We start from the raw sequence: 576,716 nt of genomic DNA on the forward strand, positions 1-576,716 counted from the left end.
TGGGCAGATTTCAGCCCTGGGAAGTCATTTATTGAATAAGAATTGCCTACAAAGTAGATTTATGTAAAGGCACTGTCATTTATGAATCATACAATCCCTAAATCCCCAGAAATTGAATTAGGCTACTGAATTAACAGTCCAAACGTTCTCACAGCTACATATATAGGCTACACATGGGGAGGACAAGCAGCAAAGGTTTCTTATGATCTTTATTTATTGATGTAGGCTATTTATATTTGTAATTATATAGCCTACAGTATATCAACCACACAAAATATGTTTGTTAACAGATTGAACCTTCATTGCACATGAGATTCATATAATCTAGCATTAAATATAACCATTACACAGAAAATAAGGATTGTCGACAAAACGTAGTGTTTGTAGTCCTAACTAAGAGCCAATCAGCTCTTTGATCAGGCGACAGCCAGGCGTTTCCCATCATGCCCTGAGGTCTTGCAGTCGGTGGAGAGCAACTGCGGCGCCTGGCTCTAAAGACTGCGGCCGCCTTGATCTCGCGAGGTTATCGTTGCAGGCGCGTCAATGACGTCAGAGCAAGTCAGGATCAAGTCGGACACAAATTTAACCGGCATGCATTGTACGGTGGTCGTCGGTGATCGATTCTGCGCAGGCCTGGCTCATCTCGAACGAGCCTAGTGAGAACGAGCAAATCGCGTTCTGGACGCGTCTTTTTTTTTTTTTTTTTTTTCAAAGCTTTATTTCAATTCACAATTTGTCATACATTTCAATTTGAAATGAAATTCACATCAATTTCCAAAGAACTTATTTGAGGAATAAAGAACATTTGCTTGCATTTAAAACAGTACAAGCTTACAACATATCAAACAGGTAAAATAAAATAAAATAAAAATAATAATTACAGGGGTTGACATTTCAACATAGTGCTTCAAGCGTGTCCCTCTGGACTCTATCCTGGCCATTTGTGTCCACCTCACTTCCTTTTTGTTGACCATTTTAGCTGTGTTAATGCTTATGGAATGATATTTCCCAAGGGTCTGGATTTTTTTCAGATTTTTCCATTTTCAAAACCTGCTCTTTAAAAATGTCAATATTATACTGTATATCTCCAATTGTACCTTATGGCTTTATCGTGGACACTTTTGGCCAATTGAAACCCATTGAAACTACATTTTTACTTACATACTTGTGATTTACAGTATTAAATCATATAATTTAGGTAAAATGGTTTTCATTCTAAACACAACACTTGAAAATTTTAGTTTTTAATGTTTTCTACCAAATTATTTCATTTGTCCATTTTTGGCCAAGGGAGCAATTTTAGGTAATATTCTTAGGTTCTACTAGGGGCGTATGATGGCTTACTGCACTCCAATGGAGCGAATGAATGACGCAATTTTGACATAGGTGTGATCTTAAGGATGTCAGGTAATGATGTGTGTTTGTGCATGAGAAAAATTTTGCCTCTAAATATGTATTTGTAAGGGTGACAAATTACAGTGTGTCATACCTCCAAGTTTCAGTGAATTTCTCTTGGGACAGGCTATTGGGCTTTGAGTTTCCAAGGCAAACTTGGCTTTGACACACAGGTTGAAAAGACCTGTAGCTTTGATATTTTCATAAAAGAATGCCACACACAACTACACAATAGCCCTTACATAGTCAAATAGCTCCATTTCGTTCCGTTTTCTTGTCCGCTTATTCCTATTTGGGTCGCGGGGTGTTGCCGCTTTTTTATCCCCCCTTCTTCGGAGGGGTTCCGGGGCTACTGGGGCCAAATCCAGTTTGCAATGGGCGAAGGCCAGCGTACACCCCTGGATGAGACGCCAGCTCATTCCAGGGCCCTCTGATGGCTGCCTCGCAAAGTGCCAACTGAACATCAGGAGCAATTTCAGGGTTCAGCAACTTGCTCAAGGATGCTTCGGCATGTAGCTCAGTCCCGCCCAGGGGAGCCGGGGTTTGAACCAGCGACCTTCTGGTCGCCTGCTCTACCCACTGAGCTACAGCTGCCCAAATAGTCACTCAAATATTCAAATAGCTGCTCTCCAAAAAAAAAAAAAGGATCACAGGTCATCTTGACCTCTGCCCTCGGGCGAAACAAAAACAAAGTCTGACACTGTTTATAAATCTGTCCTGGAGTTGATGCAGGTGCAGTCAGTACTAATGCTATAAGTGAGCCTAACAGCTCCCAGATCATTCTTTCTCTGGCAAGATGGTGAGAAGGTCATATTCACTGACTGAAGCACTTCAGTATATGATGGGCTCGGTGAGTGAAGATGGGGAGAAATGCTCTGCGCTTGAGGAGGAGACATCTGCCCAAGATGAGGACACGTCCTCTCCTGAAGATGAGGGGACACCTTCCTCAGAAGATGACAGCAACACCACGGATGGCCATTGGCTCTCTTCTACAACCTCCTGGACATCTCGGCATACAATGCCTTCATCCTGTGGAAATCGGTCCATCCTGAGTGGGAGTCTTCCAAAACCTCAGCGAAGGGTGTTCTTGGAGGAGCTGGGGCACGTGCTAGTGACTCCAGCAGTTGCAAGACGGCCATGTCCCCCACACTCAGTAGCTGCTGCTGCCATTGTTACCGGGATATAAGAGGGTGAATCAGAGTGTGACCCAGAGCCCACCAACAAAAGTAGGAGAAGGTGTGAACTGTGCACCCAAAGAAGAAGAACGGCAACCACTTGCTCCAACTGTGGAAAGTGTGTCTGCAAGGACCACTCTGCTGTGGTTTGCACATCCTGCTGCCCTTGAACACACACACACACACACACACACAGTTTAACGTTCTCTCTCTCTGACACACAAACATGCACATGCTGTTGTTCTCTAAAAAAAAAAACGATAAATGCATTGTGTTATTTTTGGCCACTCACATGCAACATTAGAGTTTTGTCTTTTTTGTCACTGCTAAAAAGTAATAATGCAAAAAAAATAATAATCTTTGTCACTGTTACTGACCTGCAATGATAGAAAAATATTGGGTTGCATCAATCATATGGTGAAAATGACAACTTTACCCCTGGAAAGTTAGTGGTAATATATAAATATATAGTCTAACAGGTATTTAAAGGGTTAAAATTCTGGAATTGATTAAAATTTTGGATTTCATGATCAGGACTGATGCCAAATTAAAAAAAATAACCAGTGAAAGAAGCAAATATTTTCAGTATATAGTGTTTTGTAGAAGCAAACAGGAGGTGGCCATTTTTGGCCACGAACAAGCTGAGAGGGAGTTTTTTTGTTTTTCTGTCACTGCACAAAAAACTAATGAAGCATAAAAATCATTGATACTGCTTATTGTTGACACACATTAAGCTGCAATGATGGTTAAAGAATAAATCAGGTAGCACGTATTATTTGGTAAAAACAGTGTGATTTTATGCTTTTCTCCTTTTATAAATCATTAGCATTATGTGATCTAACAGGCATTTAAAGGGTTAAAATTCAGAATTTGAATGAGATTTTGGTTTTCATGATTAGGACTGATGCAAATTTAAAAAATCAAGTCATTAAAAGTGGAATTTTCTTTATATATATATTAATTTTATAGCATTTTGGAAATGTAAACAAGAGGTGGACATTTTTGGCCACGAACAAGCTAAGAGGGAGTTTTATCTACTTTGCCTTCCCTGCACAAAAATAACAATGCATAATAATCAGTGTTGTTGTTAATCAGTTACATATCTCAGACTGTGTTATTGATAATACAAGAAAAACTGGTAGCACTGAGAAGATAGGCAGTGGTCATTTTTGTGGTAGTTTTCCAACAAGTGCATTGTGCACTTGTTGGCATTTGAGGGGTTAAGAAATTAAAAAGTAATGGATATTTTGTACTGGTGACAAGAACTGATATTGATTAAAAACTTTATGCAGTAAAAGCAGCAAAAAACATACAAAATCTAAAAAATTACAGACTCAACCTGTTGGTGGCCATTTTTGGCCACGAACAAGCTGAGAGGGTAGGTTTTTTGAACATGGCCAGAGGGTTAAGAACACAGGACTGTAAACTCAAAGAGCAAGAGACTCTGACATTGTTTCATACAACTCATTTATGGACTGGTTTTCCTCCGATAATACCTTTAGGGATGTTATATAGTTTTTAATTTCATTCTTAAAACAGTTTATGTTGGGCTTGCTGTTATTCCATTTATTCTTGTGTATATGATACTTTCCCATAATGAAAATAATGTTCACCATTTTGGATACCTTTTTTGACAGACCATCCATATAGATCATCACTTGAAATTTGTTAAACAAAGAATCATTAATCTCAATATTTAACCATCGAAAAACATCTTTCCAAAACATCATTGTGACTGAACAAGAGAAAAAAAGGTGTTCAATTGTTTCATGTTTTGTCATACAAAAAACACACGGATTAACTTCAAAATTGAACCTTTTCCTTAGAGTTTCAGCAGCAGGATAAATATTATTTATTAATTTAAACTGAATTTCTTTTACCTTGGGTGAAATTGGCCATTTAAGATTACTACAATAATTCTTTGTTAATGTAACTACATTATCTGTTATCTTTATTTTTGTTGACTTTTTGATATCATGGAATAGCTTTTCTTTAAACACACTTCCAAGTACTTTGTTGTTACATTTTCTTTCACCAAATTTCAATTCACCGATTTTTAAATCAGGTAATTTAGCAGACACGTTTGAATTTGTGAGGATATTTTTAATCATGTATTTTAAGGGAAGTGGAATAGCTCTACTGATTTGATTAAATTCTCTATAAGAGCATTTTAAATTAAACTTTTGTACAAATGAATTAAATTGCAACAAATTGCCATTTTCATCCATCAAGTCAGTAACATATAGAACCTTTTTATCATACCATTCTTGTTTAAATAAAGTCTTCCTGTTAATTAGTTTTTTTCAATTGCTTAAGCACGATTTCGAATAGAGGGCCCGGTTTTTCAAAACACTACACACAATTAGCAGAACACCTCACATCCTTTGCAAAATGTAAAAACTATACACTACTTTATAAAAATGATATTTTGTTACCATATGAAAACACACACGTCTCATATGACTTAATTCTGTCTGAACCAGTTACACACTGCTGCGCTTAACCTAAAACACTTTTAGCAATTCTACTCCTCAGTTATTTGAGTAATGTAAGTGAAGTACACAGAGAAAGTGCAAATATACAATACTAAAAATTCACCAAATACAACACAATTCCAATGCTGAAGAGTGACTGAAAAAGAAAAGAAAATCCAGCAGGGAAAATATTAGGGATTATCTCTTCGCCGAGCTGGATCAGGCCAGAGAATTTCGTCGTCATCACAGGCGATATCTTCATTCGCAAGACAACGAGGGAAGAACCGCCGTGCATGTCGAATCCATCCTTGAATGGCTATGGCGACAATTTGGTCACAGGCCTCCTTCATGGCCTCAGTGGGGGGCACTTGAGCCTGGGGCTGCAGATCATACACCTTCCACCGCCACGTTGAGAAGAACTCCTCGATTGGATTGAGAAATGGAGAGTATGGTGGAAGGTATAGCACAGAAAATTGAGGATTGTGCTGAAACCAGTTGTGGACCTGTGCAGAGCGGTGGAATGATATATTGTCCCAGATGACAATGTATTGCATCTGTTGTATTTGGTTCACTGTGAGGATGTTGTGCAGTTGGTCCAGAAATGTCAGAATGTGAGCTGTGTTATAAGGGCCCATATTGGCATGACGGAGGAGGACCCCATTCTGTGTAATGGCAGCGCAGAGGGTGATTGTACCCCCACGCTGTCCTGGGACGTTGATTATAGCCCTGGGGCCAATGATGTTTCTGCCTCTCCTTCTAGATTTTGTGAGGTTAAACCCTGCCTCATCGATGTAGATAAACTCGTGTGGGATTTCTTCAGCATCCATCTGTAAAACTCTCTGTAATACAGTGAAAGACAAGATTGTGTAGTTTAGCATGGATCTAATACACAGTAAATTTAGCTTGCAGTGTGTAACATCACAGTGCTAAAGTGAACAATACATACCTCCACATATGCATGCCGCAGTTGTTTGACCCTCTCCGAATTCCGCTCAAAAGGCACTCGATACAGTTGTTTCATTTGAAGTTGATTTTTTTTCAGGATGCGTGCCAGTGTTGAGAGAGAGACCTGATGAACATTATTGAAAATGCCATCGTCGCCAATGATGTTGACTTGAATTTCTCTGAGAGTTATTGCATTATTGGCCAGAACCATGTTTATGATTGCTCTTTCTTGTTCTTGTGTGAAAATAGGCCCCCTCCCTCCTTGTTGCTCTCGCCCCTGTCAGTCCGTGGTTCACCACATGGTCAACTAATGTTGCCCGAATTTCATTTGATAAATTTGGTCCTCTCCTTCTTAGGGCATGTATTCCTGCTTCCGGTCTTCCTCTGCCTCTGCCTCGTCCTCGTCCTCTTCCTCTACCTCCACCTCCACCTCGGCCTTGACCTCTGGCATGGCCTCTGACTTCACCTCCTTCTCCTTCTCTTTGAATTCCTCCTCTCATTCTTACTCTTCCTCGTCTTACTCGTTCCATTGTGGTAGAAGACAGGTGAACTCACCTGCTGCCTTTTTGTAGTGCTTGAACCTGATTGGTGTGTCTACAATTAAGCAATCATGTGTTGGTGCACCTGAGTGTTATGTTTAACCAATTAGATAATGAGTGTGGTCATTTGAAAGTCAGTGCTTTGGAATTTGCAAGGAAGTGACATCATGATATGCATCTGTGTCTAATGTATACAAGTGTGTTTAGTGTTTTGCAATTTACTGTGTGCAGTCATTTGCAAAAAGTGTGAAGCTGACATTGTGCTTATAGTTGTGCTAATCTGGTCCGGAGTTTTGCTCCTTGAGTGTAAGGTTTTTATAATTGTGTACGACTTTTGATTTTAGTGTTTATGCAATCCAAAAAAACTGTAATATGGTTCTATTATTATTATAGTAAAGTTGTGAGTGAATGATCATTTTCCAGTAGAGCAGTATTTGTTTATGGAAGTCAGACAGTTTGATTGGTAGTTTAGTTATTTCAAAGTCACACCTTAACAAAAATTCTAATCCTCCAACATTTTGGAAAAGATATTTTGGTATGTGGAACCATATGGAATTCGGTTGTGTCAAATAAGCTTTTATCCAGTTTAACTTTAATACACCTATCATGGATTCAAAATCAGCAGCTTTGAACCCACCATGTTTATAGTCTTTAACCATCACAGATTTTTTAAGGTAGTGTGTCTTATTTTTCCATATGAAATTAAAAATGATTGAATTTACCTTTTTAATCATTTGGGGGGGAACATAAAGAGATTGACAAGGATATACTAATTTTGATAAATCTTCTGCTTTTGTTAATAAGATTCTGCCAAGAATAGAGAGATCTCTCATGAGCCAATTAGTCCAGTAATTTTAGGCCAGAATTAGGCTAAACCTAGGACAAATTGCAATAGTAGCAAACGCAACTGATTTTGTATCCTTAATATGTCTTCAGTGAGAGAAAAAAAGTCCCAAGGAATCCCATCACGGGAAATGTGTTTTTTTCAATGTTTTGTTACCCCTTTGACACCTACTTGATTGCTGGCAGGATCACTGACGACACTGTCTTTCAGAGATTGTGGCACGTTCAAATGTTGAGGTAGCTCAAAAGTAAAGATACCATTTGATTCTAGACAACCTCAGGTTTCCAATGAGACAAAAAAATCTACTGTGTAAATATGTTCAGAATTCCGTTTTACTGAATTTTACCTGGTGATATACAAATTAGATTAGTAAATTTACTCCAATCAAACTCCCGTTCCTTTATTTTGAGGATGAGATGACAATATAAATTTTTTTTTTCTGTGTAAATATGTTCAAAAATCAGTTTTACTGAAAGTTACTTTCAGTCACCTGGTGTTTGTAGCTCTGACCTAATATTGGCATTCAAGTTAACAGGTATTACATACATTATTAATTTTGTACATTTATTTTATCCATTTCCAGGAAATGGAGGCAAATGAACAATGTGTCATTTGTAGGCAAGGTGTTGATGGAGCAGGGTCATTAGTATCAACACTTGGAGAGAAGGGAAGTGTGTCTATAAACGAGGCCAGTGTAACGAGGGGAGACAGCATAACCTCAGTACCTGGTGATAAAGTTCACAAAGAATGTCGCCGTACTTACACTAGACGACCAGAGAGAACTACAGATACCAGCCCAAAAGACACAGAACCAAGTACAGGCAGAGAGAGACGTACACGAAGCTCAAGTACAGGGAGGTTCTCATACAAAACAGATTGCTTCTTTTGTGGCACACCAGCTGATGTTGGAAAAAAGAGAAAGTGGCCAGGTGCACGTGATGCTACCGCTTATCCATTCAGGACTGTTGACACAGCAAGCCTTTTGGCAACATGCGCTCAACGAAATGATGACTGGTCAGAGACTGTGAAAGCATGGATTCTACATGTGCATGATCTACATGCAGCAGATGCAGTCTATCACAAGATGAAGCAGTATATCAGAGAGACACCACACAAGACTCCAAGAGGATAAAGGTTGGCCGCCCTGAAGATGACAACAGGACAGTCACATTCTTGGAGGTAGCAAAATACATACAAGATAACGATGATGAGCAGATCACAATCAGTGATCTAGTTGACATCATGCAGCAGAAGTTTGCAAACTGTGAATCTGAAGCATACAGTTACAAGTATATGAAGAAGAAGCTGCAAGAACACTTTGGGGAGAAGATCTTATTCACTGAGATGAATGGAAAACAAAATGTGGTTACCATGAGGACAACAGCAAAGGTGATACTGCGAGACTACTATGCCACACAGCAGAAAGAGACAAACACACATGAAGAGAAGATCAATCTTGTGAAGGCAGCAGCTCAGATTATCAAACAAGACATCAAAGACCTGGGACAATCTAAAGAATCTTACCCAAGTGTTGATGACATAGAGTCGCCTGAGGCTTCCATCAGATTTCTTCCAGATACCCTTCGTCTTCTCCTGGAAGAACTGTTTGTCGGGACAAAAACTCAAGTAAAAGTAGCAGCAATTGGACAAGCAATGATGCAGGCAGCCAGACCAACAGCCATGTTGGCACCTCTTCAGTTTAGCCTGGGTGTACAACTATACCTACCACTTTGCCTCACGGTTTCTCATTGACACGCTTCATGAACTTGGGTTTTGCTGCTCCTATCAGGAGGTCCATCAATTTGAACGAAATGCATCTGTGTCACATGGAACCAATATCCCTGACCTGTCCACAGAGTTTGTCCAGTATGTAGCCGACAATGTAGACCATAATATACGCAGACTTGATGGGCTCGGGACACTCCATGGCATGGGAATGATTGCCATCGTAACCCCTGGAATTTCCTCAAAGAGGACAATCCCCAGAATGAAGGCTTCTTCCTTGGATGTAGCAGCTGTTGGGAGGGTTGATGTAAGGTACTTCAGAGATGAAAGGCACAACTTGACAACATTGAGCTACCAGAGGCTAGAAAACCTTCAGGTCCAGAACAGAAATGACAATCTTGATGTCCTGTGGAAGTCATCTATCCTCTTTGGGGCTCCCAGACCAGCATGGTCAGGAATGATGCAATTCGTCTATAATGGTGATCATCCCGGCAAGTCGAGCATTATGTTCCTGCCCATGATTGATCTGAATCCTGGTGATAGCACATGCATCTTCTCGACTCTGACCTATATTTGTGACCATGCGAGACATCACAACGTCACTCCGATAATCACCTTTGATCAGCCCCTCTGGTGGAAGGCCCTTGGGATTGTCAACTCCCAGCCCAAGGACAGTGAACTGAGACAAATAGTCTTAAGTTTGGGGGGCTTCCATGCAGAGATGAGCTTCCTCGGTTGCATCAGACACCTGATGGCCTCATCTGGCCTCCAAGAAGTGCTGGAGTTGATCTACGCTCCAAACGCTGTGATCCACATGTCTGGCAAGGCTGTTGCACGAGCGGTTCGTGGAAACTCAATCGTTGATGCAGCCTTAAATGGACTGATGCTGGCCGATATGTTCAATGTCCATCTACCAACGAAAACTGGAGCTCCAGGCAACAGAGTGGAGGGAGACTCTGAGTCACCTGAAGCAGCCACAGCGATGGATACAAATCCTCAGGTGACTGATGTGAGCAGAGTTGCTGACCTAGACAAAGCTATGGAGCTCTATGAGCAAGTAATGGATGGGACTATATCTTCCGAAGAGGCCTCTCAGTCTGATGTTCTAGTCAGGATCAGAGACTGCCTTAAGAAGCACATCACGTCCACAAAGATGACCTCCAGAACTTCAGCCCTCTGGTGTCAATACAAGACATCCTGCGAAAATACATCTGTGCAGAACGCACCGGAAACTGGTCTTTACATTTGCAGGCTATCCAGGACATGCTCCCTTATCTGGCAGCATCAGGACATAACTTGTACACCAAATATGCCAGAATTTATCTTCAGCAGATGCTCAACCTCAGGACTGAACATCCAGATGTTCAACAACACTTTGAAGAAGGGTTCCATGTTATCCGGCGGAGTGATCGCCTGTGGGCAGGTCTCTCACCTGACCTTGTCATCGAGCAGGTTCTGATGAGAAGCATGAAGACCAGTGGTGGGCTTACCCGGGGGCGAGGGATGACTGAGCAACAACGTCTGCTGTGGCTGCTCTCCATGCCTGCCTGTGTAGAAGTCAACCAGGCAATGGAAGCATTCACTGGGGTCAACTTTAATACTGGAGAGCAGAACAGAGACATGACCGAAGCAAGGCAAGCCTGTGACTGGAAGGATACACTGACCGTTCTCACATATCTACAGTAGCAAAATCCCTTTGACAAGGACCCAAGTCTGCGCAATATAGCCACCGGGGAGCATGCCCTTTCCAATGTCAATGTAGATACTGCACAGGCTGTCGGCACATCAATCCTGAGCTCTATGGATGGTCACACACCTTCAGAGTACACTTTCAAGAGAAAAGATCAAGCTGTCACTCTCGCCATGAAGTCATCTGTAAGGATAGATGGAGATCAAATCCAAGTTGATCCGCAGCTCCTCTTCCAGGGACTGGTGATAGTGGCACAGAAGTGTGATGAACTGGAGTCAGCCCTGAAGTATGAGCTCTGTAGCTATCCGCCAGCTCTTTTTGATTCCTCTCTGCTCCTTCGAGAAGCAAAAAAGCCTGCCCTTGCTGATGCCATAAGGAAACCAACGGGCCAGATGTTCCAGCAGACAATGTGGTTGATGGCAGCCAGTACGTCCTGGATTGGGGAGCACTCCTTCAACGTATCCAATGGTCCATTGGATCCACTTACACATACATATTCCACCAATACACACAGTATGTAGTAAAGAAGTATGGAAAGGCTGTAGTGGTGTTTGATGGATATAAATCTAACAACACAAAAGATATGACACACCAGAGACGTTCTAAAGGAAGGATCAGAGCCACAGTGACGTTTACAGCTGATATGACACTTACCATGAAGAAGGACGAGCTCTTGACCAACAGAGAGAACAAGCAGAATTTCATTTTCATGCTAAGTGCAGAGCTACAGAAGGCAAACTGTGAAACCTACCATGCCTCAGGAGATGCTGACATGCTGATTGTTCAGAAAGCTGCACTCTTAAAAAGAATGTGTTGTTTTCTTACACAATTAATGTGTAGAAAGCCAAATAACACATGTTGCGTCAATTTCTGCAAATAATGTGTTGTATGCTGTAACCTCAACAACACAAAGACATGTGTTAACATCATTGGCCAATCACAACACGGCTACGTCATCGGCCCAGTTACCCCCCCCCGCTCTTCCACCACCATCAACGACATTTCACGTGCGGCAGGCAGCAACGGGCCAACGGCAGGACTGACAGGCGCAGCCGAAGGACAGGTAAATTGAATGATTTTCTGTGTTTTCTATGTTTCAATTATAGGTGTATGAGGCTAGAATTTGCACAATAAAGACTTTCCCCGACTTTTAACGTTAGTTTGCGGTTTGCACCGAGGTTTGCACCGCTTTGTCACGGGTGACGTTAAGCTACCTCAGCCGTTAATTTCTCCAACCGAATGCTTGGATGGCGATAACACGTCTAGTTCACATTCACGGTCGCTTCGAACCGTTGACCAACCATCATAATGACGACGTGACTTAACTGCTGTAACGTTAGTTAGGTAAAATGGTTGGCTGACGAGATGTTTTCATTCAAATTCGAGCTAAGCAGGGAGTGTAACGTTAGGGTTCAAGCGGTCTAATTAACGTCGAAGTCACGTCAGGCGCCAGAAAGCCACAAAGCTAAAGTGGCTAAATGCTAATGTATTAGCGTTAGCTGTGTGAGCACGCCTAATAATTGACTTTAATATAGACTCTATAGACGGGCATGTGGGAGTGAGGCTCTCTTTTTTGGCTAACGTTAATGTACACGTTAACTTAATTAATGTTGGCACCAGCCAGTTTAAGGCCTTTACATAGCTAGCGAAGCTATCAAGCTAATTTTAGCCAAGTCATGGCCAGACATAATGCTACTCAACGTTAATGCACTGGTTATGTTTGCTGCTCCCTGAAGAGCTAGCTAATGTTTAAAATGCTAGTAAAACCAGTAAAGTCTATTACAAAGTCACTGTAATGAATTAAAGCATTTTATTGTCGATTTGTCTTTGGTTTAAGCTAAATAGGACGGCAACGTCTTTTTTTCCCTCATTTTTCTTTTTACGCTGTGCTGGGCCGGTTTGAGCCGGTTTTGAAAAATTAACTTTTTTTTTCCGCCAGAAGTTTCCCCCCCCTAATGTTACAAGAATGATTTTCCACATTACTCGATATGATAACTTCTGTGTTAAATTTAGTAAGTGAGTCACAGAAATTATTCATGTTGTAAAATTTTAATTTGAAAAAAGGCCAGGCGCTTTTGACAATTATTTTATTAGTACAAAGAGGAACATTTTTACTAATTTTTTGGCCAAAACTTTCACTGTATGAGCTCAAATTGCATGATTTTTGGCCAGGAAGTTTAATTTTATGTAAACTTTAATTTGGTTTTGAAATTTCTCAAGTCAACAATACACTATGGGCCAAAAAGGCACCCATTTAGGCACAGTTTTTTTTAATTTTTTTTTTATCAAAACTACCAAATGTTGTATTTTTTCTGTAGTGTTTAATACTTTTATTTGCAATGTAATTAAGCTTGTGCTGGATTTCTTAATGTTACTATTAAGTTTGTCCTTACATTTGCACTAACCCCCCTCTGTCTTTCTCTTTCTTTCTTCTCTCCAGTCAAAATGGAGCTGCTAGAAAAAGAACCTAGCCAGCCGCCGGACCCTGGACCAACAGTCAAGAAAGTGCTCGTTTCAGTATACAAAGATGGCACTGAAAAATACAAAAAAGTTTTTTCTGTTTACAGTGCGTCACAGCTTTTACAGGCCTGTCACTCAGAGTTTTCTCACCCGGTGGAATTACAAAGATTTCTACACTACAACAGTGACTTCAAAGACTACATTGACTGTGACAGTAGCATAGATATTAAGGATTATGACAGATTCCAAGTATGGGTATCCACAGTGATCCATTTGGAGTTGGTGGAGTGTGCAGCACCACATGCTGACAGTGAAAATGTGAGTATTTTGAGGGATCTCATATGATGGCAAATTTTAGAACATTCCTGTTGACACAACATTCCAGATGAATAGATAGACTTTTTTTTGATGGATATATTTATATAACATGGGGTTAACACAGGTTCAACCAGTGAATATAGTGATGCCAGTAAGCTATCATGCACAATAGCAGCAGTGTTTGGCATGAATGGAACAGAATCTTAATCAGCATCATTAACACTGGTGTTTTATTGTCCAAACAGTATATTGTATAGTATATTGTTGCCCATGTTTGTCACCAATTAGGCCTGTCACAATTAAGTAATTGCCTGATTGTGATTATTTTGCTTGATTGTCAAAATTGTTTACATTCATCTTTTTAAAAGCAGTTGAGTGAAACTAACAGAAATGTCATGTTTTCATCACTTTTTACACATTGTTTCCTACAGTTTGAGGTTTGACTGGTGGCCTTTTAATGACAGCATAACTCCCCATCCCCCCCCAACCACACCCCACCAACTTGCTAAGGGGCATATTTCTTCTTGTGTTTTATAGAAGGACCTGGCTGAACAGCTCAAATCTCTTATCGAAAAGAAGGCTCAAGACATCCTCAAAGAATATGAGCAGACAGGGATGCTGTCCACCAGCACCAGAAGAAAGCTCGTAAACATAAGTGTCAGTGACCTTGTCGAGAAGCATGGATTGTAAGTTATAGATATTCATTCTTTTGATGTAGATTAGTTTCCTGTTTTGTTCTTCTGATTCAGGTGGACGTAAAAACTCCATTGGATCATCTGTACATGAAATATGTAAGTAAATGTCCAGTGGTGATGGGCTTGTCGTTTAATCATTTGTTTTGCTCTACAGTTATCCCTCTGGACCAGAGAAACTGCTTTTGGCAAAATTGTTGACGACACTCTTCCCTTCGCTGAAAGTGATGGTCTTTGGAGAAGGTGAAGGATTTGTAAGTATTGATTTAAAAGTGACAAAGTATAATCTCTCATTTGTTTCCTTTATGGTGGCTTAGGTCAGTCAGTATTAATTTTCTGCTTTGTAACTTCACTACATGACAAACACTTTGGATTTCTTGTTTGTATGAGGGAATAATGAAATCTCACCATAGATGGCCCTGAGTACTCATTCATATTGAAACATACACTTTTTTATAGGAACATTTCTATGACCCTTTGTCACATACGGGATTCATAGAAATGAGGCTACGAAATATCAGACGGAGCCTAGAAGAGGGCCAGCGACGCTACCACAGGAGAAAATGGGCTTGTAGTGCAGCGTTGGCGCAGCCATCCACAGCGCAGCCATTAGACGATAAAGACCTAAGTGAATGGTTGTTCGTCATCAAAAGGATGAAGCCATCACCAGAGAACATGGGGCCAATAAAGACTGCGATGGAAAAAACTTTCAGCCATCGCAGAAATTGGATCAGCACCCAGTCTCCAACTGTTGCAGACATTATCCAAGAGTACCCTCGTTTCATAGACATCCCGAGTCTGGTGAGACATTTTTATTTTTTTTTCCCCTTATCCCGGGTATTCACTGATATGTGCTTGTTTTTTTGTTTTTTCTAAAGTTCTTTCCTTTTCTTGTAAATCAAGCTTGAAAGCAGAATTTTAAGGTGTAACTAACACAGTTCTTGCGATTGGTGCATCAATATTATTCCATGTTGTAAACTGTGTTGTGTGTAAACAACATCTATGTCAAATCTGCCTTTTCTGGGTGAGGGATCTCTCCTCTGTTGCCCACTCTGAGGTTTTTCCTGGTTTTTCCCTGTTAATGGTTTCCTTGGGAGATTTTCCACAGTTGATGTGAGTGTAAGGACAGAGGATGTAATGATACTGTCGAAGACCTCTGAGACAAACTGTTTGAAAAATGCACTATACAATTAAACATGCCTTCTCTTGTTTCCTCTATCAGCTGGATGCAGAGTTTGTTAAAATGTTTGAGGGGAAGGCAGAGCTGTTCATAAGGAGGTGGGAGTCATCATTCATCCCCAAACTGAGGAAGATTGCTGCTCTGGAGAAGGGAGTCGTGTCCTCCTTACTTGATCAGGCTGGAGACCAGAATGATGGTAAACAATTTACATTTTATGAATGCTTTGCTCCTAGTTTTTGTGTAAGCATAATTTGACAAAACCATTTGCTTATGTCCTTCAAATAGATCAAGTATGCTACAGTACATTACAGATTCTGACCCACCTGCTTCCACCAACTGCGTCAGGAAGGGGATCAGCCTCAACCCGTTGCAGTGTGAAGTCGGCCATTTCCTTCCTCATCAACTTCGTGCCGGTATGTTGTATATGTGTGCAACATGAAAGCACATAACAAATAGGCTCCAGCTCAGGATGATGTCTATAATAAATTTGTACATTTTCCTTTTTTACAGCATGGGACCAGCATCTCCTCCCTTTGCAGTTTTGATGAGGGATCTTCAAGGACACAGCCAGAGCTTGTCTGCATCAGCCATCTGACGAACACAGCACGACAGTATGTCATCGTTGCCAGAAACGACAGAGTCACAGTTCCACTGCATGATGACAGCTTAACCTGTGCGTTGGACAAGCTCTTCAAGTTTTACTGGGTATGCAACGTTGCCTATCCTGCTCAGCTTGCATCAGTTTTTCTCTTTTTCGAACACATTTATGACTTACAAGTGTCAAAGACTGTGAGACGGCCCAAAGTGTTGGAGCTCCTGGGAAAACTCCAGACTTTGGCTTAAAAACGTCAGTGTGTATCTTTGCCCTGTATGCAAAAAGCCAGTTCATGGTGAGACCAGGAAACTTCGCTGGCATCTCCGTGTAGTGCATTCTTTTTCTGACGGTCAGAACTGTACCCTTGTCTGCAGTCAAAATGGCTGCCAGCGTACTTATCATAATCTTAATTCATTCTCAAAGCATCTTTCAAGAGAGCATTCATCTGGGGACACGAGCAGTTTGTCTGACCACACTTCAGATCACAATACAGCCACCAACACTGAAGAAACTGTTCTAATACCAGACACTGCAGTATCTGATGGGGCTACTGATGAAGAGTCAGACATGTCTTCATCTGAGTACAACGGTCCTCCACTAAGTAGCTATGCAGCTACCTTTGTGGCGCAAATGTACTCTGCTTCAAATGCAACTTTAAGTGATGTTCACAGGAGTGTTACTTGCACTAAAGAACTATTGGACAGAACAATAGATAGCCTTCAACAATCTACAACTTCATTGCTGAGAACTTTGTCAGTACCACAAGACAATGAGCATGTTGTCTCATTAATGAAAGACTTTGAAAGTGCTCGAAATGTTTTTGATGATTTGGATAACCCCTATAAAATGACTAAATATTTTGAAAGTGAATTATCACTTGTGAAGCCAACAGAGCTCTTCCTAGGCCATAGAGCTGACACCACTAGAAGAGGTGGGTTAGTCAAACAATCACTAACGGCTAATACTTTTCAGTATATTTCCATATTTGAGACACTGAAATTTATCTTCTGTAATGAGAAAATGCAGACCTTATATTTGGACTCTCATAAGAGTACAGATGGAAAGATGCGTGACTACTGTGATGGTGCTCATTTTGCCGGACATGACTTCTACAAAAAGCATCCAAGTGCCCTTCAGATTCAGCTATATTTTGACGATCTGGAAACCACAAATCCTCTGGGTTCAAAAACCAAAATTCATAAAATGGGTGCCGTTTATTTCTCTTTAAGAAACTTACCACCCAAATTCAATTCAGGCCTGGCTAATATCCATCTCTGCCTTCTTTTCAATTCCATTGACAGAGAAACATATGGTTTTGGGAAGATATTTGAACCACTGTTGGATGATATAAGATTGTTGGAATGTCATGGGATCGAGATTGAGATGAAAGGAGAATTGCATTTGTTGTATGGAACGGTGTGCCTGTTTACAGGTGACAACCTAGCATGTCATTCATTGTGTGGCTATTTGGAAAGCTTTTCTGCTAACAAGTTCTGCCATCTTTGCCTTGTTGATAAAAATATGTCACAAATGGTTTTTGATGAAGGTGAGTTTGAAAGGCGAAACAGAGAGAATTACCAGCAGCATGTTACTTTAAACGATGGATCTATGACAGGAATAAAAGGGGATTCATGTTTGAATACTTTGAAGTATTTTCATGTCACAGAAAATGTGGGTGTTGACATAATGCACGATGTTCTTGAGGGAGTTGCACCTTTAGAGGTAAAACTTTTACTCAGACACTACATTTATGATGAAAAACTGTTGTGCCTGGAACAGTTAAATGAAAGAATAACGAACTTTGACTATGGGTATTTAAACGAAAAAAACAAACCCAGCATCATCCTAAATTTGAGGACATCTGAGACTGCTGTCAGACAGACTGCAGCACAAATGTGGTGTCTGATACAGAACTTGCCTTTTCTTCTTGGAGACTTGGTTAATCCAGAGAGTCTACACTGGCAACTGTTTATATTGTTACGTGAAATATGCAGCATAATTTTTGCTCCTGTTGTAAGCACTGGCCTTGCTGTATATTTAAAACAGCTCATCACAGACCACCATAGGCTGTTCAAAGAACTCTATCCAGGAAAAAAACTCATCCCTAAACACCATTTTATGGTCCACTACCCTAGTATGATGGTCCAATTTGGGCCATTGTCCAGACTTTGGTGCATGAGGTTCGAGGCGAAGCACAACCCACTCAAGAGACAGGCACATGTTGTGTGCAATTTTAAAAATGTGTCGAAGACTCTGGCGTACAAAAACCAGGTTCAACAAATGCATTGGTGGAGGTTTGGCCAACCACTTGGCAACAAAATGTGTGTTCCAAATGCATTTCCAGTTTTTCTGAGATCTTTACCCAAAGGTGAACAACTGATTGATAACCTGAGGTCAGTTCTTGATTGTGACTTTTCAGAGAGTATGTGTGTTTCTCATAGCGTTAGTGTGTGGGGACAGACATACAGGACAGGGACTGTTGTTATAACAGAAAAATATGATGACCCAGTCTTTGGAGAAATTGTTCATCTGTTCCCTCAGGCAGACAAAGGCACACTTCTAGCGTTTGTGAATGTTGTGCATGTTGATTTTTTTGATGACCATTTCTATGCATTTTCTGTGGAAAAAAGTGAGGAGTTCAAAGTGGTGCGAATTCCAGATGATTTGTTGGACTTTCGACCACTTGACTTTCAGAAACCTTTCAAAGGAAACAAAGTCTATGTTAGTCCTCGATACAAAGTTATTTAAGGTTCTCCTGTTAATGAGTGACTAACCATATTTAAAAAAACAAAGTTTGATATTAAGCCTTGATTAAGGTATTTTTTTTACTTTTTTCCAATGCTTTTCCTGTAAATGAGTAACTGACCATATTTTTAACCCACCTGTTGTCCTCCTTTGGGTCGGGGAGGAGGGAGGGAGAGAGAAGGGGGGGAGAGAGGGAGGTGGGAGGGATTGAGGGAAGGATGGAGGAAAGGAGTGAGGAGGGAGAAAGGAAGGATGAACTCAAGAGGTTTAAAAATGTTAATGTTTAAGTTCTGATTAAGGCAACATAAAATGTCAGCATGTTGATACATGTGATGTTGAAAAAATAAAACATGTAAAAGTAAACATCAACTTTGTATTTTCATCTTTTCATATTTAATAACACATGCTTGTGTTGGATAACTGTGTAATTTTGAGCAACACACTAATGTGTAAATACATTTTTTATAATAACACATAACTGTGTTAAAAGTGACACATTAATACACATCCTTGTGTCAATATATTGACACAATTGATGTGTCAATATATTGACACATCAATTGTGTCAAAATTAACACATCTTGTGTTGTCCCAAATAGAACTCATTGATGTGTTAAAATTCAACACAGGTTGTGTTGGTTTTAACACATTCATGTTTAGAGTGTGTGCAGTGTGCTACCACCAACAAGACCGTGCTTATAGGAGATGACACAGACCTGTTGGTGCTTCTATGCCACCATGCCAGTCTGAAGTCTTGTGATCTATTCTTCTGTTCTGAAACAAGACAGAACACAAAAAAGACCCACATGTGGAACATCAAGGCCACAAAACAACTGCTCGGCCCAGATATCTGTAAGCACATCTTGTTCTTACATGCAGTTCTCGGATATGACACAACATCTCGTCTTCATGGGTCGGGAAGGGAGCCTCCTTAAAAAAATTCAAAGAGAGTGCCATATTTCGAGGAGCAAGCCAACGTCTTCTTTGACAGTTCATCTTCCAAAGATGATGTAGCAAGGGCAGGAGAGAAAGCCTTGGTGATACTGTACAATGGCAAGCCAGCAGACACCCTGGACTCCCTCAGATACCATCGTTTCTGTGAGAAAGTGGCATCAAGCTCCACTCATATTGAGCCACAGGCCTTACCACCTACGTAAGGGGCAGCAAAATAACACAGCCTGAGAGTTTACCTACAAGTACAGGAGTGGAAGGCATCAACCTCCGGTACATTTGCATTTTTACTGTTCTTGCACTGATTATGTTTATTCATCCATTTAAGTGTGTCAATATAATAATAATCGTGTGTCTCATTCCTGCTGGGACAGTACCAAATACTCATGATGAATGGTAAAGTGCATCTTTTCTTACAGACGAACGTAGTCGGACGGACTGGGGTTGGCTCAAGTCTGGCGAGGGATTTGTGCCAGTCAAGACCACCTTACCCCCTGCACCTGAGAAGCTCTTGAGGGTCATAAGATGCAACTGCCAGTCTGACTGCAGCACGCTAAGATGCAGTTGCAAAAAAAACACCATGGAGTGCAGTCCGGCCTGTGGACACTACAGAGAATCCAGCTGTAAGAACTCAAAACAGATGGCCTGTGATGAGGATGAAGATTAGATTGTGTAGTGTTGTATTGTGTAAGTGATTTAATTATTTGACCAGTCTAGCCATTTTTGTACTTTACCTTCTTTTTTTCCTCTGTCCTCTTCATGCATTATCCTTACTACCCGTCTCCTGTTCATCCCTCAGCCTTATCTCCTGCCCTGCCCAGACACCAGAGCCCCCATCTCCATGGACCTATCCCCACGGACATAAACCCCTGAGCCCCATCCTCGTGGACTGAGCTCCACAGAGCCTATCTACTAATATTTCAAGAAAAAAATGACTTTATCAAATGTTTTGATTAGTTCTAGCGTGTATGCTAATTGGTGCATATCAAATAAGATAATGTGTGTTTTGCATGAGTAAACAGAATAATTCAATGAAGTTGTGATTGACTTTTTTTCTTGTCTTTGTGTGTGTAATCAGCTTGTGCGTTTTTATAGTGATATCTTAAAGTAAAATTTTGAACCCCATTCACCACCATGTTAAAACAGGCATTTTTTGATATGAATATATATAGGTCGTTTTCAAAACTTTCCCATGATGGGATTCCTTGGGACTTTTTTTCCCTCTCTAAGGACATAATGAGGATACAAAATCAGTTGAGTTTGCTACTATTGCAATTTGTCCTAGGTTTTTTCATATAATGACTGGACTAAATGGTTGAGAGATTTTTTCATACTATCTATTTTCCCTTCAATGTTTAGTTGTTCTCTCTTATTTCTATCTTTAGACATTATTAAACCTAAGTATTTTAATTCAGTTTTGACAGGAATGGAGCCTATATTTGTCTCAGCACATGGATGAAGAGATAGTATTTCACATTTTTTCAAGTTTAGACATAATCCTGAAGCTTTGGAAAAGACTGGTATTATATCTAAGGCTTTTTCAATTAAAGATTTATCTTTTAGAAAGATTACTGTGTCATCTGCAAATCGACTTATTCGATATTCATAATCGAAAATGGTGGTTCCTTTAATTTGAGGGTGATTTACAATTAGATATGCTAGCATTTGTGTACATAAAATAAATAATTTTGGCGAAATAGGACAACCTTGTCTAATACCACGTGAAATCCTAATTCTTGGTGTCATTCCAAGGTTGAGGGAGATGTAACTGTAAATATCATTATAAAACATTTTTATGATCTTGCAGAACCCTTCTCCAAATCCAAGTTTTTTGAGCACCGTAAACATAAAATCATGTTCCACAGTATCGAATGCTTTGAAAAAATCTATGAATAACACAAGACTGTCTGATTGAATGAATGATTGGTAGTCAATCAAATCTAGAATCAGTCGAATATGGTTGTGAATATATCTTCCCTTTATAAAAGCTGATTGATACTCTTCTATAAGTTTTCCAATTACATGCTTTAAGGGATTTGCATAAACTAAAGCAAGAAGTTTATAATCATTGCATAGTAAGGTTACTGGTCTCCAGTTGTCTAACATCAACAAATCTTTTTGAGGTTTTGGTAATAAGGTTATCAAACCTGTTTTCATAGTAGGGGGCAAACTTCCTTTCTTAATACATTCCAAAAAAGCGTTATATAGTATCTTTTTGATATCCGCCCAAAAATGTTTTAGGAATTCAGATGTTAAACCATCTATCCCTGGCAATTTACCGTTTTTCATTTGTTTTAATGCATTTTCAATTTCTATTACAGTTAATTCTTCTTCAAGTATATGTTTGTCTTCTACATCCAGTTTTTTTTATGTCTTCATCGATTTTTTCAAATAAAAAATCACAATCTGGTTTATTAAATTTTGATTTATATAAGTTACAATAAAAGAGACAAATTTCATCTTGGACTAATTTCTGATCTTCAATTATAATATCATTTGTCATAAGTCTACTTATTTTTTTCTTAATTTGTCTTTGTTTTTCAAGTCCAAAGAAGTAAGTTGAAGTTTTTTCACCCTTTTCGATCCATCTAGCTCTTGATCGAATATAAGCTCCATTTGCCTTTGTTGTGTACATGTTATCTAATTGGGATTGCAATGATTTTAATTCAGTAATGTTGTCTAAGGATACTTGTGTATTACTTGTTAATGAATTGATTTTGTCAATTAGATCCTTTTGCTTTTGTTTCCTTATACGTGACAGTTTTTTACCTGTGTCAACTGCTATTTGTTTGGTCTTAAACTAAAACCATTCCCATTTACTTATATCACTCATGTCTAACTTTTCAACCTCCAAGATAAGAAACTTCACCTGATCACAAAATTCAACATTTTGTAAGAAATCATTGTTAAACTTCCAAATATTTGGAGAATTCAGTTGTTGCTTGGATGTTAGTAAGTTTAGACTAATCATGCAGTGGTCTGTGAGCGGAGAGGCTGATATTTTACAATCTGAAATATCATTACATAACTCACATGAAATCAGCCAGTAATCTAGTCTTGAACATTGACCGTTTCCTGCAGAGTTATACCACGTATACTGAACTGATGTTGGATTTGATGTTCTCCAATAATCAATTATATGTGTTGTTGTACATAAAGACAGTATAATGTCGCTGTATACAGGTTGAGAATTCCTATGGGGTAGTCGGTCTAGCCATGAATCGGGGGTAATATTATGGTCTCCTCCCAATATCACTTTATCTGAATTATATGTTGTTTTCCACTCATTTATAAGTTGGCCTAATTTTGCATAAAAGTTCACATTGATTGCTTGGTTGTTAAAGCCATAAACGCATATTAAAATATAACGTTTGTCATTTGTTTCTACAACCACCATTAACCAGTGACCTTCAGTATCTTTTTTATGATCAATTATGTTACCTGGAAATCTATTGAATAATATCATGACTCCTGCTGAGTGTGATGTTCCATGTGCAAAGAAGGTGTAATCCCCCCATTGAATTTTCCAGAATTTTTCATCAGTCATAACAGAATGAGTCTCCTGTAAAAAAACACATTGCGATTTTTGATCCTTACAAAACAAAAAAATGGCTTTACGCTTTGTAATGTTTTTCAAACCCCTAACATTCAGTGACATAAGAGAAATTATGGTTGTTCTAAATGCGCTTTAACTTCGTTTTTTTTCTATGCAGGAATGAACATGTTGTCCTCAATAACATATCGAAAATATAGAAAAAACAACAACTTTGAAATTGAAGTCCTTAAACCCCTTTTAGCAGTTAAATCAGTTAAACTATCACCTGGTAAAATTCATACTTTCAGTATGTTTAAACAAAATACCTGAGAGTTTGCTTCTGTAAACATAAATACATCTTACCATGTTACTGAACTTTTGCTCTGTATAAGCAGAAGGTGCCTGACTGTTTGCTTACTAAGCAGCAATTAGGGGTCAGCTCTGTGTCCATCGATGAGTGCATATCCTTCTCTTAGGGAGGCCTTTTTTCCGTTTCTTCTGGCTTCTTGCACCTTGGGCCACAGCTTAGCACGAGCCTCACGATCTTCCTTTGAGAAGTCCTCCTTGAACTGAATGTTCAGCTCTCTGCACACTCTTGCCTCTCTTGATCTCCTCCATACTTCATCGTGAACAGTTTGCAGGGCAAACTGGATGATTACAGGTCTGGGCATCTTGTTGGTAGCTGCATCGTTCTTCTTTCCCAAGCGGTGCACTGTGTCTACTGACAGCGGGATTACTCTTGTCAGGATGCCGATCACAATCTCTCGTCTCCTCTTTGTCTATTTCAGGAAGGCCCATCAGTCTAAGATCCCACCTTCTCTTAAACCTGGCTTGCTCCAAACAAATCTGCTTCAGTGATGCATTTTCTTTTTTCAGCAACAGCATTTCTTCCTTCACTTTGCTTATTTCTTCCTTGTTTTCTCTCACTGCTTGTGTGTTAGCTTCCATTCGACTTTCAAAAGTTTTCAGTCTGTCATCTTGTTCATCAAATCTCTTTATCAAAGTTTGAATTGCATTCAAGATGGTTTCATTTGTAATCTCACCCGGCTGGTTTCTCTCGTCTTGATTCCTTGGTTTCATTTTTTTGGGATTTGGGCTGGGCAGTGGTTTGTGGTCATGAAGTATTTTCCGGTTTTCTTTCTCCATCGCCTCTAATTCTTCAAGTTCTTGTTCATCACATGCCTCTCGCAGGGCCGTCAGGTTGTAGTTGTGGTCTGTTTGAGCTTTAGCCGCTTTGCTATTGTAGCCATTTCGTCCTCGTTGAAAAAAAAAACAGAGCAAAAGTGGTCAGACTCGAAAAAAACAAAAAACTCCGTGGGGCTCAGGAGTTGTTCGTGCAGTTCTTCTATGTAGTTGTTGTTGTTTTTTGTCAAAGGGTGAAGGTCTAGGACGGTTTCAAAACTTTAATAACGGAGCCTGCAAAAAACGCTACCGCTCACTCCGCCATCTTGACTCCTCCAATCACGCTTCTTTTATTACGGTTTGAACCGTCTCAGTCTGATGGCCTGGAATTATGCAATCTGCAGCAGAGCATACTGATGATGATGCAAGTATAAACTACAACGCAATAAATAATAAAGATGAATAATAAAATAGAAAAATATAAGATAAAATTAATTAAGAAATGCAAAGTAAGTAAAAAACAACGGTCAGCATGCAGTTATGCATGGGGGTTAGGAGTTAGCAGTGTGTTAAAGGTTGAATATGAAGAGTGAACAGAAAAAACACCACATGTTGACCAGAGATAGGAGTTACAACAACAGATAAAATAATTCCTGCAGTCGGTTGCCAGACCCATTGCTAAGGACGCCACTCTGATCAGAGTAGCACAGAGAAGAACTATGCAGGGTATTTACCTTGTGTTTAATTTTTACCTTCATTAAACAGCTTCAGACTAATTGTGATGGTAGATAAATGACGTAACTTGTTACAGGGAGAGTGGAGGCTCCTTCCATATCGTGGCTAAAAACCAAACCTGCGATCAGGGCCTTGGAACCGGGCGGTGTCACAGACAGTCGCTCTGGCCACAGGCTCAGCTCTCTCGTCTCGGTGAAAAAAAATTAAAATAAAGCTCCCATCTCTGTGGCACCGTGAGTCCGCGATACAAACGCGCCCCGTAACATGTAATCTGTTGTTTATGACAGATCAGACTACACAAATACACACAACATAACATATATGATAATCCATCGATCCACCGATTGACGTCGCTGAAAACAAATGCATACGACCGGGAGGAGGGTTAGGAAAACAGCGGAGAACAACGTTTTATCCTTACTTAGAAAAAATAAAACAACACAAATTAACCACGTATAGTCTATAACCATGACTTTGAGAACATCATTTGATTGTGTAGATCTGTTATTACCGGTCAAACTCATCCACAAGCACTCATGAGCGCGCAGCACTTGTCCAGAACGCGATTTGCTCGTTCTCATTGCCCCAGGGCATCATGGGGGGTTGACTCAACTGCGCATGCTCTATGGGCCCCATAACGCGGAAGTAAACCCGGAAGTCAGAAACTTTTTCGGCGTATGCGTTAGGCGCATGGATGTATTATTAGTGGATACAGGACCGGAAATTGCGTTCTGGACAAGCGCTGCGCGTTCATGAGTGCTTGTGGATGAGTTTGAGCGGTAACGACAGATCTACACAATCAAATGATGGATTTATAGGCACATCAGCCGATGATGTTCTCAAAGTCATGGTTATAGACTATACGTGGTTAATTTGTGTTGTTTTATTATTTCTAAGTAAGGATAAAACGTTGTTCTCCGCTGTTTTCCTAACCCTGCTCCGGTCGTATGCATTTGTATTCAGCGAAGTAAATCAGTGGATCGATGGATTATCATATACATGTTATGTTGTGTGTATTTGTGTAGTCTGATCTGTCATATACAACAGATTACATGTTACGGGGCGCGTTAGTGTCGCGGACTCACGGTGCCACCAAGACGAGAGAGCTGAGCCTGTGGTCAGAGCGACTGTCTGTTTAGTGTTTCATACTGTACACAGTGACTCAACTAAATCACACACTTATGGCACTATATTCTACAAATGTGAGCCACAGTAATTATGGCACATGTTCCACCAAATACTAACAAAGTGATACACCATGTCCAGTCTCCCTCTAGTCAGGATCCTGACTATCTCCCTTTCAGGTGGAGCTGGTGTGATGTGTAAACAATGTTGTGTGCGAATCCAATAAAATGCAGATATCTCTACCGAAGTGCAAGTGCCATTATTCATGTGCATTAAGTTGATTGTGCATATATGTATAAAAAATAATTGTAAAATATTTTCAAGGCTTAAACAAATCTGTCCCAAGTAAAAATTGTTTAATTTGTGATTACAGTCTGCAAAACTGAGAAAAATAGTTTGTAAGAGCCAAGTGAGAGTATAACATGTGACTGCATGTTGACTGTTGTTTCTCACTTTATTTAAATAGAGAATGCTTTGACATTACGTAAGTAAAATGTGCATTTCTTAATTAATTTCATCAGACCCTTGTGACACACATCACCGACACTATCACATGCATGGTAAATAACTTTTCGACTTTTACACAGCAGTGGCACTGGCAGTAAGTGAAAATGCGGTCATTAAGCGGGTGATTTAACGCCAAAATACCTTTAGAACTGCATTTAAAATACGTGCCATTCAAATATGAAACTTGTATCACAACTCTGTCTCGAAAAAGACTCACCCTGGAGTCATGTAATTCACTTTTCCGACCACGTTTAGCCCCGTTCAGAGCTGTCATTAAGCCAACAGGCATCCTCGCTCCCGAGACACAGCACGACCGCGCTTGGGAGTGCACGCACACAGCTGTGACGTCACCATGAAAAATTAGACTTTGGGGGGGCTTTTCTGGCCTTTAGAAAACTTTTTGACGGTTTAAAAGTCCATGACTTAAAAATATGGAATACAAAGATTAGCAATTAACAGTGGTGACAGCTGGAGGTGTCCTGAGAACAGTTTTACAGGCTTCTCTTTTACTATTACGGCTAAAATGCTTTCTGGGCCCCATGGGATTTTTTGTTGCAATACCGCGAGTGGCCACTGGAAAAAAACGGCGTGCCTGCTGAGAGGCTTCGTCATATCCAGGTTATATTATAGATCCATGGTTAGGTGAGCAACTCCGTTGAAATCAACGGCCGCCATTTTCCGGTCCGGTATCCAGTTATATGATACTAGGCTCGTTCGAGATGAGCCAGGCCTGCGCAGAATCGATCACCGACGACCACCGCGCAATGCATGCCGGTTAGATTTGTGTACGACTTGATCCCGACTTGCTCTGACGTCATTGATGCGCCTGCAACGATAACCTCGTGAGATCAAGGCGGCCGCAGTCATAGATATATATATAAAGGCTAGATGTCTGAAGCTTGATTTATGCTTCTGCGTCGCGGCGATGGCGTAGCTACGTCGTCGACGCAGACCCCTACGCAGACCCTGCGCCGTAGCCTGACGTACGCCTCCAAAAAATCCTGACTACGCGTCACGTCGACGCGTCGAGACGCGAACGGCAAGGACTGGGATTGGTCCGCTCAGACCGTCATTCTGGCAGTTGCTTTTCCGGTCAACAGTATAACAACACCGCCAGTTACTTCTGCTGCTTGCATGCTTGTCTCCTATTGCTTGTGAACTCCATGCTTTGTGAGATCCCAGCAGGGCAGGAGGAGTATTGGTGTTGTGCAGCATGTAGCTTGTAGCCCCACATTGTGACCAGAATGCTACACAGCATATCCGCTCTGACCGCAACTGCAGTGCAAGAGAGCAAGAACCCCCCGAAACCAATCCCCCCAGCCCCCCTCGCGGCTTGGCGGTGAATTGAACGCGTTCCCTCGACGCAGAACTTCGAATGCTCAATGACGGCGTAGGGTCGCCGACGTAGCTCCGCCGTCGCCGCGACGCAGAAGCATAAACTAGGCTTTACGGCGGAGTCTAGAACGTCCTCACAGGTCGGCCATCTTGGTACAGGTTAGCTTTCCGGCTGTATCTGTGTAACCTGAGGTAAAGTCAGTGATCTGCACAAACGCTAATACTCTTATCTCGCTGAAACCTTGACGGATTTACAAACAGTTTGGTTTCTTACAAACGTCATTAACGTGGTTATAATTCTGGATGCTTGAACATGTTGAAATCGCATCTTTTCTCTTCGAAGAAATTATCACAGTTTTAGTTTGAAGGATTTTTAGCTCGTCTTCTGGGTTTATAATGGACTTTCAGATGATGGTCTTATTTCAGATGTAGGACTTAAACTTTTGGCTGTAGAAGCCCTCGAGCGACAAGCACTCCAGCAACTCCCCCATAATCCGCAGTGTTAACTTTGAGCCTAAATTTCTGGCGGAGAGCAGACGGTACCGGTTTTGTCTCTCGCTCTGGCTCCCTCATTTTTCACTCAACAGAAATAAAAAAACACACCACAGGTTCAGCAATGTCTCCTGTTACTCACTGTATACATATTTTGGCCATAACCATAACACTTTTGTCTAGACCTGCAGGTGTTTCGGAGGTGTTTTCTCATTCATCCTTATGGGGAATTTTTCCAATTTCATTTTACTACTGCTTCAGCATACGTTCAGCAATAGAAACCGTTCCAACTATCAACATGTTCAGCTTTTTAAGCTCTTTCAGCCTTGAACTGTTTTTGAACTGCTTTTTAGCTTTTCAAGTTTTTCAAATATTAAGCTTTTTCAAAAATAATAGTAATATGGAAGCAAATGTGAAAATCCTCAAATCCTCTTCAAAACTCATCCACTTTCAACCTCTTCTTGTGTTAAAATATTTTCATTCAAAATTGGAAATATGGACTTGTATGGTTATTCGTCTCAAGGCCTCAATTATTCATAAGTATGCAGTGTCATAAATACATCTCTGTACAGGGTGGGGATTTCAACATGCAGCATTTCTTGATGTATAGCCTATTTGTAAAGGGAAATATTGTAGTCTACCTATTTTAGAACATTATTCTATTTTTTTTAGAACATAACATAATTATTCATAAGTATGCAGTGTCATAACTACATCTTTGACGTTTACAACAAACCAAACCGTTTGAAAATCGGTTGAAAATTGAGCAAGTTATGGTTATTTAAAAAGTACATGTTTCATTACCAACACAATGTTATGGGTGAGCGAGCTACCTGTACCAAGATGGCCGACCTGTGCGGACGTTCGACTCTGTTGGCCAGCAACGCGGACGAGACATCTAGCCTTTATATATCTATGGCCACAGTCTTTAGAGCCAGGCGCCGCAGTTGCTCTCCACCGAATGCAAGACCTCAGGGCATGATGGGAAACGCCTGGCCGCGCCGGATCAAAGAGCTGATTGGCTCTTAGTTAGGAATACAAACTCTTAGTTAGGACTACGTTCAGTCGACAATTCTTATTTTCTGTGTAATGGTTATATTTAATGCTAGATTATATGAATCTCATGTGCAAGGTGTGTGAAGGTTTAATCTGTTAACAGACATATTTTGTGTGGTTGATATACTGTATATAATTACAAATATAAATACATCAATGAATAAAGATTATAAGAAACCTTTGCTGCTTGCCCATGTGTAACCTATATATGTACAGTAGCTGTGAAAACGTTTGGGCTGTTAATTCAGTAGTTCAATTTCTTCAATGTAGGGATTGTATGATTTATAAATGACAGTGTCTTTATATAAATCTACTTTGTAGGCAATTGTTGTTCAATAAATGACTTCCCAGGGCTGAAATCTGCCCAGTCGTTCTGATTCTCACCTCAATCAAACAGTGGCATCGTTAAACAAATAAAAAGTTATGATTGACAAATTTAGACCACAGTGAAAAGTAGTTATCATTTTAGAAAAATCCACTTTGTAAGACCTCAAAGTTTGTATTTCTATTTGTTACATTTGTGAGATTAAATAGTAAAAATCACACCACATCCCATCTGCCCATTAAGAGGATTAACACAGTGTAATTTATGTGCAGAGTGGAAAAGTACGGGGATCTCTTCTGCTTCAGTTTCATAGGCGACCAAGAACGCATGCGCAGTTTCTTCAGCCATAGCTGTCCGAACGTGTTGTGCAAACTACAGATAGCCTACAGATGGCTCTAACAGGATGTAAATATTTCTGTGACTTCCTGTATATTCTTTGACGGCGGCTGGAAACTGTCCGACTTGACTGCAGCTTTTTGCCACCGCCCCCTGCTGCTGCCGCCTGGTCTCGTCCGCCTTCCAGGCGAGGCGCAGTTCATCTCGAACGAGCCTAATAACTGGGTTTCCATCCAAATGTATCGAATTTAAGAGCGGATTTTGTGAAAATGCGCAAAAAGCAAATGCGAATTTATGCCCGTTTCCACTAGTTATTGTTTTGCGATTATTGGGAGAGGAGGAATGCGCCGTGAGATTACGTCATAGGAGAGCGTGAATGTATCCATGACAACAGTTGACACTCAGCTGACACTCAACATCATGGACAATTTAGTGGTGAACCTGTCGGCTCTTGGGAGAACATTAGCTACAGCGTCAGCTTTCACAGCCTACAAAACCCTCCTGAAGAGGAGAAGGAAAAGAAGATTTTTAATGTTACGAGTGCTGTCGGAGTTTGCTGGAGGGAGACCGCGTCGCAGCACTTCACCCACAAACTCTGGCTCAAACATTTTCGGGTGTCAGGGGCCACATTTGAAGATCTGTGTGCTATAATCGGGCCATTTGTGGGACCACTTCTCCCGAGCAGTGTGCGAAATTAACCCATGAGACCCCCTGAAAGCCTCAAAAGCAAAATTTGAAGTTGGTCTCAAATTTTGTCAAAAAAAAATAAAAGATAAAATATTTTATTGTCACTAAGGGTCACTAAAATGTGATAAAGCTCACCATGTCCGGTATTCAGAATTCAAAACATGTATTCACAGATATGCTGTAGGCTATTTGTTGACAAGCGGAGCAGCCGGTCCTGCGCACATATGCAAATTAGCCATGTGAGCCAAACAGAAGAAAGACGTAAGGTTGAGAAGTCATAGGCTACTAAACATGGCTAGCAAGCGAAAGCTAAACCAGAGTGTATCACTCACACACTCTGGGCTCACATCCAAAAAGGTGCCAGTCTCCGACAGGCTATACCTGGCGTTTATTCAGCTGATTGCGCTTGTAAGTGCGCCAGATTGGTGCTAATTATTGTGTCTGCATTATAATGCACAACTTGGCCTCTCCTTGTTATAAAACAACGTGCATCCAAACAACTTTAGCCAATGCAGCCTCCTATGTCAGTGTTGCTTTACGAATACTATAGCATATCGGATTGTCAAAAATTGTTAAGTGTGTGCGTGTGTGTGTTGTCATGTAGGCTATAGACTGATTGTCTTGGCTTGCATCCATGAAATATTGTAATGTTATAGGCCTACTGCATATTGAGAAAATTTAGATCGGTATTGCGCAACAATCGGGAGATGGGGACCCCCCCCCCCCCCGAATATTGACGGGTATTTCACACACTGCTCCCGAGCCACCGACCACCTGTGCCGACAGAAAAAAGGATTGCCATAGCTCTGTATAAGCCTGCTTCATGCGCGCAGTAGCCTACCGGGTCGTCGCGAAACTTTCGGCGTGAGTAAGTCCACGGTCCACCGTTGCGTGTACGCGACATGTGATGCAATAGGGTTAGTCATGATTTATTCGCAAAACCTGTTTCCATAACAAAAAGTCGCATTTTCCTTTAATCGATACGCTGACAAATCCACCCCCTCCAAGCGTAAAAACTTTTATGCGAATTTACTGCCTTTATTCGAATTTCTGGCGTTTCCATCCAAGTAGCCTAGCCTATTTATTCGCAATTTTTGAAAATGCGAATAAGAAAGGGTGGATGGAAACGCAACTAATGACACGCCTCGAAATCTCCGGAGTTTAACTTTTTTTTCTCCTTTGTTTGCTGGTTACCATGGTTACCATGGATCTGTTGTTTAACTCGCCGCTGCGTTTAAGCTACCGGCATCGGAGTACAGTACATCAACACTTTGCACACACATTGCTAATATAACACGAATTTTGCGTATCAATCACTTTAAGAGGAGGTAAAATTAATCAAATTAACGGTCTATAAAGTTCGTTATTAAGCTTGATGAAAGGAGGAAAATGTATAATGTCCTGTCATACCTTCTTTTGAAAACTTCAGTCTTCTGTAACATTAATGATGTCCTCAAAATGTCATTGTGAATTTTGCACATAATATTACCAATTTCCAACATCTGAGGTCCAGTGAGTTTTCTTTCCACCTGTCAATCTTGACAAAAATGATGAGCATAACGTCACAAAAATTAGCCACACACACTACACCTCTCTAACTACGTTTGCTAGCAAACAAAACAATGGAGGTGTTTTTGAAAAAGATGTTCCTGTAACCCCGTTTACACAGGATGGAAGAAATGTATTACTGCTGTGAGAGCTGTGGCAGAAGAGGCAGTGCTGAGATTTAACCTTACAACCCAGGTTTGTTGTCATACTATATAGTGGTTGTGTTATGTGTATGGCTTTAGCTTGCAAAGAGACTGAAAATGGAAATTAGCTTTGAGATATATATATATATCTCAAAGCTAATTTCCATTTTGTTTACAGGTGGAAAGAAAACAACTCACTGGACCTCAGATGTTGGAAATTGGTAATATTATGTGCAAAATTCACAATGACATTTTGAGGACATCATTAATGTAACAGAAGACTGAAGTTTTCAAAAGAATGGATGTGTGTGCGTGCCTTCATTAATTGTCCTTTTAAATGAGTTAACTGTGAACCTCAAACTTCAGGAACCTGCTGCTATGCCAGCTAACTGTGGCTACCACAGAGACTGCTACAGCCACTTCACCAATGTCACAAACATAAAACGAGCCCAGAGAAGATTTGAAAAGGCACCTTTATTTCAGAAAGAGGCTGAAAAAGAGGGTAGGTGTTAAATAAGAAAAGAATGCTCTTGTCAATGTGAATCTTGAACTTCAGCTGTGAATCTGTGAAGAAAAAGAATAGAAATTAGCATTAAAACACAATGACATTATGCACATTACATTTGAGAACCAAACTTTGTCTTTAACTCGTATGACATAAGTTTATTACACTGCTTCTTAGAATTATGGGGGGGGGAAATCAGATATAACAACTTTCTCGCTGGATGTTCCTGGTGTTTCCCCCTGAGCCCCCTGCAGCACAGAAATGCACTAGCCCCATGACAATATGATTGAGATTCCTTCAGTTTAAGTTACAATGCCTGGTGCCACACACACACACACACACACACACACACACACACACACACACAGACAGAAGTCAATGGGACAAAAATGTCCACTAACCATAATTATTAACATACATAATTAACATTATTAGCCTAACTACTAAAATATACAATTATGCTCAACAACATTTCAGGGTAGTTTACTTCACTGTTTGAAATTTGCTGACTGGGGTATACCACAGAGAACCATGCTTTTAGATCATTTAAATTCCTTCTGTTATCCCTCTCTCTGGGTATAACAGTAACACCAATAAAATAACCAGTAACGTTAATTATACTCACACACCGTGAGTGCGTGGCTTAACAAGCTCTTCATGACTGATGCTGGCCGGCTGCCAAATTGCCACACGCTTAACTTCCAACGATTTGGGTTATTCACATCGTGTGAGGTGACTAATGTAATATTAATTCGATAAGAATAGTCAGCGATATTGAAATATATTCAAGTCTCAGCTCAAGCTTAATTGACTGATTGATTAAGTGAGCACGAGTTGTTAACAAGAGCTAGGATTAGGCTAACGGTTAGCGCTACCTTTACACGTAATAAACGTCGCCTCGCCAAAGGTTATACATCAAATACATAGCAAAGCTAGCATTTTCCAACAACATTAATACTTACCTACACACATGGAAGCTTCTTATTTAGCTCATAATATTTCGTGTGGTTTTCCATGGATGTATCGCTGTCTTCACCTCTCCACCCTGTGTCCACCAGGTAAATATTGAGAGCAGCAGCTGTTCTTCGCATATCTACGTCTGATTGGCTGAATAACGTCACGTGATTTGTAGCGTTGCGTGCCATTGGTGTAACTGACATAGTAGGCTGCGACGTTTGCCTGCAAATTTAACGAATTTTAAACTATGATTATGAAAGAATGTGCAAGAATTACGAGTGCCAACAAAGAAAATCTGATTGAGAAAAAAATAAACTTTAAAACGTAAAAGATCCAGGTTCTCCCTCCATGGGGATCATTATTTTCAAAAACTAAAGCTGATACGGGGCCTCGGCCCACCGTCTAACACTACGCTAGCATTACAGCATAAATGTGACCGGATGTAGTAGGACATCCTGGTTGGTAGGGAATGGGGAGCAAGTTGCTCATCATTAAAAAGTATGTATGTGGCATTGATAAGATCTGTGTTGGACTACGGAAGTGTTGCATATGGATCAGCAGCCAGGTCTCATGTAAAGATACTGGAAGTGATACAGGCACAGGCACTGAGAATATGCAGTGGGGCTTTTAAAACATCACCAGTGCCTGCACTGCAAGTAGAAATGGGAGAAATGCCATTGGAAGTGAGAAGGATGCAACTGATGGCAAATTACTGGGCTAATTTGCAAGGACACAAAGATTCTCACCCCACAAAAGGAGTGTTGCAGGAGTGCTGGGAGAATGGGAGAAATCAGAGGGATAGTTTTGGTCGAGTAGGGAATGATATTGCCAAAGAATTTGGAGTAGTCGATATGAGGATAAGCCCTTTAGTAGTTTATCCGGTGGTGGCTCCATGGATGCTTGTGTGGCCGGATATAGACTGGTACTTGTTAGAGGTGAAAAGGAAAGGTAAAGGAAAAATTGATCTGGTAAGTGCATTCAAACACCATGTTCTGAAAGAATATAGTGATTTTACACAGGTGTATACTGACGGTGCTAAGAAACCTGAGACAGGAGTGACAGGGTATGGGGTGGCAATACCAGTAAAAGGAATAGTCAATAGAATAGAACATCCAATAAATTAGGCGTTTACACAGTGGAGATGTTGGCAGTATTGGTTGCACTACGGTGGGTGGAAAAAACAAGACAAGATAAGGTGCTGATATGCTCAGATTCAACCTCAACCCTAGCAAGTATAAGGTCATTCCATTCAAAAAGCCGTCAAGACATACTATACGAAGTCCTTCAGTCAGTCACAAGAATAGCAAATCAGGGAGGTCAGGTAAAATTTCTGTGGGTTCCAGCGCATGTAGGAGTGAGGGGGAATGAGAGGGTGGATGAGTTGGCAAAGAGGGCCCTAAAGAAAGGAAATATAGAAATGCAAATGAATATCAGTAAAGCAGAGGTTAAATGTGTAATCTGGGAAAAAACCAACCAAATGTGGCAAGAAAGGTGGGATAGAGAGGAGAAAGGGAGACATCTGTATCAGATTCAGAAGAGTGTCAAAGTAAATAGGGTAGGTAGTGGAAACAGGAGAGAGGAAACTGTGTTAACAAGGTTGAGGTTGGGGCATTGTGCACTAAACAAAACACTGAAAATGATAGCGAAACATCAAACCGGTTTGTGTGAGGGTTGTCAGGAAGAGGAGTCAGTGGAGCATGTGCTTCTACAGTGTAGGAAATACAGGGCACAGAGAGAGATGATGAGGAATAATCTGAGGGAAATAGGGGTGCAAGAATTCACATTAAAAGGATTACTGAGTATGGGTGAGAGAGCACAGGTCCGGATACTGTTAGCTTTCTTAAGGAATACAGGGATTTTTCATAGGATATGATGGATAAGTAGGAGTAGGGTGTTAGGGTGACTGACTTGATTGTAGTTCAGGGTGTGTGTGTGTGTGTGTGTGTGCGTGTGTTCTATTATTTATTTATTTATAGTCATTTGGTTTGGGGTTTGTTTTGTTCTTGTTTTGTTTTGTTTTTGAAGGGAAACAGATTGTGAACCTAAGTCTATTGTCTGATCCACACTCCGGAGCAGAAGGTGGCGGTAATGCACCATTAAGCTGGATGCCAACCGCCGTAAAACCACAAGAAGAAGAAGAAGAAGGACATCCTGGTACTTCTGGCATACTAAATAGTATGGTAATGTTGGTATTGGACCGTAGGAACGTTTGGCGGCGTGTTTTTACTCAGGACTATAGCTGTAAAAACGTCATTTGTAAATTTCAGGATGGGTATAGAAGCCTGGTACATGGACACATCTGATGAAGATCAGAGAAAGTCTCACAGACTGAACCCAAATGAGCCCGTTTCACTGGACGAATTAAAAACGCTTGGGGTGTTTCACTGGAAGGTAAAATTAACGTGAAAGCCGTTAGCTGCTTTCCACGTAACAGCTAACCTAGCTGTCAGATTAACCACCATAAACGGTAATTTGTAGCCTACTCTTGAGTAGCCAAAGTCAAGGCATGTGTTTTATTTCTGTGTATTAAGTTAATTTACAAAACTTCTGTTAACACTCAGATAACCATTGTGACCCTCTACAACTTAGCATTCAGCATATCAAGTCGATATTTTTTATTGTAACTAGCCCTTAAATTGTTACTGTTAGAATTTAAATAATTGCTGATAGTAACCAGCGGTGCAGCATTAAGACCCGTGGAAATAAACACATGGAAATTTAGTTATACATTTCTGTCAGTTGAATTCAACTGCTGGCTCACCCCAGTTTTTCTAACGTTATTATTATGTATTATTACATGAAACAAGATTTGCTGTTATGATAACTAATGAATGGCTAAATGATCAAATTGGTTTTAGTAACGGTAACCTACTTTATTTTTAAGTTTTTTTATTTACTGACCTGTTATCCTATATGTTGCAGCTGAACACTGATATCTATGAATCAGACCCAGAGCTGGAGCAGATCCGTAAAGAGCAAGGCTACTCCTATGTGGACATAATCACTATTCACAGGGACAACCTACCCAACTATGAAGAAAAGGTAACCCTTGCATATTGCGCTGTAATTTCTGCACATTTTAAATCATCTTTTATATTCTGAGAAACTCTCACTTTGTTAGAGAAGACTCTTAAACATTTGAAATTGAACTAGAGTGAAAAATGGTGAGGTCAGTGGTGAGGACAATGACACCATTAGGGAAGCTACAACCCAAACTGTGTGTGGGTTTTTAATTCAGTGAAGAAACCAGCATTTTTCAGGTCTCTCAATTTTTGCATTGGTCAGCTGAAGATGTTCTTTGAGGAACACCTGCATCTGGATGACGAGATACGATACATCCTGGATGGCCAGGCCTACTTCGACATAAGGGACAAGGAGGACAGATGGATCCGCATCGCCATGAAAAAGGGGGACCTGATCAGTCTGCCGGCTGGCATCTACCACCGCTTCACCTTGGACGAGACTGTACGTAACATACATGAACATAATTGCAACTGATATAAAGCCATATTCCTGAAAATAAGATAGAAGTAGTTAGCTGCTTTATGGCTATCTTGAGTGTAGATGTTCAAAACTGACAGTGTCAGCAAAGCAGATCAGTAGTATGGATTAAACTGTATGAACATTAAATGAAGTCTGAGGAAAAATTGGGTTGTTGGTGCAGAAAAGAACAATATTAAGACACATAAGATGAGCAAATATTGAGAACATAATCTGACTGGTGATTCTGTACAGAAGAATACAAAAAAAATGTGCAGACATGCATTGTCAAATAGTATGCATACTACAGGACATTGTAAATTTCACCTGCATGTTAAAAGAATGCACAGAATACATATCTTGTGCATTACAGTTACAATATTACAGTACTACTTACCCCAAAGTGCTTTTCACACTGCGCTTTGCCCCAGGCTAAGAAAGTGTTCACACTGGCACAGTTCAAAGTGGACTTTAGCCTAGGGCTTGCTGGCCCTGCTTCAGAGCAGGGTTGGCTCTGACTTTGTGGGGTTATCGCAAGAAAATCAATGAAGCCTGGGGCTCTGAGGTGCCAGTGTGAAACAGACTAGAGATTAAAGGAGTAGTAAGTCAACATTGTAGAATATTCAGCTTAGCTTCAAAGCATTTGTGTGCTTAACCCAGGGCTAGTGGAAGTGGAGTGTGAATCGTATTGCCCTGGTCTTAGGTTAACACTGGGTTAACAATCTGTGTGTATTGTATATTGTGGCTAAGGATAGTCCTGGGCTAGGATATCCAGTGTAAAACGTCCTATTGTCTTGCAGGTGTGCAGTGTGGTACTACTGTTCAGCGTTTGCACTGTTGGCCTGGCATCTGAAGCTATGTTTGTTTTTGCATGTACAATCAGTTTAACATTTTGACCTTTTGTTTTTCCTCAGGCAGTTGGTCCAAAAGTGCCATTAACAACTCAATGTGTTACTCCACCTATTTTACACTTTAAAGTGTTTACAGGTCTTGGGGAGGACTACTGCATATGTGAAAAAAGTAGTATAAAGCCTTTTGTGGCTCCAGAGGAAGCTGCATGTAATCTGATAAATTGCCTTCAATGGTGTCACTTGGTCGTTATATTGCATTGTGGGTTATTATAGACAGTTAAGAAACAAATGATCAAATCGAGCAGAACCAGAGATATCATTTTTTATTCCATGCATTCTTCTCAATTTCTACACCTGGCGCCTTCTTTCCCACAATGCAACTTTGCTTACTACTTTTTTCACATCTGCAGTTGTAATGCCAAAGGCCTGTAAACACACTTTAATGTGTGAAAGTGGTTGAATTACCCTTTTAAAGTAGTTAATTCGTTAGCTTCCAGTTGCCATATGAATTGGTTTCTGTGAGGAAAGCTAACAAGCTGTTTTTATTGCTGTGTAAGATCATGAATTCTTGCATGGGGAGGCAACGTTGACTTAAATTTACTTAACCAAGCTCAGATTGATCTGAACACTATTTCTACAGAACTACACCAAAGCCATGAGGCTGTTTGTGGGGGAGCCAGTGTGGAAAGCTTACAATCGCCCCGCTGATGACTTTGAAATCCGGCAGAAGTACGTGGCTTCTCTGCAGGGATCCTGAGATGAGAGGGAGCTCCAGTGCACAACACTAACAACAAAGAGGATATGACCACTATTTGTACTAGACTGAGGGCTAATAATATGATTAGAATCATAATATGCACCAAGATGATTTTAGTGGTTAATTAAATGATCGAGTCTACTTGTCTTGTGTTATCTCAGGTGGAATCACAGTAAGTAAATTTACATGAAGTTACAACTTTATTGTCATAATCTGATTATTCCCAGGGGTTAGGGTTAAACGTGTTCAATGTTACTCACAGGTTAATGCATCAGGAATAGTAGTGCAATAATATATGATTAATATATAATTACTTAAAGGGGCCATTTACCATAAGTTGTTTTACTTTTGATTCCTGAGCATAATCCATATGTACTTTCACTTCAGTAAACGTTTGAATGCAGGACTCGTAATGGATCCTCAATTACTTCCTTTACCACAGGACATTATTATTATTCTCTTTAATCAGTTGTATTTGGTGCCGTACATGCCCTCAACAGCATGTTCTAAGAATGAATATTATGCAACTAATAACAATTTTTTTTTTTTTAAATGTCACGTTCAAATCTCTCTGAATCAGAAGGATGTGACTTCACCACCTTGTGCTAATGAGCTGGAACCTCTCTGACAGATTTATTTACATTTTTTGTTCTATGAAAAATAAAGATGATTTTTCCATTAAACCAGACAAGCTGATTTAAAAGAACAGCTTCATTTAGGATAAAACAAAATTTATTTTTTAATAGACATAAATATGATCGAACACAACATGTTACTATTGATAATTCAAGATCAATTAGGACAAATCATAAGATTTAACAGAGATTTTAGATATAATCATTTTAAATAGAAAAAAAAACTCCATCATATTCTCCGATATGTACTATTTTGAATTCCTAATAATGACATTTTAATTTAGTGGACAGGATAATCTGAACAGTTTGTTTTCTTTCACTGCATGAGAATAGATTTTTTGGCAGCTGAAATAGAATGGTATTTGACTGTTAATTACATTGTCTGCTGAGGAAGAAATTTTCAGCCTCTGGTAGTTTACTAGTGTTAAAGCACACTGAAGCTCAGGATAATGCCCATGTTAGGTCTCACATGATGAGCCTGAACCTCCCTTGAAACCACTACCACTCTGGAAGAGAGATCTCAGAATACAATCTCCCAATGCTTGAGTTAATCAATACTGTGTGACTAGAATTTCTTTCATAAAAAAATAAACAATTTAGAGCAACAGTTTGACATTTTGGAAAATATTTTCATTAGCTTTCTTACAGAGATTTAGATCAGAAAATCAACACTACTCATATCTCTGTGCTAATTATGAAGCAAATGCCAGCAGCTTCTTAACTTCTTAACTTATCACAAAGACTGTAACCAGGGGGAAGATAGCTAGCTTGATAAAATGGCAACATGTGGTTTGTTCTTGACTATTCTTTGGTAGGACACTCTTGAAGGACCATGACCTGAAAGGTGAGAGTCATATGACAGATAATGGTAGCCAAAAGGTTACGATGATTTATGCTAGCCTCACTAGCTTGTCTGCGTGTATGGCCCTCCCTGTGTAAACCTCCCCACAGCAAAGGTAAAACAACCTGGTGAAGCCTGAGAACAACCTCCTGAACATTTATTTTTGACAAAGCAGTTCCTTATGTGTGTGATTTCAAAGGTAAGGAGTGCAGAATTTTCACGTGAAAAAGTGATTATGAGAAGAAAACTAAAGGCCACCCTCTCTACAAAATACTGTATATATCTTTCATTAATATTCATGCAAATATAGCTTCCAGTTGATCTGATTTTGAAAACTTTTCTGTATTACAATGTCAGTTACAAAATGTACACCTACACTTTCATATGTATGTCTCATTTAGTGAAAACTTCCATCACTTCTGTTCACAATGTCTGGCTGAAGAAATATCACATTATGAATGAATGCTTGATGTAGTAGAGAGACAAGAGTCCCAAAAAGTTTTCAAATATCTTCCTTTTTTCTTTCTGAAATGTATGCATTTTAACTTAAAAAGAGATATAAGGATGATATGATAAACCCACAGTCAATGTGGTCTATAACGTGTTGTAGGGATGATGTATTTTTGTACTACACAATTCCTAAATTATACTGTAATATACTATAATATGTAATATAATATATAATTAAAGTCTGCCTGTAAAGACGAACTAGTGAGTAGATGAGTCTCTGTTCGGCATAATTACATTTAATTTCCATGACAACTTTGGCCACTGTGGTGACCACAGTCCTTTTTTCAGGCATTTAACTGAAAACCCATTTAAAAAAACCCATACACTTTGAGACAAGGGAACCGTGCAAAAATTCTTACTGATTCTCAGGTCTTAGGACTCATTACTACACCACTCTAGAAGACAAACGTGTTAGAAATCACCCACTCATTCACTATTCCCTATTCACTACATCTGGGGTTCTATATAGAGAACTATATAGTAAGTTCATCAGTCAAAAAAACCAAACACTTATGTACACTGCTCTGGTCATTTTTTTCTCCCTCCAGCATAATGCATGATAGTATTTAATGCTTGGTTAGTGGCCATCGGTACACTACTTTTTACGAAGCATTGTAGGATACTTTGAGTCAACTATTTAGGGTTCAATAAATCTCAGTGTACATTTGGACAGTACTTCAAAATGGCAAACTCGCTACTGTATATGGTCCACTATGTAGTGGGTAGTGAGCGATTTCGGACACAGCAAACATCTTAATAACAGCTAATACAGCTGGCAGTGAACATGCTAGCAGATAAGCTCGCCATTGGTAGCACTGTTGGTCATGTGAGCCTCACCATGAGGTTGTAGTGGTCTCCTCGAGAGTAGGTGATTTTTCTTTTAACTAAGCTTAAAGCTATGCTAAGGTAAATGCCAAAGTTAAATGCCTGTTTCACCTTGTCCAAACTGCATGTTCCACGCCGTTTTGAGCCTGACGTCCTGTTTCTGTTGTCATTCCTGTTGCTTGCGTTGGAAGCGCGACATTGACTGGATGGTTAAGGTAGTGTTGAGAAACATCAAAATATCACAGTGTAAAATGTGTGTTTCCTGTATAAAAAGTCAAAATGTAGGAAGATAAGCTATCCTAGCAAACGCACCCATCTTTTAGTCTCCATCTGATCACCAGAGAGTTAGATCTTCTGATCTAAGTCACAACGGGAAAGCAAATTAGTGAATTTCCAAAATGTTAAATTGCTCCTTTTCCAGTGTCAATCATTATTGGGTCACCCTTCAGAAAACCACAAAGAGAAATGTATACCTAGGTTTGATTTCGCACATCCATTTTGTAAGAATAAAACCAGTTCTGAAAGATGATGTATCAACTTGATTATGGGAAACCGAACAAAGCACCAAACATTCACCGTTCTGTCACCACACTCATTGGAACAAGAGCTTTCTACAGTACTTTTCTACACACTCCACTCTTGGGGTTTTATTTCCTGTCACACAGGAGGAGAATGAAGTAGTGTGAGTCCTCTGCCAGTTCATCCTCATGTCTCTTAGACCAATTTGAGGCACTGTGTGTTGAAGCTGTCCCCCTCCCGGCAGGCCACAGCCTCCAGCAGAGCCTGCTTCTTCTGGGTGCTGCGAGACGACTCCAGCTCGTACATAGTGGTCAGGTTGAAGAGGACACTCTCATGGAGGTAGAGTGCAGGATCCTGCTGCACCAGGCCCTCCAGCTGGCCCAGGGACTCCTTCAGTCGGCCTAGATATAGCAGGCACACTGCTGCATTGTTGTTGGCCTGGGAACATGAGGCGGAAGGGAATTGGTGAGGACACAAGAGTTTGAATGTGAAATTATCACATTTAAAAGGGCCTTAAAGAGACAGGCTAAGCACTGAGTGGTCAGACAGAGGGTGAATAGAGGTGCTGCAGCAGTGGACAGTATGAGAAAGATAATGTTAAAGCATTAAAGCATATAAACATTTGCAAGTAGATACCCGAAATCAATGTATGAACCTGAAAATAACCATAATATGGGACCTTAAATGTGGTTAATTGTCATGCTATTGTTACTAAAGTACCATCTTATATAACATTTTACTTAAGGGAAGTGTGATTATTTTTTAGCTCTTGTGCTGCATTATAAAGCTGATACAAAGTAAAATACATTTACAGCAGTGAATGTGCTAGTACTTACAACAGGGTTTTTCGGGTCAATTTTCAAGACTTCAATGAAGGATGTGTGTGCTTCAGCGTAGTTGTTCTGACTGAGGTAGACAAAGGCCCTGGGAAACAAACAATTATTGCACTAACAAACAGTACTGATAAGATTACAACATGTAAGGAAAATTATGGTTTTGTTAAATCATGCTCATTCTGTTCTATATTCAGGTCATACTAAAGCTCTGGAAGGCATACAATACATGGCCAAAAGTATGTGGATAAGTGACCATACACCACACATAGGCAAAATACAGCTCAATCTGGCCCGCCACATCCTCAAAAAAGTAAAACAATCTCCAAAATATCAATTAGGGTCAACATGTTAATGAATCTCAAAGCAAACAACTACAGTGGGTGTGCATTGCTATTTTGCTTGATTCCAACAGATGGCGATGTCTACATTTCAATTGGACAATAGGCTTCAAGTTTTGGCCTTCTAGGTTGGCAAATATCCTGTTGTAGAGCAGTCTTTGCAAGTCAGTCCAATGTATACCAAATTCATGTATTTTATCATAATTCAGCAATATGTGTTTAACGTCTTGATTCAATTTCCCAATTTGTGGCCCTTGGCTTACATTTTGTAAGTCAGTGTGGCCCAAATGTTGCCCACTCCTGATGTATACTCTGCATACCCACCCAATTGCAAGATTTTTTAATTTGCACTTCTAGCAATTGTTTACAATTCCAACACTTGACTTGCTGTGTGTTGTCACTGTTGCTTGGTTCTATATATTTGTATATTCATCAATTTCTTCACCTACTTATGTGTATAGTAGTTATATGCTTATGTGTTTACCTGTCTTTTTTTTCAGCTTTGTTGCCTTTAATGTAAGCTACGTCTGTAAGGTCATTATGCGTAAGTACATTGAGAGCAACTTCAAACCAGAGTCAGATTTGTTGTATTTGTACACATACTTGGCCAATACACTTGATTTTAATTAACAGATAATAATGCAAAAAATCCTAGGATATAATACAAGCAGCCATGGTAGTCTTAGCTGAGTATTGATGCAGTCTACACAGTCTACAGTTAGAATCAATCAATTTATCATCACTCAAAAGTTATTTTGCAATGGGTAGATTGTATTTATAGAATATATGATAAGGCCAAACATGAAAATAATCAGAATTACCCTGTCATCCAAACTACAGCAGGACAAGCTGTAAACACCACAATAACCTATTATCACCTCAAGTTGAAATGGTGATACTTGTCAGTGAACAGTTGCTTATTTACACAACCAGCAGACATATTTTATGGACTGGTGTTTCTGGCCACCCAACAAAGTTCAATACTCAACTACCGGCTGTGTTTATAGAAGACAAGGATTAAAGCATTGAGAGGAAACAAAACAGTAAGTGATGAGCTGTACAACTTAAAAAATAGGCTACGATGGTAGCTGAGCTGTGTAGAGCTTAGTGGCACTGTAGTTGAGTGATGACTCTGTGGGTTTGTCACTACATGCGACACCTTTTACATGCAAGTAGTTTGATCTATTGTTAATATAAAAAAATCATTATAGCAGCTTTAAAGAGGAACTTGCCACTTAGCTTGAATATGCCCTCTTCATTATTCAAAAAAAATGTATTGTTGATGCATGATTACTGACACTTTCACTGTCTTTTTTGTCTAGATAGGGGTGTTGAGTCCAGATCTGAGTAAATGAAATGTTGCTGTGCAGTTCAGGGGTGTGAATTTCAAGAGGATTTTAAAGGACAGGATAGAACTGCTATCCTCAATAATGAACTGCCATTTTGTTCTTTATTCACAGCTCTGAGCCTTTGTGAAGTGAGCAGTGTGAGTGGGACAGGTTGTCACCTGAGCTTTGCCTCATAACTCTACATCACCTCAGGCCAGAGCTACACAGGTGTGACCTTGTGTGCTCAGTCACATGCCAGGAGGAAGCACAAACCTGCAAAACAGCCCTGAAGGAAACTCTGCTACCACCAAAATTATCCTGAGCTGCATAAAATACACACCTGCTGTATGAACGTGTCAAATGCATGACAACCACGTACCTGTTCATTAGCACGCATGTGCTGTGACTGGGCTGGCTCCCTATCATCTGGCAGGCTTTCTGCACATCCTGGAAGTACCTCTCTGCCGTTTTAATGTCTCCAATCTGGCCAAGGGGAAAGCAGCAGCAACACATTAACCACAGATCTGTGTGTGTATATTGTAAAATGGGGCAAGCACAAATAAATTACACTAGATTTCATGATCCTCCAGGGAAAACTGACTCATTGCATAAACAAAGAATATTAACAGGAACATTTAAAGAGACAATAATGATGACAAAACAAACAGTTGGTATGGTATTGACAACACAATGATGTTGTCACGCACGTTTCACTATGCATGTGTGTGAATCACTGTTGGACTAGTGAACAGGCCTTTGGGGAAAAGGCCAGGTATTATCAACATTCCTACCAACATGTCTAGTTGGAAAAAGTAAAGTCAAAAGTAATGATGTCTCAATCCTGATTCCAATCAGAGTTGTTTAAAGGAAAAGTTCAAGTGTTTGGGTTAATAAGTCAGGAGTCAGGTCGTGCTTAAATTTAGGGGGAAACAACTAGCCTTGAGGGGGAGTTTTGCACTCTATTTCTTGGCAAACAGCAGCTAGAAGTGTCAGTGACTTCCCTGAGTCTTAGCACGTGAGGTTGCTAGGCAACCTGTGCTGCAGAAAGGGATGCTGCAAAGAAGAGCTGGGTGGACAAACAAACTGTTGTTTTGGTCACATATAACTTATATTTCTGTATTTTGAACTGTTAATTAGTGAGTGTTAGAGGATCTGGTAGGTGTATTTTTGAATGAGCCATTTCCCACTGCTTCCAATGTTTATGCTCAGCTGGGCTAATGAACTCTTAGGTTCAGCTCTGTATTAAACAAAGAAACATGGGAGCAGCACTGATGTGTCTACTACTATGTCAGGTATTTAATTTTCTTAATTTTCTTTCTTAATCAGCCAAAACCAGAAACGGTCTAGTTACTGTGGGTTGGGAGATACTTGTGCCTGTGTCCAGGGAATCACTGTCCTAAAATAATGTGCATGTGTTAATGTGCAGACCTGCAAAAAGATGCGTCCTATGCCACTGAGCAGCTGCACCCTCTGCTGGGGTTCATACTGGATGATGGAGTGATAGGTCTCCACAGCCAGAATATAGTCCTGAGAGAGAGTGAGAGATTCATGAAAAAAGGAAAAGCAATAAAGGAAAGTGAAAAATGAAGTAATGGTTATGAAAGTAAAGGCAGAAGTTTGAAGCAATAAGGTAAAACAAGGTGAACATTAGGAGGTAGAGACAGGTGGAGTGTGAGCAAGGTAAAGAAGAACACAGTTGCGGCAAAGAGAGAGAGAAAAAGACGGCATTAATCAAACATAAGGAGTATTAGTGAGGCGATGTGACCCTCCTTCCACCTTCACACTGCACTGCTACACATCGCTCACATGGTGACTGGTTGCTGAGTGGGGCAACTGAGAGGTCAGTTTGGTACATGTGTGTTGTGACATGCTGGCTCAACGCATGAAACATGAAATGGGGAGACCACGCAGAATTGCACACATATAATAAAGAATGTATTATTTAATAAAGAAGAATTTAACTAGGACTAAAGAATTAAAGAATATTAATGATAAAGAAGTGTGGTGTAAGTCAGTAAAGGGTAGTTTAACCAAATAGTGTCGTGCAAAGCAGTGGCGGCTGCTGGAGGGGAAGCTCTTTTTTTTTTTTTCATTTTCCGGTCGACAACATTCACATTATCTGCCATGATGTGCAGCTTGCTAACGCTAGCAGCTGGAGCTGCTGCGCCAGGCTACTGTGAAGTGTGACCGCCTGTGACTGTGAGTGATCGTGACGGGGGGAGAAGCTCCGCAGCTGCCGCTGCTCGTTGGGGAAAGAAACCGCAGAGTGACAGAAGAGAGTCGCCAAACACAACGCTAGTCGTTTTTAACAAAGACACAACCGCTGGGGATCGGTAAAGTCTCCGGATCAGTTCAGAACAACAGACTAGGCTCGTTCGAGATGAACCAGGCCTGCGCAGAATTGATCACCGACGACCACCGTACAATGCATGCCGGTTAGATTTGTGTCCGACTCGATCCCGACTTGCTCTGACGTCATTGACGCGCCTGCAACGATAACCTCGCGAGATCAAGGCGGCTGCAGTTTTTAGAGCCAGGCGCCGCAGTTGCTCTCCACCGACTGCAAGACCTCAGGGCATGATGGGAAACGCCTGGCTGTCGCCTGATCAAAGAGCTGATTGGCTCTTAGTTAGGAATACAAACTCTTAGTTAGGACTACGTTCAGTCGACAATTCTTATTTTCTCTGTAATGGTTATATTTAATGCTAGATTATATGAATCTCATGTGCAATGAAGGTTTAATCTGTTAACAGACATATTTTGTGTGGTTGATATACTGTATATAATTACAAATATAAATACATCAATGAATAAAGATTATAAGAAACCTTTGCTGCTTGTCCATGTGTAACCTATATATGTACAGTAGCTGTGAGAACGTTTGGACTGTTAATTCAGTAGTTCAATTTCTTAAATTTAGGGATTGTATGATTTATAAATGACAGTGCCTTTACATAAATCTACTTTGTAGGCAATTCTTGTTCAATAAATGACTTCCCAGGGCTGAAATCTGCCCAGTCGTTCTGACTCTCACCTCAGTCATAACAGTGGCATCGTTAAACAAATAAAAAGTTATGATTGACAAATTTAGACCACAGTGAAAAGTAGTTATCATTTTAGAAAAATCCACTTTGTAAGACCTCAAAGTTTGTATTTCTTATTTGTTACATTTGTGAGATTAAATAGTAAAAATCACACCACATCCCATCTGCCCATTAAGAGGATTAACACAGTGTAATTTATGTGCAGAGTGGAAAAGTAGGGGGATCTCTTCTGCTTCAGTTTCATAGGCGACCAAGAACGCATGCGCAGTTTCTTCAGCCATAGCTGTCCGAACGTGTTGTGCAAACTACAGATAGCCTACAGATGGCTCTAACAGGATGTAAATATTTCTGTGACTTCCTGTATATTCTTTGACGGCGGCTGGAAACTGTCCGACTTGACTGCAGCTTTTTGCCACCGCCCCCTGCTGCTGCCGCCTGGTCTCGTCCGCCTTCCAGGCGAGGCGCAGTTCATCTAGAACGAGCCTAATGAAAAACTTGGAAAATGCTCCGGTGGATGTTTATTCTTCAAGATCGCTGATTCGCTCATTAAGCTGTCAATCAAAAAAGGATTCCGCCTCAGACAGCTCATCCAATCATCATGCAGAAGCCGAGCGTCCGGGCCAGCCCACTGCCCCATAGATCCCCAGAGACGCTGAGCGTCCGATGGGCGGGACAAAGCCCAGCATTTATCCAATGAGCGTCTAGTTTCGCTGCAGTGGAACAACCCGCTCTACGCTTCTCCATTGAAGTCAGTAGAAGCTGAGCGTCCGACTGTGTAAAGCGCTGTGGCTCTGCGGGGATGAATGAGAAGGAAGTTGCGCCGGTTACCTGTGATAAGTAGCTGATTCTGAACAAAAGTTGAAGGCTTTCTAGCGCGTATTTAGTCAATGAAATGTACACACAGCAGTACATATTTCACCACTTTTTTCTTTTGGGGGGGGGGGGGGGTGACATTTTAGTCTTAGAGCAATCGCCTCTGGTGCAAAGTCAGTCTAGGGGTTCAAACAAAAGACAAAGGAAAGCCAAAACGCCGGGAGGAGAGAGCAGACACGATTGTCTGAGCGCAGAGGTTTTTCATGCTGCTGTTCATTAGGCCATCCATCCGGCACACCTGACGCCAACCACCTACTCAAAAGCACAGACAGGGAGAGAGCACAGGCCGCACCAGCAGGGGCGGAGTTAAAGACAAGGCCTGGGCCGTCACAGTGTGTAGAGTACACAGTGTGTACTGGGCTGGGACAAGATACAACAATCCTGTCCCTCTGTGCCATAGAGCTCAACTATTGTCTAGAAACTGTTCAAAACACATCAGACCCACACCGTTGCACTTGGTGAGATGTTATTTCATTACCATGAACACACACTGCAATTTACTTTGACTCAATCCCACATGCACTTTCCTGCTGCCCCAAATACTCACTAGAGCACAAAGTATGGATTAATCTGCCAGGGCTGGTGATATATTAATATTATATTGTCATTGTGATATTAGACTGTATGTCATAGATTTTGGATATAGTAACTTTGTGATATGGCAGTTAGTGTTGTCTTTTCCTGTTTTAAAGGCTGCATTACAGTAAGATGATGTCATATTCTGAACTTAACAAACTGTTGTTCTAATACTTGCTTTTACCCACTATTATATATCATTATATCCACATAACTGATGACTATTTATCAAAACTCTCATTGTGCTCATATTTTGTGAATGTAGATTAGAGCCTGAACGATAAAGGATTTTTAAGGCCGATACCGATACAAATATTTGGTGATTTAAAAATTCGATATTCCGATATATCAGCCGATATATATATATTAAAAAAAATAAAAAACCCAGAAACGCGTAACAAAACATACAACAGATTTCCGTAACATTAGTTATTTGTAGTTATTTATGAGTCCTCACTGAAATCAGGGTTTCTGCAGGTTTGAATAAGTCAAATTTAAGACTTTTTAAGACCATTTTAAGACGTTTTTGAACTAAATTGAAGACCTACACGAAGTATGAAACAGTAAGGAAAAATGAAGTCCCAGAATTACTTTCAAAAATAACCCAATTTATTGCCATTCACAGAACAACTCAAACAATGAAGAATGGAGTGAGTGTGTGTCAAGGTTATTATAGTTTTTAAATTTCATTATTTTTTATTTTAATTTGGTTTTTCAGTTTGCTTTTTATTTCAGTTGAGTTTTAATTAATTTAAGAAGTGATTAATATTTTTAGTTTAGTTTTTATCTAGGAATTTAACCTAATTTAGTTAACTCTAATAACCCACACTTTTTTAAAAAACTGCGCACGCACACACACTGCCAAATACCACTTACGTTCCTGGATACTTCAGCAAGAAGTACAACGCACGGAGCTTACTGTGAATCTCGCCAACACGTTTCCCAAAAACGAAAAACAAAAAACAAAAAAGGTGATGACGTAAGCGGTAAATGAACAATCTTATTCAAGACCTAACTAAATGTATTTAAGACTTTTTAAGGCCTTAATTTTATATACATGAATTTAAGACTTTTTAAGGGTGTCTACCCTGTGAAATAATATCATAATGCAGTTTAAAAATAAACTTGTTTTATTGTCACAACAGAACAGAGGAACATCAAAATTACTAGCTAATTCCGTTTCACTCTTGGCTTAAGGTGCGTTCACACCGGACTTTATTTTTTTCGCTGTTGCTCATGCCGCTCCAAAAAAGTCGCTATGGCTGACATTGTACCTGTTGCCGCCGTTTACCTGTTGTGGAAGTCCTACAAGCGCCGTACAACCAAGCAGCGTCGGTTTTGGGTCCACAACATACTCAAGATGCGCAGTGATCTCGGTCACAGTCGTGGATAACTGGTTTGCTCTGCCCTACTCTGGCTGGATCAGCTGGTTGTAGGGTTTGTGGCGTTCTAAACATGAGTGTTGCCAACAGGGACGTTGTAGAGTGTCCTCTGGTGGAAAAATTATGCAACACCAACACTCATAACATGGGTGTTTTGTCAGTTTTTACTAAATTTTTTAAATATTCATTTAGCGGCCATTATAGATGCCGATACCGATAGTTTGGAAAATGCCTTATATCGCCCAGCCGATAAATCGGTCGGGCTCTAATGTATATATAGTCATCCCTACAGTACAGTTGTCACAATATTGATATTGAGGTATTTGGTCAAAAATATTGTGATATTTGATTAGTCCTTTTATGAAGCATGTTTGAGAATTGTAAGTATTAAGAGGGGCTAACATATTGGTGTTTTCTTTCTTTTAATGAGGTATGTTGACATTCGCAGACATTCAGAGCAGCACCAGTCATACCCTGCAAATGTTCACAAAATATTTTTGTGATAGACCATACAACTCAAGCAAGTTTTAACAATCAGCCATCTAATTTTCATACCATGCAGTAATGAATAGAAACAATATTGTCTACCTTGTAGGTATCAAAAAAATATGTAGAAAAAATTTGAAGCACTCAAGTATGGTTTGCGAAACAGTCAACAGTAATATTAAGTGTTTATGATTTGTAGTAGATGTGCTACAACATATAAAATCACTGGTGCTTTAAAGCTGAGCGTTTGGCATATTCAAACTGAAACTGAGAGATGTAAAAATGCTGTAATGTCAATTCTCACCAGTAGATGGCACTGTGGTTCTCTCTAGCGCCTGATCCAAATCTATACCTCAACCTCTCTCTCTCTCTCTCTCTCCCTCACTGACCAAGAATCCAATTAGTGGTCAGTCTAGGGGGATTTCTCTGTGAATCCTCCACCAGTCTGGCATTAGAGATCTCTGAGTCACATGCACATGCACGCGCGCGCGCGCGCGCGCGCACAGACACACACACACACACACACACACACACACACACACACACACACACACACATCCAGGCAGACTCAGACATGCCTACAGGGACACATTCACTCCAACACACCATGACACACAAACTTGAGCTGACAAACACACATACCTTCATCAGCAGCAGACAGTTGGCCATGGAGTACATGACCCGGCTGAGGCGAGACCGCCAAAGCTTAGCGGACACTGGAAACAGGGAGAGAAAAAGAAGAAAGACAGAGGGGTTTATTCTTAAAGGGTTACTTCCTATTTCCTACTTCTGTCCTATTCATTGTACCTGACTTTTTGGGGCATTCCTGTAACATTACCCTTTTCCCCCATTCTTCCTCAACCCCAAACATATACACAAAAAAGGGTTTTAATTTAAGGTGATGAGATGGTGAGGAAGACACTGCGGCACACTCTGCTTTCCTCTTTTCCCTCAGACAGTGCCCTGTGGAAGAGCTTGTGTGCTATTAGTATTCATTGCTGCACACGTGTGTCTATGTGTGTGTATTGGGGAGAGGAGCTAATCACTCAGTAGGGGTCTGATGTGTGAAAGCAAGGCCCTGCGTTATTGACTTGACTGTCGACTGTCTGCGTGGGCAGAGAGAGGAGAGACAGAGGGCACAGCTATTACACTGCTTTTATAAGGGGGAGAAACTGGCAGAACCAGTGCACCCTCACACTTATATCTGTACATGTGTCACCCTGCCAATTTGCCCAATTATAAGCAAGTCTCTTGGTACATTTAGCTCAAATTCACCAAGTGGCTTGTGGTTGTTCATTGCCCTGAATTAGCCGATTTAATAGCTTCTAGTCACTTCAAAAAAAGACGCCTGAAACACAGTCTTTGGAAAAGTTGCAAAATTATTGGTATTTGCAGAACTTGCAAACATAGGACTAAAAGAACATTGCAATAAGATGTATTGCTGTGTTGATAAAGTCCAAGAGAAGAGAAGAGAAGAGATGAGATGAGATGAGATGAGATGAGATGAGATGAGATGAGATGAGAAGAGAAGACTACTACATGAGGTTGTGCTTTGGTGTGTCTACCTAAAACTAGTGAATTTTAGACGAAAGAGGCTGCCTATTTCCCCAGAACACTTGTGCAGATGTGAGTGGATTGGATCAGATTGATCTGTATTGATCTGCTTCGCATGAAGGGCTAGAGAGACCATTTAATATTCAGCACGGGTACTGAAGCAGTGAGGTGCTAAACACTTTTAGAGCACCGCATTGGTGTGTTTGTGTGGTTCATAGTGTGTGTATGTGTGGCTGAGGTATGCTGCAGTCCTGCACCAGGTGTACCTCTGCTTCAGTGGCCATGTGTGTCTGTATTACCCAAAGGGGCCCATGACCTCACTCTCCTCCCACAGTGTGATGCAGTCTGGGAATGGGGCCAGGTCTGTAGCCAAATGTCTGTGTGCATGACCATGTCTGTGTGTGTGTGTGTGTGTGTGTGTGTGTGTGTGTGTGTGTGTGTGTGTGTGTGTGTGTTTGTGTGTGTGTGTGTGTGTGTGTGTGTGTGTGTGAGAGAGAGTGCTTACCTCGCCTATTCTCCTGTGTTAAGGTGATCATGCTGCCATCCTCAGCCAAGCCTCTCTCCAAGTTCTCCAAAATCTGTTAACAGGGGGAGGGGATTAACATTTCAGAGGGAGGAGCCTCACTGCTTGCTCTGAAGGCTTTTTATGTGTATATATTTGAATCTGCATATTCACTTTAAAATCCATCCATATTTGGCTGGATTTGTATGGTTAATGTGATTTCCTGTGGGTGTGTAGTTTTGTTGTGTGAATACTACAGAGTATGCATATCTTTATGTCCATCCAGAAACCGTGTTCGTTTGTGTGTGTGTGTGTGTGTGTGTGTATACTAACAGCAAGGCAGACAGTTCTGAGATTGTGCAAGCGGTCCAGAGCCTCCTGCGGCTTGGCCAGGTACTGGGGAAGCTCGGCATGCAGCAGTCGCATGGAGAACGGCACCATGGAGCCTAGAGAGGAGGGAGGCAGGGATGGACGGAAGGGGAGAGGAGGAAGGACAAGAAGGAGACAGTAGAGAGAGGGAGAAATAAGGGGAAGGGGACAAAAAGAAACAGGGTGCAATGAGGACATAGCATGAGAGGGAGAAGGAGGGAGAGAGAGAGAAAGACAGAGAGAGAGAAAGACAGAGAGAGAGAAGGCAGAGAGAGACAGAAAGACACAGAGTGTGAGATGAGAATATAAACCCATCCACCCACACACAGACTGCACACAGCCCTGAAGGCAGGAACCTACAGATGGCATTGAGCTACGTATGGCTGCTTATTAAACCCTCTCATCTCTCTCTCTCTGTGCTGCACAGCTCCATCACTCATCTTTCTGCCTAATCCTTCTGTCTCTCTTTGCCTCTGCATCATTCACACGTCTCTCTCTCTCTCTCTCTCTCTCTCACACACACACACACACACACACACACACACACACACACACACACACACACACACACACACACACACACACACACACACACACACACACACCACTGAGGAAGAGCCCATATTCAGGTGAGTCTCCGAGGCTTTGATCAGGGTCTCTTTGATATTGTCATTAGATCTGAAGCTTAGTTAGCTGGTCCATCTTTGGCTGCTACTTCTGCCAGTCTATGTATCTCTATTTCCATCTCTCCTGTTTGTCTGCCTGTGCTTTCTGTCTTGCCCATCTACACCACAGAATACAAACTCATTTCCCCGTGTTTCTATTACTTCCCTGTTACATTGTTTTTTCTTCATGCTGACTGGACAGAGCTCTCTCTTGGCTTGATTTGTTATTCCGTCTCTATCTGGTGTGAAGCCTTCTAATGCTTTTACAGTGTCTTTAAGGTTTAGTGTTCTTAACTGAGAAGGTAAACAAAACACTGGACCAAAACCTTGTGCAGATTTGAAAATTTAAATTTAAAGGGTACTCTAAGGGGTTTTGAGTAGTGGTGGAGCTATAAAGCAATGATTTTATGAGTGGGGGCCCATTTTGTTTACATCTCTAATGCATATTTCTACTAGCACATACAAGAGGACGCACATGTACACACAGTAGCATATCTGTCAAGACACACATTCCTTCAAACAGTTTCAGGGTTCCATCAAGACCAGCATTTAGTGACAACAACATTGTGGAGAAAATCAATTAAAGAACCACTGTGTAGGATGTAGTGGCATCTAGTGATGAGGTTGAAAGTTGCAACAAACGAAGTATCCCTTGTCTAACCTCTCCTACGTTGGCTGCCATAAATGTGAAAAACTTAAAAGGCCCTCTCTAGAGTCAGTGTTTGGTTTGTTTTGTTTTTTTCTGAATCACTATTTGGTCTGACCAAGCACTAATTTCTGAGTGTCAGCTGGTGGCAGATGCCACAAAAACATAGAAAGGCACCAACAAAAGGCAGGGAAGAAGAGGAGTGCTAGCTTGCAAAAGTAAAGGTTCAGTCAATTGTCTATGCAAATGATTTTATAACTTTGGGGAAAAACACTGAACTGTGTCTGCTTCAAGAAAACCTCACAGAGGATCTATACAATTTTGTGTAATGCTCTCTATTAAAATATCAGACGTTAAACACTCTCAGGACAAATCAGTCTAGTCAGCATGTCGATCTTTCTTTTGGGCTGACAATAAACCAGGTGACTGTGATTCTTTTAGAGTACAATTACAGAGGCCCATACTCTTTCATCCAGCTGAGGGAAAAAAAGCAAGGATCCCATTTCAAAGAAGCAAGAAAGGTTAGCATTTGACCGAGAATTAATTTTATTCAACCTGTGAGAAGACTGATGCATGACTGATTAAATCATGAAAAGAATCAAGACTGAAAGTAAAGCACAGAGGTACAGCTTTAAAAAGGACATGAATGAATGCAATTTGACAGGCATGTGGCATTCAGATCTTAATATTTCTGACTCCATATTGGACTAAACTTTTCATTTGGCAAACAAATTAATAACTGCCAAAAATTGATTCCTTCTCGAGTGCTTAGTCGATCCTAATTCTTCAGAGACTGATACATGGGCAGCCGTCTCTTAAGGCATTCAAAGAGTGCGATCGTGGGCAATAGATAGTTGATGCAAGCATTGGACGGAGAAATGTTTGACTTGTGATGTCAGGCTAAACAACTCGTGCCAGTTTGTCTGCGAGCACCTAGCAGGGCACAAAGCGTTTAAATTGAGCAATGGAAAGTCAATCGGTGCTCTCTTTAGAAGGCGTGCGGTGTAACTTCAAGTAAGCTTTTTTTTCCTTCTTTGTATGAGTTTGTGTGGGTTGTGTGTGCTTGTGTGCGTGCAGCTGTGTCTCAGCTACAGCCTTCACTGTGGTAGCCCGAGGGGCGAAGCAGATCCAAAGTAATGGGAATACATTAGAGAGCAATTCATGCAGTGTGAAAAGAGGAAAAACAAAACCAAAGAACTGCTGGAGACAAGTAGAGTTGTTGGAGCTTCTCAACGATACAGTCTAATATCAAGCTCCTGGCAGAAACTTTCCTTTGAATATTTAATAGGACAGTGGTGGTATGCTTGTGTATCCTAAAAATGTGGGTAAAATGCAAAATCCTTTTGAGGAGCAGGCTAATAACACATTCAAAACTCACATGTAAGAGTTTCAGAGCAGCTTTTCAGCACTATCATGAATACTACTATTCAACTTTCAGAGATAATTCATAGAGTAGCTTTTGGACATATAAAATATGTAAAGATATGAAATAATGCATGATTTTACAACACAACTCTTTCTATATAAAGTTTCTGTGCTCAATGCCAAAAGTACTCCTCCTACACAAAAGGTCAACAATAATGACCCCGAGGGACAGAGGATTGTGTGGTTTTATGCAAGCCGAGTGTGTGTGTGTGTGTGTGTGTGTGTGTATACCTCTTCTCCCAGGGTAAACAGTGGGGTAGTACTCATAGTAGAGGTCTGGTCGGTCCAGGTGGCCAAAGGGCTCAAACTCTAGCTCAGCATTTTGGAAGAGGTTCAGTTTGGTCTGGAGGGCCAGGCGCACAAACCAGAGCTGGAACACACACAGACATGCCTCCCTCTCTTTGTTAAATGTATAAAGTGCTCATCAAATATTCAATGTGCAAAAGAAGCATCAAAATGATACCTCATACAAATTCTCTTATCTCCACTGGTCACTGTTGTACTGCTCTCTGTCACTCATCAATGTTTTCATGTGCCTATGTCTTTTGACTCAAACACTCTCAATTACCAAGTACGAAAACTGCATTTATTTTGCAATTAATTTGGTAAAAACAGAGCTCAACAAAAATCTTAACAATGTAAGAAAATGTCTTTACATTCATTGTACAGTAATTATTTTTTATCTATGATGTAAGACATTGTTACATTTTGGGGATATACAGTAGTGCATTATTTATTAATTAATCTTATTATATTATTCAAGAATTACATTATGGTATTGCAATTCTGATGCAATGTGTTGTTCTTGAGCCCAACAAATTAATTTGTGATTGGATTTTTGAGGCCAATACTAATATTGATATTAATAGCACAGTCTGTAATTTCTGCCACTAGGTGCCTCTCAGTCGAAAGCAAAAGTTGTAGTTTGATGAAGCTGTGAAGTAGTGTGGGATCATGGGAGTTGCTGTCTTCATTTTTGAACAACCAACAATGCCGATGTTCGCCTGTGTTCCAAGACTGATGCCAGCTGTCTGAGAACTTGGTTATGCCGCCAACTACTTCGCCCTTTGGCGAGACTCATAGCACATTCTGTTAAAATGTGCCTCAGTGATGCAGGTTTTGACAAAGGGGACAAGTGGGGTCTTCTCTGAACCACCGCTTCAGGTTTTGGGTTGTGGTATTTCTCTTTTCCAGACTTTTCCAGTTGGTCCATTGGCCATGCTTGGCCATTGAGATGACGCTGGCGTGTCACTCTGCCTCCTGTCTTCTCACCTCCTCCACTACGAGCCACCTCTTCTGCTGGACCTGATGACCAAGAACGGCTCTTCCATGTTGGGGTTGCCCAACCACATTCCTGAAGTGAAGAGCAGACTTAGCAGACTGAATGGCTTTTGATGGAGTCCACTTCCTCCATGTTGCCAAACGGGGGTGCTGCTGTTTGAACAGTATCTTGCGATTCCTGCTCCTTCTGTTGGACTTTGGCCATTTCATTTCACCAACAGCTTACATCCTTGCATGTTCTCCACTCAACAATGTGCCTGGTTCTGTCTTGGACTGTTACTTGTGCCTGAAACCTCTTTCACATTGTGTGGGGTGCTGATGCTCTGCGGACTGTGGGTTTCTTCCTGCCGCTGACTTTCATCCGACTTACTTGACCTTATCCTTGATTTAAAGCCTGGACTTCAAAATTGTGCCAGGATGTTTAGGAAAGTAAAACAAACAGTAATATGAAGCACAAGGCAACAGCACAGCCGATTAATTTTAAGTCTCAGGCACAGAGCCCACCACATGGGTGGCCTTCTTAATGAGCTAATGCAGCCATCCATCTTCTGGATAGAGCCCCACAAACACAGGCATAAGAATGTGCTAGCATCAACACACAAGTATTGCAAAAGAAAAAGAAAAAATGACGAAAAAAATCTCAGACTGTCCTTTCCTTCAGATGTCCGTGTTTTGGTCATGGTCATGTCTAACATATTGTGCAGAGGTGTTTAAGGAAAAGAAAAATTCCACATCTGCCCCCTCCTGTAGTGAAACTAAAAATAGTATCACTCAAAATAGTTTGGAAACAAAAAAATGAACAAAAATGTATTGAAGTATGACTTTTCAAGTGGTATATGGGAATTATTACATGAATCTGGAGAGAAAGCCACAGCCTGGCTTCACTCTCCGACACAGAGAGATGGACAGACAGATGAATGGATGGATGAAGACAGAGTCACTGGCGTCTTACCTGCAGGGAGTCGGTGGTGTGGGATGTTGGTTGGCCAGCCTTTCCATATCCCTGACCATGAGCTGTCAGCAGCCGGCCCGTCAGATCTACCGCAGCCCGCCAGTTCTTACTGCTCTGCAGGAGGGAAAAATACACAACACACTGAATCTGAAACACACACCATGACTGACTGATGAAAGAAGGCATATCACAAACAATGTATCACCACATTTTTGTGGACAGTTCATTCTTGACCTGGGAAACTTATGATCGTATGACACAAGAGCTCAGCACCAGATTGTCAGGCAGCTATGAGATAATACAGCTGTCAGTGATGATGATTTAAAGGTATCTGAAATCTCAATTTACTGATGACTATAGAGTAAACTACTGAATGTCTGTTACTGTGTTAAACAAAAAGTGAATGAGGGAGTGATTTCAGTCACAGACTCATCAACTGCTGTCATTTTCACACGACTACATTACATTCAAAATCAATGATAGGATGGGTCCGGGTGGTGCGAATGAGACGGTGCGATTTCTCACTTGAAATTCGTGTCAAACGAGCATTCGTGTGAGTTGAAAATATTGAACTCAATCGAAATCTTCACCGTGTTGCGAAAGCCTATTGGCATTGACGCTCACACTGACATCATGATGTTCACGTTGCTGATGTCTGGATGTACATGAACAACAATGGAGGAGAGGATAATACTCTCTATTCAGGGCCATTTGCGGACACCAAGAGCTACTACTCGTAGCAAGACCGGACAAATAAGGAGCTGCCGTGAACGGAAGTGAGATAGAAAGTAAGACTACCTGGTAAGTTTTGGAAATACGTCTGAGCACAGCACAGCATAGCTCTTATCGATCCGAACTCCATTCAGGGAACAAGCATTTTAAAAATTGTTTGCTTGTCGTCTGGCCGACAGGCCTGATGAAGCATGAATTCAAGCGTTTTACAAGGTGGCATTATGATGTTGTTATTTTGGCGTCCTTCTGATTTTGTGCAGTCAGATCACAGAGAAATCTCTTCGTTTTGGGTTCAAACTGATGCGGTTCGCATTTATTTTTATTTGTGTTACTAGTGCGAGTAGAAGCAATTAAAAAGTTAGAACCCTGCAATCACTCTTGCGCGGGTAACGCTACAAAAATATTTTCTTCATGTTTGGTCTGAACGCGGCATTAAGGCTTAGTGCTCAGAATAATGAAAAGTTCCATGGCAAAGAATGATGATGAACACCATAAAATATGGTTGAAAGCTTTGGAACAATCAAGTACCATTTTACTGTTGGTCGTTGTTATCTCCAAATAACTTTTGCTAACCTTAGGGTTTGTTTACAACCTGTCTGATTATCTGGTTGTGTATTATCATTGCAAAGTATGACTAGTTTTAAAGAGATGTTTTAAGATGTATCAAACACTTATACTAGCAATTTGTTTCTAAAATGTTTTTTCCTAAAATCCTTTAAATTACATCTACTCCTTCCTCTTTAAAAAAACCCTGAATCTATGATTAGGCAGATATTTGTCTTTTTTAAAGTTTTCTTGCTGGACATAGGATGTATGGTTGGTTAGGATCTCAATCACAACACATTATAGCAGCATCCATATGATTATAAACAGTCAGCTGGTGCATGTTTAGATTAACAGGTGGTCACCGGGAAAAAATATGGAAAAAAACACAAAGATGTCAATGTCATCATGACCGGTCATGCCTCTTTTGGAACCGCAGCATTTGCTTCCTGTATGAATTGACACACTACTGCGGCTTTATGCTGGAGCTGCTTGGTTCTGTGTGAACAAACAAATGCGGAGAATTGGCAAGCCTTCGCTGCAGAGATAATGCAGAGTCTCTGTGTGAAAAGATCCTTCACTGGATATTGCTTAAAATAAAAGAGAAATGTCCCCGACAAAGCAACATTACAAGACCAAACAACAGTAATGTGGTAGCAGGTAGTGTCTTTGGCAACATATATGAGGAAAAAAAAGACGTCACCCTGTCTATTCTACCAACTCTTTGTCACAACAGTGTCTTTCCCAGGCAGCGAGAGCCAGGCAGCGACTGCTGTTTATTGGCAGTGATTTTGAGCAAAAAACTTAAACTCACGTCTTTGTTGCCTTTAGTCTTTGGCAACTTATAAAAAACTTGTGGAAAAGTCACCTGATTGTCCCTATTGAGTCTTCAGTGAACTCCGACTTGGAAAACAGCATACCTCTCTGAGAGCCCGACAGGGTCCGCTATATTTACCGATGGTGATTTATGTGATGTAATTTTGAGCATGCTGGCATGCTGTATAAAATGACATACTGAAGCGACGTAATGCAGGCAATGCTCAGTGTGAACAAACAAAAGCGGTGCAAAGTCAAGCCTTTGTTGTGGTGCTATTGCGGAATGCCTGTCTGAAAAGGTATACTTCACTGCCTTCTCAGTGTATGTGCAATGAAGGCTTCAGGTTTCACACTTATGTGTATGCTGAATATTGGAACAGGATTGGCTAACAAGCTATCTATTTGTGATGTCACAAATCATGCTCATAGGCCCACCGTTTAAATCTGACTTTCACTGAGCATAAAGAAAATTGAGACTTCAAGCCATGAATGTGAAAACAGCCTTCTAGTGTCAATTCTACACAGTGAGGCTCAAACATTCAACTGTAGGTACAAGAAGACACACACATTTTTGAGGCAGACTTCAAGTGATTAAATAATTAGTTAATTTAGTTCCGTTTAGTTAATTTAGTTAGTTAATAGTTTTGTCCAACCAACAGTTCAAAACCGAAAGATATTTAATTTGGAATGGTATGACACACAGAACAGCAGAAAAGTTGTTTCAACTCCATGCAAATATAACTTTCCCCTTAAGATATTATTTTTTGCAAGGTTGCAGAGTTCCCAAATCTCAGCAAGTAGTTGGTGAGTACAGCATTGATAGCCAAATCTATAAAAACAAAAGACCCAAATTGTAAGAAACCCCAATTGAAATATATTTTTATATAATACCTTTTCAGATCTTTTTAATGTCAAGTTCCAGTTAGCAAATTCCTAAAGGGAATAACAACACAGAACATATTTAAACAGTGAGAATTCTCAGTGGACAAGCAGTGCAAGAAGGCAGGACTTCTGACAACCAGGGGAAAAAGGCCTCTTTGGCCTTGAATTACAGGAGATAGTATTTAGGACAGCTTTGCAATCATCTTGTTAAACATCTTATATGACAGTGTCAACTCCAAACTCATAATGTGACATTTAATGCTGCAAACAAAGGTCACTCCATATGAAATAAGGCAGGTGTGTGTGGAAGTGCACACCTGAGAGTGTTTACACCGATGTGTAGAGACTGCCAGCAGACGAAGTGCCCACTCATAAAAACACTGTGGACAAGTGATTGTGCGCACACACACATATATATATATACACACACACACACACACACACACACACACACACACACACACACACACACCTAGATATTAGAAGCATCTGCTTCCACAGGAGGTGGTACAATAGGTAAGAGGGGGACAAAGATAGGAGGGGGTGTAGAGTCACCCCACCCCATCAACACACATGACAAGGTCGGCTCGCTGACTGGGTCCTAAGTGTTGTGCCATTCATCACAGCCTGGGAGCTAATTAGAAGAGATGAGGAGAGAAAGAGAGACGGCTACTTTCTTTCTAGTCATCTTTATTCCAAAAGTCATCGTGCTTTTTCGCTCTCTTTTGTAGCTGTCCTCTCTTCCCCTTCAGCCTCCATCCTTCCCTTCTCCTTCCCCTCTCCCTCGTTTCTTCTCTTGCCTGCCTCACTGCCTCCCTGTCTTCCTCAGGATCTCCTGAACTTTCTTCTCCTTCCATCTTGATGCTTCCTTTTCTCTTACCTCTCTCATCTCCTCCATGTCCTCCCTCTGACTCTCATTTCTGCCTCCCTTCTCCTCCTGCTGTAATTACTTCCTCATCCCTCCCATCCTCCTTGCCTCTGCTCTCCTGCCCTGTGCCAGTAGCTTTGCTGCCTCTAAATCTTCATTAGGGGGGAAATGAAGCTGAAAATGAGGAGGCAGCCTGGACAGCCAAAAGCAGCTGCAGTCACTCAAACACACATATATCCTACTGTACGCTACAGTACACTGCTGCTCTGCCACGGGGCATAAGAACACAGGTGTGCGAGCTTGTGTTTGTAGGTGTCTGTGTGAGATTGGAATACGGCGTGAGTAGGGAAAATAAGTCCAGCCAGCAGTGATGCTGCATGCACACACATACAGAGTTCAGACAGGACACAGAGGGATAAGGAGCTTCAACAGAGGATAAGCAGGATCTGGATGGAAGAAATCTGGACCACATGTAGTGAAAGAGCGCAGAAGTAAAAGTTGGCCATAGTGGATGAAAGAGAGAAAAAAACAGCAACTCTGGGCCAAAAGAGTTGGTAAAAGAAAAAAAGGAGCAGTGTAGTGTAGCAGAGTGGAGAGCAGGAGATGAGGAGAAGAGAGGTGAGGGCCAAGGGAGCTGCAGAGAGGCACTGTGAGGTGCCAAAGTGAAAAAAAACAACAACTCACAGAGCTGGAAAAGTGAACTTCAGCTCAGGCCTTATGTAACGATGCAGCACTGCTGCTACGCATAGCTTTATGGTATGTTATTATCTAATGCCAGCCTATAATTTCAGATCCTGAACCATACCAGTCCAAACCAAAGGAACACAAATACAGGCGCACAGTAATACAGGAGCTGTGACTTGAATAGACAGCAGGCAGCCTTTGTGTTTTAAGAGGCGATCTTCTGTGACCAGAAGGTCACAGGGTCAGACTTCATTAAAGACAGGATGCGATTATGAGCGTCCTTGAGTGAGATAATGACATCTTTGCTCCACACCACTGATGAAAAATGTCAGAGAACAATCAGAGACCCGACTGTGTTCAACATGCTAATCTAACAATTAGAATGAGTCTTTTCTGAAGCTGTCAGTTCTCATTATAGTGACTGAAATTCATATTGAATCTCAACAGTTTTAATGGGTCAACTTTTATCTTCAAGTATTTTTCCAAAGACCTGGTGTAGCCGCTTTAGCCACAATGTGCCGTGATAATCTGTGATCACATACATTTCTGCAACAGGGGATAACCACACTAAGCCAAGCTACAATTGTCCCGCTTAGTAGCAGAGATGACCAGGCCAACCTGTGACAATCTCTTTCCTCAAACTAAGCAGTATCTTGCACTGCACAGCTCAACACATATGAGGTTAGGGTGGTAATGGTTATGTCTCTTGATAAATGATGACATTTGAGCCTTGAATGTCAGTTGTTTACAGTGAAGTTTCACTCCAATGGTTGCAGTTTCATCTTAAAGATATTAGCTTCACTGCTTACCGATTGTTTCCTCACAGCCATATTGGAGCTGCATTTGAGCTGTAATAAAGTTGTTGCTAATACAAATCAAACATTTCTTAATTTCTTCTTCAGCTTCATACTGAAAGCTTTCCGGAGCACCTAGGTAGCCAAATGGTTACTGCACATGTCACATAACTGCAAAGTTAATTCCAGCCAGGGGACCACTGTTGTATGTCATACATTTCTACATATCCATTTCCTATGTACCTTCTAGCTGTCAAAAAAAAAAAAAAAAAAGTTAGTACGTAAAGTTAGTAAGTAAAACAAAAGTTATGAAAAAAAACACAACTTTCCACCTAAACTTGGATGAAGGATGGGTCTTTTTCCTGTTTTGAATAAATGTTATTTTCAATGTAAATGTGACTTTGTTGCTCTTAAGTGTGTGTTGCTATGTTGAGTATAAATGCTGTTTGTAGTGTAACTTTGTTTCTCCTTCCAACCTATTATTCCAACCTTTTATTGTTGTAGTGGTTAGCGGTTACAGAACAAGTGGGCTTAAATCATAGATTAGCAGTATGGTTTGAAAATTTAGAGCGATACAGGGCTATAAAGTTTGATATTGGATAAGGCTTATTGACTTAAAGGGGACTGTTGGGCCTTGGCAGAGGTGTGCACTCTTCTGAGTTTTTTTTTTCCTCATCCTAATTATCAGAAATCCTTAAATACATTCCTTGTAAAAAGTGTGTACTGAGGCAGTTGAAAGCATGGCACACATGCACATATGTGCAAATGTTCAGGATGGTGGCACCACTGCCTCAATTTGAACCAGGACAAACCTTGTTTCAGATTATTTTTGGGAATGTTTGGCTTTACTGATAGTATATGGTCTATAGACAAGAAATTTTGGGAGAGCAAAATGGGGGTTGGCGTTATAAAAAAGGGTCCCTGACTCTGGTCAGGCAACATAGCTCCTTTGCCATCATGTCACTGCCCATTGTGAAGCAGCTATAGGAAATGCATTGTTTTGCCCACTAAGATTAGCATTGTTTTGTTGGCAGTGCAACATTTCAATATGAACTGGTCTACATAATAATATATAATAATATATGGACATATTAATCACTATTTGGACAGCAGGTCTAATCTAAATATCACAGGGAAGAATGGTTACAAACAATAACATCCATAGTGACCTGGCTGGATGAAGAGCTGACGATGACTAACTGTGGTTTATGTGAACCAGGGCACCTCCAATAAGACATCAAGATAACGCCTTAAAATCATGCCACACTGTCCCATCAAAAACATTCATGGGACCAGTAAAACTCGAATGTTGCAACTGTGCACAGCTTGCCGTGACTATCCCCACCCCCATAAAATATGACATCAATTCATGATTGGTTTGTTTCTTTCTCTTTAATTAGTGTTCAGGTGAATTTATTTCTCCTTTAAGAACATACAAAGTGCTTTATGAAAGCTTGCAATTAATGCTATCATGCACACAAACTGTGATGTCACTCCCCGAGTCTAAGCGATTTCAATTAACGCAGAAAGGGCGTTGGGAGGACAAAAAAAACCCCCAAAAAAACAATAGGCTGCTGGTGATTAATTAGCTCAGCTCAAATGACTCCACAATACAGCATAATCAGATCCCCCCCCCAAATCAAATGAGGGGGCAATACCATGGTGATTTATTGCTAGTGATATTAAATGAGGAATTGACTACAGAGGCTTGGTGAAAGAAGTGTGTGTTGAGATTGTGTTGGCATGTCTCTAGCACGATAGTGGGCAAAGGTCATTTTCTCAGGAGGTTTGCTGTTGCCTGTTTTGGAGGATGCTAGGTAGGGCTGTCACTTTTTATTCGAAATTCGAATATTCGTTCGAATGTGGGGGGAAAAGTTCGTATTCGAATGTAATGACCTGTTCGAATTCAAGATTTACAGTCTATAAGCGCAACAGACCGTTTGAAGTAGTTCGCCTTGTGATCCAGCAGAGGGCGCTCAAAAAATTCACTATCAGCTTGACCTATTAACCCTCGACCAAAGCCGTCTGTCGAAAGCAGCTGTCTTTCACTACAACGACAACAAATCTGCTACCTGCTAGCTTGCGGCAGCGGAGACCGAGGCACCACAGGCACAGACGAGCGGAGCTGCCGGAGCGACGTCAAGTGTACAACCTCGTCTGACTGAATAAAATAATAAAAATTAATGTTGTGTGTTGTCCCGGGGGGGGGGGGGGGGGGTTCGAATACATTCGAATAAATTGCGTGTCATTTCAAATTCGTTCGAACTTGATTTTTTGAAAAAGTGACAGCCCTAATGCTAGGATAGTACACCTGCTATACCTTCTTGTTCCTGAAAGAACAAAGACACCAGACAAAAGAAGAAATAAAGGAAACAGAGAAAAGGGAAGAAGTCAGATATACGGTAATCTCAGAGAGGGACTGTATTGTTAAAGATGGTTCGCAAGGTAAGAGCTCAAAACCAAGAGCCACTGAGGCAGCTTAAAAGTTTTGGTGAAAGAGGCGAAGTATTGGACTTCACTTTGACAAATGACTGAGATGTGAACAGAAGACATGTAACCCAGTTTCACTCATCATGGATATTCACCTGTAAATCTTAAACTCTCTGAAAGACAGCACATGCTCCTAGTGTGATATTTAATGCTGTAAAACAAACCTCACTCTATATGGAATAAGGCAAGTGTGTGTGAAAGTGCACAACTGAGTGTTTACAGTTTTCTGTATGCTCAGCATTACATAAACAACTTCATTGATTGTAATTTACAAGTCTGGCTTCAGTAGTATTATAAGGCTTCATGCACACTCCTACATCACACTACTACTCACACCCACCCTGATGATGTGTGCAATTATGTCCTCTCTCTCTCTCTCACGCACACATTAGTCGTATCCACGATTAGACATGTGTTGAAGATCGTAGGTTCAGAGCACCTTTGCTTTGGCGAATTAAAAAAAAAAACCTGCATTACAAAGCCTGATGAACAAAGGAACGCCCGCATGTTCTCTCACAAGATCCGAAGCCTCCAGGCAAATCAGACTTAATAAAGGCTGGCTCACACCACATTTGGTTGGGAGGTCCTGTGCTACTTCAATTTAGTCCCAGCATTTTGGATTACAAAGAGGGGTGTGAAAAAACACAGTCATAATATGCTAAAAGTTCATGCAAGTTCATTGCAACAGTGGCTAGCTTTACTTGGATGACTCTGTAGTTGGTCTACACCTGAACCAGGGGACAACATATTGCCCTGCCCAAGATGGCTGCTTGACTACTATACTGATATGAACTTCACACAGCAGCCATTTTGTCCCCACATGCAAACGCTGGACTCATCATACACTTTTACTAGAGACATTGAGACTCACGCTGTACTAAATTCAATTCAATTCAATTCAATGGGGGCTTTATTGGCATGAAAGTTTAACAACAATTTTGCCAAAGCATCTGTCCAAACACTACTAGCTCTAGGCTTATAAGAAAACTCCATATAACACTCCCTTAGATGGTTCAACACAGCTTCCGAGATGTAAGTGATGCTCCTCTGTGTAATATCAACCATTGATTGACTTGTGGGCTACTGGATAGCTTTTGATGGCTTGGTTGTCAACACTAACAGCATGTCCTGCTTTCCTTTTCCTCTAAGCGTGCTGCTGAAGACTGCATTCAAGAAAAGTTCTGTCTCTAAGACTCCAAGAGTACAGCACTCACAGTTAAGTGCTCCCAGTTCTCTAACATCTAAAGTTGAGCGATTTGCTAAACCATTTGATTAGCCAAGATTTCTATCATTTTTGATATTATTGTACTTACAAAAAGTAATTGCTGAGATCTGGGAACACAGTGGCATTACTACAACAAAGTCTGCTGAGAAAGAAACATGTACTTACAGACTATTAAAGGTGCATTTTGTAAGATCTGGACATATGTATTGTATTGCAGAGATATCCACTGCGCGATGCAGCCAGGACGGGCCTCTCCTTCTAATACCACCACCTGGCCTGAGAGGCGATAGTGAGTCACTGTAGCCTCTAGTCCACTGCAGAAGAGTTGTTATTACTGTTGTTATCTTGGCATTACTGTTATGAGACGAGGCAAGATTTGAGGTTGGGATACGCAATACATTGCTGAGGACACTACAAATTTATTACACATTTCTAACTGTAGCAATGACACCGTTCGATATTGTGTACAGTTGGTAAATCATGAAATACTTGCAACAGGTATGAAAAAGGAGCAGGTCTGGCTTCTATCCCCATGAAGAAACGACCAGGCCTGCAGAGCTGGAAGGTCTAAAGTGGCTGAAGATCTCAGTTAACTGTACTTTGTAAACCGCGTGTCCTGTAAAAACCACGTGGCTGTCTGATGAACATGTTATTTCTCTGCAGTCCTCGTTTTTCCGCTATGTGACAATGTAAAATTGTTATTTTTCTACACAACTGTTCCTTACCTTCTTCCTAAAAGACCTCCTTTACATAATAATGCTGCTAGGGTTGGGCGGTAATACGGTAATAAGGTATACCGCGGGGTCTTAAAAATAGCAACGGTATCAGTTTCAATACCGTCATTAAAAAAAAAATACGATGTACTTATATAGGAGATAAGGATTAAATATTAAATATAATGTATTTAGTGGCAGTATTTCGGGTTCCGAGCTAAGGAGAAGGGAGAGGCGGTAAATACTGACAAGGCAATTTGTAAATTGTGCAATAAGGACGCATCTCCGAAACAACAATGCACCCCCTTTTCACACAGCGTCGCCGCATTATCGCTGCAGCGGCGGTTCTCCAATTCTCCGCCATTGGTTGTTCACACAGAGCCGAGCAACTCCGGAGTAAAAGACGAACCAGAGTATAATTCACACAGCAAGCCGGCGCTGCGGCTCCACAAGAGGTGTGACGGTAGATGTCATGATGATGACGTGTGTTTTTTTCAATGTGTTTCCCCGGTGTCCACCTGTTAATCTAAACATGTACCTGCTGACTGTTTATCATCATATGGATGATGTTTTAATGTGTTGTGATGAGATCCTGACCCACCAAACATCCTGGAAAGTGACAAAGTTACGTTCTTCTCTAAATTACATAATTACATAATCGCCATCAGTCAACAGGACGCTGTCTGACTCACTCGGGGAGAGAGGCTGTTTTCTGGGGGAAAGTTCACTGAAAAATCACCGCGACAAACAGTTGGTGAGTTTTTTGCCGGGGACAGACGCTGTTTTTGGGGCAGAAATGTGACGAAGAGTCGGTCGGACCGACAGGCTGACAGACACTCCACGAATAACTGCGGTATTTTTTTCCTCATATAAGTTGCCAAAGACACGACCAGTTACTACGTTACTGTTGTTTGGTCCTGTAACATTGCTTTGTGGGACATTTCTCTTTATTTTGTTGAGTGAAGGACCTGTACAGTTATCAGACAGTGAACACCATCAGATCAACACACCCCCGCTCCGCGCCACCAGCTTATCCGTTCACACTGGTTCGGTTCGCCAATACTGCGCACCATCAGAGCGGGTTTTCAGCACCGCAGGTAAAGTTGTCAGTCCACAACGTGCCCTATTAAAGCCGGAAAAAGTGCTGCTCTTTGTTGTTATTAAAAGTTGTTTAGGCTGTGATTTAATTTAAATGATTTGTGTGCGCGAAAACTGTTCTGGATGTTTATGTTAATTTAATTCTGTTTGACTGTTGTATTTGCACTTTTTTATAAGCTGCTATTTGTTGCTAATAAAAGTTGTTAATATTGTGCATGTTATGTTGTTATTGTTTCAGTATTAGTGTTTGGTATTCAGTTTCTGAACGGTGTCGGCACAAGCCAAAAGTTTGGTGAAGCCGTCTGAGCCTTACATCATAATTTTTAATTAGTCACGGTAATACTGTATACCCTGGTAAAATAGGGAGGAGGTTTGACGGTATCAAAATTTGGATACCGCCCAACTCTAAATGCTGCACTTGAGGGAATCTATAAAAGTCTTATTCTGTACGCATGGACTCGAAAGCAATTAGTTCCCCATCCATTAATAATGAAGGGTATGAAGTGATACCACATCTTATCCACATCCACTTATTCATATCTACAACTTAAATCATAAGATGCTGGTTCAAAATCTGGGTCGTATGCTTGCCACCTAAGTACTTCTTTACAAAGTCTGACCATATACTCAAAGAAAAACACAGCCACAGATATCAAACAAGTCTTTTTTTTTTTAAGTATTCTTATTGGAAACCAGTATTGCACAAATGTCAAATCAAAAAAGTACAAATGTATGTACCAGCATTTATTTTTCAAATGTCAAATACAAAGCACAAATATATGTTCCCGCATTTTGGTTTTTGTAATACACCCACTCCCACCACTCTTTGAGTAGTGTGTAACAGAACAGAGAAACAGAACACCACCTCATCGTAAAACCCCACCCATTAATCTCGAACCCCAAGCGAAAAAATTAAAATTAAAAAAATATATATATATACAGTATCTCACAAAAGTGAGTACTCCCCTCACGTTTTTGTAAATATTTTATTCTATCTTTTCATGGGACAACACTGAAGAAATGACACTTAGATACAATGTAAAGTAGTCAGTGTACAGCTTGTATAACAGTGTAAATTTACTGTCCTCTCAAAATAACTCAACACACAGCCATTAATGTCTGAACCACTGGCAACAAAAGTGAGTACACCCCTAAGTGAAAATGTCCAAACTGGGCCCAATTAGCCATTTTCCCTCCCCGGTGTCATGTGACTCATTAGTGTTACAGGGTCTCAGGTGTGAATGGGGAGCAGGTGTGTTAAATTTGGTGTTATCGCTGTCACACTCTCTCATACTGATCACTGGAAGTTCAACATGGCACCTCATGACAAAGAACTCTCTGAGGATCTGAAAAAAAGAATTGTTGCTCTACATAAAGATGGCCTAGGCTATAAGAAGATTGCCAACACCCTGAAACTGAGCCGCAGCACAGTGGCCAAGACCATACAGCGGTTTAACAGGACAGGTTCCACTCAGAACAGGCCTCGCCATGCTCGACCAAAGAAGTTGAGTGCACGTGCTCAGCATCATATCCAGAGGTTGTCTGGAGGTTGTCTATCCCATGAAAAGATATAATAAAATATTTACAAAAATGTGAGGGGTGTACTCACTTTTGTGAGATACTGTATATGTATATATATGTATATATGTATATATATATATATATATATATATATATGTAACATGTATCATGTAACTATATGTAACAGTCCCGTCTTTCAGGAATACACAAATCCTTGTTAGTGGAGTTTGGAAGCATAATTCCGTTTTCTTTCAACACTCTCTTAATCAGGATGTACTCCTTTTGTTTCAGCATCACTTCTGTTGCGTAGTCATGATCAAAAGTCACTAGCTTACACTCGAGAGTGGATGGGCTTTTTCCAGGCAGCCCCCAAAGCCCTGTATGGCCGCTGGATTCCCAAGTCCACCTCGGGTCCAATTTCCTCACTAAACTCAGTCCTGATTAGGTTCTCCACAAAGGTAATAATGGGGGTGCCTTCTGCTGCTTCTCTCACACCATATAGTCCGATATTATTCCTGCGTGAGAGTTCTTCTAGATCTGTTACTTTAGCTTATAGAGTGTGTTGCATGTTTAGCAGGGAGGTCACTGCATCTTTTGCACCCGTCCACCATGTCTCCATATCCCTGATGCATTGTTCAGCTTCGTCCAGCCTTTCAGTTGTGAGATCGATTTTCCCCGCTGTCTCCTTGATCCTCTGGTTAATGTCACCACTCAACTCGTTCAGTTGCTTCTTAATGTCCACCTGGAAGTTGTTTTGAAGGTCGGGTAGCTGTTTTGTGATATCGCTCCTAAGCTCTTGCATTTCCAAGGTCATGTCTTTCAGCACTTCTAGTATTGAAGTCAGTTCTGCTGTCTCTCCAGCTACAGGGTATATACATACATTTTTAGGTTGAATTGACCTTTTAATACCTTCACAATATTTTTTAATACCAACACGACTTCGAGCTGCAACTGTAGTGGCAACCTTTCGAACTTCAGTGTTGTGGGTAACTAATTATAAAGTAACGGATTACTGTCATTTTGTTACTTAACTTTCTGAGTGAATAAGTGTAGTAATGCTTACAATTCAAATCAAGTACATATTATTACTGGATACTTTGTTACTTTTTTGCCTCAATAAAAACACTGACCTATACACAATTATTTGTTATTTAATCCTAACCCAAAAATTATTTCATTGTTATGTGTAGGAAGAGCACACACCACTTCTCCAGCGCTACACTCTTTCTTTCATTGTATCTCAATGAAGACAAATTGACAAATGAAAATCAGAAAAGGTTTAAAAAGTTTAAAAACAGAAATGTTTAATTAAAGGACTTCTGTAAAAAGTAAAGTGATGAGTATATAAAATAATAATTCCTTTCCAAAAGGAGTAAGGTAGCAGAGAGAGTAGTAGTAGAGTTTGCTGTCTGATGGCTGTCGTAGGTCTACTCATGGTGCTGGTAGGCCTACCGCTGTGGCTTGTGTGAGAGCGGTGGAGGTTTGCGGGAGAGCGGTGGTTTGGGGGAGAGTGGTGAAGGTTTGCGGAGATGTAGCCGTCGCACTAGCGCAGAACATTGAAATTGGTAGTTGCTCACTACGTCCGCGCATTCTTGTTTGGTGGTTATTAGACTCTAGGAGGGCCACTGGCAAATTTCCCTTATTGTCTACCCCTGCAGAAGTTACAAAAATAAACTGTACACAAATAACACAAATTGGTGTTTTGTGTGATTTTTCAAAATAGAAACAAAAAAAAAAAAAAATTAATTAAAAAAATGAATAAAAAAAAAATAGATTTTTGAAGTTTATGAATCGATTCAGAATCGTGGATGATTAGATTTGCGATTCTTATGTGAATCGATTTTTTCCCCCACCCCTACTGAAAACCCAGACATAGAGTGGCAAGGGATGACCAAATGGGGATTATGATGCACACTTTCAGAAAATCTGTCTTCTGTGAACATGAAAAGTAGTGTGAAGAATGAAAAAGAAAGCTTAAGAGTGAAGTTAAAATCATGCATACCTTTTCACCTCTGCTCACCAATCACTGTGTGAACTGGGTACACTTGCTGGCTTTTAAAAGGAACACGACTGTTTTGATGCATGATGTTATTTCATCAAATCTTATCTCAAAATGTTGTTAAAAATGGTGTTTAGCAGGTATAATGTTTGCCATCTTAGTTTAGTGTGTTAGCATTCTAGCATTTTCTAATAGTACAACTGAAGGCGATGGGAATGTTACTAGTTTAGCAGGGACTCAGTCATAAAGAAGTACTGGGAAAACTGAAAAATTGACATGATGATGGCACTAGATGTAAAGTTGTCACCAAAGTTATTGCAATTTATCCTAAGGGGGACATGAATTTCTGCAACAGATGTCATGGCAATCCATCGAATAGTTGAGTCATTTCACTCAAAATCAGAAATGTCAATCTCATGATTGAGGAGTCGTTAGGGTTCATCATCTGGGGAAAATGAACGTCTGTACAAAAAGTTGCTGCCAATCCATCGATACTGAGATATTTCACTTACAAATTTAAACCTTGCCCTGCTAAAACTAGATGAAAGTTGTAAGGATTCATCCTCTGGGCAGCATGGTATATCTGTATCAAATGACATGACATGGATGTCAAGACATTTCACAAAAAAAAAAAAAAACGAAAGAAAAAAAAAAAGTCAACCTCATGGTGGTCTGTCTCACCAGATGTAGACTGCAGGGATATTATATGTCTTCCATTCTTCCATCCTATTTCAGGCGGCATTCTGGTTACTGGTTTCAAAATCTCTGTTGCAACGGGACACAACAAGAACCTATGAAAATGGCAAGCTACCCTAACCCTAACTTGGTTTCCCGCAGTACGAACCTTAACAAGCTACCAGCTGTTTCCTTTTCTTTTACTGGAAATTTTAAATGAGAGTTCGGGTGGCAGTCACACCTCCACTACATTAGTGTTCAACACCGGAGCCCCCTGAAGACTGGGTGCTCAGCCCCCATCTGTTCACACTTTACACCCATGACTGCAGTCTCAGACATCAAGAGAACTCTACTGAACATCACTGATACCCATCTACAGAGCATCAGCGAAATCGGAGAAGTGAGATGTCTGGACAGAGCCCGAAGGATACTTAAAGACGACACCAGGGGTTGAAATTAAGCTGTTTTACTCGCCAAATGCGAGTAATTTTTGTATTTGTCGTGTAATTTATGAAGACCACTTGCCACTCTGGCGAGTAATCTAAAAAAATAAAAGCCCATCATATCTTTCTTGTGTAGAAGCTTTCAATGTGAAACAGCAAAAACAGGAAGTCGTGTGTTTTGATCAGCAACTTAACACGTCTCCCGTGAGTTCTGGGATGGACGCCTCTCATTGGCGGTTAGGTTTAGGCATGAGGAATGAGGAATCAGGGTAAGCCAATCAGAGGCAGAGTAAGGAGGGTCATCCCAGATGATCCCGCGAAAATCAACACCACTTCCCACAGCTAGTTGTTCGTACTTTGTAGACCTTTTTCCCGCAGCCTATAAACTATTTTTTCCCTCCACATTCCCGATTTAGCTACTCCATTATGTGGAGATTTCTTGTGGGGGGGGCAGCCCCCAAGAAAAAAAACGAGGACTGAGGATGAATCGACCGACAGCGTCTCAGCCCCCACCTCGTCCCCCACACCTAGTCAAAACCGGCGAAATATGTTCGGAAATTTAATGAGAAGTGGCGCTACACGGTGTCGGGTTAGGCAAGAACATGGCTTGAGTATAGGGCCAAAGAGGGCATGATCTGTACAGTGTGTCGTTCACACTCTAAAGACAAACGCAACTCATTCATTGTAGCATGTCCAACAATGAAACTAGAAAGCATTACCTTTCACGAAAGCTCCAAGTCACACCGTGATAGTATGACCATCTCACAAGCCAAGTCCCAGCCTATCCAAGCAAAACCAACTGTGCATGGGCTCACCAAACTACCGCGTGCTACAAAGAGAAAGCTGGAAATCCTCTTCTGCAACGCTCACGCCATGGACAAGCAAGCGCGACCGTTCACTGACTTCACTTGGATGTGCGAGTAAGTTGTTCTACATGACTGATGTATGAAATGTGAATAATGTGCAGAGAGACAGTAAATTACTTTAACACACACTTTTGTTTTTTGATGGGTCCTGTAGCCTTATTTTTTGCGGCTTTTTTTCTGCTAGCTTTAGTTTAATCTATTTTAGGTTAAAGGGAAAAGCCCACTCACTCACTCACCCACTCAATCCTTTATTTTTTGTCTCGGTTTCATTTAATTATATATATGTGTGTGTATATATATATATATATATATATATATATATATATATATATATATATATATATATATATATATAATTGTATTTTTGTTGTATGCTTTGGCAACAATAAGCATTTTATTCATGCCAATAAAGCTGATAATCGATAATTGTTATTTCAGAAATGTCATTAAAGCTAAACATGATGCTAGCTAGTTTGCAAGTTAGCTACATTTTAGCTAGAGTTAACACTGTATGTCGTCAGCTAGCTAACGTTAATGTTATTGTTATCAATCTATGCCATCATAGCTAACAAAAGCTAATTGCCCATTTTGTCTCTGCAGTTTAGATGAGAAGAAAGGGCTGCCGGTGGGGAACACATACAGAAACAACAAGCAATGCAAAGTGTTTGTGAAGTACATCGCTGAAGAGCAAAGAAATGAGCTCCAAAGAGAATTGGAGCAGGCCAAATTCTGCTCTGTTCTTTCTGATGGATCGACCGACACTGCAGTGAAAGAAGAAGAGTTGGTGTACACTCGTTTTTGTACTAGAGGGGAGGTTAAGGTTCGGTTTGTGGGGATCCAAGATGTGGAAAAGGCAGACTCTGCGCACATAGCTCAAGTTATCAAAAGCCAGATGGACAGTGTTTGTGAGGGCTGGGAAGAGAAACTGGTTGCCTGTGCCACAGACGGGGCTGCAGTCATGACAGGGTTAAAGACTGGAGTGGTAACCAGGCTTCAAGGGGACAAAGATTATGTTCTGAGGGTTCATTGCATGGCTCACCGTCAGGAGCTGGCCTTCTCTGATGCTATAAAGAAGAATCCCATGTTTCAGAGAGTGGAAGAACTGCTTAGTGGACTATTTACTTTTTACCACACCAGTCCGCTTAATCGAGCAAACCTAGTCAACACCTTCCAGACCCTCAAAGCAACACCTCTCATGCCCACAAGAATTGGGGGAACACGATGGGTTGGCCACCTTCATAGAGCTCTGGACCAGTTACTCAGAGGATACCCAGCTATTGTGCTCCATCTCAAACAGGTTATACTGATCACCATATAAAGTAATATTTGGCTTTGGCCTGTAGATGTCTATACTATGTAGGATTGTGATGATAATGTAACACTAGATTAGACATTATTGACAAACGAATTACATTAAAAGTACAGCTTTTTGTTAATTTGTTTCTTGTTTTGTCTGTGCATTTTATGTGTATTTCAGATTCAGTCGCCTGATGCCCAAGGTGTCCGGGGTGTCCCACAAGCCAAAGCCAGGAGTTTGTACAGCTCTGCCAGGGACAGCGCTGTCGTGAAATTCTGTGGCTTCCTGCATGACGTTCTTGGCCATCTGAGCAAGCTCTCCGCCACTCTCCAGATGTCAGCTATCACACTGGCCGAGGCTCACTCCTCCCTGTTAGCCACCCAGGCTATGCTTGAGAAATACAAAACAAGGTTTGTCACTGTCATTATTTTGCTCTTTGATCAAGGCTATACTGTGAGTGACCATTCAGGCAATTAATTGATTTTAATATATTTGAGATTAAAACAAAATCATAATTCTGTATTAGAAAAGGGCCAATGATGAAGGCCACCAGTGGCCAGTCATATAAGGGAGTGGAGTTGAGAGTAGTGACCACAGCCAGGAGTGACAGGGCAGGGAAGTCACCACCAGTAGCGACCCTCCTATAAACACTCCAAGAGAGCCTGACTGTCAGATTTGGAGACATTAGTTCAGGAGTCCTGGCTGCCACCAAGTTGGCTAGCTTCAGGAACTGGCCAGATCCACAAAATGCAGCAGCACTGGCAGGTTTGTTTAGTGATTAAGGATAGGGTGCAGACACATTGTGCATTACACAGAATGAATTATTATACATATTGCACGTTTGTAACAAATGGCAGGCTAGCTAATTGTGTCTAAAATAGGTAGTTTATGTAGACATGGAGGTGTGAGGTGTCTTTTGTGAGATAACAGGTTGACTCACAAAATGTATTTCCTGACATCCAGATTTTGGGGAGACCGAAGTCGACGCACTCTGTGCTAATTTTTAAACCAGTCCTGAACTCCAGTGATGTCTGCGTTGAACTCATCCCAGACCAGTGGCTTATACTGAAGACAAAAATCTACGCAGAACAAGAGAACCTGCAAAATCTGAGCTGGTCTGAGGTCAACAGGAAGCATGGAGAGCTTTGCCCTGATGTCCTTGACCTGATGGACCTTGTTATGTCTATCCCAGTTTCCACTGCAGATTGTGAACGTGGGTTCAACACAATGAAACAGGTAAAGTCTTTAAGACACACACACACACACACACTACCACTTTAAACTTGTGTGAGCACCATAAAATTGTCACTTTTCTTTGTATTTTGATTTGAATACTGTGCAGGTCAAGACTGATTGGAGGTCAAAGCTGACATCAGCCTCCTTGACTGATCTTCTAATGGTGCAGCTCAGCTCGCCAGACATTACAAATTATGACCCGTCCACAGCCATAGACCTGTGGTGGAACACTGAGACCATCCGCCAAAGAAGAGCGAATTTGATGACGAAGGAGGGAAATAGCTTTGAGGGGGAACTCTCTGACTCTGACAGAGACTGAACTTGAAAAAAGATGAAGTGTGTTACGAATGAAGTGAAAAATGTTTCTGTATAGATGCTGCTAATAAATATTGTGAAGAGAAGAGACACAATGCGATTACTATGATTGAAAATCAATTTAGACAGACATACGAAAAAGTAATTCTAACAAATGGCAATTTAATATTTTTGTCTGGTAAAAAATCTGTTTGTCTAGTAAAAATTTTCATCTACTTGCCAGTTGTCTGGTAAGCCAAAAAGTTAGTTTCAACCCCTGGACGACACCCACCCCAGTCACAGTCTGTTCACCCTGCTGCCATCCAGTAGTATCCATTGTCATACCACCAGACCACGGAGCAGGACTCAAGGACAGTTTTTTAAACCCTTGTCTAGAAAATGACAATACATTTACCTTGTACCTTTACATTGTACCTTCTTCTGTGAGCAATTAGCCATTTTAATGCCAGGGCTTGCCTGACCAGTTTGACACAGTACTTGCTGGTCCAAAGTGCCACCTGTTGAACATAAGTGGCATGGTGTTTTTATCTGGCACACAGCAGCATCATATACACAGTCAGCAGTGGCATGTCTCAGTAAGAATTGCCAGATGTGAGTGGAACACACTGACGTACTGTTGTAAATGCAATAAATCACAAGAATGCAGTGGCACCCCAGTATTCAACAGTGGCATAGAATCTGACAAGACAAGAATCAGCTTATACCACAAAAGCAATGGTGGCATACCATCAGCCACTTTTAGATTTCAGTGTTAATCCGGATCTCTGCAATAACTTGGTAAGTGCAAGGCCCAAGTTTAAGAAACTGGAAGGATCCTTTATGCTGGCAGAGAAATGGGCTAAATTCCATCTGTACTTTTACAACAGGTCTTAGCACATGGCTGCATCCAAGATAAACAGAGCAAGGTGAAAACAACTACCACTACAGTTTAAACATGCCCTTTAGTACTACAAAAGCTGCATTAGGTGCATTACCCATACCCTGGCATGCAAGTGTAACTGGTGGTGGAAATGACAGCTATGTAAAAAGGTTACCTTAACGACAAGTAAAGGTTACAGCAATGATATCAAAGTGCTAGTGCTAGCAGCTGGGTTGTTGCTGTGATCATGGGCGTGTGTCTGTCTGACCCAGCCAAGGTGGGTCTCTCTCTTTCTATCTCACAATCGCGCGCGCACGCGCGCACACACACACACACACACACACACACACACACACACACACACACACACACACACACACACACACACACACACACACACACACACACACACACACCTCAGCCCAGACGGCATCACACTGTGGGAGGAAAGAGAGGTTACAGTCTCTGGTGGATAGTACAGAGGGAGGGGAGAAAGAGACAGAGATGAAGGAGAAGGAGGAAAGGAGGGGGAAGAGGAGGAGAGGAGGGGGGTGATTGCTAATGAGAGAGACAGACGAAGCCAGTCCATGTGGTGCTGAGCCAGAGACTAGACCACTGCTGACCACACCACAGAGGACACGGGAAGACAAAGGGAGAAGGAGAGGGGAAGCCAGGACAGCCGACCAAACTAATTTCATGTAACGTCCAATCAAAGTGACAACATTTAAAAAAAAATCGTGTAGTTCCCAAACACTGCAATGCAAAAATGTACTTGCAAGAGTTATGGAATCTGGAACAAGGTGACAAGCTATATCCAGGTCTGAAGGCTAAGAAACACAAGCAGTCTAGCTTTTGTCAGACTTTGTTATATCAATGCAGCCATGTTTCCATATGTTTTACGATGGCGAATACAAGTAGGAATTATGCCGAAACTACAAAATATTTTCTAGAAATCTAAATGAGTCCATCTTTCTGAAATCTAAAGACTCTGGTCTAATAGCTGAACACTTGGCTCAGTTTGAACTAGTCCACCCAGACAAAGTAAACTGGGCTAGGAGTAAAATATAGGTTGTTCCATGCCAACTCACCTAGAACTTTTTCCAGTTCATGTCATGGATTTCCTTGAAAAAAAAAATCATGCTGAAACTTCTATTAAATTCATGGGATCTTGCAAAAATCCTATAGTTGTTCTCCAAATCCTTTTCAAGTTATGAATTTTTTAAGTTTGTCCAGGTAAATTTGATGAAATATTTTAATTTAAACAGTTGTTGCTGAATGGTTACAGTAATCAAATGATTAACATTAAGTCATTTGTTTTTTTACCACAATGAATTAATTAATACATTTTCACAAATTCAGATCTCCACTATTTTTCCCTTTCTACCAACCAAATTTTGGTTCTTTGCAGTATCAAGGTACTTCTATCATGTTAAGAAGTTATTAGTACCTGCATAAAAAATTGAGTGCCACAGATCTTGCTAAATATAGCTTTGCAGCTGAAAAACACACTTTCTGGGTTATTTTGACTGTACATTTCTGACGGTAGGATGATTTTAATTTTAACTTTAGAATGTGAAAGTGTTGATATTCATTGCATGTATATAACAAATTCAAAGATGTTATATTCATTACACTCCTTCATTGTTTATGAATTATTATTATTATTATTTTTTTATTTGCCCATTTCCGTACTTTTCACTGGCTGTAATACCAGTATATACACACAGGTGCATCTCAAAACATTTTTATATTATGGAAAAGTTCATTTTTTTCCATACTTTAATTAAAAAAGTGAAACTTTCATATATTCTAGATTCATTACACAAAGTGAAATATTTCAAGCCTTTTTTTGTTAAAATTCTGATGATTACACCTCATGAAATTCAAAATTCCAGTATCTCAAAATATTTGAATATTACACAAGACCAATCAAAATTAGGCTTATGCACTCAATACTTGGTCTGTGCTCCTTTTGCACAAATTACTGCATCAATGTGGCTTGGCATGGAGGCTATCACCCTGTGGCACTGCTGAGGTGTTATGGAAGCCCAGGTTGCTCTGATAGCGGCCTTCACCTCATCTGTATTGTTGGATCTGGTGTCTCTCATCTTCCTTTTGACAATACCCCATAGGTCAGGTGAGCTGGCTGGTCAATCAAGCACAGCAATACCATGTTCAGCAAACCAGTTTCTAGTCCTGCTGGAAGGTTCAGAAGGTCGACATTCGACAGATGTCAGACTGTTTTTACTTGTGCAACTTCTTTTTTCCTGAAAAAACATGTGGTCTTAAACTTCATGTATAAGACCACATTAACATATTTTCTAACTAACCTATGAGAATTAATTAAAAAATGTAAGATATTTATGAAAGGCAACATCCAACGCCTACCCATGTAATGGAGACAGATGAGACGGTCACCTCTTGTTATGCCCCTAGAAAATGTGTGCCTTTCTAGAAAAACATAGTTCTGTGTCATTTGTTTATTTTCGTAACCATAGCAACATAGTAGCAGTTACAGTTCTGTGAGCAGTTTCAGTTATAGTAGCAGTTACAGTTGGGTGAGCAGTTTCAGTTATGTGAGCAGTTACAGTTGTGTTAGCAGCTACAGTTGTGTGAGCACAGTCATCAGTTCTTCATTTGGCCGGCTATACTTCCTCCCTCTTTGCTAAAGCAACGTCTGTGAGTATTATTCATCCAGCAACATAAAGTTATGAAGCAATTTGAGTTTGTGAATATTAAGACTGCTAAGATGCCAAATGTGTTCCAAAGCTAAGCTAGCTCTATATTTTGCTGCCACTAGGATAGCTAAGCCATACTATGTATCAAATACTGCTGCGATGTTTGGTTGTTTAATAAGACATACATTTTGTTGTATTGTGTTTTTAGTTTCACAAGATTCCCAGTAAATTTCATGGAAAGTAATCATCTGTATCCTGGGGTTTTTGGGAGTGTTTAAACTGAAATGGAAACTTAGCCCATGACACCTCTCTTATCAAGACCATTAAAGTCAAGCGTCATGTCTGATGTTGAAATGCGCAGCTCAGAGGACAGGTGTTTATCATTCAGTCGTGATCTGTAACGTGACTTGTTGAAGTACATCGCAGAAACAGTTTTTTTGCACACATTCGTGGATCCAAAGAAAACAGGCATCCTCCTGTGCGTACCTGCACAGGTTTGGAAGCTGTGTTTCCTTCAGTGAGCAGTAGAAGTTGCCCAGCGTGGATGTAGTGAACTGGGGTTGCACTGTACTGGCGATGGTTAAGCCTGTCAGCCCGGATAAAGTTCACAAGTTTCACCACCGTCTTGGTGACATGATCAAATTGCAACACAGATTAACATGGGGATTCCTGGTTAATGATGCAGAGTAGGAATATCAAATCTGAGTTAGGACTGTCCTCATCTACCGGTCCTGTATCCTACACAGGAGCCTGATGTTCTTCCCCGTAACATTTAGAGATCCATCAGTGGTCATGTTCAGTAATTTAGTCCATGGCAGGTTCAGTCTCTCCAAGCATCCTTACATTGGTTTGTACATGGACTCCATGGCAAGAAATCCCTCCACCATTTCAAACCTGTCATTGAGCCCTCGAAAGAAACAGGCAAATAGCTGGGTGGTATGTTTAATATCTGTGCTCTCATCCAGGCTGATTGAAAAATATGTAAAGTCAGCTGCCTTTTCTGATAATCCAGCAGACAATTTTTCATCGATTACTTCCACACACCAAGTGACTGTGCGACCAGACAGACTGATGTGTTTGAACTGACCTTTCTGGGCACAGTATGCTTGCTGCCTAGCCACGCAGTCTTCCAAAAATTCACCATCAGTGAAAGGCTTGCTTTGTTTCACTAGCTTGTACAACAGCAAGTGGCTAACTTTCATTGCTAATTCTTCGAATCATTAGTTGCAACCTTACAACTGTCTTACACATATTGCTCATATAATTGTTTTTAACGATGTGAAAGCAGAGCTCACGGTGCTGTGGTCCAAGTATTTTCCCAATGAAGTATTGAGGTATCGATATTTCTACAGATCCTTCTTAGCAGTATATTGCATTGCCATGGTATGCTTGACTTGTGTGTGTAATAGCAGAGTGATTTCCACTCTCACCAGATTAGGGGAGAGAGACAAACAAAGAAACAAAGGGACAGAGCAAGTCTCCCTCTCCAGTCGTGTGTGTTGTGAGTGTATTCAGGTTGCATTGATGTACTTGGTGCACATGTGTGTGTATGTATGAACAGAGAGAGTGTGCGGCGACAGTGGGTGCAGTCACAATTTGGCTCTGCAGCATGACTCATACTGCCAGCTCATAGCAGAGCTCTACAACCCATACACACAAACTGATGCCATATAGCAGAAAAAAGCTCTGCACACATGTACCAATTCAAGGAGTAGCTGTCCCAGACTCTATGCGATTGATCGGATACGCTGTGCTGGTGCACATCCTCATTTTCTCAACTTCAACCGCCCCTCCCATCTTAGAGAGCTACATCACCTATGACAGCTTTGATCTACAAGATTGTTTGATTATAGAAGGATGACGATTTCATAATTCATTGCTAAGTAAATCATTTGAATGCAAGTAGATGGTAGGAGATGGAGAAGGCAAATGGTGTCTGATCCACAGGGCCGGTTTTTGCTATGGGCAATGTGGGCGACCGCCCAGGGCGCAATCTATCAAAAAACAAACAAAAAAAAACTTGCCAGTTTTCTAGACTACCGCTCATTTCCATGTCAGGTCAGTGGAGTGGCGCTGGGCGGCCTCATTGTCACGTCAGCTCGCTGCTGAGAGTCACACAGGTTGTGTGTGTGTCAAAATAGGCAAGGGGGAGGGGGCCGGGGGATAGACTGATGATCCCAGGCCACACAACACAAACTGCCTCCAACGGGCATCTACGTGAATTTGTTTACATCACGTGACATCGGTAATGATGTCGAGTCTTCGTCTTCATCATGGATCAAAGTAAAAGACCAAAGAAGCAATCAGGTGCCCAGTTCAGAAAGAGAAGAAAAGAAGAAGAGGAGAAACGGGCAAAAGATAAAGGTATGCAGATTTCTATGAGTAACGTGAGTGACAGTAGCCTATAGGCTATTTATTAGCCTCTTGCTAATATGTTGCTACTTAGCCACAGAAGACGACTGTATTTGGTTTGTAGTTTTGCTGAACTAGCAACTATTAGAATTGAGGCATCATGTCATGCAACTAATTTCACCCATAGGCAACCTAGGCTACTTTGTGTTTGCAACACAACAAGTGCAAATTCACACAGAGTCCTGACTGTGGAATTTTTAATGCTATACGCTATATGCTAACTTAAATAACTTCTAATATACATTGACATGGCATTTTGTAAGCTACATGTGATATAGCTTTTTGAATAATTTGTAGTGAGTTATGCTTAGTTAATAGGATGTTAACAAATGTTAATCAAATGTGCATTATGGTCATTTTAATTGGGTAACTGATACATGTGTGATGTAAGTGTGACCTAACTTACATATTGTATCTTAATTGTAAATTCAGAGGCACTTCTGAAATCAGATAGTATATCTGAGTCAGATACTTCCACAGCAGCCACAGACATGGTCCTGGAGTCTGATGAGGAGCCATCTACCTCTGCAGCCACATGTTCCTTGCAGGACTCCTCAGGTGTGTGTGTGTGTGTCTGTATGTGCAAAACTGGTGTGTTATCATAACTGGAACCGTTCAGATGGTATTAATAGGATGATGCAAAACAAAACTTGTATGTAAAATACGAAAAAATGTTTACTGCAGGAATCTTTTTTTTATGCTCCATAGAGTAGCCTTTTTTTTTTTTTTTAGCTTTCTTCAGGGATTTTTCAAGCATGGTTATTAGATCCTGTGATGAAGGATTTGTGCAATTTACATTTGTGTTTATATACTGTATTTCATTTATTGATCTTGAAAAAAAACAAGATCAATAAATGAAATACAGTATATAAACATCATACAAACAGCAACTTTTGCAGCCTTGTCAGTCTGATGGCGAGTTATCACCTTTCTGTCATCACTAACATACTGTTAATAATCAAAGAAGCTCTGAGGCTTTGTTCTATATGTTATAATACAAGATTTCAGCATTGAGCTACAATCAGGCTACATTCATGATTCTGTACAGTCAAACTAACCAAAAACTTCTTATTGATCATCATTATAAAGTTTCAGGGCGTTCCTGTAACCATGGTAACTCACGGTGCCAGAGGGGAGGGAGAGATGCTGAATGAAGCCGTTTACACAGATACACTGTATCTGTGATACACAGATACAAAGTCCAGACTATAGTTGTTATTTCACACATGTAGCACACAACAGGAGACTCTCCGTGTCAGTTCTCACATGCTGACTAAACTCAGTTGATAACGTAGCAGCGCGACGAGTCCTTGCTAGCTAAGCAGCTAAACTTTAGCGCCGCTCCGTGTTGAGATCCCGCCCTGTGTGGGTCACTACACTGTCATTGGTCATGGCGCGCACACGCTGTTAACGATACCATTGGCTATTGAGTGTGACAATATGTCAATAAACATCAGCCAACAGTTCTCCGATCTACATTGATCTCACAAGTCGCCCCTTTTAAGTTTGAATGATGGAAATCCGTCGTAGCGACGGAGAACTTTAATCCATGCTGGCCCCACCGGGCCAGTGCTTGGAGCGTTCTGGTGGCCCTGACGGTTTTAAAAGTATGTCCGGGCCATTTATATTGTCGGCCCCTGATGAGGTGTTCAAATGCATTTCAGTTTGGAAATGCTAGGGGGTGGGATTGGATGTTCTTTAGTTTCTTTTGCTATTATTCTAGGTTGCTATTATGCTTGAGGTGTTGCTATCCTTGTACAGAAGCCAGTTCCATTCTAAATCACAAAAACTATCCAGGACCCTAATGGCATATATATTATTGTACAGGGGAACATTCTGTTGTGTTAAGGTAATTAAATTAATATTTATGGTCCCAACGAGGACATACCATCTTTCTTTAAAAAACTACTGTTGACTGTGTCCACCTTAGAAGGTTTCTATATTCTAGGGGTGGATTTTAATTGTACTTCAGATCCAGCCATGGATCGGCTTAGTGGAGTTGATACCGCACATATACAGACTAGGAAAATACTGACTGAGACCATAAGAGACCTAAGATTAGTCAATGTGTGGAGGAAACAAAACCCCAAAAAAACATAAAATTCTCTTGTCATTATTCTACTTATAAAACTTAGTCACGCATTGATTATTTTTACATTTCTGGTGGTATGACAGCATAGTGATTAGTGATCATGCAGCTGTGTCAAGTAATATGTTTAGGTAAATTTGCCCAACATTCTCCAATATGGAGAAGGTTAGAGAGAGAGGGTGAGCTGGGTCGCCGTATTTTTTGTTGACCTCCATTTTTCTTTGATCACGGTGATTACTTTGATTATAAGTTTTTGCATTTTATCACGTGGATCATCTTTTTTTCTTTAATAAAAGGTTAAACTTATTTTCGAAATCTCAGTGACTTCTTTTGTTAAGCGCGTCAGACAATCAGGCTCAACCTCAGTCTCTCAGCGACTCCTTTGTTCTTTGAAGTTGCTACAGACATCGTAAGGCAAATTAACAGGAGACCAAATTTAAATTAATGCTGCCTTTAGAGATTTTTATTAATTATTATAGAAGTCAGAATATGCAGGAGTTAAACAACAACAAGAAGCATTTCTTGACCAACTGCAATTTCAGACTCTATCCGCAGATGAAAAGGAAGTGCTGGATAGTGCATTAACAGTAGAGGATCTTTGTGAGGCTATAAGCAGCATGAGTAGAGGGAAAGCACCTGGTCCTGACGGGATACCTATAGAGTTTTATAAGAGGTTCAAACAGAAACTCGCACAACCATTATTAGATATGTTTAATGAATCATATAAAATAGGAACTCTTCCACCATTGTTAAGACTAGCTGCTATATATATATATATATATATATATATATATATATATCACCAGAGTGCAACGCTTTAGGAGATTTCCACCTTTACTCTCCTCCATGTTACGTCGCACTCGGGGATCAACGCTTCTCGACTGGCAGGACAGCGGCGAGCGGAGCAAGCTATGTTAGCATGAGTTGTTCAAAAACCTTCTTTTTAGTAAACTGTGTACACAAACAATGTTCTCAATGCTCGTGTTCATGTGTAGAGACCCTGGTGATACTACGAGCAAAGTTTCATGTTGTGTCGAGTCTTCTTAGTGTTTTAAAAATAGCGATTTTGATGTTACCGTAATGTTGCCCCTAGCAAGCCATTGAAAATGATTTTGACCCGGAAACGAAAATACGGTAAATCTTAAAAGTGGCTTTTTTGTCGTAATTATGCTTTTACACGAAGGTTTGACTTTGACCTTGGTTGCATTTTGGCGAGAGTTTCACTTTAAATGGATTAAATTACTGGACCTAACAGCAGAAATATTGACAAATAGTATAATTTCTAAATATATTAGTCTACAACCTTCAACCAGGCAAGGATGGACCTTAGCAACAGAACCTCTTGCAATTGCAGTGAGGACACATAGGAATATATCTGGCATTAGAATTTGGGACACAGAACATCGTATACCATTGTACACTGATTATATAATTTTTTTTCTTTATGAACTTGAAGAATAGTATCCCACATCTGATTATTTTAATTGAAAATCTTGGTGAATTCTCTGGATATATAATCAACAAATCTATGTCAGTGTTATTATTTCTAAATCAAGATGAAAGGCTAAACCCCAAAATAAATACACCATTTATGGCCACACAGGATGGATTTACGTACCTGGGTGTTAAGATAAGCCCAAAATTTGATGTGATATTGATATTGGTTTCCATAAACTATGACCCTCTGCTGGACACAGTGACAGAGATGTTCACTCTAAAAATTGCTGGGTTAATTTATCAACCCAACCGCTGAGTTATGAAATCGGTAACCCATTATGGGTCACAATAATGCGGTTCGGGGTTATTTTGTGCAACTCGTGCTGGGTTAAAATCAATCAAACCCAACATAGATTTGTAAACTCAGTACATGGGTTGTTGTGGCCACTGTTGGGTTGCCATCAGGTCCGTGCGTCACTTCCGTGCGTCGCTTCCGTCTTCTCTTTCTGCGACACAGAAGAACAGAAGTGGTGCTCTGGTTGTCTGACGCAATACAGGTTTGTGCTCATTTGCGTTACATATGTAATTCACATGACGGTGCGGCCTCAACTGAAGATAATGTTATCCATAGAAAAAATTGCTCGCGCGAGCGCACTCCATTTGGTTAACGTTAACCAAATAGCTAGCTAACGCGCGTAGCTCGTTAGCTACACTTTGTATTACGTGGCTCGCTAGTTAAAAAAAACAACTTTCGGCGCGCATAAAACACACTCGCGCCCGTACAAGGACCACTGTGCAGCCAGCGACACAGAATATTTTGCTTGCTCGAGCGTGTTTTACGCCGGCGAACCACATCAGCTATCTAGTTGCTACTTCGTTAACAACGTAGCTCGGTAGCGTAACACACTGCCCGCATAAAACATGCTCGCACCCGTTCGGCGAAACAGAATAATTTGCTCATGCTGAATCCAGCCCGCGCAGCCCTCAATCCGGCCTGCGAGTGGATCCGATGCCGAAGTAAATCGTACCAACCAGATCCAAAAGCAACCTAGTTTACGGTGCTTTATTTGAAAATGTATTGAAAAGAAGCAGGAACGCTGGTGGATAGACTGTATAAATAAAACTCTTATGTTTTTTCCTTTCAGATATATGGACAGCTTTGTAGAAGGTATCCTGACACAGTGGCAGCTGCCTGAACTTATTGATAGTTTTAAAGGTAAGAACATTTAAGGATTTTTCAGATTCACAGCAAGCAAATACTGTACAGCTAGATAAAGGAATTATTTTAAATTTCATGGGATTGACGGCTTTGTTTAGTGCATTCAGATTTGTATTTTGTGATTCTTGTCTTTCAGAAGAGGGAATTGATCAGGAGAGCTTTCTGCTTTTAGATGAGGGGACCATCGAAGATCTAATCCCCAGAGCCGGCCCCAGACTCAAGTTTTTAAGACATTTTAGAGGTCTTGTAAGTAGTTAAATCACTGCAGTGCAGACGTGAGAGGCTACACCCCCCCCTCAACACACACACACAATATTATTCTTTATAAGGATGTGGTAAAATTAGTGGGAAGATGGCATTTATTTGCTTTAAATGCAAAAGGCAAATTCCAGGCGATGCCAAGAGTCTTTTAACACACTTACGTTTAGTACACCATGTAAACCATTCATCAACATATTTCCAATGTTGTGAAACTGGCTGTGGAAGAACCTTTTCTTTCATAAGGTCTTTCAGAAGACACCTTGTAAAGGAGCATGTAAGCCAAAGCAAACCTACTCTTGATGATCCCCTTGAAGGTCCAGCCCAGCCTGTTGACATACCGTTTGCTGAGCCAGTACAGAGAGATGAAGAAGTTGTGGATGAATGGGAGGAACTAGGGCAAGTGGACATGACCAACCGGGTAGCCCTTTTTTTAGCTCATCTGAGGTCTAAATCTACTTTGACATACTCCAACTTAAACTTTATGGTTCAACACACCACTAGTTTAATTGGCGACATTGTGAGCAAACTAGAATCAAGTACTATGTCTGTATTTCGCCATTTTGGTCTTGATCAATGCCAAGAGGTACAGGAGCTTGGCACTGAGTTCTCTTTATTAGCCGAGCCTTTCAAAGGACTGGATACTGATTATAAACAAAAGCAGTATTTTGCTCAATCAGGAAACTTAATAGAGCCAGTTGAGCAGGCTTTCCCTAGGGCCTTAGGGACGTCAATTGTGCAGCAAAGGGCTTCTGCCACCGGCAAGTCCCAGTTCCTGACTCGTATCACCGTATTCCGCTAAAGCAGCTCCTGCCCAAAATACTTGAAATTCCAGGACTTTTACAGGCCATGCTAGAATGGCAGCAAAGGAAGAGTGATGCTCTTCAAGACTTGTTTGATGGGGATTTTTGTAAAACACATCCACTGTTGTTAAAAGAGGTTTCAATTCCGATTGTGATTTACCAGGATGATTGTGAGACTGTCAACCCCTTGGGCAGTAAGACTGCGGTTCACAGATTGGGATGTATATATTTCACCCTAAAGAGCTTGCCACCACACCTCCTCTCAAGTTTGCAGTCACACTTCCTTTTAGCAGTGTACAAATCCCTTGACACAAAGACCTATGGCCTTGATACAGTGCTGCGCCCAATAGTGGAAGAGATCCGGTGTCTTGAGATGGACGGCATCACTGTTGATACCCCCAGCTTCCAAGGTGTCGTGAAGTTTACAGTGGTTCAGGTAGTGGGGGATACTTTGGGATTGAATGCCATGCTTGGTTACACTGAAAGCTTCTCTGGAAATTATGTTTGTTGGTTTTGCAGAGCAGATAAGGAGATCCTGAGGTCTCAGACAGTGGCAGATCCTGCACTATTGCGTGATGTCAATAGTCATAAGGCAGATTTGCACACAAACAACCCCAAACTGACAGGCCTCAAAAGAGACAGTGTCTTGAATGACTTGTCTTTCTATCATGTCACCGACAACATGGCACCTGATATCATGCATGATATACTGGAAGGCGTCGGGCCACTAGAAGTCAAACTTGTCTTGAATTCTCTGATTGAGCAGAAACACCTAACACTTGACAAGCTCAACTACATAATCACAAGCTTTGACTACGGCTTTTGTGATAAGGGTAACATACCTTCTGCAATCAGCCAGAGTGATCTAAAAAACATTCAAGGTGCTATGCGGCAGTCAGCATCTCAGATGTGGTGCCTACTTAGGTTGCTGCCCACAATGATAGGTGACCTGATCCCTGAGCAATGTAAGGAATGGAAACTCCTCCTACTTTTACTGTCATGTATGGAGTTCATCTTCTCGCCTTCTCTGACTATTGAAGCAACACTGTACTTGGCCACGATCATTGAAGAGCATCACTCTCTCTTCCTGGAGCTGTACCCTCACCATCATTTGCGACCAAAACATCACTTCATGCTCCATTACCCGAGAGCCATTCAAAAGCTTGGACCCTTGATTCAGTTCTGGGCTATGAGATTCGAAGCGAAACACAATTTCTTTAAACGGGTAAGCAATGTAACGTGCAACTTCCGAAACATATGCAAAACCATGGCCTTTCGCCATCAGATAGCGCAATGCTACAATTTGATGTGTGGAACTGTGATGAGCCACAATACTGAAGTTGGTCCTGGGCACTCGACCGTTCTTGCCAACATTGAGGGAGTTAAAGACATCCAAACTGGCCTGACTGGCATTCCACTTTTCAGCGAATTGTATGAACCAGCCTATGTTACCTTTAAGGGAACTGATTATCGAGCAGGCATGACTGTATTCCTGTCTCATGATTCGGATGGAGAACCCCAGTTTGGTGTCATAAAGTCCATTTTGGTTCTAGACCAAACATCACGCACACCAATAATAAAACTTGTTGTGGAAAAGTGGGAAACGCAATGGTTTGATAGGCATCTCTTTGCATACTGTGATTCCCACTCAAGTTTTGGCAGCTGTTGATGTGAGTGATCTGATTGATCACCATCCCCTCCATGCAGTCAAGTCATTCAGGGAGCATGACGAAAGTTTTTACATTTCACTGCGCTACAGACTTTTTTAGAAAATCAGCTTACTGACACCAGTTGTGTACAGTAGCTATGCCACTTTGTAAATATCATTATGACTTGGGTTTATTTTTCAACAAGCCCCCCCCCCCAATCCCACAATAGTTGTTTAGTGGTTACCCATAAATGCTGCGTCAAAGGTGCCTTTTCCATGAGGATGATCAATATTGCGAAAAATGGCCACTGGTATGGGATGAGCTTCTGCACCACAGGGATGCTGTTACGGGAATACTGGGATGTTCCTATAAATAACAACTGGTATGTGATAAATTATACAGTAAGTATTTTTTGTGTAATATCAATTACATATTGCTGTTGGACGGGACAGATTGTCTATGTCTAATGAAAAAAGAATATCCTATGTCATATGTTATATAAAAGTAGCAAAAAGTTGCAGATCTACAAGCTCCCAACCTGTAACGATGTGACTTGTTGTGAGCTTGTTGATTCGCTGTTTTAACAATTTTTAAGACATTATAAAAATATAAGAATATAAGAATAATTGTGGACATACGCCCAACAGCAACAATACAGTAATTGTCAATGTCAGGTATTGATTTAAAAAGTCACATTTTTTGTTATGATGTTCAACACAGTTTTGCAAGAATACAAACCATTTACCTTTTTCATTCACTCAGGTTAAGTGTGTCTGAGTGGTTATGTGTCTAATTGGGGTCAAATATATAAACCTTGTGCGCACTAAAAGTGTACTGCATTACAATCCACAGGTTTCTGAGTTGATTTAAACTTGGGCATAGAGGATGTATGCAGTCTTTGTAGTCCACTTGTGTAGTGTTGTGTTGCACATTAATTTACATAAAATATGCCAATCCTGTAATTCAAGGTGGCTGTCACAGTTACATTAACCTGGGTTTCCTTTTAGATTGGACCAGTTGTGCCACCTACGGATGTCCAACAAACTGCCACACCTCCAGCCCCCATGGAGCACCAAACACCGGTTGCCACAACCTCCATGGAGGGCCAAACGCTATTTGCCACAACCTCCATGGAAGACCATGCAGCAGTTGTGGTACCAGCAGTGATGCCACAAACTTTCTACATAATTCCACAATTTGTAAGCTCACTTTTTAAGATTGGGTTTTCATTTTTTCTTTTAATCAACACTTAAGTATAATAACAATATCCGACATGCTATCTCTTGCCATTTCCTCAGGATATCCCCCAGATTCTCAGTGGCTCTCTTGAAGGCAAGAAGATCCTGAAGAGCGCTAATGAGGAGAATGTACTCATCATTAAGGACAGACGTTGCCTTGTCCGTATTTTGGATCTCACCTCATGGAAAGGTTTGGAGACAGGTACTTCAAAACAGTGTTTTTGTTGATGTTATCTTTTCTTACCTGAATATTATGTGCAGTTAAATCTTCTCTCAGTGGTAAGGTTAGACAGGACACAACACATGTACAGTCGTGTGTTGGAGCAGTGCTAACCGCCCCTAAATCTGACTTTGTGTCACTATTTTCGTAGTACAAGGTCGTAGAACGTACATAGAGACCGACATCCCAAGAGCTGATGTCTCAGACAGAACGGCCCACAGAAGATGCATGTGTGTTATGTTTGATACCATGTGAAGGGAAACATGTTTTAGCAGTACTTAAAATCTATTTTGACTCTGCTGGTAATTTCATGTTTGTATTTACAGTCCTACTGTTGAAACCAAAAAAGCCCTGGCGAAGGCTTTGATCGAGGCATTTCCATTCTTAAAAGATGACTCAAGTAGCGGCCATGTGAGTAATAACATTTTACAGAGGAATTGATGCTACATAGTCAGTCGGACAGTGGACAAGGTATAACTCATCTCCCAGCACTAGATTGCTGTGCTGTTTGATGCCCGGTGTTGTCAGACAGATGCATGAACATCACCTGTTCAGCCACATCAGGTGGCCATGCTGTCAAAATCAAAATGTGACTAATCTCTTTTTAACAAAGATTTTTTCGTTTCTTGACAGGCAACTTGGTACACCCCTGGACGGAGCAAATACCCAGCCACTGGATTTCTTGAAGAGAGACTTCGGAACATCAGAAAAAGGCTGAGATCAAAGAGCAGAGGGCCACGGAGCACGGAGCCGAGAGCAGCACAAAGTGATGAAGGTGGTGTTCGAAGTACACGCATACCAGGTAATCGTTTCTACTGAACAATTTGTTGAAGCAATAGAGCCATATAATTTACCGATTGGTAATATACTTATGTGTACTTTTTATAGACTGCACCATAACAGAAGAAAGAGCCATACAGCTGAAAGAATGGCTAAGAAACAATGCGCAGCCTCTCAGCCAGGTGGAGCAACACATGCTCGACACAGCAGTGTACAGGTCAGTAGTAGAGCCCGACCGATATATCGGCTGGCCGATATTATCGGCCGATATTAGGCATTTTCCAAACTATCGGTATCGGCATTTATAATGGCCGATAAATGAATATTTAAAAAATAAAATAAGAACGGACGAAACACCCTTCAACCATGTTATAAGTGTTGGCGTTGCATATTTATTCCACCAGAGGACACTCTACAACGTCCCTGTTGGTGGCACTCGTGTTTAGAACGCCACAAACCCGACAACCAGCTGATCCAGCCAGAGTCGGGCAGAGCGAACCAGTTACCCACGACTGAGATCATCGGTGGAGTGTGTTCATGGCAACTGTCACGAGAAATACATTGCTTGAATGACAATTAAAAGAACATCCTCATCACTTCTCTTAACTCAAATAAGCATGACAAAATTTGTGACTACCATGTCCAGTTTTGCTGCTGTTACGGAAATCTGTTGTATGTTTTGTTACACGTTTCTGGATTTTTTTATATATATATCAGCTGATATATCGGAATATCGGATTTTTAAATCACCAAATATTTGTATCGGTATCGGCCTTAAAAATCCTTTACCGGTCGGGCTCTAGTCAGTAGGAATACACTGAGGACACTAGCTGCATCAATCATCCAATGTAATTTGCCTATGCATGTGTCTCATTACTTTTATCAGCAAAGTCAGTAAAATCTGAACTACAGACTTCTCAAAACAACTGACTTAACCCTTGTTCATTATGCTATTGTTATTGCACCCCATTTTTTCCAACTGTTGCATAGTGTGTGTGCGTGTGTAATGATTTATGTAAAGTACCTTGGATAAAGGGGATATATATAAATGCCCCTTTATATTTTTTTAATCAAACAGAGCCAAGTTGATAAGAGAGAACAGGTGGGACATTGAGGAGATCTGTGCTGAGTTCCCCCATCTCACCACTCCAGGCATGGTATGTTGGGAAGGAGTATACATTAACAAATGAGAATGCATCGTTAATAACAACAATCTTTATTAGTATGTCAGCTGCTGCCACATTGAATTTGTTTTTCCTCAATTTTTTTAGATTGCACAAGACTTCATGGTCTTACATGGGGAGGCTGCACCAAAGCTTTTCGAGACCTGGCTGCCCATTTTCGCAGAGACGGGAGGGGAAACTGATCTCTCCGGTGGATGGCTTATCACCCGGTAATACATTACAGTTGTTGTACAGCAGACTCTGTAAATGGTGTTTTATTTTGCTACTAACTGACCAAGTCACATGGGACTCTCTTTTTTGCAGGTGTTTTGCTCAGGTGGCCAGGGTTATATAACTAAACCTAACTCTTACCCTAACCTTGGTAAAACTATGCCTATTTCTAGCTCTAACAGAAATTTCCAACTTCTGAGCTGAATGACTCAGTGAAGGTCGCCAGAGCTGCCTACTTTGCTAATCTTCTCTCTCACAGTAAGAACAATCCCAAGATGTTGTTCAAGATCATCAACACTATTGTCTCCCCTCCTTCTCCTCCTGTTTCTGTGTTTTCTAAAGAAGACTGTGGCGGCTTTCTAACGTTGTCTGTTGAAAAAGTTGTTGAGTATGAGATCTAACATCATTGCTTCCTCCTTCCTTCATGTCCGGTTCCTCCTCCACAGCTGAGCAGTTTCTCTCCTGTCACTCTTAAGGACCCGAGAGACAGGGTCAGCTCCATGAAAACGTCCTCAAGTCCTTTTGACTTTCTTGCTACTTCAGCATGAATTTATGTTTGGTTTCACCCAGTCCTAAAGCCCTTCCCACTGCAGCAGGTTCTGGGATGGGCATTGCCAAGGAGGCAGTCTTCAGCAAGTGGTTCATCCCCTAACCAATCACAATAGTAGCATTCCACATATTAATATCCAATTGTCTTCCTACAGATTCTTTGGGGGAACTGGCCCTGAGCCAGCTACCATCACTGCTTCCGCCAACAGTGTATAAAGTTGGGCGAAAAGTCTGCCGCCACACGATCGAGGAGTCCAGCCAGGCCTTCATTGACCACAAGCCTGTAAGTCTGCCTTCATATCTAAAGTGAAATATTGATTGTAACCACATGAACCCAGCATCCATAATCATGGGGTGGTGTAGGAAATTATTTTTCCTTTGCATGTTCAAATTACGCCAGGAGTCGTTCTACAAAGTTTGGAGTCTCATTTTCACCATTTATTGAGCAGAAACACATGACACTGGGAACATCAGATCTTTGTTACTCTTTGCTTGATTAATTTATCTCGTCTTTTTTCCCGTTTCTCAGGTTGGAACAAACTTGGTGGAGTACCTCCAGGAAGTGAGGGCATCAAGGCCATTCCCCCATGTCCTGGCGCTGGCAAATGACCCCTGGAACTCATCTCAATCGTTCGTCATTCTGTGTGGGCAGGCGTTGGAACAGAACACTCTGCTTCAGGCAGTCGATGTCTGTTTGAAGACTTTCTATATCTTCAACATCGAATACCCAAAGCAGTGTGCTTCAGTGTGGCAGTTCTTACAGAATGCAGTGTACATGATGGGCGGAGATGAGTCGAAGCCTGTCAAGTTTCTGCGTGCAGCAATACTTGCATGCAAGAAAGTTGGCACTTGTAGACTTTATTACTTAAATTCTTGTGCTGCTCTTTCATTTTTTTCCCTTTTATATATACATATATGTAACATTTACATTTTTATAGTTATGTATAGTTGTTTATGTATAGTTGTTATGCTGCTATAATTCTTTAGATTGTTGGACCAGTTTTTGATAACATTTTCACTGTAAATTATTGTTGAAGGTTTTTGCACAATTTTAGAAATTCAAAATAAATACTTTAAACATTGTTTACAAGTGTATTATTGCATATTATATTATTTGCATGACCAAGTATAGGTTGAATTTTAGAAGGGTTTATAATTTTGCTGTTTACAAGATATGCCTATTGTATTAATTTAATTAATTTTTTGATTGATTTTTTTTTTTGAAGATTAAACAAATGTGTGTAGTTGAATTAACACAGAATTTTGGCACATTTAACCAGTTCATATTGTAGAATTGACCCAGGTCTGAAATTAATCTGACCCAACATTGGATTAAATAGGGGTACAACATTTAACCCATTCATTAGTTGAATTGACCCAGGGCTGAAATTAATTTGACCCAACATTTGGGTTAAATATGAGCACAATATTCAACCCAATCATATTGTAGAATTGACCCAGGGCTGAAATTAATCTGACCCAACATTGGATTAAATAGGGGTACAACATTTAACCCATTCATTAGTTGAATTGACCCAGGGCTGAAATTAATTTGACCCAACATTTGGGTTAAATATGATCACAATATTCAACCCAATCATATTGTAGAATTGACCCAGGGCTGAAATTAATCTGACCCAACATTGGATTAAATAGGGGTACAACATTTAACCCATTCATTAGTTGAATTGACCCAGGGCTGAAATTAATTTGACCCAACATTTGGGTTAAATATGAGCACAATATTCAACCCAATCATATGGTAGAATCGACCCAGGGCTGAAATTGATTGGACCCAGCAATTGGATTAAATTTGTAAACCCATCCATTGGGTTAAAAGTGACCAACCCATTTTGTTGGGTAAAAATAACTACTGTTGGGCTGGTCCAATATTGATTAAGGTGTTGGGTTAAAAAATAAACCAAATTGGGTTATTTTTAACCCATCATTTTTTAGGGTGTTGGATTGATGTTCTAATTTGCCGATATCAAAGATTGGATGCATAAATCGGATTAAAATGACTATTCTAACCAAATGCATATATCTTTTTCAAGCACTCCCTCTTTCTTACATTTGAATAACTTTGTCAGAGGTATCAATATTTGATAAACTTATGCAATGTCACAACATTTATTTCCGTCCAGTGTTGCTTTGCATCTCCTCTCCCCCATAACAACGCAAGAGCGCAAGGAATTATCAGGGCAATTGGTTATTTTATTGGAAAAGTTTTGAGGCCATTTTCAGTCGTTGAAAATGAGGGTTTTCGGCTGTTGATGCGCCTCAAGATCATTTTATTTGGTCATAATTTGTCTATAGCTCATTTTGATTAAAAAAAAAAAATTGTGAGAAAATCGTATCGCGAACAAAAGATCGTGAACCGTGTCGAATCCTGAGTTGAGTGTATCGTTACATCCCTATTGATGATGCGAGAGTCAGGTCGCTGCATTAAGTCTTCTCCAGCACATCCCAAAGATTCTCAATCGGGTTAAGGTCTGGACTCTGTGATAGTCAACCCATGTGTGAAAATGAAGTTGCATGCTCCCTGAACCACTCTTTAACAATTATATATTAGTTAGTTTAGTTAGTATAATCGGGTAGTCAGCTGACCTCATCATAATACTGCCAACACAGGCTTGTATGGTAGGCACTAGGCATGATGGGTGAATCACTTCATCCACCTCTCTTCTTACCCTGATGCGCCCATCACTCTGGAACAGGGTAAATCTGGACTCATCAGACCACCTGACCTTTTTGAGTTCTCTTGGCATTGTGCGTGTGGAAATGCTCTTACTTTAACTATTAAACAAAGCTTTGAGTTCTACTGTTGATTTTTTAAAGATTTACAAATGAAAAATAGCAGCTTGCTGTTGTTGCCACCCAGAAGAACCCATAAGCAAATGTCACAAGACTTTGCCCTAGGTAGAAGAGATAAGGCGATACACATTTCAAGTTCACTGAAAGCTTGATGGCCAAAGATCTGCACTCAACACAATGAGGACTCTAAACATATTGAATCATTCTGGATGTCCACTAACAAAGAACTCTTAGTTTTATATTATTTATTTATCTCTGCCAAGGTTATGTTTTCACCCGTGTCCATTGTTGGTTGGTTGGTTGATTGGTTTGTCAGAGGATTACACCAAAACTACGGAATGGATTTCAGTGAAACTTGAAAGTATGGGTCTTGGCCCAGAATAGACCCCGTTAGCATTTATGTTGTGATTGAGATCATGCATCGTGGAAATGGCATTACATAATTACATAATCGCCATCAGTAAACAGCGGACCCTGTTGGGTCTCTCACTTGCAGGGAGGGATGCTGTTTTCTGTGGGAAAGTTCACTGAAGTTTCGGTTGGGAGGGCTCACAGTCGCTCTGATTTTTTTCAATACAAGTTGCCAGAGACAGTAACTACAACAACACAACAGTGGAAGGCGACAAAGACATGGTGAGTTAAGTTCTTTTGCTCTGAATCGTGTCACATAATCACCGCCATTCAACTGCGAGAGCCACCTGGCTCTGCTGCTGGGGACAGACACTGTTTTTCAAGCAGATATGAGACGAAGAATTGGTGGGACAGACACTTTTTCATGTATAACTTCAGTATTTTTTTCCTCATATAAGTTGCCAAAGAAACCACATTACTGTTGTTTGGTCCTGTAACGTTGCTTTGTGGGTTGAAGTGTGGGTCATTTCTCTTTTATTTAGTGAGTGAAGGATCTGCTTAGCTGTCAGACTGTGAACACCATCAGACCGACACACCCCTGATCCACGCCTCAGGCTTTTCGATTCACTAGGATGCCGGCTCGCCTCTGCTGCAGCTCTGGTACTACCTCCCCCTTCTCCGCATCTGTAACTTTCACACAGACGGCCATGCGGAGAATTGGCGCGTGATTCTCACACTGAAAGGGCAGTGTGAATGGGGCTTATGACTGAGTACAATTTAAGGTGGATCATAGATCTAGAGACCTTAAATTATGGTTAAGCAGTTATGGGTGGTTTAAAATTTAGAGTGATACAGGGCTATCGAGTTTGATACTGGATTAGGCTTGATTGGATTAAATGGGGATTGTTGGGTCTTGGCGCAGGTATGCTCTTTACTGAATGCCATTGTAGTTGTTTCTTTTTTAATGATCCCTTACTGAATGTCTGAACAAACACTGATAACTACAATAACAATTTTCAAGAAACAATTTTTGCTGAATTGTAAAAAAACGTTATAAACTAACCTCACTGAATACATTTGACTAAATTGATACATTTTCATATTTGTGAACAGGGGCTGCTTTTATATTTTTAAGCTTTTTATCTTTAACCTTTTTGCACATTCCAAGGTAAAACATGAGTATGTGTGTGTCTACAGGTGGGCTTTACAGGTGAAGCCCTCTACTGCCTTCATGTGTCTCATACACAACTTTGTTTTCTCTTTCTTTTATTTGCTTGTCATTCCTTGACATCTCTCCTGTAAGCCTAAATTACCTCTCCAGCTCACTGTCTCTCTCATTTCTTTTGCCTCTTGCTCTAGGGAGCCACCCACACCATTTGGCAGACAGTGTATGATCCTTTTACACACACTCACTCACCTACACCATATAGTGCAGTAGACTGTAAGCTGAAAGTACCATCTAGTATGTGTGTGTGAGTGTATTTATATACACCAAGTCCAGAGGGCCCTTGAAATATGCACAGCAGACCCATGCATAATACATGAGCAGAGCAGGAGAAAAGAACTTGTGAGCTGAGAGGATCTCCACCTCTCCATCTCTCCACTCCACTCCACCCCTACCTTTCTCCTCCCCCCTTTCTCCTGTCTCCATCACACTGTCTGCTGCTGCTGTGCATATGTTTTAAATAACAACTGTCTCAGGGTCATCTGTGGGTCAGAAATTATGATGGAGGAAACGCATGCGGGCTGGAGAGGTAGATAGATGGCAGCAGGAAAGGAAGTTGAGTTTGCATGGTCACCAAGAAAGACATGCATTTTATGCCTGGCAGAAGAATAGCAGAGGAATGTAATATGAAGGGAAAGAAGACGAATGATTCACTGTTTTCAGTCAGTGGAGACCTGACCACCCAGCAATTACAATAGAATCACTGCCTGTACAGGCTGACTGTCAAAAGGTCAGATGAGCTGAAATAACGACGGGATGTTAAGCTGTGGTAACCTACTAGTGCTTCCGTCATTTACCTCTAAAATGTGAGGTAATGTTTCCAGAAAGCACCTGCTGCACTGCACATGCATAACACCAAAGGTCATTGAATCAGAAGCTGGAGAGGCTGCTTTAATCTGTTACACTTAGTGTTGTTGGGTAGCCTGCCAGTAGACTCCGCTACATATGAAACACCTTCTTCAATTTGTGGTTCTTCCTCCCTCCAACAACACTGTATCATTATTAGATATGTCCTGATCAAGATTTGGCCCTGGTCCTGATCCAAGTCCTTTAAATGCACCTTCTGCCGCTCGGAGTCTCTCAACCAAAAACAAAACTGAAGATGTAAGTAGTGTGGGATCATGGGACTTGTTGTCTTCATTGTTAAACAACTACCATTGCGGTTGAAAATCATTCTGACGTGACTCAGGCAGAAATGTTCACAGACAAGATAATGTACTTCAAGTTTTACTCACTTTATGTTTAGTTTTGTTCGCCTTTCTCACTCTATGACTCTCGGCTGGAAGTTATGACAACAGGCGAGGCAACCAAATGAAATGTACTATTAGCTTGATAAAAATTACAGATTTCTCTGGGTTTTAACATTATTGGAAAGATTTAGGATAATGTAAGTAAACAACTTGTTGTAGCCAATTTTGATGTTTGAATATGTTATGTTGAGTATGTCTTTGGTGAGTCGTGTAAATAGCAGTGTTGCTTGTCCACCAGGGGGCAAAGACAGGGAATCACGGTGGTAACATAGGGGAGTCACAGATGAACAGGTGGAGGGGAATTAGGGTCACGGAAGCCATACAGTTTTTCAACCGTTCGTTTGTGTGTGTTCGTCCGAGATGTTTTCTGTTATATCATAACGTTAGTCTTTTCGGTTTGTTTTTTTTCATATTTACACGTTGGTTTCAGTTCAGTCATTCAACACAGCCGGTTTTCTGTAATTATTTTTTCTCCACATAAAATAAATGGTAAAACGCATACGTCATGGCAGACCTCATCTTTTGCACAATGACGCGTTGGAAATTACTTCAAATTCCCTCAAGTGGCAGTATTGTGGTTAGATTGCCACTACAATAAGTTGAAAAACTACGCTTCAATGGACGGATCAGCTGATTAGCAGCACCAGTGGCACAGCGCATCAGCTGATTTCATTCAATGGACACGGACTGACAAGGCACGAAATCACGGTAGGATCGTTTAAGAATTGTTACAAGCTGTGTGGAAGAAATTGGACTTCTCACAACGGGATACAGGTAAACCCTTCTTCAATTCTAAAATAAAGATTTCGGCAGCTCCGCCAAATCAATATTAAAATGAGTAACGTGGACAAGAATGCACCTGTCAACCAAAGTGAAATTGGAAAGGAACTTGGAAAAAGACTAGTTCAACTCACCGTTAAAGCAAGGGAAGAAAAAATATTATCACAACAAAAGGAAAGAGACTCCAGGGTAAAGAAACTCTACAAACTAAAAAAGGAAGTTGAGCAACTGATGCTTTCTAACAAAAATATGTCAGAGGTTCAATGCAAATATGATACGTTTGTAAAACTGAGTGTGGAAACAACAGAACTACATGAATCGCTGAAAGCACTGCTACCAGAGGAGGAAGTGTCAGGGCAAAATAAATTGTTTGAAACCCTAATGAATAGCACAAACGAAATAACACAAAAAACTAAAGGTTGGTTGCTTGACACCAGGGAACAATGCTGTGCTACACATGACTGTGAATGCTGATGAGATTGATCCAAACGACAGTATTTCTAATGTTGCTGGTAGAGCATGCAAATCAAATTGCTTCTCCAGTAATAAATCCGTAAAGTCCTCAACCTCCTCTGCATATCTCAAAGCAGAGGCTGAAAGGGCTGCTCTCCTTGCTATGGCAGCTGCCCTTAGAGAAAAACATGAGCTGGAGCTACAGGAGGAACAAATAACACAAAAAAGGAGGTGCTTGAATTGCAAAGTCAAATTGCTGCTCACACAGCAAAGGTCACTATACTCAAGTAAAGAGGTTCGGATATACAGAGCTCCAGAGCTCATTCAGATGCAATGAATTCATATCTGGGAAGATCAAAAGCCAGATCTTCTCACAGATCCTCTGCTATGGAATGGAATAGCTATGGAAAAAGTTCGAAGCAAAGGTTCCATCATCCACCAACAGGAGGCAGCAAAGCTGCAGTGCCAATGGAAGCACGGCCCATGGAAACCATTTTACAACATGGTGGACCAAACGCCCATGCTCTGAACCCCAAACCAAGCATGCCTCCAGGATTTCAGCAAACGTATCACACCACACATCACCCACAGGAACCTGCCATGCTTTCCACACAGGAGTTCATTCAGGGTGCTGATTTAGTGCAAACCAATATGGACCACAAAAATCTTCTCACCATCATGCAAAGACAAAATAACATAACTACTCTACTGGTACAGCAGCAGTCCTCACTATCATTACCACCAAGGCATATACCAACCTTTGATGGAGACCCTATTGAGTACAGCACATTCATTCGAGCATTTGAACATGGAGTGGAAGGAAAGGCTGCTAGCAGTATAGACCCCTTGTATTTTTTGGAGCAGTAAACCAAAGGACAACCCAGGGAGCTAGTCAAGAGCTGTCAACACATGCCACCTGAAAGAGGTTATCAAAGAGCAAGAACACTTTTACAAGAACACTTTGGAAATTAACATAAAATAGCCACTGCATACATGGAGAAAGCTCTTGGATGGTCACCAGTGAAAGCGGAGGATGTCAAGGCCTTACAAACCTTAGCCTTGTTTCTACGCATCTGTTGTAATGCCATGGAGGACATTAGTTACATGTCTGAGATGAATATGCCATCTAACATGCGTGCTATAATCATGACGTTGCCCTACAAACTAAGAGAAAAGTGGAGAAACACTGCTTATGGGTTGCAGGAGAGGCACCAGCGTCAAGCAGGTTTTAGTGATATTGTCAATTTCATTGAGAGACAAGTGTCAATTGCTTGTAATCCATTTTTTGGAAACATTCAGGTCCCATCCATCTCCAAAATATAATGTTGGACATAAAATCTTAAAGGTTCGCACAGGAAGGGGAAGCAGTTTTGCTACCTCTGTAGCAGTCGCTAACTCTGGAACCACAACTCAAGTGCAAAGGGAGAAAAACTTTCCTGATAAGTCGGGGTGTGCGATATGACGATATTAGATCGTGAAGGATTAGAATGTGTAGACGATCTGCCAAAGTGCAGAGATCGTAGGGATCGTCTAGGGCACATTCTATAAATTGTAGTTCTATGCTGATGCACTGACGCACCAAACGTATTACGTCGTCAACCTGACCGACCAATCATAGCGAATTACGGGCAGTGACACGCTTTCTTACGTTACTTCTTCTTTGTTTATGTGTGTAGCGGTAGCCGCATGGAGAGTCATGGCTGAAAGCCAGACGGAGGAGTTGGTCGCTTTTTAAAAAACAAAACAAAACAGCGTTTCACCATCTCTCATCTCTGCCAGTTAGCCCCTCCACCTGCCGCCTCTCTCGGGGGGGCAACACACACACACACCCCCACCCCCCCGTCGGATAGTCCAACCACTGACGGACTTATTTGACCCTTTTCAATAAGCTATTTAGTGTTTTGATATACTTAAATCCTGTTAAAATGACTGTGTTGAATAAAACAAACAGTAATGTCTTCATTGATATTTTACTTTCATGTTTATTGAAAGCTACCTTTTATGTTGCAAGAGTGCACTTTATCAGTGTTGTTTACCTTTTAGTATGTTTACGTTGTTTGCACATGTTGGCAAAACTGCCACTATTTAAATTAAAATCTGTTCAGAAAGGTTCTTTGGCCTAAATTGTCTGTTTTTCTTTTTTCGATTTAAGATCGTGATAAAATCGAAATCGTGATTTTATTTTTTAAAAATCGTGATATGATATTTTTGCCATATCGCCCACCCCTACTGATAAGTCAACAAAGGTTTTGTGTCTGCTGTGTGAAGAGGGTCACAGATTGGAGTTGTGCCCCAAAATGAAGAAGAAGCTCCACAGAGAGAAAATTGATTTTCTAAAAGAGAAAGGTGCTTGTTTTGGATGCTTGTCTGTTGGACACATGAGCAAAGACTGTTGTAGACGTCTGTCCTACAAGCTGTGTAACCTAAAACATCCTACCTGCCTCTACATCAATTCAAAAGAAAAGGAAATCAAATCAGAGGACACACAACAGGAAAAAGGTCATCTAGTTTCTCCTAAGACTTGTGGCCATATAGGGGCCGGAGCACAAGATGGTGTCTTGCCGATTGTGCCTGTACAGATCGAGGCTATGAAAGGCTGCAAATTACTAAAAACATATGCATTTTTAGATCCCGGCAGCACAGCTACTTTCTGCTCTGAGCGACTCATGAGAGAGATGAAGGTGAGAGGAAGAGATGTCAAGATCCTGTTGAGGATGATGAATCAAGAAAAGTTTTTCAACAGTCACATCATCTCAGGATTGATATAGTAACACCTTCTTTGAATTGCCTGATGTGTACACACAGCGTAACATGTCTGTGACTCTTGATAACATTCCACGACAGGAGGAGTTAAGTTCATGCCCGCACTTACACTCTGTGGAAATTCCTGTCATCAATGCTGATCTGGAGTTGTTAATTGGAACTAACGTTTCGAAAGTAATGGAACCATGGGAAGTGGTAAACAGCAAGGGAGGAGGACCTTATGCTGTCAGAACCTTACTGGGATGGATTATCAATGGACCACTGAGAGGAGGCAATGTGACTGGGAGCAGCTGTCCCACCATTACAGCCAACCGAATATCCATTGCTAACATAGAAGAACTGCTGGTGAAGCAATACAACCATGACTTTAATGACAAATCAACAGAGGAAAAGCCAGAAATGTCCAGAGAAGATCTCAAGTTTCTGAAAATCATGAACAGTTCAGTGGAACTCAACAATGGACATTACTGCATGAGATTACTTTTCAGAGAGGATCATTTCACCATGCCCAGCAACCGTCATGTTGCTGAGCAAAGGGCACTCTGTCTGAAGAGAGAAAAAGAAAAGAGAAGAAGGAAGAGAAAGAAAGAAAGAAAGAGAAAGAAAGAAAGAAAGTTGGAGGCAAGTTCAATTCTTATCGGATCTCTTCTGGAACGGATGGATTCGGGAGTACCTCCCTCTGCTACAGGAACGACAACGGTGGTCCAAGGACAAGAAAAACTTCATGACAGGAGACATCGTCATTGTGGCGGACTCTACTGCTCCTTGCGGATCCTGGTTGTTGGGGAAGGTACTACAGACCTTTCCTGACTCACAAGGACTTGTGAGGTCTGTGAAAGTCCAGACCAAATGCAACATACTGGAGAGACCAGTCACAAAGATTTGTCTTCTGCAGGAAGCTGAATAAAGACTCATGGAATGGACATATACATAAACATTATGAATTGAAAGCACACACGTGCATGATGGACTGTTCATTGGCTCCATTATTTATATAGTGTTTAATTGTTATGTTATTATACAGTAACAATTAGGGGCCGGTGTGTTGTAGCCAATTTTGATGTGTGAATATGTTATGTTGTGTATATCTTTGGTGAGTCGTGTAAATAGCAATGTTGCTCGTCCACCTGCGCACCAGGGGGCATAGACAGGGAATCACGGTGGTAACAGTCTATATAGGGGAGTCACAGGTGAAAAGGTGGAGGGGAATTAGAATCATGGAAGCCATACAGTTTTTCAACCGTTCGTTTGTGTCTGTGTTCGTCCGAGATGTTTTCTGTTATATCATAACGTTAGTCTTTTCGGTTTTCTTTCATATTTACATATTGGTTTCAGTTCAGTCATTCAACACAGACGGTTTTCTGTAAATGGTAAAACGCATACGTCATGGCAGACCTCATCTTTTTCAAACCAACGCTTTGGAAATTACTTCAAATTCCCTCAAGTGGCAGTATTGTGGTTCGATTGCCAACAACTCAATAAAATATCTGAACAATGGTCTCGTCGTTTCTTAGACATTTTAATGCAGAAATGTTATACATGTATACTATATCTTTAAAATTGGGTATCTGCTGATACCCATACTTACCTAAACATTGATTTAATATCTATCAGATAAAGTAGACTTCAGCTGTTATTTCAATGTGTTGGATACACCTTATTTTTCATAAGCTACTTGATCAAAAATATAAGTCCAGTATAAATTCAAAAACCTAACATACAAAATAGGACCAATAACTTGATCAGATTAAATTATTGATAGTCATTAGGGACGTTTAAATGGAAGACTGCAACTTCTGAATTTGACATGATGCGATCCCTTATAGAGAGGACATGTCACTCTGTTGGAGTTGTTAGAAAACACTACAATAACACTCTGTGGCTTCAGTTGGACGACAGACATGACCTGCTGCCAGAGAAAGTAACTAAGTACAATTACTCATGTTTTGTGCTAAGGTACAATTCTGAGGTACTTGTACTTAACTTCAGTTTTTTCAATTTAATTCAAGACACACTTATATCAATATGCTATATTTTTCAGAGGGAAATCTTGTACTTTTTACTCCACTACATTTATTTGACAATAACTAGTTAATATACAGATTGAATATTTACATTAAATTAAATATGTTTAAATAATGCATCGTTAAAGTTAAAACAAATGCTTTCCAACCTTTTTTTTTATTACAAGCAGCTGGGACTGTTTGTCGTTTCAAATTAGTTCTTCATTTACACCAAAACAAAATATTCTTCTCTGCCAACTGCTTAGACGCTTTCTTTGAAATGAATATTCAACAGAGCAAAGTATTCTATATCTCACAAAACACAGCAAAAATTGGACAAAAGTCCAAAAAATACAATATAGAATTGAGTATCGGAACTTTGTTTTTTCCTCTTTCCTTTCCTCTGCCAATATTAAAACATTAATGTGTCAGTGTTAACTATCTAATAATGTCAGATAATATATCAGTCACAGGAAACATTTAACTGCACAACAACTTTTACTTTTGACAGTTTATGTTTGATGATATTCTTATACTTTAAGTAATGTAAGACTTTTAACCTGTAATTGAGTATTTTTACATATTGTTTTAGTGTTGTTTTAGTACTTTTTTTTAAAGAAGTACTTCTTCCACAGACATTTGTCATCTGCTGATGAAGACTGTGTGATAAAGTTCAAAGCTCTCACACAAGTGCATAAGTGGACCTTGAGAGGAGATTGTTTTGTTTTCAGGGTCAAGAATGAACTGTCAGGCTAAAAGGTTGTACCAACTAGTACATGCAAATAATACATTTAATTTAATACACATATTTAATATAATGGTGACTATACTAAAACAGTAAAGGTGCTGAAAATGTCTGTTTTTATATACAGCATGTCAGACTACCATTGCACAGTGAATTATGTTCTGACCCAAAGAAGTGAAAATTAATGAATAAGTCACACACAAACAGTATGGTGAGCGACTTACGATGAGCTGTTTGAGGCCTGTGAAGGACTGTTCTACAGAGTTGGCGGTAAGGACCTGACGCTTCATTGCTGCCTGTTCTCCCAGGAAACGAAGCATTAGGTCTTTTACAGCATCACCCTGCAGCGAAACACACACACACACACACACACACACACACACACACACACACACACACACACACACACACACACACACACACACACACACACACACACACACACACCAATTTAATATCATGCAAAAGAAAATAACAAAATTGACAAGCAAGAGATTTGAGAGTTGTCATGATGGTATTTACACTCAAAACCTGAGCACTAACTGCAGCCTTTCAAACCATCAGATCCGGACTTGCTATTTGTAGTTACTCAAAACTAAATGAAATAGACTGGGGGCAAAACAACTTGATCTGGCCATCCCTAGATATGGACAGAATTATAATCAATAAAACAATATCCAGCCCAAATAGGAACAGAGCAAAAAACATTGCTATTGTTAATCCAGCTTTAGAGTGGATCTAATTTGTTTGCTGAACACAGGCTTTTAGTGGCTAAAAACACCAAGATGACAGAAACAAATCCTTGATTTTTATTCATTTATTCAAGCAGGCATTCAAACGCATTCTGAGGGGATAATGAACACAATCTGAGCTGGGAGGTGGACGCACACCATAAGATTCAACTCAATAAATAAGTAAATTGATGTTTCATCAGGGCTGTTATTGCGGATAAATGTTGCCGTTGAGGGAGCTCAGAGGATGTTTATGAGGAAAAAACATGCTATGGAAACCCATGAGCAAGGAAGGGCATGTTTATGTGTGCTTACAGACAAATAACAACTGTCTCTACATTATGTATTGTGACTGACTGAAACTACTGTCATTGTGTGACAAACAAAAGAGCTCTGTAGAAAAATGTAAATGTGTTAAACAAATCAGAATGATTAAGGTGAATTCTTTGGCTAATAGTAGATCTGCAACAATTGATCGATTACCAGATTTGTCGATTAGTCAATTGAAATTGCATTAATAACCTACAAATTTGATGATCGATTAATCATTTCAGTCATGTTTCCAGCAAATAGGTCAAACATTTGCTGGTTCCAGCTTCTCAAATATGCAAAAATTAAGCTTTTCTTTCTCATTTTTGATTGTAAAAGAAGAGTATGAATAAGCAATTTGAAGACATCAATTTGGGCTCTTGGAAATTGTAATGAGCATGTTTATAGACTAAACAATTCATCATTTAATCATAAAAATAACAATGAAAATAATCAGCAGATTAATTGATTAAAAAAATCGTTAGTTGCAGCCATAGCTTATAGAGACTTTGCTTCCAACACGTAAAGACAAATGTTTTTAAGTACTTCTTCATTATTTTTAGAGCAATACACAGAAATAGCACAAAAATTGGTATGTAAGCCTTCCATCTTTAACATGAAGGTTGTAACTTTTGGTTCTAGCAGTTTTTCATGTGGGTTCAAGCCATATGATTACAGCCAAGTGCTGTTACCAAACCTAGTATCACTAGAGCTAAAACAATTAAATGATATATTGTATCATATATATAGATATATAATGATAATGATATAATATCAATACACTGCCCAGCCTGAGACGATAATTGTTAGAAAAGTAATCGGCTACAATTTTGATGATTGATATGGCTGTTATTTGAGCTTCTCGAATGTATTGTTTTGCTGATTTTCTGTGTTTTCTCTAAACCTAAATGAAACTGTTTTGGGTTTTGGACTATGGTCGGAGCAAACAAGAATCTGAAAGTGTTGCCATGGCCTCTACAATCTTGTGATGGGCATTTTGATGTTCTATGTCAATAAATCAATCCCTCCCTACTGAAAATAATCATTAGTTGCAGCACTTATATCATGGTAATGATAACACTTCATGTTTCAGAACTTAACTTGCAGGAGAAAAAATTGTTTTGCTAAATTTAAGCAACACATTGTATGTATAACAATGACAAAAAATCATAGTTCATCATACATCATTCATAACCAACAATAATTGTTTTAATAGTATGTGTTCTTGTCATGTTAAAGGACTACTCCAGTGATTTAGTATTGTTATTCCACAAAGTTGGGGCCTTGAAAAATAATGATTTTTAAGGAATGGTCAAAATGACATTATGACATCATCATTCAGGCTATTTTGTCAGAAGGTTACTTTTTAAAGATACCTCTCCAGAGAAAAAGACAAATTTATTATTTTATGACTTATTCTATACTTCCACAAGTTGAGTAGTTCAACCCATGGTGAGTGAAGTGAACTGCAGTAGACATCTTTTATTGTTTTGAATGACATACTGTAAACTGCTCCCAGAGTTTTTCAAGACACATGCTGTATAATAAGCATTTGACTGTCTGGGTGCTTGTCCTACCTGCAGGTTGTCAAACTTGAGCCCAGGCATGGTGAGTCTGATGCTCTCTACATAGGCTGGGTTGTATTGCTGGGTAGCCACAGAGATCAACACCTTCCTGGCCTCCTCAGACGGCAGCCAGGCATCATGGCGCCTGTCCACCTCACTCAGGCTCAGTGCTGTAGCAAATAGGTCATCGCTGCCCAAGAACACAGCCTGGAGCTGGTTAAAGGGCTGTGGCTGAGTGGCTGGGGCAGTGGCTTGAGTTGGAGCTGGAACTGCTTGGGGTGGAGCAGGTTGGGTCTTGGTGGTGGATTCAGTAGGGGCAGGGCCACACACTGAGCTAGGGGTGGGGGCACCAGAGTCCAGACGTCCTCCAGGGGTGGAGATGGAGGAGGAGGTGGAAGAGAGCTGGCATTCAGGTGTGGGGGCTATGGATGCTGGACTGGGGCCATGAGGGATCTCAGCATTTGGGTTTGAAACAGAGATGAAGGGGGAGGGTGCTGTAAAGGAATCAAAGAAGTCAGAGGCTGGATTGGCCTGTCCATTATCAGTGAAGAATTTACTGAGGCTGGGGCTGGGCTGGCACACGAGGGGGGGTGTCAACTTGCTAGGAGTCACTGCCTCAGCGCTTCCCCCACCACTTCCCATGCTAAAGCTGGGGGATTTGATGAGGGTTGGCTGGAAACCATCAGGCACCAGAGACTTCGGCTGGGTACCCTGGCTGAATATAGTGCACACTGGCACAGGCTCATCTTTTGGGCTCGTCCCTTTAGCTTCTTGTGGTTCTGGAACCTCACTTTTAAAATATGATGGACTCTGTTTTTCACCTTGAGGTGAAACACAGGATGTCACTTGCTCTTGTGCGTCTGTCTGCTCCTTTAAGTCCTCTTCTACATTCTCCTCAGGACCACCACTCGCCTGTTCCTCCACTGAAACTTTAATCTCAGTTGTGTTCTGTCCAATTTCACTTTGTTCCTCTTTGTCGCCTGAAGGCTCTAGTGCATTCTCCTCCTCCTTCTCCTCCTCCTCTTCTCCATCCAGAAAGGACTCAATTGGGGCTACATCGTCCTCTTCACTGTTATTAGGTGAGTCAGAAATCATTACGCTCTCCATCATCTGGTCGTTGAGCTTGTCCATAAGGCTCTCTGAAGGTGTAGCGCTGCTGTCCTCCTGGGGAGTGGCAAACTCGCCACCAAGGTCGATGCTGTCTTCCTGGGGTACGAGGTTGTCTCTGGAAGGGGGCTGACTGGTGGTTGGCTGCGGAGGTCCTGGGGCTTCCTTGGTTAAATCTTCCACTGTGATGTCCAATGTGACTGGCCGCTGAGCAGGAGCCTCCCCACTATCCATCTTACTGCTCTTGAACATTAAACACATCAATAAATAATATTAACCTTTAAATGTAATATCAACAGTGACACATTCTCAGTATCGTACAACACTGTATAGCAACTGGCACATCCTGTTATTGTAAGCAAACGCAATTTTTGAACTCTTATCATCATCATTGAACTACAGCAATAGAGAACGTGCCTCCTTTTATTCTTTTAAATCGAAGAATTGTTGCCTATTTTATTAAGTTACTGACTGTCTTGCTAATGCTACATTAGCAAGTCAGCTATCGTAAGCTAACTTATCTGAACAGCTGGTTGTAAATGTCAAATAAATGCTTCATTAATAGCTGCCAACGCTTTAAAAACAGGACCGTGCTATACATATCACTAGGCAATGACAGACAACAGATAAAAAATGAAACACAAGTACGATGTTTTCTTACCTTACTGACAGATAGAACTCTAGTGCGCATGCGCATTTCCATAAGAAAGCTAAATGTACGGCATGCCAGAGGTGACAAATTTCATGCTGCCCTGGTATTTGGTATTCTGAAAGCTCTTCAGCGCACTTTTAAAAGATTGTACAACGTTGCACGGCTGTCGTTACGCACTTTATTCGCACACTTCATTTTTTCCGTTTTTAAATCGCGGAAGTGCTGCTACTACTGTGTTGTGTTATGTGCAGTTCGTAGCACAGTTATATATCCAATATTTTAAAGTGTTTTCGTCGTGAGACGGCGTTTTAAAAAAAGATAAAAAGCTTTAACACCGAAAAATGGAGGACGACGCTCCGGTTATTTATGGTCTCGAATTTCAGGTATTGCTGTTGCGGTGTCACATCATTCATACTATTTACCTGTGTTTGAGTGAAAGCTAGCTCAATTCCATTCTCTATGTCTTATTAACAATTCTTACCGATTCTAGTCTGTATCTGTATAAAGGAATGCATCAGTACCGTATATCAATTGTTTGTTTCTATATTCAATCTCATTCTATTCCCGAAAAAGGGTTTATGTTGATAAATAGTCATGTTGTTTGGATCTACTTTGCAGGCACGAGCACTTACTGCCCAGACAGCTGAAACTGATGCCATTCGTTTCCTTGTGGGCACACAGTCACTGAAATTTGACAACCAGGTAAGAATCAGTTCATGACAGAAATCTCATACCGTATAAAGCTGGATGGAAAGAATCCCATTCTTATACTCAATCAATATATAGTGGTAGTTCATGTCCCCCTACGTCCCCATAAGTTTCAGTCTTATAAGACCATGCCATACCATTGTAATAAAAAAAAAGTATGCCATACAATACAGTAGAGGTCAAATGCAGGTAGACAGCAGCAAATTAAATGAATTAAAAATTTTGAATTTATTAAAATGTATTTGAATTTGAGTTAGAAGACAGTAGGAGTGTTTACATAACACATTAAGATTCCAGAACTATAGCTTGACTGAAAAAAAAAAAAAACGGTTAAATAAAAGAATGCATGGAAGCGTGCATCTACTCAGTGATGAGAAGCTTGTGCTTGTGACAACGTGGAATGCAAACATTAATGGCTCCCTCCTCCGCTTAGTTAGCTAGCTTGTCCATAAGTAGATGCACGCTTCATTCTGTGAGGTGATACGGAAAGAAAATATTTCCTACATGAAACTGCTCACAACAAGGTCTTTAGATTATCTTTGGTAACCGTGAAAAAGACATTGCCGTTGAGTATTTCAAGTGTATATTTTTGGTGCTTTGAACACCACATGCGGAGTGCAATCTACTTTCATTATGTTTTAGAGAAGGCAGGCATGTCAATGAAGCAATATTTCCCAAACTCTTCAACTGACCAAAACAACCTAGATGGATAAATGGCACTACAGGCAAAAGGAAAAATAAACATTTTCATTTGGAGTGAACTGTCTCTTTAAGATGCAAAGGAACATGGAACAGAAACTTAGTAATAGAAGTAATTAATAGATCAACTTAAATTTAACAGCAAATCATTAGCTTTCTTACATTAACCTGACAACGTCATACAAAGGAGCTAGGTCTTGACAAAATAGCTTGCAATACACAAACACGCTGAGTGTAAGCAGCACAAACGTCTAAGAGACCTTACAGACCAACTCCTTGACAGTCATATAGCCCAAATAGACTGTGATTGACTGCAGGTCCCCGATTCATCAGCCAATGACTCAAGGGACGAGGAGTAACTAAAGCTGAGGCTACGGTGATCCTGAAGTATGAAAACACAACAGCAAATACAAAAACACAAAACCAAATCTAAAAAGACCGCTGTCGTGTTTTTGTATATGCTGTCATGTTTTTAATTTTGCTGCCGGGTTTTTGTATTTGCTATCGTGTTTTCTGATTTGCTGTGGTGTTTTTGTATTTACTACTGTGATTTGCCCATCGTGGCCACCACATGAGGTCCATTTTTAAAAAAAATGCTCCTGATTTAATATGGAGATCTAATCTAACCTTCAACTTTTTTCTAGGCAGTCAGTATTAGAGTGCAGAACGGGTGAGCTATATTTGTAAGGGTGTTATTGTAATCTTATGGTCAAGTGTTTGCAACTGCTTAAAAAGACCCACAGAGGTTAAAAGATAAAGATTATGTAAAGACACTTTTGTTTTCCCACAGTGTTTTAGTAAGGATGCTTTCTTTCTCAAGGACTCCCTCACTGTAGATCATGTTCATGATCCAGCATTTGTACGAAAAGCACCCAAATAATTGCGTAGGAGTAGGACCTGTATTTGTTACCTTAATATGAAAAAGATTTAAAGACAAACAGCATGAGATATCTCAGTGGATTTGTATTGGCCAGTAAATGTCAGATATTAAAGAATGAAACAATTGACAAAACGTTAGAAAGAACAACATATTGCAAAAATGAAGAATGTGACTGAAAATTATTCACAAATGGATTTAAGATAGCCTGAGGGTTTCCTGTCTTTGTTATAGTGGAGTCTGTGCCTGTGCCTGTGTGTCTGTGTGCTTTTTGGATTTAGGCATCCATAATTGAGCTCCAACTAAAAAACATTTTGATTATTGATTCATCTGTAAATATTAATTATCATTAATTAGTTGACTGCTGAAACAATTAGATTGAAAACAATTATTAGAAAAACAATTTTGATCAAATAATTGTTAAGTAACATATTTGCTGCTCCCAGCGTCTTAAATTCGAGGATTTCCTGCTTTTCTCTGACATTTCTGACAGCACAAAGTTTGAAAAAACAATCAACTGAATAATTAATGATGAAATAATTGTTAATTGTGGCCTAAATAAATTAATTGTTCATTACAAATATCAGAATATTCCCATCACAACTTCTCATAGGTCAAACATCCTAAATTGGTTTAATTTGTCCAAACAGCATAAAATCCAAAGATATTTGATGAATACTAATATAAACCAAACAAAAGAAGCAAATATGAAACTTTAAGAAACTGGAACCAGCAAATGTTTGAAAACCTTCCTTGATAAATGACATTTATCATAAAATAGTTGCAACTAGGGCTTATCAATCGAAATCGCATTTATATCTATAAATACCCCTATATCTCAAATATAGGGGTGGGACAAAATATCGATTTGGCAATCTATCGTCTTCCTTCCTTGTGCGATAAGACTATTGATACGCTGGCGCCAAATGTTGATATTTTGATTAAAAGAGTTTAAGAGATTCCCTGCCAATTTGACTCCCCAGCGTCGCTACTTAATGGCTCCTCGCGGTCATGCTTATCACCTGAATGAGGGAAACTTGAACGGAAGTTAATTGGCCAAATAAGAGGAAGTTTACGTTGTAAAAGAGAAATTCAGTGAAACTGACACCAGATTGCAATGAATAAATAGAGAAATCCTGCACTTTACCTTTAAATGGGAATTTTGTGTTCTTCAGTTAGACAGATATCGTGATATATTGTTTATATGATTGTCTTGCAATATGTCGATTATCGCAGAAATGCTGTATCATGATGTTATCGGTATTGTTGGACATATATTGCGAATCGTATCGTGAGGTACCCTGTGATTCCCACCCCTAGTCAAATACAATATCCAAATTGCATTTTTTGATACAGGTGGAGTTTCAGTTTTCAGTTTTTTTCAAAATGTATTTTGAGAGAGAGACTCTGCCAGTACAGAACATTCACATGGTTGTCTTTAAACCATTTCTGTGTAGCTTTTGCTGTATGCTTTGGGTCATTGTCTTGCTTGAAAATACATCTTCTCCTAAGTCGTAGTTCTCTTGCAGACTGAACCAGGTTTTCCTCCAGGATTTCCCTATATTTTGCTGCATTCATTTTATCCTGTACCGTCACATGCCTTTCAGGGCCTGCTGCCGAGAAGCGTCCCCACAGCATGATGCTGTCACCACCATGCTGGTGGGAATGGTGTATTTGTGGTGATGTGCAGTGTTTCGTGTCCGCCAAACATGGCGTCTAGTCTGAGGGCCAAAAAGCTCCATTTTGGTCTCATCAGACCAAAGAACCTTCTTCCAGCTGACCTTGGAGTCTCCCACATGCCTTTGGGTAAACTCTAGTCAAGACTTAATATGAGCTTTCTTCAACAGTGGCTTTCTCTTTGCCACTCTCCCATAAAGCTTTGACTGGTGAAGAACCTGGGCAACAGTTGTTGTATGCAGAGTCTCTCCCATCTCAGCTGCTGAAGCTTTTTTATTTTTTATTTTTGGGACAGCAGTTCACATAAAAAATCAAATATGTATACAAAGTCAGTTTAAACTCTTCTGCAGTCCTCATATTTTCTATATACAAAAACTATTTACAGGTTGGGAGAGGATAACTGTGCAGAAAAGAAAAGTAGACAAGGAGAGACTTATGAGGAGCTAAAACAAATACCGTTTGTTAGATACAAGCAGCATAAAAGGGTCTTTCATACCTCCACAAAATCTGGCTGTAAAGGTTTTACATATTTAATCCACTTAGTCCAGAATTTAATGAACACTTCTTTCCGAAGGCGAAGGGAGAAAGTAATCCTTTTTCATGACATAAATGATATTCACTTTATCAATCCATTCTTGTATTGTGGGTGGTTCAAAAAGTAACCAGCGCCTGGTTATAGCTTTTTTGCAGGCTGATACCAAAATACCATACGTATATATCAGTGCACCTTGTCAAAAGGTCAACATTTTCTAGGAATAATACAGTAAATTCCAAGGGTAGGTGAGGGTTAAGTATGCTTTTGAGTGCTCTGTGAAACTCTACCCAAAAAGGGGTTTTATCACTGAACAGTCCCAAAATATATGCCAGTGATTGGCCTCTTGAGAACCACATTGTCTCCAACATTTGGAATTTGGAATTCCCTCTAGAAAATTGTGCCTTCTGCCTTGGTGATATGCAAAAACGAATAAAGTATTTCCATCTGAATTCCCGCCAGGTATTAGAATTAATACATTTCCACTGGAGTCTACACATATCAAGCCAACTTTCACTTGAGATTGAAAGATTACCCTCTCTCCCATTTTTCTTTAATGTATTCTGTGGTGTTGGATTTCTTTTTCATTAGGCCTTTATAAAGTTTAGAGATAACACCCTTATTAAACTTGCTTTTGTAGGTGTCAGGAAATGTTTTCAGTATTGTGTCATTAAAGTCTGTTTAATTCTTAATATTATGTTCATAGTGATTGCGTATCTGTTAGATATCCATTGAAATCATTTTTTTCAAGATAATATTTTTCCCTCAGGTATTCAAAGTCTTTCAATTGTTCTTTTTCTGTTAGGGAGTAAAACGTTGTTATTCCTCTTGCAATCCAGGATTTAAATCTATAGTCCATTTTGTTTGGCTTGAACATAGGATCATAAGCACACCATTGGATTATTTGTAGTTTATCTTCTAGTTTATACTAATCCCTAATAATATTCCAGATTTTTAGTTGAGCTTTGAGGAGTGGATTCTTTGTATCATTTATGAATCCTGCCAAGTTTTTGTGGGGTAGTAATGCATGAATTGTGGAGGATGGAGGGTCGTTCATAATGGAGGGTCGTTCATAATGGAAAGTTCAATGTCTTTCCACCTTGCCTGGAATGTTGGGGTAAGCATGTTAATTAAGGGTTTAATTTGGGCTGCAAAATAATACGCTTTTTAATTGGGTAGAGCCATTCCTCCTTCCTCTTTTGGAAGTTGTAGGGTTTTGCATTTAATCCTAGGTTTTTTCCCTTGCCAAATAAATCTAGAGATTATTTAATTCATTCAGAAAAATTTTTTGAGGGGACTTCTACAGGAAGGGCTTGAAATAGAAAGAGATATTGTGGAAGTATCTTCATTTTCACACATTAAATTCTATGACTGAGGCCACGGAATATTCCATCTATGTATGTCAATCTTTGATTTTTGTTAGGAGGGGGTTATAATTTATCTCAGCCAGTGTTGAGATAAATTGAAGGTCAGTGTTGAAGGTTTATACCTAGATATTTCAATGAGTTTTGATTCCACATTAATTTAAATTTCTCTCTAAGGTGTTTTGAAGGTACATAATTAAATGACATGATTTTAGTTTTTTGTATATTTAATTTATACCCTGCATATTTACCAAATGTGTCAGGAAGTTTCATAAGGTTAGAGAGGGATTCAGAAGGGTTACTAAAATAAACCAAAATATTATCCATGTACAGTGCCACCTTGTGGTCTTCTTCATTACCGCGGATTCCTTTAATGCTTTCTGTCTGCCTTACGTACTGTGCAAGAGGCTCTATGTACAGTGCGAACAGGTGAAAGTGGGCATCCTTGTCTCGATCCACGCTCTACGGTGATTCTCTCTGAAAGGTGCCCATTTATTTTAACCTGAGGTGATAGTTTACTATATAAGGTACAGATGGCCTTTGTGAAGTTTTTATGAAAGCCAAATCTTTCAAGGGCTTCATAAAGTACAGGCAAGCTCACTGAGTCAAAAGCCTTCTGAGCATCTACACTCACTAGGACAGCTTCAAGTTTGTTTTGTTTAATATGGTTTAGTATGTACAGAGACCGCCTGATGTTATCGTGGGTTTGTCTTTGTGAGATGAATCCAGTCTGGTCATTGTGTATAAGCTGTGGCAGAATATTTTCTAGTCTTTTGGCAAGGATAGCTGTGTATAATTTGTAGTCTACATTCAACGCCAAAATAGGTCTGTATGATCCACATTCTAGTTTATTTTTTCCTTCTTTGTGAATAACTGAAATTACAGCATCATTCCACAAAGGAGGCATTTTTGTGTCTGTTAAAGTTGTCCTACAAGCTTGAAGAAGACTAGGCATTAACTCTGGTCGGAAAGTCCTATACCACTCTGAGGGGAGGCCGTCCGGGCCAGGTGATTTATTAGTTTAAAGTCTGGTGATGGCACTGTTTTGCTCTGCTTCAGTAATTGCGGCTATTAGAATTTGATTTTGTGCCTACAATCCAGGTAATTCAAGGGAATTAAGGAATTTAGTAATCTGTTGTTTGTCCTAGAGACTTGTAATATTTTCTAAACATTTTTTGTATTTCTTGTTAATCGTCTTAGAATCCGGATCCCTTATTTTATCAAGTGTGGCCACATGTTAGCCAGTGTCCAAACCAAAATCCAAACTAAATAAACCATGGATAACTCGCTAATTAGTGAGCCCTAACTTCTTTAACTGTGAAGAAAATATAGAGTAGGAATGAAACATACCTATATGTAAAAACGAGCTGACAGTCTTTTGGATGAGTAGCAGGATTAAATATATTATTCAAACTAAGCAAAACTTATCTGCTTTAGCCGACAATTTTGAAATCTCAGTCCTCTGCCCTGGGCAATCGCCTTTTGAATTCTTGAAGTTTTTTCTTTATATAGAGAACTGTGGTCTTTCTTAGATTTCGTGTAGTCTCCTGCCACGCCGGGCAAGCAGAAAGGAGTCGGGTCTCTTGGTCCAAAGCGCTGGAGGACCCAACCACCTAAACTGGAAACCCTCGTTCAACCATTTCCCTGGTTGCCTCTGAAGCATCCTGGCATACCCAAGTGCCATCTTCGTAAAAGACACACATCCTGAAACTTGATTTGTTTTTCTCTCAGCACTTTTTTGGCTTTGGTGTATTCGCTGCGTTTCTTTAGTACCTCGAGAGGAAAATCATGGTCAACATAGAAGTGAGTGTCAATGTAGAAGTTTTTTTTTTTTTTTTTTACAAGTTTTTACATATAAGAAAAACATACAAATAACAATGACCACAGCAATAGCAATAATGTATAAATGTACTATACAACAAAACAATCAAAAGATCAAAATAATAAAAAAATAAAAATAAATAAATAATAATAACTGAAAAAGCACCATCAGTGGTAACTTGAAGACCTCAAGTTATTCCAACATTCTCATCCTCCAAAAATTCCAAAAAAGGGTTCCATACTTTAACAAACTGTTTTCTTTTCCCTCTAACAATATATGTACAGTGCCTTGCAAAAGTATTCACCCCCTTGGCTTTTTACCTATTTTGTTACATTACAGCCTTTAGTTCAGTGTTTTTTTAATCTGAATTGTATGTGATGGATCAAAACACAATAGTCTAAGTTGGTGAAGTGAAATGAGAAAAATATATACATTAAACTATTTTTTAGAAATAAAAAACTGAATATTGGCATTTGCATATGTATTCACCCCCTTCGTTATGAAGCCCATAAAAAGCTCCGGTGCAACCAATTACCTTCAAAAGTCACATAATTAGTGAAATGATGTCCACCTGTGTGCAATCTAAGTGTCACATGATCTGTCAGTACATAAACGCACCTTTTTTGAAAGGCCCCAGAGGCTGCAACACACTTGTTTGGAAAGCCATTACTTTCAGCAAAATATAAAATGGCACGTTTTGAGTTTGCGAAAAGGCATTTGGGAGACTCCCAAAACGTATGGAGGAAGGTGCTCTGGTCTGATGAGACTAAAATGTAACTTTTCGGCCATCAAAGAAAACGCTATGATTGGCGCCAACCCAACACATCACATCACCCAAAGAACACCATCCCCACAGTGAAACATGGTGGTGGCAGCATCATGCTGTGGGGATGTTTTTCAGCAGCCGGGACTGCGAAACTGGTCAGAGTTGAGGGAAAGATGGATGGCGCTAAATACAGCACCTTCACCTTCCAGCAGGACAATGACCCCAAACACACTGCTAAAGCAACACTTGAGTGGTTTAAGGGGAAACATGTAAATGTGTTGGAATGGCCTAGTCAAAGCCCAGACCTCAATCCAATAGAAAATATGTGGTCAGACTTTAAGATTGCTGTTCACAAGCGCAAACCATCTAACTTGAAGGAGCTCGAGCAGTTTTGCAAGGAGGAATGGGCAAAAATCCCAGTGGTAAGATGTGGCAAGCTCTTAGAGACTTATCCAAAGCGACTTGGAGCTGTGATTGCCGCAAAAGGTGGCTCTACAAAGTATTGACTTTAGGGGGGTGAATAGTTATGCACATTGACTTTTTCTGGTATTTGGTCCTTTTTGTTGTTTGCTTTGCATGTTCTGTAAATTAAATGATGCAAATCCTCAAACAATCCATGTTAATTCCAGGGTGTGAGGCAACAAAACACGAAAAATGCCAAGGGGGTTGAATACAAGGCACTGTAAGTCTTTCCAACGCAAGATACAGTATGTTGCAATCTCCTTCAACCATAACTTAACAGAGGGCAATTGTATATTTTTCCAGAAAAGAGCGAACAGTCTTCTAGCTTGAAGAAGCCCAAAATCAATCAATACTGATTGTTTAGAATTGACAACCAAATTTTCAGGGTATATACCCAGAATACAGAGTTTGGCTTGCAGGGGAACATTCTTACCCACCATCTGGGAAATGGCCCCTATCACACACTGCCAAAATGATTGTACTTTTGAGCATTCCCAAACACAATGGAACAGTGTTCCTTTTTCCTCTAAACACTTACAACAAATATCTGGAATTTTAGGACAGATTTTATTCAATTTTACTGGGGTGATATAAGTTCACATTAGCCATTTATATTGGAGCAATTTCAATCTTGTATTAATTGTATTTTGCTGTGCCTTTAAGCATGCCACTTCCCAGTCTTCTTCAAGTACATCCTCCCCAATATCGACTTTCCATGCTTCTAATCTGTCTTTGGATGATTCTTTTTCATGAGATATCAAAGTCCCATAAAACAAAGATACTAGACACCTTTTAACCAGATTTGTAATGATTAGGTTTTCAAGATTTGTCAAAGGTGGCTCAGATATAAGGTCTATATTTTTTGATGTTATAACATTTTGGCACTATATTCATTTTTATTATATTAACACGGCCGATCATTGAAATTGGCATCACTGGTCAAGCGGTATAATGTATTTGTTATGTTTTCTGTTAACGAGTCATAATTTGAGAATACAATAGTTTTGATTTCAGGTGTAATTTTAACACCTTAATAAGTAAAACCATTTTTTGCATTTGTAAACGTTGTCTTTATAGTTGGTGTCAGGCGTTCATTTTTATTAAGAAATAATAGTGATGACTTAGAGAAATGTATTTTATATCCAGAGAAATTTTTGAATTAATGTAATTAGATTTGGAATACTATCCTTAAGCATGGTCAGAAAAAGGATGATGTCATCGCGGCATACAAAGATATCCTATGTCCTTGTTCCCCTATCTGGATGCCAGCGAGGCCATCATGGGCCCGGACAGCCATAGCGAGAAGTTCGATAGCTAAAGTGAATAGCATCGATGATAGTGGACAGCCTTGTCGGGTTGAAAGCCTTAAGTTGAATGGTTTTGAGACAACACTAGTGGTCAGAATCTCTGCTACTGGGTTTGTATAGAGAACATGAATCCATCTAAGGAATCTCTCTCCAAATCCGAATCGTGGTAGCAATTTAAAAAGATAGCACCATTCTATTCTGTCAAATGCCTGTTGGGCGTCTAATGACAGTACCGCTGTATCTTTATCACTAGCTTTTTACATGTAATATAATAAGGACTCTTCTGATGTTATGGAAACCTTGACGATTTGGTACAAACCCATTCTGATCGTTATGTATAAGTTTAGGAAGGTGTGGATCTAATCTTCTTGCTAGCATTTTACAAAGTATTTTAGTGTCACTACACATCAGACTGATTGGCCTAAATGACAAGCACTATGTGGATGGTTTGCCTGGTTTTTGGATGAGGGTTATCATAGCTAGTCTCATAGTGGGTCGAAGAGTTCCTTCCTGGAAGCATTCTTTTAACATATTTAGAAGTGGCTCCACTAATTAGTTTTAAATGTTTTATAAAATTCTATAGGCAACCTATCAGGACCAGGTGCCTTACCACTATTCATATTTTGGATTGCTTCTGACAACTCCTCGGCTGTTATATTCCTATCCACTGCATTTTTTATGTCGTCAGATAATGACTGAAACTGAAGCTGATCAAGAAATGTTTCCTGCGCATCCGAGTCTTTGGATTGCATTCTGATCTATATAGGGATTCATAAAAATCTTTGAAACATTTATTTATCTTAAGCGGGTATACTGTTAGAGTCCCTTGCGGTGTCCTAATACTATTTATTGCTCGGTCAGTTTGTTGTTTTTTTATTCTCCAGGCTAAAAGTTTTCCAGCCTTCTCTCCTTGATCATGGTAGCCTTGTTTCAACCACATTAAACTTTTGGCGCTTTCATCTGTGGACATTTTATTATATTTAGCTCTCAATGTAATCAATTCATTTTGTTTTAAAGGATCATCTTTTGCATATAGGTCATTTTCCAATATTTTGATTTGATTTTCCAAATTTTCCATTTCCATTTTATAGTGTTTTGTTTTATAGCTGGTGTAACTAATAATCTCTCCCCTGATGAATGCTTTAAATGCTTCCCATCTGATACAAGCACTAGTTTCATCAGTATTTAGTGCAAAGAAGCTGTTAATTTTAGAGCCAATAGTGTCAACAAAAGCTTGGTCTTGCAGCCATCTCGCCTGGAATCTCCAATTAGGTGGGCTATGGACAATTTGGATTTTGAGTGATACAGCAGCATGGTCACTTATCACGATACCATTATACCAACATTCGCTAACCTTGGGTAAGAGTTCTCTGGAAATAATGAAATAATCGATTTGGGAGTGTGATTTATATGTACTTGAATAACAGGAATAATGATTTTTATCAGGATTCCGTTCTCTCCAAACATCCACTAGATTAAGGTCCTCTATAAACTGTTTCAGTAATTCTCTAGTTTGAGTTTTACCCGTGTCATGACCCATTGAACGATCTATTGTTGGATTTAAAGCACAATTGAAGTCCCCTCCGTTCATGGTAGACAAGTCAAGAAAGATATTCCTAAAGAAACTGGGGTTGTCCTCCTTGGGACCATAAATACTCACTAGGTTCCATGTCATTGATAGGATATTGCATTGGACGATAACGTATCTTCCACCTGGGTCTTGAATAGTTTTAACAATCTGCAATGGTATTGTCCGGTGAATAAGGATAAGCACTCCCCTTGCATAATTATTATAACATGCATATATTACTTGGCCAGGCCATCTGCTCTGTACGTGCTTTAAGTCTGCAATTGTCAGGTGAGTTTCCTGCAAAAATATGATTTTAGATTTAAGATGTCTAATCCTGCTCATATAACTTGTTTTAATTTTGTTATTTTCCGAAGCCCCCTGACATTCCAGCTCATTATTTTTTATGTTAGAGGAGTTACAGTCATGATACATGCGTATTTATACAAAAGAAAAGAGAAAAAAGAGGCTGCTGCAAAAAGAAAAAACAAAACAAAAACATAAATATACACATACCTGGGGAGACATTAACAACATCCTCCCACAACAATGTGAACCCCTGAACTCTTCTAATCCCTCCCCCCTCTCCTTTATCTCCCTCCAAAACCTGTAACATTTGTAGGACTTAATGCTGATCCACATAACTGCAGCAACTGGAGCAGCTTCAATGGTAAACCTATCCCAGCAGACCATGAATGATGTCCACAAACCATGCAGTCAGAAAAACCAAAAAAGCAATACTGCTAACTGATTGGCTATTGCAACTAAACATGTCAAACAAAAAGAGCAGAGTAGCTTAAAAATATAATAACAAAAAACAAAAATGGTTCTTTCTTAGTTCTGTAGTTCAAAGAAATTAACTAAAACTTTTCCCTTTTCCTTAAAAAAGAATAATAATAAAATAATGGATTTAAAAGACAGAGAATTAATTCAAAACATGCTTTCCTTTCAAGCACTGTACCCAAAATATTATAATAAGTTATGTATTTGTTGAACGATAAGCCTCAAGCAAGTAACAGTAAACATAAAACTTCTGGGCCCTTTATATAATATTTAAGGTAACATTGGACAGAAAATACAGTCCAAACTTCTCTAGTCCTTTTCTCCAATATTTATGGTAATGACCTATCAAAAGACATCAGCTGATTAACCCGACATGTAAACAAACCCACGTTATCCGTCTATGTTAGCGTCGATAGTTAAAAATTAAACCTTGGAAATAACTGGGTTAAATTAAATTACAGTACCCTCGTGCACCATATCTATCACCTGTTCATGGATAGGAGAGTACCAACCTCTCCAACATTATTTAGTGCAGTGCATCGTCAACAGGCATCAGCTAATTCTCTGTTTGTAAACAAACCCATGCCGTCACTTCAGAGTCCACGATGAAATTTCTCCGCATCCTCCGGCGACAAGAAGAGGTGAATCTTGCCGTTATGGAGTAGGCTACTCTTATTCTGCATGGATTTTGTTGGAACCCTCGGAAGGAGCCAGCCTCAATAAACAGCCTCTTGACTGCGCTGAATTCACATCTCTGCCTCATTGTCTCAGCGGAGAAGTCCTGGGCGAAGTAGAGTTTGTTTCTATTGTGTTTGATGTCACGCACTTTGGAGCAGCGGAAAACAAATTCCCTGTCCTGGAACTTCAGAAAACGTATGAGGACTGCTCTGTCTTGGTTCGGTTTTGCCAGGCCCATTGTACGGTGAGCCCTTTCCAGCGTGATGGATTTATCAGTACCCAGCCAGCCCGGCAACATCTCTTGCACGTAATCCAACAGTTGTCGGCTTCTCTCTTCTCCCTCTCTGAGTCCAAACATACGTAGATTCTTCCTCCGACTGCGATTTTCCATATCTTCAACTTTGGATTCAAGGTATGTGATCCGTCCTGAAGCTTTACTCCGCCATGCTGGTCTCTCAACTTCTCTTCTGTTGACATAATGCCTGTTTCTTGCTTCCTCCATCCGTGCAATATTGGATGCTACATCCCGCTTCACCTCATTCATGTTATTTTGTAGAGCCTCTACGGAGTTGACCATCTTGCAGAGCCGTCCATCTATTCCATCCAGTTTGGAGCCAAATCCACTGAACTCCGCACAAAGTGCCTGTAGCTCTGTTAGTACGGCGGCTATGCTAGCTTGGTCCATGCTAGCCCGATTGTTGGCTCATTTTTCTGCTTTTGCGAACTTCTTGCACGCTTGAAAATATCACTCCTTGTTCGACGTGGTTTTTGACATGGTTGCTGTTGAACTAGTAAATATAACTCTGGGATTTATATTAGATTCTGCGAGGTTGTGTGGAGCAGTCAAATCACGCTGCCATCTTGGTCTAAGCCCACTGGAAGTCCCATTGTAGAAGTTTAGTTTTTTCTGCCATGCACTTCAGAGAATCTTTTCTTTTATCCGGTAGCTTCCAAACTTGACTGTAATAAACCAGGGTTTTGCTTGTGGGTCATTGTGCTTCTGCATGATGAGCACAGTCAATTCCAAGCTTTCTGTCAGCAGGAAGGTCGAGTGCGTTTTTCAGCAGTTTATCCACAAAACTAAACATGTCATTTTACCTTCGGGTATTCCATAGATCCTTAAGTTATACCTATGCAGACGACCCTCTTGGTTTATCAGCTTAGCTTCAAGGTTAGCTTGGTGCTGTATTAGCTGATTTATTAGCATTGATGCTGCTTGAAGCACATTCTCCATTTCATCAATTCTCCCCTCTGCCTCATCCAATCTGTCATTTGCTCTCTTCAGTTCATGTTTAATGTCAGAGAGTTGCTCCCTGCTGTCTCTTCTGAACCCCCGAAGTTTGTTTAAAATACTTTGCAACAGGCTCCGGCACCTGGCACCCAGACTCCGGAACAATCTCCCCACTCCCGTCCATCGTTGCCATGTGCGTACGGATCCGGAGAGCAGCTTCAGCTGTCTTGTCTAATTTAGGGAGTATTTTCTCTCGTGTTTATCGTTGTCCTGCTTATGGAGGTAACCCCTTTCTCCCTTTGACAAAACTGTTGGAAAGCAGGAAATGCATGTTCTAGTATAAATATATTGCCCAGCTCTAACTGAAACAAGAAATGTTTCAGTTAGAAAACAATCCAACTCCCTCCCCCAATACTAGTTTTTGTATTTAAAGTAGATACTAGATCCATTTAATAAAGTCATGGGACCCTATTTGCGCGCTGGCGCTAAAACCAACACAAGCAGAGCTCCCAGATCATTTTTCTGACCTTGAAAACTTGTATGGTGTAGCATTATGCACAGTTTGGAGGAAAGGCACAAACAGGTTCAGAGGATTATCCAATGAGGCAATGTAAAGCAAATCAATGTCTCAGAACCACATCTGTTCAATCAGTTGCCACTTTGGTATTTCACATCCTGCTGTTCTGCATCATCCAGAAAACATGATTTCATGGAGAAGCCGATTCTTCATTTGAGTTATTGTTGTCATAACATTTGTGTGGCCTCACATATATGCGACAAATCGACAAACAATAAAATTTTCATTTTTTTGTAACTTTCCAAAACAAGGTGAAAAGTACACATTGTTTGAACATGTCTCGCAAACTCTTTTTTAAAAACTTTACATAACTTCCTCCATAACGTTTTATTTGTACAGCTTATTGCTGTACAATGACTACCTTTGAGGAGAGAATGTCCCAAATTTAGGGCCATTGTCCTCATTTGTATGATAAATCCAACCAAGACTACAAAGAGGTGAGCTTGAGCAAGACCCTTAACCCAGACTGCTCCAGTTGAGCTGCCAGCAGATCAGACTGCCGGCTGTACAGTACCTGACAAAAGTCTTGTCGCTTATCCAAGTTGTAGGAACAACAAATAATAACTTGGCTTATATGAAAGGCAAAGGCCTCTAGATTATAGTCTACTTGCCAGGAATGTGAACCCAGAAATGTTGAGTACACCAAAGTTTTATGTTATAAATGTACAGTATGGGTCCCCAGTATTTAGAAACTGCTGGATGCTAACTCGCATATGTTGGGCAATTTGCATAATTTGCATTAATTTGCATTAAGTAGCATACTCACCTATATGGGCAATATTTCAGCAACTGCTTGGCCGATTTGGAAAATATTGGAGTGGTTTTGGGGGTTATTCAGGATGCTGAATCCATTTCTGACATTTTCAAAATTCAAAATGGCAGTTTAAACCAAAAGTGGCCATATTTCAACTCCCGGTGGGCCGATTTTGATGAATTTTGAGCCAATTTAGAAGTTTTAGAGGGCGCTGAATCTATAAATATAAATTGTAGGATATTTATGAACACAATTATCCAAATGATGCAGAATATGTACATTTTAATTCACATCACATTACACTCTGAGGTGACATTGGAGGTAACAATGGCAAGTACCATATCAAACTAGAATACTATGACTATGGCTAAATAATATAGAGAAAGGAGTATAATACAAGTTAAAGGTAGAACACAAGAGTCCTGGAACAGGTTTTAAAACACAAGTATACCCAAAATTATGAGAGCAGATAACAACGTGTTACAACTAGAAAACTTTCATCGAGCAAGAACACCTTGCACTCCGGCTACTCTGCACTATATAACCATATCTTCATCATCAGCGTCATCGTCTGTTCTGTCTTCATCTTCTTCTTCAGACTTTACATTCTTGTCGTCTTGCTCTTCTTGCTGTGAGTGTGAGCGGATTGCAACATGTACTGTCATAGCCTTTGCAGAAGCAGTAGCTGGTACAGGCAAGCCCTGCAGCTGCGCAGCTGCACTTTGTTGTTGTACATGGCTTTAACCCATCTTTACAGCTACAGCTGATAATGTCCAACAGGGCAGGAGGAACAACGGGGCTTGCATCCAGGACAGGCATGATGACTTCCTCTCCTTCCTTCTCGCCTTCCTTCTTGTCCCATCCAAACTTGGTGATGTCCACAGCTGGTGGATCAGGGTGGCTACTGCTTTCCAAAGCAGCACCTGTAGATGGGCACGCCTTCCATGGAGGTGCGCATTGCGCTCTGTAGGAGGCAATGTCTTCAGTGCTGGGGGGGTTTTGCGCTTTCGGTATATGTCATATCTGGCGATGTTCAGAGATGCAGACTTCCCGTGGTTGTGCAGAACCAGGAAGAAACCCCTCACTGCCTCTGTGATTTGCAAATCAGTAGCCCCCTCCTCTCTGATGTAGTGAAACAGGTCACCAGGTACTACTCTCATGGCCTTGAGCGCGGACACCTTCCCTTTACCAACGGAATAGGAGGTGGTGTCACACCCGGAGAGAGCGTGCATAGCCAGGATGGAGCAACAATGCTCACCCAGATACTCTACTGTCAAATTGATGTTGAGAACAGTGCCATCCCATCTCTCCATCTGCAGGTGACAGGTGATAACCACTTTCCAGCACCAATAGACCATGAGCACAAACATATCAGTGTCGTCGCTGAGAATGTTTGAGACAGTTTTAGCACCACGCCTGGCTGCATCCAACATGTATGAGATGAGGGAGACGTCAGCCTCGTCATGCGTGACAATACTGTCTGCTCTGCTGACCATCTTGATGTGATCTATTATGTTGTGTGTGCACAGGAGCTCACCTAGCCTCCACTTGTTTGTCTTGTTCTTCATCACTTTATCGCGGCTAGGTAGGGGGATTGTCAGTGAGAGTTGGTACTCTGTTGAGCTCTCCCCGGCTCTTCTCTGCCTCTTGTGGTCTTTGGCAGAGACTTGCTCATACCGGTCAAAGATAACATATGCTTGGGTGACGTAGCGATAAAGCCAGTGCCCCGTGCTGGCTGTGAGGTCAGTCGCAGTGCCTGATGATGGCCACACCACGTGGTAGATGAGCTGCTATGCATCAACGAGTACAACGTCTGGTGGGTGGGGATTGGGAAGAAGGATTCCAAGACGCTGAACAATCACAGACTTGTTACCCTTTCTGAGGCATCCATACTCATCGATGATGGATGCAGGGACTGGGCCAAGCTCGTAGTTAAAGAGGGTAGAGAGCTCCATTCTTCTCTTGCTCCCCACCACCAGCAGCCGAGCAAACAACGCCTCAAGATCACATATGATCTTCCCATTGACCTTCACTCCTTTTGTCTTGAATTTCATTGTCACCACCTTATTTGAGATGGGTGCATGAAATCCCCCAGGAAGCGATGAAGAGAACAGTGTGCTCATGTCCTGCCCGATCTTCAATGCATCTTGCACATTCACCTTTCCATCCGCCACCTGGCCATTTATGATATGGTAGAGGGTAGTAGTCTCTGTGGTGAGTGGGTGAGAGTTTTCCCATAGCACTCTCAGGATTTTAGCCCGGTCCTTAACCCAACTTACTTGCATTGAGATGATATGATCCAAATATAAAAAGCTCTGTTTTGTCCGTCTTTCCATCCAGCCAGTATTCCGCCCGACGCAGTAACCACAGCGGCAATGACACAAAGTTGCGCAGCCAAAAAACACGAGCAGAACTGAAGAAATCTGAAGAAATATTACGTCTCAACATTCACACCAATGACATTGTGCTCTCTTGATTCTGAAATGCAGGTCCAATGTATCAAACTTATAAATAACTTCAAAATAGACGCAAGTTAGCATCCGGCAGTTTCTTAATTCTGGGGACCCATACTGTACATTTCTAACATAAAACTTAATAAATAGAAAATAGATTATGCTTATTATACCAAAATAAAGTAGTGTATCATTCATTGAGTTTTATCATTTAATTAAGACAGAAAGGTCAGATTTTGCTTGGACAAAAGTCTTGTTGTGTCTTTAACGATTCAACCAATCACAGATTAGAGCTCCACCTGTGACAAATACTGTAATTAACACATTCCCAGGTGTGTATAAAAAGAACCCCAGCACACCAGACCTTCATGTGAAGTGCAACCAGACCTCTGACAACATGCCAAAGATTCAACTACAGAGCAAAGTGCTGATCATCAAGAGCGTGAAGACGAAGGCTGCTGCTGAGGTGGCAGACATCTTCAATGTATCCAAACGTCAAGTGGAGTGGATAAAAAAAAAGATTTGAAGAAACTGGTGATGTTCATGACAAGCCCAGGTCAGGCAGACCCCGTAAGACAACTGCTCGAGAGGACCGTTTGTTGCTTCGGCAGTCCAGGGCCAGCCCTTTTTCAACTGCAGCAGAGCTACATGAGAACTGGTCACCAGAAACCCCTGTATCTACAGGAACAGTTTGTCGAATTCTCTCACGCAGTGGTCTCCATGGCCGAACAAGACTTTTGTCAGGGACTGTATACTGGGCCACATCCAGGTGTGAATGTGTAACTGTGTGAATGTGATTAGGGCATTTCTCTCTGTGAAGCAACAGAAAAAACAACTGAGACTGAAATAACTATCAGATGTCATGGTTCAGTGTCTGTTTGTTTCTGTTTCCTGTTTTACTTTGAAGTTTTTCCCTTGTGTGTCGCGTCCTGCTTGACAGTTCCTCCTGTGTGTTTTTCCGTTGATTCCCTCACCTGTCCGTGTCCCTCCTCACTCCACCTGTTTCTCATCCCCTCATTAGTGTTGTCGGTATTTAGTCTTTGTCCTTCCTCTTGTCTTCGTGAGTCCGTTTCATTTCTCCCTCCGTGATGTTTTGTGATTTCCCGTTCCCGACTTTTCTCCGTGTTAGCGTCTGTTAGCCTGTGTCCGTCTCTGTCTGTCTTGGTTTGTCTTCCTCTGTGTTCGTCCGTGTTTCCCCTTGTTGTCACCCTTTGTCCTCCACCAGCTTCTTCCCCAGTGTTTCATCCAGTGATTCCTCGTGTCTCCCGTATTGGTATGTTTGTAGTTTTGGTGTCTGGTTTCTCTTTTGGTTTGTACTTTGCTTTTGTTTACACTTTGTTTTAGCTTTTAGTTGCTACTTTGTTGTGGTCCTCGTGACGCATTTTTAGTTGCTTTGTATTCCTCGTTTTGTTTGTATTCAGCTTGTTATTAAAAGCTCGCCTTTTGTTTCCCCCTTATCCTGCCTCCTGTGTGTCTGCATTGGGCTCCTCCATTTCTGTTTAACATTTATTGTTTTACATACTGCTCTTCTTTGACATAATTTTTCCACATGCCCTTGCATGACAAACCAACTGGCATAACTTAAAAGAGCATGGTAAATACCGTGGTAACAGAACAAAACACAAGTCACAAATAATGCTCGGCACATCAAATAAAACGTTGAGTAGGCTAGACTACTGCTGGTGGTTGACTGTGGTATAGGTGATAGGAGCCTGACTGGTAAAGGCTAAAAATGCCTTCAGTTTTGTAATAAAATTTAAATATCCAAACAATAAACATGAAACAATAATGTTCTAGGCCAAAATGTGATTTTTATATCATTTAATTTGAATGTCCGGCCCCCAAGGTGTCTGTCCAGAAAAATTCTGGCTCTCCGACAAATATAGTTGATGACCCCTGCTAATAGGGATCATTATTAATCTTAGGTCATAGTTTTTTAGATGATTTGATACGCAGGTTCAGTCAGTGCCGTCCGTCTTATTCATGAAGTCTTTTCCACTCTGCATAAGTTTGCTGGCCAACATTGGTTAGCTCAGTTTGTCCAAGTTTGAACTCGCAATGTGAAAAATGTTTTTTCAATTGGCATTTCAGCCTTGATAGCTTCTGCTGTATCCATAAGCCTCTCAACCTCCCATTAAGCATAATGCAGGGTGGAAATGTCTCTCTTAACTCGCAGAGCACCTCTCAAATCCCTCAGAGACCAATAGCTGGAATGACAAATCGGAGGGCGCGTTGGCACGGCATTTAAGGCTGCTAACGAGATAAAGCGCCTGAGCTTTGCACCTCTCACCCATTCCCCACTCCTCCGCCCTGCTTACTGTCATCTGTGCAGCTAAAGAGCTTTAGCGTAGAGGCCCCTGAAGTGGGGGCCATGAGCCAGCTTGCCTTTATCCCTCCCTTACCCCCTCTTCCCAATCTCCCTCCTCTCCTCCTCTCTGCCTCAATTCCTCCCACCATCGGCACATAATTAAATGTGCTGGGCTTGGTGCCCAAGTGGCTGAAGGCTATGAGTCACTCCCCAGGACTGGAAGAATGAGGGATAAATCACCTGGGAGAGGAGGGCTGGAACTTCTCTCTCCCCTCCCACCTGGGTTCATTCGGGGGGACCCTATTACTAGGCCCTCCAATTACCCTGTCCCGCCGGCCTGAATTTATTTGTACTGCTCCCCCACCACCATAAAATTATAACTTTGCGTAATAATTTGCAGTCCAACCCAAGGTTAATAGCCGCCTAGCTGACTTTGAGGAGGCTGAAGGATGCTGCTGCACCGTCGCTCTTCTCATCCTCGTTCTCACACAGTCTCCTTTCATCCTCTTGTTTAGCCTGTAAAAATAGTACAGGCAAGAGGAGTGGAAGTGCCTTGCAGGAGTTATTGTCCAGTGCAACCCCATTAACTGTCCCCCAAGGTGTTGTAAGTGTCTCTCTTATGGGAGAAACCACCATTAATTGTCTGATCAAACCTTGAGACCCTCACTGTTTTACTGCATTGTAAGCCCTGCACTGCATTCAATCGAGGGCCCTCATAGAATAGATTTCCATCTAATGAAAAGCGTTTCTATTAACTTGCTATGGATAAAAGTTTTGCTTGCTTGCTGAGCTTGTGTGTGTAAAGTTAGACAGCTGTTGATTGTGTTGAGTGCAACTGAGGTCTCATCATTACACCAGATAAAGGAAATCTGTATTTCTGGTACCTTATGGCATTCAGTTGATTGGATGTTAAGAAGTTCATACGCATCTTTTATATCTTTAAAGATCACGAATGAAGATTCCATGAAATCTAAAAGAAAGAGTAGGGTGGATTTAAGGCAAACAGGCTGTGAAATGGCAGAAAGCAGTACTGACTAAGCTGAGGTGTAATCTAGTAATATGATGCTATTGCTGAGTAAGAATTTACACTGGAAACACTTGAAACATTTTAATTCAGCTAAACTTGCCACATTGTTCAGAATTTCAGCCACATCTTGTGAGTCCCAAGCAAAGAAAGTAAATGGAACTTAAGTTGTTTTGTTTTTTTTTGTCAAGAAACTGGTGCTGATTTGATGCCTTAGTTTAAGTACTGATTCCAAAACAATACTTTTTTTCAATACTTTAATGAAAAGAAAACATATATGGTCTGGTCAGCACAAAAGTTTTCAATGTCTGAAGGGCTTCAATGATAAGTCAATTAATCGATTAGTCGATCGACAGAAAATTAATTGCAAACTATTTTGATAATTGGTCAATTATTTTTCAAGCAAAAAATGTCAAAAAAAACTTCAGCTTCTCAGATGTTTTAAAATATTTAAATGTTTGCTTTACTTTGTTTATTATAGATATTATGTTTATGTTTATTTGTGATAGTAAAAGTAGAGTCTTCGGGTTTGGGACTGTTGGTTGGACAAAAGAAGCAATTTGATGATGAACTGTCTGATGAACATTTGACTAAATGATTAATTGATTAACCATGAAAATAATCAGATGATTAAAAGATGATGAAAGTATTCATTAGTTGCAGCCCTAAATATTGCCACACCTGCTAAACTCATGATGATGGCAAAACTCCAAGAAGTCACTACACTACCGACTTTTGTTTGCCAAGAATGTTATCGCATGTAATTTCCCCTTAAACTAAGAAATAAAATTTTTAGGGCCGGGACTCGATTAAAGGCTTTGTAATTAATTAATCGAAATTAATCGCATTTTTAATCGCATATAAATATTTGACCTGAGAACACTGAGAAGCAATTTTTTTCATATAGGTTTTAGTATACCATTGAATAATGACTGAATAAAAAAAAAAGAAAGAAAAAAAAAAGTTCCTTTGTAATATTTACATTTTTGGGGATACTGAATTTTAGGTCTTCATTGAATGTTAGCCATAATTATTACTATTAAAATAAACTGAATAAATAAAGACATGGGATGTTTCATTCGGTGTGTAATGGACATATATATATATTGTAGCGACCCTGCAGGGGTAATGGGATGGGATGATAGGGAGTTCATGGGGGGAAGGAGTTGCCCTAGTTCAGCTGGATAGGCCAGTTTGGGATTATGGGAGGGGCGAAATGAGGAGAGGAAAAGGAGAGGGAAAAGGCAGGCAGTTCGGGACAAAAGCCTGTGAAGATAAGCTGTTACACCCTATGGTCAGATAGCTAGCCAGTTTTCGGCTATCGGTTTTTGTTGTTTTGGGCACTCCTCCAACCCCGTTGTTAGCCTGTATAATAAGGGCAATAAAAGCCGGTCCTCCGGTTAAACTCCAGCCACGGTGTCCTCGTCATTGTGTTAGCTAGCCCGCACTGTTGGGCCGCAACCGCTACACTGGTGTCAGAAGTGGGATCGCCAAGCCTCCATTTCCCACACATACGCGGGCTACGACCGCTAGCTAACACCGCGGGACGAGATGGCTGAACGAACCGGGAAGTCCGACCTCTTCAACCCATACACTCCGCCTGAAACACCGAGGATAAAGCCAACGGAGGGGAGCCGAGATGTAAGGAGAAAAGAAAAGTCTCACTCACCACTGGCCACATTGCTGACCGACGTCCCCGACGCTGTTGAGAAAAGCCCCTTCCAAGTTGCAATAACTCCCCGGCCATGCTCCGGTAAAACAGAGGTAAACAATGTACACACAACCAAAGCTCACCTCGACCAATCAGACGACGATGACGTCACCGCCCTGACAAATCCTCATAGTAAAGTTGTTGGCCAACCAAGCTCTTTCCCAGAGTTGCAAAAAGACATTACAGCTAAAATAGAAGATGAATTTATGCAGAGAATGAGCATTGCAATGGAGCGTGCTTTTGGAAATTTTCTGAAGAGCTCTAGAGGCAGCATAATGTCCACGATGGGAGAAGAACCACAAGGCTGTGTTAATAAACCACAAGAAACAGAGAGCCATGCTGATGCTAATGCTAGGCTTGACAGGTGTAGGTCCCCCATCGTAGCCCCTCATAGCTCCATGGCTGCTGTTGCTAGCCAACAAGAGGACTTGGTGCCTGCTCTGACTACTGCACTGAGTGCTGCCTTGGTTGCCCTTCAAAAACCAACCCCAGACCTTGTCCCCAGGGGGAGCCACATAAAAGTGGGGCGTTATGATGGCCTCACCTCTTGGGAAACCTATTACGCCCAGTTTGAGCTCCTAGCAACCGCCAATGGCTGGCCCCCAGCCGAAAGGGCTGTTCAATTAGTCTCAGCGTTGGAGGGGGAGGCAAGAAGGGTACTGTTGGATGTGACCACAGCCGACCTAGAAAATCCACAAGCTATATTCAGGGCCCTAGAGAGGCGATTTGGAAGCACCACCCCTGCAGTCGTGATGCGGCAGAGATTCAACGAGAGGGTGCGGAAACCCGGGGAGAAGTTAGGGGTGTTTGCGGCGGAGCTGCGTTACCTCGCACAAAGGGGATTTCCTGATTTTGACGATACAACACGCTTGGTATTAACTAAGGAAGCCTTCATTCGTGGCCTACTGCCCCCCCCCTTACGCCAGCAAGTCCGGCTAGCTGACCCACTGAACTTGGAGGCAGCACTAGAGAAAGCATTAGCAGTAGAAGACATCCTCACAGAAGGCTTGGACTACCAACCCAGACAGGCCTCTGTACGGCCCAGGAACCAGGGCCTTCAGCCTCCTGGACCTACATTGTCCTCCACGGGCTCAGAACACAGAGCAATGTCACTGGAGGAAAGACAGAACCCAGTCTGCTGGAGATGTCACCAGAGAGGCCATACATGGCGCCTTTGTACAGCACCTGATTCCGCCCTGCAGGCGCCAGAGCCGGGAAACGCTCAAGGCTCGGTGTAGAGGGGAGCGACCCGAGCCACCTTTCCCTCCCCTCAGACAATGACCCACAGCCTGTTGTAAAAGCGCTCCACCTCCCTGTCACCCATGCTCTCCTCACCCCTGACGCACTCACCACTGACTGCTGTAGAGTACCTGTGTTGGTTAATGGCCAATGGACCCAAGCCCTGCTGGATACAGGTTCGACTGCGTCACTCCTTCACCCAGACCTCCTGCCCACTGGAACCCAAGTCCAAGCTCCGATGCTGGGGAGGTGGGAGGTTCAGATTGAAATAGGGACTTACTCAGCCTGCCAATCCGTCTGGATTGTTGAAGTAAAAGAGAGCTGTTTACTTGGAATGGACTTTCTGTGTGCAGCGGGGGTGACACTAGACTTTGAGGCATGCACTGTAACGTTCAGGGACGGAACATCCATCCCCTTTCTTCATGATCCTCACACTTCAGAAATGACCGACAGGGGAGGTGGGAACAATGAGACAGAGAGGGACCTACCATGTTCTCCTGATCCTCCACAATGGGAAGCCCCTTTCTCAGACAGCCCTCTTCCACTGTCCGACAATGACCCCATAACCCCAGGACCGGACCCACACACCCAATCACAACCCCCTGCAGTCATACAGACTGCATGTGTGGCCCCCATCTCTGCAGAAGAGTCAGCAGCCACTACAACTGTCCGAGGTATTTGGGAGAAGACTCGCGAAGGCCTTAACTCTGAACAGCAGGATAGGCTATGGAACCTCCTCTATAAGTATCGACACAGTTTTGCCACTGGCCCCAACGACGTGGGACAAACACATTTGGTTCAGCACTCCATCAATACAGGGAATACGCGGCCAATCCGCCAGCGGCCGAGACGATTGCCCAAAGCTCGCCAAGCTGCTGCTGATCAGATGATACAGGAGATGAGGGACAGTGGCGTTATTGAGCCGTCAGAAAGTCCATGGGTGTCACCAGTCGTAATGGCTCCAAAGAAAGACGGGAGCTCGAGATTCTGCGTCGACTACCGGCCATTGAATGACAAAACTGTGAAGGACTCCTACCCACTGCCGCGGATAGACGAGTCTCTGGATTACGTGGCTGGTTCAGCATGGTTCTCCTCACTAGACCTCCAGAGTGGGTACTGGCAGGTGGCCATGGCCCCAGAAGACAAAGCCAAGATTGCCTTCACCACCGGACGTGGCTTGTGGCAGTTTACCACCATGCCATTTGGGCTATGCAATGCCCCGGCTACATTCGAAAGGTTGATGGAAAAGGTCCTTGTGGGTATGTCCCCAGAGCGCTGCCTCATCTACCTGGATGATGTCCTTGTCCATGGGCCATGTTTTGACTCAGCTTTTGAGAGCCTGGCGGAGGTGCTGGAGCGGATTAAGTGCGCAGGCCTGAAGCTTCACCCAGGGAAGTGCAGCTTCCTGCAGCAGGAGGTCTCCTTCTTGGGGCACAGGATCAGTGGAGCTGGCATCATGACAGAAGCGGACAAGGTAGCAGCTGTTAGGGACTGGCCTACTCCCACCAACATCCACCAGCTGAGATCTTTCTTAGGACTGGCATCCTATTACAGGCGCTTTGTGGCTGGCTTCTCCACTGTAGCTGCCCCCATGTTCAACTTGCTGCACAAAGACACAGCCTACAAGTGGGGGCCACAACAAAACACAGCCTTCCACGAGCTGAAACGGGCCTTATGTAGGGACCCAGTGCTAGTAGCACCAAACACAGAGCTGCCGTTTATCCTGGACACTGATGCTAGCAACTCAGGCCTTGGCGCAGTGCTCTCACAGCTGACCCCTGATGGAGAACGGGTTGTTGCTTACCACAGTCGTACCCTGGATAAGTCTGAGAAGAACTATTGTGTCACACGCAGGGAACTGTTGGCAGTGATCGACGCAGTGAACCATTTCAAGCACATTCTCTGTGGCCTCCCATTCACAATCCGCACTGATCATGCTGCTTTGAAATGGTTAATGTCCTTCAAAGAGCCGGAAGGACAAGTTGCTAGATGGATTGAACAGCTCCAAGCCTTTCAGTTCACTATACAGCACAGAGCCGGTGAGAGTCACACAAATGCAGACAGCCTCTCCCGTCGACCATGTGCCCCAGGCTGTCAACACTGCAACCGGGCTGAAGAACGGGAGGCAGCTAACCTACAAACAGGAGAGGTGATCTGTCGAGCCATATTACCCAATGATGTCAGGGGGTGGGGTGAGCTGCAAACTGAAGACTCTGACCTGAAAATGGTCATGGGGTGGCTGGAAGCAGACGGCCGGCCTCCCTGGGAAGATGTGGTGGCGCAGTCGGCCACAGTCAGAGGTCTGTGGTCTCAATGGCCTGGGTTGGAGCTGCAGGAAGAAGTCCTAAAAAGGTGCTGGCGTGAGCCGGCCACTGGAGAACCACGCTAGCAGGTGGTTGTGCCGAAGGACCTCCGGGGCAAGGTGCTGGAGGCGCATCATGGGTCCCCTGGAGTAGGTCACTTTGGGGTCACAAAGACCTTAAAGAGGCTGAGGCAGGCATTCTATTGGGGCCAGAGCAGGAGAGATGTCGAGGACTACTGCCGCCGCTGCGATTCCTGTACCGCCCGTAAAGGGCCCCAAGGTCAGTCCCACTCACCTTTACAGCAGCACCGTGTTGGGGCACCAATGGACCGAGTGGCAGTTGATGTGTTGGGTCCACTTCCCCGTACCAGCAGAGGGAGCCGGTATGTACTGGTTGCCATTGACTACTTCACAAAGTGGCCAGAGGCATACCCCCTTCCTGACCAAGAAGCAGCAACCGTGGCGGAAGCTTTGGTGCAAGGGATGTTCAGTCGCTTTGGAACACCCTCAGAGCTCCACTCAGACCAAGGGCGGAACTTTGAATCACAAGTATTTGCTGCTATGTGTAGCCAGCTTGGTATCCGGAAGACAAGAACCACTCCACTCCACCCGCAAAGTGACGGGCTCGTGGAGCGATTCATGCGGACATTGAGCGCCCAATTAGCCCTCACCACTGCCCCAGATCAGAGTGACTGGGACCTGCAGTTGCCTCTTATCCTCATGGCGTGCCGCAGTGCGGTCCAGGAGTCCACTGGCTGCACTCCTGCGTTGTTGATGTTGGGCAGGGAGCTTAGAACGCCGCCGGAGTTGGTCTATGGACGACCGCCCGATGCACCAGATGCCATGGCTGGCCCAGAGTATGCCAGACAGTTACAGGACCGCTTGGAAATGGCCCACAGGTTCGCCACACACCAGGCACAGCAGGCGGGGGTCCGTCAGAAGCGATGTTATGACGCGCATGTAAAAGGGCAGGACTTCCAGGCTGGGGATCTCGCCTGGGTGTATGGACCTAAGAGGGTAAAAGGCCGCTGTCCCAAGCTGGACAGCACCTGGGTTGGGCCCTGTTATGTGGTTGAGAGAGTTGGTGAAGTCGTGTACAGGGTCAAACTGGCTCCCAGAGGTCGCACAGTTGTACTGCACCGGGATAGGATGGCGCCGTACCGGGGAAATCAGCACCCAGCCTTCCCTGTGACACCTCCCAGGGCACAGACCAGGTCGCCTCGCCGCAGGGGAACCCCGCTGAGACAGCGACCGGGTGTGCCTCAAGGAGAGGTGGTGACACCTCTTGGAGCTGTGGTACCAAGGAACACAGCTACATCGAGTGGAACGCTGCTGTTGGATCTTAACTTAAGGAGGTCACAGAGGGAACGGCGCCTTCCGGGTCGCTTTCAAGACTTTGCTCTTCCTCGGGGACGAGGAATTGGAGGGGGGGGCTGTGTAGCGACCCTGCAGGGGTAATGGGATGGGATGATAGGGAGTTCATGGGGGGAAGGAGTTGCCCTAGTTCAGCTGGATAGGCCAGTTTGGGATTATGGGAGGGGCGAAATGAGGAGAGGAAAAGGAGAGGGAAAAGGCAGGCAGTTCGGAACAAAAGCCTGTGAAGATAAGCTGTTACACCCTATGGTCAGATAGCTAGCCAGTTTTCGGCTATCGGTTTTTGTTGTTTTGGGCACTCCTCCAACCCCGTTGTTAGCCTGTATAATAAGGGCAATAAAAGCCGGTCCTCCGGTTAAACTCCAGCCACGGTGTCCTCGTCATTGTGTTAGCTAGCCCGCACTGTTGGGCCGCAACCGCTACAATATATATATATATATATATATATATATATATATATATATATATATATATATATATATATAATGTATTAGTTTCACTTTTTGAATTGAATTAGTGACATAGGCCTTAATAAACTTTCTAATGCACCTGTACATCAGAAACAATAGGAGTGATAGGTACAGTAGGATATGCAATAATGAACTACTGCATACATCTTGACAGCTCTACTTTACACTGTTGATTTGTATAATCCCAACAGACATGTCCAGTGATTTTCAGCTTTCTGTGTTTACATGTGTCTGTTTTGATGATACAAGTCAGCAGTCCTGAAATGTGTGTTTCTCTTCTATAAAACACATTCTACATTGCGGAGGCAACGTCTTTCCACTTAGGGCTTCCTTCACCTTTGAAACGGGGCAGAGCTCCGTGGGAAACACCTGCCTGACACAGCAACGTAGGGAACCGTGCACGTCCGCGGCGCACAGCTCCACGGACATGCACGGGGGGAAAAAACGGCGTCGCCGTCGCACCGAATGCACGCGGCTACGCGCCGCTATGGGTTGTGAGCGCGCATGTCGCGCGTCTACATTGGAAGCTAATAGGTAGGCTATTATCAATAGGCCTATAATCAGAGGCAACCATGAATGAGTTCGCCTCAGTTTCACGTGATTGTCACTGTCAGCCTGTTAATTTTACTGACCCGAGCTGAGACGCACCCCAAGTGTCGGCGGCTTTTTAACTCGTTACATAATTGTGCTCCAGTATAATCGGTACGCCTGAAACTCATCCAGTGAGAAACGTTCCGCGGTGCAAATATAAGTGCGATTAAAATGCGTTAATTTTTTTAACGTGTTAATTTTTGTGTAATTAATTAATCTTAATTAACGCGTTAAAGTCCCGGCCCTAAAATGTTTACATTTCTGTATCTAAACACTCGAAACAGTGATTACTGTTGGAATAAATAGCTATTTAACACTAATTTTAATAAGAAATTAACACGGCAGCTTTAACTGTTCCTTTAAAACATGCATCGTTGTAGACTTTTCTACCTTCAGCATATTAACACCACAGTCAAGACAGCATTTGGGGTTTTCAGTAGCTATAGCTAAATAATCATCTGCTGCCAAAGGTACTTTTTTAAAAAAGACAGTTTTTGTTTACAAAAAATGTCATTTAAAAAAAGTCTGCAATTAAAGCCCCTTCACAGAAATGCTCTCTTGGATAATGCACTTAATGCCCAGCCCCTTTTGGCAGGGCCATTAACCTAAAAAAAAAAAAGCTTTTATGGTTTCTTTTTTGTTGTACCTCTTCCTCTGACTCCTCCAACATGTTATATCCACAACTCCCATGAATCCAGTGTGAGTTCTAAAAGTGTCTTAATCGTTGTTTTAAAGGCCAAATCAAGATGAAAAGTCTTCAGCTGTATGAAGTTGACAGGGAAAAAAAGAACCAAAGAGATGCCTTCCTTGAAATTACATTTACTGTCATATTAAAAAGAGGAACCTTTTTCTATTTCAGATGAACAACACCTCAACACATCCTCAACACATCTCTCCTCTCTCTCTCTGCTTTATTTCCAGATCCACATCATTGACTTTGATGATGAAAATAACATCATTAATAAGACTGTCCTCCTGCACCAAGCTGGGGAGATATGGCATATTGGCGCCAGTCCTGCAGATAAGGCTGTGCTTACCACCTGCTATAACAAAAGTGAGTCCTACTGTTCCTTCTGTCTCTGGCTCCATTCACCGCTTCTGTAGGTGCCTTGTTTCTCTTTATTCTTTCTGTTTTTTGCTGTCTCATTTTTTTCACTCACTCACTTTATCTTCCTATTGTTTTCTGTTTTGGTGTGTCTCTTCCATCTTACAACCTAGTGAAGTTTAGTTGAGAAGCATAACATGTAATCAGCCTTTAACAGGTGATCAATAACAGCCTGTCTGTCTTTCACTATATTAAAAGTCATATTCAGACTTTGATAGAATCAAGGTGTGGATATGATGACCCACATAAGGGATAATAGCAGGGGCTGCAGAGTCTTTGTCATGCAAGAGAAAATCGGTCTTTTTCTAATTTTTCTAAAAAGTTTTTGGTTTACTGCACTAGATTTACACAGAATCAATATAGTACAGATGAAGGCTATAAAACCTATAACACTTTAGTGATTTGGGATAGTTTAGTTGAGACATGCCATCCGTGCATTTGCATTTTAATACATGACATTTCATACTTCAGCAGTGACCCAGTGGTTACAACAAAAAAAACCAGCTTCAAACACCAATAGCCATATTAACAATCATGTTTTGTCAACCCCATAACTCTTTCAGATGACGCAGCCAAAAGCTGCCATAGCACTGACAACAAATTCTACTTCTACTTTAAAGAGCAAAAGGGTGATATGGATATAGCCTTCCATAATTACACCTGACAAGATGCAATTGCACATCTTGGTTGTAAGATTAAAACAAGAGCCTAACCAGTACTTTTGAACTTTTGAGGTTCATACTGGTGTCACTTTGTAACAGTTTAAACAGTCTGATAACTATTTATATTGCGCCGTTTATTCAGATTAACACTAACATTAACAAACATTTTTATTATGCATAAATTAACCCAAAAATTTAAATCTACTCATTATCTACTCATGCCAATGGAAAGTCAGATGAAGGTTCGTAGTCCACAAAACATTTCTGGAGCTTCACATGGGAAAAAAAGGTTGCAGCAATCTCCCAAACAACTGAAGTACAGTAGATGGGGATTTTTTGTAAAAAAAACAAAAAAAAAACAAAACAAAACAAAAAACAACCGAAAGAAAACATAAAATGGCTCTATACAGCTTGTCTGGTGTAATCTAAATCTCTGCAATCCCCTAGATCCCAAACTGATCTGAAAAGAAGATAATTACACCCTCTAAGCACTGTTTAGCACTTCAGATAGGGTGCGCACTAACGCTTTTAGCTTAGCAGCTTCAGTAAAGATTTCAGCTTTAAAAGGTGTAAATAATGTATTTTCGAATCAGTTTTTGGATTTCAGGGCTTCCAGAGACTTTACAGCCTGTGAGCTGTATGATGCCATTAATGTTTAGTTTTTTTCCAGCTGTTTTTAAAGTTGTAAAACAAATCCTCATCTACTTAACTTGTATATGAGAGTGCTGCAATGCTGTTTTCCAATGAAACTACAGAAATGTTATGTGGACTACAAAACTTCTCTCTTATTTTTGGATGAACTTGTCCTTTAAAGCCCTTGAAGACATAGTTTCAAATAGGGGTGTAATGAAAAATGATTTTTTCCCATCTCTTAAACTTCAGTTTTGTTGGACTGTAAATAGCTCCCTGCTCCTGTTGACTAATACTGTGTTGCAGTCCATTCACATCCCACTTTTAAAAGACTTTTGCTGCACTTAGTTAATATGTAGACTAATCTTAAAAGTGCATTGTGTAAAATCCAGACATAATTTTAACATTCAAAAAATTAATGAGCCCTATCAACAGGGTGTGAAGAATGAACAGTTCTGGCATTATGGCACACCACCTCCACGATAGTGAGTCACTGTAGCCTCTACTGTGGAGGAGAGGATGAAGAAGTCTAGCCAGCTGGAGGGAATGGCAACGCATCGAAGTTTACAGCCTGATTTATTTAGCTGAAGCACCTGCCCCTTTGCTCCTTGATGCCCAAAGTGCACTTTTGTCGGTGCTACTTTTTTATTTTATTATTTTATTTTTTTTGCGTGTGTGTTTGTGTGAAGGCCTGTCAGTAGCCCTTAAAGAATAATATTTAACAAATAATAATAATAATAATAATAATTTATGTAGCCTAAATGAAATGACCTGGCTCCCCTTGGTAACATCATCCACCAAGACGTGCCCTGATGTGCCCCCGCCGCAGCGAGAGACGGGCACGTTACAGCAACAATATTGCATTTACGCTATGAAACGGGAGTAGTGACGGTCTGGCCATAGGGGGATGAGGGCAAATGACACAACGACGAAGATGCAGTCCTGCTGATGCGATCAAGATAAAAGTCGGTTGGGGCCAGCTGTTTTACCGCCAACAACTTTTTAAGACGGTAGACACATAGGTGCAACATGGCTGATGTATAGCTCAGCTGGTAGAGCAGCTCCCTTAGTAAGCAGAATCATCCTGTAGCATGGGTTCAAATCTCAGCATAGGTAGTACTTTTAGTTAATGTGTTTTTTTTTCTCATCATCATTATGATTATGATATATATGTATATATATATATATATCATCCACCAATATATATATATATATATATATATATATATATATATATATCGTTTTTATGCCTTTTTTTTTTTTTCTTGAGCACCTGCCCCTCCAAAGGTCTCTGCACGGGCCTGCTCTTGTGTTGCTAAATCTGAGCTAAATAAACTATAATGTTAACGTATACACAACCGTCACACGTGAAGATCATAAGATAGTGGCTTGAAGGTTCAGCAGTTTGTTTGAGTTTTGCATATTCTTGTTCTGCTGTCAGTTATTAGTTGCCTTTATTTATAACAGATGACTGTAAATGCAATTGTATGGTCACCCTCAGACAGACTGAAAAAATCTTGTTCAATTCATCATATTGTAACCACTTGGCATTACTGTTATGAGACGTGGCAAGATTTGATGACAAGAGAAATGAGAAATGACAAGTCAGTCTAAAGTGGCTGAAGATCTCACTAATTTGTTCTTTGTAAACCGTGTGTACTGTGAAGACCATGTGGATGTCTGATGAACACGTTTTTTTTCTCTGCAGTCCAAGTTTCCACTTTGTGACATTAGAAAATTGTTAGTTTTGTACACAACTGTTCCTTACTTCTTTCCTTTAGGAGGGCTATTCACACTGTATATACAGTAGCTTAGCCTGATCATATCACTGTTGACACTGTATAATAAACACAGTCCTAACATGTTAATAAAAATATGTAACTTCAATACTCCAATATGTGAGCAAGAAAAGGCTTTTGTTCAAGATGATTGCTTGCCCACTTACTCCAAGTACAAGGATGTCTAAAACCACTCAAGAGCCTGTGCACTCGCACCACCTTGCTTTTTAATTTGACAAATAGGCCTAACACCAGTGTTTCATAGCCTAACGTGTGCCCACGCACTGTCAATATCTACACCAAAAAGAAATTAGGCTCTCTCTGTTTTCTGTCTCTCTCCCTTTCTCGCTCTGTGATTGGTTATGCCCTCCAGCCTTAAACTTTTAGTCCAATTACTGTATCAATTCTACATTTACTCCACTGGTTCCAATTAGCAGCTCTGGCTCTGGTGTAGATGTGCCAAAATAACTCATTTGTGATGTGGATTTTTTGTGAAGTGTATTCACATCACCGCATTAGCGCCTGTCCACACACACATACTCTAACAAACTGTGAATGACTGTGTGTGTGTGTGTGTGTGTGTGTGTGTGTGTGCTCCCCACAGCTAGTGACAGCAGGGTGGTGTCCTGTGCAGCAGTATGGCGGATGCCCTCTGATTGGGAGACGGGAAGCCATGAGTCACCTGATGACTCTGCCCACAACCCCCAAACCCTGGAGTTGCTCTGTCACCTAGACGACAGCACCCACAGCAACGCCGCTTGGTAGGTGCTGCTGCGAAACAGTTACACAGTTGCACTCACAGTGCAAGTGCAATTATTTTTTTAGGTCCACAGTGTGTGCAATTCTGTGTTTGTCTCCCATGCATATTTGTTGGACGGGAATTTAATATTTTTATAATACACGTTGCCTGATCTGAACTCAAAAAAACTCACTGACTCATATCTGAGACAATGAGACTGGTCTTGTCACAGTGATTAAATAAAATATTTCTTAATAGTGCTGGGAAGTAAATCTATATAATATCAATGTTGGGATATAAGATTGGAACATTGAATTAGATCTGAAATCAGTTTTTTTCAATCTTGTTCCTGGAGGCCCCCTACCATGCTTGTTTTTCAATTCAATTCAATTCAAAAAACTTTTTGACTATTTGTCCCCGGGGGGGAATTCAAGGCAAGGCACGTGGAGCAGTTGTACACAACACAACACAACACAACACAACACAACACAACACAACACAACACAACACTTAACAGAAATACAACACAACACAGAACAGTCAGCTAGTTAATATAAAAATTAAAAATTAAAAAATATAAAAAGGTATAAATATAAAATGGTATAAATAGAATAATATATATATGCATATAGATATATTATAGATGTTTCCCTACTCCAACACACCTGATTCAAATGAATGGGTCATTATCAGGCATCAGCAGAGCTTGATGACGAGCTGATCATTTGAATCAGGTGTGTTGGAGCAGGGAAACGTGCAGGGCAGCGGTGCCCTAGGAACAGGATTGAAAAACATGGTCTTAAATGTTGTCTTTTTCAGGTTTGGCCAGAATCTGTTGTAGTTCAGTGATTACATTTTCTGATTTTAGTGGCTACAGCTCAATAAAATTAACAATTAATCCTTCTGCTAATCATCATTCTCACAGGGTTTGACAAAATAATGTTAAATTAAGGTACACTTATCAATTTTTTGGAACTGGAGATACTTTGGAGATATTTTGCTTCTCATATTTGGTCTGTTGATAGATTCACAGTTGAACTTTCACTAAATCAGCACCCACTACCGGCCAAGTGAGTGTGATTTTGTGTAGTAGAGGATGAATTTACAAAACCTGCCAGCCACCATGGCAGGTAAATAAAAGTACGTACACAGCAATTTGTGATATTCCACAATGCAGATTGGATTGTGACTCTGCTTGTTTCACTTGGGCACTTTCATGAGAACACACAGAAATACAATGTGGCATGAAGAGAACTGCAGAGAAAACCTCCCAGGAGGAGACACAGACCAAATAGATAAAGGTCAAACAATGTTTTGTTTTGATTTTTTTTTTTTTTTTTTGAGAACTGGACAAAAACCAACAGTGCAAAATCCTGTAATTGGTTAGGCCAGACAATGTTCCGTTTGGTATGTCGTCAACACGCTTCAGATGCCAATAAGAGCCTAAAAATGGAAACGATGAAAGACCACTTAACGTCCAAATGCCACATGCAGGTAAGAAAGATAGTACAGAAAAAAATCAGCCACAGAGGATACAGCTACCATGAAGCAGACTGCCCAGTTGGAGGAGATGAGCATACTATTCAACAGTTCACAGGTTGTGTGTGTGCGAGTCTGTGTGTGTGTGTGTGTGTGTGTGTGTGTGTGTGTGTGTTCATGCGTGTGTGCGTGCGTGCGTACCCACATGTCTGTGTATGTGTGTATGAGAGAGAGAATGTCAGTATTTTCCTTTCTAAATTTAAATATTTACCTTATAAAAATATTTTGATATTGTAAAATCATAATAATAACAATGTGTAAAAAAAAGCCCCAGATGTAAGTCCAATGTCAGAGAGGAGGTACAATAGCAATGTCTCTTCCAACGTTATTTTATGTTCATTAGCAGTAGTATAGTATTAAAAATAGGTTTAATGAAATGGCTACATTTAACAAAACAACCCAAAAAAAGTTTTGAGCAAAAAAAACATTTTTACACGATTTATGCGTGTAAAAAAAGAGTTAAAGCACTTAGGGAGAGATGGAAACACCTTTTCAGAATAAGTTCTGACAAAGGAAAATGGAAAGAAGAGTTTACCCAGAGTAGCTGTATGTGTAAACCGTCTGGGGGAGCTACATGTGTGAATAGAGTAGACAATTGTCCAGAGTGAATTAACTCCGAGCGAGTAGGCGTGTTGACTGTGTTTTGGTGTAGGTTCAATTAACTGTAACACATATGAAAACATGCACCGGGACATGCGAAAATGGGGTTTGTACTGCTCATTATCATCAAAGCTCTGCAAAGCATCTGGCCAGAACATTCCCAACCTATATTTCGGTCTCTTGCACTTCCGTATGGCCCGTTCACGCATCTGCTGGACACAGATCCAAAATGCTGCAGCTTTCTTTCTATGGTAAATTGGGTGTGTTGCTGCTTCGTACTCTTCTCTGTTTGACTGTATATTACTTTCCACTTTTTTGTTGATATTATTGATATGTCCAAATGCATGTAGTATTGATATCAACACAAAAACAGCAATAACAGAGCTGTCTGCTTCCTACCCAGGTGCCACCCCTCGCACATACCATACAGAGTATTTTTAATATGTTTGAACACATGTGACAGTCTCCTGTCATGTGCTGCATGTGTGAACCAGCAAATGTGGACAATTTCCTGATCTGATTCTGATCTGGATATTGTCCAGAGTTCATATGTGAAAGGGACTTAAAAGTTGGCAAAGTAGAGCACCGAACTTGCACAGGTGGCATGCAGACAAGCCAACACACTGCAGCTCTTCACAAAACCTTCAGCCAATTCTGGTTTGGAAGAAGGGAATAACTCAGTCCATTGTCTGTTTCATTTAATTTCATGGTCACACTGACTCTTTGGTAGACATTTGCTTTCATCAAGACCATTTCGCAGGTTAAGTAATATATTGCATTGAAGTGGAGTAAGGACTCAAGTATGTGGATTGATGGTATTTACACAGTGCTGAGGATTAAGAGAATAAAATAGTGCCCCTTTTTCATTAATTCAATTGAGAATCAGTTTTGAATTAGTATCCCCCTCCCCTGGAGTACCCCTGGTAAAGTAAGTTACTGTCCCTCTTTTTGTTTCCCTAGTCAGATTTTCCTTGCTGAGCTAAATTGGAAGAACATTGACACAAAGAGGGAATTTAGTTCTAACAAGACTAACTTTACTAGAAAATTGCTTAATTTGTTAATTAGGCTCGCAATTGTCTCCCTTATCACTTGTCACAACCTAGCTCAAAGCAGTGACAAAAGGAACCACGGAGTACCAAAATGCCAATAAATGAAATAATTTATTAACACAAAAGTTTTAACATTGCAACAGACAAAATGGATGAGGTGTGTTAGTCTGTATTGTCAGTGGTGTAAATGTGGGTGAGTGTGTGTGTGGGTGTCACGTTGGATGTAAAACCAAGGGGCAAGAAACCAAATGTGTATCTGCAGGGAGGGAGGAGAGAGAGAGAGCAAGAGCCATGCTGGGGACTGGGTTTTAAAGCCTCTGGAAGCACCGGCCCAGGTGCGCCTGATCAGCCTTGTCATCCGAACCAGGGCAGCAGCACCTCTGCAGGAGAAGACAGGTTAAAGGCCAGCAGGGCCGTGACACATTGGAAATCCATTCGGAAAGGATTTCTTCATGACCAGTATGAATAGGCGGAATGATTACAGGGACCCAAACTGCTTTCAGTCAGGAACACTCTCATCATAGGTTTAGCCATTTATTGCAACAAATTGAATACAGCTATGCTTGGTGCTGACGGCTCCGCTCTTAAGATGCTCCCTGAATTGACCAAGCAGCATACCAAGCCAAAACAGGAAGAGCAAAGCAGAAATCCCCCCAAGGTATACAAGAGTGAGCCCTAAGGAAGACCATGAATACAGTTTAACATTCAGCCTTGACAGGACTCAGAAATAAAAAGGTGTAGGCTGGGTCACTCATCCTATCTGACCGAACATGATGGACGGCAGCGAGTGAGACGTGCGTGCGTGTCCCTAAAAAAAGTGATCATATAACCTTAATCAACTTTTTGACAATGAAATAACACTGCTCCATTAACTCAAAAAGTGGATTTTATAACGCCGTTTGCCATTTGGGATAGAGTTTAGTCAAAACTTTTGCGAGTTGACTAAAACAACAAACAAACAATTCCAGCATCTGTGTATGCCGCCTAAAACACGCTCCAAACCAACAATGGAGAAAATCCAAGCGACGCTAGATATGCTGGTAGCATCAAATGCCAATTTAACCAGCAAACTAGACAAATTGGATTCTTTGTCAAAAAAGATGGACAAATTAAACACTTCGGTTAACTCGATTGGTGCGTGGCTGGATCTAACTGAAGCCAAATTGCTTGAACAATCCAACAAGCTGGAAGCGCAAGAGTTGGTCATCAAAGCCTTGGATAACAAATTAGAGGAAGCCATGATCACTATAGACAATCTGGAGAACCGATCTAGGAGAAGGAATCTCCGTTTGCTTCACCTGCCGGAGAAGAGTGAGGCAGGCTACAGTATGGAGGCTTACCTGGCAAAGATCCTCTCGTCTCTCCTATCCATTCCTCTGAAGAAAAACGACATCGAAATCGCCCACAGAATCGGCCCAATGGTCAAGAACGCCGCCAGGCCCAGCACGGTGATCTTTAAGCTCCATCATCTACAAAAGAAGCTCTCCATTGTGGAGACAGCCAGATCTATCATGCTGGAGCCCACTGACCTGCCCGGCGTGAGGCTACAGATTTCAGAGGACATATCGGTGCGTCGGAGGAAACTGCGGGACCAGCGCTACTAACGCTGGTTCGGGCGCTTTGGGGTAAGTTGCGAGTGGCACTTCAGCTCCCCCATTATTTTTTGTTCCTCTGTCTAGCCTATTTCTATTTTTATTTTTATTCTTTCTTTCACATCGCTACCTGGACATTTGGGACTTCAAATAGGTTATGCCTACTATTTTGTTTATTGCAAGACTCCTAATAAATCTTGTTTATTGAACCAAGTGTCGATTGTACATATACGGAAATGTGTTGTTTGCTAGACCTGCGGTTGGGTGGCTTTTTTTGCTGGTTTCTGTTTGTTTTTGTCCTGTCCTTAGTTTGTTTCGGTTGTGGCTATAGGCCTATGTAAGGTCATATTATTTTCCTTTAATTGATTAACAGGCCATTGGCTATTGACTGCCCCAAAGTGGCGTAATTTATTTATTTATTTATTTTTTTGATCAATTGCTCTCCCCCTCGAGTTTCCTTGGGACTCGCCTTCGTTCAGCATAGGTGGGAGGGTTAGGATAGGCTTACATGGTTATATTGGCAATATCCATGTATTGCTTGGTACTGTTTTGTTTCGTCTTGTGGGTGTGTGTGTGTGTGTGTGTGTGTGGGGGGGGGGGGGTTCAGAGGGGTATGTGCGCTTGGCTGTGTGTGGGGTATGTGTATGTGTGTTTGGGGGGGGTCAGGTCTTGCTCTGTCTGCTTATTTGTTTCTGTTATCTTCAGCTCATACTTTATCGTATGTATTACGATCTGAAAGACTAGATTGAGTGTGTTTTCTTTTAATGCGCGGGGCCTCAAAAGTTTTCTAGATGTATTGAGAAGAGAAGGAGTGGATATGGCCATGGTGAGCGAATCCCACATGCTTCAGAAGGATGTCCATAAATTGCAGAATAAATATTACTGTGTAAAGGCAAATGCTTCAGCCCTTAATAAAACGAAAGGGGTATTAATTGTGGTCCGCCGTAATTTTCAGTTCACCAACTTGGGTGTTGGGGGCGATTCAGATGGTAGGATCACTTTTATGAAAACCATCATAGCAAACAAAAAAATTGCATTTCTGTCTATTTATGCACCTAACAATTTTGACTCAGATTTCAATGTGCGACTATCCAATATCATGCATGACCTGGCAGAATACCGGTTAATTATTGGAGCAGACTTTAATGCAGTTTGGGACCACTCTGTGGACAGGACAGCTATAGCGGAGGGCAGTGACCAGAGAGCAGCGTCTGGTGCATTAAGAAAATGGGCTCATGAATTTTCATTAATGGATGTATGGCGCGTCACCAATCACAACAAACGAGACTTCTCGTTTTTTTCAGCAAGACATTGGTCATTTTCGAGAATAGACTTCATTTTTACATCCAAGGATTTCCTTGAAAAGGTAAGCACAGACATGCTCCCCTTGGCCTTCTCAGATCATAAGGCGGTCATTTGCAGGGCTAACCTTTCAGAATCGCGCGACTGTGCGCCACGCTGGTGTTTTAATATCTCTTTGCTGCGGAATGAGAGCTTTTTAAATCAACTTGAATCTGGCTTGGCTGAATTCATATCATTTAACGAATGTTCAGTAGAAGACCCCTGCATACTATGGGATTCTGTGAAAGGTTATATTAGAAGTAACTGTGTATCGTTTGCCTCCAATTTAAACAAGTCTAGGCAACGAAGGGTTCTTGAACTGGAGCGTGATCTCGGTCAACTTGAAGGTGCTATGCACAATAATGTTACTTCAGACTCAATCATCCAACGAAATAAAATAAGAGAAGAGCTGAACTCCCTATTCCGACAGCGTGCCGAATTTCTTATCCATCGTACTCGTCAAAATCATTACTTTGAGGGAGCCCGCCCCAGCCGTTCACTTGCCATAAGTCTGCGTGCCAGTGAAACTTTTGCGCATATTCCTTCTATCAAAACACCAGAAGGAGCTCTGGTAACGGATTCCAAGTTGATTAATAATACATTCCGTTCTTTTTATTCCAATTTGTACAGTTCAGAGGTTCCTTATGACTCTTCTAAATTTTATTTATTTTTTAAGACCTTAAAACTCACTAAACTGCTGCCCCAGGAGGCTATGTCTCCAGATAAACCATTTACCTTAGTCGAATTGGAGATGGCCTTATGCAGTCTTAACAAAGGCAAAGCGCCTGGGTTTGATGGAATTCCTCCGGAACGCTATCTACAATTTTGGTCTCAGCTTGGCCCTTTGTTGCTGAACATGATCAATCATGCCATCTCAAGTGGCTCCTTTTCAAGGGATGTTAACATTGCCACAATTACTTTACTCAATGAAAAAGGAAAAGACCCAAAAGTATGTGCAAATTATCGTCCTTTATCACTTTTGAATGCTGACATTAAACTGTTTGCGAAAATTCTTGCGCTAAGGCTTGAGCCTCAGATAATGTTTGTAGACGTTTGCATATAATAGAAGCTTCCGCTGAGGTCCAAACTCCCTGTGCGGTATTATCGCTGGACGCAGAGAAAGCCTTCGATCGCCTTGAATGGCACTACTTATGGGCTGTTCTCCAACATATGGGATTTGGTATCCACTTCATCAATATGGTAAAAACACTATATGCCTCGCCTTCAGCCATGGTAATGACTGGCAACATCTGTTCCACTTTATTTCCAGTGGGCCGCAGCTCTAGACAAGGCTGCGTTCTTTCGCCACTATTGTTGATTTTATCTTTGGAACCTTTGGCCCAGATGGTTCGTCAGTCACCCCACACGCCTGTTACGGTTCATGGAACGGACCATTTCATCTGTCTTTATTGCGATGATGTATTACTTTATCTTGGAGATGCAATTAATTCTACACCACATATTCTGTCTATTTTTAATAAATTCGGGAGTATATCTGGGTATAAAATAAACTGGTCCAAGTCGGCCCTTCTTCCTCTTAAAGATTCTATGCGACAAGCGTCTTTACCAAACGATATTTCAGTGGTTGACCAGTTTAAATACTTAGGTTTATCCATTTTTGCTTCAATACTAACTACAGTCTTCTTTAACTACAACTCGACCCTCAGGCAGGTGGAAGCTGATTTGAAGCGCTGGTCATCCATCCCCAATTCATTTCGAGCGAGAGCTTCTATTATCAAAATGAACATCCTACCACGGGTTAACTTCTGTAGTACAATGCTGCCCTTAGCACCCCCTGTTGGGCACTGGGAGAAACTACATCAGTTCGCCTCTAGATATGTCTGGAAAGGGAAACGCCCACGGGTCAAAATGTCCATCTTGCAGAGGCATAAACTTTCTGGTGGTCTTGGGCTTCCAAATTTCCAATTTTATTTTTGGTCCTCAACCCTCCGACCTCTACATACCTGGTTAAATCCGGCGGCACAGGTAGCCTGGTGTTCTTTAGAGGAAAATCTAGTTAAACCACATAGGCTTAAGGACTTAATTTACTCTAACATCCCTATCAAAATCTGCAAATCCAAATTTGGCTTTTTAATATCACATCTGGTCGCCACATGGAGAACAGTGGAATCACACTCCAGCATTCACTTGAAGTTCCATCCTCACCTTCCCTTATTTAATAATTTTTCCCTTTGCTTGGGTGGTCACCCGATTTTCTTCCCTCAGTGGAGTAATAAGGGGATCAATACCCTTTCTGACATCACATCAGATAATACTCTCAGATCTTTTCAAGATCTGAAATCTCATTTCAACCTACCTGGCACTTCTTTTTTCTTCTACCTACAACTCTGCAGTGCCTTACGGGCATACGGAGTCCCCTGGGGAGAAAACTTGGAACCTCATCCAATCCATAAAATATGTGGAAATCTTTCTACCAAAGGCTTGGTGTCCGCCCTTTACACGTTCATTTCTAAATGCGCAGAAAAAACTCTGCAATTGGATAGTCGCTGGAGCCATGATCTCTCAATGGCACCTTCCACAATTAATTGGTCCATAGTCTGGTCAAAGATTGACCTATCATCTCGTAATCCCAACCATCAGATGACTCATTATAACTTTGCACACAGACTCTACTGCACTCCGCGCAAATTATTTTTGATGAAATTAAATCCATCTCCCAACTGTCAGCTATGCTCTTTAGGAACCACAGGAACCTTTGTTCACATGGTCTGGGATTGCCCTGGTGTGAGAGACTTTTGGAGTATGGTGTCCAACAGAATGTCTATAGTGCTTGAGCGTACCATCCCCTGCTCCCCAACTATCCTATTGCTGAACGATTTCAGTGTTTTGGATCTTTCTTTGATGCACCAACGCTGGTTTCTGGTAGGCCTTACTGCTGCCAAAAAGCTTATAGCACAGAGATGGAAAGCACCTCATGATCTATCTTATCAACACTGGGTGAACACAGTTATAGATCTGGCTAAGCTAGAGAAATCTGTGGCCAACATGCATGGCGCGCAAGCTAAAAACATCAACTTGTGGTCATCCTTCATCGATAGTATGTTGGGGGGGTAGCCATGGTTTACTGTCCTTCTTCTACTTCTTTTACATCTGTTATCCTAAATTTTTCACACAGACTTAACAACTCTACTGAGCTGTTCAGATGACTGGATTTCTCTAGGTGGGGGGGGGGGGCGGGCAAGACCTGTGTGTGTGTGGGTGGGGGACGTGTGTGTGAGTGCGTGTTGATGAATGTTGTATGTGGTCTCATTTGTGTATATCTAACTGTTTATTGTTAAATGTTGTATGTTGTCTTACTTGTGTATGTCTAACTGTTTTCTATATGTCTATCTGTTTGTTGTATAAATCATAAAATAAAATAAAAAATTGATCACAACAAAAGGTGTAGGCTGGGAAGGTGGCAGTAAGCTTTTCAGCAGCATCAGCAGGGAGGAAGGAGCCATATTTAAATGGTCTGCCTTGTGGTGGGAATAGCTGTAACTGGTGCGAGACTGATTGGTAACAATGATTCAATTGGCAGTCTGTCAGCTGATTACAGCTGAGGTGCATGACTTCTGTGTCCTGCATGAACTAATGGCATGCTTCATTTAGTGTATACTGTATATGAGCATGTAAGTATGACAGACTTAAAATAACATGCCAACCAATCCTTTTAACCCATTACGTGGTTTGAAGTCAATAGTCCTCTGAAAAGCTCTGTCAAACAAAGCTCAAACAAACAAACAAGCAACTTGCATGCAGTGTCAGGCAGGATTTGTCTATTATCAGATCTGCAATTAAAACTAAATGGGAGCCATTTAGAAAATACAGTGAGCATTGAAAACACACCAGGGGACAGATGAACATGTCATCCTACTGAAACTGAAATAGCCCACACTCACGTCATGAGATTCCTACCAGCTGGAATAAAGCTTCTCCTGTCTCCCATCTTTTCTCCTGTCTCCCCCTCTCTCCCTGTATCTCTCCTCCATATGAGTGTTTTTATTTTTTTTGGCTCAGACTATTGACTGGCCCACATCTCAGATTGTAGTCTCGGCACAATCCTTTTGTCTTAAAGTCAAAGCTCCTGTTCACAATGCCTTACCATAACTCAGCACCTAGGAGAATAAAATCAATGGTCATTCCCATTTTTAGTCTGCTGTTCATCAGCTGGCACATGATTGCTATCATTTTTAGAGGGGCCATCAGTGTGATGCATACTGTAGCGAGGAAGAAAGATAGAAGGTAGAAGGTAGAAAGATGGAGAGAAGCTCACAAAGAAGAATGCACAAGAGGAGAGAGATTGCATTTGTGCAACTTGGTGTGTGTTTTGTGCTGTGTGTGATAAGAGGCAGGTTTTGTATGTGTGTGTGTGTGTTTGTGTCAGAGGGCAGGTCAAGCAAGGCTACCATTGATGGCTCTGAGCTCCATCATCTTAACACCCTTAGAGCTATAACCCTCACAAGGGCACGTGTGTGTGTGTGTGTGTGTGTGTGTGTGTGTGTGTGTGTGTGTGTGTGTGTGTGTGTGTGTGTGTGTGTGTGTGTGTGTGTGCGTGTGTGTGTGTGTGTGTGTGGGTGTGTGCGCACGTGCATGTGCGTTTGGTGTGTGTGTATTTGGTGCTGTGAAGCCTGTAGCCTATGCTGTGCACTATTGGCTCCCCTAGATGGATGACTTTGGCCTGCTGCCCACCTCCTTTGTCTCTCTGACACACACCCACGCACACACACACACACGCACTTATCCCCACTCTGGTGATACTGGCAGCTTGCACCAGTGTGTGTCTGTGTGAATGTTTGTGTGTGTAAGCAGACAAAGAGTAAAGGGATTGGAGATGGTATTTTTATTTTAATGTGTGTGTGTGTGTGTGTGTGTGTGTGTGTGTGTGTGTGGTGTCCACTGTAGCGTGTCTGTGTGTAGCCTGTGTCCTTTATGTGTGTGTTATCTGGTAGCTGGTGTCCCTCCACTCCCACTAACAAAAACAATGTCTCCTTCCCCCAAATTCCCTCATTGTTTGGGTGGGCAAACATTTGAGCCTCTGCCCTGTGCTTGAAATGGAATGGAAATATCAGCAAAATTAACCCCCGAACCCCCCCTAAAAAATACCTGGTGTTTTTTTGTACTTGTGTGTTTTTTCCCTTCTTCCAATTTTTATTCTCCCACTTGATTTCGATTGGGTTGAGCGAAGCAATTCCCGTGGAGCCATCTGAGCCAATCAGGACCCTAGGCAGGAATGGTAAAGCTCAGAAAGCAACAAGGTTGATTTTCTAAAGTGGGGTGTGACAGGAGGGGGTACGAGGTGTTTGGCAGTGATTGTGTGTTTGTGCCGCACATGCATTTGTGTTTTTTTGTGTAATCATTCTGAGTAAAAGACTTTGAGTCGTTCAAGTGAAATGAGTCAGGCTGTAAATATGTCAAGCCTCTTTTATCCTGTAGTGCTATTAGCATCTGTGCTTTTTGTCTGTGTATGTACCTGGACATGCAAAAGCGTGTACTGTATGTGACTGTGAAGGCTGATTTCTTGTTGATCGATTAGCTGGATTTTCTCTGCGAGGGTCCCCTAGTCCCATTCAGTTGGTCCCCAATATGAGGCTCTAATGCAAACTATCAGCCTTGTGGATGCATGTGAGTGTGTGTGCGATTGTGGCTATTAGTAGTTTATAGAGCCTTTGCAATCCAGCCTTTTAAATAATATCTTTAAACACCACAATGCAGATGTTGCAGTTGCAGGTGCATTAAAGGGTCCTTTCAATTTATTACAACTTGGGAATTACTTTTATAGGTTTGCCCATCATTTCTACCTGTAATAATATTATTGAAGTCAAAGTTTGATGGCATTTTATCCAATCCCGACTCACTATTGAATCTCCTGTCAAATCCCACAATTAATCTAATTATGTTCGGCTTTCATCATGTGCAAGTATCTTACATTATAATTAACTAAAACACAATGATCTTTAATCACCTATAGCTGTTTTATGAAAACCATACATGCCCCAGTTTTAAAAATGTTTCACCTGCACTGATGGATTAATTTTCCCTGTGTGGGGTGAGAATAATGATACTTGCTAATGTTAAAGCAGTTAACAGGAACTTTCACTTTTTGTGATTCTGGCAACCCCTGTGGATAAAAGTAGTATGAGCATAAAGATCTTGTTCTGGCTATTGCATGTACTTGTTTTGAAAGCAAGTAAAAGAAACCGACGTATTTTTCATACTGTTTTTCTTTTTTAAACACAGCTGTATGCAAGATGCATGGTGATGATGTAATGCATCTATTTGTGATTATGTAACATTAATAACTGTAATATGATGTTGATGACACAGAGCAAAGAAAAATGTTTAGATACCTGGGTTAGCCTAGATATAGCCTACATCTCTACATCTTACATCAGTGTTAAATTGAAAATGTTTCATAACCACTTAAAAAACAATTAAAAGTTGATGCTTTGAAGAGGGCAGAAACAATTTTGAGTGGCAGTCTGAGTAACGTTAACAATCCGTCACTAAAACCTGACAAAATTAGATGAGTAGTCCAAGATATTAAATGTTGATAAAATATGTCCCTGACACAGAAATAACAACTGTAGCATTTCTACTTTGCACACATAACTTCTTCGTCACCTACCTGCTCCAAATACTGAAGGTCCCCATTCAGTGTTAGTTAATAAGCTTAAAATATTGATATTCAGAATTCAAGATCAGCATTAGTGGATGATATAATTTGCCATCAGGGATGTTTGTCATTTTAACTGGGAAAAGTGAAGGTCTGCAAAAAACTGTTGTCTTTGTTTTTGTTTTTTTTACATTGCTCCTTGCCAAAAATAAAGAACAAGAAGAGAATAAAAGGTTCAATAAGAGATTTGTCAGTGTCAAAGCTTAAGGAGGGTATTTTGTCCAGTGTTGGACAAGTTTCCTCCAAATGTAATGTTTACATGTTCCTGGTTACTTTCATTCGAAAATAATAAGTTACTTAACATGATTACTCTCTGTGTAGAGAAATGTGTTACTGATTACTTTTGCGCTACTTCCAAAATAACTGCAAACGTACAACTGGGCATCATAGAATGGAAGAGGGTCATTTTGTCAGTAATCAAAGCACAGAAGCTCCAATTTATTGCAGTTCTTTACAAATCCAGTGGTGGGCAATATTTTATAACCTGGTGAAGGCTCTCCCCCGGAGAACAGATCTGGCCCATTAATGCATTTACATGTAGTGGTTACCACTATGTGCTAAATTGCCCGCTTAAATTACGTGTTATATTAAGTATTATAGCCTGGACCTGGAGCCTTTTTAAATAAACAAATAGTCTTGGACACAGGGATGGGCAGGCAAACATGGCTTTATTTTGCTTCTCAATAAATATATTGCTCTTGACTATTACGTTTTTTTTCTTTTTTTTCTGATAAGCTCAACATAATGGGAATATACCCATTTCGAGTCTGACTGTGCAGCCATTTTGGCATTTTGCCAGCAAGATTCTTCTTCGGGGGATTTTCTTTCTGGTGGCACACTGGTGGAAGTGAAATGTTACCCTCTCCTGCAATTGGTTTTTCCTATATCATTGCTCTCTGTGTTAAGAGTTAGGATGAGTGTGGGTAACTCCACCAATTTTACACATTAAAGTGTGTCAGCTCTTGGGAAGTACTACTACATATGTGGAAAGCATAGTATAAAGAGGAAGCTGCATGTCATCTAATAAATTGCCTCCACTGATGTCGCACAGTGGCTAAGTTGCATTGTGGGTAATTTAAGTGGCAGGTTTTGAAAAGGAAGAAGAATGTGTGGAATACAAAAGAAGAGAGAAAGAGAGAGAGACGGACGGACGGATGGACCGACAGACAGTCACATCATGGGGCTTGCCACCCATTTGGGAACATAAACCTAAACCATTAAATTTAGTTATCGTTAAAGGTGCAGGTCGGCCCCCATCCGAAAGCGTCATTTTTTGACAAGCTGGGGTTTCACTGTGTCTTAGCTACCAAAATCTAGCAGCTGTTGGAACACAGTAGCTGTGTTTTCAGGGACCCTTATACTCCACTTATAATCAAAATAAATCCCCAATCAGAATAAAATAATTAAACCCAGGACCACCATTTACCCTAAACTATGAAAGAAGACACATTTTATTGACAAATAAGATGTAAAGTATTTACAAATACAGTCAACAGTAACCAAATATAGGGTACTTCTTTGTTCTCACATTGTGTCTGTGAGTTATATCCTGTGCATTTTTTGCGAGTAATATAGTTTAGCAATAACAGTTATTTTGAGGTATGGAAAGACAGAACTTGAAATGCGTCTTCTTCCTTTCAAAAAAGGACTTTGGTTCTTTTCCAGTAAATGACCAACAGCTGGCAGACGGTCTATCGTTTTAATCTTTCAGAAGCTCTGAAATGCCTGCAAAAGCTTTGAATCTGGACCTCCATAATTACTTCTGCTACAGTAGTTTGTCCTGTCAGTTCATCAAGCTAATAGGTGAATACGTTTTTGTTTTATTTTATTTCACTTCATTATAGCTATGCATAATTAATCAAAATATAACCAAAATCGCAATATGGCTAAATGCAATATCCAAGTAGCTGCCATTTTTTGATATTTTTTTGTGACAAAACAGCAGTACTGTCGTGCTGCAGAGATGTCCTGGCCTAAATATCTCCAGATGTTAGAAGACATTTTTGTTTGGTACAGATCCCCACAAATGTCATCATGATTTTAATAGTTTTTTCAATGAAAAGGAAAATCGTGGTGCCATTTGATCTTTCCTACCTAGGGATGTCAATGATAAATGTGTTAATCGACAATCAGAGATGGGCACAAATACATCTACAAGTATCTTTAATTAAAATACAAGTATCTTTAATTAAAATACAAGTAATTTGTCATTTAAAAATACAGACATTCTATACAATCTGATATTATTGCATTATTAGCCATTTAGTAGCATCGATGTAGGTTGGATTTTGTTGAGCCAGTTGTCATTATTTTGTGATGTATCAGTCAAGTAACTTGGTGTTTAATTTATCTGTTCTTTTAACTCTTACTGTAGCCTGGTCTGATTAAACATAAAAAATAGATCATGTCAGTGGTTGAAAGAGTTTTCAAATGATTCATATTAGTTTCAGCTTAACTTACAGTAGGAATGCATTTTTGTACAGAATGAGACCTGGATTTTGTCTCCCATCTTGTACACTGTTGTCATGTTTGGAAGAGACTGCTTCATGGCCAGTATGGAGAGGATGAATGTTTACAGCAACCACTGATTACAGCAACTTTCAATGGACATATGGCATTTATTGTATAAAGGCATTGTATTAATGTGTTTGTGAGTATGTGTGTTATGTATGAGCATCCCAAGCCCATGACTTTCTGCTCGTTAGGAGGGCAGTAAAAGCTTTCCCTCAGCAACAGCCATGAATTGACAGCCATTATAAACATTACCCCCACCCACCGCCGCCTCCCCCCTCTCTGCTTCCCCTTGTCTTATAGGACTATTCACATTTGAAACTTGGATTTAATCTGAAAACAAACTTTAACTTTGTCTTACCTCCCTTCCTCTGTCATTCCTTTATCTCCTGCGAACACTCTCAGCTTCTGTAGCATACACCCTCTCTCCTACACTGGTTGTTCAAGTTGACAAATGAGTCCAAGAAAATTGAGTTGTCTAATTGATGAACTCCTTAAATAAACATAATTTCGTAAACCTCTAATGACAGCAGCTTTAAAGGTTTGACAGGCTCAAACATCCACACCTCCAGCCAGACCACATCTGTACCTCAGTGACATTTTACATTCTTTAACCCAGATTAGACACATTAGTCACACAAGTCACACTAAATCAAAAATAGTAGCTGTAGAGGCCAAGGTCATGTTTAGCTTACTGCCAGGTCTCTGATTTCACTGACATATTGCTTTTATAGTTGATAGGAGTCAGAGTTAAAAGCGCTGCTTTCTCACTTGGGTTGTGTCTCCTTTCTTATCCCATGTAACTGTGTCTCTGCCAAACTAAGAAGAATGAACAACAAAAGCATAAGAGTGATCTAATCTACTCCGAGGGAATTATAAAGCAACAGTGACACGGTGTGACAAGTCTGGTTTGGCCCCTCACAGAATACATATTTTAAGTAGAGCACAGTGGAGATTTGCAACTCCAAGAAGCATGCCGTGAGGAATCAGTACTCTGTGGAAAGTAGTATGAAAGGAGAAATCAAAGTTAAGAATGCAGTGAAAGCTACCACTTCATTCACCCCATTGAGGCAACACTGTATCCCACTGCTGTGTTTGAACACTAGATTGATAGAATTGGGCTGCTGGATTTGCCAGTACTTTATAGAGCTCAGTTGTATGCTATTGTCACTTTCTTAGACAAATAATTGGCTGCTGCATCCTAATTTGTAAAGGTTACACCTGCTCTCGGCAATGTCACAGTGTTTTGAAGGATTTTTTTATGCAGATCAAGAACATGACAAATTGCACACATAAAACTAAACTTTTCTGGCTGGTGACAGCAGCCATGTTTCCATAAAATGTCAAGCAAATTTTAAGTGAACCTTTGAAGGTTTACTTAAAATTAAAATTAATTAAAATCTTTAAAAAATTAAGATATAATTCTGGTGCGTTTCCATAAACTGTTTTGAGCCAATAAACTAAGCTACGTAAACTGTAATTTCGTCAGAGGATGACACGGTGTAGGCTACGTGGCTACGTCACGTGTCTATGCGGAAGTAAACAGAGGCTAGAGATAAACAAACCAGGAGACAAAATGGAGAGAGGTCGTCAGGAATTACTTTCGATAGGGCAAGTTGTAATTGTTCTTGGATGTCAGCTAGTATATGCCATGTTGCATGCTGTCCGGAGACAACGAAGAAATGCAATGATTATAATGCACACAGCAAATGCTATATTCTTCAAAATGCACATAAAAATGCTTTATGGAAACACGGCTAGTGACACCTGGGTCTGGGATACATGTGCTTCTCAAATATGGAATAATTTGATAGTAACCAAGGATTTGTCTGTAATTTTTCGATTTTTAGAAGAATTGAATGTAGAACTGCAGAAAAATGTTGTTTTTCACTAAAGGTCCAGTGTAGGATTTAGCGGATCTGTGTTTTCATTACCTTAAAATGAGCCTTTCATTTCTACAGAGAGAGCAGGTCCTCTTCCATGTAGTCCACCATGTTGCACCACCATGTTTCTACGTAGCCCAGAACAGATAAACCATTCCCTACTGTTTCCCCCTGTTTGAGTAACACTCGCTAAAACCTACAGTGCACAGCTGTTTCAGGAAATTACTGAGCTTTTTTAAATATTTGACCCTATATGTGTGATCTGTATCACAGGAAGAATTGAGAGACAGACCACCAGATCTTTTTTAATGGTATTTGATGAAAAACTTAAAATTACTGCAGAACGCAACCTTTAACATCTATAACGTGTGACATTTTATAATACTTTCCTTGTTGACACTGTACTTATAGGACACATGCATCCATACATCCGCATGAAATCCCAGACATGATTGGAAAATCCACACAGATGTTTAAAATTAGTTTGGCTATGGTATTAACCATGGTGCTGTATTTGGCAGTCATGTGAAATCCAAGCAAAAAGCTCCAGTCCCTTATGTCTGCAGCATGTGGGGATGAGCCTGTATGCATGTTTGACCAACATCTGTATTCTAATTGACAGTGACTTTGTGGTTTTGTGTATTTACAGTGTGCTGTGGGAGCCCATGGGGGATGGCAAGCGTGTGATATCATTGGCTGATAACCATGCGCTACTCTGGGACCTGCAGGAGAGCTCCACACAGGCCATGGTAAAACACACACACTCCCACTCACACTGTAAATCACAGAACATGCACAAACACACACACCATATCAAACAATAGCTAACTCATTATTTGATAACAACCATATCGTCTTGTTGTTATCAGATGCACACATCCTCTCTCTGTGACAATAGCAGAGTGTCCACTGTTCATTATATCTCACACACTCCACACACACAAACACACACAGACACACGCAGAATCTGGGTAGATTTCTAAGCTATGACCACTTTAATATTGCTCTGATCAAGTCTTTCTCATAGTGATGGTTATAGCCTTGTTTCATAAGTAGTGCTGCCTATGCCATACATTGAATTTCGCATAAAAGGTATGGAAACTGCACTACATGGCCAAATGTATGTGGACATTGAAAGATTATATCCATATACTGTATGATCATGGAACATCTTTCGCATTACGAAGCCACGGGCATTAATATGCTGCTTTTAATGCGTTTCCACAACAGGATTAAATTATTCGACTGTGTGATTGTTTTTGGTGCCAAAACATGTCCTTGCTCCAGGGTAGTACTTTCCAAAGGTTCAAAAATTATCTCAGCAGAGGGCTGAATATCACTAGTTGGTCGTACACAGTCAATGTGGCTGCTACAGTGTCATTTCAAAAGGAAATATTGGCCACCACAAGTATCAAAGTTACACTGTCAGCTTCCCCACTACTAAAAAAGGGTAGATTAAAAGAAGATGAGAGAAAGAGTGTGTGTGCACCAGCTAAAAGTGAGAAAGTGATTTTATTTGATGACAGTTGATCTTGGTTTTGTTCTAAACCGTAACTGAAAAAACAGTAAGAAAATTAAAACTGCAAGCAGTGATGAACGGGCCATTACAGTCCACACGCGTCAGGGTGTGCTGCTGTCAGGGTGTGGCGCTTATCCGGCCCCATTGGCCGATTATTGTTTATGCGTGTCTTACCTGTCCGTGTTTAGGACAGTGCAGTAAAGGGGTTAAATGTCATTCAAGTGAAGGCAGTGAAGCTGTTATTTAGTCATTTAGCAATAAAGGCGCCACCTATTGGCCGATTTGCACCGAATTTTGCACAAACTGTCATTGGGCCATGGAACACAATTAGCAAACGTTTTGTGTTAATCGGACTGTATTTCGTCAAGATACACAAGACTGTCTGTTTGGAAGTAAATGTGCAGGAAATTGTAGTTCTATATTTTGGGCGTTTTTTTGGACTTTGGATCGAAATTCTTTTAATACGTTTTTGTCAGAAGTGTCCACAGATGCGGTGTGCAAATTTTCGTGCAAATCGGTGAAATTGCCTGGGACGAGTTCGAAAAAAGGAGGTTGGGACATTTCGCGAATTTGTGAATGGAAATGTAGCGAGAAAGTAGGCGTGGCCTACAGCACACAATTCAGCTGAATTCAGGGAACATGTAGATATAAGGTTTAAAACTGCCAAATATAAAATTAGACTGCCACCACAGCGCCACCTAGTGTCGGATCGGTAACATCTTCATCAGCTATCCTCAGGAGGGCATTGTATGGAGTTAAAATCATGCCAAAACCTCACAAACACCCAAAACATGTTTTACTCACGCCCAATGATTCACAGACAAAAGACAGATTCACAAACTAATGCATTTTGTTTTGCAAATAAGAAACTTACCTATCAAAAAAATACATCATGCTTCAGAAACAAATACAGCATGTTTTACACATACAAAGAAACATATTTATTCAATTACAAAAAAAATATCCTTCAAGTACAAAAACAGAACAACCTTCAAGTACAAAAAAATCCTTCAAGTACAAAAAACAATTATACAAGTATGAAAAACTGTCACGTGACTTTTGGCACTAATTTTCCGCCTTGCAGATTCACACACAAATGCCTTCAGATTCACACACAAATGCCAGGAAACGTTCTAACAAATGTCCTGTAATTTGCACTCCACAGCAGCAGGTGGCGCTGTTGAGTCATTTGAAGGCCGCCAGGACGATTTTTTTCCCCCAAAATCTTTATTCAAGGCCGCCAACAGGAGCTATCATGTGTAGATTCGACTTGCAGCCTCTGACTCTGAATCGCACAGACGGATACCTGCTCGGAATGAGAAACGCTAGTTTTAGGGATTAGATTTAACACAATGAGCGGCCAACAGGCGAGTTTGTGGTCGTTGCTGGTGAAAAATCAAATGTTAACTAAACTCCAGAAATGTCTTTTGTGGGTAAGATGATAAATATGTAGCTTGGTACCGCAGGAGCTAACCTAGCTTACACCGATTAGGCTAACTTAACTTTTCATTCTGTTTAACTCCATAGCATTGGCAATGACTCTACCAAGTTTTGTGTTAATCCGACCACCCAATGTTGAGATATAAAATAGTTCAATTGAAGGAGTGCCACCTAGTGGTCAACTGTCAAAATTTTGCACAGTGGCTTAGAGGCTTATGGGGAAGTAGTAACCTGAGTTTCATGTCATTCGGACACACCAATGTGGAGATATGCAACACTTCCTGTTTGGAACAAAAGCTACAGGAAGTTGTTATTTAATAACTTGAGTATTCTTTGGAATATCAAAATTATTTTAATAACTTTTTGTCAGGAGGGTGCACAGATGCTGTGGGCAAAGTTTGGTGCAAATCCGTGAAATTGCCTGGGAGAAGTTCGAAAAAGTAGGTTTGCAACATTTTGCGGAAATGGGCGTAGCCTATATCAGCAGATTCAGCACAATTCACTGAATGCATGGTTATAAGGTTTTTGAATGTGTGACAAAGTATGTGGGAGTTATAACCCAAAACGCACTTTCCTTGATTATAGCACCACCTAGTGGTTCACAATGACAACAGATTATAACATTTTTCACCAGGTGTGATGTATATTCCAAGTTTGGTGAGTTTTGGGGTATGTTCAGGCAGTGAAAAATGTGATCATTTTGTCAGAAGAAAAATAAAAAATAACAAAAAATAATCAATACAAAAACAATAGGGACCTTGCAGGTTCCCTGCTCGGGCCCTAACAAGGATAACTATCCTGTTTGTCATTTGTAAAAACAGTTGTATTTTAATCTGTAGCTGCACTCATTTGCCTAATTTGTAGTTCTTCAGATGTGATAGACCACAGAGAGGAACGTGATAATGGGACTTTTTAGTTCCTAACAAAGATGTGGACTTGAATCATTGTTACTTGAACTCAAGTTGACTCATTACTTGTGACTTGTAAATTGACTTGACAGAAAATAAATGACCTGAGACTTGACTTGAATTGACTCAAATGATTTGTGTTCATTTTATGTTTTTAGTTTAGTCTTTCCAGTGTGGCTGTCAGTATTTAACTATTTAAAAGTTAGGGAGGAAATGTGTTTGATTGAGAAGAAATGAATGATCATTCATCAAGTTCTTTTTTTTTTTTGTATGATTACATTCATTTCACTAAATATCAATGTGCTGCAGTCTTTCCTATCTGACTCATTGGGATCGAATGTCTTGAGTCACATGATAGGTTCTTAGTTTAGTCCCTGAGTTTGCTCTAAAAGGACTCCAAACTCCACTCTCTCAGATTCTGGAACTCGTCACATTTCTACTCGGTTTTGTCTCATTCTATCATGCAGAAATACACAGTGATGACAAAAAAAAATTAATCACCATGTAACAGATGTTTGCAAGTACGTTTGGTCAGTTCGCTTGTAGTTTTGTCCTCCCTAATGCAAGGTGAAGAGGCTCTTCACTGTAAATTTCCTGTCTCCAACCTGCCAGCTTTGCAATTAAAATGCCCATTATATATTTAAAGACTCAAGATAATGGTGTGTGTCAGGCATGCATGTGTGTTAGGAGGAGGTAATAGAGTACCGTGTATGTCGTGTGTGAGTGTGCATGCGTGTATACGTGTTAATGTGTGTGTGTCCATTTGAAACCATGAGTGAAGAAGAATATAGATGGGTCATTGATAAGTCATGCTCATGCTCGTTGAGGGATTCATCAGCCAGGTCACACACTGAATAGATACAAGTGTGTGTTTGAGTGCAAGTGCATGCATGTGTGTTCATTTGATCTCAGTAGTTGCAGTTTGGATAAATGCATGCACATACTCACCTCGCTCTCTTGAGATATTTATTATATTACCACCAGGCAGCTGGAAAAATATGGGGTGTAAATATTGAATTGTGGAGAGGTTTGTCATGTTCTAGAATAATTGAAAAGTCTGCCATTTTCATTTCTATTCCTTCAGAACATGGCCTTAGACCAACATTTGTTCCTACAATTCTTGGTGTACATGGATATTAGCTTCAAGCTAGCGTTGTTCTATCTGTAGCATGCATGCAGGTCTCATACATTAACAATGAGAGTCATGCAATTGAGCATCTTCACAAGGTCCTAATCCTCCTATTTTACATGGTGAGGATCATAAATTGCCCCTTGTTATTTTTTTCCCCTCCTAATATATTTCCTCACTTGCTACTTGCCGTAATTGGGGCCCTATTCTGCCTCTGATTGGCTTATCCAGATGTTAACCCTAATCAATCATGAGTCCTCATGCCTAAATCTAACCAACCCAACGAAAGGCAACAAGTACCAACCAGTCAGAGGCAGAGTAGGGCGGGTCATGCCATCACCATCTCAGGAGGAGAAAACAAACTTTAGCAAGACAGGCTTGAAAATGATTTCAGAAAATATTGTGAGCTGAATAATTCTGTGACAGTCTTTCAACTGAAGCAGAAGGTCAAACAGTAGGTAACACCTCATGTTGGTATGAATTGTATTATTTTTCTAGATTAATAAAATGCATTCTGAAATAGTCACTCAGAGGAGTCCGAGGATGAAATTTTACATCCATTTGTATTTATTTTAAGTTTATAAATAAAACAATGTATTTTGTTTGTCTGAATTTTTCTTGTTCTATCAGATTTAACAATTATGTTAATCTCTACTTATGCTGGTCCATTATGAACAATATGTAAAATTGCAGGAAACTGTTTTTTAAGTTGCAAAAATAATTGGGTGGGGGAGAGGGGTGCCTGAATAATGATAGGATAAGACTGAATAATGACATCAGAAGAATCTAATCTCAATGACTGTGTGTATGATCATTCTTTACTAATTTACTGATAATATTTCTTGCATATTCACTGGTTTATTCAGAGTAAAAACAGCAAGGTAGAGAGCACGAGGAGGCCAACAGGGCAGGGAAAGTAGTGCAGTTCTGCTGGCAAACTGACGTTATAAAAAGTCTTGTAACTGCTTAAAATGTGTTACTTTAAATGTATTACTACATGCCCATTAGGGTTGTCACGATACTAAAATTTTCAACTCGATACCGATACTCAGGAAAATATTCGATACTCGATACTATTTTCGATACCACAAGGATAAAAAAAAGACCACAAAATTTAAAAGAAATATTATATAATATTAATATTTTAATATTATATTAACAAGAAAAATGCAAAAATAACCTCTGTTACAACATGTAACAATTAACAGAACCACACGTTAAATATTCTGGGGACTTGGCATCACATTTTCGTTGTTGGTCAAACAGATGGTAGAGTTGGCTGTGTGTGCTGCTGTTTGGTTGCAGGTCGACTTTTCTCTGCTTCATTCTGGGACTTTAACAGAGAAAATAACACTTTTCAGTCACCAACATCTATGTAAACTTAGTATACTGACACTGTGTCTATTAACGTAATATGGGCATGCCTGATTTATTTATTTATTTTTTTACGTTGTTTCTAATCATTAACGTGACGTCAGCCTTTAATCGCTAGCTGCGGCTAATGGCTAATAATAACACGGCCAACATTAATGCGGGCCACCGGCCACGATAACATCAGTAATAAGTTTGAAACGAAAGACACTAACCTCAAAATTCACTGTAAAGGCCAGGAAGTATTACTTGACTTGGTCGCCACCGCCTTGTAGCAGTGTTTGCACACAGGCTTATCTACGTCCTTCGGCTTTCCGTGTTCGTTAGACTCGAAGGCAAAATACCTCCAAACACTTTTCCCTCTTTCATTTTCAACCAAAACTGGTTGATTTGGCCCTCCTGCAGCAGCACTGGCCATGCTCTGTTGTTATTGTGCACGTCACGGTGAGGGGGAGGGTGCCGCTGCTGTGTGTGAAGGCAGAGAGGGAGAAGGACGCAGCGTCGGTGTCTCGGCGTCTGGGAGGGGAGGGGTGACGGGGGTGACGGGGGGGTAAAAGTATCGATACTTTTGAAAATGAGTATCGTATCCGGATACAACATTTTAGTATCGATACTTTTTTGAATTTCGATACTTTTGACAACCCTAATGCCCATAGACCTTTCCCTTTGGGCTACATATTAAGCTCTAGCGAAAGTTCAGACAGAAGGACTGCTCTTTTGCATACTCAGTCCTTAGTTTATTTCTCATACCATCGTTTCATTCACTCCTCTCACTTATGATCACTCATTATTGCCTGTCATTATCTGGAACTATCACTGGATATCAAATCAAATCAAATCAAATCAAATTTTATTTGTATAGCCCAAATTCACAAATCACAGTTTGCCTCAGAGGGCTTTACAATCTGTACAGAGACGACACCCTCTGTCCTTCGACCCTCGATTCGAGTGAGGAAAAACTTGCCCCAAAAAAGGCCCTTTTAACAGGGAAAAAATGCGGAAGAAACCTCAGGGAGAGCCACAGAGGAGGGATCCCTCTCCCAGGACGGACAGACGTGCAATAGATGTCGCATGTACAGAGCAGATCAACGAGATCACAATGTATTCAATTATAAGCGATGGTTGACAGGAGTGAAAGTACACAAAGATGTATTACAGCAATAATGATGAAATGCACATGGAAATGTGATTACTAGTGATAACAGTAGTAATGATCAATGGCAAGGATGGTATGTAGCAATGCAGTACGATAATAGTAGTGGAACGTATGTAACAGAGATGTGACTAATATTAGCGACAGTAGTGGTGGGTGTCAGGCAGGGTCATGGCAGTAGGTGCATCCACGATCAGGCAGGGCCATAGCAGTAGGCGCATCCACGATCAGGCAGGGCCATAGCAGTGGGCGCATCCACGATCAGGCAGGGCCATAGCAGTGGGCACATCCACGATCCACGACCCGGGCGCGGCCAGGATCCATGGGAGCCTGTAGGACTAGAAAGCACAAGGACTCCGGGGAAGAAGCAAGTCAGTGACATGCAGAGATGGGGCATGTATACAGGCATAATGTATACAGATGGAGAGGAGAGGAGAGGGGAGGAGAGAGAAGCTCAGTGTGTCATTGTCCCCCGGACTAGGCCTATAGCAGCATAACTAAGAGCTGGTCCAGGACAGGCCTGGGCCTGTCCTGGACCAGCCCTAACTATAAGCTCTATCGAAGAGGAAGGTCTTAAGTCTACTCTTAAAGGTAGAGAGGGTGTCCGCCTCCCGGACCAAAACAGGAAGATGGTTCCACAGAAGAGGAGCTTGATAACTGAAGGCTCTGGCTCCCATTCTACTTTTGGAGACTTTAGGAACTACAAGTAATCCTGCGTTCTGGGAGCGTAATGCTCTAGTTGGGTGATAGGGTAATATGAGCTCCTGGAGATATGATGGTGCCTGACCATTAACAGCTTTGTAAGTGAGGAGAAGGATTTTAAACTCTATTCTTGATTTTACAGGGAGCCAGTGCAGAGAGGCCAGTACATGAGTAATATGATCTCTTTTCTTAGTTCCTGTCAGTACACGTGCTGCAGCATTCTGGACCAGCTGGAGACTCTTTAGAGACTTGTTAGGGCAGCCTGATAATAGAGAATTACAATAGTCCAGTCTGGAAGTAACAAATGCATGGACTAGCTTCAGCTGCTTACATCAGCCTGGAACATCTATCCAATAGCAAAGTGACACACCTTCACTGTTAGCCTATCATCTTGCTGCTGTCTTTTTAAATACGATTGTCTTCTTGCTTCTGGTTCATTCATGCAGCTGTTTTGCACGCGCCCTCCACCTCCCCATCATTGTCCAGTCTTCACAGATTCACCAGCTTCATCAGCTTTATCAGCTTCATTGTTTCATCAGCCTCAGGTCGGTCTCAGAAGAGTCATCAACCGCCACCACCACCACCAGTGTGTGGACTCCATGAGGGGATTATTCTTGCTGATGCACAGGGCAGACGCCCTTAGATCACAAAATCAAAAGACTCTCTGACAAGACTCACATATCATCTGCTGTAATAAACATTCTGTTTACTGCATTCACTAGTCTCTCCTAATTTAAATACTCTATATACAGGGTACAAGATTAATTTATTGTAATTTTTTAAACAAGGGTTTAAAAAAACAAATAATGATTGAGTCATTGAGTCCTGCCACATCTATTTTAGATATATATATGATAGATCCAGACAGTGGAGCATTGAGGATGAGTTCAGGAGTCTCAAGGTCTGGGAAAAGAAACTGCTCCATTGTCTGGTGGTATGGCAGCGGATACTTCTGCATCTTTTGCCAGATGGCAGCAGGGTGAACAGACTGTGGCTGGGGTAGGTGGTGTCTTTTAGTATCCTTTGGGCTCTATGCAGACATCACACTTCACAGATGTCGCTGATGCTCTGTAGATGGGTACCAGTGATGTTCTAGGCAGTTTTAATCACCTGCTGTAGAGCCTTCCTGTCCTGGGCCGTGCAGGAACCATGCCAGTTTGTGATGTTTCCAGTCAGGATGCTTTCTATTGTTCCTCTGTAAAAGGTGACCAGAATCTGGCTCCAGAATTTAGCCTTACTAAGTTTCTGTAGGAAGTAGAGCCTTTTTTGTTTTTCTTTTTAACCAAGGTGGTGATGTGTGATGACCAAGAAAGATTCTCAGTCATGGTTATTCCAAGGAATCTATAACTGTTGACCTGCTCCACCTCAGCTCCACTAATGTAGACAGGGGTGTTTTTTTCTAAAATCAACAATCAGCTCAATATGTTGTGCATCTCTGAGATTAGAGGTTGACCGATTGGCTTTTTAAGGGCTGATTTTGATATCGATACCGATACCGATATCGATATCAATTATTAGTACAATTTTAAAAAGAAGGTTTTTAACAACTCACGTTAGCAGTTGCTTGCTCCACTCGCCACCGTCCTGCCAGTCGAGATGCGTCCATCCCCGAGTGCGGCGTAACATGGAGGAGAAAGCTCCATGTTACGCCGCACTCGGGGATCGACTCTTCTCGACTGGCAGGACGGCTACTGCTACTGCTGACGTGAGTTGTTCAAAAACCTTATTTTTAGTAAACTCTGTGTACACAAACAATGTTCTCAATGCTCGTGTTCATGTGTAGAGACCCTGGTGATACTACGAGCAAAGTTTCATGTTGTGCCGAGTCTTCTTAGTGTTAAATTAGCGGTTTTGATACTACCATACAATTGCCCCTAGCACGCAATTGAAAATGATTTTGACCCGAAAACGAAACTACGGTAAATCTTTAAAGTGGCTTTTTCGTCGTAATTATGCTTTTACACAAAGGTTTGACTCAGGTACATTCACAAAAAAGCCTAGGTTGCATTTTGGCGAGAGTTGCACTTTAAGGCGAGGACTTAAAAAATCATTCCTTTTCCTGAAACAGAAACATTTTGAGTTTGGGGAAAAACCACACAAACTGCTTGCCAAACAACTCTGCAAGCTGGAAAATGATCGTATGATCCACTAAATTAAATCCAATCATGGGGTGTATTTGTCTTCAATAAAACATTAATAAATGTTTTCAAGAATTTTATGAAAGTCTCTACTCCTCCAATGCGAAAGCAGGACCTCACATTATGGAGGTTTTTTTGAAAGTATTAACTTTCCCTCTCACACAGAGAAGAGGAGTAAACCTTTTTTAAATAAAGATATCACCATTGAGGAGTTAAAGAAAACAATAAAATCTTTAAAAGAAGGCAAAACCCCTGGCCCTGACGGGCTCCCCAGCAGGTTATACAAAATATTTGCTGACACCCTCGCACCTCATATGCTTAACATGTTCTTACATGCCCTCAGAAATAGGTAAAAGTCCTGGCAAATAGACTTAACAAGTATATGGGCAATCTGGTTCATTCGGACCGGTGTGGTGCCAAAAAGTGATTGTCTGCCAGAAACTGATTTCCGTGTTTTTGGCAGGTGAAATACTGCCTTTTATGAGTTGTATTGGCCCTTTAAAGGTATTTCAACAGGTAAAAAGGACTGGATTGGTTATAATCTAGGGCACAGAGCAGGTAAAATAATGGAGAGTCATAAGGATAATTGCAATAGAGATCAATTCTATATTTTATACCCATCCATAAATCATGTTAATAACAGTATCGTTTCCAAATATAGGCCTAATCAAGGATATTAGACATACAACCACATATTAACACTGGAAACAATACTGCCTATGATCACGTAAATGTCATGCCCTGATTACGATTTAAACTGCAAACACTTTGGTCACAATTGTGATTATTCGGTTACAAGAAACATTAAAGTTTCACAAAGACATACCTTTGCAATTACCACGGACATAAAGTCGTGTGTATGTGTAGTTATGACTGTTTGATCCAGATAAAAGCAGCTGTAGACATATATAAACTTTTTGGCACCACACCTGACAGGATTTGCCTTGGTAGAAACTCCTCCTCTAATCTCAGACGTGTCTTTAATATAGTCCACAGTCAAACATGAGTGATCTTGTAGTAGTTGCCCTTGTCGCCGAAAAGGCGTTCGGCCAGGTAAATTGGTCATATTTGTTGGCTGTTTTAGATAGATTAGATACATTTACTTTACAATAATCCCAGGGCCCAAATACTGACAAAGACTGATACTGCGATCCCCTCACTTTAGTTTGTTTAGGGGCACAAGGCAATTCTGTTCCCTTTCCCCTCGATTCCACCAAATACGTGTCCGGTCCGGCTCCGCTACGTCACAGCTTCGCCACGACAGCGGAGCTCATACGTTTCACTCTAGTCTATGTGTTAACTTCCACCGGGTCTGCTGCGCTGCGTATCTGCTCCGTCCCAGCTCTGTCCCAGCTCCGGCAGCCCGCAGCCCTCTGGAGCAGATACGCAGGACTTCTATTTCTGGCGGATGCCGGAGCACGACGCAGCAATTCAGCCGAATCGGGCACAGAGCAGACAGGAAGTGCAGACACAAAACAACAACATAACATCCGGTTAATTTTCAAAATAAAACAGTGTGTTGATGCCAGTACAAAAACCTAAAAAAAAAAAGAAACAAATACAAGCTCTTCTTCTAATCCTACTGTTGGGAACACTTCGTGTTGTTGTGTTTATAAAACATACCTATAACTGCGGTCACGCATCTATTATGATCACGGGGTCTCCAGCTGTTCGGCGGTGCTGCGCCGTGGTGGACTCAAAATGCAACCAGTGGGGGTTGCCGGACGACGGATGACGGAGCAAAACCGTACCGGAGTCGGAATGCAGCGGAAATGCATCCAGTGGAATCTTTGGGTTTCCCCCCTCCTGTTCATGCTGGCTATCGAACCTCTAGCAGAGTCTATTCACATTGCTTTAACGTCCCAGGCACACCCAATAACATATCTGTTTGCGGACGACATTTTACATTTCATTTCCAGACCCTGTTCCAGTCTTTCAGTTCTCCTAGACAAAATAAACGTGTTTGGAACATTTTCGGGATATAGGATTAATTGGACTAAAAGTGAGTTGATGCATTTACATTTACATTTAGGGCATTTAGCAGACGCTTTTGTCCAAAGCGACTTACAATAAGTACATTTGTCACAAGAAAGAAACCACAACATATAACCGTCGATAAAATAGAAAAGGAAAAAATTGAAACAATTTTCAAGCCGTCATCTAAGCATGGTAGCTGTTATTTATCAAGGATACTTGAAGTACATAAGTGCTATGGTTTAAGTGCATAATGGTAAGAACATACAAGTGCATATACGATGCCTATTGGCTTAAAGGATTTATCGCTGATTCAACATCTACTATTTAAAATTTCCTCTCAAACAATCACCTATCATGGGATTGAGATCACCCATGAATTTGTATCCCTTTTCAAAGCTAGCCCTCTTGTGGCCAAACTACAGACCAACATCCAATTTTGGAGTTTGCTCCCTATTTTATTGATTGGCAGGATTAATACAACCAAAATGATGTTTCTTCTCCAGCTGCTCTACCTCTTCCATTGCCTCCCCGTGTTCTTGCCCAAATCATTTTTTAAACATTTAGACTCGGTTAACCTCCCAATTGTGTTGGGATAATTTTTCCTCCCCCCCTCGTTGGTTATAACTGGAGCGGGAACAGTGCTGCACATATGATCTGGGCAGTGTGATCCTGTCTCTAGTACCCCTGGATAAATCGATCTATGGTGGAAACGTTACTATACAGTAGTAGCCACTCAAAATGTCCCCTGTTTCCATGATGGGACCTTGGCTGGCCCTTGGCTGGTCCTTGGCTGGTCCTTGACTGGTCCTTGGCTGGTAGCCTACAGGTCCATGGGGGTAATGTAATCCCCCGCGATGACGTCATCAGTGAGGCTCCGCCCCTAAGCAGCCTGAGTGAAAACCAGCTGCAATGCCTCTTTTGTCCACGGGGAGGAGCAGTGATTTTAATGCTCTGCTCTCAGTAGTCTAAACCAGGGGTCGATAATCAGATGGACAATAAGTATTTAACTTTGATGTGACCAAGAATAAACTATTTTCATTTCTTTGTTGTCCTTGTACCGAGAGAATATCAGAATTTTATCTCAAAAACTGAATTTTTGAGAACATTTTGAATTCTGCTCTCATGGGAACAACTGGAGTCAATGCAATAATGACATAGCTAAACACCAGTTATTCACTTATGGAGCAAATCCATCATTTTTAAAATTACCAACATCTCAATGCTGCAATATGCGTATTTTCAGATTTTTGTCTTGATAACTGAATTTTTCACAGTGGTTTCAAATCTGCCTGCACAACAGTGAATGGCTTAATCAATTTGTGAAGCCACTGTTGTATTGCCACTTGCCAATTAGCTCAGAGCGATAGATGACAGTCTTTGGTTCCAGAAGTTGTGGGTTCAAGCCTCAAGTGGTCCAAACTGAACATTCATGTCAACTGTCTTGTCTTCCTATTCTCCTGTTTGTTGCTCTAAATGGCCTAAATTTGCAAAAAATAGCCTGGAACCGACCCATCGCTGCGCAGCAGCTATAATTTCTTTTTGATTTTTGTGTGTATTATGGAGCCGTTTTGGTCCATGTTTGTAAGTCTTTATTTCCCCTGGAGTTTCCACTAATCTCGCTCTCAGAAATTGTTTGTGTATCTTTTTTACATAACATTGGTCATTGCTAATGACATACACAGTAATTAATCTAGCATACTTTCATTAAATACATCAATTCAAGCTTAAATTTAAGAGTCTATAATTAGGCCATTCTGAGCCTGATCTAGTTATACCATAGATTTTCTAATGAAGTTAATACCTTTTAAAAAAATGTCACCTGGGGTAAAACTCCCCCTGCAACCTTTTGCATTTGTATAGCTAACAGCATTTTAAAATTGGGAAATTGTTTGACTTATTAATTTTGCAACGGGGGTCTTACAGGGTTATAATCACTTTTCCAGAGTAATTTGCCCAACACTGTGGCTGCTGATGAAATGGTAACAGGAGATAGCCTAGCTCAGTAGAAGTTCAGGCCCACAGCCTTCCAATAACCTCCCCCGCCAGCTGCACTTCGGCTCTCTGATTTGTGTGACAATGGGAGACTAAATGCCCACTCAGTGCAAACAAAAGGTTGAGCAATTATAATGCTAACTCAGCTTGCTTACTAGTTACAGTACTTTCAACTTGTAGTACAGCACACCACACATCACACATCCTAACACACATAAAATCCTGTTTAGTAGATAAACACATGAGCATCAGCAACATCCCTAACTGATAATGCTAATTCCCTGGCCTAAGTCATAAGGCATGCACTGAATACCTGCACAGCTGCAAACATCTTCCAAAATTCTTTTCATCACCTGAAATTTTTCCTCTTTAAATGGAGATTTAAAATGATTACATTGTGATCAAATAGGCTATTTGACAGGAGGTATTACTAGCATTCATTTCCGAATAAAACATTGGCCATCACATAGGCCTGTTATAATTTCATGGCTCAAATCAAATGATGATTATGTATGTAATTGCGGTTTAATGAATTTTGACTGACCACCAGAGGTGCTTTAAGTGCCGCCTCTGGCGGTCAGTGGAAATTCAGATAACATCAGAATGACTGTGGGCAATGAGAATTTTGTGAGAGAAGCGCCATCTCCTGGTCAAACCCTGTATTTCAATGAATGGGAGGGGTTACAGTAAAACATTGACACTCCCATGAGAAAGAGGGGGGCAACTCCAGCGGCTGGGATTTGAAGGGGATTTGCAGGGGATTTGGAGGGAAGTTGGCTGGAAAACGTAGGCCATTCGGCTGGCTTTCAGCTGGAAGGGGACATTTTGAACGGCTACTACTGTACATGCCATGGTCAGAATCAGGAAACAGATTAAGACGCATTTTAGGATAAATTTGCTTTCTTTCCTGCTCCCTATAGCTGGTAATCCCTCGTTCCTGCCATCCCAGCTCGATAATGGATTCTCACAGTGGAGGGGCCTGGGTATATAGACATATAGACAATGGGTGACCTTTATCTGAATGGAGCTTTTGCCTCGTTCGCTCAGTTATAAGAAAGGTATGAACTCCCTGGGAGTAATTTTTCAGGTCTGGATAAGTGCCTTCTCCATGGTGGCCCTGATAGAAAAGTATCATAGTTTTACGACTCATTACAGTCTATCAATCCCCCTTCTATGTTTGCAATCAAGACTGCATGGGAAAATGAGTTAGGGATCCAAATCCCTGATGAGACCTGGGAAGAGGGTCTTGAAGAGGTTAATGCTTGCTCTATTAGATCTAGGCATTGTCTCATTCAGTTCTGGGTCATCCATAGGCTCCACTATTCAAAATCAAAACTTCATAAGATCATCCCAGACATATCTCCCACTAGAGCTGCACGATATATCGTTTGAGCATCGTCATTGCGATGTACGTGTGCGCAATAGTCACATCGCAAGGACTGCAAATGAACTCATCTAATTTCAAGGGTACCTGACACACACTGTGCATGCAGACTCTGCATGCACAGCGATCCACCAATCACATTAGTTCTTATTCAGTGTGCCGAAGCAGACCACGCCCCTGCACATGGAGTGTGTCGCCGGTAACAACTTTGAGAAATGAGCAACAAACAAGAGAACATCACCGAAAACGAAGACTTGGTGCCAAAAAGAAAAGCTATGTCAGTTATCTGGAATTATTTCGGCTACAAGAAGGATGATATTGACCAAACACGTGTTCTGTGTCGACAGTGCCTTGCATCTGTTGCCACAACGAGAGGTAACAGAACTAATTTGTTTGACCATTTACGTCGGTACCACACAGCTCAGTACAACGAATGCAAAGCCAGATCTGACTGTCATTTTTTAAAATCAATTTTTGATAAAAAGAAAGATGTTTAGTTTGGCTGTAAAATATTTCAGTTGTTGAGTAAAAGGTTGAATAACCTGTTTATCACTCATTGTTAGTTACTTAATGTAATTATGAAGCTAGCAGATAGCAGCAGTGCAGCAAGATAGCAGCAGTGCAGCATAACATAAAGTGCTATTCAGGTCATCTGATGAAAATTCCTGTATGTTTTTATATCGCAGGGTTAAAAAAAATCGCAATGTCAGTTTTTTCCAATATCGTGCAGCCCTATCTCCCACACATAATAAATGTAATATGGCTGAGGCTAATCTCCCTCTCTCTCTGTCTTAGAATAGAGAGATTGTGGATGAAAATGTTCAAAACACTCTCTGATGTTCTCAGTATTCACATTGAACCTGACCCTGTCTTAATCATACTGGGAATTACAGACTTCACATGCACATAACAAAAATCACAGCAGCAGCTTCTTTCCTATGGTTTGATTACAGCAAAAAAAATCATTTTGACATTCTGGAAAAAGAAGGAAGTTTCCACCTACAAAATGTGGCATTGTGAAATGACCAGCAGCCTTCACCTTGAGAAAATATGGTTCTGTCTAAAGAACAAAGAGTCACAAGTTAACAAAATCTGGCAGCCCCTCATCTGTTGCCTAAGAAATAACTCTTAATGCATACTCCTCTCATAGTTGACAGTCCATTACAATTTTCCATCCTTTGATTTTCATTATTTTCCACTGCTTTACTTCGCGATCTTTTTATTTGGCTCTGAGCAGAAGGGAGGGAGGGAGAGTGGGTGGGTGTCTTTCAAGTTTTTATCTTTCTGTGTGTGTCATATACGTTGGATACTATTTTACTTTTGTGTTGTGTATTTGATTTTTCTCACAAGAAAATGCAGAATGCATTTGTATGTCATCCATCCTGCCGCCGTTTCTTAATAAAACACACTTGACTAAACAAAAAGAACTGATTGACATGCAGTGCAACCCTGCTCTCAATGAAAAGTTCACTACATCCACACTGGACAACTTGTACTGCTCACTGAAGGAAACAGTTTCCAAACCTGTGCAGGCATGCACAGGGGATGCTTGTTTTGTTTGGCTCCAAGTATGTGTGCGAACAAACTTTGTCTATGATGAACTTCAACAAGTCACGTTACAGGTCACGACTGACTGATAACACCTATCCTCCATGCTGTGCATTTCAACATCTGACATGACACTCGACTTTGATGTTCTTGCAAAGAGAGGTGATCATCTCAACTGTTCCCATTAAGCTAAATTACATGGGTAGGCACTGCTTTTCATGTTGCCATTCATAAATATCTTACAGTTATTAATTCGCATAGGTTAGTTACAGTTCCATCTGTAAAACAGAAAATAAGTTAATCTGGTGTTTGTTCAGGAATAGTTCATTTTAGCCTGGTCTTTTCTTCATTCAGTGCTGCAAGTCTGTTCTGCATTTGGTGCTAAAGTTCGATTCAGTTGCACAAGTTAAAACAGCCTGACACCGACAAGTAATAACAGAACAGAAAATGATGAAGTAAAATGAATGAGTAGTTCATGAATATGACCATGCATTTGTTCATAGTGTCAGTAAACATTAAAGACTCGGTAGGCAGCAATCCTAGAAAAAAGGTGATTGTTGAGTCTACATGGGTCTCGTCTCCTCAGCTCTGACCCGAGCTCCTCCCACCAGACAAGCACGGGCATCTGATGCATGCGCTTCATACACGTACACAAACACACACACACAAATCATTTGTAGCTATACTTCTTGGATAAAATGCGTTACCCCCATGTCGACAAGAGGCAATACTGAACAGTGCTGAATTAGTTCATAAGACAGTCGCGATGTGTTAGTGACTATAACGTAGCAACATAAACTTGATCTTGTATTAGCAGCAGCCGTATGCCTTTGGCTACGGTTAGCAGAAGGCTAACGTATTAGCAACTTCCAACAATGCGTTATCGGTAGCCGCTGTCACCTGGCTGTTTACATGGTAAATCAGCCCACACAACCAATCCTCTTCTTAGATTGTTTTGCACTGAAAGCGGGTGTTTCCAACCGTGGAATCGCAATCTTTCTTGTCCGGTTATCCACCATTGCTGCAGACTGGGTTTCCACCGAAGAGACGTGAATGCGCATCTGCTTTAGTAGAACAGCCAATCACAGGGCTCACTCTCTCAGCTGCTCTGTGATTGGTCAAAGTCTTCCGTCACGGGCCAGATTCTTTGCAGGCTGAAAACAGAGCCTAGAGGAGGCGCAGAGGTCTGTTCTTTTCTCACATCACTTCATTTACATTATCCCCAAGGTTATTATGGAAGTTTTTGCCCAATATTGCCAAAAATAAGCTGCCTACCAAGCCTTTAATTTACTCTGCATTTATTGGTGTAAGTATGTCCTCTGATGGTGAACATTAAATTTTGACCATTGTGACAATTTTGTCCCAATGCAATTAGTTTTATAAATGACCTGTGCAGTAATACATATCAGACAATAAGCAAGGTATAAGCTAATTGAAAAGTTAATACTGCACTGTTGTAAACCAAAGTTGTAACCTCAGAGTACCCCAGTTTTACACATACAGTTACAGCTACCTCAATTTTCCCCTCCCATCCGACTTCCTTTCAGCTGGCAGCCGGCTTGCAGGGTGTCACCATGACATTTACATTTAGGACATTTAGCAGATGCTTTTGTCCAAAGCAACTTACAATAAGTACATTTGTCACAAGAAAGGAACCACAACATATCACCATTGATAAAGTAAGAATGAAACAAATAGAATACAATTTTCAAGCCCTCGTTTGAGCATAGTAGCTGCTATTTATCAAGGATACCTTAAGTACATAAGTGCTATGATTTAAGCGCTATGGGTAACAACCTACAAGTGAATATATGTGTGTTTTTTTGGGGGGAGGTGGGGGTGTGGGAAGGAGTCATGCTATGCAGTGTCCAGGTGAAGTCTAAACAAGTGAGCCTTGAGTCTTGATGGCGAGTGACTCTGCTGTCCTGACATTGGTTGGGTTCGCTCCACCACTGAGGCGCCAGAACAAAGAAGAGTCGTGACTTCGCTGAGCGACCTTTGTTTGCTCTCAGCGATGGTGGTACCAGCTGGCCAGCTGATGTAGTGGAGCAAGTGCTCGCACTGGGGTGTGGGGTCTGACCAGTGTTTTGAGGTAGATGGGTGCAGTTCCGTTGGCGGCCTTGAAGGCCAGTACCATCATCTTGAATCGGATGCGGGCTGCAACAGGAAGTCAGTGGAGGTCACAGAGGAGGCGGGTCACATGGGAGGATTTCAGTAGATTGAAAACAAGGCATGCTGCAGCGTTCTGGATATGCTGCAATTCCTCAGGGTTATTTCCCACCTACAATGCATTACTGATCTCCCTCCCAAGACAGCTTAACAACCATTCGCACCTGGGCTCACCTAGCCCTATCAACCCACATGAAGGCCGGTTGGGTCAACGACCCACAAGTGGCCCTAACGACTCTGTAACTCAGATCTCACATGTGCTCTACCGACTCTGTAAGGACACTCCCACACAGAGGTTAAAAGCCTGCAAACTCCCCTCCAGTTAGTTAGAACTGAAGAAGCCTCTTGGATGAGAGGTGAAACGTCTTCAAGAAACTGAAACAAGTCCTGTTGCCTACGATACAGCACTTAGAATTGTAAAGTGATATTTCGCAGTTTCTCTCCACAGCTCTTATGATATGAATGGATTTATTTAATTCCAAACATCAGTCAAAGAGTCCGACCATCTTCCTTCTGGGGATACTACACTGTGGAAAAGGAGTACTGAAAACTGTTTCAAATAATCAGAATCGATATGTTTCAATATTTTTGACACTTTCTATAATCGAAAAAAATTGCATGCAGTCTTACTTTTGCACTGAATGACAATCAAAAAATGTCTAGCTTATCCTGTCCGACAAGCTAAATGTGAAAATGCCGGTACATACAAAGCAAACCTCATGAGGAAAAATAGGGCCACCTGGTGGACAATATAACCCTTTTAGGGAACAATGTTAGATGAGATATGTTGAATGACCGAATATAAATTTGGTCATTTTCAATTTAATGCTTATCATCATGCCAACATGAATGTAAATGACAGATAATCAAACATTAATGCATTTATACATCACTAATCCTTTGTGCCTTGTGCCTGTAACTTTATTACATGTATTTGTTCTGCTTAAAATCAATTCAGTGTCTGTTTCCCCTGTGACATGTCCCTGGTGTGAGTTCAAGTAGGACCAGGGAGGCGGGGGTTCGTTTATTCTATTCTCTGACACTGACACTGGACAGCACAACTATTAAATCCTGCATCAAGGGAGAAGTAGAGAGGTGGAAAGTAATGGTGGAAAAGTAGTATAATAAGAAAGGGAGGACAGAGAAAGAGGGAGCAATGGAGGGCCTGGCTGATTGGAAAGATGGAGATTAGGAGAGAGAAAGATAAGGAAAGAGAGTGGGCTTGATGAGGAGAAAGGGAATGAAAAAGAGGAGAAAGAGCTTGGCAGCCAAGACAAATTCCTCCAGTGCTGATGAGAATGTTAATCTCCTTCCCACCCTCCCTCGTCCCTCCTTTCAACCCACTCTCCTCCCTCCTGTTCCCTGTATCTGTCAGAGGGTGATGTGTATATCTCAAGCTGTGTCCAGCTGCAGTGTGGATGTGTCTCTCTCTAAAGGGCCAGGCCTAGATTATGTGTGTGTTCAGTGTGGGTGTTTGCGTGAGTGTGTGCATGCATATATAAGAGCGGATCATGCGCATAAGCATGCCAGTGTACATTGTTTAAAGGAAGATTTGTGTGTTTATGTGCGTGCATCTGCATGTGCATGGCTCATCAATTAAAATCGCTGGTAGAATGAGTGAGAACATCTCTGCCTTCTCACAGAGCACCAACACTTTATACTGCACATCTGCTTACAAACACACACACACACACACACACTCTCACTCTCCCTCTCTCTCTCTAGCTCTTTGAAGTCTGAGATTACCAAATTAAACGTTCCTCGTTTCGTGAAAGTGCATCTCTGTCTCAACCTCACCTGTCGAGCAGTGACCACATGTTCTGTTTTCTTTTGATTCCATGATTTTTTGGATTGTCGGTTTGTGGTCACTGAGCCTGTATCTCTCTCTCTCTTCAGGAAAGATCAGCACATTTTGCAAATGAGTCACAAGGAAAATACATGAGAATATTGCACAGAGGTTGTTTTATCTTGATTCAACGTTTTTTGCAATAAATGGTGTTGGAATTGCTTGCAGAACTCAGATTTGCTGAGTTTTTGTCCAGTTACTGTATCAAATATTCTGACATCTCTTGGCATATGTCAAATATAACATATCAGCAAATAATTTTTGAGTGTTTATGTTTTCCTTTCCTGTTAAAATGACTCATCTTGCACTTAGGGTTGTATACGTTATTGTATCCAATCAGATATGATCAGAGAAACAGCCAACGCTTCCCATCATATAAAACGCTTGACCTTGTCAGCCAGTGGCTTGCAGTAGCCTACAGTTGGGATATCATGGTAGGAGGTGTGTGTTTTTCAGTACGTTGCATTACGAGTACATCGCTTGAGATCTTATCCTCCTTCCTCTGGTCTAGATGACACTGCCAGTGAGGGACATGTGGATGGAGATGAACAGTCCTCTTCAGCTTTGTATCACTGTGGTCCTACAGAGACTCCATGCTGAATAAGTCATCCATAGTCAGCCTAGAATAGTTTTTATCCACTCAAAATTTACCCCACTTACATATTTCATTTCAAGCAGAAATATGTGACTTGGTTGATACCCGGTCAAGTTCCATTCATTGAGAAAGGCCATGGGAAAAGTACCAGTCATCCTTGAATTTCTGTTGTTGGAAAGGTGTGGGGGTTGGGGGTTTGGACTCTGTTTGACATTGAAAAAGCATATCACTTGGTTCATACTAACACCTTTAGCTGCAATTTTTGAGGGCACACACAACCAACTTTTTGAAGTAATGCAAGATGTCCTGGGATAGTCATCATACACACATAAATACATACTTATAAACAAGTATAAAGGTGCTCTTGCTGCCATTTCATTCTTTTGTTGATTATGTGGCATCATTTCTGTTTTGCTCATGATTGGTATGCTCGGTAACCCTAACTCGACATAAAACATGAAAAAAAAGTCCCAAGAATTACTGCTCTAATAAACCAAGACACAGTAATATTTTCAGTTTATGGAAGCATTCATCCTATCGTGAAAATTAATGGAAAAGTCGTGCAATTCACATACTGGCCACAGAGGAAACCCTGCTTCTCTCCTTTATCTGTCCCACTTCCTCTACCACCTTACTTCAGCTTTCCTTTCTTTTTCCTTTCTTGTCTTTTTCTACCCTCTTTGTTCTCCTTCCTTTTAGACTTCCTCCCTCCCTCCCTCCCTCCTTGCTCCTCTTTCGGCCTTTCTCTTTCTCTTTCTTTTTCTCTTTCCCTTTCTCTTTCGGTCACTCTCCCTCTGTCCTCTCCAGCTGAAATAATGAGAATGTACCAGGGAACTGTGCCGTGACGGGGCGGTCCCTGCTCCAACAGGCAAAGACGGGAGAGAGGGGAGAGGGAGGGAGAGAGGATTAGGAGAGGGAGAACGATGAGGATAAAAATCTGCAGATAGTCAGAAAGCAGAGAAAAATACCGCAGTGCAATGCTGCTTTTTAGAATTCTTAGATGCCTCATAGTTTAAGGAAAAAATAACCATTTCTAAAGCCAACCTGCTGAATTAATTGTTGTAGCCTGATCAAGTGATATACTTTATCATTCAGAACTCTTGAAGTGTTTTGACTTGATTAATTTCACCTTCATTATTGCCCTGTGAAACCTAGGTAGCAGGTTTGATAAATATCCAATGACAAGCGTGTAGTCTTGATTGAAAAGTCTTAAATGTTACAATTTCACCTGACCGCCTTTCAGCTAAACCAGTGGTTCTCAAACTTTTTACACCCTGTACCACCTCAGAAAATATCCGGTTCTCCAAGTACCACCATTACGACCCATCTAAAATTACAGCAGTAGAATTAGGCAACCCTATTCAGCTAAATGTAGTTCAAACAGGAGTCAAAGTTATTCCCAATAGGAATATTATTTATTGTTGACTTGTCAGCCACAATCACACTGTGCAAAGGAGTAGCACTAGAACTGGCACTATGGCATGATATTTTTGCAGAGAGTGTACAGAAAAATATATCTTGCAAGCACAAACATTATATTTTGAAGAGAAATTATGCACGAGCAAAACATAATTTCATTTGAGCAAAGAAAAGTATATTTTGTGCTCAATAAATGTATTTGCATGTAGCCAGCAGGAGTTTGAGAGTGCAGAGGTAATTGCGGCACTGTGTACTGTGTTTGGAGCCTGTTTACTTTATACAAAGTCAGCGGCCTGCTCCTCTCCCCTAACCTTGAACTTGTAACTAGACTTATGGGTCATGTGACTCTCTGGAGGCTAGGAGGTGAAATGCACTGTTTTTTTTTGTTACATTATACCTTGTTTTTTTCTGTTTCTTTGCCCATTACACCATTAAGTCGCCACACACGAGACTGCCTGTTAATTTGGGAGGATGGAAAGTATGTTTGTACACCGCCTAGATATGAGCTTGAATTTTATGCTAGTATGTCTACCTTTGACCTTCTATGAGGGTTTTCTTCTTTCTTTTTTTTTTCCTTTGGTTGAATTTATACCGTGAGTCTCCCCTAAGTGTTAAGTGTTAGGGCTAGAGCTTAGCGAGACAGGAAGTTGATTAAGGACCAGCCAGTCATGGATATTGCTTATAGTTTAGATTTTCTGAGGTTTTTTTTAGGACAGGGTGGGGTGGGGGGTGGTTTAGAGTGCTACTTACTACACAGTAATCACTTAAGGGAGGGGAAATGGTGTCAGGTACCAATAGTTCCTTTTTTTCTTTTACCTTGATGCAGGATAAGCTCAGGGGTGTGAGCTTTTGCTCGTGGAACGTTAATGATGTCAATAATCAGATAAAAAGAGGAAAGGTGCTTTCCCATCTAAAATCTCTACAGGCAGACATAATGTTTCTGCAGGAGACACATTTGCCAAACGACGCCCATGGTAGATTAAGATGTAAATGGGTAAGCCAAATATATCATTTGAAATTCTCGAAGAAAGCCAGAGGAACAGCAATTTTGATCCGCAAGGGAGTCACCTTCAAGCACTTCTCTACTATAGCAGATAAAAATGGACGATATGTGATGGTTCTGGGGGAACTACAATCTGTGCATTTAACACTATTGAACATATATGGTCCTAATTGCGATGACTCTGAATTCTTTAGAAAAGTTTTAGGATAAATCCCAGATATATCAAATACAAACCTAATTATAGGGGCTGATCTCAACTTCGTACTTGATCCACAGTTGGACAAATCTAATATTCATAGAATAACCCCCTCCAACTCATGCAACCTTGTGAAAACATACATGGAGAATATGAACCTGGTTGACATTTGGAGAACACTCAATCCGTTAGCCAGAGAATATTCATTTCACTCCAAAGTCCACAATGTTTACTGCTGAATTGATTACTTCCTGGTAGACGGGAAAATGCTGCCATATAAGTCTTGGTCCAAAATATCATAATATTATAATCTCTGACCATAGTCCTGTCACCTTTTCGTTAAAATTAGATACATTCACAAGACCGCAGAGAACTTCGAGGTTTAACCCTCAACTACTTGAGAACAGAAAATTCTGTGAATATTTGGAATCACACATTACTCTATTCTTTGACACCAACGATAAGGACGATGTTTCACAGGTGTTACTATGGGAGACTTTTAAGGTGTATCATTTCAGTACCAGTCTAGCACCAAAAAACGTAGCAGGATTGAACAATTAGAACTGGAAGGAAAATTGAAACAACTGGATTTAGACAATGCTCAAAGCCCTACAACTGAAAAGCATAATAAGATCTCTGCACTCAAATATAAACGTAATAATTTGACATCTGACCGAATAAGTAGAGCCTTTCAATACACAAAACAAAGGTTTTTTGAATTTGGTGACAAACCACATAAATTGTTAGCGAGCCAACTACGTAAAATGGAAAGTGACAGAAATATTCATAAAATAAAATCAGAATCCGGGACCCTTTATACACTACACGAGGACATCAGTGCAGAATTTAAAATGTTCTACGAAAGGCTGTATTCACACCAGAGCAGTGCACTGCCCGGGGTAATGCAATCATTTCTGGGTTCCTGCAAACTGCCAGAGTTAGACCAGGATGACCGTAAATACTAGGGATGCACCGATGCATCGGCTGAACATCGGTATCGGCCGATGTTTGCCTCGTTAACTGCCATCGGCCATCGGCAAATAAAAATGACATTCGCCGATGGCCGTGGCCGATGTTTATATCTTGATTTAAAGCTCTGGTCTACGATCTGAGAAAGGTTTGAATAAAGCATCCCCCCCACACACACCCCTCCCCTCCGAGCTCGTATCGCTCTCCCCTCGGAGCCTCCCGCAACAAACAACAAGAGCAACAAGCCGGCCGGCGGAAACCAAATACAACCCAGCTTTGAATGCGGAGTAACGATGTCGGATTCACAGGTAAAGTTATTACAATGCACGTTGACACTCACGTAAATCTTGTAAGTCATTACAATGTCCATAGCTAAGCTCCACAGCCAAGCTAGCGTAACGTCATTAGCATGTTACAGCTACGTTACCTTACAGCTACCTAATAAGTTACAACAGCTAAGTTAGCCACTTCTAAAAGTTATTGAGGGCCAAGAGACTAACAGATGCTGCCGTCAGCTTTCATCACAACGATCGTTTCCACATTGTGGCTGAAAAATAAACCTTCATGATCCTAGGACCAGCTGTGTCCCAGCTGCTGTCTGAGTAGCACCAGACCGCGACACCAACGTGCCCGTGAACCGTAATCTTTTGTTTATGACAGATAAGACACACAAATACACACATCGTAACTCCGCTCGTAACAACGCTTCGCGTTGGGGTTTCATTCATCTTACTTGCTGCTTCATTTAGCTGCCACGAGCAAATAAATAGGCTGATTTGGTGTAAACATGTTAGCAATGTCAGCTTGTTGTTAGCTTACAATGCTAGCATAGAGGCTAACATCTCCGTCAAACAAGTAAACAAGTGTTGACAATACTGCAAAGACAGACACCGTCTAATAACACAGAAACAAACTAACGGCAGCTTTCACAGTCATAAGCCAGCATCGGCATGAAAGTTATCTGTGTCACAACATCCACAATAAAGACGAAGATTACCTGCTCAACAGAAACGCCGCTGTATCAGCATCGCTGGACAGTGGTCTGGCTAGTTCTGGCTGCATGGCAAACACACTTCATATAGCAATCCATGACGGTGTTTTTTTTTGTTTCATAAATTGGTCTGATTGGATTTGTACTCATTCAAGGATAGTGTGATGAAGAGCTGAAAGACTTGTATGCTTCCGTGGCACAAAAAAAGGAATAAATAAAAAGAAAAAACATCGGCATCGGCCATCGGCCAAGTTGTTATGTTAAACATCGGTATCGGCCCAGAATTTCACATTCGCTGCATCCCTAGTAAATACCTAGACGCAGAGATCACCTGTAAAGAGATCATAGAATCTATCAAATCGCTTAAGAATGGCAAAAGCCCAGGGCCAGATGGTTTAACTAATGAGCTATATAAACAATTTAGTGAAGTTCTGGCTCCCTACCTCCTCAGACTATATAATAGGACCATTGAGGATGGCACCCTCCCTCCTACCATGAACGAGGCCATTATCATTCTAATTCCCAAGAAAGGCAGGGATCTAGAAAAGGTGGGCTCATATAGGCCTGTCTCCCTTTTAAATACAGACCAAAAGATCTTAACCAAAACTCTAGCAAGACGCCTCAGTGCATGTATGGGTGGGGTGGTGCACCCCGATCAGACGGGCTTTATGCCTAAACGGAATTCATTCTACACTCTTAGGCGCCTTTTTCACACTCCCCCAAAGATCCTAAGGAAGAACTTGTAGTTCTTAGTCTTGACACAGAAAAAGCGTTTGACCAGGTGGAATGGTCATACTTGTTCTCAGTAATGGAAAAATTTAAAATCGGAGACAAGTTTATCGCATGGATTAAATTACTGTACAGCAACCCCAGTGCTAGGTTACTGACCAATCAGACGTGTCCTCACAATTGGCACTTAGTAGAGGCTGCAGGCAAGGCTGTGTATTGAGCCCCCTATTATTTGCTTTAGCCCTGGAGCCTCTTGCACAAACAATCAGAACACACACTGACATACATGGGTATAACACAGCTTATCCTTCAAATAAGATCTCTCTGTATGTGAATGACATACTACTGTATGTAACCCAGCCCAAGACCACAATTCCACAAATTCTGGAGGTAATTAATCTCTTTGGAACTTTCTCGGGGTATAGAATCAATTGGGATAAAAGTGAACTCATGCCAATACAAATTACAGATAACGAATGGCTCCCTTTCAGAATAACTGCTGAGAAATTCACTTATTTAGGAATAGTAATCACGAAAAAAATTGAAGCCCTGTTTGATGCAAATTTCACTCCTTTAACTGCTAAACTCAAAAAACGTATAGAATTTTGGAAAACACCACCAATCTCCCTATTAGGCCGAGTGAACGCTGTCAAGATGGTCTTCCTTCCCCAACTTCTTTATCTCCTGCAGAACATACCAATATTTATCACTAAAACTTTTTTCAAAAGATTAGACTCAATAATTGTATCATTCATCTGGAACTACAAATCACGCAGAATTAAAAAAGAACATCTATGTAAGTCTAAAACGAATGGTGGACTCGCATTGCGACTACAATTTACTAATAACATCTGGGACTCCATCTTAGATCATGTCCATACTTGCTCTTTAAAAGCTAGACATCGCTTAATTCAATTCAAAGTCCTACATAGAATCCATTATTCAAAAGTGAAGTTACACAACATTTTTCCGGATATTTCACGACTGTGTGATAAATGTGAGTCTACTGAAGCTGATCTGCTGCAGTTTTGCCATGTGTGCCAAACTGAAAGGCTTCTGGGTTGACATTTTCAGTTTATTCTCCAAAATATTTAAAGTACAGATAAAACCTAAACCAATCCTAATAATCTTGGGTATTTAAGATGTGTCGAGTTCTTTAAGATTGACACAACAACTTCTATTGTCATATGGTCTGATTACAGCTAAGAAGCTGATTCTGAGTTGTTGGAAAGGGAAAGAGGTGCCCAGGCATAGGCAGTATAGGCAAATGCTAAGGGCGCCGTCATCCATAGGGGGATATTATTTCGAAATATTATATAAGCCCACAGCAACATAACCTTATCGCAAAGCCTATTAAATAATGGAGTGGCCTTTTGTCTGGGTTCCTGGCTGGCTCGTTGCGCTGTACCTGCCCTCTGTGAGGGTGGGGGGCGGGGTCGAGGGGCGAGCTGCCTGAATCTGACCGGACCGTGACCCAATTTATTAGTACTGTAGAGGAACTATGTCCAAAAGACTGAAACCATCCGGCACCCAGGGAAGGAAAAGAAGGGAAGCAGAGGAAGCAAAACGTGAAAAAGAAAGAGGTACAGTAACGTCAATGTGATGAAGTGAATGAAATTAATAGTTTAATGGATCGTAGTTACCGTTGTTGGAGCAGAGTGTTAACTTGCTAGCTTACTTCAGACGATAGTAGCATTGTTTAAATAATCAGTAAACTAGCTGAGTCGACGTAAGTTAATGTTACTCCACCTTAAATTCATCAGAGACATTTGAAAAGTTAACGTCAGGCCTGTTCAGGTGTTATTTTAACCTGTTGGCTGTGTTTTCCTGCTTGTATGTCAGTTAAAATGCGATTAGTTTTCCATACCCTTTATCAGTAATAGGGCAGTTGTAAGCCTTTGGTTTATTGTGTCACAGTTTGTTTGTTAAAGTGTATTACTGTTAATACTACTTTCCCATGTCATTCATAGGCTAAATATATATATATATATATATAAATTTCACTGCACTTTACTGCTTTTTGCACTCTGGTTAGACTGAATTGAATTGCAATGGCGATAAAGTTGAATGAGTCTCATCGTATTTTCATTATTAGTCTATGTTAGTCTTGTGTATAGCACACACCAAGCATCTGTTTTTTATTCAAATGTAACATCCAGTGGTCACATATACTTCTCTTCTCTCTTCAGATGCACTTTTAAAATATTTCACAACCACCCCAGTGACACAGAATCAGGTGCTCCTGTCCTCTACCTCAGCACACCAGAGTGACACAGCATCAGGACTAAAGGCTGCACCAATAGACCCTGCTGACTGGCCATCTCTTCTAACTGACAAAGTAAGAAAGGAGTTAGTTCACAGAGGACCATTTCAAATAAAAAACAGTTACACATTTCCCAAAAACAAAGATGGGAGAAAGTGTCCACATGACCTTTTTACCAGAGTCATAGTCAGTGGGGAAAAAATCAGAAGAAGCTGGCTGATGTACTCAAAAAAGAATGATAGCTTGCACTGCTTCTGCTGCAAAAGGTTTCCTCCCAAAGAATACAGACTGTTTTTATTTTGAATGTAAATAGAATATTCTGTAATATGTGCAATATCTTATTTATATTGTATTTTTAATTTATCACTTGTTTCTTTCTTAAGTTTTTATTTGGTGTGATATTTTTGACTTAAAAGAAATAAAATCTTGAATACATACATGTAGTTTCTGTGTGAGTGTATGAAAATTAATTGTAAAACTGACTGTGATGCAAGGGGGCGCCAGCCAAAATCTTGCCTAGGGCACCAAATTGGTCAGGGCCCCACTGGAGGTGCCCACACTGAAAAGATGGCTGACGGAGCTGACAGACACCCTTCATCTTGAAAGGATTAGTTCTCCATAAAGAACAGAACTGAACAATTTGAAAGGATCTGGCGACCACTGCTGTCCGTCCTGGAAAAGGATCGGGCCCCATGACCTTCTGAATCGGTTTTAGCGCTCGGGGTTGGGACTGGCTGAGGGGGGTGGTGAGGGGCTCGGGGTATTATTTTGCTGGGTTTTGTATGTTTTTTATTTTCCTTTTCTCTTCCTTTTTTTTTTTTGGAGGAGGTCGTGTCTTGGATATTGAACTGTGCACTTCTGTTACCTTTTTGGAAAAATTACTAAAAATATTTGAAATGAGAGTGCAGAGGTTATTATTGTGTGTTAACATAGATAAAAGCAAACATGCAAATACATTTATTGAGCACAAAATATGTTTTTGTTTGCTCAAATGAAATTATGTTTTGCTTGCGCATATTTTCTCTTCAAAATATAATTTATGTGCTTGCGAAATATATACATATATACATATACACAATCCCTCACAGTGCCGGCCCAAGCCTTTTGGGGGCCCTAAGCAGAATTTGATTTGGGGCCCCCCTGGAGAGGGACAATACCTAAATTTGTTCAGATTCATAGCCTTTTGCTTTTTGACTCATTGCGGAAGTTACTTCACGCAACAACTTGGGCTTCAGGGCCCCTTGACCTCTTGGGCCTGGTAGGCTCATTCAGTAATCCATCCTTGCTCACATACCACAAATGTTTTGGGGCTCCTGGCCCCTCTAGACCTCTGGCCCCCTGGGCTTGGTAGACCTCTGTATTAATATAGTTGTTATTTACACCAAATCAGTCACCTTTTAACCTTAGAGGCTACTAAAATCACAAATGTATTTTAAACTTTCATATTCAAAGTGAAGCACTAAGTGTGGTTTACTGAACTTGAATTGAAAAATAACAAAATACAACAGCAGAGATTGCATTTGTTGTAAACAAGTGTGGCCAGGTCATAAATGAGGAGACAGGACACAGTAGAATAATTATTGTGGGTCTTTTATTCCCCGACTGCAATTTATAAAAGAAGCAGCATTAACACTGCAATTTTGAGGATTTGAGGTAATCAGTATCAAACAAACAAAATATTTTTCCTCACTGTACGTCACACTGACGGTAAACCTCAGTTAGCTTAACTTCAAACACTTATCTCTGTGTCCTAGACATTTGCTCTAGTTAAAAGTGACTCTAGACTTGACTAGACACTTTCTGAATAAATAAAATAAAAAACAGAAAAACAAATAAATACATTTTCCCAGCCACATAACTCATAGTCACATTACAGCATATTCTTTAGTTCACAGAAAAAATAATGACACTAATGAACAAAATACACTTTCAAGTAAACATTCTTGCATGAGCTTAAAACACATTTTGTGAATAGTCTTAAACTCACTCTCACTCCTTTGTGCAGCTCGTGCGCCAAGTCACACACCTTGACCTCAGTGCGCTCTGTCTCCCCTCTAAATTCATCAAACACATAGAAATGGACACAGTTTATGCAAACACTTATTCTTGTGCTTTATCTATGGGGATATTTTTCACACGTGACATAAAAATACACACCTCAGCAGTCCGTCTTTCACTCACGCTACTGCTACTTCCGTGTAACTAAAGCTTGACTTATGCTTCTGCGTCGCGGCGACGGCGTAGCTACGTCGTCGACGCAGACCCCTGTGCCGTAGCCTGACGTGCGCCGCCAAAAAATCCTGACTACGCGTCGCGTCGATACGCGAACGGCAAGGACTGTGATTGGTCCGCTCAGAACGTCATTTCCGGCAGTTGCTTTTCCGGTCAACAGTATAACAACACCGGTTGGTGGCGAATTGCAGAACAACGCGTTCCCTCGACGCAGAACTTCGAATGCTCAATGACGGTGTAGGGTTGACGACGTAACTACGCCGTCGTCGCGACGCAGAAGCATAAACTAGGCTTAACTCTGCACGGGAACGCCGTGATTTCCCATGATCTCCCGCAATCTTGCGCAACCTACCGCTGTACCGCTCTTAAAGTGACAGTGTCACCTAAACAAAAAGAAACTGCTAACACAGTAATAATTCCCTACAGAATAATAAAACACTGTCTTAACAGTCTGAAAACAGTCTTGGTCTCTTGTTCACCTGGCTACACAAGTGAAAAATACATTTAAAAAAAAAAAAAAAAATCAAATTTTTTTCCTCGATTGGGGGCACCCTGGTGGCCACGGGGCCCCAAGCAGCCGCTTAGTTCGCTTATGCCTCAGGCTGGCTCTGACCCCTCACACACATACAGTACGCAGACAGAGCAAGTGAGAACATTAACAATAACAACTATAAGTCACATTTCATTCAAACACACACACATTAATTTTTATAAAAGCAGGCTATTTCGGAGATTCCTCCGCGTACCACTGGAGGGAGCCCATGTACCGCCAGTAGTACGCGTACCAAAGTTTGAGAAAGGCAGAGCTACATTGTTAGAATTTTTCAGATCCAGTGACATTCTGTCAGTTAAATGTTTTTCTGTTGAAATACCTGAGACATTCCAATATATTTGAATGATTTTCAACAAGTCTAATCAGGTTAGTTTGATTCTGCGTTCAACACTCATCAGTTTTAAATTCTCCAAGGGCTCATCATCGACTCAACTGCTGATCCATACGTAATTCTGAGCAATCTAGTGCAACTAGACCCATTTTTGATTTTGTTGTTGTTTACATTATCCCAAATGTTTCCAACAACATGTTCAAACCCAGAAAAATCCACAAGTTTACTCAAGGTAACAGTGCGTTTCATTTGGATGCCTGATGCTATAACTTCCGGGAAGGAAGTCGGCAAATGATTTTTAATGTAACATGAATAAGACTTTAGAACATTACCTACAAGGTAATGTTCTAAAGTCTTATTCATGTTACATTAAAACATCTTAGAACATCTGTGCTTAAGTCACATCAGATAGATTTTCACCTCCCATGGTTGTTGTTTTTTTAATGCATTTGTGTTTGTTTAATTGTGTTACTAGCAGGAGTATTTATTTGCCCCAGCAGCCAGATTACTTTACTGTACATATTGTGACCTAGCAAGCAACGGAACGCACCATGAGTGTATGTGTCTGTGTTTGAATTCAGGTAAATCGCTCACTGAACATTACGTTCATGAAGAAAAATACATTTTCTCTCCAGTCCACAGTCAACGTTACAGTACATAAGCACTTGACAATTGAGATCTCTTCAGCAGATCGCTGCTGCAATCATGTTTAATAAGTGGGAGTGAAGATGAATCCACTTTTCTTAATCACAAAAGTTTAAAAGTTATCTCTTGGCTCTCCACTCACTGGCAAATAGCTCAAGATCAAAGCAGAATCTGATGTGATTCCAGGTGTTTATTTCGCCAAAAGGTCTGTGCACCTGACTCTCTCCTCCAGAGCTGGCTGGTTCTGTGCAGCTGAGCAGGGGCTATGCTGCCTGCTCTACCTGGCCCTCCCCACACAACACCCAGCAGATGTCTCTTGTTTTATTTAGACAGAGAAACCCTTAGTGGCAGAAATTACATTTTGTGCATTCAAGAGGCAATTTCAAGCGGCATTAATTGATATTTTTGCCACTTGTGGGAAACAGAGCAAGCTTAAAACCCAACATCATTTGTGTTAGTTGAGAATATCTGCAGGATAGAGACACCACCTGCTACTCTGTGGTTGGGGCAAAAAAACCTAAAAAAAACAAAGCGGCTAAAATGCCAGGATAAATGAATTCAATTTGATTACCGGGCTAATGTTCACCACCGACATTTGATTTACTGTTAATATAAAAGATATTGATGAGTGCAGCCTTAAATTAACATTGACTCTATTAAGACTGAATCGATTACAAACAAAAATAACATCTTGCATGAGAGATTAATCCATAACATTTAGAAGTGTGAGTAAGAGTGTACATGTTTCGGTGCGGCATAAACATGCAGGCATATTACTACAGAGTCACGCTGAATGATTGTAGGCGTGAGTGTGGCCTGCAGAGAAAATTAATTCTAATAATTCGTCATTGTGCCGACTGAATGCACTGTGCTGGCTGAGCCTGTCACAGATAGTTGGATGAAATTCATGTTGCTGCTTACAAATGATAATGAAGGTGTTTCCGTCCTCTGCAGGTCTCCAGCACTGCCACCCTGGAGGGCAAAGGTCAGCTCAAGTTCACCTCCGGCAAGTGGAGCCCCCACCACAATTGCAGCCAACTCGCCACAGCAAATGACACGGCCATACGAGGCTGGGACCTTCGCACAATGAGGTGAGCTCCATTTAATAGAGCTGGTCTGAAAATACAATAATAATTCTTGTTTATTTTTATTATATTTTAACCCTTTTCTGATGGATACTTTAAATGGCCATTATGTAAGGGAAAGACAGATTTTTTAAAATTGTGTAATTTATTTTATAAAGACCTCTTCTCCTATTTCACTGTATTGATTTTTTTTTTTCATTTGATGAATTTGAAAAAATAATTTAAATGCATTGCTTTGGTTTGATTTTACATTGAAAATGTAAAAAGAGCAAGATGAGGCGTGTTTTCCATAAGCTTTGGCACTCAGTATTAAGGCAATGTATCTTTTGCCAGATGGCTACAGAGCGAGTTTCCAGTCAGGATGATTTATATTGCTCTTCTGTAAAAGTTGACAAGAAAAGCTATGTTTACATTATTTCAGTGACATTGTCTTAGCTGCAATGCACAGTCTGTGGAAAGGTTTAAAACAGTTTTACTGTATGTGTCAAAGAAGGAATGAAAGTAAATTTAGGATATATCAGCCACAGAGAAAAAGCTAATTAGACTACTCAACATGAACACTCCCATTTTTCTAATGTTAATTCAGGACAATAATATCAGTAAACTGTATTAATATATTTATCAAACTTTCCTGAAATATTACTGTTTGTGTTATAATATTAAATATACCTCATATCACGATAATCTTTAATTTGATCAAAACTTTTCAAGCTGTACAGTGAACTGAACACTGCAACTTTGCTGGACTCAATTTCAATTCCTTTTGAGCAGGAAATCGCTGCATTTTAGGTATTTATTGGAAAATTCTTTTCTGAATGTAGCAAAATTGAATTCAGGGAAAACAAACCAAACCTACACATTGCTGTGATTTTGGTCCAAATTCTATGTTTTGTTTTTGTCCAGAAAAACATGTGAAATGGACATTCAGGAATGTCAAGTTAAAATGTCTTGCATAATGTGGAAATGCCAGGAAGGTAGTGGAAACAGTGAACTGAATGGCAGATTAAATCTCTCTGAATTTCCTCTTGCTGTTTATGACATGTTTTATCTGCGGTTCATGAATCTAATCAATTGTAAGCTTCTCCTCAGCGAAGCGAGGTGGTGACACAAATGTCCAAATGCAAATGTATGTGGACTGTGTGTGTGCGTCTTGTTTGTGTTACCTGTATAGGTATGTGATGAGTGAGGTCAGCTTGTGTATACTGCTAGGGGATTGATAATCACCTCACTATCTGTAGCCATGATAACGGCAACATGCTGAAGAGATTGAGAGGGGTGTCTGTTAAAGGAGAGAGAGAATATATTTACAAGATGTGTATCACAGGCCCAGATAAGATAGTTGAATCATTTATATCACTCCCTTTCAGCCCCATAACAAATTACAGACTTCCTGCACGCTCTGTTTTGGCCGTTCTCCTCCCGCTGAGCTATTTTGAAAGATGCAACAGTGCTGATTTGGCTGTCGGCACAAAGGGAAGGAGGGGGCGGTAATACAAGGCTTGTAAGCAGAGACCACAGTCTCATCTCTAATATCACAGCGTACTGAAAGATATCATGTACATTATTTTATATTCATTTCCATAAAAATGTGGCTGGTATTTCTGGAAACTTTGAGAGGTACACTAAAATACACAGGATCCTGTTGACTTCAGTTCAGCATTCAACACAATCTCACGCATGAAGCTAGAAAACTAAACACTCTGCAACTGGATATTGGACTTCCTCACAAGCAGACCCCAGAGAACTCAGATTGGCAGTCACACCTCCTCTATGTTAGTGTTCAACACCGGAGCACCCCAGGGCTGTGTGCTCAGCCCCCTTCTGTTCACACTGTACACCCATAACTGCACTACCAGACATCAGGAGAACTCTTTGTGAAGTATGCAGACTACACCACCATCCTCGGCCGTATTATAAACAATGATGAGAGTTCATATCAGGACAATCTTGCAGAGTGGTGCACAGAGAACAATCTACTGCTCAACGTCAGCAAAACTAAGGAGCTGATTGTTGATTTTAGAAAGAAGGAGGCCAAGACACACACCCCTGTCTACATCAGTGGAGCTGAGGTTGAGCAGGTGAACAGTTACATGGAATTACAATCACTGAGAACCTATCTTGCTCACCACACATCACCACCCTTGTTAAAAAAGCACAGAATACAGGTGTAAGGGATACAGAAGTATCCACTGCCATACCACCAAACTACTGAGAAGCTTCTTTCCCCAGGCTGTGAGACTCCTCAACTCATCTTCAACAACAACACTCCATGAAATAGCAGGACTCAAGGACTCCTACATTATTTTGTTTTTTAAAACCTTGTTGAAAAGTTCTTTGGGTTGGAATTTTTTTTCTGTATAGCATGAATTTGTAATAACCGCTTAATCAAAGGGTCACCACTGGTTAAAAAATAGAACATAAAAATAATTATATTTATATTTATATAATAATTATAATTAATTTTTAATTATAGAAAAAATAATGTGTTAAAAAAATAACGCAGATTAATCGTGCTGAATGACACCTCTTCGCCTTGCATCATTGAATCATCATCATCACGTTCCACAGTTGCTTTGTAAACATGCTGGTGACGCTGCTGAGCATAGACCTCCTGAATGTAAAAACCCACTCCAGCCAGTATTTCTTCCTGTCTAACCATTAACATTCTTTCTCAAACCGAGAATGTGGTGTGATTTGCTAGCAGACTCCTGTTTCAGCATGATTAACATTAGCAAGGATGGCAATTGCTCAAATTTTCACAGTGATAGCAATAGCTGTCACTCAAACATGAGATCTTCTTCTGTATTAAGGCGCTTCAGAGTTAATTTATGAGCAAACTGTAACCTGTGCTGTACATTTACTGCCACTATACAACTTCACTGCTAAATTTTCCTTCTGCTCCGGTACTTCAACAGCTGTCTGCTCGGAGCTCAGCCACCAACTGTTGCTCTCCACTCACTTACTACAAACTGCCCTATTCTAAAAGTCCCAGATTCTACTGTAGTCCATTAATTTTTAGCGTAAACTTCAGCATCAGTTTTGATCATCGAATAATATTTTTTCAAGCCAAAGTGACCTTTAAATATGATGGTTAGTGGCTTTTCTTTTTCCGACATAATTTTTAAATTAATCTCTTTGGGGGTCACGATTGTCAGTCAGATAAAATGAGAATATGTCATCTTGTGTCAGGGAAAATTGATATTGAACTATTCATTAATTTAGAAAATGATCAGAGGATGAATCGTCGACTTCTAGTAATTGTAGATAATAATGATAATAATAATAATAACAATAATAATAATAATAATAATAATTATAGGACTGTGTTTTCTGTAGTTTTTTTGCTAGTTATCCATTGGAGCAATGGACTGAGTGAGTCACTGCAGCCTTCTTTACTCCTTCAAACCAAGGTTTTAGACAGACACAGGCAAGAACCAAGGGCATTTTTTTGTGGTGTGTGTTCATGCGTGCACATCCATGCGCAAGTGTGAAGTGGTTGCGATTGGAAGGCTTGCAAGTGTGAATGAGCAGTGAGCCACATTCATGTGTGTGTGTCTGTTTGAGTAAGTGACGTGCATGTGACAAGTGACTGTGTTTGCGCTTTGCTATGTGTACCTTTCTGCTTTTGTGTGTATGTGTTGTTGCGTGCTCATGCCTCTACATAAATGGGACCTGCTTGCGTGTTTTCATGTGTGTCCAGTTGGTGTGGCAGCTGTGTGATGGCAGCCTCTCAGCACGCTCCACTGCTTCCTCAGACGACCTCTGAGGTGTCCCCCCACACCCGCGCGTGCACACACACACACACACACACACACACACACACACACACACACACACACACACACACACACACACACACACACACACACACACACACACACACACACACACACACACACACACACACACACAAAAGAACACACAGACCTTCTCTTCTCTCCTCTTCCACTCTGCCAGCCAAATCACTACTGCACTGAAATAAGGACAGGGAGAACAGCAGTGGAAGCTGCCTCTAGTTAGTTATCTAACACCCTGGAGAGGAATGCGGGATCTCCAGCACCCTGTCTCACAGACACACAGTGCTTTAAAAAAAAATACAAAGATAACATTGCTTATAAAACATGTATGGATCCTGTTCTAGTTTGTACTGATGTAATATGCAGCATTATTTAAATTATGGAATGCTCCACTCCGATACTGGGGACAGAAAGCGGTTACACATTTTCACTCTTTCTCAGCCGATCTTTTTGATATTCAGAGTATAATCCTTCTTGTACAGTACTGTAGTTGGGACTTTTAGGCATGGACTCTTTCATTAACACATGCAGAATTTTAAAGGTCATATTTCGCTTACGGCATACGTCGTCAGAAACTGCTTGGCAGTACTTTGAAGAGTTTCCTTGATGAATAATATTTACAAAAGGTTGAAGCTTGTATAGGAATATGGTCAATGAAACATATATACATTTATCAAAAAATATTTAACTGGCAATAGACAATTTTTTTTTTGCATTAAGTTATCATTCTGAAGTAATTACCAGTTGCACCATGTAATGACAAATGACACTATCTGTGTTTAGATTGGTTCCTTATAAACCTCGCTTTATGCTATTCGGTAGAAATCAAATGAGCTTGAGGAAACTGCTCGTATTGTTAGTTCGTAGGAGGGCCACTTCAGCGTACTTCAAGAAAGCGCAATATTTTAAAAAAAAAATTGCATTGAACTAACAAATGCAATCCCTGAATACATTTGTACTTTATTACATTCTCAACACTTCAACACTTTGGACAGCTCTGGGAAGGATAGAGGGAGTTCTCTCAGAAATTGTACAGTCATGTCTGCTTTTGTGCCTCTCTGAATTTAGTTTTTAGCTCATAAGCAACTCTTCTGTCACCTCGAATTTGTCATTCATACCTCTGATGAAAATGGCTAGCTGTGCATTGTCGGTCCAGTCTGTGCTTTCATCAAGCACCACAGAGAATGCAGTGAAACTTTGGGCTTTGTCTCGTAACTGTTCATAAATGTCAGTTGATAACTTGTTAATCTGCTCTGCCACTGTGTTTGTCTATAGAGAGATATTGTTGAACAAGCTCTTCTTTTCTGGACATAGAATATCAGTGACTTGCGACATGCAATCCTTCAGAAACGGCCCTTCGGTGAATGGCTTTCCCGCTTTGGCGATTAATTCCCTCAACACATAACTTGCTTCAACTGCAGCATCAGTGTCCTTCCCTTTATGGAGAAGACCTTGTTGACACGAAAGTCCTCTATGTAGCTGTGTGGCTCGTTTTTTCCTCTCGTCTCCCTGGTACTTCTCATATTGTTCTCCATGTTTAGTCAAGTAATGATGCTTGAGATTATATTCCTTTAGAGCGGCGAGTTTTCCTCGCATATCAGGCGGATAGTATTTCCCGTCTGTGGTCATCATCCACTTTTCTTTTTGGTTTGGAAAGAGACATCTTTGGTTTTCACAGCCAAACAAGAACAACTCCGAGCCGGCTCTCTCGTCACCCATAAACTCTGCCATAACGTATTTTGTGTCTCATGAAATACGTTTTTTATTTCAATTGCATATGAAGGAGAAGTTTAAATTGGTGTGACACAACTAAAAAATAAATCAATTAAAAAAGCAATTTCATGGGACGATTGCATTATATTTTTGACATCAGGTTGCGGGCCAGATTGAGGTGGAGGGCGGGCCCTCCACTAAACACTTAATTATATTTGTACATTTAAGCTCTACCCAGAGCCTACACCATAGCCTAAGCAAGTGGCCTATACTGTTGTGAGCATTTATACTTGTTTTCTGGTGTTTCCGCATTGTTCTGCAATTACACCACCAAAATGCTAGCTGGTGGTGGGGTTTTCTATGCCACTGTGTTGAGTTTCTTCCTGTACGCATACTTCAAACAATGGCAGCTGAAACTGAGCATGTCATTGTTGGAGCTAATAAATTTAAAGTTATTTTAATTACATCTGCCAAAGAGATTATATTTTCACCCATGTCCATTTGTTTGGTCAGTTGGTTTGTCAGCAGGATTACACGAAAGCTACTGAATAGATTACTACAAAAGTAGTGAGTGTTAGCCCAATAACCTTTGGTGCAGTATTGGCGAGTATGTGAGTCTACGCACCGATCCGATACCTCATCATTTAGAAACGGGACCCTGCTACTTCCCAGCTAGCTCCGTTAGCTCTGCTTAACATTACAAACAGGAGATCAATTCTATTTTGCTGCTCTAACAGCCAACACACTGGCAACTACTGTTTTTAGAGTGGCGTAAATAAGTTTTAAGGGAATTATTTATTTAAGTTGCTGTTGCACTACTGTTTTAAACGGTTCTATTTAAAAAATGGCTGCACTTTGACAGTTTTTAAAGGAATTGTTATTTATTTCTAGATTTCTTTATTTGTTCTTTATCAGTTATGACTGACTGTCAAAATAGATTAGGGCTTGTACGTTGATTTACATAACGGTGCTCTTCACCGCACCGATCCTGTGGTGCGGTGAAGAGCTGCATGTTGGTGTATGGCAGTAGAATCGTTTCATACTGCATGCACACGTATCAACTGAACGTGTCACACGTGCGTTCTTTGTGCCTGTGCAGCAAGCAGCGCCTGACGTGTAATGTAGTTTCCTCATTGACTTATAATGGTCCCCCGTTCACGCGCACGCGTGATGACTGCTGCACGCCGGTAATCACACGACGCGTAGTGACTATGCGTAACATTCATGCGTTTTTTTGCATTCGCATGAAGATAACTGAACGTTTTTGTCACGCGCTCACACATACGCGGAAATGACGTGCGCAAACTATGTCACGCATAACAAGAAGCTGCGTGCGTATGAAGCAGGTCTGCAGGTCTGTGCACGTCTGTCTGTCACTGTCACTGTTTGACAAATGTTGTTACGCGTTCACACACACGTGCGGTTGCAGATTCTGATGCGCGACCGGAAGTTGATCTGCACCGTGCGCACCACTCCGCGTACATGATCGCCTCGCGTAGTTGTTCTGTGTTCCATTTTCATCCAGTAGATGGTGCAATCGATCCAATAAGAGATACAGACATATAGGCTTTTGCATGACATGATTCATTTGTTCAATGAAGACAGAGAAAGAGTTCTGTTGCTGTTTATTTTACTTTGCTTTCTCACAAAAGACACAAAATCAATGATAAACATTTGTAAGTTAACCACACCCCCTGCAGGTAATCAGTTCATTGAGAACTGCTGGGACCGCTGGAGAGGTGCGTTAGGTTTGTGCACCTGAATAGCTGCAATACACTCCCAGCCGATGAGAGTCTAATTGTATATATATTATTAGATGTAGCCTAATTGGGAAAACACGGGCAGAAACTTAGTAACCTTGATACTGTTTTTTTTTTTTTTTTTTGTTAGTTGTGCACGTTCCCGTGATGGGCATGCAGTTCTTAGCAGGCAGGCACTTCTCGTCATAACAAGTCTGAAGCCTAATTTTGTATTTACTTCAATATCAGCCATTTTTAAAGAAAATATTTGACTGAATAAATTATGGTAAAGCTCACTAGGCAAGACAAGTTTATTTGTATAGTACATTTCAACAACAAGGCAATTCAAAGTGCATTACATAAAATATACAGCAAGTAAAAGCAATAGGCATCATAAAAAAGACATTAATCACATTAATGTAACTACAATTAAGTATATGGGATAGGAGACATATAAAAACTAAACAAGGCAGATAAAACAGAATAAAAGTTACAGTGCAGTGTGAGAAGAAGGCTCAGATTTGATTTATAATCAAAACAGACCTAAAATTCAGTATCCCCAAAAATGTAAATATTACAAAGGGACTTTTTTTTTTCTTTCTTTTTTTTTATTCAGTCATTATTCAATGGTTTACTAAAACCTATATGAAAAAAATTGCTTCTCACTGTTGTCAGGTCAAATATTTATATGCGATTAAAAATGCGATTAATTTCGATTAATTAATTACAAAGCCTCTAATTAATTAGATAAATTTTTTTAATCGAGTCCCGGCCCTGTTTGTCCTCATTGACGGATTAAAAATAAAAGGAAACAACCAGGATGAGGTAGCTCATTGCTGTGTCGAACTGAAGTGTAAGTGAAACTTAACACTACACAGAGAAATGTCTGTTGTGTTCCCTCTGTATTATTTATCCATGCTAAATAATAAGGGTGTCACGATCACGATTGTGAGTTGGATATCAATCGTAATGACATCACGATCGGGATCTTTGAAATCAAAAGTGGAATCGAGGATTTAGCCATGTCACCAGTATCAGGTCCAGCAGGTGTGCCAAGACACACACATCATGTTGTACCGCAGCAAGTTAGCTTTACCTCCTCTGACCTGAAGCTGCAGCCCATGAAAAGACACCATGGCAATTGCTGATATAGGAGACACTCAAACACCCTCCTGCTTCTCTGAAATCACTGAAATATTTTGAGTTCCCAATGAGTTATGTCAACAATGCTCGCATTGTCAACAAGAAAACCACAGTTTGTAAGTTATGCTATGCGTGTGTAGCAACACGACAAATATGGCAGGACATCTCCGCAGGCATCATAAAGAAGTAGACTTAACTGAGAAAACAACAATGCCTCACATGCTACATGACCTTCACAACACACTATATAAAGTGTGAACTCCTCACATCTGCTGTGAAGAGTGCACACTGCAGTTACAAAAAAGAATCACTAGATGTCAGGTACCCTCTTTGACTTCTCTTCATTTGTTAGCTTGATTGACTGGTGAAACAAGTTATTGTTACATTTATATTGTTAATAAAGTATTTAAATTTGATAATAAGGCCTTAGTGTGATACATTGCAAACAAATAATGGAGCTTAAATCACTCATGATACCATGTAGACCATCTTTTGAAATAAGAATTAATCCTAGACTAGACTAGTCTTTAAATGGCACAGAGAAAAAAACAAAAGATCAATAATCGAATCGAGGATTTGGAGTATCGCGACACTCTTACTAAATAACATGCCCTCTTGATAGCCAGCTTATGTGATTGGCCACCGCAACATGACATTGGGCTGTGTTTCTCCAAAAGTTGAGTCTTTAAGTCCTGTGTAGTTTTTGTTCCCACCCAAACACAATATATATGGAACAATATATATTGTGTTTATATATATAGGAATTCACAGATTACCAGTTAAGACTGGACTGTTTTTTGTTGGGGAATAATGCCCTGCAGTGCATACTTTCTCATATTAGTTTGTTGTTATATTAATCGAGTAATAAAAAAAATAATAGTTAGATTAACCCAAAAAATAATCGACGGATTGATTAATCGAAAAAATAATCAATAGATTAATCGGCGAAAAAACGCTAAAATAGATAATAAAGAATGTTGTATGGCAATCATTCTCTGCGGGGTTTTAGGCCAAACAACAATGATAGAAATTATATCCGTCCATACAAGGTTAGCAGTAAATACAGCTGTTAGAAGGAAAAAAATAAAACTTATTTTTTCTACTTTTTTTTTAAACACGCACTGGTATTGGATCAGTACTTGGTATTGGCCAACAGTTGTGTGAAATTGCATTAGATTGTACAGGTGTGCCTTATAAAGTGTATGTTTTTATAAATACAGTAGATGTCAAGTCCTCTCCTTTTGTTCAACTTCCAAAGGACACAGGGACAACTCAAATTTCTGACTCAATCACTTTTATTTTTCTTTTGGCTTTGTCAGTTGATTGGTCCGTTCAGAAAATTAGGTTAGGTTGTAAACCCAATTTACACAGCAGTTAAACATAAACATATTAGCAGCATTTCAAACACCATGCAAGTAAATAAAACATTTCACCGACCATTGGCGTCTTTGGACTGAACCTTTGAGGGACTTGGAGCTTCTTCTCTCTGAAGTTTATTCATCTGACTGACTGAGATCCTCCACGTCTTCACAGGTGCCCCAAATCAGTGATAATGACTGATCAGATAACCAGCAGCCAGTTTGCTGCTGCTGGTGCACCCTGGGAAGTGTAGTTGAGACACATTTCTGAGATTCAGCTCAACACCTCCCACTTGAGCTCCTGGTTTTTTCAAACCCAGAGAGGTCACACAAGCCCTTTACACCTCTGCTTGTTCTTCAGTGGGAAGTAGAATGACAAGGCGTCTGATATCTCTATGAAGAATTGTGGCTGGGATTTTGGTTTGGAGCCTCTTGGTTCTTTCACTGTTTGCTCGTGTGGGCCCTTCTTTGCCATTTGCCTTTGTGATGTGAACAGGATAGCTGGGAAAAGTCTTCACAAGCACATCTCTTACAATGCCTTTGCTGTCAGCATTGACACTGACCACTCTAGCCAGCTTGTACTGTCCTCTCAGGGCATTTTGGTCAGCCAACCAGACCACATCTCCAACAGCAACATTTCGCTCTTTGGTGTGCCATTTGTTCCTTATGAACAGATTAGGTCCAGCCAATTGGCTCCACTTCTTCCAGAAATTGTTTAACTCTGCTTGAATATGTTTAAGTCTTTTATAAGGGTAGCCATCAAACTGGAAATCTCCAGGGTCTCCCTTTGGATTGGCACGTCCTAAAATCAAATCAAATCAAATTTTATTTGTATAGCCCAAATTCACAAATCACAGTTTGCCTCAGAGGGCTTTACAATCTGTACAGAGACGACACCCTCTGTCCTTCGACCCTCGATTCGAGTGAGGAAAAACTTGCCCCCAAAAAAACCCTTTTAAAAGCAGAGAATTCGGGGTGATGTACTCTACACAGTCTTCTCTGCTTTGAGTTCTTGCATTGATGGGTCTCTCATTTGCAAGGTTGGCTGCCATGAAGAGAAAAGTTTTGAATTCTCTCCATGTGAAAACACCATCTCCATCACCTGGGGCCTCATGTACTAAGACTTGCGTGGATTTCCTACTGAAACACGGCGTACGCTAGAATCCAGAAACTGTCGTACGCACAAAAGAAATCAGATGTATCAAAGTGTGCGTACGCATCGATCCAAGCACTTTTCCTTTGTACATCCCAATCAACGTGGAATTGAGCGCACATGTAGAAGTGCTAAACTCCTCCCTGTCCACGCCCCCATTTAAATATCCAAATTAATTTAAATAGGGCCTGCACCAGGGATTCCCCTCTCTGCACCATCAGATTTACACCATGAGTAAAGGGAAGAAGCGCCACTTCACCGAGTCTGAGCTCGAAACGCTATTAAATAAAGTCGAGACGCGAAGATCTGTATTATTTGGTAGCCTCTAAAGAAATGTGTGTGTGAGGCAGTGAACGCTGTGGGGTCGGAGCAGCGCACACTCACTGAAATTAAAAATAAAAAATGGTCCGACGTGAAGGTGGAGGTGAAGCGGAGGATTTCGGTCCAATACAACGTGAAATAGATTTAGTTTCCTTTGTTCATGCACCACTTGATTGAATCACTATTACTTTTTTCAAAAGAAATAATATATATATATATAGTGCTACCGTTAGTGGGAAACAAACAGAAGGACAAAACAACTTCATTACAAGGATTGACAAGACTGATCACACTTTATTAATGACTGCAAAAGTGCGCCGTGGCTACTGCAGTGTGACATTTCCAACTTTACGCACGCGTTTAATGACACAAATACTGAACACAAGGAGACAATAAAGGGCTTCTTAGATAGCTCTGCCGCTCTATTTTCACCAGGGAAAAACAAATGCACATATTTGAATGCACGTGCCCAAGTGGGCATTGTGCTGGTTTACATTCGGGGAGCAATTAAACGGATACATTATTTACTCACCGAGAAGCCACCCATTGCGCACCGTGCCAGCCTCCAGCCTGTTACCAACCATGCTATTGGTAAGAATGAACGAGTCATGCGTTGAACCAGGCCACCTTGCCACGATGTTGGTGAGCTGCATTTGCGCATCACATATTATTTGAACATTAATTGAATGAAAATGTTTCCTGTTGACGAAAACAAATTCATCCTGTGATGGCGCTTTTATAGCAACATGTGTGCAGTCAATAGCTCCGATTACATTAGGGAAATCGGCTCTTGCTGCAAATTGCGCTTTAATGTTGGCCTGTTCAACAGCATTGTATGGGAATTTGATGTACCTGGATGACATTCTTATGATCCCGTCCCACACAGCTGGCATGGCTCGGCTCAGGGTGGACTGGCACACTCCTGACCGGTCGGCCAGTTCCCTCTGGAAGGCTCCTGTTGCCAGAAACCCCAGAGTGGTCAGCACCTGTGTGGGCACGGACAACCCCTGGCTCCTGGCTGTGTGTCGTTCTAGAGCCGGCCGCAGCTCTGCGCACAGCTCCAGTAACACTGGCCTCGGTGACCTTAAACTACTCATGAGCCAGTTGTCGTCATTTGCCAACAGATCTTCCCGTTCTCTAAACACCCTCTCACGTCTGATGTTACCATTTGCGATGTCTTCTAACAAGGCCAAGGCTGCCATTGTTAATGCCATTTTTTCATCACTTTGCGCATGCTTTTATGATTTATGAGTTATGATCCATATGATTGCAAACACGTGTGTGTTAATTGTCCGTGTCTCTGATGTGCACATTACTCTGAGGACAAATTGTTTTCACATAATTAACAGTTTCCCAGCATCACCTCAAAGTGTCGCCAAAGGAACAATAGCTGTAGAAACGTGCGTACGCCAGCCATGAAGCTGGCGTGGGGCACCGCACATTTCCACGGCCATTTCACTTTTGATACATCTGAACGTTGGCGTGGAAAATGACGTACGCCACGTTTTTGTGCGTACGCAACATTGATACATGAGGCCCCTGCTGTCTTAGCTTTGTTGAACGTCTGTATTCTGCCTCCACAAACTAGCAGTCCAGAGTTCACATCTTTGTATACTGCCAGTCTGCTTAGAGTTGTGTCTGGAAAAGCTGTACCTTCTTGAGCTGCGAGGAAGAGGTCTTTGAGTGCATCTTCATGTTCTTTGACAGTCAGCACAGCTTGCTTGGGTGATGTTACCTCCCACTTTGACTGTTTAGGGGCCCGGCACTTCCTCTTCAGCCACTGCTTGGCAGCTAGACAAACCCAGGCAATGACTCTCACCAGTTTGGACAGGCTACTGAATCTTCTTACCTCCACAAGATCTTTAACCCAACCAGTGGGCTTCCTTCTTAGAAGAAGAATTGGATTTACCACGGGTTTTTCCCCTTGAGTTTCACTCTTTGGACTTTCCTGAGTTGCTTGTAGGTCTTCTTTCTGCTGACTCCTTCTTGCTCGAGCTCTTGTTAAAGCAGCTGAGAATGCCTTCCTCTGGAGCTTGTTTACACTCTCCCTGGCATGAGCTGCAACCTCTCCAGCTGATTTTATGGGCCACTCCTCCACTGGCCACTTCAGGAACTCTGGTCCATTTTGCCATGTGGAATTCTCCTTTAAATCTTCAGGAGTGCCCCCTCTTGTTCTGATGTCAGCTATGTTCAGATCTCCACGGATCCACCACCAGTCTTGCACTAGTCCAGTCTTCTGGATTTCACTCACTTGATTTGCAAAAAACTGATTTCCACGAACTGGTGATGTCACTGAATGAGGGTTTGGCGCCACCAGGTGGTTTACGTACCACACTGGTCCGTTCCACTTGTCCATGATGTTGTTTGTGAGTTTTATGGCTGCGCCTCGTTTGACCATTTCATGGATCTGGGTAGCATATGCGACTTTCCAGTCTGGCTCTCTGCTTAGTTGCTTTTCCATCCTTAAGAAACAAGCCTGGACTGCACCTTTGTTGTTTTGGAGAGAGGCTGGATCTACTGTCCAAGGATACTTTGCATCCCAATGTGGAGCTGGTGTGTGAGCATCCCCCTTCTTGTAGGTGAGGCCTCCTTTAATGATCTCCAGCTCCCTCTCCTCTGCCAGGGTCATTTCTTTTCCTCCTGGTGGACAGTTTCCACATCGGCATCCTCCACATCTTGGCTCACATGCAGCTCCGATGCTATCCCAGTGCCACCACTCAAGGAACTTACGGTTACTGGCAGCTGTAAATTTGGTCTGAGCCATATCCTCCTGCTGTAGCTGGGCTGTGTCAGTTCTTGGACTTGTGATTTCTTGATATTTGACAGCTGCTGTCCTCATGAAGCGAGCAAAGTGTGTTTTGGACTCATATGCTGCAACCTCCACGCCTTCAGATAAGTTGGGATGTGCTCCACCCACTGTCTTCCCCAATGGACCCTCCCACAAGACGAGGTCTCCGATGATTTTTATCCTCTGGGGAGCGAGTCTTCCCTCTCGGTGGCTAATGAGAAGTTCAACCTCTTCTGGCCTTTCCAATTCTTTAAGTTTGACTTCTGGGAAGAATTTTTTCAACTTCTCAGGTTCAATTACTTGATGCACTCTGGCGATTTCATCCAAGCCGTAGCAGACCATTTCATGAGCTCTCTCTGTTCCTTTAGGAGTCTTGACTCTGACCTTGAGGAGATACCTTCGTGTGTTCACCTTCATGGTCATTCCACCAACCCCATGCACAACTAAAGTTATCTTCTCACTTCTTAACCTCAGTCTTTCAGCAGCCTTATGGGTGATGTAGTTTGTATCTGAAGCAAGGTCAATTAAAGTCCCAATCTTCTGCCCTGCGTTCGCAGTGACTTGCATCAACATCATGATGACAGGAAGTTCACAGAGCCCATTTCTCTGCAGTAGCTCAGACTGGCCTGAAGCATCAAGTGACGCTGCGGTTTTATTGGTGTTGGTAAAAGCCTTTCTGCATCGATCTGCCATTTCTGGGGAAAGTTCAGACACAATCTCCTCTTGTTCCACCGTTAGTTTGCTTTCACCTTTGCCGTCTTTTCCACTCTTTCTCTCTTCCCCTCTTTTGACTTCTCCTTTCGGGCAGAGGAAAGAATTATGGTCTGGGGCGCCGCCTCCCCTTTTACAGTCATTATTTCTGCATAGGAAAGTGTCTCTGCAGTATCCATCTTCATCATGGCATCCGAGACATTTTCTGCATGCTCCCAGCTTTCTCAATACAGCTTACTTTTCAGGTAGCTTAAGTCTTTTGACTGATCAGATAACCAGCAGCCAGTTTGCTGCTGCTGGTGCACTCTGGGAAGTGTAGTTGAGACCCATTTCTGAGATTCAGCTCAACAGTAGATATTTCAAGTTCAAGATCCATTAAGGTGCATAGGTGCTGGACAGGTGCTTATGTTCGCATATAGGCAGTAAGTAGTATTAGTAATAAGGTAAGTAGTTTCATTCAGAATACACAAAGATAATAATAATAATAATAATAATTTTAGTTATATAGCGCCTTTCATACATGAAATGCATCTCAAGGTGCTTTAAACAAATCATCAAACAATTAAAAACAGTATTAATCAACAGTCAGGCAGTAAAAATACACAGTGACAACAAAACAATAGCAGTGATAAAACAAAAAACAATCATACGAATAAAATTAGGCCAAGTTAAAAACAAATCAATTTGAGGAAAAAATAAAAAGATAAAAGATACCATACTCAGATCCCTAATTATATGCTCTATTAAAAAGGAATGTTTTAAGTCGATTTTTGAAAATAGAGAGAGTATCTGCCCCACGAATTTGAATTGGGAGTTGATTCCAGAGAAGTGGGGCCCGATAGCAAAAAGGCCTGCCTCCCATACTACTTTTCAATACTCTAGGCACAGCCAGCAACCCTGCATTTTGGGATCGCAGAGTCTTATTTGGGTGGTAGGGAACTATAAGGTCCTCAAGATATGAGGGTGCCTGACCATGTAGTGCTTTATATGTTAGGAGGAGAACTTTAAAATCTATTCTAGCAGTTACTGGGAGCCAGTGTAGAGAAGCCAAGACAGGAGAGATATGGTCTCTTTTTCTCGTCCCAGTCAGGACACGGGCAGCAGTGTTTTGAACTAATTGGAGTGTCCTTAGTGACTTACTCGGACAACCCGACAGTAAAGAGTTACAGTGGTCAAGTCGTGAAGTCACAAATGCATGAATTAATTTTTCAGCGTCCTTTAGAGATAGAAGGGATCTGATTTTGGAAATGTTACGCAGATGATAAAAGGCAGTTCTTGAGATTTCTTTAATGTGAGAGTCAAATGATAAATTCTGATCAAAAATAACACCAAGATTTCTGACCGTGAGGGCTGAAGTTAAAGAGACGTCATTTAAATTAACAGTATCATTGACTAGATGTTTTCTAAGATGTTTAGGACCCAGTACAATAACTTCAGTCTTATCTGAGTTGAGCAGCAGAAAGTTACGAGTCATCCATATTGTAATATCCTGCAGACAAGCTTGAAGTTTAGAAATTTTGTTGGTTTCGTCAGGTTTAAAGGATAAGTATAACTGAACATCGTCCGCATAACAATGAAAATTAATGTCATATTTTTTAATAACGCTACCAAGAGGAAGCAGATATAAAATGAATAGAATTGGACCAAGTACTGATCCTTGTGGAACGCCATAGCTCACTTTGGTGTACAAAGAGGATTCATCGTTAACATGTACAAACTGAGTTCTGTTAGATAGGTAGGATCTAAACCAGCTTAATGCAGTACCTTTGATACCAATTAGTGTGTCTAGTCTCTCTATTAGAATTTGATAATCAACGGTATCGAAAGCCGCGCTAAGATCAAGCAGAACAACTACAGATAGACATCCCTCATCTGATGCAATTAAAAGGTCATTCGTGACCTTAACCAGAGCAGACTCTGTACTGTGGTGCCTACGAAAACCTGATTGAAACATTTCAAATAGACTATTATTCTGTAAAAAATCATTTAATTGATCTGCTACCACCTTCTCCAAGATTTTAGAAAGAAAGGGAAGGTTAGAAATTGGCCTATAGTTAGCCAGAACCTCCGGATCAAGCGTGGGCTTTTTAAGGAGAGGTTTGATTGCAGCTACTTTGAAGGATTGTGGTACATAGCCTGTTAATAGTGAGGGGTTAATCATATCTAATAGAAAAGTGCTAACCTGGGGTAACATGTCTTTGAGTAATTTAGTGGGAATAGGGTCAAGGAAACAAGTAGCTGATCTGGAGGAGGTGATTACTGATATTAATTGCTGAGGCCCTAGTGGTTTGACGCAATGAAGGTGGTTAGCTGGTCCTGTAGCTGAAACAAAGTTCGCAGTGTCAGTGTTACAAGAAGGCAGTAATGTCTTGACTTTCTCTCTTATAGATAAAGTTTTGTTTTTAAAAAAATTCATAAAATCATTACTTGATAAGCTTATAGGAATAGCTGATTCAACAGAGCACTGGCTCTGTGTCAGCCTGGCAACAGCACTGAAAAGAAACCTGGGATTATTTTTGTTGTTCTCGATTAAAGCTGAGCAATATGCTGCCCTTGCAGCATGAAGTTCCTTCTTGTATAATTTGAGGGTATCCTGCCACAGTACTTGTGATTCCTCCAGTTTAGAAGAGCGCCATTTCCTCTCTAATCTGCATGTCTCTTGTTTTAATTTTCGAGTCTGAGAATTGTACCATGGGGCAGTGTTACTGTGCTTAAGCATATTTCTTTTCAAAGGAGCAATAGAGTCTAGTGTTGTACGTAGTGAATTTGAAACTCTATCCACAAAGTCATCAATTTGACTGAAGAGACCTCAAATGTGTTGAGACAAGGTATTGAACCCAGGGCTAGTGGAATCAGTTCTGCAAATTTACTTGAAGTATCATCAGAAAGAGATCTTGAATAATAGTATTTGTCTGTTGTTGTGTAGCCAATTATTGAAAGTTCAAAAGTGATCAAGTAATGGTCAGATAGAAACGGAACATGTGGAAAAACTGTTAGGTGATCAACTTCAATACCATATGTCAGTACGAGGTCCAAGGTATGATTAAAGCAATGAGTTGGTTCATGCACACACTGACAGAAGCCTACTGAGTCTAATAGTGCAATGAATGCAGAACCAAGACTGTCATTAACATTGTCCACATGAATGTTGAAATCACCAACAACAATTGCTCTGTCTGTTTTAAGAACTAGACTTGAAAGAAACACTGAAAATTCAGTTAGAAATTCAGAGTAAGGGCCAGGAGGGCGGTACACTGTGACAAACAGCATAGGCTGTACTCCTCTGCGTGCAGGATATGGCAGACTGAGAATCAGGCTTTCGAATGAGCTATAGTTTAATTTAGGTTTAGGATGAAATGATAAAGCTGAGTCATAGATGGCAGCAACTCCGCCCCCTTTGCCCGTATCCCTGGGGATATGTGTACTAGTATGACTGGGAGGGGTGGCTGCATTTAAACTAACATTCTCATTTTGACACAGCCAGGTCTCAGTTAGACAGAACAGATCAATATGATGGTCAGATATTAGCTCATTAACAAGTAGTGCCTTAGATGATAATGATCTGGAATTAAGAAGTGCACACTTAAGGAGAAAGGAGTTATTAGAAATAAAATGAGTAGGGAACTCAGGAGGAGGGGCTTTAGGAGTCAAAAGGGGCAGCTTGCGCAGGTTATATGGGTTTGCTCCCAGCCTAGTCCTACCTGGGTTGCGCTTTTTCCTTTTGTGATTGAGAATAGTGGGAATAGGACATGAAGAAATTTGAGCTAAGGCAATAGTTTTGATTAGTGATGACTGGTTTGAGAGTGAAGCAGAGGGTACTGATGGCCGACAGTAGGGGGCGCTAGTATTGCAAGTCATAGGTGAAGAGAACAGTGAGGAGGACAGCAGGGATGTGGGCATCTTAGCAGAAATAGGGGAGTCACTGTTAAATGTGGGGACCACATCACCGGTAGGAACAACAGCACCACCAATACCGATGACACCAGCAACAAGACCCGCACTGTCCACACTGACAGGGACAGGGCTGTGATATGGGCAAATGAAGGTCTGAGCAGGGTCTTGTTGGAGGGAGCATCATTGCAGGCTAAAAGCAATAAAATGTATAAAATTGTGGATCAGTTTTTCAGTACCCTTCCTGTTCAGATGTAACCCATCTGTTTTGAACAGTTCATGCTCGGTCCAAAACCAGTCAAAATTGCTTACAAAGCCAAGTCCAGTAGCAGTTGCAAAATTTTGCATCCACATATGCAAGCTATAGAGACGGCTAAAGCGTTCTGAACTTTTTGACAGGGTGGGAACTGGGCCAGACAGAACACACATTTTCCCAAGGCTTTCAATTGTGTTGACCAGTGACTCTAGATCATGGTGAAGTTTAAGGGATTGTCTGGACCTGACATCGTTGGTACCTGTGTGTAATATCACAGTGTGAGCAGAGGGATGGAGATCAGTGAGGGCAGGTGCTAGCTCCATGAGATCTGCAGTTTTACCACCAGAAAGACAGAAAGTGATGGAGCCTGGTAGAACTACATTCCTAATGATGGAGTCGCCTATTATGAGAATTTCAGGGGCGTGGTTTACACAACCACTGTCATAGACAGATAGTAGGCTCGTTCGAGATGAGCCAGGCCTGCGCAGAATCGATCACCGCCGACCACCGCACAATGCATGCCGGTTAGATTTGTGTCCGACTTGATCCCGACTTGCTCTGACGTCATGGACGCGCCTGCAACGATAACTTCGCGAGATCAAGGCGGCTGCAGTTTTTAGAGCCAGGCGCCGCAGTTGCTCTCCACCGACTGCAAGACCTCAGGGCATGATGGGAAACGCCTGGCTGTCGCCTGATCAAAGAGCTGATTGGCTCTTAGTTAGGACTACAAACACTACATTTTGTCGACAATCCTTATTTTCTGTGTAATGGTTATATTTAATGCTAGATTATATGAATCTCATGTGCAATGAAGGTTCAATCTGTTAACAAACATATTTTGTGTGGTTGATATACTGTAGGCTATATAATTACAAATATAAATAGCCTACATCAATAAATAAAGATCATAAGAAACCTTTGCTGCTTGTCCTCCCCATGTGTAGCCTATATATGTAGCTGTGAGAACGTTTGGACTGTTAATTCAGTAGCCTAATTCAATTTCTGGGGATTCAGGGATTGTATGATTCATAAATGACAGTGCCTTTACATAAATCTACTTTGTAGGCAATTCTTATTCAATAAATGACTTCCCAGGGCTGACATCTGCCCAGTCGTTCTGATTCTCACCTCAATCATAACAGTGGCATCGTTAAACAAATAAAAAGTTATGATTGACAAATTTAGACCACAGTGAAAAGTAGTTATCATTTTAGAAAAATCCACTTTGTATGACCTCAAAGTTTGTATTTCTATTTGTTACATTTGTGAGATTAAATATTAAAAATCACACCACATCCCATCTGCCCATTAAGAGGATTAACACAGTGTAATTTATGTGCAGAGTGGAAAAGTAGGGGGATCTCTTCTGCTTCAATTTCATCAGCGATCAAGAACGCATGTGCAGTTTCTTCAGCCATAGCTGTCCGAACGTGTTGTGCAAACTACAGATAGCCTACAGATGGCTCTAACAGGATGTAAATATTTCTGTGACTTCCTGTATATTCTTTGACGGCGGCTGGAAACTGTCCGACTTGACTGCAGCTGTTTGCCACCGCCCCCTGCTGCTGCCGCCTGGTCTCGTCCGCCTTCCAGGCGAGGCGCAGTTCATCTAGAACGAGCCTAGTTTAGGCGATAGAGACTGCTGATCCGTGATTGGAGCATTGGAGACAGTTAAAGAGGGATTGGGGTCACCTGCGCAGATGACGTCATCACTCATCGCCGAGGAGACAGGACCTTCGTTCGGTCGGGGGGAAGAGGGCAGCGGGGCAGAGTAAATAGGCCGTGATTCTGCAACGGATAACGGTGGAGGGGACGAGCGTCTGACTCGTTTACCCTGAGACATCGATGGACTGGTCGGAGGGGTCCGACGCTTCTTGTTTTTGGAGCGGACCGGTGCTGCTTGATCCGGGGGACGTCCAGCCAACTCCTGCAGCGGAGCGAAGAAATTGTAGAGCGGGATGAAATCGCCGTCATTTTCCGGGGCACAGAGGGGAAGGGAGAACCGTTCCCTTTCTTGGCTACAGACGTAGCCAAGTCACCTGCTACAGCTGTGGTCTCTGTGAGTCTTCCCTATGTCCAGTGCAAGGGCGTAAGAACCGGGACGTCTCCCCTCCAATATTGGAGACAGGCGCATTTGTCCGAGTAGAACAGGAGAATAACATTTTATTTTGAAATCTTTAACTCACTTGCTTTTATTTTGAAAGCGCAACACAGCGTCTTGTCACAAGCCCGCCCCCGCCCCCTCAGACTGTTTGGGAAGCGGGAGTCGGCTCGACAGGTCAGAGACTATAATGTCTCGCTGCAGCCTGTAGGACACGGCCAGAGGGCCAAACGGCCAGGTGCTGTCACGTGACAACGTAGCTGCCGCGTGATGACGTAGTGCTGTCACGTGACGACGTAAAGATGGCGGACACGGTAGATTTAGGTGATTTAGATGATAGAGAGAGTAAATAAGTAATGAATGAATTACTTTTAAATATATTTATTGAATTAACAATTATTGGAACTTCGGTAAACGTTCCGGTACATTTTGACGACGCATTGCGATGTAATGGAGAGAACGTGGTGCCGGAAGTATCCAATGATTTTTTTTTTTTCAAAATAAAAGTCATCCTCGGTCATTGCATCTGGTTGCACTTTCATTTACATGTTTATTGTATTTTTGACACCAGTATAATTGTTAACTTACTGGACTTGTGGGACATCTGCAAAGCCTCATATGTTATTTGGAACTGTGACATGAATGGGCTAAACATTTCATAATAAAACATATTTCATTATGACTCATGACTGCATTATTTGGGGTAGACATTTAATAGTAATTCATTCATTACTTATTTACTCTCTCTATCATCTAAATCACCTAAATCTACCGTGTCCGCCATCTTTACGTCGTCACGTGACAGCACTACGTCATCACGCGGCAGCTACGTTGTCACGTGACAGCACCTGGCCGTTTGGCCCTCTGGCTGTGTCCTACAGGCTGCAGCGAGACCTTACTCGTCAGAGAGAGGTGAAGATGAAAAGACAGTTGCAGCTCAGTTTAAGAGATTTCTTTATGGGGAAGAAAAGAAAGAAAGGAAATGTGAGTTGGTAATAATTTTGTCCAGGAGGATAATTATATTTTCTGTCTAACGTTAGACTTGTTGATGTTAAGCTGGTGTTGATTCAACATCTAACTACTAGTACACTCTTGCTAGGTAACGTTGTTACTATTAACGTTACTAGCCAACGTCGGCTGGCGAAAATATGGCGGATTTTCCAGTAACGTTACGGACAAAAGCGATTTGACACTAAAAAGTGTATTTAAGGTGGTTGTAAAAGAACATGATTTTTCTATTAACTTAACCCATGTGACTTGAAAACGAGTAACGTTACACATCTCCCACATCTAGAAAGGAGTTACTCTGTCTGTGTTTTTCTTGACTTTCCCATCAGTATTTTTCTATACCTTATTCATCTCCACATATTAGAGATCAGATGAAGTTCAGCTGGGAACTGACAGTGGTGAGGGTGATGCAGGGAGAGCCAGCACTGCAGAGTTGCAGGTAGGTGCTATATGAAGGGTGAGGTGATTTTAGTTTGTTGATCATGAGAGGAAGATTTGAACATGATAAGAAGTGAACACGGTTGAATTTAAACAATAATATAACAAACATGATTTTAATATTATAAACCATTAACGGATCTGTCAGGTTTCCGATATGTGTCCCCCCCAATGTTAAACTCATTCCTATACCGCTGGTATCGAAATGGCTCTTTCCAAAGTAAAGGGCTTTCACTTTCAGATCTGATCCTATTGTTGTGAAAAACTTTATTGAGATGACTGGGGAAATTGTCTTAACGTCACATCGCATTTTTGCTGCAACAATTTCTGGAAAAAAATAGCCTTTTCTACCTACAGTCATATTTGTGTCCATTGTTTGCATACAAAACCTTTCAGCCCTCAAAAAATGAATTGCTCAAAAAAGTTTGAATCAGGAAATTACTTAGGAACTATGCAGGCCAAACACAATGATCACACTGGAGATGTTCTTACACTGACCCACAGTCCACAGTGAGAGGCTACACACACACTGAGCTGTGTAATAGCTGTCAGGCCTGCAGCCATACCATGCACAACAGGATGCATACTGAAAAGCAGTGTAGTGCTGCAATGAAGCATGGACTCTACACCTCCCCTGTGGTGTGTATTTGTGCATGTGAGTGTGAGTGAGAGGGGGGACTGACAGAGAGCAAGCATAGAAGGAGAGAGGGAACACAACGAGCACATATGGAAAGAGAGATGGCATAAAAGAAGATGAAATGATTGATAGTGATGCTATTTGCTCCTTCATAGTCCAGGTTAAAAGCCAGCTATCTGTTAGTACAAAATACTAGACACCGTCAGAACTCCTCACCTGTTCACACTGCATGCCTCCTGACCAAAAACAGCTTTTTCATGACACATATTCAACAGATCTGGCAGTGCTTTACAAATGCAATTATAATAGGGTACCCAGGTAAACCATTATTCAAAAGCCTTTTCCATCATATTCTATTCTCATATTGAAATATAGCACCATTATGCAAACAGTGTTGCCTATTAGCAGTATCGTATTTCACATTCTAATACAAGACATTATGCAGAAGATGTCAGGTGTTTTTGAAGTAGTGATATTCCATATGCCGCTGTTGATATGAGGGTGACCTTTTGAACCCTGCTACTGTGAAATTGATCATCTGTAACCTTTTCATATGCTCCAAGTCATTTTCCCCAGTAGACATGAACCAGAAATCATACTGTGTCTCTCATAATGGTGTATTCATGACCTTATGCAAAAAATAAAAATGAACCAGGATACCTCTTAGATTTCTCACACCAGCCCACCACTCCTCTCAGTTAGTGTTGCTACGCCTGCCAAGCTTTCCGTTTTCGCACTGCTCATATGCATATGTTTACAGTGATAATGATGGCAGATTTATCACTCCAAATTTGTAGTGATTATTGAAAAAGTAAGTCCTCTTGACAGAGGTAGACAAAAGCAGGATCCTCATTTCATCAGTTTCTTTTGCAGGCTTAAATGAGATCTGTGGCTAGCTTTGGCTATTAGCTTATTAAGCTAATATTAGCTCCGTAAATTGGCCCTAATGTTACGGTTATGAAACTGTTTTAAATGCTATTTCTAACTAGGGGAATTGATATGTTTCCAGCTGACTCTAAAATAAGAACCCTATAAAATGGGTCTGTTTCACTGCACTTGGTGGCTACATACACAATATTGTGCTAAAACATTGAGGCTAAAACAAATAACTCAACAGTTCTTGATCAAGTAAAGACCAGTGACTGTACAAATTAGTGGACAGAGCCATCATGACATCATCAAAAGCTTTCTGAGGAGCCATAATGAAGCCCAAAGTCGGTAGTACCAGCCCTCACCATCTTGTCAGTGCCTGACTACACCTAACTTACGGCTAATCAAAAATCGGCAAAGAGGTGGAGCATCGGTGGAGCTTTAGCCATCCTAATAGGTTGAGAGGGTTTATTTGCCCCAAACAGCCAGGATACTTCGGACCAGCTGCAAGATAGCAAGCAACAACTGGCACCGAGGGTATGTGTTTATGTTTGATCTGAGCAAAGTTAACACTCACCAGATACTCTTTTCTATCTGTTATCCTGCAGTTCTTTTTCAATCTCCTGTCTGTACATTCATGAAGTAAAGTAACTTTATGTTTCTCTTCCATTCAGCAGTCAAATAAGAGAGATATAGTATGTTACAGTGGACTTGCATGGCTCACTATGTAAGGCGATCAATCCAGTTTTTAATCCCAAAAGTTTAAAAAAAGACTGTGCTCTCCTCAACTCCCGGTGTTTTCCTGCAGAAGCTCCAGGCTCTGGCTATCTCCTGCAGAGCTTGTTGGCTCAAGCAGCTATCTGCCAGTAAACGCTAAGAGAGTCGCTTGTTAATCCAAAACACTGGCCTCTGTCCCTCTACACCAGTCTTTTAGTCCAGAAAGATATACTATGTGTCTGATATCTTAATTAAAATTCTGCAAAAGACATCAGCACCACAAATATGTTCGAGAGATCAGGTTCGGTGATTGCAATTAGCTAAGGTGAAGCCAAGCAGACAGCTAGGGACTACCTGTCACACAAAAAAGCCATGCTCCTAGCTATGCATAACTTTAAGCCTTAAAATAATTTAAATGAGTGACTTATATAAAAATTCACTCCCCATACAGTTGTCATGAAGGGATAAATTAGGTATAGGCACCAACATTTTTTTTGTACCAGGTGGTAAACATGTTTTCCATTTCTGCTGCAAAGTTGGTCATTTTAACATGGGCTCTCAAAGGGATTGCCTTGTTTTTGGAGCAAGCCTCAAGATCCTCAAATGACAATTTGAGGATCTACAGTTTTTGGTACTTCCTTATTGGCTTCAATTAGAAGAGCCGGAGTTTGGCACTTCTTGAAAACTTAAAAGCAGCACTATTCTTAAATTTCTGTGTTGAGCTCATAAGTCCTAGCATTTCAAGTATGTTACATGAAATTGTAAGATCAGACTGTTATTTCCTTGTAACATAATGCTGTTTGGCTGCTTAGCTTACAGTTGTCCATATTTTCAGAAAGTATATTTTCACCTTCTTACCTTACAATTAAAATGACTTTTAGGATGAGGACTAATAGACATGTGTGACAAATTTAACACTATCTTTCTTAAAGCTAAACAATGCCATATCAACTGCCCTTCACTTAAAGAACAGCTACATCAGATTGCTGTTTGTTGACTTCAGCTCAGCACTTAACGCAATCTCACCCATGAAGCTGATTGGAAAACACACAAATCACAAACGTGATAATTTAAGTATATTTACAAACAATATGTTTTAATTCACTTACTTAAAACATAAAATGGCACGTGTGCTCATATTTGCAGCAATAGTATTCAGTATGCTTTGTAAAAGAACTTATAACTGCTGACTTCACATTATTAACTTAATTTGCTACTATTTAGCTTCAACAATGACCAGCTACAGCAAGCTCAGAGGGTCAAATTTAAAACTCAAAATTCCCAATCGGTTTAAAAATACAGCCACCACTAATGGAGACATTGTGTGCTAGGAGAGGGTAGCACACAAACAGTATATATCTTGATGTTTTCTATTATTTTTATTCTTGGAGAACTAGCTTGATGAGCCAGAACACCTACATGTTAGCAGTTTACTTCATAAAGTATATATTTTATTCAGTCTAGTTTACAATTTATTTTCCACTTTTATGAGGTCAGGCCAAGGGGGTTAAAAGGACAGTTTTCAAGTTCAGTTATTTATTTTAAGGATGTTAGTTTAAAGGCTAAGATTTGTTCTGTGTGCAGTTTTCAGGGGCTGTATTTATTTAGGCTTTACGTCTTATTTTATTTGTTTTTTATCAAAGCAGCTTTTTTTTTTACAGTTTCGTCAAGTACTGAATCCAGACATGTGAGATGTAAAATGAAGTGTAGAGGGTGAAACATTTTTGAGGGGTTTACACTTAGTTGTGATATTAGTTTTTCTCTTAACGACTTTTGTGAGCACTTCATGCTAACCATCAAGATCTCCCCAATCATTTCGGCTGCTTGATGTAATGATCCCTTACTTTTATGCATAGGCAGACCCTCCCCCCTCTCCTCATCCCTCCCTCCATCTACCTGACTGCCTCTCTTTCTCCCATCTTTCTGTCTCTGCCAGCTCCATCTCAAAGCCAGACTTTAATTTTGATCAGCGATGAAATGATTGCTCTCCTCTCTCGATTTTTCTTTTCTCCCCCTCCCTCCCCACAGCAGTTGTCATAGAAACAGAGACTTGTATGTGTATGTGTTTCTGTGCATGTGAGTTTGTGTGTGACTGTGAGCGTCTGTGTTCCAGTTGATCCCCTCAGCAGAGCAATTTATCACCCAAACTAAGCCAGGAGGGTGTGTGTGGATGATTCTGTATGAGTGTGTGAGATGGCCAAATGTGTGCTTGTCTGTCTACCCTTGTAGCTTCCCTCTTATACACCTATATTTCTTCTGTATTTACACACATAACAGTGTTTGGGGGAATGTGTTTTCCCAGTTTTATGTTTTTATCTGTAAGCGCTTAACAGTGTGTGTAAAAGGTCCCCTGTTCCCTCATCAACCCCCATCACACACTCATACCCTCTCAGCCTAGCTGGCTGGATGACTTGAGATTGAGTTTGTTTGGTGGCTTAGACTGGCCCCAACTCTAATCCTCTGCTCTCATACAAACACAAACACAAACACACACACTAAAAGTCCCAGGTCTCTCCACTATCAGCCTGGGCTGAGGGAGTGTATGCATGAGTGTGTTTGTCTGTGTGTGTGTGTCTATCTGCACAGAGGGGATTGCTCAGAGACACGAGAGAGTGAAAGAGTGAAACTAACCCAATTTCTTGCTCCATTTCCTTTTCACGCGGCGGGTGCATCCCATTCCACAGCAGGTCGGGTTGAACGCCAGCCACCCTACAGCCCAGGGTCACGTCTTTTACCTCAGAGTCTCACATATAAGATGGAGGGAGCGCTGTAAATAAATCATGCTCCAGCTCAAAATTACACATGAAATTGCTATTTTGAGCGAAATTGAAGTTCAACTGAAGTTCCAAGTCGACTCAGATTAGAACTGATGGTTGATAGTCGATGCATGTTTGTTCTGTATGTATTCATTCTTATAGGATATTTGTCTTTAAAATGATGTTTCATACATGCAATTAATAATAAATAAACCCATAAAGCATGTTTTAATGCACAGGAAGATGCATCTTAATATATATATGTATATATTTATATATATATATATATGTATATATACATATATATACACACATATATATGTGTGTGTGTGTGTGTGTGTATGTACAGTATATATGCTGTCTATATGATTTTTACCTGAATATAAGTAGGGAAATATAGATAAAAAATGGCCTATTGCAACCATAAATATCAAATTTTTATTGAATCTGAATCCAGTGTGAAATCCGTTCATGACATTAGAAATCCTTTTGAATCCTGTATCTAATCCATTTGAGTTCAGCTTTCATCGTTTGTTACTAAAGTTAAAGATACTAAATAAATTAAATAATAAATAAATTGATATGATATGGATGAGCGTTTAAGTGAGAGATTCTGACTCCTTGAGCTAAAGTGATGCAGCAAGTGTTTCAGTTGAGACAAATTATGACTATGTTGGTCTTGTTGAACTGCAAAAGCAAACAGGTTTAAGAGTGGTCCTGATAAATGACACAACGCATAAATGATCCTTGACTAAACAAAGACAATCACTTGAAATAATGAAGACATTAACATTAATTATCTATAGCTGATGTGATAGGCTCAGGGTTCAAGACTAACTTTACACTGGTTGTGCTCGTGCCCCTAACTTTTCATTTATGTGCAACCAATAAAACATTTTAATTTATTCCTATTCATTAATTCTTAACACATTACGTAAATTATTTTAAAAAGCAATATTGGTGCAAATATATGTTTTTCTTAATTTAAATCGCAGCACAGGCAAAAATGAAATGAGGATAACCTCAACTTTTTAAAATTAAGTGCTAAATTTCACTCACACTGCACAGGTCTTTGGGTCCATGTGCGACCAAAATAGTCCCACCCTTAGCCCTGGGTGATCACTTATAACCCTGGATAAGTGATGATCAGTGCCATCTAAAAATGAGAAAAAAAGGAACAACATATTATCAGCCAACATGTTATTTTGAAACTGAACCCTAATTGCTAGCGTGGTATATATATCAGTAAATATCTGACAGTAGCCCAATTGAGAGTCAGAATCAACTTTATTGGTCAAGTATGTATATACATACACGAAATTTAACTCTTGCTCTCCTTTGCTCTCAATGTATTTACACAGAAATAGCCACAGAGCTAGAAACAAGAATGACATTTGCAAACATTTAAACAACGGTGCAGCGGTGTAGAGTGCAATTGGTCCTTGAATAAATATAGAATGATTAATGTATCAGGTTCCTTTATAGACTGCCTGGCCAAAAAACAGTCACCACCTGGATTTAACTAAGCAAATAGGTAAGAACCTTCCTTTGGATAATTACTGCAGTGATTAATATGTTTCAGCTGGCAACAAGTTATTTAACTCCAGCTGATTCAGTGAGTAGCTTCTCATTTCTTAAATAACCATGTCTAAAGAGATATCCTGTGGTCGTGGAAAAGATGTTACTCTGTTTCAAAAAGGTAAAATTATTGGCCTTCATAAAGCAAGGAAAACAACAAAGGACACTGCTGAAACTGCTAAAATTGGATTAAGAACTGTCCCACGCACTATTAAAACCTGAAAGGATGGTGAACAATCATCTTCAAGGAAGAAAAACTTCAATGAATGTTTGGTGAAATCAAATCGTAAAAAATCAAAACTTACAGCTATGTTTAATAGTGAAAGTAAGAGTATTTCCACACACACAATGCAAAGATAACTTGAGGGATTGGGACTAAACAGCTGTGTAGTTTAAGAAAACCACTTATCAGTGAGTGTAAGTGGAAAAATTGCTAAGGCGCATAAAGATTGGGCTCTGGAGCAATAGAAAAAGGAAATGTGGTCTAATGAGTCCAGATTTACCCTGTTCCAGAGTGATGGGCACATCAGTGTAAGAAGAGAGGCTGATGAAGTGATGAAACTTTAAAATATATATTTTATCAATTGTAGGTACAGTGAATGCTTAGTGTTACAGAATTATTGCACAGCGATTGTTTCTGACACTACATGACTGATGTCAACTGTTCATCTGAATGATGGCCTGTGGGTAGAAACTATTCTTTTGTCTGGTTGTTTTGGTGTTAAGTGCTCTGTAGCGCCTATGAGAGGGGACAGGTTGAAACAGGTTTTGTCCAGGGTGTGATGGATCTGCAGTGATGTTTTAGCCACGTTTCCTTACTCCAGACTTGTATAAGTTCTGAATGGAGGGTGGGTTGGCAGCAGTGACTTTACAGTCAGTGAAAATCAATGAAAACACTGCAATCTGTACAGCAACCTTGGTTTATATAGAGGCAGATTCCGACTCCCCTCATGTTCCCCAATAGCTCTTGTATGCAGGCCACTCGCAGTAGATGTAGTTTAGTATCTGGTTAGGCAAAGGGCATGAGATCTGGAAAACTCTGTGTTTGCGCTGTTGAGCAGCAGCAGTTCATCCATCTTGTTGGAGCGTAGTTAAAAATCTCCGCTATTGCAATTTAACATGCACTTCATCTAATTGTCCCCATCGGTGTCTCCTGCATATCCCTCAGAAAGCTGCTGCTCCTACATCTAAAAGCTCTTCAGAAGCTCTTCACTATTGCCATATTAAAATCATGGCAATGGTACATTGTATATGGTATGCAAATAGGACATAGCTGATGCTTGGAAATATCTATCTGAACATCTGAACAAAAGCCTCATAACCAGGGTGGGAGAGATTTTGATGAGTTCTGGGATGTCCGCAACATTTTTAGATTTTTGAGTGGGCTCCAAGATTGTGCATACTGTATGCTAATAAGTGCCAAGCAGATATCAATTTATGTACTCTCATTTATACAGAATATGAATAAATAAAAATATACTATATGAATATGTCACATAGTCATGAATCTCAATGCTCCACTTGTTGTTAGACATTTTCTGTCAAGCTCCATATTCTGACACCAACACCACAGCCCACTGGCAGTGACAGCAAGTACAAGTATACACACACACACACACACACACAGTCCCTGGGTTGTCTTGACCTAATTGAAGCCCAGCGGTCTGCCCCAGGTCATTCTCTTATACCTCCCTTATTTTAATGAGATTTTTAATTAGCATGTTAATTGCCTAATGTGATCAGCAGGGTGACTAGCTAGCTGGCTAGCTGTGGTTGGTACCCAGCTGGGCCATAACACTGAGGCTTTTCACTCTGCTGAACAAAATCGTGCCAAGCTGAGCTTTGCTGGGCTAGCCTGGAGAGAAAATGGTGTTGCAGAAAACAAGAAGTGATTGTGAGGCAGAGCTCTAGATCTAATTAATTACTATTTTATTTAAATGTCTTTCTGCTTTCTTCTTTTATATAGCAAACGGTATCAGGAGGCTTCAAAGACAGCTTGCTAAAATCAGCAACAGAACCATTAATATATCCCTGTACAAGTAGTAATGTTATAAGACATAAACAAACATACATAAATAGCTCCAACAAAAATCGAGATAAATCAAATCAAATCAAATTTTATTTGTATAGCCCAAATTCACAAATCACAGTTTGCCTCAGAGGGCTTTACAATCTGTACAGAGACGACACCCTCTGTCCTTCGACCCTCGATTCGAGTGAGGAAAAACTTGCCCCAAAAAAAAAGCAAGCAATAATAATGAAATGCACATGGAAATGTGATTACTAGTGATAACAGTAGTAGTGATTAATGGTAAGGATGGTATGTAGTAATGTAGATAGAAGTAATATATACAGTTGTGGTCAAAAGTTGATATACACCGGTATAAAACATGTACAGTATTACAGTATATACAGTTAACTGCAACCTTACTGGTTGTCGGAGCCCTAAAACCATGAGCCAGTTCTGGTTTTCTCAAAGCATGTCATAACCATTTGCACAAATGTTTTGAGAATGAATAACAAAGAGGGTGATATTTGTCTACCACAATAATGGAAGCAGTGCTAGAGCACACAGCTGTAATATTGGTGTATACAGACATTTGAAAAAATTGCTCAATTATTCATCCAGTATTGGATTCACTCTGGTTGTAGCTCTGTTGTGGATTCATCATTTAATATATAACTATTACTTTAACTACTTTTGCTTTTTTCATGTTGAATACAAAAATATTTGTCTAACTTGCTAGATGTTCAACGGTACCAATTAGTCATTTTGTCTTTTATTTGGTGCTGTAGTGTACTGTGGGTTTATCTGAGCCTTTTTGCTGTGACAACTGCCTGCTGTGTCTGGAAGCAAGGGCTAATAAGATCAGTTTGTGGGCCATGAACAAAACAAAGAGCTAAAAGAGGTTAAAATGCTCCATAGAGCTGAGGGAAGTTGGATGATAATTCTCTTTGATGATAACTCTCTTTGTTCACATTACACATGGTCATTCAATCCATTGTCAGGGTAAAAAATATTATGTAGGTGCAGATTTGTTTTTACACTGTAGTCAAAGCAAGGTAAAAGACAAAGAAACTTTGCTTCTTAAGGTAAAGTTCCCAGCAAGAGTGAATTTAATTTGTTGAAAATGACTATTACCTAGGGCCCAGTATCACTGAAAAGATTTCAATACTGCCACCGATACGATACCTTGACTTGGACACACAATATCTATTTAGGAAAATATCGGTTATCAGCAGATAATGAAATTTTAGCCGATAAATAGAACCGACAATACAAAGCCAAATTGCTTTAGTTGAGTGCAGCATTCACAAACAGTATGTGGCGGTATGCACCTTTAAAGTTGGTTTGCCAGCCGCCAATAAACACAGAGAAGAAGAACAACAACAACAAAGCTGTTGTCGCATTCATGTTGTAGAGCTGCTGCACCTGTGTAGAGCCATGCAATGTAGACAAGAGCCATACATGTCACCGCTGGAGTGGGCGTTGTTTGTCGAGTTCAGAAGAAGACAACACAATTGTAACTTGCAATATGTGTTCCTCAAGTCTTCAGAGAGGAGGGAAAAACTCAATAAAAAGAGAAGAGAAGATAAGCTAGGCAGATGAAAAAATATAGGGGATGAAAGAAGTTGGAGGTGGCCGGAAAGATGGAAAGAGACACAGTGCAAAGGGTGTCTCTCTTCCTCTGTCATGCCATTCTGTTAACTACACTCTAGCAGGAACTGAAGGCTGTGTGGTTATGAGGCTTGCCTTCATAATTTATCGCCACTGCTGTCGGCCTCTTTATTGAGCCTGGCCTTCGCTGACAACCACAGAAGAGGCTTTGATTTACCCTGGGAATGTTCTAGCTTGTGTGGACCCTGTGAATCAGTCTCTCTCTCATATCTCCTTTTGTTGTTCTGTCACACACACACACACACACACACAAACACACACACACACACACACACACACACACACACACACACACACACACACACACACACACACAAACACACACCATACCTGTCTCTTATCATTTCTCTCCCTTTCATTTTGATCCCTCCATCCTAATTCTTCCCTATCTGCTTCTCCTCTCATCTGCCTTCCACTCCATGCCTCTTATAACCTCCCCTCTTTCTAATCACCTCTCGCTTCTCCTCACTCTTTCTCCTCTCCAGTCAGATCTACTGTATAGAAAACGCCCATGGACAGCTGGTACGTGACCTTGACTTAAACCCCAACCGCCAGTACTACCTGGCCAGCTGCGGAGATGACTGCAAGGTCAAGTTCTGGGATGTCCGCAACGTCCAGGAGCCTGTCAAGACCCTGGAGGACCACTCGCACTGGTGGGTGGATTGGTGGGGAAGTCCAAAGAGGTTTGGGGAAGGGTCGTTAGTGGAGTCGGTCCTTGAACAACAAGACCTGAGATAAAGTTCCCATGTTAGCAAATATCCCCTCTGCTATAATGTGCCACATTATATCAGAACTTGCTGTCATTCTCCCATGTTTGGTGGGAAAAAGACAAGTTTAGTACATAAATAAGTCAAGTATGACATTGTTAAACTTTGGATGTTTTTCAAGGTCAATGTTAGTGAGCACATTTAATAGGTGAAATTATGTCATATGTCATTATACTTCAGGAATGATTTAAAAGTTTAAAGGTCCCATCAAATGGTAATCTTTACTTTTTTAATGTGATGTAGTAGGGCTGGGCAACATATAGATATTATATAATTTTTGTAATATGAGACTGTATAACTTATTTTTCTAATACTCGCTATAACCCCCATAGCAATTATATCCACATTACTGATAATTATATACTGTAAAGGTATTTGGTCAAAAATATTGTGATATATGAATTTGTCGCCCAGTCCTAGCATTTATGAAGTGCTTTGAAATTTGAGATTTCAAAATGTAGAGATATATATTGTGTTTATCATAATACAGCCTAAAAATATGGCTTTATATTGTTTTAAGGCCATATCCCCAAGCCCTATGATGTATTTAATGCTTAAATACAATGTTGATACAGAATGCAGCAGACCTGCCAACACTACTATTTTTCCTGTCTTTCTCCGGTATTTCAAGGCCATTGTCTAGCACCCTTTCATTTGGTCCTGGGAGTCTCCCTTACATGTAATTTGCATGGCTCTCAAACTTTTTCATAAATCATCATCATACATGATTTGTTAGACATCACCCAAGTTGCCAGATTGTCTATGAAACAAAGTCTCCACAGACAGTTGACACACTACATATAATTGAAACCTGTCTGTCACTGGAAATTGTCATCCCACAACCTGATATCTTTTTTTAAATGTACCCAAACATTTTCACAGCTATAACTTATATCTAATGTTACAATTTGCAGAACATTTTGGTATTTGCTATGAAACATACCTTTCAATAATTTCCCCTACGATAGAGTATAACTAAATTATATGCCAAAATTCTTATAATCAGAGACAACTGGGAATTGATAATATTTTATTGATACTGACATAATCGATTTTGCTTATCGGTTGTATTCTTTATCAATTCCCTTATTGATTCCTGATCTGTTTTCTGTGTGGGGATAAAAGTTGAGCTGGCTGTAGCCTGACAGCTATAGTCAGTCAATCGTCATCTGACATGGATAAAATGAGAGAATATTTGTACATCATTTTTTTCCTTTTCAGTTGTTTTAGTCAAAGGAAAATTCTGCTAAGCCTACCTGTGTGGCGCTAATGTTATTATAACATAGGATATTTACCCTGAGAGCACAAGTTTTATGTCATTGTTTTTAAATGCGGGCCTATTGGAAAAAGCATTGTGGCTACATTCCACAAGGGGTACTTGACTGGAACTGACAAGAAATATCATCAGAATAGGTGAAAAGGTTATTTATCATTTCATAAAATTTTACAACTTGTAAATGTGTAAATGTGAGTAAGTATTTTGTGTGTCTAATATAATTATACTATATTTGCGTAATGGGAAAAATTATTTTACACAGCATTAGAGTGTAATTCAGGCACTTTCAGGTAAACTCCCTAACAATAATGATAAACATGATGATAACTCCTTTGCTGCACTGTTGATTGTTTTCCGGTTTTATTAATGGCTTTATCTCCTTACTAATGAAATGCCCTAACTACTGATGGTGCAATGAAAGGCAGTAATACACTAATTACTAATTAAATAGGCAGCTACTCGTTTTGTCATTAGGGATGAATCACTGCAGGTCCAACACAGGCCAGTCCTGCTCTAGGTTGTCTTCTGTGAAGCTTCAGGCAGCGCTAAGAGCTGAACATTGTGTACTGCAGGTGTGTGTGTGTGTGTGTGTGTGTGTGTGTGTGTGTGTGTGTGTGTGTGTGTGTGTGTGTGTGTGTGTGTGTGTGTGTGTGTGCGTGCGTTCATGGGAGACACTCTCTCCTGTGTGAGCTAAATACATGATCAGTGTGTCTGCAAGCCAAACTGGGCTACTGCTACAGCACACCAATCCTCACCTGATAGGCAGACACACACACACACATAGGCACATACACAAGCTCATGCATATGCGTATGCCTTTGTGCACGTGCACATAAACACTAAAACAACTGTTATCTCCAAAAGAAAGATAGAAACATATCCATAACTCTAGATAGCTGCAGATGGGATCTCTTCAGATATGAGATAAGTGTGCATGTGTGCGCTAATCTGTGTTTTTGCAAGGGCTCTCTCTTTATCTCTATGTGTGGCTACAAAAATGTGTGTGCTCAAGCATTTCTATAATGCATATGTCTGTGTGTCACTTATCTTTAGTGTGATGCATATATGTGCGGGTGTTTCCCTAAGTGTTGTGTTGTGTTGTGTGTTTGTTGTGCACGCTCCTTTTTCACAGCACAGCCAGGATATGGCCTCAGGGCTGCTGGGGGTATTAGGGACTATTTTTTAGAAGGGAAGCGGATTAGGGGAGCGTGGGGAACAGCGTGGCCGAGGCTGATTTCCTGTCAACAGCCTCGGTTATCCCTCAATCCCTCCCTGGGAGGGAACTGGGACCGCACTCTGAGCTGTGCCCCGGGCTCACAGAGAGAGAGAGAGAGAGAGAGACATAGACAAATACAAAGAGAGAGAGTGAGAGAGAGAGCGAGGATGAAAAAGAGCAAGAGAAGGAAACAGTGTTGACAATCAGAGAAACTGAAAGAGAGGGAGAAAAATAGGGAGAGTAGGGAAGAAAAAATGGAGAATTGAATTGACAAAGAGGCAAAACTAAGTAGCAAATACTGTAAAACCAGGATCATGGAGCTTATGATAATGATCATCAACTTGTGAAGTAAGCCCAAATATAGACTGCAAGGCACCAAATTCCTTTTGTTGGCACCTGAATACACAACCAGATAGGAATATTTAGCTGTGAATCTTCTGCATTATTTGTGTGAGCATGTGTGTGTGATAGAGAGATAGAGACAGACTGATACCCTGCACAACTGTGTGTGTATGTGTGTCTGTTCGTTTGTGTGTTTCAGTTTGTGTGGTCTGCCTGTACAACATTTATGTATGACTGCTTTCACATACTATAGTTATATCACTGCATTCAGTGCTGGGTTACTGCTGGTTTGTTCACCCACATGGAGCTTTGTTTGGAACAATGGAAGATACAGCCACAGACTGTTATATGCATCCATGCATCACTGTAAATTATCCTGCACTTCCCCACATTGCTGCAATACTAAATGCTGAATTAATGTTTGTTTTTTTTTTTCCCAGGGTGTGGAGTGTCCGCTACAACCACAGCCATGACCAACTGGTGTTGACAGCTAGCAGTGACAGCCGCCTCATCCTCTCCAATATGGTGTCAATCTCCTCGGAGCCATTTGGACACTTGGTGGATGATGAGGAGCTCAGTGAGGGAGAAGACAACCACCAAGAGGACAAGTAAGAGCAACTCAGGCTAGTTAGAAAAGGAAGTGCTTCCAGTAATGTAAGTCAGTAGGAATTGCTGTTTTCAAGGATAGTCTGGCATAGAAAAGGCAGTGGCTTTTAACAAAAAATATGGTTTATTAGAGCTTAGATGCTATTTTTGCTACAAAAATGAAACCAGAATTTTTTATTAATCCAGCTTCAACCAGAAAACGCCTGTATAAGTTGCACTTTAACAACGTCACGTGCATAACGTTTCATGTCGTACTTTTCGAATCGATCATTGGCAGTCAACTTAATCAGTCCTTGAGGTATGAGGGTGTCTTAAATTAAACTTAGCTTTCCTTTAAGTAAAGTAAAGAACCTGTGAATTTATCCCATTAGAGGATTGTCATTGCATCATAGGTTCACTATTGTCACTTGAGAAACGTCACCCACATTACAGTGTTAACAGTTAAAATATACTCCCTAACGTTTTCAAGTAAAACAATCAAAATAGTACCCAAAACATTTCTTCAAAAATTCAAATTTAGATTATTTAGATTAGATTAGGCCAAGTATCCTGTTCATCTGTTCATTCCAAATAACTGAAAAGTAAAATAGCTCAGTTCTGATTCAAACTGATGGGTCTTACTCACTAGGGTGCGTGGCCTAGTCCAATCTAACCAATTAACTAATCTATTCATATAAGTGTATGAAATGTCCAAATATAGTGAACAATTCCCATGGTGATATCATCAAATTGCTTGTTTTGTTTTACAACCAAAAATACTTAATTAACAATTAAAGTACAGAAACGTAGCAGATTTCGGATTTGAAAAGTTGAAACCAGAAAATGTCTATGTGTGAAAATGTGAAGATTCTCATAGTCATCCAAGTCACAGTATATCCAAAATTGCAAGCAAGTTCAAGTGCCCTTCACATCTAGAGGAATAAGTAGATGCTTGACATTTTGCTTGATATAGGGTTTAACTAAATCACTAAGTATGAAAATTGATGTTGTTGGATTTTGTTTACTTTCATCGAAATTTATTCCTAAATTACTGAAAAGTATAGTATAATACATGAATAGTGAGATAGTAAAAGTAACAATCATAAAAACAGTTACACATTAAAAGGACCTATTTCTAATTTCCAGCCACCTTGTTCAAACGAATAGGGGGCAGTATTTCCCCCCTGCTCAATGTTTAGTTCAAACTCTTTTTTTTTAATTTATTTTATATATTTCATTTGTTTCTTTGCAAATTCATTGTTGCAAGTTGTTAAAATTGTAAGGACCAAAAAAATTACTACTGTGGATTGTTTCATTGTTGTTTTGTGTTCTTACACAATAAGTTCTAAATAAAACTTTTGGAGGAATACATTGATAGTAAATTCTGAGAACAGCTCATTCTATTGTTTCTAACAAACGCAGTGCTGTGACCTACATTTGTGTAAAGCTGGTACAAAATCCTTTCCAGCAGGTTGAAATGTTTCATTTCAGTTATTGTCAACACAAAAGCCTTTCATGTTTTACCATTTATACAAAGTTTACAAAATGTACAAAAATATCAGAACAATAGTGGACACTAAAATGCCACTCCTTTTTAAGAGGAAGGAATTTGCCTTGGTGTTTGGTGCATAAAAAATGAAGGCTAATTACTGCAACAGTCAAGACCATAAATATAGAATACAAATATTACGATGAAAATATAAGGAAATACTAAAACAAATACTATAGCAAATATGTACAGTACAGACCAAAAGTTTGGACACACCTTCTCATTCAATGAGTTTCCTTTCTTTTCATGACTATTGACATTGTAGATTCACACTGAAGGCATCAAAACTATGAATTAACACATGTGGAAATATGTACTTAACAAAAAAGTGTAAAACAACTGAAAATACGCCTTATATTCTAGTTTCTTCAAAGTAGCCACCTTTTGCTCTGATTACTGCTTTGCACACACTCTGCATTCTCTTGATGAGCTTCAAGAGGTAGTCACCTGAAATGGTTTTCACTTCACAGGTGTGCCCTGTCAGGTTTAATAAGTGGGATTTCTTGCCTTATAAATGGGGTTGGGACCATCAGTTGTGTTGTGCAGAAGTCAGGTGGATACACAGCTGATAGTCCTACTGAATAGACTGTTAGAATTTGTATTATGGCAAGAAAAAAGCAGCTAAGTAAAGAAAAACGAGTGGCCATCATTACTTTAAGAAATGAAGGTCAGTCAGTCCGAAAAATTGGGAAAACTTTGAAAGTGTCCCCAAGTGCAGTCGCAAAAACCATCAAGCGCTACAAAGAAACTGGCTCACATGAGGACCGCCCCAGGAAAGGAAGACCAAGAGTCACCTCTGCTGCGGAGGATAAGTTCATCCGAGTCACCAGCCTCAGAAATCGCAGGTTAACAGCAGCTCAGATTAGAGACCAGGTCAATGCCACACAGAGTTCTAGCAGCAGACACATCTCTAGAACAACTGTTAAGAGGAGACTGTGTGAATCAGGCCTTCATGGTAGAATAGCTGCTAGGAAACCACTGCTAAGGACAGGCAACAAGCAGAAGAGACTTGTTTGGGCTAAAGAACACAAGGAATGGACATTAGACCAATGGAAATCTGTGCTTTGGTCTGATGAGTCCAAATTTGAGATCTTTGGTTCCAACCACCGTGTCTTTGTGCGACGCAGAAAAGGTGAACGGATGGACTCTACATGCCTGGTTCCCACCGTGAAGCATGGAGGAGGAGGTGTGATGGTGTGGGGGTGCTTTGCTGGTGACACTGTTGGGGATTTATTCAAAATTGAAGGCATACTGAACCAGCATGGCTACCACAGCATCTTGCAGCGGCATGCTATTCCATCCGGTTTGCGTTTAGTTGGACCATCATTTATTTTTCAACAGGACAATGACCCCAAACACATCTCCAGGCTGTGTAAGGGCTATTTGACCAAGAAGGAGAGTGATGGGGTGCTGCGCCAGATGACCTGGCCTCCACAGTCACCGGACCTGAACCCAATCGAGATGGTTTGGGGTGAGCTGGACCGCAGAGTGAAGGCAAAAGGGCCAACAAGTGCTAAGCATCTCTGGGAACTCCTTCAAGACTGTTGGAAGACCATTTCAGGTGACTACCTCTTGAAGCTCATCAAGAGAATGCCAAGAGTGTGCGAAGCAGTAATCAAAGCAAAAGGTGGCTACTTTGAAGAACCTAGAATATAAGACATATTTTCAGTTGTTTCACACTTTTTTGTTAAGTATATAATTCCACATGTGTTAATTCATAGTTTTGATGCCTTCAGTGTGAATCTACAATTTTCATAGTCATGAAAATAAAGAAAACTCTTTGAATGAGAAGGTGTGTCCAAACTTTTGGTCTGTACTGTACGTTTTTGGCTCACAAAGCTATACAGTTTTGTGCAAACCTCTTGATCATAGGATGTCCAAAAGTTCACAGTGTAAAGAATATGTGTCATGGGATGATGGTCAAAGATGTCAGCTGTATGTAATGTATTGTGTTTTGAATGCTTTCTATAAAGCCTTCTGTGCATGTAGGATATGATTAGTAAGATCTTTACTTTTAATACATAGGACAGGATTTATTATATTGTCACATAGCGGAAACATGGACTGCAGAGAAAAAACATGTTTATCAGACAGCCACATGGTTTTCACAGGGCACACGGTTTACAAAGTACAAACAAATGAGATCTTCAGTCACTGGCTTTGCAGCCTGTTTGACATTTTTTAACTTATTTGGTATGTAACGTAATAGGTCAACTGGATAAAGGTCCAGTAGCAACTAGCTGAAACGGTGCATATCACCACTTACCGTGGTTGAGTCAGACATACTTCCGTCAATAAATTGATTCTCCCCTGGTGCTTGTACTGTATACTGGGACAATGGCAGTAGTTCAGTTAAATGGCCTAATTGAGCTATGACCGTAGCTCAACTCAAGTGTGCATGGAAACGTACTGACTGTCACTCAGTCCAATGCTTGATACAGCAGGATCTTCCAGCACTGCAGGCCCTGGTTGTTTCTTCATGGGGGTTCTTCCTCCTCCTTCTTCTTCTTGTTCTTCGCTGGAGCAAGAATTCCATGATTTACAAACTGTACATAATATCTAACAGTGTCATTGCTATAGCTAGACACACATAATAAACCTTGTAATGTCCTCAAAAATGTATATCGAAGTCTCATAACCGTAATGCCAATAATGAATAATGAATAATTAATAATGAATTGAATGATGATAGTCTGTCTACTAATGGGTCCATACAAACACAATTTACAATCATCTGTTGTAAATAAAGGCAACTAATAAGTGACACAGCAGAGCAAGAATACAGCCGGTCAAAATAAGCTATCTTATGATCTTCACATGCATTTACATTATAGCTTACTTGGCTCAGCTTTAGCAATGCCGCAGTAACAAGGAAACAGTCACATCATGCTAACTGTTACAGTTTGTGCATTCATTAGTTACACTAAAGATATGTTTCGGTAAACGGTCAACATTAGATGTCATTTACCGGTCTAAAGAAACTTTGTGAGTTCAGCTCTTTATTCTCACAGCTGTCTCTGGCATTGGAAAGCTCCGGCAAAATGTACTCTTGCCTAGCTTCTTTTTATGTTGCTTTTTTTCTCTGCCGTAGACATGGTGTCTTTTCAGGAGCTGTTGTTCAATTATTATATTAAGACGTTTAATTATATATGGACTAGGGCCAGACCGATCTGGATTTTTTGGGGCCAATCCCAATACCGATATTAGGGAATAAAAAATTCTGATAACTGATATATCGGCTGGATACATTTTTACATTTTTCTAAAAAATATAACAAAACAAACAACTAGAAAATACAAGAAGAAAGTAATTCGAAACAGAGTGATACATATACGGCTCCAATGCCAATTCTTGATTTTTATAAACCACCCTTCACTATGTCACCTGTTCAACATTAAGGGGAATGTGATTTGATTCTTCTGGATGCACAACTCGCACCCAATTTTAAGATGACTCTTTTTCTTGCTCAGAACATCACCTTTTATCACATTACCTATGAGTGACTTTAATTTTCTTAAAAATATTTGGACAGTGATACCCTTTCTTCAGTTTTGATTCTGTATTATAATGCAGATGTAGAATCATAGCTCTGTGTTAAGGCACAGACAATCTTTTTCCTCTTGTATGTTTCTGGCATTTCAAGCAGAACTACTGTTCGATAATCACAGGCAACTAATCGATTATTTTTCGACTAATCCCCCCGCCGCCGCTGCACCGCAGCATAGACAGAAAGGGACATCGGGCCTCCACTTTCTATTGGGTGCTTCGCTCTCATATGACTGTGCATGGCTGTCGTAGACTTGTGATATGCAAGCTTTGCCTCGCAGGGATTACACCTCACCTCTGTTTCATTTGTTTTTTTTAAATGGTTCCACACAGAACTTTTTGACGGCTGCAGCACTCTCTCCATGGCTTCTGCTTGTTTCTTCTTCTACGGTGGCATCTAACATCAGCCCATCACACAGCGTATCAAATGCTATACTGCCCCTGTGCGGAGGGCACCAGTAAAACAAAGGGATATTTTTTACAGACATGATTTACTAATCTATTATTTATGATTTAACGACTATTCGACTAATCGAAAATCATTGCCCATCCCTAACAGGGAGCCTAATGAAACAAACTGAGACACAAAACATTAAAAATATGTTACTGTCAAAACACTTCAGCAGTTTTTCTCTACAGCATTTACACTCAATTTTAGAATTGCAGGCCTCTGTAATGGTTAGCATTCAGTGCTTTTTAAATCTGCCGCTGTCCTCCATCCATTATGGTCCCATTCCCCCTCTCATCCATAACTACCAGCTCTTAAACTCAATGACCGACTCTCATGTACAATTATCAACTCTTCTTCCTAATCACTAGCACTCAGCTTTAGTTTTAACCCTTCCACTATACTTATTGACCCCACTTGTATGTCCACAGTACCTGGACACTACCTACATAACTCTTCCAGTGTTTGGACTATTTTCTGACTTTATGTGGTGGTAAAAATGAATTTTGCAGATGATTGTTTTTGAGATTATCAGACAGTGGAGGCTTGGATTGATGTTCTTACAACAAGTAAATATTTTTCAGTTTGACTTGTTTTTCAATTTAACAATAGTAGTAATCAGCTTAAACAGCTTCAGTGAAATAGATTTTCCAGGGTTATGCGGAACTAGAAATATGAGCACCATCATCTCAAAAGATATTCCCTCATTTGATCTTCTGGGCCCAGTTTTTCAAAAGTAATCCAGTGGGATTTCGGATCACGGATTGGATCAAATCTTGCAAATGGGTTTTTCAAAGGCAAAAGAGGGATTCCGGATAAGATCAGATCATGTAATCCGATTTTAAATTTGATCTGGATCAAACCTGCCCTTTGGGTTTTTCAAAACTTTGAACTCTGTTTGGGATCTATTTGATCCAAAAAAACAGGATTATCCTGATCCCATCAGAAGGGTGGATTCAGTTGTGATCTTTCGAACCAAATAAAATCAGAGAGGTTTTTTTTTATAAGTGAATGATCACAAAATCAATGTCTACTGACGATATATACATTTCTTAATATGAATACAAATCATTCATCAAGACAGTGACCATGGATATAAAGAAAATCTATGAAGCATGTCACATCTAATGAGATGTTAAACAAAAAAAAATGAAAAAAATCTCAAAGCTATCAGCTGTCGAATAAATGTCACTGTTGCTCACAGCTCTATGATTCCACAGTATATTAATGCCAATGACAACAAAAAAATATACTCAGTCATTCAGTAGACTAATTAAAAGTAATTTCTCACAGTTGCATCTCTAATTGCATGTCCACTGTGTCCTTCATTTGGTAAGAACCCTGGCGGCTGTTGTCGTTCTACATCAGGCTCAGGTCCATCAAAATTGTCATCAAGAGGGACATTACGCCTGGTGGCGATGTTATGTAAAACAATACAGGCAAGGATTATGTTGCACGCCACCTTGGGTTGTACGCGCAAGTAGTTTAGACACGCAAACCGTCTCTTCAGGACTCCGTTTAGGCGTTCAATGGCACATCTTGTTCTGCAATGTGAGGAGTTGAAGCGTGCCTGCTCAGGTGTGTTTGCAACTGGAAAAGGGGTCATTAGCCATGGTAGGAGTGGATACACGCTGTCTCCCAATAGTATGCCATTTGGTCGGTGGGATTGAAACTGTCTGTGTAGTGCACTCTCTCTTAGAATGCATGCATCATGAACAGACCCTGGCCATTTCACAACACAGTTGGTGATTATGAGGTCGGCGTTTCCCACAAGTTGGTTGTTGATGCTGTGCCTCCCCTTTCGATTGACATACTCCCACTCCCTTTCACAAGGTGCTTGGATATGCACATGAGTGCAATCAATAGCACCAATAGTGCTAGGCATGTTCCCCATTTGAAAAAACTTAGATTTAGACTTAGTCTGAGCTGTCTGGTCATCCTTGGGAAAGGAAACAAATTGATTGATCAGACTGCCCAGTGCTACTGACACAGCCCTCACCACATTACTCACAGTTGATTTTCTCACTCCCATATTGTCACCAATTACTTGGTGAAAAGTCCCACATGCGTAAAAGCGCAGAGCGATTAAGCACTGTTCCTCCACGGATAAAGCATGACTCATTTGGGTTTGGCGTTGGAGTGTTGGCCTGACAAGATCTGCAATGTACTTAATGGCATCTCTCCCAAAGCGAAAACGTGCATACAGTTCTTCTGATGTGTATTGCTGAGGTGGTTTGGTACGCTCAGCATACACCCTTTCACGGTACCTTCTCCTACGGTAACGATGAACAATACCCGCCATGTGGATGCCTCTGTATGCTAGTAGAAATGGGTGCAAAGACATGATGTGTTTAACTGGTCTCACCCATTAACGAGCAATGAGCTGAGTGGTGTAAGCCTAATTGAGCACAAGCCTAAGCAATCATGCTCAAGGCTTATAAGGTCAGTGTTGGCTACACCAAAGAGTTGGAACCATGGACTCAAAAGGGCCTAATTTCAGTGTGGCAGAAACCTGTGCACTGCTGGAGGGTGTTCGGGGCAATTTTGCATCGATAGTAGGAGGTTTCAGCTCTGCAAAGGGTGGAGAAGTAACCAAGAAAGGAAAAGACAACATTTGGGAGGACATTACCAATCATGCCAGAAGAGGACAATAAAACAAGTGATGTTGCGATGGAAGAACCTTAGGGCCAAGGCAACGAAATACCTTATTTTTGTAAAACTGGGTGGCCTATGCAACAGGTGCTACAAAACAAATAAAAGGGGCTCTGGTATTTTGCTAAAGAGGTAAAAAACCTACCAGAAAGCAATACTACACAGCACTGGACCAGTAAATGCTTATGTTGGTGGGTGGCCTACTGCTAGTTTTGGCAGCGCTTGGTTGTGGCTCATCCTTTTTGAAACAGAAAACAATATGGCAGTTGGCATGTAAAGCAGTAACATAATCAACCACCACAAAATTACTCATTTCACAATCAGAATTTGTTTTTGTCTAATAGCATTTGGAAAAGTCTAGCTGAACCACATGATTAAATCATTTTATCCCCATTTAATTTAGCTGAGGGCAGCAGTAGTCTCTAGTGCACATGCTCCATGGGCCCCACAATGTGGAAGATATAGATCATCTTTAGCCGCAAAGTTGTTGGTTTTGTGTGCCACTGAGCAGCTTTCATAGGAATGAACGGGGCTCCGCCCCTGACACTTTATTCAGCTCTCATAATATGTCTATTTATTCTACTCAGAAAATAAAAGCTAGCAAGTTAGGTTTACCTTTCTTCTACTTGGACAGCGTAAGTGCTTCTTACCCAAGTCAACTCCACTGTTTCCTCTGCTACAATGCCAAGAACAGCCACTGTCAGTCCGCTGATAGGACGCTACAGTGGCAATGCCATTCATCACACAGATTTGTGGACCACCAAGTCAAATTTGCTGCTGTTTTACACCGAAAAACATTTTGATTGCTGTTTGCCTTTGTGGTCATCCCAAGCTGATTTGAGTTTTTCCACTTTGTAGATTTTAGTGTTAGCGAGTGCACAATAAGCTGCATTTCTCTCTGGAGCAAGGACCAGAGGCAGGTGATTGAGCCTGAGTTTGTTCACCGGCCACTGAGGGATAGAAAATATTGAGATTATTGAGTCCCTCCATGGGATAATAATTGGCTGGACAAAATATCGATAATACCTTTCAGGATAATGCAGTACAACACTTTACCTTGCCCTTTAGGGTCTACTGAGGCAAGGTCCTATAGTCTTTCCCAATGAGTCTATATGACTAGAGCACTTTGAGTGTTTTAATTTCACGCTGCAGTCCAGAGGGAGCAACTACTGTCTCTGTGAAATGGTTAATATATTATATATATATATATATTAAAATAAATCCAAATATGTATGTCAGAACTATTTACAGCAGTGGATTTGGGAGAAATTTGGGATGGAAATAATGCTAATGTTATTTATAGTCACATTGTTGTAGCACTGACGATGCAGAGATACAGTGAATAAACAAAGTAAATATTCTCCCGTCATCAGCAAATACAGGTGTTTGTGGGCTGTCCACAACATGGAGATAAACCGATACATACAGAAGTTGTGTGTGTGTGTGTGTGTGAGAGAGAGAGAGAGAGAGAGAGAAAGGGAGAGACAGCAGTTGTGGTGCAACTTGGAATTTTATATTGTGGCTCCACTTCTGCATGTTCTTGCATATAACTTATACTTATTGTATTTGATGAATAGTAGGCAGTCAGATGATGTTATACATGTCTGTGCGCCTCCATTGCCTCACTTTTGTGACAAGCCAGCATTCTATCTTTTCTCTCTCGTTATCTTTGTCAGTTACATTCCCGTCTAGTAATACTTCCACATTCTGCTTCTCAGATGCTTTGGTGTTGTGATTATCTGCTCAGGACAGCTTTGCTCACCAGTCTCCACTATTTTTGCAACAAAAAACAACATTATTAGCTATGTGTACTAATAGGTAAACAGCGCATGCAGTAGGGGAAGCTGATGAAGGCAGAGGTCATGAGAGATGGAAGAGGATCTTTTTCTCTACGTTTGACTCCAAGTTTGAACATACTTGTTCATACTTTGAATAAAAAGTGACTATCTCCAAACAAACTGTTAGAAGTACCATGTGGAGTTGTTGATCACTAATAGTGCTATGGAGCTTGTTTTACAGGAGGGTCCCTGTTTTGTTTGTAATGTGCATGCACATGAGGATGCACAAAGGAATGCAGCAATGCACCCTCAAAGGCAGTGAAGACTGCAAACTAGTAAACAAGCATGTAAACAATTATGTTTTCAAATTATTTTAAAAAAACGTAAAATATGAGGTAAAACATATAGAAAAAATGCATTTAACAGGTGTGTTAGACATCAAAAAGATGCACAGTGAAAGTAAACATGTTCATTCACAAGAAAATTGTACAGGGTGTATAGGGTACCTTTAAGTATTGTAAATATGTTCATTTTATAAAAAAAATCTAACGTATCTGATAGAAAAATGTTTGCCCCAGTAAAAATTTACCTCAAGAATTTTTGACACATTTTTACATATTTTTTTAAATAAGAAAACAATGAACTCTTAACATGTCAGCATGCTTCAACCAAAGTGCTTTTTTAGATGGTTAAACAGCATCTGAAACCCCACACGGTTCCAATAATTTAATTGAGGAGCCTGTGACCACCAGTAGGCAAGCAATAGGCAGGATTTGTTCTTCTTTTAACTCCTGCCTTCAAAAGCATGCTCCAAAAACACCTGTTTGGCACATCCCACAGGTAAACAGGTTAATTGGTAACAGGTGGTAGTGTCATGATTGGGTATGAAAGGGGCATCCTCTGAAGGCTCAGTCGTTCACAAGCAAAGATGGGGAAAGGTTCACCACTTTATCAAACACATGATTGTATAAGTAAGGGATAATGTCTGACGAGATGTCCATTACAGATGTCTCTCCTTTAAGATGACGCCATTACCGCAGTGTTAAAGGTGCAAGGCAGTAAAGGGAGGGGGGACTGCTTTATCCAGCTGATTTTGCATTAGCTGCAATGCGCACCAACAACCACCAGGTGGCACATGTGAGCGGTCCAGACTTCAGTGAACACATCAGGGCACTGAGTTTCTCTCTCCTCCCTCTCGAACCAGACACACTGTTTTATTTCCTCATTGACTTAGTCCATATCTACAGAGCCCCTCTAGGGTCACATGGTAGGAAAAAAATTGGATGTGGAAATCCGTGTGAACGGATTTGTAAATCGTGCTCTCAGATTCACAGTCCATGTACACAGATTTTGCCCTCTTCTCATTGATCAGCACAGCGATAGTGATATTGAGATATTGAGATATTGATAGTGATCAATAACAATAAAGATGATGACAACAACTCCGTTTGACTGTATATGAGCAAAATGCTCTATTTAACTGGAGAGGAGGAGCACTGCGGTGTGTCTTTGTGTGCGTAATGTGGTGCGCAGATGTCAATACTCTGATTGGACAGGACAAGTCATAAGAACTACCATTCTGATTAATAGGAGTGTGGGTGGGTGAAATAATTCATCTTTGATAAGGGACATATTAATAACATAACCTGCAGCGATCCTCCAGCATCAGGGCCTATCTTGTTGCTGGTTGAATTGGCGCGCAGCGCAAGTGTTGTTGCTAGTTTTACGGTCTACGGTCTTAAAATGAGGTGTGATCAGGTGCTTTGCTGCCGCATCTTGGAGCAGCAGAAAGTGTTTGCAGTATGAAACGTCAATGGGCCATTGATCTAAAGGCAATGTTGCAGTGTTTGACCTGCTATATAGAGGAAAAGAGGGAGAATGATTAGAAAGGCTGCGTTCAGTCATTTAACTCAGGCACTCAGGCCTCTCTCAAAAGCCCCTGCCCCCAAACCATGAACGCGCACTGTCCGACACCTGCCGAATACTGCCGACGGAGTCCAAGTCCTCACAAGCGGTGAGGAGGAGATTCACACTACCCTCAGTGATTCACAGACAAATGTGAATATTGTATTAGACTTGTGATAATACTATGTTTTGCATGTTAGAGCTTCCACAATGAGAGCATAGTTGACTTTGATGATGACTACACGCCAAGAGTAGATCTTCAAGCTTAAAGGATTGCACATGAGCAGGTCAGCATCTACAGTAGAACATTACTGGTGCTTTGTTTCTGATAAACACCCTAATCAGAATCACATTTTTGCCAAGTAGTTTTCCACAATTTGAATTTGTGTTTTTGTGCATAATAATAAACACAGTAGGCAGAAAAATGTAAAGAAAGATAAAGCGCTGGTACTTCATAAAAATGTTATATAAACTGGGACATCTGTACAGTTTTGTCCAGGAATGTCTAAAGTATTCACCATTGAAAGTGTATATGTTCACAGTATGCTGAGGACAGTGTCTATATTTAATAATAAAATATCTAATAATGTTGCTCATCTGTTGCTTTACAGGCCAAAATTCGAGGACTACGTTTGGAGCAATCACGTCATTTACATTACATTTAGGTCATTTAGCAGACACTTTTGTCCAAAGTAACTTACAATAAGTACATTTGTCAGAAGAAAGAAACCACAACATATCACCGTCGATAAAATAGAAAAGAAAAGAGAAACAATTTTCAAGCCCTCATCTGAGCAAAGTAGCTGCTATTTATCAAGGATACCATAAGTACAAAAGTGCTATGATGTAAGTGATAAAGGGTAAGAACATACAAGTGCATATAAATTATTATATTATTATTTTTCTTTTTGGTGGTGGTGGTGGTGGTGGTGGTGGTGGGGGGGGGGTTGGGAGGGAGTCATGCTATGCAGGGTCGAGGTGAAGGCTGAACAAGTGAGTCTCGAGTCTTTCAAGACAAGAGCTGGAACTCTGCCTGATACCTATTTATTTGTCGTTATGTATTTACTCCTTGTTTCGCATTATCTTTACACTTCCAGCATAAACAACCATCCCATTACAGTTCTTACACTTTACTTGATGCACTAATAATAACAAGTTAATTAGGTAAGACTCTTGTTTATTTAATTTATTTGGAACACATGTAAATAAATAACACTACAAAAATAGTATCCCTCTTATTGTTTAGACAATATACAGTACAATTAGCATAAACAAATATATACAGGAAGGACACCCAGAGGTTTCTTGACTGATTATAAACACAGATCAGTGTTGGCCAACAGGTTAGGCTGCTGATGTCGGTGCTGTCTCAATCCTCTACTGTTTTGGCAGTGATTGTCCTGTAGAAAGAATAGCACAATTACTTCTCTGACAGTAAATACAGCTTTTTACGAACCTTAAAATTACTTTCAATGTATTATAACACCACAACTATTGATGCATTTTATGCAGTGACAAATATTCCTGAAAACAACCAGAAATAGCCTCTGTTACATCAGAATTGTGCCATTTACAGTCATTTCATATTTACCAATTCTACTTTTTGGGGGGGTTAGCAAAATGTCACTTTCAGAATAATTGACATAGTTTCACATTCTCATTATTTTTACTATGCATTTTGACAGTAGTGTGTACAAGCTCTACTTATTGGACTTTTTGTTGTAGTACCTGACCTAAGAGAAAGGAGTTCCATCACCTGGATGGAGAACTAAATGTGTTTACTGGACATAAAGTTACATATAAATGTGTTTATGGGGCATAAAAATATTATTGATTCTGTCAAAGACAACACAGGACTGTTGCTATGTAAAAAAAAACAAGTAAAAATAGAAGTCTGGGGTTAGGTGGATGATGGGAAACTTATGTGATGGTGGCAAGCGATCTTTTATAGGGATTGTTAGGTGCATCCTGTGTTTCCCACATTCTACTGTGGTCAGCCAACAGTCAGATCATGAATTGAAATGCAAAGTCATTTTTAAATTTTTTTTAAAAATGTCTTGCTAATATGCAATAGTCTCAAGCATCAGGCTAACATGTGACTGTTAGGACCAGAGCTAATGAAATGATGCCATTCCATTTTGTATTGTATCCCTGCTATGAAGCACATTCATGTACATAAAGCAAACCAACTTGAAATGTACAAATGTACACATGTATACATGAAATGTATCCATCAAAGGTATATCTTACACGAATAACAGTGGTCTGATCCATGTTGCTACCAGTATCAAGTTACACTCGCTTGTCAGAGAGAGACTCTACAAAATAGTGGAAACAGCAGGGCATGGTTCTGTCGTGAACTGAACTTTCCAAATGCTGGAAGTTGATGTGTTCCTCTCATAACTGTATGACACATAAATAGGCAACATCAATACATTTGTAAAACATCAAGTTCTAAGTCTATATGAATGAATGTCACATAAATACCATCTAACGACATCTGCTTACAAATACAATGCAAATTAAAGCTGCAAGCAGCGATGAACGGGCCCTCGCAGTCCAGGCGCGTCGGGGCATGCTGCTGTCGCGACACAATGCTGTAGAGGCATGCTGCTGTCGAGGCATGCTGCTGTCGGGGCATGCTGCTGTTGGGGCATGCTGCTGTTGGGGCTTGTTCATGCAACAACTTCCGTTGAGGAATCAAAACTGAAGGCAGTCAAGCTGTTCTTTCATCATTTAGCAATAAAAGCGCCCCCTATTGGCCAATTTGCACCAATTTTTCACAAACCGTCATGGGGCCATGGAACACAATAAAAAAAACTTTAGAGTGAATGGGACTGTATTTCATGAAGATATGGCAGATTGTCTGTGTAACCACAATGTGCAGGAAGTTGTTGTTTCATATTTTGGGCGTTATTTGGACTATCATAAATCTTTTAATAACTTTTTGTCAGAAGGGTCCACAGATGCTGTGTGCAAAGTTTGGTGCAAATTGGAGAAATTGCCTGGGAGGAGTTCGAAAAAGTAGGTTTGTGACATTCTGGAATGTGCAAATGGAAATGTACCTCGAAAGTGGGCGTGGCCTACATCACACAATTCAGGTGAATGCAGGTAACACGTATATATAAGGTTTAACAATGTGCGCCATGCTATGTTGGAGTTATTAGGCAAAAACGTTTTTTTGTTGATAATAGCGTCACCTGCTGGTCATTTTTGCTGTGTGAGTTACAGGGGCCAGGCTATACCACCCCACTCAGTTTCATATCCATAAGTGTTATGGTGTGGGCACAGTGCCAAATATAAAATTAAACTGCCACCAGAGCGCCACCTAGTGGCAGATCTGTAACCCCTTTTTCAGCTATCCTCAGGAGGGCATTGGCAATGAGTGTAGCAAGTTTCATGTTAATCCGACAAACGGGTGTGGAGATATAAATTACTCCAATTTAAAGAGCGCCACCTAGTGGTCATTGGCCAAATCTTTGCACAGAGCCTTAGGGGCTCATGTCGAAGTGGGATCCTGAGTTTGAAGTCATTCGGACACACCAATGTGGAGATATGCAAAACTTCCTGTTTTGAGCGAAATCTGCAGGAATTTGTAATTTAATAACTTGAGTATTTTTTGGTATATCAAAATTCTTTTAATAACTTTTTGTCAGGAGGGTCCACAGATGCTGTCTGCAAAGTTTTGTGCAAATTGGTGAAATTGCCTGGGAGGAGTTCGAAAAAGTAGGTTTGCGACATTTTGCGAGCTAGCGAAAAAAAACGGTAGGCGGATATGGGCGTGGCCTATACCCAGAGATTCAGGAGGATTCACTGAACGCGTGGATATAAGGTTTTTGAATGTGCGACAAAGTATGTGGGAGTTATTAGGCAAAACGCACTTTCCTTGATAATAGCGCCACCTAGTGGTGAAAATTCACAACGACAACAGATTATAAAATTTTTCGCCAGGTGTGACGTATATTCCAAGTTTGGTGAGTTTTGGGGTATGTTCAGGCAGTGAAAAATGCAATCATTTTGGCAGAAGAAAAAATAAAATAATTAAAACTGCGAGCAGTGATGTACGGGCCCTCGCAGTCCACGCGTGTCGGGGCATGCTGCCGTCGGGGCTTGTTCATGCAACAACTTCCGTTGAGTAATGAAAAGTGAAGGCAGTCAAGGGAAAAACGGTTTTGTGTTGATAACAGCGCCACCTAGTGGTAATTTTTGGTGTGTGAGTTACAGGGGCCAGTGTGTACCACCCCAATGAATTTCATATCCATAAGTATTATGGTGTGGGCACAGTGCCAAAAACAAAATGAAACTGCCGCCAGAGCGCCACCTAGTGTCGGAGCGGTAAGACCTTCGTCAGCCATCCTCAGGAGGGCATTTGCAATAGGTGTACCAAGTTTCATGTCAATCAGACAAACGGATGTGGAGATATAAATTACTCCAATTTAAAGAGCGCCACCTAGTGGTGGTCGGCCAAAATTTGGCACAGAGCCTTAGGGGCTCATGGGGAAGTATTATCCTGAGTTTCATGTCATTCGGACACACCAATGTGGAGATATGCAACACTTCCTGTTTTGAGCGAAATCTGCAGGAATTTGTAATTTAATAACTTGAGTATTGTTTGGAATATCAAAATTCTTTTAATAACTTTTTGTCAGGAGGGTCCACAGATGCTGTGTGCAAAGTTTCGTGCAAATCGATCGAACTGCCTGGGAGGAGTTCGAAAAAGTAGGTTTGCGACATTTTGCGAGCTAGCGAAAAAAAACGGTAGGCGGATATGGGCGTGGCCTATACCCAGAGATTCAGGAGGATTCACTGAACGCGTGGATATAAGGATTTAGAATGTGCGACAAAGTATGTGGGAGTTATTAGGCAAAACGCACTTTCCTTGATAACAGCGCCACCTAATGGTGAAAATTCACAACGACGACAGATTACAAAATTTTTCGCCAGGTGTGACGTATATTCCAAGTTTGGCGAGTTTTGGGGTATGTTCAGGCAGTGAAAAATGCGATCATTTTGGCAGAAGAAAAAATAAAATAAAAATAACAATAATAATTAAAGCTGCAAGCAGCGATGAACGGGCCCTCGCAGTCCACGTACGTTGGGCTGTGGCGGCGTCGGAGGCCTGTGCGCCCAGTTGTGTGCTTGCCCTTTGGCTGTGGAAATGTGGTACCTAATGTAAATGGGATCCGTGGCACACAAAACACAACAGTGACATCTTCAGTGACTTCCTGTGTCCAGAGGGTGGCGCTATAGATATGACACAGTATTGATGTAGAGACGTGTTCAGGGCGAGCCCCTCTACATGTGTGAGCAATTTGATGCCGATGGGAAATTGTATGTTGAAGTTATCAGGACTTCCTACTTGATGGCAAAAGATTGAATTTGAAGGAAAATGGCGGACTTCCTGTTGGACTGAGGGTATGTGTCCAAGAGGGTTTTTTGTGCGTCTGGTGATGATACATAAGCCTACTGATTTTGGTTCATGTACATGCATTTAGGAGGCAGGGCTTCAATTTTGAAATATTCCAGGGGGCGCTATGGAGCCATTTAGCGCCACCTGCTTGTCATTTTTGGTGTGAGAGTTACAGGGGCCAGTCTCTAACACCCCTATGAGTTTCATATCCATAAGTGTTATGGTGTGGGCACAGTGGCAAATAAAAAATGAAACTGCCACCAGGGCGCCACCTAGTGTCGGATCAGTATGACCTTCGTCAGCTATCCTCAGGAGGGCATTGGCAATGAGTGTAGCAAGTTTCATGTTAATCCGACTAACGGATGTGGAGATCTAAATTACTTAAATTTAAAGAGTGCCACCTAGTGGTCATTGGCCAAAACTTTGCACAGAGCCTTAGGGGCTCATGTCGAAGTAGTATCCTGAGTTGCATGTCATTCGGACACACCAATGTGGAGATATGCAACACTTCCTGTTTGGAACGAAATCTGCAGGAAGTTGTCATTTAATAAGTTGAGTATTTTTTGGTATATCAAAATTCTTTTAATAACTTTTTGTCAGGAGGGTCCACAGATGCTGTGTGCAAAGTTTCGTGCAAATCGGTGAAATTGCCTGGGAGGAGTTCGAAAAAGTAGGTTTGCGACATTTTGCGAGCTAGCGAAAAAAAACGGTAGGCGGATATGGGCGTGGCCTATACCCAGAGATTCAGGAGGATTCACTGAACGCGTGGATATAAGGATTTAGAATGTGCGACAAAGTATGTGGGAGTTATTAGGCAAAACGCACTTTCCTTGATAACAGCGCCACCTAGTGGTGAAAATTCACAACGACGACAGATTATAAAATTTTTCGCCAGGTGTGACGTATATTCCAAGTTTGGCGAGTTTTGGGGTATGTTAAGGCAGTGAAAAATGCGATCATTTGGGATAAATAAAAATAATAATAAACATTACAATTACAATAGGGACCTCGCAGGTTTCCTGCTCGGGCCCTAATTAAAACTGCGAGCAGTGATGTACGGGCCCTCGCAGTCCACGCGTGTCGGGGCATGCTGCCGTCGGGGCTTGTTCATGCAACAACTTCCGTTGAGTAATGAAAAGTGAAGGCAGTCAAGGGAAAAACGGTTTTGTCTTGATAACAGCGCCACCTAGTGGCAATTTTTGGTGTGTGAGTTACAGGGGCCAGTGTGTACCACCCCAATGAATTTCATATCCATAAGTATTATGGTGTGGGCACAGTGCCAAAAACAAAATGAACCTGCCACCAGAGCGCCACCTAGTGTCGGATCGGTATGACCTTCATCAGCTATCCTCAGGAGGGCATTGGCAATGAGTGTAGCAAGTTTCATGTTAATCCGACAAACGGATGTGGAGATATAAATTACTTCAATTTAAAGAGCGCCACCTAGTGGTCATTGGCCAAAACTTTGCACAGAGCCTTAGGGGCTCATGTCGAAGTAGTATCCTGAGTTTCATGTAATTCGGACACAGCATTGTGGAGATATGCAACAGTTCATGTTTGGAGCGAAATGTGCAGGAAGTTGTCATTTAATAAGTTGAGCATTCTTTGGAATATCAAAATTCTTTTAATAACTTTTAGTCAGGAGGGTCCACAGATGCTGTGTGCAAAGTTTCGTGTAAATTGGTGAAATTCCCTGGGAGGAGTTCGAAAAAGTAGGTTTGCGACGTTTCGCGAGCTAGCGAAAAAAAACGGTAGGCGGATATGGGCGTGGCCTATACCCAGAGATTCAGGAGGATTCACTGAACGCGTGGATATAAGGTTTTTGAATGTGCGACAAAGTATGTGGGAGTTATTAGGCAAAACGCACTTTCCTTGATAATAGCGCCACCTAGTGGCGAAAATTCACAACGACAACAGATTATAAAATTTTTCGCCAGGTGTGACGTATATTCCAAGTTTGGCGAGTTTTGGGGTATGTTCAGGCAGTGAAAAATGCGATCATTTCGGAAGAAAAAAAACTAAAATAATAATAATCATTACAATTACAATAGGGACCTCGCAGGTTCCCTGCTCGGGCCCTAATAATTAAAACTGCAAGCAGTGATGAACGGGCCCTCGCAGTCCACGCGTGTCGGGGTGTGCTGCGGTCGGGGCCTGCCAGTTACCCGGCCGCATTGCCCGATTATTGTGTATGTATGTCTTAACTGTCCGTGTGTTAATGGGACTGCATTTGGTGAAGATATGGAAGACTGTCTGTTTGAACAGAATTTGCAGGAAATTGTTGTTTCATATTATGGCCGTTGTTTGGACTATCACAATTCTTTTAATAACTTTTTGTCAGGAGGGTCCACAGATGATGTGTGCAAAGTTTGGTGGAAATGGGATTAATTGCATAGGTGGAGTTCGGAGAAGAAGGTTTGTGACATTCCGGAATTTTCAAATGGAAGTGTGACGCGAAAGTGGGCGTGGCCTACATCACACAATTCAGCTGAATGCAGGGAACACATAGATATAAGGTTTAAGAATTCACACCATGTTATGTGGGAGTTATTAGGCAAAAACGGTTTTGTGTTGATAATAGCGCCACCTGCTGGTCATTTTTGGTGTGTGAGTTACAGGGGCCAGTTTATAGCACCCCTATGAGTTTCATATCCATAAGTGTTATGGTGTGGGCACAGTGGCAAATAAAAAATGAAACTGCCACCAGAGCGCCACCTAGTGTTGGATCGGTAAGACCTTCGTCAGCTATCCTCAGGAGGGCATTGGCAATGAGTGTACCAAGTTTCATGTTAATCCGACAAACCAATGTGGAGATATAAATTACTCCAATTTAAAGAGCGCCACCTAGTGGTCATCGGGCAAAATTTTGAACAGAGCCTTAGGGCCTCATAGGGAAGTAGGATCCTGAGTTTGAAGTCATTCGGACACACCAATGTGGAGATATGCAAAACTTCCTGTTATGAGCGAAATCTGCAGGAATTTGTAATTTAATAAGTTGAGTATTTTTTGGTATATCAAAATTCTTTTAATAACTTTTTGTCAGGAGGGTCCACAGATGCTGTGTGCAAAGTTTCGTGCAAATCGGTGAAATTGCCTGGGAGGAGTTCGAAAAAGTAGGTTTGCGACATTTTGCGAGCTAGCGAAAAAAAACGGTAGGCGGATATGGGCGTGGCCTATACCCAGAGATTCAGGAGGATTCACTGAACGCGTGGATATAAGGATTTAGAATGTGCGACAAAGTATGTGGGAGTTATTAGGCAAAACGCACTTTCCTTGATAACAGCGCCACCTAGTGGTGAAAATTCACAACGACGACAGATTATAAAATTTTTCGCCAGGTGTGACGTATATTCCAAGTTTGGCGAGTTTTGGGGTATGTTAAGGCAGTGAAAAATGCGATCATTTGGGATAAATAAAAATAATAATAATAAACATTACAATTACAATAGGGACCTCGCAGGTTTCCTGCTCGGGCCCTAATAATCATTACAATTACAATAGGGTCCTTGCAGGTTCCCTGCTCGGGCCCTAATTAAAACTGCGAGCAGTGATGTACGGGCCCTCGCAGTCCACGCGTGTCGGGGCATGCTGCCGTCGGGGCTTGTTCATGCAACAACTTCCGTTGAGTAATGAAAAGTGAAGGCAGTCAAGGGAAAAACGGTTTTGTCTTGATAACAGCGCCACCTAGTGGTAATTTTTGGTGTGTGAGTTACAGGGGCCAGTGTGTACCACCCCAATGAATTTCATATCCATAAGTGTTATGGTGTGGGCACAGTGCCAAAAACAAAATGAAACTGCCGCCAGAGCGCCACCTAGTGTCGGAGCGGTAAGACCTTCGTCAGCCATCCTCAGGAGGGCATTTGCAATAAGTTTACCAAGTTTCATGTCAATCAGACAAACGGATGTGGAGATATAAATTACTTCAATTTAAAGAGCGCCACCTAGTGGTGGTCGTCCAAAATTTGGCACAGAGCCTTAGGGGCTCATGGGGAAGTATTATCCTGAGTTTCATGTCATTCGGACACACCAATGTGGAGATATGCAACACTTCCTGTTTTGACCGAAATCTGCAGGAAATTGTTATTTAATAACTTGAGTATTCTTTGGAATATCAAAATTCTTTTAATAACTTTTTGTCAGGAGGGTCCACAGATGCTTAGTGCAAAGTTTCGTGCTAATCGGTCGAACTGCCTGGGAGGAGTTCGAAAAAGTAGGTTTGCGACATTTTGCGAGCTAGCGAAAAAAAACGGTAGGCGGATATGGGCGTGGCCTATACCCAGAGATTCAGGAGGATTCACTGAACGCGTGGATATAAGGATTTAGAATGTGCGACAAAGTATGTGGGAGTTATTAGCCAAAACGCACTTTCCTTGATAACAGCGCCACCTAGTGGTGAAAATTCACAACGACGACAGATTATAAAATTTTTCGCCAGGTGTGACGTATATTCCAAGTTTGGCGAGTTTTGGGGTATGTTCAGGCAGTGAAAAATGCGATCATTTGGGAAGAAAAAAAACTAAAATAAGAATAATAATAATCATTACAATTACAATAGGGTCCTTGCAGGTTCCCTGCTCGGGCCCTAATAATTAAAACTGCAAGCAGTGATGAACGGGCCCTCGCAGTCCACGCGTGTCGGGGTGTGCTGCGGTCGGGGCCTGCCAGTTACCCGGCCGCATTGCCCGATTATTGTGTATGTATGTCTTAACTGTCCGTGTGTTAATGGGACAGCATTTGGTCAAGATATGGAAGACTGTCTGTTTGAACAGAATTTGCAGGAAATTGTAATTCTATATTTTGGGTGTTTATTGGAGTATCAAAATTGTTTTAATAACTTTTTGTCGTGAGCATGTACAGATGCTGTGTGCAAAGTTTGGTGCAAATCGGTGAAATTGCCTGGGCGGAGTTCGAAAAAGTAGGTTTTTCAGTTTGCGCGATTTTGCGAATGGAAATTTGGGGTGAACGTGGGCGTGGCCTACATCAATCACTTCATCTGGATTCAGGGAACACGTAGATATAAGGCTTTGAACTGTGCGACATATTATGTGGGAGTTATTCACCGAAAACGCTTTTGTCTTGATAACAGCGCCACCTGCTGGTCATTTTTGGTGTGTGAGTTACAGGGGCCAGTCTATACCACCCCAATGAGTTTCATATCCATAAGTGTTATGGTGTGGGCACAGTGCCAAATGTAAAATGAAACTGCCACCAGAGCGCCACCTAGTGTCGGATCGGTAAGACCTTCATCAGCTTTCCTCAGGAGGGCATTGGCAATGAGTGTACCAAGTTTCATGTTAATCCGACAAACGGATGTGGAGATATAAATTACTTCAATTTAAAGAGCGCCACCTAGTGGTCATCATCCCAAATTTTGCACAGAGCCTTAGGGGCTCATGGGGAAGTAGTATCCTGAGTTTGATGTCATTCGGACACACCAATGTGGAGATATGCAACACTTCCTGTTTGGAACTAAATCTGCAGGAAGTTGTTATTTAATAACTTGAGTATTCTTTGGAATATCAAAATTCTTTTAATAAGTTTTTGTCAGAAGGGTCCACAGATGCTGTGTGCAAAGTTTTGTGCAAATCGGTCGAACTGCCTGGGAGGAGTTCGAAAAAGTAGGTTTGCGACATTTTGCGAGCTAGCGAAAAAAAACGGTAGGCGGATATGGGCCTGGCCTATACCCAGAGATTCAGGAGGATTCACTGAACGCGTGGATATAAGGATTTAGAATGTGCGACAAAGTATGTGGGAGTTATTAGGCAAAACGCACTTTCCTTGATAACAGCGCCACCTAGTGGTGAAAATTCACAACGACGACAGATTCTAAAATTTTTCGCCAGGTGTGACGTATATTCCAAGTTTGGCGAGTTTTGGGGTATGTTCAGGCAGTGAAAAATGCGATCATTTTGGCAGAAGAAAAAATAAAATAAAAATTAAAACTGCAAGCAGTGATGAACGGGCCCTCGCAGTCCACGCGTGTCGGGGTGTGCTGCAGTCGGGGCCTGCCAGTTACCCGGCCGCATTGCCCGATTATTGTGTATGTATGTCTTAACTGTCCGTGTGTTAATGGGACTGCATTTGGTCAAGATATGGAAGACTGTCTGTTTGAACAGAATTTGCAGGAAATTGTAATTCTATATTTTGGGTGTTTATTGGAGTATCAAAATTGTTTTAATAACTTTTTGTCGTGAGCATGTACAGATGCTGTGTGCAAAGTTTGGTGCAAATCGGTGAAATTGCCTGGGAGGAGTTCGAAAAAGTAGGTTTTTCGGTTTGCGCGATTTTGCGAATGGAAATTTGGGGTGAACGTGGGCGTGGCCTACATCAATCACTTCATCTGGATTCAGGGAACACGTAGATATAAGGCTTTGAACTGTGCGACATATTATGTGGGAGTTATTCACCGAAAACGCTTTTCTCTTGATAACAGCGCCACCTGCTGGTCATTTTTGGTGTGTGAGTTACAGGGGCCAGTCTATACCACCCCAATGAGTTTCATATCCATAAGTGTTATGGTGTGGGCACAGTGCCAAATGTAAAATGAAACTGCCACCAGAGCGCCACCTAGCGTCGGATCGGTAAGACCTTCATCAGCTATCCTCAGGAGGGCACTGGCAATGAGTGTACCAAGTTTGGCATTAATCGGACCAACCGATGTGGAGATATAAAATAGTTTAATTTAAAGAGCGCCACCTAGTGGTGGTCGGCCAAAATTTGGCACAGAGCCTTAGGGGCTCATGGGGAAGTAGGATCCTGAGTTTGAAGTCATTCGGACACACCAGTGTGGAGATATGCAAAACTTCCTGTTTTGAGGGAAATCTGCAGGAATTTGTAATTTAATAACTTGAGTATTTTTTGGTGTATCAAAATTCTTTTAATAACTTTTTGTCAGGACGGTCCACAGATGCTGTGTGCAAAGTTTTGTGCAAATTGGTGAAATTGCCTGGGAGGAGTTCGAAAAAGTAGGTTTGCGACATTTTGCGAGCTAGCGAAAAAAAACGGTAGGCGGATATGGGCGTGGCCTATACCCAGAGATTCAGGAGGATTCACTGAACGCGTGGATATAAGGATTTAGAATGTGCGACAAAGTATGTGGGAGTTATTAGGCAAAACGCACTTTCCTTGATAATAGCGCCACCTAGTGGCGAAAATTCACAACGACAACAGATTATAAAATTTTTCGCCAGGTGTGACGTATATTCCAAGTTTGGTGAGTTTTGGGGTATGTTCAGGCAGTGAAAAATGCGATCATTTCGGAAGAAAAAAAACTAAAATAATAATAATCATTACAATTACAATAGGGACCTCGGGCCCTAATTAAAACTGCGAGCAGTGATGTACGGGCCCTCGCAGTCCACGTACGTTGGGCTGTGGCGCCGTCGGAGGCCTGTGCGCCCAGTTGTGTGCTTGCCCGTTGCCTGTGGAAATGTCCTACCTAAATGGGATTCGTGTCACACAAAACACAACAGTGACATCTTCAGTGACTTCCTGTGTCCAGTGGGTGGCGCTATAGATATGACATAGTATTGATGCAGAGACGTGTTCAGGGCGAGCCCCTCTACATGTGTGAGCAATTTGATGCGGATGGGAAATTGTATGTTGAAGTTATCAGGACTTCCTGATTGATGGCAAAAGATTGAATTTGAAGGAAAATGGCGGACTTCCTGTTGGACTGAGGGTATGTGTCCAAGAGGGTTTTTTGTGCGTCTGGTGATATATACATAATCCTACCGACTTTGGTTCATGTACGTGCATGTAGGAGGCAGGGCTTCAATTTTGAAATATTCCAGGGGGCGCTATGGAGCCATTTAGCGCCACCTGCTCGTCATTTTTGGTGTGTGAGTTACAGGGGCCAGTCTCTAACACCCCTATGAGTTTCATATCCATAAGTGTTATGGTGTGGGCACAGTGGCAAATAAAAAATGAAACTGCCACCAGAGCACCACCTAGAGTCGGATCTGGAACACATTTGTCAGCTATCCTCAGGAGGGCATTGGGAATAAGTATACCAAGTTTTGTGATAATCTGACCAACCGATGTTGAGATATAAAATAGTTCAATTTAAACAGCGCCACCTGGTGGTCATCATCCCAAATTTTGAAGAGAGCCTTAGGGCCTCATAGGGAAGTAGGATCCTGAGTTTGAAGTCATTCGGACACACCAATGTGGAGATATGCAAAACTTCCTCTTTTGAGCGAAATCTGCAGGAATTTGTAATTTAATAACTTGAGTATTTTTTGGTATATCAAAATTCTTTTAATAACTTTTTGTCAGGAGGGTCCACAGATGCTGTGTGCAAAGTTTTGTGCAAATTGGTGAAATTGCCTGGGAGGAGTTCGAAAAAGTAGGTTTGCGACATTTTGCGAGCTAGCGAAAAAAAACGGTAGGCGGATATGGGCGTGGCCTATACCCAGAGATTCAGGAGGATTCACTGAGCGCGTGGATATAAGGTTTTTGAATGTGCGACAAAGTATGTGGGAGTTATTAGGCAAAACGCACTTTCCTTGATAAGAGCGCCAACTAGTGGCGAAAATGAACACTGACAACAGATTATAAAATTTTTCGCCAGGTGTGACATATATTCCAAGTTTGGCGAGTTTTGGGGTATGTTCAGGCAGTGAAAAATGCGATCATTTGGGCAAAATAAAAATAAAAATAATAATTAAAACTGCAAGCAGTGATGAACGGGCCCTCGCCCCCCCACGTACGTTGGGCTGTGGCGCCGTCAGAAGCCGCACGCCCAGATGTGTGCTTGCCCCTTGCCTGTGGAAATGTCCTACCTAAATGGGATTCGTGTCACACAAAACACAACAGTGACACCTTCAGTGACTTCCTGTGTCCAGTGGGTGGCACTATAGATACGACATAGTATTGATGCAGAGACGTATTTTGGGTGAAGAATTTGCAGAAAAAGCAGATTTTTTCAAAAGCTGAAAAGGAAGAAAGGCTGAAAAGTAATAGGTTGAAAGAGCTTAAAAAGCTGAACATTTTGATAGTTGAACGGTTTCTCTAGCTGAACATGAAGCTGAATGTTTTGATAGTTGAATGGTTTCTATAGCTGAACATAAAGCAGAATTTTTGAAAAAGCTGAAAAGGTTGAAAAGCTGAAAGTAATAGGCTGAAAGAGCTTAAAAAGCTGAACAGTTTGACAGCCAAACAGTTTCTGTAGCTGCACAGATGCTGGAGCAGTAGCAGAACCAAAGGTGAAAATGTCCCCATTAGAATGAATGGGAAAACACCTCCCAAACACCTGCAGGTTTAGAAAAAAGTGTAATGGTTATGGCCAAAATATGCATACAGTGAGTAACAGGAGACATTGCTGAACCATGTGATGTATTTTTTATTTCTGTAGAGTGAAAAATGAGGGCACAAGAGCGAGAGACAAAACCGGTACCGTCTGCTCCGCTCCAGAGATTTAGGCTCAAAGTTAACACTGCGGCTTATGGCGGAGTTGCTGGAGTTCTTGTCACTCTAGGGCTTCCACAGCCAAAACTTTAAGTCGCACATCTGAAATAAGATGATCATATGAAAGGCAACAAGATTTCCTACATTTCTATGTATATATTGTCTATGTGAAGTAAAAGCTGTGCGACCCAAATCAAGCAGAAGAGAGTTTTTTTCTAAAGTTTCTGCAGCTGCTCTGCACTCTAGCGATGATGTCACCCACTCTAGCTCACGCGATACACAACCCATTATAAACCCAGAAGAGGAGCTAAAAATCCTTCAAACTAGCTGTTCTTTCATCATTTAGCAATAAAAGCGCCACCTATTGGTTGATTTGCACCAAATTTTGGACAAACCCTCATCAGAACATCCAACACAATTACAAAAAGTTTAGTGTTAATTGGACTGTATTTCATCAAGATAGGCAAGACTGTGTGTTTGGCCACAATGTGCAGGAAATTGTTGTTTTATATTTTGGACGTTCTTTGGACTATCACAAATCTTTTAATAACTTTTTGTCAGGAGGGTCCATAGATGCTGTGTGCAAAGTTTTGTGGAAATGGGATAAATTGCCTAGGAGGAGTTCGAAAAAATGGGTTAGCGGTATTTAGCGAATTTGCGAATGGAATTCTGGCGCGAAAGTGGGCGTGGCCTACATCACACAATTCAACTGAATGCAGGGAACACATGGACATACGATTTAACAATATGCACCATGTTATGTGGGAGTTATTAGCCAAAAACGGTTTTGTCTTGATAACAGCGCCACCTGCTGGTCATTTTTGGTGTGTGAGTTACAGGGGCCAGTCTATACCACCCCAATGAGTTTCATATCCATAAGTGTTATGGTGTTGGCACAGTGCCAAATCTAAGATGAAACTGCCACCAGAGCGCCACCTAGTGTCGGATCGGTAACACATTCGTCAGGTATCCTCTGGAGGGCACTGGCAATGAGTGTACCAAGTCTTGTGTTAATCTGACCAACCGATGTGGAGATATAAAATAGTTGAATTTAAACAGCACCACCTGGTGGTCATCATCCCAAATTTTGAACAGAGCCTTAGGGCCTCATCTGGAAGTAGGATCCTGAGGTTGAAGTCATTCGGACACACCGACGTGGAGATATGCAACACTTCCTGTCCGGAGCGAAATCTGCAGGAAGTTATAATTTAATAACTCGGGTTTCTTTGGCATATGAAAATTCTTTTAATAACTTTTAGTCAGGAGGGTCCACAGATGCTGCGTGTAAAATTTGGTGCACATCGGTGAAAATGCCTGGGAGGAGTTCGAAAAAGTAGGTTTGCGACATTTGGCGAGCTAGCGAAAAAAAACGTTAGGCGGAAGTGGGCGTGGCCTATATCAGGAGATTCAGCACAATTCACTGAAGGCGGGGATATAAGGTTTTTGAATGTGTGATAAATTATGCGGGAGTTATTAGCCAAAACGCACTTTCCTTGAGTATAGCGCCACCTAGTGGTGAAAATTCATAACAACAATAGATTATAAAATTTTTCGCCAGGTCTGATCTATATTCAAACTTTGGTGAGTTTTGGGGTATGTTCAGGCAGTGAAAAATGCGATTTTGGGGATGGAACAATAATAATAATAATAATAATAATAATTAAAACTGCGAGCAGTGATGTACGGGCCCTCGCAGTCCACGCGTGTCGGGGCATGCTGCCGTCGGGGCTTGTTCATGCAACAACTTCCGTTGAGTAATGAAAAGTGAAGGCAGTCAAGGGAAAAACGGTTTTGTCTTGATAACAGCGCCACCTAGTGGTAATTTTTGGTGTTTGAGTTACAGGGGCCAGTGTGTACCACCCCAATGAATTTCATATCCATAAGTATTATGGTGTGGGCACAGTGCCAAAAACAAAATGAAACTGCCGCCAGAGCGCCACCTAGTGTCGGAGCGGTAAGACCTTCGTCAGCCATCCTCAGGAGGGCATTTGCAATAAGTGTACCAAGTTTCATGTCAATCAGACAAACGGATGTGGAGATATAAATTACTTCAATTTAAAGAGCGCCACCTAGTGGTGATGTCCCGAAATTTTGCACAGAGCCTTAGGGGCTCATGGGGAAGTAATATCCTGAGTTTGATGTCATTCGGACACACCAATGTGGAGATATGCAACACTTCCTGTTTGGAACGAAATCTGCAGGAAGTTGTAATTTAATAACTTGAGTATTCTTTGGAATATCAAAATTCTTTTAATAACCTTTCGTCAGAAGGGTCCACAGATGCTGTGTGCAAAGTTTGGTGCAAATCGGTGAAATTGTCTGGGAGGAGTTCGAAAAAGTAGGTTTGCGACATTCTGGAATTAGCAAATGGAATTGTGCGGCAAAAGTGGGCGTGGCCTATATCACAGAATTCAGCTGAATGCAGGGAACACATACATATAGGGTTTAACAATGTGCACCATATTATGTGGGAGTTATTAGCCAAAAACGGTTTTGTCTTGTTAACAGCGCCACCTGCTGGTCATTTTTGGTGTGTGAGTTACAGGGGCCAGTCTATACCACCCCAATGAGTTTCATATCCATAAGTGTTATGGTGTTGGCACAGTGCCAAATCTAAGATGAAACTGCCACCAGAGTGCCACCTAGTGTCAGATCGGTAACACATTTGTCAGGTATCCTCAGGAGGGCATTGGCAATGAGTGTACCAAGTTTTGTGTTAATCCGACCAACCGATTTTGAGATATAAAATAGTTGAATTTAAACAGCGCCACCTGGTGGTCATCATCCCAAATTTTTAACAGAGCCTTAGGGCCTCATGGGGAAGTAGGATCCTGAGTTTGAAGTCATTCGGACACACTGACGTGGAGATATGCAACACTTCCTGTCTGGAGCGAAATCTGCAGGAAGTTATAATTTAATAACTCGAGTATTCTTTGGTATATCAAAATTCTTTTAATAACTTTTTGTCAGGAGGGTCCACAGATGCTGTGTGCAAAGTTTTGTGCAAATTGGTGAAATTCCCTGGGAGAAGTTCGAAAAAGTAGGTTTGCGACATTTTGCGAGCTAGCGAAAAAAAACGGTAGGCGGATTTGGGCGTGGCCTATACCCAGAGATTCAGGAGGATTCACTGAACGCGTGGATATAAGGTTTTTGATTGTGCGACAAAGTATGTGGGAGTTATTAGGCAAAACGCACTTTCCTTGATAATAGCGCCACCTAGTGGCGAAAATTCACAATGACAACAGATTATAAAATTTTTCGCCAGGTGTGACGTATATTCCAAGTTTGGCGAGTTTTGGGGTATGTTCAGGCAGTGAAAAATGCGATCATTTTGGAAGAAGGAATAAAATAATAATAATAATAATTAAAGCTGCAAGCAGCGATGAACGGGCCCTCGCAGTCCACGTACGTTGGGCTGTGGCGCCGTCGGAGGCCTGTGCGCCCAGTTGTGTGCTTGCCCGTTGCCTGTGGAAATGTGGTACCTAATGTAAATGGGGTCCGTGTCAAACAAATCACAACAGTGACATCTTCAGTGACTTCCTGTGTCCAGAGGGTGGCGCTATAGATATGACACAGTATTGATGCAGAGACATGTTCAGGGCGAGCCCCTCTACATGTGTGAGCAATTTGATGCCAATGGGAAATTGTATGTTGAAGTTATCAGGACTTCCTGCTTGATGGCAAAAGATTGAATTTGAAGGAAAATGGCAGACTTCCTGTTGGACTGAGGGTATGTGTCCAAGAGGGTTTTTTGTGCGTCTGGTGATGATACATAAGCCTACCGAATTTGGTTCATGTACGTGCATGTAGGAGGCAGGGCTTCAATTTTGAAATATTCCGGGGGGCGCTATGGAGCCATTTAGCGCCACCTGCTCGTCATTTTTGGTGTGTGAGTTACAGGGGCCAGTCTATACCACCCCAATGAGTTTCATATCCATAAGTGTTATGGTGTTGGCACAGTGCCAAATCTAAGATGAAACTGCCACCAGAGCGCCACCTAGTGTCGGATCGGTATGACCTTTGTCAGGTATCCTCAGGAGGGCATTGGCAATGAGTGTACCAAGTTTTGTGTTAATCCGACCAACCGATGTTGAGATATAAAATAGTTTAATTTAAACAGCGCCACCTGGTGGTCATCATCCCAAATTTTGAACAGAGCCTTAGGGCCTCATGTGGAAGTAGGATCCTGAGTTTGAAGTCATTCGGACACACTGATGTGGAGATATGCAACACTTCCTGTCTGGAGCGAAATCTGCAGAAAGTTATAATTGAATAACTTGAGTATTCTTTGGAATATCAAAATTCTTTTAATAACTTTTTGTCAGAAGGGTCCACAGATGCTGTGTGCAAAGTTTGGTGCAAATCGGTGAAATTGCCTGGGAGGAGTTCGAAAAAGTAGGTTTGCGACATTTTGCGAGCTAGCGAAAAAAAACGGTAGGCGGATATGGGCGTGGCCTATACCCAGAGATTCAGGAGGATTCACTGAACGTGTGGATATAAGGTTTTTGAATGTGCGACAAAGTATGTGGGAGTTATTAGGTAAAACGCACTTTCCTTGATAATAGCGCCACCTAGTGGTGAAAATTCACAACGACAACAGATTATAAAATTTTTCGCCAGGTGTGACGTATATTCCAAGTTTGGTGAGTTTTGGGGTATGTTCAGGCAGTGAAAAATGCGATCATTTTGGCCTAAAAATAATAAAAAAAAAAATAATAATAATCACTACAAAAACAATAGGGTCCTTGCAGGTTCCCTGCTCGGGCCCTAATTAAAACTGCAAGCAGTGATGAACGGGCCCTCGCCCCCCCACGTACGTTGGGCTGTGGCGCCGTCAGAAGCCGCACGCCCAGATGTGTGCTTGCCCCTTGCCTGTGGAAATGTCCTACCTAAATGGGATTCGTGTCACACAAAACACAACAGTGACACCTTCAGTGACTTCCTGTGTCCAGTCGGTGGCACTATAGATACGACGTAGTATTGATGCAGAGACGTATTTTGGGTGAAGAATTTGCAGAAAAAGCAGATTTTTTCAAAAGCTGAAAAGGAAGAAAGGCTGAAAAGTAATAGGTTGAAAGAGCTAAAAAAGCTGAACATTTTGATAGTGGAACGGTTTCTCTAGCTGAACATGAAGCTAAATGTTTTGATAGTTGAATGGTTTCTATAGCTGAACATAAAGCAGAATTTTTGAAAAAGCTGAAAAGGTTGAAAAGCTGAAAGTAATAGGCTGAAAGAGCTTAAAAAGCTGAACAGTTTGACAGCCAGACAGTTTCTGTAGCTGCACAGATGCTGGAGCAGTAGCAGAACCAAAAGTGAAAATGTCCCCATAAGAATGAATGGGAAAACACCTCCCAAACACCTGCAGGTTTAGAAAAAAGTGTAATGGTTATGCCCAAAATATGTATACAGTGAGTAACAGGAGACATTGCTGAACCATGTGATGTATTTTTTATTTCTGTAGAGTGAAAAATGAGGGCACAACAGCGAGAGACAAAACCGGTACCGTCTGCTCCACTCCAGAGATTTAGGCTCAAAGTTAACACTGCGGCTTATGGCGGAGTTGCTGGAGTTCTTGTCACTCTAGGGCTTCCACAGCCAAAAGTTTAAGTCGCACATCTGAAATAAGACGATCATGTGAAAGCCAACAAGATTTCCTACATTTCTATGTATATATTGTCTATGTGAAGTAAAAGCTGTGGGACCCAAATCAAGCGGAAGAGAGTTTTTTCTAAAGTTTTTGCAGCTGCTCTGCACTCTAGCGATGATGTCACCCACTCTAGCTCACGCAATACACACCCATTATAAACCTAGAAGAGGAGCTAAAAATCCTTCAAACTAGCTGTTCTTTCATCATTTAGCAATAAAAGCGCCACCTATTGGTTGATTTGCACCAAATTTTGTACAAACCCTCATCAGGCCATCCAACACAATTACAAAAAGTTTAGTGTTAATTGGACTGTATTTCATCAAGATAGGCAAGACTGTGTGTTTGGCCACAATGTGCAGGAAATTGTTGTTTTATATTTTGGGCGTTCTTTGGACTATCACAATTCTTTTAATAACTTTTTGTCAGGAGGGTCCATAGATGCTGTGTGCAAAGTTTTGTGGAAATGGGATAAATTGCCTAGGAGGAGTTCGAAAAAATGGGTTAGCGGTATTTAGCGAATTTGCGAATGGAATTCTGGCGCGAAAGTGGGCGTGGCCTACATCACACAATTAAGCTGAATGCAGGGAACACATGGACATAAGATTTAACAATATGCACCATGTTATGTGGGAGTTATTAGGCAAAAACGGTTTTGTCTTGATAACAGCGCCACCTGCTGGTCATTTTTGGTGTGTGAGTTGCAGGGGCCAGTCTATACCACCCCAATGAGTTTCATATCCATAAGTGTTATGGTGTTGGCACAGTGCCAAATCTAAGATGAAACTGCCACCAGAGCGCCACCTAGTGTCAGATCGGTAACACATTCGTCAGGTATCCTCAAGAGGGCATTGGCAACGACTGTACCAAGTTTTGTGTTAATCCGACCAACCGATGTTGAGATATAAAATAGTTGAATTTAAACAGCGCCACCTGGTGGTCATCATCCCAAATTTTGACCAGAGCCTTAGGGCCTCATGTGGAAGTAGGATCCTGAGTTTGAAGTCATTCGGACACACCGACGTGGAGATATGCAACACTTCCTGTCTGGAGCGAAATCTGCAGGAAGTTATAATTTAATAACTCGAGTATTCTTTGGTATATCAAAATTCTTTTAATAACTTTTTGTCAGGAGGGTCCACAGATGCTGTGTGCAAAATTTGGTGCACATCGGTGAAAATGCCTGGGAGGAGTTCGAAAAAGTAGGTTTGCGACATTTGGCGAGCTAGCGAAAAAAAACGTTAGGCGGAAGTGGGCGTGGCCTATATCAGGTGATTCAGCACAATTCATTGAAGGCGGGGATATAAGGTTTTTGAATGTGCGACAAATTATGCAGGAGTTATTAGCCAAAACGCACTTTCCTTGATAATAGCGCCACCTAGTGGTGAAAATTCACAACGACAATAGATTATAAAATTTTTCGCCAGGTCTGACATATATTCCAAGTTTGGTGAGTTTTGGGGTATGTTCAGGCAGTGAAAAATGCGATCATTTTGGCAGAAGAAAAAATAAAATAATAATAATAATCATTACAATTACAATAGGGTCCTTGCAGGTTCCCTGCTCGGGCCCTAATAATAATAATTCGAGCGAATCCAATAGGTCCTCGCACGAGATTCGTGCTCGGGCCCTAATAATAATCATTACAATTACAATAGGGTCCTTGCAGGTTCCCTGCTCGGGCCCTAATAACAATAATAATCATTACAATTACAATAGGGTCCTTGCAGGTTCCCTGCTTGGGCCCTAATAATAATCATTACAATTACAATAGGGTCCTTGCAGGTTCCCTGCTCGGGCCCTAATTAAAGCTGCAAGCAGCGATGAACGGGCCCTTGCAGTCCACGCGCGTCGGGGCGTGCTGCTGTTGCTACATGCTGCTGTCGGGGCCTGCTCATGCAAGAACTTCCGTTGAGGAATCAAAAGTGAAGGCAGTTAAGCTGTTGTTCCATGATTTAGCAAGAATAGCGCCCCCTATTGGCGGATTTGCACCAAATTTTTCACAAAACGTCATCGGGCCATGGAACACAATGAAAACAGCTTTAGTGTTAATGGGACTGTATTTCATCAAGATATGGAAGACTGTCTGTCTGACCACAATGTGCAGGAAATTGTTGTTTCATATTTTGGCCGTTCTTTGGACAATCACAATTGTTGTAGTAAGTTTTTGTCAGTAGGGTCCACAGATGCTGTGTGCAAAGTTTAGTGCAAATCGGAGAAATTGCCTGGGAGGAGTTCAAAAAAGTAGGTTTGCGTCATTTAGCGCAATTGCAAATGGAATTCTGCCGCCAAAGTGGGCTTGGCCTACATCACACAATTCAGCTGAATGCAGGGAACACATACTGTAGATATAAGGTTTAACAATGTGCGCCATATTATGTGGGAGTTATTAGGCAAAAACGGTTGAGTTGATAATTGCGCCACCTGCTGGTCATTTTTGGTGTGTCAGTTACAGAGGCCAGTCTATACCACCCCAATCAGTTTCATATCCATAAGTGTTATGGTGTGGGCACAGTGCCAAATATAAAATGAAACTGCCACCAGAGCGCCACCTAGTGTCGGATTGGTAAGACCTTCGTCAGCTATCCTTAGGAGGGCATTGGCAATGAGTGTACCAAGTTTTGTGTTAATGCGACCAACAGATGTGGAGATATAAAGTAGTTCAATTTAAAGAGCGCCACCTAATGGTCGTCGGCCAAGATTTTGCACAGAGCCTTAAGGGCTCGTGGGGAAGTAGTATCCTGAGTTTCATATCATTTGGAAACACCAATGTGGAGATATGCAACACTTCCTGTTTGGAACGAAATCTGTAGGAAGTTGTTATTTAATAACTTGAGTATTCTTTGGAGTATCAAAATTCTTTTAATAACTTTTTGTCAGGAGGGTCCACAGATGCTGTGTGCAAAGTTTTGTGCAAATCGGTGAAATTGCCTGGGAGGAGTTCGAAAAAGTAGGTTTGCGACATTTCGCGAGCTAGCGAAAAAAAATGGTAGGCGGATATGGGCGTGGCCTATATCAGAAGTATGGTATGTTCAGGCAGTGAAAAATGCGATCATTTGGGACAAAGAAAAAAAATAACAAAAAAAAAAGAATAATCACTACAAAAACAATAGGGTCATTGCAGGTTCCCTGCTTGGGCCCTAATAAAAAATGCTCACTACAAAAACAATAGGGTCCTTGCAGGTTCCCTGCTCGGGCCCTAATAATAATAATAATAATTCACAGATATATGTAATCTTCCCAGGACCTCCGAACAGTGGATATGGCCTTTCACACATGTAGTACACAAGAATGCATGTGTGAACATTGCTATATGGATTAGATCCACAGTATGTGTAAACGTTGGCCTGCGTGTAAACAGAAACGTTACATGTAAATATGTTTCATATGGCAGAAGTCTATCATAGCTAGCTAGCTAACGTTAGCTACAAGCTGACGGTGCTAACGATGTTAGTGTTGGGCTGATACATACGACAGCAACATAAGGAGTTAGCTACGTTGACTACATAATGCAGAGTAATAATGCATTTCCCCAACCAAAACAAACTAGCTCATTACCTGTCCAAAAGAGAAACAGCTACCATGGCGTCCATTTTCAGGCCTTAGACTCCATCCATTGTCGCCATTGTTGAACAGCCACTCCAATGTTGACTCTCATTTTACTTCTTGAGCTATCCAACGTCTTTTTGTTTGTAGCCTTCTTGAGTTGAGTTGTATTCAAGCTACTGTAGGTACAGCTGGTAATGAAAAGTGGCTGTACTTTCTCTGCCATTTTGTCCGTAAACAACTCCAACACTGCTGTGAATAGACCCCAGTCATGTGCAATGAGTGATGGGCGGAGTCAGCGCAGGGTGGGCATATAAGGACAGATTGATAAACAGGTAGGCTATCCATACAATACCTTCAGCCGCTAAAATTAACTGGATGAAGTTTTTACAGCCCTGTTGCTGCCACAGTCCATGGATTTTTTTTCCTTTCTTCTCCAAATCATTTTATATTTTGATTGCTGTGTGGATGTTAAGAGATTGTATACAAATACAATAAAAATTTTTTCTGAAATGGATTACCAACCCCAGCTTAAAAGGTTTCCTTTCCATGCACATGGTAACGTCACTGTGCAAACATCCCGGCTCATTTAAGCAGCAAAACTAAACCTGTAGTTATTAACAGGACTGTAAAGAGGATACTCTCCGGAGGAAACAGCAGTGATGGAGTCGGGAGATTTCAATAATCAATGAGGTTAAACTCGTGTGTAATCGCACGCATCGTCTCTCTTAAGGGGGAGACACCCCTAATGTTTCTGCAACTGGAGTCCATTGCAGGTTATGGTATTAATATGTTCCTTAAATATTTCAACCACCCACACCCCATCGCCTATTAATCAGAATGATATTTCTTATGACCTGTCCGAGATCCTGAGATTCACGCACCACATTATACACACAGAGACGCACTGCAGCACTCCTCCTGCTTCAGTTAAATACAGCATTTCTTACAATGTAAACTGTTTCAAGATTTCATTGTTCTTTATTGCTCAACAACATTTAAAAATAGAATAAGAATCAAAGACATAATATACAAGTAAGACTAAAACTCCGTTTCCCGGGTCAGGGACATGGTCAAATAAAATTACAAGTTTTCTTTCTTCACATTCTGTGTGTGTGTAGCAGACAGCAGCACCAGGGCCGTGCCAGGAGGGCTACTCTAGCCCCATTCACACAGCCCTTTCAGTGCGGGAATCATACGCAGATTCATCCTCTGTGTGAAAGTTTCGGATGCGGAGAGGGGGGACAGTTTCGCTGCGGCTCTGATGCGCCTCTGGAGGTAGTATCAGAGCCACAGCGGAGGAGAGCCGGCTTCTGTGTGAATGGATAAGACAGAGGCACGAAGCAGGGACGTGTCGAGCTGATGGTGTTCACAGTCTGACAGCTAAACAGATCCTTCACTAATCAAATAAAAGAGAAATGACCCACAAAACAAAGTTACAGGACCAAACAACAGTACTGAGGTAAAAGCTAGTGTCTTTGGCAACCTATATGAGGAAAGAAATACCACAGTTATACATGGATATGTGTCATCCTGTCTGTCCTACCGACTCTTGGTCACATTTCTGCCCGAATTTCATTCTGGTTTAATGAACGTTTTACACAGCGTCCCAAATGAAACTTAAAATTGTTGTTGTAAACAATAAGAAACTGATAAACTGTGTCATTAAAGTTGTGCATTTGGCATTAGCTAATGTTTGCCAATTTAGTGTCTTCTAAACATTGATAGTCAACATAAGGTTTGTCAGATATGATGCATCCTCCTCTTCCAAACTCCTCTTCCAGTAGCTTAATTCTGTGTGTGTGTGTGTGTGTGTGTGCGTGCGCGCGCGCGTGTGTGTGTGTGTGTGTGTATTTGTTAGGAGTAAGGAGCCCCTAAAGGACAGCGTGGTGTCCACCTATGAGGAACATGAAGACAGTGTGTATGCAGCAGAATGGTCGTCAGCTGACCCCTGGCTCTTCGCCTCACTCAGCTACGATGGACGCCTCGTCATCAACAGGGTTCCTCGCGCACTCAAATACCGCATCCTACTCTGAGAGGCGGGGGGGGGGGACAGCTGATCCGTATGTGTGTGTAGAATTCAAGAGAGGAGATAGAAACACATCTGTACACATCATTTGCTAAAAAAAACAGTACAACATGGCGCAGTTAAGTGCGCAGTTAAGTGTGCTGTGCAAGACACAGCAAACAGCATGTGAAGGCAACAATAGTGAAAACTGTGTGTGTGATGTAAATATACTGTAGGTCATGTGTTCCATTGACCACTGTAAACAATAAAACTGTTCTGGCTATCCCAATTAAAGTAAAAAAGAGACTGGATAAATATTTGACATGGCGTGCTTCTTAAATGTTGACAGCAATCTCATAAGAGAGGAGCAAATACACAAGAAACATCCTTTTCTTCAGTCTGTGTCATGTCATTAGGTTCATTCATGTTATTTCCTCATGATTTTGTTTATCTGAATCTTTTTTCCACATTTATGTTGTGTTTTTGGCATTATACGTGTGAAAATACAGGTGTTTACTGATCCTCAACTACCAGTACTGACATTCCTTCTTTTTTGTTGCAAAACACTGAAGACACAATATCTGAGTAAAGTGAGAAAGACAAAAAATGTAAGTTAAAAGAAATTACATTTCAAATCTGAACCCCAGTGGCATGACCTTACAGTTCTCAAAGTACTTGAGGATACATCTGGTAATATACAACCCATACTTATTTTGCAAGTTTTTGCTACCAGGACGATTATGTATAGGGTTGCTACTAACTATTTTCATCAAACTTGAATCTGATGATGACTGTTTTATCAAATGATGAAGTATTAAAACTGGATTTTGTTTGGGGGGGCCATTGACAGCATAAAGCTGTAAAGTTGGGACCAAACAGTTGTTTATTTGCATATTCAGCAGACACAGGGCAACATTAGCAATAATTTAGAAGATGATGCCTCACAAAAGCCTTGCCAGCAAAACAATTGTTTTCCTATGATTCGTCGCGACACATGTGCTCCTCTCTTGTGCCTTGAAGCAGCCACGACTGTAGCGATGAGTCACGGTGTGATTGAGGCCTACCTGTTACTTGATGTTCCACTATGTTCACCAGTTAGTTGCTAAGTTTGTTTGAAACTGAACCAAGTGAAACAGTACAATACGCACGCTGTGAAACCAAAACAAGAGCTGAAAGATGGTAAAAACTCTGAAAAGAGCTGAGGGGTAGTGATAATTCTCAGTGGGTTTAATTTTCTGACAATCAAATATCACTTATTGTCAGTGATTTTAGTCTTAAAAGCCAAAGCGTGGTCCAATTGTTGAACCAAGAAAAAAGTTTAACATACCAATATATGTTTACACTGCAATTCTGGCTAGTGCCACACCTGAGCAGTTGGAAGAAGATACCTGATGTGACATTTTTTTTTTTTTGTCTCTTTCTAGTTTAGTTTGTAATGTAGCCTTTCTTTTTACTGTAGATGTAGATTCTGCTACTGCATCCCTTACCTCACCCCTTGTCCCTGTGCTCACTTCTCCCTTCTGCTCACTTCTCCCTTCTGCTCTTCCTCCATACAGTGTGCTGTGGCTGGTCGATAGTGACAGTCCGAGCCTCTATTATGGCAGACACCACTGACAGGCCTTTTAATTGCAGCTTGACTCTACGCATCACACAATTGTGCACTCTCACACACATACACACACTAGTGCCAAGGGAGGGACACGGGCACTTCATTAGCTATGCCAGTTTGGGCAAGCAGTGCCGCGGCTGAATACAGAGTATATTCATCTATCTAATCAGAGAAGCTGCTCACAGACACACACAAAGAGCCACACGCACATTAAAACCATTGTTACTCTGCAGTCAATTATTGAGATGGGAAAGCAGGGTGGAGATACAGAGGGATGGTGAGTGCTCAAAAGATAATCACTGAATCTCGCCCATCTGGAAACTTGCAATGCTTGTCATAGACACACACACGTAGCGCTCATTGTCTCTTGTACTGTCTTCAGGGCACCAGTGTAGAAAGAGATATGAGGTTGACAAGCATGCATGACAGGATCGTAGTGTAGAGTGTACAATGTGTAGGAACACATGTCTATCGCCTCTGTATGATGTTGAGGCCCTGTTTATTCTTGTTAACTCTTTCCATCTGCAAGAAGACTATTCACAGGAAGAAGGCCCCTTTCAGTCTGTCACCTTATCACCTGGCAGAGAGGACAGTGTTTTCTCTGACCATAAAGCCTTCAGATGAAGACCTTTTTAAATTAATTTACAACCTACAATCCCATTTGGACTTTCTTCCCCCTCCAAACAGACAAATTCTTCTCTCACAGGCCAATCTGAGTCCAGCATGGAGTCATCTACTCTCTCCACCTCAAGAGGAACCAAAACTGTTCTGTAACAAGGATGTGTTAATGTCAAATGTCTTTGCAATTGCAAATTAGGTAACAACGTCTGATGTCTCTCTCTCTCTCCCCCTCTCTCTCTCTCTCTCTCTCTCTCCCTGACTTCTAATCCACAAACACACTCTCCAGAGTGAAAGGACTTTGGAAACATCTTCCTTGTTGTTCCAATCCTCCTGTGCCCGTAATTTATGAAGCATCTGGTTTTCACTATCTGTGTGACATTCCAATCTATAATGGTTTCTGCACTCATCCAGATTCCAAACCAGTTCTAATTAACCATTATACCAGGATCTCACCTTCTTAATTTTGACAAATTGGGAAACAGTAAAAGAAGTTCATAAAGTTTGGCTGAGATCAAGTTTTAATGTTTAATGTGTCCTGTGTTCGGTGGAACCACAGTACCTCCTGATGGTGAGTCCTGGTACGATTGGGACAGACTTTCGGGAGATCTTTTGTTTAATACGTTTTTCTTTATTACCAGTAAATGTCTCTGATATGTTTTTTTAAATGAGTATTAAGCTAGAACTAGAATAAATATGTATGAGTGACCAATTCTACTGTATATTCAAGTGTGTTTTATGTTTTGATCCAGTTTTAATTCCTTTTTGAATGTTAAAGTGGTTTTAATAATGACATGATTTTTGTGTTAGACAAAGTCCACATATTAGACCATGGTTACATTCTGGGAAAAGTGAAGCACGTTTAAAACTATAGTTTAGTTTTAGTGAGTTCCTGTGAATTTTCACACTTTCTACTATCTACTTGGAGACAAAAAGCCGGCAGCCCTGGCCCCAGGCACGCCCGCCTCGGAGTTAACAAAACTAAGAGACATCGCTCGCACCACTGACTCCATAACTCTGCTAAGAAAGTAGGCTCTCCATCACTCATAACAGCTGGATTCACAAATGAAACAAGAGTTGGTATCTATGGCTCTCATTCATATCTTTTTAGCTTAAGAGAAATTCGGTTAGGGTCTCGATAGTATTAAAATTACTCTCGTAATATTTGAATGTTTCACCCGACCCACGATTTTACCATCGCACATGTTCATATATTCCCATTACCATCTCATTACAGTCTCCAATTTTTCGGTTATCTTTGGTTGTTTGTTTAAATTACCATTTCATTTATTTACTCTGAATTATTTAATCAATAAACATATTTAACCGTATGTCGTTGTCTGTGCAGGTTTGTTTTTAATGTGGAGAACCGATGGAAACTGTGTAGAAGTCACTACTTCCTTTATGAGATTGAATACATTAATTTAAAATTGATTAGAATTGTTACAAGTTAACCTTGTCCAGTCGGATTTGATTAATTCCCTCCAGATTATTCAAATAGACAAAACAACGGAGGTGGTGCCCCATTTAATCGCCAGTGATTCATAAATTACATTTATTATGAGTGTATCTCCTACAAATGTGTCAGTGAGTGTATCTATATGTTGTAAAGAAAGGCCATAATAAAATACAAACAGTTGATTGCTAATAGCAGCTGAGTATTTAAATCTGAATCAATGAAAGCACCTCTTTAGTATACTGAAAACTCGCCCTGGACAAACACGAAGTATGATGCATCGATAGTCAATTTGGAGATTTTGAGATATGTTATTGCTGACACTGTAAATACTCATCATACTTTGCTGAATCTAGGCATGTATAAGTTACAGCATTTTCTTGGCCAACAATAACACCTGATTGTAGCCAGAGATCGAATTTAAGAAACAAAATCAGGCCTTTCTGTCATCCACAAATATTGAGATAAATGATTTCATTTGATATTTTTATCATTTACATTACCAACTATTATCTTACAGCTCAACTGCTAATAAAAATAGCCTCATGCAAATTTAAACACAAATACACATTCTCCCAACACTGGGATTTAAATAACTACATACACACAATCTCAGTGCAAACCTGTGTAAACAAATGTAGCCAAAACATAAACAATAATACAGCCTATATATATATACTTACAACAATAAATAATTCATTAGTAAAACATTCAGTTCATAAATGACTAATTTATCTTTAATTCACTTAAAGTAACAAGCACATTTTTTTTCACAGTTTTGTATATCTGCATAAATGGATTTTGGCCACTGAGGAAATAATATTGACATATTATCAATTTAGAAAGATGTTCTTAGCAAAGGCGTAGCAAACGGTAGCAATTTACCTGTCCTCATCAGTAAAACATTCATATAGGTCAACTGTGAAAGCGGCCTATTACAACCAATATTTACTTTTCTTGTTAAGCATTACCCTCTAGTGGCCATAGTAATTATTACGGCAGCAAAAATAGGAAGTCAGATGGAGTAGTATAAAGAGCAACAAAGTAAGGAGGTTGCGGTGGATGGTTGGGTTGAACAGGTAGAGGACTTTCACCCAGGAGACTGCTGTTCTTGTCCATTGTGAAACCAAAAGTCAAGGTTAAGTTATTTTAACTTACTAATCTAGTTAAACGGGCTCTATGAAACAATTTGTAGCAATCTACATGTAGAGTCATGGTCAAAAGTTTACATTAACTTGTAAAGAACATGTTTATCATGGCAGTATTGAGTTCCAATGGTTTCTACAACTTTCATTTTTCTGTGATGGAATGAGAACACATACTATGTCACAAAAAAAATAACAATGTCACAATAAGGAATTTATTATATATATTTATATATCACATTTTCTTTGTAGTATGGCCTCTTAACTTCTTCTGAGTGTAAGGGGGGGGGGGGGGGGGTAATGTAAGGGGGAAAGGTGGGTTCTATTGTAAGCATGTACCAATTCTGATAAATACTCTGGCCAATGGTTCTGCTTAGCTGTCTCTAGGGAGTGGAGCATGTTTAACAGAGTCTGGTTAAAATGTTCTGCACTACTATTGCCTGCAAGATGGTACGGTGTTGTGTGACTTTTAGCTATGCCATAGACACAGAGCTGTTTCATTAGTGCTGACTCAAAATTGGGGCCACGGTCAGAATGAAACCAGGCTGGACAGCCGAACAGCTGTATTACAAGGGTCCACAGGGCTTTTACTGTTGTCTGAGCTGTTTAGTCACATGTGGGGATGGCCCAGGCAAACTTGGTAAACAAATCAGTGGCAACGAGGATGTTCTGATATGTGTCTGTGGGGCGGCCTAGAGACAAGAAATCTAAGGCAACTACCTCTAGGGGATAGGAGACAGCAATGGGGATTTGCTGGGCCCTGGGCTCTTTTCTCTCTCTGATGGAACTGTCATACCTCTCCTTCCATGTCCAGCCAGTAGAACCGCTGACGAATCCGGGATAGGGTCCTGTCCACACCTGCATGGGAGGTGGCCTCATGGAACTTTTTCCAGACCTCCTAGCTTTTTCCACTGTTGTAAAACTCTCTGTGCTCTGCATGACAAGGCCTGACGCTCTGGCCCTTTTGGTGCTGCCTGTCTCTCCACATACCTCTGAACCGCTTGAATGTCCGAATCACTGGCTTGTGCTTCCTCTCATTTGCTGCTAGCCCACTCATCCTCTCCTTCAGGGCTCAACTTGACGGCTGCTGAGGTTACAGCCACACCTGTATCCCACTCTTCATCTGGAATCTCGGCAGACATGGAGAAAGTTGGAAACCTGGACAGTGCATCCGCATTGACATTGCTTTTACCTGAGCGGTACTTTATCTCATAGTGGAAAGAGGCCAGCTGAGCAACCCAGCGCTGTTCCACTGCGCCCAGGCATGCAGTCTGTAGGTGAGCAACAGGATTGTTATGTGTATATGGTGAATTGTGCCCCAGTCAAATAGTCTTTAAATTTTTCGGTCACTGCCCACTTAAGGGCCAAAAGTTCCAACTTGAATGAGCTGTAGTTGGAATCATTCCACTCAGATGGATGTAGGCTTCAGCTCGCATAAGCTATCACAAGTTCACGTCCCTCCTGCACTTGCACTTAAACTGCTCCTAAACCCTGGTTACTGGCATCGGTGTAAACGATGAAGGGTGGTGAATAGTCCACATCTGTCAAGACAGGGGCTTATGTCAAAGCTGATTTTAGGCACTCGGGGGACCACTGTATCTTCCTACCCTCTGACTTTTTGTCGACTGGAATGCCTGTCAACAGCATGTTAATGGGGCATGCGATTTTAGCAAAGCCTGATGCAAAATGCCTGTAGTAGCCTGCTAGCTCTTAAAAAAGCTCTGACTTGTCTTATCGTGGAAGGAATTGGCCAGTCTAGCACAGCTGAGGGGTCAGGTCTTACCCCATTCTGGTCTACCACATGGCCCAAAAAGTTCACCTCAGGCTGGAGGAGCTTACACTTGTCTAGTCGCAGTTTCAGCCCGTACTGCCAGAGCCTCTGGAACACCTCATCTAGATGCTGCATGTGAGAGGAAAAGTCAGGTGAGTAGATTATGATATCATCCAAATATACTAGCAATGACTCTGCCACTTGACCACTTAAACACTGTTGCATCAGCCGTTGGAACGTTGCTCCAAAAGGCATGCATTCAAACTCAAACAGTCCAAGTGGGGTGGTGAAGGCCTGGGTCAGGCTGGTGACAGTCTCTTCAATCGTGGGCAGAGGACAGGCATCTTTATAAGTTACAGCATTTAATTTTCTGTAAACTACGCAAAATCTCCAGCTGCCATCCTTCTTCCTCACTAAGACTATGGGCGCAGCCCATGGGCTACAGCTTTCCTTAATCGCTCCCTTCTCTAGCATACCTGCGAGTAGGATCTTCATCTCTTTGTACATCAGAGGGAGAAGGGGTCGATACCTCTCTCTGACAGATGCTGCATTACCAGTGTGTATTTGGTGCTGCACCAGGTCCGTCCGGCCAAAATTCTTGTCATGTTTTTGCAAACACTTTTTCCCACTTGAGCAGCAGGGCACACAGCTCTTCTTGTTACTGTTTGGACAGATCAGTTTGGTTAGTCAGGTCGCTCACCTCTTTTGGCAGCTCCTGTCTCCCATGGGCAGCCGTCCCATCCACCAAAGCCACTTCAACACAGTCATCTCCCAGGGAGAGGCTCAGGTCACAACGTCCATGTACATCAGCTTTGTCTGCATGGTACAGCTTTCACAGCTTCTGGTACCGACCTATAGACACACTGTAGGGATGTGGGTTGCAGACCCGCACAGGAACTTTGCCATTCTTTACCACAGCAAGTGTCCTAGCCACTCCCATGTCGTTAGCGTCAGGCATAGATTCCACCAGGGCACAATAGTCTACTCCTCCTGGGCCCATCTGAGCATGACCCCACACCAGCACCTCACTTCTTGGGGGAACTCTTCTGCTGCGCCGGCCAGCTGGCTGCATATATCCGAGCAGCCTGTCCTCTGCCATGGTGTCCTCCAAGTGACGGCAGGTCACAAAGGCATCCTTCCAAACTCTCTGGTCTTTCCACTGTTGTGGGGAAAAAGAATCAGACTTTCCGGGCCATTTGAAGAGAGCATCCCAGCAGGCAGTCACAACATTCATGCCAATAATGAGCGGGTGTGTACAGGGTTCATCCTTCACTATCACAATCCCTCGCCCAGGTATTTTGATACCTTCTACTTCAAAATCTAACACTTAGTAGCTAGTGTAAGGAATCTCAAGGCCATTGCCTGCCCTCAACTGATAAACCACAGGGGTCATCCTAAGCTTAGGCTGACTGAAATGCTTCTCAAAGACTGTTGCATTAATGTGACATGTGACCCTGTATCTAACAGTCCTTGCAGCTGAACTCCCTCAATGGCAACCCCTATTGTTGGACATTGCCCGATAAATGCTCCTGTGGCCCTTAACTCATAAGTGGACTGGTAACCCCTGCCCCATGGACCTCAGAAGCAGGGACGGCTAGTTTAAAGCCGGTCGTGAGGCAACTGGCCTCCTACAAAACCTGGCAATATGTCCTGTCTGTCTACATTGGCGACAAATAGGCCTGCCTTGCTGATCCCAATCAACAGAACCTGAAGCTGGTTGCCGTTGGGCCCTCCTGGGCTGTGGAGACTGTGGGTCAGCTGAGGCTGCCTGAAGGAGTGGTTTTATTTCCCTTACCAATTCCTGTGTGAGTCCTTTCATCTGTGTTTTCACGTCCTCCATGATCTCTTGCTCTAAGGTCTCTTTCCAGTCGGTTTTCTGCAATGGTTTAGAGGAAACACGTGAGTTGTTCACAGAAGAGCACATTACCTCAGGTTGTGGGTCTCCATACTCTACATCAAGCAGCAGTGCGTCCTGTCGTATGGCAGCAAAGTGTTAAAGGGGAACTCCGGTTATTTGACACCTGGACCTTATTTATAGGTGTGAGTGCGCTTGTATACTCACACAGACAATTGTAGTGCAGCTCGGAGTCCTTCGGACGTTATTTAGATTCAGCCGATCATGACCGCAGCGCACGGGGGCCACGGCAATGGAGCTTCTACATAGGAATTATCTGCCGCGAAACTCGCTCATTTCACCTACATTTTGTCATGAATGGTCAGTGTTATCATCATGTCAGCTCAGCTACATTGTTGTCGTCTTCACCCAAACAAACTTTTGATGACGTCATAGACATGCGCCGCAAAAACTCAGCCGTTTCACTTTGTTTTGGTCGGCTATTTCTGTGCAACATGGCAGAATATCTGATGTAGAGGTGTCGGACGACGACTTTGAGTATGATGGGTGTCCGTACCGTTTTGAGCCAGAATACACTGACGAGGAGCTCCATGAAAGGAGGACGCGGAGGCAGCGAGCCGAACAGCTGGCCCAAGAACTGGTGGTGCTCTTGTGGACACTGCTCACCGATGACAACAGAAGAGGAATGTATTTGCTGCTCAGAGTGGGACTTGAGACCAGGGGATACACGTATTGATGTCTCCATGAATAATTGTCTGACTACTCTGGAGGATTTCTCGGCGATGATAAACCGGGCTGTGGTAGAGACTTTTTTCCGTGTCCCGAAAGTAAATTGGAAGACCCAGCCAAAGCCAGCAGGACCGAGCGGCCAACTTTCGATTGAGTAAGTAGTCTATACATGCATAAAGGGTCTATTTTCCATGAATTTGTTTGCTTTATAAGTAAATAACTTGGCGAATTTGGATATCTGTACTTTATAGTAATGGCTTGTGTAGAATACAGACCACAGACTGAAGCTATTACGCAGGAGAAATAAAGGAGAAACAGAGTTGACGACAACAAGGTAGCTAGCTGACATGATGATAACACTGACCATTCATGACAAAATGTAGGTGAAATGAGCGAGTTTCGCTGCAGATAATTCGTATGTAAAAGCTCCATTGCCGTGGCCCCAGTGCGATGCGGTCATGATCGGCTGAATCTAAATAACGTCCGAAGGACTCCGAGCTACACTACAATTGTCTGTGTGAGTATACGAGCATACTCACACCTATAAATAAGGTCCAGGTGTCAAATAACCGGAGTTCCCCTTTAATCGGGATTACGTCGTGCATAAACCTTCCAGGCCTGAGCCAATGGACCTTCACACAGCCCGGCAGCAGCTGGTCTCGCAGGGAAGCATCAGCAGGGGCATCGTTAGGGTCGTGCTGCCGCAACCTGCAATATAGCTCTCGCAACCTCAGAATGAATGATGGTACTGTCTCACCTGGGACCTCAAGACTGGGATTGGGGTTCGAGCTCCATAAAGAGAATCTCAATATAAGAACATTTTGGTCCCTTTCATCATCCTCAAGAACACTAACCTGGCGTTTAGCTTCCCCTGCTAGCCCTCCCAACACAATACTCACTTTCCTAGCCTCTGATAATTCCTGTAATACCAGCAATCCTTGTATCTGTTCTTTCCAATCCTGATATTATAAATCATCTGGCCTGGCCTTTTGAATTTTGGCAGCCAACGTGCACCAGGATACACAGGCATCATCATAGCTAACTATGCTCTTTGGTCACCACAGGTGCTCTCAAACCCAATCCTGCTGACAATGCCAAATTTTCTGTAAGGTGAGTTCTTTGTTTAATCAGATGGAGAGCAACACTGAGGAGACCAAAAGAGCCAAGCTTCAAGGTACAAAAGTTTAAAATGTATTTAACAATTTTTTTAATGCATGAGGTTTAAAAGAGTCCCAAATATATTAAAATCCCAGCGTCTCATAAAACCTGCAGTCCAGTGTGCAGCAGAGAAAAGGTGGGGGCTTGTCAGTCTCTCTCTCTCTCTCTCTCTCTCTCTCTCTCTCTCTCTCTCTCTCCACAACTGGTACACCACCGTCCTTGCTCCGCACATCTCTGTCCTCTCTGCACACCTCTGCCTTCTTTCCATTCTTTTTTCTTCTGTGCCAATCTCATCATCCTGATAAAGGTTCACAGTCATCAGGGTCATGGTAAATCTAAGTGCTGTATCATAGGCAACTGGACTTGTTTCAGTTTCTTGAAGACGTTTCACCTCTCATCCAAGAGGCTTCCTCAGTTCTAACTAACTAGAGGGGAGTTGGCAGGCTTTTAAACTCTGTGTGGGTGTGTCTTTACAGAGTCGTTAAGGACACACTCATCATCTCATCATCCTTAACATTTGGCCCAGGTGGTGGGTCCCACCCGTCAAACCATGCTATTGGTCCCTTGCGCCATTTTAGAGATTCGATTGGTCACCAGTGTTTGTTACAAATACAAGAGATCTACCAGGTGCAGGTTATCAGGGAATCAAATTAGTCAAGGGGAGTGCAGACATCAAGCAGTGACAGACAGTGCAGACACAAACCAATTTGCAACAATAAAAGTATGCAATACAACAAAACAAACTCATGCAAATAAAACACAGCAAGCAACAATATAAAATACTTAAAAACAGTCACTTCTGCCCTTTGACATGAGTGATTATGATTGATAACAGCTGATGACTTTTCTAGGCCCATTTTAATAGGGCTTGTTTGATACACCCATTAGAATCAGCCACAAACATTACAATGGGAAAGTCTAAGGAACACAGCATTTATATGAAAGATTGCATTATTGATTTGAATAAGTCAGGAGAGTCATTGAAGCCATTTTGAAGCAGCTACAGGTCCAAAAATCTACTGTGCAAAGAATTGTTTGTAAGTGTAAAGTGCATTGCACAGTTGTGTCACTGCCAAGATCAGGAAGAAAATGCAAACTATCACCTGCTGCTGGGAGAAAATTAGTCAGGATGGTCAAGAGTCAACCAAAAACCACCAAAAAGCAAGTCCACAATAAATTAGAAGATGCTTGAAGACAGATGTCCATAGTCAAGTGTGTTTTGCATTGCCCTGGGCTGAGAGGCTGCCATGCAAGAAAGAAGCCCTGCTCCAGCTTGAGGGAAGTTTTCTGCTGATCATATGGACAAAGAAAAAACCTTCTGGAGGAAAACCTTCTGGTCAGATAAAGAAAATTTTAGTTGTTTGGTCACAATGACCAGCAATATGTTTGGAGGTGAGAAGGTGAGGCCTTTAACCCCAAGAACACCATGGTGGTCCTAGTATTATGCTGTGGGGCTGTTTTGCTGCCAGTGGATCTGGTGCTCGAAAAAAACTTAATGGAATAATGGAGGATTATCTCTAAATTCTTCAGGAAAACCTAAAATCATCAGCCAAAAGATTGGGTCTTAGGTACAGTTAGGTGTTCTAACAGGTCAATGATCCCAAACATATCAAAAGTGGTGAGGGAATGGCTAAATCAGGCTGGAATGGAGATTTGGAATGGCTTTCCATAGTCCTGACTTGAACTCCATTGAGAACATGTGGACTGTGCTGTTGATTCCTGGAAGCTAAGGGGTGGTAAAAAATTAGCCAGAGGACTACCAGAAGCTTGTGGATGGCTATCAAAAACACCTTCTTGAGGTGAAAATGGCCAAGGGACAAATAACCAAATATTATGTATATTTTTGAGATTTGGCCACATTTTCAAAAGACCTATAATAAATTCATAATTGAACCAAACGTCATGAATGTTTTTGTGACAAAGCAGTATGTGTTCCACTCATTCCATCACAGAAAAATGAGAGTTGTATAAAATCATTGGAACTCAAGACTGCCATGATATACAGTATATATTGTGACGTTCACCAGAATATTAGGTGTTCAGTGAAACTACGCCACCTGGTGGAGGTACAGAATATAGAGTCCTGGATTAATAAAGCATGTTGCTGTTCAGTAAGTCATTCATCTGGTGCACAGATACACAGAAACATTACATTTGCGACAAGGGTTTAAATGGAAAAGCACACGACAAGTCAACACAGACACCACTGTTTTCCCAGAGAGAAAAGAGGGTAGAAAGACGGACATGTGGATGAGTGAGGCTAAGCTAAGCTAATTAAGCTAACAAAGACAACCGTGGATGGCAGTCGGCACACCGCAGTAAGCATGGCAGGAAACACTGCTGCTCTCCAACCTTTTGACACTGAAACTGACCCTGGCTCTGTCAGACCTCAAAGGAATAAATGGGTGCAAAGGTATGAAAACTACACCACTGCAATGAACATTACTGGTGATGCAAGGCTCAAAGCACTGCTGTTGCATGTAGTCAGAGAATGAGTGCATGATATTTACGACACATTCGCAGCAGAAGATGACAAATATGCAGACACGAAGCTGAAGTTATCTGGTTACTTCTGCTTCGTGAGTCAAGTAGTATAGTGTATATTTTCAGAAAGTTGATGCTGACAAGATCTCACAGCTGCCACAGACCAACATCAAGCTAAATGGCAGTAGTATGCTAGTTTTAATTGATTCAGGAGCCTCAGCAAACTGTGTCAGTGAAATAAATTTTGAGAAACTAATGCCAAGTTCGCAACTCAGTCCCACCAACACCAAACCAAAGTTCCATTGCCTGTCAGTGGTGCTTTCAAGTGCAGTAATGAGAAAGAACAGAAAAAGACAATGTGCACCTTCTTTGTGATTTAAAGGTGACAGATTCAATGTTCTCAGCTACAAAACGCACTGGGACTTATTAAAGTTGTCACAGCAGTATCAGCCACACCACAGTGTTGCACAGTTGCAGGTGAGCTGGTGGAAAGTCATCCTAAACTGTTCAGAGACAAAGACTTTCAGGCAAAGCTTCACATAAATCCTGACATCAAACCTACATGCCAACCACATTGACGTGTCGCATTCCACATCTGCCAGAAAGTCGAGGATGAGCCTTGGTAACTGGAGGCAGATGACATCATTGAGGAGGTCACTGGCCCAATACCATGGGTCTCACCTATTGTTGCACCTCCCAAGCCTAAAGACCCTGATATAATCTGAGTTTGCGTTGATATGCGACAAGCTAACACAGCGATAGAGAGGGAACGCCACATCACTCCCACCATGGACAACGTGATACATGAGTTAAATGGAGCAACTGTGTTTTCCAAACTGGATCTGAGAGCTGGATACCACCAGCTGGCGCTTCATCCAGACGGCAGATAAATCACTACATTCACCATTCACCTTGGATTGCGGCGCTATAAAAGACAGAGTTTTGGCATATGTTCCGCTGCTGAGGTCTGGGTTAGCATCCTCTACGGTGCCTCCCAGACTAAACATGAAAACAACCTCAGAGCACTATTCCAGAAACTCAGAGAAAGCGGTCTCACACTTAATCCTGAAAAATGTGAGTTCAACAAGTCCAGGCTCAAGTTCTTTGGTTTGATCTTCTCAGCACAAGGTGTTTCAGCTGGTTCTGAAAAAGTCAGCAGCATGCTGCAGACCTCCAGAATCCGGGTGAAATAAAAAGTCTGCTAGGTATGGCCAATTATTGCTCCAGGTTTATCGACGACTTCTCCTCCATCTCAAAGGAGGGATCCCTCACCCAGGACAGATGGACATGTAATAGATGTCGCATGTACAGAACAGAGCAACAAAATCACAATGTAAAAATTGCAGAATGCAGACAGAATATCTGATACAACTTACAGAATATATATAAAGTGTGTGGATCCAGAAGGACGACTGAGCAGGCTGAGGCATCGCCAAGCGGTGCTCAAGCCACACAACCTCCTCTCCACCATGGTGACCTTGGAGAGGGCAGGACACACAAGATAATTAGCAGTAAAAAAAAAAAGAAAACATCAGAGTGAAGAGGCATCAAATTTTACAGAAATACAGATATAAGGAGATAATAAAACAGAGGAGAACAATGATCCCAGGGTATGACGACCCAGATCCGTCAATATGTGAGGCAGCAGGAGCCAGGAGAGGTAGATGTTCCCAGGTGCTCGTGGTCCATCAGAAGGGAGCCTGAATGAAATGGGAGGAAGAGGGGGGTAGGAAGAGAAAGCTATAGAGAGTGAGCGAGCGACACAGCTTGCATCTTGTGGGAACAGAAGACAAAAACAAAAGTTAGAGAAATGCAATGTTATTAGAATAAACACATTGTTTCTCATTGGCAGGACAATGAGAATTCTAATACTATAAGTAACTAATTGAGACCCACTGAAGAAGCTAGCAATTGAAGTCAAGGACTAATTAAAGGTTAAGTCAAAGAAGTAAGTTTTGAGTTTAGATTTAGAGGAGTCAATAGAGCCAGATTGTCTGATGTCAGCTGGGAGGTTAATCCAGTGGAAGGGGGCACAATAGGAAAAAGCCCTGCAGCCAGCTGACTTCTTCTTAACCCTGGGAACCGTCAGTAGCCCTGAATTCTGAGAACGTAATGCGCAAGGTGGAATATATGGTATAATGAGATCTGACATGTACAATGGGGCAAGGCCATGTACAGTTTTGTATGTCATCAGCAGCACCTTAAAGTCTGATCTTATATGAATTGGGAGCCAATGCAGTGAGCCTAGGCATGAATCAGGATCTCTGTGTCAGCTGTGGACAGGAAAGAGCTCATTTTAGCTATGTTGCGTAGGTGATAAAAAGCGATCTTGGTAGTTTCTTTGATGTGCTGATCGAAAGAGAGGGTAAAATCAAATGTAACACCAACATTCTTGACAGTTGAACAGAAAGTAACACAGTTGTCAAGAGTAACCGTTACATAATGAAAGGGGTGTCTCTGTCGAACGGGGCCAATGACCAACATCTCATTTTTATCCGAATTCAGGAGCAGGAAGTTGCCTGACATCCATTTCTTCACTGCATACAAGCAGGTCTCTAATTTCGTGATTTGAGATTCATCATCAGCTTTTATGGGCAGATACAGCTGAGTATCGTCCGCATAGCAGTGGAAATGTATTCCACAACTCCGAATAATTTGGACAAGAGGTAAAATATATATATATATATATATATAATCCCCTTCTCACCCTGGTGGGGTGGTATCTGTGTCATCCTCAAGCTCGGGTCCTCTACCAGAGGCCTGGGAGTTTGAGGGTTCTGCGCAGTATCTTGGCTGTTCCTAGGACTGCGCTCTTCTGGACTGAGGCTTCAGATGTTGTTCCTGGGATCTGTTGGAGCCACTCTCCCAGTTTGGGGGTTACTGCCCCGAGTGCCCCCACTACCACGGGGACCACGCTAGCCTTGACCTTCCACATCTGTTCCAGCTGCTCTTTCAACCCATGGTACTTCTCAAGTTTCTCGTGTTCCTTCTTCCTGATGTTGGCGTCAGCTGGGATCGCCACATCTATCACCACCACCCTCTTCTGCTCTTCGTCCACCACCACTATGTCCGGTTGGTTAGCCAGGAGCTGTTTGTCAGTCTGGAAGCTGAAGTCCCACAGAACCTTGGCCCTGTTGTTCTCAGCCACCTTCTGTGGTATGGCCCATTGGGATTTGGGTACTTCTATTCCATACTGGTTGCAGATGTTCCTGTGTACTATCCCAGCCACTTGGTTGTGCCTCTCCATGTACGCTGATCCAGCTAGCATCTTACACCCTGCTACTATGTGCTGGACTGTCTCAGGGGCTTCTTTGCACAGTCTGCATCTTGGGTCTGATCTACTCTGGTAGATCCTGGCCTCTATGGCTCTTGTGCTTATGGCCTGTTCTTGTGCTGCCATGATTAGTGCCTCTGTGCTGTTTGTCAGTCCAGCATTTTCCAGCCACTGGTAGGATTTCTTGATATCAGCCACTTCCTCTATCTGACGGTGGTACATGCCATGTAGGGGCTTGTCCCTCCAGGTTGTCTGCTCCTCCTCCTCTGTACTCTCATCAGTCATCATTTTTTCGATGTATTCTCGGATTTTCGATGTTTCATCCTGGACCGTGGCCTTGACGCTCACTAGCCCTCGGCCTCCCTCTTTCCGCTTAGTGTATAGCCTCAGGGCGCTGGACTTGGGGTGGAACCCTCCTTGCATGGTGAGGAGCTTTCTAGTCTTGATATCTGTGGCTTCTATCTCCTCCTTTGGCCAGCTTATGATACCAGCGGGGTATCTGATGACTGGTAGTGCGTACATGTTGATGGCTCGGACCTTGTTCTTACCATTCAGCGGACTTTTCAGGACCTGCCTTACTCTCTGGAGGTATTTGGCTGTGGTTGACTTCCTTGTGGCCTCTTCATGGTTTCCATTAGCCTGTGGGATGCCAAGGTACTTGTAGCTGTCTTGGATATCACCTATGTTGCCCTCTGGTACACTGTAACAAATTGACTGTAGAATTTACAGTAAATACCTGGCAAAAAAGTTGCCAATAAAGTCTTGTAAAATTGCTGTTTATAACTGTAAAAATAATTACAGTATATAACAGGATATCTTTTAAAGGTTTTTGTTGTACATAAATTACAGCAATTTATTGTTGTTTTACAGGAAAACAACACTTAACTGTAATCTAGTTTACAACATTATCTTGTATTAGTTGCCAGGTAATAGCTGTTAATACTTCACAATACAACATGTTGTTGTAGAATGTTTTTACAGTTAATTTTTGTTTTTTGCAAATTATGCATATTGTGAAGTGTTTTGAATGAGACCAGGATTGCTTTTAATCCAAAATTCATCAACATTGCATTAGATTCTCATAACCTGTTAAATAAAGCTACAGTCCGAGCTGCAAAATTATAATCATTTTATTATTAAAACTCAGTTCAGTTTTACAAAGGTACAAATGCAGCAGGCGTAGTAACAAAACATTACACCATCATTTGTATTCTAGGTTAAACAGAAACTGTCCAACTGGTGACACAAATCCATTAGAACATTGTCCATTCAACAAGTGGGGAAGTCGTTTGTATATGACTTACACTCAAAGCCATTCAAAATCCATCAACCTCCTGAGGAGAGAGGAGACGTGAAGATAAATGGAGTTTGTCTTCTTCTCCTGCACCTTCCCACTTTTTTGGCTCACCAGCTTTGCTGTCTTGGTGCCACTGGTAGGGCTGAGTCCAATGAAACATCTGAAATCACAAAATTACATGAAAAGAAACTTCATGAAAAACTGCTCTTACAGCTGGTCTACAAGAGAGTGCAGAATTGTCATTTCAGTTGTGCTGTCCAGGCAAGCTGAACCAGGAAGTGGCCCTGCAATGCAATGACTAATACAGTGAAAATGTAGGGTCATAACGGTTAAAGGGATAGTTTGGATTTCTTGTCACAATATTGTATGAGTTACTGACCAGTAGTGATATAGTTGCATCAACATAACCTCAGGTAGCAGATCCTCTGGTTGGAAATTTCCCGACCATCCCCGGCTTGGAAGGACAACAATACCCTCAAACAAACCACACCAACATCACATTTTAAGTGTCCATAACAGAATACACCAAATTAAGTTTATTTAGCTGCTTCACATGCTTTTAAACTGCTCCTTACATTGGAACTATTTTGTTTGTGAAAAACATTCAGGATATGCACTGGAGCCTCACCGTGCAGGCCACCGAGAGGCTCCAGTGCATAGTAATACTGTCAGTCTGTCATATACAAAATTGTTCCAAAGTAAGGAGTGGTCTGAGGGCACCATAAAGCAGGTAAAATAAAAATAACTAAATATTAATTTAATATGTATTCTGTTGTGGAACACTAGACATGTTTTGGCATGTTTGTTGTGGTTTAAAATGTTCTTTGGTAATTGTCCCAGTTTGCTGCTGCTGCTGTTGTTGGGCTGGTCAGGAGATCTCCAATTAAAGGACTCTCTGCCCAAGGCTATGACCATGCAACTATCACTACTGGTTGGCAACTCGTACAGCCTTGTGACCATAAACCCGAACTAACTATTCCTATGACTCTGTTTTCCACAACAAAGCGACTTATTTAAAACTTGTCTGAGTCTCATTAATACGCCAATGAACACCCCCCCCCCCCCCCCCATAAATAATTGAATGATGGTCAAAGGTCATGCAAACCTCAATAATTTGGAAGTCTATTTTTTAGTTAAAAAGAAAAGAACAAAGCAAGTTTGCAGTTAATTCACCTAAATGCTCATTTTATCCTAATGCAAACTACTTTCAAAATGTCCACCATTGTTACATAAAGAAGTGGTTCTGCAATGGGATAAAAAGCAATTAGGTGAATAATTGCTAACTTACCCTTTTTTTAAACTCAAAAAATCATGTTAAAGGGATTTGAGTACACTCATAAGTCCTGATTGTCTTTTTTGTGCTTGCGAATGTCAAAATAAAATCTCCGTTACTCATGATGGCAAACTTTACAAAATAATATCCCACAAGTAATCTAATTCAAGCACATAGTTACCTTTGAATGAATTCCAGTGTGCAAGATGCTTGCTCCTGGTACACAAGATTGAAGTTGTAGTAGCTTGAAAACAAAGCTGCCATTCCAGCCACGAAGTTGGGATGTGGAGGCACAACAACCTGACCCTCAATGCTCAGCATCCAAACGGTTGCTGTGAGCACTTCACCTAAACATAAATAAACAAATGGTTTACATGTAAATGTTTTTTTTTTTGTTGCCTTCCACATAAACATATCCACATGTTAAATTAATGTGTGTCCTTCATACAGTCTTGGTCTTTGCAATGCTTTACAACAGATTAAAAAAATATATACACTACCTAAGACAATAAGTCTTGGAGAGTCAGGAAGCGGTAGTGTTTGTTCAACGTCAGCTGCTATTGCCAACGCCTAAAAAACAAAGAAAAAATATGTTAAAAATTGACAGTCATTTTCCTCAGCTCAACTGTTGACTGTTGGTAACATGATCATACAAATATAATTTTCCGAAAGCTTCAAACTATAATAATTCCACACTTACTGCCTGCCTGTTATAAACAGTGTTTTGGTTAGGCGCCTATTCGAATGTTGAAAGTTTAGAGTGTATAAGGGCTTAAAACATTATGATGGAAGTATATGATGACAATTCTCCTGCTCTATTATGTCTAATAAGTTGTTGCAGCTATTGTTGGGTTGATACCATTTGTTACACAGATTTGGTGTTAAATTTAACAATTTTTGACCACTCAAAAATTGATAAAAATGGTCAATAATTCCACCAGAATACACATTAAGACCAAGACCTTGAGGAACACCACAGAAAATGCGTTCTGTCATTTGTTATCAAAAACATTTGGTATTTTCAGATGCAAGAACTGCATTTTTCTGCGATACATCATCATCACACATGAATTGGGCTCATTGAATCCAGTCTCAGCTTTCCAGCCAGACAAAATGTATGCAATTCCAAGACTGTTTAGGGACACCAGTGTGCAGAAACATTCAAATACACCATTTTTAGAACAGGTGAAAATAACACACGTGCACTGTATGAGAAAAACTGCATGGGATTATCATAAACTGGGCATGTCTGTAAAGGGGAGACTCCTGGTTTTAATTCAGATATCTTGAGTTGAGAGGTCAAGGGACCCCTCGTTTTCACAAACATTAACGATAACAATAAAATAGAGACATCAAGGAGCCGGCTTAATGTCGGTCTCTAGTTCACAGAACAGCTGTTACAGTTAAATATCAGCCGAAATTAAAAGGTTTTTTTCAGGGGTCGTACAAAGTCATACATTATTATGATTTAAACATTGTCTGTTAAATCGAACAATATGTTAATGGAGTCTGGAAAGTAGTAACGCCGGCGCTGAAGAGTGTGTATTTTCGGAGCAGTGAACTCGGGATAACACACCGTCTGACTTGCGTTATGGGCTTTCGGTTCAATAACAACATTTTTCGAACTATTGTGACTTCGGAATAACATTAATGGGCCGTCTGCAGTCCCCCTGTTCTGCAGGCGATACGGCTAATACATGTCACGTTAAGTCAGCTAGCTTTAGCTTCACCTAAGTTGACTTTAGTTCGCTAGTGTTAGCTAAAACGGTGCAGACGGACGATTATTACAGTCAGTCACACTCAGATTAAACAACATTGTTCTCACCGAAGACCTGACTCCGTAGTGTGGCCTCCTCACGCTGGCGTTCACTGAGGTTGTCTCACCGTCGGCTTCGTGTCTGCTTCATGCCTGAGTGAAGTCCAGCGTTATGCTCAGTTTACACTTAAATAAATATGAAATAGGTTAACGTTAGCAAACGATGTCTGGTCGCATTGTAACATTATATCCGCTGTACTTTGACTTTGATTTACCATTAAACTGCTTCGCCTCACATTGCTTGTTCAAAATGTTTTCTGAAAATTCTCCAGCTAGCTAACATTAACTTGTGGCGTGCACCAGACTGTCATTCAAGTTAGGTCAACTAACGTTAACAAGTTTAATCACATTTTAATTTTGTAGGCTATTTATAATAGTATACTTACGTATTAATGATGAGTGGAGGACAGTGCCGTTGCTCCTCTGCAATCCGCCATTATCTTCTTCTTCAAACCCTTGTGCAACATTCAATTTCAACAGTAAATACCTGTACTACTGCATTATTTACAGTCAATCGCAATTTACCTGTAATTTACCAATATATTACTGTGGAAAAATGCAGTCAGCTACTGTAATTGTTTTGGACCCATAATGCATTGCAATATACAAGTAAACTTTGTAAAATGACAGAACAAGAAGTTACTGTAAAATTTTACTGTAGAAATTACAGCAATTTGTTACAGTGTAGGTCAATCCCCTCAGTCCTGATCATCCTGCCTCTCTTTGAGACCATCCGGCCACACTTGTCCAATCTGAATGACATCCCTATGTCATCGCTGTAGATCCTGGTGGTGTGGATCAGTGAGTCTATTTCTCGCTCGCTCCTGGCATACAGCTTGATGTCATCAAAGTCGAACAGGTGGCTGATTGTTGCCCCACTACGGAATCGGTACCCGTAGCCACTCTTTGTGATGATCTGACTGAGGGGGTTCAGGCCTATGCAGAACAGCAGTGGTGATAGCGCATCTCCCTGGAATATGCCGCACTTGATGTTGACTTGGGCAATCAACTTTGAATTGGCCTCTAGGGTTGTCTTCCACATTTCCATCGAGTTCTGGATGAAGGCCCTTAGGTTCCTGTTGATCTTATACAGTTCCAGACATTCCAGTATCCATGTGTGCGGCATTGAGTCGTAGGCTTTCTTGTAGTCAATCCAGGCAGTGCACAGGTTGGTCTGTCTCTTCTTACAGTCTTGGGCGACTGTTCTATCAACCAGTAGCTGGTGCTTGGCTCCTCTGGTGTTACTGCCAATTCCTTTCTGTGCCTCGCTCATGTATTGAGCCACATGCTTACTCATTTTTGCTGCAATGATGCCTGACAGGGCCTTCCATGTTGTGCAGAGACAGGTAATTGGCCGGTAGTTGGATGGGATGGGTCCCTTCTGGGGGTCCTTCAGGATTAGGACTGTCCTGCCCTGAGTTAGCCACTCTGGGTTGGTCCCATCCCTCAGCAGCTGGTTCATCTGTGCTGCTAGGCGTTCATGGAGTGCAGTTAGCTTCTTCAGCCAGTACGTATGGATCATATCGGGGCCTGGTGCTGTTCAGCTCTTCATCTTTGACACTCTTTCTTGGATGTCTGCCATTGAGATGGTTACTGGTTCTTGTTCTGGGAGGTTGCTGTGGTCAGCTCTTAGGTCCACTAGCCATTGGGCATCGGTGTTGTGTGATGCCTCTCTTTCCCATATGTCTTTCCAGTATTTTTCCACCTCAGCTCTTGGTGGGTCTGACCGGTTGCTGTTTCCCTGCCACTGAGAGTACACTTTGGCTGGTTCAGTGGAGAACAGCTTGTTTATTCTCCTGGCCTCTCCCTCCTTGGTGTATCTCTTCAACAGGGTGGCCAGAGCTGTTAGTCATTGTTTGGCAGTTTCGAGTGCCTCTGGTATGGAGAGTGAGTTGTACTTCCTGGGTGCCCCTTTATTCACCATGTTCCCTTTCTGCAGTTCTGCTAGCTGCAGAAAGGGAACATGGTGAATAACATGGAGCCCCTTATATATGTATATATATATATATATATATATATATATATATACATATATATATCAAGAGGGCAACAGAGCCCTGGGGAACTCCATACTTCGTATCAGTAAATATCGATCCAGTATCACTTGCAACACTTGGTAGTAGTTTGTAGGACCCAAAAGCGGACATGAGGCAGGATGAGAAGAGCAAGGTTATTTATTGAAAGAACCGGGTAACTGCAGGTGGAAGTGTAGAGCTGCACAGGTGTGAGTCTCAGTCCAAGGGATGGATGGAGGAGAAGAGGTAGCTCACGGTGGCGCTGGTTGCTGTGTGGTGTGTGGTTATTCAGGTGAGTGCAGGACAGGGCTGTCTGCTGTGGAGGTGCGGAGAGCTGGGTTGCTGGGTTGCTGGAAAACGGAGTCACTGGCAGAGCTTGGTCGCAGGTGGGCACTGGAGGCAGAACAAAGCAGTATTAAATCTTGAAAACACACAAAAACACTAGTAGATCACTAGAAGGCTATTCGGGCTGAGCCATATACCGCGTCTGGTTGACAAAATCATCTGGCAGCAGGTAGCGTGGAGAGTGGGGGGATTATGGTGCTGATTGCCAACCTGCTGCAGGTGCGTGTGTGTCAGCCACTCCAGTAAGGGAAAAACTCCGCCCAGCCTCTCAGTGCACCTCTGTAGGCAAAAACAGAAAAAACACCAAACATGAAAAAAGACGTTAATATCTAACGCATGTCTAAGGCTATGTAACTAAAAAGCTTAACGTTAAGGGCTCATGTTATCTTTGTGTCTCTCCCTTGTGACTGCTTTTCGGCGCTTACACTACCAATACTGTTGATTTGACATTAACATTGTATGTTGAAAGAAAGGTTTCATAATATGTGCCTTGCCGGCATAAACCTTACACGCTAGCAGAATTACCAAACAGTGAAGCAGCATATGGCTTAATTTATTTTAACTAGTGCATCATCATTCAATAGGTGTGATTTAATTAACTCTGGATGATGAACAAAATTTTCTCTGCAGACTGACCAGTGTCGAAACTGGGACTGCTTTTGAGACGTGCTGTCACGTCACTTCATCTTTAAGCCACCTGCATGTTCCCACATTTAACATTTAAGGGTTATTGTCAGATGTAGGGGCTTTGTTTGAAAAAGTAAGGGTTGTTTTTATGTTTGATTATAACTATTCCTTCACATCAGGTTGGGAATTGTGTTTATGTTTGTGGTTGGACTAAATGCCAATCTGGAAGGCAGAGTGAAAAGGCAGCTGATAATCAAAGACGTGATATGGTTTAATTACAGGGATAAACGGGCATATTCAATATTTTCTCTCTCTCTCTCTCTCTCTCTCTCTCTCTCTCTCTCTCACTCTCGCTCTCTCCTGGAATACATTAATAGTGTTGCACTCTGTCATTTACATGTTAAGTAATTTTCATTGGTATTTACCTGAGCTCTGTATTAATAACAATATATGTAGATACATTGTGGCACCTAAATTCTCACAATAGGTGGAACCTGAGTCAGCTGTATCTTGGCCCAAGGAAAAATGATTTGTGTGGAAGATATCTTTTTCAATGAACTTAAGCATCATGTCCAACATTGCAGGTATGCACAGGACCTTAACTGTGTTTCCCCCCCTACATGTGCAGTTTAAAAAGATGTACAATTATCACTCAGTAAATGTTAAGTAAATGCAGCCAATATCCAATCACATTCACACAGGTTCACTGATTATGCTCTTGCTTACGCAGTTTGCTGCTGCAGCTCCCTCCACCACCCCGACCTCATCCTTTAGTGTCATTTCATGTTGCTGATTTTAACTGAGATTAATTCATTTATGTTGCTTTGGGGGATTAGCACTCTTGTCACTACTCAGATTCAACAAACTTTAACTTTAACTTTAATATCAATTTGATGTTCATATGTACTGTGGTAGCAGTTACTGTTTATTTTAAGTATACTGTAACTAGTGGAGCTGTTTTGGTCACTTGAGTGATTCACATTTGGATAGCAGTCATAGATTATTCTTACAAAATCTTAACATATGGTAGAAAATTAATTATTTTCAAGTCCTGTGTCTATCATTTTTTTGTTTATTATGTAGCAACTGTACTTTGTCTTTTACTTATCATCTAACATTTAACATCATAATTCAGATGGCAGCGTTTCAATCCAGAGGCCAGATTGGATGTGTTTTTTGTTGACAGTGTACAAACATCTGAAGGTGCAGTAGATGGTGGTGGACCCACTCAAGAGTATTTAAGGTTGCTGATGAAGGCCATTCATCAGTCCTGATTATTTGAAGGACCTGACACAGACAAAAGATTGACCCTCGACACTCATGGTATTTTCTACGTATATTCCCTTTATGTGGTGAAATGTGATAATTCTGAAGTTTTTGAACACTTTAAGTTCAGTTTCAGGTGGGAAAACCCAGCATTTAATCCTGTGTGGACATCTCACTCATCCTTGTGAATGAGGGTGTTTCGGGACATATACCGGCACTCGGATGGTGGTTTTGTTCTGGCAAATTGTGACGAAATGTCCTGAACACATCCTCATACATAGGAGTAGCATCTCTATGGGGATTAATACAGGAGTTTCTCACCTGACAACTTAACTTAAAATGCCTATCATATGAATGGTGAAACAGTAATTCAATATATTCTGTTTACAGCCGTGGAAGGAAGACTGTATACACAGATAGCGTGGTTATGTAATTCATGGAGGCGTGGCACCAAATTTCTTCTCAGAGAGGTTGTTTAGTCAGCTTTGTAATGAACCTACTCACTCTGCAACATTGGAGGAAGTGAGTGATATGATGTTCAAGGAGGGTCCTACTTTTAATTGTACACTGAGGTACTGAGAGGCAGGTTTAATTTGCTGATAAATTCCTTTGTGTGATTCAGGGGGGCTGTCAGAGGCCAGTTCACGCGCGTGCGCTCTAGTTGCGTTACGTTGCGTCCAAAGATGAAGCGGTCTAAACCCTCCGGCGCACAGGGTCGAAAACGGAGAAAGGAAGAAGATGAAAAGAAAGCCAAGTGTAGAGGTAAGTCTTCTCTTCTCAGCCATTAAAGTGTCAAACGAAATAAATGTAGTATTGTGCATCACCTAATATTGGACGTTTCATTGCTGTCACTAAGCTATAGCTAGCTAGCAACTGCTACTTTGCTAGCTTGCTACGTATTACTAGCATAGCAAACATAACTTCACTGTTAACCTACATAAGATATAAATGTCATAAGACCAGTATCTGGTGTAACCATTTTGGTGATAGTTGTGTTTGTTCACACTTCTGTAAAGTTCCCCTCCAGGAATATACTAATATATATGCATATATATTAATGTATAATATATGTTTTTTTTTTTGTTTTTTTTTTTATTGGCCAGATGCACTCAGGCAATATTTGGAGAGCCAGCACCTGCTGGAGAAAGGACACCTGATCCTTCATGTAAGTACAATATCACGGTTTCACGGTATTAAGATTACAGCTCTAAAATGTGTATTTTGAATGTCTGTATTTAAAAACAAAAAACATTACACATGTGCTTCTCTTCTTCACCTCATGTTAGAGAAACTAGCTGGTGTTATCCATCTTAGCAATAAAGATTGATGAAAGAAATAAAGTTATGGATAACTTTTTTTTTTTTACTGAGGCAGATATGGTAACTAGCATGCTATGATGGATCTATCTTAGCACGCTAGTTATCATATCTGCCTCAGTTACTATCATAGAGATATAGAAAAGATAAGATATGGTAACTACCATCTGCCTCAGTAACGAGCTCATTTCACTAATGTCAGACGCTAATACGCTCGTTCATTTCAAGACAACATTAACTTCATTCCAATATGTTTATTGGGAAACCAATCAATTAACAGAAAAATCAATATTCAACAATTATGTTTCCTTTTTTGTTTTTTACAGAAAGTGAAAAAAAAGTAATCCCTAAAAACAATGACTAATGACAAAAACGAATAACAAATAAACAAACAGAAACCTGCAACAGAAAAAAACAAACAAACAAACAAACGAAACAACAAAGGAAAAGAAAAAAACAAAACAAAAACAGCGTCTCCACCCCCCCCACCCACCCAACCCCCAACCTCCAACTATAGTCTCAATCGGATTCTTTTTCGAGATGAGAGATCAAAGGTTGCCAGATTTTGTCAAACTCCTTCAATTTGTCTTTCAAAATAAATCTAATTCTCTCCAAATGTATGGTGTCTGTCAAGTCAGTCAACCAGTGCTTGTAGGAGGGCACCTCTTTCTTCTTCCAGTTAAGTAGTATCAGTTTTTTTGCCGTTATCAGGCCATATGCCAGAAGACGTTGTTGTACAACATTTAGCTTCCTTAACCCCTCAGAAGTTCCTAGAATTATCAAAATAGGATCTGGGTCTAGTTGCACCCCCAAAATCAATGAAAAAAAATTAAAAATTGAATGCCAATAGATTTGAAGTTTAGGACAGAGAGCGTAACTATGTGATAGGGTAGCCTCCCTAGACTCACATTTCTCACATAAAGGAGAGACTTCAGGAAATATTTTATGCAACTTTGTTTTGGAGTAATGTAGTCTGTGCAGTATTTTAAATTGAATTAAACAGTGTCGGGCATTTATGGAACATTCATGGACGTGCTCCTTACTCTCCTCCCAAACATTGGAAGGTATCAGGGCTCCAATCTCTCTTTCCCACTCTTCTTTTATTCTTTCCATTTTGGGAAGGCACATGTTTTGTAGTGTCTCATATAGAGATTGAGATTATGTGACGTGGGTTGGGGAACAAATTAAATAAACTCTCTTGCTTGTCTGGAGAAGCCTTCTCAAAATTAGGAAGATATGTTCTGACATAGTCCCTAATCTGGAGATATCTGAACAATTGATTCTTTTGTTCAACAACACAAAACAAGACAACATTAACTTTACCTTGAATTTAGCATACAGCGACGGGTGGTGCTCCCGTAGATGCGCTATCATATTCGATGTATTGCCTCCTCGGGCTGCCACTGTCCGCAAGCACGTTTTGCACGGGCGACCTTCTTCCTCCGAGCCGTGGCCTTCTGGCTTTTTACGGTAGCCGAAGTATTCCCATACAGCCGACTTGGTCCTTTTAGACGGGGGAAAAGTTTGGGGGGCTCGTATGGAGCCAGAACGGTGACTTTAAAATTTGGCATCCAAAAAAAAAAATTGGCATTGAAAACAAAACCAGTACTGAAAAAGGAAACATTGGCATTGAAACATTTGTATTGAAAACAGTTGTATTGGCATTGAAACAAGTATTGGCACTGAAAAAGGAAACTATCTGAAAATCTTATTATTTTATTTTATTGGGATTTTTTGTATTTTTCAATGACAATCTTCATGTCACTTTTTTTTCAGTGACAGATTCTTTTACAATGTCAGTTTTTTTTCAGTGTCACTGATTTTCAGTTTCAACTTTCTGTCACTGTTTTGGCGTCGAGTGGGAGGGGTCTGAGGGGAGGGGCAAGTAGAGTGTGGTTTGCATGTAATTTGCATATCGGCATCCTGAAGAAGTACAGTAGGTACTACTTCGTTGTGGCCGATTCACGCGAGAATCACGCGCCTTTTTAGTGGAGGATCAATTGTGTTTTCACGAGAAGCGGCAATGTGCCCAAACAACCACCAGGTGGCATCTGTGAGCAGGAGGACGACAACATGCAGCAGCAGGGAGCAGTGACCATGAACGGGAATGGACAGAGTTGCCTGATTTATGTTTCTGTTCGTTGTTGCTTAAATACAAGAATGTAGCTAATAATACCTCACCCACTCCACACCTCATTCCAACTCCTTCCTTCAGCCTGTCGCTACAGGGTCCCTCTAGCAAGGACAAACTTAGTGAAAAAAATCATTAATCCGCCATCATCATCATCAACAACTCACTATGAAGCCTTTTAAATGTATTTTAAGGTCTTATTCTTTGTATTTTGTATTTATCTGTGATATTCCCATTTTATGTTTAACTGTGGTCTTTTTTTGTGCACACGTCAAAGACCCTAAAGACATCTGAGGTTGTGATTTTACTCGCTCGCTCGCTCGCTGCAGCCACGGCTAATAAGCGGAGGCAGAAACAATTACGCACAGCCTATAGAAGTTTCAACGTCCATATAAGCATTTAAGAAATGATTCTTATCAGTTCCATAATTCAGAGAGGATTTTTACTCAACGAAAAAATTTATAAAGATCAGCTTTTAGGTTGAAGACACGACAGCAGCACGTATGTCCAGACGCTGGTGTGTGTTATGACTGATGTATAGCTCCCCTGGTAGAGCAGCTCCCTCAGAAAGCAGAATTTTCTGCTAGTATGAGTTCAAATCTCCGTATAGGCTGTAACTTTAGTTTATGTGTTTTCTTTTCTCATCATCATTATGATCACATATAGCTCCAAGTTTGAGCAAATAAATGAGCAAATGAGCATTAATTCTCCGCCGGGCCGCGGCACCAGCTTTCCTGCTTGTGTACATAAAATACATTAAATTCTGACACCACAACTGTAGCGTACGGAATATCAATAGATGATAACCAGAAAAAAAACGTTCTATTGATCTGATTCACCGGCTTCATGGACGTCGGAAATATTTTCTGAGAGGGGGGGCGGGGGAAGCACGCACTTTTATCAATGATTAAGGATTTGATCTGAAGTTATTTTATAATGGCGTGCAGTTATAAGAGAACTAGATGGATGAACACGGCATCTTTATTGTTAAGAAAATGAAACTTTGATCACTAAATCAAGCCATTTAAGGAACATAACAGCATTGGCGGCGTTTCCCAGATTCGATCGTTCTTAAAGTCCGTGTAAAGCAAATTCAGCCACTACGTGCCCGCCACGATCTTCTCCGTCCCCGGCTTGCAGCCTCCCGTCCTGCCGACAGCGGCTGCCGGGGACGGAGAAGATCGTGGCGGGCACGTAGTGCCGGTGGCCGTGATGGTAGCAGCCGCTGTCGGCGGGATGGGAGGATGCAAGCCGGGGACGGAGAAGATTATGTGCCCGCCACCGATCCTCTCTGTCCCGCCGACAGCAGGTGCTCTCATCTCCGCCACCGGCATTACGTGCCCGCCACTGTAAGTGTGTGCTTATGTTATAAATATTGTATTTTGCATTTTGCTGAAGGTGCAAATCCTGAAAGTGATTTTACATTGTGCATCCATGTCATGCCCATGTAATGTTAGCAAATGTTATTGCATTTAATCATGACATGATTTGGTCTGATTCCCTGAGCGAGTCCATCTGACAGCACAATGATAATCCACAGGTAATATTTTATGTGCACCAATATAGCTATGACAAGGAATTATATGTAGACTGGGGTTTAAATTACTGGGAAATAAATTACCATTCTGATGGAGACTGTGAGGAACGAGGCTGAGCACTAGTCAGTTTCTGGCTCTGATGGCTCAAACAGGTAGTGCTGGGTCCTTCAGATGATGCTGCTAGCACTAGCTTCCATTGTTGCTAGGCTGCGTCCTTGTGCAGTACACAGAGGGCTCCCCTCCCGCTCGTGGGCGTGGTTCCAGCGCCTCTAACTGACACGCCCCCAGCGTTTCACAGCAGAGAGAAGTGCTTGTTTTTCCATGATTTTGAGACCTAATTTTTATATACTTAGCAATTTTTTTAATCTTTCAAATTTGGCTCAGTGGTCAATGATACATGTTACTGTGGTGTGACAAACTCATAACACAATTTTTTTGCTGCTTTACATGCACTTTAAGGACTTAAGAAGGCTCTTAAGAAGGGTTCGGCTAAGAAGGAGCGCTAAGATACGGGTGTTTCCCAGACGCGTTCTTAACTGCCTTCTTAGGAGAACCTTAAGATCAAGCCAAAGAAGCTTCTTAAGAAGCTCTTAGTGGGAGCTGTCCACCGCGGTGCTGCTGAAACTGAATCAAGCGATGCCAGGCAAATCGATCACCCACCTCTTTATCAGCGCATAAGTCACACACAGCGCCCCGTGGTCCCCCCCCCACAGGTGCAATTAAGCTACGCATGTATCGTGTGTGGGGGCGGGGTGTGGATGCGGGTGTGTGTGTGGGTGTGTTGACGGCCACGTAGTGCTTTCTACCGATCCAGCACGGATCCACCAGGGAGGGATTGTGGATTGGAATGAGGGTGCCATCCATGGCATGGCGCAGGAGAATCGGTGTCACAGCTGCCACACTCCATGACACCGATGCCTTGCTGAGGCCAGTGCCATCCCCCACCACCTCCAGGAAGCTCCCCACTGCGTAAAAACGCAGCGCAGCCGGGAGCTGCACCTCCGGGCTGAGGGCAAAATTGCAGCGGGTTGCTCTCGGGATGAGTGATCAGCCGTTGGATCTCCGCACGGGGCAGCCGGTACTTTGCCTGGACAGCCCGGTCTGACAGCACGTCCAGTGGGGAGAAGTGCTGACGCACGTATGCATTTATGTAAACCGTCTGGCTTCGCGCACGGCGACGCTGTTGGTTCGCAGCGAGAATGTGCTGTATTGCAGCCATGGTTTATCACACGCGCGGACTTTGGCAACGCATTTATATAGAGTAGCAGGTGAAGCCTCTCTGGATGAGGTTCAGCTGAGTTTAATTACATCTGTTCCCTTGATATCTGTGAAATGCCACAGGGTTGTTGTTTTTTTATGTGTAGTACTATAAACTCATATGCAGATGACTTAAGAAAACTTAAACGTGTAATTCAATAGAAGTTTTTTTTTTCCCTTCTATTATGTTTCTTGCGCCAGTGGTCCGCAGCTATGAGCGCATTTCAACATTGAGCATTGTTTTATTATTTCGAAAAGTGGAGGATGTAAATTTCCCTGACACGGCTTGATCACTGAGCATTTGGTCGCTAAGAAGGCTGTTAAGAGTGGGTCAGCTCGATCTTACATTTCCTTCTTAGTGAAAGATCTTCTTAAGCTAAGAGCGACTCTGGGAAACACATCCTTCTTTCACAGCGTTCTTAAGAGCGCTCCTAAGAAGATCTTAGCACTTAAGAGCTTCTTAACGAATCTGGGAAACGCGGCCATTGGCAGGGCCAGACACAGCTTAATGAGCTTCTCCACCTCCGAATGCAGGATGGACACATCCTGGATGGTGCTTACTTCTCGTCCCCTACACACATTCCTCAGTATGGGGGAATGCAAATGTTAAGGCATCTGGAACAAGTTCGCTTAACTGGAAAGACCACATCCACCCCCCACACTTTTGAAAAGCTTGCTACGCCAGCGCCCCCACCCCCACCCCCGCGCGCTGAGGACAGCAAAGAGGTCTGCAACAAATACATTGATCACTTGGCCAAGGGATCTCCTCCTGCAGGGTGACTGCTTCAGGGACTCACTCCGCTTTAAATAACCTTCTGTATATCCGACTACTGTGAAGCTGCTGATTATGTATTTTAATAAAGCTAGAGAAAACTGTCTGACATGACGTGGCGTCGTTCTTCTTTCTATAAGCCTGTTGTAGAAAATATAAGGAATAGAAAGCACAAATATTTGTGTTCAATTCTGACACCACAACTGAAAGAAAGAAAGCAGCCGGTGAATCAGATCAATAGAACGTTTTTTTTCTGGTTATCATCTATTGATATTTCCGTACGCTACAGTTGTGGTGTCAGAATTTAATGTATTTTATGTACACAAGCAGGAAAGCTGGTGCAGCGGCCGGCGGAGAATTAATGCTCATTTGCTCATTTATTTGCTCAAACTTGGAGCTATATGTGATCATAATGATGATGAGAAAAGAAAACACATTAACTAAAGTTACAGCCTATACGGAGATTCGAACTCATACTAGCAGAAGGTTCTGCTAATTGAGGGAGCTGCTCTACCAGGGGAGCTATACATCAGTATTCACATCAGCGTCTGGACATACGTGCTGCTGTCGTGTCTTCAACCTAAAAGCTGATCTTTATAAATTTTTTCGTTGAGTAAAAATCCTCTCTGAATTATGGAACTGATAAGAATCATTTCTTAATGCTTGTATGGACGTTGAAACTTCTGTAGGCTGTGCGTAATTGTTTCTGCCTCCGCTTATTAGCCGTGGCTGCAGCGAGCGAGCAAGCGAAATTACAACCTCAGATGTCTTTAGGGTATCAGATATTATTATAGGCTATTCTTATATTTAAGCAACATCCAGTCAGGCCGTGATATAGGCTCACGGGGGCGGACTGGGACAATAATTCAGGTCGGCAATTTTACCAGTAAACAAATGTTCCTTAAAAAAACAACTAATGTCCATATTTTAGCTCTACTGTAAAACAAAGAAAGCACAAGTGATTATCCAAGGTCACCCAGATAATTGAGGTGTCCCACCGCTGTGAAACAATCAGTCTGAATCAATCTGATACGGTTTAGCAGTCCCCCTCTCCATTCACTCTACCTGTAGCCTAAAACAGCGCCACTCTCCATTGCAGCTACATTATGGTCAAATGTGGAATTGTCCCAAAATCGTTTGAGCTGCAATTCAGTACTATGCTTCCACCTAGTGGCTACAGTTGTCACTGACATTTCACGCGTTGCGTGAATCTCGCTCCCCGCGAGTGAAATGGCCACTTTGAAGTAGTACCTACTGTAGCAACCTGCCATCCGCTCGGAAGCCTCTGGCATGGTGGCATTACCAAAATGTCCTGTTCACCGGGAACTTTCAAACCGCAATTAGGTCTGTTTTTTTTCTCTGCTATTTACATGTTTATTCACATGCAACCTGGCCTGTTTGGTTAGCTTTTAACGGCCGTTATGCTGTTTTTGTAGAGGTCCGCTGGAACATGTAAGTTTCTAACATTAGCCATGTTGGCTAACTTAACCTGTGGTTAATGCAGGATCAAAAATAAACACCCGCCAAGCGCCGAACACGGCTAAAAGTCGGTTTTGGCAGAAGAATAAATTAACGTCATTAACTTTTACTTGCCGAGTTAAAGTTAACTTTGAACGGCTAACTATCATTAACCACAGATTAGCTAGCCAACACCTATTAACTTAGCATTTGTTTCAGTGGACCGCTGCCAAACCAGCACAACAGCCGTTCAAAGTTAACTTTAACTCGGCCAGGGTCTTTGTGAAAAACACAACGGCAAAACATCACAGGGCTGGAGACTTAACATTAGCTTCCATTTACCCAGGGTCCACATTTAACTTTCTGGCTCATCTGCCAGTGGCAGGTAAACTGAGAAAAGCAGAGCTGGTAGTCACAGCTCAGTAAGTTAGCTGCTCAGACTCTCCATGACCGCGCTGGAAACAGAGTCCGCTGGAACATTTTTATCGTCACCAGAAGCAAATTCGCGGCCCTTGTAAGAGTTATTGTGTGGTACCTGCGTTGAAGCTGAGCTAGCGGCTCAAAGATGAGAGGCTGTATGGTGTGTGTGTGCGTGTGCTGGGGATGTCAGTAGCTTAACGTACACAGCCGAAGCCCTTCTGTTTATCATGTCAATGTTAATGTCCCAGGCTATGTTACTGTTAGCCGCTGTTGTGATGTATTATTACTTGACAGCAACAAGTATTTACCGCCAGGCCAGTGACACATGCGTACTTACTTTACATGCATACTTTACGCTGCAGCTGCACGCGGCGTGAGGGACCTCTACTTTCTCTCTGACGAGACGTCACATTTAAAAAAAAAAAAAAAAAAACGCTCATACTGCAGGAACGGTATAATGGAAAATTTTAGTGGTTTTGAAACCTTGACTTTTTCATACCGTGGTATACCTTGAAACCGGTAACCGGCCCATGCCTAAATGCAACTATGTGATAGGATGATAGAAATGACCAAATGCAATTGTGTAACAAACAGCATGGATGAACTCTGTGTTTAAATACAGCTGCAGGAGAAGGGACATCCAGTAGTAGTAATCCAGGGACCAGTTACACACAGGCCAGGAACACAGCCCACATCAGGTGAGTCTATTTAACAGAATTTATTCAAGCCACATCCATACTTTAAAGTACAATAGAAAAAGGTTAGCAAGTATTAAAATACAATAGCTTGTTTTCTTAAAGACGTTCAACCACATTCATGATCATTTCACTTATTATATTAAACACCACTTGTATGGCTATAAAATATGCTTGAATACAGGTGAAGGTGAATTTTTTTGAATCAATTTTGTAGTGGTTCGTACAGTATCCATAAAAGCACTTTTCTTCGTAGAGGGTATAGTTTAATCCAGTTGATGGGTCTTGGTCATTATTTGCTTAAGCGTTCCTTACAGTGGGTTTAAGAGTGTTTTGAGTGTGTAATAAACTATTCAAAATAATAAAAAAGTAAATGTTCTGAAACTATTCTGGTGTTTGTTGTCCATGCATCACATATTGTTTTATTGCAATGTGGAATGGTAGAATTCTAAGTGGGTTAAAAAAACTGCTATGCAAAGTAAAGCGGTACATTCATGTGAATGTACAGTAATGGTCTGTGTGTCCCGGCATCGTTAACTAAGGAGATTTTCTAAACTTGAATAATCCCATAAATGTAGTTTAAAGCTATGTTCTACGATCTGAGAAAGATTTGAAAAAAACATCCCCCCCACACACACACCCCTCCCCTCTGTGCTCCTTAATCCCTCCCCTCCGAGCTCATATCGCTCTCCCCTCGAAGCCTCACGCGACACACCCCCTCCCGCAACAAGAGCAACAAGCCGGCCGGCAGAAACCAAATACAGCACCAGCTTTGAATTCGGAGTAACAATGTCGGATTCACAGGTAAAGTTATTACAATGCACATTGAAACTAACGTAAATCTTGTAAGTCATTACAATGTCCACAGCTAAGCTCCACAGCCAAGCTAGCGTAACGTCATTAGCATGTTACAGTTACGTTACAGCTAGGTAATAAGTTACTATTTATCAACAGCTAAGTTAGCCACTTCTAAAAGTGATTGAGGGCCAAGAGACTAACAGATGCTGCCGTCAGCTTTAATCACAACGATCGCTTCCACATTGTGGCTGAAAAACAAACCTTCATGAGTCTCGGACCAGCTGTGTCCCAGCTGTTGTCTGAGTAGCACCAGACCGCGACACAAACGTGCCCCGTAAACCATAATCTCTTGTTTATGACAGATAAAACACACAAATACACACATTGTAACGCTTATATGATAATCCATCATATTGATTTAGCAAAGGCTTAGTTGAAAACAAATGGACAAGACCGGGGGGAGGGTTAGCAAAACAGTTGAGTAGTGACCAGGCAAGAGGTTGTTATGGAGAAATAAATCCGGACAAATAAAATAAAAATCTGGAAATAAATCCGAAACCCCTGCGCTTCGCGTTGGGGTTTCATTCATTCATCTTACATGCATTACTTGCTGCTTCATTTAGCTGCCACGAGCAAATAAATAGGCTGATTTGGTGTAAACATGATAGCAACGTTAGCTTGTTGTTAGCTTACAATGCTAGCATAGAGGCTAACGTCTCCGTCGAACAAGTAAACAAGTGATGACAATACTGCAGAGACAGAAATTGTCTCGACACTGTCTAATAACACAGAAACAAACTAATGGCAGCTTTCACAGTCATAAGCCAGCATCAGCATGAAAGTTATCTGTGTCACAACATCCACAATAAAGACGAAAGATCACCTGCTCAACAGAAACTCCACTGTATCAGCATCGGGTCCATATCTTCATGGACCTTTCGCCACCGTTCAAATGATGACACGATGTTTATTCGGGTTTGAGCCCTCTTTGTTTCACATCTCCGCTTTGTGTCTTTTCAGTGACAGACTTTCTTTCTTTGACTCTTTGTCGGTGGGGCAAGCAGAGGCAGCTGAACTGCTCAGGGCAAAACAAACCTCTTGTCCGCTTGTAGTTTCAAATGCGGAAGTGGGTCGGGACCAGATGTGAGCTGGAGCAGGAGAGTGAGCGAGGGGATTGGATCGGAAAATTGATCCAATAGGAGCCATCCGGACCGGACAAATCTTTCAAATCGTAGACCATAGCTTTAAAGTACACTTGCAAGTTGCTATAGGACAATTGTTTGGAATGAAAAAAAACTTTTTTTTTAAATGCTCAACAATAAACTACATTTTAATTCTAAAAGGAGAATGTGCCCCCTTGACCTTGGAGAATGTGCTGGAGTTAGCCTCTGGGTCCTCTACTATACCTCCCAATGGCTTTCTCCTTAAGCCTACAATTGAAATCCTTCCAGAAGAATCAGGCAAGATTTTTCCAGAAACCAACACTGTAATAAACTTATGAGTTTATTCTAAAAAAGATGAGAGTTCTTTTAGTTTCAACTTCAACTTCATTGACAGAGTGCCCTCTTAACACATGTCTCAGTCACAACGCAGACTGCCACCAAACATCCCCCCGCCTACCTCGTACGACTCCAACTGTCGCAACACATCTATCATAAAATGCATGTCGCCAAACACATTCTCTGACAAACGCATATAACATTGTTTTAAGATTGCCAGTCCACAAAGACTTTGAATCATTCAAAGCACAAATGTGCAATACTCTTCTTTGGGCACCAACTTTTGGTGTAGCCTTGACCTCCTGCAGTTTCACTGTGCACTTTTATTAAGTTTTAAAGGTCCCATATGATACTGTTTTTCATCAATTTCACACAGCTGTCAGGGGTCCAACAACACTGTATTCGAATTGTATTGCCCCAAACCCATCCGTGGTCCTGAATTTCAGCTGTCTAAAAGTTGCTCATGTGAGCTCTACTGAGCTCTACTGAGAACAGGCTGTTTCTGTGCCTGCACCTTTAAATGCTAATGAGCTCCGTCTGTCAATGCCTGCCTTGCCTGCTACACGCCCCTGTCAGGGAGAGGATGCCGCTGACGCTAGCTGTAACATGCGCTAATGTTTACGGTGGATGTATCACTATGGCTCGCTGAGATGCTGTCGTTCAACCATACCAGTTTGACCCAGAATCGGACCCAGAAGGAGACATACTTACATCAGAGACTCCCCACTCCCCAACACAACCACCCGGCTCCCATTCCCCACTGACCTGCAACAGGTAACATCTAAAAACAGCTAGCGAAAGCTGTGTTTATCTCCAACACAGTTTCCAAACTCTTGGACTCGCTTCAAATGCCATTGCATAGCGGATCGAAGCGCAGCTAACTAGTTAGCCAATTTCAAGCTGACTTCACCATACTCATAGGCAACTGTACATACTATCAAAACGTGGCGACACTTACCTGTGGCTCGGGTGCAGTTGCTGCATCCAGTATGGTTGGGACTGATCCTTTTATGAGGGTAGAGGCAGAGCCAGCTTTGAACTGACCCTCATTACTGAAGCAGTCCAATGTGAAGTGGTTAGCACACACAAACAAACTTACGTAGCTGGCACGTTGTTGTTAAAAATGAAACGCAACCACTGTCTCTTCTATTCTTCTGTAGCTGGGACAGAATATAGGCACTTATGTTGATTTTTACAACCAACAACAGAGCAATTTGCGTGTCTAGCTCTGAGCGACGACATTGCGAAACACTGCTATCTTACCGCTGGACACATCGAACTTCACCTCGGGGATGAACGCCCCCCTCTCGGATATCTCCGGGGAGAGGGGGGGGGGGGGTGTTTTCGTGCAGAGGAGCCCGGCCTATACAAATCACTCCTGTCGTTATGTAACGACAGGAGCTGAATCTGAACAGCCTGTAGGAGTCCCGTTTTACCAGTGGGTGGGCTGCAGAGACGATGCAGGACTCGTTTGCTTTCCTCATTCTGGGAGTTGGTAGGCTCAGGGAGGACCAGTTTATATATGTAGAGACCAGAGAAAATGTGTTTTTTATAATATGGGACCTTTAAAGAAAAGTTTAGTTTTATAATTTTCACCTGTTTCATAGTGCACTTTTTTAAATGTGTTGCATCTACAGTTGCAAACAAAATTAGTCAACCCCCATTGCATTTTAGGTTTATTGGCAAAATAAAAAAAAATTTCAGGTGTTTGCAATAAACAAATTACACCAGAACAGTAACCAGGAACTTTTCAGGCCTATGGATCAGCGGTATGTCTGGAGGAGGAAGAATGAAGCATACGCTGAAAAGAACACCCTGCCTACAGTGAAGCATGGCGGTGGCTCAGTGATGCTCTGGGGCTGCTTCGCTTCCTCTGGCACTGGAAACCTGAAGCGTGTGGAGGGCAAGATGGATAAAATCAAGTATCAGGAAATCCTGGGAGAAAATGTCATACCGTCTGTGAGGAAGCTGAAGCTTGGCCTTCCAACAGGATAATGATCCCAAGCATACCTCAAGGTCCACGAAGGCTTGGTTTCAGAAGAAGTCCTGGAAGACTAGAGTGGCCATCACAGTCACCTGACATAACCCCATTGAAAATCTCTGGTGGGATTTGAAAAAGGCGGTTGCAGCACGCAAACCCAAGAATATTAGTGACCTGGAGGCCTTTGCCCATGAGGAATGGGCTAAGATTCCTCAGGAATGCTGCCAGAAGCTGGTGTCTAGCTATGCATCACGTTTCACACAGCAGGTGCGCTACTAAGTACTAAAGATGCTTGTCATGAAGGGGTTGAATAATTTTGAGACTGCAGTAGTCATTAAAAGTGGCATTTTGTGTTGAATTTGGAGAAACCACTTGTAACAGTTGTGTTGAGCTATTTAAATAGTCCTTGTTTGATTTGTTTATTGCAAACAGCTGCTAGTTTGTACATTTTGCCAATAAACCTAATTTGCATTTGGGGTTGAATAATTTTGATTGCAACTGTAAGATTTTAAGCAATAGTTAGGGTTAGGGTTATAATATATAGGTTATGGACGTGCCCATCATCACAAGCCGACAGAGGAACAAGTGGAGGCGGTGTGACCGAGTGCTATGCCGACAAGACCCAGTTGCTATGGACTCTCCTAGCATCACAAGCCAACAGAGGAGCAAGCGGAGGCAGTGTGAGCAAGTGCTACGCCGACAAGACCCAGTTGCTTTGGATGCTCCTTGCATCACAAGCCGACAGAGGAGCAAGCGGAGGCGGTGTGACCGAGTGCTACGCCGACAAGACCCAGTTGCCATGGACGCTCCAAGCATCACAAGCTGGCAGAGGAGCGAGCGGAGACGGTGTGACCGAAGGCGGAAGCGCGGCTGTCGGGGAGGACTAACAGCTCAGCTAAAAGCTAACCCCTATAAAACACCACTTCCATCTATCTTCCTCTCAAACATTTGTTCCCTGGAAAACAAAATAGATCATCTACAGCTGGAATTAACAAGTTAACGAGAGATGAGGAACTGTTGCGCATAATTCTGACAGAGATATGGCTAAACTCATCAATCCCGGACAATGCTGTCAGCTTTGAGGGACTGGCTACTTTTCGTGCTGACAGGAGCTGCGCACTCAGTGGTAAATCCCAAGGGGGTGGTCTTTGTATTTACATCAACAACAACTGGTGTATAAATGTTAAGTTTGTCTCAAGCCATTGCTCACCGGACACTGAGCTTCTGAATGTAAACTGCAGACCATTCTATTTGCCCAGGGAGTTTTCCTTAGTTTCCATCACTGCTGTGTACGTGCCCCGCAGTGCTGATACTAAAGAGGCCATGAAAGTTCGCTACCGGACTATCAGTGAGTTGCAATCTACTCACACTCAGATCATCTATCTGTTATGCTAATTCCTGCATATAAGCCCCTGCTGGTCAGAGGAAAACCTACAGTTACCAACACCCTGGATGACTGATGAAGTACGCAAAATGCTAAAGGCATGGAACTCAGCCTTCAAGTCTGGCGACGAGATGGCACTGAGAACAGCAAGAGCCAACTTGAACCGTGCCATCAGACTAGCATAGCGTGCTCACAGTCGAAAAATCCAAGATTTTTTCCATGATCTCGCTAACACCAGGGATATGTGGCAAGGCATACGGACTATCACCAACTACAGGATTGCCCCTCCTGCGTGTGACGATGACATGGACTTCCTTAATGAACAAGCCTTGACATAGCTGAGGTGCGAAGGTCTCTGAGGAGTGTCAACTCACGGAAGGCTCTAGGCCCTGACAACATACCTGGGCGGGTGCTCAGGGAATGTGCAGAGCAGCTGGCTTGTGTCCTAACAGACATTTTTAACACCTCACTGGATCAAGCCAAAGTCCCATTATGTTTCAAAACTGCCTCCATCATCCCAGTGCCAAAAAAACCTCTAATCACATCACTCAATGTCTACCATCGCACTCACTCCTATTATGATGAAGTGCTTTGAAAGACTAGTAAAGGAGCACATCACCTCCAGACTCCCTGCCACATTTGACCCCTTCCAGTTTGCTTACCGGCCAAACCGCTTCACTGAGGATGCCATCTCCACCGCTCTTCACTTGAGCCTTGCACACCTGGAGGAGAAAAACACTCATGTTCGGATGCTGTTCCTGGACATCAGTTCAGCGTTTAAAGGATAACTACCGTTTTTTACAACCTGGACCTTATTTCTATCAAAATATATGATAATTTACTCACCCAGATAACTTTGGTGTCATTTGGCGTCGTTCGGACGAAATTAGATCCAGTGTAGCGCCGATATATCCATATAATGCGAGTAACGGGGCATCGACACACAGCCTCTATATAACACATTATCTGCCACGAAACTAGTTCATTTCACCAATATTTTGCTACGATATGCTAGCGCTATTCCCCTCTGAGTCTGGGCTCGTCTGTTGTGGTCCTATATAGCTCATATACCCAGTGGCAGGTTCTGTTTGTCATACCTATTGTATAGCTCATATCTCACTTTTGCAACTGTCATTCATGATACCTAGCTCATATTTGCTAGCATTAATGCTAATCTAGAAGAGTTTTAGCATATTGTTTGTCTGTGTTAGTATGCCAATAGCGTTTCAAGCCTTTTGTTACTACATTAGCATATCAATGACGTTTACCTTTCATATTTGCATATGACATTAGCGGCTGTTGTCATCTTAATGGCTAACGTTAGCACTCATCGCTACCTGTGTTTTAGTCACTCAGTAACAGGTTTTATGCTAATAAGAGATATTTTCTCTCTCTTTTTGTTTCTATAACAGTTTTACTCAAAGTCTTTTTTGTCATAAATGGAAACTGTAAATAAAGGAGCAAGGGGCTCGCTTCCTGGCTCGTGAAAACCGAGTTTTGCTGGCTGTTTATCTACGTTAACATACTGGATGTATATAACACGTAGTGGGAACAGTACAATTATTATTATTATTATTATTATTATTATACAGTCTTCTTATTATTTTTGTCTTCTCTGTAGATGCTACACTGAGGAAGTGGCCGGCAGCCACGCGAGGGCAGATCGGCACATCCATTAATGCCAAGCTCACCGAGCTTAGAAGAGCACAGAGAGAAAAATATTTTTTTGTTCTTTCTATTCATTTTTTGATTTATTATTAGGGCCCGAGCAGGGAACCTGCGAGGTCCCTATTGTTTTTGTAATGATTATTATTTGTTTTTATTTTCCTTCGTCCCAAATGATCACATTTTTCAGTGCCTGAACATACCCCAAAACTCACCAAACTTGGAATATATGTCACACCTGGCGAAAAATTTTATAATCTGTTGTCATTGTGAATTTTCGCCACTAGGTGGCGCTATTATCAAGGAAAGTGCGTTTTGCCTAATAACTCCCATATACTTTGTCGCACATTCAAAAACCTTATATCCACGCGTTCACTGAATCCTCCTGAATCTCTGGGTATAGGCCACGCCCATATCCGCCTGAGATTTTTTTTTCGCTAGCTCGCGAAATGTCGCAAACCTACTTTTTCCAACTCCTCCCAGGTAATTTCACCGATTTGCACCAAACTTTGCACAAAGCATCTGTGGACCCTTCTGACAAAAAGTTATTAAAAGAATTTTGATATTCCAAAGAATACTCAAGTTATTAAAAAACAACTTCCTGCAGATTTCGTTCCAAACAGGAAGTGTTGCATATCTCCACATTGGTGTGTCCAAAGGACATGAAACTCAGGATACTACTTCCCCATGAGCCCCTAACGCTCTGTACTAAATTTTTTCTCATGACCACTAGGTGGCGCTCTTTAAATTGAAGTAATTTATATCTCCACATCCGTTTGTCGGATTAACATGAAACTTGCTACACTCATTGCCAATGCCCTCCTGAGGATAACTGACAAATGTGTTCCAGATCCGACACTAGGTGGCGCCCTGGTGGCCGTCTCATTTTATATTTCGCACTGTGCCCACACGATAACACTTATGGATATGAAATTCATAGGGGTGCTAAACACTGGCCCCTGTAACTCACACACCAAAAATGACCAGCAGGTGGCGCTATTTTCAACACAAAACCGTTTTTGGCTAATAACTCCCACATAATATGGAGCACATTGTTAAACCTTATATCTATGTGTTCCCTGCATTCAGCTGAATTGTGTGATGTCGGCCACGCCCACTTTCGACGTACATTTCCATTCGCGAAATCGCGAAAACTGATAAACTTACTTTTTCGAACTCCTCCCAGGGAATTTCACCAATTTGCACCAAACTTTGCACACAGCATCTGTGGATGCTCACGACAAAAACTTATTAAAAGAATTGTGATAGTCCAAACAATGGCCAAAATATGAAACAACAAATTCCTGCACATTGTGGTCAGGCAGACAATCTTCCATATCTTGATGAAATACAATCCCATTAACACTAAAGTTTTTTTAATTGTGTTCCATGGCACGATGACGGTTTGTCAAAAATTTGGTGCAAATCGCCCAATAGGGGGCGCTTTTATTGCTAAATGACGAAACAACAGCTTGCCTGCCTTCACTTTTGATTCCTCAGCGGAAGTTCTTGCATGAACAAGCCGCAACAGCAGCATGCCCCGACAGCAGCATGTAGCGACATCAGCATGTCCCGACACGCGTGGACTGCGAGGGCCCGTTCATCGCTGCTTGCAGCTTTAATTATTTATTATTTTTGTTCCTGTTCTTGTTCTATTTGATTGTTTTAATGTGAATAAATTATGTAAAGTTCTACATTTTGGGTTTTTATTTGTTTTTGTAGGCTATGTAGCTATGGATTTTAATAATTTTAAAATCTTTAATGTATAATTTTTAATAATGTACATGCAATTACATGTAAAGACACTTGTACATCACATATAGGTACATATATAGGTGAACATATAGGTGCATATATAGGTACATATAAAGGTGAACATATAGGTGCACATATAGGTGAACATATAGGTGCATATATGGATCTTATATAGGTGAACATATGGGTGCATATATGGGTGAACATATAGGTGCATATATAGGTACTTATATAGGTGAACATATAGGTGCATATATAGGTACATATATAGGTGAACATATAGGTGCATATATAGATACTTATATAGGTGAACATATATGTACATATATGTACATATAATATATAGACGGTGGGCCGAGGCCCCGTATCAGCTTTAGTTTTTGAAAATAATGATCCCCATGCAGGGAGAACCTGGATCTTTTACGTTTTAAAGTTTATTTTTTTCTCAATCAGATTTTCTTTGTTGGCACTCGTAATTCTTGCACATTCTTTCATAATCATAGTTTAAAATTTGTTAAATTTGCAGGCAAACGTCGCAGCCTACTATGTCAGTTACACCAATGGCACGCAACACTACAAATCACGTGATGTTATTCAGCCAATCAGACGTAGATATGCGAAGAACAGCTGCTGCTCTCAATATTTACCTGGTGGACACAGGGTGGAGAGGTGAAGACAGCGATACATCCATGGAAAACCACACGAAATATTATGAGCTAAATAAGAAGCTTCCACGTGTGTAGGTAAGTATTAATGTTGTTGGAAAATGCTAGCTTTGCTATGTATTTGATGTATAACCTTTGGCGAGGCGACGTTTATTACGTGTAAAGGTAGCGCTAACCGTTAGCCTAATCCTAGCTCTTGTTAACAACTCGTGCTCACTTAATCAATCAGTCAATTAAGCTTGAGCTGAGACTTGAATATATTTCAATATCGCTGACTATTCTTATCGAATTAATATTACATTAGTCACCTCACACGATGTGAATAACCCAAATCGTTGGAAGTTAAGCGTGTGGCAATTTGGCAGCCGGCCAGCATCAGTCATGAAGAGCTTGTTAAGCCACGCACTCACGGTGTGTGAGTATAATTAACGTTACTGGTTATTTTATTGGTGTTACTGTTATACCCAGAAAGAGGGATAACAGAAGGAATTTAAATGATCTAAAAGCATGGTTCTCTGTGGTATACCCCAGTCAGCAAATTTCAAACAGTGAAGTAAACTACCCTGAAATGTTGAGCATAATTGTATATTTTAGTAGTTAGGCTAATAATGTTAATTATGTATGTTAATAATTATGGTTAGTGGACATTTTTGTCCCATTGACTTCTGTCTGTGTGTGTGTGTGTGTGTGTGTGTGTGTGTGTGTGTGTGGCACCAGGCATAGTAACTTAAACTGAAGGAATCTCAATCATATTGTCATGGGGCTAGTGCATTTCTGTGCTGCAGGGGGCTCAGGGGGAAACACCAGGAACATCCAGCGAGAAAGTTGTTATATCTGATTTCCCCCCCCCACATAATTCTAAGAAGCAGTGTAATAAACTTATGTCATACGAGTTAAAGACAAAGTTTGGTTCTCAAATGTAATGTGCATAATGTCATTGTGTTTTAATGCTAATTTCTATTCTTTTTCTTCACAGATTCACAGCTGAAGTTCAAGATTCACATTGACAAGAGCATTCTTTTCTTATTTAACACCTACCCTCTTTTTCAGCCTCTTTCTGAAATAAAGGTGCCTTTTCAAATCTTCTCTGGGCTCGTTTTATGTTTGTGACATTGGTGAAGTGGCTGTAGCAGTCTCTGTGGTAGCCACAGTTAGCTGGCATAGCAGCAGGTTCCTGAAGTTTGAGGTTCACAGTTAACTCATTTAAAAGGACAATTAATGAAGGCACGCACACACATCCATTCTTTTGAAAACTTCAGTCTTCTGTTACATTAATGATGTCCTCAAAATGTCATTGTGAATTTTGCACATAATATTACCAATTTCCAACATCTGAGGTCCAGTGAGTTGTTTTCTTTCCACCTGTAAAAAAAATGGAAATTAGCTTTGATATATATATATATATATATAATGTCAAAGCTAATTTCCATTTTCAGTCTCTTTGCAAGCTAAAGCCATACACATAACACAACCACTATATAGTATGACAACAAACCTGGGTTGTAAGGTTAAATCTCAGCACTGCCTCTTCTGCCACAGCTCTCACAGCAGTAATACATTTCTTCCATCCTGTGTAAACGGGGTTACAGGAACATCTTTTTCAAAAACACCTCCATTGTTTTGTTTGCTAGCAAACGTAGTTAGAGAGGTGTAGTGTGTGTGGCTAATTTTTGTGACGTTATGCTCATCATTTTTGTCAAGATTGACAGGTGGAAAGAAAACTCACTGGACCTCAGATGTTGGAAATTGGTAATATTATGTGCAAAATTCACAATGACATTTTGAGGACATCATTAATGTTACAGAAGACTGAAGTTTTCAAAAGAAGGTATGACAGGACATTATACATTTTCCTCCTTTCATCAAGCTTAATAACGAACTTTATAGACCGTTAATTTGATTAATTTTACCTCCTCTTAAAGTGATTGATACGCAAAATTCGTGTTATATTAGCAATGTGTGTGCAAAGTGTTGATGTACTGTACTCCGATGCCGGTAGCTTAAACGCAGCGGCGAGTTAAACAACAGATCCATGGTAACCATGGTAACCAGCAAACAAAGGAGAAAAAAAAGTTAAACTCCGGAAATTTCGAGGCGTGTCATTGGCATGGATGTATCCATGGCATGGATGGTTATATTATAGATCCATGATCCATGGTCATTGGACAATACCTACAATGACTTCATACATGTCGGTCCCCGGTTTGCCGGAACCGGTAACTCAGACAAAGTTACCGATAAACAAAAAATGTGCAAGAGGTAAGAGTGCCAACAATTTTTGTTTAATTTGTTGAAAAATTAAGATGTTGTCCACAAAAAATTAGGTCCTCCCTCGGTGGGGATCGTCTAAATACACGTAATCTCCCCTTGGCCCACCGCCTAATATGAAAACGGCCAATTTTATGTAAGTTGCATATATTCGAAACCTATATTAAAACATATATGTTTATATAGGTTCTTTCTGTGTGGGAATACAAGGAATGACATGTTGATAACTGATAACCCCGAGGGCTGACAACTAGACTTTTAAATATGCTGTCTCAAATGTATTAACTATCAGAAGTATCATAAAGTAATGTTGTAACATCTGGACTCATAAGAATATATGTTTGTAGACATTTTGATTATAAATTATTCCAAGTGTCATTTTAAAACAGAATGTACTTTTAATTTTGTTGATTTTTATAACTTATGTGATGTAAGTAAATATCTGCAAAGAAAATTAATCACTATAATGCAAATATCTAGAAACTCAACTAAATGTGTTGATTGTGGACACTTCTTCCAGCAATGTGAGAGTTCCTATTAAGTCCACGACTGGTCACCACTAAGCATGCCACCAGAATGTTTTCCTCTCCCTTATCTGAGCAGACTCTAGACAGTTTACCATACTGCTCTACTGCAGACAGGAAACTCTCCACGACAGTTTGGGCTCTGTTGTTGGTCGATGCAGTCAGGTGAAGGATGAGCCGTGAAAACCCATCAATACCACTATGCACATGAATTCTGAATTCTGTATGAATTCTGTGAAACAAATAAACATGCCATGCCTAAATGTTGATTATGGGGACATTGTTGGGCCAGTGGTGTTTGAGACAATGCAGATTACACACAATACACAAGTAATCAAATAGGATAAAGGATTGCACTAACTGGCAGGGAACCTAAATAGTAAAGCTGTAGTGCCTACTGGTGAACTCGTTGCTCTTCAGTAGTTAGACACAAGTGAGATTCCTGAGTTGTTAGAAAGTTCACACTACACATGCACTCACATCCACATCCTTCTACCAAAAAACAATATGATCTATACTCATCTCACTGCCATAAACAGAAGCTGTGAAAGCATTGCAACTGTTCTACTGTATTGCCTATGGTTGCCATTGATATACCAAACACTATTGGGAGCTTGAACAGAGTAACATCTCCGCTGTAAGGTTCATAGTGACAGCCTGCGCATCAGTACCCCTTGAGGATTCACTTAATGATGCCAGCACACATGGCCTATAAAAGGAGGATTTTTTTCCAAAATAATCTTTTCAAAAATAAATAATTACTGCTCATTCTACAACTAAATGTGTTTTTAATGATCAAGAACGAGCTACATATATGCATCCACGGTCATTTCCCCTCTCTCCTGGGGCTCTAGAAAAGTCGCCCTAGCACTGCAGCAGCTCAGCCAATGGTAGACTGTTGCTGAGACAAAAAACACATAGCAACGGGTAAGGTAGCCAATTAGCGTCGTCAAATTTGATAAGCTTGGGGCGCTAAAAATATCGCCCCATGCTTATCGTTTAAGTATCCTAGCAACGAGAAACAAGTGTCTGAAATCGAGATGGCCGCGTCAAGTAGACAAGAACAAGAACACACAGGGCTTCAGCTACCCATAAATTCTGTCAAATCTCTCTTGCTAAACCCCTTGGAAAGGAGAACTTTAGGGGAAAAACTTTGTGTTAAAGACCTTGGACCTGAGAAGCCCGGTCTGAATTTAACACAGCAGACGTATGACAGGAAGGCTTGGCTAACTGGATGTAGTTATGCAAATGCAGTATTCTGCTTCCCGTGTTTACTTTTTGAAATGCCGGGGACAGATACTACATGGACTGTAACAGGAGTTAGAGACCTAAAATTTTTGTCAGAGCGGATTAAAAAACATGAATGCTCAAAGGTACACATGAACAACGCTGTCAAGCTAGCCATGCTAGGCAGGACTAGCATAGCTGCGTAGCTGGATGAATGACACAGGATTGCAGTGAGAAAACACAATGAAGAGGTGGACATGAACAGACATATTTTATCGAAGATCATTGATTGTGTGAAATTCTGTGGAGCTTTTGAGCTGGCATTGCGAGGCCATGATGAGACAGCATCCTCCGACAACCCCGGCATTTTTCGGGGATTAGTCGATCTTGCGGTGTCGCTGGACAGTGTGTTAGAGGAGCACCTGAAGACCGCCACTGTTTTTAAAAGGTACCTCAAAGACAGTGCAAAATGAACTTTTGGACTACATGCTGTCGGTTCTTCGAGACTGCATTCCGGAGGATGTAAAAAGGGCAGATTATCTAGCTATCCAGGCAGATGAAACAACAGACACTGCCACTCATTGTCAGCTGGGGCTTGTGCTACGTTACACTGACAGCCTGAATAACGAGTTCATCCAGCTTCCAAACGCGACAGCTCACACAGTCGCCACTGCGGTGTTGGAAAGGCTGAAGACTATTCTTCCTGAGGGACAAAGGAGAAAACTAATCACCCAGGTCTATGACGGAGCTGCCGTGATGAGAGGAGCTACAGGTGGCGTGCAGCGCAAGGTACAAGACGTTTACGGGACATGCCCACTACATACACTGTTATGCTCATCAGCTGAACCTGATAATGCAGCAGGCAACATCCCACATCACAAAGGTCGGCACACTCACTTACTCACTCACATGCGCACACACAAACACTCACTCACAAACTCACTCACTCACATACTCACTCACCAACACACACACACACAGACACACACACACACACACACACACACACACACACCAACACACTTACTCACAAACTCACTCACTCACTCTATCACACAAAAAACACACATATACAAGTCAGTATGCCCGGACGGGACCTTCATGGCCGGCTACACAATGGATGGATGGGGAAAATGGAGAGTCGTGTGCCTTGCCGCAATGGATATAGAGGACGTTGAGGACGTGTACATATTCACGTTCATGACAATCGGAATGCTTTCCCTGGGATACGGAATGTTCATGCAACTTCGGAAGCTGAGCAAGATCGCTGCCGAGCAGACCAATGTGAGGGCTGACAACGCCAAAACTCGGAGTGCTGTGGTGGAGATGCGATCTGGCATCTCCACAATTTGAGAGTACATGGGAAAGATGCGAGCAGACGTGGCTTCTAATCGAGAGGTCTTGGTGAAGCTAAGCGCGGCGAAAGCTCCAGAAGAGATGGATGAATAAAGACGGCAATACTGGCTTTCACACCATCCCAGTTAACAACCAAATAACTGAAACTAACCTATATCGATTGCACCACCTTATGACCGTGTTACACTCCAGGCAACAAGTAGAGACTGTTGTTCACTCATGATGGACCAATATAGACACTGTGCAGACACACACGTAGTCTGTTGACTGTCTAGAGCTGGACTGCAGCTCTGTTCACTGCATGCTGCTGTAACATGTACGTCAAAATACAAAAGAAATATAATTTGTGGAAATAATGTATTCTGTGGGTAATGGGGGCGGGACTAGATAAGCATCTGCTTCTCCCGCTTTCCCTTTCGGCCATGTGTACTACCTTATTTTAACTAAGATGATGTGTGATGATGACTGTCTAATAACATGCCGAAATAAATAAAATAAAAAATAAATAAATAAATAAGTATTTGCACACTACTATTGGTACATTTTATGTTCCTATACCAGTTTTTCTGTGTAAAGTGAACTTTAATCATCATCCATCTGTAAATATTACAATAATATGCAATAATATTCTAATTTTGTATTAAGAGTATTCACTAATATATTTAATCCAATTGCTACATTTTATGTTCCTATGACAGTTTTTCTTTGTATATAGTTATTTTTAATCATCATCCACCTGTAAATGTCTCTCAAGAACTTTAATTTTGTATTAAGAGTATTCACTAATATACATCTCATATCATTGTCATTATCTGTCAAACTGTTGATTTCCAAAGGGCAATTAAATAATTATTGGTTATCCCTAAAACAATGGTATCTTTTGGTTTGGGTTCTTTTATTGGGATAGTTACCGAAAGCTTCTGGCACATACAGCCCCACCTAGAATATTTTTCACCAGCCGCCACTGCTTCTAACCCTGTTCTCTCTGCCAAGTCCAGAGAAAAAAATATGTCTCTTTAACTGCTTATCTCTCCACTTCCACTAGCTGGTGGTTAACTTTGTATTGCAATTTTGTGCTGGGCAGGTAGCATACAACAAGCTAAAAGAGTGTAAAAATCTACAGAGTTGGGTGACAATTCTCTGAGGGCTTATTACTACAAGTGATGTCGTTCAAATTACACGTACATGTGACCGGAGTGCTTTATGTGCGAGCTGCCTGGGCCTCCTCAGGTCATGAATCTTTTTGCCTGGAATAAGAGATGACAGTGTTGTTGTAGCTGCTGGCAGCCTCACATGAGTTAGTGCTCTCCTCTGGCAAGGCACTAGCACGATAAAATTACTCAAATATTTATGTGGATAAGAAATAGGATGTTGTTTTCCTAAGCAAAGAGTAGCACATTTTACTAGAACATGCTTTTCACTGTGCGGATGTGCTCTGTGATAAAACTATGGACAGGTTTGCTTCTCATGTTCTAGGAAAAATGAAATTCCCAATGAAAACGCCACAGAATTGTATAAAATATGTTAATAACACTCTAGGTGGATCTTACACAGAAAATGAAGCACACTTCTAAAGCACAAGTGTTTGTGTAACGTCTTGAATGGTGGTAATTGTACCAGAGTGCAGTGGCAGCTGGTGGATTTTTCTCCAGGGGGGGCTATAACTCCAAAATAGACATACCTTATACCAAAAAGCAAGCAAACATGTACTAAGGTATCACACAAGTGTATTTACATAAATGAAAACATAATGTCATGTAGTGTTCTACGTTTTGTACATACATTTTGCCCTTCTGTCCTTGAGAGAAGCAAATTTCTCAATGACTCTGTGGTTAAAGTCAGGGATGGTTTTGACAAGATTCTTCTCAACGCATTGAGACGATCCTGTGACATCGTGTTCCTGAGGAAGGTCTTGATTCTCTTCAGTGTTGAAAAGCACCTCTCTGATTCAGCCGTAGTCAGTGGAGTTGTGATGAGGATCTTCAGCAGAGCCACAGTCTCTGAGAAGGTGTCCTGAAGATTGTTCCCCATGAAGAGCTGGTACAGAGCCACAGCACCACTGCAGCTCTTGAATTCATCATTGCTGTAGATGAGAGCCAGTTCAGTTTTCAGCTTGCTCTTGTTCAGACGTGGATAAGCCTCCATGGTGGTGTTCAGTGCTGCTTCAGGGAACTGGCTGTGGTACTGCTGGAATCTGTCTGCCTACAGCAGTGTAGCACTGATCAGATGCTTTGTGAAGGCAAAGCTGTGTTTTGCATGGCCCAAGATAGTGTCACAAACCTAAAAAATGAAGGCACCAGTTTAATACAATATGGAGATGGCTATTGGTCAGCTTTCTATTTATTTAATATATAAAAACAATTCATTTTATGAATATATGTGTTGATTTAATAGCAACAATGCAAATTAACATTACACTTCTATAAAAGTATATTATATTATATTATATTATATAGGGCCTACACCGTAAAAAATAAAGGGCTATGAAAACTCAAAAATTCTAGGTAACTGGCTGCAATAGATTTTTGCGTTTTGAGTCCAACTAAAACTCTCAAGTTTTGAAGAAAACTACATAAATTTAAGACAACAAATTATCTTTTGTTGAGATAACTTATAAATTAACTTTGAGATAACTTCAAATTTAGATTTTTTTAAATATTAAAATTTAGCAGTCTCAACTAATTATTTTTGTTTCAGATAAGTTACCTTTCAAATGCATCAAAACTCAACATTTTGAGTTGTACTTATAAATACTCTCAAACATGAGAAGTTATGGCAACTAAAACTTTTCTATTATGCTTATATATGATACAAATACAAATAATACTAATTCAGTAAAACATGTTTATTTAAACATTAATTACAACATTGCAGCAAATATGCAGGAGGATGAAATCTCTATCTACCAATAGTACAAGTATTGTAGACTGCACACAAACTAAAGATGCAGACTGGTATGGACATGTTAAAAGAGTCCAAACCACAACACAGTTCAAAAGCACTGTAAGAACAATCCTGAGCTTAGTAACACCATTATAAATAGTGCAAATATGCAGGAGAATGAAATCTCTATTTACCAATACAGGTGCAAGTACGCTGCACACAAAAAAAAGATGCAGACTGATCCTAAAAACATCCTGGTTTGAAGAAACATGTTAAAACAGTCTGAACTACAACACAGTTCAAAAGCAGTGCAATAACAATCCTGAGCTTAGCAACACTAGATGTTAGACATTACTTATACATGGCAGTTTTAGCTTCAGATGATTGCATAATTTTGAATAAAAAGATGGGCTTGTGACTAAGAGTGAGGCCTTGTTGTTGTCAGGCTTCTTACAGCAAGAGCTTTGTTTTCAGGCTCCGCACACGCTGTGAACAAGAGGGTGTGAGCTCCATAAAGATGTGCTGCACTGTTTCAAACGTATATCTGAGATGTCTTGGGAACTCTATGTTCAATGCATAAAGTAGGCCGAACAGGTAAGCAAAGGCAGTGGGAAGGTCTGGAATGTCTTCGAGCACAATAGTCTCCTCCAACACCACAGCAATGCTGTTAACAGTTTGAAGCGAGGCCGGTGCACCATCATCCACGAACACGGTGATCACTCCCATTTAGACCCCTTTTGTTTGTCTGTCTTCTGGATCGGTGTCCTGTTAAAAGCAGAAATTTGGCCAAATTTAATATAAACACTGTTAAAATAACACTTTAATTAAACACCCATGTCAGGGTGTAATTTAAAATGTGTGTATGTGCAAAAGGAAACTAGAAAAATTGTATTTCCTGCGAAAATACAGTGTGAATGCTGACGGCTGAAGTGATTTCGGAAATCTGCTGAATGTGCTGGAAAACACTTGCCTAATGCACAAAAAATGCATAAAACTATGAGAATGAATGGTCAAGACTTTGCAGAAAAAAACGATTTTTTAGATAGTTGAACAATTTCTCTTGCTGAACATGAAGCTGAATATTTGAAAAGGCTGAAAGGGCAGAAAAGCTGAAAAAGTAATAAACTGAAAGAGCTTAAAAAAACGGTACTGTCTGCTCCACTCCAGAAATTTAGGCTCAAAGTTAACACTGCGGCTTATGGGGGAGTTGCTGGAGTGCTTGTCGCTCGAGGGCTTCTACAGTCAAAAGTTTAAGTTCTACATCTGAAATAAGACCATCACCTGAAAGCCAACAAGATTTCCTACATTTCTATGTATATATTGTCTATGTGAAGTAAAAGATGTGGGACCCAAGTCAAGCTGAAGAGAGTTTTTTGCAGTTTTTGCAGCTGCTCTCCACTCTAGCTCACGCAATACACACCCATTATAAACCCAGAAGACGAGCTAAAAATCCTTCAAACTAAAACTGTGATAATTTCAAAACCGTAAAAGATTTTAAAATTTGAAATACAAGTTCAATAGTTCAAGGTCTTGTGAATAGTTTAAAGTTGGAATGGTGTCTCTAGCTCAAAGTATGAGGGAGAAGAAGAGGTTGAAAGTGGATGAGTTTTGAAGAGGATTTGAAGATTTTCCCATTTGCTTCCATATAAATTTTTTTTTGAAAAAGCTGAATATTTGAAAAAGTTGAAAAGCCAAAAACCTGAAAGTACAAGGCTGAAAGAGCATGAAAAGCTGAACATTTTGATAGCTGAACGGTTTCTATAGCTGAACGTATGCTGAAGTAGTAGCAGAATGAAATTTGAAGATAAGGATGAATAGGAAAATATTTGCAGATAGAAAAAAGAAAAATACACGCTGTAGTGGCAAAACGTAGATTTTGATTCCAAAGCCACTAGATTTATTAGCAGTAGGCAGGTACAGCTGGCTCGACTCGTATGTTACTGTCTTGCGTTACTTAACTACTCACAAACCACCGGAGAGTCAGGTCGTAGTTTCGTTGTTTTATTTCTCGTTGCAGAATCCAGGTATTTCCATTAATACACACCATTCCAAGCTTCTCTTGGTTTTTACAACGGTCCACAAAATCTTAACGTAACAGTAACATCTGAAAGTGACGGTCAGTAAACCTTTTTTCCCTGTACCTATTAGCACTCTGCTAATCCACGTCTTGTACTTTGCACCAGTCCTTCATAAACAAAAAATGCGCATGTGCCGCGCTTACTTCAGGTGCTGTGGTAAACTTGACATCTATGCAAAAAAAGGCAATAATGTCATAACACAACCAAAACCAACATAAAACACGCTGTAACCTACAGTAAAACTCTCAACTTTCTTTAACATAATATTGGCTCCTACACACGCCATCATGTCCTTAACGAGCTGAACATTTTGATAGTTGAATGGTTTCTGTAGCTCAAAATTTGTAGGAGGAGAAGCGAGCCAAAAAACGTACGGAATCATGAATAATAAATTCCAGAAGAACAATAGTGTGAATGCTGTGTCAGCATTCACACTAAATTATTCTGTATGTATGCATACAAGTCTGTCCCTGCTGGAAGTGATGTTAATCAGCCCCTGGAGCAACTTTAGCCATAGCCTACAGTAGAAGACAGTCTTGTGTCTCAGCCTCAGAGTAAACCTGTAGTTTACATTTACTGTACTATACAGTTTTTTGCCTGTGATCCTGATTGCTATTCCTTTGTATATGTGCTGTAGTTGTGAGACTACAAGTGTTAAAGAGGAACTATGATTTTTGCCTAAACTTTGTTTCATTTTTACCTTAAAGGTTGAATATGGAGAATGTTTATTAAAAGCTATATTTTTTCAAAAATAATACACCCACGGTGCGTTTAGAGGGGTGCAGAATAATTGTGGCTCATTTCCCCGCTGTTTTCCTAAGCCTCCTCCCGGTCATTTACTTTTGTTTTCAATGAAGCGTTTTTATAATCAATCGGTGGATCGATGGATTATCAAATGCATGTTATGATGCCTGTATTTGTGTAGTCTTATCAGTCATAAACAAGAGATTACGGTTTACGGGGCATGTTTGTGTTGCGGAATCCACCGCCACTGAGACGAGACCTTTTTTTTTTTTCACTGAGATGAGAGCTGTGACACCGGGTCTGAGGCTCTGATCACAGGTTTGGTTTTCAGCAGTGGCGTGTAAGGCAGAGAGCCTCCACTCTCTTTGTAACAAGCTACAAGTCATTTATCTAAAACCACAATTTGTCCAAAGCTGTTTATTGATGGTAAAAATAAAACAGAAGGTAAATATCCTGCATAGTTCTTCTCTGTGCTACTCTGATCAGAGCAGCGTCCCTAGCAACGGTCTGCTACACTTAGCAACGGTCTGGCAACTGACTGCAGGAATTATTTTTCTGTTGTTGTTGTTGCCTACCTTGAGCAATAGATTGTGGTATTCTGGTAAAACTCCATATTCAACCTTTAATTAAACGGCTTTGGAGTGATAGTGCTGGTTAAATCAATGACTTGTAACTTGTTCCAGGGAGAATGGAGGCTCTCTGCCTTCCACCTAGTGTCTCTTGGCTGAAAACCAAACTTGTAAGATCAGAGCCTCATCTTGCTCTCATCTCAGCGGCACCACGACACAAACGAGTAACCCGTAATATCTTGTGATGGATAGGACTACACCAATATACACATCGTAACACATCAATGATGTATAACGTTACCCACTGCTCCATGGATTGCTTTCTTGCCGGCTTTGTTGAAAACAAATGCATATGGAGGAGAGGAGTGTTAGCAATACAGAGGAGAAGCGACTGGGCTAGCCCTTTATTCATCAACAAACTGTGACCTTCATGCACTTAGAGTACTACTTTATTTCCGCATTTATAGATTTATAAGGGACGTTGCTACCATAACACTGTTAATCGAGTACAGTTTGATTTCTGCTACTGTTCAGATGATGGTCAGCAGCACCACCGCCATTCAGGTGAGAATTGCTCAGAGCAGGAAGAGTGCTTGTTAAATGCTCTGTTAAGACAGCAGATGGTGCTACTGGGCCATGTAACTCAGCTTATTGGCTAAAATATATGGAACGTTGTTGATGAATACAGTTTTTTGGGAGCTACAATCCAGGGTGTGGATATTTCATCTTTTCGATTTTCTAAAGCAATATGGCATAGAGAATTATACATAATATGTGCATGATAATTAATGTGCACTGACCAAAAACAAAAACAGACATTCTGTACTCACCAGGCATTTCAGGAAAAGCTTCTCTGAAGTGTCACAGAGAAAAAGAGGTAGACCTTCTAGACATGCTCTGCTTCGATGCATTGTGATGTCAGATGTCTGGAAATTGGACAAAGGAAAGACATAGGACATTTTTGTTAAAAACAGTGCAGCTAAGATTAATTTGTCACTAGTTTAAACATGTCTTATAATAAAAAAAACCCCAAATATGAAAATCAAAGCTGACACTTAAATAAAGTTTTGTTACAACTACATAGAACAATGACATGTTAATAAAATGATTCAACGTCACTCTGTTAAGCTTTCATTAAATTAGCTAAAGAAACCTCAACCACCAAAGTGTAATCAATAATTGGGTTCAAGCCTAACTCTAACCCCCTCCCCTCTCTTTTGGAACCAGCTCTCACCCTGGCCCGAAGACACTCTCCACTTTTCATAACCGGCTCAAAACCTTCCTCTATGAGCTTTTCATAAGGGCTGGCTCAGGTAACCCTGAACCATAATCAAAAATAAATGATGTTTATCGCATGGATTCACCTGTTCATCAAGAACATCCAAGAGGCTCTCCATGTCTTGTCCTAAGGCCCCTTTCCTGGCACGATACACTTTGAGTAGTCGAGGACAATAGGTGTCTAGGGCTGCTCTAAATGTCCCCAGCAGGTCCTTGGTAGTTACACGGTAGAACTCGCTGCAAATCTGTGGAGCATGAAAGAAACAAAAAAATGCCGATGGCGTTACCCACCGAATTATTCATTGTATAAGCAATAGTTTTGTGATATCAAATAGTTAGCAACTTTTTCACACACACATTTACTTACCTGTTCCTTAAGAAACAGGGCAGGCCATCTCTCCTGGATTTCCGTGACCATGGGCTGCACCTCTATAATCTCCTTTCTCCTGAGGGAAAATGTGAGTTCCATCTTCTGACTGATAAGTTCCATGTCTCTCCACTTCTTTTTGGTTTCATCCACCAAAACACATCTTTCATCTTCTAGAGTGTCATCATCAAAGTTTTCTGGATGATCAGGCAAATGATTGACTTCGCCGCGCTTTGGTTTTTTCAAGGAAAAGCCACCTTCATCAGGATCTTCAGCCCGCCCTCTTCTCCTGTTCACACTGACCTCATGACAACCAGCCTGTCGGAGCTTTGCTCGGTAATTCCCAAGCTTGTACTTGATGCTTGTTGTCCAGCCATCATATCCTGTTCCACTACCAGGCTCCTTGAGGCATGGATGTTTGTTTGCAGAAGTTCAGAAGCAACTGATTCAATTTGACTTTTATCAGGGTAAGCTTTCAGAGCAAACATTTCTTGTGCCAGCTTGTCTAGAATTTCCATTTTTACGTCTCTTGTTAGACTCAGACCTTTTCCAGTTTTTTGAAATGTCTCATTTCCCTTACGCAGCTTTAACTCTACATCATATGCAAATAAAGGAACTGGAAAAGGAGAAGGCCACTCTGAAGCACTTCGCAAAATGGTCTGAATAATGGAGGACGTGCTGTGGGAAGAGTTAGCCGAACTGATACTGGCTGTATCGAGAGAAGAGATGGACGCTTGATTTGGTGTTTGTGATTCATCACCACTATTCCAAACAATGTGCAAGACAGCCTTTTCTGCAGGCAACTCTACCATGTCCATTAAGTTGCAGAGTGCATTCTCAAAGTCTGGATCCTCATATTGTACAGAGAAATCACCTTCTAGTTCAAGTTTTTTCTGTAGCTCATCAAGTAGCTGCTCCACAGTTTCAGGGCGTTTAGTCAGTTGAACTTTCCTAATGAGTTTGGGGTTGATGTTTACACGTAGCAACAAAGCCTGTGAAGACAAAGAAAAACATTTAATACACAAGCATGGTTCAAAAAATAATTTTTGGATCATACACATCTATAGTACATACCATTACATTCAATGCAGTAGACACGCCCTTGGGGTTACCATCAACTTTCCAGCGACTTGGTATGCAGTTAGGGGCTTCTAGTCATTCAAGTCCTCAGGATCCAGGATTTCGACATCCACATAGCTAGTGTCAATAACTTCGTAAGACCTGTAGTGTTCCATAAACCAGGAGGAGAGCTTTGCGGTTACAAAAAACACTTTCTCAAAGTTGACGACAATGTTCAGAAGTTTGTAAAACTCAGGCAGTCCACTGCATTGCCCAGCAGAAATGATCATGCCTTTTGCATAGTGAGTTCCATGTAGATGAACATCTTTGGTAAGGGATACAGTATCTTGCTGTGGAAACTTGTTTTGAATTGCCATCCTGAGTTTTTCCTCCAATGATTCTGTGTTAACCCTGTCAACACTGGCTGTGTACAGTTTTGGTTTAAACAGACTTTTGCCATCAAGGTAATATGCCATCATTTGTTGATGTTTAGTAGAGAGCGTAAGAAGGATGTTCTTGAAATTGAGAACATCATGCACCACTTTTTTAAAGAACTTGTGCTTGGACTCAAAGCGCATAGTCCACAAGTCCACTAGAGGTCCAAAGCAACGTATAAGGTGTACATAGTGTTCAATATAGTGATGTTTTGGCAAACACTTGAAGTCAGGAAAAGTGTCAAGAAGCAGCTTGCGATGGTCATATATTTTAGTCTCCAGATAACACAGTATTTCCTCTAATATATTAGTAGAGACAATAATCTCCACAATCTCTTTGAGGTCCATTAATATTTCCCATGAGGGCTCCTTTTCTGGAATGCTGCTCCCAATCAAAAGAGGAAGTAAACGTAACAGTGTCCAGTTTTCAAGTCCGTTGCCACTGATTCTTCTCTTTCCAAAGCTGGCTTTTGTAATTTGCTTTGGCTTGTTAACCTTATCAGAATGTTTATATGGAAACAGTTTTATGCGGCTATTCAGCCCATCAAATGTAATGAAACCTTTTCTTACCAAATCTTTAAGACACAGACATAATTCTACTGGGATAACACCTTCAAAGAAGTTGTGTAAAATGTCTGGGGGAAACCCAGTAACAGGATGGAAATGGGACAAATGCTTATGAAGTACACAGGCCTGTTTCACACCATTCACAGTTTGTTTATCACCAGATTCAAGTTCCTCCACAAAGGTGTTGTGCTGTTCCACAGTTCTTAGTTGACAATCTCTTGCCTCAACAGTATTAATTTGGTCCCGACTAATACAACAAAATCGGCAAAATTTTTCAACACTGAATGATTCATGGAAACCTGAATCATTCAGTGATTCAGGTTTCTATGGGGCACATAGGTTTCTATGTGCCCCAAGATTATCTGCACACACACAAAATACTGTCCCCTTCACAAATGTATCTAGTGCCTCCACAAACACCCCATTCGTTTCCAAAAATTGTATATCCTTAATTAGTGGATGAAGAAATGCACCATACCCAAACTGTTTCACATCAACACTCTTTCCAAGAAGAGCCAGTTGTATTAAGGGCAGAGTAGAGCGAAACTTTGCTGGTAAATTCAGCAAAATCCAGTAAACAGCAGTAATTTTATGTATTGTTCTAGATGTCCCCAAAGGGTTACATACTTCAAAATCGTCTATGTACAGTCCAATAGAAAAACTTGTCTCTTGCACACCCAAAAGTGTATTTTCTTTGTAGTACTGGCCGTCTTGAAATGACCCGTATTGACCTGGTTTGCTTTCTTGATCAAAAACTAACTTCTCTGTAAAATATGACTCTCTCAATAAACTCTCTAGAACTTGAATAATAGGAACATCAACAAAACTATTTTTATGGGTATATTTATATGTGAATTCAGTTGGTGCAATCACTGGGAAGTGCTCGTTAAAATAGATATTCCTCCTGTAATTAGTGGAAAGAGCACCATTTGCTTCAGTGCTTACAATAAGAGGATTTTTTTTTACAATTGCATCATTAATTTCTTTAACAACACAATCATCTACTTGAATGTCATGTTTAGTTAGCACCTCTTTGATTATTTGTAGAGAATGAAATTTAGTGAAATGGAGGATGTCGTTCAATTCCTCAACAATTGTCTGTATAGCACTTTTTGAAACATGCAATACAGTTTGCATGCGCAGAAAAAGAGATGCAATTTTATGTTCTATAGTGTCAGTGTCTATATACTCTTCCTCAGCCCTGTCATTTGAATCCTCATCAGTTTGTGACGTCTCACTTTCAACACAGGTATCTGACGGCTGGTTCACATTTTCAGGTTCAATGGCACATGCTACATTTTCTCTAACACAAGTTCTAATGTCCTGTTTGTTTTCTGCTTCTGTGAGAAGTGAATGTTTTTAAATTGTTAGTTTTAAACTCACACCGCAAAAAAGGGCAATGCACAGTCTGTCTATTTCTTAAATGATGTGCAAGATGGATGAAAAATGTGCGTTGAGTGCAATTTTCTCTGAATTCACAAAAAAAAGTGCACGTCTCCTCCCTTCTCCTTGTCCCGCAATGTGATCTTGTAAGATGTGTTTTCAGTGCCCCGTGGGTCCTGAAAGTGCACACACAGTCGCTGTAAATACAGGGCCAGTTAGCTCCTCCTCCGTGCCTCAGACGATAGTGCTTGAAGAGACCCTCTTGGTTTGTGCAGGCAAAATCACAAAATTTGCACCTCATAGGACAACTGCAATAAGAAATAAAAGTCCAGTTACTTGATAAAATAAATAAATAACAAAATATACACTCAAAAAATGTGCAGCATATAAGACCCTCCCTACACAAACTTGTCAGTCCACCAATTTATCATTTAATTTAATATTTAGATTGTTTCTCTGTTGGTGCCGTCTCATAGTATGTATAGTATGTGTTGTCATATATACTGGTGGTATAAACTGATTAGATACATGGTTTAATTTTTCATCTCCTACACATTTGTTTTCACTCTGGTCCAAACCGCATCACTGACAGAGCGTTATGTTTCCATGACGACCGACCGGAACAAGACGAGCAGTATGTCATGTTTACATGACTCCCGATTGTAAAAATGAGTCTCTAAAGTAACACTAAACTTTAACATCAAAGACATACGTGCGCAGTATACTGGTTATTTGTGGCACTGCTCATTTTGTTTAATAAGTAAGCTCCAGTTCGACTGTAGCCGCACTAACGGGGCCAACGGGGGGCGACCCCCATTCCGAAGGACCGCCATTCCGATGGTCCACCATTCCAACCGGGTTATGGTTAAGGTTAGAGTTTCAGGTTCGGAATGGCGATCTTTTTTCATAAAAGGGCCGGCATTCCGAAACATGAAAGTGAACGTTCGGAATGGCGACCCTTCGGAATGGCGACCTGTCACCGAAACCAACAGAGCTAACGGAGATAACGAAGCTAACTGGTAAACAGATGGACATTTTCGGCAGTATGGGAGGCATACCTGATACTGGTATTGAAATCGGAACGACTCTAGCCCGGTCCAGTGTTATATCTTGATGACTCTGGCTGTTTAATTTTAACTTGGTAACACGTTTTGAGTTGCTAACAGGCTACCTTGCTAACACGACATACACAACGTGTACACAGCCCTCATACAACAACCACAGGTAGCAGGTGAGCTCAGTGTGTCTGTGTGCTCCCAAGTACCCGCTCATACTAGGCTGTGCACCCATATATAATAAAATAAAGTATAATAAAGTATAATCTACAGGCGTAAACCCTGACTTTTAGTACCATAATTAGCAAAATACTCACCTTGAGAGTAAAAAATCTCGAAGAGATGTCGGCAGCACATGCACACAGTGTGGTTGTGATGGAACCCCTGCAGATATGCATTGGAGAGACCCCCAGTTCTTGTTCTCTAGTTTTCTAGAACTTGTCCTGACCTCAAATGCACAGTTTTGAGGTTTGCTAACTCAAGTTATTAAGTGAGACCAACTTTAGCCAAGAAACTTGAAAAAGATAGTTGGAATACATATGTTGATTAGTTTACAACACAACTCAACCTTTTTTGTTTAGTTAGCTGAAAAAATATGGTTAGGCCAACAACTTTAAGTTTTCATTTTTAGAGTGTATTCTAAGGTGTGTTCCCCACTTTCTCACAATATAGCACTACTATGATTAAAAACATTGTAAAAGACCTATACAGTATCACACATTAAGCTTCTATCTTACCTCTGTGGCTACCCTCTGAAGTTCAACTGGGCCCAGTGTGCGGCGTTTCTTTGCCGGCTGAGATACACTGCCACTGTGTTCTCCACAGTGTCAGGCCTGGACTTGGAAGGAGGACTCAGGAGCAGTATTGGAGCAATTAGAGCAGGCTTTTATTGTGAAACTTGTATTCTTCACTTACACTCTTAAACAACGTGACAAACAAATAGGCTATGAAACATCTAACTACTCTGGCTAAGAAACAATTCTACAAAACCTGAGGCAAAACGACCTCAAAGAAAAAGGAAAAACGAAACAGAAAATCACTCCTAAGGAGGCAAACAAAAGACCAATAACTTAACTACTCTGGCACACTCGGCTATGAAAACTAGTAACAAAAAATCACTCCAATGGAGGCAAACAAAAGGACTAATAAATTTTATTAGTTTATTGAATCTTACTGAAAATAATTACAAACAAAAAGTCACTCATTCAAGAGGAAAAGTACAAGATATACAAACTTGGAAACGTGGCTTAGAACAAGGCTGTGGACGAGGGCTGGGGTGCGTGACAAACACAAACACTCTGGCACAGAACAAAGGGAGACGCAGACTATAAGGCACATCAGGTGAGGGAACACAGGTGGAAACAATTAGGAATCAGGGGAGACGTCAGACAGGTGGCACATGAGGAAGGGCAAGTGACCTGAAACGAGAGGAGAGTTACTTTTCAAAATAAAACAGGAAGTTCATGAGACAAAAAACCCAGGACAAGACACCCCTCACCGCGGTGTGACACACAGAGAGTAGGGAGGGAATCTCTGAACAGAACCAGAAGAGAATAGTTCATCTTTATTCACCAGGTAAAATAACAAGAAATGGTAAGTGGTTCAAGTATAATAACACAATATCAGTAATATTAAACAGCACAGTAATTTACCTGATCTTTTGTATGCTGTCTGTGAACTGCTGCATGATTCCCTGAACAAAGACTGAGTCGATGGTCCGCTTCTGGAGCTGGCTGTAGAGAATGTCCACATGAGGCATGATGAGATGGAATAGTTTCAGGAAGAAGCTGAAACTATCATCCTCCAGCAGTCTCACAAACCCTCCAGCTTCTCTCACAGTGACAGGATCAAACTCTCCTGAGTCCCTGATGGTTTCAAAACACTGGAGCAGGTCTTCTTTGTGCTCAAAAATAGTGTTCACAGCTCGGCTGTGGAAGTTCCACCTCACTGTGCTTGCTCTTGGGAGTCTGTGGGCCACCACTCTATCAAGCACGCTGGTTCTCTTTGGAGATCTTGAAAAAAAGCCAGAGAATCCAGCCAGGTCTGAGAAGAAATTACTCACTTTTAGGATATGGGAAGTCACCTGCTGCATGATGAGATTAAGTTGGTGAGCATAACAGTGGACATAGTGTGTGTTTACATAGACATCCTGGACTTTCTTCTGCACACCACCTGTGGCTCCTTTCATGACACTTGCATCGTCATATGCTTGGGAGATGAGCTTGCTCTTCTGGTCATCAGGGAGAATGGAGCTCAACCTATCCAGAAGTGCTGTGGTGATGGAATCAGCTGTGGCACTTTGGAGAGGTATGAACTCAAAAAACCTCTCTTGGACATGATGGGCTTTGTCAATGTAGCGGATCACAAGCACCAGCTGACACTGAGTGGAAATGTCCATTGTTTCATCAGCCTGGATGGAGACAAAGTCTGCACTCCTGATTTCTCCAATGATGCACTCTCTCAAAACTGACCGCATGCAGTCAAGGAGTTCATTCTGTACAGTCTTAGATGTGCCCTTAAACACAGTGGCAGTCTGCAGGTGCTCATGTAGAACTGCATCCAGTGATGCTACAAAATCCACCAATCCTCTAAAAACACCAGGATTTTCTGAGCTTTCACTTTCATCATGGCCACACAGGGCAAGTTCAAATGCACCACAGAACTTGACACAGTCTATTATTTTTGATAGGATGTGCCTGTTTTTGTCAACCTCCTCATTGTGTTTACGGATCCCTGCTCTGTAGCCTTCATCAAGCTGAGATGAAATGTTTATTTTCCCAAACATGGCTAGTTGCAGTGCATTTTGCGATCGTCTCCTACTCCCGCGGCTCTACCTGTCAATTACTCACTTTATGACAGACGGGTCACGTCCGTGACGTCGGCCACGAACGTCAGACGTGTGACACGCACGTTGTCCCCATGGCGGGAGCAGCTGCATTCAGCTCTGGGACAGCTCAGGGCGCAGGAGAAGTGCGCCCCAATATGCTCCTATCTCTTGTATTGAAGAGGAGCTACTGCGCATGTACAACTTTTAACGAGTCTATGGGCAAAGATTTTTGCACCCCGGGGCGGAAATACGTCACCAATCAGACAACATCCATGAACGAAAACAACTTTACTCATCATTAATAACTATAAAATATTTATCTTGCACATCTAAAAAATATATACATATATTTCGAAATATTTTTCTTTTCTTTTTTTTTTTAAAATGTGGTGAGTGGTGAGTGGTGGGGCGGCGCCCTAGCGCCCTCTATTGGCCGGCCAAGTGTCACCTGGGTGAGTTACATTTTGTCCAGGAAAAGAAGCTTTGAAACTGCTGCTGGTGAGTCTGAAAGTAATTGTAGATCCAGTGTTTAGGCATTCTGTGAGTAAGGTTAGTTGAAATATTTAATCTTGTCTAGATATCTTTTGTGTAAAACCTTGTGAAACTGTTGATGCTGAGATTAGCCAGTTTCGGCCAACTCAGCTGTGGTCAATAGGCTTGATTGCAGGGCGGAGCTAACCCTGCATAAAAGGAGCAACCAGTACTCTGCTGTTCAGTTACATTTTGTGCAGGGAAAGAAGCTGTGAAACTGTTGCTGGTGAGTCTGAAAGTAATTGTAGATCCAGTGTTTAGGCATTCTGTGAGTAAGGTTATTTGAAATATTTAATCTTGTCTAGATATCTTTTGTGTAAATCCTTGTGAAACGCAGCTAATATGCTCAGACAAGGGCTTGAAAATTGTATCCATTTTTTCATTCTTACTTTATCAACGGTGATATGTTGTGGTTTCTTTCTTGTGACAAATGTACTTATTGTAAGTCGCTTGGACAAAAGCGTCTGCTAAATGCCCTAAATGTAAACGTGTCGCCCTCAAAGGGAGGAGGTGGAATTGGATTCAGCTGCTGAGGAAATTAAATTTAAAAAAGTGAATTAAATACAAATTGATTTAAATTATTTATTTATGTTGGCGATGCAATATGGGGCCACCTGAGGTGTTTGTGTGTGTGAGTGGGGGTTTCAGGTGATTATTACCTTAGAGAATTTGACTCATTTGCATGGAGGAGAATTTATATGACCCCTTGAAATGAAAATTATACGCAAACACACTGCATTCATTCCGCATTCAAAGCTGGCGTCGTCTTTGGTTTCTGCTGGCCGGCTTGTTGCTCTTGTTGCTTGTTGCGGGAGGGGGTGTGTCACGGGAGGCTCCCAGGGGAGAGCGATACGAGCTCGGTGGGGAGGGATTAAGGAGCACAGAGGGGAGGGGTCCGTGTGTGTGTGTGTGTGGGGGGGGGGTGCTTTTTTCAAATCTTTCTCAGATCGTAGACCATAGCTTTAAAGGTACGTTTTAGGTCAGCAGGCGCTCTTCCATCATTGTTTTATTTAAGTCTCGCAAGGTAACCTACATTGATCAGTGCTAGCATGACGTCATAGATTTATTTAGAACTACAGTAGATACTAGATGCAAACATGACAAACCAGTGAGGATTGCTTCCCCAACGCATACACCAAAAAAGTTTTCTGGCTTCCGCGTTTACTTCCTGGTTATGCGGCCCACTGAATATGGGCAGTAGAGTTTGCCCTGCTGGCCCGGCCCACGAGGTCCCACTTGGCCCATGGGCTCTACATTGTGATGACGTCACAGATTTTTTAATCACTTTTCTTAGCTTGAGGGAAGTTTTACAATATAAAACCTCCATGGATTCCGACATTTAGCTTTCCAGCTAATAACCTCTGAAAGAATGGGATCTTCTTGTTTACTTTTCTGAGATCTTCTTCAGAGAGCTGAAGCACAAAGGTGGAGGAGACAGATTTTGTGGCATACTGCGAGTATGGACCAGGAGGCTTTGAGTTGGTTTGGATCCAGGAAACTGACATTGGATCAGTATCACAGGGGCTGTGGTTATGTATAGAACTAACAGAGCATGATGGACTCACAGGACTTGAGGGTCTGTTGTCAGGTTGCAGACTGACAGGAGCAGTATAGGAGGCACTCTGCTCAGTTGCTGTGGTGTTGATGGGGTAATGTGACATTGCATCTGCATTTAGGTGGAAGCCATACCCAGAGTGCTGGTAGGATGGGTGCGATGAAGAGTAGTACCTGGCACGTCTGTCATTGTCATCCCACTCATTGTGTCTCTGATGAACAGGGGGAGGAGAATATTGTTCATAGTGGGGGCTTGAATCATGACCATAATACTGCTCAGGTGAGTAATCAAATCAAATCAAAATCAAATCAACTTTATTTATATGGCACTTTTCATACTGTACTGTAACACAAAGTGCCTCACAGAGGTTAAAAACAAAGCAGAACAAAACAATACAAAACACCATGAAGACCACAAACCTCCCACCCCCACAAACATACACACAGATACACATTTACATACACACTCACACACATACACAGACATACGGACAGACATACACACCCACACACAAACATACACACACCCACACACATACACTAGCTGTTGCTAAGGAGACATGGCTGGGCACCGAAATCACAGGTGAGGAAGAAGCTACCTTTGGGGGCCATGCACACCGAGAGGAATCATGGTCCATGACTGCAGGGGCGCCACCACATAGACCCCCCGGGCCCAGGCAGACAGGAGGCTCCACACCAAGGTGTAGAGCTCTCTAGCCACCCGGGCCAGGGCCATCCACGGGACAGCACCCCATCGGTGGACCAGAAGCAACTCCCGGTGTGGTAGGCCCCCAGGAGGAAACACTGGAAGATCGAGGGGCTAAAACAGTAAAATAAGATAAAAGGTATAGAAGCTAAAACTGAGGGAATAAAACAATAGAATGTATAAAATAGACCATAAATAACGACTAAAACAAATAAATAAATAAATAAATACATAAATAAGGATAGTAATAAATAATAATAAAAAATGTAAGAACTTAGAAAGAGTTAAATGAGTTCAGTTAAAAGCCTGATTAAAAAGATGGGTCTTGAGCCTCTTTTTAAAAACATCAACATTCTCTGCGGCCCTGAGGTTCTCTGGGAGGCTGTTCCACAATCGGGGGCCATAATAACTGAATGCCGCCTCCCCGTGTGTTCTAGTTCTAGCTTGTGGTATCGTTAAAAGGCCAGCACCGGAGGACCTCAGGGTCCGCAAGGGTTGATAGGGTAAAAGTAATGCAGATAGATAAGAAGGCCCAAGACCGTTAAGACACTTAAAAACTAGTAGAAGAACCTTAAAATCAATCCTGAAGCGCACAGGGAGCCAATGCAGCGATTTTAAAACAGGTGTAATATGCTCCCGCCCTCTGGTCCTCGTCAGCACTCGTGCAGCTGAGTTTTGTAATAATTGTAAGTTATGCATGCTCTTTTTGGGAAGACCAGAGAGCAGGGCATTACAATAATCTAAACGACAAGAGATAAAAGCATGCATCAGCACCTCCGTGCTGGCCTGAGAGAGAAACGGGCGGACTCTGGCTATATTCTTAAGATGGTAAAAACCTATCTTTGTTATGTTTTTGATGTGTGGAATAAAAGTGAGCTCAGAGTCAAAAATCACGCCGAGATTTTTAACTGATTTTGAGGGTTTAAAATCCTGTAACTTTGGTAAAAGTTTCTCTCTCTGGCCTTCAGGACCAATGACTAAAACCTCTGTTTTTTCCTGGTTGAGCTGTAGGAAGTTTGCTGCCATCCATGACTTAATGTCTAAGATACAGTTTAAAAGGGCATCAATTGGCCCTGTGTCATCAGGCGACACGGCGATGTACAGTTGTGTATCATCAGCATAACTATGGAAGCTGATGCCGTGCTTCCTGATGACGTCCCCAAGGGGCAGCATGTAAAGATTAAAAAGAGTTGGACCTAAAATTGACCCTTGGGGAACCCCACACTTTATCTTATGGGTTCCTGAGGAACATGTATCCATACTTACAAAGAAACTTCGATCAGTGAGGTAGGATGTGAACCAGTTAAAAACAGTACCAGAGAGGCCGACCAGGTTCCTTAGTCTATTTAATAAAATGTGATGGTCTACTGTATCGAAGGCGGCGGTTAGATCCAGTAGTACCAAGACTGTGAGTTTGTTATTATCCAAATTATACCTGATGTCATTTAAAATCTTTAAAAGTGCTGTCTCTGTACTGTGGTTCATCCTAAAACCAGACTGGTGAGTCTCTAAAATATGTTTTGAGTTTAAAAATTTGTTTACTTGAATAAAAACACGTTTTTCTAAAATTTTACTTAAAAATGGTAAGTTGGATACAGGCCGGTAGTTATTTAAAACATTGGGGTCTAAATCACTCTTCTTCAGAAGGGGCTTCACCACCGCTGTTTTAAAGGAGGTGGGGAAGACACCCGTCTGAAGAGAGCAATTCACCAAATACAGCAGCTGTTCCTCAAAGTAGTAATAGTCTCTGGAGAGTTGTCTGTTATGGTAGGGTGAAGGAGAGACACTGAGTGAACTGTATCGCACATCACAGGAAGAGGATAGTTAGGCCTGGAGTCCAAATGCTGAGCAAGGTAACTGTTATTCTCTCGTAACTGGTGTACGTCATGTTCCAAGCTGGTTTCAGGAGGAGTAAGCTGCTCAACTACCTGTAGGAGTTTGTCATCAGGAGTTTTCAACAAATCATCTCTACCTGTTCCGAAGGTTTTTCTTTTTTTTCTTTCTTTTATTTGGGAGGGACAATGCATGCTAATGAACATTTATTCACTAGGAATATAATGTAAGCAAGCCGGAATGTAGCCAAAGGCTAGTTTCCATCCGTTGTCCCCAAGTACATTTAAAAACAAACAAAAGAGACAGCATCGCCACACAGTAATCAAACAAACAGCAATGAGAAGCAAACAAACAAGCAAACAACAACAACAGCAACAACAAACAGCTGGACAGCTCAGTACAAGATGTGGGACTGTGGGTGATGTGGAGGTGGACTGGAGGGTTGCAGCAATGCAGAGACCGGGTCATGACTCTTATTGGGGTATATGAGAGTGAGTATATGGATAAGTAAGATGGGGAAGGGTGCTGCAGTTCTTATTACAGTGCTAGCTAGTGCTATGTAATATAATAAGGTACCGTAGGGCTTGTTTAGGTGCTAGCAGATAGTCATATACGTTCAATAATTAATTCATAACTCACATTACTGATGGTCACAAGTCTGGTTTTTCCTTAACCATGATTTCAACGAGGATTTGAAGGTTACCAGGCTTGGGCATTCCCTCATTGAGAGTGGGATACTATTCCATATCGCACAGCCTTTAACAGACAAGACATTTTGGGCAAAAGATGTCCGTCTGAATGAGAGTTCACAGTCGCCCCTATCAGTGGCTCTGGTCATATGAGAGGCAGAGCCACGGATAGACTTTCGTGTGATAAAGGTGTTTAGTGGAGGGGGTGCCACTGCATGAAAAGTGGGATTTTCGTCAGTATGCGACACTGTAAATTGACGTGGAAGTTCAGGTTTACGGCTGCACACGGCAATTTACAGGCAACACCGAAAATTGCCGTGAATTGTCAGAAATTGATGCGGGCCTTGCTTGGCAGTTGTCCCCCCATGACCCCCCTCCCCCTAATTCTAGGGGAGGCTTTAACATGTAAATGAAAATGCTGTGAGCTATACACATGCAAATCAGGGTAGCAGGGGGAGTTTTACTCCTGGTGACATTTTTTTAAAAGGTATTAACTTCATTAGAAAATCTCTGGTATAAATAGATCAGGCTCAGTATAGCCTAATTATAGACTCTTAAATTTTAGCTTGAATTGATTTATTTAATTAAAGTATTGTAGATGAATTACTGTGTATGTCATTAGCCAATGTTATGCAAAAAAGATACACAAACAATTTGTTTCAACAATTAGTTTTAATCAGGCTTTGCCACAAAGGTTTACTGAATGCAGCATTTAAAATGTTAATTATTGGTTGTGTAATAATTAAAAATTAATCTAATTAATTAGAGGCTTTGTAATTAATTAATCGAAATTAATCGCATTTTTAATCGCATATAAATATTTGACCTGAGAACAGTGAGAAGCAATTTTTTTCATATGGGTTTTAGTATACCATTTGAATAATGACTGAATACATAAGCTTAAGCAACAAAACATTGTTTATTTTTTTTCAAGGTGGTACTTAACCAAGACCAACAGACTAGGGATGCAAATTATCGATTAATTAATTAATCGTTAGTTGATGGACCTTATCGATCGATTAACGATTACCTGATAAGATGCAATTTTCCCAAGAACCTAAATTTAAGCTGAACACTCCTTATACAGGACTCTACACTAGTTTGTTAGTTTATTTTTAGAGCACAGCACAATGAAAAATGTTTAAGTAACACGTTATTTGGTAAATGGTCTTTCCTGCCACTACACTGTGATGATTACTGTATTTAACTAGGCTACTTAAATCGCAGTAGCATAAATTGATTTGTTGAACTCAGCCTGATGTAAGTAAGGGATAATGTAATGTAACTATACATTATCCCGCTTATTACACGGCCTTACGAGTGAAATAAATAATAAATAATCACCCACAATGATTCAGCAGCGACAAGGATTTTTCGGTAAAGTTTTAACTTTCACTTTCACTTTCAAGGCCGGCCTGAGAGAGGAGCTGGACAGCGTGCTGTGGTTGGTGTAACGTGTTGAAAGTCCAGCTGTCTTGCTTATGTTGCTATATGTTGCCAGGGCGGATCAGAGCGCCGTCCCTAGCTGCTCTGATGTGTCCAGTCACAGACATGATCTGACGACTTTCAAGGCCGGCCTGAGAGAGGAGCTGGACAGTGGTGCTGTCTTGCTTATGTTGCTATTGCCAGGGCGCCAGTGTCGGCGGCTTTTTAACTCGTTAAATAATTGTGCTCCAGTATAATCGGTACGCCTGAAACTCATCCAGTGAGAAACGTTCCGCGGTGCAAAAATAAGTGCGATTAAAATGCGTTAATTTTTTTAACGCGTTAATTTTTGTGTAATTAATTAATCTTAATTAACGCGTTAAAGTCCCGGCCCTAGTAATAATATTTGTTAAATGCCTGTAAGAATAGGAAGAGAGTTGCACAAATGTTTTGTGGTTTTGTTATCCTTGGACCTTTTGTGACTTTGTTACTTTCGGGACCTTTCTAATTCCTGGATCACCTTTGAGGTCAAAGGACGAGGTGAGATGCAGGTTGTCTACTGTAAAGTGAAAACATAAACTTTTTAGTTAATATCTACGCCAGTTTGAGTGAAAGTGTTCAACCAGGACTCTTATAAAAACGTTATTGGTGATAGAGTTCTGTCCGTTTGAGTGGACTACTCGGCAAGAAGACAGAGAGGAGTTTAAGTTAGTTTCTGGGTAAGATTTAAAGAATATGCTTTCATTCTGCTGTATAAGGAAACAGATATGTTAATAGATACCAATCTTAACCGTTCATTTTGTTTTCACAGACTACCCCCGTCTCATAACGAGGCCGTGACCTCCTATTTGCTCGGAGCTATGCCCGCAAGTCCAGATTTACATGACACTGATAGTGACGCCATTTGATGTAAGTAACTTTTACTGTTTTGTTCCTGTTCCTTCCTTGTTTAATTTTACTGTGACTTACGTTTTTTTGTTAATACCACTCTCCTTTAATTGTTTTCCAGCTGCCTGTAAGACAGTAAGACCGAGCTCTGTGCCTCGCTGCAGTCGAGATTAGAGGCAATTCCCAAGTACAGGGCAACGTGAACGCAACACAGACGTCTGCAAAATGGACCAGATTCGGACAGAATGCTGCCAGTTACCTACAGCTCCGAGGCGGCAGACTGCACTGTTTCACTTCCATTCCACTCCATTTGCACTGTTTACTGTTTGCTGAAGCTACTGTTAATTTGTAATGTATGTCTTGTATTTTGTATGCTACTGGACACTTGTAAAGTACCTATCTATCTAGACACTTCACTTCCACTCCACTCCATTTGCACTGTTTACTGTTTGCTGAAGCTACAGTTAATTTGTAATGTATGTCTTGTATTTTGTATGCTACTGGACACTTGTAAAGTACCTATCTATCTAGACACTTCACGGTGCTGTAGGGTAGGCCTTCTCCTGAGCTTCCCGTTTGTTGTGTGGGCAGAATTGTACATAGTTGTGTGTTTGTGTTTCTGCTAATAAAGCTCTGTCTTTGAAATTTTCCTTTCCTCAGTAAATTCATTCATGTCCTTGATGGTAATAATAGTGTAGTCTATAGCATATCATATGATTGAATGAATGAATGAATGAATGAATAAATAAATATATATATAGGGGTGGGGTTTACATCTATAATGACCCAGGATGACCAATAGTGACAGATCTGCCAACCAATCACAAGTGATCTTTCGTGTTTAAAAGTAGTGGTTTCATCCAATCCTGAGTGAGGAAATTCAAGCCAGGCCACACATCCTCTGGCCAGGCGTGGTTTCCCTGCTATTCATATGCTAATTAGAGCCGTTCGCACCTTCCCGAGCTCCACATACGTCATGGTTCGTTTCCGACAATTTTCGCCACAGACGAACGCCACGTTCACAGCCTGTAAATTGTCGTTAACTGCCGAAAATTAGGGAGATTTCCGGGCGTTTACGGGGCAGAAAATCCCACTTTTCATGCAGTGTGCCAGGCCATGCAGGACTTTGTAGATGAGACAGGCAGATTTGAAGGTCCTGTGATTAATAAAGCTTAGAAAATTATATTTGTCTAGGATATTGCAATGATGATAGGAGAGGGGTTTTTTGTCCAGGACCTTCAGGGCTTTTTTTATAACAAGATTCAATAAGTCTGATGGTGGATGCACTAGTATAGGACCTGTCAAGGAGGATCTGATTTGTTTAAAGTTATATAGATTAAAGTTAACGGTTTTCACAGTATTTTTAACATGGCTTTGAAATGATAGTGAAGAGTCCAGGGTGACACCAAAGTGTTTAAATTCCTTCACCATCAAAAGCTCCTCACCTTTCAAGCAGATTTTAGTAGGTGACAGGTGGGTTGTGGGCTTGGCAAACATCATGCAGACAGTTTTTTTAGTGTTCAGAGATAGGCACGAGATAGTTAACCATTCCTGTATATTGTTCAAGGCAGTTGATAGCTTTTGGGCAGCTTCTTGAGAGGTTTTAGCATAGGTTAGGATTACTGTATCATCAGCGTACATCAGGGTGTCGATGTTATTGCAGACATTGGGTAGATTGTTAACATAGAGAGAAAAAAGTAACGGACCTAGGATTGACCCTTCACCTGCCACTTGGACACACCGTGTCCTGCTTGACAGGTAGGATTTAACCCAAGCAGTAGCTTGACCAGAAAAGTTAAAGGCAGACAGTCTGGATATCAAAATATTATGGTCAACCGTGTCGAAAGTCCTTTTAAAATCAATGAAAATAGCACCAACACATGCATACTTGTCGAGATAGAGTTTGACCTTTTCAGTGAAGACACAGACAGCTGTTTCAGTGGAATGGTGAGGGCGGAAACCAAACTGCATGGGATGTAAAGAAGGGCCAACCTTGATTAGGTGTTTGGTGATAGATTTAGCAACCCATTTTTCAATTATCTTGGAGGTTATAGGGAGGATGCTTATTGGCCTATAGTTAGCAGGGTCAGTTTTGTCCCCAGATTTAAACACAGGGGTTACCGTTGCCACCTTCCAAGCTGAGGGGACAGCTGCCTGGTTAATGGATAGATTAATTAGATAAGTGATAGGCTGAGCTAAGGAGATTTTATTGAGTTTCAGAAAGCTAGTGTCAAGATCAAAGTCATCTCTGGTTTTGGATGATTTCAGAAGTGAGATGATATTTAAAACGTCATACATTGATATTTCCTTTATCTCAAATAATGAGTGAGCAGGCAGAGGGGACAATTCACCTGCCGTGCCAGGGGCCATGGGCACGACCCTGGTGGGGCTACTGCTCAGATGCTTAATGACAGCAACTGCTGATCCAGTGGTCACAGGCGCAACAGTGTTGAAACTGTCACTAGTAAGCTGAGCGGCGTTAGAATTTAGAAAATGCTTTCGAAATTTCGAATATAGAGTTTAGGAAATATTCATTTAGTTTAATGGTAAGGACTACCACCCTTACCATTAAACTAAATTCAGACACCATTATATCACCAAATTTAAGTTCTGTTTCTGCAGACCCAGTAATTTGTTGCTGTTTTCCTAGAGCAGTTTACTATTACCTTTTGCATTTTCTATAGCGGTCATAAAGAATTTGGCCTTGGCTATGCGTAGGGTCCGAATGACCTTATTTCTCATGGAGGTAAAGTTCTGTCGATCTGTGGTTAGTCCGGACTTCAAGGATTTTTTAAAAAGCTGGTCTCTGTGTGCCATGAGATGCTTACAGTTGTCATTTATCCATGGAAGGTAGTGCCTTCTTTTCTTATGGCCTCCCTTCCTCAGGAGTGGAGACATGGTGGCTTTAACAGAAGAATGGAACAGATCACAGCTTGTGTTGAGGTCCTGACAGGATAAGATATTGGCCCAGTCCTGATTGTTTAAAGCTATAGTTAGATTGTGCTCTTGATTTTTGGGGATGTAACTGTGACCAGCAAGTACTATGACATCAGAATGTGCACGACTGGACCTATTTTTAATGAGTTTTCTGGAGAGAAAGATCGCGTTATGGTCAGATAGACCAGTCAGCAGATTATGGGTTTTTGATATTCTTTCAGGTCTATTGAAGAATACCAGATCTATTTTAGTTTTAGATCGTTGCGCTATCCTAGTTGGGTCATTTATCAGTTGAGTGAGATTCTAGTAATTGATGATTTGTTGAAGGTTTTTTCTGTCCTTTTTGTTGTCTTAGTTTACATTAAAATCGCCTAGGATGAGTATCTCTTTGTTAAAGTTGCATTGGTTAAGGAGGGCTTTAAGTTGGTCGTAAAAATCTACTTTGGCTGAAGGTTGAAGGTACAGGCAGATTACAATAAAAGACATTTCGGCAGAGAGTGTGATGGTTGAGTGTGTGGGGTTCCTGCAGTGGTCAGTTGCAGCACTGTACGTGCTCTCTCACAGCGGCTTGCAATGCGCACAGAATCCTAAAGATTCTCTGCACCCCTCTCATGAATTTTAACTCTAAGGTTGGGTCCAAACCAGCAACAAATTGGTGAAATTTCTCACCTTCTAGTGCATTGTTGTCATAGTTGGGAAAAGCTTCAAGCACAAGACGAGCAATGTCTGCACTGTACACATCAAGACTTTCACCTGGTTAACGAGAGCAAGCATTTACATTCATCTGGAAGAATGGCAGGGAGAATCAACTTCTCTGAGTTATTCTTTCAATAAATCATAGTCTCTCTGGGTTAAAGGAGGCAAACTGTCCCGATACAGAAATGCAGTATCAGCTCGGCGAGGAGGGAGAATGGAAGCCATCACTGCAGACAAATCAACATCAGGTAAAGTCATAGCCTGCACTGCCACTTCAAAGCACCAACTTGTGAAAGATTCAGTCCCATCCTCTTTAAAAGCAGTTGGAAGGTCAATTATCAGGGTACTGGTGACAGTATGTGGAGCCAAAGGGACCGTGCTGGTATTTATAACATCCACTGACCTCTGCTGTTGCATCGGAGAAGGCTGCAGCTCATCCCTTTCAGACATGTTGGAAAGTTGTCTGGAAAAACTGGAGAAAATCACTACAAAAACCTTAATATCTCCAAACTAGTAGCTTTAAGTGCATCTACTGCTCACAAACAGTAAAAAAAAAGAAAAAAAGTCCAGGAAGCACAAAAAGTGACAATGTCCACATGTGAAGGGAGTAAAACTCACTAATTTGCAAAACTACCAAAATAACACCATGCTGCCACCAAATGTAACACGACGGTTTGTTGATGGTGACTGGACTACTCTTGGGCAGTGCTTTATTGTTCTCCACAAGCAACTTCACAATAAGACTTCCTGCCTCTCACACACACGACACAGAACCCAGAACTTGACTGACTGAGAGTTAAAGATGCTTTGCTAAAGTGTAGCTGGAACAGTCTGCAGGCCCTGGCTACACTGCGTTGTGTTCTGTGCACAATAACACAGGACGCAGGGGTGGTTTCACACTTAAGTTTTATTCCTCTATGATGGTGACATAAAACAATATGGATGTGAGTGAGATAGTCATCCTCTCCACAAAATGCCTAATACACAAAAAAAAATAAATACATTTAGCATGCAGGCTATTACACGGAGAACGCATTAGCACATGCACACCACACACACACACCCACACTCACTCGCGCACACACACACAGGAAGAAATCGCGGCAAAATAACTTTCTATCTCTTGCTCAAAACGGCTCCCACGATCACGCTACACGACAGGAAACACCATAAACACATCTCAGAACAGTATTACATTAACATACGTTCACTAAATTAGCATTAAAACTCAAAAACTATATAACTTTTCGATCCCGGAGCCTCAGCTACATACCTGTCTCAGTCAGGAACAGCGCAGACTGACCAGGAAGGGAGCTACATGCATCATATCCGCAGACTTTCAAAGTAAAAGCTCGGGTTTGCAAAAAAGAAGGAAATAAATAAAAAATAAAACCACAACAATTTGAATAATCCATATTTCAAGTAAAAAGAAACTAAAACACATCATGTGATGGATTTTGGTGAAATTAATAATAATAAAATAAAACAAAATACCAAAATGTTTCGTTTCCTTTTTCTATCTGTTACATTCACCCCTCCTTAATTTCTCCAAAATCCTGAACATATGGAGAGTATTGTATTCAACGAATTAAAATGATGAAAGGGATACAATGTTCAAATTCACTCAAACCAGGATGTCCCCTGGAATCTGATTCCTTAAACCAGCATATAAAGCTACTTATAAAATAAGTTAAGAGAGAACAGAAGTTGATCAGGCTACTGTCTCTCCTAGTTAATATGATGCCTTGTACACCACATAAAATCCTGGTACACAATCCCACCAATGAGAACATTTTCCATATCAAATGAAAAGAATACATTTACTGAAAAACACTTCAAATCACACAGGCTATACCTCTATTGTTTCACTTTAAAACAAACTCAACAAAGACTGGGGCTTCCTACTAAACCCATGCACAATACCCCTTGGTAGTGGTTTCTGCACCATATTCTCTATCAGTCGATCAGCTGCTTTAACAACCCTGCCTGCACGTGTTCTGACAACATGTCTCTCAGGCCCTGAATCTTGTGTTGGTGTCTGACTATCGTTGACTGTTGTGGGCGTGATGTCACAAGGTCCTGTCTCACTTATGTTAGGAACACTGGCTTAGGAGTCATTCTGATCATCAGTTGTAGGGGACTTGAGAACCACACTGGGACCAGGTGAGTCTCTTAGGGGTAAGACCTCCTCTCTTTGTCCTATGCTTCCACTGCCTGCAGGGTCAGCTTTGGAACTTGTCATCCGATCAGAGTATCTGATTGGGCAACATGTTGTCTCATCCTCTTCCAATGACTCACAGTCAACATCAGATGACATGCACACCCATGAGCAGGTCCGGTCCTCCAAATTTTCCTCTGCCAAACCACTCAAGGTATCAAGTGGCTGAGGCTGAAACCCACTGATATCATCTGAGATGCCCAAATCTGGTCCTGCACTGGTTTGCTCAGGGATCGGTTAAAAGCTCACATCTAGAATCAAGTTCCGGTGCACCACCTTGGTCTTCCCACTCTCATCCTCGATTTTGTAGATGTGAGTTTGGGGATTACGATCTATGACTGTATAGATTGTGGGTTCCCACTTGTCTGCCAACTTCTTTTTTTTTTTGATACTTTCTTTTTATTGTTTTTTCTTTAGCAGTGTATAAACAATATACAAGGGGCAGGGGTTGGGGGAACAAAAAAAAAAAAAAAAAAAAAAAAAAAAAGAAACAAATATGAAAATTAACATTTTGGATCACCATGCTTTACAGTTTGATCCTTTTTTAATGTCAATGTGATGGTCTTTGTTCTGTCGTTTTTATGTATTCAGTCCATTTCTCCCACTTCCGGCAGCATTGATCTTCTTGAGTCCTTATTTTATAAGTCAATTGTTCCATAGTGTCTATTTCGTCCATAACTTTCATCCAGTCTTCCTGTGATGGTGGGTCTGTCTTGTACCATTTTCTTGTAAAAGCCTTTTTACAAGCTACTAACATAATTTTCAATATGTATCTATCATCTTTCAACACAACATTTCCCTTGATAACGCCAAGATATAATAATGTACAAGACTTGGATACACCATAACCCAAAACTCTACCCATAAGTAAGTGAATCAAATCAAATCAAATCAAATTTTATTTGCATAGCCCAAATTCACAAATCATAGTTTGCCTCAGAGGGCTTTACAATCTGTACAGAGACGACACCCTCTGTCCTTCGACCCTAGATTCGAGTGAGGAAAAACTTGCCCCAAAAAATACCCTTTTAACAGGGAAAAAAAATGCGGAAGAAACCTCAGGAAGAGCCACAGAGGAGGGATCCCTCTCCCAGGACGGACAGACGTGCAATAGATGTCGCATGTACAGAGCAGATCAACAAGATCACAATGTATACAATTATAATAGATGGTTGACAGGAATGAAAGTACATAAAGAGGTATTACAGCAATAATAATGAAATGCACATGGAAATGTGACTACTAGTAATAACAGTAGTAGTGGTTAACGGTAAGGATAGTATGTAGTAATGCATTACAATAATAGTAGTGAAACGTATGTAACAGAGATGTGACTAATATTAGCAACAGTAGTGGTGGGTGTCAGGCAGGGCCATGGCAGTAGGCGCATCCACGATCCACGACCCGGGTGTGGCCAGGATCCATGAGAGCCTGTAGGACTAGAAAGCACAAGGACTCCGGGGAAGAAGTGAAGTCAGTGACATGCAGAGATGGGGCATGTATACAGGCATAATGTATACAGATGGAGAGGAGAGGAGGAGAGAGAAGCTCAGTGTGTCATTTGTCCCCCGGACTGGGCCTATAGCAGCATAACTAAGAGCTGCTCCAAGACAGGCCTGGGCCAGCCCTAACTATAAGCTATATCAAAAAGGAAGGTCTTAAGTCTACTCTTAAAGGTAGAGAGGGTGTCTGCCTCCTGGACCAAAACAGGAAGATGGTTCCACAGAAGAGGAGCTTGATAACTGAAGGCTCTGGCTCCCATTCTGCTTTTGCAGACTTTAGGAACGACAAGTAATCCTGTGTTCTGGGAGCGTAATGCTCTGGTTGGGTAATAGGGTAGTACGAGCTCCTGGAGATATGATGGTGCCTGACCATTAACAGCTTTGTAGGTGAGGAGAAGGATTTTAAACTCTATTCTTGATTTTACAGGGAGCCAGTGCAGAGAGGCCAATACAGGAGTAATATGATCTCTTTTCTTAGTTCCTGTCAGTACACATGCTGCAGCATTCTGGACCAGCTGGAGACTCTTTAGAGACTTGTTAGGGCAGCCTGATAATAGAGAATTACAATAGTCCAGCCTGGAAGTAACAAATGCATGGACTAGCTTTTCTGCGTCTTTTTGGGACAGGATGGGCCTGATTTTTGCAATGTTACGTAGATGAAAAAATGCAGACCTTGAAATTTGTTTTATGTGGGAGTTGAAGGACATATCTTGATCAAAGATAACTCCCAGATTCCTGACGGTGGTGCTGGAGGCCAAGTTAATGCCATCCAAACTAGCTATATCATTAGATAATGCATCTCTAAGGTGTTTAGGACCAAGTACTATAACTTCGGTTTTATCTGAATTTAACAGCAGAAAATTGCAGGTCATCCAGGTCTTAATGTCCTTGAGACATGCATGGAGTTTAGTTAGCTGATTAGTTTCATCTGACTTTATTGATAAGTATAACTGGGTATCATCTGCGTAACAATGAAAATTTATGGAGTGTTTCCGAATTATATTTCCTAGAGGGAGCATATATAAGGTGAATAGTATGGGTCCAAGCACGGAGCCTTGAGGAACACCATGAGTAACCTTGGTATACAGGGATGACTCATCATTAACATGTACAAACTGAAATCGATCCGATAAATAGGACTTAAACCAGTTTAATGCGGGTCCTTTAATGCCAATTAAGTTTTCCAGTCTCTGTAGTAGAATGTGATGATCAATGGTATCAAATGCAGCACTAAGATCTAGCAAGACCAGGACAGAGACAAGTCCTTTGTCAGAAGCGATTAGGAGGTCATTTGTAACTTTCACCAGTGCCGTCTCTGTGCTATGATGTGCTCTAAAACCTGATTGAAAATCCTCATATAAACTATTGTTATGAAGAAAGTCACATAGCTGGTTGGCGACTGCTTTCTCAAGGATCTTGGAGAGGAAAGGGAGGTTGGATATAGGTCTATAGTTGGCTAAAGCTTCTGGATCAAGATTAGGCTTTTTAAGAAGCGGTCTAATTACAGCTAGTTTAAAGGACTGTGGTACGTATCCTGTTAATAGAGACAGGTTGATCATTTCTAGTAGAGATGAGCTAATTAAAGGTAAGTGAACATCTTCCCAAAATTTTGCGATCTTAGGACAGAGCCAGAACACATGTGAATGGTTCACATTTACATCTCCACAGCTTCTCCAACATGGCTGTGGTAATGAAGTATGTTTATTTCTAATTTTAGGTGTTATAAAAAATCTAATTAAATTTTTCCAGCAATGTGATCTCCAAACACGTGACGATATCGTTGACTGCTGTGTTTTCCAAATATGTGTCCATTCATCATCAGATGTTCATACCCAGCTCTCTCTGCCACTTCAGTTTTACATATGTCGTTGTATTCCCTCTTGCCTCCATTATATGCCCATAAACTATAGAGATTATTCTGAATTTCTTTGTGTTGTAGGCTTGAGTTATGGTTCTGATTATTGAATTTTTTTCCAAATGTACACTGTGTTTTATTTCTTTATTGAAAACGTTCCTTATCTGTAGATATCTGAAATGGTCTTGGTTACTTAAATCATATTTTTGTTTCATCTCCTGGAAGCTCATGAAATTCCCATTTTTAATTGCTGTACATATCGCTGTTAATCCATTAGGAATCCATTGTTTAAATCTTTGGTCAAGAGAACCAGGGATAAAACCCTTGTCATAAGCTATCCACCGAAGCAGTCCGAGCTCTTTCTCTAGTTTATATTTTCATACCAGATTAAACCATAGTTTTAGCGTAAACTGAGTGACTGTATTCAACTGTTTAATTACACTCATTGCTTCTTCTCTGTCATCAAAATGACTTTGTATTTCTCTTCCTTGTACCGATTTTTCTAAATTCTTCCATTTGGCTACATAATCTTTGTCGCACCAACAAATTACATGTCTAATTTGTGCAGCATGAAAATATCCCTTAAGGTTTGGTAGTGCCAAACCCCCCTTATCCTTTCCAATCTGTAATGTTTCAAATTTGATTCTCGGTCTGTGACCATTCCATATAAACCTTGAAATGGTTTTGTCCCACAGTCTGAATTGTTTTTCGGGTATCTCAATGGGTAATGACTGAAACAGGTAAAGAAGTCGGGGTAGAACACTCATTTTTATGGTCTCTATTCGCGAACCAATGTCTAATGGTAGGATAGCCCACCTGTCCAAATTGCTCTTAATTTCCTTATCCAGTTTGATGTAATTAGCTTCATATAAATCATCAATGTTTTGTGTTAAAGTGACCCCAAGATATTTCATTTTTGTTGCTTTCCAGTTCAGATTATGTTTTTGTTGTATGATTTTGGATGGGGAGTAGTTGAATGTTAGAATCTGTGTTTTGGTCAAATGAAGCTTGTATCCAGAACAAAAGCCAAACATCTCTAGTTGGTTGATTAGTATGGGGATGCATGTGTCTGGGTCCTCTAAAAAACAGACCACATCATCAGCAAAAAGTCCAATAGTATGTTCCTCTCCCCCAACATCTACTCCTTTAAGATCTCTATTTTGCCTGATTGCTTGTGCTAGGGGCTCTATGAAAATTGCAAACAAGGTTGGAGAGAGACAGCAGCCCTGTCTAGTAGATCGTCCTAAAGTTATGCTCTCAGTCAGACTGCCGTTTATTCTAATCCTTGCGGTCGGGTTTTGATAGAGTGTTTTAATACATCTGACAGCTTTGTCATTAAATCTGAATTTTTCAAGTTCCTGATATAAAAAAGTCCAACTTACGCTATCAAAAGCCTTTTCTGCATCAAGGCTTATTAAGGCTGCACATTTTTTCTTTTTTAGAATATGGTTAATAATATGTAGAGTTCTCCTTATGTTGTCTTGGGCTTGATGCCTGTCTGGTCTTCATCGATAATGTCACTGATAAAGTGTTCATACCTTTTAGAAATAATTGAAGTATACAATTTATAATCAACATTGAGTAGTGATATGGGTCTATAATCTCAACAGGTCTCACTGATATTACCGCTTCTTTCCAGGAAGGGGGCATTTCACCGTATTCAAGTGTATAGTTGAATGATTTTTCAAGTAGAGGTATAAGCTGGACATTAAATATTTTATACCACTCGGATGGTAGACCGTCACTACTGGGAGATTTGTTTGTTTTTAGTTTATTTATTGCTTTCTCTATCTCTGCTTTTGTGATGGGTGAAGTCAGATGATCATTCTGATTCTTTCCAATTGATGGTAAGTCCAGTTTTCCAAGGAAAGCTTTCATTTGGTCAATGTCAGCAGAGGGAGGCTGGCTGTACAAGTCTCTATAGTAGTTCATAAACTGAGTTCCAATCTCTTTGGGGTCATGAATTATTTGTCTGCCAACTTCTTGTTTCCTCTCTCTGCTTTGTTGGCAAGCAGAACTCTGTCCCCAGCATTCAGACAGGTGCCCCGAACCTTTTTGTTGTAGCCATCGGCTTGATATTGCTGCTCTTTTCTTGCATGCTGTTGGGCAATACCAGCAGCTTCATGAAGGCTTGCCACCAGTTTGCTGCCGTAGGTGTTGTAGTCAACCACATTGGCATCCTTCAAGACCTACTTGAAAACCATGTCCACTGGGAGTCTAGGGACTCGACCGAACATCAAGTAGACTGGGGCGTATCCAGTCTTTTCATGCATGGTGGCATTGTAGGCAAAAGTCAGAGTTTGTATCTGTTGTGCCCAATGTTGTTTAGCTGCCAAAGGTAAGGAGCATAACATGCCGCCAAGCGTCCTATTGAATCTCTCTGTCTGCCCGTTTCCCATAGGATGGTATGTGGTTGTGTGTGACTTCGCTACCCCTGTGAGACTGAGAAGTTCTGATATGAGTTTGCTTTCAAAATTGGCTCCCTGATCCGAATGTATCTGCTCTGGAAAACCATATATGCAAAATACATTATCCCACAGCTTCTTTGCAACTTGTTTTGCTGTCTGGTTACACAGGGCAAAGCATGAGCCAGCTTTGTAAAGTGGTCTGTTATGACCAAGACATCCACTGACCTCTGTTTGTTATCCTTAGCACTCCAAAAATCAATACACACCAACTCCATGGGTGCAGTGGTGCAGATGCTCTCCAGGAGAGCCCGGGCAGCCGGTTCAGGACTTTTTGCTAGGATACATCGTTGGCAGCATTTCACATAGTCCTTAATGTCTCTTTCCATTTGCGGCCAGAAGAAGCGGTGTCTGGCAAGGTACAGGGTCCTTGCTTGTCCTTGATGCCCTGCAAGGTCATGCACACCAGAGAGGGCCTTGACTTTCAAGATGGCCGGTAGGACGAACTGGTACCTTGTATGTCGAGTAGAGGACTCTCTAAACATCCTATAGAGGACTCCATCTTGAAATTTCAGACGATGCCACTGCTTGCAGCAGGGGTGTGATTCTTGCAGCAGGGGTGCGCGCGCAAGGCACAGGTCGTGACTGCTCACCGCTGTCAACATTTTTTGTGCATCTGATTCAAGTCTTCATGTCACTCTGCAAGTAGTCCATTCAGTTGTCACGATGGAACTTCATTCAAAGCAGAGCTCCGCTAAAGAGCCTGCAATCGTTGTGGAAGGTTATCTGATGTGTTCTAAGAATTTTGGACCTGTGGGGCGAACTATTTCTTTCTTAGCTGAAGCCGACAACGGGACAAAATAAATGTAAAGAGAGACATAGCGGAGTTCCTATTTTCATTTTGACGATTAAATAAATTCTGTAGTCTACCCCTTACATGACCTGGCAAGTGACATTTTTCTAAAACGCATAAGAATAATTCCCCTGACATGGTTAGAAAATACTGCCTCTAGAGCCAGCTGCACAACGAGAAAATTTCATAGCACGATTAGAATAGCCTGACCTGACAAGACTAAGGTTGGCTAATGGTTTGGATGAGATTATTAGATATTTTCATGCAGTAATGTGATGTACATGACACCAAGACGCGAGGTAAGCAAGACAGAAAGAAAAAGTAAACCCTGCGCAACGATCTACTCAAGTCACAGCCTCAGTTGACAAGACGGTGAACGCGATGATTCAGGTAGGCAAAGCCAATATTGTCTTTCCTTTAAATATGCAAGTCTACTTAAACTTCAAGTGATCCATTGATCATTTTTGTCATGGTGCCATTAACATTAATGTAAAACGATTCTGGGCTAGCAAAGTAACGTTAAATCCTGCAAGCCAGGTTGGTTATTGCTTAGCTAGAAGCTAGCTATGCTAAATGGTAACCAGCACTACGTTGAAGTTCAAGGAAGCCAACTTAGAAATATTGCTTTATGGATGGTCTCTATTACTGTGAAATGGTTTTACATATATCATGCATGTATAGGTAGAACTGGAGAAGTGGTGTATTGTTTGTTAAGTCTAGCTTTACTGCTAATGGCACAACATATAGTGGCAGTGGCTAGCTGGGTTATAACCAACCAACACGCTTGAAATATGGCGTGAGCTGGAGTCTCCATTCAAGTCCTGGAGTGTAATAAATCCATTTTTAGATTAATTTATTGTAAACTTCATAGAAAGTAAATTATGTTAAGTCATTTGAAATTATGTTAGCTTAAGCCATTACCTAGCTGGCTAAACACCTCGGCACTCTCCAGTTTCCCAACCATCTTTAGCTAGTGGGTTCTTACCATGATTTCTATGTGTATGAGAAAATAACATGGGATGTTGAAAAATGAAGTTTGTCATACTAACTATGAAACAAATACAAATGCTTGCCTAAGTATAATTTATTTTATTCTTACATTCCCAGCATTCTTTGAATCTTTGAGTCATGGCCAAACTTGCTCTGAAAAGCCCAGATGTAAAATACATCGATGAGGGGGTGAAGAATCGGTTTAAATGGAGCTGGTTGCAGGAGACTGTCCAAGTCCAAGGAGAGACCATGCCAATGAATTGTTTCAGCGAAATTAGGGAAGCAGGCAGGGCAATTTGCGACACTTGCAATCAACATATAAATTACGGAACAAGTGGGAAGAATGCCCTAAAGAAGCATGTGGAGCATCCAAAGCATATAAAGGCTTGGAAGACACAACAGCAGAACATGCGCATCCATATAACACCATCGGATAATGTAATTGTTGCAGCTTCACCCAACAACCCAGTGCAACCCAGCATTCCTCCTTTATGCAACCGAGTTGCACAGGATCAAGTAAGTGCTGACTAATTTTGTGGTTTTGGTTTTATGTGGCATAAGTAGAAATAGCAGTGAACAACTTGCTTGTAATTGCAGAAGAGCGTAGAGCATTAAATGTATTGTGATTTTAAAGGTTCCATCAGGCAGGAATAGACAGAGTATTGTTTGTTTTTGTTTGTGTGTATGTACTGTATAATTACTAAGCAGAGACGTATGAGGGGTTGGGATGTACAGTTGCACCTGAAAACACAACTTTTTTTATTTCATTACCTTACAGGCACTACGTTCTTGGATTTGTTGCTGAGAATTCACTTCCTCTATCAATCACACCAGGGCTTATTGATTTAGCAAAGGTGCTGACAAAAGACCCAAAAGCTCTTGCAGAACTATCTATGGACAGGACCTCTGCCTCATACAAGCTCAATGATGGTGTGAAGAAGACAATTCAAGATGAAGTGCTGGAGGAAATAAGAAGTGTCCCCTTCTCCCTCAACATTGATGAGGCGACAAGCAAAACATGCAAGAGGATATTGGGTGTGCTTGTTAGCTACTGGTCTGAGAAACTTCAGAGGATGGTTGTGCAACACATAGCAGCCCTGAAGGTAGTGTCTGTAACTGCGTAATCCCTTTTCAAGAAACTGGACGAGCTCTTTGAAAAGGTGGGTCTGCCGTGGGATAATTTGGTCTCCATTCTTATGGACTCGTGCTGTAATGAGAGGCTCCAAAAATGGGCTGGAGAAACTTATCAGAGATCGGCGTGCCCCTCAAATGCTTGACATAGATGGTGACTCATGCCACCACATGCACAATGCCAGCAAGAAATTCTGCACTCCATTCGAGCATTGGGTCGAAGGTTTGCTCTCAGATCTTCACACAGACCACAGATGGTCAGCAGACATGAGAGATAGCCTCAGAGAAATTCCCATCATCCTCGGAATCCATGCCTCACAGCCTGAGCGATACATCCCACACCGGTGGCTGTCAGTGCTGGATGTGAGCCTGGACACATTGCGCATGTGGAATCCATTCGTCATCTTCTACTATGCCTTCCTGGGCAATGAAGAGGGGGCAACATACAAAGACATAGTCAATGGCATTCTTGAAAAGCGTGGGGTACAAGAAGCAGGCTGGACCCGCATAAAGAAGTTGTGGAAGGAGTTGCAAATCAGGTCCAAAAACTTCACAAATGAAGGAAAGATGAGAAAAGCTAGAATTAACCAAAAGGTGAGAAACAGCACACAATCCTCAAGTATTAAATTATGCAAAAGAGGCAAAACTCAAAAAGTAGACATTGTTACTAAATAAATATACTTATTGTCAGTATTTTTGTTAGTTGGTGTTCAAGAATTAATTAATTGTAACCATTATAGTGATTGTTTTAAACTTATAATGCTCTTCTGTGCTTTGGCAGGTGTTTTTCGAGGAGAACACTGCTTGAGCTACACTTTTATGCGTCTCTCCTTCCAATGCTGAAACAATACACCCTCCTCTTTCAATGCAAGGAGCCGAAGATCCACATACTGCACGATGAGCAAGAAATACTCCTTACAGAGTTCTTGTCCTGTTTCATCAAACCGGAGAAACTCCTAAGAAAGGGGAAGAACTTATCGGGACCAAACATGAAGCTTCTCGATTTAAGGTCACCTGAGGCCAATCTGCCAGAGCCTTTTATCGGATATGAGGTGACATCCATTCTCGTAAAGCTTGGAAAAACTCATCCCGTGGCAGTCTTTCAATATGAAGGTATGGTAAACAGTGTAGCTTGTTTACACAGATTTTGTTTGAAATAACTTTACACATTTCAAAAAACTTTTTTTCTTTTTTAATATCAAAAGAAATACAGAAAAAATAAACTATGGTCTTGAACTAACCTCCATTTACTGTATGTCTCATTTGTCTTCATTATAACAGGTTATCCAAGCCTACACCAGATGTGCCATTGATCTGCAAGCAAAACTGCCTTTGGACAATCCAGTTCTGAGGACCCTGTCATGCTTGGACCAGAATGCCCGGGGAAGCCAACATATCATTCCTCACCTGAAGAAATTGCTGGACATGTTTCCAGCTGTGAAGCTTACGGAAGAGGAGAAAGCTGGTTTTCATCATGAAATATACAGGTGTGTGTAATTGTCAGAAGATGCCATTCATGCATATCATGCTATTTTATGACATGAGAAAATAATTTCCATTTGAGATGTACTCTACCATACAATAGTATGTGGTCACACACACACACACACACACACACACACACACACACACACACACACATAGACAAGTTATATCCAGTCCACCCAATCATAGACACCATACCAGATGACTGTTTCTTCCCTATGTGGTTTTTCCATAGTTCTTGCTGAGCTTCATTTTCATTTAATGATTTTCTTGGTGTGCCAATGCTAGTGCTTTTGTTTAAAGTTACTCTTAATAATAACAATGAACATTACATTGTCATTAAAAGCTCAAATTCATGTATCCTACAGAAGTGATGATGAAGATAATTAAGGCAATGGTTAAAAACTAAAAGAGATTTTGTTAAAATGCACATTGCTTTATTAGTTTTTGTTGTAAGTGTTGTCCACTCAGTTTACCCGTATAAATATCAGCTCAACGTTAACTCATATTATTAATACATAGGATATCACAGTAAGACTAAAGTGAAAAGATATTTTACTGAACGTGGAGTGCTAGAAAATGTTTACTTTCTGTGTGCAAAATGAAAATTTACCATGTTGTTTCTCATCTTTAGATATGCCATTGACATGATGTTGCCACCAATGACGGATGACACAGAGTTGACCTATGGTGGAATGCAGTAAGACAAACATCGAGGTACCCAATACTTGTCAAGATAGCACTCTTTGCTTTATGCCCTTTTCATGGCCCTCAAGTAGAGTCTTTGTTTAGTATGATGGCCAACATCATGCAGGCCAAAACAACAAGCCTGAATGTGGAGAGCTATGAGGCCTATGAAGTTGTAAAGTACCAGCTGAAGGCCATGCAGGTCTCAGCAATAGACCTTTTTCACGGCAGCCATTTTGACTTGCGATAGTAGGACAAATACTAATGATACTAATTAAGGTTCTGTTCCATTTAGTGTAGCAGAGCTTTTCTAATGAGCCAACATGCGCAATAGCAGCACCCTGACTCTGTTTGGCCTGAATGGAATGGAAACTTAATTAGTATCATTGGTAACACCTGTATTTGTCCTACTATCTCATGTAAAAATGGCTGCTGTGAAAAAGGTCTATTCACCACTCCTCCAGACCGTCAAAAGACAGCCCAATCAACCCATCGCTTGTGCGGAATGTCAAACTCTCAAGCCAGAGGCAAGGGCGAAACTTTAGTTTCAGAAGTGGGGGGGACACAAGTAGGAACGGCAAATTTGTGCACGCATAGTGCGCTCGATTTCTGCCTGCGTAGAGCTTAAATCATGCCATTTCTATTTAACCCTAGCCTACTATTTTGTCATTAGCCATACTGCCAGTGGCGGAGCGTGGGTCTCAGCACAGAGAGGGAGGAGCATTCTCGATGGGCCCTTGTGATAGTTATTTAAACTTTGCATTTATTCCATTATTTAAACATGCCAGTCACACTAAATATTTCTGCAGAAGACAATGCCACAGATCTCCCCCTCTGACACACACACACACACACACACACACACACACACATACACATACAGGTCGCTGTCTGAGTCAGTGGCTACCATGTCTAAGCCATGTAGCTACCATGTTAATTGTAGGCGGTCTGTGTCCATTTAATGTTTATGTTGTAACAAAGACATGGTAGCTACTGACTCAGACAGACATCAACCTGCTTGAGCTTTCGGCACCATAGACAGTGTTGGTCACAGACTGACAGTCAGTCAGACACAAATCAACTCAACTCAGTAACCAATCACACAAGCAGCTCCATGGCTCCATGTTGTCCCTGTGTGATGTTCAGGACAAGTGAGGACAGTCAGGACAGAGAGCTCTGAGGTTGAAGTTTATAATTATGAAATGCACCGTGAGACTGTGACAGGTCTGTACGTCTTGACCACATGTCAGCTGTTCAGCTGTAGTAGCGTAAACTCCGCTGTTCTCAGCTCCACCGCGAGGACTGCTTTTTAAAAAAATTTTTTTTTTTTAAATTTAGCTCCGGTAGCGACTCGGCTGAAATGTGTGAGGATGCGTGGATCCAGTGTATTTATCAAAGCTTGGTCACCGTGCTGAGGCACCGGGTTAGTTTGAGCTGCGTTCATAAAGTTAGAGTCTACTTTCAAACTCGTTACTCACTGGTCGTCAGCGTTTTAGCGATCGTACAGCCTGAGGCCAGTATACAACAGGTAACGGTGTTGTTGTCTCTTTTCACCTCCTCTCTCCCTTGTGTGATCAGTGCGCTGCACACACTTCTGTGCGGTCAGTACGCGCAGGGTTTCTTGTTGTTTTGCAATTACAGCCTGTGCCTACTGTTAGTTTTCAAACTGTAAAAAGTGGGGGGGACAAAAACATGATTTTGAAAAGTGGGGGGGACATGTCCCCCCTGTCCCCAGTGGAAATTGCGCCCTTGGCCAGAGGTACAGGGCAGAGAATAAACAGAGGGCAGAACTTCATGCTCCCAGTCCAGCCAGAAAGAAGGCAGCCAAAGACTCAATCGTGGCAGCAGCTTTCAATGCCAGAAAGACTTTTCAAAAACAGCGACTGCAGGCATTGAAAGAGCTTGCTGCCAAGAAAAAGAAACAGTAGTTTTCAATGTGCACTGTTTTGCACTGTGCACTGTATTTCATTAAATGTTTATAAATGATGTCACTGTGTGTTTGTGTGTGTGGTGGTGGTGGTGGTGGTGGCTGTGGGGCCGGGGGGTGTAGGTCGCTGTATATTTTCCTGCTTTTTTGTCCTTTGCCAATCACACCTACAGTGGGTACTAGTTTCAAATGGAAGTGTGATTCACGCGTTGCGTGACATTGTAGGTCACTTTGTAGCCACTAGGTGGAAGCATCGTACTGAAATGCAGCTCAAAAGATTTTGGGATAATTCCACGTTTGACCACAACGTAGCTGCAAATGAGAGTAGCGCTGTTCATAGGCCATAGGCTACTTCATTTGCAGCTGTGGTCGAGAGAGCTAGAGAGTGAATGGAGAGAGGGAGCGCTACGCCGGTGAATCAGATCAATGTTGTTGTTTTTTATTGTTTCACAGTGGTTGCGTTCAACAGGATCAGTGGTTCTCATGGGGGTCCTGGCCCCCTCCATATTTTTGATCTCTCCTGTAGCCTGGCCGGGTCTGGCTCCAAGTTTGAGCAAATTGTCTCATATCTATTTTCTGCAAGTTCTCGTGAATGTAACAATCCACTTATAGCCCACGATCGCTCGTTTAAACAGTTTCTAAGCTGCTTCGTTCGTGCCAGCAGCCTGGACCCGATGCGGCTGGTCTCACGAGCGGAGCATTAATGCACATCTGTCTGCAGCTGCTCCAAACACACAATTTGAAGGGACAGATTAGATGTTGATTTTGTTAACAGTGACTTTGTTGATACTACTTTAATCGTAGAATGGAGCCACAACGGGCTGATTTCAGCCAAGAGCAGCAGGTTGTTTTAATGGAAAGTAGGCTACGAGCGATACAAAAAAGCTGATCACTGCCTGAAGCAACAGTGTTGCTGCAGATATAACAAGAGGAGGCTGCTTTTAATTTCTGACAGCTGAACATTGCGCTTTTAAATATGAAGCTTATCCAAACAAAAAACTAGAGCAACAACAACTGTCATTTTTTAAATTGTGTTTTCATATATTTCACTGATTGTAATAGAATGCGAGTGTGTTTTATTGAAAGTGAGACTGGGTGTGTGTACGACAGTGGCGGCTGCTGGTCTTTCAAGGAGGGGAAGCTCATTTTTAGGCTACTGTGAAGTGTGACCGCCTGTGAGTGTGAGTGATCGTGACGGGGGGAGAAGCTCCGCAGCTGCCGCTGCTCGTTGGGGAAAGAAACCGCAGAGTGACAGAACAGAGTGGCCAAACACAACGCTAGTCGTTTTTAACAAAGACACAATCGCTGGGGATCGGTAAAGTCTCCGGATCAGTTCAGAACAACAGAATGAAAAACTTGGAAAATGCTCCGGTGGATGTTTATTCTTCAAGATCGCTGATTTGCTCATTTAGCTGTCAATCAAAAAAGGATTCCGCCTCAGACAGCTCATCAAATCATCATACAGAAGCCGAGCGTCCGGGCCAGCCCACTGCCCCATAGACCCCCAGAGACGCTGAGCGTCCGATGGGCGGGACAAAGCCCAGCATTTATCCAATGAGCGTCTAGTTTCGCTGCAGTGGAACAACCCGCTCTACGCTTCCCCATTGAAGTCAGTAGAAGCTGAGCGTCCAACTGTGTAAAGCGCTGTGGCGCTGCGGGGATGAATGAGAAGGAAGTTGCGCCGGTTACCTGTGATAAGTAGCTGATTCTGAACAAAAGATGAAGGCTTTCTAGCGCGTATTTAGTCAATGAAATGTACACACAGCAGTACATATTTCACCACTTTTTTTTGTTTTTTTTTGTGACATTTTAGGGGAAGCTGAGCTTCCCTTGCAGTCTTAGAGCAATCGCCTCTGCAATAAAGTTATATGGCCAAACACTGGAGCAAGTTAAACTTAATCGGTTTTTAGGAGTGCTGTTTGATGAAAAACTTACTTGGAGGCAGCACATTGAGAAGGTAAGAGATAAATGTAAAAATGTTAATAACCTCCTGAGGTGTCTGGCAGGTCGGGATTGGGGTGCAACCAGGAAGTCTCTGCTAAACATATACCAAGCCATGATGAGGGCCAGGTTAGACTATGGTAGTGTTGCTTATATGTCAGCAGCAGAGAGTCACCTTAAGAAGTTGGATGTGGAACAGGCTAAGGGACTGAGGATATGTAGTGGGGCCTTTAAGACATCTCCAGTAGCAGCTCTGCAAGTTGAGATGGGGGAAGAACCTCTAAGAGTAAGGAGGGTGAAGCTCATGTTAGCATACTGGGTGTATCTGCAGGGCCACAAAAGGTCTCACCCAGCAAAGGCCATACTAGAGGAGTGCTCAGAGCATAGCAAGACAAACTTCAGGAGTCTGGGCTGGGTTGGAAATGTAAAGGCTGAAAGTATTGGTTCATGTGATGTGCAGTATATGTTGAGTGTCCCTCTACCAGAAATTCCTCCTTGGGTGTTTCAGGAGCCGTCGGTGGATTTTAATATTCAGCACAGACTCAAGAAGAAGTCAGGACAGAGTGATACTGGCGTAATAGTGCAAAATTATATTGAATAGAACTATGCAAATAAGCTATTAATATATACAGATCGATCAAAAGATCCAGAAACTGGGCGTACAGGGGCAGCCGTTTACATCCCAGAGTATAAACTGGCAGTGAAGGAGAGAGCAACAGACCATGCCTCAGTGTCGAACTCTTGGCTATTAAACTTGCTCTAAGGTGGTTAAAGAGAGACAGAAGTGTTAATGCACTGATTGCATCAGACAGTTGGGCAGCCCTAAATAGTATTAAAACAATGAAATCATGCAGACAGGACCTAACTATGGAGATACATCAGCTGTTGTATGAAATTCAAAGCAGCGTGGGTTCCGGCTCATGCAGGGGTTGAGGGCAATGAGGATGTGGACATTCTCGCAAAGCAGGCAGTCAGGTCACAAACAATAAACAACAATATCCCGCTAGGGAGAGCTGAAGGAAAGTCAATCATAAAAATAGAAATGCAAAAGATATGGCAAGAGTACTGGGACATAAACGAAACAGGAAGGCACTTTTATAGCATACAAAAGCAAGTGGGGGGAGGACGGGTGGTGGACAGGAGCAGGAAGGAGGAGGTGGTCATCACCCGCCTCAGGCTAGGGCCCACAGGGCTCAACAGTACTTTACACATAATTGGGAAACATCCTACTGGCAAATGTAGAACTTGTGACCAGCCTGAATCAGTAAAGCATGTTCTGATGGAGTGTAAGGCATATGAGAGAGAGAGGAGAGAACTGGAAACAGCCCTGCAAAGGGAAAAAGTAAGGTTCACAATAGGAAACCTGCTGCAATGGTCAGAAAATGTCAGTAAATATGTAAGAAAATACCTGAGAGAAACAGGGTTAATGGACAGGAATTAGTTATTATTAATGATATTAGTGTTGGTATTATTATTAGTTATTTATTTAGTTGTTTTGTTTTATTTGTTTTTTTTTGGTTTTGTTTTTTTCCTGCTAATTGAATGTTCCACACTCCAGTCCGGTAGGTGGCGGCAATGCACCATTAAGCTGGATGCCAGCCGCCATTCAAATCCAACAGAAGAAGAAGAGAGTGAGAAGAGTGACCCATGGAGGTGGAGAACGGATATATCAAACTTTTGGAAGTAGTCTTTTTAAATGTTAAAAGGACTTTTCAGCATATGTCGGTGAGGCTAAGGACAGTCACGCACATTCATGGTGTAACCACGGTGGTTTAGACCAAGTGTTAGTGACAGTGGGACCTGAGCTAACTGAGCTAGCTGGCTAGCTGTTGGAGCAGCGGACGCGAGTGTTTTGAACCTCCACTGTTTGGTGTCAACGAGGACCTTAAGAGGACTTCACCTGCTGGGTTCATCTCGTCTTCTTGTGAATTGTGTCTCTGCAATGGACATTACACGGTGAGGTAAACTGTTTTTTTTTACCGTGTGGAAGAAGAAAGAGTTTATCGGTGGCAGAGCACCCGAGCGACCCACAGGCCTGCCACGTTTTTTGATTTGCGCGCGTGTGTGTGTATGTGTGCGTGGGCCCACTGTGTTTAAAGTCTAGATAATTCATGTTTCAGAAGTGTCTGAGAAGTTGATATTGTGGCGATTAATGTCTTCAGGATAAAGAAAAGAAAGAAATAAGGAGTTTTTTCTGAAGGAGTATAAGCCAATAAGTTAAGCTATATTTTGATATCAGCTAGTTCATTTTTCATACTGTTGGTTATTATTTGCTACTTTTGGGTAAACCATATTTGTGTTTCCAACTGTTTACAAGTTAATGTCATTTTAAAGGTATATATTTGTTGTATTTGTGGTTGTATTCTGTGAAGAAGGGGTGAATATTCTTTGCACATTTATTTGTTACATCTAATCTAAACAAAGCAGCAGTAAAATATTTTCTTTTCTTTAATGAAAGTTGTCGGGTCAGTCATTTTAAATGTGTATTTGAAGTAAAGAGAGGTGAATGCTAATTTGGTTTCTGCTTATATTAATAGGGTATTGTATCACCCAACATAGGTAAACCTTCAGGTAGCTACTACCCGAACCCAAAACACCCCATTATCCAAGTCTAAACTGATCCCAGTTACTTAGGCGTTTTTGTACAGGGTGGCGGGTTGCTAAATATGCATCAAAAGATAAGCTTTACAGTGCAAAAAGTCTTCGGAGGACTAAAAATAAACAAAACATTTCAAATTTGCAGGGATTTACTGTACAAGGGAAGACCCCTAGCAAAACTCCTTTTAAATGTTAACCTAATTGCAGCTGTAGTATGCTCTTTGTTAGTGAATTTCTCAAGCTCTTGGCTCCATAGCGGTAGAAGCCCTGATGAAACACAGCCCCATCACTTTTGATGTTAGCTTAGAGCACGCAAGGATAGCTACTTAACACTGACAACCACCCTGTAGTCAGAGAAAAGCTTTTGTGTGTTGTAAGCTACTTACTTACCTCCTATTGCTTCTGCAGAAGATAAACTGCTTTGGGAAGATATGAACAAATCAAATCAAATCAAATTTTATTTGTATAGCCCAAATTCACAAATCACAGTTTGCCTCAGAGGGCTTTACAATCTGTACAGAGACGACACCCTCTGTCCTTCGACCCTCGATTCGAGTGAGGAAAAACTTGCCCCAAAAAAAAAGCCCTTTTAACAGGGAAAAAAAATGCGGAAGAAACCTCAGGGAGAGCCACAGAGGAGGGATCCCTCTCCCAGGACGGACAGACGTGCAATAGATGTCGCATGTACAGAGCAGATCAACGAGATCACAATGTATTCAATTATAAGCGATGGTTGACAGGAGTGAAAGTACACAAAGATGTATTACAGCAATAATGATGAAATGCACATGGAAATGTGATTACTAGTGATAACAGTAGTAGTGATCAATGGCAAGGATGGTATGTAGCAATGCAGTACGATAATAGTAGTGGAACGTATGTAACAGAGATGTGACTAATATTAGCGACAGTAGTGGTGGGTGTCAGGCAGGGTCATGGCAGTAGGTGCATCCACGATCAGGCAGGGCCATAGCAGTAGGCGCATCCACGATCAGGCAGGGCCATAGCAGTGGGCGCATCCACGATCAGGCAGGGCCATAGCAGTGGGCGCATCCATGATCCACGACCCGGGCGCGGCCAGGATCCAAGGGAGCCTGTAGGACTAGAAAGCACAAGGACTCCGGGGAAGAAGTAAGTCAGTGACATGCAGAGATGGGGCATGTATACAGGCATAATGTATACAGATGGAGAGGAGAGGAGAGGGGAGGAGAGAGAAGCTCAGTGTGTCATTGTCCCCCGGACTAGGCCTATAGCAGCATAACTAAGAGCTGGTCCAGGACAGGCCTGGGCCTGTCCTGGACCAGCCCTAACTATAAGCTCTATCGAAGAGGAAGGTCTTAAGTCTACTCTTAAAGGTAGAGAGGGTGTCCGCCTCCCGGACCAAAACAGGAAGATGGTTCCACAGAAGAGGAGCTTGATAACTGAAGGCTCTGGCTCCCATTCTACTTTTGGAGACTTTAGGAACTACAAGTAATCCTGCGTTCTGGGAGCGTAATGCTCTAGTTGGGTGATAGGGTAATATGAGCTCCTGGAGATATGATGGTGCCTGACCATTGACAGCTTTGTAAGTGAGGAGAAGGATTTTAAACTCTATTCTTGATTTTACAGGGAGCCAGTGCAGAGAGGCCAGTACAGGAGTAATATGATCTCTTTTCTTAGTTCCTGTCAGTACACGTGCTGCAGCATTCTGGACCAGCTGGAGACTCTTTAGAGACTTGTTAGGGCAGCCTGATAATAGAGAATTACAATAGTCCAGTCTGGAAGTGACAAATGCATGGACTAGCTTTTCTGCGTCTTTTTGAGACAGGATGGGCCTGATTTTTGCAATGTTACGTAGATGAAAAAATGCAGACCTTGAAATTTGTTTTATGTGGGAGTTGAAGGACATATCTTGATCAAAGATAACTCCCAGATTCCTGACGGTGGTGCTGGAGGCCAAGTTAATGCCATCCAAACTCGCTATATCATTAGATAATGCATCTCTAAGGTGTTTAGGACCAAGTACTATAACTTCGGTTTTATCTGAGTTTAACAGCAGAAAATTGCAGGTCATCCAGGTCTTAATGTCCTTGAGACATGCATGGAGTTTAGTAAGCTGATTAGTTTCATTTGGCTTTATTGATAGGTATAACTGTGTATCATCTGCATAACAATGAAAGTTTATGGAGTGTTTCCGAATTATATTTCCTAGAGGGAGCATATATAAGGTGAATAGTATGGGTCCAAGCACGGAGCCTTGAGGAACACCATGAGTAACCTTGGTATACAGGGATGACTCATCATTAACATGTACAAACTGAAATCGATCCGATAAATAGGACTTAAACCAGTTTAATGCGGGTCCTTTAATGCCAATTAAGTGTTCCAGTCTCTGTAGTAGAATGTGATGATCAATGGTATCAAATGCAGCACTAAGATCTAGTAAGACCAGGACAGAGACAAGTCCTTTGTCAGAAGCGATTAGGAGGTCATTTGTAACTTTCACCAGTGCCGTCTCTGTGCTATGATGTGCTCTAAAACCTGATTGAAAATCCTCATATAAACTATTTTTATGAAGAAAGTCACATAGCTGGTTGGCGACTGCTTTCTCAAGGATCTTGGAGAGGAAAGGGAACAGAGACTAATAAACCACTGGCGAAATTACAGGTGAGGTCTGTATTTAGGGTGTTTTTAACGAAACCATCCCGGTTAGTTTTGTATTTTTTAAACCTCTGTATGTTCTCTTCATGCTATGGGTATCCCAACTCTTTAAATCTCTCAGGACCAAAGTAGTATATGTGTTAGTGCTTACAGATTTCTACACCTTATCTAATGTCTTTACAAATGCCACACTAAAAGGCTGATGAGCTCTTTTTCCCCTTATTTCTCCCCCCTTTTTTTACTCTCCACCATGCTATTAGAGATACTTATTGACAGAGTTGTCACCTTGGTGCTTGATATCATTCAGCTTTGTCTGGCTGACCGACTTTCCTTTCTTCTGGGTTGTAAGGAACCACAATGGATAAGGCGCTATCATGATGCAGCATGTGCCCAGCTCCCCTCTCCCACCTCATTGTTCTTCAATCACCCAACAAGCATACAGGTTGTATCCAGCCTTATTTATGGACCCTTAACACCACAACGCACATATAATTACCTCTCAAAAGCTGTAATTGTGCTCATTTCTCACGTCTTGTATGGACATCCAATCCCATGCCCTCATGCCTTATCCATGGAGATTGAGAGCCAATTGCTGTTGAAAGACTTAACGTTTCGTAGGTCACATTTTGGATTGCTGTAGTCTGTACATTGAGCAGCAAAATTTGGATGGCGCTGCTTTTGCATGCCTGTTAATAAAGGTAGGTCATACAGTATAGTTATTTTTTTAAAAATTTGCACTCATTTGAGCAGATATTGTAAAAGGTGGACGATGTGATTAAAGACTGATGTTATTTATATTTGTGTTGATATGAAAATTTAATGTAACTAGTGCAATGCCTGTTCAAAACATGCTTTTCTGCACGGATTATCTGGTAATGTGAGGGGTTTACATATCCAAGCCTAAGCCTCCTGAGCTGCTAACAGACTCATCAGGGCTGCCCTGATAATATGAAACATGTTTGATATTTATGATTTAAAATCTGGATGATTTCATCCATCCTTTTCGAGCCCGACCACAACAACCATTGTGAGAGGCATCCCAGAACAGCTGATGGTGCTACCAAGCAACTGTCATTGTAGCCCTTGAGGCTTTAGCTAGCATACTACTGTTGGCAGAAATGTAAAAATTAACCTCCAGTTCTCGCTGAAGAGTAGAAAACCTGTGTAAAGCGTGTCTCCTCACCCCTCCTGACTCATTTAACCCTCTGCTTTTGTTTTTCTCTCAATGCAACAAGTTACAACAGGAAGTTGTTGCATCAGGCTAATCTCCATTATGTTTATGTCTGCTTCTCCATTAGGTCACATGAGAGGGATTCCCTGTGAGCCTGCCGTCTGTCTGCAGAACCGTGCTGAAGCCACAGCCCTGCTGCTGCACAGAAAGGTGTTTGCTCTTAAAACAAGATTTAATATCAAGCATGTCACATTGCAACACATGATACTGCTCTTCCTCAGCAACAATCCTGCCAAGTGTGAAGTAGATCAGGTGAACGTTTTTTTAGATAACAAACAGAGATTACTTGATATATAGATGTCTTTTCTGTCATCAATATATGACAGCAGCAATTTATTATTCCAGAAACATTGATAGAAGTGCAATACGATGACGTTGACCCAAGTGAAAATGTATGCAATCATCATCCTCCTGCAGAGTTTGTGACTCCAGATTTGTGATGTGAGGCTGACTGATGATTGAAATGACTGATGGGTCCATCACCAGCATCCTGGCAATACAGAGTGACAGTTTGTATGTGTTTGATCAGTGGTGCATTGCTCAGGGACAGAGCAAGAGCAGGGGGCTCTGGAAACTCTCAAACCTCTTTGTCAATCAAACGGCCCACGAACGGCACTCCATGAAATCCATTTAAACCAATTTAGCCACAGCTGTACAGCTCAGAGCTCCATGAACACGCAACCCATGGTGAATGAATGATGGATTTTCAAAACTTTGGTGGTTCGAGTTGATTGCTGAGTATTATTTCTAGGACCTAGTGTGTCATTCATTATTATGTGGTGAAAAGGCTCTCGGTGAGGGATCATTCAGCGTATACGCTATCCAGCCTGATCATGTAAAAAAATCTGTATTTTTCAGTTTTTTTTTCTTTTTCAATTCCCTCTACTATCACAAAATTATCCAGTTTTTTCTGAAAGTCTGTTCGGGGTCGGACTGATCAATGTTTAAAGAAGTGATTTTCCAGAGATTTCTTCTTCTTCACTTCAGACTTCTTCTGCCTCAGAAAGAATTGATATGTCACCACTTTTGAACTGTACTGATACCTTGATTAATGAAATTGATTTAATTAATTAATTTTGTTACCTATCAAACAAAAAGCAAGCAACTTATACATCACTCAAAAGTCTATCCATTCCTATTCAGAGTAAAGACTCATTTATGCTTCCTTTACATACAAAAATCAATATATCCGTTTCAAACGATTTCATCACTGCACACATACGTCCATGCGTCTTTCACGTTGGCATGGATGTTAGGCAAGACAACCACTAGCCAACTGCAACTCTTTTATTAACTGTTTTTGTTGTTTATTACTGTAGCCCTGTGAGAAAAGAAACCACGTTTGCATTCAGAAGTTGCACTCTGAGCCCGCTCCAAGCCCTGAGCTGGAGATGCACGAGTCACTCACCTGGTCTCCCTGCCCTGAACTGAAGGTCTGACAGGTTGCACAAGTCACTAACTCATCCAGTCACTACTTGCTCTCCCATTGCTGTGGTCTGCTGCTCTGTTCTGCTCTCAATGTAACGGCATAGAAAGTATTCCTAATATATTTTAAGTGCTGTGGCGTAGTCAACTGGACTTGTTTCAGTTTCTTGAAGACGTTTCACCTCTCATCCAAGAGGCTTTTTCAGTTCTAACTAACTGGAGGGGAGTTGCAGGCTTTTAAACTCTGTGTGGGAGTGTCCTTACAGAGTCGTTAAGGACACGTGAGCTCTGAGTTTCAGAGTCATTAGAGCCACTTGTGGGTTGTTGACTTAGTCAAGTGACTCGTGCATCCCCAGTCAGACAGCTCAGGGCTGGGAGCGGGCTCAGAGAGCAACTACTGAGCGCCAAAGTGGTTTCTTTTCTCACAGGGCTACAGTAATTAACAACAAAAACAGACCTGGATGACTGAGGACCTTCATCGGCTATTCCAAATATGCTGCACATTTGCCTCATAAAGATAATTATGTAGTCATTAAAGGCTTACCAAGGCCTGTTTTAAAGATAAACTACAAACAACTTTAGCACATGCACACTGTTTATTGTCCGGGTGCTACACTCCCACGCTGTTGAGTTCCACCTTTTTTCTCCCGTCAACATCACGCTATTGATTAAAGGATAAGTACCGTTTTTTTACAACCTGGACCTTATTTCTGGCAAAAGATATGGTCATTTACTCACCCAGATAACTTTGGTGTCATTCGGCGTCGTTCGGACGAAATTAGATCCAGTGTAGCGGCGATATATCCATATAATGGGAGAGACGGGGCAGCGACACACAGCCTCTATATAACGCATTATCTGCCACGGAACTAGTTAATTTCATCAATATTTTGTTATGAAATGCTAGCGCTATTAGCCTCTGAGTCCGGGCTCGTCCGTTATCAACATCCGGGGTCAAACTAGCAGCAGCAGCTACAGGTAAACAAGGCGCGCTGTCGCGGGTGCGCGCGCAGCTCAGAGACGACATCTTCCAGGTCAGAGGTAGTAGATCAGCCTACAGACCCCGGATGTTGACAATAGACGAGCCCGGACTCAGAGGCTAATAGCGCTAGCATTTCATAACAAAATATTGATGAAATGAACTAGTTTCGTGGCAGATAATGTGTTATATAGAGGCTGTGTGTCGATGCCCCGTTACTCCCATTATATGGATATATCGCCGCTACACTGGATCTAATTTCGTCCGAACGACGCCGAATGACACCAAAGTTATCTGGGTGAGTAAATGACCATATCTTTTGCCAGAAATAAGGTCCAGGTTGTAAAAAACGGTACTTATCCTTTAACATTTAGAAAATTAACTTTTGAAAATCTTTTTGTAAATCAATTCAGAAGCATAGGAGAAATGTAATGTGTGTCACTGTGTGTGTGTGAGAGAGTGAGAGAGAGAAACATGGTCTCATCATGTGAGTGGAGACTCAGAGTGGGTGGAACTCTTGATTCAGCGGGTGCGAGTGAGGGGCTGGATGCCCTGATACTCAACTTTGAAAAGTATGGAAGAGCCTCACTTTTAAATTATTTAAGTCTATTCAAGTTAGTGGAGGGCTAAAGTGAAAGTGAGCCGGCTCAGCCAGTGAAAGTCTCTGGTGCGGCTGGTTATATGGGTGCTGGGGCTGGAGGGCTCTGGGTGACTGACTTAGTGACTTGAGTGACTTGAAAACCCACCTCTCTTTGGTGAATGACTCATACAAACTGGAGTCAGGAAAAAGCCATCTCTAGTTTGAACAGCAGAAGGTGCCATCATACTGGTCAAGAAGATAGACTCCCGATATTATGGGTCCCACCTGAATTATCATAAGACCTGCCCTACTTCACCTGTGATTGGCTGGCTTCATTGGTTGCATTCCCAATGTTTGTCTCAAACTGTTATCTCACACTGTAGCAGTGGTAATGTATGTTTTCTGCTGTTTTCAGCCTAACTTTTATTTATTATTTCCTTTTCTTCTATAGCAAGTGTTAGCTGGTCATAATAGTCAATTTTGAAACCTACATAGAGCAAGATATCATTAGCTACTGCACCGCTTATTAAAGCATGAGCCGCATATCATTAGCTATTAGTCACCGCTGACTAATAAAAAATAGTAATTGAGTTTTCCATTTTTGGTTGGACCACAACAGTGGGGCCAGCCCGACAAAGGCATTTTTCCGTGATTGAGTGAGTGAGCGATGAAGTTACAGGTTTAGTAAAGGCAGTCCAGTCCTGTTTGCTCATTGGCCGTTGGCCTTACAAAACATATCTGCGAAAATGGTTATTACATCACCAGGGAGGTGGTTTGTTTCCTTCCGGGTTTTGGACACTCAGCTGTTAGTAAATTTGCGTAGATTACAGCGCTGATGCCCTCCTCTCCCCACACACAAAAGTTCACTGACCATGAAGACATGAAGAGTGACCAAACTGTAGGAAGAAATTAGGAGGTGGAAGATGATGGTTTTTATTAATTTTAAACCTTAATTTAGTGGCATACTATGCAGGATTTGGTCACACTTTATTTTAGAGTAGACTAATAAAATGTTATAAGCTGTACTTTTTGTCAAATTAGACAAAAAATAGAAATAATATTGTCTATATTAAATGTAAACAAAGACAGTTAAAAGCTTAATACACTAATAAAAGTTAATAATCCATAATTTGTATTAAATTAGGCAAAAACTAGAAATAATATGGTTTTATGTTATATGCTTAATAATCTCATAAAGACATAATAAACCACAATTTGTATCAAATTATGCAAAAACTAGAAATAATTTGGTCTTTATTAGACAGTAAACATACACTGTTATGCGCTAAGTAAACTAATAAAGACGTAATAAGCCATAATTTGTACCAACTTAGGCAAAAACTATAAATACTATGGTCTTTATTAGATAAGCTCAGTACATTAATAACATAAAAATCCATAATTTGTATTAAATTGGGGCGGCTGTAGCTCAGGAGGTAGAGCGGGTCGTCTAGTAATCGGAAGGTCATTGGTTCGAATCCCGGCTCCCCCTAGTTACATGTCGAAGTATCCCTGAGCAAGATACTGAACCCCAAATTGCTCCTGATGAGCAGCTGGCGCCTTGCATGGCAGCCTCCGGCATCAGTGTATGAATGTGTGTGTGAATGGGTGAATGTGGCATGTGTTGTAAAGCGCTTTGAGCTGTCCGAGAGGACTGGAAAAGCGCTATATAAATGCAGACCATTTACCATTTAAATTAGGCAAAACCTAGAAATGTGTTCTTTATTAGAAAATAAAAAAGTGTTATATCATAACTTACTCGCAACAAGCTGAATTTTATATAAAGCTAGACAAAAACTTGAATAATATATATATTTTTTATCCTCATTATAAACCATATGCTTAAATACCTAAATCACACTGTCATGTATTTTTTTACAGGCTGTAATTTGACAAATGCAGTGCCATGTTACTAATGGTCAGTCAAAGAACAGAGCTCAGAGCACAATGCATTTATTTGGGCTATATTTAATATGGTTTCACTTTATGACAGGGTAATTTGTAGATAATTACAACCTTGTTCGACCCTTATTAGACATTCTTAGGGGTTAATTAATGACACATTACAAGAAAATTGTACTCTAAAATAAAGCAGAGAACAGCTTATTTCCTAACTGTTAGACCCTTCTTAGACATTCTTAGGGGTTAATTAATGACACATTACAAGAAAATCGTACTCTAAAATAAAGCAGAGAACAGCTTATTTCCTAACTGTTAGAGCATTATTACTGTCTAGAGGTGGATCAACTGTCCCCTTCTCAATGTGTGACTGCATTTCTCCAGCCTGGTGGGCCATCATTTCAGCTGCTTGTAGTGTGCTCCTGCTAACTTTGGTTAGCAGTGTGCAGTGACTGTGGGCACAGGCTAATATCTGGGTTGCGGTCAGTCTCCATCATCAGGGTGATGCAATGATGCAATGACATGAATTGTTTTTGTAGCTAAATCCACAAGGAAAGCAATTATGTCCACTGTGCCAGTCACTCTCTTATACTCACGCAGGCCTATGTCATCCTCTGTTGTTATCCTGAGGATTAATTGTCTGACAAAGTCCGTTTTATTCCACCATGACACCTAACAGGTCATTAGCTTAGCGTTAGCTCGTAGCAGGAGCAGCCCACGGCAAAGAGAGAATTGAAACAGGCACGGTTTTCACACTTGCAGTTAGCTCGTTAAGCCCCGGCAAAGCTCATGCGTAACTCTGTAAAAGCTAGCAGTCCACTAACCCTCTGCCACCAGTGCAACACAGATGTCTCTCCTCTCAGATGACGCCATTACCACAGCGTTAAAGGTGCCACAACACAGCAGAAAAGGAGGGGGGACTTTTATTTTATCTAGCTGATTTTGCATTAGCTGCAGTGCACACCAACAACCACCAGGTGGCACATGTGAGCAGTCCAGACTACAGTGACCACATCAGGACCCTGAGTTTTTCTCTCCTCCTTCTCGTACAAGACAAGCTGGTTTATTTCCTCATTGATTTAGTCCATATCTATGGAGCCCCTCTAGGGTCACATGGTAGAAAGCGAGCAGATTTGTAAACAGTGCTCTCGGATTCACAGTCGTCTGTGGGAAGTGTCTTAAGCCATCTTCCACAACATTCCAGATGTCCCCCCCCCCATGACCTAAAAGTGTTTCACTCTCTAGCTAGTGGATTGTACCAGGTTCAAAGAGAATTTAAACAGATGCGGATTTCACACATGCAGTTAGCTCATTAAGCCCTGGTAAAGCTCATGCAGAACTCTGTAAAAACTAGCAGTCCACTAACCCTCTGCCACCAGTGCAACACAGATGTCTCTCCTTTCAGATGACACCATTACTGCAGCGTTAAAGGTGCCACAACACGGCAGAAAAGGAGGGGGGACTTTTTTAAGTGATCAATAAACAATAAAGACAGTGACAACAACTCCGTTTGAGCAAAATGCTCTATTTAACTAGAGCAGGAGGAGCTCTGCGGTGCGTCTCTGTGTGCGTAATGTGGTGTGTGTTAATAACATAACCTGCAATGGACTCCAGTAGCAGAAACTTTTCGTGCATCTCCCCCTTAAGAGAGACAATGCACACATTGCAGTGCTCCTCCTGCCCTAGTTAAATAGAGCATTTCTTACAATGTAACAAGTCCTCTATTGCTCAGCAACATGTAAAAAATGAATAAGAATCAAAGACATAATACACAAGTAAGACTAAAACCAAGAATTGTTTGAGCTTGTGAAATGTAGTAAGTAGGGGAGAGCGGTTTTCCCCTCGATCCGTTTTCCTGGACAGGGACACGGTCAAATAAAATTACATGTTTTATTTGTTCACATTCTGTGTGTGATTGTGTGTGTGTGTGTGTGTGTGTGTGTGTAGCAGACAGCAGCAGCAGGGCCGGGCCAGTAGGGCTACTATGACATACCTACATGCCTAATTAGCATTACAGTGGACCTTTTTGTTCACTTAATGGGCCATCGTCCAACAGGTCTTCCTGCCCCCACAAGCTGCATTGTAACACAGAGCAAGAGCCTTGCATACTGTGCTGCATGTAACGGTTCTTATCTGTACATATGACTCTACAGTATTCACAATACGTGATGTTTACCGTTACTTTGGCAACAATTGGCAACTGCTATAAGCACATATAAACTAGCTCGGCCCCATTATCTGAAGAACAACAACCCATAAAATTACAAGTCCTTACAACCTTAACTAATGTGTGATCACAGGTTAGATTGTCAAAATTAGAAAAATAACAGCTTTCCCTCAATCAATGTAACAAAGATGGACCTGTCATCAGGATTTTACTGTCATCATCAGGATTTAAGCACTCTTCTGCCACCTAGTGTCTAAAGTTATCAAGTGCACTCCCCCCTTTTACCTGTCACTGTGGTAACGCAGCGGCAAGCACTTCACATGAAAGGAGACTACGATTTTCTTGTAATGTGTCACCAATTAACATCTAAGAATGTCTAATAAAGGTCTATGAGTTAGGAAACAAGCTGTTCTCTGCTTTATTTTAGAGTATGGTTTTCTTGTAATGTGTCACCAATTAACATCTAAGAATGTCTAATAAGGGTCTAACAAGGTTGTAATTATCTACAAATTACCCTGTAATAAAGTGAAACTATTGTTTCAGGCAAGAATGAGCTTGTTGATTTTCTCATTTTTGTTATTGTTATTAAAAATGTTAAATGTTATTTAAATATAGATTTTGTACAGTAACTTTGGATAACTTTGAAGTTTAAATATTGATGAGTAAGTTTAATTGATGTTGGCTATTTGTTGATCTTTTCTGTCTATAAAAGGCTATTTCATTTAAGTTTAACACTCTCGGTACTGTAGCTTTAAGAGGCAGCAGCCTTGCACTCTGGCTCAAGAGAGGTCGTTGACCTGAGGTAGTGTGGACCCAGGCTAGCAGTGGAGACACACGGTTTTCTTGCCGTGTCCTATCCTGTATTGTTTTCATTATGAGAAGGCCAAGTTTATGGATAAATGAGTGACACTCGTGGAATAAAGGTTTCTTTATTTTCAACAATACCTGGACGTGGAGTGAATTATTAAAGACAACAGTGCCTGGACACGTGTAAGCCATGAACACCAGCTAGTCAACATTTGCCAATACATTAGTAAGAAAACCACTCTCCTTGTGGTCTTTTGCCTGTGGACTGAGAGTACGTTGGAGTTCGTGGATTCTGGAAAGGAAAGGAAAAGCTCTCTGCAATGGCTCAAGTAAGTGCATAACTGACTGCAGCTAGCAAGTGGAAAGGGCTAATCTTGTATTAGGAATCATGGAGGAGGATATAGATTCAGCCACAATGGAAAAACGGGAAGTGAAACCTACAGTCAAAGCTATGGAAGATGCATTACAGAGGAAAATAGGGTCAAGGAAAGCTCCACTGACTCAGCTTACAGCAAAGAGGAATGAGATGCTTCATTTAATGATGATGATGGCAATTGGGAGGTGGTTAAGACCATCTTCAAGGGAGATCCTTTGGAATATAGACTCTTTATCAGAGCCTTTGAGCATGGTGTCAAAGGTAAAACAGAGAGCAGCAAGGATCGTTTGTACTTCATGGAGCAATACACCAGTGGACAGCCCAGAGAATTGATACGGAGTTGTCTACATATGGATCCAGAGGAGAAATTACACTGTGAGGTCTGCTCATTGCTTCATCCAACTGTGTTGCACATAAGGAGCAAAGACAAGGTTACACCTAAGGAAGAGTCACCGGAGGATGGTGAGAAGCAGTCTGTGATCAGTGGGTTTGTGAACAAAGCAAACAACACATTTATTTATTTATTTATTTCGGCATGTTATTAGACAGTCATCATCACACATCATCTTAGTTAGAATAAGGTAGTACACATGGCCGAAAGGGAAAGCGGGAGAAGCAGATGCTTATCTAGTCCCGCCCCCATAACTATGGGAGAACAAAAGACTGTTCATAGCCATGTTGTCACAGGCTTGGAAGTGTGTAGCATGGAAAGTTGCAACTTCATAGAACTACAGGAAGTTTTCTCTCAAAAGACCATCCCAGCTAATAAAAGGAACATTCCACTTCAAGATGACGTGGACAGGTGGCCTCATCTGGAGCAAGTGAGAATCCCCCACATCAATGCAGAAATAGGACTGCTGATTGGGACCAATGTGCCAAAGGCTCTGGAACCAGAGGAGGTCATCAGGAGTGTTAACGATGGACCTTATGCCGTGAGAACTATCCTTGGATGGACAGTGAATGGGCCATTGAGAGACAATAACTGTGAACCAACTGGAGATGGAAAATACACAACATCCAACAGAATATCAGTGGCTAAACTGGATGAGCTGTGGAATCAACAGTTCAAATATGACTTCCCTGAAAGTAACCAAGAACAGCTGGAGATGTCCCAAGAAGACCTCCAATTCATGGACAGTGTTTCACAGTCTGCTAAACTGGTAGAGGGGCATTACTGTATTGGTCTACCGCTAAAGAACAAGGAACTTCAAATGCCTAACAATCATGTTGTAGCAGAACAGCGGGCCTTAAACTTGAAGAAGAAGCTTCTCAAGAATCATTCATTTTGTGAGGACTACATTACCTTTATGAGTGATATGATCACCAAAGGCTTTGCAAAGAAGGTTCCTGATGAAGAGCTTAACCGCAACGATGGAAAGGTTTGGTACATTCCACACCATGGAGTGTACCATCCTAAAAAACACAAGCTGCGTGTTGTATATGATTGTGGTGCTTCTTATCAGGGAGTCACATTGAATGAGCAAACTCTTCAGGGACCAGACCTCCCAGTTCCTTAATTGGAGTCATCACCAGATTCCGCCAAGAGCCTATGGCTACTATGGCTGATGTGGAAGCCATGTTCCATCAGGTAAAGGTTCCACAAGAAGACGCTGACCTTCTTCGGTTTCTATGGTGGCCTGGTGGAGACGTGAACAAACCACTGGAGGAATACAGGATGGTTGTGCACCTATTCGGTGCCACTTCCTCACCAAGCTGTGCGAGCTACGCCCTCAGATGATGTGCTGAAGACAACAAGGACCTGTTTGACGCTTCAGTAATCAGTACAGTATTGCACAATTTCTACATTGACGACTGCCTTAAGTCAGTCAGCTCCGAAGAAGAGGCGGTGTTGCATTGCCGCAATCTGAAAGCCATCTGTCAAAAGGGGGGCTTCAGTTTAACGAAGTGGATTAGCAACAGCCGGGTGGTGCTGGCAGCTATACCTCAGAAGGAAATGGCAAAAGAAGTAAAAGATCTGGATTTGGATTCAGATTCACTCCCCATCGAAAGAGCATTAGGAGTACAATGGTGCGTGGAGTCCGACCAATTCAAGTTCAGGATTGTCATCTAAGATAAACCTCCCACCAGAAGAAACATTTTCTCCGTGGTGAGTTCTGTCTACGATCCTTTGGGAATCGTGGCTCCAGTGGTTCTGCCTGCAAAAAAGATCTTGCAAGAGCTCTGTACGCTAAAGCTCAGCTGGGATGACATAATTCCAGATCATCTTGCACAACAGTGGTTTGATTGGATTAAGGATCTGCAGTTGCTCACTGATTTCGGAGTAGATCGATGTTTCAAGCCAGCCCACTTTAGAGAGGCTACATATGCTCAGCTGCATCATTTTTGTGATGCTAGTGAAGAGGGCTATGGCACTGTTACCTACTTAGTCCAGCAGAACAGGAAAGGCCAAGTCCATAGCGCATTTGTCATGGGAAAGGCAAGGGTTGCCCCACTCAAGCCCACCACCATCCCACGCCTGGAATTAACAGCGGCAACTATGGCAGTACGCATGGACAGATTGGTAAGGAAGGAACTGGAGCTACAGCTTATGGATTCAGTTTTTTGGACAGACAGCACGGCTGTGCTCAAGTATATTAACAATGAAATGACAAGATTCCGTACATTCGTGGCCAATAGAGTGGCAGAAATTCGGAAGGTGTCAACAGGATCTCAATGGAGGCATGTCAGCACACACTTGAATCCTGCTGATTACGCTTCAAGAGGACAGAAAGTGAATTTCTTTGTGCAAAACCAAGCCTGGATCTCTGGACCTGACTTTCTCACCCAGTCGTCTGACAACTGGCCAGAGAACCCTGACCATCTGACAGATCTCAACACTGCTGATCCAGAGATCAAGAAAAATGCCACCATAAACGCACTTGCAGTAGGAGAAAAGGTTGACGTGATGCAGAAACTAATCCAGTACTACTCCTCATGGATGCACCTTAAGAAAGCAGTGGCATGGATCCTTAAGGTGAGGAACGCACTGCTTTGCATGGTTAAGAAGAGAAGGCAGCAAAGAGTAGCTATTGCATTGTCTGACTCTGACAAGGATCAACAAAACCAGCAGTTGCACAAGTTTATGGCGAACTACAAGACAAGCCTCAACAAAGCAACCCTCACAGTGGATGATCTGAAAGAGGCTGAACTGGAGATCATACGCCACTGTCAGAGGAAGAGATTCCAAGAGGAAATCAACTCTTTAAAAAAGGGTGAGCCTGTCAAAAGGAGTAGCCACACATACAAGCTAAACCTGGTTCTTCAAGATGGCATTCTTAGAGTTGGAGGAAGGCATAACTGAGCAGCCATGCCAGAAGAATCTAAACATCCCGCTATCTTGGCTAAGAACCTTCGGGTGTCAGAGCTCATCCTTCAGGAGGTCCACAAGGAAGTAGGTCACAGTGGACGCAACCATGTCCTATCCAAGCTGCGTCTAAAATACTGGATCCCTAATGTCAGTGCAACAATAAGAAGAGTCCTATCCAAGTGCCTTGTGTGTCGATGGCTACGTGGTGTTACTGGGCAGCAGCAAATGGCAGACCTGCCATGAAACCGGGTCTTACCTGATGAACCACCGTTCACTAGAACTGGAGTGGACTATTTTGGTCCTTTTGAAGTAAAGCAGGGAAGAACTACTGTGAAGAGATACAGTGTTATCTCCACCTGTTTAGCCATTCGGGCTGTCCACTTAGAAGTGTCGGCATCTCTTGACACAGACTCCTTCATTAACGCTCTTCGACGATTTATCGTTGGTCCCGTTGTCGTTCTGACAACGGGACCAATTTTGTTGGGGCAGAGCAAGAGCTCAAGAAGGCTATTCAAGAATGGAACACATCAAAAATAGAGGAAACATTGCTTCAACGAGGAATTAAATGGATGTTTAATCCCCCAGCTGCCTCTCACCATGAAGAGTCTGGGACTGTTCAATCCGGTCCATCAGGAAAATCCTCAATGCCACCCTGTGGACTCAGAATCTGGATGAGGAAGCCTCCAAACATTTCTATGTGAAGCTGAGGCCATCATTAATGGGCGACCCATTACCACCCCTTCCAGTGACCCCAACGACCTAGAGGCACTCAGCCCAAATCACCTCCTACTACTAAGGACCAAGCCATCTCTACCCCCAGGACTTTTCCAGAAGGAGGACCTCTATGTACGTCGAAGGTGGAGACAAGTCCAATACATGGCGGACCTTTTTTGGAAACGTTGGGTTAGAGAGTATCTGCCTGAGCTCCAGATGCGCCACAAGTGGTCACAGGTGTCACGTAACTTTGTGCCAGGGGACATTGTTTTGCTGGTGGATGAGACTGCACCGAGAAACTTGTGGGTCATTGGCCTTGAGGCAGTGCCAGATGAACATGGACTTGTTCGCCGGGTTCGTCTAAAGACTAAAACCAGTGAACTAGTTGGACCCATCACCAAGGTCTGTCTGCTCCTAGAAGCAGTATGAGACGGAAGTAGAGACTGGCCTCCTTCTGTATGTCATGTAGCAGAGACTTCTAATAACAGAAGAAAGAAGACAAAACTCTGGATTGTTCTTAAGACTTTAATTGCCCCGTGGTTATTTTGATGTATGTTGTTTGTAATTGTTTCCAAGTTTAGAAAACAATTTGGGGCCGGATATGTTTCAGGCGAGAATGAGCTTGTTGATTTTCTCATTTTTGTTATTGTTATTAAAAATCTTAAATGTTATTTAAATATAGATTTTGTACAGTAACTTTGGATAACTTTGAAGTTTAAATATTGATGAGTAAGTTTAATTGATGTTGGCTATTTGTTAATCTTTTCTGTCTATAAAAGGCTATTTAATACTCTCGGTACTGTAGCTTTAAGAGGCAGCAGCCTTGCACTCTGGCTCAAGAGGGGTCGTTGACCTGAGGTAGTGTGGACCCAGGCTAGCAGTGGAGACACACGGTTTTCTTACCGTGTCCTGTCCTGTATTGTTTTCATTATGAGAAGGCCAAGTTTATGGATAAATGAGTGACACTCGTGGAATAAAGGTTTCTTTATTTTCAACATTACCTGGACGTGGAGTGAATTATTAAAGACAACAGTGCCTGGACACGTGTAAGCCATGAACACCAGCTAGTCGACATTTGCCGATACAACTATATTGACTAAAGCCTAAATAAATGCATCGTCCTCTGAGCTCTTATCTTTGACTGACCATAATTAATATGGGACTGCATTTGTCAAATGACAAATGACATTACAGTGTGGTTTAGGTATTTAGGTGTATAATATTTACAATGAGAATATAAAGATCTATTTTATTTCTAGTTTTTGTTTAATTTAATATAGAATTCTGCTTGTTGCGACTTAGTTAGGATATAACTAGGATATAATTTTCATTTTACAATAAAGAACACATTTCTAGGTTTTGCCTAATTTAATACAAATTATGGACTTGTATGTGTTATTAGTGTTCTTAGCCAGGGCCGGCCCGTGCATATCTGCCGCTCTAGGCAAAAAACAATTATGCCGCCCCTAAGCCTACATTTGCAACGCACTGGTCCATACCAGCAACAACACACAAACTGCAATGTGTCATACACAAAGCAAAAACCAACAACAACACACAAACGCCAATACGTTATACACATAACGCAAAAAGTCTAGTGCAACGCTAGTGTGTTTAAAGTGTCAACAATAAAATATGTATGACGCAATATGCGGGCATTTTGCGGATCCATATACAAATAATGCACCAAACCACAGGTCTGCCTAATAACTCCAATAATCTGGTTCCAAATTATTTACAGCAATCACGACAGCACATACATATTTTCCAAATAATACAATTTCAGCTCCTCAAACTAAATAATAACAGTGCAAATCTCTCCAACACACCACGTTCTCATATGCATCAAACACAGACACATAAGATTTGCGCAACCACATATAATCAGCAACTTAAAAGGCTAAAGAATAAATAAAGCTTACCTTTCAGAAGTTTACGCGGCGGGCCTTCATCGCAGCAAAGTTCTTAATTGCATCCTCTATTTCTATTCTCTGTGCCAGTTCATGTTCAATAGAGATTGTTGCAAGTCCATTCAGTCGGTCTTGTTTCATTGTGCTGCGGAGGTAGTTTTTAATTAGTTTCAGTTTTGAGAAACTGCGTTCTCCTGAGGCAACTGAAACTGGAAGGGTCAGAAGTACTCGCAATGCTACAAAAGCATTAGGGAAAACTGATTCCATCCCATTTGCACAGATGAACTTGAGGGCGTCGAGTGGTTTAGTTCCAGCTGCCAGACGTCTACTCAAAGCCGTTAACTCTGCAAAAAGTTCTTGTCCATCCACATCTCTGGAGTCGCAGTGTGTCAGGGCTTTTTCCAGTCCTGTGCACTCTTGGAGAACGTCTGTGATGTTCCTCTCCTTGATGGCTGAAATGTCATACAACACTCCAAATATGTCCCCGTGCTCCTGCAGTTGAGAAAAGCGCTCCTCCACAGCACTGACAGCGCAGTCCAGTATCCTGTTAAAGAAAGACACTTTGTAATCCTGTTGCGGATCCATCACAGCCTCATCTTCTCCTTCGTAGTTAAATTTTTTTTTCCTCTTTCGTGGTCGCACTGCACTTTGCGGAGGAAAGCAGGGCTCTGTTTCCAAATCCTCGCCAATGATCTTGCATTAGATAGCACTTTCTCAAAGTTGCTGTCTGTGCGATAGTCGAGCAGGAATTGTTTTGTCACGTTCAGCTGTGCCACTGCACGAGGTACATCCAGAGTCGTTGTCTGTAATGTTTTGCTGGTAATGTTTGCCTCACTTAAAATGTCATACCACGTTATGACAGAGCACATGAATGGGTAGGTTTTGATCTTGGCTGAGTGGGCACTGCACGGCACAAAAAATGCCCTTGGGTTTATGTCTCGCACTGTTTTTTGGACACCACTGTGTTTTCCTTTCATATTTGATCCATTGTCATAGCCTTGGCCTCTCATATCCATAATGTCAATCTCCAGCTCCCTAAGTTTCTTAGTAAGAGCCCCAGTCATGCCGGCACCTGTGCAATCAGTCATCTCTGTGAACTCTAAGAAATGCTCCCTGATCTCCACATTTCCTCCTTGTGTTGTAACAAAACACACAATCATGGTCATCTGCTCTGTTCTACTCACGTCGGGTGTGCAGTCTAAAATTATGGAGTAGTACTTAGCTGATCTCAGCATAGTTAAAATTTGCTGCTCAATCTGGGATGCCAGCATTGCAATGATTTCATTTTGAAAGTTTTTGCCCAGATAGTTCTGTACAGATTGTAAAGCCCTCTGAGGCAAACTGTGATTTGTGAATTTGGGCTATACAACTAAAATTTGATTTGATTTGATTTGAGATAGTGAAAGTGCGTTTCTTTTGAAGTTACTCTCCTAATGTGTTCAGCCATAACTGTGTCAAAAAGGCCGATCATCTCCACTAATTTGAGGAAATTTCCATTGCTATGCTCAAACAACCTATCTGTGCTGCCACGGAAAGCCAGGTTTTGCGTTGCCATTACTCTAATAAGACTAATCAACCGCTGCAAAACTTTCCATGTGTTAAGGGGATTTTTCATGGCTGCTAAGGATGCTTTACATATTTTTCCAATCTTTAACACCGTCTCTTGCTAGAGCCGATTTTCTCTCACTTCCACAAAAAAGTTTACAGCAGAAGCAAAACATAACATCCTTGCTTACTGAATAAACAAGCCAGGGCCTTTCTAGGTTTTCTCCATTTGCTAACATCCAACTATAGTGTGACACAGAAAATTTTCTGTGTGCACTGTCCCGGGGAAAATCAATTCCTTTTACTTGATGTGGTCCTCTCTTGAGTCACTGTTGGCCATTGGCCAGGATCATTCGAAATATCCTGACCTTCTCGGTGGCTTGGCAGTAGATTTGAAGGCAGGCTGCCGTCTGCTGTTGTGGCGATGATGCTAATATTTGCACCGGTGGGAGTTGTGCTAACGTTAGCGGTCGGTGATGCACTTGGAAGCTTGTTGTCATCCTTACTAGAACTCCTGGGATCAATGTATTTTAAAAAAGAATCCCTCTGTTTTTGGAGAGCTTGCTCCTTCAATATCCTCTTTTTGTATTCCGAACCAGATAATTTTGGTCGTTTCGACATCATTACCGTCCCTCCTCACACTGCAGTTTTTTCAGAAATACCGGTAGAATCAAAATTGTTGGCGGCAGCTACGATTGGCTCGTAAGAGCTGGGGGCTGGATTTGTGTGAGTGAGGCAGCCACAGGTCTAGCATGATTGACACGTCTCAGCAAATCATACAGAACGCGTAGTCTAGTGAGCTTGCAGTTAGTTGATTTTGCTCATGACTTGGCCCCGGTAGGCCCACCTTTCGCCGCCCTCGCCAAAGTGCCGCTCTAAGCAATCGCCTAGTTCGCCTATATGCACGAGCCAGCCCTGTACTTAGCTTATAACTGTCTTTGTTTACAATCTAAAAGTATTTTTTAGTTTTTACCTAATTTGGTACAAATGATGGCTTATTACGTCTTTATTAGTTTACTTAGCATATGACGGTGTGTGTTTACTGTCTAATATAGACCATGTTTTTTCTGTTTTTTGTATAATTTGACAAAAAGTACAGCTATTACATCTTATTAGTGTACTCTATAAGAAAGTGTGACCCATGATTTTATTAAAACACTATTATAGTTGGCTAGACTCCCCACCTCAGACAGAGCAACAGTGGTCGAGCGAGATACAGAGTGAATGAAGAAAGCGAGTGATGGTATCGCTAGAAAGCAGTTAAATATAGCAATAAAACATGAACATACAAACATATTTTCTGATTGTGTCACAGCGGTCACTTTCTAAAGCTAAAAAAAAAGAAATACAAAAAATTGGGAAGCTGCCTCAGTGCTTTTTGGCAGCTCTCTCAGCCTGCACACACTCTATCACAGACCCTGCTCTCATGACAGTTCGCTCCAAAATCTGTTTAAACGATGCAGACAATGTGTTGCCACAAATGCAAAAAGTATGTAAGGGCAGAAACACGAGAAATCTTTCCCAAAATCTAGCAAAGGTGCATCAAATGCAGACTGCCGAGACCTACCAGAGTTCAAGTCTTGTTTCCTCATCCACCTTGGTGTGTTACGGAATTAACTATACAAACATGGGTTAATGATTTAAAGTAACCATTAGCCCACTGATTGTTTAGCTATAAATAAAGTGGGTTCATACATTCAGCCAGAAATGGTTGTTCAGAAATTCACAGTTCCAGTTCCAGAGCGCTCATAGCATCCTCTGTATAGAAGATATTTTTGGTCATAATTAAAATTCAACGTCAAAATAGAAATTATACGTTAAATAAATACGATTAAAACGATAAGTACACAGCTAGAAATATTCGGGTCATAAACAAACTTAAAAAAAACAAGCAAATTAAAAAAACATACTTAAAATGTAAAATGACAATCTGAATTAAAATTTTAAATGCAAAAGCTAAAATTGAAATGCTCAAACTGAATTTATTTGTAAAGATAAAATTGTAAATGGTAATGGAAATAAGACAAGGGGGGAAATGATTGTGTAACTAAGAATGGGGAATAGCTTAAATGTAAATTTGTCTTTTAAATCAAGGGGAAATAATATATCTCTTGGAGCAATGCATTTTTTTTTGTTTTTGACTACTGCTGCCTTAATAAGAAGTAACATAAAAATAAAGAAATCTATGAATGTAACTTGTGAATGTTATAACCATCCAACTCATTCCTAAGTTACTGTGTTTTCCGGGTTTTTTGCACATGCGCATTTTATATACAGGAATTCATATCGTAAACTCTACCACTGACTACCCCATTAACGGATTGGATACATTTTTCCCCTCGACTAGACACGGTCCAGCCATATACTGGGTTTTGACCTTGTCTTGTTCCACAAACAAAAGTCATCGCAAGCAACGCTTGTATGAAGATGTGTGAAAGACTCACTGTACCACTTTGTGATGTGACTGCGCACTAATGACTTTTACTTTAAGCCCTGGTTTTCTAAGTGCAGAAATAAAAAAATGTATACATGCTATACACACTATACACTGTTTGCACATACAGTACATTCAGTGTGTTGCTGTTTGTTTGAACATCTCCACTACATACAAAGCCACTTGTCACAGCACTGATGCATGTGGATTAGCTACAAGGCTACAGAAATGTGTGTGTGTGTGTGTGTGTGTGTGTGTGTGTGTGTGTGTGTGTCTGCGTGTGTATGTGTGCGTGTGTGTGTGTGATCATGCGATGGCTCTGTCCTCCCCTGACCCCTGACTGCCTGGCTGCATGCTCACTCTCTCTTTTTCTACCTCTCCTCCTTGCTCACTCGTTCACATCAGACATGTCATCCGTCGCAAATCGCCCGGACACACTCATGGGAGCTGCCTGACCCAGATCTGTCTTCTCCTCTGCCCAGTTGACCGCACGTGCGCGCGCATGCACACACACACACACACACACACACACACACACACACAGGTGCGCACACACACAAACACACACACGCACAGATGTACTTGACATTTGGGTCACTGACGAGACATCAGGTGAGGATGGAGGAACCCAGGTGACAAGGAGAACCAGTGAACCTTTGCTGTGATATTGCCCCTGTGAGCCCAAGAGCGCACACACACACACTTGTCTCCACGCTGTTTTTGCCTGTCAAACGAGCAGGAATAGCGGTGCTCGTTTCTCTGGTCTAAAGCCAGTGAGGGCCTCTTTATTCAGACGGTGGCCTTCCAGAGCTCTCATCACAATGCTCGACTTAGGTGTATTAAGGTGTATTATTTTCCTGCTCGATATCAGCGACACTCAATACAACCACAGAAAATCACATGAAACTGGATCCACCGATAGGAAATCATGACTGAAAAGAGGAGTTTCCGCACTGCTTGTGGTTGTAAAGTAAAAAGTGAATGATTTAGAAATAAGTCTTTCATCAAAGGCATAGATTCAGTACATTCATTACAATAAGTTTCCAAATAATTGCTGAGATCTTGGAACATGGCATCACCGCTACAAAATTCAGATGAGACCGGCAGCAATTAGATAATCAGAGTAAATTTAAATGAAATGCTGGTAATAATTCCTAATTGCCAGTGGTGTCCTGATAGGTGGGCATACTGCCCTTTTTACTCACAAAGAAAAAAAAAACTAACTGAAGACCAACTGGCTTGCTTAAGTGAGCTTGAAATCTTAGCACCTAGAAAATCAAAACCTAATATTACTCAAGGGGCATCATCCAGTTCAGGAAAGGCTTATCCCTCAAGATTGTGACTGTCATAGGCTTGATCTTTTCTTCACATTTCACTTGTTAATAAAGTTAAATAATGTATTTTGTACTGTGTTTGCTTGAAAACAAGTGTCCAATACTGACACAATCATCAAAAAGGCCTAGCAGAAGATGTATTCCAGCAACAGCTCAGAAGTTCAACCTGCCTCAGGAGCTGCCAATCAAGTTCTACACTGCGATCATTCAGTCTGTTTCTGTACATCCATGACTGTCTGGTTTGGAATGGCCACCAAACAGGAAAGGGACAGACTACATGCGACAGTCAGGTCTGTAGAATAAATCATTGGTGCCATCGTCCCTCCATTCAGGAATTATAAATGTCCAGAGTAAGGAAACAACACTTCTTCCCTCTGGTAACAGTTTTTTTTTCCACAGATCACCACTGTGATAAACAGTTAAATCAGTCATATACACTGATCAGCTACAACATTAAAACCACTGAAAGGTGAAATAAATAACATTTACCATCCCACTGCAATCAAATGTTCTGTTGCAATCATGTGGATGCCACTTGACATGCAAGAACTGAAACACCACTGAGACGAAGTAAAACCCTTCATGGCACTGGCAATCCCAGATGGCAGGGAACCCAAAACAGGACAATGGGCCTAAACAAAACTATTCAGTTATTGCCAGAGGAAGGTGACAAAGAGCACACATGGACAATTAATTCTAATAGGGATTCTGCACTCTTGACCAACTGAAATAATTTGTGGCAATACCGCTGCATTCCCAAATCTAAGTAATAAACCTCTGGAGTTCACTGTTATTATAACTGATAATGGTAAAAATTACAATTTATAAAAAACACCTTTCTATTGCTGCCATGTGATTGTGCATATTAAACCTTGATTGTATGTAATTAATATTTGATGGAATATATGATCAAACTAAATGTAACTGTGTAGCCATTTCCATGCATACTGTATGCCATATGTTCAGCACACAGGGGACTTGTGATGAAATGGTGGGCATCTGATCAATTCACTCTGATCTGATACTGGCCTTTATGCCCACACAAACTCACACACACACACACACACACACACACACACACACACACACACACACACACACACACACACACTGACTCCCTCACTGGGTATCTAAACAATGAATTAGTATTACCTTCTAGCAAAAGCCACTTCATTCATAGATGTGGCAATGTACTCTCTGAGATGTACCCTCCTTTATCTGCTGGGACCTCTGTGTTTCTGTGTGTGTCTGAATGCCTGCTATAATAAGCCTCGTTCTCTGTCTCCCTCCCTCCCACCTTCCAGTCCCACTTTCTGAGTGATGCGGGTGGAGGAGGAAGTGACCTATATAGGCTGCACTCTCTCTCTAGTCTGCTTCAGCTTCCAACATTTCAACGGTGTGTTTGTGTGTGTGTGAGAGAGAGAGTGTGTGCAGTGTATGAATAATTCAGTGGATGCCTCAACTCGACCGCCTTCAATAAAACCATCCCCCTTAATGAGTCTTAATGACAGCCATGGCACGGAGACAATCAAAGAGTGTGTGTGTGTGTGTGTGTGTGTGTGTGCACTCAGAGCGTGGGTTAGTAGGAAGAGGGAGCATCGGTGCAAAGCTGGTGATGTACGTTTGAGTAGTAGCTTGCATGCGTTGCATAGTGCGCACCTGCAGCACTCTCTCCTGTGTGTGTTTGCGCAGGTACAGAGCTAAGTGCTGCCTTTGCCCTGGGCTCTGTCAAGGTTGCCCAGGGTAATACTACCTGAGACTTTGAGAAGAACATGAAAGCTGACTTCTCAGCAGGGGAGGTGAGAGAAGAAGCTGGGGTGGAGCAGCTGAGGAGAGGAGCAGCAGCATCCTTCCCTCCCATCAGCTCTCTGGGCTTGTTTGTGGGTTTGAACTGCAAAATGACTTCATCCTTCTTCCTCCTCCTCGTAGTGTTTACAGCATTTCTTTATTTTTTGGACCACTTTATCCTACTGACTCGAGAATCCTTTTAGTTTTCAGAACAGCTCGCATCTGCCAAGGCTTCTTCAAGTTATGTTCATGAGAATGTTTGAGATGTGATGAATGAAAAGAGACGAATGGAAATGGGAAATTTCAATAAATATTATTTCAAAAAAATAAATATTGAAAGACATGTAATGTTTCCTCTTTTGTAAATGTAGTTTGACATTCAAGAAGTCTGGGCAATTCAGTCACAGTCATAGAAAGAAATAAAACACCTATTTCACAGTGCCCTCTTTCAAAGATCACTTCAGTTTGACTTGACAGTAGGATTAAACAATTTTCATTGTCTGTGGTATTTTACAGTGTAGCACAATGCCTTTCCATTTACAGTGTGCATGTCAAGTCAAATATATGTTGGCATTAACCTCTTGCTCCCATTAGGCTTCATGTTATGTAACTTCAAAGTCAGTCAAACATATATTACCACAGTATAAGAAAATTACAATACATAATAGTGCATTCAGTATCTGTTGAGGTTCTTTGTTGAAGAAACAGTAGTTCATGATTATATTTAATGACTTTTAGATTTCTAATTAAATATGAAGATTGTATTAGTGAAATAGACATTTTCAAGGCTACATCACAGAGAAAACTGAATAATTGTACAGACATTTAAAGATATAATGTGTAAGTATTCTGTGTTAAAATGTTCAAAACAACTACAGCTTGAGCTTGTTGAGTTGCGTGCTCACATTATCCCAAATGTTTTCCAACAATGATCAAACCCATATTTGCTTGCTTGTAAAACACATTTCTTTTATTTGTATTTGACTTATCTGTAAAACTCAAAAACAAAAAACAAACAAAAACAACACAAAGTTCTTGGAATTAATTGTTGGACCATTTCTTTTTAATAGTGTCCCATCTCATTCACTGCAGCAGTGACACACTGCACACTTTGGCTTTTGATTGCAAACCAATGCCCATAGATTTATATGTATTGCCTGGCTTCAGTCTCCTCCACTGTTGCCATAATCTCGTCTCACAACACATTTGACTTTCTCTTTTGGTCCAAGGCTGTTCCTGACTAAATTTACCATTATTATAAAATGACTTTATACTTATATCACAGGTGCGTAAGTTACAAATAGGACTCTGAGAACCTGTTAAGCAAGATTTTTTATGCTCAGCGTCTGTTATGAATAGAAAAAAAAGCACATTGTCAGACGTGATCTTAAGACTAAGAAATAGAATAGATAGAACATTTTTATACATGAGGACCCTAATGTCAAAACTCAACAAATTAAAATGTAGCTTATGCAGCAGTTTCAGTAGTACAGTGGGTACTAGTTTCATTTGGATGATTTCATGCGAGATTCCCGCGTGAGTCACGGGAGAGTCACACGGATTTTTTGTGGAGGAGTAATTGTGTTTTCACCAGAAGCTGCAATGTGCCCAAACAACCGCCAGGTGGCATCTGTGAGCAGCAGGACGCCTCCATAAGACAGCAGCACGGAGCAGTGAACACAAATGGGGAATGCAATATAATAATAATACAGCATGGGCGCGCGGTCATAATAAGCTATAAATGCAGTGCATGCCCAAGCCCTTCAATAAAAATAATTGAAAATATTAATCTGGCAGTGTGTTCAATTATACAATACCTTAGTTCTACTGTTTTGGTCTTAAATCCGTGCCTAATCTGTCCCATTTTGCTTGCGAAAAGCTGGAAAGCTGACTGCTTGTTTCGCGCATGCGCACTGTGACACCGAGTAGTACAGTTACTGCTAGAGGCTGTGTTTACTGTATATGAGCATTTTGAATGGCAAAAAAGCTGTCAGTGAAGCAGCTTATCTGCCAACACGCATGCGCAAAACTGACTTGTTTGAATTGTTCAGCGGGAAACCTTTCAGTGGTTCATTTCATCGTGTAGCCTGGTCAAAATGACTGAAACTCATACGGCCCGACCCCCCCTCCCGTCAAACAATCCGGTCTGACAGTGACATATTGCCTGTTCATTCATGAAAACCATCTCGAAACACTCTGTCAAACAAGGTGGGGAATGAGAAATCTGCAGTGGTACTAGCCTAGTTCGCTCATTTTAAAAACACACCGGCAGCAGCGCCTACTGATCTGAGACGTGTCACGTGAGTTACTGTAAATGCTGTGTGGAAAACCAGCTGTGGTCTGTGATTGAGGAGCAGACGGGTGAATTTGGAGCTGACGAGAGGATCGCGCTGATGACCGTTTCATTACATTTTTCTCATTGAAAAACTATACAACTGGCATTTAGATGATGTTCTGCATAAAAAAACAAGTGAAATAATAACAATTTGGTTTTAGTAATCAACCGCTTATAGTGATCAAATGTACTCTGGACCAACGTGATCACTATAAGCGGTTTCAGCTGTAGTAGTTAAAAAACATATTATATTTTTTATTAATAAATAAATACCCCCCTTACGGGCGCGCATGGTATTGACGCTTCAGCATGACCACAGTAAAAGGTCACCGCTCGCCACTGTAATACAGTAGGCTATAGTTTTTCAATGAGACAAATGTAACGACGGCAGCTACAGTATACGTCTCACTCTCTTTTTTCGGTCCTCAGTCTCGTCAGCTCCAAACACACCCGTCTGTGTTTTTGAAATGAGCGAACTACTGTACAGTAGTGCCGCAGATTTCTCATTCCCCACCTTGTTTGATTGAGAGTGTTGCTGGATGATTTCTCATGAATGAGCGGGCAATAGCCTGTGTCACTTTCGGGCTGGGCGATAAAACATAGGATATCCTGAAATAACTTTTCCTAGATAGAAATAGGCAACAAGACGCGGCCGATAGTTGATAGGTTTCATTCATCCATGTTTTGACAGACAACACAAACAGCCAGTGATAATGAGACCGGACACCGTCAGCCAGCCGGCCTGTACTGCGAAGGAGTCCAGCTCAAAACCTCAAGCCCCGGTCCGAGTTAACACGGTACTACGAAGCTGGTTATCAACTCAGCCTCATGCTCTGTGCGAGTTCACATCAAAGGAGGCGTGTGTGTGTTTTATTGAAAGCGAGGCTGGGTGTGTGTATGAAAATCGCCATGGACCGCGGAACGCATCTGGACGAGGGGGGGCATAATTTCAAGTCAAGCGGGGAGGGGGGGATCCTTGTACCTGGGTTACTGTAATCAAGGATACGGAAATAAAAGTAGCGAAGCTCCGGACGGAGTTGCGGTGATTGTATCCACTTTATGATAGGCTACATTATGAAAACACATGAGTCTATCACAACAAGGGATTTTCCAGATCAAATCCGTTGGATTATCACGCTGATTATCCATACGAGAGGTAGACTGCCGGTTCTCTGGGGACACACTCTGCTTAAAATTACCTACTGTATATCATACTGCACTGTTCTGTATACCTGTCGATTTTTTTAATAAAAATGTTTTATTTGAAGCACGTAAGCTACCATGTATGTATCTTCTATTTTTGCGAAGTCTGAATTCCAGTCACTACACATCTTATGAACGTGATGTAAAGTAATAACTTTATTTTTTTTTATATATTTTTTTTAAATGCAGCCTCTAAAACTAGAATGAAAAATATTTTACTATGTTCCACCTTCTCGGCTCTACTGAAAGTAATGAGCTTAATAGACATATTAGCGCCTCCATTTATCTCTGACCAATAGGTGTGCTTGTAATAATTGCTGTGACGACAGCTGGACACAATGTAACACATTAGCGACACATTAGCATCCTCCATTTATCTCTGACCAATGGGTGTGTTTGTGGATACTTACCTCAAGTACATTGTCAGACAAAAGTCCTGCCCCCCACAGTACTTCACACAGCTGTTTGCTTTGAACAGAAAAACCGGTTCCTACAGTAGCTCTCCTCACACTTTTCAGTTCATAAGTGAAGAAATTTCGTTGTGTTTCATGTAATAAATTTCACATGTAAGGGGAGCTGAACACACAGCCTCCATTCAGAACTCCAAGACACATGTGCCAGACGCACAGAGGCATGCGTAAAACACAGATTGAGACCACTTCATGATTTTTAGTTATTTTTTTTAGTTCATTTTCGTTTCTTTTGGATTTTTGTGCGTATTACTGAGCCGTTTTGGTCCATGTTTGTAAGCCTTTTTTCCCCTGGATTATATTTTCTAAAGTTGCAACAATATAGTAATATAATATATATTGTTTTCGTTTCATTTCGTTAAGTAAAAATCAATCAATCCATTTTCTTTGAAACTATGAGATTGTAGAGCACCTAAAAACCAAAGCACCAGTTAACTGTAGCGATTTTCATACACCAGAGGCGGTTGCTCTAAGACTGCAAGGGAAGCTCAGCTTCCCCTAAAATGTCACCCAAAAAAAGTGGTGAAATATGTACTGCTGTTTGTACATTTCATTGACTAAATACGCGCTAGAAAGCCTTCATCTTTTGTTCAGAATCGGCTACTTATCACAGGTAACCGGCGCAACTTCCTTCTCATTCATCCCCGCAGAGCCACAGCGCTTTACACAGTCGGACACTCAGCTTCTACTGACTTCAATGGGGAAGCGTAGAGCGGGTTGTTCCACTGCAGCGAAACTAGACGCTCATTGGACAAATGCTGGGCTTTGTCCCGCCCATCGGACGCTCAGCGTCTCTGGGGGTCTATGGGGCAGTGGGCTGGCCCGGACGCTCGGCTTCTGCATGATGATTGGATGAGCTGTCTGAGGCGGAATCCTTTTTTGATTGACAGCTAAATGAGCGAATCAGCGATCTTGAAGAATAAACATCCACCGGAGCATTTTCCAAGTTTTTCATTCTGTTGTTCTGAACTGATCCGGAAACTTTACCGATCCCCAGCGATTGTGTCTTTGTTAAAAACGACTAGCGTTGTGTTTGGCGACTCTCTTCTGTCACTCTGCGGTTTCTTTCCCCAACGAGCAGCGGCAGCTGCGGAGCTTCTCCCCCCGTCACGATCACTCACAGTCACAGGCGGTCACACTTCACAGTAGCCTAAAAATGAGCTTCCCCTCCTTGAAAGACCAGCAGCCGCCACTGTCATACACACAACCAGTCTCACTTTCAATAAAACACACTCGCATTCTATTACAATCAGTGAAATATATGAAAACACAATTTAAAAAATGACAGTTGTTGTTGCTCTAGTTTTTTGTTTGGATAAGCTTCATATTTAAAAGCGCAATGTTCATCTGTCAGAAATTAAAAGCAGCCTCCTCTTGTTATATTTGCAGCAACACTGTTGCTTCAGGCAGTGATCAGCTTTTTTGTATCGCTCGTAGCCTACTTTCCATTAAAACAACCTGCTGCTCTTGGCTGAAATCAGCCCGTTGTGGCTCCATTCTACGATTAAAGTAGTATTGTAATAAACCTTGTTTCTAAGGCGAGAAATGTAGAGGGCCCGTACACAGAGTATTTCTACTGTGCACACACAAGAAGGAGGAAACTAGAAGGTACAGATAGTTATATTCTTTATTAACACAAGTTTCTTAAAGTACAGCAAGTAGCTCAGCATACAAGGATGGGACACAGTGAGAGTCATTAGCCTGCTCCTCAAGGTGCCACTCCAGGGCCAGAAACAGGTAAGGCTACTATTAGCATGGACCGCACCACATGGAACTACACCCCCTTTAGGGCACTGCAAGTACTGCACGGCAAAACCAAACCCCACAGGGCACACCACACGACACTGCACTGCACTGCAAACAACTCACTCTCCACTACACACATGTGTTATGGACCCACATGCTGTGACCCCTCTGAGACTTGTCTACCTTCCCCTAACTGCCCTTCCCACCCCGTCACTATAGCCACGCTGTTGTATTAAAATTCATGACACTAAAGACAAAACACACACAGACAAAATAACGCCAAATTGATCGATCTCAATTAAAATCACTTAACTGGCCCGGGGTCCGAGACCCTCCCCCAGGGTCTGAGCTTTAACGCCGGCCGGCTTTCGTCAGAGTCGGTTGCGAGGCGATCGCCGGTCCAGCGCCGTGAGACGTCTCCACCTGCAGCAGGAGAGCCTCAACACCAGTCCGGGAAGCGGAAACAGACACTCCTAGGTTTCCCCGCTAACACTACTTCGTCCCTGCCTCACGCCGGAACCTCGCCCTACACCCGCTGCCTATCTTCACCGCCGGCAGCCCTAAACGGCATGCGAACGGCCACCACCCCCCGATATTGAGTGAACAGCAAATGCTCGGCTGGGCTGATACCCCGTAATGCTCATCGAACTCCGCTCCCCAGAGACGCCCGCACCCCCTCACTCTCTCTCTTTTCACATCTCCTATTCCTCCCGAAAACACTCCCCTCCACAGGTGCGGCCACTCTGCAATTATCCCCATACCAACAATCCCCCACTCTCCCCGGTCCACCGGGTCATTCACTACACTCCCCCCTTCCTTAAATCTGACTCGTCCCCGAGTCAAAACATCTCGTAGTCCCTGGCCCACACAGGTGGCCTCCTGCGCCGTCCTTGGCTCGTCTCCTGCAATGTCTGTTGTCCCACCTGCCTCTCTCCTTCCCCGGCCACCTGGCTGGCCACTGCTGCATTCTCCTGCAATGTCGATCCTCTCCTCTGTCTCTCTCCTTCCCGGGCACCCTGGCTGGAAGTCTCTATGCTCTGCACCCCTGGATCTGCTGGTTGCTGGATTCTCCCTGCTGGTTCTCCTGTCTGCCTCTCTCCTCCCGTCACCACCTGGCTGGTCGCTGATGTGCTCCCTGGTCCTGGATGTACTGGCCGTTGGGTCTCTTCCTCTCCAGACCTCACCGCCACACCTGGGGCTCGCCAACGGACCCAGCCGGTGCTGCCGCTCGCTCCTGGACGTTGAGGCGTGGCCTGCCGCCTCCGTGTACCCTCCTGGTTGATCGTCTCTGGTACAGGGGAGAGAAAAGGTTTGAGCCTGTTGTAATGTAAAGTCACCTCATTCCCTCCCTCAACTAACACTAAACGATATAAGACATCTGTGATTCTCTCTATGACCCGATAAGGGCCCCTAAATCTCCTTTGCAACTTAGGACAGACACCCCTTTTCCTAGCCTTAGAGCGGACCCATACCAACTCCCCCTCTGAGTAGTACTGCCACTTGACCCTAACATCAAAGGCTTCCTTCTGCCTACCAGAGGCCCTTGCCTGATGGCCCCTTACTGCACCCACCACTGTGGACAACGTGTCACCCAACCTGGACACGTACTGCGTCGCTGCGGAGAACCTCTCCCTTCCATCAAGATCCAACATAACATCCACTGGGAGCACTATCTCCTGCCCAAACACCACCTTATAGGGCGTAAACCCCGTGCTTGAATGCACACTACTTCTATATGCCAACATCACATACGGCAACAATGCATCCCAATTAGCCTGGTTCTCCTCCACAAACAGGGACAACATGGACAATAATGTCCTGTTAAACCTTTCCACCATCCCATCAGACTGGGGGTGTTAAGGCGACGTGCGGGTCTTATGGATGTTTAGCAGCTGGCACACTTCTTTAAACAGGCTGGACTCGAAATTTCGCCCTTGATCGGTGTGAATTGTGCGGGGGGCCCCCAGTCGGCAGACCCACTGCTCTACCAACACTTTGGCCACTGTCTGAAATTCCTGGTTGGGGAGGGGAAAAGCCTCTGTCCACTTTGAAAAGTAATCCCCAATAACTAAGATGTACTTGTTTCGCTCAGGGGTTTCAGGCAGTGGCCCTAAAATGTCTAAGGCTACCCGCTCATATGGCCTTGAGGTGACTGTGGGCTGAAGAGGGGCACACAATTGCTGTCCAGTTGTCTTTCGGGAACCACAGTCTACACACTCCTGACACCAACGTTTGACATCCCCAAACCACCCCGGCCAGTAGAATCGGTCCTTTACCTTGGCTTGCAACTTCTGTACCCCCAAATGGCCTGCAGTAACCGAATTGTGCAACTGGTTTAACACTTTTGGCACCAGGGATTTGGGGAGAACAACCTGCACTTGTTTAGCTGCATCAGAATTTACCGGCGGTAACCTCACCAACCTAGCACCCTGTACCTGCAACTGCGCCCAGTCTGGTGCAAACCTCTGCAATTCACTAGGAGGCTGTAGACACTCATTCCCCCTCCCCTTAAGAGCAATGACTTGTTGCAACTCAGCATCCTCTCTTTGAGCCTCCGCCAACTCATCTTCCACCTCTTGACCTGGGGGCACCACAGAACCTATATGCTGTACTGCACATATAGCCTGAGCTACTGGGCCTTCCGCTACCTCGCCTTCTATCAAAGTGGGCGAGGCGGCTGGCAGGAACACTGGCAACCTGGAGAGGGCATCTGCATTAGCATGTTCTCGCCCTGGGCGATGCACAATCTTATACTGAAAACTAGCCAGCTGCTCCAACCACCTGGCTAGCTGCCCCTCTAGCCCCTGGAAATTATGCAACCACCTCAAAGAGTTATGGTCCGTCCTCAGCACAAACTCTTTGCCCAACAAGTAGTGCTTGAAATGTTTTGTAAAAGTGACCATGCTCAGCAACTCCTTCTTGGTGGTAGCATATTTCCTTTCCTGTTTAGTCAGAGCCCTACTAGCGTAAGCTACAACATGCTCCTGCCCTCCTTCTTCCTGTGACAAGACCGCCCCAATGCCTGCGTCACTGGCATCTGTGTCTAGAATAAAAGTTTTGTAAGGATCAGGATATGCAAGAATGGGGGCCGACATCAAGCTAAGTTTAAGCTGTTCAAAGGATGACTGACAGTCCTCTGTCCATTTAAACCGTCTACCCTTCTCTGTGAGTTGATGAAGGGGGCGTGCAATCTCTGCAAAGCCTTTCACAAACCTCCGATAATAGGAGGCCAGTCCAACAAAACTCTTTACTTCCGTCTGGTTTTTTGGTGTCGGCCACTGTCTCACTGCTTCTACCTTTGCAGGGTCAGCTTCCACACCCCTCGCTGAGATTATGTGGCCCAAATACTTCACCTGGGCAGAAAACAAGTTACATTTAGATGGTTTTACTTTGAGATTAGCCTGGCGTAATTTGCTCAAAACCTCATCCAAAAGTGACAAGTGCTCATGAAAATTCCGGCCAAACACGATGATATCATCCAAGTACACTAAACATGTCGTCCACTGCAGATCTGCCAACACCAGATCCATCAATCTCTGAAAAGTACTGGGGCTATTGCATAGGCCAAAACTCAACACATTGAACTCAAAGAGGCCCTGACGCGTAATGAAGGCAGTTTTAGGTTTATCTTGAGGATCCACTTCGACCTGCCAGTAACCACTGGCTAAGTCGAGAGTGGAGAACCAGCACGCCTTACTCAAGCTGTCGAGAGCGTCATCAATACGGGGCAGAGGGTACGCATCTTTTCGAGTCAAATCATTCAGTTTACGATAGTCAACACAAAAGCGGAGACTTCCATCTCGCTTGCGAACCAAAACCACCGGCGCCGCCCAGGGGCTGTGAGAGGGCTGGACGATGTCATTCTCAAGCATCTGTTTTAGGTGCTCTGATACCTCGTGCTGCAAATGTAGAGGGACACGACGGGGAGGTAACTTCACCGGCCTTGCTCCCCCTCTATCAATCTGGTGCCTGGTAAGGTGAGTTCTCCCCAAATCATTATCCCCCGAACTGAACACTGATAAGTTCCGGTACAACATATCCCGAATGGCTGCCAATTCAGACGTCTCCAAAGCTTTCTGGTGTAACCCAAGATGTACCAACAGCGTATCTGCTGTCCAGGGTGAGCGTGAAACACCCCCCGTCACCCCCGCCCCCAGATGTTCTGCCCTACTCCCCACTTCGATATCAGTATGCCACATACCTACTTTTACCCCTTCCTTCAAGGTGAGAGCGTCGTCGGTTACATTGATGACCCGAACCGGCAGAGTGCCCTGTTCCACCTTACAGACCACTCGTGCCACCATAACATTACAATGGTTCGACACCGATTCAACAGGCTCAAGCATTCCCTCTTGTCCCGGCCCAACAATGTTTTCTACCCTACCGGTAATAATGGCTTCACTGCGGGGGGGAATTACTGTATCAACAGGGACTGATACAACTTGTGGTTTCTCCACCTCTGCTGGCACAATAAGGGGGAATAGTTTACCCATTACTCTACATTGCTTTCTCCCAAAATCCACCACAGCTCCATACTTGCGGAGAAAATCAAATCCTAGTAAGATCTCTTGAGACGGCACATCAGCCACCAGAAACTCTGTAACTAATGCCAGAGAACCAAACTGACACACAGTGTGCCACTTTCCTAGGATTCCCATCCCCCCACCATTTGCAGCAGAAACATCCCCCTGGTGCCCAACCAGCTCTGACCCCCCCTTAGTAATGGCTAACCAAACCCCTTTTGGAATAACAGACAATGTTGCCCCACTATCCACTAACAGGATGGAGTCTAACCCGCCTATCTTAGCTGCAATATACCCTGAACCCCCATGATTACTTGCAGAGGCCACAGTTGTAACGGTGTGTTCGGGGGCAGGCAGTTGGCCTACTGTACCTGCCCCCTCTAGTTTCCCTGCAAATATGGGCAATCACGCCTGAGGTGCCTGCTACACCCACATTCCCAACAGCCCCCTCCTGCTCCTCTAAACCCACGATTGGTTGCCCAGCTAGATGTTACACTACCCCTAAGGCCCCCATCTGGGTTTTCAGTGGGCCTGGGAGGATTTTGTCCCTTTGGAGCTGCTTGCCTGATTTTAACTGTGGATTGGAGAGACCGCACCTCCTGTCTCAACTCCTCAACCATCCCCACCAACAATCCCATCTGCTCGTCACTGCTAGACTTGGTCACCGACACCCCCATCACTTTGGCCTCCGAAGTTACCTGCGTCTGCTCCAAGTTTCTAAGCAACTCCATTTCGGAGGAAATCTCAATGGCCTCCTCAAGCGTTTTGGGTTTGGCACCACGCAAGCTGACCCGAAAATCACCTGTAGCAAAATGTAAAATAAACTGATCCCTTGCCAACATATCACGGGTGCACTCATCCGCTGTGGGGTACGCTCTAGTGGCCAACCTCCTCAAAGCGTTCCCAAACTCCCTAGCAGTCTCATTGGGCCGCCGCCGCCGGGCAGTAAAGCTAGCCCTGCTCCAGTCGTTGCTGTCACATGGCTCAAAACATCGAGTCATGGCCGATTTTAATAATGCATAGTTGTTCTTAGCCTCCCTGGGCAACCCACTGTACATGTCCCTAGCCCGACCCGCTAGTAAAAGAGACATGAACTTAAGTTTAAGTGCCTCATCCCAATGATTCACCTCAGCGGCCAAATCAAACTGTTCCGACCAATCGGACCACTCACGACCCACTCCCGTAAATGTATCTGGCATGAAGACTGGACGGGGCGTCAGGCCAACAACTGACTGCCTAGAATGGGTCCCATGGTGACCGCCGCTAGTAGATGGACCCTCCTCAGTATTGTTCCCATTACTCGACACCTGCGGCAACTGATTACCTTCTGTCTCCGACATCTTAAAGGGCCACGCTCTACCAAGTTTTAATTTTGGGAGACACAAGATCCCACCGCTGCCACCAGTGTAATAAACCTTGTTTCTAAGGCGAGAAATGTAGAGGGCCCGTACACAGAGTATTTCTACTGTGCACACACAAGAAGGAGGAAACTAGAAGGTACAGATAGTTATATTCTTTATTAACACAAGTTTCTTAAAGTACAGCAAGTAGCTCAGCATACAAGGATGGGACACAGTGAGAGTCATTAGCCTGCTCCTCAAGGTGCCACTCCAGGGCCAGAAACAGGTAAGGCTACTATTAGCATGGACCGCACCACATGGAACTACACCCCCTTTAGGGCACTGCAAGTACTGCACGGCAAAACCAAACCCCACAGGGCACACCACACGACACTGCACTGCACTGCAAACAACTCACTCTCCACTACACACGTGTTATGGACCCACATGCTGTGACCCCTCTGAGACTTGTCTACCTTCCCCTAACTGCCCTTCCCACCCCGTCACTATAGCCACGCTGTTGTATTAAAATTCATGACACTAAAGACAAAACACACACAGACAAAATAACGCCAAATTGATCAATCTCAATTAAAATCACTTAACTGGCCCGGGGTCCGAGACCCTCCCCCAGGGTCTGAGCTTTAACGCCGGCCGGCTTTCGTCGGAGTCGGTTGCGAGGCGATCGCCGGTCCAGCGCCGTGAGACGTCTCCACCTGCAGCAGGAGAGCCTCAACACCAGTCCGGGAAGCGGAAACAGACACTCCTAGGTTTCCCTGCTAACACTACTTCGTCCCTGCCTCACGCCGGAACCTCGCCCTACACCCGCTGCCTATCTTCACCGCCGGCAGCCCTAAACGGCATGCGAACGGCCACCACCCCCCGATATTGAGTGAACAGCAAATGCTCGGCTGGGCTGATACCCCGTAATGCTCACCGAACTCCGCTCCCCAGAGACGCCCGCACCCCCTCACTCTCTCTCTTTTCACATCTCCTATTCCTCCCGAAAACACTCCCCTCCACAGGTGCGGCCACTCTGCAATTATCCCCATACCAACAATCCCCCACTCTCCCCGGTCCACCGGGTCATTCACTACAGTATCAACAAAGTCACTGTTAACAAAATCAACATCTAATCTGTCCCTTCAAATTGTGTGTTTGGAGCAGCTGCAGACAGATGTGCATTAATGCTCCGCTCGTGAGTCCAGCCGCATCGGGTCCAGGCTGCTGGCACGAACGAAGCAGCTTAGAAACTGTTTAAACGAGCGATCGTGGGCTATAAGTGGATTGTTACATTCACGAGAACTTGCAGAAAATAGATATGAGACAATTTGCTCAAACTTGGAGCCTGACCCAGCCAGGCTACAGGAGAGATCAAAAATATGGAGGGGGCCAGGACCCCCATGAGAACCACTGATCCTGTTGAACGTAACCACTGTGAAACAATAAAAAACAACAACATTGATCTGATTCACCGGCGTAGCGGTCCCTCTCTCCATTCACTCTCTAGCTCTCTCGACCACAGCTGCAAATGAAGTAGCCTATGGCCTATGAACAGCGCCACTCTCCATTGCAGCTACGTTGTGGTCAAACGTGGAATTATCCCAAAATCTTTTGAGCTGCATTTCAGTACGATGCTTCCACCTAGTGGCTACAATGTGACCTACAATTTCACGCAACGCGTGAATCACTCTTTACGCGAGGGAAACCTCCATTTGAAACTAGTACCCACTGTAGTATTAGGGGACATGAAAAATTTGAAAATATTAGTAAAGTCATCAACACCGTGTCATTGCAGATCCATACAACGATGGAAATAAACAAGGAAGGATTTGGTATGAGGTTTAATGCCAACAAAATGTCTTGTGAGAACAAAGCAGTCCAAGACTTAAATAGGAGGAGGTCAAGGGATGTGACAATCATGGATGAAAGAGAGTAGTGTTGTCAAAAGTAAACAAATATTGATGTTGAATATTTGAAACGGTTTTAATACAAATTTTTTGCAGTATCGATACTCCAGCACTAGCTGGATTTTTTTTGCTCTCCTCTTTTGACAAATGTTCTGCTGTAGTGCATATAGTCCCACCTCCACCAGAAGTAAATACAAGTAAATACTGTTGTGCTTAGCTCACAGTACACAAGCCTTATTGTATTTATCTTTGAATAAAATTCTGAGATTTTATTCCCTCATTGTGGCAGTTTTCCACCGTGGTATCGAAAATGGTATTAAATATTGATATTTTTCAAGGTAGTGTATCGAATTTAGATATTCCAGTATTGTGACAAAACTAACAAGAAAATACATTCCATTACAGTTGATGTTAGACAATGGGATGTTCCCCTGGACAGAGGCCTTCAGTATATAGACCTTGAGGCAGCTCTTGGCACTAAATTATATAAGTTTTAATTAATTTGCTTGTTCAAACTACTCAATACTATCTAAAAAAACATGTTGTTGAACATCTCAGTTAATTGGCAAGCTTTCATACATATCGCACTGATACACTGTAAACCCGAACGTTCAAATTAATTAAATAGATTAAGTATTGATACTCAGAGTTTTAAAAAAGTTCTAACTTAATTATGTCAAGTTTGTGTAACATGTTCTTTGTTTTTGAGTAATTTATACTAATAATGTTTGATTAAATTTAACTATTTCTTTATTAAGTAAGCCTACATATAAGAATGGTAAAGTCTTCTAGTTTCTATTATTTTAAATAGGTGGAATTTAATAATAGGCCTTGCACATGCTAAAATACAATAAAATGTCAAAGTGCTTCACCAAATAAGTAAAATCGATCATAACAAATAAATTGCAATCATAATAAAACAACAGCAACATTTTAATTGGGGCAAATGGTCTTAACTGCATTAGGTCTAAATACTCAATACATTAGTGGAAGACAAAATGTATTTATTTGAATATTTATTGTCTTATCAGTTTTTTTTAATATATATACATTATATTTCATAAAAATGCATATGTTTTATATATATATATTATTATATTTTATAAAAATGTATATGTATATATATATATATATATATATATATATATATATACATATATATATACATATATATAAAAAACAGGAATATATATATATATATATATATATATATATATATATATATTAGGGCCGGGACTTTAACGCGTTAATTAAGATGAATTAATTACACGAAAATTAACGCGTTAAAAAAATTTACGCATTTTAATTGCACTTATTTTTGCACCGCGGAACGTTTCTCACTGGATGAGTTTCAGGCGTACCGATTATACTGGAGCACAATTATTTAACGAGTTAAAAAGCCACCGACACTTGGGGTGCGTCTCAGCTCGGGTCAGTAGAATTAACAGGCTGACAGTGACAATCACGTGAAACTGAGGTGAACTCATTCATGGTTGCCTCTGATTATACTGATAATAGCCTACCTATTAGCTTCCAATGTAGACGCGCAACATGCGCGCTCACAACCCAAAGCGGCGCGTAGCCGCGTGCATTCGGTGCGACGGCGACGCCGTTTTTTCCCTCGTGCATGTCCGTGGAGCTGTGCGCCATGGACGTGCACGGTTCCCTACGTTGCTGTGTCAGGCAGGTGTTTCCCACGGAGCTCTGCCCCGTTTGAAAGGTGAAGGAAGCCCTAAGTGGAAAGACGTTGCCTCCGCGATGTAGAATGTGTTTTATAGAAGAGAAACACACATATCAGGACCGCTGACTTGTATCATCAAAACAGACACATGTAAACACAGAAAGCTGAAAATCACTGGACATGTCTGTTGGGATTATACAAATCAACAGTGTAAAGTAGAGCTGTCAAGATGTATGCAGTAGTTCATTATTGCATATCCTACTGTACCTATCACTCCTATTGTTTCTGATGTACAGGTGCATTAGAATGTCATGGGAGAGTTTATTAAGGCCTATGTCACTAATTCAATTCAAAAAGTGAAACTAATACATTATATATATATGTCCATTACACACGGAATGAAACATCCCATGTCTTTATTTATTCAGTTTATTTTAATAGTAATAATTATGGCTAACATTCAATGAAGACCTAAAATTCAGTATCCCCAAAAATGAAAATATTTTTTTTTCTTTCTTTTTTTTTTATTCAGTCATTATTCAATGGTATATTAAAACCTATATGAAAAAAATTGCTTCTCACTGTTCTCAGGTCAAATATTTATATGCGATTAAAAATGCGATTAATTTCGATTAATTAATTACAAAGCCTCTAATTAATTAGATTAATTTTTTTAATCGAGTCCCGGCCCTAATATATATATATATATATATTTTTTTTTCTCCATTAAGTGTTGAGCAGCTGCAGGGATCAATTTTTATTCCGGGTTAATCTCTGGTTCCCCCTCCGAAGCAGAAGGCAGCGCTAATGTGCACAATACACTGGTTGATTACCGCTCTTTGGGGGAGGAGGGGAAAAGACACAGAAGAAGAAAAGTTTGAGCGCGAGCAGCGGGAAGCAGCATGGAGGACTGCAAGTTAGACCTACGCGGCAACAGTCAGCCTCACTGGATTTACTGTAAGTTTTGAATGTTCATATATTGTTAATATACTAACATTTAGTTGTATTTTGGGTGCGTGTCGAAAAAAATAGCAGAAATGGCGGGTCCGTGTTTTTTATGTGCTTTGCCACGCTTCCAGAAGGAAACAGCTAGCAGGCCTAGCAGGTGTTCAGTTGTGTATTGCCTGTTGTAATGAGGCAGTTTAAAATGTTGGATACTTGTCCTAGAGGAGGTGGCAGGGCCGGCTCTTGGCATAGGGGTTATAGGCAGTCGACTAGAGCATAAAACAAACTGTTTAATCTTTATAAATTTTAATTGAACCCCCCTCTCATGTCTCATGGTGCAACCAACCCCGCTGTGCCCGCAGTCACACACACAGCAGAGGTACCTGCGTGCAGTGAGATTGTTTTCAAGCCGTTATCTTGTTAGAAACGCCAGCATTTTAAACTATTGACTGTTTGCACGTGACGTCACGTTCCACTCGCGCGAACGCCAGCATTTTAAACTATTGACTGTTTGCACGTGACGTCACGTTCCACTCGCGCGAACGCCAGCATTTTAAACTATTGACCCTTTGCACGTGACGTCACATTCCCCGCGCGCGAGATACGGAAGCCATGACGGATGGCAAAAGAACATAGGCCTCTTTAAGCTCAAACTGAGTTTCTACACTGCAAGTGTGCGTTTTCTGTAGCTTCTAGGGGCGCTCTTTTTAAATTCTATATGAGCAGTGAGACAGGCACAGAGATTGCTTTTAACAGACCACGAGTCAACTGCCCGCCCACTTGTGCTGTGTTGGTTTTAAAACAAACGACCCTGCCTACTTAAGCAGGCCAGCTGCTTTTCACGACAACGATGAATAAATCAGACTTCAGATATTTATGACATTAGCTGCGTATGCATATTAAATAATAATGAACAGAACGGATATGTTTTGGGGGGAAAAAAACCTCATCAGTAAGGCTTTAGTAAGTAGAAATAGCGTTATTGTTGATCTAAACATGCAGTTTAAGTTCAAGTACTGCTGCATTTCTTTACAGTAAATTAAAATTTGCTTGATGGCTTTAGTAGCTTGACTGGTGATGCATTCACACTTTGGGGATTGATCATTAACTTGGAAAAAGTATTTAGTATTTGACACTGTTTGGATGCTTTTTAATTGTTCATCAGTTTATGCCTTTGCATCTCTCTGTTCCAGTTTCAAGAAGTTACGACAGAGTAAAGGAAGACGACTGGGGATGTGATAAAGATAACAGGTAATCCATTTTGTATGTGAATTCTTCTACCAACCATCTCTCTCTCTCTCTCACTCTCTCTCTCTAATATAAAATATACCTAATACCAATAAATAAAATACATTTTTGTTTTGTTTTTTTTCTCAGACAATGTTGCAAAAAAGAAATATCTACAAGTGAGTCCAAAATTTCATTCAAGATTTGTCTTAAAAATATGTTAAAAACTAATTGACTAACCAACTACTAAACCAAGTTTACTTAAGCTATTTTCCATCTATAGACGCTATAAAAACAAATAGTTTTGAGGAAAACATGTTGTCATTTTAAAGTGTTAGCTGTAGTCCATGACCATGTTTTGGTAAGCTAATAGTAATTCACTTATTGATATTTCAAGTTGTAACTATAAGGAGTTCTGTTTTGTTTCCAACATGATCATTAGAAAGATGATGGAGACCACATTTCCTCTGCGCCGACAGACCATGGTGATGTCCTGCCCACCAGTGAACGAGCTCATGGATCTCTGGCCTGCTCTCAAAATAGAGTCTTAGGTAATATGGATGAGCTCTCTCTTTAAAGTGAAAACTCTTACTCATTTGGCAGCTATTTGCTGCTTTATAAATGTGTGTGAGATTCTTAAAATTGAGCTGTTTAATTGTTGTTGCTGTATTGTCTTCCTGCTGTTATTTCAATGTAGTTGTATGCAGAGTTCCAGCGGATTACGAATCAGAACCTGCCCAACACATTCTATGCTGAGCTTGACCGCCATCTTCCTCGACTGATGACCTTATTCAGACAGAAGGCATCAAAAACTGGGAGGACAGCAGATGCCCTGGCTGAAATTTTAAATATCCATGATGAACAGGTAAATAGATTATTACACATTTCAATGGTTGAACCAGTGGAACATTGGACAGGTTCAGTAATTCAAATGAGCTGTTTGAATTTTGCAATTAGTTGTGATTGCTATTTGTCTGATTGTATTAAAGATGTGAACAGGTTATTTGTGGACATGGGTTCTGATTTGACTGTTTAAAATCAGCTTTGTTCAGTAAACTCTTCACTATATACAATTCTGTTTTTATCTGGAAATAGGAAATGCATGACATCCACACCAAGCGCACTACCATTCTCCACGCCCTTCCTGTGTATCTGCGCGAGGACGTCTCTGGAGTTTTCAGAACCTGCACAGTGAGTCTCCTTAAGTAACTAACAGATACTACTGTGTATTATGTAAACAGCTCATCAAAATACTAACATGTTTTAGGATTTACCTTTGTTTAGTCCACCCATACAGTTTCCATGTATGGTCTGTTTTATTTCTCCCCACGACAAAGGGACTGAATTGGTGTTGTGTTCAAAGTGATAAGATGTTCAGTAAAACATTTTCCTGTATATGTCCTAGCTTAGTTTCAGTCTATCTCACACCACTTTGATTCTCGGGTAAATTGGCTGATTCATGTGTGCAGAACATTGATCTTCTGTTTTTCACCTCTTACAGTGAGACCTAGGTCTCCCTTGTAAAGGAGGTGTTGGATCTCAATGGGATTTTGTAAAATAAAGATAAATTATATGTTGTCTGTTCTATACCATGGGTTAGATTGTGATTTGTATCTCTTTTTCATTCATTCAGGACGAGTCTGATGAGCCAGAGCTTGATGGTGTTGCAGTGGCCCTCCTTACTGTCATCGGTGACCATGACACAAGTCCAGTTCACTACCAGCCTGTGAAAATCTCTGTTGTCATTGAAAGTGATGCCATGGTCAGTCTCCCCAGATTTTGCGATGCCTTCCTGGTAATGTTTGGACTCATCTATGCACTACACCTCAGCTATCCCAAAGCACTGACCAACACTTTTGAATTCACTCAAAATATTTTACTTGGTCTAGAAAGTGGTAAACTGTCACCCAGGTTGCAGACCCTCAAGAATGAGTTGATGTAGAAACTCATCTGAAAGAAGGATGCAGGGTAAAGCATTTAAAAGTAGTTGAATAGCAGTTCAAAGTTCTCTCCTTTTTGTCTGCAGGTGCTCAGCCAATAGGCCCAAACTACACAATGTGCCTTTGTTCTCATTAATATAATGCAAAAGTAACACTAATGTTTTGTATGGATTAATGTTTTTCGTAATGGTATTTCTCAACCATTGTGGGCTGTGCAAGGTGACCCAAATTTCACTCTACATTTGTTACTGGTTAATGTAAAATGATAATGTCAGAGTTTTAAGTGAAAATGTTCTTAAACAGTCTATAGCATTACTGTAAATTCATCCATAGTGCTGCCTTGTTGCCTTGCTCAGGTATTAGCCAGGAAGCCAAAAGCACACTTTGAAGCAGTTTCTTTTATTTATATATAGCTGTAACGAAAGATAATTTAAATTAGGTATTATTATTTATCATTATTTTTGATTACTCTGATTATTTTCCTTACTAAATATTTTTTGTTCCCTTTATTTTAATTTATAAATGTTTATTATTTATTTTTCTATTTAATTTCAAAATTGCAGTGTGCTAAAAGGAAGCAGGCAAGAAAATAATGTTCAGTAGCAGATATTTATGACTTTTAGATATATTAAGTTAGCTATACTCAATGTAATTGCCTCAAAAAATTTAAGTTTTGAGTCACATGGTTTTAAGTATACTTACTCAACATATTTGACTACCGTGTACTTAAAAACAATGACAACACATACTAATAAACATTGAGTTTTGGTAACATAAAAATGTGTGGTTGTGTACTTATTTTTTTAAGTTCTGCGAACTTATTCCTGTGGTTTGAAAACTGGAAACTTTAAGTCATAGTAACTAATAATAATTGAGTTGCCTTAACAGAAAGCTGTAAGTTATATTAACTGCAAATATTTGAGTTGACTTAATGAGCACTTTTAATTTAACTGCTATCAAAAGGTATAAGTAAGATGTAATCCAAACTTTTATGTTCTGGAAAAATTAGACTTTTGAGTTGATCAACATAAAAAAATTGAGGCAATCGATAGCCTCAATTTTTCTGAGTTCTGGTAACTTATTCGGTTTTACAGTGTATGGTGAACAGAAAATGTATTTTATATCAAGTTCTATTTCAGCTGATTTCAGTAACTCCATCTTTCATCTATATTAAGGCATTATAACTCTCCAATCAAACAAGCGTATTTCCCCGTTACAACAGGCAGACTATCTTTACATGACTTAAACCTGATCTGTCAACTTTGAATTATTCAGTTTCTATCAGTTAAAAGTTCCTCCACATTATGAGCATTAGCAAAAAACATTTTTCGAACCTCCAAAAATAAGAAATTGACATTTGTTTTCTGCTGACCATTCCCTTTTCTTTCAGATGTTGTGCTTTTACGCAGCATTAATAGGGACTTGGGGTTAAGTTTGGCTTTCAATAATAATTAATAATTATCAGGGATAAATATCGATTATGATAAATATTAAGATCTAATTTACATTAGATTGCCTCGGGAGCACCATCCTTGAAGAAGGGAAAAGATAGCCAATTCAATAATTCAATTTCATAAAAAGGTACTAAACCGTCATTTTGCTCTGACATTCAAACTCTGATTAATAATTAACTTAACAACTACAACCAAAATTACCATAACAGCTAGTTATCAGAGTCAGAGTCCTTGACAGAGAATAGGTTGGCAACATTTACTCTTGAACAACATTAAAATAGACAGCATGTAGGTTTAAAAGTATTTTACTTAACACAAATAATGAAAAAACACAATCTAACCAACAAGTACTATATACAAGTGTGTGTGCATTTGTGTTTGTGTGTGTGTGTGTGTGTGTGTGTGTGTGTGTGTGTGTGTGTGTGTGTAGAACCAAGCAAAATGGTGGCTAGGGTTCAAAGTGATCATGGACAAAGAAAGACTACAAACAAAATGGCTGATGAAAGGGGACTACAACATGACTGACGAAGGGGCGGACACCACTTGCTTCTTTGGTAGGAGAGAAACAAAGAAACAATGGTGTGATATGGTTCAGGCTGAAGGAGTGTGTGTGTGTGTGTGTGTGTGTGTGTGTGTGTGATGTGGTGCCAGGTTAGAGAAGATGGTTAGTTGCATGCAAAGACCCGGCGTCTGTGTGAAGCATAATTCAACTAACATCAACTTAGCCGTGTAGCAAAGCAAACTACCAATAACCTGACTACACAGAGATCACAATAACACATGAACAGTGAACAAAATGCATATATTAAGCACATGTGCATTACATCAACCAAAGTTAGACATTCTTGTGCTTAGCCGTGCTATGCGATGCTGTGTGCTATCTAGGCCCAGTTAAACATTACCAGAGTTTGAAAAAAGGTGCTGGTGGTTCCTTAGCTGATAACCCAAGTAGGAGAACATTGTAATCCCAATGCTTAACACTGCTGTGCAATGTCCAACCAAAGAAGTGATGGAGGAAACTGGTTGCTCCTTTCCTTTGCAGGGATAGCAGCACAATGCTAACTTGCTGTGGGGAGAAGTTCTGTGGGCCTGCTGCAACTGCCCCTGGCAGCTCTCAGCAGCTGTCGAGGCCAGGAAGGTCCAGGAGAAGAGGGCTCAGAAGGCAGGTAGCCCAGTGGTGGAAGAGAGAGAACAAAGGAAGGAGCTGGAGTTTTGACTACCTGGTCAGTGGGGGTCTGTCACCCTGACAAATTGTAGCTCAAAACTGGGTCTCTTGACAGTCTTTGTCCATTTTGAACTCCACAATGCACGACTTCATCTGTGGATCCCAACACACATAAGTGGAGCAGGAGACTGAAATGAAATCAACTCCAATTTCAAATTCATTTCCACCCAAAATATCACTTCTTGCCCTCTGACGCTGTGTTTTGTGTCCCTGCTGCAGGCAGTGCTACACTGGCTGTTGTCTTCCATAAAGCCACAAATGACCCTGTCATCACCAGCCAAGCAGCAGATGTAGGGACCGTGGCTGGCATGCCGGTGTCACTGCCCAAACAGCTGTGCCACCAGAGGTTGGGTAGTCTCTCAGGCAATGATGGATGACTCGGACAAGTTTTGCCACCCTCGCCGAGCCCACATAGTTTCTTGGCTATGGAGGCTGGTACATATAGAACAATAATAAGCAGCTGTTTCAACTCAATTAGTTGGAAGCAGGTTTGAATCAAGAATAGCTTCCTAAAGTTTATGCTTTTGAGACATTATAGCATGCATAAACCATACTTAAACTGTCACTCTCAGTTGGCATGGCATTATCAAATGTTCTATCTTACTATTAGGCAGCTAATTTGCACACTTTAGAATTATGGATTTCTCCCACTACTTTACAATTAACTCTTAATGTTTCATAACCATAACCAAAGTTAATAGTTCCTTGTAGTATGTTTAAGTAATAATCTTTGGTGTTATAGATCTTTTTACCTCCGCCAAGGAAGTAGTTTCCATTGTGTCCATTTGTTGGTTGGTTGGTTGATTTGTCAGCAGGATTACACAAAAACTGAACAGATTTCCACTTGGATGGAGAATGGGTATCAGAATAGACCCTGTGAACTTTTGGCATGGATCCAGATAAAAGGATGGATCCAGGGATTTTTTTCTCACTTTCTTTAACATTGCAGGCATTTTTAAGCATTTTTGTTAATTTCTCAGGGGATAATGCATGGATCTTGATGAGAAAAAGCAGGTGTACTTAGGTGGCTTATATCTTATATGAGTGAGTACAAAAGGGGACTGTTGGGCCATGGCTGAGGTAATTATTATTTATACAATGATTTATTTTCACTTTACTCTGCATGCACATTAATTGTGCTCACTTTGATGTGTAAATATGTCTCAATGGGTCTAATGCTTGTTTCTTGTTATTTTATTGTTGTTGTTTTATTGATACTCACCAACACCATTTCAGAAACCCCTCTTAGGTTCAACTAGTATTCAGTGCAGCATATAGCCTACATATTCCTGGACTTTATAGTAGTAATGGTAGCATTAAATAGGTGGACTGTATTCATACTCTTTCATTTCAGCTTCCAAACCATAGACAGAGGTCATCATTTATGTCTTATGATTATACTACTATATCTTTAAAGAGCAATTTAGCTTAATCAGATTTTTTTGCTTAAAGGTCTGGAAATATCTCAACCTCCCATACTAGCGTGGGGTTTTTGGGACCTGAGAGCAAAATAGAATGATTATTCAAAACTGGTTGATGATAAAAATTGGAGGTGAAAAGGTTTGATGAGGTCAACTTAAAAACTGCTCTTTGTAGGGAGAAAACACGAAACATTGTTTCTATGTGAAACATGTCAGCAAATCAAATCAAATCAAATCAACTTTATTTATATAGCACCTTTCATACAAGTTAAAATGCAGCCCAAAGTGCTGTACATTAAAAGAAAAGAAAAATGAAACAAACCCCGCATAACATCCCCATTCATGTGACACAGATACACACGCATATGCGCACACACACACATGCGCACACACTCACGCACACGTACACACACACACACACACACACACACATACAAAATAAAATGTAGTATGGCTGAGCACCGATAGACCAGGTGAGGAAACGCCAACCTGTTGGAGCCATCCCCACCGAGAGCCCCCCAAGGCCACGACCACAGGGGGGGCGCCGCCACAGAGACCATCCCGACCCAGACAGCCAGGGGCCCCTACCACGGCCATAAAGCCCTGGGGCAGGACTCCCTGACTATCCAGGCCCGGACTATCCCCAGGATGGCACCCCCGCAGGCAGGCCAGACAGAGCTCTCGGAGTGGAGGGCCCCCATGAGGAGAACAATGGAGCTGGAAACTAAGAACCTATAAACTCTTAAAAGAGATGGAAGAGCGTCCTAAAACAACATAAATGAATGTTAAACCCATAAATGCAGTGTTAAAATAGATACATGAAAATATAAATAAATACATAAATAAAAAATAAATAATAAAACTTTTGAGAGGAAAATAAAAGACAATAAATGAGTAATACTAAAAGTAAATAAATAAAATAAATAAAATGGAGTAAAATGAGTTAAATTAAACTAAAATAACAATGATAAAAGGGAGCTCAGTTAAAAGCTAGATTAAAAAGATGAGTCTTGAGCCTACGTTTAAAAGCATCAACAGACTCCGCGGCCCTGAGGCCCTCCGGCAGGCTGTTCCACAAGCGAGGGCCGTAATGATAAAATGAGGCTTCACCAAAGGTTTTGGTTCTAACCTTGGGAACAGATAAAAGACCAGTACCGGAGGACCTCAGGGTCCGGGAGGGCAGATACGGTAAAAGCAGGTCAGACAGATAAGAAGGGCCAAGGCCGTTAAGACACTTGAAAACTAATAAAAGAACCTTAAAGTCGATCCTGAAGCGCACAGGGAGCCAATGCAGCGATTCTAAAACGGGTGTAATGTGGGCCCGCTTTCTGGTCTTCGTCAGCACACGTGCAGCTGAGTTCTGGAGCAGTTGAAGGTGTGAAAGGCTCTTTTTTGGAAGACCAGAGAGCAGGGCATTACAGTAATCTAATCGGCTGGAGATAAAAGCATGCATTAGCACCTCTGTGCTGGCCAGAGAGAGAAACGGGCGGACTCTGACTATATTTTTGAGATGGTAAAAACCAATCTTTGTAGAGTTTCTAATGTGTGGAATAAAATTAAGCTCAGAGTCGAAAAGAACGCCCAAGTTTTTTACGCATTGTGAATGTTTAAAAGCATTTAATTTTGGTAAAAGTTTCTCTCTTTTGCCTTCAGGACCAATAATTAAAACCTCTGTTTTGTCCTGGTTGAGCTGTAAGAAGTTTTCTGCCATCCATGACTTTATATCAAGAATACAGTTTAAAAGGGAATCAATAGGTCCCGAGTCATCAGGAGAGACGGCAATGTGAAGCTGTGTATCATCAGCGTAGCTGTGAAAATTGATGCCGTGCCTCCTGATGACGTCCCCAAGGGGTAGCATATATAAATTAAAAAGTATTGGACCTAAAATTGATCCTTGGGGCACCCCACATTCAAGTTTATGCGTTCCTGAGGAACATGTATCCATATTTACAAGAAAGTGACGATCTGTGAGGTAGGAATAAAACCAGTTAAGAACAGTACCAGAGAGGCCCACTAGGTGGCTAAGTCTGTTTAATAAGATGTGGTGATCTACTGTATCAAAAGCAGCACTTAGATCCAGTAGAACCAGGACAGAGAGTTTCTGAGAGTCCATGTTACACCTGAGATCATTCACAATCTTCACGAGGGCTGTCTCGGTACTGTGGTTCGTCCTAAAACCAGATTGACACTGTTCTAAAATATTGTTGGTCTTTAAAAAATCATTTAATTGGATAAAAACTAGTTTTTCTACAATTTTACTTAAAAAGGGTAGGTTGGACACAGGTCGGTAGTTGGCAAAAATGTCAGGATCCAAATTGCTCTTCTTCAGAAGGGGCTTCACCACTGCTGTTTTAAAGGCAGTGGGGAAGACACCCGTCTGGAGAGAGCAATTCACAATATTTAAAAGTTCAAACTCAAAGAACGCATAAAATTGTTTTAAAAGTGATGTGGGAATTGGGTCTAAAAGGCAGGTTGTTGGGTTAGCTCGGGAGAAAACTCTACCGAGCGTTTCTGCATCAACCAGGACAAAATGCTCCATTGTCTCCACAGATAAAAGCGATGGTTCAGGTCTGTTAAAAGCAGCATTCTTCTGTTCTAAAAGAGTGGATCTAATGTCAATGATTTTACCTCTGAAGTGGTCTGCAAAGTCTTCACATAGATCGTCTGTTGGAACTGTGGACGATTTCTTAAAATCAGTATTAATTAAACGAGAAATAGTGGAAAAGAGAAATTTATGGTTGTTCTTTTTGTCTGAGATGAGTCGTGAGAAGTGGGAAGTTCTTGCCTGTTTTACTGATTTATTGTAGGTTTTGAGTATGTCCCGGAATATTTCAAAATGAACTGTTAGCTTTGTCTGCCTCCATTTTCTCTCTGCGCTCCTGCAATTTCTTTTCAGTTGTTTTATTTCAGTGTTTATCCAGGGTGATGTAGGTTTGATTGATATTGTTTTTGTGGAAATGGGAGCCACTGTGTCTAGGGCTGACCTCAGTTTACTGTTAAAATTATCAACAATAAAATCGCAGGGTGCAGGTAAAATGTCGGCAGTGCTGTTGTGTAAAATTTCAATAAAATTTGCAGCCACTTCGGGGGTAAGGTAGCGCTTCCTCACTGTTCTCACCGGGGCCTCCCGTTGGATAAAACTGGAGATATCAAAAAACACACAGTGATGGTCGGACACAGCCAGGTCGACAACAGAGGACACACCAGTGGACAGGCCATATGTTATGACCAGGTCCAGGGTATGTCCTCTGTTGTGGGTGGGCTGTGTGACATGTTGCTTAAAATCCAGGTAGTTTAAAAGATTTAAAAATTCAGTCGCAGTGGGATCTGAATTATCATCTGTGTGTATGTTAAAATCACCAGCTATTAAGACCCTATTGTATGTTGAGTGTAAAATCGATAAAAGTTCGGAGAACTCACTAAAAAAAGAGGGATGGTGCTTCGGTGGTCTGTAAATAGTCATACATAAAATCGGAGGACTGCTAAAAACAAAGGCATGATGTTCAAATGATGTGTAGTTGTTAAAAGTGATGTCCTTTGTTATTATAGAGTTAGAAATTATTGTTGCAGTCCCGCCACCTCTTCTACCACTCCTGTTAGAAAATAAAAAACTAAAATTTGATGGGGAAGCCTCAGTGAGAACGGCTGGTGCATCAGTGCTGAGCCATGTTTCAGTTAAAAGTAAACAGTCAAGTTTGTTTTCTAAAATAAGGTCATTGATAATAAAAGACTTATTTGACAGGGAGCGAACGTTTAAAAGTGCCATGTGGAGGGTTGTATGTGGGCTGGGAGATGGCAGTGCAGTTTCTCCTTGAGCTGGTGTTGCCGGAACTGCCCGCAGACACCTGTTGCGGTCCCGTGATCCCCTCAGTGATGTGTGGTGATGATGGGGAAACCTGGTGGAGATAACTGTCTGGATCGGAAACGCAGCTGGTGAGGGAGTTATTGACAGGTGTGTGCTATCAGGAGAAAGAGCAAGGGGCGTGGTGTTTGCTACTTTGTCAGGGGAGGACAGTCAGTCTGATGAAGTGGTCTCTACTGCGTGCTGCAGATTAGCAGCTAGAGTGCGGCTACCCAGGCCACTTGGGTGGAGACCGTCGTCTCTAAAGAAGGAGGGACGGTTCCAGAAAAGATTAAAATTTTCGATGAAGTTAAAATTGTGCGCTCTACACGCAGACTGAAGCCACGTGTGGAGCCCGAGGATCCTGCTGAAACGCTCGGTTCCACGGGACAGCGTGGGGACTGGGCCAGAAACAAATACCATTTTTCCACAGTTTTTCAGGAGACCAAACAGGTCATTGAAAAATGATTTGGTCAGCTCAGACTGCATACGGGTTGTGTCATTTGTTCCCACATGAACAATGACTCGTTTGATGGAGGGCGGGAGAGAGCGCAACAGCTCCGGAAGTTGTGTCAGAATGACCGGGACTGTGGCTCCAGGGAAACAGTGAGTGATGGCGTTGGAAAAATGAACATTTCTGATTATTGAGTCGCCCACAATCAGTGTTGCGGGAGGGGGACGTGGACGAGGGGCTTGGGACTGACCGCTGCCGGCAGCCAGGGGGCGGGGCGAGGTTCCCAGTCGGCCGGGGATGGTGCGGTGCTGAGGCGCGTGCTTGGACGTTGGAGGCTGTTCTCCTGTCAGCTGATACAAATGGATCCAAAATGGAGGTCAGATGTACTTTTGTGGAGCTGAAATAGGGAGTCCAGTGTATACATGTCTTTCATAGTGATAGATGCAGCAATAAAATCTAATTCAGCCATTTACCATCTCTCGTATGCAAATTGCATCGTCATGCCGGCACAGCATCAATTAGGCAATGGATGCCGATGGTCGTCTTTCTCATGGCTTATTGCACATGCCTACTGTTCCAACCCTGCATCTTCCACATCCTCGTGGTACAAGGCGACATGGAGGAAAAGGAACGCACAGCTACTCAAAAGCCTATTTCCCCTCTTCAGAAACCTGTCTAAAGCAGCTTGCTGCATAAGGAGATGAGGACTAATGCTTCCTGGTTCTCTTCAAGAATCAAGCCTGAGATCAGCACTTGGCCACCTGAAGTGGTGCACACTTCACTGCACAGGGCTTTGTGTTGTATGGCTAAAGAGTTGTGTTTCTGGCAATCCATCGCGATGTACATTGTATGCGATGGCTGTTCCTGTTGTCATCAAGCATTAAACAGCATCAGATCACACATATAGCTGGATACCATTTAATATATTTTTTAAACAGTTTGGTATTGATTTGGGGTGTGTATTTCACTCTCTCAGATGATTCAGCATGTTTCAAGATACATAGTCCACAATCTGATACAAAAAATTAACAGGTAACACTTTATAATAACTATCCGTTATAACTAGTTAATAGATCATTAGTAAACTGTTTAATGTGTTTAATGCAATTAATGAGTTATTAATGACTTGTTAAGTGTTTGTTAACAGTTTGTTAAGGATGTATAGCGATGCCTTATAGATAGTTAATAGACCATTAATAAACTGTTAGTTAATGAGTTATAAATGACTTGTTAACTGTATGTTAATGATTTATAACTATACCTTATACATTTGTAATAGATCATGAACAAGCTATTAGTAAATTACTTACTAATGACTTGTTAAGTATCAGTTAATAGTTTATATATGTTATTGGGACGTTAATCTAAAGTTGCAACTATTCCTCATTTATTAACTGTTAGTAAATGAGGAATAGTTGCAACTTTAGAATAACGTCCCAATAACATACATAAGCTAATAACTAATATATTAACTCACACTTTACAGATCAGTTGTTAATATTTTGTTTACCATCTACTAATACCAGTGAAACTTTGTAGAACAGCAAATGGTTGGAACAAGTTCAAGGTACAGAAATTTGATGTGATATTTAAATCAATCATCATCAATCATCAATTTTTGTACCTCAACCTTGTTCCACCCATAGGCTTTTCTGTGTACTGTATTTTACCAAAGAAACACCACAGATGAAATGTTGAACATTGTGTTTTTTGTTTTTGTTTTGTTTTTTCCATGTATTTTTATTGGGCATTTGTAATACAAACATACAAACATAATAATTACAGAACATGTAAACAGAGACAACAGAAACAGAACATAGCAGGTTGACAAAAACCACCCCCCCACCCCCTGGTGAAGACCCACATGGAAAATACACGAGAACCTTGCTATGCATAGGAGACCGATTGTTGAGTTGGATTCGTATTAGCAAGGTACTTGTAGCGCCCTCTAGACGTCAGGTCTATTTTACTGAGGTGCACTCCCCAAGTTCGTTATGTTATCTTACAACCTCTTTATTAGTTAGCTAATTAATGCAATAGGGAAAGTACACTGTAACACCTTGTCTATTATCAACTGTTATTTATAAGGTTTTAACTGATCAAAATGCTTTTTACCACTGTTTATGTTTCACTTCTATGAATGGTTTTTAATCACTGTAGTTCACAAATGAAATTAACCAACTAAACTTTCATCCTAATGTACCCTTTAACTTGTACTTCTCCTTCTGAACACTCTTCAGTCAAACAACACAGTATAAGCAACAATATGGACACTATGCAAGGTGAAAGAAATAACCACATGTACGTGTTAACAATTTACTTGAGTAAATATTCAACAACACACAATATTTGAATCTTGGAAAAATAACAAACAATAATTAGGGTTAGAGTTTTCAAGTCCTCCTGTTTCAGGTAAGTTTCAGTCAATAACCCAAAATAAAAAATATCTCGACAGTTCAAGTACACACAAATGTCTCTTCAGTATCCAAAAATAGCAATTCAATATCAAAACACAAACACCAGAAATATTACAACTAAAGCCGGCACTCTTACTAATTAAATGAAAATAAAATGGGTACCCTTTGAACCAGAGGATCGGTGCAGGCCTGAGACGTCGCTTGAGTTCAGGAAAGGCTCACTCCAACATGGCTGCTCCGCGCCTTGAGCAGAAAGAAGACAAAAGGAAAATCCACCGTTGACAATGACCTCACTGAAATGGAGTCGTCCTAGTCCGTATGGTCCGACAGCGGGTTGCAGGGACGTGGGCCGTAGACGAATCCCTCCAGCTCCAGATGATGTCTGTGGTCAACAGTCACACACGGTCTCTCCAGCAGTTGTGTTCACACAACAGGCAAATGTCGGCTTCACTTATGGGAGTGCTGCGGTAGCGCCTCGTTCGTGAAGTCAGGCAATCTAGCATGAGCTATGCTAACTGTAGCTGTAATCTTCGCGGACCTTTCTGTCCGAAGTCCGCCTCGTTTCAACTCGACAAGAGGTTTAGTCCAATGGACAGTCACAACGAGACTCTCAGTCCGATTATCTCATGACTGTCCCTTAACCAACGTCTTTCAATGTCTTTTCGGGCCGTAGCTCCGTTCCGCCATGCAACTCCTCGCATGCGTCTCTCTCGTCTCTCGTCTCTCCTCTCCTTCCGCATTCAGGTGACCTCTCACACCCCCGCGATCTCGCGGGATTACCTCAGATAAATACAACTTAAACCAATATATAATTTCACATTAAACTATTATTCTTACACTCTTCTTAAACCAAAATATGCACAAAATATACAGAAAATAAGAAACCAAACTATAAATTTAAAAAATACATAAAATGAGTGCTTTTCTCAACCCACCATTCACTCCTCTATATCTTTAACCGGGTTACATCCCCCCCTTACTAACCGTCTAGATGTCCTCATCAGACAACATATTAATAAACTATAACTATGAACTGTGTCCTACTCATTATTGGCACTTGGATGAACTACTTTTTACCTAATTTAATGATGATACCTCTATGAACTATTGTGATTGGCTGCTCACTGGCCTTGCCTGGTTCATCATAAGTGAGTCTCAGTACTGGTTTTACTTGTCTCTTTTCAGTTGATCTAGGTCTCAGTACCCTGTCTGGTTTTTGTTTAGAGCTTGGTCTTGTTTTTGTTGCTCTGACTGGACCTCTGCTAACTTCTAGGTCTGTCTCCGAGTCAGAGGACTCATCTGTCTCAACCTGACTTCCTGTATCATCTCTACCTGTTTCACTCTCATCAGCTGAGCGTTCTGGACTAAAGTCCCTGACAACTTCTTCCTCTGAACTTACAAACTCTCTTTCTACAGTAGCGTACTGTCTTTTCAATAAAGAGTCTATACAGTCTCTATAATTTCGACGAGGTCTGTCGCTCTCAACCTCTGACGACGACTCTGTTACCTCACAGATCTGTTCTTTTGGTTTTGTTCCCAGTTGTCTGTTTCCTGTTCTTGTTGATCGTGTTTTAGGCCTTTTAGGAACTTCTTCCTCTCTCTGACCCTTAGGTATCCTGACTGACTGCCCTATAGGTAAGAGATGGTCACGATGGATTGTCCTTACACCCCCTTTTCTTCCCTCAGGTCCCACCCGGAAGACAGGTAAGTTTGGCAGTTTACTCACAACTACATGAGGTGTAGAACCCCATCGGCTCTCAAGTTTGTGTTTCCCCTTTAACCCCAAATTTCTGAGGAGAACACGATCTCCCTCCTGGATGTTCTGTAAACTGACTTTTTGATCATACGCTCTCTTGTTGCGCAGGTGACTCTTCTCTGCGGACTGACTGGCTAACTGGTAAGCTCTTTGCAGATCACGCTTCAAGCTATCCACATACTGGTAATGACTCTTCTCCTCACTATCATCGTCTGATGCTCTGAAACACAGGTCTACGGGGAGTCTCGCCTCCCTACCAAACATGAGGTAATAGGGAGAGTACCCTGTTGCGTCGCTTTTTGTACTGTTATATGCGTGCACTAACGAAGCCACATGTTGACTCCATGACCTTTTCTTCTCTTGACCCAAGGTGGCTAACATGGAGAGCAAGGTACGGTTAAACCGTTCGGGCTGTGGGTCCCCTTGGGGATGATACGGGGTTGTTCTCGACTTCCGTATGCCCAAAGTTGTCAGTAACTCTTTTATCAGCCTGGATTCGAAATCCCTACCCTGGTCAGAGTGAATCCTTGCCGGCAACCCATAGTGCACAAAATACTTCTCAACTAGGATCTTTGCTACTGTCAAGGCTTTCTGATTTTTAGCTGGAAAAGCTTGAGCATACCTAGTGAAGTGGTCTGTCACAATCAAAACATTACCAATGCCTCGGGAATCGGTCTCCATGGACAAAAAATCAATACACACCAGATCCATAGGACCACTGCTGACAATGTGATGTAAGGGAGCAGCTTTCTTGCACGGTGTTTTGCGCATCACACAGAATCCACAATTTCGGACATAATCCTCTACATCATTTCCCATTCTGGGCCAGTAAAACCTTGCTCGGAGAAGGTCGGTGACCCTCTCAACGCCGAGATGGCCCATGTCATCATGTAAAGCAAACAAAACCTTTCCACGAAGTTCACCAGGTAGCACGAGCTGTACTGTTTCCTCATTGGATTTCTTCCCAACACGACTAAGAAGTCCATCCCTCATCACCAATCTGCCTGACTCTCTCTTGAACAACATCATCTCAGGACTTATATCTTTGCCGCTAAGCCAAACGCCATGCTTCACAGCCTCCATCACAGGCTTAAGTACATCATCTCTCTTCTGGGCTTCGAGCAAGTCAGCCTTTGAAAACTGCTCCAGAGAACTTAAGTGCAACTGAGATGGAAAGGCATACACATCAGGGATACACGCTGGTGATGCACCTAACTGTTCCACATACCTGGGAGACTCATCTGAAGTTTCACTAATCTGTACACGCTGACATATAGACTTCACAGCATTGGGAGACATGCTTTCCCATTCAACACTCTCTTCTGGGTCTGCTATGTTGCGCGACAACAAATCAGCGTCTGTATTGGCTTTCCCCGGCCTGTACTTTACGTCAAAATCGTAGGTTGCCAATGCAGCCAGCCACCGATGACCGGTTGCATTGAGTTTAGCGGTAGTGAGCACGTAGGTTAAGGGGTTATTATCTGTGCGCACCGTGAACTTGGCCCCGTAGAGATAGTCGTGAAATTTATCAACGACGGCCCACTTCAGCGCAAGGAACTCTAGTTGATGGACAGGATATCTTTGTTCTGGTGAGCTCAACTTTCTGCTGGCAAAGGCCACAGGTCTTAACCCTTCAGGATGTTCCTGGTAAAGCACAGCACCTACCCCTTTAAAGCTCGCATCCGTATGCAGGACATACGGTTTCTCTGAATCTGCAAACGCCAACACGGGTGCATTTATCAGACACTGAATGATGCTCTTGAAAGCATCGGTACAAGACTGGTCCCATCTTTCGTTGAAAGGCTCCGACTCTTTCAAGTAAGTCTTGTTCTTGTCCACTGGCTTTCTTCCACGCTGGGTGGGTGCATAGCCCTTAGTCAGTTCTGTGAGAGGCCTAACAATGGAGGAGTAGTTCGCTATGAAGCGGCGATAATACCCACAGAACCCCAAGAACGAGCGCAAAGACTTTAGGTCTGTGGGCCTAGGCCACTTGGCGACCGCCTGTATCTTGTCGGGGTCAGTTGCGACGCCACCAGCGGACACGATGTGTCCAACATACTTCACTCTTGGCTGACAGAAATGACACTTGTCAAGGGAAAGTTTCAATCCTACTTCCTCAAGCCTGTCTAACACCCGCAAGAGACGCTCTTCATGCTCCTCCAGTGACTGGCCAAAGACTATAAGATCGTCCAAGTAGACTAGTACCTGAAGAAGGTTCATGTCGCCAACCGCTTTTTCCATAAGTCTTTGGAACGTTGCGGGTGCTCCAGTAATGCCCTGGGGCATTCTTTCGAACTGGTAAAACCCCAAAGGACAGATGAATGCGTTTTTTTCTTTGTCCTCATCCGCCATGGCAATCTGATAATATCCACTTCGTAAGTCAAGGACAGAAAACCACTTACTCCCTGAAAGACAATCAAGCGCATCATCGATGCGGGGAGTAGTGTATTGGTCGGGAGTTGTACGCCGATTCAAGGTCCGATAGTCAATGCACATTCTGATACGCCCATTTTTCTTTCTGGCGATCACAATTGGTGATGCATACTGGCTCCGAGACTCCTTTATGATACCGGCCTGCAGCAACTCCTGCAGGTGCTTACGCACGTCATCAATATCGGCGGGAGCCAAGCGCCGCGAACGCTCTCTGAACGGCCTTGGGTCAGTTAAGCGGATATGATGCTCAATGTCTCTTGCCAGACCAACGTCCCATTCATGCAAGGAAAACACGCTAGCTCGCTCACACAACTTTTGGCGAAGCCGATCCTTCCACTGCTGCGGTATCGGTGAATCACCAAACTGAATAAGCTGAGGATCTAACTGTGTGGGTAGAGTCTCAGTCTCAGCTTCGATCCTTGGGGGTGGAACAACTGGATCAGCTGGACAAAGTTGACCTATGACAGTCCCAACTGGGATGACTGTGTCTCTCAGTGACTCATTGTGGAGCAACACAGTGAAATGGTTGGCATCCACAGCGGAGCCTGGAACGACCATGGACTGCAGCAGTACTCCAGATGGCAAAGGAGTAACTGGTGAAGCTTCCACCATCAGCATGTCTTTACCCACAGGCCTCCTCAACTCGACTTCACAGATGGCACAACACTCACCACCAGGAGGTAAGTTAAGAGACCCTGGACCCATCCATTTTACACAACCTACCTCACCTTCTTCTCCATCAAGAGATGACTGGTCCGGAAAAGAGGCGGGGGTCTTGGCTTTTATGCCCAAAGTCTTGCCAATGTCCACTCCGGCTGTGTCCCAGCACAGTTTGGCTAATCGCTGGAACAGGTTGGCATTGGTGCCAAGGATGACAGGGGTCTGCTCAGGACTTTGTGGACTCGGACAAATCAGAGCCAAGACAGAGATGGTCTCATTCACACCTGTAACAGTCTCAGAAAACTCCATATCCACCACCACGTAGCCCAGGTAGGGATAACTTGTGTCACTCAACCCCCATATAGCTAACCCGGACACTGGCTGGATCGGCACATGAGGTAAGTGGAGCTTGTACCATTGTTCAAAAATGATGGTTACCTGTGAACCGCTATCAAGAAGGGCGTCACACTGTTCACCATTGATCTTAACGGGAATGACAGAAGAAGGCCCAATCAGCCCCTGAGGAATGTCCCGTCTCAGAGTGGTCACTTCGCTTTTCTTAGCCGTGCAGACGGTGCGGTCATGTTCTGTCTGTGGTGCAGACGTCTCACCTTGTTTAGCTTTTCTCAAAGATCTGATCAGCTTTTGAATGACTTTGGCCTGATTCTCAGGATTTCTACATTTTGAAGAAAAGTGGCCAATCTCGCCACAGCGATAACAGAAATTTCCATCTGAATCGCTAAATGTTTGCTGCCTGGCCCCACCCTGAGCTTGGTGGATTGGTTCTATTTTTAAAGCTGCAGCAGGGGCATCAGACTCTCTTGACCTTTTGGTTGTCAACTGATTTTGCAGTTTTTTGACCTGTTTTTTCAGGGCAGCTACTTCAGTGTCAACACCTGACTCAGTGACAGGCACTTTGGTCATTAACTCAGTTTCTTTTTTATCAGCTGAGACTTGGCTATTTGTGGCTGTCATAGCAGTGAACATTGCTTTCAGGTCCTTAATATCAGACTTCAAACTTTGAATCTCTCCCTCTCTGCTATCTGTGTCTGCGTTTGCCTGAACCCGCCGCACAGATGAGTTCAGTTTCATCCGTGAAGACTCATACTCCTCTTCACTGCGGATTTCGCTCAAAAGCTCCAAGAAAGATGGCGGACTTCCCCTCCTGTCCCTTACCTTGAGCTGAACCAACATCATATCAGAGTGCACAGCACCTCTGAGAAGTTGCTCCACTCGAGCACGATCTGCTCGGTCAGGCGGCAAGCCTCCTCGCTGAACCACTCTGGTTAACGACAACTCTAACCGTCTCAAAAAATCAGACAACTTTTCCTTGGGTTGCTGTTGTAGCAACCGAAAGGCAAAATACAGATCTTCGCCTGTCTCAGCAGACCCAAACGCACTCTCAATGGCTTCTAAACACTGCGCTGGACTTACCTCAGGGTCAGTGTTTCGGACAGCTTTAACCACGCCCAAAGCAGGGCCCTTAAGACTCTCCATTATGCGCCGCCTTTTCTCCTTGGCAGAGCAATCACTCTCATCTACCATAAGGCGCGCATGTTCCAACCAATGCTCAAATGCCTCTTCCCCAGCCGGGGTGGGCAGAGTTCCAGAAAACAGTCGTAAATGTCGATAACTGCTATTCTCGCCAGACGGTTTCTCCATCTTGGCTAGCAAATCACCCACGGCACGAATAATGGACTCTGGAGAACCACCAGGGGCTTCAGTACCAGACCCCTCCTCTGGTGCACCCTGTGGCCCTTCAACCACATCTGCATCATCAGACACCATGACCACGTTCCACGCTTCTGTGCCACCAGCAGGCATCACTTCAGACGGAACCTTACTGGGATCAACCTTTTCCTTGCACTCACAAAGGACAGTTAAACGGTCAAGTTTTCGATTGAAGTTCCGCCCTCTTACTCGGACACGCCCCAAAGCTTTGATCGTTTCCATGGTTGTCTCAATCTGCGCAACCTCAACTCCCTCTGGAACCAAGACCATCAAGGAGTGTGTCTCATCTAGTCCTTCTCCGCGACACCACTGTTTGAGCTCACTGACTAGTCCTAAGTTGCTACTCTGAGTCTCCATTTTTACTTGGTCTTTTAGATCTTTCAATGAACTGTGCTAGCTACTTTTTATTTTAGAGTTACCGTCACTAATCACCTATTTAAGCATTAATTAACCCGATCCCGGACGAGCCCCCATTTTATGTAGCGCCCTCTAGACGTCAGGTCTATTTTACTGAGGTGCGCTCCCCAAGTTCGTTATGTTATCTTACAACCTCTTTATTAGTTAGCTAATTAATGCAATAGGGAAAGTACACTGTAACACCTTGTCTATTATCAACTGTTATTTATAAGGTTTTAACTGATCAAAATGCTTTTTACCACTGTTTATGTTTCACTTCTATGAATGGTTTTTAATCACTGTAGTTCACAAATGAAATTAACCAACTAAACTTTCATCCTAATGTACCCTTTAACTTGTACTTCTCCTTCTGAACACTCTTCAGTCAAACAACACAGTATAAGCAACAATATGGACACTATGCAAGGTGAAAGAAATAACCACATGTACGTGTTAACAATTTACTTGAGTAAATATTCAACAACACACAATATTTGAATCTTGGAAAAATAACAAACAATAATTAGGGTTAGAGTTTTCAAGTCCTCCTGTTTCAGGTAAGTTTCAGTCAATAACCCAAAATAAAAAATATCTCGACAGTTCAAGTACACACAAATGTCTCTTCAGTATCCAAAAATAGCAATTCAATATCAAAACACAAACACCAGAAATATTACAACTAAAGCCGGCACTCTTACTAATTAAATGAAAATAAAATGGGTACCCTTTGAACCAGAGGATCGGTGCAGGCCTGAGACGTCGCTTGAGTTCAGGAAAGGCTCACTCCAACATGGCTGCTCCGCGCCTTGAGCAGAAAGAAGACAAAAGGAAAATCCACCGTTGACAATGACCTCACTGAAATGGAGTCGTCCTAGTCCGTATGGTCCGACAGCGGGTTGCAGGGACGTGGGCCGTAGACGAATCCCTCCAGCTCCAGATGATGTCTGTGGTCAACAGTCACACACGGTCTCTCCAGCAGTTGTGTTCACACAACAGGCAAATGTCGGCTTCACTTATGGGAGTGCTGCGGTAGCGCCTCGTTCGTGAAGTCAGGCAATCTAGCATGAGCTATGCTAACTGTAGCTGTAATCTTCGCGGACCTTTCTGTCCGAAGTCCGCCTCGTTTCAACTCGACAAGAGGTTTAGTCCAATGGACAGTCACAACGAGACTCTCAGTCCGATTATCTCATGACTGTCCCTTAACCAACGTCTTTCAATGTCTTTTCGGGCCGTAGCTCCGTTCCGCCATGCAACTCCTCGCATGCGTCTCTCTCGTCTCTCGTCTCTCCTCTCCTTCCGCATTCAGGTGACCTCTCACACCCCCGCGATCTCGCGGGATTACCTCAGATAAATACAACTTAAACCAATATATAATTTCACATTAAACTATTATTCTTACACTCTTCTTAAACCAAAATATGCACAAAATATACAGAAAATAAGAAACCAAACTATAAATTTAAAAAATACATAAAATGAGTGCTTTTCTCAACCCACCATTCACTCCTCTATATCTTTAACCGGGTTACATACTGTATAAGAGGTTGCCAAGTTGCGTCAAAATGTTGGAGTCTGTCTTTCAGAACAAATCTTATTCTTTCCAGATGGAGTGTATTAGTTAATTCCTCCAGCCAGATCTTAGATGTTGGTGCATTTACACTCTTCCGTAATGTAAGAATCATTTTTTTCGCTATCATGAGACCATATGAAATAAAACATTGTTGTGATTTGTTTAATTTTTTAAAGGTTTCAGACACCCCAAGAATAATAAGTAAGGGTTCTGGCTTTATCACAAACCCCATAACCTCGGACATTATATTAAATACATCAGACCAGAAAGAGTAAATTTTGGGGCATAGTGCATAACTATGAAGATGGGTTGCAATGGAAGATTTGCATTTATCACATATAGGTGATACTTCTGGATATATATTATGTAATTTTTCCTTTGAGAAGTGGAGCATGTGTATAATTTTAAATTGAATAAGACAATGTCTTGCACTGTGTGAACAGGTGTTGATCTTCTCAAGGGCTTTGTCCCATAAATCATCTGTGATCGGTTCGCCAAATTCTTTCTCCCATTTGCGTCTATGCGCATGAGCGTGGGGGGGGGGGGGACTTAAAGACAGGAGAGTATTATAAATGCGTGTTATCAACTTGGGCTCATTTGTTGGCAATTTTAAACAGTCATCTATTAATGATTTTGATTCGGTCTGAAAATCCTCCAAATGTCTACGTATATAGTCTCTGATTTGCAGATATTGAAAGAACATTGTGTTTAATGTATAGAAACACACATACTGAGCCATCACATGGCAGAACAGCAGTATACAACAGTATATAAACCCATGAGGTTTGGGCACTTTTTGTGCTAAACACTGGATAAACAGAATTTCAGAGGGACATTTAATGTCCATACATCACAGCAATGTGATGGATTATCCGTCCTAACGGCCCTTTGCGATGCTTACGGGCAAGCCACTCATGCCATTCAATAACTCTGAGATGGTCTACCAGTAACTCCTCTGTACTATTCCCCCTGAGTCTCCACACATTTTCCTTAACCGTTCTCCAGGCCCTCTCTATGTGCTGAGTATGTGCACCTGTTTGGGCATCGACATATGACACACTGTGATTGACACTGAAATGGGTGTAACCTAGCTGAGGTAAAGCATTGCGATAAGCCTGCCACTCGTCACTTATTATTGTAGATCCCACTTTAACATGGTGAGCTATAAGTGGCACCAGATCTCTTCTTCTTCTTCTCTCGACTAAGCGAAGAACAGGCTTTGCATGTCTTCTCCCTCTCCGGTTCACACCTAGCATCCCAAACACCCACTTCTTCCTCTTCCAGCCACCAGCCATTCATCCCCGTCAGTACTGTTGAAAACATAAAATATTAGGAATTATTCTTCTTTAAACAAAATGAATAATCTGTCATTCAATGGTAATTTGCATTAATATCTTGATAATAGTGCTTGCTGCTTGCCTTTCTTTTGTGTCTGAAGTGGCTCTCATCAATGGTGACAAACTGCTGCCACCCCCCAATGTACTGGCCTCTTGCTTGCTGATATCTGTCCATTGCAGTAGTGCACACATCTCGCAGCTTTTGAGCCATCTTGGACAGGGTTGCTGAGCTTCCAGAAATGTCATAATTGATCATGTCCACTTTTGATCTTTTTGGTTTGATACACAAAGTTTGCATCTACTGCACCCCAGGATATGAAAATTGTCCACTGTGTAGACAAAAACAGCAATAATGATGGAAAATATGTTTTGTGGTATTTTCTACAGAGCTCTGTCAATACATTTGGGACTAATAATACTGTAGGATATTTGTAAAATCCTATTTCTAATATTAATTGCCAGAGCCTATAGATTGAGAGAGCCAATTGCCATTGAGCACACTCATGTTGCTCCACCAGGCATAATGCTGACCAACACAGCATCCCATAAGTAACAGCAATTAAACATATTTCCATAATTAAACTGTTAAGAATTCAAGCTGTAAATTACACCTTTTAGCAAAATAAATCACAAAAGTGAAATAACTCCAAGCACCTGTTATCATCATGAGTCTAGAGATGCTCTATAACATAATAATCACAAGCTTTACTACATAGTCTCCAGTTATTGTTTATGACAGCATAGTTATACAGTATTTCTATTGAAATAAACACTTTTCATCATAGACAGACAGACTAAAATCATATACCTATGCCATAGCGTACCTGTACGCAAAGCGCATCCAGTTGAAGAGGGGGACAAATCTGAATATAAATTTGTGTCTAATTGACCTCTTCAGTTTCCTCCCTCTGTGGTTATGGTGTTTGCAAACCCTGAAGATATATACAAATAAAGATAAGAATGACACAGGCCAGGGTAGTGGCTAGAGCAGTGATTCTCAAACATTTTCATGTCAAGGACCCCCAGATTAATGTGTATTTGGCCATGGACCCCATCTGAAAATATTTTGTGCCAGGAACCCCCATAAAATGTGTGTTAATATGTTTCAAAAGTGTTTTTTTCAGTATTTTTTTCTGAAAATAGCAGATCTATAAGCTCACAACGATTTGACGTGTTGTGATCTTGTAGATTAGTATTAAGTAGTGTAGTGTATAGTAGTGTATTTCTAGAAATTAATGTTAACATGAATTAAGATATATTGGGCACAGAGGCGATTCTAGAGTCTGTTGGGGCCCCAAGCAAACATTTCCATAACATAATAAGTTTGCTTATTTATTTTCTTCTACCCTAATAGCTATAGCAAATTAATACTATTAATTTGCTAATTGCTAATTGAATAGTGCTGCTACTTCCTGTCAAGGAGGACAGGGCAGCAACTAATGTTAGGTGACACTTTTTTTTTTTTTTGTAACTTGTTGCTGACCATAACCGCGTCCATGGCAGGCCAGGCAGAGCCGCACTCAAGTCGATCACGGCCAATGGAGTGCGGGTCCAGCTCAGCTTGCAAACTAACCGAATGTGAATTAATTCACATAACAATGTTACCGTTTTTACATTTCAAAGGGATCAGCCAGCAGCGGCTTCGCGCATGCGTGACTCGCAGTCTGGACGCGAGGGGTGAACTTCTCCTGCTCTGTCCCTCCCGGCTGCAGTTCCTAATCTTGACTGTGCCAAAGCAACCACAGATGATGGGTGCTTTGGCAAGGTCTGTGGGTCTGTGGGTGTCCTCTGAGGACTGGGCCGTCTGTGGGTGCTTTGGCACGTTTTGACGTGTTGTGATCTTGTAGAGTAGTATTAAGTAGTGTAGTGTATAGTAGTGTATTTCTAGAAATTAATGTTAACATGAATTAAGATATATTGGGCACAGAGGCGATTCTAGAGTCTGTTGGGGCCCCAAGCAAACATTTCCATAACATAATAAGTTTGCTTATTTATTTTCTTCTACCCTAATAGCTAGCAAATTAATACTATTAATTTGCTAATTGCTAATTTAATAGAGTGCTGCTACTTCCTGTCAAGGAGGACAGGGCAGCAACTAACGTTAGGTGACACCTTTTTTTTTTTTGTAACTTGTTGCTGACCATAACCGCGTCCATGGCAGGCCAGGCAGAGCCGCACTCAAGTCGGTCACGGCCAATGGAGTGCGGGTCCAGCTCAGCTTGCAAACTAACCGAATGTGAATGAATTCACATAACAATGTTGCCGTTTTTACATTTCAAAGGGATCAGCCAGCAGCGGCTTCGCGCATGGACCCTGGACGCGAGGGGTGAACTTCTCCTGCTCTGTCCCTCCCGGCTGCAGTTCCTAATCTTGACTGTGCCAAGGTCTGTGGGTCTGTGGGTGTCCTCTGAGGACTGGGCCGTCTGTGGGTGCTTTGGCACGGTCCCACGACAGCACGGCAGCACCCGCTGCTCGTTGAACGATACGTGCTTTCACGTCAGTCTCCACTAGTCTCCAAATACACCAGAAAAAGTCGCTAGATTTGTCGTTACTCGCTTTTATGAGAAAGAGTCGCTAGAGGGGTCTGAAAACTCACTAAATATAGAGACAAAGTCGCTAAGTTGGCAACACTGCATCACACAGGTGAACGTGAGGGATTGATTGGCATGGGGCCCCATTCGGGAGGTTTCGAGATGTCAATGCAAATCGCCCATTGTTGTTTATTTAACCTTTATTTTTAAAGGGAGGTCGGTTGAGAGCAAGCCGTCTTTTTCAATTCTCTCTTCCATTGTGGTCTTTTGCGGGGGGGTGGGGGGGATGCATGCGTCGAATATATTTTTGAAAGCAGCTGGCAACTCGGGCAGTTGCCCGCAAGCAGTTGCCTGCCTTGCCTGTTCACAAGCTGCGCGTCTGATTGGGCACTCTTATCAGCTCACAATTAAATAGATTTCATTTTCACTAGAATTCTGGACCAAAATACCCATGTATGTTGTCATTTCATGCAATAAAAATAAACTTACCATGCATAGTTGTCCACACAAACTGATTCTTTGAATTTCATCTTGTGTTTGCATTTTTGGCATCTCATCCGTCTTCTTAGAAGCCTTTTCTTCTGCATCCATTTGATTATTTCTCTGTGTCTTCTTTTAGATTTAGTTCTGCCTTCAATAAGCTCTCTTAGCTCAGTGGCTAAACCAGGCATTATTTGGCTACGATATTACAATATGACTTGATTAGGGCCTTCCTATTTTCTTATCCTCTGTTCTTTCCACACACATCACACAAGCTTCCTGAGTCTCTGTTAGTGATGTGTCGTTCGTGAACGATTCGTTCAATATGAACGATTCGTTCAATATGAACTAATCTTTTTTATGACTCGGGAGTAATGAGTCATCTCAGTGAGTGATTTGTTCATTTTCATGCAGTACCTTCCCTCGCCACATGGCAACTGCATAAGCTCAGTCAGGAGGACAGGAAACCGAAATGATTAGTTCACGACTCACTCAACTGTGCGTCCGTCCTCAGGTCCTCGTTCATTTGTCACGTGACAGCCAGGCCACTCAGGCTGTGTGACGAGCAGTAAGCACAACTGTTCGTTCATAGGCCTACGGATCGTTCATACGGATCGTTCATACGGATTGGTCTCTCTTTCATTTGTCACGTGACTGGCAGCTCATGCTGAAGAGCAGTAAGCCCAACAGTTCGTTCACGCACCCAGATCGTTTATACGGATCCTTCTTTCGTTCATTTGTCACATGACAGCTGTAGCTCAGCTACGGGGCTATGGACTGAGAAACGAACAAGGAAATGAATGATGTCTGATTTGTGATGTTCATTCATTTGTCACGTGACACCGACGTACATTATTTATTCATGAAATCATAATTAATTAGAGGTCTTCAGTTCTTGTAGATGTGTATAGTGTTATTGTGTATAAAATGTAAAGTTTGTTTGTAAATAAATACTTTGGAAAATTATATCAACGTGTTGATTTTGTGTTATACTCTGCCACAAAATAATAAATATAATAATAATAACGACAACAAATGTGTTAATAATAATAATAATAATAATAATAATAATGTCACATTTTGGACACAATAAATGCACCATGTAAACATTTTAAGGAACTTATTAATTGTTACTTTTTGTCTTACTTAATTGTCTTACTAATTGTCAAAATGAGTTTTACATTCACTTGTCCTCTACCAGCTGTCACGTGACAGGCAGCTCACTCTGAACGGTTCGTTCTCGTTCGTTCTCATTCATCCGGATCGTTCATTTGTCACGTGACAGGCAGCTCAGGCTGTGTGACGAGCAGTACGTTCGTTCTCGGATCGGTCTCGTTCATTTGTCACGTGACAGCTACTTAGTCACTGTCATGCTGTTAAACAACAATGGCAGGGAGAATACAGGTTACAGTCACTTTATTGTGGTGTGTATTTGCTTTCCTAGGTTTTCATATGGTTTTAATTGCTTGTGGCATTTTGTTTATTATGCTTTGTCAGCTGAAGCAAACCATGTTGCCTTCAGTGTTAAGTGTTTGAGAACCGCAGTCTTTTTTACAATGCCCACAAGAGGGCTACAGCGCCACCCGCTGTAAAAATGAACAAAATGAATGAAATGACTCAAAAAAAGATTCGTTCAATTTACTGTTCGAGAGTAAAATATCCGAGTCAGTAAAAAGAGTCGAACTTCCCAACACTAGTCTCTGTGACTAGCTCCCGCCAGATTACGTTTGAATTGTTTTATAGGTCGGGGGTGACGAGGGTGAAACAAGCCAATCATAATTGTATTTACAGGCTGGAGGAGGTGCCATCCGGCCTCCTCCATCATATTGGCTGGTTGTCAACTTGTCAATCACCTGTACTTTGATGAGTGACAACCGGTGACAACCTAGACAGACACGCCCATCCTTCACTCACTCAGCAAGTTAATTATTGGATGGGCAGCTCGCATTAGCATTGATTTCAAAGAATGAATACACGGTCTGGTAAAATGTCCGATACCAGTGTTCCCAGCGGCGATGCGCAAAATAACGAGATAAATCGAGGTACTGTCGGGAGAGAGAGAAAGAAGTCAACAGCGGGTACTTCCAGTAAAAAGAAAACTACACCTGCGGACCATGCTGTGCACATGGACAACAACGGTGACGGTAAACAAGACTGCATGTTATCTTTTCATTAAAGATGTTTGATCAGGATAACACGGACTGATAGATTTGTACTACATAATTCAACCAGATTAGTGAAGTGTCCAATGATTAATTTTGTGTGTGTGTGTGTGTGTGTGTGTATGCGCGTGTGTGTTTGTGCGCGCACGGCTAAACAAGCAAGCGCGCGTGTGTTAAGTCGCTTGCCGAAAATAGAAGATTCAGCCTATATGAGTTGTAAGACTTGTTGTAGGCCTACAGTTAGTAGAATTGTTATTTTCGGAGAGCAACACAGGGTTCATACAAAGTATTACAGTTTTTCTCAATTGTTTACACACAATTACTGGTACTTGAGACACAATGACCTCAACATGAAACTTGTGCACCAACCCCCTGAACCAATTCTTCTAAACTACAAGCACAATTCCTGCTTTACACTCAAATTGCAGTTCTAAAACACACTTTTTTCAGAACACTACGCACAATTCTCTGCATTTGGCACAATTTCCATGAAGAAAATCTCTTGTTTTCACAAGGAACACACTGCTATTCAAAATTCTAAAGTTAATTGCCCTACTATGCACACTGACTCATCACATGGGCAAACACCTGTCACACAGTTTTACAATTAGCAATCAGAGCATTAGCATAAAAGGGCAACAGGGAATGATGATCCCAACCTCACTATACAAGCCCCTTTTCTGGTCAGTCAGGTGCCACTAACCCAGCCCTTACTGGGGTCCAATGTACTTGCAGAAGTCATAAAGAGACAAGAACTCGCTGGTGATGCTGTTGCTACAGTTACTAGCCTCCTTCGCAGAGCATTGGGACTGGAAGAGGAGCAAGTGGCAGCCATGGTAAATTTCATCCAGGTCCCTCTGAGGACACACTGTGACCCAGCCACTGTAAGGGTTGGGAAAGACAATGTTATCATTCCAGCTGGTAAAGCGGTACACCTATGGTGCAGGGTCCCATCAAACTTTGACATTTCTGACCCCCTTGTACTGTATGAACCCACGGAGGAGAATAATGCGTTGGGACAGCTGAGTGTAGCAGAAGGCCTCCTGGAAATCAGTACGACCCGGCGACCTTCTGTCAAGGTACCCATCTCCAATCATTCAAACCATGACGTTACTCTACCAAAGAGAACCCCTCTAGGCATCATTCAACATGTCACCAAGGTTCTTGAGACAGGCACACCAGGACCACAACAAGCTGACCCCAAACGAGCAAAAGTAACAACAGCAGAGGTTAACAACATCGCTTCCCCCAGTGCCCCCCCTACTGAGCCCTGGTTACCACCGGTTGATGTCAGTCACCTGAGCCCTGAACAACAACGGTTGGCCAAGGAAGTGTTGTATGAGGAGTCTGCTGCGTTTGCTCGCGATGGAGGTGACATTGGTTGCATCCCCTCCCTGCAGATGGAGATTAGGCTCAAGGACGAAACACCAGTGCAAAGGGCCTATGCGTCTATCCCAAAACCACTTTACAGACAGGTAAAGGAGCACATCCAAGAACTGCTGGTAAAAGGATGGATCGTGAAGTCCCAATCACCGTATGCTGCCCCTGTCATATGTGTGAGGAAGAAGGATGGCTCTTTGCGCTTGTGTATCGATTACCGCTTATTAAACAGCAAAACAGTGCCGGATCGACACCCCCTTCCTCGGATCCAGGATCTCACTGACTCGCTTGGAGGATACAGTTGGTTCTCGATCTTGGATCAGGGTAAGGCCTACCATCAGGGCTTTATAGCCGAGGGATCAAGGCACCAGACGGCATACACAACCCCCTGGGGGTTGTACGAATGGGTCAGAATACCGTTTGGGTTATCGAATGCGCCAGCAGCATTTCAAAGGAGCATGGAGGAGATGCTTCACCTGCTAAGAGACGAGTGTTGATTCCCCTACCTTGACGATGTGCTGTGCTTCTCAAAGTCCTTCGATGAACATGTGGTAGTGCTGCGCAAAGTCCTCCAAGCCTTGCAGCGCCACAGGGTTAAGCTGAAACCAGAGAAGTGCGAGCTTTTCCGTAAGGAGGTCCGATATGTTGGTCGGTTGGTGTCTGCAGAGGGTGTGAGAGTGGACCCCAAGGACCTGGAGGCAGTGCGGGTCCTGAAAGACCGAACACCTCGGAAAGTCGGGGATGTCAGGCAGTTGCTTGGGTTCTTAAGTTATTATCGCACATATGTGCAAGACTTCTCGCGCATAGCCAAGCCACTTTATGACCTGCTTCAGGTGAAGCCTGACGCACAGCAACCCAGACCACCACGAGGAAAGACGAAAGGTCCCCAGCTGTCCTCTCGAGCCCCTGTAGAGTGGAATAAGGAACACCAGCTGGTCCTTGAACATCTGATAGACATGCTCTCTAAGCCCCCAGTGCTGGCGTACCCAGATTTCACCTGCCCTTTTACACTCCATACAGACGCTTCCCAAAAAGGTCTCGGTGCGGTTCTTTACCAGAACCAGGATGGAAAGATGAGAGTCATAGGCTACGGGTCACGCACTTTAACGCCAGCAGAACAGAACTATCATTTGCACAGTGGGAAACTCGAGTTCCTGGCCCTAAAATGGGCTGTATGTGATAAGTTCAAAGACTACTTATTCTATGCACCCCTTTCACCGTCCTAACTGACAATAACCCACTGACTTATGTTTTAAGCTCTGCCAAGCTCAACGCCGTGGGACACCGGTGGGTGGGAGAGCTTGCTGATTTCAGCTTTGATATTAGATATCGGCCGGGCAAGATGAACATTGATGCCGACACCCTATCCCGCTGCCCTCTTGACATTGATGTTTTCATGACAGAGTGCTCTGAGGGGCTATCAGAGGAGGCAGTATGTGCTATATGGGAAGGGAGCCGAAGGGCCCAACAGGGAGATGTTGCCTGGGTGGCGGCCCTCAACTTAGCCTCCCAAAGTCAACCCCACACGGAGCCTCTGCAGGCAGTTGGCCATGACGAACTGTTGAGGGAACAACGAAAGGACTCTGCAATCCGAAAGATTGTAGAGCTAAAGGAAAACAACACACAACCTACAGACGATGACAGACAGAAAGGTGACCCACATACAAGGAGGCTCTTAAGGGAGTGGAACAAGTTGCACATGGAAAATGGCCTACTCTACCGGAGAACCACAGATAGGAGGCAACTGGTCCTCCCTGCAACCTACAAGCAAACAGCTCTCACTCATCTACATAACAACATGGGCCATGTTGGCGTTGAAAAGGTTTTGAGTCTAGCGAGGGAGCGATTCTACTGGCCATTCATGAAGAGAGAGGTAGAAGAGTACATAACCCGGAAGTGTCATTGTATTAAGCAGAAAAAGCCAGCCTGCCATGAAAGAGCACCTATGGGCAGTATTACATCCAACTCGCCCCTTGAACTCCTGTGCATAGACTTCCTCCACCTAGAAGCCTGTAGGGGTGGCTGTGAGTACATCTTGGTGGTGGTAGATCACTTCACTAGGTTCGCGCAGGCCTACCCCACACGGAACAAAGCTGGCAAGACAGCGGCTGACCGGCTCTTCAATGATTTCATCTCTAGGTTCGGATATCCAGCTAAACTCCACCATGACCAGGGCCGGGAGTTTGAGAACGAGCTGTTCAAAAGACTCCGACAGCTAGCTGGTGTTGGACACTCCAGAACCTCCCCGTATCACCCCCAGGGTAATCCTGCCGAGAGGCTAAATCGCACCCTATTGCAAATGCTTCGGACTCTTGGAGAAAAAGAAAAAGAGAACTGGAAAGACAGTTTGCCTCACGTTATCCACGCCTACAATTGCACAAAGCAGGAGTCCACAGGCTTCTCCCCTCATTACTTGTTGTTTGGCCGTCACCCACGTCTCCCTGTAGACCTTCTCTTTGGCCTCATGGCAGATGAGGAGCCTCAAACTCCTACGGGCTATGTGGAGAAATGGGCAGGACGAATGATTGAGGCATATCAAATAGCGAACGCCAACAGCCACCAGTCGAGCTCCAAGGGGAAGGAGTACTACGATAGACGATGCAAAGGCGTTACCCTGCAGCCTGGGGACAGAGTCCTTGTCCGTAACCTCAGTGAAAGAGGGGGGCCTGGTAAACTCAGACCATATTGGGAGAAGACCATTTACATCGTGAGAGAGCGGGTTGGGGACAACCCTGTCTACAAGGTAAGCCCAGAATCAGGAGGCCGCCCCCTTCGCACCCTACACCGGAACCTGCTACTACAGGTGAATGACTTACCAGTAGAGCCACCTCAGAGCCCCGTTGTTAACACCCCTAAGTCACACAGAGGGACGAGAAAGTCCTCAGAAACCCTGCAGACCACAGGATCTCCACAGATCTCTGATCCTAGTGACTCGGAGGAAGAGGAAGGTATTTCTCATTACTGGCTATGCATATCAGCACAGAACCCATGTGGGGAGGATAGCCTCCCAGATCAGAGAGTTACTCATGAGCTACAAAACAAACCTGAACTGAATGAGTCGCACCGTGGAGAGACAATCCATGCTGAGCTGGAACAAGAAATGGAAAATGTCTTGGAACAGGAACCAGGGATACATATTCAGAGTGAACTTGACATGGACCAACCACAGCCTGACATTGACCAAGAGGTACCGCAGGTGGCCTGCCAGGTGGAGGATGCCCCAGGACCCCATCCTGTCCTTCATGCCCCCCTGAGGCAGTCCACCAGAGACAGACGGCCTGGCCATGTATTCACTTATTCATCCCTTGGCCAACCGGTTTACCAGATACGTCCCACAGTGAATGCAGTCGAGGCCCAGCCAATGCATTGTACTCACCTGTTTTACCCCTATCCCCAATCCCAAACGTTCTAGTCCCAAGCCATCAACCCATACCCACACCCCTCGCTACCTGTCACATATCCAATCTATTGTTTCTGAACTACTGAAAGAAAGACTGAAAGACAGACAATTACATTCACACACACAAAATACAAAACCATGAACATTACAATACTTTTCACATACACATTCACATATAACATTCTATTCCTGTTTTGAAGAGAGTAAAATATACGAAAACTCTACAAAATACTATTTTGTTTGATCACGTACTGTTCAGAGTGAGATGGTTTATATGACATTTAAATTTTTGAGGTTTGAATCACATAGGTCAAGTGTCTGGGGCCACTTTTCTTTGTGGGGGAGTGTGTGGTACACTCAAAATGTGTTATTCTTTTTGTAATATTGTTTATTGATATTAATATTAATTGAAGTCTTTACTTTCACTATTGATAAAACCAAAACACAATAGGAGTTTTAAGCCTAATAACCAAATTGATTATTTCCACAATCTTTGAGAAAAGGCCTTAGTTCACAAGGACAGAGAAGAGCGGAACTAATGAACACCGGTGTTGTTGCGCCCAGGTTTTTTATTGCGAGGGTATCCGCCCCCCTCCCCAGAGGAAATTTGGGAAGAGAAAGCATTGGTTCGTGTCTTCATTCCTCTGAACTTTCACCTGTGTTTTTCAGGTTAGTATGAGTGAAAATCGCCAATAATAACTCCTAAAGTGAAACTAAATGTAGCGCGAGCGTATTGATTTTTGTTGACGGACTTGAGTGTTTCATTAATGAGTTTAAAGAAGTGTATTAAAGTAAGACTGCTTACAGTGATTAATGGCGGCGCCCGCGCTGCCCGCGATTTAATTTGCACACAACAATACTTTTGTATAGAGGTTAAACTCCCTATTAACATGATTGTGTACATTGCTAACCATTTTATATGAAGCTGGGTCCCTGAGCATTTGGCATATATGTTGATATTTTGTTATATCGGTGACTAGGAGTTTTCTAAGATTTGTGAAGAAGTTTATACCGGAAAGCATTAAGTTGTAATTAAAGGTTCAAGCTGTGAATTTTGTGGATTTAAGCCAAACTGTTTCCCTGTGTGACATGGTTGATGTTTTTGTTCTATGTACAGTTTCAAACTGCAATTAGTGGGTTTAAAGGACCACTATGTGATTTTATACTGCATTGTCAGTTTATAGAAATTTCAGAGTTTAACTCTTGGCTGAATTATTAGCACTAAGTGGAAGTAGCCATTGATACAGTACTGATGCTGATGAAAGGCACTTGGATAAAAGGGTAATGTCCATCTAAGAGTGTGGTGAAACTGACACTGGCCAAAAGGAGATGAACCATACTATTGAACCTTATTTAACCAAGGCATGAACAGTGGATTAAATGATGGGCAAATATACTAAGAAAACAAAAGACAGTCATTCACAAGGAATAGTTATATGTGTGTTATGTTTCTGAAATTCTGAAATAAAGAGGAAATTTGGGAAGAGAAAGCATCGGTTCGTGTCTTCATTCCTCTGAACTTTCACCTGTGTTTTTCAGGCACCTGCATGCTGAACCAAAAATCATTTGTTACTGTAGTACTCAAGGTGTTTGAGACCCGTAACATTTTGTATGTCGACCAATGTATGTGCAACTTTGTGTTGGTTGTGATGTACACCGTGTACATTGTTTTTGTGGGAAAAATAAAATATATTTGGTACTGTGTATTTGTGTGTTCTGAGTATAAAAACAATATTCTAAAATATTTTACAACACACTTACATGTATGTTATGCACTGTCTGTAGTAAGTGTAACACTGAACAAAAAAGGTGAATGATGAATGGAGAAGAAGTGTTTTTCATTCATCATAGTGTTTTACATTGAGCACATCAGAGTTCAACTGGTTCTTATAAATGTCTATTCATATGATGGTTTGTGTGTGTCATTTGAAAACAAAATATCATTTTGAGAAGAAATAACATTGTTTTGAATGTAAAGTTTCATTTTGCAGGAGAAGTGAGGGGTTTTGCCCATTGTGTGTGTGTTTTTTGATTTGTGTGTAGAGTTCTGAGAGTATGAGGCATGCTTTCAGAAAATGTGTGTAAACAATCGAGAAAAACTGTAATCACTGTTGATTGAATGTTACAGCTGTCAAATATATACATGTATAAGGGCTGAGCAATATATCGATATTGTTATATAGCATAATAGTTGTCTTGTCCTGGTTTTGAAAGCTATTACAGTAAAGTGATGTCATTTTCTGAATTTACCAGACTGGTCTAGCTGGTAAAACTTAGTCTAGAATAACTGATTTGGCTGCAAAATAGTCAAACAAGAATCATCATACTGGTGTGATTGTATGCATCAAAACTTTAATTCAAGGCTTAGGCAAAATATCAAGATATATATCGTACCGTGACATAACCTAAAAATATCGAGATATTTCAAAAAGGCCATATTGCCCAGCCCTATGTATATATATGTATGTATATAATGATAGTCTGTACATATCCATTCATATATTCACTGGTGATGGATGACAGTTATACAATTATGTTCACTCATTCAGAGATCCAGTGCAGATATCTAGAGCCAGCTGCTCATTATTTTATTTTACCTTCACCTGGCTTTTATGATTAGAGCTTTTTTAATTCTCTATCCTATCATTCCAGATACTGAGGCAACTGTAGCTCCAACAGCATTTTTACATATTAAGAAGAAGCAGCTTAAGCTCTGTGAGGCCAAGAAGAAGCAGCACACAGTCACAGAAAAAATCAGTGACCTGACTAAGGAGAGAGACTCCCTCCGCCAACAAGTTGGTCAAAGTTGGTCACAATAATACTTGGGTGCTTTGTATTGTGGAAGAAAGGCCAACATTTCACGGTGACAAGACAATACACATGTACAGTTAATACCTGGAAGATAATATCTGTAGCATTGATTGACAGCAGACATCTGTCCAACTGATGAGATCACGATTTGATAAAGTCTTAATAAATGTAAATGTTGATAAGAATGTATGTGAGTTGACTTGTATCATCATAGTTAGTAATGCATTTGGTATTGTATTTTCTATTATGTTGTAGATACAGATGACGTTGGGACAATTGACACATCTTCCTCGGCCAACTCGTCTCCTGGTGCATCTTCTTTCTCTTCATCCTACAGTCCATCCAACTCCTCTTCATCCTTTTCATCCAGCTCCTCATCCTCATCAACTGATTCTTCAGATTCAGACAAGAAATCGAAGAAAAAACGCAAGAAGAAAAAGAAGCACCACCACCAGTCACAAGAAAAAGGACAAGAGGAAGAAAAAAGAGAAGAAAAAAAGGCAACATGGCAAGCAGAGAGGTAAGTGTAAAGAGAGGAAGGCAATAAGGCTGCTCACCTCATGTGTGTCAGGCATATAGACATCACAACGTCTGTCTGTCCGTCTCTCTCTCTCTCTCTCTCTCTCTGTCTGTCTGTCTCTCTCTCTCAATTCAATTCAATTCAATTCAATTCAATTCAATTCAAAGCGCTTTATTAGCATCACCGTTAAAATACAGTGTTGCCAAAGCAAATAACAGCAATACAGACAATAAATAAAAAACAAAAAAAAACAAGAAATGAGGCTGCTCCCCTCATGTGTGTCAGGCATGTATAGTGTGTCTGTCTGTGTGTGTGTCTCTCTCTCTGTCTCTCTCTCTCTCTCTGTCTGTGTCTGTCTCTCTCTCTCTCTCTCTCTCTCAAGTTTATTTTCCAAAACTTACTTCCTGGTGGGTATATTATCTTGGACCCTCCAATTGCTCTGTGCCCATGTAATCTTCATTACTTTTTGCAACCACTTTGCATCTATGTGTGTGTTTCCCTGTGTCGATTCACTACTTGTATGTTTGTTATACTTAACTAAATTTCTATCTGTTTCAGCACGTCATCCTGAGGAGGTCATCAAGAGATACAGGAAAGTCCTTAAGGCGTACAAGAAAGGAAGAAAGCTGAGTGTGGCATATCGAAAGGTCGGTGTCGACCGAAACACCGTCATCGCCAATGCCCCGATCTGTGAGCTGGCTGTTGTGGCACCGAAGAAATACAAGGAGTTGCTGGTTGCTCATACACCACAGCAATGACTGCAGGACTTTGCAAAAAAATGTCTGGAAGTGTTGATTAATGATCCAAACCTTTTGAGGGATGTTGAACATCAAAATAAAAAGGGGAAACTGATTCCTCCGTCTAAGAAAGCTTAGGTGTTGTGTCACTGTTGGATGGTGCCCTTGAGCAGTTTGGTTGTAGCTCGGGTCTGGTTCACTAAGTATAGAGGGTCCAAGTTGTGCTAAGACATGTTCATATCAATAATGATAATATAATAATTGATATATTTTGTTTTCATGTCCTGCACAAAAAGTGTCCAAACCTCATGGGTTTGTATACTGTTGTTCTGCCATGTGATGGCTCAGTATGTGTGTTTCTATACATTAAACACAATGTTCAACATTTCATCTGTGGTGTTTCTTTGGTAAAATACAGTACACAGAAAAGCCTATGGGTGGAACAAGGTTGGCACAAAAATTTGATATTTTAAATATCACATCAAATTTCTGTACCTTAAACTTGTTCCACCCATTTGCTGTTCTACAAAGTTTCACTGGTATTAGTAGATGGTTAACAAACTATTAACAACTTATATGTAAAGTGTGAGTTAATATATTAGTTAAGTATTAGTTATTAGCTTATGTATGTTATTGGGACGTTATTCTAAAGTTGCAACTATTCCTCATTTTCTAGCAGTTAATAAATGAGGAATAGTTGCAACTTTAGAATAACGTCCAATAACATATATAAACTATTAACTGATACTTAACAAGTCATTAGTAAGTAATTTACTAATAGCTTGTTCATGATCTATTACAAATTTATAAGGTATAGTTATAAATCATTAACATACAGTTAACAAGTCATTTATAATTCATTAACTAACAGTTTATTAATGATCTATTAACTATCTATAAGGCATCATTATAAATCCTTAACAAACTGTTAACAAACACTTAGTTATAACGGATAGTTGTTATAAAGTGTTACCCGATTTGGAAACTGAAAATGGCACTGAGAATTGAGGAAGCGCCACCTCTCGGGCCGTCCACACTGGGAGGAGTCGCAGGCTGTGCCACAGGAGGCACCAGCGCCCAGGCCCCCGGGCAGCCGGCCGGGCCGAAGGGCCCCAAGGACAGCACCCCCAGCAGCAACCCAGATACAGCTCCCAGTGTGGAGGACCCCCCTGGGGTAACACTGGAGTTAAACCTAAAAACTAAAACATAAGATAGGATAAAAACCCTGACAAAAGATAGAGTGAACAGTTAAGAGGATAAAAATACGCTAATAAATAAAATAGGATAATAAATAAAATAGTACTGAAGATAAAAAAAACAAATACAATTATTTAAGTTTAAAATCGTCTTAAAAAACAAAATAGAAGCAACAACATAAAATAAGATAGAACCACATAAGAACGTAAGAAGAATTTAAAATATTAGTTAAAAGACTGATTAAAAAGTTGTGTCTTTAACCTTCCCTTAAAAATATCAACAGTCTCTGCAGACCTGAGGCTCTCCGGCAGGCTGTTCCACAGGTGGGGGCCATAGTGGCTAAATGCCGCCTCACCGTGGGTTTTTGTTCTTGGTTTTGGTATGGATAAAAGGCCGATGCTGGAGGACCTCAGGGTCTGCGAGGGTTGATATGGTTAAAGCAGGTCAGATAAATATGAGGGCGCAAGGCCAATAAGACATTTCAAGACCAGTAAAAGAAACTTAAAATCGATCCTGAAGCGGACGGGGAGCCAATGCAGCGACTCTAAAACCGGTGTTGTGTGCTCCCACCCTCTGGTCCTCGTAAGCACACGTGCAGCTGAGTTTTGTAATAGTTGGAGATTTAAAGTACTCTTTTTGGGAGGACCAGAGAGCAGGGCATTACAATAATCCAGGCGACAGAAAATAAAAGCATGCATTAGCACCTCCGTACTGGCCTGGGAGAGAAACGGGCGGACTCTGGCTACGTTCTTAAGATGATAAAAACCTATTTTCATCATATTTTTGATATGTGGAATAAAATTCAGCTCAGAATCAAATCACGCCCAGATTTTTTACTGATTGTGTTGGTTTAAGATCTTGTAGTTTTGGTAAAAGTTTCTCTCTCTGGCCTTCAGGACCTATAACTAAAACCTCTGTTTTGTCCTGGTTGAGCTGTAGGATATTCACTGCCATCCATGACTTGATGTCTACAATGCAGTTAAAAAGGGCATCAATTTGCCCTGTGTCATCAGTGAGACACGGCAATGTACAATTGTGTATCATCAGCGTAACTATGGAAGCTGATGCCATGTCTCCTGATGACATCCCCAAGAGGAAGCATGTAAAGATTAAAAAGAAGTGGACCTAAAATTGACCCTTGGGGAACCCCACATCCACTTTCATGGGTTCCTGAGGAACATGTGTCCATACTTACGTAAAAACATCGGTCTGTGAGATAAGAACAAAACCACTTAAGAACAGTACCAGAGAAGCCGACCAGATGTCTGAGTCTGTTTAATAAAATGTGATGGTCTACTGTATCAAAAGCGGCGCTTAGATCCAGTAGAACCAACACTGTGAGCTTTTTGTTATCTAAATTCCACCTGATGTCGTTTAAAATCTTTAAAAGTGCTGTCTCAGTACTGTGGTTTCTCCTAAAACCAGACTGATGTTTCTCTAAGATGTTATTTCTGTTTAAAAAGTCATTAACTTGGTTAAAAACCAGTTTTTCTAAAATTTTACTCAAAAACGGTAAGTTGGATACAGGTCGGTAGTTATTAAGAACGTTGGGGTCTAAATTGCTCTTTTTCAGAAGGGGCTTCACCACCGCCGTCGAAATTATAGAAGCATTCACATTTTTGTTCGTGATGACTCTTTGTGTGCATGTATGTTTTTGCAGGCCAGACTCCTGAAACCAGCAGCTCATCTGTTGGTGCCTCACCAGGACCTCCCACATCCTTGCAGTCTCTTTCACCCGGAAGTTCAACCTCAACATCTTTCAACAGCTGCCAGGGCCCTAATGTAGACTGGGTGGATACATTCATGACCCCGTGGGATAAATTCCCAGAGGAACTGATGCAGTCATTGGAAAGAGGGAAATGACCAAGTCCACAAATGAGAAAAGAGATGGTGTGTGAGATGATGCGAAAAAGTTATTGTGTAAGTAAAAGAAACTGTACTTAAGTTGCGAAAAAGATGTTTGGAAAATATCTAAAATCACTGCAGGACGTGATAGAGGGAGACATGATCAGGCCAGGGTATCACTATCTAGTCAAGCAATTGCAAAATAGGATAGAAAATGTGAGACGATCTAAGACCCCAAAAATAAGAAAAAGAAAGTATCACACTGATGAGTCTGACACAGATGAAGTTCCTCCAGAACAGAGAGCAGTAATCCAGGACACTTACGGGTGCATTAACTGAGATTTAAAATTCCTGCCCCTCGGAGAGACCCCAGAAAGCCAGCAGCAGAGGAGAGAAAAACTGAGGATGATGTGTCAGCAAACTGATTCAAATCCAGAGGAGGTCAAATCATCTGAGGAAGTTGACGTTCTACACACAACGTAAACAAGTGAACCAGGGGAAAGATATAAAAACCTCATGGAAGAGTGGCCCTTTTGGTTTGATGAACTTGGCATGGCAGTCCACTTCAAGGAGGTCACTGGAATTGGACTTAAAGAAACCTTCACACGAAATTTGGACCAGAAGGGAAAACGGCTCTTGAACTACCTCAATACTGTTGCTGTGAACAAGAACAAGAAGTTCCAACAGGCTGTAACAAAGTTAAAAGTGATGAGGGGAGAGCTGAGTGGTTGCCCTGAATATGTGAAAGAGATGGTGCTGCTTCTGCTGTCCTACTTTGATGATAAGGAAGATGCCATGTTCTGTTATGTGGAGGACACATCCCTGGCAGAGGAAGTGCAGATGGACCAAGTTCGCTTGACTACCATTGTTGTGTGTGGTAAGTTAAATTGTTTTCTTCCTTGGTCTTTCCTTCTCTCTTTTGTATTTCTCAATTTTTTCTTAGTTTTTCTTTCTATAAATTCATTTTGCTGTGTTTTTTGTCACTGTAAGCTCTTTAAGTTAGTCAAAATGGCCTTAAAAGGCTTTAAATTCTCCCCTAAACCTGTATACAGACAATGATTTCTGTGTTGATGGTAAGCAAGTTAACTGATCTTGAAAATGTAAAAATAGAAATGCTCAAAACTATTTTGTGAAATACGTTTTAATTATGTTTTTCTTTTTCTTTTTCATTTTAGGACGATCCTCCTATTCTTCGAGATGGTTAATGCCGAGTGTGGATAGAATCATTGTACAGGACAACTTCGCTTCCTTTATTTCTGCCCTGTGCATGATGTTCGGGAGCTATTATTGCTTCAACATCCACTACCCTGATCGTGGGTGATGCTGCTGTGAAGGAAGTAAACAGCTTTTGCGGCAAGAAGAACACCAAAGTACTCTGTTTTACCAATGATATGGTCTCTGACAGCTCAGGAAAAAATTCTGGACATCGTTGCTGGACATCCAACAGCGAAATCTCTCATCTTACACACAGGGGCCTGTGATGTTGTGAAGCAACAATCTGAGGTATTGAAACAAGACTTTATTGATCTGTTGAGCAAAGTCAGATCTCTCGATACTGTGGTGTTTGTCAGCGGTCCTCTACCAACTGTCCGAAGAGGTGATGAGAGATTCAGCAGATTGTTGATGTTGAACAGATGGCTCAAAGCTACATGTGCCGCTCAATCAGGGAACTTTATTGACAATTTTAACATTTTCTGGGAACACAGACACCTCTTTAAGGCCGATGGATTTTGCCTCAACAAGTCAGGAGTAAGGTTGTTAACCTCCACCATATTTTCCTCTGTGCACCACACATCAGTTCCTCCTGCCAAGGACAACAGGCGAGACAAACCAAAACAACTGATAAGTCAGCACTCGGGAGGAGAACTACTACTGTCTGAGATAAGCTTCGAACAGAGAAGAGAGCCGACCCAGGAGGAGGAGTCTTCACCGCCGCCATCTTTGCTCCCCAAAGAGGAGTGCCCTCCGGTCTCAACAAGGGGGAACTTCCACTCTCCACCTCCCCGAACCCCACCCAACTCTCCGCCCTCTCCAGTCAGCCTCTCCCCCTCCTCCCCCCTCCTGGATTTCATGGATGAGATGAAAAAGCTCGTCAGTGCTGGAATCAAACTCACACCACGTCCAAATCCCATATTCTCTCCCCTAAATCTTTCTCACCGCCCAGCCCCCTTCCCACCGCCACGCTTGAAACAACCATCACCCAAATGTCATCGTGCCCCTCCACCTCCTCAGAATCATCCTCTGTCTCCACAGTCTGATAGCAGCAGAGCACATCGTGTCCACGTAGACAATACAACTAACCCTTACTGATATGTGCTGGGTCCAGGCTATGAAGGTGATATCGTTAATGTCTTCCCCCCAGAAAAGCTGGGGCCCCTTGGAGTTCAGGTAGTCTCCTCAATTCCTGTGTTTACAGGTAATAGAAAAATGTTGAATTTGCTGAGAAACAGGAAGTGCCTAAATAAATCTGCCAATCTATTAAATTTAGCTCCTATTCCTCGTCAGCCACAAACTGTCACAAAAGATTGCACAGCTGGTTTTGACTCTTTAAATTTAGCTTTATTAAACATCAGGTCTCTGGCAGGAAAATATTTTTTAATACATGATTTTATCAAACACAATCTTAATTTTATGTTTTTAACTGAAACCTGGTTAGACCAAGATAACAGTGCAGCTGTTCACATTGGGTCAAGCCCTCCAAACTTCTCTTTCATAAGTGAGACTAGAAAGCATAAAAAAGGAGGAGGTGTAAGTATTCTGTTTAATGAGTTACTCAAATGCAAACAAATGTTTTATGGAAATTTTACTTCTTTTGAATATGTGGCTCTTCAGTTAACATCTACAGGCCACCTAAATACTGTACGGATTTTTTTTGATGACCTTGTTGAGTTACTGTCTCTTATCTGCACTGACTTTGATTGTGTGTTAATTGTTGGTGACTTTAACATCCATGTCGACAAACCTGAGGAGAGATGGACTAAAGAATTGTGTTGTGTCCTTGATAACTTTGGACTCACTCAGTAATGTGACACAGCCCACACACAACAGGGGCCACATCCTAGACTTGGTTTTCTCCAAGGGTCTGAACATTTCTAAGGTTCTGGTATCTGATGCTGCTCTCTCTGATCATTACTGTGTTTTCTTTGAGAGTGATATATCTGTGTACACTAATGTTCAAAATGAGGTCGTCTCAAAGCGCTACAAAACACCAGTGACATATTCATTAAGTCACTTCCACACCTCCCCTCTCCAGGTTCTTTGTCAGTGACCTTGTAGATCATTTCAGTTCTAAAGTTACAAATGTTATTGATGCCATTGCCCTCACTAAAGTGAAGTGGTCTCTGGTAAGAAAAAATCTCCTTGGAGGAATGCCACGCTGGTCAAAATGGAAAAAAAGGAATGCTGAAAAGCAGAGCGCAGGTGGCGAAAAACAAATCTCCAGGTTCATTTTGACATTTATTAAGAGAGACTTCACATTTTTAATTTAGAACTGAAAAAGTCAAGGCAGCCCTTCTTTTCAGACATTATCACCAAAAACAATAATAATGCACGTGCCCTGTTTGCTACTGTCAACAGGCTGACAAACCCTCCTGTGCCAGTAGCCTCTGAACATCTATCTACATCCTTTGCATCCTTCTTCAGTGACAAAATTCTGAAAATTAGACAAGCGGTCAGTGCCACCGTACCAGGTATAGGAGGTGTGTTATCCATGTGTCCACCTAAAACATACTCTAACACCATGACACAGTTTGATCCAATCAATGACAAAAACCTGCAAGAAATAATAAAACATTTGAAATCTTCCTCCTGCTGCCTTGATGTTTTACCAGCAGGGTTCTTCAAAAAAGTTTCAGACTGCTTGACTCCAGATCTGCTACGGATTGTCAACATGTCTTTTCTTTCAGGCGTCTTCCCCCAAGCCATGAAAACTGCAGTTATTAAAACACTCCTGAAGAACAATCTAGACACATCAGTAATGAATAATTATAGGCCCATATCAAACCTCCCTGTTTTAAGTAAAATCATTGAAAAAGCCGTTTTTCAACAGCTGAACAATTACTTAATAGTAAACGGCTGTTTTGATGTCTTCCAATCAGGATTTCGACCACATCACAGCACTGAGACCGCTCTAGTCAAGGTCATCAATGACATTCATTTAAACACAGACAGTGGCAAAATTTCAGTCTTAGTATTACTGGACCTCAGTGCTGCTTTTGACACAGTCAACCACAACATACTACTGGACGGACTGGAAAACTGGGTGGGACTCTCTGGTACAGCACTAAACTGGTTTAAATCCTATCTAAATGATAGAGACTACTTTGTGTCTATTGGTAATTACACATCTGAACGGATGAAAATGACAAGTGGAGTACCCCAGAGCTCCATCTGGGGCCTCTACTGTTCAACATTTACATGCTTCCTCTAGCTCAGATATTGAAAAAAAACCTAAATATGTTACCATAGTTACGCAGATGACACACAAATTTACATAACCATATCACCAGGGGACTATAATCCCATACAAACGCTAAGTAGATGCGTTGAACAAATCAGTGATTGGATGTGTCAGAGTTTTCTTCAGTTAAACAAAGATAAGACTGAAATAATTGTTTTTGGAGCCAAGGAAGAACGACTCAGACCTGAATTTCAGCAGCCACATTAAGTCAATTACAAAGTCAGCCTACTATCATCTTAAAAATATATCCAGAATAAAAGGACTTATGTCTTGGCAAGATTTGGAAAAACTTATCCATGCATTTATCTTCAGCAGACTCGACTACTGTAACGGTGTCTTTACAGGGATCTCTAAAAAATCCATCAGACAGCTACAGCTGATTCAGAACACTGCTGCTCGAGTCCCAACAAGAACCAAAAAAGTAGATCACATCACTCCAGTTCTCAGATCTTTACACTGGCTTCCTATCAGTCAAAGAATAGATTTCAAAATCCTGCTGTTGGTTTATAAAGCACTGGCTGGTTTCGGCCAAAATACATTTCTGATCTTCTGCCATGTAACGAACCATCCAGACCTCTGAGGTCATCAGGTACAGGTCTGCTTTGAGTCCCTAGAGTCAAAACTAAACATGAAGAAGCAGTGTTCAGTTTTTATGCTCCACATATCTGGAACAAACTCCCAGAAAACTGCAGGTCTGCTCCAACTCTCACCTCTTTTAAATCAAGGCTGAAGACCTTTCTGTTTGCCACTGCCTTTCACTGAAGCAATTTTAAGGCTTTGAACTTCACTGTGACTTTTATTTTCTATTCTTGTCTCTTTTTTTTTTATTTTTTAAATTGAATAGTAATTTTTGCTGGATTTCTGTTGATCATTGTGATAGTTGGGCAACTCGAACCAATTCAGAGTAATACCGGGTTCTGGGAACGCCGGAGCTAATAGGAAGAAAAGGTGTTTTTTCCTATTAAGCTGTTTTACCGCTGGATTGGGGGCCAACTCAGGGCCAAGTGGAACCAAGTGGAGACAAGGGGTCTCTTAAGGTTATCACCTCTGGTTGGCTGCTTTTTTTCAGAATTTGTAGCGTAAACAAACTGAATTCACGGTGACGACCGGGTCTTAAGGATAAATACAAAGTGCACCGGTACAAGTGACAAGTAGAACAATGGGAGGTAAATCCAGCAAAAACCAGGAAGCTGGCGTAGGAAAGATTTCTTAACTTGTTTTAATGTTTTGTTTTAATGTATTTTTAAATGCTTTTAATGTAATTTTTATGCACCTGTAAAGCACTTTGAGTTGCCTTGTGTCTGAATTGTGCTATATAAATAAACTTGCCTTGCCTTACCCATCAGAGCTGGCATCAACCCTGCAGTTTCTGCAGAGGTGTGTCTTTTTGCATTGGCTTTATCCATTTTCACTTTCTTGACCTGAAACAAGTCTAAATTAGCTGCTGCAGTGGCTTGGGGTTCGGGAACTTGTCATTTTACTTTTTTACTATTATAAGTATGTGGGTGTATACGTTTTTTTTTCTTTGGTAATGTAGATACTGTATTTTATTATTAATATAGTTGTCTGTTTTTCTTCTGTTTTCCAAGGTGTTTTTTCTCCATCAACCCAGAAAAAGGGCAATAAAGTGGAGAAAACAAACACATCACATCTTCACGTGAACCCCAGAGTCCTTACCTTGATTCAGGAACTTTAAGATCATGAGTGGCGTGATGTCTGAATATGGACTAAACAATAAGATTTATGGCATGTAATGATATGCCCCGCTCACCCCTTTTCAGGTTTTTTTCGGTTCATTATCTGCTCCGTTCTTCAAGCTTAAGAACAAAGTAAAAGATTCTGACGAAATTTGAAGTTTTATTTCTCGTCTTCATTTGAATGCCCATTCTTCAATTTGAAGAGCTTGCTTGAAGGTATTTGTACTTTTTTAAAATCTATTTTTACAAGTTAATTCAGTGATCCTTAGAGGGTGCTAAAATTCTTAGAAGAAAATAACCCCTCAATTGTCCTAAGACAGTTTAAGAGCAGGAAAGTCTTTCAGTTCCAATAAGATGATCACTAATCTGTCACATGCTTTCTATTCAAAAAGTACAAGTACAAAGCAAAAGTTTGTAAAGTACATCTTAGAAATATGTAAGCAGAGAAATGACATATGTTAATTGTATTTACTCTCATAAATTCTTGGAAAGGCAAGTTATTATTGGATTTTTTTTCATCTTTCAGTACAATAATTTAAATTTTCATATGCTTAATCTGTGTACTCTTCATATTTCTGGTAAAAGTCAAACATCTACAAAAAGGCAGTGGAGTTTGATTTAAATCGTTTAAGAAAAAAGTGTTCAATCTACCTGTAATGTACTGTAACAGCTTCTAATTTTCACTGTTGTTTTTACGGAAAAATACTGGCAGCTGTGGTTGCCAGAATAATCCTGTAAAAAATACAGTAAAACTGTAAACAACTGTACAGAAGAACCTGTAAATATTAAAGTTTAAAACTGTTGTTGTTTACATTAATAATATATACATTATACACAATGTTTGAGTAAAATTTGCAGAAAAAATCAGTTAAATGTCTTATACAGAGCCTTTTACAGTTAATGTATGTAATTTGTTTGGTACTTTTCAGTTAAATTAAACGGGATTCGATGTAAAATAAGCAACAATTGCAAGTAAATTTTACTGAAAGAATTAGCTTAATAGCAGTTTGGTCATGCTAATTCAACAGAAAAGGGCTGTATGATTTACTGGTTTAAAATGTAATTTCAGCACATTTAAACTGTAAAATGTACAGGTTGTTCTGTAAAGTTGTTTACAGTTTTACTGTATTTTATACAGAATTATTCTGGCAACTCAGCTGCCAGCTTTTTTCCATAAAAACAAACAGGATTTTTTTACAGTGTGGTTTTGTATTTCGCTTTTTCAACACCGGACATTTTGCCACAATATGACCCATTTTCTTACAATAGTAGCACATTACATCATCTGTCCCCTTCTCATGGTCCCTCCTGGCCTCTTGGCTCTTATTATCAGGCTCTAGAGGCCATTTTCTTCCACCAACCTCAGTCTTATTGAAAGGCCGAGCCATAAACACAGCCTTGTGAGTCAGGACATATTCGTCTACTAATACTGCGGCTTTAAATATATCACCAGTTTTATGTTCACTCAAATATGTTGACACTCTCTCTAGGAGGCAGCTTTTAAATTCCTCCATTAGCACTAATTGTTTTAACTAAAAATTCCCTGCTTCAGTAGCTGTGCACCAGTGATCAAACAGAGTCTCCTTCTCCCAAGCAAATTCCATATAAGTTTGATGTTCTTGTTTCATTAATCTACGGAACTTTTGACGGTAAGCTTCCAGCTTGTAAGGTTTAAGCACCGCAGCTTTTACTTTGACAAATTTTAGACAATCATCAGCCGGAAGTAACGTGTAAACTGCACTTTACCAGTTAAGACACTCTGTAACAACAGCGTCCACATACTTTTCGGCCCACTCAAACAAAACGAAATATTGATCAACCTCCCCTTCATTAAAAGGAGGAACTATGCGGATATTTTTTCTCACATCAAAATTTGTGGACTTTGTGGCAGCTTGAGAAAGCCACACCAAGCTCTAATTCACCGAAACTCAAGCATTTTAGTTTCCAGGTCATTCTGCAGCTGCAGCTCTTTCTCCCTCAAGGACAGCTGCTGCAGCTCATCCTCCAATTCTTTAAGTCTCACCGCTTCATCCACAGACTGACTTGACGGCGCTGGAAATTTTGGAGTACTCTGAAACTGCGGCAAAATACCTTTATCTACCAGGGCAGCATACACCTCCACCTTAATAGCCTGCTTCCTGTATTGCCTCGACACAGCTACCTCTTAAAGGATAACTACCGTTTTTTACAACCTGGACCTTATTTCTAGCAAAATATATGATCATTTACTCACCCAGATAACTTTGGTGTCATTTGGCGTCGTTCGGACGAAATTAGATCCAGTGTAGCGCCGTATATCCATATAATGCGAGTGACGGGTCACTGAAACACAGCCTCTATATTACGCATTATCTGCCACGAAACTAGTTCATTTCACTGATATTTTGTTACGATACGCTAGTGCTATTCCCCTCTGAGTCCGGGCTCGTCTGTTATCAACATCCGGGGTCAAACTAGCAGTAGCAGCTACAGGTAAACAAGCCGGGCTGTCGCGGGTGCGCGCGCAGCTCAGAGATGACATCTTCCAGGTCAGAGGTAGTAGGTCAACCTACAGACCCTGGATGTTGACAACAGACGAGCCCGGACTCAGAGGGGAATAGCACTAGCGTATCATGACAAAATATTGGTGAAATGAACTAGTTTCGTGGCAGATAATGCTCATAGAGGCTGCGCTTCGGTGCCCCGTCACTTGCATTATATGGATATACGCGGCGCTACACTTGATCTAATTTCGTCCAAACGACGCCAAATGACACCAAAGTTCTCTGGGTGAGTAAATGATCATAGATTTTGCTAGAAATAAGGTCCAGGTTGTAAAAAACGGTAGTTATCCTTTAATGATCGGCAATTAAGAGCAGAATATACTTGGTGCACAGATGGAATACCTCAAGAGTAGGAGCGTCAACAAACTCAACCAACTTAAACTCCATCTTCAAAGGTAACACACAGCCTGTAGAGGTTTAAAAGCTTGATATCTTGCAGTGGCTTACTCAACAATCTATTGCTAGCAAGAAGTTGCTTTTCCACAGGCAGTGTCTGTTGTTAGCCCAGCTGTGCAGTGTAACAAAATCCACTCTGGAAACGTTTTTTGGTTGTGAAGAAAAAATATAAAAAATCTCCAGTTTTATTCCACAAAGTTACAAAAAGAAAGTGACTGGCAAACACACTTGTAGCAACTAATTACTAAAAGGCAGGTAAGAAAGCCGTTTGCTTCTTCAGCTATCAAGCTCTGACTGCATGCTCTCTCATCAACAGGAAATCCCACAAACCTGTGCGTTCTTAAAGGGGAAGTGTACCTTTTACTGAATCACACAAAAACATGAACACCAATATGCTTTTAACATTTTTAACCACTATATAAACTTATAAATGAAATTATTAATCATTAAACACCTGTATACTTATATTATTGAATTATGCATCTTCTCAACACATTTTAATCATATGAACTGTATTTCTCATCATGAACTCTACTTCTGCCTCTACATACCCGGCCCCTAATTGCTTTCTAGGGCAGAAACAATTACAACTTATATAAAGAAAGTCTTTCTTCCTAATAACACAAAGCAAATAGCACTCTCAATCAGGCAAGTAACAGTCCTTCTCATGCTGCTTCTTGAAGTAAGCAGAGCTTTGTTATTGGCCTCTCAAGCTCATTAGTCTTTGTCTTGACTCGAACTTTGCGGACCATTCCATGCTCATCCTCCATAGTCTTGACGATCCTTCCCATCAGCCAGGATCCCCTAGGCGCTGAGTCATCGACGATCAAGACTACATCTCCTGGGATGAAGTTCCGTGATGGGTGGTTCCATTTCTGTCTTTTCTGGAGTAGAGGGAGGTACTCCCTGGTCCAGCGTTTCCAGAAGAGATCACTCATATACTGGACTTGCCTCCATCTTCTGCGCGCGTAATTGTCACATGTCTGGAAGAGTCCCGGTGGTAAGTTTGGTTGAGTCTTCAGCAGCAGCAAGTGCTGTGGAGTGAGGGCTTCCAGATCATTCATATCATTTGAAGGCGTGGTAATAGGCCTACTGTTCAGAATGGCCTCACATTCGCAGAAGAACGTTTGAAGGCCTTCTTCATCCAAGCTTTGTTCTCTCAGCGTAGCAACCATGATCTTTCTGATGGAGCGGATGATTCTCTCCCACACCCCTCCGTGGTGTGATCCGGATGGAGGATTGAATATCCATTTGATGTCACGCTGGAGCAAGCTGTTCTCAATTTGTGAAGTATTCCACTCCTTTATAGCTTTTCTGAGCTCGCGGTCAGCTCCGATGAAATTAGTCCCATTATCGGATCGCATTTCTTTTACCTGACCCCTCCTTGCGATGAAGCGACGCAGAACATGAATAAAAGAGTCTGTTTCCAGTGATGTCGCCATCTCGATGTGGACCGCACGACTTGTGAGACAGGTAAATATAACCCCATACCTTTTTACATATGATCTTCCTCGTTTTACATTGAATGGTCCAAACAGATCAACTCCACTTCTGGTAAAAGGTGGTTCGTCCGGTACAACTCTGTTTCTTGGTAAGTCCGCCATCATTTGTGTGCCTGATGCACCGTGTTGTCTTCGACAGGTAGTACAGCGAGCCAGCATTTTCCTGATTGTTGAGGGGGCGTCAATAATCCAGTATCGTTGACGTACATGAGACAAGACATGATTGCGTCCGCTGTGTCCCAGTCGCTCATGTGCATCCTGGAGAATCAGATCAGCGACGTGATGGTCTTTAGGCAGGAGCATCGGGTGCTTGGCTTCGGTCGGCATGGATGCTCGACTGAGCCTACCTCCAACACGAAGGATTCCCTCCTGAAGTTGCGGATTCAGTCTGCAGATTCTACTACTTTTCTTGACTGGCTCTTTTCTCTGAAGAGCAGATATTTCCTCTTGGAACTTCCTTTGCTGACAATGGCGGAGGATAGCCAGCTCAGCTTGTTGAAGATCATCCAGAGTCAGGTAAGTCTGTTTGAGACTCCTCTTGTATCTTGTAATTTCTTTGTTCACTTGTTCTTGGTCCTTGTATAGTTCTTTAATTTCTTTTCTCTTCTTTGACAGGTTTACCAGGGTTCCTTTGACTCGAATGAGCCACGCCACCGCCTTCTTTAGCCGTGTCCAGGAAGAGAAGTACTCTGTTAGTTGTTGCATTACATCAGCGCTTTCTTCCACCGTTGTAACATTAACGAGTATGCCTTTCTTGACCTCAGGATCTGCCACTGTAAGCTCCTCTAACTGAACAGGCTTGTCTGGCCATTCTCTTTCTGGCTTGCTGAGGAAGGCAGGCCCTGAGATCCATACTTCGTTCTGCAGGAAGACACTCACCCTTTGTCCCCTGGAAGCGCAATCGGCTGGATTCAACCGTGAGTTGATGTAGCTCCATTGCTCCACTCTTGATGCTTGTAAGATTGTAGCGACCCTGTTCGCCACAAATGTCTTAAATCTGATGTTCTCGTTTGCTATGTACTTAAGTACGGCAGTGCTGTCTGTCCAGAACTTGGAATCTGACAGTGAAAGCTGCAGTTCTTTCTTCAACGTGATGTCCACCTTCACAGCTAAGGTAGCCGCCGTCAGCTCCAGCCGCGGAATAGTCGTGGGCTTAAGAGGGGCAACCCTTGCCTTTCCCAAGACAAATGAGCAGTGTATCTGGTTGCTGCTGTTCTTCTGAACCAGGTAAGTCACAGTACCATAGCCTGTTTCGCTCGCGTCACTAAAGTGATGTAGTCGAGCCTCCACTGTTTCTCCAAACTGAGATGGCTTGAAGCACCGGTCCACTCCAACGTTGGTGAGCTGCTGAAGCTCTTCCATCCACCTTGACCATTGTTGTGCAAGATGGTCTGGCACAGCGTCGTCCCATCCTGTTCTCAGTCTGCACAGTTCCTGCAGGATGTTTTTGGCAGGCAGTATGATGGGAGACAACATCCCCAGTGGGTCGTAGACTGAACTCATCATTGACAAGATTCCCCTTCGGGTGAGAGGCCTCTGCTGGATGTTCACGTGGAACTTAAACTGATCCGACCGGATACACCACTGGACTCCTAAAGCTCTCTCGATGGCGAGTGATTCCTGGTCAAAGTCGAGGTTTTTGACTTCTTTTGCCCTGTCCTCTTGTGGAATACTTGCCAACACATCCCGGTTGTTGGTCATCCATTTAGTTAGTCTGAATCCTCCTGTTAGACAGATGGCCTTCAGGTCTTGGTATAGCTTGACTGCTTCTTGTTCGGATGCAACTGATCTCAAACAGTCATCGACATAGAAGTTACATAAAACCGTATCCACTGCTGCCGCATCAAAACTGCTCTTGTTATCTTCAGCACATCTTCTCAAAGCATAACTCGCGACGCTCGGTGAGGAGGTGGCGCCAAACAAGTGAACCTCCATCCTGTATTCTTGCAGCTCTTGTGAGACGTCGCCGTCCGGCCACCACAGGAACCTGAGAAGGTCAGCATCTTCTGGTGGTACTTTAACTTGATGGAACATTGATTCCACATCCGCCATTATTGCTACCTGCTCTTGACGGAACCTTGTTAAGACACCGATGAGACTGCTTGTCATGTCAGGCCCTTGCAGTAGTTGTTCGTTGAGTGTGGTTCCTTGGTAAGAAGCTCCACAGTCGAATACCACTCGTATTTTCCGCTTTTTAGGGTGGTAAACACCGTGATGCGGGATAAACCACACCTTTCCGTCGCTCCGTTGTAGGTCTTCAATTGGTACTTTTACCGCGTAGCCCTTGCTGATCACATCGTTCATGAAGCTAACGTAGTCTTCTTTGAAGGTCTGGTTTCTCTGAAGCTTCTTCTTCATGTTGAGCGCTCGTTGCTCTGCCACTGCTCTATTATTGGGCATTTTCACATCTTTTTTCTTCAACGGCAAGCCAATCGAGTAGTGGCCGTTGACCAGCTTGGCTGATTCCGAGACTCTATCCATGAAAAGCTGGTCTTCCTTGGACATTTCCAAATGCTCTAATTGAACGTTCTCCGGAAAATCACACTTGAATTGCTGAGCCCATAATTCTTCCAGTCGAGCCACTGAGATGCGATTTATCTTAATCTGTGGGCATCCATGTTTTGTCCGACTTCTAATGTTCTCACGCAGCGGACCATTTACGGTCCATCCCAGGGCTGTACGTACTGCATACGGCCCATCTTTGATGCTGCGGATTACTTCCTCTGGTTCAAGGGCTTTCGCCACATCAGTTCCAATCAGAAGACCGACATCTGCATTGATGGAAGGGATTCGTACACCTTGCAGATGTGGCCACTTATCCACGTCTTCTTGAGTAGGAATGTTCTCTTTACTCACGGGGATAACTTTTTGTGCAAAAACTTCGGTGAGCCCGATGAAGTCATCGCCTTCTAGGCTGCTCACTTCTAGGTCAGGTACAGCTTTGCAGGAGACTGCCTTTTGTTCTCCCATGGTGGTGAGTAGGATATTCACATTTTTTCCTTTCAGGTGAAGGTCATTCGCCAGCTTGTTAGTGCAGAAGGAAGCGTTACTTCCTGGATCCAGGAATGCATAACAAGTCAGCACCTTGTTTCCCTTCTTTGCCTTTACTCTCACAGGAACAATGGCGAGGATACTATCAGTACCCCCGGCCCCAGTCTGGGAGCTTGTGTCCCCTGCATCCACAAATCCACTGACCACCTTCGGAGACTCGTCCTTAGGCTCCTCCTTCGAAGCCTCTTCCTTCGGTGAGTCTTTGGGTTTCTGTTTTATGTGCAAGAGTGTAGGGTGTGTTGCTGAACATATTTGACAGCTCTTCTTTTCTTCACAGGCCTTACTCATGTGTCCTGCTGTAAGACAACTGAAGCAAAGTCCTTTGCCCTTGAGGAACTCCAACTTTTCCTTGTGCAACATTTTTTGAAGTTTTTTGCATTGTTCCATGGTATGGTCTCCCTGACAGAAGATACATGGTTTATTAAAGGCCTTATCCACATTTGTTCCTTTCTCCTGAGTTTTCTTGTTTCCGTCCCAAACACCTTTCTCGGCTTTCTGTGCTTTTACTTCAGTGGCCAGTGTCGTGATGTTTTTCTTTCCACCTGTCCTTTCAGTCTTACTGTCTATCTGGCGCCTTGTTTGTCCTGGGATTTCACCAAACACAGGGTGTGATGCCATTTCTGCTTGCATGGTGATGAACGTTACTACATCTTTGAACTTTGTCCGTCGATCTTGCTTTTTCTGAATGTCTATGGCTACACTCCTGAATCTCTCTCTCAGTCTGTAGGGGAGCTTTGCAATGATCGTGCGCATATTAGCAGCATTTTCCATCTCATCTAAGTACTCAAGGTCTGCCATTGCATTACTGCAGCTTGTGAGAAAGAGAGCGTATGATTCGAGTGCCTTGCTGTCTTCTGTTTTTATGATAGGCCAGTTTAAAGCCTTGTCCAGGTAGGCCATGGATATCTTGTATTTATCTCCAAAGCGTTCTTTCAGAAGTCTCTTGGCTTCAGGATAGCCCTGTTCTGGGTCCATATGAAAGCAACTGCGCACTAAGTCATTAGGCGGTCCAATAGTGTGTTGTTCTAAATAGTAAAGGCGATCTTTGCTATTTTCAGTCTTACTCTCTACGCTGTGTTCAAACGCTCTCATGAAGAGACGATATTCTATTGGATCTCCTTTGAAAACAGGGATGTTCTGTGGTGGCAATGTAGAGAGCTTCTGTTGCCTTATTAGGCTTTCGGTGATGTCATTTTGGCGTTGCATGACAGTAACCAGATTGTCTGTATTCACAGAATTGTCCACTGAGTATACAGGAGCTTGTATGACATGGTCACCTGCATCTCTTCTTGTTGTGTGGCTATGCTGACCACCACTGTTACCACTTTTTCTGTAGTTGGTATCATACTTCACTGGAGTAGGTGTTAGAACATCCACCCTACTTCCTTTGGATCTGCCTGACGCTTCTGAGCCTTCATATTTTCTTAACACGGCCAGTTGAGCATCAGCTGCAGCGAGCCCGGCTTGTAGCTCTAAATCTTCTTTTTCAGCCTTGAGCTGTAGTTCGTGTTCTTCTAAAGCCTGTCTCTTCTTCAATGTAGCTGACTTGGCTAACAGAGCGGCTCTTCCTAACTCCACCTTTAAGCGTTCAGAACGAGCTGACGATGTCACTGACACAGCACTGACAGACTTGGATTTTCCAGATTTCTTGGATGTGACTGACACACTATCTTCTGGTTCTACCTCATCACTAAACTTTTTAGCTTCTTCTTGGCGTATCTTAGCCGCCCGTGTCCATGAATTCACTTCTCGTGCAAAGTCTGTGTGCTCACTATTTCGTGGCTCGAACCAATCCCTTTGATCAGTGCTCACATTCTCTTTACATCCTGTCTGGCAAAATAGGTCTTTAACCTGCTCATTTATTTCACTGAATTCCTTTATCAGTTCTACATATTCAGCCAACGGTTCTTTTCCAATGTTTTCCGCGTTCACATCATCATCCATTAAAGCATACAGTTCGTTCTTTTTCTCAGTAAGTTGGCCCAGTATGCCTCTTCTTAAGGATATTTTCATTTGCAGATTATGTTCCAATCCTTTAAGCGTTGGTTTAACAACTCTCTTTTCTTTTTCCTCAGTTAATCCTACCGTCTCTTCTGTTTCTGTCCCCGCCATGATTACTTTGCAGTCGGTACTTCCAGTAATTATACAGGTCCCATTTGCTTACCAACAGTCACAAAGCAACAAAGATGAGGCTCGTTGAGATCCAATTGCTAGCTAGCACATTAGCTAACTACTCACGTGTCACTTGCAGCCTTGGTAGGATAATTGAGAATATTCTTTCAGGTCCCTCGTTGAATCTTGAATCGGTCGATCCACAAACCTCTCCAAAGGCTCCTTGTCCAATGTCAAGCCGGTTTTCTTACTAATGTAGAGGTTTAAAAGCTTGATATCTTGCAGTGGCTTACTCAACAATCTATTGCTAGCAAGAAGTTGCTTTTCCACAGGCAGTGTCTGTTGTTAGCCCAGCTGTGCAGTGTAACAAAATCCACTCTGGAAACGTTTTTTGGTTGTGAAGAAAAAATATAAAAAATCTCCAGTTTTATTCCACAAAGTTACAAAAAGAAAGTGACTGGCAAACACACTTGTAGCAACTAATTACTAAAAGGCAGGTAAGAAAACCGTTTGCTTCTTCAGCTATCAAGCTCTGACTGCATGCTCTCTCATCAACAGGAAATCCCACAAACCTGTGCGTTCTTAAAGGGGAAGTGTACCTTTTACTGAATCACACAAAAACATGAACACCAATATGCTTTTAACATTTTTAACCACTATATAAACTTATAAATGAAATTATTAATCATTAAACACCTGTATACTTATATTATTGAATTATGCATCTTCTCAACACATTTTAATCATATGAACTGTATTTCTCATCATGAACTCTACTTCTGCCTCTACACAGCCTACGGCACAAAACCCCCGCTGCCTTGAACAGCAACTCACTGCAACTTCAGTACCAAAAGTACTGCCCTGCAACAAGCACTACTACAAAGTAACCAACAAAACTGTGTCCACAAAGTTACCCAAACCCCACAAGAGTAACACACAGTACAACTGGCTACCAACAAACTGACATCCAAACTACAGGCTATCCAGGCTTACTGCCACTAAGCCAACATCTAGAGGATACACAAAACCTACCTTTATTTTAGTTAGGACGAGCCCCCAATTTATGTTACGACCCCCTACAGTAGGTACTCCAAATGAGGTTTAACACAAGACAAACAAACAAATTGCAGTTTAAAGGAAGACAAATGTATTAATTGAACAACAACTAAAAACAAAGGCAAAACCTCTAAACAATCAAACAAACAAACATACTGATGGGCTGGCCAAAATAAACAAAAGAAGGGCAGCCTCCCAGACCAACCCACCAGGGCCGTCAGAGCTGGGGGCTTCTACCCTAACACAAAGGAACAACTAAACCTAATTGAAACAAAGCCACAAAAACTAGACTACCGCACCCATCAAATAAACTTAAAACAAAACAGAATACCCCAGCCAGCCTCCCGGCTGACAGACTAGCTCTCACTCCATTCCACCTGACCAGAGATGCAGAGACAGAAAGAGAGAGCCTTGTGCCCTCTTCTTATTGGCCATTCCTAATCAGCCAGACCGCTATCACCTGGAAAGGCAAGAGGCAATATGCTAAACAGGACGAGGCAGAGCGACTGCCTCGTCCTGTCTTATATTACCACAAGCTCTCTTTTAGTATGCTAAATAAACAAAATAAACTCACAAGACATCAAGAAAGGAAATATTCTTACACCTGTTTTCTTATTAAACTGAAAAATATAACTGTACACTATCTTAGAGGGTAATTTAAGTTTCTCTCATTTACTAACTAATGTGAGCTTTATTGCCTTGTTAACACATTGTAAAAAAACTTCATCTCAAAAGATGAAACTCACCAAAGCGGTCATGCTTTGTCTTTTCACTGTTCTCACAATCAGCAACTCTGGTTTGGTCGAAACAAATTCATAATTCATTGAGTTAGATGTGAAAATATTTTGGCTCTACACGCTGGTTTTTCCTGCAGCTGATCAAATCAAATCAAATCAACTTTATTTATATAGCACCTTTCATACATGTTAAAATGCAGCCCAAAGTGCTGTACATTAAAAGAAAAGAAAAATGAAACAAACCCCGCATAACATCCCCATTCATGTGACACAGATACACACGCATATGCGCACACACACACATGCGCACACACTCACGCACACGTACACACACACACACACACACACACACACATATATACAAAATAAAATGTAGTATGGCTGAGCACCGATAGACCAGGTGAGGAAACGCCAACCTGTTGGAGCCATCCCCATCGAGAGCCCCCCAAGGCCACGACCACAGGGGGGGCGCCGCCACAGAGACTATCCCGACCCAGACAGCCAGGGGCCCCTACCACGGCCATAAAGCCCTGGGGCAGGACTCCCTGACTATCCAGGCCCGGACTATCCCCAGGATGGCACCCCCGCAGGCAGGCCAGACAGAGCTCCCGGAGTGGAGGGCCCCCATGAGGAGAACAATGGAGCTGGAAACTAAGAACCTATAAACTATTAAAAGAGATGGAAGAGCGTCCTAAAACAACATAAATGAATGTTAAACCCATAAATGCAGTGTTAAAATAGATACATGAAAATATAAATAAATACATAAATAAAAAATAAATAATAAAACTTTTGAGAGGAAAATAAAAGACAATAAATGAGTAATACTAAAAGTAAATAAATAAAATAAATAAAATGGAGTAAAATGAGTTAAATTAAACTAAAATAACAATGATAAAAGGGAGCTCAGTTAAAAGCTAGATTAAAAAGATGAGTCTTGAGCCTACGTTTAAAAGCATCAACAGACTCCGCGGCCCTGAGGCCCTCCGGCAGGCTGTTCCACAAGCGAGGGCCGTAATGATAAAATGAGGCTTCACCAAAGGTTTTGGTTCTAACCTTGGGAACAGATAAAAGACCAGTACCGGAGGACCTCAGGGTCCGGGAGGGCAGATACGGTAAAAGCAGGTGAGACAGATAAGAAGGGCCAAGGCCGTTAAGACACTTGAAAACTAATAAAAGAACCTTAAAGTCGATCCTGAAGCGCACAGGGAGCCAATGCAGCGATTCTAAAACGGGTGTAATGTGGGCCCGCTTTCTGGTCTTCGTCAGCACACGTGCAGCTGAGTTCTGGAGCAGTTGAAGGTGTGAAAGGCTCTTTTTTGGAAGACCAGAGAGCAGGGCATTACAGTAATCTAATCGGCTGGAGATAAAAGCATGCATTAGCACCTCTGTGCTGGCCAGAGAGAGAAACGGGCGGACTCTGACTATATTTTTGAGATGGTAAAAACCAATCTTTGTAGAGTTTCTAATGTGTGGAATAAAATTAAGCTCAGAGTCGAAAAGAACGCCCAAGTTTTTTACGCATTGTGAATGTTTAAAAGCATTTAATTTTGGTAAAAGTTTCTCTCTTTTGCCTTCAGGACCAATAATTAAAACCTCTGTTTTGTCCTGGTTGAGCTGTAAGAAGTTTTCTGCCATCCATGACTTTATATCAAGAATACAGTTTAAAAGGGAATCAATAGGTCCCGAGTCATCAGGAGAGACGGCAATGTGAAGCTGTGTATCATCAGCGTAGCTGTGAAAATTGATGCCGTGCCTCCTGATGACGTCCCCAAGCGGTAGCATATATAAATTAAAAAGTATTGGACCTAAAATTGATCCTTGGGGCACCCCACATTCAAGTTTATGCATTCCTGAGGAACATGTATCCATATTTACAAGAAAGTGACGATCTGTGAGGTAGGAATAAAACCAGTTAAGAACAGTACCAGAGAGGCCCACTAGGTGGCTAAGTCTGTTTAATAAGATGTGGTGATCTACTGTATCAAAAGCAGCACTTAGATCCAGTAGAACCAGGACAGAGAGTTTCTGAGAGTCCATGTTACACCTGAGATCATTCACAATCTTCACGAGGGCTGTCTCGGTACTGTGGTTCGTCCTAAAACCAGATTGACACTGTTCTAAAATATTGTTGGTCTTTAAAAAATCATTTAATTGGATAAAAACTAGTTTTTCTACAATTTTACTTAAAAAGGGTAGGTTGGACACAGGTCGGTAGTTGGCAAAAATGTCAGGATCCAAATTGCTCTTCTTCAGAAGGGGCTTCACCACTGCTGTTTTAAAGGCAGTGGGGAAGACACCCGTCTGGAGAGAGCAATTCACAATATTTAAAAGTTCAAACTCAAAGAACGCATAAAATTGTTTTAAAAGTGATGTGGGAATTGGGTCTAAAAGGCAGGTTGTTGGGTTAGCTCGGGAGAAAACTCTACCGAGCGTTTCTGCATCAACCAGGACAAAATGCTCCATTGTCTCCACAGATAAAAGCGATGGTTCAGGTCTGTTAAAAGCAGCATTCTTCTGTTCTAAAAGAGTGGATCTAATGTCAATGATTTTACCTCTGAAGTGGTCTGCAAAGTCTTCACATAGATCGTCTGTTGGAACTGTGGACGATTTCTTAAAATCAGTATTAATTAAACGAGAAATAGTGGAAAAGAGAAATTTATGGTTGTTCTTTTTGTCTGAGATGAGTCGTGAGAAGTGGGAAGTTCTTGCCTGTTTTACTGATTTATTGTAGGTTTTGAGTATGTCCCGGAATATTTCAAAATGAACTGTTAGCTTTGTCTGCCTCCATTTTCTCTCTGCGCTCCTGCAATTTCTTTTCAGTTGTTTTATTTCAGTGTTTATCCAGGGTGATGTAGGTTTGATTGATATTGTTTTTGTGGAAATGGGAGCCACTGTGTCTAGGGCTGACCTCAGTTTACTGTTAAAATTATCAACAATAAAATCGCAGGGTGCAGGTAAAATGTCGGCAGTGCTGTTGTGTAAAATTTCAATAAAATTTGCAGCCACTTCGGGGGTAAGGTAGCGCTTCCTCACTGTTCTCACCGGGGCCTCCCGTTGGATAAAAATGGAGATATCAAAAAAACACACAGTGATGGTCGGACACAGCCAGGTCGACAACAGAGGACACACCAGTGGACAGGCCATATGTTATGACCAGGTCCAGGGTATGTCCTCTGTTGTGGGTGGGCTGTGTGACATGTTGCTTAAAATCCAGGTAGTTTAAAAGATTTAAAAATTCAGTCGCAGTGGGATCTGAATTATCATCTGTGTGTATGTTAAAATCACCAGCTATTAAGACCCTATTGTATGTTGAGTGTAAAATCGATAAAAGTTCGGAGAACTCACTAAAAAAAGAGGGATGGTGCTTCGGTGGTCTGTAAATAGTCATACATAAAATCGGAGGACTGCTAAAAACAAAGGCATGATGTTCAAATGATGTGTAGTTGTTAAAAGTGATGTCCTTTGTTATTATAGAGTTAGAAATTATTGTTGCAGTCCCGCCACCTCTTCTACCACTCCTGTTAGAAAATAAAAAACTAAAATTTGATGGGGAAGCCTCAGTGAGAACGGCTGGTGCATCAGTGCTGAGCCATGTTTCAGTTAAAAGTAAACAGTCAAGTTTGTTTTCTAAAATAAGGTCATTGATAATAAAAGACTTATTTGACAGGGAGCGAACGTTTAAAAGTGCCATGTGGAGGGTTGTATGTGGGCTGGGAGATGGCAGTGCAGTTTCTCCTTGAGCTGGTGTTGCCGGAACTGCCCGCAGACACCTGTTGCGGTCCCGTGATCCCCTCAGTGATGTGTGGTGATGATGGGGAAACCTGGTGGAGATAACTGTCTGGATCGGAAACGCAGCTGGTGAGGGAGTTATTGACAGGTGTGTGCTATCAGGAGAAAGAGCAAGGGGCGTGGTGTTTGCTACTTTGTCAGGGGAGGACAGTCAGTCTGATGAAGTGGTCTCTACTGCGTGCTGCAGATTAGCAGCTAGAGTGCGGCTACCCAGGCCACTTGGGTGGAGACCGTCGTCTCTAAAGAAGGAGGGACGGTTCCAGAAAAGATTAAAATTTTCGATGAAGTTAAAATTGTGCGCTCTACACGCAGACTGAAGCCACGTGTGGAGCCCGAGGATCCTGCTGAAACGCTCGGTTCCACGGGACAGCGTGGGGACTGGGCCAGAAACAAATACCATTTTTCCACAGTTTTTCAGGAGACCAAACAGGTCATTGAAAAATGATTTGGTCAGCTCAGACTGCATACGGGTTGTGTCATTTGTTCCCACATGAACAATGACTCGTTTGATGGAGGGCGGGAGAGAGCGCAACAGCTCCGGAAGTTGTGTCAGAATGACCGGGACTGTGGCTCCAGGGAAACAGTGAGTGATGGCGTTGGAAAAATGAACATTTCTGATTATTGAGTCGCCCACAATCAGTGTTGCGGGAGGGGGACGTGGACGAGGGGCTTGGGACTGACCGCTGCCGGCAGCCAGGGGGCGGGGCGAGGTTCCCAGTCGGCCGGGGATGGTGCGGTGCTGAGGCGCGTGCTTGGACGTTGGAGGCTGTTCTCCTGTCAGCTGCCAGTGGCGGAAACCTCCTGAGCACCTGTTTACGGTCTCCGTCTGCCTTGTTTGTCGGTGGGAAAGGGAGGATTCCCCCCCCTTATGATGTCGCTTCCCCGCGGAGGACTGGACAGTCGCCCGATCACCGACAGCTGGAATACTTTGGGCCGGACCGGAGCGACATGCGCCAGAAGCCGTGGTGTCAGGAGGCACTTCACCCAGGGCGAGACCTGAATGGCTCGAAAGAGTCTAAATTGCCGATCCGGGGAAGCCGGCCTGAGGCGCTTGGTCGGTGATCGCAGACAGCTGAGGAAAATCCTCCATACTCAGGATGTTGTACCTGTTTGACAGCTGGAGTTCACAGGGAGGTCGCGGGCGGGTCGTAGGCCTCCTTCCGCCCACCGCAAACCAGGACCCGTGCCTCGGAGTAGAGCTGCTGAGTCTGTGGTCTGGGGTGAAGGCCAGCGAAGTAGCGGGAAACCTTTTTGGCTTCGCTCCCAACGATTCCCAAGGTTCCCCAGCTTGGAGTCGTAGATGACGGGCTGAAGGAGCCGCTGGAGTAGCCGGAGTAGCCCCGGGGAGAGGTGAAGAGGGCCGGCTGCCGGTGATTGGCGCTGCCGGTGTAGCAGCCGGAGCTGCTACCGCTGAAGCTAGCGCTGCTGCCGCTGGAGTAGCCCCGGGGGGAGATGAAGAAGGCCGGATGCCGGTGATTGGCGCTGCCGGTGTAGCAGTAGGAGCTGCTACCGCTGGAGCTGGCGCTGCTACCGCTGGATTAGCCCCCGAGAGAGGTGAGGGGGGCCGGGTGCCGGTGATCGGCCCTGCCGGTGTAACAGTAAGTGCGGCAGCAGGAGCCGCACTCTTCCAACCCGGGTGGTTGGCGCCCGCGGCGGGGATGGTGGAGTCCAACTCGGCCGGGCCAGCGGGAGGACCAGCACCTACAGTGACCAAGGAGTCCAGAAGCATCTCCTCATTCCGTATCCAGTAGAGATCGGAGACCCGGCGCTCGAGTTCGGCGATCTTCTGGGTTTTCTGGAGACAGCTATCACACCCCTGCGAGGAGTTTAGAGACCCCCCATCACAGGGCTCCACGGCGAAGGTAGGCATGATTATGGTGCTTAGCCTAGCGGCGTGAGCTAATTAGCGTAGCCGGCGCCGCTACAAGTGTCCCGGTACTGGTACAAACAGAGTGGAGATGATAGATGGTGTGGCCGCCGATTACAAAAAGAAAGTCATACATCAACGATGAGATGGAGAGGGAGCAAGCATGGGTATTAGCCTTGATATTGGACTGAAACTATAGAAAAGTTTGAGTTTTCGCTCTGACGCTCTGCTCCGCTCTGATCTCCGCTCTGAATGAGTGAGAAACATACAATGACAACATTTGATGGAGGTCGGATGCCGACCTCCATCTTGCTCCTGTCCTACTTTATACTCTCCTGTCCCCAGCTTGAACCTGATGTGTCTTCTAGTCAGAGTCCTGGCAGAAGTCACTGTAAATCACCTCAGTACTGCATTCCCTGTTGTCAAAATGTCTCATAGGCTGTTTTTGGTTCTGGTAGGCTGTTTATACCTTATTTTGAGGAATGCAATTTTTTTTTCATTTGAAAAAGAAAAAAAGACGGCAAACTTACCCTAACCCTTTTTTTTCCAAACAAAAGCAGCCAATAGAAGCCTCTGTCTGAGCAAGCACTTTCAATTAATGATGCTATAGAAGCATTTTGGTCTGTATCAAAAGTATTGAGGTTCAATACACAGCTCTGCCTAAATGTGTTTACTACTCTTTGTTAAGCCAAATTCTCTACCTTGGCAGCTCCAGTGAGGATTTTTTTAATTGCACCAAAGTGATGCTTATGATAATAATACTGTGCTGTGGGACATATCTCATATCTGTAGCCATATCTCGCTTGTAAATTCCATCATCAACACTGTCAGAAAGTTGTATTGTTGACTCCAAATGTGAAATGATTCAATGCAAAACTTGTATATAGAAAAGCTATTGTACTAGTAGATTGCACTCTACTGTACTGTCCACAGCCCTCTACAGTAAGCATACATAAACCTCACCTGGCAAAATTTTTGTTGGCAACACACAAAGTGGCTAATGGCTAACAATTTAGAGCATCTTGTAGTTATTTACGACACTGAGCTTCACTTATAAAAGGCAAGACTTGGAAGTTAAAGCAGTCATAAAATTGGTGTCCAAGAGGCAGGCATTCATACTGAAAAGCATGCTGAGCCGTAAACAGCATTGAAATGTATTTTTATGTCCATTAGCGTGTTCCATGGCTGGCAACCTGGGCAGTCCCTTGCTTTTAGAGTGAGTAAAAACAATGTTAAGTCCTCCAGTGGGCTATGTCTGCGGTATTGGCAATCTCATCTGTGTTAACCTCGAATGGAAATACATTTTGTCTTCCACTGGGAATAAATAAAAAATATCAGAATTCACCACAGTGCATGGTTCTTCCTATTGCAGGGACGATATCTCCTATATACTGCATTCCCATGCTATAAAATTCCATTAGGCTGCTAAAATTACTTGTCCCCCTGTCGCAAAAGGTGACGTCTATTTGCAGATTCTATCAATGGCTGGACGCTAACCTCTGTTTCTCAAAGCACATGCTACCATACTCTCTCAGACACACACATGCACACACTCATGCTCTGTCCAACCAAGGCCAATAATGATGTGCTATGTGCTAGGAATTCCTTCAGATGAGCAGACAGCTGTAGAGAAGCAGCCTAATGGTCCAAACACCCTGGTGTACATTAAACACATTGGAATCAGTCATGAAGTGTATCACAGTAATGACCTATGGATACTGCTGCTACTCCTGTTGCTATCTGTAATTGCGGTCTTGGCTAGCTTACTCACACATTCATGGTCATGAACTCTCCTTACCAAGCTCTTACATACACTGGGGCACACTGCCAGTCATGATTAAAGGGTAAGTACACCTAAAGATGAAAATTCACACTTTATCTTCTCGCCCTCCTGTTGATGTAAAGTCAGGGGAAGTTTTTTGGTGTTGTTTTTGGTATTTTTATGATCTAACATCCCGACAATGTTTTATCATTTTTGACAACTTAATTTTGTGCTTAAAAGAAAAAAGTTTTAGCTGTCACTCAAATGGAATGGACTACAGTAGAATCTGGGACTTTTATGTCATCCACCAAGCTTGACTTTTGCTGTTATAGTAAAGGCTGATTTATGGTGGTACGTAACTCTACACAGAGACAATGCCATAACCTACGCCGTAGTAATCATTTATGCATGTACGCTGGCGTGTCTGCATTGCTGCCGGTGGTGAGCTGATTGCTGACTGACTTTCCCCTTTAAACACACCAACCCATTTGGCTCACAGCTGTGTCTGAGGGCTAGAGAGAGTGGACAGGCAGTGTGTCAGCAGGGAGGACCCTGGGCAAACCAAGCTATAACGACTTGGTTTTGGCAAGCTAGCATTTGCCACCGGGCTGCTAATTGAGGGGCAGCCTACCCTTCAGACATTCAGCATGTCTGCTATCTCTTGCCCAGAGACTTTCCAGCAGCTATTTAAATTGTAGAATTAATTAACCATAATTAACATATTATATTGACATCCCTATTTAAAACATAAAATTAAAAATCACCAAAATAAATGAAAAATCACCAAAAATTGCTCCATACAGCTTGCTCCGGCATAATGCAAGTCACAGGAAGCCCTGAGATTCCAAATTTGATTTGAAAAGACATAATTTACACTGTAGCTGTTAAGCTAAAATCGTGGAAAAGTGGATGCAAATCAAATCAAATCAAATCAAATCAAATTTTATTTGTATAGCCCAAATTCACAAATCACAGTTTGCCTCAGAGGGCTTTACAATCTGTACAGAGGGGACACCCTCTGTCCTTCGACCCTCGATTCGAGTGAGGAAAAACTTGCCCCCAAAAAAACCCTTTTAACAGGGAAAAAATGCGGAAGAAACCTCAGGAAGCGCCACAGAGGAGGGATCCCTCTCCCAGGACGGACAGACGTGCAATAGATGTCGCATGTACAGAGCAGATCAACGAGATCACAATGTATACAATTATAATAGATGGTTGACAGGAATGAAAGTACATAAAGAGGTATTACAGCAATAATAATGAAATGCACATAATGGAAATGTGACTACTAGTAATAACAGTAGTAGTGGTTAACGGTAAGGATAGTATGTAGTAATGCATTACAATAATAGTAGTGAAACGTATGTAACAGAGATGTGACTAATATTAGCAACAGTAGTGGTGGGTGTCAGGCAGGGCCATGGCAGTAGGCGCATCCACGATCCACGACCCGGGCGCGGCCAGGATCCATGAGAGCCTGTAGGACTAGAAAGCACAAGGACTCCGGGGAAGAAGTGAAGTCAGTGACATGCAGAGATGGGGCATGTATACAGGCATAATGTATACAGATGGAGAGGAGAGGAGGAGAGAGAAGCTCAGTGTATCATTTGTCCCCCGGACTGGGCCTATAGCATCATAACTAAGAGCTGGTCCAAGACAGGCCTGGGCCAGCCCTAACTATAAGCTATATCAAAAAGGAAGGTCTTAAGTCTACTCTTAAAGGTAGAGAGGGTGTCCACCTCCCGGACCAAAACAGGAAGATGGTTCCACAGAAGAGGAGCTTGATAACTGAAGGCTCTGGCTCCCATTCTGCTTTTGGAGACTTTAGGAACTACAAGTAATCCTGCGTTCTGGGAGCGTAATGCTCTAGTTGGGTGATAGGGTAGTATGAGCTCCTGGAGATATGATGGTGCCTGACCATTAACAGCTTTGTAAGTGAGGAGAAGGATTTTAAACTCTATTCTTGATTTTACAGGGAGCCAGTGCAGAGAGGCCAATACAGGAGTAATATGATCTCTTTTCTTAGTTCCTGTCAGTACACATGCTGCAGCATTCTGGACCAGCTGGAGACTCTTTAGAGACTTGTTAGAGCAGCCTGATAATAGAGAATTACAATAGTCCAGCCTGGAAGTCACAAATGCATGGACTAGCTTTTCTGCGTCTTTTTGAGACAGGATGGGCCTGATTTTTGCAATGTTACGTAGATGAAAAATGCACAAGCTCAACTGCGTCTCGACATCTTTTCAAATCAATTTGGGTTATTTTTGAGTGAACTTATCCTTAAACACTCATCATCCCTCCTCATCCATATTAAATATGTACACCTAATCAATGGCCATTGCAGGGCTTTTAATTCAATTGTCTAATTGTCCCGATCTCATGTTGTATGTGCTGACCTCAGCTGTGACCTACATATTGTCAATTTGCGACTCATTACGACTGGGGACACTTAAAGGCCCCCCAATAATTACAATGCTGTGTAGAGCATATATGCTGTATTCTGGAGATAGCATCATTGCTGTGCAGCTTATAGGATCATATATGGCACCTTAAATGGATTAACCTTTTTTCCTCTTTGACGACATATCACTGTGCAGCAATGTTCTGTCCCTCGCTATACCACCTCTCTTAATTCTCTTTCCCTTCATCACCACATAGCAAACTCCTTCTTTTGCCCTTTTCCTCACTCCTCATCTTCTCCCACACATGGAAATCTTCACCCTCCAGGCGTAACATTTCAGATGGGATTGATGGCAAATTGACATGCACTGTGTTGCCTGTCTATTTTCTCCATCCGGGCCTGTCATCTACACAGGAGAGCAGCGGGTTAATGTGGTCAGGGACGTTGAACTCTTCTCGACATGGCTGCCATCTGGTCACTGACAAAAAGGGATCATACTGTAGACGTGCGCGATCACCTGAATATGAATGAAGCTTATTCAGTACAAGTTTCACACCACGTTGCTGGCTCATGACTCATAATGAGGCTGATGGAGGAGAAAGCTAATGGCACGGAATGCAGGCTCACGCAAACACACAATAGCTGGTATCAACTGGATGAGGCTTCATGCATATTCACAAACACACACATGAAGCTGCCACTGTATGTCTATCACAGTCACTGTGGGCCACTGCAGCAGGGTAGGGTGGGGTAGGATTTTTAATTGTTTTGTGGGAGAGTGACGGGCATGGAAATAGGTGGCCTCAACCCACTCCACACCCCCTCCCTCAGTCCCTTCAGCACAGCACCGACTATGTGGTAGTGTGTGAGACAGTCTATTACAGAGACTGGGGAGGGCCCTGAGGTACACATATGGGAGGAAGATAACACATAGTGGTGGCAGTGGAGGGCTTTACAAGCTGCCGGCAAGTGTACATGTGTGATGATGAGTGTTGTGTGAATGTGTGATTCTCTATGTGTGTGTATGTGTGTGCGCTCAGAGGTGTTAATCCTGTGTTAATCAATGACTGCATGTGTTGTACTGAGGATATTGGCAGTAGTGTGGATTCATGTGCATGTCTGTGTGTTCCTAACCCTCTCTCTCCTACTATGTGTCTAACTCACTCTCTCCCTGCACACTCTCTAAGTGGAGAGAGGAACAATAAGAGGCATGTGGGAGTTGCAAGGTGAGACTCAGATATGGAATTAAGTATATGTTATTACTACTGGGAGAGGACTCAGAGGCTGCAGGCCACCGGCAGCCTGTTCAGCTCACTATTCTGGCTCGAGATAAGATAAAATATCATGTGTACACAATCGTATTGCTTTAATATTTATATAAATAGATTAGAAAAAAGTGAAGTTGTGTTTGTTACTCAGAAGAGAAGATACCTGTTTATACCAGACTATAAATAGATGTTTCCTTAGCAGAGTTGAGATAAGTAGTAGGATAAAATTCCCTCTGGGTGCAAGATTTTGAGCATTGATGTTTATTCATTTAGGAGGTTTGATGTCTTGCCCCAGATATATAGATATTTTTTCAACCTTCTTGGCATAATGGAACATATCTGGGATCATTACCTAGTCCTCGTCTATAGCATCTTTCATTACAACTTGACAGATGGAAAGAACACTGACTGGAGATCAGCAATCCTGCAAACAAGATGTCAGATAAAAGCTTTGTTCCAAAAAGAACTCATGAGGCCATGTACAACACGTGCACCTCAATCGATTATCACATAATGATGGCCATAATGAACCTTAATCAACATTCTCTTAACATCCTCTAGCACTAATGCATTCAGCCCCACCCACCATCCACTGCAGTTGATCAATTACAGGACCATTATAGTGAATGTCTTGCACAGCTCCCAGCTGCTCCGGACATGTAGTGCAGTCCACTTGCTGGTCTCGATGGTGGCCGCAGCAAATAAACTTAGCGAACAATCTGAGGATCAATCCCATCACTAAGCCAATTAGACAATAAGGAGACGGACGCCCATTACCATAAGAACCAATCGATAGCCGGAGCCAGGGCCCGAGGCGGGCTGTCTGGTCCCGTGGAGCCGCCAGGGGTTTGTTTGCAGCTAATGGAGGAAAAAAGAGGCGGGCCAAGGGGTGGGGCCAGGCTGGCATTTTGATGGACTTCTTTAACAGGACACTATTGGCAAGGTTGGAAGGATGTTGAGGCCAAGAGTTTGGATGGTGTAAACATGACAGAGAGAGTGGTGTGGGGTTGGACAGACAGAGACTGAGATCACTAACAGAGAGTGTAGCCAAGTTTCCACTCAACACTTTGATAGTCTTCTTTTCACGCTTTAGACAGTTTAAGTGTCTGATTCAGTGTGGATTGACAAGTTGGTCAAAATTCAGTGTGTGGGTGCAAGGATACAATATTTCTGTTTTATCATTTAGATTTTGGTAGTCAATTTCCATCATAAAACATATTATGACTTGTTTATCCCATTAGTGTTAAACATTGACAGATACTGAAAAAATTAAAATGCTTGTAATTACATACATTCAAAATAATTTCCATGCCAAGAAGTTTTTATGTTGTTATCTGATGGTTGAGGCCCACTGTATATGAATGGCATGTTATTTTCTATAGATGCTTGTGAAAACAATGTTCAGCACACAGAACCTTTTGTGAGAGTTGCATCCAAAGTAGTACTCATGTGCAAACAGATTATAGCACACTAGAAATTTAATTGAGTTTTTAAATTAAATTTTAAATATGAGTCTGACCACATATGACCAAGTTGGAGAGTCTGGACTAGATGATGTTGCAAATTACATGTTTGGTGTTAAATGATTCTGATAGTTTGTCTTCTCCAGTTGCTACCTGTTGTTCTAATTACCATTATATGTTGATGTTTGATTTTACTAACTTGAATCAGGACTATATATATTTTCATAGTCAATAACAGTGAAACAATATTCACTGCCTTTTTTTACAAGGTATAAACCAAACCCAAAATGACACAAAAAGTAACTATGAATTTTTTTTTTGATTTTCATTAACACTAGAACTGCCAAGACGGTCTGAGAGACCGTTTGTGGTTTTATAATATGAATAACTTTATTTGAATAAAATCTACAGGTCTCCCAGTCCATGACTTTTCCTAAATGTGTGTGTTTTGTGTTTTCTTTAAAATGAAACACACTGGATATCTGAGCACTTCTATCTCGGACCGCCAACAGTGGTCCCACAGACCGCTGTCGTAGATCACAGCTGGCACCAGGCCAAAAGCAATGATGGCCATATTAGGAGTTGCTACAATATTTCGCGGGCTTCGCGCAGGGTGGGCCCCACATCACCTAGGCCTACAGGTAGAATCATTGTTAATAAATATCTATGACTATTATCATAACGCCAAACACAATGACGCAAATTATAAAGAATCCATGTATCATTCGTTCTTTCTATTGTCAATTAGCAATCAAAAATAAAAAAAAATTAAAAGTGACAAAGCTATCATTCCTTCTTTCTATTTTCACTTGGCAATCAAATGAAAAAGTGACGGACTATTTTGTTTAGAGAGAGAGACTAGCCTGGTATATGAATATGAATATGAATGTGTGTGTGTGTGTGTGTGTGTGTGTGTGCGTTTTGCAGTCTCGTGTGAACTGGGGAAAGATGGGACTATCTGGACTCCCGTTCAGCCAGGCAAGTCTGCGGGGAGACAGCCGTCCCAAAATGTGCTGTCTGAGTCTGCAGGCCCTACAGCACACGCAAAGCGCAACACTGATAATGCTGTGAGCGCTTTCTTGTGCTTGGTGGATACAAAAATGTTGCAGCATATCCGCGACTGCACCGTGGAAGAGGCTCATCGTGTACAAGAAAATACGGAGTGGGACGTCTCCATGGCAGAGATGATGGCATTTATTGCCCTCTTGTATGTTAGAGGGGCATACAATAAAATCATCAATCTGGAAAGTTTTTGGTCAGAAGAATGGGGGCTTCCTTTCTTCAAAGAAACGATGCCCCGCAACCGGTTCAGGGAGATACTGCGCTTCCTGCGATTTGATAGGAAGGAGAGCAGGCGCACCCGTCTCTCCACAGACAAGTTCGCACTTATATCTCATGTGTGGGATGGGTTTATGGAGAACTGTGTAGCTTGTTACAAGCCAGGAGCCAACATAACGGTGGACAAACAGCTGTTCCCGACTAAAGCCAGGTGTCGTTTCACTCAATATATGTCCAACAAGTCAGATAAATTCGGAATAAAATTCTGGTTGGCCGCGGATGTGGAGACCAAATATTTAATTAACGGCTTCCCATACCTCGGCAGAGGTGACACAAGACCAGCACATCAGGGTCTGGGAGAGAGTGTGGTCTTGAGGCTGGTGGAGCCATACGTAGGGAAGGGAAGAAATGTCACCACGGATAACTTTTTTACATCCCTTTCCCTCGCAAAACACCTGTTGAAAAAGAACACCAGCCTGGTCGGAACAATCAGCAAGGCGAGAAGAGAGCTGCCTCCATCAGTAACGCAGCAGAGAGGGGAGCTGTTCTCCACAAAGGTCCTGAAGCATGAGCGCACTACCCTCACCATTTACCAGGGCAAAAAACGAAAAAGCGTTGCACTCAGTACAATGCACCAGACCGTGGCCATCAGGAGTGACCTGAAGAGGAAGCCCGATACGGTCACATGCTTCAATGTGACCAAGGTAGATATGATCATTATTTATTTTTATTTTATTTCATTTCAATTTACTTGTTCAAATAAGTGCTGAAAACTAAAACAGGAACGTTGCATTTCCAGTGAAGTGCAAAATATATTTTTTGAAAGAAAATAAACCAAAGACAGAAACGAATAGGAGGAAGGGCTGGATTAATTAAATCCATGTACTATCATTCATTCTTTCTATCATTTTTCTTTATTCACAAGAAACTTGCAGAAAATAGAAACAGACCAGGCGTTTAAGTGTTTCATTCCTGTGAATCACTAGGCTGTCATTGTCATTACAAATGTTAATTGCACTAATTTCTGTTATAGACCGGGGTAGACACGCTTGACCAAATGGCGCGCTCTACTCAGTGAAAGCTGCAACACGAAGATGGCCAGTCGCCGTATTCTGCAACATCCTGGATATGGCAGCAATAAATGCACGTCCTGTTCAAACAGTGCACCTCCACCTCCATCCCCAGACGAGACTTCATCTTGCAGCTGGCGAAGGAGCTCCGTGCTGACCACTTGCGCGTCAGGCAAAGCCTGAAGACACTGGGGGAGCCAGTACCACAAGCAGCCAAAAAGAGACAGTGCCAAGTGAACACCAACTGCCGGCAAAACAAAAGCAGGGTCTCTTGCAAAGGATGCAAGCGACCAGTGTGCGGAAAATGTACCGCAAGAGTAGACAGTTTTTGCCCCAATTGTTAGGGTGCTCTGTCGAACCAGGCTTGGCGGAGCCTGGCTTCAGATGTATTATGGTTTTGTTGATTAATATGTTGCTATATTATTGATCTGTTGATACAACATGTAGCCTAATGCCCCCCGTGTGCGGGAAATGTAGCCGTGAAGCGTTCTGATATCAGACCATCACTTAATAACTTTTGAAGTTCTATTACTGGACTACACACCATTAGGCAAAAACTCCTTCACTAGATGTCTATCTGATAGTGCTGTAGCTAAATTTAAGGAAATTATACCGCTGGCACTAAACTCAATGCCATGTCTCAATATAATAGAGGACTCCTCCACTAACCTCAGTTCCTCACAAATCGATCATCTTGTTGATAGCACTGCAGGCTCATTGCGAACAACACTGGACTCTATTGCCCCCCTGAAAAGGAAACCTATAAAGCACAGGAGGTTAGCACCCTGGTATAACTCGGATACCCGCAAATTGAAGCAAACATCACGGAAATTTGAAAGGAAATGGCGTTCCACCAACTTGGAAGAATCCCGCTTAGCCTGGAAAGATAGCCTTAAAACATATAGGAAGGCCCTCCGCAATGCCAGAGCAAGCTATTACTCGTCATTAATAGAGGAAAACAAAAACAACACCAGGTTTCTTTTCAGCACTGTAGCCAGGCTGACAGAAAGTCACAGCTCTACTGAACCATGTATTCCTACAACGCTCAGTAGTAATGACTTCATGAGCTTCTTCAATGATAAAATTTTAACTATTAGAGACAAAATCCATCATCGCTTGCCCTCAACTGGCACTATTGTATCTTTAAACACAGGAACCTCAGAAACAGTTCTAAATTCTGACTTATATTTAGACTGCTACTCTCCCATTGACCTCCACCAACTAACTTCGATGGTTTCTTCATCTAGACCAACAACTTGTCTCCTAGACCCCATCCCAACTAGGTTGCTGAAAGAAACTTTACCTTTAATTAGCACATCTTTACTAGAAATGATCAACCTGTCTCTATTAACAGGATACGTACCACAATCCTTTAAACTAGCTGTAATTAGACCGCTCCTTAAAAAGCCTAATCTTGATCCAGAAACTTTAGCCAACTATAGACCTATATCCAACCTCCCTTTCCTCTCCAAGATCCTTGAGAAAGCAGTCGCCAACCAGCTATGTGACTTTCTTCATAAAAATAGTTTATATGAGGATTTTCAATCAGGTTTTAGAGCACATCATAGCACAGAGACGGCACTGGTGAAAGTTACAAATGACCTCCTAATCGCTTCTGACAAAGGACTTGTCTCTGTCCTGGTCTTACTAGATCTTAGTGCTGCATTTGATACCATTGATCATCACATTCTACTACAGAGACTGGAACACTTAATTGGCATTAAAGGACCCGCATTAAACTGGTTTAAGTCCTATTTATCGGATCGATTTCAGTTTGTACATGTTAATGATGAGTCATCCCTGTATACCAAGGTTAGTCATGGTGTTCCTCAAGGCTCCGTGCTTGGACCCATACTATTCACCTTATATATGCTCCCTCTAGGAAATATAATTCGGAAACACTCCATAAACTTTCATTGTTATGCAGATGATACACAGTTATACCTATCAATAAAGCCAAATGAAACTAATCAGCTTATTAAACTCCATGCATGTCTCAAGGACATTAAGACCTGGATGACCTGCAATTTTCTGCTGTTAAACTCAGATAAAACCGAAGTTATAGTACTTGGTCCTAAACACCTTAGAGATGCATTATCTAATGATATAGCGAGTTTGGATGGCATTAACTTGGCCTCCAGCACCACCGTCAGGAATCTGGGAGTTATCTTTGATCAAGATATGTCCTTCAACTCCCACATAAAACAAATTTCAAGGTCTGCATTTTTTCATCTACGTAACATTGCAAAAATCAGGCCCATCCTGTCTCAAAAAGACGCAGAAAAGCTAGTCCATGCATTTGTTACTTCCAGACTGGACTATTGTAATTCTCTATTATCAGGCTGCCCTAACAAGTCTCTAAAGAGTCTCCAGCTGGTCCAGAATGCTGCAGCACGTGTACTGACAGGAACTAAGAAAAGAGATCATATTACTCCTGTATTGGCCTCTCTGCACTGGCTCCCTGTAAAATCAAGAATAGAGTTTAAAATCCTTCTCCTCACTTACAAAGCTGTTAATGGTCAGGCACCATCATATCTCCAGGAGCTCATATTACCCTATCACCCAACTAGAGCATTACGCTCCCAGAACGCAGGATTACTTGTAGTTCCTAAAGTCTCCAAAAGTAGAATGGGAGCCAGAGCCTTCAGTTATCAAGCTCCTCTTCTGTGGAACCATCTTCCTGTTTTGGTCCGGGAGGCGGACACCCTCTCTACCTTTAAGAGTAGACTTAAGACCTTCCTCTTCGATAGAGCTTATAGTTAGGGCTGGTCCAGGACAGGCCCAGGCCTGTCCTGGACGAGCTCTTAGTTATGCTGCTATAGGCCTAGTCCGGGGGACAATGACACACTGAGCTTCTCTCTCCTCCCCTCTCCTCTCCTCTCCATCTGTATACATTATGCCTGTATACATGCCCCATCTCTGCATGTCACTGACTTGCTTCTTCCCCGGAGTCCTTGTGCTTTCTAGTCCTACAGGCTCCCTTGGATCCTGGCCGTGCCCGGGTCGTGGATCGTGGATGCGCCCACTGCTATGGCCCTGCCTGATCGTGGATGCGCCCACTGCTATGGCCCTGCCTGATCGTGGATGCACCTACTGCTATGGCCCTGCCTGATCGTGGATGCACCTACTGCCATGACCCTGCCTGACACCCACCACTACTGTCGCTAATATTAGTCACATCTCTGTTACATACGTTCCACTACTATTATCGTACTGCATTGCTACATACCATCCTTGCCATTGATCATTACTACTGTTATCACTAGTAATCACATTTCCATGTGCATTTCATCATTATTGCTGTAATACATCTTTGTGTACTTTCACTCCTGTCAACCATCGCTTATAATTGAATACATTGTGATCTCGTTGATCTGCTCTGTACATGCAACATCTATTGCACGTCTGTCCGTCCTGGGAGAGGGATCCCTCCTCTGTGGCTCTCCCTGAGGTTTCTTCCGCATTTTTTCCCTGTTAAAAGGGCCTTTTTTGGGGCAAGTTTTTCCTCACTCGAATCGAGGGTCGAAGGACAGAGGGTGTCGTCTCTGTACAGATTGTAAAGCCCTCTGAGGCAAACTGTGATTTGTGAATTTGGGCTATACAAATAAAATTTGATTTGATTTGATTTGATTTGATATGTTTTTGTTAAAATATGTTCTGATTGTTGACTGTTGTGTTCAAAAGCCGTAGCCGCAATTTCGTGTCCATTTTGATATTCATCGCTAATTTAGTTAGTAATGTTCTGTATATGTTAGTATTATTGTTCTTATATTGGTATGGGACTGTCTAATTCAGGGCACTCAAATTAATTTTTTTAAAAAAAGGTTTCTATCTGGCAGAAACGATTAGTCATAAATTAATTATTAGAGAGACGCCTCCCTCTCTCCCAGCCACCTTCCACCCCCCTCAAGCACACACACACACACACACACACACACACACACACATATACACATGCACGCAGACAAACTATGAAGGAGAGGAAGTGTGAACACATGGTTTTCCACTTTAAGAACTGCATTCTCTGACCAAAAAAAAGTTATATACGACGGTCTGGGAGACCGTCACCGGCGGTTGGAGGTAGTTCTAGAATGCTGGCAGTTCTAGTGTTAAAACATGAAAGGTCCAGTGTGTAGGATTTAGGGAGATCTATCAGCAGAAATGCAATATAATATTCATCATTTTGTTTTCATCAGTGTATATATTTCACCTGGAACTAAAAAGTGTTGTATTTTCTTTACCTTAGAGTGATTGACAGAGGGATTGGGTCCTCCTCCACAGAGTCCGCCATGTTGCACCACGATGTTTCTACAGAAGCCCAGAACAGACAATCCAGACACAGGCTCTAGAGAGAGCCTTTCACATTTTTCATGTTTTTAGCACCCACCATAGGGGAGGATGAGAGAGGGGGTGTTCAGTTGGGTGCAACCTGAAATCACACCACTAAATGCCACTAAATCCTACACACAGAATCTCGAAACCTGGCATCCAGGCATCAGTGACTACAACCATAACAGCGTGCTTGTGTGTATGTGTGTGTATGCTATAATCTTCCTGGGTGCACTGCAATGAAAATGTGATATTGAATTTCACTAAGCGTTTTTGTACTGGACAGCAACCCGCCAATTTGGCTGTCCTTTTTGCAGCTATGTAAATCCAAGGCGTCGATGTGCCGACAAATGCGTGACATGGGCGGAGGTGTCGATGACGTGCACTGTTGTGTGACCCACAGCTGGGAGTTTTAAAAGCAGGAAACAGCTGATCACAGCAGTCAGTTCATCACTTCATCCGCGGACGTCATGATGAGCAACTGGAAAGTCGCTGAGATCTGGGAGATGCTAACCATCACAGCCAAAAGAATCGTCAATAACCAGATCACTCGTCACTGTTCACGCCCAACTTCGTGCGTCACGTCACGTTTACGCCTACCCCAGTGGCGGCTTTTTTGAAAAGGAGGAATATTACGCCTCCGTTTCACATAGACAAGAAAGCAGATTGCAGCCTTTACCTGGCTGCAAATGTAGCGCATTTTCTAACTAAAATGGGCTATCGATTTGGGCATTTTCTCAATGACCAAGTGGACTGGATTTGATGATGATGCACTAATATAGCGCCTCAAGGGGTCTAAACTAATATAAAAAACATTGGTGGTATTTGTCCCACCCTGGTATAATGGCGGTATAATCCGGTATACTTTAAGAATTGTTTATAATTCAGCCATCAGGTGATCAGTATAGAACCACAGCTCACCTGAAATTTAGTTTAGTTTATTTAGGTCCAGCTCTCTGTTGTCAGCTGCTGTGTAGAATCCTTACTGCCTATGTCTTTTCCAAATTCAACATTCGTTCTTTCCATTAATTTCTTTTCAATGTTAATTGCATCAAAAAATAGCAAGGATGTACATGTACTCAGAGCTTTAGGTAGCAGATATTTTGTTGAAGAGTAGCACTGCTTGTTGGTGTAGAGTTACTCTATTCACACAGCAGTGTGAGGGTCTCTCTCTCTCTCTGTAGCCGCAGGGCAGTGTGCCCTCAGGGGTGAGACATCCACTTGGGATTTTTGTTGACATCCTCTCTTTATTCTTCATGCTCCCAACTTGCAATCTATCGGAGAGTGATTGGCAAAGCACTTTGTGTGTACATGTCAACTAAATATATAGCGTGTCTCTCTCCTGTCTAGATTATAATAATTGTGTTACTGCATGACCTATCCTCTATATTTGGGTACTTTTTGCACACCACTGCTCACAACACCTTTACCAAATCCTGCTCTGAGAGTCCTGTGGGCTCAGTAGACAACGGTGACTGCACAATACCCTCAGTGATCCCATTGCCAGGAATACAAATATCAGAATACTGTGTGTGCATGTGTAGAAATGCATACACAAATGTCATGAATATCAAACAATGCTGTTGCCACACCATCAATAGTCCTCATCCAACTCTCGCTGCTGAATGATACAGTTGTGACTCAGAATGGTGTCTCTTACTTGGTCTCATCAAGGTCAATACATCATATGAATGAAAGCCTACAAAGAAATTAGATGTTGAAGAAAGATGTAGAAATTAAAAGGTGCACTGTGTAGTCTTGAGGGAGAAATTTTAATCAGAAGAGAAAGATCTTGGGACTTCCGGTTGTGACATGTAGGGAGAGGACGTGCATGCGAGGGCTCCCGGTTCACCTTTTCTTAATCTCCTTTTATAACGAGTTTTCTGTACGGATTTCGACATAATTTTATCTGTTAAAGTCAGTTTAACTAATTCCGTGGACATGAGCATGTCTAAACACGCGAAATCAGTGAACGTGCAAACTCCGGCCACACGTGCTGCAGGCAAGCTAGCAACTTTTGCAGCTAGCAATACTCCGACAACAGCAAAAGCTCCTGCTACACTCGAACAACCTGCAGCTGCCGTGGTGGCTATGGACCAACTGTCTGCTCAATTTGCTATACAGAGAACCTCACTCAAGGAGGACGTTTCCACCCTGATTCAAGAGGCCATTAGACCAATTCAAGATTCACTGGACTCGCTACAGACAACAGTGACCTCATTCCAGAAACGTCTTGCCTCCGTAGAATCTGTAGCAGGTGATAACTTTGAGCGGCTAACAGTAGCGGAGTCCACCATCAAGACGCTCCAGAGCCAGAACCAGTCGCTGCTGGACCGGTGCGATGACCTCGAGAACCGCTCACGGAGATCTAATCTCCGTATATTGAACATCGCCGAAGGCAGTGAAGTTGGCAAAGACCCCCTCAAGTTCATGTCAGATGTTCTGATGGAAACGATGGGCCCCGAAGTTTTTTCCACACCGCCTGAACTGGAGAGAGCTCACCGTACCCCGACCTTCAGAGCCAGCCAGAGATCATCCCCCCGCACGTTCCTGGTCTGCTTCTCTAGATTCCAGCAGAAAGAAGCTGCACTGCGCTGGGCCAGGAATCACGAGCTCAAATATCAAGGTGCCACTATAAGGGTCTACCAGGATGTCAGCACAACACTCGCCAAAAAGAGAGCCGAGTTTAACGGCATCAAGCAAGCCTTGTATCAGAAGAACATCAGGTTCCGCCTGCTCTACCCGGCCCGGCTGCGAGTGATGGACGGAGACGATGTGTTCACTTTCGACTCGCCTGATGAAGCCCAGAAGTTTTTCGACCGGAGGTCCGGCAAAGAATAGGAGGACCCGCGGTTTGAACTGTACAGCCTGGCGATGATTAATCATCTGAGCCCGACGATGTGTAAGTTCACCTTTTCAGCATAAGAAATCAACCTGCGGTCCGCGGACCCGAGGTATGGACATTCAATAATGTTATTGCTGGACTAATCAATATTATGCTGAGCTATATCTTACATTTTTCCTAATTTGTTGCCTTTGAATATTGAGGTTATGTTCTCATATGTGTGTATCTACTTGTTTGATAGTAATAGTGCTGCTCAACCATCTCTTTTTTTTTATTTATTTATTTATTTTTTTTATCTCGGTATTAAGAGGTTTTAATATACCTTATCACAGGAACTGGGAGCCTTCCTGGGCAGAAGTGTTGAGAAAACGTGCTACCGGAAGTTCTTTGAAATAGTGTTTAGCCTGCAGCTTGCCTCAGAGAGAGCGACAAGTATAGGCTTAGTTCTAGTTTTGTTTTTGTTTTTTGACAAGGTTAGGGAAAGGGACACCACCATTTTTCTTTTTTTTTCTTTTTTTTTTCTTTGGCAACATATACTCGCCTTTATTCACATAAGAGTAGAAATGAACCAGACTGTGCACTTTAATATGAACATTGCTTTACCCTTTTATTACTCACTTCTCCCTTTTCGTTCTATTCTCTTTAGCTAAACATGGTGAATGGTATTGATGCGAGGATGACTGCTATGCGATTTATTAGTTGGAATGTGAAGGGTTTAAACGGGCCTGTCAAAAGAGCCAGGATATTTAATCATCTCAAGTACTTAAAGTGTGATGTTGCGTTTCTCCAGGAAACTCATTTGCTGGTAAAAGATCAAGTCAGACTTAAAAAAGGATGGGTGGGGAATATGTTCCACTCCAATCTTAACTCTAAAACATGTGGAACAGCCATATTGATTCATAAAAAAATTCAGTTTAATGCAACCACTGTTATCTCAGATCCGCAAGGACGATTCGTGATGGTTTCCGGGCTCCTCTACCACAAACCTGTGGTTCTGGTAAATATATATGCCCCAAATTGGGATGATGATAAGTTTATTACCAAAGTTATGTCATTAATTCCAGATCTGACTTCACAACAATTGATTTTTGGTGGAGATTTAAACTGCGTGATGAATCCGGCACTTGACCGCTCCAATCCTAAATCTACAAATCTTTCCAAAAAAGCCAAGCTTTTATCTGTTTTTATGGATCAGATCGGAAGTGTTGACCCCTGGCGGTTTTTATTTCCACAGAGTAAGTCCTTCTCTTTTTTTTCTAATGTACACCACTCATATAGTAGAATAGACTATTTTTTTATTGACCAGAACCTTCTCTCCTTTGTCAAAAAAGTTGAATATTCATCTATCACAGAGTCAGATCATGCCCCTTTACTTCTGGATCTTGCTTTTCCTCTTTACCAATTAGAACACCCCTCCTGGAAATTAGACAGAAATCTCCTAGCAGATGAGAGCTTTTGTGAAATGATATCACAAAAAATTGATGACTTTATAAATTCCAACAAAAAAGATGACATTTCCCCTTCTCTCCTGTGGGAAACACTAAAGGCTGTAATCAGGGGTGAAATTATATCGTATTCGGCTAGGGTAAATAAAATTAAAAGAATTAAACAAGAGGAGCTAATTAAAGCTATATCTATGGTGGATGCTCAGTACTCTGTTTCTCCTTCCCCTGAGCTCTACAAAAGGAAGCTGGACCTCCAAACACAATATAATTTATTATCAACTGAAAAAACAGAACGTCTCCTATTAAAATCACGGGGGTATATCTATGAGCATGGCGACAAAGCCGGGCGTTTATTAGCACACCAACTTAAATGCCGCTCAGCCTCTCAACAAATCCCACAAATACGAAAAGATGATGGTGAACTAACTATTGACCCAGAAGAAATTAAAGAGACATTCACCACTTTTTATTCGAATCTGTATACATCAGAGATGACAAAGGACTGCTCTGACATGGAACATTTCTTTAATAACCTCCAGGCTCCTTCTGTAACAACAGTTCATAGGACTGAAACTGAGCTTCCGCTAAATCGTATAGAAATCAATACAGCAATAAAGGCAATGCAAAATGGCAAGACACCGGGCCCTGATGGGTATCCCATAGAGTTCTATAAAAAGTTCTCTGACAAACTAATAACAATTTTACTTGACATGTTTAATGACTCTCTGTTCCATGGATCACTCCCACAGACATTGACTGAAGCATCAATTACCCTCTTGTTGAAACCAGGTAAAGACAGCAAAGAATGTGGCTCGTATCGTCCCATCTCCCTCCTAAATTGTGACGTGAAGATCTTGGCCAAAGCCCTAGCCCTACGCCTAGAAACCACAATGTACGACGTGATATCTGCTGACCAAACTGGTTTTATTTTAGGCCGTCATTCTTTTACAAATATCCGTCGACTCCTAAATGTTATCCACTCTCCTGCGTCCGGCGCGGTGCCTGAGGTGGTTATCGCGCTGGACGCAGAGAAAGCATTTGATAGGGTGGAATGGGGATATTTATTCGCTTGTTTAAAGAAATTCGGATATGGCCCTAATTTTATTTCATGGATTAAACTTTTGTATACCTCACCCAAAGCCTCTGTAACCACGAATGGTAAACGTTCACAATATTTTCAGTTGTCAAGGGGCACCCGTCAGGGCTGCCCAATCAGTCCACTGTTATTCGCCTTGGCCATAGAGCCCTTGTCTATTACACTTAAAACATTACCATCAATTGGTGGGATTCATAGGGGGGGGAGAGAGCACAGAGTATCTCTTTACGCAGATGATTTGTTAATGTATATATCTGACCCTGTTTCATGTGCTCCCCATATTATCCACGCCCTGAGGAGTTTTGGCGCTTTTTCTGGGTACAAACTGAACTTCAGTAAAAGCGAATGTTATCCTGTTAACGATTTGGCTCTTCAAATACAGGATGGTGCTTTACCGTTCAAAATTTCTAAAAATGGCTTTAAATATTTAGGCATTAATATCACAAGGGACATGCAAAGCCTTCACCAAGAAAACTTCTGTCCGCTATTTGAGAAAGTCAAATTAGACCTAAAGAAATGGAAACCACTTCATCTGTCCTTAGCAGGGAAAGTGAATTGTATAAAAATGAATGTGCTCCCCAAGTTTCTTTACCTGTTTCAATGTATCCCACTTTATCTTCCTAAATCTTTCTTTAAATCTATTGATAAGGCTTTAATTTCATTTATATGGGACGGGAAAAAGCCTAGAATTCGGTTAGATCTGTTACAGAGGCCTAAAAACCAAGGTGGCTTAGCTCTCCCAAATATTTGTCATTATTATTGGGCCTCAAATGTTCAAAAAATCATGTATTGGCTCCATACTCCTGACGCAGACTGGTGCCAATTTGAAGCTGCTTCTTGCATCTCCTCCTCTCTTAAAGCCCTGGTCACCTCCAGCCTACCCCTCTCTTTCTCACAATACACTTACAATCCTATCGTCATAAACACCCTTAAAATATGGGCTCAATTCAGATGGAACTTTGGGTTTAAAAACCTTCTCCATCTAAGTCCCATACACAATAATCACCTTTTCCCCCCAGCCAGGTTAGACTCTGAATTTATTCTCTGGCAGAGACGAGGCATTCATAATTTTAAGGATATGTACATAAACTCTATTTTTGCAAGCTTTGATGACTTATCGCACAAATTTGGCCTGCCTCGGTCTAGCTTATTTCGATATTTCCAAGTCCGCCACTTCCTTCAACATCATGATCCCAACTTTCCATACATAGCATCACCTTCTGGTTTAGATGATCTGTTAAAATCCACATTCAAGACTAAAGGACTTATCTCAAGAATTAGTGATTGTATAACCTCTTTTAAAAACACGACACTGGCAAAGATTAGAGCAGATTGGGTGGATGAACTGGGGGAAGACTTGGAAGAGGAGATATGGGAGAGCGCTCTCTTAAGGGTAAACGACAGTACTTCCTGTGCCAAATTAAGCATCATACAATTCAAGATTCTACATCGCACTCACTACTCCAAAGCAAGACTGGCTAAAATATACCCAAACACAGATGCAAGCTGCGACAGGTGTCGAAACACTCCTGCTGATTTAACACATATGTTTTGGTCATGTCCAGCCCTGGTAACCTACTGGTCTACCATCTTTAAAACGTTGTCAGAAGCATTGAATATTGATCTTCAACCCAACGCAGCTATGGCCATATTTGGTACCACAGATAGGAGACATGCAACATTAAGGAAAAGTTATAAAAACATAATTGCTTTTACGACGCTGCTTGCACGTAGAAGAATATTATTACATTGGAAATCAAAACATCCACCCAAAGTGTCTGTGTGGTTTAGTGACATGACACAATTTATACAATTAGAGAAGATAAAATATACTCTCAGGGGGTCTAGGGACAAATTCTTCTCTGTCTGGGATCCGGTGTTGAAGCATTTGGGTAAACTTAAAACTGTGCCTACTTAATGACCATTTAGCATCCATCTTGTATTTGTGATTGTGATCAAATCCATGTAAACCTTGTCTTCTTGTTTGGTGCACAGCCTCAGTATTGGCGAACTCATTTATGTGCTTTTTGTTTTGCTTTGTTTTTTCTGGACTGGTGTCCCAACATGTTCGTGGGGGAGGGGGGGGGGGGTATTATGTTATATAAATATGAGCATTGTGATACTTCTGTATGTCTATCTATGTACAATATTGTTGATGCTCAATAAAAAGAAAATGAAAAAAAAAAAAAAAAAAAAAAAAAAAGAAGAGAAAGATCTTCATTGACTGATTTTTTTATGCTGAAACAAACTAAATAAACAAACAAACTGTCTACGTTGTCAAGACTGCTGAAACTAAATAAACAAACTGACATTAAAGGACAACACAATTTCATACTGTTTTACTTATATTTTCTGGACCCTGCCACCTTTCTAGCTTCAAACAGGAAAAACATGCCATGTTGATGGAAAAAAAATCCTTTTAACAGGTTGACAAAAAGGCGATGGAAGAAACCTCAGGAAGAGCCACAGAAGAGGGATCCCTCTCCCAGGACGGACAGACATGCAATAGATGTTGCATGTACAGAAAATAACAACAAATCACAGTTTACAAGTTGCATTGAAAGAATATCTGATACAAATTATAATATATGTAAAGTGTGTGGATTCAGGAGACGACTGACCAGGACGAGGCATCGCCAAGTGGTGCCCGAGCCACACGACCTCCTGTCCACCGCGGTGACCTGGAAGAGGGCAGGCCACACAGGATATTTGTAATAGACAGAGAGATAAGAGTGAAGAGGCATCAACATTTACAGAAATACAGATATAAGGAGATAGTGAAACAGAGGAGAGCAATGGTCCAGGGTGTGACGATCCGGATCCGACATTATGTGAGGCAGCAGGAGCCAGGAGAGGTAGATGGTCCCAGGGGCCCGTGGTCGATCAGAAGGGAGCCTGAATGAAAAGAGAGGGGGAGGAGAAAGAGGAGGAGTGAGAGAGTGACACAGCTTGCAGCTTGTGGGAACAGAAAACAAACAAAAGTTAGAGAAATGCAATATTAATCAGAATAAACAGATTGTTTCTCGTCGGCAGGACAATGTCAATTCTACTACTATAGGTAACTCATTGAGACTGAGACCGACCCACTGAAGAAGCTAGCAACTGAAGTCAAGGACTAATTAAAGGCTAAGTCAAAGAAGTGAGTTTTGAGTTTAGATTTAAAGGAGTCAATAGAGCCAGATTGTCTGATGTCAGCTGGGAGGTTATTCCAGAGGAAGGGGGCCCGATAGGAAAAAGCCCTGCAGCCAGCTCACTTCTTCTTAACCCTGGGAACCATCAGGAGCCCTGAATTTTGAGAGCGTAATGCACGAGTTGGAATATATGGTATAATGAGATCTGACATGTATGACTGGGCAAAGCCATGTACAGTTTTGTATGTCAGCAGCAGCACCTTAAAGTCTGATCTTATATGTATTGGGAGCCAGTGCAGTGAGGCTAGGATTGGTGTAATATGATCAAATTTTCTTGTACGTTAAGACTCTAGCTGCAGCATTTTGAACCATCTGAAGACTTTTAGCGCTCTCACGTGGAAGACCTGAAAATAAGGCATTGCAATAATCCAGCCTAGACAAAACAAAGGCATGAATCAGGATCTCTGCATCAGCCATAGACAGGAAGGACCTAATTTTAGTTATATTGCGCAGGTGGTAAAAATCGATTTTGGTCATTTCTTTGATGAACTGATCGAAAGAGAGGGTACCTAGATTCTTGACAGTTGAACTTTGAGAAATAACACAGTTGTCAAGAGTTACGGTCACCTGATCAAAGTGGTGTCTCTGTCGAGCGGGGGCAATGACCAGCATCTCAGTTTTATCCTAATGCAGGAGCAGGGAGTTTTCTGACATCCATTTCTTCACTGCATACAAGCAGGTCTCTAATTTTGTGATTTGAGATTTATCATCAGCTTTTATGGGCACATACAGCTGAGTGTCGTCCGCAGTGGAAATGTATTTCATAACTCCGAATAATTTGGCCTCGAGGTGAAATATATAAAAAGAACAGCAAAGGGCCCAAAACAGAGCCCTGGGGATCTCCATACTTCACATCAGTAATATTGATGTTGTACTATTGTAAGGCACACATTGTGTTCTTTCAGACAGGTAAGATTTTAGCCAAGCTAGAGCCAGGCCAGAGATGCCAAATTGACTTTCAAGTTGGTCTGACAATATGCCATGATCTAGGGTATCAAATGCAGCGCTGAGATCCAGTACCAGAAGCACTGAGGTAGAGTTTGAGTCTAAAGTGAGTAGAATGTAATTTACCACTTTAGTAAGGGCAGTTTCAGTGGAATGACTCTGAAAGCTGATTGAAAAGGTTCCAGGAGATTATTATTAAGTAGGTAGCCTGAAAGTTGCTGGGACACAACTCTTTCTAAGACTTTAGAGAAGAAGGGAAGCTTGGATACTGGTCTATAATTATTTAGAGATCCTGGGTCAAGGTGTGGTTTCTTAAGTAGAGGCTTAACCACAGCAGACTTAAAACTAGCGGGGACAACACCGGTCATGAGTGATATGTTAACAATATTTACCATTGTAGGTCCCAGTGCTGGCCATAGATCCTTAAACAGTTTTGCCGGAAGGGGGTCGAGGATGCAGGTAGTTGGTTTTGAGGATGAAACAATTTTAGACAATATCTCAAGGGAGATTTTTTCAAAAGTGTTAAGGGCTGAGACTAACTAAGAATCACCAGAAGGATGTTTTATAATCAACTTTGATGAGGAAGCCAGAGATGATGAATTAATTTTGGTTCTAATCTCATCAATTTTATTGCAAAAGAAATCTAAGAAATCATTTGCATTAAAGGGTGCACAGCTCATAGATTGGTTTCTGAGTAAGTTTAACTACAGTGTCAAAAATAAATCTAGGGTTGTGTTTATTATTGTTTATTAGGCCGGAGAAATATGCTGTTCTAGCAGCATTAAGAGCACGCTTGTAATTAAGTACACTATCACGCCATGCAAGATAAAAAACCAGTTCCCTGGACAAGGCCGTTACTACTTGATGAAGATGGTTTTAAAACCAGAGCCTCAAATGAAGTAAATTTAATATCCTTGTTGGAGCTTAAACTGAAAATAGATTTGTAGATTAGAGCAACACCTCCCCCCTGTTTAGAGGCCCGAGCAACATGGGCGTAGTTATAGACAGGAGGGGAGGCTTCATTTAATGGCAGAAAAGTATTAGGTTTCAGCCATGTTTCACATAAGCCAATCATGTCCAGCTTATGCTCAGTAATCAAATCATTAATCAGTAAGGCTTTGGTTGACAGTGATATAATATTAATAAAGCCAAATTTGAGGGTTTTAAGCTCATTGTGGAGTTCAAGGTAGATGATTTAGGAATTGGAACAAGGTACCTTTTAGTAGTAGTAAGTTTTGGCTGCCTATGCAGGTAGGGATGCCGGGATGCTGTAGTGATTAGCTTTGGTATTTTATCATGTAAGACTGTGTAAGGTGCTTGCTGAAACATTTCCCCACTGTCAGAGGTGGAGATCAAAAATCAAATTATTGTGATTTACACATTTAGAGCATGAGTCAATGAAAGAGTGGCGAGGGAAGATGGCAGTCTCAATGTGATAAACTAAGCTTTCAGTCTGGTACTCTGCATTATGTCCCTGACTAACCATATTAACTAGGCTAGTAGACTCCATACCAGCACTGACTGTATCACTAGCAGGCTCTCTAGTCACCTGCGACCTGCCGAGTGCTACATCCCTTGTGTCAAACCTGCTTCAAACACCTGTCTATATTGCTAGACAAAACAGCTGGGCTGTCTCCAGTAGGATGAAGGCCGTCTTCTTCAGCAGGTGGGGGCGACCCCAGAAAGAAGGCCAGTTATCCACGAACCTGTATCCCTGCTCAGATGAGCATGAAATGTTTATGTTATGTTTTTTTTTTTCTTCACGTGCCCAAATTATGCGCGACAATCAGTAGTATCCCTCAGCCTGGGATATCATTTGAAAATGGAAGTGTGATAGGTGAACACTATTTATTAATTGAAGTGTAGTTACGGTGAACTCTGCCTGCATTATGATTAGGACTCACAATGAGGACATGTAACGATTCTGTGACAGCTGTCACTGACTATTTACAGGCTTTCATAAATCATACAATCCATATTTGCAGGTGGTGAGGATGATCGAGATGAGCTGACTGGAGAAGGCAGAGTGCGTGTGCGCTGTCTCCACTGCGCTCTGTGCGCCGTCTCAGTGCGCTCTGTGCGCTGTCTCCAGCTCACAAGAAAAGTTTCTTGTGCTCATGAGAAAGTATCTTGTGCTCGCGAGAAAGTTTCTCATGCGCACGAGATACTGACTTGTGAGCACGAGAAATTTTTTCTTTTTTTTCCCCAATGTCTCTTTAGGGGCTCCCTAGGTTCATTATGGCAACATTTTTAAAACTACAAATTTCAAAACAAGATCAAGTTAAGTACCTCAGTATCATGATATCCAGAAACCCGAGAGTCTTTTTTAAATTAATTTCATGGAAAAGCTGAATTCACTTAAAGAGAACATAGAGGAGATGGCGACCAACACCACAACATCTTGAGTGGCTGGGTGAAAGTGGTTAAAATGGTCCCCTTACCAAGATTTAAAATCAAAGATTTATTTCAAAATATTCCCATTTTTATACCTAAATCTTATTTCAGTTTGTTTGATTCTATCATCCTACCCATCATTTGTGGATATTAAGCACACAGAATAACGTAAAGCCACCTTCAAAAGCCAAGGGAAAAGGGAGGCCTGGGGTTATCATGGTTTTTGCACTACTACTGGGCAGCAAATCTCCGAACCATGGTTTACTGGCAGTTTGGAGATGAAAACATAAACAGGCTTGATTTACCCCCGACTGACCATTGAAAAAAATCTTGTCACTTCCTGTGCTCCTTTTTGCAGCACCTAGGCCTCCCTCTTCCTTTAAGAGGGATCATTTTATTTTGTCCAACGTTCAGAAAATCTGAAACCAGATCAGAAAAACGCAGCCATACTTATTCCAATCTGGCAAAACCATGCTTCACTACCATTTTTGTCAGACGTTGCCTTTAAGGACTGGAGTTCGAAAAGGTATAGTTACTATAAAGGATCTATATATTGTATAAAAAAATATTTTGCCTCATTTGAACAACTACAATCTAAGTTCTCGCTGCCTAAAACACATTTTTTTTTTTAGGTATCTCCAATTGAGAAATTATGTTCGGCAAATATCCGGTCCTTTGAAGCAATGCCTGACGATAAGCCACTGTTCAGACTGCTGTTGAGATTTTGAGGGTATTTTTTCATAGAAATTAGTTAAATCTACCTCCTCAATAAAACAATTATGGGAGGGTAAGTTAAACATTTAAATTGATGATGAAACTTGGGATGAGACACTGTTAAGTATAAAATCCTGCTCAATTAATGCTAGACTTCGGCTAATACAATACAAAGTAAAACACAGATTACATTATTCTAAGGCTAGATTGCACAAAATTTTTCCTGATCTTTCGCCTCTGTGTGATAAGTACAAGGTGGCTGAGGGTACCCTTGGCCATCACTTTTGGTCATGTCCAAAACTCCATAACTTTTGGCGTCTCTTATTCCAGTGGTACTTTTCAAGAATAATATGACCCCTGATCCTGAAACTGTATTAGAGTATTCCACAATGGTGGCAAATTTAGACCCTGATAACCACACAGCTTTGTGCGGTTGTTGGGGTAGTAGAGTAGATGTATCCTGAAAATGTGGAAAACTGAATCAGCGATTTGAGGCATAATTGAACATTTTGCACATATTTTTTTTATAACTTTTTAAAAAAAAAATTTATTGAGCAAATAGGCAAAACAATACAACAAAGTACAAATTAAAGTAACAATAATAATTAAAGCTGCAAGCAGCGATGAACGGGCCCTCGCCCCCCCACGTATGTTGGGCTGTGGCACCGTCGGAGTCCTATGTGTCCAGATGTGTGTTCGTCCGTTGTCTGTGGAAAGGTTCCTACCTAAATGGGATCCGTGTCACTGAAAACACAAGTGACATCTTCAGTGACTTCCTGTGTCCAGTGGGTGGCGCTACAGTACTGATGCAGAGACGTATTCAGGGCCAGCCCCTCTACATGTATTAGCAATTTGGTGTAAATGGGAACTTGTATGTTGAAGTTAAAAGGACTTCCTGTTTGTTGTTTGTATGAAGGATCGAAATTGACCGCACGGCCACGCCCACGCCCACCAGGCACAACACAGGCTGTAGAAGGCATGAGGATGCTGCTGAGTGAATGTGAACTCTGTAGTGTTAAATCTGTAGGAAAAGATAGTTAAACTACAAGCCATAGAACTTGGGTCCGTACAGAATGGGAAATGCCATAAGGGGGTCATTGAAATAAACCGTATCACCACGCCCACCAGGAATGACGTAGGCAAAAGCTTAGCACAACTTTTCATCATCAAGGTGTGAGGATGCTACTGAGCGAATGTGAAGTCTGTGGCGTAAAATCTGTAGGACGAGTTAGTTAAAGTACGAGGCTTAGAAATGGATTCCTACAGAATGGGAACAGCCATAAGGGGTCATCGCACTGCCACGCCCACCAGGTATATCGGAGATGAAAGCTTTTCACAAGGTGTCATCATCAAGGTCTGAAGATGATATGTAGTGAGTGTGAAGTCTGTGGCATTAAATTTGTAGGACAAGTTACATAAAGTACGAGGCGAAAACATGACAAAAAATGAATGGGAAAAGCCATAAGGGGGGCGTTAGGCGGCGCTGCTGAGCTGTCGTGCCACGCATGGTGGCAGATGTGGTATCAAATTAACGTTCTCATGTGTAAGAAGCTAAGGGCCAAGTTTGGTGAGTCTGCGAACATCCTAAAGTGCCGAAAAATGCGTCGGAAAAAACGAATTTTGCCGCATGCCATTGAAGATGGCCGACTTCCTGTTGTGGGAAAAATTCTGAAAAAAATAATTCCAGCCTAAATCCTTGAAACCCATGACTCCTGCAAATTTCAAGACGATCCGAGAAAAAGTTTGCGGGGACAAAACGACGTTAGGTGGCGCTATGGAGTCCCCTGGCCACACCCACCCCCAATCATTTTGAATCCTGATGTGGGCGCGCACATGTGACGTATGTTCCGAGTTTTGGGGTATGTTCAGGCCGCCAAAAATGCAATCTCGTGGAAGGAAAAAGAATAATAATTAAAACTGCAAGCAGTGATGAACGGGCCCTCGCCCCCCCACGTACGTTGGGCTATGGCGCCGTCGGAGGCCGCGCCCAGTTGTGTGCTTGCCCGTTGCCTGTGGAAAGGTTCCTACCTAAATGGGATCCGTGTCACTGAAAACACAACAGTGACATCTTCATTGACTTCCTTTGTCCAGTGCGTGGCGCTATAGATATGACGCAGTATTGATGCAGAGACGTATTCAGGGTGAGCCCCTCTACATGTGTGAGCAATTTGGTGAAGATCGGCAATTGTATGTTGAAGTTATAAGGACTTCCTGCTTGATGGCGAAGGATCACAACTGACTGCACGGCCATGCCCACCAGATACAACACAGGCTTTTGAAGGTATGAGGATGCTACTGAGTGAATGTGAAGTCTGTGGTTTTAAATCTGTAGGAAAAGATAGTTAAACTACAAGCCAAAGAACTTGGGTCCGTACAGAATGGGAAAAGCCATAAGGGGGTCATTGAAATAAACCTTATCACCACGCCCACCAGGAATGACGTAGGCAAAAGCTGAGCACAACTTTTCATCATCAAGGTATGAGGATGCTACTGAGCGAATGTGAAGTCTGTGGTGTAAAATCTGTAGGAGGAGTTAGTTAATGTACGAGGCTTAGAAAAGGATTCCTACAGAATGGGAACAGCCATAAGGGGGGTCGCGAAGTTGAACACACTGCCACGCCCACTAGAAATAACGTAGGTGAAAGCTTTTAACAAGTTTTCATTATCAAGGTCTGAAGATGATATATAGTGAATGTGAAGCCTGTGGCGTTAAATCTGTAGGCCAAGTTAAATAATGTACGAGGCATAGAAATGGGTGACAATGGCGGCGAAATCTCAACTTTGAACCAATATGGCAGACTTCCCGTTGGACTGAGGTTATGGGTCCAAGAGGGTTTTTTGTGCGTCTGGTCATGATACATAAGCGTACCGAATTCTGTTCATGTACGTGCATGTAGGAGGCGGGGCTTGAAGTTTGAAATATTCCAGGGGGCGTTGTGGAGCCATTTAGCGCCCCCTGGTGGTCATTTTTGGTGTGTGGGTTACAGGGGCCAGTCTATACCACCCCTATCAATTTCATATCCATAAGTGTTATGGTGTGGGCACAGTACCAAATATAAAATTAAACTGCCACCAGAGCGCCACCAAGTGGCAGATCGGTAACCCCTTTTTCAGCTATTGTGAGGAGGGCAGTGGCAATGAGTGTACCAAATTTTATGATAATCCGACCAACGGATGTTGAGATATAAATTACTTTAATTTAAAGAGCGCCACCTGGTGGTCATCATCCCAAATTTTGCACAGAGCCTTAGGGCCTCATAGGGAAGTAGGATCCTGAGTTTAATGTCATTGGGACAAACCAATGTGGAGATATGCCACACTTCCTGTTTAGTACGAAATGTGCAGGAAGTTGTCATTTAATAACTTGAGTATTCTTTGGAATATCAACATTCTTTTAAATGGTTTTTGTCAGGAGGGTCCACAGATGCCGTGTGCAAAGTTTGGTGCAAATCGGAGAAATTGGCAGTGAGGAGTTAGCAAAAGTACGTTTGCGACATTTTGCTAATTTGCGAAAAATTAGGTAACCGGAAATGGGCGTGGCCTATATCACGAGATTCAGCACAATTCACTGAACGCGTGGATATAAGGTTTTTGAATGTGCGACAAAGTATGTGGGAGTTATGAGCCAAAACGCACTTTGCTTGATTATAGCGCCACCTAGTGGTGAAAATTCACAACGACAACAGATTAAAAAATTTTTCGCCAGGTGTGATCTATATTCCAAGTTTGGTGAGTTTTGGGGTATGTTCAGGCCGCCAAATATGCGATCTCGGGGAAGGAAAAAAAAAAAATAAAAAAATAATAATAATAAATTAAAACTGCAAGCAGTGATGAACGGGCCCTCGCCCCCCCACGTACATTAGGCTGTGGCGCTGTCGGAGGCCTGTGCGCCCAGATTTGTGCTTGCCCCTTGCCTGTGTAAATGTCCTACCTAAATGGGATTCGTGTCACACAAAACACAACAGTGACACCTTCAGTGACTTCCTGTGTCCAGTGGGTGGCGCTATAGATATGACGCAGTATTGATGCATAGACATATTCATGGCCAGCCCCTCTACATGTGTTAGCAATTTGATGCAGATCAACAATTGTATGTTGAAGTTGTGAGGACTTCCTGCTTGATGGCGAAGGATTTAAATTGACCGCACCGCCATGCCCACCAAGCACAACACAGGCTGTTGAAGGTATGAGGATGCTACTGAGTGAATGTGAAGTCTGTGGTGTTAAATCTGTAGGATGAGTTAGTTAATGTACGAGGCTTAGAAAAGGATTCCTACAGAATGGGAACAGCCATAAGGGGGTCATCGAAGTTGAACACACTGCCACACCCACCAGGAATAACGTTGGCAAAAGTTTTTCACAACTTTTCATCATCAAGGCATGAGGATGATACTTGGTGACTGTGAAGTCTGTGGTGTTAAATCTGTAGGCCAAGTTAAACAATGTACGAGGCTTAGACATGGGTTCCTACAAAATGGGAACAGCCATAAGGGGGGTCGCGAAGTTGAACACACTGCCACGTCCACTAGAAATAATGTAGGTGAAAGCTTTTTACAACTTTTCATTATCAAGGTCTGAAGATGATATATAGTGAGTGTGAAGTCTGTGGCGTTAAATCTGTAGGACGAGTTAAGTAAAGCATGAGGCATAGGAATGGGTACCTACAAAATGGAAAAAGCCATAAGGGGGGTCGCGAAGTTGAACGCACTGCCACGCCCACTAGGAATAACGTAGGCAAAAGCTTTTCACAACTCTTCATCATCAAGGCATGAGGATGATACTTGGTGACTGGGAGGTCTGTGGTGTTAAATCTGTAGGCCACGTTAAACAATGTACGAGGCATAGAAATGGGTTCCTACAGAATGGGAACAACCATAAGGGGGGTCGCGAAGTTGAACACACTGCCACGCCCACTAGGAATAACGTAGGTGAAAGCTTTTTACAACTTTTCATTATCAAGGTCTGAAGATGATATATAGTGACTGGGAAGTCTGTGGTGTTAAATCTGTAGGCCAAGTTAAACGATGTACGAGGCTTAGAAATGGGTTCCTACAGAATGGGAAGAGCCATAAGGGGGGTCGCGACGTTGAACACACTGCCACGTCCACTAGAAATAATGTAGGTGAAAGCTTTTAACAACTTTTCATTATCAAGGTCTGAAGATGATATATAGTGAATGTGAAGCCTGTGGCGTTAAATCTGTAGGCGAAGTTAAACAATGTACAAGGCATAGAAATGGGTGACAATGGCGGCGAAATCTCAACTTTGAACCAATATGGCAGACTTCCCGTTGGACTGAGGTTATGGGTCCAAGAGGGTTTTTTGTGCATCTGGTCATGATACATAAGTGTACCGAATTTTGTTCATGTTTGTGAATGTAGGAGGCGGGGCTTAAAGTTTGAAATATTCCAGGGGGCGCTATGGAGCCATTTAGCGCCCCCTGCTGGTCATTTTTGGTGTGGGGGTTACAGGGGCCAGTCTGTACCACCCCTATCAATTTCATATCCATAAGTGTTATGGTGTGGGCACAGTACCAAATATAAAATTAAACTGCCACCAGAGCGCCACCTAGTGGAAGATCGGTAGCCCCTTTTTCAGCTATCGTCAGGAGGGCAGTGGCAATGAGTGTACCAAGTTTTATGATAATCCGACCAACGGATGTTGAGATATAAATTACTTTAATTTAAAGAGTGCCACCTAGTGGTCATCAGCCAAAATTTTGCACAGAGCCTTAGGGGCTCATGTGGAAGTAGTATCCTGAGTTTCATGTCATTCGGACAGACCAATGTGGAGATATGCCACACTTCCTGTTTAGTACGAAATGTGCAGGAAGTTGTCATTTAATAACTTGAGTATTCTTTGGAATATCAACATTCTTTTAAATGGTTTTTGTCAGGAGGGTCCACAGATGCCGTGTGCAAAGTTTGGTGCAAATCGGAGAAATTGGCGGTGAGGAGTTAGCAAAAGTACGTTTGCGACATTTTGCTAATTTGCGAAAAAATTAGGTAACCGGAAATGGGCGTGGCCTATATCACAAGATTCAGCACAATTCACTGAACGCGTGGATATAAGGTTTTTGAATGTGCGACAAAGTATGTGGGAGTTATGAGCCAAAACGCACTTTGCTTGATTATAGCGCCACCTAGTGGTGAAAATTCACAACGACAACACATTAAAAAAATTTTCGCCAGGTCTGATCTATATTCCAAGTTTGGTGAGTTTTGGGGTATGTTCAGGCCGCCAAATATGCGATCTCGGGGAAGGACAAAGAATAATAATAATAAATAATCCTAGCAAATACAATAGGTCCTCGCACGAGATTCGTGCTCGGGCCCTAATTAAAACTGCAAGCAGTGATGAACGGGCCCTCGCCCCCCCACGTACGTTGGGCTGTGGCGCCGTCAGAAGCCGCACGCCCAGATGTGTGCTTGCCCCTTGCCTGTGTAAATGTCCTACCTAAATGGGATTCGTGTCACACAAAACACAACAGTGACACCTTCAGTGACTTCCTGTGTCCAGTGGGTGGCACTATAGATACGACGTAGTATTGATGCAGAGACGTATTTTGGGTGAAGAATTTGCAGAAAAAGCAGATTTTTTCAAAAGCTGAAAAGGAAGAAAGGCTGAAAAGTAATAGGTTGAAAGAGCTTAAAAAGCTGAACATTTTGATAGTTGAACGGTTTCTCTAGCTGAACATGAAGCTGAATGTTTTGATAGTTGAATGGTTTCTATAGCTGAACATAAAGCAGAATTTTTGAAAAAGCTGAAAAGGTTGAAAAGCTGAAAGTAATAGGCTGAAAGAGCTTAAAAAGCTGAACAGTTTGACAGCCAAACAGTTTCTGTAGCTGCACAGATGCTGGAGCAGTAGCAGAACCAAAGGTGAAAATGTCCCAATAAGAATGAATGGGAAAACACCTCCCAAACACCTGCAGGTTTAGAAAAAAGTGTAATGGTTATGGCCAAAATATGTATATAGTGAGTAACAGGAGACATTGCTGAACCATGTGATGTATTTTTTATTTCTGTAGAGTGAAAAATGAGGGCACAACAGCGAGAGACAAAACCGGTACCGTCTGCTCCACTCCAGAGATTTAGGCTCAAAGTTAACACTGCGGCTTATGGCGGAGTTGCTGGAGTTCTTGTCACTCTAGGGCTTCCACAGCCAAAAGTTTAAGTCGCACATCTGAAATAAGATGATCATGTGAAAGCCAACAAGATTTCCTACATTTCTATGTATATATTGTCTATGTGAAGTAAAAGCTGTGGGACCCAAATCAAGCGGAAGAGAGTTTTTTCTAAAGTTTTTGCAGCTGCTCTGCACTCTAGCGATGATGTCACCCACTCTAGCTCACGCAATACACACCCATTATAAACCCAGAAGAGGAGCTAAAAATCCTTCAAACTAGCTGTTCTTTCATCATTTAGCAATAAAAGCGCCACCTATTGGTTGATTTGCACCAAATTTTGTACAAACCCTCATCAGGCCATCCAACACAATTACAAAAAGTTTAGTGTTAATTGGACTGTATTTCATCAAGATAGGCAAGACTGTGTGTTTGGCCACAATGTGCAGGAAATTGTTGTTTTATATTTTGGGCGTTCTTTGGACTATCACAATTCTTTTAATAACTTTTTGTCAGGAGGGTCCATAGATGCTGTGTGCAAAGTTTTGTGGAAATGGGAAAGATTGCCTAGGAGGAGTTCGAAAAAATAGGTTAGCGGTATTTAGCGAATTTGCGAATGGAATTCTGGCGCGAAAGTGGGCGTGGCCTACATCACACAATTCATCTGGATTCAGGGAACATGTAGACATAGGGTTTTAAACTGTGCGACATATTATGTGGGAGTTATTAGCCAAAAACGGTTTTGTCTTGATAACAGCGCCACCTGCTGGTCATTTTTGGTGTGTGAGTTACAGGGGCCAGTCTATACCACCCCAATGAGTTTCATATCCATAAGTGTTATGGTGTTGGCACAGTGCCAAATCTAAGATGAAGCTGCCACCAGAGCGCCACCTAGTGTCAGATCGGCAACACATTCGTCAGGTATCCTCAAGAGGGCATTGGCAACGAGTGTACCAAGTTTTGTGTTAATCCGACCAACCGATGTTGAGATATAAAATAGTTGAATTTAAACAGCGCCACCTGGTGGTCATCATCCCAAATTTTGAACAGAGCCTTAGGGCCTCATGTGGAAGAAGAATCCTGAGTTTGAAGTCATTCGGACACACCGACGTGGACATATGCAACACTTCCTGTCTGGAGCGAAATCTGCAGGAAGTTATAATTTAATAACTCGAGTATTCTTTGGTATATCAAAATTCTTTTAATGACTTTTTGTCAGGAGGGTCCACAGATGCTGTGTGCAAAATTTGGTGCACATCGGTGAAAATGCCTGGGAGGAGTTCGAAAAAGTAGGTTTGCGACATTTGGCGAGCTAGCGAAAAAAAACGTTAGGCGGAAGTGGGCGTGGCCTATATCAGGTGATTCAGCACAATTCACTGAAGGCGGGGATATAAGGTTTTTGAATGTGTGATAAATTATGCGGGAGTTATTAGCCAAAACGCACTTTCCTTGAGTATAGCGCCACCTAGTGGTGAAAATTCACAACAACAATAGATTATAAAATTTTTCGCCAGGTCTGATCTATATTCCAAGTTTGGCGAGTTTTGGGGTTTGTTCAGGCAGTGAAAAATGCGATTTTCGGGATGGAACAATAATAATCCAATAGGTCCTCGCACGAGATTCGTGCTCGGGCCCTAATAATCCTTACAGATACAATAGGTCCTCGCACGAGATTCGTGCTCGGGCCCTAATAATCCTAGCAGATACAATAGGTCCTCGCACGAGATTCGTGCTCGGGCCCTAATAAATAATCCTAGCAGATACAATAGGTCCTCGCACGAGATTCGTGCTCGGGCCCTAATAAATAATCCTTACAGATACAATAGGTCCTCGCACGAGATTCGTGCTCGGGCCCTAATAATAAATAATCCTAGCAGATACAATAGGTCCTCGCACGAGATTCGTGCTCGGGCCCTAATAAATAATCCTTACAGATACAATAGGTCCTCGCACGAGATTCGTGCTCGGGCCCTAATAATCCTTACAGATACAATAGGTCCTCGCACGAGATTCATGCTCGGGCCCTAATAATAATAATAATAAATAATCTTAGCAGATACAATAGGTCCTCGCACGAGATTCGTGCTCTGGCCCTAATAATAATAATCATTACAATTACAATAGGGTCCTTGCAGGTTCCCTGCTCGGGCCCTAATAATCCTTACAGATACAATAGGTCCTCGCACGAGATTCGTGCTCGGGCCCTAATAATAAATAATCCTAGCAGATACAATAGGTCCTCGCACGAGATTCGTGCTCGGGCCCTAATAATCCTAGCAGATACAATAGGTCCTCGCACGAGATTCGTGCTCGGGCCCTAATAATCCTTACAGATACAATAGGTCCTCGCACAAGATTCATGCTCGGGCCCTAATAATAAATAATCCTTACAGATACAATAGGTCCTCGCACGAGATTCGTGCTCGGGCCCTAATAATAATAAACAATCCTTACAGATACAATAGGTCCTCGCACGAGATTCCTCCTCGGGCCCTAATAAAACAAACAATACATTACTGTAAACACAGAAAAACACAATTGTGCGCAAGTGGGCTTATGGGTCCTGCCGTCTCTTGGGGTCTGGCCACAGGATCTCATCAACATCACAAGCAATGTCTTCTCTCGCTAAGCATCGGGGAAAATATCCCCTTGTGTGCTGAATCCATCCCTGGATTGACCTTACCTCAATGTCTCCACAGGCCTATTCCATTGCATGCATAAGAGGCATACGGGCATGTGGTTGGCAGTCACGTACCCGCTATCTCCAAGCGGATTTAGAAATGGCGAGTAAGGGGGCAAGTACACAACTTCAAATTGATCATGGTTGTACAACTGCATCATGTGCATCTAGAAATGTGATTATGTGTTGCGCATTATAGGGACCCAGTTTGGCATGATGGTGCAGTAGCCCTTGAAGACTTATTAGTTTTATAGTTGAGCTGCTGTAGTTGAATAATAGATTTTTGTTGATTGACGTATTACTGATTATATATCAATTTGCTAACATTAATACATTCTATAATATTGTACAGAGCAGTTTTCTGAGATGATTAGTGCATTTGCTTCGTGGTAATAGCTGGTTGTGATGGTCAGTGCTCGCATTCATTTCCTTCACTGTTACTTTAATTTTAAATATTTTATAAATATTTACATTTAAAGTAAAGACCCTTCTTTAATTGGTACTTGATTCCAGTGTGGTGCTAAAATATTTATTATTTATTTTTATTAAATTATTAAAGTACTACTAGTAATCATTAATTACTAATAACCAAACCTACCTTTGTCAGTAGTCATTCGCTCCTCTACACTTACTTAAACCGATGTTTGTGTTTGAACATCGCTTAAAACTCCACATTCAAGCTGTTCCATAGTTTTACTCCAAGATTTGGAAAAACTTTTGAGTGTTGTGCATACTGCAAGAATTTTTACAATTCATCAGTGAATTTTAATGTTTTTGACTTTAAGAATAATGAGCTACTGTGATCCCTATATCCAACCTAACCGTATGGCTCTTTCCTGGAGTATAGAGATTGATTGCAGTGAACTTTTATATGTGTTTCCCCAAACCTCTACACAATAACTTAATACAGTCAAACCAGTGAACAGTAAAGAATATGGAAAGATTTGTGATCCAGAACATGCTTGGCTTTACCCAGTTCTGAAATGTTTCTTGACAGTTTGGCTTGTACATGATTTATGTGAGCTTTCCAGCTGATTCTGTTATCTATTGTCACCCCAAGAAAATTTTACTCAAAAACTCTTTCAGTGTTGGCACCATCTATTTGTATCTGTTCTTGAGTATTTGCTTTATAATTGCCAAATAAATGACTTTTGTTTTATTCAGATTTAATGATAATTTATTTCTATCAAACCACTTCTTTAATTTTCACATTTCTGTAGTGATCACCTCTACTAATTGTTGTAGATTCTCACCTGAACAAAAAAGAAAAAATTAGCAAATAACACCAGCTTAAATGTTTATGATACTTTACATATGTCATTAATGTACAGAATAAACAGTTTAGGACCCAACACTGCCCCCTGGGGGACACCACAAGCAATGTCCAAACACGATTAAGAAAACTCTCCCAACTTCACAAATTGTTGCCTGCTATTTAGAGAACTTCTTACCCAATTCAATACTATGCCCCTGATGCCATATTGTTCCATGTTATTAATCAGTATTTCATGATTGATTGTGTCAAATGCTTTTTTTGAGGTCCAGAACGACTCCATCTGCATGTTTTTTTATGATCTATGGAGTTTGTGATTTCCTCAATTGATTCTATTAATGCCAATGATGTTGAATTGTTTGGTCTTAATCCATATTGACTTGGTAAGTAATTTGTGTTTATCAATGAATTTGTCCAGTCTGTCATTAAAAACTTTTTCTCAAATTTTGGAGAATTGTGGAAGTAAAGAAACAGGTCTGTAATTTGTGAAGTGGTGTCTGTTCCCAGTTTTGAACAGCGGCATGACTTGAGCTATTTTTATTTTGTTTGGCAATTTCTCTGGTTTGGAATGACAAGTCGCAGATGTATATTAGTGAATTTTAAATCCCATCAATAACCCTTTTCACTACGGTCATGTCTATTTCATTAAAGTCAGTAGACGTCTTGTTTTTACATTTATTAACAATATCTTTAATTTCTTACTCTTCCACTGCTGTAAGAAACAGGTCTGGGATTCCTTTCTATAGAATTATCATAGTTGTCATCAGTGGATCAGGACTTTATTCCTCCAAGTTTGGTCCAACACTATCATTCTAAATAAAATACTGAGGATCACTTATTTGTTTCAAATAATTTCTAATAATACTATTTAATATATTCCATATTTCTCCCTAACATTATTTTTATTATCATCTAATGTTTTACTGTAGTCCTTCCTACATCTCCTTGTAATATTAGTTTGTATTTATTATCCGCCTCTTTAGTTCTCTGTCTTATGGAATCTTCAAATGGTTTATTTTTCTTCTTGCAGATGTTTTGTAATCTGCCTGTGATTCATGGATGATCTCTATATTTCTTTTTTCTTCTATATTGTTTTATGTGACTGTACGTTTCTATCATATAATGATCTGAATATTCTTAAGAATTCTAAGTGCTGTATCATAGGCAACTGGACATGTTTCAGTTTCTTGAAGACGTTTCACCTCATCCAAGAGGCTTCTTCAGTTCTGACTAAATGGGGGGGCATTGCAGGCTTTTAAACTCTATGTGGGAGTGTCCTTCTAGAGTTGTTAAGGACATGTTCAAGCTCTGAGTTGCAGAGTCGTTAGGGCCACTCTTAGGTCGTTGACCCAACTGTACTTCATGTGTGTTGCTAGGGCCAGGCGAGCCCATGTGTGATGGTTGTTAAGCTGTTTGGGGAGGGAACTCAGTACTGCACTGTAGGTGGGTGCTAAGTAATGCCGTAGGCCACCTCCTCTGTTCAAAGATGGTTGTTACAGTTTGACATAGATGTATTCTTTTACTCCTTTTTCAAACCATCTGTCCTCTCTGACTAAGATGTTTACATTGTTGTCCTCAAAGGAATGATTTTTCTCCTTCAGATGTAAGTGGACAGCAGAGTCTTGACCTGAGGAGTTGGCCCTCCTGTGTTGTGCCATTCGTTTATGGAGAGGTTGTTTTGTCTCCCCAATGTACAAATCTGTGCCATCCTGTACAAAGCCCTAGCTAACACACATGAAGGTCGGTTGGGTCAACAACCCACAAGTGGCCCTAACGACTCTGAAACTCACACGTGTCCTTAACGACTCTGTAAGGACACTCCCACAAAGAGTTTAAAAGCCTGCAACTCCCCTCCAGTTAGTTAGAACTGAAGAAGTCTCTTGGTTGAGAGGTGAAACATCTTCAAGAAACCGAAACATGTCCAGTTGCCTATGATACAGCACTTAAAATAACCATGACCTGGATGACTGAGAACCTTCATCAACATTCTTTAAGAATGTTTCATATGCACTGTCAATATCCTTTCACTTATATTATTTCCCACTTTTGTGCCAGTAAATTGTCTTTTAGTGCGTTCATTGATTCCTCTGTCCTCATTCGTCTGTATTCTGGTTTCTTGTCCGTGTGATTTTTTTTGTGTGTTTAATGTCATAGACTGTAAAAACTGGTAGATGGTCACTGATTTTGTTGATTAATAGTCTGACAGATTCAATATGTTTGTGTGTGACTGTCAGTGCAAAGAGGGAGAGGGAGGATGGACAGAAAGAGAAGAAAAGACAGTGGACAGTTGTTATAGTGCAAAAACAGTAACTGATTAGATGAGGGGGAAAAAAACCCATTCCTTCCAACAGAATTTTACATATGGGAGCTGAGCACCCCTTAAAGCTCTGGTCTACGATCTGAGAAAGGTTTGAAAAAAGCATCACCCCCCACACGCACCCCTCCCCTCTGTGCTCCTTAACCCCTCCCCTCCGAGCTTGTATCGCTCTCCCCTCGGAGTCCCGCGACACACCCCCTCCGGCTGCAAGCTTTTTTTTTTTTTTCTCTTCAACAAACTTTATACCTCCCGCAACAAGCTTTTTTTTTTTTTTCTCTTCAACGAACTTTATACCTCCCGCAACAAGCATTTTTTTTTTTTTTTCTCTTCAACGAACTTTATACCTCCCACAACAAGCACCAAGAGCAACAAGCCGGCAGAAACCAAATACAGCCCAGCTTTGAATGCGGAGTAACGATGTCGGATTCACAGATAAAGTTATTACAATGCACGTTGAAACTAACGTAAATCTTGTAAGTCATTACAATGTCCACAGCTAAGCTCCACAGCCAAGCTAGCGTAACGTCATTAGCATGCTACAGCTACGTTACCTTACAGCTACGGAATCAGTTACAACAGCTAAGTTAGCCACTTCTAAAAGTTACTGAGGGCCAAGAGACTAACAGATGCTGCCGTCAGCTTTCATCACAACGATCGCTTCCACATTGTGGCTGAAAAACAAACCTGCTTGAGTCTCGGGGCAGCTGTGTGTGTCCCAGCTGCTGTCTGAGTAGCACCAGACAGCAGCTAGGAGGGTTAGCAAAACAGCTGAGCAGTGACCGGGCGAGAGGTTGTTATGGAGAAATAAATCCGGACAAATAAGATAAAAATCCGGAAATAAATCCGAAACCCCTCCGCTTCGCGTTGGGGTTTCATTCATCCCTTCATTCATCTTACTTGCTGCTTCATTTAGCTGCCACGAGCAAATAAATAGGCTGATTTGGTGTAAACATGTTAGCAATGTTAGCTTGTTGTTAGCTTACAATGCTAGCATAGAGGCTAACGTCTCCGTCGAACAAGTAAACAAGTGTTGACAACACTGCAGAGACAGACACCGTCTAATAACACAGAAACAAACTAACGGCAGCTTTCACAGTCATAAGCCAGCATCGGCATGAAAGTTATCTGTGTCACAACATCCACAATAAAGACGAAGGTTACCTGCTCAACAGAAACTCCGCTGTATCAGCACCGGGTCCATATCTTCACGGACCTTTCGCCACCGTTCAAACGATGACCCGATGTTTATTCCGTTTCGAGCCCTCTTTGTTTCACATCTCCGCTTTGTGTCTTTTCAGTGACAGACTTTCTTTCTTTGACTCTTTGTCGGTGGGGCGAGCAGAGGCAGCTGAACTGCTCAGGGCAAAACAAACCTCTTGTCCGCTTGTAGTTTCAAATGCGGAAGTGGGTCGGGACCAGACATGAGCAGGAGCAGGAGAGTGAGCGAGGATTGGATCGGAAAATTGATCCAATAGGAGCCATCCGGGCCGGATGGTTCCTATTGGTCAATTTCTTTTCAGTTTTACAGACACTAGAGAGAATGGATTTTTTTGGTTCCTTTTACTCTTCACATTGTGTGGGTGGTACTATTGGGTCATAACCACCATCTAAATGATGTTAATAATAATAACAAATCTTTCAAATCGTAGACCATAGCTTTAAGGTCTGATCCTAGAATCGCCCCTACGTGGGGAAAAAAAAGAACAACTCAAAATATTACAAAAAAGTTTCGCACTTGGCTGCAGTGGGACAGTTGGTGTGTTGATAAAAGACTAAGACCGACTAAGGCACTGGAGAATTAGTGAGACCAGCTGTTTATCTCGATAAACCAACTCAAAATTTAAACATAATGGAAAAGCTCAATGATTTGCAGTAAAATCGGTTTAAAATTTGAACTACATTTAGATAAGAACACTTGCACCTGCCCCTCGATTTAAAATCGAAAGCTTGAGTGAGCAAATTTAGAGTAACTTTACTCTAAGAAGTTGTATATCATGTGTCATCATGTATGTCTGAATCTGGATAAACTGGTTTAAAACCTGTATGCTCAGGGTTTGAGTTACAATCTGAGCTTTGTGGGGGTCTCTAAATCAAGTAAACCCTAACTAATACACTACATCACTGGAAGAAACGGATACGTTTATTACACAAAGAAAGAAATATATGTATGTATAAAGTTTGCTGAATGAACAAGTAGGTCCAAATAGTTAAGAATTTGTTGTATACAGCATTCATACAACAAATTATGTGCTGGCTCAACATAAAAATGTATTTAACAATTTGCATGGATATTTTTAAGTTATTTCAGCTCAGCTAATATTGAGTACGTGCCACAAGACTTCTCTAGTTAGGCCAACTCAATTACTTTAGTACAAGCAACATGATTTGCCTTGTCCTCTACAAGCTTATTTAAGTTGAACCAACTTAATTTTAATTGTGCTAAAATTACTCCTTTTAGTTATTCTAACTTATTTCTTTTCCTTTCATTCTACTCAGAAATGTCCATGCAAATTGTTACCTTAATTTTTTTTAGTAAAAGAACTTATTTATCTAAGTCAGAATAAATCACACATTGAAATTCCAGTTTTATGATCTGTTTATTCAAACACCAGTCAGCATTCCACTTACAGTAACAGTAGAGTATATTGACATTTTAATAGTACACAAAAATGTAGCCTTCATAAAATAAATCAGGAAAATTACAACATAAAATAGCCCAATTTAAGCAGCAGGTGGGCTACATGTTTTTCTATTAAATTAGGCAATTCTCTCATTTTCGTTATCTTCAGCATCTTCACTCCCTGCACCCTCAGGATCACCCTCATCCACAGGATCATCCCCTGCATTTAGGGGATTGACATACCTCTTCAAAAGCTCAGGCTTGAAGTCATCAATAGCGGGAGGAGTGTGTTTCCGGCTCCTATGAGAAGCAAATGTTCCATAAATGTTTGTTTTGAAAGTACAATTTTCAAAAACACAACACACAGTTTCCTGTTTCTTTATGACAGCCAATATGCTCAAGGTATTCTCTTTCTGTGGAGATAGTGTTTAAAGGGCAACATAGACATTTAAATGACAGTACAGTGGACAATGTCACTGTCTCATGGGTGGAGTGACTTCTTGACAGGTGTGTTCGCAGGCTGCCCCATGTTTTAAATGAGCAATAGCACTCCCAATAAAGACAAGGGAGAGATTCTTCACCATGACCATGTCTAAGTCTATTGCTTTAACAGATCTGTCTTTCTTTCAGATCTGTGTTTCAAATTTGCAAATTTTACAGGCCCAGTTCATTTTTGAAAACTAGCGGTTCTGTTTAAATTACTTGAATTTAGGTCATTCAGAGGTCTGTGGTGCCTACAACTTGTGCCACTTAAGTACAGTTAATTTTATTTAACTGTTTTTGACTATTCAAGATGAAAAACGAGAGAAAATGCACACAAACTACTGCAAAGAAATGGGCAGTGGGCAATTGCACACTCGTGCTGTTATAACAACTAGCTTAATAATGGTATAACCACTCCTGTGGCATCTCAACAATATTCGCTTCGTCGACGCGGTTTTTAAACTGCACTTGCTGCTGCAATGGCTGACTAACAACCCGAATGTGTGCTCAGTCACCTACAACGGCCTAGCCATGAAGCTATTGCTGCTCAAACCTTCAACACTACTACTAGTTTTAAATAAATTTGAAAGAAACAAAGTTAAAACTACCGAAAACCAGTGCCAATTAACACCTGCCACCGTAAAACAAAACTTAACAAACAATAATGTTAGACCGAATTACTACCATTACTGCTAGCTTACACATTACCACTGCTGACCGAGAAAAAGCATCTAGTGTTGTGTAAAACGATTTCTTGTACTGTCTGCTGATGCAGTTATTAGCTGTTGTGAATAAAACGAGTCAAAATTGTACTCACCAAGCCCTAAAGTTTGCAAACCACGTTTCTCCAACTCTGTGCTCTGCTCAGTTGTGTCTTCCAACCTTATGCTTCCAACAGGCATGACGCATGGTCTGTTCACGCTAATCATGTCGAGCAGGTCGGCCTTGTACTCAGCTTTTAACAACACGGACAAGGATTTTTAAGTTGTGCTAACTGAATACACCTCTATGTTAAGTTGAGGCAGAAATATCTGTTGAAAATGCATGTATTATTGAGTTAAGACTATTTTATTTATTTTCATTTAGACCAACCTATTAAATTAAGTTATAAACTCATTATAATGTATACACATAACAAACTTATTTTTTTATGCAGGATAAGCTCTTGATTTTGAGCTATACTTACTAACCCCATGAATCATTTCTTAGAGTGTACAGTTGCTGTATTCATCAGCAAGTTCATACAGTTTTTTCTAACACAACAAGACTCAAAATTTAGCGTTTTTCTTTTCAGTGAATCTGGTGACTTTCTCTACTCTCTTCTTTCTCCAAAGAAGTAGCCTATATTGTTTACTGTTAACTACATTTAAATTTTTTTTTTACATGTTTACCATCAATATGCTATGCTCTTTAATACATTTGGTGTAAATGGTGAAATCAGTTGAAACAGTGTGTTCAAACAGTGGCTGGGAGGTAAGACACACTTCAGACATGGAAGCAGACAGGATGTTCTTAAAACACGAAAAAAAGACAGGCTTTTACAGCAATACTGCAACAAACATCTTAATGTGTTGTATTTAATGCCAAATATACAAGAAGGCACCAGTAATTTAGAATTGGCTGCAGTCGTTTTACAAAGTAGAAGTTTATCCTAATGCGACAACTCTTAAAAATCACACAATTTGTAAGGGAGTCTGGGATATTGCTGTTACTTGTGACTTCACTTCATCAGGTGGTCCAAGTCCATGACTTTAGAGTAGTAAAACACTATTGCAATGGATAGAAATGATGGTCAAAATTATGAAAGCAAGATCCAAGTTGTAATAAACCAGATTTAACATTTAAGAGACCACATTGTTTTTTCTCAGCTCAGTCTCAGCTGATTTTGAATTAATATTCATTAAAGCTAGTTTCTGTTGAGCAGGTAATCTTTTGTCTTTATTGTGGATGTTGTGACACAGATAACTTTCATGCCGATGCTGGCTTATGACTGTGAAAGCTGCCGTTAGTTTGTTTCTGTGTTATTAGACGGTGTCCAGACAACACTTGTTTACTTATTCGACGGAGACGTTAGCCTCTTTGCTAGCATTGTAAGCTAAAAACAAGCTAACATTGCTATCATGTTTACACCAAATCAGCCAATTTATTTGCTCGTGGCAGCCAAATGAAGCAGCAAGTGATGCAAGTAAGATGAATGAATGGATGAATGAAACCCCAACGCGAAGCGGAGGGGTTTCGGATTTATTTCTGGATTTTTATTTTATTTGTCCGGATTTATTTCTCCATAACAATCTCTCGCCCGGTCACTACTCAACTGTTTTGCTAACCCTCCTTGGCCATTTGTTTTCAACGAAGCCTTTGCTAAATCAATATGAATTATCATATACGCGTTACGATGTGTGTATTTGTGTGTCTTATCTGTCATAACCAAGAGATTGCGGTTTATGGGCATGTTTGTGTCGCGGTCTGGTGCTACTCAGACAACAGCTGGGACACAGCTGGTCCGAGACTCATGAAGGTTTATTTTTCAGCCACAATGTGGAAACGATCGTTGTGATTAAAGCTGACGGCAGCATCTGTTAGTCTCTTGGCCCTCAATAACTTTAGAAGTGGCTAACTTAGCTGTTGATAAATAGTAACTTATTAAGTAGCTGTAACGTAACGTAGCTGTAACATGCTAATGACATTACGCTAGCTTGGCTGTGGAGCTTAGCTGTGGACATTGTAATGACTTACAAGATTAACGTGAGTTTCAACGTGCATTGTAATAACTTTACCTGTGAATCCGACATCTTACCCGCAGATTCCACTGGATACGGTACGGCTGCGTTACGGCTCCGCCACGGCGGCGGAGCTGATCCGTAGCACTCTAGTCTATGTGTTAACTTCCACCAGGTCCGCTGCGCTGCGTGTCTGCTGCGTGCCAGCTCCGGCAGTCCGCAGCCCTGCGGAGCAGATACGCAGGACTTCTATTCTGGTGGACGCCGCAACACAACGCAGCAATTCAGCCGAATTTAGCACAGAGCAGACAGGAAGTCAGACACGAAACAACAACAAGAAATCCGGTTGATTTTCAAAATAAAACACTCCGTGTTGATACAAACACAAAAACCTCAAAAAAGAGACAAATACAAGCTCTTCTTCTAATCCGTCAGTCGGGAACACTTCGTGTTGTTGTGTTTATAACACATACATATAACTGTGGTCGTGTGTGATAATGTAATTATCGCGGGAATTCCTCGGTTTCGTTTCTCCAGCTGATCGGCGGAGCTGCGCCGTAGCGGACTCAAAACGCAACTGGTGGGGGTTGCCGGACGAGGACGACGGAGCACAATCGTACCGGAGCCGTAACGCAGCCGTACCGTAGCTGTACCGTATCCAGTGGAATCTGCGGGTTACTCCGCATTCAAAGCTGGGCTGTATTTGGTTTCTGCCGGCCGGCTTGTTGCTCTTGTTGCTTGTTGCGGGAGGGGGTGTGTTGCAGGAGGCTCCGAGGGGAGAGCGATACAAGCTCGGAGGGGAGGGATTAAGGAGCACAGAGGGGAGGGGTGTGTGTGTGGGGGGATGCTTTTTTCAAACCTTTCTCAGATCGTAGATTAAATAGCCCCCTTTTCTTTAAAAAAAAAAAAAAAATGGCCAAAAAGATGTCTGCCAAACACCCCCATCTTATGACCTATTGCATGCATGCATGCAAAAATTTGTTACGCGAGCTAACCTGCTTCCATTAGCTCCTCTAAGGCTGCTAAAGGAAAAACTCACTTATCCAGGAGGATTGAGTGTACACTTGCCTAGAGCTCCAATTAAAAAAGCGTATTTTCCCCTCTAATATTTTAAGATGGATTGAGTTATAAGGAATAGTGACATTTTAAGCCTGTTTACGATTTTTAAAAATAGGTGTTTTCTTGGCATTCAAAGAGAGCAATCACCACTTTAAATGAAAGGTTGTGAGGAGGAGAACTGGGATTGAACTTAGATTTCCATTGTCTTACTGCAATGACTGCAATGACTGAATGTGAGCAAAACTTGAAGCATCATTTGATTTGAAGCTGGACTTTCAAATGGATTCAAAGCACTTTTTCTACAGATTCAAAATTGTATTTCGGGTTGTTTGAGGTCAGTGGTGCAGGGAAGGACTAGACTTATGCCTTAAAATAAGGGGCAGCTGGTGTAAAAATCCTAACACTGTGGAGTGATGTGATCATGTTTCCTTGTAGAGGTATCAAAATCTTCACTTGTATCTTTTTATGAGTATGCAAGACAGAAAGGAGCCATAAATAATGAGAAAATCATTCACAAAAGAGGCATTGGAATATACAGGAAACACCAGAAGGAGCACAAGAGTCAAACATGTTGACAGAGAACATACAGGAGACGACGACAGACATCGAAAGAGAAAAGGATGAGCCAGATGAAAGATGGAAGAGAGGGGATGATGTTAATTCAGTGGCCAGGCAGGCAGGCGTGGAGGAAGGGATTTGGACTGAGCTCTGGTCCAGATCCCTGCCTGTTAGACTGACACAGCAACAACCCTGCCACCGGCCTAATCCTCCAAATCACCCCTACACCACGGGAGCAGAGACAAGCAAGGATTGGAGGGGAGGGTTGTGCAGGGAATCAGATGATGGGTTAGGAAGGAGGGTGGAGGAAAGGAAACGAGAGGGTGGAAAGTGTGAAGGATGAAGGGAAGGATAGACAAGGATAAGGAAGACAGAAAAGAGAAAGACATTAATAAAATAAAAGATAAAGGATGGATGAGAGCTAAGCATTATGTAGAGTAAAGTGGACACATGACAAAGGAGAAGCTAAGGGAGCAAATACAACACATGAAAAGAGGAAAGGTAAAACAACAGAGGGTCAAATTGGATGAGACGAATGGAGTTCAGCAGAGAAAGACGAGACAGGAGACTGAGCAAGCAAGGGGGTGAGGGACACGAATGAAAGAATGAGAGAGAGAGGAGGGGGGTGTTTTGTGCTGGTGTTTCAGCTCCATCCAACAGCGAGCCTCACTGGCACTAATGAGTGTGGCAGCTCTCTGTGAGTGTGTGTGTAAATACAGAGAGTGAGTGTGTGTGTGTGTGTATGTGTAGATGCTGGGAGGGTGGGGCGGTGGTGGTGAAGGGGGGTGGATTAGTATGATTGAATACCCCCCTCCCCCTTTCATCTACTATCTGCCAGGGTCAGTGAACATACAGACCCTACCACCACCACCTCCATCTCTCTCAATCTTTCTCCCCAGCAAAACATGCACTGCCTCTGGGCGACTCATACAGCAAGGCCAGCCTCACTGCCAACATCCAAAGAGCTGGAGGTTGTGGCCTTAAGTAACCCCCCTCTCTGTCCTTTTACTACCTCCTGAGGAAAACCCCAAGGACTCAATGTTTTCCTCACCAGACATCCACCTCTCCTCTGCTTGTTCTCTTCTAACCTTGCCTCCTTCCTCCCAGAGGCTCTCCTCCTAAAACCAGGTCTGCCATTGATTGTCAAAGGGTGTGAAAGGGCAATCAATAAGGCTTTTCTGGTGTGCAGGGAAACTATAGAGCCTATAAGAAGAAGCAGGAGGGTCTTAATCTGTTATGGGGCTTGAGGAGGTGTATGGAGGGCATTTATGTAAATTGGCTAGATGTAAAGATTAGAAAGAAGAAGAAAGATGTTCTAAGTTGTAGAATAGTATTCAGTATGACTTTACATACATACAGTCACACACAGAGAAGCACTGCCCCTCCCATCCCCAAGAAAGGCCTTCTTTAAAAATGTATTCAGTCAATAATGACCCTTCGCCTTCCTAGTCTCTCAAAGGACCTAGCATAGCCCGCTTCCTCCTACACAGCATCTCTCTTTCTCCTTCACTTTCCCTCTTTCTGAGCCACACATAACACACATGGTCTTAAACTCTCTAACAAGCACTGTTAAACACACCTCTTCGTCCCCAACCATTAAGCCAGGAAATCCACACATCACTTTTGATGGTGCTGTAGAATCACTATTAGTTATGCTCGTGCCCAACACAAAAATGTTACACTTGGTTAACATTACCTGCATTCTGCAGTTACATATTACATGATTAAGTGTAAAGGTATTTTCTAAGCAAACAGATTTTGAAGTAGTTTGCCTTCAGATGACAGACATAAAGAGTCACCTTGTGACTTTACCAATGGCTCAAAAAAATTAGCAAAGCTATCTGGTGGCGGGGCTAGCAGAGATAAGTGTCATGGTACATAGACAATGGGATTTTGATCCGTTGGCCATGTTGTCTGCTCTCCTCCTCCGCCCGTTTATCTGATTACTCATACCACTGGATCTTGCATCTTGGACTAGAAAAAACCCCCAATTAAAATATATGTTTTAGCAATATTGGAAATGCCCCAAGACCTGGCTGAGAAACAACACATTGGATATAGCCAAAATCTGGGCTGAGAGCCAAGCTTTCCCTTCATAGCAGTGTGTCATTGAGTCATTTTGCATGCATGCCATGTTTGAACTTTATTTGGTGGTTATGCAGACTAGGACTACTTATCTTGCTTTCTCATTCAAAATCAACTGATAAAATGGACTTTTAATGGACTTAGCAAAGACTACACTCAAACTCGGTAGAGAACTAAATCTTTTACATAAAATCACTATGTTCCCGCAATATTGGAGTCTGAAGCTCTTGACCTTGGAAAAAACAGTTTGACAACAGATTTTCATTACAAGGCCAACTTAATTTTTCCAGAAGTTTCTGTCACCTCTCTTAGTCTTCTTCAATCTATGACATACGAATATATACGTATCCAAGATATATGACCATAAACTTCCATGTGACCTACATATGGAATTGCAGTCATGTGATAATGTTACACCGAAGCTGTAGGGCGCACCAGGATACATTGATTTTTCTTTAATATGGATAGGGCTTTACTTGTTCTCTTTGTTAAGGAATCATTTCCGGGTACTGGTTGGTTGGAAGAGTTTCTGTGTCCTGTGGAAACACAGCAGCCCAAATTTTACAGTAGTTTTCAAATGCAGCAGTCCACACACAGTCAAGTAATAGCATAAGTTTCTGAAGGCCATGTGTATGCCTCAACCTGTGGCTTAGAAAAAAGAATACCCCTGCATGGGACAATTAATTCTCAGAATGGGTGGTGCATCTGGGATCATTTTAAGAAATGACAAACCCCATGTCCTTTAAAGGTCATATTTGTGAAATTTTTGAGTCTCATTCCAAACTTGTCAAATACTGATGCTTTGGTTTTATTAACTCGTCAAAAAAACTTTTGGATGGTAGCTGACTCGACCTGCAATCCAAAAGCGTCAGTATTTGACTAATTAGGAATGAGACGCAAAAACGACATTTTTACAAATAGGACATTTAAGTAGTTTAATGAAAGTACTGTAACAGGATAATGTACAGTATATAGTGAGCATAACACAATTTGTAACCCTACTGTAGTTCACATGTTACAGTATGACTATAATATTCATAGCTGTTCAACAGACATTTACATAAATCGAATGTCCAAAATCAAATTTTTTTGACTTTTCACAAGTAGTTATTTATAAATACTTTACCCATATATAATTTTTTAAGTTACTTTGGAACAGTGCTATGACATATTTAAAACATTTATGAAATAATTTCTGAAATCTTAAAATCCCCTGCCATTTGCCTTGACACAAAGCCTTCTTTAAGTACTGCTTCAACACTGAGCCAAAAAGCATATGAGAATGCTGATCTAAAACACTGTATTCACCTTTGACTCCACCTGTGTCTGTTCCCATTACCACCCATTACCACCCATTACTACCATGTGCGGTTCCAAGAGTAGGTCCCTGTTGGCACCCTGTTCCCCATGTGCTCAGCAGGGGACTGCTCCTCCTCTCCATCCCTCCATTCATCCATCATGAGTAGGCTGCTAAATGGAGCACAGTGCTTCGCTTCTGACCCCTTTCAATGAACCATGGGGTCTTCCAGTGGTGCAACACTCTCATGGTCCTGAGAGGAGCGATTTCGAGCAACCTGCTTGCATAGGTAATGTCCCATAGCATTTAGGGCACATTAAGCCTCTGGACATTCCGTCCATCTAGGCTTCTCGCTGTCTCTCCTGCTGCCTCTTCACATCCCGTTCTTTCTGCATCCATTCAATCTCTTACAACATTTTGGTGCCCATGATAAGGTGGGCCAAAGCAGAAAAAAATATTACATAACAACGGGTCTGAACTAATTTGTTATAACTTAAAATTCATGGCATCCAAAAACTGAAAGCAGAAATATACAGTATAACAACAAAGTTCTTTAATTTAAAATATTTTATTACCATGGCACAATCTTTACCAATTCTATTTATCATTTTCGTGGTATTTTTTTTTACATCTGCAGTACTGAAGCTAAGGCTGTAGGAAATTAAACCATATAAACAACAGAATATCTAACTGTAAAGTATCATCTACACTGAACATTAAAATGTAAATGCCACTGAATTCATAACATAGACAGCTTTAACTTGGAACTTCACCTATTTGATGAATGTTTGATGTTATGCGAAAATTCCTTTTTTTTGTAATTGAAATTTTTATTTGTAAATATGACAAACAACGGCTCATATGGTACAGCTTACAGAAATCAAATAAGAAGCTGTGACAAAGATGTTGTCACTAACGGACAGTACCTGGTAAAACACTCACACCTGGTTATCAGCACACACACACACACACACCCCCATTCTTCCCTCTGTATTTGTAGTGAGTGCACGCACTGCAATAAATTAGTTTCAATCCCCATTTACAATTTCACAATATTAATAATATAATTTAATATAAGACACATTAGTTCATGATTTTGTTTGTTTAATTTGTTTGTTTGGATCTCACCAATCTTTGAGTTTGTCCTTTCACAGCTTCAGGGTGTGAACCAGAGCTGAAGCTGAGTGCTTCCTTTATAGGAGGGAGGGGGGAGCACACTCAGGTGTGATGATAGTGGGAGATACCATGTTTGATTGAGTGAGAGGTAAATTGTGTTTATTGTTAACACTACATAGTTTATTTATGAGATTTCAGGGTGATGGTAAAGTATATTGTCATGGATTAAATTAATGTGCATGAATTACAGGAATGGTGAATTCTGGTGTTAAAATGTGGATTAATTGACTGAGAACAGTTGGTTGGTCTGGAGGGAGGGGCTGAGCATATATAAGCCTGTGGCCACCACTGGCCTCGAGAGAGCTGAATCATTCTGAAGGTGGAAGGTAATGGACCAAAACCTCTGTGGTAATATGATTTTTGCCTTTTTCCTGTTTGCAGCAGAAGACGTAATTACGTAATTGTTTCTTTCTTCACATTTCTTTATGTTAATAAAAGCACCTCAAAGCACATCTGCGACTCCAGCCATCCATTCTTTATTTTAGAAAGAACCCTTTTTCTGACAGAAGCCACATAAGAAGAGAAGGTCAGATAGTAAAATGACATTTCAGTTAAAGCATGGGTTATCCTGGTCACAGGTAATGTGAAAATTGAAAAATGTACAAGCTGAGCAAACAAAAAGTACAGTAGAAACAGTTGATTATACTAATTAAACAGATAGATAAAAGAAATAAACAAATATGGTATGAAAATCTGATTACAATCTCATAATAAGGCTACTAATTAGAAGTTAGATGGACCATAAAGTAATCCCAAATCCCCAGTTTCCCAGGTTCTTTGCCCCTTATCCTGGCCAACATGACCTCATATTATGCTGTCTCACTCATTAGAAGTTTCCACTCCTGCATCGTTGGGTGTATGGGTGATTTCCAGTGTCTTAATATAATTCTGGCAGCAGAGGCTATCCCAACCATTAGAACTGCACTCTTTGTCAGGTCTGGTGATTCTGTTTTATCTCCCAAAAGACATAGTCTCTGAGATATTGGCCGGGTTCTAGCGCCCATGTCCCTAAAAATTCCAGTATGTTATTCCAAAATGGTTTGACCATAGAGCAATCCCATATTAGACGCAAAAAGGTGCCCATCTCTTTTTTACATTTCCAACATGTATTGGTACTTATTAGTCCTGTCCTAAAAAGCTGCACTTTGAGGAATAAGAAACTACACCGGACTCATCAGCATGTGGGTGAGTCGATAATGACTGAATTTTGTTTTAGAGTGAACTATTCCTTTAAGCGGTAACATCATAGGTACAGTAGGTACTACTTCAAAGTGGCCATTTCACTCGCGGGGAGCGAGATTCACGCAACGCGTGAAATGTCAATGACAACTGTAGCCACTAGGTGGAAGCACAGTACTGAATTGCAGCTGAAACGATTTTGGGACAATTCCACATTTGACCACAATGTAGCTGCAATGGAGAGTGGCGCTGTTTTAGGCTACAGGTAGAGTGAATGGAGAGGGGGACTGCTAAACCGTATCAGATTGATTCAGACTGATTGTTTCACAGCGGTGGGACACCTCAATTATCTGGGTGACCTTGGATAATCACTTGTGCTTTCTTTGTTTTACAGTAGAGCTAAACTACATTAGTCGTTTTTTAAGGAACATTTGTTTGCTGGTAAAATTGCCGACCTGAATTATTGTCCCAGTCCGCCCCCGTGAGCCTATATCATGGCCTGACTGGATGTTGCTTAAATATAAGAATAGCCAATAAAAATATCTGATACCCTAAAGACATCTGAGGTTGTGATTTTGCTCGCTCGCTGCAGCCACGGCTAATAAGCGGAGGCAGAAACAATTACGCACAGCCTACAGAAGTTTCTACGTCCATACAAGCATTTAAGAAATGATTCTTATCAGTTCCATAATTCAGAGAGGATTTTTACTCAACGAAAAAATGTATAAAGATCAGTTTTTAGGTTGAAGACACGACAGCAGAACGTATGTCCAGACGCTGATGTGTCAGCTGGGGCAGCGGGTCGGTGATAAATAAGACACATGAAGATATTGCGACTGACGTATAGCTCCCCTGGTAGAGCAGCTCCCTCAGTAAGCAGAACCTTCTGCTAGTATGAGTTCGAATCTCAGTGTAGGCTTTAATATTAGTTAATGTGTTTTCTTTTCTCATCATTATTATGATCACATATGGCTCCAAGTTTGAGCAAATAAATGAGCATTAATTCTCCGCCGGGCCGCGGCACCAGCTTTCCTGCTTGTGTACATAAAATACATTAAATTCTGACACCACAACTGTAGCGTACCGAATATCAATAGATGATAACCAGAAAAAAAACATTCTATTGATCTGATTCACCGGCTTCATGGACGTCGGAACTATTTTCTGATCAAGCGATGCCAGGCAAATCGATCACCCACCTCTTTATCAGCGCATAAGTCACACACAGCGCCCCGTGGTCGTCCCCCCCCCCCCAGGTGCAATTAGGCTACGCATGTATCATGTGTGTGTGTGTGGGCGGGGTGTGGGTGCGGGTGTGTGTGTGTGTGTTGACGGCCGCGTAGTGCTTTCTACCGATCCAGCACGGATCCACCAGGGAGGGATTGTGGATGGGAATGAGGGTGCCATCCATGGCATGGCGCAGGAGAATCGGTGTCACAGCTGCCACACTCCGTGACACCGATGCCTTGCTGAGGCCGGTGCCATCCCCCACCACCTCCAGGAAGCTCCCCACTGCGTAAAAACGCAGCGCAGCCGGGAGCTGCACCTCCGGGCTGAGGGCAAAATTGCAGCGGGTTGCTCTCTGGATGTGTGGAGACACCGAGTGATCAGCCGTTGGATCTCCGCACGGGACAGCCGGTACTTTGCCTGGACAGCCCGGTCTGACAGCACGTCCAGTGGGGAGAAGTGCTGACGCACGTATGCATTTATGTAAACCGTCTGGCTTCGCGCACGGCGACGCTGTTGGTTCGCAGCGAGAATGTGCTGTATTGCAGCCATGGTTTATCACACACGCGGACTTTGGCAACGCATTTATATACTGTAGAGTAGCAGGTGAAGCCTCTCTGGATGAGGTTCAGCTGAGTTGAATTACATCTGTTTCCTTGATATCTGTGAAATGCCACAGGGTTGTTGTTTTTTTATGTGTAGTCCTATAAACTCATATGCAGATGTGTGTGGAAAACTTAAACGTGTAATTCAATAACAAGGTTTTTTCTTCTTCTTCTATTAACCTATGTTTCTTGTGCCAGTGGCCCGCAGCTATGAGCGCATTTCAACATTGAGCATTGTTTTATTATTTCGAAAAGTGGAGGATATAAATTTCTCTGACGCGGCTTGATCACTGAGCATTTGGTCGCTAAGAAGGCTGTTAAGAGTGGGTCAGCTCGATCTTACATTTCCTTCTTAGTGAAAGATCTTCTTAAGCTAAGAGAGACTCTGGAAAACACATCATTCTTTCACAGTGTTCTTAAGAGCGCTCCTAAGAAGATCTTAGCACTTACGAGCTTCTTAACGAATCTGGGAAACGCGGCCATTGGCAGGGCCAGACACAGCTTAATGAGCTTCTCCACCTCCGAATGCAGGATGGACACATCCTGGATGGTGCTTACTTCTCATCCCCTACACACATTCCTCAGTATGGGGGAATGCAAATGTTAAGGCATCTGGAACAAGTTCGCTTAACTGGAAAGACCACATCCATCCCCCACACTTTTGAAAAGCTTGCTACGCCAGCGCCCCCACCCCCACCCCGGCGCGCTGAGGACAGCAAAGAGGTCTGCAACAAATACATTGATCACTTGGCCAAGGGATCTCCTCCTGCAGGGTGACTGCTTCAGGGACTCACTCCGCTTTAAATAACCTTCTGTATATCCGACTACTGTGAAGCTGCTGATTATGTATTTTAATAAAGCTAGAGAAAACTGTCTGACATGACGTGGCGTCGTTCTTCTTTCTATAAGCCTGTTGTAGAAAATATAAGGAATAGAAAGCACAAATATTTGTGTTAAATTCTGACACCACAACTGAAATAAAGAAAGCCGGTCATAGACGTCGAAACTCACGCACCCCATCAGCCTCCCTACCCACGGGAAGATTCGAGAAGTAAGCACCATCCAGGATGTGCATATGGACCTGGTGCGCTCCGAGGCAGAGCGGCGTTTTGATCAGGAAGGACTCCGCATAGCTGCAGGGCGAGAGCAGGCAGTTCTTGAGGCGGCTGAGGGGAAACGAGTGGATGTGGGCTCCTCGGAACTGACCCCCTTTCCACGAGAGAGGTGGAGAAGCTCATTAAGCTGTGCCTGGCCCTGCCAATATCTGTCGCGGCATCCGAGCGCTCTTTCTCAGCCTTGCACAGGCTGAAAACCTGCTGCGCACCATGACGCAGGAGAGACTAACACATTTGACGGTTATGAACGTTCACAGTGACCTTATGGATGAAAGCGATGTCTCGACCCTGCTTAAAATCTTCATCAGTAGGTCAACTGAGAGAAGGTCCACTTTTGGATATGCATGAAAGGAGCGCAGACTTTTCTTTTTTGCATTCAAGGGTACAAATAATGCCGTAATGTTCCTTAAATGGCTTGATTTAGTGATCAAAGTTTCATTTTCTTAACAATAAAGATGCCGTGTTCATCCATTCTAGTTCTGTTATAACTGCACGCCATTATAAAATAACTTCAAATTAGGGCTGTAACGATTCATCGAGTTACTCGAGTTACTCGATTACAAAAATTGGTCGAGGCAAAAACTCTGCCTCGAAGCGTCGTTAAATTCCTATGACGCGCAGGGATCTTGACTGTTCCACACGGACCGTTGTTAATACTACTGCGTAAAGTGCCGTACACGGACACGGAGAGCCCTCTCCGTCGCCGGAGAGCCTGACGGAGAGCCTCTCCGTACTCTCCGGGCGCGGAGTGTCCGTCACTCCGTCGAGGGGAAACGGAGACGGCAAGGGCTGTGATTGGTCCTCTAAACTCACGTCCTCACGCTGGTTCTCCAGCAGCCCGGGGGGGATTGCATTGCGTATCCGCCACCACGACGGAGAACTGCGAAGGCTCGAGATGACATGCCAGAGCAGAATCAGTTTGTGCGCGTTTAAAAAAACGTAGATATGATATCTGCTTTACAGACAGTTGAGACCGACATGACATGTTCTCTCTCTCTGTCTGTCTGTAAGTGTGTGTGCACGTGTGTTTGTTTACGTCGGTCTGGAGCTCCTCCCTTCGTAAAACAGAGCGGAGGAGAATTGTAGATGCGCGACGATGAAGAAATTATTAATTAAACGAACACGGTCCGGACCGGTTCTATAGGAAAAGTGACCTTAAATGACTTCTGTTGTGATTTGGTGCTGTGTATAACATACAATTATATATAACACAGCATGCGTGCACACACATAGGTTGCTAGGTTACCATAGCAAATAGGCCTATCCCAGAGATTATATATTATTTGTTAGTAGGTGGTTAGAAGGTGCAATCCCTTTTTGTAATGTTGTATAAGACAACACTAAGGCAAAATGGCCGTTACTATTTAAGTTTGTATTGATTCATAGTGTTACATGTTATACATGTTTTACAGTAAGTTGAAACTGTATTGTTATTTAATTGTTTGCACTTGCACTAAATGGGTAAATTGCAATAAAGTTTTGGAGCCAAATGTTGGAGGTGTAAGAAATACCTCTGTTTTTTAAAGAAATAAAAGCCAAATGGTTGATCATATTACAGCCACATCATTTTCGTCATGCATTATTTGTTTTGGTTGTTTAAAAATGCAAAAAAAAAAAAAAAAAAAAAAAAAAAAAAATATATATATATATATATATATATATATATACACGATTAATCGATTAATCGATCGATAAAGTGCTAGATTAATCGATTCCAAAAAGAATCGATAGCTACAGCCCTACTTCAAATCAAATCCTTAATCATTGATAAAAGTGCGTGCTTTCCCCGCCCCCCCCTCTCAGAAAATAGTTCCGACGTCCATGAAGCCGGTGAATCAGATCAATAGAACGTTTTTTTTTTTTCTGGTTATCATCTATTGATATTCGGTACGCTACAGTTGTGGTGTCAGAATTTAATGTATTTTATGTACACAAGCAGGAAAGCTGGTGCCGCGGCCCGGCGGAGAATTAATGCTCATTTGCTCATTTATTTGCTCAAACTTGGAGCCATATGTGATCATAATGATGATGAGAAAAGAAAACACATTAACTAAAAGTAGGCTACTGCTTATACTGAGATTCGAACTCATATCAGCGGGTGATTCTGCTTACTGAGGGAGCTGCTCTACCAGGGGAGCTATACGTCAGTCGCAATATCTTCATGTGTCTTATTTATCACCGACCCGCTGCCCCAGCTGACACATCAGCGTCTGGACATACGTGCTGCTGTCGTGTCTTCAACCTAAAAGCTGATCTTTATACATTTTTTCGTTGAGTAAAAATCCTCGCTGAATTATGGAACTGATAAGAATCATTTCTTAAATGCTTGTATGGACGTTGAAACTTCTGTAGGCTGTGCGTAATTTAAAAGGCTTCATAGTGAAAAAAATCATTCATCTCATCCACCATCAACATCATCAACAACTCACTAAGTTTGTCCTTGCTAGAGGGACCCTGTAGCGACAGGCTGAAGGAAGGAGTTGGACTGAGGTGTGGAGTGGGTGAGGTATTATTAGCTACATTCTTGTATTTAAGCAACAACGAACAGAAACATAAATCAGGCAACTCTGTCCATTCCCCGTTCATGGTCACTGCTCCCTGCTGCTGCATGTTGTCGTCCTCCTGCTCACAGATGCCACCTGGTGGTTGTTTGGGCACATTGCCGCTTCTCATGAAAACACAATTGATCCGCCACTAAAAAGGTGCGTGATTCTCGCGTGATTCACGCGAGAATCACGCTTGAACTCGGCCACAACGAAGTAGTACCAACTGTATGTTGTTAAATTGTGGGGCTATTATCATTTTAATAACATTAGAGGCTAAGATTCAACTTCCCCATTTTCCTATATTTGTTTTGATTTTTTGGAAAAGTGGGTCAAAGTTTAGAGCTGCCATCTCGCTGTGATCTGGGCTCAACTTGATGCCCAAATACATCATGCCTTTTGGAACCCATCTGAAATTGTATTGTGTTACTGCTTGAGGGTGACAGTATTTAGATATTGGCATCGCTTCAGACTTAGTCCAGTTGATTTTATAACCTGATAACTCAGAGTATTTATCAATGGTATTCATTAGTGACAGCAAAGAATTTTGAGGATCATTACTCAGAATGAGAATATCATCCGCATACAGCATTAGTTTATGCTCTTTCCCACCACCATCTACTCCTTTAATATCAGGGTTTTCTCTTATGGCCACTGCCAGAGGTTCCAGTGCAATTGTAAATAAAAGAGGTGAGAGGGGACATCCCTGCCGCGTTCCTCTAGAGATCAAAGAATGATGAAATTAAATCATTTGTCATGACTGCGCTCCTGGGATGATTTTACATTACTTTTATCCACTTAACAAAACCAGGACCAAAACCAAAGTGTAAAAAACCCTACTCGACCCTGTCAAAGGCCTTCTCAGCATCCAACGAGATGGCAGCCACTGGTGCTGTATTGGGAGAGTGTGACCACATTAAATGTAAAAGCCTTCATAGATTGTCAGTAAAAGATCTACCTTTTAGAATGCCTACTTGGTCCGTGTGAATAATGTATGTGTGTTTAACTGCAAGTGGCAGATCTAGAGAATCTATGTAACACCAACAACGCCACCTTAGGACTTGCACCTAAAGAGTATACTCGTTTAACTTTAATTTTTCAGAGAGGGATTCCCCAAAACAACCCATGCACAGGTCAGTACACAAAATGAATACAGGCACGATGTAGGGTAATTTAACAAATTTTATTTATTACTCACAATAAAATAATTTCTTTATTAAGTCATGTTTCTCTTTTAAAAAAAACCCATTTATATAGTTATTTTTATTTCCAAAGAATATAATGTTCAGCCATCACAATAACCCACAGCGGTTCAGTTAGGAAGAGAGGCACAACTGCAACAGCTAGCTGTGGCAGAGCTCACTACACACTCAAATAATCAAAAAGAAACCAAACAAAATATCTATATACAAATAAACTGCAAACTCAAATAAAAACGCAAGAAAAACATGCAACATGCATAAGTTTGGCAGGTCCCCCACTATAACCCCCCACCAACGAGTCACGGTCTGATTGGGGCTGACCACCCTTGAACTACAGTACACTATGTTAAAAGAGCGTCTAAACGACAAAGGCAGAGCGACAGAGCGGCTATTCACTATAAGCCTAAATGAGCGAGGCAAAGCAAGAGAAAAGAGAAGGAGGCTAGAGGCAAGGCAGGGCAAACAACAGCCTAACGCCAGGCAAGCTTTAAAAGAAACAAAGCCAGCTGTTAGTGACAAGCACTGGTTGAGGCACTGGTTGCCTGTGTGGTTAGCTGTAGCCTGCACACAGCAACACTCTAGCTGCTAGCAGCTATGGCAGCAGCAGCGGCTAACCGGAAGGGGACACACACCATCTCGGTCCACCACGCCAACCTGGAGAACGAACACACGGCACATAACATGCCGGGATACCACGGCTTGGCGAAGCTGCACGCCGGCCAGCACTCGCTTCGGCAGAGGAGAGAGAGCGACTAAACAAACCGCGGGGATATATGAACAGGTCCGCATTATCGGCCAATGATGCAGCTGCACTACAGGTGCCAGTAAGGGGCGTGCCACACACCTGCCGCGATCGTCATGCCTGCTGCAAAATAAAAATAGACTGAGGGACACAGAAGAGAAATGAAATATATAGACAATATAAACAACCATCCGGTTACATTCGGTAAAACCGTTTCAAGCCTTAGAGCCAGCACTTTGGCCAGTATTTTACTATCTACATTAATGAGGCTAATTGGTCTTAAATTAGCAGGGCCTGTAAGATCTCTACCTTTCTTAGGAATCAGTGAAATAAGTGCTTCGTTAAGAGATGGTGGTAGTGAACCAGTCTCAAAAGCCTCTTGAAATACCTTTGTTAGTATTGGAGTAATTATATCTATATATTCTTGGTAGTACTCTACTGGGAACCCATCGGTTCCAGGTGATTACCCTGTTTTCATTTCACGAATTGCATTTTTCACCTCATCCTGAGTCACTGGTTTATCAAGAAAATCTGCCTGCTCATCAGATAAAGTTGTGAGGTTTATAGTTGTGAAAAAGTCCTCAACTGCTAGCCTATTTGGAGTGTTGAAGAAATCATTCAAGTCCAGTTGAGTAGTTTGCTGTGGTGATGTGTTTATTCAAAGTCTACCGGTAGACTGGTGGACTGACAGGCACAGAGCGGATCTGAGCCGGTGAGTCAACCCAGAGCAAGTGAAACAGTAGCATTTTATACAGTAAGAACAAAGAAGATTCAATCAGGTTCAAACAATAGGTATGCAAAAGACATGCAAAGGGAGGGGGGTCTGCTCTTTGGAGAGTGTGATCAGCAGGGGGTGGGGGAAGTATGGGGGCACACATTTAACATAGTGATCAAATTGTCTGTCCATTGATTAACTGGTGTTACGCAAATGTGCATCTACAGGGTTTAGGAGACAGACAGGAATCAACACTTACGTCTGGAGGTCAGAGGGCACTTCTCAGACGTCTCTCTAAATGTGTATTTTCTTCCTCAATTCACCCTTTTTTTTTTTTTTTTTTTTTTTAATTACACACAAGGGCCGCGTTTCCCAGATTCGATCGTTCTTAAGGACTTAAGAAGGCTCTTAAGAAGGGTTCGGCTAAGAAGGAGCGCTAAGATACGGGTGTTTCCCAGACGCGTTCTTAACTGCCTTCTTAGGAGAACCTTAAGATCAAGCCAAAGAAGCTTCTTAAGAAGCTCTTAGTGGGAGCCGTCCACCGCGGTGCTGCTGTGCTGAATCAATCGATGCCAGGCAAATCGATCACCCACCTCTTTATCAGCGCATAAGTGTGTGTGTGTGTGTGTGTGTGCGCTGTCAGACCGGGCTGTCCAGGCAAAGAGATCCAACGGCCGTTGGATCTCCGCACGGGGCAGCCGGTACTTTGCCTGGACAGCCCGGTCTGACAGCACGTCCAGTGGGGAGAAGTGCTGACGCACGTATGCATTTATGTAAACTCTAGCTTCGCGCACGGCGACGCTGTTGGTTCGCAGGGAGAATGTGCTGTATTGCAGCCGTGGTTTCTCACACGCGCGGACTTTGGCAACGCAGAGTAGCAGGTGAAGCCTCTCTGGATGAGGTTCAGCTGAGTTTAATACATCTGTTCCCTTGATATCTGTGAAATGCCACAGGGTTGTTTTTTTTATGTGTAGTACTATAAACTCATATATGCAGATGTTGCGGAAAACTTAAACGTGTAATTCAATAAAAAGGTTTTTTTTCATCTACCATTTTCTTATTTTCTTTTCTTGCGCGGTCACTAAGAAGGCTGTTAAGAGAGGGGTCGGCTCGATCTTACATTTCCTTCTTAGTGAAAGATCTTCTTAAGCTAAGAGCGACTCTGGGAAACACATCCTTCTTTCACAGCGTTCTTAAGAGCGCTCCTAAGAAGATCTTAGCACTTAAGAGCTTCTTAACGAATCTGGGAAATGCGGCCAAGGTCATTCAATGTCAATTTCAATGTTAAACAGAAAATGGAGCAGGTTGGGTTACAGTGGAGTACATGATATTATTAGTGGTTTGAGTGATACATAACTTGCACATAGATTTGAAACAAGTAATCAGAAGAATGATAAAAAACAAAGTTACAAATCCAAACAAAACAAATTCGATATTTCTTGTAATGTGGCATTGTGGTCAGGTATAAATGTACAACATTCAGTTCCAATTACAGCACAAGTTCCTCCTTGAGAGGCCAATAAGTAGTCCAGTGCAGCTCGATTTTGTAAAGTCATCATCCTTACTGCAGTCATTTCTTGTGAAAGCATGAACATGCCTTTTGCAGTGGAGTTTGCAAGATCTTCCACTGCATGGGAAAGGTCTCTTATTTGGTCTAAGGATGACATGACTCCATAACTTGGAATGAGAGCACCAAAAAATCTTGTCCATGGTGTTTGTGTGTGTGTGTATGAGTCCCTTTTTACTAAGTGAACCTCAGGTGGCACAGTAAGGACTCACGTAGCTGGTATCACATGACCCAGACCACATACTCCAGACCATCATTTTGGTAAGTATTCATAAGCCTTTGTGCCACAAATCCAATAGACACCCTTGGGTAATGGTATGGAGCAATGATTGACCACTGAAGCAAGGTGGTTATAATTCTCAATAAAGTCCAGAGAGAAATGTTGTCCTGGAGGCACATTTCCTTTGGACTTGTCAATTGCTTGTTGTGGTGAAGTATATATAGAGTTGCATTTGGAAGTTCCTACGTCAAAGTTCCCATTTCCTTCAACACACCATTCCAATGTCTTTGGAATTAGTGTGAGGGTGAGAGGGTGAGGAGTGTCACAGGAGTGCTCCTTGGTGGAATTGAAGTGAAGTATGTGACAAGTGTCACAGGATGAAGCGGGCAGAGCCATCAGTGGGAGTCCTTCTCTTGTGCTGTGGGGTATGAAGCCACACACATAACAGTTCTTCAGGTTTGGACTATTATCAGCAACCATTTTTACCAATTGGAGAAATGTGTTTGACGACTGTGGTTCATATCCATTTAGAGTCTTTCCTTTTTGGTGCATGGAAAGGTCCCGTTTGTGGTGTCTGTAGTTCTCTGTGCTCTGAGGATGTGCTGGTGGGTGTTCTACAGCTTCTTCTGGGCCTCCGGTGCAAGCGTTGCTCCTCTGTTCCTCTGGAAGCTGGCGTACGTCTTCTTCCGGGCCTCCGGTGCCAGCGTTGTCCTTCAGGGGGGAGGTCCTTCCCAGGGATGCAGCCAACTCTTTATGGCTCCGTAGGCGATGAGGAAGATGGCCCACTGGATGTAGAGGGTCCCTGCTGATTTCTTCCGCATGGTGGAGGTGTCTTCTTACAGTGGGATGCGTGGATCCAAGTGGAACGACCCTCACACTTGACTGCTGACGTGTTGTGGTTTCGACCAGCGGGGTTTCGGGGCATTTTTCCGGCGGAACTCTCTGATGCAGACCCAGTCTCCTGGTTGAAGGTTGTGGCACGGCTGGTTGCTCGGAGAGGACTGGACAGCTTTAACTTGTCGATGGATAGACTGGACAGCAGAAGTTAGTGCAGTGCAGAATGTTAGCATTGATTCATCCATTGCATGGAGATCCATCTTCTTCATGCATGTTATCATCTTAATGTTGGCAGACCTGCTGTTTTCCTAAACTGTACCTCACAGTCCCCCCTGGTGGCTGATCTTGTTATTGTCGCACTATTTTTCTTTTTAATAAAATCTCCCAGGGGCGGTGGTGCCACCCCGTTCAATGACCTATAAATGAGACAAGAACTTTTGAATAACTTGAAATTATCGAAGGTCAGTAACTGGTGCTTTTTTAGAATTGAGCAAAGATGGGAAGACTGGGGTTTTTGATCATAAACCTTAATGGCTTTTTTGTATAGCTGTTTAATAGGTTTGAGGGTGGTGACTCCAGCAAACAGCCAGGTTGTGAAACAATATTCAATATGGGACAGAATCATGCAGTGTAGGTAGGCTTTTGCGGCCACCGTTGTAATAAAAGGTCTGATTTGTTTGAAATTTTGTATATTAAATTTTAAAGTGCTGGTAATTTTCTTGGAGTGCTTCTTGAAAGTGAGGTTGGAGTCCAGTATCACCCCAAGATACTTGAATTGGGTTACTGTCTCCAATTTCACTCCATTCAAGAGAACAGCATATTCATTTTGGAACATTGGTGGTTCAGTGTTATGAGTTGTGTTTTTGTTGTGTGGTGTGTGTGCAGAGTTTCTAGCTGATTTGCTACGAGACATTGGTGGTTCAGTGTGTTTTGTACCATTTTTGGAGAACAGCATGTGCACAGTTTTTTTAGTATTTAACATTAAACACAAGAATTACATAGCCAGTCTTGAACCCTGGTTAAAGCATTGGTTAGGTTATTTGCCGTTGACATTGCATCCTTTCCCTGAGTATAGATCACAGCGTCATCTGCGTACATCAAAACACTAATTTCTGGACATATATCAGGGAGGTCATTAATGTACATAGAAAATAACAAAGGCCCCAGAATTGAACCCTGTGGGACTCCAACATGACAATCTCAGTGATGAGACATGACATTGTCAACCTTAACATGCTGTGATCTATCTGACAGATAAGATTTAAACCATGAGATAGCATCACCAGAGAGATTAAAATGAGTGAGTTTGTTTAAAAGAACTTGATGGTTGACAGTATCAAGCGCCTTCTTGAGATCCAAAAACACTGCTCCTACACAGGGGTTCTTATCCAATAACAATTTAACATTTTCAGTAAAAAAGCAGTTAGCCGTCTCTGTGGAGTGATTGGCCCGGAATCCAAACTGCATTCTGTGAAGTGGGGTAAATCCTTTATCTAGATGTTTGATGAGTTGGGTTGCTACCCATTTCTCAGCAACTTTTGAGACGATTGGCAGGATGCTAATGGGCCGATAGTTGGCTACCTGTGTTTTTGACCCAGATTTAAAAACGGGTATCACCGATGCCGTCTTCCAGGATGATGGAACTGCTTTCTGATTGAGTGACCGATTGACCATGAGAGAGATGGGCCTTGCTAGGACATCCATATGAGTTTTTACAAAGTTAGTGTCAATACCATGAATATCCTTAGCTTTAGAATTTTTAAGAGCTGCAATGATCTTTTTTACCTCCATCTCAGTTATGTTTTCAAGATGGAAAATAGGGTGATTTTCATTAATCAGGCGGGGTTGAATTGTGGACGGAGTGAAGAGCCTTGTGATATCAGTTACACTATCTATAAAATAATTATTAAAAATATTTGCTACCATAGTTGGATCCTTTACCAAGTCATTGTTCACTTCTAGTTCGAGTGCTTTAATCTCTTGTTTATTATTCTTGACTAGTAATTTGTTTAGCATTTGCCACGTTTTGTTCCCATTGCCTTTAGCACTTTCTATGATGAAACAAAGAAGTTTGCTTTGGCTTTTCTCATGCTTTGCACAACTTTGTTGCGAGCATGGGTGAATTTCAATCTGTCTGTGGTAAGACCAGTTTTCAGATATTGTTTAAGTAGCACATCTCTATCCTTAAGTAAGTTTCTGCAGTTCTGATCCAGCCATGGTAGATTTTTCCCTTTCTTTGCCCTGTGGCCTCCCTTGCAGGTGAAAGATGACATAACCTCCTTTAATTTGTTAATGAAGGAGTTACTATTTGTATCAACGTTTTTTGAGGATAATGTTTCCTCCCAATCTATCCTGGTCAAAGCTTCATTGAGGTGAGGTACCTGGCTCCTAGGTATAACATTTGTTTTGGCCATGGAGGAGGTAGGTGCCCCGTGCGACTTTGTTAACCTCTGCTTGGTGAGCTTTCTAGAGAAAAAAATTATATTATGATCTGATATACCATTCAAAAAGTTAAACGTCTTGGCTATTCTATCTGGCTTATTAGTAAACAGGAGATCTATTCTCGTTTGAGAGCTTTTTGTTACTCTCGTCGGCTTCTCGATTAGTTGTTCTAGATTATGTTTATCCAATATTCCCTTGAGGTTTTTCTTGCCTTTTTATCATCCCAGTTTATATTAAAGTCACCTATGAGAACGATCTCTTTATTTTTGTCACAGTGATTCAGCATGTGTTTAAACTGAGTAAAGAAGTCAACGTTGGCGGACGGTTGTCGATATAGGCAAATTAGGATAAATGACATTTCATTTGATAGCGTGATTTCCACACCAACGCAATCAAACTTAATCTCTTTAGCCCATTCTAGCTGTTTACAGGCCAGGTTGTCTCTGACATAGAGCAAAACGCCCCCTCCTTTACCTTTTTCCCTGTCCTTTCTATACACTTGATATCCTGGCATAGATATCAGGGCTTCTGCAGATGTTGGTTTTAGCCAGGTTTCAGATATACAGAAGCAGTCCAAATTCGAATCACATAAAAGATGTTCTATCTGTTAAAGCTTATTGCCAATACTTCTTGCATTTAGGTGTCCACATAACAGTATGTTATGTTCTCTGTATGCAGAGCCATCAGTGTAGAAAACAAGATCAGAGTTGGAAAGAGGAGTTACTGAAAGGTCAGGACGAGGTTTAGAAGAACATTAGATGACGTCCATACAGTTATGGGGATCGCCATCATCTTTTGTAGACAATAGTGTAGCAGGGTTAAGAATAGAACATGTTTTTAGTGAGATGTGTGGTGCAGTGTGTCAAAACATATTTTGCCTTTCTGGTCCCTGTTACATGTCTGTGTGCCTCCCTGGTTATCAAAGTCAGTGCATCGTGTGGGATCATGACTGTTAGTGGGGAACCGAGGACAATATCAGCAGATTTGTTAATTGCAAGTGCAGCTGCAGCTATGGCTTTAAGACAAGGTGGAAGTCCTCTCTCTACAGGGTCTAATCTGGAAGAAAAATAAGCAACAGGTCAGTAAGAAGAATTATGTCGCTGAGTCAGGACCGATTGTGCAAACCCACATTTTTCATGAACAAAAAGTGTGAAGGCTTGGTCATAGTCAGGAAGCCCTAGTGCAGGAGCTGACAATAATGTCTGTTTTAACTTCTCAAATGACTCGTCGGCTTGTGGTGACCAGGTAAGAGGTGTAGTACAGGTTGAGGGTTTAGATATATCTTGAAGTGGTGCAGCAAGTGATGCATAGTCAATTATCCATTGTCTACAATAACCCGTCATTCCTAAAAATGTCTTCATCTGTGACATATTTGCGGGTTTTGGCATTTCTACTATAGCTTTTATCCTGGACGGAGTAAGGACTCTTGTAGAACCCAGAACTTCTTTCTGACACAATTGAGCCTTCTGTAGTGAGGTTTTGTGGCCTTTCACCACTAAAGCCTTGAGAAGGACAACTGTGTCATTCTCACATGCAGCAGCAGAGGGAGAGGCTAGAAGTAAATCATCAACATATTGTATCAGAGTGGAACCTCCTGGAAATGAAGGATCTTTGCGATCATTGTGTAAGGCACGAGAAAATATTGTAGGTGACTCAGTGTACCCTTGGGGTAGTCTAGTGAATGTATATTGTTGACTTTCATAGGTAAATGCAAACAGATACTGGCTATCTTTATGTAGAGGAACAGAGAAAAATGCACTACAAAGGTCAAGTACAGTATAATGAGTCGAATTGGCTGGTATTGAGGATAATACGGTTGTGGGATTTGGAACTAAAGGAAAACGGGGGAGAACCACCTCGTTAATAGCTCATAGATCTTGTACAAATCTATATATTGGCTTGCCTGGTTTTTTAACAGGAAGTATAGGAGTATTACATGGACTGTTACATGGCACTATTATCCCTTGGTTTAACAGAGACAGAATTATGGGACGAATGCCTTCTCTCTTTTCTTGAGAGAGAGGATACTGTGAAATCCTTGGCAGGGTGGCATTCTGCTTTAGCAATATGTGCACTGGCTCAGCTGTTTTGATCAAACCAATGTCATTAGAGGAAGAGGCCCATACTGACGGGGGCACACTAGACACTACTCTATCATGGACTTTACCTTTCTCTTCACCTATGGGTTGATTTTGATCTATCAGAGCAGCTAACACAGTTGTTTTGTTATGTTGATTAGTCTCTAAAAAAGGCTATTCACGAACAAATTTTGCATGTAACCAGGTGGAAATCCAGCAATTTGACTTGGTGACAGACCACAAGTTTCCTTTGCAGTTATCATAATTTTTCCATACAGCTCCCTAGGATTGTCATCTTTTCCTTGCTTGATTTTTATGAGAGGAGAAAAATCTACCTGTTGTATTACCTCCTGTTGAACTGCTAAAGTTATGACACTATAAAATGTCTGTGCTTCCTCTGGTGTGATTCTGGCAAACTCTGTGGGATTGCGGGGGATTTTACAGGCATCAATTACTTTATCTCTCAAATCAGAAGGCAGAGTCAGTTTTAACAGTTGTATCATATCAGGCATATGAGGACTGTAGATCGTGCATATTGAATCCCATTCTTCTAGCCATTTCTGTTTGTTTGTCCTTACATCCTTGGGAAAATCTCCAACTATTGCTTTAAGCTCCCTCCGGCCCCAAGGTTTGTAGACAACATCTTTTCCCATTGGATTTAGTGGAGCTAATTTTGCTGGGTTTGTTTTTTGTTTTCTTTTACTTTTTCTTATTGGAATCCACTCTTCTTCATCTCTCTGATTTTTCATCACATTTCTTGGGTATTCAAAAACCAAGTCATCATCAGTGCTATCATCACTGGATTCTTTTATCTCTCTTACAGGATAAAGGCTTTTTATTTGATCGTTTTTGTTTGTATTAGTGTCTCTACAAGACATGTCCAATTGACTGTCTGGCTTAGTCTTAGTCTGCGTTGTGTTTTTCTTTTCTTCTTCTAGTTGAGTCATTAGCTTTTTATTTTGATCTGTAAGAGAAGCTATTTGAGATTCTGCATTACGGCGTTTACTTTCATCCCTCCAAAGTTTGAGGGAGGAGAAATGCTTATTTCTACCTGGGAGAGTACTCAGTTTCTCTCTTAAGTTTTCTAATCTGGTCTGATCAAATGTCCCATTTTGGGGGAATCTGAGAAGACCATCGTCTCGCGTTATTTTAACCCATGGTGCAACAAATCTTAAGCTAGCGTTACCGTAATTATCATGCATGTACTTCACAGGACCAGTTAAATCTCTCTTAGACTATCTACTGAAATGACTTCCCATTTTCCTTCTGTAAGATTCCTCTATAAAATGAAAACAAAAGTTACCTTCATACTCTCTTACTTTTCACCACAATTCACTTACAAATGTTTTCAATCAACATTCTACTCAGAAGATACAAGTCATCCTTTTTGTGTACCGAGAATAAATCAGATCGTTACAGAATGAAAATATACATCCAAGTATTGGGATTTATCATCCCTGGGATAACAAATTATCCCCACTACTTCCTACTGGTCCTACATAGGCCTATTTTTTATCAGTGTTCCAACACTTGTTCCCAAAAAATAGAATCACAGAACTGAATATCTGATCTCTTCTATTGCCCCAAAATAGAATCACAGAACTGGATATCTGATCTCTTCTATTTTCTCACATGTTAAGTATGATGTTAACCCCCAGATGCTTGGCCTTTAGGAGAGCGAGTCATTCTAAAGACTAGGAAAATACAAGCGACTCAATCAAATTGATCAAAAGCTATGAAAAACAAGCATTCCTATACATCTAAAAACAAACTTCCTGATAACATAATTACAGGAATCATACCTGTTCTTATCATGCATATACTTCACACTGTTGATGTTATGTAGGATGTTAACCCCTAAATGCTTGGCCTTTAGGAGAGCGAGTCATTCTAAAGACTAGGAAGATAGAATCACAGGACTTCAGACCTGTTCTCTCCTATCAAAACAGAATCACAGGACTTCATACCTGGTCTCTTCTATTTCATAAGTTATGATTCCTATGCATATAAAAACTAACTTCCCAATAACATCAGTTTCGAAACCATAAACCCAAACCAGAAACAATTTCACAAAACACACAGCAAACTTACTTAAAATGTCTGATGGCGTCACCCTTTCTTAGGACTCCCTCCTCCACGGACCTCCAACAATGCGCAGTAACAAATTGGGTTTTCAAAAGGACCCTTACCTCTGCAATTTGGTTCTCAGGTCACTGGCATGTTATTGGTCTGGAAAAGGAGTCTCTGTAGAAGGTCTGTTGCCATCCGGGTCACGGCACCAAATTGTTGAAGAAATCATTCAAGTCCAGTTGAGTAGTTTGCTGTGGTGATGTGTTTATTCAAAGTCTACTGGTAGACTAGTGGACTGACAGGCACAGAGCGGATCTGAGCCGGTGAGTCAACCCAGAGCAAGTGAAACAGTAGCATTTTATACAGTAAGAACAAAGAAGATTCAATCAGGTTCAAACAATAGGTATGCAAAAGACATGCAAAGGGAGGGGGGTCTGCTCTTTGGAGAGTGTGATCAGCAGGGGGTGGGGGAAGTATGGGGGCACACATTTAACATAGTGATCAAATCGTCTGTCCATTGATTAACTATCCATTGATTAACTGGTGTTACGCAAATGTGTATCTACAGGGATTAGGAGACAGACAGGAATCAACACTTACGTCTGGAAGTCAGAGGGCACTTCTCAGACGTCACTCTAAATGTGTATTTTCTTCCTCAGGAGTACCAGATGATCTTTACAGATCATCATAGAATTCCTAAAAGACATAATTACTGTCCTCAGAGGATGCTACAAGAGAGTCTCCTGATCTTATTGTCACGGTTCTGCTGTGGCAGACTGGTTGTGTGTGTTTTCCCTGTCTGTTTTCCCCCCTCCTTTTCTCCCTCACCGGCTCCTTCCCTGTGTGTGTGTCCGGTGGGCGTGGCGGCGGCAGTAGCAGAGTGGCGCACCTGCCCCTCATCATCATCATCACCCGACTATATCAACCTGGTCTCTCCTCAACTTCAGCGCCAGATTATTCCGTCTATCACGGTGATCGTTTGTGCCACGTACTTAAGTATCATACACGACTACGTACTCTGTTGTACCTTTTTGATCGTTCCTAATACCTGTTGTTTTTGGCTCACCCTCCAGAGAATCTCCGGTGCACCTCAGCTCAGTTTTCCTGCCCGCCTGCCTGCCTGCCTGCCTGCCTGCCAGCCTGCCCGCTCCTCGTCCAACCTACCTGTCTACCTGTTCGACCTGCCAGCCTGGCCTCCTCGCCAGCACTAAACATCAACCACTCTGTGCAATAAACCTTTTTGCTCCCAGACATTCAGTCTCCGGTCTCTGCCTTCGGGTCCACTGAAAACTTAAACGTAACAGAATAATCTGGCCACATGGATCCGGCAGAGACCGAGCACCTCCGCAACGCCTTTTCGGCTCAGGGAATAATGGTCGGCCAACATGAGCAGGCTCTCCGCGAGATTATGGAGGCACTACGTGGGCTGACCACCAGCGTGACTCATCTTGGCACTCGCCTGGACCAAGTGTGCAGCCAGCCATCGGCCATCGCTTCAGGCGCTAACCCCCCGCCGCTACCAGCTGATCCTCGACCTGCCCCGGTGAATATTTCCCCTTCTACTCGTGAGCCCTTCATTCCCATTCCAGCAAGATATTCCGGGGAGATAGGTCAGTGTGGGCAGTTTCTACATCAATGTTCCCTAGTTTTCGACCAGCAGCCCAGCACATATGCTACTGATCGAGCTAAGATTGCTTTTGTAAAGAGTTTATTAGCTGACAGGGCATCCCAGTGGGCTGTAGCAGCCTCTAAATCTCAGGCCCCATTTTGTCACTCTTTTAGCCTGTTTTCAGCCGAGCTACTCAAGATTTTTGATCAACCAGTACGGGGAAGGGAGGTCTCTAATCGGTTGTTAGCGCTCAAACAAGGAGTTGGTTCTGTAGCCGACTTTGCTGTTAATTTCAGGATATTAGCTGCGGAGACGGGGTGGGATGAGGCTGCGCTTCAGGGAGTTTTTTCACGGGGATTGGCCGACAACATCCAGGATGAGTTGGCTGCCCGTGATGACACTTCATCGCTAGAGGAATTCATTTCTTTAGCTATCCGGTTAGATAATAGGCTTAGAGAGAGACGTAGGGAACGATCCCTTAGGTCCCTTCCTGCTCCCTCTCAGCCCAGAAACCCCCCAGCTGTGCCTTCCCGTCCCGCTGCTACTCTCTCCCCCCCAGCCCCGATGGCGGAGGAGCCAATGCAGCTTGGCCGGATGCATCTCTCCCCAGCTGAGCGCCAACGCGACTTAAGGACGGGCTCTGCCTGTATTGTGGAGAGTCCGGTCATGTCCTCTCCCTCTGCCCCCTTCGACCAAAAGCCGGGGCTCATCACGCGGCAGGGGAGCGCTGATGAGCCGAACCACCACCGCTACCACCTCCCCCTCTCGTATCCTGCTTCAGAGCACCCTTTCCTGGTCTCTTCAAACTCTCTCCCTGTTAGTGCTCATCGATTCGGGCTCCGACGACAACTTTATCGACTTGGACACGGTGGATCAGGCTCACATCCCCACACTCCCTCTTCCTGTACCTAAGGAGGTTTTTGCACTCGACGGCAGACTGTTGGCTAAGGTAACTCACCGTACTATCCCTCTGACACTTCTCCTGTCCGGCAACCACAGTGAGAGGATTCAGTTATTTGTAATCCCCTCACCCCAGTCGCCTCTAGTTCTCGGCCTCCCATGGTTGAGATTGCACAATCCCCAAATTGACTGGCCTGTTCCCAAGAGCCGAAAACAGCTCCAGCGCTTCCTGGGATTTGCAAACTTCTACCGCCGCTTCATTCGGGACTACAGCCGGGAGGCTGCTCCACTCACTCGGCTCACCTCCACCAAGCTCCCTTACTGCTGGACACCTGAAGCTGAGGCGGCGTTTGCCCGTTTGAAGGAGCTGTTCTCCACGGCTCCGGTGCTGGTCCACCCGGATCCGGGCCTCCAGTACGTCATAGAGGTGGATGCCTCGGACTCCGGGGTTGGAGCAGTGCTGTCGCAGCGATCTCCCCTGGACCAAAAGCTTCATCCCTGCGCCTTTTTCTCCCGTCGCCTCTCTCAAGCTGAACGTAATTATGATGTGGGGAATCGGGAGCTGCTGGCCGTCGTCCTTGCGCTCCAGGAATGGAGGCACTGGCTGGAGGGAGTGGCTGTTCCTTTCCTCGTTTGGACCGATCATCGCAACCTCACCTATCTTCGCTCGGCTAAGCGGCTAAACTCGCGCCAGGCTCGCTGGGCGTTGTTTCTGGGACGATTCCGTTTCACCCTCACCTACCGCCCGGGCTCCAGGAACACTAAGCCCGACGCTCTCTCTCGCCAGTTTTCCCCCTCCGACGAGCAGATCGCTGACGAGTCCATCATTCCCTCCCAGTGTGTTTTGGCTGCTGCCAGATGGGAAATTGAGCGCTCCGTCAGAGCGGCGCAGCGCACCCATCCTCCCCCAGACAGCTGTCCTCCCAACCGGATGTTTGTCCCGGATCCCTCCAGGTCCCGGGTCCTCTAATGGGGACATTCATCCAAGCTGGCGTGTCATCCTGGTTTTTTGAGAACATTATCCCTTGTCCGTCAGCGGTTTTGGTGGCCCACGCTGTATGCTGACACTAAGGAGTTCGTCTCTGCCTGCTCCGTCTGTTCCCGCAGTAAAGCCTCTCATCGTGCTCCAGCCGGCTTACTACGACCACTCCCTGTTCCTCACCGACCCTGGTCGCACATTGCCGTGGACTTCGTCTCAGGACTGCCTCCCTCTGAGGGTAACACTGTCATTCTCATTATTGTGGACCGTTTCTCTAAGGCTGTCCATTATGTTCCCCTACCCAAACTCCCCTCAGCCTTAGAGACCGCTAACCACCTGGTCCTGAATGTGTTTAAACTCCATGGTCTCCCTCTGGACATAGTGTCAGACCGGGGCCCACAATTCATCTCCCAGGTCTGGAAGGCTTTCTGCTCGGCCATCGGAGCGTCGGTTAGCCTCACATCAGGCTATCACCCTCAATCTAACGGACAGACGGAGCGGGCGAATCAGGATTTGGAGGCTGCCCTGCGCTGTGTTTCTGCTAGACACCCTGCCTCTTGGTCCTCTCATCTCTACGCGCATAACACTCTCGTCAGCTCCGCCACAGGTATGTCGCCGTTCATGGCTGCTAACGGTTTTCAGCCCCCCTTGTTTCCCGAGCAGGAGAGTGAGGTGGCGGTCTCGTCCGTCCAGGATCACATGAGACGGTGTTGCCAGGTGTGGCGGGCGGCCCGCGCTGCTCTCCTCCGCACGACGGCGCAGAACCAGCGCCTAGCGGACAGGCACCGCCGACCGGCACCTACCTACGTTCCGGGTCAAAAGGTCTGGCTCTCGTCCAAGGATCTTCCCCTCCAGACAGACTCTCGCAAGCTAGCACCCAGGTACATCGGCCCCTTTGAAATCATTAAAATGATTAATCCTGCGGTTGCCCGTCTCAGGCTTCCATCTTCTCTAAAGGTACATCCATCGTTTCACGTGTCCCTGCTTAAGCCTGTTTCCTCCAGCCCGTTGAGCCCTCCGGCCGGGCCCCCGCCACCCCCCCGGCTTCTGGATGGCCATCCTGTCTACTCGGTTCATCGTCTATTGGATGTTCGCCGCCGGGGCAGGGGGTTCCAGTACCTGGTGGACTGGGAGGGTTATGGTCCCGAAGAGCGCTCCTGGGTTTCTCGCTCGTTTATTATGGACGACACCCTGCTCAGTGACTTTTACCGACAGTTTCCAGACAAGCCTGGTAGGGCGCCCGGAGGCACCCGTTGGGGGGGGGGTACTGTCACGGTTCTGCTGTGGCAGACTGGTTGTGTGTGTTTTCCCTGTCTGTTTTCCCCCCTCCTTTTCTCCCTCACCGGCTCCTTCCCTGTGTGTGTGTCCGGTGGGCGTGGCGGCGGCAGTAGCAGAGTGGCGCACCTGCCCCTCATCATCATCATCACCCGACTATATCAACCTGGTCTCTCCTCAACTTCAGCGCCAGATTATTCCGTCTATCACGGTGATCGCTTGTGCCACGTACTTAAGTATCATACACGACTACGTACTCTGTTGTACCTTTTTGATCGTTCTTAATACCTGTTGTTTTTGGCTCACCCTCCAGAGAATCTCCGGTGCACCTCAGCTCAGTTTTCCTGCCCGCCTGCCTGCCTGCCTGCCTGCCTGCCTGCCTGCCTGCCTGTCTGCCTGTCTGCCAGCCTGCCCGCTCCTCGTCCAACCTGCCTGTCTACCTGTTCGACCTGCCAGCCTGGCCTCCTCGCCAGCACTAACCATCAACCACTCTGTGCAATAAACCTTTTTGCTCCCAGACATTCAGTCTCCGGTCTCTGCCTTCGGGTCCACTGAAAACTTAAACGTAACACTTATCGCTGGAATTACGTGAGCAAAGTTTTGTTCTTTGAGCTGTCTGGCTAAGAGTCTGCCAGTTTTCTCCCCTGACTCATAGAACATTGTCTTAAGTCTAAACAAAGCATGTTCTGCTTTATTATTGAAAATATCATGAATTTGAAATTTACATTTGCAGATATCTTTAAATAAACTTTCAGAGTAATGTTTGGCCAAATCTTTTTCCATGTCACATAATTCTGCTTCCAATTTCTTAATTTTATCAATATAATCTTTTTTTCTTTTCGAAGTTTGTGCAATAAGTTTGCCTCTAATGTAAGCTTTAGATGCCTCCCAAACCATTGCCACGCTGTCTGTGCTACATATTGATCTCGAAAAATGATGATAGATCCTTTAGTAAATACTACGTCCTGCAATAGAGACGTATTCATTCTCCATCTGCCCCGTTTCAGTTTATCTGAGTATATGTTTGCACAAAGTTCAACAGGTGCATGATCTGATAGGGAAATAGCATTAATATTACTATCAATGACAGCTTTAGTCAGGCTTTGAGCGATCAAGGCAAAGTGTATTCTTTTTTTGTGAACAATTTTTTATTTATGTTCATTATGATGTTGACAAATTGAAGGTGTAACCATCTATGCACATATGCACACATACATACACATGTATACATACACACAAATAAAAATATATGTGTGATGGTTTGTAAAAAAAAATAAAAAAACAAACAGAAAAAAATCAAAACATGATCAACATATATAAAGGGCTTAGTCTATTACAAGGCAGATGTTCCTGTGCACATATATATGCACACCTACTCTCATATACACATATATACACACACATATACATACATTTACACTCACTCACACATAATATATATGCATGCACCTCCACCAGCCTGTCAACAGTAATGAACAAAAAGAAAATAGGAACCTCCCTCCCTCCCTCCCTCCCTGTTGGGTGAGTGATCCCCCTTCCCCCCAAAAAAACAAAAAATGTATCCCCCTCTTCTACTGGCAACACTTTTGACAACTGTGATAGCTTCTGACAAGATTTTAAGGTTTTGTCCTTTGCACCATGAGACCGTGCAACTGAGAGCTCCAGAGTTAAAATGTCCAACAGGAGGTGCCACCAACAATATAATGAAAGAGTATGTGGTGGTTTCCACCGTACTACCAGCATTTCTTTTGCAGCTGTTAGGCCGGAAAGCCAGATTCTCTTATCATGTATTGAAATAGGGAAATGAGAATTATCATTCAATAGACATAGTACAGGACAACATGGGACCACCTTGTTGAGAATTTTAGATAAAGATTTCGTTACTTGAAACCAAAACAACTGTACTCCAGGGCATTCCCAAAACATACGTGTAAAAGTACCTATACTACCTTGTGTGCAAAGTTGGCAGAGGGGAGATGATTCTTGCTTCATTAGGTGTCTAAGTCTGGGAGTAAGGTAAGTTCTGCGTACAATTTTCAAGTGTATGGTTTGGTGATTGGAAAAATATTATTCAAGTGTCAAAAAATCCCACATTGTATCCCATGCTATTGCAGAAGTGATGAAGCCATAATCATTCTGCCAAGATGATTGAATTGTAATTGGTTTGTAAGAGGCCTGCAAGATTTTGGAATACAATGCTGATACAGTTCCTCTGGTGTTGGTGGTATTGTACAGTTGTTTTGTCAGTTCGTGTTTAGAGAGCTCAGAGTTCCACAGGACCCCATAGGTCTTCAAGGCGGTACGGAGCTGCAAATATAGAAAAAAGGAAAAAACAGGTAAATTGTACTGTTCCTTTAAAATCTTGGAATGTACGGAGACCTTTGGTATCAAATAGCTGTCCCAATAAATGAACCCCACAATTTAACCATATTGGATAGGCCGCTGGTCGACCACCAAGCAATAAATTGTGATTGTGAAAAATTGGAGTATGATAGTGCCATTTATTATTTATGTTAGTGTAGTTAATCACCAGCTTCCAAGTGACCAAGACATTTGCAAAAATAGGTCCCAAAAGTTCTTTAGCATATTTGATTGGAATGTCTGCATAAAGTAAGTCTTGTAGTCTACATGGATACGCTAACCCCTCTTCCAGGGGGCGCCAAGAAGTAGGGTTTGATGGATCCAACCATGATTTAATGATGCGCAGTACAAAAGACCAGTAATAAATTTTAAAATCTGGAACACCCCAGCCTCCAGCCGATTTTTCTCTCTGAAGGGTTGTAAGTTTGATTATTGGCTTTTTATTATTCCATATAAACTTACCAATCAGACTATGAAGTTTATCCCAGTACCCCATTGGTGGATTCAGAGGTTACATAGAGCTCAGGAAGCTAATCAAAGGTAGTACCATCATTTTTATAATTGAGATCCTGCCATCGAATGATATAGGTTTTGACATCCACTTTCCCAAGTTTGTTCTAATTTTATCCAAGCATAAAGCATTAATATTATCAACAGTGGTTTCTAGCTTGGGAAAGATATCAATTCCTAAATATTTAAATTGTTTAACAACTGGAATATTAAGTTGGGTCAGATCCTCTCCGTTGTTGTTTAATGCTAGAAGTGCCGATTTTTGCCAATTTATTTTATATCCAGAGATACTACTAAAATCTTCAAATAACTTAAAGTGTAACTAAACCCCTCGGTTTTGGCTGAGGTGCATCTAGGCTGGAAATTAAAAAAATGCCTTGATTGTGGGCGGGGCTCCAGGAGCAGTTAAGACACGTCCAGTCACTCTGTGTAGCCTCCAACAGAGTTTTTCTAAATATTTATTAAGACATACAGTGTCCCATAATTCTTTTAAAGATATATCTGCACCTATGGCAGCTGCTTCTGAGCAAGACAGTTTTTTCAAGTCTAAATCGTTGAGAAAGTGCTTGTATTTATCCCTGTAAGATTAATTTTGGAGGTATAAAGTTTGTTATAGAAACGTGAGAAAGCTGTATTAATTTCAGTTGGAACAGTTAGTATATTGCCATCTGCAGCTTGTATTGCAGAGATGCATGCCCGTCGCTCATTAGAGTGGATACACATAGCCAACTCATGAGATGGCCTACTGCCATTAAAGTAATGATGTTCTCTTGACTTTTTAATTAGGAATTCGGCAACCACACAGTGCATTAAGTTCACTTTTCACCAGGCTAAGATGATCTGCTCGTACAGCACAGAAAGAGTTTTGTTGTGCTTTTCTCCAAGGATGCCAGCTGTCTCTCCAACACCACCATATTTTGTAGACGCGATCGGTTTAGAAATGAAGCAAAATGAAGTAACATTGTCTTTTATAAAACCTTTAATAGCTTCCCAAACAAACCTAAAATCTTCCACCGAATCCAAATTAAGTGAGACAAATTCTTGCAGCTTGGATTGTAATTGAGAGCAAAAATCACTGTTTGATATTAAAGTAGTGTTAAATCTCCAGCGGGGTGCCTTATTGTTAATAGTTGGTAATAAAAGTTTAGCAGTAATTGCATGATGGTCAGAAAGAGAGGTTAAAGTAATGTCGGCTGACTGGACTGCAGGGCATAATGAATTAGAAATAAATGTATAATCTGTTCTCGAATACGATTTATATCCTTCCTTAACTCCGGGATTGTGGAAATGCCATATGTCCATCAGACTAAGGTCTGACATACATTGTTGCAAAGCCTTAGAACAGGATAGTTGGGAACTGCCCACTGAAGGGTTTGATTTGTCCAACTTCGGATCGATCATCGTATTCATATCTGCCCCAATAACTAGATAGTGTGAAATAGAATCATTTTTCATAATTAGCAGGAGCATAAGCACTAATAAAAGCTATTCTCATATTTGACATTGTTACTTTAATGAAGGCAATCCTACCATCAGTGTCATTGCTGATGTCACTGATGTTCATGTCCAGTGAACGTCTGATTACCACTAACACACCTTTTGTTTTACTGGCTACAGAGGATGAAGCTACAACTGCATACTTGGAGTTGCTGAAACTCTTTGCAGACTCATTAGTAAGATGTGACTCCTGAATGAGTGCTATATCAACCCGATTCTTATTAATAAAGCTTAAGCAAGCTGCTCTTTTGGTCAACCGGTTTAGTCCTTGAACATTCCAAGATAAAACAGATAAGCTAGTCATTAGTATCGCTAGTGAATATGAAATATTGAGAAATAGGATTCTTGCCACACTGTTAACCCGAAAGTTCATTCTATGCAAACAGTTTGAGTAAATAACACTTTTAAAGATTAGTTTTATTGCATTACTTAAACAGTATGAGTATATGAAGAGTGTATGAGACAGTCATTGGGTGTACTCATTTTTGTAAGTTTAACAAACTTAAACTATCAAGTTTTACCTCAGGCCGCAGTGCTGCCCTGTTGTGATTGGCTCAAAACTAAAGAGAAGTCTGCATTTTTCTGTTTTTATTAAGTTTGGACGCTTTTAAAGGACATTTGCCTGCCGTAAAGAGGACAACATTTCTGCCTGAATGAGGTGAGTTGTTTTCTCTGTTCAAGTATTAGAAACTGCTGGAACATTTCTAGTTTGAAACTTGTGCATTTGAATGTGTGTAAATTTGAGGTTGACTTTAAAGTAAATTCTGAGCATTGGACAATTGCAATTGTGACAATTGTGATTTTTGAGTAGCTCTCTCTACTTGTGTGTTTTCTACATACAGTTTTGCAAGGAGTAGTGTAAAAATTCAAATGATTTGATAGCCTCATTTGCTCTACTATTTTTTTTTAAAGCCATATTAAAATGCCTTGAAAATGCAAATACTGCCCTGCCATCTGTGAGAAGAGAGCACAGCTTTTTAAACATTATAGGCTAAAACATGGGACTTTTGCAAGAACTAAGCCCTTTCCTTGCTTGCATCAGGAATGTATGTGTACATTCAAGTCTGTCAATGCACTCCATAACCATTTATCTCGCTTTCACGCCAGAAGTGTGGATCAACAGCAACCTGTAGACCCTCAAATGAACTTTCGCTGTTTGTCATGCGAATCATAATATTTATGAAGACCACACAGCTGATTGTAGACAAATTGCTGTTAACCTGAATATCCTCCTTTGTCTTGTTTCTCGCACTATAGAATCTTAATGAGGGAGACTCTGTGGACATTCCCGTGGGAATTCTCTGCTATGAGGACACCAGCGCTGCAAGCCCAGCAAGCCCAGCATCGCCACAACTAAACCCCTCAAGAGTGGGGATCATCTTTGCCAGTGATGACATGTTTAGCCGCATGTCATCATTCAACCGCTGGCTGTCGAGGTGGTGTCCAGCAAACGATGTGGGCTTTGTTGATAATTGGCGGACTTTCTGGGGAAAACCTGGTCTGATTAGGAGAGAAGGCATCCATCCCACTTTGGACGGAGCGGCTCTCATCTCTAGAAATCTAACCCATTTTATTAGCCAACCATCAACCTGACAACCCAGAGTTGAGACCAGGAGGCAGAGCTGCAGTCTTACACGCTTCTCTGAGCTTCCATTAGATCAGTTGCACACCCAAAACTTTATTGAGACTGTGTCTGCCTAAATTAATCAAATCAAAAGTCAGCAGAAGAGGAGTTGTGCATGAAAATCTAATAAAAATTAACAGCAACTCTGGAATTTCAAAACAAGACAAGAGAATTAAATGTGGACTCCTAAACATCAGATCCCTGTCATCGAAAGCTGTATTAGTAAATGACTTAATTTCAGACTGTAATATTGATTTATTTATCTTACTGAAACCTGGCTGCATCCTGAAGAATATGTCAGCCTGAATGAATCCACTCCCCCTAGTCATATTAATACTCACATTCCTCGAGGCTCCGGCCGAGGAGGTGGTGTTGCAGCTATTTATGACTTAAGTCTGTCAATCAATCCTAAACCTAAATTCAATTATAACTCATTTGAAAGCCTTGTTCTTAGTCTTTCACATCCAAAGTGGAAAACTTTACAGCCAGTTCTATTTGTTGTAGTGTATCGAGCACCTGATCCTTACTCAGAGTTTTTATCAAGTCTAGTCCTCAAATCAGATAAAGTAATTATTGTAGGTGATTTTAATATTCATGTGGATGTCGTTAATGATAGCATTAGTACTGCATTTATCTCATTATTAGACTCTATTGGCTTCTCTCAGTGTGTACATAAACCAACTCACTGTTTTGACCACACCCTTGACCTTGTTCTAGCTTATGGTATCGAGATTGAAAATCTAACAGTTTCTCCACAGAATCCTCTTTTATCAGACCATCACTTAATAACTTTTGAAGTTCTATTACTGGACTACACACCATTAGGCAAAAACTCCTTCACTAGATGTCTATCTGATAGTGCTGTAGCTAAATTTAAGGATATTATACCACTGGCACTTAATTCAATGCCATGTCTTAATATAATAGAGGACTCCTCCGCTAACCTCAGTTCCTCACAAATTGATCATCTTGTTGATAGCACTGCAGGCTCATTGTGAACAACACTGGACTCTATTGCCCCTCTGAAAAAGAAACCTATAAAACACAGGAGGTTAGCACCTTGGTATAACTCGGATACCCGCAAATTGAAGAAAACATCACGGAAATTTGAAAGGAAATGGCGTTCCACCTATTTGGAAGAATCTCGCTTAGCCTGGAAAGATAGCCTTAAAATAAATAGGAAGGCCCTCCGCAATGCCAGAGCAAGCTATTACTCGTCATTAATAGAGGAAAATAAAAACAACACCAGGTTTCTTTTCAACACTGTAGCCAGGCTGACAGAAAGTCACAGCTCTACTGAACCATGTATTCCTACAACACTCAGTAGTAATGACTTCATGAGCTTCTTTAATGATAAAATTTTAACTATTAGAGACAAAATCCATCATCGCTTGCCCTCAACTGGCACTATTGTATCTTTAAACACAGGAACCTCAGAAACAGTTGCAAAGTCTGACTTATATTTAGACTGCTTCTCTCCCATTGACCTCCATCAACTAACTTCGATGATTTCTTCATCTAGACCAACAACTTGTCTCCTAGACCCCATCCCAACTAGGTTGCTGAAAGAAACTTTACCTTTAATTAGCTCATCTCTACTAGAAATGATCAACCTGTCTCTATCAACAGGATACGTACCACAGTCCTTTAAACTAGCTGTAATTAGACCGCTTCTTAAAAAGCATAATCTTGATCCAGAAGCTTTAGCCAACTATAGACCTATATCCAACCTCCCTTTCCTCTCCAAGATCCTTGAGAAAGCAGTCGCCAACCAGCTATGTGACATTCTTCATAACAATAGTTTATATGAGGATTTTCAATCAGGTTTTAGAGCACATCATAGCAAAGAGACGGCACTGGTGAAAGTTAGAAATGACCTCCTAATCGCTTCTGACAAAGGACTTGTCTCTGTCCTGGTCTTGCTAGATCTTAGTGCTGCATTTGATACCATTGATCATCACATTCTACTACAGAGACTGGAACACTTAATTGGCATTAAAGGACCCGCATTAAACTGGTTTAAGTCCTATTTATCGGATCGATTTCAGTTTGTACATGTTAATGATGACTCATCCCTGTATACCAAGGTTACTCATGGTGTTCCTCAAGGCTCCGTGCTTGGACCCATACTATTCACCTTATATATGCTCCCTCTAGGAAATATAATTCGGAAACACTCCATAAATTTTCATTGTTACGCAGATGATACCCAGTTATACTTATCAATAAAGCCAGATGAAACTAATCAGCTAACTAAACTCCATGCATGTCTCAAGGACATTAAGACCTGGATGACCTGCAATTTTCTGCTGTTAAATTCAGATAAAACCGAAGTTATAGTACTTGGTCCTAAACACCTTAGAGATGCATTATCTAATGATATAGCTAGTTTGGATGGCATTAACTTTGCCTCCAGTACCACCGTCAGGAATCTGGGAGTTATCTTTGATCAAGATATGTCCTTCAACTCCCACATAAAACAAATTTCAAGGTCTGCATTTTTTCATCTACGTAACATTGCAAAAATCAGGCCCATCCTGTCCCAAAAAGACGCAGAAAAGCTAGTCCATACATTTGTTACTTCCAGGGTGGACTATTGTAATTCTCTATTATCAGGCTGCCCTAACAAGTCTCTAAAGAGTCTCCAGCTGGTCCAGAATGCTGCAGCACGTGTACTGACAGGAACTAAGAAAAGAGATCATATTACTCCTGTATTGGCCTCTCTGCACTGGCTCCCTGTAAAATCAAGAATAGAGTTTAAAATCCTTCTCCTCACCTACAAAGCTGTTAATGGTCAGGCACCATCATATCTCCAGGAGCTCATACTACCCTATTACCCACATAGAGCATTACGCTCCCAGAACGCAGGATTACTTGTAGTTCCTAAAGTCTGCAAAAGCAGAATGGGAGCCAGAGCCTTCAGTTATCAAGCTCCTCTTCTGTGGAACCATCTTCCTGTTTTGGTCCGGGAGGCGGACACCCTCTCTAGAGTAGACTTAAGACCTTCCTTTTTGATATAGCTTATAGTTAGGGCTGGCCCAGGCCTGTCTTGGACCAGCTCTTAGTTATCCTGCTATAGGCCCAGTCCGGGGGACAAATGACACACTGAGCTTCTCTCTCCTCCTCTCCTCTCCATCTGTATACATTATGCCTGTATACATGCCCCATCTCTGCATGTCACTGACTTCACTTCTTCCCCAGAGTCCTTGTGCTTTCTAGTCCTACAGGCTCTCATGGATCCTGGCCGCACCCGGGTCGTGGATCGTGGATGCACCTACTGCCATGGCCCTGCCTGACACCCACCACTACTGTTGCTAATATTAGTCATATCTCTGTTACATACGTTTCACTACTATTATTGTAATGCATTACTACATACTATCCTTACCGTTAACCACTACTACTGTTATTACTAGTAGTCACATTTCCATGTGCATTTCATTATTATTGCTGTAATACCTCTTTATGTACTTTCATTCCTGTCAACCATCTATTATAATTGTATACATTGTGATCTCGTTGATCTGCTCTGTACATGCGACATCTATTGCACGTCTGTCCGTCCTGGGAGAGGGATCCCTCCTCTGTGGCTCTTCCTGAGGTTTCTTCCGCATTTTTTTTCCCTGTTAAAAGGGTATTTTTTGGGGCAAGTTTTTCCTCACTCGAATCGAGGGTCGAAGGACAGAGGGTAGCGTCTCTGTACAGATTGTAAAGCCCTCTGAGACAAACTGTGATTTGTAAATTTGGGCTATACAAATAAAATTTGATTTGATTTTGATTTGATTTGATCCTAGAGGGCAGCCTTGTAATGGAAGCACTCACCAACCTACCTCAGGCAAAGTGCCTCTTGTTTGGCTTTACCTACGCACTCCACCTGCAGTGCTTAAAAAACACAATTGCCTTCATTCAGCAGGTAATGCTAAATTTGGCTCGAAGTGAGCTACCTCCCAAGGTTCAAAAGCTGAAGAATGATCTTGCAGTGTAAGACACATTTATGCTCATGACACAATTCTCCATGTCCGTGTCTGGATTCTTGCACAAATACATTGCACTGACTGAAGCAAATATTCTTGCAGTTGCTTGTTAGAAAGTTGCAGTTTTTTTTAACAATTCTGGTCCTCACTGCACAGTTGTTCTTAAAACTGGAGTTTGTAGAATATGTGAAAAACGCATGAGACTGGGATGGAAACAACTACGCTCCCCCCTCCCCTCCCTGTTTCGACTCCGTAGCTCCACACCGTTCTCGTGGACGTGCGCGACTGTAGCACTAGGAATATTCACGCCGGAACTTTTCTATCATACACTTGCCATGGCCGAATTATAGGTAAAAAAGTACTCTCGTGAACAAATCGAATGTATGAACAAACAAACATTACTTTTGCATTGTTTAGAAGAGCGATAGTGACCGACAACAATTATTTCTTGCTAACGTCTCAGCATGACATAGCCTACATGTCTGGCACTAATAAAGCTACAATATTTGTCATACTGACGTGATACTTACAAAGCATAATCTAATGCAGGGTTTCCCCCAGTGTATTATAAGCCTGGTGGGCCGCCAGGTCTTACTTGCCCCCCCGCCAGGCTAAGCATCGTTTATTTATTTTCTTGAAATCAGTTTTTGCGCTCCATCAACACGTGATCAGGTGTCTTTTTCATCACCTGACAACGTCACAACTTTGTCTCACATAACGGGACATGTCACGGACATCATGCTCATCAGACCGCTGCTTCACCAGCTGACTGACCTCGTAGCCGTTAACGTGAGCTGAGCCGCGGCTCTAGAGGCTCAGCCAGCTACTGCAGCGGCTGTTAGCTGTTAGCACGTCGTCCCCTGCAGCGTCAGAGCTCTGGACTTCTGTGAGCCGAGGTGCTTTCACCAGATGTGAAAATGACCCAGCGTTTCATTTTTCAGCTCGTAAGGTTCGCGTTTACACAAGTTTGTTTTCTCTGGTCCAAACAATAGTTTACAGAGTATCTTTGGTAGATCCGTGATTGTCACGTTTCCATGACGACTGACAGACGTGTGGTCATGGTTGCGTGACTCCAGATTGCAAAAATCTCTGAGGAAAAAAATAAAAATCTCTGGAGACACCAGGCAGTTGTTTTTTAGTTTTTAGTGCAGACAGTTGATATTATTTATCTAAATTATACTTTTATTATTTATTTATTTTTGTGGTTGGTTGAACAGCATTTCAAGAGTGCAATCTCTATGACCTGGTGTTACATAATTGTCTTATAATAAAACATGATAATGATAATATTTTCAAATTTCCAGTCAACTTTTTACATTGATCTTAAAGCCTTATGGAATCACTCCTTCTAAGTTCTACTACTCCATTAATGAATCTGTTACCTATAGGACCCTGCCATCAGTCAATGGTCAGGGTCAGTCCCCTGACACAAAAAAACATGCTTGGGCATCGGTGGGCCGCTGGTGGGCCACCTTACAACCGGGCTTAGCAAGTTTTCTGGGGGAAACCCTATAAAGACAAGAGCAACACTTATGTATCACGGGGAAGAGGTGTGAATGCTAAGAATAATAAAACAACGTATAACGCTAAAGTAAACAATTACCCCCACATGCACGGACTATCGGAGACAACCACTTTATTCAGACACTTCTTTCTTTTCACCGTAACCTGAAAATAAATAATAACTGTCACATCCATATTTACACGGCACACGTCCTCTGTATGTCGTGTATATATAACGGTATTGAAAATACATTTGACGTTGACTTTGGCTCTGACTGTCGTGAGTCTTTGGCTACGGTTAGCATAAAGCTAATCAACTCACAACATTACTCGTCAATTGTGACCACAAACCGCCTGCTTTATTAGATTCACGGTCATTTCAACTACACAGCCAATTATTACCACACATTTAGATTATCAGCTACGTAAAACTTACATTTGAGGCTCACCTGTCCAGGAGAAGAACAGCAAGCTCAGAATCCAACTTCAGCTGCTATTGATGCTATCGCTAAGCTCTCTCCACCTCGGATATGCTTGTCTAATGTTTACACGCGATTTATTCTGTCTACTGTCACTCTCCCTCTTAGACTCTCGTTTCTCTACATCGGTCTGACTTTTTTTGGCTTGGTTAGCCGTCCGCCATTGCACCTTCACAGAACGTGAACGCACATCGACTTTGGTCGAGCAACCAATAGGAAAAATGAACTGTGATTGGCTGAACACTGCCGTCACGGCACTGATTTTTTAAAGCCTGAATACAGAGCCAAGAGGAGACACAGAAGTCCAGTGTTCTGACAAAACACTATGAATTACAATATGCTGAAAGGTTATTATTGATTTTTGACCAAATGACGCCAGAAATAACTTACACACTCCAGCTTTAATACCTGCTTTTTTTGTGTGGCACACATAGTTGGGGAGAGTGGGGTAAGTAGTGCCAATTTTTACTTAAAGTGCCTTTAAAGCAAGGGGATTACAGTAATGCCTCCAACTAAAATATGTACATATAGTTTAGGATTTTGTGCATCCCTGGGAACAATCACTTTGGATCTTAAATAAACTGTTTGAGAAATATAGCTTTAGAAAAAAAAGTGGTTTCATGGCACAACTTGCCCCCGGTGCAGGCACAACTTACTCCGCACCGGGGGCAAGTTGTGCCATTAGAGAGAATACACTGGGGTAAATTGTGCCATTGATAATTGAAGTAAAACAGATCATTTTAATCTCACAAACAATAATGCTATATAAAAGCAAGACAAATTCAATACAAAATTACTTATTTAACGTTTATTTAAAGTTTTAACAACATCAAAGGCCACTTTTCTATAACAAGGCCGATACCATCACATGAACGCCTAATTGACTCTTACTCTTCACAGATCCAGCCTACTAGGCCTACAACTTAACATCCTACTTGTAAATGCTGCAGGGAAATATGAACTTCCAAGTTTCGTGGTGTGGGTGGTTTACTTAAAAATAGTTTACCCTGTCTCACCCTGTCTGTCTTCTGTTTGTATTTGCGTGGCATGATGGATTTTGGTCTAAAATTAAGAATGTCACATAGTTTTAGTGATCAAATGTAAGAATACAATTTACAATAACAATAAAATACAATAAAGTAATATATAGTACCACTGGCACAACTTAACCCAGGCCCTTTGGCACAAATCACCCCAAGCCCACCATTTTGAATAAAATGCATCCCCAAGCTGTTTTGAGCTAGCATCATGTTAACTGTATAAACTCATGGTGTAGCTTACTAAAGCACTAAAACATGTGTGAACTGTTTTCAAAGTTGTCTATAATTGTTTAAACACAGCAATAAAAAAACCTTGATCATAGAAATTTTACTTTGGAGGGCAAAAAATAGTTTTTTGAACTTAAATGTGCTTACCTCTCAAGCCATGTGTCTCCCTTCTTTGCAGGATGAGCGAAATGGATGCCTCTTCAAAAATATATGGTCACATGACCAACTTCTTCTATGGTTTTCTAGATATTATTATCGTACACCCGCGATTCACCGTCACCAAACACTTTCAGCTTTGCTGGGTAGATCAGATGTGATTTCACTCCTTTCTCCCAAAAGACAAAGTCTATTCTTGAGTAAGATTTGTGGCAGTGTGAGTAGAATGGGTATTCTTGTTTCCTCGGATTAATCAATCGCCATACATCTATCAGACCATTGCCCTCAATTAGCATACGAATGGCACCCCTATCCTTTGGTGTTGAAGTTCCTGAATATCTACTTTTATCAAGTACCCCATCCAAGACCTGATTGAAATCTTCGCTAAAATTATTTGTCCTTGTGAATTTCCCAGTACATTATCAACCTCATGAAAGAAAGAGGGATCTCCTTTGTTGGGAGCATAGATGTTACATAATGTTAATTCCATACCATTTATAATGGCTTCAAGACAAACAATTCTACCATTTGTATCCTTAAATTCCTTTAACGCTGAGAAGTTCATCATTTTATCAATTTTATCACATTCAGTCTCGGAGGCTGATCCTCATTTGGATGAGATCCAGGAGAGCGGTGTGCTCTTTCAACTTCGAACTTGTTATCAATGTCCACACCGAGACCGGTGACTCTGACAACAGCTTTTCGATGCGTGCGGTCATGTTGTCCCCCTCAATGCCCTCTTTCAAACCTAGCAGTCTGACATTGTTGCGGCGGCTTCTATTTTCCAAATCTTCCACATGGTTCCACAAAGTCTCTATGCACTTACTGTGTAGCTCGCGGCCGGTTACCAGTTGCTGAGTGGTGTCTTCCACGTCGGAAATCCGGCCTTCCGCTTCTGTCAGCCGCTCTTGCATAGCGTTTACTGTAAACTCCGCTGTGTGGAGCTTCTTGCTCATCTTACTCACTTCAACTAAGAGGTTTTCCAAGCTAGCATGCTGCACCTGTTGTCGGTTTGGGCTAGCATCGCCTGACTCCAAAGCTGTAGGGTTAGGGTTATTTTTCGCTCTTGTATTCTTAAATAGGAGGTTGATCTGAATTTAAACAAGGAGGCACACACCCATGGTGCTGCCCCTGGCTGGCTCATGGCTTTGTGTACAGTAATGTGAACAGTAATCTGTTGTGGTTGAATAAACATTTGTGAATAATGAGCCAAAAACTGGCTTTGCTGGCGAGCACACCATAAACTACCACCATTGCGGATTAAAATCCATCTGATTTAAAGAGGTCATGTTTTAAAGTTTTATTCATTTTACGTTTAGTCTCGTTTGCCGACTTCCTCACTCTGTGACTCTATCCCTATCTATTCTAGGGACGGGTGTTGCAAATTAGCATCAAATAAACCATAAATAAATAAATAATAATCCCAGAAAGAAAATACCTAGTGAAAGGTGACCAAATGAAACACATAATTATCTTGAGTAAACTTTTTGATTTCTCTGAGTTTAAAAATCGTTAGAAAGATTTGGGATAATGAAAGATACAACTCAGCAAATTATATAACAAAGGCTTAGTGCTTTTTAGACATTTTAACATGGGCGGTTTGTTCATAAGGGCGATCGGGCGATGCACCACCAAAGGGGAAAAAGGAAGGATTTTTTTCTATCATATTGTTCCACAGTGTTACAGTGGCTGTGACAGTTCAGACAGTTTGAGCTGCTCTGTATGTCATTGTCCAATTAGCACAGGGCAGTGCTCCATGAAGTACCGCCCCTTTTGGGCGACTTCAGTCAGGTTGAAAATCGCCCAGATTGCTCTCATAGACTCATGTAAAATAATTTTTTTTCGAATTTCACTCGTTACAATGCATTCTCTATGAGTTCTGGGAGGACTCACCCTAATGTGCTTTCGTCATACGTAATGTGAGCATAGCCGGCATAGCCATCGCGCTAGTCACATTCAAGGTCAGCATGGCAAGTGTATAGAGCCACTCGACCGTTTCACTGAAAGAAGTCCCTTTCAGTTGTCATAGTAACAAAGATAAATTGGCAACGAAACAATTAGGACCACCCAGACCAAATTTAATCATCAAACAAGTTTCTACCAAGGGGGGAAATCATATAACCGGGGATTTTCGCGGAGCTGGTATGAGTGGAAAACCTGGCTAGCAGGCTGTGAAGCAGCTAACGCGCTATTCTGCTACACCTGCACACTGTTTCACCCTAATGGCAGCGCGGCAGACACCGCCTTATGGACAACTACAGGAGTCACGGACATACATCATCTTTCTGAAAAGGTGAAGAAACATGAGTCTCTAAGACCCACATGAACAGTTGTCTGAAGTTTCCTGCGTTTGGGCGGGTGAACATCGCAACGCAGCTGGATGAGAGCTACAGGCTAGCAGTTCGTTGTCACAACGATGAGGTGAGCAAGAACCGACACATCCTAGCCCGCCTCATCGACTGTGTTTTGTGGAGTGTTTGAGTTAGCTTTGCAAGGCAAAGATGAAAGTGAGGGCTCCAACAACCCAGGCGTTTTTCGTGGCTTGGTTGACTTGGTGGCATCACTGGATGAGGCGTTTGAGGAGCACCTGAAAACTGCCACAGTTTTCAAGGGCACATCAAAGACTGTGCAGAATGAGCTCCTGAAAAGCATACTAGCGGTCATCAAGGGACATATCACGGAGGAGGTAAAGTATGCTAAATTTGTTGCCATCCAAGCGGATGAGACCACCGACGTGTCAACACAGACGCAGCTGGTGCTTGTGTTGAGATACATCGACTCAAACCATGCGGTGCAGGAGCGTTTCTTTGAGTTTTTGCCTGTTGTGGATGCAACATCTGAGTCGATTGCTAGCGTCAGTACACCACCACCACCCACTGCAACATCAATAATAACGATAAAGTAAAATTATCACTTTTCTGACAATGTCAAAGCTGAAAATGTATAAGCTTTGTAAAAGCAGGAGTTATAGCAGCTGTTGTATTGGATTGAATTTGATTTCATAGGTGTATCTAATTAAGTGGCCGGTGACTGTATATGCATAAAGTAAAGCTAGATACTATTATTACTAATAGCTAGATAAATATTAGTGTTTTGAAATGAGCATTTTCTTCACTTTTCTAAATGCTACCAGGCACTCATATTTTCATGTACTGACACTGTTGGTCTGCTTGCCCTCAGAGACTCCTCTCAACAGCAGCAGGAAGTAGCGACAGGAACCACAACACCAAGGAGGGCCTTGGGAGAAGAGGAGAAGCAGAAGCTGTCAAGGGAGATCTGCAACACAATCCTGGCTCACGCCGAGCAAAGGTTCTCCTTCAGCGACCAACTTATGAGTGCCACACTGCTACAGGCAGAGATGTTTGAGCAGCACTGCCATACATTTCCTGTCGAGGCTCTGAATGCCACTGTGAGCGCATATCCCACGCTGAACAAGGCAAAGCTCAGGACAAAACTGTCTCTCATCTATGAGAATCCAGAATTCAAGGGCTGCTGTCGTGCTCTGGCTCTGTACCAGGTTCTGCAGAGATACAACCTCCAGGAGACTGTGGCTCTGTTGAACATTCGCATTACCACTCCTATGACAACGGCTGAAGCTGAGCGATGTTTCTCAACGCTGAAGAGAGTCAAGATGTTCCTGCGCAATGCAATGGGCCAGGAACTAGGGATGGGCATTTCAAGCAGAACTACTATTCGATAATCACAGGGAACTAATCGATTATTTTTCGACTAATCCCCCCCCAACTTCGTTTGTTTTTTTTAAATAGTTCCACACAGAACTTTTTGACGGCTGCAACACCCCATGGCTCCTGCTTGTTTCTTCTTCTACGGTGGCATCTAACGTCAGCCCATCACACAGCGTATCAAATGCTATACTGCCCCCGTGTGGAAGGCGCTAGTAAAACAAAGGAATATTTTTTCAGACATGATTTACTAATCGATTATTTATGATTTAACAACTATTCGAATAATCGAAAATCATTGCCCATCCCTACCAGGAACGTCTGAATGCACTGGCCATGCTCTCCATGAAGAGGGAGCTAGTCAGGAACTTGCCTGATTTCAATGAGAGGGTTATTGATCACTTTGCTGCTTTGAAAGAGAGACCAGCAAAATTTCAATACAAGTAATGTAGTATAGTGACACTCATTCTTAGTCTCTGTCTCTCTCTCTGTCACACACACACACACACACACACACACACACACACACACACACACTCTATTACCTTTTTATGTTGGTTTTTAATTATTTTTTTCATTCAAATGCTGCTTTCAGGCAATATGTTTATCTGTTTATTTTTGTTCATGTTCATTTTTGCAAATCTATACAATTGGCCAGAGATTATATTTGTATTTATAGTTCACTGTTGAATGTGTGCACTTTCATTTGCACTTACAGATAATTATGCTGCACACAAAATCTTTAAAATGTTGTTACTGATATGGCAATCTGTACATTTACTGTATTTACTGTTTGTTTCTGCAAATACAGAGTATTGTTTGTGCAATGTTGAGCAATTTGGATGCACTACCCCTTTATTTGGATTTATATAAACTATTTGTAATAAAAAAAAAATACTTTAAAGAACTGTAAATAAAGACTTTTAATGTTTTTGACTTACATGTAGTCCCCTTTGAAATTAATGGTAAAGCAAGCGTATCCGTCCATGTTCAAAGATATTTGAAGGTAAACTGATTCACAGTTTATCTCTCTGTTGACCTTAATTTGTAGAGCCAAGATAATTTTATTTGTTGAACACTCCTGGATGTAACTTTTCCCTGTAGCCATTAAATTTTTATTGGTATTGGTATTATATCTTTAATACAGGGTATAAATGTGGCCTTTGAGACTACAGCCATGCTAGCGACTGTGTGAAGCTCTGCTTTAGCAGAGCAGTAGGCTACGGCTAAATGGTGATGTCGGCATGCTAAAAGGCTATCAATATCCAAATACTATTGCGTACAGCTGCTGTATTTGACATGGATACCATCATATAGCACAAAACACAAAGTAAAGTTGAGGCTGATGGAAATGTCATTATTTTGAAGGTAGTTGATCATTAACCAAGTATTGGATAAATGTATTAATTTTGACCTACTGGTGATGCTTCATGTTAATCAATGTCTATACAAAATTTAATGTCAATTCATCCAATAATTACTATATTTGTGTCTGGACCAGTGGTGGACTAAAATTGCCATCTGTAGAGTGATGACACTAGTGTGATTAATAAAAATGTAAAAGTTGAACAATGGTTCAATGACAAAATGACGACAAAGTATGTCATTTGGTTCCATACTGCAACACAAAGAGCGCAAATGTTAACATCTACATGTATTTTGTATTTCTGTTAGCCTATCTTGAAGTGACTCATGTTGACTCTTACATATTTGTCTGTCTCCACTGTCAGCAGAATATACAAATACTGATCCTTTAGCTTATCATCCCATTACCTCTGAACCATCCACGCATCTCATTCTACCCTCCCTTAAATACCTTTTCTTGCCACCCATCCCTCCGCTTGTCTTCCTCGATCCATCAGTGCATCTATTCCTCCCTCTGTGGCTTAAGCACTTCCACACTCCCCCGTCCATTATTTCATCGTCCCTTCCTATTTCTCTCAGTCCATTCAACCCCTCCATCCATCTATGCTATCCTCCTTCCATTCCTCATTTTACCTATCTATCCTATCCTTTTTTCACCTTCTACTCAGCTCCATGAGAGGTAATTTCTGTTCAGCTGCGATACGAGCCCTCCAACTCCAACATTAAGTCACTAAGGTCAGGAGAGGGAGGCATCCAAATGTCTGAGAATTGATTCCACCATTTATTAAAGGAACAATTCAACATTATGGGAAACATGCTTATCTTCTCTTCTTGGATTCAGGACATGATAAGTGTAGCTTAGCATAAAGACTGGACGCAGGGGGAAGGAGATAGCCTGACACTATGACACGATCTGTTACAAGTAAAAGTCAATTCAGACCAAATTTTAGAATAATGCCTATTATATAACTACTTTTTATTGAGGCATTAACGTATACATCCATTTTATGTTTCGTCTGGCAGAGCTAATTTTCAATTCTTTATATACTGTTAGGTAGCTTTGTGAAGTTCCCCCCTTGGTTTGATACACATGACTTCTTGGCTGAATCCAGCAGTGGAGAACATGCGTCTGAAAAACATTTCCACTGACATGGTCAACAGGCTCTAAAGTGACTCCAAAGAGGTGGAGACTGTTTTTAAAAAATGTCACTGTTAACAGGTTGGCTCGACCAGATGGCAACTGTGTTAACTGCCTGGTGCCCCATCTTTCAGAGGTATGCAGACTCTTACGTTGTACCACCAATATGAAAAAATGCAGACATCATGCATGTCCTCAAAGAACACTGTCCTAAAGCATATAATCATTTGATATCAGTTGTAGGGTTGCTGTGATGTTGAAAGTTCCCACTAACTAATAAGCTGACAACACCGTTGTCACCTAGTGCACCAGGTTTTTTTAAAATTAAATTTTGCATTTTGCTGATGCAGCTTCACATTAAATGCATTTAACTGGCGAAACACAAGTTCACTTTTATTATGAACTAGGCTAGGTACAGGAAATGCGATGTGTTCAGTGAGTTTGGCACCTACTGCTGTATCATTGATTGAAAGTGCTTCTACAGAGCAAAACAACATTTCAGCATTTACTGACAACAGATCAATTTGAAATATGTCAATGAGTAGCTTTACACAGTTTATGGGAGTAATGGAACAAGAAGGAGCTGTTTACTTTTAGTTACTTTAGTTTGTAATAGTGACGTCCATCGTCCAATTAAATTTGAAAAACTTTCAGGACATGATAAGCGTAGCTTGGCATAAAGACTGGACGCAGGGGGAAGGAGATAGCCTGACACTATGACACGATCTGTTACAAGTAAAAGTTAATTCAGACCAAATTTTAGAATAATGCCTATTATATAACTACTTTTTATTGAGGCATTAACTTATACATCCATTTTATGTTTTGTCTGGCAGAGCTAATTTTCAATTCTTTATATACTGTTAGGTAGCTTTGTGAAGTTCCCCCCTTGGTTTGATACACATGACTTCTTGGCTGAATCCAGCAGTGGAGAACATGCGTCTGAAAAACATTTCCACTGACATGGTCAACAGGCTCTAAAGTGACTCCAAAGAGGTGGAGACTTTTTAAAAAATGTCACTGTTAACAGGTTGGCTCGACCAGATGGCAACTGTGTTAACTGCCTGGTGCCCCATCTTTCAGAGGTATGCAGACTCTTACGTTGTACCACCAATATGAAAAAAGGCAGACATCATGCATGTCCCCAAAGAACACTGTCCTAAAGCATATAATGATTTGATATCAGTTGTAGGGTTGCTGTGGTGTTGAAAGTTCCCACTAACTAATAAGCTGACAACACCGGTGTCACCTAGTGCACCAGGTTTTTTTTAAATTAAATTTTGCATTTTGCTGATGCAGCTTCACATTAAATGCATTTAACTGGCGAAACACAAGTTCACTTTTATTATGAACTAGGCTAGGTACAGGAAATGCGATGTGTTCAGTGAGTTTGGCACCTACTGCTGTATCATTGATTGAAAGTGCTTCTACAGAGCAAAACAACATTTCAGCATTTACTGACAACAGATCAATTTGAAATATGTCAATGAGTAGCTTTACACAGTTTGTGGGAGTAATGGAACAAGAAGGAGCTGTTTACTTTTAGTTACTTTAGTTTGTAATAGTGACGTCCATCGTCCAATTAAATTTGAAAAACAACGGTGGGCAAGTATTGTAATCGGTGTATCAGCGTACCATGTAACACTGGCAACACCAACTACCATGGCAAGCCAAATCAGTTGCTTTGATCCCTGTGGTCATGAAATGTATGAAAATAATTATGCAAGCTGCAGTCTGAGCTAGTGTATATCATGCATGTAAACACATACACCTCATGAGGGGCCTAGGCACCTGACCTCAGAGAGTGTCCTTTTTCTGGGTTTAAAAAAAATAAATAAAAAAAACTGTGACTACCTCATGAATCTGACTGAAAGAATGCCAGAAGTGTGCAAAGCTGTCATCAAAGCAAAAGGTGGCTACTTTGAAGAAAATAAAATATAAATCATATTCTGGTTTGTTTAACACTTTTTTGTTTACTACATAATTCCATATGTTTTCCTTCATAGTTTGGATGTCTTCAGTATTGATTTACAATGTAGAAAATAATAAAAATAAAGAAAAACCATTGAATGAGAAGGTGTGTCCAAACCTTTGACTGGTAGTGTATATATATACCTCTTGTGCGCACTGTTAAACTCCTGGGCAATGCTTTCTTCCCTCTTTCCTGGTTTCCTGCTGCAGCAGCTGTGTGGGCACCAACAGTGAGTGCACTCACTCAAAAGCGCACACGTACACACATGCATAGCCACTGGAGTCAATTAGAGTTGATCAGTGAAGATGGGTTAGTTTATGGCAGACACAGATATCTGGTATGTGGCCAAACAAACTATATTTTTTATATAATATTTAAAACGAAAAAAGGATAAAAATAAATTGCTGCACTTCAGGAAAAGTAGATAAACAAAGTGACAAGCTAGTTAAAGAGGAATAAAAAAGTAAGACAAGAAATCAGTAACAAATTGTCAAATCATTTTCAAATTCAAGCACTTTTTCAGGTATATTTTTTCCTCTGCATGTCCTTGAGGCTACATACTATATATCGAGACTCCAGCTCTGGACTAAATACCTAAGACTGATCTTCTCATCTTGCTCTCTAAAAGAAAATGAAGCAGCAAGATGTTGAACTATTTTTTAATTGTCTCATATAATCATCTCCATGATGAAGCATGTGATGCCTTCTTATTATAATTTTCATTTATATGACATCTTAACACCTCTTGCTTATATACTGTCCACAGTGGCAAAGAGATATTGCTGATTTTATAAATGTTGCCCACCACTCATCTGAGGATTGCTGCATTTATGACAGAAATATATCATCTGAAAAGCAAACTTTAAATAATAACATACAGTATCACACATACATGATACGTGTGATACTGTCCACAGATAAGAATGGCTTGTACGGTTGTGGATCTTGGGTCAGTATAAAATAATTCCCTCTGAAGAACAATCAGTCCCACCCAAACACAATTATTTGACAAGCACACAATCAAGCAGTTTTAGATGCAGCACCTGGATTCTTCTCTGAATCCCTTGATGCATGAAGCAAAGAGAGAGTATAACAAACAGTCTGTGTCGTCAGCCTGCAATCGAAACCTCCCATTGTAATTGCCTAGTTTTTAATCAAGGCATATAATTACTGATTATAATACAGCATTAGTACTCATGCCATAAATTATGATTGCACTGAGAAATTCAGATTATTTATTTTTCCCTGCTCTAACCCTCTTTCTGCTGGGTTTATTATAGCAACTTATAGCTCTCAACAACAGCATGACATCAGCCCTTAAGTCAAGCCATTTTGTAACTTGTTCCACAGGTATCCAAGACAGTTCTTAACAAATGTACCTCTGCAGCACCTCACAGAGTGAAAATAGTACCAGATGAATGTGGCAATCAGTGCTTGGTGGGTATGAAGGAGTCATAGAGGCTGATTGCACGGTGGGAACAGCAGAGCAGTGCTCCTCAGACTCTCTCCATGCTAGGAATAACAAGCTCCATCGCCCACAGTGTGAAACAACAGACTGCTAATTGGAATCAGCACGACTCTCCCTGAGCTTATTCTAATATCTGCTGGATGTCTCGTTCGTGCTATAGGTAATGTACGGGGGTGTACTTTTGCAGCTGTTGTCCATGTATGACGTAGATCATAAGCGGTGCCTTTAGTAATGATGCACTCGGTTGGAATGCCTAATGAAAGCAGGAAGAATCCACCGTACCAATTGTCATCATGATGAATTTGACCACAGTATGTCTCAGCACCTATATCTCTACATCACAAATTCAAAGGGGGCAACAACAAATAACAACACAAACACAACACCGACATCACACTCATTTGCATTATTTACGGCAACAGTTCACACCGTGGTTAATTTAATTTCTATGGATACCTTTGGATTGCAAGAGAGCCATGTTCAGGGTTTGCCTGAATGCTGAAAATGTTGATAAATGGTCACTCTTTCACCTTTAAGCACCAGTCTTGTACAACCAAAAATTGGATTTGACTGGAAAACCTCTCAAGTCAGCCTGGTGTCTTCAGGACACCCCCCTGAGAGTCATAAAACAACTCTAAACACACCAGGACACCTTCTCAAAGAACTAAACGACCAAATGGCAAGACGTTTATTGCAGGATAGAGCAGCAACCTATCTGATGGGCGCACTCACACTTTGCCTAGTTGCTCCATACGGTGCTGAAGCACGACTGTCCCTCCTCCCCAGTTCCCCGCTGCCCTGCACTAACATTGCTCCGACACCGGAGCATGGTAACCTCTTGTACATACTGTATGTCATCACGTTGTACTGCAATTGCAGCATAATGAGAGGAGAACAACAGAGATAACATGACTTTACTGACTTTTTTGTGGCTTATTTTGAATCGTTTTTGTCATAGATGGCCTTCTCACATTCCTGGATTTCTTGATAATGCAAGGAGGTGTCATGATCTGGGCTTTTGGTGTAGGTGAGGTGCGCTGCAGAGGCTGGGCATCCTCTGATGGCTGGAGCAGCTCACTCTCACACACCTGCAGCATATTTGTCAATCAGTGCCTGCTCAAATACTCTGGTCTTCGCTGCCAGATTGTTTAGTCATTTATGATGTGGTGTATGGCCTCACAACTAAATGCATTTAACAGTGTTGTTAAGCTTTTCCTTTTCTTGTGTGCACTCTATTAACTTTGTTTCTCTTTGGCTTCTCGAGTGATCATCACCTTCGAGTCCAGCCCCACTTTGCTCCTTGCCACCCGGCCTCCAGCACCTCTGCCACCAGCCTTCATTCCTCTGTGGATTCTCTGTGTCTCCACCACCAGAGCGTCCACCAGAGCCTCGGCCTAGTTTCCACTACTACACCTGCAGTTCCACCTAAGTCTGAGTCCCCATTCCATTACCACCTGCCTGTGTTAAGAGAAAAAATAAATCCCCTTAAAACTTCTCCAGTCTTGGGTGTCTTTTGGGTCCTGCATACAACCTATCACGTACCACAACAGGCAGCGTAATACACATCATTATACTTCATATCCACACTGCACACCTGTGCTTGTGCTTGTGCATGAGCAACCGTACCATGCCGAAGCACACCTCTTCCAACCTTGCCAGGGCCAAGATAGTATACTGTGCTTGAGCACGGTCTGGAGCGCTCACACTAGTCAAACAAACTGGACTTTGTGCGTCAAATGTGCTTGCGCGCGGTACGGATTGCCTAGTGTGAGTGCACCCTTACACTACAGTCCTCATCCAAGAGAAGAAGAACCAATTACTGGACAAACAGTGTGTTGATTTTAATTCTCTGTTTCACTTCACTATGCCCATTCAAAGATATCAGTGTTTCATCAGTGTATGCTGATGAGATGATCGCCATTCAAACTTGATTATTAATGTTTGTCATGCATTTCAAAGAATGTGGTATTGCATTAATTACTTTGATATTTAGTATCATTGAGAAACTGAATATCGCCTGCACACCTTCCTAAAGGGTGCATGAAACCGAGGGTGAGAGAGAGAGCGTTAGAGACATGCAGGATGCAACACCTTGTCACTCGTCTCCTCTTTCCCCTGTAGCCTTGTCAAGTACGGATGTTTCTCCTTTCATATTGTTGCTTTTGTTGCTGCCTTACAGTTGTGACGCCATTGGTGGTAAAAGGGGCGGGGGAGGCGGGGAGGGGGGCAGCACTTGATAACTGTAGATGCTAAGTGGCAGCAGAGTGCTTGAATCCTGATGATGACAGTAAAAATTTCGCTGTGCCTCTGATGTGCCTCTGGAGGTAGTATCAGAGGCGCAGCATTGGCGAACCGTACCTGTGTGAATGGATAAGCCGGTGGCGTGGAGCGGGGGCATGTCGATCTGACAGTCTGATAACTATACAGGTCCTTCACTCAACAAAATTAAGATAAATGTCGCACAAAGCAACATTACAGGACCAAACAACAGTAACATAGTAACTGGTAGTGTCTTTTGCAACTTATATGAGGAAAGAAATACCACAGTTAAACGTGAAAAAGCCTCTGTCCTCCTGTCTGTCCTACTAACTCTTCATCACATTTCTGCCCAAAAAACAGCGTCTGTCCCCGGCAAAAAAACTAACTCACCATGTGTTTGTCTCCTTCCACTTTTGTGTTGTTGTAGTTACTGTCTTGAAAAAAGTTACCGCGACTGTCAGCCCTCCCATCCGAGACTTCAGTGAACTTTCCCCCAGAAAACAGCATCCCTCCCCCGTGTGATAGAGTCAGACAGCATCCCGTTTACTGATGGTGATTATGTAATTATGTAATTTAGAACGAAAAACATAACTTTGTCACTTTCCAGGATGCATGGTGGGTCAGGATCTCAATCACAACACATTATAACAGCATCCATATGATTATAAACAGTCAGCGGGTATATGTTTAGATTAACAGGAGGAAATCTGGGGAAACATGTTGAAAAACCACACAGATGTCACCATCATGACGTGTAGCGTCACGCCTCTTTTGGAGCCACAGCGCCGGCTTTCTGTGTGAATTACACACATTTTGGCTCTGTGTGAACAAACAATGGCGGAGAATTTGCGAACCGCCGCTGCGGCGATAATACCCTCTCTGTGTGAAAAGGGCTAGTGTGACAATGCACCTTGTGGGGGCTGGGAGACCTCTTGGACGATGGCCCATTAAGTAAACAAAAAGGTCCAATGTAATGCTAATTAGGTATGTAGTCACAGTAGCCCTCCTGGCCTGGCCCTGCCCCCCTTATTTCATCATTTTATTTGACCGTGTCCCTGTCCAGGAAATGGATTTAGGGGAAAACCCCTCTCCCCTACTTACTACATTTCACGAGCTCAAACAATTCTTAGTTACTTGTGTATTATGCCTTTGATTCTTATTTTTAGATGTTGTTGAGCAATAAAGGACATGGAAATCTTGAAACAGTTTACATTGTAAGAAATGCTCTATTTAACTGGAGGAGGAGGAGCGCTGCAGTGCGTCTGTGTGTGTGTAATGTGGTGCGCGAGACTCAGGTCTGATCGGACTGGACAAGTCATGAGAACTAACATTCAGATTAATAGGGGATGGGTGAAATAATTCATCTTTGATGTGGAACATATTAATAACATAACCTACAATGGACTCCAGCAGCAGAAACATTAAGTGCATCTTCCCCATAAGAGAGACGATCGTTTACACACGAGACAGGGTTTAACTTAATTGATTATTGAAATCTCACGACTCCCGAGCGCCATCACTGCCGTTTCCTCTGGAGAGTATCCTCTGTACTGTCCTGTTTATAACTACAGATCAAGTTTTGCGTTCAGCTGTCAAATGTTCGGCTTTTTAAGGCCATTCATTTTCAGCCTTTCTGCCTTTTCAGGTTTTTTTAAATATACTACTACTACTACTACTACTACTAGTTCAACTACTAGTTCAACTACTACTACTACTACTACTACTCCTGCTACTACTGTTTGTGTGTTAAGTCTGAGTTTTCAGTGGACCCGAATGCAGAGACCAGAGACTGAACTTCAGGAAGCAAAAGGTTTATTGAGCTGATGTGTTCAGACGGTTAGCGCGGACGAGGAGACCAGACTGGCAGGTCGGCAGGTAGGCAGGCAGGTCGGAAGATGAGCAGGCAGGCTGGCAGGCAGGCAGGAAAACTGAGCGGAGGAGCGCTGGAGGTTTTCTGAAGGGCGAGCCAAAACAAACAAGCATTAGCAAAAAGCAAAAACAAAAACACGAGAGACTTGTGTGCATACTCCACCCAAGGGAGATGAGTGGACCATGAGGCAGGGTGTCTGGCAGAAACACAGCGCAGGGCAGCCTCCAAATCTTGATTCGCCCGCTCCGTCTGTCCATTAGATTGCGGGTGATAGCCCAATGTGAGGCTAACCGATGCCCAGATAGCCGAGCAGAAAGCCCTCCAGACCTGGGAGATGAATTGCGGCCCACGGTCCGACACAATGTCCAGAGGGAGCCCGTTGAGCTTAAACACATTAAGGACCAGATGGTTAGCGGTCTCTAAGGCTGAGGGGAGTTTGGGTAGGGGAACATAATGGACAGCCTTAGAGAACCGGTCTACGATAGTGAGAATTACTGTGTTACCATCAGAGGGAGGCAGTCCCGTGATGAAGTCCATGACGATGTGCGACCAGGGTCGGTGGGGTACAGGAAGTGGTCATAATAGGCTGGCTGGAGCACGATGGGATGCTTTACTGCGGGAACAGACGGAGCAGGCAGAGACAAACTCCTTTGTGTCAGCGTATAACGTGGGCCACCAAAAGCACTGATGGACGAGGGATAAAGTTCTCAGAAAGCCAGGGTGACATGCCAGTTTGGATGAATGTCCTCATTGGAGGACCCGGGACCTGGAAGGAACCGGTTGGGTGGACAGCCATCCGGGGGAGGATGGGTGCGCTGCGACGCCCTGAAGGAGCACTCAATGTCCCAGCTGGCCACAAGAACCACACACTGGGAGGGAATGATGGGCTCGTCTGTACTCTGCTCGTCAGAGAGGGAAAACTGGCTAGAGAGGGCGTAGGGCTTTGAGTTCCTGGAGCCCGGACAGTAGGTGAGGATGCA

At 41.7% G+C, this 576,716-nt stretch overlaps 7 protein-coding genes and 1 long non-coding RNA gene across 13 annotated transcripts; 5 read left to right on the top strand and 3 right to left on the bottom strand.

Annotated features, from left to right (window-relative positions):
• Nucleotides 1-13,261: 13,261 nt before the first annotated feature.
• On the top strand, nucleotides 13,262-16,280 carry LOC311273549 (uncharacterized protein; the record flags this gene model as incomplete). Its single annotated transcript, XM_084380653.1, has 7 exons — nucleotides 13,262-13,565; nucleotides 14,103-14,251; nucleotides 14,415-14,511; nucleotides 14,717-15,058; nucleotides 15,480-15,633; nucleotides 15,723-15,850; nucleotides 15,948-16,280. The coding sequence occupies exons 2-7, from the start codon at nucleotides 14,181-14,183 to the stop codon at nucleotides 16,278-16,280; spliced, it is 1,125 nt and encodes a 374-aa protein (XP_084236779.1). The 5' UTR covers nucleotides 13,262-13,565; nucleotides 14,103-14,180.
• Nucleotides 16,281-32,999: 16,719 nt separating this feature from the next.
• adi1 (acireductone dioxygenase 1) lies at nucleotides 33,000-39,627 on the top strand. 4 transcript variants are annotated; one of them, XM_084380418.1, is made up of 5 exons: nucleotides 33,000-33,176; nucleotides 36,162-36,316; nucleotides 37,059-37,178; nucleotides 37,422-37,601; nucleotides 39,108-39,627. In XM_084380418.1, the coding sequence occupies exons 1-5, from the start codon at nucleotides 33,053-33,055 to the stop codon at nucleotides 39,222-39,224; spliced, it is 696 nt and encodes a 231-aa protein (XP_084236544.1). In that variant the 5' UTR covers nucleotides 33,000-33,052; the 3' UTR covers nucleotides 39,225-39,627. The 4 variants fall into 4 exon arrangements, with proteins under 4 accessions (XP_084236544.1, XP_084236545.1, XP_084236546.1 ...); XM_084380419.1 differs by lacking the exon at nucleotides 33,000-33,176 and adding an exon at nucleotides 36,404-36,527 and having other exon boundaries at nucleotides 36,231-36,316; XM_084380420.1 differs by lacking the exon at nucleotides 33,000-33,176 and adding an exon at nucleotides 36,404-36,527 and having other exon boundaries at nucleotides 36,274-36,290.
• On the bottom strand, nucleotides 33,130-36,227 carry LOC311273392. The gene is made up of 2 exons (XR_014624666.1): nucleotides 34,142-36,227; nucleotides 33,130-33,238 (listed from the first exon to the last, which is right to left on the bottom strand). It is a non-coding gene; the product is annotated as an uncharacterized lncRNA (long non-coding RNA).
• A 1,204-nt stretch (nucleotides 39,628-40,831) lies between the features above and the next one.
• Nucleotides 40,832-112,398, bottom strand: trappc12 (trafficking protein particle complex subunit 12). The gene is made up of 12 exons (XM_084380416.1): nucleotides 112,351-112,398; nucleotides 110,595-111,932; nucleotides 108,202-108,318; nucleotides 58,812-58,925; nucleotides 56,810-56,948; nucleotides 53,807-53,919; nucleotides 53,477-53,549; nucleotides 52,060-52,133; nucleotides 46,485-46,583; nucleotides 45,436-45,539; nucleotides 43,391-43,478; nucleotides 40,832-42,992 (listed from the first exon to the last, which is right to left on the bottom strand). Exons 1-12 carry the CDS (start codon nucleotides 112,390-112,392, stop codon nucleotides 42,750-42,752), a joined length of 2,544 nt encoding a protein of 847 aa, XP_084236542.1. The 5' UTR covers nucleotides 112,393-112,398; the 3' UTR covers nucleotides 40,832-42,749.
• On the top strand, nucleotides 81,421-96,676 carry LOC311273976 (uncharacterized protein). 3 transcript variants are annotated; one of them, XM_084381339.1, is made up of 14 exons: nucleotides 83,293-83,909; nucleotides 84,390-84,515; nucleotides 88,629-88,699; nucleotides 88,839-88,948; nucleotides 92,420-92,611; nucleotides 92,711-92,852; nucleotides 93,022-93,100; nucleotides 93,197-93,281; nucleotides 93,504-93,672; nucleotides 93,759-93,867; nucleotides 94,729-94,807; nucleotides 94,922-95,043; nucleotides 95,749-95,876; nucleotides 96,123-96,676. In XM_084381339.1, the coding sequence occupies exons 2-13, from the start codon at nucleotides 84,493-84,495 to the stop codon at nucleotides 95,807-95,809; spliced, it is 1,242 nt and encodes a 413-aa protein (XP_084237465.1). In that variant the 5' UTR covers nucleotides 83,293-83,909; nucleotides 84,390-84,492; the 3' UTR covers nucleotides 95,810-95,876; nucleotides 96,123-96,676. The 3 variants fall into 3 exon arrangements, with proteins under 3 accessions (XP_084237466.1, XP_084237465.1, XP_084237464.1); XM_084381340.1 differs by lacking the exons at nucleotides 83,293-83,909; nucleotides 84,390-84,515 and adding an exon at nucleotides 81,421-81,546; XM_084381338.1 differs by having other exon boundaries at nucleotides 83,293-84,515.
• A 148-nt stretch (nucleotides 112,399-112,546) lies between the features above and the next one.
• Nucleotides 112,547-276,301, top strand: eipr1 (EARP complex and GARP complex interacting protein 1). The gene is made up of 9 exons (XM_084380417.1): nucleotides 112,547-112,724; nucleotides 112,960-113,043; nucleotides 142,539-142,671; nucleotides 146,397-146,553; nucleotides 164,372-164,471; nucleotides 197,879-198,015; nucleotides 231,149-231,316; nucleotides 234,705-234,872; nucleotides 272,597-276,301. Exons 1-9 carry the CDS (start codon nucleotides 112,683-112,685, stop codon nucleotides 272,769-272,771), a joined length of 1,164 nt encoding a protein of 387 aa, XP_084236543.1. The 5' UTR covers nucleotides 112,547-112,682; the 3' UTR covers nucleotides 272,772-276,301.
• On the bottom strand, nucleotides 241,666-242,694 carry LOC311273542 (putative nuclease HARBI1; the record flags this gene model as incomplete). Its single annotated transcript, XM_084380643.1, has 1 exon — nucleotides 241,666-242,694. One exon carries the CDS (start codon nucleotides 242,692-242,694, stop codon nucleotides 241,666-241,668), a length of 1,029 nt encoding a protein of 342 aa, XP_084236769.1.
• A 21,858-nt stretch (nucleotides 276,302-298,159) lies between the features above and the next one.
• Nucleotides 298,160-316,126, top strand: LOC311273550 (uncharacterized protein; the record flags this gene model as incomplete). The annotated part of the gene is made up of 5 exons (XM_084380654.1): nucleotides 298,160-298,243; nucleotides 298,585-298,646; nucleotides 306,996-307,071; nucleotides 314,352-314,434; nucleotides 316,118-316,126. The coding sequence occupies exons 1-5, from the start codon at nucleotides 298,165-298,167 to the stop codon at nucleotides 316,124-316,126; spliced, it is 309 nt and encodes a 102-aa protein (XP_084236780.1). The 5' UTR covers nucleotides 298,160-298,164.
• Between the last annotated feature and the right edge of the window lie 260,590 nt (nucleotides 316,127-576,716).

The sequence above is a fragment of the Pagrus pagrus genome (genome assembly GCF_965226575.1).
Source record: "Pagrus pagrus genome assembly, chromosome: 18".
Taxonomy (NCBI): domain Eukaryota; kingdom Metazoa; phylum Chordata; class Actinopteri; order Spariformes; family Sparidae; genus Pagrus; species Pagrus pagrus.

Coding starts and splice junctions, on each gene's coding strand:
- adi1 (XM_084380418.1), top strand. CDS start 33,053: ATGCCAGCTAACTGTGGCTACCACAGAGACTGCTACAGCCACTTCACC. Junction 36,317..37,058: donor CTGGCATACTAAATAGTATG/GTAATGTTGGTA, acceptor TATATGTTGCAG/CTGAACACTGATATCTATGA. Junction 37,179..37,421: donor TACCCAACTATGAAGAAAAG/GTAACCCTTGCA, acceptor TGCATTGGTCAG/CTGAAGATGTTCTTTGAGGA.
- LOC311273976 (XM_084381338.1), top strand. CDS start 84,493: ATGTTCCTTGCAGGACTCCTCAG. Junction 88,949..92,419: donor TAAGACATTTTAGAGGTCTT/GTAAGTAGTTAA, acceptor GTTTCCTTTTAG/ATTGGACCAGTTGTGCCACC. Junction 93,282..93,503: donor ATGACTCAAGTAGCGGCCAT/GTGAGTAATAAC, acceptor GTTTCTTGACAG/GCAACTTGGTACACCCCTGG.
- trappc12 (XM_084380416.1), bottom strand. CDS start 112,392: ATGGAAATGCGCATGCGCACTAGAGTTCTATCTGTCAGTAAG. Junction 108,319..110,594: donor TCAAGTTTGACAACCTGCAG/GTAGGACAAGCA, acceptor GTTTCGCTGCAG/GGTGATGCTGTAAAAGACCT. Junction 52,134..53,476: donor AACACAGGAGAATAGGCGAG/GTAAGCACTCTC, acceptor CCCTGTTTCCAG/TGTCCGCTAAGCTTTGGCGG.
- eipr1 (XM_084380417.1), top strand. CDS start 112,683: ATGGAGGACGACGCTCCGGTTATTTATGGTCTCGAATTTCAG. Junction 146,554..164,371: donor ACCCACAGCAACGCCGCTTG/GTAGGTGCTGCT, acceptor GTGTATTTACAG/TGTGCTGTGGGAGCCCATGG. Junction 198,016..231,148: donor TGGGACCTTCGCACAATGAG/GTGAGCTCCATT, acceptor TCTCCTCTCCAG/TCAGATCTACTGTATAGAAA.